Raw genomic sequence first — 576,716 nt, forward strand, 5'->3', positions numbered from 1 at the left:
ACACCTATTTTAGTTTCTATGCACATATGTTAGCCAGGGATGGTAAAACATAGCTGTTAGACAGATTCCTTTGATAATGTTAGTTCTGCAAATAAAGATTAGATTGATTCAATCTGTGGCATGTTCAGGGGGTAGGGACACATGTTTCAGTATAAATCTGTAATATTACAATCAATGCAACTGATTTGCAATTTTTTTGTTTGCATATTGTCCACAGATTCTAAATATATATTTCTTGCCAGTCTGGATATTTAAAAAAGTGGAAAATTATTGGTATTTTGAAAGATGCTATATGTAAATTTTGTACATTTTTCATGACATGGCAGTAAAAAATTATTTTTTGGAAAAAAATTCCAAATTATGAGTGTTTTCTATGTAGTTTATTTGCAATTTGTCTAATTTTTTCACAGAACTCAAATACTGCCCCTAATACGAAAGATTTTTAAATTTTAGCACAAAAGGCCCATGGACCGGAGATGCACCACTGTACATAAAGCAGCATGTATACTTAAAGGGCCATCATTTTTGCAGTTATTCTTTGATTTTGATTTCCTTTCACCAGCATGTTGCCAGAACACATGGGAAGCAAATAAAAAAGGCCTTTTGTTGATACCTGAAGTTTCACCCCTATATAGGACACAGCTCACCAAATATTTCTACGCCGTCACCCACGAAACAAGGGCCAAAGTTATTTTAGTCTCTCTCTCCCTTTCCATTTTCCCCCCTTTTGCATGGCGATTCATGTGGACGTATTGTGCCGTCGCCCCTGTCTGTCTGTCTGTCTGTCTGTCTGTCTGTCTGTCTGTCTGTCTGTCTGTCCGTCCGTCCGTCCACAATTTGTTTGTGGACACTCTACAGGTCACAATTCTTATCCGATTTTAACGAAACTTGAAATATAGGTGTATCGACTGCTTTCGATATTGGCATGTATCGGATCGAAACTTCATGGATTATGGTCCCTGTTTGTACCAAAAATCACGTTTTTGGCTTGTGGACCCTATAGAGGTCACAATTTTTATCCGATTTTGTTGAATCTTGAAATGTAAGTTTATAACCCAAAGATCTCGGTTCCTTTCGATATTCGCGCATATCGGACCGTAACTTCCTGAATTATGGCCCCTGATTGTACAAAAAAAATCGCATTTTTAGTTTGTGGTCCCCTATAGAGGTCATAATTTTTATCCGATTTAAAAAAACCGTATTATTATATCACCGTTACACCATAAGGACGACTGAGTTCAAATTTCGTGAAAATTGGCCTAAAATTGACAGACAAAATGGCCGCCGTTCGTTCTCAAATAGCGTAAAAATATGGTATATCGAGATTGTGGACCCTATAGAGGTCACAATTTTTATCCGATTTTGCTGAAACTTGAAATGTAAGTTTATAACCCAAAGATCCCGGTTCCTGTCGATATTCGCGCATATCGGACCGTAACTTCCTGAATTATTGTGTAACGGTGATATCATTATACGGTTTTTTAAATCGGATAAAAATATTGACCTCTATAGGGTCCACAAGCTAAAAACACGATTTTTCGTACAATCAGGGGCCATAATTCAGGAAGTTACGGTCCGGTATGCGCAAATATCGAAAGGAACCGAGATCTTTGGGTTATAAACTTACATTTATAACCGAATCATAACCCAAAGATTTCGGTTCCTTTCGATATTTGCGCATATCGAATTGTAATTTCCTGAGTTATGGGCCTTGATTGTAGGAAAAATCACTTTCTTTTTAGCTTGTTCTCCATCCATCTCTCGAAAATGTGGGCGTATTCTGCCTGGCAACCGCTGGTTGTTGACTTTTTGGTGTAGAATTGAAAAAAAGGGTTTGAAAATACATTTTCTGCCAGGTTTTGGTGAATATTCATGATTTTGAGGCGGAAGGATACAAGAGTTGTGAGGTTGGTTACGTTGAAATGTAGGGCCGGAAATTGCATGTTTATTTGTCTCTACTTCCAACTTGTGTATCTCAAGTTTTTCATGGTGAACCTCATACATGCTTTTGGGCAAGAGTTTGCCACATGTTGCTCCATCTGTGGCAGAAAGCGTTCTACCCAACGAAAATTTGGGAAAAAGTTAGAGCCGGTCTAAGAGACGAGAATTAACATTAAAGTCAATGGGGAAATAATTAGTGATCTGTGGCTAAATCAAGTTCCTGTATCCCTACGCCGGAGGTATAAAACCGGTCACCGATAGATATTCGGTCTTTCCCATCAAAAGACTAGTAAGTTCGTCATTCCAAGCGACTCTCTGAGCAGTCTGATTTCAATCCAAAATGACAACTCGGACTCAAGACCAGAAGTCATTTTGGAAATCGGGCAGCTGTACCAGAGGGTTTTAGAGAAGGGAAGCAAATTAGAACTCGTGTGGATTCCATCACATGTCAACATTAGAGGAAACGAGGAGGCAGATCGACTAGCCAATGAAGGTCTCAAGGACACAGCACCACTCCGCACCATAGACTACAGCACCACGGAAATCTACAGTATGGTCAAAAGACAGATCAATTCAATCTTGGAATTATATCTCGTTGAACTTGACACATACAGATTCCGGCTGGATGACAAGATCTATACAAAGACAACACTCAATCACCCTAGAAGAGATATATGTAGACTTATATCGAAGCTAAGGGTGAAAGAGCGGCTGCGAGACTACAAACACCAAGTCATCATCTGTGAGTGCGGAGAAGAATGTACCACCAACCATGTCCTGGTAGACTGCGAGGTATACAAGGAGGAGAGAATGGAACTAGTGAGAACAATGGAGACTAACAACATACCATTCAACACTAAGAATCTACTCTTCCCGAGACCAGATTTGAAACTGCAAATCTTCGAACAAATCCACGCCCTAATGGACACAGTTGGACTAAGTAGAATAGTGAAGTAAGAGGAGGTCACGGCTAGACGGGCCCGGCATCTAAACACTAAACTACATAGGGGATTTATACCACACTGGCAGGATAGTGGAGTAAGGGGGAGTCACAACCAGACGGACTCGGCATCTAAACACTATTCCGCCAAAAACAGACACCAAACCTACAGAGTGGGATAGTGGAGTAAGGGGAGGTCACGATAAGACGGGCCTGGCACCTAAACACAAACCTCTCAAAGATGACATCTACCAAACTAGCAGGATAGTGGAGTAAGGGGGAGTTACGATCAGACGAACTCGGCGCCTAAACACTATTCTGCAAATAAAACTGATACCAAGCCCAAAGAGTGGGATAGTGGAGTAAGGGGAGGCCACGACAAGACGGGCCTGGCACCTAAACACTAACCCCAAACGATGACATCTACCAATCCAGAAGCAGACGAAATCATCCACCAAACGATATGTTTTATATTAAATAAAGGGAAGAACTTCCCACTAAACCAAATCCATGGCCTAATGCCAAATGGAAAGATTGCAAAATCATATTCTAAAAAACAGGAATCAGCTTCGGCTCTCCTATGTCTTGTCTGCGATATCACTTATGTGGAAGCAGACGTTAAGCACCAAGAACTACTACTACTACATATTCGGTCTACAGTTTTCCCTAGATGTTTACAAGGTAATTACTTACTTAGTTTATGCGGACGCCTTAGAACTCCAAGTGGGACTTGGTACATATAAATATACACTCGACACTACAGTACCTTAAATATAGTAGCATTGTTCACAAGTCCACTCGTTCACTACATTTGGCGTGGCCGATAAAGCTACCCTTGAAATAAAGTCATTCATGGTAAGTTATTTGATGTATAATTTACTGTGATATATTTGCTGATCAACGATTGATAGTAGAATGATAGTGTTCGATAGAGGAAATAATCCCCTATTTTTATATTTATCGTAATCGAAATTATTATTAATTTAGTTATTTTGTATATAATAATCATACAGTTTGCTCACAATATAATACAGGGTATTATAAATATATTATTATTTTGAATATATTGAGAGTGTACATTGCAAAGTTAGTAATATTGTATTACTACGCCGACCCATCGTCTGCGGTGTTTATACTTGGTAGCGTTCGGTTATCACCGACATTTCACGCTTGGTGATAATTTGAATGTTCACATCAAGTACAGTACATTGAAAACCATTGATATAATTTCTTATAATTGATTCATATATTATAATCAGTTAGATCTATAAAATAATTTCACATAGCTGTGTTTTGACCACGCCTACTATCCACGCTTTTACACTTGGCGGGCAGAGAGCACGTAATCACAGTAATGTAGAATTTTCCAGCCAACTTGGCTGCCGAGTTAAGTCCGCAATTGTATTTATCGATTAAGTCTCTTGTAATCTCTGTGAAGGTTTGAAGACCGATCCATTGACGGTGATGATTTATATACTGTCCGGCGTAGCAATACGGGACCTCGGGTCGAGGGTTTATATTCTATCCGGCATAAGAATACGGTAACTCAGGTTGAAGATTGTGCGTAGTCCCGGATATCCAGTCGGGTCTCAGAATTTATACCGGAAGCTGGTCAGGTCGGTAAAATCACAACACTCTTCCCCGTTTTTCCTAAAGAGGAAAGGTGCTACCTGCACATCTGAAAAAAAACTGTTTCATTTTTTTTCCTTCTATATACACTAATTTTTTTTAAAAAATTTTTTTTATTTATTTTTTTTTTTTTAAATAATTAAGTCATTCACTCTCACAGTCACGCTGGCAACGGTATACAAGTACACCAGTAAGATTTACTCGCCATTCTCCCCAAAAAGAAAAACCCACCCCCTGGGTCATTATATACTATTCAAAAAAAGTAGGGGATATTTGATTTTGGGACATAATACTAAAATATGCAAATGACTACGAAAAAAGTCACTATAGAACCTAACAGAAGAAACATTTCCAGTTACATGTGACGCCCAAACGCACCAATAGCTACCGCATGGAATGCAGGTGATGCTTGGGATCGTCATGGGGGTCCAACCCAAGATTTGCACGACTCTGACTTTGAATGTTACAGTCATTGTGGCATTGAATTCCAGGGTGGAAACATCAGTTCAATTGTTTTAGTGACCAGAAAACAAATTTTGATATGCGTCGGCTTACCCAAAATGAAAGGTTACGTGCCCTTGGCATGCTACAGATCGGCACAACACAGGCGGTTGTGGCGCGGACGATGAATGTTTCTCAGTCTGTCATAAGCAGGCTATGGTCCAGATACCGTGATACACAATCTGTACAGGACAGACCACGCTCAGGTCGACCAAGGGCGACAACTCAAGCCCAGGATCGATTTATCCGTACCTTGGCCTTGAGAAATCGTGTCATCACAGCAAATCAGATCAGCGCTCGTCTTCAAACAGACACTGGTGTGAGAGTGAGTGGCCAGACGATTCGGAATCGACTGCATAGGGGTCACCTTCGCGCCCGACGTCCTCTGGTGATCCCTTGTTTGAGAGATCATCACATTCAGGCAAGGACGTCTTTGGTGTAGGGATCGTCAACACTGGGATAATCGACGCTGGAGCAATGTGATGTTTTCAGATGAGTCAAGGTTCACTGTTGATTTTTTGGACAGACGTAGGAGGGTGTGGCGTCGTCGAAACGAGCGCTTCCAAGACGTTAACGTCATCAGACATGATCGATTTGGGGGTGGTTCTGTTATGGTGTGGGGAGGCATCACTGTTGCTGGAAGAACGGCTTTACATGTTGTTGCAGGGCGTGTTACAGGCCAGTACTACCGGGACAACATCTTGGCAGTCCATGTTGTGCCGTTCGCACGACGTCATGGCCGCCGTTTCATCTTCCAGGATGACAACGCAAGATGTCACAGGGCCAGGATCGTTACAGGTTACCTCCAACAACAGAACATCACCACATTACCTTGGCCAGCACTGAGTCCCGACCTCTCCCCCATCGAGCATGTCTGGGACATGCTTGGACAGAGGTTACGTCAACGTCAACAACGTCCTGCCAATGTCCAAGAACTTGCTGCTGCGTTGCAACAGGAATGGGACAATCTGGATCAAAATGACCTTAGACGTCTCATTAGGAGTATGCCACGTCGGATCAATGCTTGTTTGGCAAACAGAGGAGGATTTGCCCGTTACTGACTTGGTTGTGATGCTGTGGTAACTTTGCTGTTTGACCCCGGGTATCATTTTACCCTTATAATGGTCAGCCTGTGCCTTACTTAGTCTAACGATCATTTGGAATAAATCGATGAATGTGAACTTCATTTCATTTTGTCATTTGTTTCTTCGTCAGTTTCATTAGGTGACTTTAATAACACTTAAAAATCAAATATCCCCTACTTTTTTTGAATAGTATATATTGTATTCCAACTCCAGGTCCCAGTTTTCAACAGAAATCGATCTTGGGGATCTTAAGAAATTAACAAATTCCCCCTGGTCTCTTGAAGAGAGATAGTTCAGCATGACTATCATGCACCTCCAGTATGAGAGGCAAGTGGGAGAATTAAGGGGTCTTAATGAAAACTTAGCAGGCCGGGCCCAATTCTTTATGATGCTCATAGTTCTAAGGGCGGGATACTCTTTTTCCCGTATCTGGCTCTGATCGGGCAGCAGCCGCCAGCGATTAAACCGTTGTACCATCTCATTGGGCGTCACTCCTAACATCGTACATAAAACCGTTATGCATTCAGCCTTTTTCCCTAAAATAACGTGACTGGTAGTGTATTCATCTGAAAAACATTCAGGCAGGTGGTTTCGGATACAGTGGAACTTAATTTTCCTGTCTTTGTACCCGCAGCCAATTAAGGGGCAGGTCTGGTCTCGGCCTTGAGTGCGCCTGGCGACCCTAGGTGCATTTGTATTTACTGTGACAGTCCTGGGGGTTTCACCCGTTCGGGTATACTCTAAAAACAAGGGATTGTGGGTGATGGGATGTGGAGAAACTGGCCTCTCCGCTGTCAAAACAGGCGAGGACCCCACTTCATCCCTAAAAAAATCCTCAAAGGAGGGCAAAACTGCAGCTGTATGTCTGGGTGGCGAAGGAGCTGGTTCAAAGTCCCCAAATACCACGGGTGCTTGGTAATCCCGTCTATTTATGTTATTAAATCCTCTCCGGGAGTTATAAGGAGCCCACGAGCGTCTTCCAGGTTCTTCCATTCCTAAAAAATAAAAGCTAGCACTGTCCTTACCGTTATAGCGGTAAAGACAGTAACTGTATTAGTTAAATCCACCCCCGTTCCCATATCAACGTCACGACGGATAATTACATAGTACAACTGGGACAATAATAATCCCTATCACCCCAGTCTATACTCGGGTCTATATTAACACAGCGGTAATGAAACCACTCATCGCATCGGTCACAACATATCATTGAAAGACCGTCGTCGGGTTTTCTACAAATGCAATAAATATCAATACTTCCGGTATCAATCGGATTTATACAAGTTTCCGATTTCCTACGGAACCTTAAAATCCACGACGGCAATTCCCTATCATGACAAACTTTTATACGGTCGTGATTTAAAACCGTTTCACCTTTCCGTGTCTTAATTCAGAACAAATATGTGACCCCCCACAGCATACTGAGTCACAATGAAGAAATTTTGAAAATTGAGTTATTGTTATTTTTACATTCTCCAACTCATTAGCTTCAATTTGATGTATAGTTTATTTGAATTGAGCAAAAATTGACTGAGCTGTGTCCATTAGAAGCTACCCAACTCACAAAAGTAAGTTTTGAGAAAAAGCAAGTCAAAGATTTGGAATGTTCCAAAACAAAATCTCATAGCAACCAGGCCATTTATCTGCTGTTTTGTCGTTGAATATATCTTTCCGTGTGTTTTGGGGGGTGCTGAAGACAATAATCGTAGTAAGAATTTGATGAGACTATTTCCGCAATTTATTTGCTATATTTTGTCGTTAAATATGTTTTTTATTTAGGATTTCAAGGGTGCTGACGACGAAAATCGTAATAAATGCACTCCTTTCGTAACGAAACATCCACAACACATACGGCATAATATTCACATGGTAGTGCTATACTGAAGAACAATATATACATTAGTAGTCTGTTGTGTATAATATAACTTTAAGGGGACACCTCACTTTCCCCACATCTATTGTTTTGAGTCTGGGTCCACCAGGCCATGACTAATTAATCAACAAAGGGGGTTTAAAGTATAGTCTGTAACAAGTTTGTGACACTTCAACAAAATGATTTAAATAATATTAGTGAAAAAGATTACATGTAAAAAAATACATATAATATGGATTCTTATATTATACCGTTTCCAGTATAAATCTTTATAAGTATTAGCAATGTATCTAAAGTTAACCAGAGCGTTCGCCATTTTGAAATGACCATTTGTGATTCAGAGGAGCTATATATATCAACTGATAATCTGTGATTAAATATCGGTAGTTTATTTGTTTTTATTTCAAATTAATTATTACATCAAAACAGCCCACAATGTAAATTTATTAGTAAACTGATTTCACCAATTTGCCCAGTCTACTGATAGTGGGAAGTGTTCACCAGTAACAATAATTAGAGTAAGAAGTTTACACTAGTGATACTAATTAATTAGAACAGACTATAGTCCTACACCCACAGTCTAGTAACCTCCTAATCTTTTATCAAAACAATCAAATGTGGGGAAAGTGAGGTTAAACCAACTTTAATGAGATTCAGTTAATCTCATCAATTAATTAGCACCTTAGTGCCAGCTAGTGGTCAGGAGATTAAGATTGTTGATTGGATAATCATCAAAGAAGCCGCCACAGCTGTACGCGTGTTCATTTAACACGTGAATTAAAATAAGATTTTGCGTGTACGATAGGTCTATTATTATTTTCAGGTACCGTGACGTTATCAAAATATGAGTCCCTATAGAAATGTCAATTTCATAGTCAAGAAATGCTTACGTTAACGTTCGTGCATTTTGGCTTTGTTGTAAATATCAACATTATTCAGAGGATACTCAATGGCAGACTGAGAATCGTCGCATTTCGGCTAGTTGGTCGTTCTCATTTTTTCGACCCATTGTGATAAGAGAATTTAAAACAATAATATCCCAGATGGATTCCTTACTTTGCATGCCGTATGAAGAAGCGACGGTAAACGGAATTCAGCTATGAATAAAATTCTCTTCGAAAAGAAAATTATTGGCCATTTTGTTTATTTCCATTTAAGGCCTATAGATTATTTTTTAAAAGATGATATGAGATATCAAATAATCACCACTTGGATTAATCATTCAGAGTAAATAATGAGTTGTCGACGGCTTTATCATTTACTCGTGACAGTTGATTAGTAATAGTATTACTCAATGACACACACCCGCTTGTCGATTAATTTACATCATCAGCCACGTGGTTTCGATCAACACTCAACGGCAATCTCTACGATAGGAATTAATTTTTTTTCTGACACTTATCAGAGTGAATCGCATGTAAGTACCTAAAAACGTTATCGCCAAAACCAAATATTTATGGATAATGTCTTGCACGCGGTGTCTGGGCCAATCAGCAAAGGAGTTGTGTGGACAGCATGGCAACAGGCGGAGTTTATTTGTATTTTTGGAGGGTTTTAAAACTCGATTGTATCCGTTCAAAATCAATTCATTGACAATATTTTGATCAAATTTATAAACTAGAGATGCTCCGCTTTACAACGATGCCAATTGTTATGCAAGAGGAATGACCGGTCGTCCTGCTGCGAGCGAAGACAAATAACTAATTTCGCCGAGAATTTTAAGAAATAGGACAGATTTAAGAATATGGTACGCTTACAAAACGTTCAAATACAGATGTTTTAAAATGTGTTATTCCCATTTTGATCTTCTGTGTCGATAGAGTATATTTATAGACTCATTTTTGTGAAAATCTCAATTTCGTTCAAAATCAATATTTTCACTTATTTTGTCTTTATCTCATTATTGATTCTCGCGCATTCCGACTCATTTAGATGCGGCCGGTCACATATGGCGTAATCACTTGCGTTATAACGCCTGGGCCCTTCCATGCTGGGGATAATTTACGACTTTTCCCCTTTTTAGTAGCGGTGTCCAAAATATAAACTGTTTCATGTAATTGATATCGTTTCACGTTTGAACGTAAATCATAATCTCTCTTCATTCGTTCTTGGCTCGTATTTAATTTATCGCGAGCCAATTTATGCGTTTCAATTAAAGCCTGTTCGAGTTTGGAAACGAACGAATCCACGTCAACAGCGTTCTCAACGGGTGAACTAAACATCAGATCAGCGGGATGATTAACTTCCCGACCTAACATAAGTTTGTTAGCGGTCTATAGGGTGTAGTGCGGCCCTTATGTATTTGTAACACTTGGCATAATGCAGTGAACAAATGACTTTCAAAATTCCTTCCCTGATCGGTGAAAACCTGAAACGGGCAACCAAACCGCGAAAAGAATTCATTAACTGCTGCCTTGGCCGTGATCCCCGCAGTCTGCGACGGTAGAGGAACGCACTCAACCCACTTTGAAAATTGGTCGACCATCATTAAGATGTATTCATTCCCCGCTTTCGTAACCGGTAACGGACCCCAAAAGTCTAAATGTACCCTCTCCATTGGCGAACCTGCGTGATATTTATTCAATTTGTAACGCGCTTTAGCTTGCGTATTTTTATTAATATTACAGATAGCGCAAGAAGTGACATAAGCGCGCACGTAATCCGTCATACCATACCAATAGAACTGTTGCTTAATTCGACTTTTTGTTCTTTGTATGCCCTGATGACCCGACAATGGATTGTTGTGACACAATTGACAAATTTCAATTTTTAATTCTTCCGGGACAACCAGTTGGGTATTGGACAAATTACTAGGTTGCTTTATGCGAAGAACACCGTTATCATCCAAAACAAAGAGATTGCGGTTAATCCAGTAATGTTTTACTGCGGGATTTGTCAATATTAAATCGGTTGAATTGTTATCCAATAGCAAATTGCGTTTAATACCGGATTTATAAGGCAACGGTATTACATCATCCACATTTGTAGCAAACTCAATCCAATTTTTGTGAGCTCTCTGGTAATAAAGACAGCCGCCGCACGGCAAATCGGCTAACTGAATGTCTATATTAAAATCGTCGCATGGTTTATCCGACAGTTTCATACGACTTAAAACATCCGCATTAATATGCAAACTCGCCTTTCGGTGTACGACCGTCATATAATATTGACCCAATTCCTCTAACCAGAGATTGCGGTTAATCCAGTAATGTTTTACTGCGGGATTTGTCAATATTAAATCGTTTTCTTCGGGTTCGATTCCGGAGTTTAACCAAGTAAAAATAATCTCTAAATCTTGATCATTATATTGAGCGGTTTTAATCGTTTCCACTGAATAATCACTTAAAGAAATCCCTTCGCCATCCGTATCGTCATCAGTTCCCTCGTTAGTTACAACGTTTACTCGGGGGTCATTCGGATACCCTGTTACTGTTATGCTAACGGGTTCCTCGGTTGAATTGTTATCCAATAGCAAATTGCGTTTAATACCGGATTTATAAGGCAACAATATTAAATCATCCACATTTGTAGCAAACTCAATCCAATTTTTGTGAGCTCTCTGGCAATAAAGACAGCCGCCGCACGGCAAATCGGCTAACTGAATGTCTATATTAAAATCGTCGCATGGTTTATCCGACTGTTTCATACGGCTTAAAACATCCGCATTAATATGCAAACTCGCCTTTCGGTGTACGACCGTCATATAATATTGACCCAATTCCTCTAACCAGCGGGCGAGTTGTCCTGTCGGGTGTTTAAATCGTAACCGCCAGGTTAAACTGGCATGGTCTGTTCTTACTATAAACTGGCATGGTCTGTTCTTACTATAAAAGGTTTGCCTAGCAAATAATGTCGAAATTGCCTTGTAAATCGTACAATTGCTAAAAGTTCTTGTCTGGTGGTACAGTAACGACGCTGCTCAGGCGAAAGGGAAAAATTACTATAAGCGATAACTCATTCTTGGCCATCTTGTACCTGTGACAATTCGGCGGCGACAGCATTCATGCTGGCATCACAGTCAAGAATGAAGGTATCATTTTCCGTAGGCAACGCTGGCACAGGAGTCGTCACGAGTAAATGTTTAAGTTGATCAAATGCAGTTTGTTGTTTATCACCCCATACAAAAGGCTTTTTACCGGTAATAGCGTATAACGGTATGGCTATTCTAGCAAACCCTTTAATAAATGTTCTATGGTAATTCGCGAAGCCAAGAAAGGATTCGACTTCTTTTGTACAAGTAGGAACCACCCATTTTTCGACGGTTTTGGTTAAATTGTTACCCGCTTTTAGTCCATTTTGACTGACCATACGGCCCAGAAATTCGACTTCCTGCTGAAACAAATCGCATTTCTTAGGCTTCAATTTCATGCCATACTGCCGGAATCGATCTAATACCAATCTTAAATTTGTTAAATGGTCATCTTCATTTTTACCCATGACCATCGTATCGTCCAAAAAAGCCAAGGCAATATTCCAACTGAGACCATTTAGAACTAAACTAATAATCCTAGAATACCCGGACACAGCTCCGGTCAATCCAAAAGGGAGTTTAGTAAATTCGAACAAACCGTACTTAGTAATAAAAGCGGTTTTCTTTCGATCCTCTTGCTTAAGAGGGATTTGCCAATACGCTGAATTTGCGAAAACCATTTATTTCCTGCCAAGGCATCCATACATTCGTCAACTAGGGGCAGAGGAAATACGTCTTTAGTCGTAACCGCATTTAATTTCCGGTAATCTATACACCATCGGACCGTTCCGTCTTTTTTACGGATTAAAACCGGGGGAGATGCCCAATCGGAATTTGACGGCTGGATCACCTCAGAATCTAACCTTTTCTTTAAATGTTCCTCTTCCTCCTTTGCAAAACAAACGGGTGTACGTCTCATATGCTGTTTGATCGGTTTGGCATCGTTAGTTTCGATAACGTATTTCAATGCGGTAAAATTTCCCAAGTCAAACTGATGTTTTGCAAAAACTTCCTGATATTCAATTAACAATTGAGCAAGTCTTAATTGGTCTTTTTCCGGAAGCAATTTCTTGGAGCGTTCAAATAAATCGATTAAATGTTCGGGTATTTGATTAAAACTAGGGTCTGATTGACCAATATCCGGTGGTAACGGATCAACAATGTCGCATTCCCTAAACTCAACAGCCTTAGCTATAGATTCGTTAGTCTCAAGTGCTACCTTTTCTTCAGAAGGGTTGATCAAACAAATGCGTGGAAATTCAGTTTCAATATGCGAGTGTATGGAATGGGCTATTAACAACTTCGGGTGTTTTAACGGTTCCACCATATATCGAGGTAAACCCTTATTTATATTGCACCGTACACGCGCTACAGACATCGGTGGTACCACTATCCTTTTTGCAACAGACAAATTAGCATTCTGGGATTGCTCATCAAATTTACCATAAAACAGGTCAAAAATATCATTGCCAATTTGCATTCTATCATTTAGCATGTCAATATGCACTTTATTTGCGCGCATGAAATCAAGACCTAACAACATGTCATCTTCGATAGGAGCCACATATAAATGATCTAATTGGACTCGAAAAGAGCCCAATTCCAGATTAGCCGGCCCAACAATGAATCCAGGAAAGTTTAACTGGCGGCCGGCCGTATGCAATTTCACATCCTTAATTTTCGGCGGTTTATCTCTTAATTCCTCGTAACGGCGATCCGAAAGTATAGTTACTTGACTCCGCTTATCTAACACAGGTGAAACTTGTTGACCTTGAACTTTCAAGTTCAGTTTATACAAAGAGTCCGAGTGTACCCTACGGATGGACGTCGATGAAAAATTGCACGTTTCCTCGATTTTAGAACCGGTCGTATCGGTTCTCGCAAAGACACGGTTTGCAGAAGTTTCGGTATCCTGGAACAGATATTAATCCCCCTCCGGAGTGGTGATATTGGAAGTTATTTCACCGTATAAATCGGTGTTAGTGAAACCGTTCGATTCCGTGGCGGTTCCAAAACTAGCGATCGTCCCGCGTTCTCCCGACCCGTTCGACGTCATATCCGTGGACAACAAAAGAGGCGAATTATTCGACAAACTTTGGAGCGAACGCTCGCCTATTCGCTCGATCCGATCAAGTTTAAAGACTCCTTTTCGTCACTGCCTACAAAACTAACATGTCGTTGATCCACGCGCGGTCTTTCCCGGTTAAAGGAGTACTGGTTTTAGGTACTAAATTAGGACAATCCCGCTTCCAGTGGCCATTCTTACCACAACTAAAACAAGACGGGTCACGTGATGGCGATTGAGACCGAGAGCGTGATCTAGATCTCCGTACAAAGTCAGCTAGTTTATTAAATTTACCTGACAATTCATCAAATTTTCCTATTAAATTGTTAAGTGTACTCTCTAATTGAGTCGAACGCTTTTCCACGCATTGAATACGGGTTTCCATGCCTTCGGACTTGGGCGAAACCGTCTCTTTAATTTGTGGCGTGTTTACTGCTCGAACACGAGTCGACTCGTACTCTCGATTGGGGCTACGCGTTTCTCGTCGAGAAGTACGACCATAAATAGCAATACTGTTGTGCTTATACCACTTAATAGCTTGTATTGCCTCTTCTAAAGTTTTTGGCCGTGCATTCCAGGCATACTGTCCAGCCGTTTTGTCGTAAGACCCCTGACAAAACCTAAGCACTACTTGACTAGTGACATGTTCCTCAGAACAATCCGTAAATGCACGGGTAGCCATTGTCAACACTCGGTCAGCCCAATCATTTAATTTTTCGTCATAAGCTTGTCTCAAATTGTGGAATTGTATCATAGAAGTCTCGGGTATATCCTGGTTACCGAACCTACGGTCTAGTTTAGCCATAATTTCGAAGAATGTCAGACCATTAAACCTCGCGGAAACTATTGAGTAGTACTCGCTGGCTTTTCCTTCTAGACAAAAACATAACTGATCTCTACACTCAGTGTCAGACCAAGCATTTACAGTCGCAAACCGTGTAAATTTATTTGAAAAAGCTTGCCAATTTGAATTGCCATCATAAGATAGGGATTTAGGAGCCAATGAAAACCGTTTTGGTCTAGGGTATTGTTGTGTGACGTCACCCGCGTTAGAACGGGAAGACTTATATGCACCGGAGGGCGACGGTGTCGCTGCCTCGGTGAAATCAAAACAACAAAAGAGAGAGGCTGACAAATCCATCACTTCTGGAATTTGCATTAGTTCCTCACGATCCAATTTTCCGCATGCCTCGCGGGTTCCTAACATCTTGTCAGTTGCTATAGGACTTACACCCAGATCAAGTAATTCATCTCTAGTACATGTGTTTACATTTATTTTGCAAGCCATGCTGTCCCTTTACATAAATCTAAGCCAAACTTATGTAATAAATAAACAAACAACAACCCAATATACCACGTGTAGTTACACGTGTATAGCCCAGGCAATATCTGCACGTGCGAACCGTATATATACAAGCACGTGCGTTTAAGTAAATAAATTTATCAAGGTGTTATGAGTCGTATTCGGAAATGCGAGACACGCTCACGAATACGACCCTTCACACTTAGGTTCTCAAAACAATTCAACAAAGTAAATCAATCTTTATTAAACTTAATCTCTTCCTCTCCCTTTTTCAATGAACAAATGTTCAAACAATGTCAAAGTTGTAATAAGTTTTTATCGTACTACCAATGTAGAATTTTCCAGCCAACTTGGCTGCCGAGTTAAGTCCGCAGTTGTATTTACCGATTAAGTCTCTTGTAATCTCTGTGAAGGTTTGAAGACCGATCCATTGACGGTGATGACTTATATACTGTCCGGCGTAGCAATACGGGAACTCAGGTCGAGGGTTTATATTCTATCCGGCGTAAGAATACGGGAACTCAGGTTGAAGATTGTGCGTAGTCCCGGATATTCAGTCGGGTCTCAGAATTTATACCGGAAGCTGGCCAGGTCGTTAAAATCACAACAGTAATAATAACACAGCAATTTCATTGGCTGAGTTTTACACCTGAATATTATCAAAACAACTATAGTAAATAGAGTAGTGTAACATAACTCATTAATAGGGTGGCCCACGCACCTACAGAAATACAGTCCACCGCTGATAGTTCGAGACTACCAATGAAGCCATGGCACGTGCAATTCTCTACAAATCTATCAACTATTACAGCCGTAAAAAAATTATTGTTGACGATTTTGAATAGCAGTGAAATTGAGCTTCTTGGTTATTACAGCAGATTTAGAAATTACGTTCGTTTCATTTTTTAAATCGCTTTATCATTAACTGTACCGTTAAGAGCGGCATCTTTTGGTTTAGTACAAATAATATCTCAGAAACACTCGGGTTAGACAGGAACATGATACTAGCAGTAGTTTCATTTTACTTTTACAAGCTTCTTAAAACAATTGTTGAGCTAGCTAACGTGCTCATTTCTAAATTCAATTTCTTGTTCTAGCTTTCTGTTATGTTTCGTAAAAAAGTAGTCTTGATTATCCCGATCTGTCAATCAGCCCTAGAATGGTCGATAGACTGGTTAAGCGAGACTAATTTCAAAACAATGGCACGTAACCTATCTTTTACTCAAAAGTGTCTGGATGTTATGGACGACACATGGAACCAGTTTTCAGTCTATTATTTATAGATGATTAATGGTCATAGCTTATTAAGTACAACATGATCGTTTATTTAGTGACTATAATTGTGTGAAACTGATTTGAGGCTTGGCATATATGTAAATATTGTGGCGAAATTGTCGAGATATATGGAGATATTTATTTATGGTGGGTCACCCTATCATTAACCTATTGTTTAAATTGAGTACTTGTTAGCCTTTAGCTGACTTGATAAAAGTTGATTCACATTGGTTAAAACTCTATTGTACTTATATTTACACCTACATTTCAAGTTTTTCAACACTTTAAAGGGACACATCAATTTATTAAATTATTTGACCACTTTGGATTTGTGTTGTCTTTTAAATATGGCAATTAATATGCAAACTGCTACTGTTGACCAATTGCAAAATCTGCCCCACATAGGGAGAGTAAAGGCAGAGTGGATTATCATGTTAAGACAAGAATTAGGTGTGTTAGCCATTGATCGTCTTGCTAAAGCTGCTGGTTAATTGCCATCTGAACCATAGGGTGATTGGGTTGAGGAGGAGATAATAACTTTTGTTCCTCCAGAAAAGGGTATATTGGATATAACCGATGCTAAGCAGTTAAACACTCGTATGACAAAATTGGAGCAATTTGTGGAAACAAAATTCGAACAGATTCTGGCTGTCATTAGTGAACAGGCTATTACTTTAAGAAAAGAATTTGTATTATACAAACCTGTTCCATCTCCAATTCCCAAATACTCTTCTTCCCTTGATCAGCAGTATGAATTTCCTAAATTTCCAGCATCACAGACAGACAAGGTTAGGTCTGATGAGGGGGTTCAAAATCCAGTTGCTCCTTCATCAGGTTTGACTATGTCTACACCTAAGCCTATCAAGGAGGACCCAGGATCCAGAGTTATAGCGGACATCACAAATGCCATGCCAGAGGATAGGGTTTATAGTTCTAAACTTCGGGATCGTACGGAGACAGGGAACAAACTCAAAAGTAGGAGACGAAAGCTGCCCCAGGAACTGACAAGTCCCATTTATAATAGAGAACGGACCCCCTATCCCATTCCCCAGGGACACCATGAGTTCCGATTGCTAGAATCTGGGCGTCGAAATTATATCCCTTCCAGTTCTCCAGACTCCGTAGCTTCGTTTGATGGTAGATCGCCTTTGTATTCAGACTCTGATTCCGATAGCTACGAGGAGGGTCATCATCGGCGTCCAAGATCGTCTTCTTTTCAGGGGATGACTAGACATGCTGGGAGCCATTTCTCGTGCAGTTTAAAAGAGTAGGACATGTGTGTTTGGTCTGAACGTAAACACTTTCAAAAAATGTCGGATTGCCTAAGGTGGGGGGGGGGGGGGGGTGCTCTTGAGTAAGTGAACCAACTTGGCATCCGTAAATACAGTAGACTGACAAAAGAACTACGTAGAAGATTTAGCACCCTAGATACTCCAGTTACTTCACGTAGGGAACTGCAATCCGCTCGTCAATCAGACAGTGAGACTCTGGACGAATTTGCTTAGCGGCTTCAATTCTTGGCCCTGGACATGGTAATACACACAGAGACACTGTTAATCAGCTGGCTGTTGACGCCCTTCTTCGTAGTTGTAAGGAGAAGGGGGCAGCTAGAGTTACCTTGGAGAAGTCCCCTAAGGATGTTTTCCATGCCGTTAAATTTATGAAGACGTCTATGGCTAACACTAAGGCTATATTCGGTTCAAAGTCTGTGTCTTTCTCCCCTAGACAAGTATATGTCGACACTGAAGAATTTGAAGTTCGTGCAGTGGCTGACACACCTGTTAAGCCGCAACAGGAATGGCGTGAGGAAATGAGGTCCTTGAAGGATATCTTAGTGGATATTCAAAGAATGCTTCGTTTCGAAACCGTAATAATTCTCGGTCACCATCTCCATCCAGTATCAATCGAATCCGCGAGACTATGGGAAACATCCTAATCCGAATTGGCAACCAATTCCCAGCGCTTTCAACCCTCAGACTTTAAACACCACGGGGGCATCTCGCCCATAAAATTGGCAACCCATCCCTAGAACCTTCGATTCGCAGACGTCTAATACCACAGGGACGTCATCACCTAGTTATCACCTCTCTTTTCGGAACAGTCATTCTGAGAAAGGAAAATCAAACCAGGAAATAGTTACAAGTGTATCTAAGGGTCCAATGCCCAACTCTGGCAGTAAGACAGTCAGCTCTTTAAACATGCAGCAACTGGGAATGGGAACAGATTCTCAGTTGACCGATCGCCTTTTGATTCCGATTGTCCCGTTCGACCAACTATAGGTGAATCCTTCGCTATTGGTTAGGGAGACTAAGGGAACCAGTCTGGTAATTCCAATTTCTTTGTTTGGGGAGGAGATGGACGCTGTGGTGGATACTGCTGCCATGATCACCTTAGTGGACACTTCTGTTCTAAGCAAGACAAAGGGGATTCCCGTGGGAAAAGCCGTTAAACTGAAAGGAATAGATTCAGGTTATGTTTTAGGTCACATGGTTAAAAATGTCACTTTCCACGTTGGCGCACATAATTTGCAAATGGATTTCTGCGTGGTCGCAATTACCGATCCAATCATCATAGGGATAGATTTTCTGGAAAAACACAAATGCATTGTTAACTTGAGGAATTGTTCGATTCCATAGGAGATCAAATCGTTAGTGCTACTTTGAAGCGTGCTTCGAGCCTGAACATTAAGGTTTCTAAGGTTCTTGCTAGTGGCAGCTATTCCATTCCGCCCAATACCAGGTATTTGTGTCATCGAACCAATTAAATGTCATGGTTTACTTTTCTCTGCTTCAGTGAGTGCCGTTTCTTCCTGCTATCTGGACGTGGTCAATGATTCTAACATCTTTGTTAAAATAGAGAATGGCCACTGCTAAAGAGGTTGATGAGGTGATGACAGATAATTTTACTGTCCCGATGGTATTAAACTGGCACGAACAACTAAGGCCCAAGAGGAGTCCCGGGAACAGGTTCGCAGGAGGGTTAACGTCTTTGTTAAAATAGAGAATGGCTATCACATAGCTACTGCTGATGAGGTGATAACAGATAATTTTACTGCCGATGATATTTAACCGGCACGAACAGCTAAGGCCCAAGAGGAATCCCGGGAATAGGTTCGCAGGAGGCTTCCTGCTCATCTGCTTGATCTGTTTGATCATGTGTGATGTGTTTGCGAAACATGAATTTGATCTGGTTTGTTTATCTGGAGTGAAACATTGTATAGATACCCAACACTTGGCTCCAGTAAAACTACCTATGAGAAGGACCCCGCTGGAATTTGCACCGGTAGAGGAGGACCAGCTAGATAATATTCTTAAAGCAGGCGTCATAGTCCCCTCTATATCTGGCTGGAGTTCCCCGCCGGTTCTTGTCAAGAAAAAAGATGGTAGTTATCGCTATTGCATTGACTATCGCGCTCTAAACGACAAAATCGTTAAAGGTAACTTTCCTCTACCCACCATCGAGGATTGCTTGGATACCTTACAGGGTAATAAGTTCGTCTGTGCTTTGGATATGGCTTCCTGTTACTATCAAATCGAATTAGATTCTGACTCGCGGAAGAAAACTGCTTTCATTACAAAGTATGGACTGTTCGAGCATGTTAGGATGGGATTTGGTTTATGTAAGGCGTCTTTTACCTTCCAACGTGCTATGCAGCTTGTTCTTAGAGGTTTGACCTTGAAACATATTTTAGACTATATTGATGACATTATAGTCCTGGGTAAGGATATTCCACAAACCATTGAAAATTTAGAGGAGGTATTCCAGCGTTTCCGATTCTACAACTTAAAGTTGAAACACAAGAAATGTTTATTAAAAGTGGAGTGGAGTTTCTGAGTAAGTTGTTAAATTCAAAAGGTGTCTCTATATCCAAAAGTAAGGGGTCTAGGACAACTGCCGGCGGACAACTGCCGGTTGGACAATTGCCGGCGGGGACAATTGCCGGCGAGGACTACTGCCGACAGGACCACTGTCGACCATTTTATTATTATTTTTTTTTATAGTTTGTAACTGTTGATTTTCTTGCCGTTGTTTTTATTTGTCCTTTTTAGTATAGTTTATTAAATGATATATGAGGCAACAGTCATAAATTATACTTTAACAAAATGTATATATGTAATCATTATAAAAACATAACTGTTAATCTTATTGCCAATGATTTCATTGGGATTTTTAGTTTAGTTTATTAATTGATGGGTGAGCTCAATACATGTAATCATTATCAAAACATAACTTAACTATTAATTTTATTTCAAACATGTTAATCACAGAAATAACCACAATTGAAAGTTGAGCACAACTTTTATAATAAAATGAACAATTAAATTTCAAACATGTAATCATTAATTGATCGATGGAGCACTATAATGCGTCTATAAATATAATCATTATCAAAACATTATAACATAGCTGTTATAACATAACCACAATTGAAAGTTTATAAATTTTCTTATAAACTGAACAGTAAACTTAGTAAAAGTATTATTGTCTGAGATATCACTTCGGTGGAAGCGGGCGTTAAATTAAGCTATTTCATACAGTAAAAGTATATTAGTGCAATGGAGAGGTCAGCAAAAGCTGTCTTACCAGGGATTTATCTATATCCGTGACATAATCCTTGCTAATGGTGCCGTTGCCTTGGAATGTGAGAAACACAGACATAGTAAATGCAAGCCCAGAGTAAAGATCAAGGGAGATGAGGTAATGCAGTCCTTAAATGAACACAATCATGCTGGTCACCCAGTACGTCAAAGGGCTCTTGAGGTGAAAATACCATAAAGAGGCGTGCCACTGAAACTCTAGAGACTGCACAACAAATTGTCACTGCCGCAGTCGTTTATCTACCAGAAGGAACAGCTGCACAGCTTCCACCTATTAGACACCTCAAACGTACTATAAGACGTTTCAAGAATACTGCAGGAAACCCACTACCTCTACCACCAACTCCACAGGCAATGGAAATAACAGAACAATACAAAGAACCTTTCCTTCTGTATGGCAATGGTACAAACAATCCAGCTAGAATTTTGTTATATTCAAGAGAGAAAAACCTAGGGACACTTACTTCAACCGGTCATTGGTTTGCTGACGGAACCTTTAAAGTTGCACCTGAAATATTTTACCAGGTTTACACCATACACGCTCTTGTCAACAACCACATAGTTACATGTGCCTATGCTCTGCTCACAAACAAGACCAAGGATACCTATTTCCGGGTATATTCTCATTTACTAATAATAAAGCCGAATCTCCATCCTTTATCTGTCATGTCAGACTTCGAGATTGCTCAAGAGCTTTTCCCGAAACTGAGATAACTGGTTGCTTTTTTCATCTTTCTCAGTGTATATACCGCAAAATTCAGACAGAGGGGCTCCAGAATGATACCAACCCTTGCTTTTGTACCAACTGATGTGATGTTGAACATGCCTTTGAAATATTAGCTTAACACATGAAAGAGAATGGTGCCAATCTTCAATTACTTCGAGGATACCTACAATCGGAGACCTGGTAGACGTAACCGTAGGGGACCAGTGTTTGCTTTAGATACCTGGAATATGTACAACCGAACAATGGCCGAGCTTCCAAGAACCAAAAACAATATAGAAGGGTGGCACAGAGGATTTCGGGCTTCCGTTGGCGGTTGCCATGTTAACATATGGAAGTTTCTGGAGACCCCGAAGAAACATCAAACTCTACAAGAAGTAATTGTTGAACAGATATTGGCTGGAGAACAACATGTTCAACGCAAAAAGTGCAGAGACTGTGCGGAGCGCGTACTAAACATTGTCCTTAAGTTCAACAGTCGCCATATGTTGGACTATTTACGTGGTATTGCACATAATATCCATCTGTGATAACTTTGTGTCAGTGAGTGCTATTAAAGATAGTTAGTCAGTCACTTAGTGAGTGATATTATAGACAATGTGTTAAGTAAACTGAACCTGTATGATAATAATAAAGAGTATTTAATTATTAAGTATTGGTGGGTTTATTTTAACAAAAAGGACATATATACAGAAAAACAATTGTCCGCCGGCAGTTATCCGGCCGGCAATTGTCCTGCTCCCAAAAGAAGCACGGAGCCGTTACCAAGTGGCTTGTTCCATCGAATAGGGATCAACGGATATTCTTTCTTGGTTTCGTGACCATGTCCCGAAATTCGCAGCTCTTGCTCTTCCCCTCTACGAGCTGTATCATAGTAAGGGTTCATACGAATTGACAGGCACGCATCAGGAACACTTTGATAATTTGAAGGTTGCAGTAACTGGTGCACCTGCTCTTCGTTTCCCAAACACCTGATTGAATGTTCATCCAAGACAACGATGCTTCTTATGAAACAATCGGTGCTGAATTGTCTCAAATTCAAAATGGGGAAGAGGTGACAATATGTTTCGCTAGTCATGTCTTGATGAAGGCTCACCGACGCTACTGTGTACCACCAGGAAGGAATTACGCGCCGTCGTCAAATTCTGCAGAGAGTATTTCAAAGGCATGTTCAACATCATCAGTTGATACAAAAGCAAGGGTTGGTAACATTCTGATGCCCAGATTGAATACATTATCTGTTTGGTACCACTGCTGGAGCCCCTCTGTCTGAATTTTGCGGTATCTAATAGGTGGAAGCTGTGCAGCTGTTCCTTCTGGTAGATAAACGACTGCGGCAGTTACAATTTGTTGTGGCTCGCCTCTTTATGGTATTTTTTCACCTCAAGAGCTCTTTGATGTACTGGATGACCAGCATGATTGTGTTCATTTAAGGACTGCATTACCTCATCTCGCTTGATCTTTACTCTGGGCTTGCATTTACTATGTCTGCGTTTCTCACATTCTAAGACAACGGCACCATTAGCAAGGATCATGTCACGGATGCATAATGTTTAAGGGCACGAGATGAGGAATTCTATTGAGTTCTAACGATTTCCGGTAATTACTTCCAAAGTTATGGCCCTTCATCACTTTGAAAAAGAGTTGGTATCCGATTGACTTCAGATTTATACACAATGTTTAAGGTTATGAGATGAGGAAGCCTATTGATTTCCAGCGATATCCGATAATTGCTGCAAGTGTTATTGCCCTTGATCACTTGTGAACGCTCTAGAGACTAATATTAATATCTGATTGACTTTAGATTTATAAACAGTGTTTAGGGTCATGAGATGAGGAATCCTATAGATTTTCAACGATTTTCGATAATTACTACTAGAGTTATGGCCCTTGATCACCTTAAAAAAATTTGTGGATGCTCTAAAGTTAATATCCGATTGATTTGAAAGTTATACACGGGGTTTAACTTGAGGAGCGGAGGAGGCCTATTGATTGTCAATGCTTTCCGATAACTACTTCCAGAGTTATAGCCCTTGGTACTAAATGTTTGTATAGTAAACGTTCATATAGGGCAGAACTAGAAGCCAAACAAATTCTATTGATTTCCGATAAATAGTTAATTGGTTGTTACTCGTACTCAGATTTTAGAGTCGTAAATGTTTTCCTTACGGACCAAAGAAAAAAATATGTGACAACCCTTGTTGACTGCCCGGACGACTTAGCTGCTGTTGGTTTCCTTTTGTGCTAAGAGGTTGATGTGCCCCTTTCTTTGCAATTCCTTCTGTTAAAAGGTCCTTTGACATTTCTAAAAATAGTAAGATCTTGACTGGAACGCGTTGGGTGTAGTAAGCGATTGGTGTGGTCATGGCAGGAGCATGATGGGTGCGTGTAAATTTCTTGTCACGTTGATTGGTGCAAGTCCAACGTTGTCGTTACGCTCCCTTTACTTTCATGCCAGGAGACCGAGTGAATAGACTTTTCTTTCCCAGGAAAATCGATATCAGCTCAGTTGTCATGTCGGATGAGGAATTTTCATCGTTGGATAATATACAAAATGGGTACGACAAGGTACCGGCTTTTGGGATTGTGCTACAAGCTAATAGCCTCTAAATAACAAAGATAAGTAAATAAATGATAATAATGTGTTTAGAAACCGTTCCTCCATCTTGGAAATATGCTAAATTGATGAACATACGATCATTGTACGCAGTTGTATATAACAGAAATCGAATCTGCGTCCCCGAAAACATGTATATTGACATCAAAGACAACCACTTAATGGAAATCAGCACATCATCCGATTTTCCCGCCACAAGTGGCAGCAATATTCGAAATATTCTAAATATGTGAACATGTGATCATTTTACAAGGTTGTAAATGTCAGAAATGGTTTTCTGCGCCGCCGTAAACATATATATTTTTCAAAAAAAGTAGGGGATATTCAGAAACAATACAAAACTGTGCAAATGCACTGCGGTTTCTATAAGATGTAACCAGTGTGTGTTAATAACAGGCCAATTGCCTACACATGAACATAAACAGTTCATATGGACGGCTTATCTGACGGCCCCATTTCACTCACAAAGAGATACACCGTCAAAAGTGAAAATGGACGTTTTTGATTTTTGTCTTAATAATGAGTAATTGCTTCACCAATCCTCAGACATTCAGCATTTCGTCGTGGCATGCTCCTGATCAACCGTCCAATCAAAATTTGGGGCAATCTGACCCACTCCTCTTGTAGTGCCACGGCCAATTCTTGCAGTGTTGTCGGTTGACGTTGATGTCGACGAACACGTCTCCCGATCAAATTAAACGTAGCGCACTAAAACAAAGATACGCTAAACAGTAAATCTTATGCAAGAACCGATAGGAAAGCAAAATTTGGGCCAATCTGACCCACTCATCTTGCAGTGCCACGGCCAATTCTTGCCGTGTTGTCGGTTGACGTTGACGAACACGTCTCCCGATCAAATTAAACGTCACACACTAAAGCAAAGATACGCTAAACAGTAAATCTTATGCAAGAACCGATAGGAAAGCAGCCATGGATTGGATAAACCAGCAAGCGGCAGTTTTCATCAACCCTTCCTTGAAGTGTCAAATTTGACAATGAACCCCTCCCACGTGTATGGCACTATTGCGTGTCGCACATGCAGCTCAGTGGTTCTGTTGGGACGATAAGTTCTTCATCTGTGAACATACTTTCAAAGCATGTCAAGTGTCCATGACTATTTATCATATCACAACCTGCATAGGTATTTGCATTTTAATATCCCTATATTGACACCAAACACTACTATTTAATAAAAATCTGCACATCGGCACAAGAATGGCCGCCATATTGGAAATATGCTAAGTATGTGAACATGTGGTCAGCTTACAAGGATGTAAATGTCAGGTATGGAATCTGCAACCCCGAAAACATATATATTGACACCAAACACTACTACTTAATGAAAATCAGCATATCGTCCGACTTTCCCGCCGAAAATGGTCGCCATCTTGGAAATATCTTCACGAAGTGATGGAAAAAATTGAAATATAGTTATGACCCCTGTCAATACTAATATAGTGGCAAATCACAGTTGATATGTCGATAAGATTATAAATAAGTTGAAAACAAAATGTAAGTTGGAATATTATCGCAAAATGACTGCCTTTCAAATAATGGCGTCCTATACTATTGTTTTTTTTTTTGTCATCAAACGTCAAAACCTACAAAATAAAACTAGTTCCACGATTTACATTAAGGATCGGACTATGAACACGAATTTATGTAGTTAATTCAGTTATATAATTAATATTATAAAAAAACCAACAGAAAAGGTAAACGCTCACAATGAATCCTCCGCTGAAAATGAATTTATGTAGTTAAATGAACTACATGTATGTTAATTATAAATACATTGTCTATAGTCTAGACAGTAACGATTTATATACTTTGTTATCCATACCCCATGAGTCATTCTATAATTGTTTTACTGTAACTGGACTGTTGTCACGTATGCTACCTTCAGGCATACATAATATTTTCTATTCTTGTGCCATCAATTGTCTCTGCCATGATATAACGTTTTTCATGTAATATCAATCTCCAACACCTGCAGTAAAGTGTTTCAATTTCAGTTGACTTCACCAGTTTATCTAATAATTTAATCGTTTTTTGTCATTTTTACCACAGCAAAATTAATCAACTAGGCTACATATTTCTTTTTACAAACAAATCTGAGTGGTAAATACAACCATACATGGCATATCGTAGACAGTTTAGTGTAGTGATTATTGTTTACAATTCTAAATTTTCAGTCGATCTAAAATAGTGAAATGAACAACATAATGCCAGTGTGCTTGAAAAACTACATTTTATAATATTACTATACTGATGGCTTCTACAGATTAATTACAATTAGTCCGCGTACTGTTTCTTTTTTTTTTCTTTTTTTTTTTTTGTGACGTTTATATTTAAATCAAATTCGAGCCTAACAACATCTTTAAGAAGATGTTTAATTGACCTGACTTGACCCTGCCTTTAGCTATAGAAACGGTGCGCTTCTTTTGGCAATAGTGGTTTTAGCTTAAGTAGCTCAAATCAAGCCCAAAAACAGAACAAATAACCAGTAAAGAAATAAAATAAAAATGGAGTTTAACGTTTTACGTAAGACTGACTGATAATGATAAACAGATCAGATATATAATGATAAACAGAGATTTATTAGGAGAAGTATAAGGACAATGACGATTTTTTTTAAATATTAAAGGCCTATACTGAAAAATACGGTTATAAGATATCAATAATTGAAATGACTAAAGTGAAACCAATACATGGGATACCAATACGAGCCATGTCAAAAATGATATTAAAAATGTGTGTGATAACAATAAGCAGGATATCAAGTTTGAAACCAAATACGCGTGATAGCTTCTTTCATCACTTATTATACATGTAATGTAGGTAAATTTCAGAAATTACAATTTATTAACTCTGTGTATTTCTATTTTATAATAAACAAACAAGGGAATGTTTTCCTTAGATATATTTATTATTAGAATGAGATCAAAACATATAAATAAAAATAAATAATTTACTAACATATAATTTTAATGGAGAATCGTGTTATAGCACATAAATATATTCACTAACAATGATACAGAAGGGCAAAATACGATGAATCGTGTAATCTCATATAGGACATTTGAAATGGAATGGATTTCATGTCATCTGTTCCTGTAAATAGCACAGTATACAATACAGCTGGTAGCTGTGGGTTCGCAATCGGAGTTATAATACTTACTGTTAGTATAGATCTCTATATACATTAACTATTATATATACATTATTTTATCCTTTGATTTTTCTTCTTCAATATAGATATAACAGTATTCGACATCATACGGAATTGAATGAAAGCCAACTATATTGTGCAAAATATTTTACAAGTTACAGAAAAAACAATTAAAAGAAAGGAATAATAAATACGTAAATATATAAATAAAACAATTAGTAAATTATAAATAAGAAGTTTGAAAGTTTGATTGTGTGATCAAGTTGCCAGTGAATGGACATGGAGGTAGGGTAAGCTTACGGATCTACACCTTGGGCAGAGTGTTCTGCGATATTATTAAGCTTTTAATGAGATCGTGAAAACTTCGCCAGCGCCTTAATTATTGTTGTCACTATAATAATTTGATGACATATTGTACCACAGAGGATTAAAATAAAAAATAACCCAAATTAAACCCTTTACAAAATTATGAATGAACGATAATATTAAGAACATATATTATCAAATTTGTGTCACATACACCATGAATAATTAAAGTAGGAATAACCTGCGCATTTTACTTACATCCAGCAAAATAAATTAAATATTGAATACTACACATGGACCAATTAGTCACTGAAATTAAATATTCATTATGTAATAGTTTAATCTGTCTATTGCAGGTCATTATAAATTTAGACATTTATTCACAAGGCAAGCCCGTAATCAACCCTCTGTCAAATGGTTTCGCGCCAGATAATCGGTTAACATTGACAATCGAGACTTCGTTTATTGTCGTTGCAACGGTACTCAACAATCGAAATTATTTAGGCTAAATCTTGTAAAAAGTTCAAACATTCATACCCCTCCCACCCCGCTTCAGAATAAATAAAGTTATATGATTAAAATTTTAAATATATTCTATTTTTGAACTATTATAGAACGACCTGTTCTTTTTCTAAATCTTACATAATGCATCTTTAAACTTGTAATATATTTTTTCCTATTTACTCCGATATACCAATCTTATCGTTCAGTGGAAGACGCTGGTACATACACGAAAAGCCCACAACCAAAATAGACACCAGAAAAGATAACAATATTTTGGTTTGTTTACGTTATGTTTCTTAACGGTTCATTATAATGTATTTTACAATGGTTTATTTCTAATATTTTCTGGTTGAAGTGTAATAAACATTATTGCTTTTTCTCACCCATTATCATTTAGATTGTAAAATTCGCGAATATCAAATGATTATATTATGGTATATATAATTTATATACAGATGGAATACACGACAGAAACTCTGATTTAAAATACTAGTATTATTACAGTTGATAACTATCCTGTTATTTACATAGACGTAAGCATAAAAGGTAACAATATAAATTTACAGAAAAACTATTTACAGGTATAATATTCAGTAAATATTTCAGTAATCTTAGCCAATGCATTCATTATACGAGCCATCAAAGATCAATGGATGTAAATTTTAGACCGATTCCATTGATTGTTAATCACACAATAATCACAGTAATCCATGGGAAGGTGATATAATCGTAGATGGTCTCGCACTTGGCAACAAAGCACCATATAAATTCTTTTACATGTGTGTTTTGTCTATAAAGCTGCCAAAGGAACATCGTCCCTTGTCTATCGCGGCCAACTATATTTTAGCGCCCCCCCCCATCCACGATGTTATCTATGTAGTGCAGTTTATCGGGCTTTCGAATTTCGTATATTTGGAACGAATATGGTTAAGAAAACAATTGATTTATAGGTCATTCTAGATTTGTTTTGATGTTGTGCCACTGTGTCACGCCCTATTCATAATCTATTCGTTTCTGTGTGTTGGACTCAATATTTTACTTCCAGTGGACTATATTAAAAAAACTAACATTCACCAGATAACTACAATCTCATTTTAAAACTGGCAGAAAGAATGTTCCAACCAATACATGTACACATTACACCATTTCTGTAATAAACCACTTTAGTTAATGGATTGCCATATTTGCCAAGATATTTATAGAACAGTATGGTATATATTTCATGCAATAAAACTAAAGCATCTCGATGTGTAAACAATTCTTTTTCTGTTATTTATTTCGAATGGATATTTAATTATAAACCGGAGCTAAAATATCGGAATATTTTATTCAACGTTGGACAGAAAGAGTTTGTGTTTACGCCCGTTGGTTACAGACTCCACACTACACTATAGCTTAGTCTGGTCCTGCTACTACTGCCACTGAAATATATACTGACCTTCCGCACTGAACCATATAGTAGATATATTTTGAACCATATGCTAGATAAATACTGAACCATATACTAGATATATTTTGAACCATATGCTAGATAAATACTGAACCATATACTAGATATATTTTCAACCCCATGCCAGATAAATAGGGAACCATATGCTAGGTAGAGTTTGAACCATATGCTAGCAATGCACTGAATCATATGCTAGTTATAATTGAATCATATGCTAGAAATGCACTGAATCATTGGCTAGCAATGCACTGAATCATTTGCTAGATATAATACTGAATCATATTCCAGTTGTTTAGGGAATGTTAAAAAGTTCATGGGGTTGGTTATAACTAAATTTGATTAAAACACTGAACTAACTATATTTAAACATGTGTAGAAAAGTCTATCATAAAATGGGACATAACTTTGAGTGTTTGTTTTGATTCTATAAATCTTGGTTTTAAGAGATTGTCGAGGTTTTTAGATATTCATGGGTTTTACAGATTCTCGATGTTTTGAGATATTCTTGAGTTTTATTTAAAGATTGTCGAGGGTTGTTTTTAGATATTCTTTGGATGTAGAGAATGCCGAGGCTTTTAAATATTCATTGGTTTTATAGATTCTCGACGTTTTTAGATATTCGTGGGTTTTAGAGATTATCGAGGTTTTCAGATATTCATGGGTTTTAGAGATTGACGAGGTTTTTAGATATTTATGGGCTTTAGAGATGCTCTACGTTTTATAGATTATCGAGGGTTTTTTTTTTTAGAGATTCTCGACGTTTTTAGATATTCTTGGGTTTTAGAGACTGTCGGAGAGGAGAGTTAAGTTGATTGATATCATAGTTGAGACTGGTCGCTTCCCAAATTGCGTCAATAGAGAGTCTCGGAGTGGCAACACTGCTTACATCAACAGACGTCTCTCTTGGCTCACTGAAATAACACAAAAACAAAATTAATTTGCCGGTGTTCATTTTAAATGACATATAACCGCCCCACCCATTAAACCATAAATTAATTTAAAGCAAAATCGAGGTATTCAAAAATGAAAATAATGGCCAGCGCTCGTTTAGTTATCAAGCACCTGTATGGAATAATCTACCATTTAGTTTAAGATGTTGTACATCTCTATATTCTTTTAAAAAACAACTTAAAACACATTTATTTAATCAGGCTTTTAACTGACTCTGTATACAATCGTTAACATGTCCATAATCTTGTTTATTTATGACTACATTGTCACTTTGTAAAGTGCCCCTGAACAGGTTATATGATAGGGCGCACTATAAATATGCTGCAATAATGATAATAATAATAACTAGATCTGCATAGCAGATATCAAAGCTTTCATATAAACTGCAAAAGGGGTTATTAGAATCTATGAATCAACAACCACTTTGACGGAAGATATTCTCTCGGCTAAAAAATCTTTTTTCTCTCAGCTAAGAGAGATACGTAGAATTAAACCGGCCCAGAGCCGATCGTGTTGATAAGAAACCGCTTATTTGACATTGACACATAACCGAAGGTGAATAGGCCTACCCGTCCAGTTAATACAATGGGCAATCTCACATCGGTCCACTAAAGAGAGGCACATACTAGTCGCCTCCTACTTCCCCAAGACATTATAGTCCAAACCTTGACTCTCATACATATAAACCATTTGGTACTACCATGTACATGTATTTGGTACTTATATCATATTAAACCCCTCGGCCGCCATGTTGAATCACACAGTATTTAACGTTCTACATGTATATCCTAACATCTTTATGAAATCAACGACAAATCTAAACTTGGGCACTCCAACCATTTTTATTTTTATATATATGGGTTTTTTTAAATAAGTAATTCTATCACAAATTGTAGTGAAGACTGGACCGGATAATTTGTATAGTACTAATAGCAATCACATACGGAAGAGGCGATAAGATTCCTTTGCATTTGGAATTTCAAAATTAATTAAAACCAAATTTAAATTCCGAAAATCGGTTGATTTTTTTTTGCTGAAACTCCTGTTTTTAATCTGATCGAAATGGGAGTAAGTCATAGAGTCCGGGGTGGTAATGGGCGTATTGTGTCCAAATTTCATGGTTTTCGGACAATCGGTGCCGGTGTCGTGGCAAAATTTCACTTTTTTCGCCCTTACAGAAACCGTAAATGGCGGAATAAAACGAACGACAGGAACCGTGTCAAGAACAAACGACCTGAACGAATGCAGGTATCGCCTTGAAGTTTTCAGTGCACCTAGGTACCAACGTGAAAATTCAAAATTAATTAAAACCAATATTAAATTCCGAAAATCGTTTTTTTGCTAAAACTCTCTTTTTTTTTAATGTGATCAAAATGGGGGTAAAGCACAGAGTCTGGGGTGGTAATGGGCGTATTGTGTCCAAATTTCATGATTTTCGGACAATCGGTGCCGGTGTCGCGGCGAAATTCCACTTTTTTCCCCTTATAGAAGCCGTAAATTGAAATTTTCAGGGTACCTAGGAACCAACGTGAAAAGTTCCTCGCCGGAATTTGGTATTCATGGTACCTTTGGTTCCAGCGTAGCGCATGCGCGAACTCAAAACCAGCTAAATTCGAAAACGACCTTGTCGGCACGGAAAACATCATAGGCGAAATTCGAATTTTTAAAATATTCAAATACCAAACATTCGACCATGATCCAGGCTATCCTGAAATTTGGTACTCATGGTACCTTTGGTTCCAGCGTAGCGCATGCGCGAAGTCAAAACCAGCTAAGCTCGAAAACAACATTGTCGGCACGAAAACATCAAAGGCGAAATTCGAATTTTTGAAATATTCAAATACCAAACATTCGACCATGATCCAGGCTATCCTGAAATTTGGTAGGCTTCTCATGGTACCTTTGGTTCCAGCGTAGCGCACGCGCGAAGTCAAAACCAGCTAAACTCGAAAACATCCTTGTCGGCACGGAAAACATCAAAGGCGAAATTCGAATTTTTGAAATATTCAAATACCAAACATTCGACCATGATCCAGGCTATCCTGAAATGTATTAATTTCGGTAATAGGGGACAGATTCTCTAAGCCACGACCAATTGTGTATGTTTTCAAGCCCATTAATGTGGATTTTTCACTGTTTTTAATTTTCAATTCAAAATGGCGTCCATCAGTTGATCTAGATCAAAATTCTGCGTCGAACATTGTTTAGACATTCCTCCAAGGATTCGGAAAATATAATTGCCTTGTATGTAAAGTAAAATATCAAAAAAGCCTTAGGGATTTTTCACATTTCAAGATGGAGGCACTTCCGGTTTGGGCTACAAACTCCATTTTTTGTGTACGAATTAGTTGTGTCGTCGCTAGTAAAGAAAAACAATTTTAAGGCAATCGGAGTTATATTTCGTCGATTATTTTGAAAACTTTGATCCTTAAATTCATCAAGGGGAGATAATAGAGAAAATTTCTAATGACATTTTTCAAGTTGTATCGGTAAGATCTACTTACATACTTAATTTCATGAAAATCGTGCAACTATTAAAGAAGTTGTCAAGTTGATTTTAACTTCCGGTTCGAAATCACAGCGACGAATTTTCGAAATTCGAAAATCGAAAATCCGAAATTGCAGATTTGAAGTAAATGATTCAAGGTACTTAAAGATTTTTTTTTAGTAAAATAGTACAATTAGTCACAAAGTTACAGCAAAGTAAGTCAAATGGATTTATTCGTAAAATTCGGTGATTTCGGATGTGTAAAACGTTTTGAAAATATACCTATTCCAAAGCCACCACCCATTCTTGGGGGGGGGGGGGGGTAGGTCGAAGTTTCAGAAAGATCACACGGTTATAAGATTTGCAGGAAAAACACACAAAAAAAAATAATAATAACTAGATCAACTACTGTCCCATGCAGATATGAAAGCTTTCATATTCATCGTCACGTGACATGGATTATATCAAGTATCTTAAAAGAAAAAGAACAACAAAAAATAATTATCAAAATCGGTGAAAAAGTCGCGAAGTTACAAGTCTAAATATTGTGAGAAACATTGCACCCGGGCAACAAAATAATCTGAAAACTAAGGGAAATAACTGAGACTTGGATTGCTGTAATCGGAATGACTTTCCGTTCCAGAAATTTCAGAAAAATGGATCAAGCCGTTTAAAAACGGGACGGATGAGAACATGAAACGAAAATGGCGGGAAAGAACTAAAAAGGGGCAGGAAAATATCAAAAAAATAAATGAAATAACTTTGAACGGAACTAACATTTTTTGAATCAGATTGACCTTAGCTGTTCGAATATTTAGGTGAAATTTGTAAATTTTGAAAATTAAAGGCATAAATTGTCCTGTAAACAACTTTGTCGGCACGCAAAAGGTCAAAGGCGAAATACGAAATTTTGAAAATTTTCAAACACCAAAAAATCGATCTTGATCTTGAGCTATCCTGAAATGCATTAATTTCAGAAATAAGAGACGCATTGAACATATTACAGCCTATTGTGGTTTATTTTCACGTCTGTTCAAGTGGATTTTTCACTGTTCTTCATATTCAATTCCAAATGGAGACCATCAGTTGACCGAAAATCTTTTTTTTTTTGCTAAAACTCTTTTTTTATTAATCGGATCAAAATGGGAGTAAGGCAGAAAGTCCGGGGTGGCAATGGGCGTATTGTGTCCAAATTTCATGGTTTTCGGACAATCGGTGCCGGTGTCGTGGCGAAATTCCACATTTTTCGCACTTACTGAAGCCGTAAATGGCGGAAAAGGCCAAACGACCTGAACGAATGCAGGTATCGCCTTGAATTTCTCAGGGCACCTAGGTACCAGCGTGAAAAGTTCCTCGCCGGAATTTGGTAGTCTTCGTACCTTTGGTTCCAGCGTGGCGCATGCGCGAAGTCAAAAGAAATTACGGTCGATTTGGGGAGTTTGGGTATATTTCGGAGTGGTTTGGTATGTGACGGTGGATCGGGGACACGGATTGATCTATTATAATAAGCGTTGAAGAATGAGCAAATTTTCGCGACCGGGGTTGATTTGCTCTGCCCAGGCAACGTTCCGTTGGGACGATTGTCTTCACATTTGCACGGGATGTACCTTGGGATTCAAGCTATCACATATTAAAAATAGAAGAGTCTGGAATTCCGAGAACGTTGAAAATAAATTCGAAACTCACCCCCACCGATCAAAGTTTTTTTACTTAAAAATAGCCGTATTTTATCGAATTTTTATTGTTCTTGATATCTGAGCATTTTCTCCTTTTAATATGTGATAAATATCATCGCGGCGCAGCCAACCGCTAGAAATTTCAGAGATTTGGACCAACGGAAGGATGCCTCAGCAGTCAAAAAATGTCAAAATAGGGGATTTCGGTTTCTAGTGTCGATACATCGTTGCGGTCATTTTAAAAAATTGTCTTTTAAGAATAATGTGTATAGTACTAATACCTATCACATACGGAAGAGGCGATAAAATCTCTTTGCATTTGCAAATCAAAATTAATTAAAACCAATATTAAATTTCGAAAATCGTTTTTTTGCTAAAACTCTATTTTTTTGATGGGATCAAAATGGGGGTATAACACAGAGTCCGGGGTGGTAATGGCCCTATTGTGTCCAAATTTCATGGTTTTCGGACAATCTGTGCCGGTGTCGCGGCGAAATTCCACTTTTTTCCCCTTATGGAAGCCGTAAATTGACATAGAAAAAAAACGACCTGGAGCCGTGCCAAGAGCAAATGACTTGAACGAATGCATGTATAACCTTTACATTTTCAGGGTACCTAGGTACCAACGTGAAAAGTTCCTCGCCGGAATTTATTACTCATTTTTCCTTTTGGTTCCAGAAAACATCAAAGGCGAAATTCGAATTTTTGAAATATTCAAATACCAAACATTCGACCATGAGCCAGGCTATCCTGAAATGTATTAATTTCGGTAATAGGAGACAGATTCTTTAAGCAACGACCAATTGTGGATGTTTTCAAGCCCATTAATGTGGATATTTCACTATTTTTCATATTCAATTCAAAATGGTGACCATCATTTGGCCTAAATCCAAATTCTGCTCTGAACGTTTTTTAGGCATTCCTTTTCAATTCAAAATGGCGTCCATCATTTGCCAGAAATCAAAATTCTAATTCCTACAATTTATGGGCTTTTCTTCAAGGATTCGGAAAATATAATTCCCTTGTCTGTAAGTAAAATATCAAAAAAGCCTTAGCGACTTTTCACATTTCAAGATGGTGGCACTTCCGGAATGGGCTACAAACTCCATTTTCTGTGAACGAATCAGAAGTGTCGTAGCTAGTAAAGAAAAAACAATTCAAGGCAACCTGACCTATATTTAGTCGTATTTTTTGAAAACTTTAATCCTTAATTTCTCCAAGGGGAGATAAGTTAGGGTATCGTTGAAATTTGGTCAATGAGATCTACATACATTCCAAATTGCATGAAAATCGTACCAATATTAAAGAAGTTGTCAATTCTGTTTTACTTCCGGGACGAAATGTCAATGACGTTATTTTCGAAATTCGAAAATCGGAAATAGCAGATTTCAAGTAAATATTTCAAGGTACTCAAAGAAAAAAGAATTAGTAAAATAGGTCACATAGTCACAGAGTTATTGGTATGTAGGTCAATATCTTCGTTCGTAAAATTCGGTGATTTCGGATTCGTAAAACGTTTTGAAAATATATTTAATCAAAAGCTGCCACCCAGGTAGGTCATGGTTTCAGAAAGATCCCATGGTTAGATTCCGAGAAATCCGATTTGCAGAAAGTACACAAAAAATAATAATAATAATAATAATAATAATAACTAGATCTGGTAAGCAGATATTAAAGCTTTCATATTCACAATCACTTCCTGTTACATGTCAAGGGTCATATAAAGAATCTCAACAAGATAAAAAAAAACAATTAAAATCGGTCAAAAACTCACGAAGTTAATGCGATTTTTCACTCGTAAACAACTCTGTCGGCACGAAAAACGACATAGGCAAAATTCAAAATTGTGACATTTTCAAATACCATAAATTGGACCCTGATCCCGGCTATCCAGAGATGTATTAATTTTCGAAATAGGAGAAGTATTCTCCAAACTACGGCCTATTGTTTTCATTTTCATGTCCGTTATCGTCGATTTTTCACTTTTTCTCATATTCAGTTCAAAATGGTTTCCATCAATTGACCTAGATCAAAATTCAAATCCGATAGATTTTTAGCATTCGCATTCCTTCAAGGATTCAGAAAATGTAACTCCATTGTCTGTAAGTAAAATATTGCAAAAGCCTTATGGATTTTTCACGTTTTAAGATGGTGGTACTTCCGGTTCAATCGGCAGACTTCATATTTTGTGTACACATCAATACTGTCTAAGCTAGTGCAGAAAAATAATTCAAGGTAATCTGACCTATATTTCGTTAATTTTTTTTGAAAACTTTGATCCTTAATTTCATCAAGAGGAGATAATTTAGAAAATTTCTAATGACATCTGTCAAGTCGCATCGGTAAGGTCTACTTACATACTAAATTTCATGAAAATCGTGCAACTATTAAAGAAGTTGTCAAGTTGGTTTCAACTTCCGGTTCGAAATCACAGCGACGAATTTTCGATATTCGAAAATCCGAAATTGCAGATTTGAAATAAATGTTTCAATGTACTCAAAGAAAAAAAATAGTAAAATAGGTCAAATAGTCACAAAGTTACAGCAATGTAGGTCAAATGCATTCGTAAGATGGTGGCACTTCCGGTTAAATCGGCAGACTCCATAGTTTGTGTACACATCAGTACTTTCTTAGCTAGTACAGAAAAAAAAATTCAAGGCAATCTGACCTATATTTCGTCGATTTATTTTAAAAATTTGATCCTTAATTTCATCAAGGGGAGATAATTTAGAACATTTCTAATGAAATCTTTCAAGTCGCATCGATAAGATCTACTTACATACTAAATTTCATAAAAATCGTGCAACTATTAAAGAAGTTGTCAAGTTGGTCTCAACTTCCGGTTCGAAATCACAGCGATTTGAAGTAAATGTTTCAAGGTACTCAAAGAAAAAAGAAGTAGTAAAATTTAACTTCTAGAGCGTCCACAAGATTTTTTGAAGTGATCAAGGGCCATAACTCTGACAGTAATTATCGGAAATCGCTGAAAATCAATAGGCTTCTTCGTCTCGTGACCTTAATCACTGTGTATAAATTTCAAGTCGGTCGGATACTAAATTTAGCCTCTAGAGCGTCCACAAGAATTTTTGAAGTGATCAAGGGTCATAACTCTGACTAATTATCGGAAATCGCTGAAAATCAATAGGCTTCTTCGTCTCATGACCTTAAACACTGTGTATAAATTTAAACATACATTATGCAAGAACTAAATCTGATTATTGCAAGTCTTAATTTAGGCTTCAGATGTTATAGAAATTATAAATTAGATCTTTATTTAAACAACAAGCCCAAAATGAACTCTGTAGACCCACGGATGGCTCGGCTACAGCTCGGATTTAAATAGGATTTCACTAATTGATTAAATCAAATATGGGGCAACCTGATGAAAATACGTCAGTTAGATCGAGGCTAAATGATAGAGTGTACTTAGCGAGGCCGTTGTAGAGCGTTTCCGTATGCCATTGAAAACTTTACTTGACAATCGAGATATGTAGGTGGAGTTAACGCCTGTCAATCAAACGATCGGCCAAGGTGAAGACGCATTTCGGTACCATTTCTAATCAAATATTACAACGATGATAACTATGTTCAGAATAAAGTAATTTGACTGAAATTTTCAATATATTTTTCTTTCATCATCTACATTTGAACTGTTATAGCAAGAATGGCCAACTCTCTATAAAAATCTCCCATAATGTATCTTTACTTTAAAGTAATCGGATATTAACTTTAGCCGGCCAGACGGGGGCGACGACAATATACGACCACATTTCAATGTGGGCGTATAAAAATTAACCGCATGCATATAATATTCAATGTATGATAAAGTCAACATAGGCGATTTCGGTTTTTAGTGTTGCGGTCATTTTAAAAAAAATGTCTTTTAAGGATAATGTGTATAGTACTAATAGCAATCACATACGGAAGAGGCCATAAGATCCCTTTGCATTTGCAATTTCAAAATTAATTAAAACCAATATTAAATTCCGAAAATCGTTTTTTTGCTAAAAGTCTTTTTTTTTAATGAGATCAAAATGGGGGTAAAGCACAGAGTCCGGGGTGGTAATGGGCGTATTGTGTCCAAATTTCATGGTTTTCGGAGAATCGGTGCCGGTGTGGCGGCGAAATTCCACTTTTTTCCCCTAATGGAAGCCGATCGGCAGGTGACCTTGTGCCGTGCCAAGAACAAACGACTTGAACGAATACAGGTATCACCTTGAAATTAATTTTCAGGGTACCTAGGTACCAACGTGAAAAGTTCCTCGCCGGAATTTGGTACTCATGGTACCTTTGGTTCCAGCGTAGCGCATGCGCGAAGTCAAAACCTGCTAAACGCGAAAACAACCTTGTCATCACGGAAAACATCAAAGGCGAAATTCGAATTTTTGAAATATTCGAATACCAAACATTCGACCATGAGCCGGGCTATCCTGAAATGTATTAATTTCGGTAATAGGATAGGGATTCTTTAAGCCACGACCAATTGTGTATGTTTTCAAGCCCATTAATGTGGATATTTCACTATTTTTCATATTCAATTCAAAATGGTGACCATCATTTGCCCTAAATCAAAATTCTGCTCTGAACGTTTTTAGGCATTATTTTAAGGATTCAGAAAATGTAACTCCCATGTCTGTAAGTAAAATATCGCAAACGCAAAGTAATTTTTCACGTTACAAGATGGTGGCACTTCCGGAATGGGCTACAAACTCCATATTTTGTGAACGAATTAGTTGTGTCGTAGCTAGTACAGAAAAAACATTTCAAGGCAATCTGACCTATATTTCGTCGATTTTTTTGAAAATTTTGATCCTTAATTTCATCAAGGGGAGATAATTTAGAAAATTTCTAATGACATCTTTCAAGTCGCATCGGTAAGATCTACTTACATACTAAATTTCATGAAAATCGTGCAACTATTAAAGACGTTGTCAAGTTGGTTTCAACTTCCGGTTCGAAATCACGGCTACGAATTTTCGAAATTCGAAAATCCGAAATAGCAGATTTGAAGTAATTGTCTCAATGTACTCAAAGAAAAAAGATTTAGTAAAATAGGTCAAATAGTCACTAAGTTACAGCATTGTAGGTCAAATGCATTCGTTCGTAAAATTCGGAGATTTCGGATTCGTAAAACGTTTTGAAAATATATTTAATCAACAGCCACCACCCATTTTTGGGGGATAGGTAAAAGTTTCAGAAAGATCCTATTGTTAGATTCTGAGAAATCCGATTTGTGGATAAAACACACACAAAAAAAATAATAATAAGAATAACTAGATCTGCTACTGTCCCATGCAGATATGAAAGCTTTCATATTCATCGTCACGTGACATGGATTATATCAAGTATCTTAAAAAAAAAAGAACAACAAAAAATAATTATCAAAATCTGTGAAAAAGTCGCACCCGGGCAAGAGACGCATTGAACATATGTTTATTTTCACGTCTGTTGAAGTGGATTTTTCACTGTTTTGCATATTCAATTCCAAATGGAGACCATCAGTTGACCGAAAATCTTTTTTTTTTTGCTAAAACTCTTTTTTTTAATCGGATCAAAAGTCCGGGGTGGTAATGGGCGTATTGTGTCCAAATTTCATGGCTTTCGGACAATCGGTGCCGGTGTCGTGGCGAAATTCCTCTTTTTTCGCACTTACTGAAGCCGTAAATGGCTGAAAAAGCCGAACGACATGAACCGTGTGAAGAACAAACGACCTGAATGAATGCAGTTATCGCCTTGAATTTTTCAGGGTACCTAGGTCCGAACGTGAAAAGTTCCTCGCCGTAATTTGTTAGTCATGGTACCTATGGTTCCAGCGTGGCGCATGTGCGAAGTCAAAAGAAATTAAGGTCGATTTTAGGATTTTGGGTCTATTTCGGAGTGGTTTGATAGTGACGGTGGTTCGGGGACCCAGATGGATCTAAAATGGCGGTCATAATACAATATTATAATAACGTTGAAGAATGAGCAAATTTTCGCGACCGGGGTTAATTTGCTCTGCTCAGGCAACGTTCCGTTGGTTCGATTGCCTTCAAATTTGCACGGAATGTACCTTGGGATTCTAGTTATTACATAGAAGAGTGTGGAATTCCGAGAACGTTGAAAATAAATTCGAAGCCCACCCCCACCCTTCAATGTTTTTTTTTGCTTAAAAAATTGCCGTATTTTATCGATTTTTTTATTGTTCTTGATATCTGAGCATTTTCTCCTTTTAATATGTGATAAATATCATCGCGGCGCAGCCAACCGCTAGAAATTTCAGAGATTTGGACCAACGGAAGGATGCCTCAGCAGTCAAAAAAGGTCAAAATAGGCGATTTCGGTTTCTAGTGTCGATACATCGTTACGGTCATTTTAAAAAATTGTCTTTTAAGGATAATGTGTATAGTACCAATACCTATCACATACGGAAGAGGCGATAAAATCTCTTTGCATTTGTAATTTCAAAATTAATTAAAACCAATATTAAATTCTGAAAATCGGTTCTTTGTTAAAACTCTTTTTTTTTTTAATCGGATCAAAATGGGAATAAGGCACAGAGTTCGGGGTGGTAATGGGCGTATTGTATCCAAATTTCATGGTTTTCGGACAATCGGCGCCGGTGTCGTGGCGAAATTCCTCTTTTTTCGCCCTTACTGAAGCCGTAAATGGCGGAAAAAGCCGAACGGCAGGAACCATGTGAAGAACAAACGACCTGAACGAATGCAAGTATCGCCTTGAATTTTTCAGGGCACCTAGGTACCAACGTCATTTGGTACAAACGTCGCCGGAATTTGATAGTCATGGTACCTTTGGTTCCAGCGCGGCGCATGCGCGAAGTCAAAAGAAATTATGGTCGATTTTGGGATTTTGGGTATATTTCGGAGTGGTTTGGTAAAAGACTGTGTATCTAAGATGGCGGTCATAACACAATATTATAATAATTTTGAAGAATGAGCAAATTTTCGCGACCGGGTTGATTTGCTCTGCCCAGGCAACGTTCCTGTGGTCCGATTGCCTTCAAATTTGCATAGCATGTATCTTGGGATTCTAGCTATAATTAATAAAATAAAACCAAGTACGAACAATCAAAACCATAAGACAGAATTCGAAGTCCTAAAAGACGTTATAGGCAAAATAGTGTATTCAAGCAAAATAGTGTAATCAGCAAATGGACTGCTCCTCGTGTACAAAATACACGACAAACAGTGGTAACAGGTGTTCGGAAGAGTAAGCTTAGCCTGCCTGGCGCCACACCCGCCATAGCTGCATCCAAACTATTAGGCGAAATCTCGGTAAAATAGCGTGATTGGCCAATGGACTATCAATGACAGCCTACACAGGTTGTGTTCCCAAAACAAACGGTATAGGCAAAATAGTGCAATCAGGCAAAATAGTGTAATCAGCAAATGGACTGCTCGCCGTGTACAAAATACACGACAAACAGTGGTAACAGGTGTCCGGAAGAGTAAGCGTACCCTGCCTGGCGCCACACCCGCCATATCTGCATCCAAACTATTAGGCGAAATGTCGGTAAAATAGCGTGATTGGCCAATGAACTATCGGTATGCAAAATGCACGCGATAAACTGTGTTAACGATGTAGTAGACATTATCTGGGAGATAGTAATAGTATACGTGTCAATTAAATATATCTAGAATAATAGCCGAGAGAGACACGTGTCAATTAAATATATCTAGAATAATAGCCGAGAGAGACACGTTATATTTACCAATCAAATCAATATGACGGCCATAAAACTTTTTAAAGGTTTTAATAAGTTTAGTGCGCAAGTATCCTTGTAGTTGAAGCTTAGATGACAAATGCCTCGATCTACTTAAAAAATCAGAATAAAAGGAACAAGCTCTCGCGTAACGAATTAGCTGAGACACAAACACTCCATAAGCTGGTGATATTGGAATGTTACTACTAATAAATGGAAAGTTAACAATCGGAAAGTCAAAGTCATCACGTTTATCGTACAATTTAACACTCAGTTTATGGCAATTGTCAAAATCGAGACGCAGATCCAAGTAGGAAGCGTAATTGTCACTGTCAGTGGTGTTTTTAATTTCGAGCTCATCAGGATATATGAATTCTACATAATCACTAAATTTAGGATTATTAAGTGATAAAACGTCATCGATATATCGATAAGTGAAATTAATAAGTCTGACTGATCGTTTATTAGTTTTTACGAGCGTCTGTATGTAATCGGCTTCGTACGAATAGAGAAACAGATCAGCAAGCAAAGGTGCACAGTTGGTGCCCATGGGAATGCCAACCACTTGCTGATATATTTCCCCTCCAAATTCAACAAAGATGTTATCAATTAAAAAATCCAACATCTGAATTATCTTGATGGCCGTGAATTTGTTTGTGGAATCACTGTGATTCTTAACGAAATATGTGGAATTGTAATTTACAACTAAATATTGATATCTCGCAGTACCTGATTTAGACGAAAAGACACCGTGAATAATGTCTTTCAACCGGGCTTTTAATTTACTATGGGGAATTTTAGTGTACAAAGTAGAAAAGTCAAACGTTTGAATAGATGAGACTGAAGCAAGGGATCTAGATTGCAAACCATCAAGTAATTCTTTGGAATTTTTCAATATCCACATTTGATTTATACCACTACGAGAGTATATTTTGTCACAGTATTTTTGAATACCCTCTTTAACAGCCGTTAGTATAGATGTCAATACTTTTGAAAGTGGTTTTGTGGAACAACGGGATGAACCTGCAATAAAACGTTGCTTGTAGGGATTTTTATGTAGTTTAGGTATCCAATATAACAAGGGCAAATCTGTATAGGTATCTCCACACGGAGTACCAAAATAGAAGAGTGTGGGATTCCGAGAACGTTCAAAATAAATTCAAAACCCATAGCCACCCATCAAAGTTTTTTTGCTTAAAAAATTGCCGTATTATATCGAATTTGTATTGTTCTTGATATCTGAGCATTTTCTCCTATTAATATGTGATAAACATCATCGCGGCACAGCCAACCGCTAGAAATTCCAGAGATTTGTACCACCGGAAGGATGCCTCAGCAGTCAAAAAAGGTCAAAATAGGCCATTTCGGTTTCTAGTGTCGATACATCGTTACGGTCATTTTAAAAAATTGTCTTTTAAGGATAATGTGTATAGTACCAATACCTATCACATACGGAAGAGGCGATAAAATCTCTTTGCATTTGCAATTTCAAAATTAATTAAAACCAATATTAAATTCCGAAAATCGGTTTTTTGCTAAAACTCTTTTTTTTAATCGGATCAAAATGGGAGTAAGGCACAGAGTTCGGGGTGGTAATGGGCGTATTGTATCCAAATTTCATGGTTTTCGGACAATCGGCTCCGGTGTCGTGGCGAAATTCCTCTTTTTTCGCCCTGACTGAAGCCGTAAATGGCGGAAAAAGACGAACGACAGGAACCGTGTGAAGAACAAACGACCTGAACGAATGCAGGTATTGCCTTGAATTTTTCAGGGCACCTAGGTACCAACGTGAAAAGTTCCTCGCCGGAATTTGGTAGTCATGTTACCTTGGTTCCAGCGCGGCGCATGCGCGAAGTCAAAAGAAATTATGGTCGATTTGGGGATTTTGGGTATATTTCGGAGTGGTTTGGTAAATGACGGTGTATCTAAGATGGCGGTCATAACACAATATTATAATAACTTTGAAGAATGAGCAAATTTTCGCGACCGAATTGATTTGCTCTGCCCAGGCAACGTTCCTGTGGTCCGATTGCCTTCAAATTTGCATAGAATGTACCTTGGATCTACTTACATACTTAATTTCATGAAAATCGTGCAACTATTAAAGAAGTTGTCAAGTTGATTTTAACTTCCGGTTCGAAATCACGGCGACGAATTTTCGAAATTCGAAAATCCGAAATTCGTTCGTAAAATTCGGTGATTTCGGATGTGTAAAACGTTTTGAAAATATACCTATTCCAAAGCCACCACCCATTCTTGGGGGGGGGGGGGTAGGTCAAAGTTTCAGAAAGATCCCACGGTTAGATTCTGAGATATAAGATTTGCAGGAAAAACACACACAAAAAATAAATAATAATAATAATAACTAGACCTGTAAGCAGCACTGAACCGGCTTTCAGGAATCAGACAGGAAGTGTGTCATACAATAGCCCATTCATCGAGCTACCAAACGATACTTTAGGTGTTTTGATCCGGTCACACCCGACGGTGAAATGACGATTTTTGCAAGAGCACCGATTTTTACTGTTTTTTTTACTTCTTTTTTTTTAATATCGAATATTTTTATGATTATGGTTTCACCGGTGGCACGTTACCCTAAACATATGTCACTTCCGGTACCAATGAAACCATTAAACACATAATCATTGCCCACATCAAATAAAATGGACGCCGAATCAACCAAATCCAGAAATATCAATTCATTTTATACATTTGTTAAATGTAAGTGTACAGTACTTCCGGTGATAATGAAAATGTTCAATTAGTTTTATGAAATCAGAAATGGCATAAGGCATCACATGGTGAAAATTTTTATGTATATCGAATAATAATTGCCACTTTTATAGACCAAAAACCTTGAAAAGTGACTTGTAGCAAACCGTCTATTTCTCTGCAACCGTACAAGTTAGAAACCAGTTTCTGGTATCTGTATGATCGTATGGGTTCAATCTATTTGGTGATTGGAATCAAATATAATTTTAAAAACATTACAAATCAGACTCATTTGAATTAAATATCTGTTTTGAAGGCTAAAAATACAGTTTTTTCCAAAATGACGTTACTTCCGGTGATAATAAAAATCTTAAATTACTTGTATGAAATTGTAAATGGCATTTTGTAAAAATTTAAATTTTCAAATTTCGAACGACAAAAGCCATAGATGAATGTTCGAAATTGAAAAATATGAGATAGCCATTGTCTCGGAAAAGATTCAGGGTTTCCAAAAATGTGAATTGTTTTAAAATAGGTAAAGAATTGGCGAAACCACGGCCGCTTTTTGATTTATTGCTACCGTTCAAAATTCGGCCACTTCCGGTCTGCGCAGAAGTTTCAAAAATACTTTATCAAGTTACCACCACATGGTTTCCCAATAGAAAATTTGGTTCCAGATCGATATCTGTTTGCGATCATGGAGAAATAGGCTCCCGCTGTAAATAATAATAATAATAATAACTAGACCTGCAAGCAGCACTGAAACGGCTTTCAGGAATCAGACAAGAAGTTTGTCATACAATAGCCCATTCATCGAGCTACCAAACGATACTTTAGATGTTTTGATGCGGTCACACCCGACGGTGAAATCACGATTTTTGCAAGAGCACCGATTTTTACTGGGGTTTTTTAAATATCGAATATTTTTTCGAATACTTCCGGTTTACGGATCATTGTCGAGATAGATTTAACACGTTGTATGGGAACTTAACTTTCTGTACCAGAAGTTTCAGAAAGATCCATTGGACAGTTTTTAAAAGAAAGGAAAATTAGAAGATATTTAACAATATTTAGCAAATAATTGGTAGTCCGATGCCAATGTCTTATCTCCCTAATACCATTAGACCTTTAGAAAAAGATATAACGATTTTTCAACTTTTTTCAAAGATTGTGGCCCTCTTTGGAACATTTATACTATATTGAGGCTTTTAAATTTGGTTTCACACCCTAGACCACCGTTAGGACTCTAAGTAACAGAAGTTTAAGAAAGGAAATAAGAGAAGTTTTCGAGATGAAAGCATCTGAATAGCCCCCAAGACCGGGACAAGACCGAGATATGGAAGAAACGATTCATTTATACTATATTGAGGCCTTTAAATTTGGATACACGCCCTAAACCAGCGTTAAGACTCTAATAAACAGAAGTTATAAGAAAGGAAAAAAGAGAAGTTTTCGGGATGAAAGCATTTGAATAGCCCATTCATCGAGCTACTAAACGATACTTTAGATGTTTTGATGCGGTCACACCCGACGGTGAAATCACGATTTTTGCAAGAGCACCGATCATGGAGAAATAGGGTCCCGCGGAAAAAAAAAAATAATAACTTGAACTGCGATACAGTAATAACGGGTTTCACCAGTACCACGTTACCCTAAACATATGTCACTTCCGGTACCAATGAAACCATTAAACAGGTTTCCACATAAGCAATGGACACATCAAATAAAATTGGACGCCGAATCAACCAAATCCAGCAATATCAATTCATTTTATACATTTGTTACATGTAAGTGTACAGTACTTCTGGTGATAATGAAAATGTTCAATTAGTGTTATGAAATCAGAAATGGCATAATGCATCACATGGTGAAAATTTTATCACTTTTGTGAAAATCCAATAATAATTGACTATTTTACAGGCAAAATAACGAAAACAGTGACTTATGCAAAATTGCCCATTTCTAGGTAACTGCTTATATTACAAACTAATTTTAACATACATTTTCTTCGTATCGATTATAGCTACAAGTTTATAAAAGTTACGTAGAAATATTTTAAAATCTGAAAAGCCTGAATGGGTTGTAAATAGGTCAATTTAACACCTTTTTCAACCTCTTAATCGAATTTGCTCGAAAATGAAATCGAAATTAAAAAAACTGTTCCCAACATTTTGTGCGCCTTTAAAGGGCACACTCTTTTAGTTATATCAGTTTTTAAAAAAAAAAATAATATTTGCTTTCGAAAAATGGTACCTAACTGTCAAAATTGTAGTGTTTGGTAAAATTAAGCCACTTCCGGTGCCGACAGATAACTCTATTGGTAACAAAAAAAATGACAATCGAGACAATGGAGTATATGAACTTTGTTTTATACAAATCGAGCAATAAATAATTAATCGAGGACTGAAAAACTGAATTAGCCAATGGCGGCCAAGGAAAATTACTGAGACAAAAGAAAATCACATTTTTGCCCAAGTCAGATGACTTGTTAATTTTGTGTAAAACACGACTAAAAAATATTCATTAATAATAAAGTTTTTTGTAAAAATTTAAAGTTTCCAATTTCGAACGACAAAAAGCCATAGATGAATGTTCGAAATTGAAAAATGTGAGATAGCCATTGTCTCGGAAAAGATTCAGGGTTTCCAAAAATGTGAGTTGTTTTAAAGTAGGTAAAGAATTTGCGAAACCACGGCCGATTTTTGATTTATTGATTTATGTAAATAGAAATATATTATTATTATACGCATTTAAAAAGAGATGGGTTTCTTTGGCAAGAGTAACATTCCTTGATTTTAACGAAGCAACGAGAAAAGAGAGAGAAATGGAGTTTAACGTCCATTCGAAACAAACTAGGTCACTATGGGAGTAACAGATGGTACAATGTAATTTCAATTATTCGCTTTCGTGTAGGAGTCTTTAGCAATGGAGGAATCCGGAGGACCCGTAGCAAACCCACGAGGTTGGGGCAACGAGATCTTTTTTGGCCTTCTGTTCCATTTAATATCTTTTAAGAGGACGATCCAGATTTTTTAAGTAAATTGCAAGATAGTGTCAGTAAATAATGCACATAAATTATGAACAGATTAGATAGATGTGACTTGTAGTGTGTCCAGAGTAAATTTGTATTGTGGACGGACCAGGTAGACAAAATTATACGATAACATTCAGTGGGGATCTTACTCTTTTTGTCTTGAGTATTTCATTCTCTTCAAGCTGCAGTTTTTGTACGTTTCATGCATACGACAATAACAAGTGGTCAACACAATGATAACTATTAAGATGGCACCAGATAGGGTTCCAGCAACAATGTACAGATTCTCTACATGATAGCTGCGAACGTTTCCGGACATGTCAGTTGTTTTGCCTTGAAGAAATGGAGCAAACATATCAACTGAAAATAAAAATTGATATCGTATCATAATCGAATTGTATAGTAGCCCCCAAATTGAAACAATGAGTGAGACAATTAATATTTTTCCCGCCATGCTATTAATACCTAGCGCTATTGTGTCAAATAATGTTGGACGTGTGGATGCAAATCCACAACAAGTTCCAACAGAACTGGATATCATCATACAAATGTATAAAATTGGGTGTTTTGGGTAAATGTATGATCATCTGGACAAGGCTTAATAACTTACTTGTGTATTCACAGTTAGGTCCAGCATGGAGTTCATGACACAAACAAGCATAACCATCAACACGATCCTTACACGTACCACCATTTAAACACGGATTGGATTCACATTCATTTAGGTTTATCTCGCATCTCGTACCTAGTAAAAATATTATTTATATAAATGCTAGAATCACACCTTGAACCTAGAGAAAATAATACTGGAACCTAGTAACAAAACAATAGATATAAATACTAGAACCTAGAGAAAATACAGTTGGTATTAATACTAGAACCTAGTGGAAATACAATTGATACAATTAGAACCTAATGAAAATATAACTGATATAATAAATACTAGAATCACATACCGAAAAAAAATCCAATAACTGTAAGCTGAAAGTTTAACGTCTTGTCTAACGGGAAGTGGTATCAAATATCCTAGAAAATGAAACGGGCTAATGATGGCGGGCATGCGACATGTAGTGGGTAACCAGGGCCATGTTGCCCAGAGAGCGGTGTTATGGCTTGTCCTAAATGTCAAGGGTTTTTTTTACGTACACGGGACTTCGGCTTTCAGTCCCATCCGAACGATTGGACACTAACCTAACCCTTACCAGGCCTTACGTTCTGCACCACTGACAAGGAGAAAACCACGCTGACAAAATCTCCAGGTAATTTCTCTGTCAACACCAGGATCCACTCTGGGACCCCCTGTCTATCAACTGGGCAACCACGGTCCCGCTCTATTTATGTAAACAGAATATTACATAGTTAACGATACTTACCAGTATATCCTGGAGAACAATGACATGTGACGTTATGACTTGAACTGCACCGACTCTTGTTATAACATGGATTAGGTGTACACAAATCAACCTAAATAAAAATAAATTAAACACATGGCGTCAGACCTTTTATTTATTGTTTCATTACATTTACTACACTGAAAAAACTCTTGTGTTGGATCTCAACACAAGGACTAGTGTTAATTGTAGTCAACACAAGTTTGTGTTCTTTTTAGTGTCTTAACACAAACCTTGTGTGCATTTATAAAATCTTGTGTGTTTTCTTTCTATATTATTTATAACGCAGAATTTTAAGATAACATTTATTATGTTACTTTTCATATTACTATTTTTATTTATTGAGAAAATCTGAATGCGATTGGGAAACTGGCTTGGTTATCTGGCTTAGCCTACATGTAAAACCACTCTTCCTGAATTTTTTTGAATGTCAATAGGTATTCACTTGATTTCTTTTTTGTTTTAATATCTCTAATAATCTAAAACCTTATATTAATTATTACAAACATTAAGTAGAAATCGATATGTATGTATAGTAAGATACATTTAATATCTCTTTTAAAACAACGTATTTTATAACAGTATACGGATATAAAGAGATCGAAGTTTTAGTCAATCATTGACTAATTATTAACTATTTATTTGATTAAACATAATAAAAGATCATTCTGATCATTTCATATGTTGTCTCAAACAATAGACAGACAAGTTATTACAATGTCTGCATTTGGAAGAGTCTGATTGATATTGCCCCAATAAACTTGACACATCAAAGAAAATGGTCGTGGTATGAGAAATTACAACAATGGTGTTATATCTACGTTGTATAAAATGTTTAAATGGGCGTGGAAATAGCCGAGTTAATCTTTTTATTTAATTTAATTGGTTCTTTAACCGAAATTTGACATTTATTACTTACCTGTAAATGACCAATTAAAATGAATTACTCTAAAAAGGGAAGAAATATTTATTGCAGTATTCTTAAGCTAGGGTGGAAGTGGACGTAAAACTCCAGAAACGAACGAAGCAATGTTATTCCTTCCTGGATTATTATCGATTAATAACATAAACCGATGTTAGAACCGCCTCAAAAAGTGATATTTGTTGTGAAAAAGTATGTTCAGAAAAAAAGAATATCAGGTTTATTATTTTTTATTTTTTAATACAATGTATTTATAACGCAAATTTTTCGTTTCGGTTAAACCAAACTATACGCATATTTAAATTGGTCGAAGGACGTGTGGTTAATAGTAACATGGCGGGCGGACAAACTGAACAAACAGTATATATATTTCGAGGTATTTGAGGTGAGCTAATTCAATATTAAATCATAACCGCATGTGCATAATTGTGTTTCTGTGTGATTAGATATTCAAAAAATCATTCATAGGATACATCTTCGACACTATAGTCAATCCTGAATTGCAATGGTTGTTTTGTGTTCTGGGCGCCATTTTGAAAACAGATTTGAACTACATTCATACTACAACTGATTGCGTACCATTTTTCAAATTGCAGTAGATTTAGCAACACAATCCAACGATAGTGCAGTCTAATTGCTTTAAAAGAGAATCTGAATTTGTACAAAGACCTATAATAAAATCCAGGGGAATTAGGGAAATCATTCATGTATTTTCTTTATGAAAAGTAGCTACTTCAATTTATATATGCCCAGTTGACTTCAAATCAGTTATATTCATGATATGCTGCATTTATTCAAATCATATTTATCCAATTGCATAATAATAAAAACTTGACTTTTATTATTTTATTTCTTCAGGCCAAGAACATGGAAAATTGGTAATTGCCTTGTATCACTGCAAACTATAAGACATAGGGAGCCTTGAGCAGAAATGATAACAAAAGGTAAGACTTTTTAAATACCTATATTAAACTTAATAGGTTTAATATGGTTCTCAGATATGTTTCTGTGTACATACTGTACAAAACACTTGCTGTTAGGTTATTTTGCCCACAGAGAGGCGGGTGTGTAATCATCAGAAACAGATGTAAACTTCAAATGACCCTAGATATTTGGGTAATTGCTTGGTGTGGTTCTAGATATAATGCCACCAAACTGGCCATTTGGTTCAATGTGCAACTTGGTGATGCATTCAATTTGAGTTTGAAAGAGGAGTAAGCAATAATACTGCCTGACTAAAATACTTCCCCTTGCATTGACATGTAGCCATACATATGAGTCTCAAAATTCCCCCCCCCCCGGCCGACAACGACTCAATAAGTTATTTTACTTTTACTATTCTGCCATCTAAATAACTAAATAACTCTGTACCAACAATGACTGGTATGCCAAGTAAAAACCATATCGAAACCCAATTTGTTTATAAGTGTATTTATAATAATCACTTTTATATTTTTCAGAGACTTGAACATTCTTGGAGAAGTACATGTATTTAGTAAATCAATACCAAAGAAAGAACACAAATTCTGAATATAAAGCCATCAAATTCTTTTATAGATCTTATTCTGGAAACCCAAACGTTATTTGTCATCATTACTTTTTTATCGCTTTTTTCTGGTTTTTAATGTCAAATACCAAACTATCTCTAAATATTGTTTCATTATATAAACTGCAGTGCAATCCTTAACACTAAAAATTTGGTATTAAAAATTGAAATATTAAAGAGGAATTATCAATAATTAATAGTAACAGCCGATAATTATAAAAATGTATTATTGCATGATGAAATCAACCTTTATTTTCAAACAATTAGTGAACATTTCGATTGTTAATGCCTCATTTATATGCAATGGTTTTATTCATCAATATTTTCTTTACAAATTTTTAAAATTCTCCATTTTATTTGATTTATATGCTATATTTATTTTATCTATCTATGATTATTTCAATTTAGTGCATAATTAATGTATTTAGTGTTTGGTTTGGTTGTTATTAAATTTTGCTATAGTTAAAATGTATGTTTTGGAGGCATGGGAGATAGGGATATTGTGTACGTATCTATTATATTCTCAGTTCTTTTTAAGGTTAATTGTAAAAAAAAATTAAATAGCTTTTTTTATTTTGTGATTAGGGAGTAGGATAGGAACACAATTTTATTAGTATTGGAATTAACTTTATTTATTAATATACCAAATGTGTCAATGCTTGTCTGGTTTTGGGTTTTTTCAATAGCTATTTTCTATTTTATGATTGGGGTGGGGTGGTATTTTTTTCATTGTATAACAAAATTTTATCAGTATTGGAAAAAATTTGTTTATTAACAGTCGAGATGTCTGTTTAGTATTGCTTTGGCATTAATTTAATTTTTCATTTCATTTATTGAATAAATATTAATTTAACAAACCATTATTTTTATGTTATTTATCAAACATTACAGTTTAAACAGAAGAAACGGGGGGGGGGGGGGGGGGTGCATGGAAAAAGGTTGCTATACTGGATATAAATGGTAAAATACAAAACAAGTGTTTGTTGGTGGTTATACACAAGTTTGCATGAACTAACACAGGTTTCAGAAATTTCAACACAAGTTTCAGAAATTTCAACACAAGTTTCAGAAATTTCAACACAAATTTCAGTATTTTTAACACAAGTATTGTGTAGATCTTCACACAAGTTTCAACACAACTTTGTGTTGTTTGATAAATTTTAACACAAGTTTTGTGTTGTTTCAACATTTAACACAAGTTTTGTGTTGTTTTAACACAAGTTTGTGTTGTTAAATAGAGACACCTAACTTGTGTTGAATTTAACACAAGTTTGTGTTGTTTCAACACAAGTTTTTTTTTCAGTGTACCAATAAAACATTAATAACACAATGATAAACACGCGAGAATACTAGTCGAAGTGTCGGTCGGTAGTAAACTGTAATTACATTCCTCATAATTGTGTCCTGCAAATTAACACGCAGGCTTATAAAATCAAATGAATTGGGGTTTAACATTTCTGCAACAATCGGCTTAATGAATATTGGCATACACCTGGACAGCCGCGATTCCGCTTACTCTTCGTCAAATTCCAACTGACAACACGATTAGACGCTGTTCCGTACTCGGGCCTCCGTCGACCACTACTGACAAGAGGACTACTATATAACACAGGCCGAGAACGGATTATACATAAAATTTATTTGGTCAATGTTATACAAAATGTATTTACATGTAAATGGAGTAATCTACTGATTTATGTTACACAAAATAAAAAAAGCGCCATGAGCAGCAAATCGTTGTTAAGAATGACGGCGATATATAACTTTAATTTTAGTTAGATTGACAATTTTAGCTATGGTGTAAAAATAACCAATATCTTATAATAATGAAACTACCTATTGATTTGATGGCGGCTCTCAATTTCACAATATTTCTGCGAAGGGCAGAGAGAAACCACAGTGACCCGAGATATAAAAGAAATGATCTTTTAGAGGCATTTATTAACTGGATAGAGCAATAAACTATAACACATACTTATGGAAGAATAATTATTACTGATTTATTTAGGCGAAGTTTCGAAGAGTATTCTCTCAACGTTTTCAAGCAAGTACAGTAACAATGTTTTTTATTAAAGATTTAACGTCCAATACATTAAAATATCTAAGGCCCTTATTTTCGAAAGTGGATTAGTGCTTATCACAGATTTAATTTCTGATTTTCTGACCAGCCATATTCAGAAAAGCTGATTAAATTTTAAGCCAAGATTTTTATAAATTTTGATTAGCCCAATCATTGAGTTAATAATTGTTCGATAATGCCATAAAATGTGGTATTGTGGAACGTTGACTTATACCTAATCATTGACTAAATCACTCCAATATTTAGTCATCTCAGGAAGGATTAAGTGCATGGATATGTAATTACAGTGTATTGAATGCTATAGAAATGACTATTTTTCAATGAATTCAGACACATTGCACTTATATTTTGCTACGAAAGCAACAGATTTACATTCACCGTAAATTCTGTTACAAAAGATTTTTGAAATATTAAACATTCTCTATAATATAAAACATAAATATTTATGTATAGTCAAAATGAATAAACTGCAAGATAAAAATAAATTTTAGAAATGTCAAAGAACCTTTTAACAGAAGGAATTGCAAAGCATGGGGCACATCAACCTCTTAGCACAAAAGGGAACCAACAGCAGTTAAGTCGTCCGGCAGTCAACAAGGTTTGTCACATATTTTTTTCTTTGGTCCGTAATGAAAACATTTACGACTATAAAATCTGAGTACGAGTAACAACCAATTAACTAATTATCGGAAATCAATAGAATTTGTTTGGCTTCTAGTTTTGCCCTATATGAACGTTTACTATACAAACATTTAGTACCAAGGGCCATAACTCTGGAAGTAGTTATCGGAAAGCATTGACAATCAATAGGCCTCCTCTTCTCCTGAAGTTAAACACCGTGTATAACTTTCAAATCAATCGGATATTAACTTTAGAGCATCTACAAAAATGTTCAAAGTGATCAAGGGCCATAACTCTGGTAGTAATTATCGAAAATCGTTGAAAATCTATAGGCTTCCTCATCTCATGACCCTAAACACTGTATACAAATCTAAAGTCAATTAGATAGATATTAATATTAGTCTCTAGATTTTTCAAAAGTGATCAAGGGCAATAACACTGGCAGTAATTATCGGATATCGCTTGAAATCAATAGGATTCCCCATCTCATGACCTTAAATATTGTGTAAAAATCTGAAGTCAATCGGATACCAACTTTTTTTCAAAGTGATGAAGGGCCATAACTCTGGCAGTAATTATCGGAAATCGTTGGAAATCAATAGGATTCCTCATCTCGTGCCCTTAAACATTATGTATACATCTACAGTCAATCGAATACCAACTTTACCCTCTATAGCGTCCACAAGATTTTTCAAAGTGATAAAGGGCCATAACGCTAGCAGTACTTATCGGATATCGTTGACAATGAATAGGATTCCTCATCTTATGACCCTAAACAATGTTTATAAATCTACAATCAATCGGATATTAACTTTAGCCTCTAGAGCGTCCACAAGATGTTTCAAAGTGGTCAAGGGCAATAACTCTGGTAGTAAGTATCGGAAATCAATAGGTCTCTTCGTCTCGTGGCCTTAAACAACTGTGTATAAAGTTAACGTCAATCGGATATAACATTTAGCAAAGTAGAAAAGTCAAAAGTTTCTTTTGATTTAGCATAACCTTTATGATTATTTTTTCCAATGTGTCCACAAGGCTTTCATTTTGTCAATAAACAAGAATTTTTTAATTCTTAGTTGTAGCTGTTCAAACAATCTTTGAGAGATTTATGAAATGAAAGACAGTCGAGTTCTTTGAAGCTTGATAAATGTAAATGAACGTTTCACGTTTTATACAATAATTAACGTTTCTAAATGACATTTTATATTTTTGGCACTCAGTTCAACAGTTGTAGAAAAAAAAATGCACATTTCTTGTGTCTCAATAGGTCAAGCAACTCGTAAAAATTTGTTATAAATAATATTTATTTTGTAATCTTTCAAAATCTCCCATATCCGAAGAAAACTAGAATCCCACTAAAATTGGGGAAAGTGTAGTATTACGAGAACCCTAAAAGCGGATAAAAACAAGCCAACAGTGAGGCTGATGTCCCCCGCCGAAATCCCAAAATAAATAGATGACACATTAATTAATCGCACATTTATTGTTTTTAAAAGTATCGAGCAATCAAACTATACATTAAGTTTCATCACTCTCTATCAGATAGAATCAAGATTATCTTGTCCCAAAGCATCGACCAATGAAATTGATCAGCTCTGCTTAGCTTCACCTCGAAATGTTAATCATTGAACTCAGTCAAGACATTCACCTAATGAACATCTACATCAGGTTTACACATTCTACCTCAATTAAAAGCAGAGTTTTTATGTTCCGAAGTCTTGACCAATCAAATTGCTTATCGCTCCTTAGCCTAAGCAGAAAATTCTCACCATCGAACTTAGTCAACGTAATGATATAATGAATCTAAATTCGGAGTTTCACTTCATTATAACCAAAGTTATTGTGCCCCAAAGCATCAACCAATCAGATTGCTTATCTCTGCTTACCGTAAGCAGCCAATGTTCATCATCGAACTCCATCAAGGCATTCACCTAATGAACGTCTACACCAAGTTTGGACATTCTACCCCAATTACAAGGAGAGTTATTGTGTTCCAAAGTCTTGACCAATCAAATTGCTTATCGCTTTGCTTACCCTCAAGCAGAAAATGTTCATTATCGAACTTAGTCAAGCATTGATGTAATAAAGCTATACACCAAGTGTCCTCACTCTCACTTTAGAACTAAAGTTATCGTGTCCCAAAGCATCAACCAATCAAATTGCTTATCTCTGCTTACTCTAAGCAGAAAATTCTCATCTTCGAACTCCATCAAAGCATTCACCTAATAGATACCTGTGCCAAGTGTGAACATTCTAACTTAATTAGAATGAGAGTTATTGTGTTCCAAAGTCTCGACCAATCAAATTGCTTATCGCTCTGCTTACCCTGTGCAGAAAAAAATGCTCCGTATCGAAATTAGTCAAAGTATTGATGTAATGAAACTATACACCAAGTTTGATCACTCTCAATTAATTAGAGCTAAAGTTATCGTGTCCCAAAGAATCAACCAATCAAATTGCTTATCCCTGCTTACCCTGAGCAGAAAATACTCATTATCGAACTTAGTCAAGGTTAATGGTGTAATGAAACTATACACCAAGTTTAATCACTCTCACTTAATTAGAACTAAAGTTATCGTGTCCCAAAGAATCAACAAATTAAATTGCTGATCATCGAATTATCCACCCTTGATCCTGAAGAGTTACCGTACTTCTAGTCGCTAGTCTTTACTTGGTTCGAAGACACCTACTCGTCAAGTCGCAGCCCGTCCGTGCACTGCCATAGAAACGAACGATGTCAACAACAGGGATGGAGGAGCGGCCATGTTGCATGAATGGTTTTACAATAAAATTAATAGATGTAATAAAGAAATACAGAGAAAACGGTACGCCCCCGAAACAAATGGCCAACATAAAGAAGGGGCAGAACATAGAATGGTTGTCATTGGTAGAGATAAATAACTTTTTCCAGCAGATTCAGATCGACAAAAAAGAGATGTGCGACCTTTTGGCTGTGGGACCGACGAGAGAAAATCTGTTTAACATTTCGGTAGCGGCTATTTTGGTGTCCAACGATATGGCGACGGAGTTGAAAGGGGAGACTGAAAACGAGAAAGAAAATGATCTAATTGTAGAACCGGCTAAGAAGAGAAGGAAAGCTGAGGAGTTTAAGGTATGTCTTGGTTTGGGCTATGTAATGAATGGTTGGTTGGTATCATTTTGTGGCGTTAGACAGTCGGTGACTTGGGTATTGGTAACGAGAGGTTAATTCTGGGTGCACAACAGGCGACGGGGATATGACTGTTTACTGGTTTCTCTGGGTGGTGGCAAGCGGTAAAATAAGAGTACATGGCGGACCAGTGGGATGTCTATAGGTATGAGTTAAATAGGTGAAGTGGATGTATACATATACAGTGGACTCTGTCACATCCGACATCGTGCGGGATCGTTACAATAATTCGGATCACACAGCGTTTCGGAATACCGATTTTTCTCCAAAACCGGAAATACTGTAACTTCGAAAACCGGAAGTATTTTTATATTGTAGCTTCGAACATAGACATATATACTGCTTCGAATCACCAGAATGCTATTCCCTTTATAAATGATAAACTTTTCTGTACTTTCAAAATTTTATTATATTAAATAATTAACAATAACAATGCATGCGTACAATATATTCATAAATCGTTTACATGTAATATGAATGCATGCGTACAATATATTTATAAATATCAATGCATGTAATCGTTTAAAGTAGTTTGCTTAGTTAAGATTACCGGAAGCATATCGTAAGGCGGAGTCCTGGGCAACATCTTCTAACAAATGAATTGTTGCGATCATCTTTTCGTCCTTAATCTGTGCGAAGTGTTTAATGTCGTTGAGCGTGCGTAGGAATTTTGAATAGGTCAAGTCTGTCGTTAATGTATATTCTTCATCGTCCCCGTCTTCAGTCAATTGTCATTTATAATCTGTCGTTCTATGTCCAGTTTTTCAAGCCAATCAAAGTTAACGGCACCTGTCATCCAAGCTTTGCGATTGGCCGACCAATTGACTGGCAGGTAGATCTTGTCCACTCCCTTAAAACAACTCGGGTTCACTGCTTTACCGATCAAAGTAATCAACACAGTTTTAATCTCACCGATAATTGATTGGTGATTACTTGTTAATCTTTTCTGGCTTCACACCCATTGAGTTTTAATCTCACCGATAATTGGATGCTTCACACCCACCGTTTGAAGTACGGATTATACTGTGTCGATTCAATGGAAATTATGTGACGGGACGGCTGATTGATTTCGGAATCCGGAACATACAGAATTCGGATTTACCAGCGATTTTTTGGCTGAAGTAATAAGGAAATAAATCGGGACATTTAAATCATACTGGATGTCACAGCAATCCGGAGTGATCAGAGATCGGATGTGACAGAGTCCACTGTATATGGGATTCAAGGCAAAACTAGATAGGTGTAATTTTAATCAACAGTAGGATGACCCGTGCACTCTACAGAAAGTTGGTCTCGACACGGCTAAATGTGCACGTTTCTGTTGCGTGTCTCGAACTGATTTCTGACTACCCCGCACTCTCTTTGAGTCGATAAATAGCCATGGCACGTGCTATTCTCTACAAATATATCAACTATTACAGCCGTAAGAATCTATTGTTGACGATTTTGAATAGCAGTAAAATTTAGCTTCTTGGTTATTACATCAGCTTTAGAAATTACGTTTGTTTTATTTTTTAAATTGCTTTATCATTAACTGTACCGTTAAGAGCCGCATCTTTTGGTTTAGTACAAATAATATCTCTGAAACACTCGGGTTAGACAGGAACATGATTCTAGCAGTAGTTTCATTTTACTTTTACAAGTTTCTTAAAACAATTGTTGAGTTGTCTAAAGTGCTTATTTCTAAATTGAATTTCTTGTTCTAGCTTTCTGTTATGTTTCGTAAATAAAAGTAGTCTTGATTATCCCGACCTGTCAATCAGACGTAGAATGGTCGATAGACTGGTTAAGCGAGACTAATTACAAAACAACGGCACGTAACCTATCTTTTACTCAAAAGTTACTGGATGTTATGGACGACACTTGGAACCATTTTTCAGTCTATTATTTATAGATGATTAATGGTCATAGCTTATTAAGTAAAACATGATCGTTTATTTAGTGACTATAATTGTGTGAAACTAATTTGAGGCTTGGCATATATATAAATTGTGGCGTAATTGTCGAGATATTTGGAGATATTTATTTATGGTGGGTCACCCTATCAACAGGTGTCGGTGGAGGAATCTCATTCTTGTGTCAGGTGGTTTATATTGACAATTTTTACTAACGGTGGTTGCTCAGGCCTGCATTTTCTATTTGTACCGACGCGTGTTAAAGGGAGAAGTGTTTGTTATATGACATGTGCTTCAAAAAATAATTTTCTTTAAAAAAGAATTGAAAAAAAAAAGAAAAGAAAAAAAAAAGTTTTTAGATAAAATGTTAAATGAACAGATAAGTATTAAATGATTTATTTGGATAGGTTGAACCGTTAGCCGCGAGGAAGTATTTAAGCTGAAACAATATTTTGTGGGACATGGTTTGTAAGAAATGGTTCTGGCTGAAACATTACCTGTGAGGAATGATTTTATGTGGGGTTGGCTGGCACGTGAGGAATGGTCGTCGGTTAAACATTGCCTGTGAGGAATGGTTTAGGTGTATAAAATATCAGTGGCGAATGTTGCAGGTTCAAGCATTCGCATACGAGGGGTGGTTTAAGTCCGTGATTTTCTTTTCTTTTCCCTTTCCAGGGATAGGGATATTAGCCAGAATATAAAAATGGGAGAATACATTCAAGTGTGAGACATCGCAAGTATTTTAATGGTACTGGATACAGTAGGCGGCGTTTGGGTGATTCGGGCTATATCATCTCTCATTTCGCATCTCCATTCAATCACATAAAGCGTTTTCCGGTTGTTTTGGCGGACTACTTTTCTACCCTGGAAGAGGTTATCTCTACCCCCCACCCCCGCAGCACTACTCCCCGAACACTCGCTGAGTGGAAACGACTGTTTAAGCGAATTTTTACCTGTGTGGAATCATTGCCCGTGATAAATGATTGAGGAGGAGCATGTGGCTATGTTAAATGGTGTTAGTCGAAGCATTACCTGTGAGGAATGGATGGGGTTGAAACGTTGCCTATGAGGAATGTTTTTTAAAGATGAAGCATGGTTTGTGGTGACAGTTTAGGCTGAAATATACTATTCAAAAAAAGTAGGGGATATTTGATTTTTAAGTGTTATTAAAGTCACCTAATGAAACTGACGAAGAAACAAATGACAAAATGAAATGAAGTTCACATTCATCGATTTATTCCAAATGAACGTTAGACTAAGTAAGGCACAGACTGACCATTATAAGGGTAAAATGATACCCGGGGTCAAACAGCAAAGTTACCACAGCATCACAACCAAGTCAGTAACGGGTAAATCCTCCTCTGTTTGCCAAACAAGCATTGATCCGACGTGGCATACTCCCAATGAGACGTCTAAGGTCATTTTGGTCCAGATTGTCCCATTCCTGTTGCAACGCAGCAGCAAGTTCTTGGACATTGGCAGGACGTTGTTGACGTTGACGTAACCTCTGTCCAAGCATATCCCAGACATGCTCGATGGGGAAGAGGTCGGGACTCAGTGCTGGCCAAGGTAATGTGGTGATCTTCTGTTGTTGGAGGTAACCTGTAACGATCCTGGCCCTGTGACATCTTGCGTTGTCATCCTGGAAGATGAAACGGCGGCCATGACGTCGTGCGAACGGCACAACATGGACTGCCAAGATGTTGTCTCGGTAGTACTGGCCTGTAACACGCCCTGCAACAACATGTAAAGCCGTTCTTCCAGCAACAGTGATGCCTCCCCACACCATAACAGAACCACCCCCAAATCGATCATGTCTGATGACGTTAACGTCTTGGAAGCGCTCGTTTCGACGACGCCACACCCTCCTACGTCTGTCCAAAAAATCAACAGTGAACCTTGACTCATCTGAAAACATCACATTGCTCCAGCGTCGATTATCCCAGTGTTGACGACCCCTACACCAACGACGTCTTGCATGAATGTGATGATCTCTCAAACAAGGAATCACGCGAGGACGTCGCCCGCGAAGGTGACCCCTATGCAGTCGATTCCGAATCGTCTGGCCACTCACTCTCACACCAGTATCTGTTTGAAGACGAGCGCTGATCTGATTTGCTGTGATGACACGATTTCTCAAGGCCAAGGTACGGATAAATCGATCCTGGGCTTGAGTTGTCGCCCTTGGTCGACCTGAGCGTGGTCTGTCCTGTACAGATTGTGTATCACGGTATCTGGACCATAGCCTGCTTATGACAGACTGAGAAACATTTATCGTCCGCGCCACAACCGCCTGTGTTGTGCCGATCTGTAGCATGCCAAGGGCACGTAACCTTTCATTTTGGGTAAGCCGACGCATATCAAAATTTGTTTTCTGGTCACTAAAACAATTAAACTGATGTTTCCACCCTGGAATTCAATGCCACAATGACTGTAACATTCAAAGTCAGAGTCGTGCAAATCTTGGGTTGGACCCCCATGATGATCCCAAGCATCACCTGCATTCCATGCGGTAGCTATCGGTGCGTTTGGGCGTCACATGTAACTGGAAATGTTTCTTCTGTTAGGTTCTATAGTGACTTTTTTCGTAGTCATTTGCATATTTTAGTATTATGCCCCCAAAATCAAATATCCCCTACTTTTTTTGAATAGTAGTACTGGGGAGAAATTGTGTAGATTGCAATCATTAGTTAGTATTAGCGGTTTTGATAGAAACATGACCTGTGAGATATGTTTAAAGGAGCTAAATAGCTAATATTTGGGACCTAGATATTGACACAAATGGCCTCAACGCATATTATAATGAAATATGAATGTATATAAACTGATTTACATTTCAGTCGTTTTCGGTTTTGTTCGGCGAAATACGCCAGAAGTCTCAATCGAATGGCGATTTCCAGTGTCTGGTTATTAGTCTACAACATATTTATTGTGCATGCTCTCCAGATAAGAATATGCCTAGTCTCGTTTTCGAGTCCTTCGTTAAAATGGGCGGGAAACGCATTATGGTACATGGGTGGATAATAAAGCGTCGGCATCAATTTAGCTAACAACGTGTTGCCACATGAATCCACTAAGACTGTGAGAGATACGAGTGCGCAAATGAACAACTGGGTTTCTTTGAGAGATTTGTAATTTATGTGTGAAATCTTTTTGTAGGATTTAGAGAAAGAGGTAGCCGTTTTAAAGAAGGTATTAGAGCAGCAGAGAAAGAAAACAGATGATGAATTGGTTGAAGAAGCTCTTAGAGAGGTAAAAGAATACGGTTCGAGGACGGTGGATTTTAATCCAGATGTATTGTTTCAGAAATTGATAATTTTGGATCAGCGGGCACGGAAAGCCAAACACCCTGATGAAGAGATGTTCAGTTTTGTCATACAGAGATTTAATATAAATAAGTATCACCCCAAGGTTGGCAGTATGATTGTGTCGATGTTGTCTACTACTGTTGAGGCAAGATTGCTGAAGAAAGAACAGTATTTCGTGACAGCTAGTACTTACCCTCCCCCTCCTCCGTTTTGTATACGGCTCCATCTACACAGCCTGGTCGTCCTGTTACTCAGGGCTCTGGAAGCATGCGGGGCAAGTGTTTCATGTGTGGTGATTACGGACATATTGTTAGAAATTGTCCTAAAAAGTAGCTTAGCAATTTGTTAGAAATTGTTTAGTGTAAATATTGTAATTTTCTTTTGTCTTCATTGTAGGTTAATCATGTCAATAATAAATGCAGTGTTTGGGTATCGTTTAAAGGTGATCCTATGGTGTGGTCTGATCATCCGTCTGGAGAAGATGTTATCTCTAGTGCTGCCGCGAATTTGTGTCTTTTGCCGTTCAGAAACCCAAAACATTTTCATGCTGGTTCGCTTCATGAGTGTGTAAATGGATGGGAAAAAATAACGGAGGGTGGGGTTCAAAATTCCTTCGATGCAGTAAAAATAATAATGGGAAAGGTTGTCATGTTTGACTATATAGCGCCTTTTAGTGGGGAGTTTAAGAGTAGGTCGTATGAGTCGGATTTTCCACCCTCTATGGTTTTCCCTAACGCGAGAAATTTGATCGATTTCAAGGAATTTATTGATAACGAGATTAGAGGAAGATTAAAGACTGGGGCTATTTTTATTTATTCGGGCGGATTAAGGCCCTATATCGTTTCACCGCTAACAGTTGAGCCGACGAAGGCGAGATTATTTTTGGATTTGCGTTTTCTAAATTGCTGGATGCGAGACACACCATTTGTTATGGATACTTTAAAGGATGTCCCAAAAATTATTGATAGAGATAGTTTTATGACAAAATTAGATGACAAATCAGGATATGACCAGATATTATTAAATGAGAGATCTCGGTCGCTGACAGGTTTTTGCTGGGAAGGTATTTATTATGTGAACAACACAATTCCTTTAGGGCTGGAAGAATTCAGCATACATTTATCATTCGTTAAACTTGGCGGTAGGACAGTTGCATTTGCGGTCTTTGGGTGCTTTTGAACGGTCAGCTAAGGCTATATATGTAGCCTGTCAGGTGGTCATCCGTTTAGGCTATTTCATTGGTTTGAGTAAATGTATTTTTGAGCCTACAAACTCTTTAAGGTTTTTGGGCATGATTGTTAATTCAAAGCAACTGGCATTTGTTTTACCTGACGATAAAATGATTTCTTTCGCCGTTTTGCGCGAGACTATTTTAGCGAGTACAATGGTGATGTTGGTAACATTACAAAGATTCCTCGGAAAATGCATTTCTTTTATGCTCGCCGTGTCGGGGGCAAAATTATTTACGTCTGCAGTTTGTTTGGCAATTTCTCGGTCTTGTCGTTCGGGGAAGGCGAGGGTTCCGGTATCAGGTGATATGAGGGAAGAGATAGAATTTTGGAGACACTTTGATACATGGGAAGGGTTTTTACCATGGAAAAGAGAAAAGCATTTGTCTTTAAAACTTAATACTGACGCATCTCAATTTCGATGGGCGTGTGCTATAAACATTGAGGGCGCGACTCGGGAATTCGGTGATTATTGGACTACGGACGATATGGCAGGGCCAATAGTAGTCAAAGAGGCTAAAGCTGTCCTTTTATCCTTGCGTTGTGTTAAAGAGTATGTTTTAGACTCTAGGGTGGATATAAATTGTAATTGTAAATCTATTATAGCGGCATGGGAAGGACAGGGATCAAGATCTCCAGCCCTGAATGTTGTGCTAATGAATATTTTGTTACAGTAAGGGATCTAAGGGTACACCTTCGTTTTCTATATTTGCCATCGATAGAAAATGTTGCCGATTATTTCTCTAGAAAGATATTAAAAGACGTTATGTTGTCATGTATAGCATGGGAGAGAGTACAGCAAGCAATGGTGAGAAGGGGCATACCTTTGATTTGATGTCTTTGGATTCAAATAGCATGGTTGATCGAATAGGTACAACATTGAGACACTTCACACCATTTCCATTCCCGAATTCGTGTGGGACTGACATGTTTGCTCAGACAATTAACATGACTGAAATTTGCTACGTATTCCCCCCATTTTGTAAGATAGCATCGACAATAAAATTTGTAGAAAAAGCACTAACGTGCACTTTAGTAGTCCCTAGATTTGATGTAAGACCAGTTTGGTGGCCTAAATTGTGTAGTCTTGCGTCTAAGGTTTTGTCATAGGGTTTAAATCTGATAAAGATATTCTAAAATACCCTTCTTAAAAGGGTTATAGACGAGACAAGAGGGGACTTCCTTGGGACCTACTAGCGTTTCATGTTAATAGGTGACTGAAAGCGATTGGTAATGTACATGTATTTCCGGTAAAGGGTATGTTGTCTATGGTCGTGGTGGGTGATTCCATTGTGCGGGATACGTCTAAGATGCAAGAGGTGAAATGTGTAGTGTTCTCGCTAGGGGGTGGAAGAATTCAGGATATTGTTAATAAACTTAAAAGTTTAAGCTATTCCATAAGACCATTGTATTTACTCGTGCATGTGGGGGTGAATGACGTAAGCCATTGTGTTAGAAAGGGGTTGGATTTAGATGATATAATCGGTGATCTGTCAGAATTAGAGCAGGTTTTGTGTTATTTTAAAAATGTTTGTCAATCTACTCTCTTTATTTCCGCTATTTTATGTATATTAGATTCAGGGAAAATGAATGGAATTAATAGTTTAAATAACATGTACCGGGAAATGTGTTTACGGAATAATTGGCGTTTTAGGGTGGATATTTAGAAAGAGAAGTATACTTATCTCTGCGTATCCGGAGCAGAAAATGCTCATTATCGAACTTAGTCAAGGTAATGATGTAATGAAACTATACACCAAGTTTGGTCACTCTCACTTATTTAGAACTAAAGTTATCGTGCCCCAAAGGCAGGGGCGGATCCAGGAATTTTTGCAGGAGGGCGTTTGCCAGGTTCCTTAGAAAATGTACCCCCCCCCCCCCCCTTCGGCTTGAATTATAATTTTTGAGAAACACATGGTCTCTATCGTCATTTTAGCGTATAAACATACACATTGAGCTTTTTAAACAGAGAAATCCAACATCCTGTTTGATGTCAATTGTATTATGAATTTAATACGATGACATTGTGATTCAATTTTATTGATGCAAAGCATTAATTGTGATTATCTCGCGCTTTGAGTGCCCATCCTGTCGCCTCACCTGACGATAAAGGATAAAGCACAATTATGACACTTTTCTCATCAAAAAGGTTGTTTTACAAAGAAATTTATGTAGCTGAGCATACATACGCCATACGAACATACGCCATATAGTGTGCTATGAGGGCAATTTCGCCTGGACAGCGGCACTACAGCTCACCGTTATACCAAATTCTAACTGCCAAGGGTTATTTTACGTGCACCCCAATGTATACATGGTACTTAGGTTTGTTATCGAATCCAAACGACTCAACCTTGTTCGATCCATCCTGAATCACCGTGGCTCCCTTTTAGTTATCGAAATATGAATTTCTGTTGCTAATATCAAAGTCCCATTTATTCTCCTGATGCAATTAAATTTATGCCACCTCTTCTCTATTTAAATCTAAAATTATCAGTCACTAATTGTCTATTGTGCATAAACTTGCTATATCTGTATTATTAATTTATCCGCTGTTAATACCACACTTTCCCAAATTGAAGTGGGATTTTGATTTTCTTCGTATATGGGCGATTTTATTAATTTATAACAAAGTTTTACGAGTTGCTTGACCTATTGAGACACAAGAAGTATGCATTTTTTATACGTCCACATGAAAATTACTGTTCGAGTTATGGTCCTTGATCACTTTAGAAAATCTTGTAGACGCCCTAGAGGCTAAAGTTAATATCTGATCACTTTGAAAAATCTTGTGGACGCCCTAGAAGCTAAAGTTAATATCTGATTGACTTTAATTTTATACACAGTTTGTAAGGTGATTGATTTCCAGCGATATCCGATAATTACTGCCAGTGTTATTGCCCTTGCTCACTTTGAAAAATCTTGTGGACGCTCTAGATACTAAAAATGGTATCCGATTGACTTTAGGTTTATATACAGTGTTTAGGGTCATGAGATGGGGAAGCCTATTGATTTCCGATAATTACTGCCAGAGTTATGGCCCCTGATCACTTTGAAAAACCTTGTGGATGCTCTAAAGTTAATATCCCATTGACTTGAAATTTATACACAGTGTTTAACTTCATGAGAGGAGGGGACCTATTGATTGTCAATACTTTCCGATAATTACTTCCAGAATTATGGCCCTTGATATTAAATGTTTTGTATAGTAAGCGTTCGTAGATGGCAGAACTAGAAAGCAAACAAATTTTACTGATTATTGATAATTACTTAATGGGTTGTTACTCGTACTCCGATTTTAGAGTCGTAAATGTTTTCATCAGTGACCAAAGAAAACCAGCGGCTGCCAGGCAGGATACGCCCACATTTTCGAAAGGAACCAAGATCTTTGGGTTATAAACTTACATTTCAAGTTTCAACAAAATCGGATAAAAAATTGTGACCTCTATTGGGTCCACAACCTGGATATACCATATTTTTTACGCTATTTGAGAACGAACGGCGGCCATTTTGTCTGTCAGTTTTGGGCCGATTTTCACGAAATTCGAACTCAGCCGACCTTGGGGTTTACCGGTGATATAATAATACGGATTTTTTAAATCAGATAAAAATTATGACCTCTATAGGGTCCACAAGCTAAAAACGCGATTTTTCGTACAATCAGGGGCCCATAATTCAGGAAGTTACGTTCCGATATGCGCGAATATCGAAAGGAACCGAGATCTTTGGGTTATAATCATACATTTCAAGTTTAAACTAAATCGGATAAAAATTTTGACCTCTACAGTGTTCACAAGCTAAAACGTGATTTTTCGTACAATCAGGGGCCATAATCCACGAAGTTACAGTCCGATACATGCCAATATCGAAAGGAACCGAGATCTTAGGGTGATAAACCTATATTTCAAGTTTCATTCAAATCGGATACAAATTGTGACCTGTAGACTGTTCAGAAACAATTGTGGACGGACGTCCAGACGGACGGACGGACGGACAGGGGCGACGACAATATACGTCCACATGAAAATGTGGGCGTATAAAAATATGTGACAACCCTTGTTGATTGACCGGACGACTTAGCTGCTGTGGATTCCGTCTTGCTCCGTCTTTGCAATTCCTTTTGTTAAAAGATTCTTTGACACTTCTAAAAATTATTTGTATTTTGTAGTTCATTCATTTTGATTAAAGTACACATAATTATTTATGTTTTATATTATAGAGAATGTTGATAATGTTTAAAAAATCTTTTTCACCAGAATTTACGGTAAATGTAAATTTTTTGCTTTCGTGGCAAATTATAAGTGCAGTGTGTCTGAATTCAATATATCAATGAAAAATAATCATTTCTATAACATTCAATACGTTGTAATTGCATAAACATGTACTTAGTTATTGATTAGACCTAATCACAGATTATTTTAGACACTGTTCGAAAATATAGGCCTAAGGCCCGTATTTTCGAAAGTGGAATAGTGCTAATCATAGATTTAATCTCTGATTTTCTGACCAGCCATATTCTGAAAAGCTGATTACATTTTAAGCTAAATTTTTTTTATAAACTTTGATTAGCCTAATCAGTGAGTAAATCATTGTTCGGGAATACCATAAAATGTGATATTCTCGAACGTTGACTTTTACTTAATTATTGATTAAATCACCCCAATATTTAGTCATCTCAGGGGGGTAGTTTAAGGATGGATTAAGTACATGGATATGCAATTACAACGTATTGAATGTTATAGAAATGATTATTTTTCATTGAATTCAGACACACTGCACTTATATTTTGCCACGAAAGCAAAACATTTACATTCACCGTAAATTCTGGTGAAAAAGAGTTTTTAAATATTCAACATTCTCTATAATATAAAACATAAATAACTACAAGATACAAATAATTTTTAGAAGTGTCAAAGAACTTTTAACAAAAGGAATTGCGAAGAACGGAGCCAATCAACCCCTTAGCACAAAAGGGGACCCACAGCAGCTAAGTCGTCCGGGCAGACAACAAGGGTTGTCACATATATTTTTCTTTGGTCAGTAATTATCAGAAATCAGTAGAATTTCTAGTTCTGCCCTCTACGAACGTTTACTATACAAAACATTTAGTATGTAGGGCCATAATTCTGGAAGTAATTATGGGAAAGCATTGACAATCACTAGGCACCCTTCTCTCATGAAGTTAAACACTGTGTATAAATTTCAAGTCAATGGGATATTAACTTAAGAGCATCCACAAGATTTTACAAAGTGATCAAGGGCCATAACTCTGGCAGTAATTATCGGAAATCGTTGAAAATCAATAGGATTCCCCATCTCATGACCCTAAAAACTGTATATAAATCTAAAGTCAATCGGATACCAACTTTAGTCTCTAGAGCGTCCACAAGATTTTTCAAAGTGATTAAGGGCAATAACACTGGCAGTAATTATCGGATATCGCTGGAAATCAATAACCTTACACACTGTGTATAAAATTAAAGTCAATCAGATATTAACTTTAGTTTCTAGGGCGTACACAAGATTTTTCAAAGTGATCAAGGACCATAACTCGAACAGTAATTATCGTAAATGGTTGGAAATCAAAAGGCCCCCTCATCTCTTGACCTTAAACATTGTGTATAAATCTAAAGTCAATCGGATACCAACTTTAGCCTCTAGAGCGTCCACAAGACTTTTCAAAGTGATCAAGAGCCATAATGCTGACAGTAATTATCGGAAGTCGTTGAAAATCAATAGGATTCTTCATCTCATGACCCTAAACACTGTATAAATCTATAATCAATCGGATATTAACATTTGCTTTCAAAGTGATCAAGGGCTCTAGTAGTAAAGATCATAAATCAATAGGATCCTCCGTCTCGTGGCCTTAAATACTGTGTATAAATTTAAAGTCAATCGGATATAACCTTTGGCCTATGGAGGGTCCATAAGATTTTTCAAAGTGATCAAGGGCCATAACTCTGGAGGTAATTATCGGAAATTGTTGAAAATCAATAGGCTTTTGTGTCTCGTGACCTTAAATACTGTGTATAAATTTCAAGCCTAGTATTGAATACATGAAAGAACCAATAGAAATATTGAAGCATAGTAATACTAATAGTATACAAAGTAGAAAAGTCATACGTTTCTTTTAATTTAATATAATCTTTATGATTTTTTTTCAAGGTGTCCACAATGGCTTTCTTTTTGTCAATAAAAAAGAATTTGTTACATTCTTAGTTTTAGTTGTTCAAGCGATGTTTCCGATGTAAGAGATTTAAGAAACGAAAGACAGTCGAGTTCTTTGAAACTTGATAAATGTAAATCAATGTTTCACATTTTTTATACAAGCATTAATGTTGTATATAAAAGAAATGCATACTTCTTGTGTCTCAATAGGTAAAGCAACTCGTAAAACTTTGTTATAAATAATAATTAATAAAATCGCCCATATACGAAGAAAACCAAAATCCCACTACAATTTGGGCAAGTGTGGTATTAAAAGCGGATAAATAAATTAATAATACAGATATAGCAAGTTTATGCAAAATAGACAATAAGTGATAATTTTGGATTTTAATAGAAAAGAATAGGTATAAGATTAATTGCATCAGTAGAATAAATGGGACTTTGATATTAGCAACAGAAATTCATATTTCGATTACTAAAAGGGAGCCACGGCGATGCAGGATGGATTGGACAAGGTTGAGTCGTTTGGATTGGATAACAAACCTAAGTACCGTGTACACATTCGGGTGCACGTAAAATAACCCTTGGCAGTTAGAATTTGGTATAACTGTGAGCCGTAGTGCCGCTGTCCAGGCGAAATTGCCCTCATAGCTCACTGTATGACGTATGTTCGTCTCCCTTAACCCAGTTGGAGCAGGGCTGTTTCACAAAAACTTAAATCTCCTTAAAATCGTCTTAAACTAAAATTTTATCCTAACTTAAGATAGGTGCGTTTCACAAAACGATTTTAAGCATTTTAGATCCACTAAAATAATATTGTAAGTTAAAATTGTATCTTAACTTAAAATAGTGGCGTTTCACAAAGTTATTTTAGGGACAATTTTAACTAAAATCAATTTTAACTTAGGACAGCCGTCACCCTCTCCTAACTTAAAATCACGACATTAACAAACTTTTTTAGAGCTATGTTGTGGGATCTATTGCGACATCCTGACTAACACATGGATAATTTTTTTTTAATAATTCGCTTGCGCGTAGGGGTCTATAGTAGTGGGAGGACCTGGAAAAAACCCAAGAGGTTGGACGGGCGACTCTACTCCCTGTCACGTGAAAGCGGGGAATCGAAACCCCGTCAGTCCTATAATACTAGATACGCAATATGCAAAGTATTTATGGCTTTGGGGTTATGATGATTTATATAGGAGCCAAGGGTATTTTATATTGGTAAAAAATCATTTTAATTCAGTAAGATAGATAGGCATTATCCAATAAGGAGTGTGGCACTTTGGCATTTTCAAATTATTTTTGAAAGGGTCCATGTGACTGACATTTCAAATCTAGGCATCGCCGGAACATTGGTTATTCCGTGTATTAGTTTAAAGTTCTTAAATACTTTTAAAAATCGACAATAGTTTACTTTTCTAATCTACATCCTGTAATTGGGCCCCTTTATCAATGACAAAGGCCTTTTTAATCACTGATTATATATAATCATTGATTAAATGTTTACTTATAATCAAAGTTTAAACATGAATTTTAATCGTTGTTTACAAAAAATTATAGTCAACGATTAGCTAATCTGACTTTTGAGAATACCAAACTTAGTCAACTACTTATCTCTAACTAGCTAGTTACTGATTAGCCCTAATCACAGATTATTTTAGACAATGTTCGAAAATATGGGCCTTAGAGATTAGTGGTTGACTAAGTTTGGTATTCTCAAAAGTCAGATTAGCTAATCTTTGACTACAATTTATTCTAATCAATGATTAAAATTCATGTTTAAACTTTGATTATAATTAAACATTTAATCAATGATTAAATATAATCAGTGATTAAAAAGGCTTTTATCATTGATAAAGGGGCCCAATTACAGGAAGTAGATTAGAAAAGTACATGTTTTAGAACAGTTTTTCCCATCCTAGGGTCCGTGAAATTATTTTGGGGGTTCGCAAAGTCAAAGGGGTTCATATGGGTGGGCAGAAAAGAAATAAAATGTATGAAAAAGAAAGTCAAGAAAAAATAGAGTTCGGATATTTTTAGTATTCGAAATGAAATGAAATGGAGGTTTAACGTCCCACCGTTCTGCTCCAACTGGGCCCAGAGAGACGGACATAGGCAATACAGTGTTCTATAAGGGCAGTTTTGCCCGGACAGCGGCACTACGGCTCACAGATATACCAAATTCTAAATGCCAAGGGTTATTTTACGTGCACTCCAATGTGTATTGGGAATTTAGGTTTGTCATCCAATCCAAACGACTCTACGTTCTCCCTTGCAAGGCCCTCCGTCATGCATCACTGTGGCTCCCTTTTAGTAATCGAAAAATGAATTTCTGTTGCTAATATCAAAGTTACATTTGTTCTCCTGACCAATAGAAGCGCAGGAACAGATTAATTTTATGCCCCCCCCCCTTTTTTTTTTATTAAAATCTGAAATAAGCATTATTTCTCTGTTTTGCATAAACTTGCTAAATCTGTATTCTTTATTATTTTTTATCGCCTTTAGGGTTCCCGTACTACTACACTTTCCCAATATGGGAGATTTTTAAAGATTACAAAATAATTATTATTTATAACAAATTTTTACGAGTTGCTTGACCTATTGAGACACAAGAAATATGCATTTTTTTATACAACTGACTGTTGAACTGAGTGCCAAACATATAAAATGTCATTTAGAAACATTAATTATTGTATAAAATCTCGGCTGTCTTTCATTTCTTAAATCTCTCACATCGGAAAGATTGCTTGAACAATAAAACTAAGAATTAACAAATTCTTTTTTTATTGACAAACAGAAAGCCATTGTGGGCACACTGGAAAAAATAATCATAAAGATTATGCTAAATCAAAAGAAACGTTTGATATTTCTACTTTGCATACTATGCTTCAATATTTCTATTGGTTTTGTCATGTATTCAGTACTAGGCTTGACATTTATACACCGTGTTTAAGGTCATCAGATACAAAAGCCTATTGATTTTCAACGATTTCCGATAATTACCTCCATAGTTATGGCCCTTGATCACTTTGAAAAATCTTGTGGACGCTCCTTAGGCTAAAGGTTATATCCGAAGAAATTGCAAAGACGGAGCAAATCAACTTCTTAGCACAAAAGGGAACTCACAGCAGCTAAGTCGTCCGTGCAGTCAACAAGGGTTGTCACATATTTTTTTTCTTTGGTCAGTAATGAAAACATTTACGACTCTAAAATCTGAGTACGAGTAGCAACCCATTAAGTAATTATCAGAAACCAGAAGAATTTGTTTGGTTTCTAGTTCTGCCCTCTACGAACGTTTACTATACAAAAAATATAGTAACATGGGCCATAATTCTGGAAGTAATTATCGGAAAGTATTGACAATCAATAGGTCCCCTCCTCTCATGAAGTTATACACTGTGTATAAATTTCAAGTCAATGGGATATTAACTTTAGAGCATCCACGAGATTTTTCAAAGTGATCAAGGGCCATAACTCTGGCAGTAATTATCGGAAATCGTTGGAAATCAATAGGCTTCCCCCATCTCATGACCCTAAACACTGTATATAAATCTAATGTCAATCGGATACCAACTTTAGTCTCTAGAGCGTCCACAAGATTTTTCAAAGTGATCAAGGGCAATAACACTGGCAGTAATTATCGGATATCGCTGGAAATCAATAACCTTACACACTGTGTATAAAATTAAAGTCAATTAGATATTAACTTTAGCTTCTAGGGCGTCCACAAGATTTTTCAAAGTGATCAAGGACCATAACTCTAACAGTAATTATCGTAAATCGTTGGAAATCAAAAGGATTCCTCATCTCTTGACCTTAAACATTGTGTATAAATCCAAAGTCAATCGGATACCAACTTTTGCCTCTGGGGCCTCCACAAGATTTTTCAAAGTGACCAAGGGCCATAATCCAGGCAGTAATTATCGGAAATCGTTGAAAATCAATAGGATCTCTCATCTCATGACCCTAAACACTGTGTATAAATCTATAATCAATCGGATATTAATTTTAGCTTTCAAAGTGACCAAGGGCAATAACTCTAGTAGTAAAGATCAGAAATCAATAGGCTACTCCGTCTCGTGGCCTTAAAGGAGCTAAATCCTAAATCACTAACATTTGGGACCTAGAAATTCACAAAAGTGGGTCGCAACGCATATAATACTGTAATATGAATGTATATAAACTGATTTACATTTAATGGTTTCCGTTTTTACTCCAATTTCAAATCAGTTATGTTCGGCGAAACAAGTCAGCAATCTCAATCGAGTGCAAATTTCTAGCGTCTAGTTATTCTAGTCTACATAACTCCATTTGATTTGGTGCAATGTGTCTAGCCTCGCCCCTCGAGTCTCTCAATACAACTGGGGCTGAAGCGCATTATGGTACACGATTCGTGTACCAATGTTAAAAAAATTATTTTATCTTAAATATCGGATATCAGAAGCTCATCTTTTCCCGCTAAGTTTACATCATCAATGTTGATTTAAATTGACCAATAATTCGTGTTTTCGATGTCGAAGATTTTGGAGGATTTTGAGTTACGGACTTAGGTCCTTTAAATACTGTGTATAAATTTAAAGTCAATCGGATATAACCATTAATCTATGGAGCGTCCATAGGATTTTTCAAAGTGATCAAGGGCCATAACTCTGGAGGTAATTATCGGAAATTATTGAAAATCTATAGGCTTTTATGTCTCATGACCTTAAACACTGTGTATAAATTTCAAGCCTAGTACTGAATACATGAAAAAACCAATAGAAATATTGAAGCATAGTAATTATAGTATACAAAGTAGAAAAGTCAATCGTTTCTTTTGATTTAGCATAGGCCTAATCTTTATGGGTTTTTTTTTATTGTATCTTTAAAACTGTTGTGAAGTGACTTTTAAATATACAAGAACTTTTTTATTATTTAGTGTTTTTACCCGGCAATACTATATACCGGAAAACACCGGAAAACAACGGAAAACTACCGGAAAACACCATTTTATACTGAATACCGAAAAACACCGGAAAATACTAAATACCGGAAAACACACTACATGTAAATACCGTAAAATACCCTAAATAGGGAACCCGGCGACTGGCACCCTAAATAGGTAACCCGGAGAGGCCTCTGTGTGCCTAGGTTAGGATTAGGGTTAATTTCCGGTTTATAGTATAGCCCTTCTCCGGGTTACCTATTTAGGGTGTTTTCCGGTATTTAGTGTGTTTTCCGGTATTTAGTGTTTTTCCGGTGTTTTCCGGTATTCAGTATAACATAGTGTTTTCCGGTTGTTTTCCGGTGTTTCCGGTATATTGTATAGCCCGTTTTTACCTATCTTCTATATATTACTCATTCAGATATAAATAACTTAATTAAATCAAATAGTCAATAATATCATGCAATATGTAATGGACGATAATTTTGTAATAAACAAAAACAACAATTGTTACTGTACTTGCTTTAAAACGCTGAGAGAATACTCTTCGATACGTCGCCTAAATAAATCAGTAATTATTCTTCCATAAGTATGTGTTATAGTTTATAGATATAAAATACACGTAGACTAACTTACATTTTTCGTGCAGTTTGGTCCAGTATGTCCTGGATGACAGTGACACCTGTAAGAATCTACCTCCATTATGCATATCCCATGGTTCTTACACGGTGAAGTGTTACACAGATCATATTCCATATTACACGTTCCCCCATAGTAACCTATTAATGCATTTTTTTTTTGGCATTATAAATTATTATAAAGTAAAAAATTAGAACATTTTGATTGTTTTTACCAAATAAAGACAATCTGTGTGTTTCTTTTTGAATGACAACTTATTTGAATCCCAGAAAAATATACTAGGTTAGTGATTCCTTGGGTTCATGATACTCGATCCCCAAATGCTTATTGATTCCTTCCCTTTTCTCCACTGTAAAGTTTATATAAACAAGGTATAAAATGAACACTGGTGACGACATTAGTATATCTTCACTGTAATTTGTGGAGCATGAGGAACTGAGTCGATCGTCGAAAAAATCCTAAGGCTCCTCCAGTTCAAGTACGCTCAATATGAAACGTGGCATACCTTTTCCCCGGACAACTGCACATCGATTTTTGATATAACGTCACAATTTCAGATGACTTCACACTCGATTTATAGTCCATAGTACGCTCATACCTATTTTTATGTAAATAAATGATTGAAAACGAACATTTGTATAATAAAATATATTGTAGAGAACATACCTGGCAGACAAAAGCATTGGTATTTGTCGATGAAGTCGACACAAACACCATGTATACATGGCTTAGGTTGGCACTCATTGATGTTAACCTCACAGTGTGAACCTGTAAATCCTGGAGGACATAAACATTGGAAGTGGGTTTTATTCCCAACACAAGATCCATTGTTCATACATAGATCTAATACGCATAAGTTCTCTACCCTTTCACTACAAACTGCTCCGTGATATCCTGCAAGTAACATAATAATAATAATAATAATAATAATAAAATAAAACCTAACACAGGAATTTCAATCTGAATTTATAAATCCTGATATCAATACAAGCCTGTACAATAACTGATTCTGATATACTGTTGTAGGCACAGCCTTAATGTTAAACTGTATGATTCAGGGGAGATAACTCCTTTTTGTCTTTTGATTGGAAGATTATCATGAGCTTGTAACTGGAAAACCTAGACTGAGCATATGGGTTTTGAGCAGCCAAACTACCCCTAGTCTCTTTCCTAAGACGCCTTGATTCATCACCATTTTTTTATCTATACCTTATGTCAATCTAAGATTGGAAACGTTCAACATATTCGTAAGTTCGATGTGATATTGTCAGTACTCATTTTAATTACATTATATGTCTAAATATGGTTAGGTTATGTATCAGTACTTAGTAATAAGTAAGATTTCACTTCATAACAGTGCATGTGTGATGTGATAACCTAGGTTCCCTAGCTTTGTATCGGCTGGTTCTGTCCCGAACTGGCTCTCCCCTCTTATATTCTGTATGTAATAAGCTTTACTCTTTTGGTCATATTATCATGCAATAATTCATAAAAAGGCTATAAGGTTAAATACATTTATTCCATTGTGTACATCTACTTATACAAACATTGTTGTTTTTGCAGAAACAGTTCATAGTTCTTCGTACGTACAAACAGTTCTTATTACAGTTAGAATTTTACTGCTTACATTTTACTGCAAGTTTTATCCTATTAAATTGATACATGTACAAAGAAGGACTCGTTTGAATTTCCCCTCCCTAAAATGCCCTGTAACTACAAAGATAGGCGGTTACATTAGTTTGAATATGATCGTCTAAACACATGAATGAAATAAGACAAGTATAAGAATAATTTAAAAATGGATCAAAATGGTGATGAAATCATAGGTGATACACGTAACCAAGACACTGCCAGCATGACTGTACCTAAAGTAACACGATCTGGCAGTAGATATGACGACAAGCCGACAATACAGATAGTGGCTCAAATTGAAAAACAAACTGAAGATAACAATTCCGAAGATTCTGAAGATTTTGAAGAAGATAACACAGAAAATACAGAAACACCAAGAGTTGTTACCCCTGTCCCCCATAAGACTGTGAATGATGCACATACTCCCAGGTCCAAGAAGATAAAGGCACTAGAGGCCAGACTCAGAGTATCAAAGGCTGAACAAGAGTTGTTAGAATTTATAGCAGCTGAAGATGGCGAAAAAGAAATTAAAGTTAATCCAAGATGCGATGTTTCGCAACCAGTTGTAGAATTACAAGATGATGTACCGATTGTACACCAAAACATGGAGGATTTGTCGTCTACTTTAAGTAATGACCCAAGTAGAAAGTCCTCTACTGATTCAAGATCATCTGGATAAGGTATTGAAACAACAACAACAGAGTGCATTAGCCCTTAAATTACCCAATTCAGAAGTTCTCACTTTCAATGGTGATCCCTTTGAAAACAATGGATTCATCAGAGCCTTTGAAAATATCATAGAAACGAAGACAGAAGATGATAATTCACGACTATATTATCTAGTTCAGTATACTAGTGGAGACGTAAAGGAAATGATGCGCAGCTGTCTATCTATGAAACCCCCAGAAGGATGTAATGAAGCCAGACGTCTGTTGAAGAAGAGATTCGGACAGAATTACAGAATTGCTTCAACATACGTTGATAAATTAACACAAGGGCCTCCTATAAAATCAGAAGATGGAGAAGCTCTACAAAAACTGTTTATAGCCCTTACAACATGTAAAAATGCACTCAAAGAAATAGGCTACATTTCCAAGATTGAAAGTGCAGATAGTTTAAAGAAGGTATTAAACAGACTCCCATATGATATAAGAAGAAGGTGGCGTACCGTAGCAGATTCAATAGCAGAAAGATACAACCGTGAAATAACTCTAGATGATATAGTAGAATTTGTTGACAAAGAAGCCCAGGATCACAACACACCCTGTATTCGGCAACCTACACATCCACAATGCCAACGATTCCAGGGACCGATCATACGACAAGAAGAGAATCCCGCACTACAAACCTAGTGGCTCAAGTTTCTTCTTACAAGTTGATAACAGACAGTCATCTTATAGTAACTTTATTGTAATTATTCAAGCCTAATGACAGGACAATCCTCAGGTGGATGCCCTAAATGTAATTCAGATCATCAATTATCGTCTTGCAACATATTTCAACGATTGTCCCTTGAAGAGAGAGCAAAGACAGTTATGATTAAAGGTCTCTGTTTTAACTGTCTTTACCATGATCATAAATCAAAAAATTGTAAGAGTAAGTTTAGATGTAAGGAATGCCACGGAAGACACCACACACTGCTACACCAACCTACCCATATCAATGATGTACCTTGAAACAGCGGAAAACCACCAGATACTATGCAAGATCCTACTGCAATAGCTAATGTTAAGAATGGGTTTTCACAAACTAACTCCACTTCTACTGATGGAAGATCACCCTTTATTGGTTTATCAGTTACTACTGTAAAGGTGAAAACTACTGGACAAATACCTTCCATCACTATTCGTTCACTGTTAGATAATGGTTCTAATACGTCTTTCTGCACTGATAGGCTACTAAGAAAACCTGGTATACAAGGACAGAAGACATGTATATCACTCACCACTATTGACAAAGAAGATAGTCTGATAGAGAGTCAAATTGTCAGCCTACAAATCTATGATTTAGATGAAATAAACCTCATTGATTTACCCTTTGTTCTATCAAGACCAAGCATACCAGTTTCCAAGTCTGATGTACCGACACAAGAATGACCACACTTAAAGGATATCAACTTACCTGATGTAGATGCCGATGTTGTTTGTTCATTGGAAATGACAACATATCTGCTCTTGAACCACTTGAAATAAGGCCTAGTAAAGATGAAAGTCCTTATGCTGTACGTACCAAACTTGGTTGGGTTATCAACGGACCATTAAGCAGAGAAACATTCTGTAAACGACACACAGCTAACTTCATGAAGTGCGACGAAAGATTAAGTGAACAATTCAAGGAATTCTGTAACAGAGATTCAACGATTCAATTGTAGAAGTTAACAAAGAAATGTCACAAGAAGACCGTAAAGCAGTGTCAATAATGGAGCAAACAGTCAAGTTGAATCAAGAAAAGCACTATGAAATAGCTCTACCATGGAAGAGTTATCCCCCTTGTATGCCTGATAATAAACCATTAGCAGAGCACAGATTACATCTCCTAAAACGAAGACTACTAACAGACCCAAACTTATTTGACAAGTATTCTGAATTCATTGCTAACCTGCTAGATCATGGTTATGCAGAGAAGATAGTTGTTCCGAATTGTTCCGAGTAGTATATGATTGTTCTGCAAGATACCACGGAACATCACTGAATGAATGTCTTCTACAAGGTCCTAATCTGACTTAGACGTTCGTAGGAGTTCTGTCAAGATTTCGACAACAACACATAGCATTGTTAGCCGATATTGAAGCAATGTTTCATCAAGTTCACGTACCAATAGAACACAGAAATGCCTTAAGATTTTCATGGTGGCCAGATAATGACATCAAGAAAGAACCGTCTACTTATAGAATGAAAGTACACCTCTTTGGTGCCGTCTCTTCACCAAGTTGTTGCAATTTTGCCTTGTTACAGACTGCAAATGACACTTCGAACGAAGAGCTGATCAGCTGTATACACAGAAATTTTTACGTTGATGATTTCTTGAAATCAACCTCTACTGAAGATGAAGCCAGAGAAATTACCAGAGACTTAAGAGAATTATTGCCAAGACAAGGATTCAGACTTACTAAATGGATTTCAAATTCACAAGATGTACTAAATACTATACCCGAATCAGAAAGAGCTATAGTACACGACCACAAGTTTGAAGAGGCTCAAGACCAAAGAACCTTAGGAATTCGATGGAATGTAGCCACTGATTCATTTGGATTTGAGATTTCAAGACCAGCGACTAGACGCGGAATATTTTCAATAGTAAGCTCTATCTATGACCCCTTGGGATTTGTAGCACCAGTCACTTTACCGGCAAAGATGATTTTACAGGACCTATGTCGATTACAGTATGGATGGGATGTTCTTATAACTGAAGACTTCTTGAAAAGATGGAACACATGGTTAATAGATCTACCCAAGTTGGCTAAATTCAACATACAACGATGTATAATACCAAAATTTTGACGAAGTCGTTCAATACCAATTACACCACTTCTCAGACGCATCAGAGGTCGGTTTCGGATCCGTCTTCTACGTGAGATTAGTAAGCTCAACCGGCAAGATTCATTGCGCCTTTATGATTGGAAAGTCGCGTCTTACTTCTTTAAAGAAGATTACCATACCAAGGCTAGAGTTATCAGCTGCTACGATTTCCATAAGATTAGATAAAATCTTAAGACAAGAACTTGAAATACCTATCCAAAGAGCATTCTTCTGGACTGATAGCACTTCTGTTATCAAGTATATTAATAATGAAACTAAACGATTTCACACCTTTGTCGCAAACATATTACCGTGTATAAGAGATGGTTCAGAACCTTCCGACTAGTTCTACGTCTACACAAAACTGAATCCAAGTGACCAAAGTTCAAGAGGCGTCACAGCGAATGAATTACTCAAGAATCAGAGTTGGATACTGGGGCCGGGTTTCCTGTATTTACCAGAAAATGAATGGCCGCGACAGCCTGATGTACAGGATAATATTTCCTCAGATCGAGAAGAAATGTAATTTAGTTGTTGGAAATGATATAGACATTGTAAAAAGGATATTCAATAGATTCTCCTCATGGTTTCGCCTTAAAAGATGTATAGCTTACATTTTAAGATACAAGAAGATTTTAATGACAGCATGTAGAAATAAGGTAAAGGGAGACAATCCAGTGACTTCGAAGAATACCAATTTTCAACCTTTGACAGTAGAGGAAATCATTTCTGCTGAACTGGAAATTTTGAAGTATATCCAGAAAGAAAGCTTTTATGAAGAATTTATAGCCTTAAGTCAAAATCAGCACGGAAATGTGAAGAAATCCAGTAATATTCGTAAATTGGATCCATTGTTCTCCGACGGACTTATCAGAGTTGGTGGAAGACTGAGACATGCGACAATGTCGTTTGAATCCAAACACCCTATTATTTTACCAAAGAATCACCATATTAGTACTTTGATTATTCGTCACTTTCATCATTTGTCAGGACATTCTGGTAGAGAATATGTTATTTCAATGATCAGAAAGAAATTTTGGATTATTAAAGTCAACTCGGCTGTTAGAAGTATTTTATCCAGATGTATAAGTTGCCGCAAGAGACAGGCTAAACCAATTCAACAGAAATTCGCAGACCTTCCCGAAGACAGAGTAACTGTAGAAAAACCACCATTCACCTTTGTTGGTATTGATTTCTTTGGACCTTTTCTAATAAATCGAGGAAGAAGCCAGTTGAAGCGGTATGGATGTATATTCACGCGTCTTGCTGTACACATTGACGCTACTCATTCCTTAGACACCAATTCGTTTATTAACGCATTACGCAGATGTATTGCCAGAAAAAGAGTACCTTCTGAAGTCCGAACAGATAATGGAACCAATTTTGTTGGTGGAAATCGCGAACTTAAATCTGCAATTGATGATTGGAATCAGAAAAGGGTTAATGATTTTCTACTACAGAAATACGTCAAGTGGATTTTCAATACCCCAGCAGCTTCACATCACGGCGGTGTATGGAAGAGGTGCATACGTACTGTAAAAAAGGTTCTCAACGCACTAATGACAGAACAAATATTAGATGACGAAGGCCTATCTACTCTTATGTGTGAAGTTGAAAGCATCATTAATGGTAGACCTATTACTCCTGTATCAGACGATGTCCAAGATATGGAAGCTTTTACACCAAATCACCTTCTTTTATTAAGATCAGATCCAACACTTTCTCCGGTTGTTTTTATTAAACGGGACCTTTACTAACGTAAACGTTAGAGACAGGTACAATATATGGCCGATTTGTTTTGGAAACGCTGGTGAAAAGAGTACTTGCCGCTACTACAAATCAGACAGAGATTTATTAATCCAAACAAACAATTGAAAAATCAATGACATGGTTTTATTGGTGGATGATAGTTTACCCCGTGTAGTTTGGCCCTTAGCGCGTGTTATCGCTGTTATGCCGGGAAAAGATGGACTGATACGTTCTGTTAAGGTCAAGACTAAAACAACTGTTTTACGCCCCGTTACCAAGTGCGTTTTGCTTGAATCTTCGAAAGACTAAAACTATAAACTGCTTGTGTCATTATATAAGGCTTAAAACTTAAAGTAACAGTTCCATATTATAATTTAAAGTGACATTTTAAAAGTGGTTTATTGACATTTTGACGTTAGATTCTATATTTCATTTTATTCATACATTATAAATACTGTATGCATTAGTTTAAATGTTTCACATAATGTTCCACATTTAAAGGGGCTGGGTATGTAGGCACAGCCTTAATGTTAAACTGTGTGATTCAGGGGAGATAACTCCTTTTCGTCTTTTGGTTGGAAGATTATCATGAGCTTGTAACTGGAAAACCTAGACTGAGCACATGGGTTTTGAGCAGCCATATTACCCCTAGTCTCTAGCCTAAGACGCCTTGATTCATCACCATTTTTTATCTATATCTTATGTCAATCCAAGATTGGGGACGTTCAACATATTCGTAAGTTCGATGTGATATTGTCAGTACTCATTTTAATTACATTATATGTCTAAATATGGTCAGGTTATGTATCAGTAGTAATAAATAAGATTTCACTTCATAACAGTGCATGTGTGATGTGATAACCTAGGTTCCCTGGCTTTGCATCGGCTGGTTCTGTCCCGAACTGGCTTTCCCCTCTTATATTCTGTATGTAATAAGCTTTACTCTTTTGGTCATAATATCATGCAATAATTCATAAAAAGGCTATAAGGTTAAATACATTTATTCCAATGTGTACATTGTTGTTTTTTTGCAGAAACAGTTCATAGTTCTTCGTACAAACAGTTCTTATTACAGTTAGATCTTTACTACTTACATTTTACTGCAAGTTTTATCCTATTAAATTGATACATGTACATGTACCTTTTGTATTTATTCTGCTACATGTAAAGACACGACAGTATATTTCAGTAGGTTGACAGCCAACCCATTTGTAGTTTTAGAAAAGAAGGGGAAAGAAACTAGGTATGTAATGTCGGCTTCCTGGTTTTAATCATGTTTTAAGGTTCTAATATTTTTATTAATTTTTTAAAACTAGGTCTACTATCTGTTAAGATTAAAACATGTTATATTATGACTGTCTATAAGCTAACCGAATTTTACAAACTCCCACATCTTCAAGTTTAAATTAATTGGCAACAACAAAAACGTTTGTCTGTAGGCCATAAGCGATGTTACATCCCACTTCTACTCGTTGCTACTGGCAACCTTTGATAAAATTGTCCTGTTTATTTTCAATACATGCTTAAAAGTATCCGTGTATCAGAAATATACAGAAAGACTACTGTTCATTTCTGATACACGGATACTTTTATACTGTTTTAGATACCTATCAAGCAATAAGTAGAGGACGTTTAGTCCGACCCAGATCGCAATTGATAACGATGGCTCTATACAATGCACAAGGATAATGTACATGAAACAACTAGTCAAAATCATAGTAACAAAACAAACCGGGGGGAACTACATGGCAGTTCAAAAACATATACAATGACATTAAATTAACATAACAACATATTACAAAAATCAATTATTATACATATCAATTGGCATCTATTTCATAATTTGGTTTGATTTATATTAATATGCAAAATATATAAATTAGAATATTGAATAATTATTTTAATTAATTGTGATGATAGATGGCGCAGTTCTCTTGCTGGACACTTCACAGGCATTGAAAATAAGCAGGATGAAAGAAAACGTCTAGAAAGTCATAAACTTTATTACAAATAAATTTTAACGGAAGAACCATTCAACGATGCATACTTTCACCAGGAATGGCCCACGTTTCGCATTTCCTTTACAACACATTTAATAATATCGCAGTCCTCTACGCCATAGACAAGTTGTTTTGACGATGTGGTCTAAACAAACACGTGATTGTTTTACGCTCAGAGTATCATAGCAAGACGCACGTGTAAATACTACTCAGGTCGTCTCTCCACTGCGAAATCATTCTACCATGAAATGTAACGTGAGGCTCAGAAAGGGATAAATTTTAATGAAAGAGCAGAAAGTATTTGTCACTTTTCGGTTGAAACGACTCGATAATAAATACTATTTTTCACATTTTGCTTCACAATACTCGATAGAAATGTGATGTAAGTAACTTATTAGCACCTTTCCTCGGTGTATCTGGGAATATCAGGACAGTTTTGGTCGGGAGCCGCCTCGACCAAAACTGTCCTGATATTCACCGATTCACCGAGGAAAGTGTGCTAATAACTATTACTTAAAGTGAAAGAAACAGTATTAATCGAAAAAATGAGTTTAATATTCAACGATTAGTATGATTAAAGACGATAAATTATTGTCTCTAAATAGACTTTTTAATCAACTTTTAACAACAGATAGTAATAAAATCTACATAACATGCACTTCAGTGAAAAAGAGTTGATAAGAAATTTGTATAAATTATTTGTTGTCGACAGCTTTTCATAATTTCCGGCAATATTATATACCGCAAAACACTGGAAAACACCATGTTATACTGAATAATGGAAAACACCAGAAACACACTAAATACCGGAAAACACACTAAATACCGGAAAACACCCTAAATAGGTAACCCAGAGCCTGGTCCTCTGTGTGCGGGGGGTTAGGTTTAAGAATTTGGGGAGAGGTTAAGTCTCCACATAGGCACTGACCTAGGATGATGAAAAATTAGTTCGTGATATTTCCTAGTTTTATTAAAAATACATACAATACATTAGATTTATATACAAAGGCGATTTCACCGTTTTTTGGTGTTGGTGGCGCTGATGGTCTTCCTTGGATGGTGCTTTTGGTATTCTGGTATTTTTGTTTCTGAAGAAAAAAGAAAATAAATTTGAGGCTCTCGGGGGAGAGCCACATTAGTGTGTTTCCTACTACGAATTGGATTTTCTAAAAAAATCGTGTTTGTTCCACATCACCAGGTTAGGGCGAGGGATTCTTATATCTAGTTGATTTTATTTACTAACGGTTAGGGATAGGATTTGATATATGGTTTGTTTTGGGTTAGGGTGGAGACTGGTCTTATTTAATCTAATTTACTGTGCACTAGGATGTCGTTCAGCTTTTTATTCTTAGTATATGCAATTATAAGTTTCTGTGTGAATATTTTAGGGTGATTTTCTTGGAGATTTCTGATGATTTTGGATGCACTTGCGGCTGTTGCGCTAAATGGAACTACAAAAGGGGCTATTGCGCTAGCCGTATGAATATTCAAACCTAGGGGGGGGGGGGCTGTTGTTTTCAATTTCTTCTGTAGTTTCAAAGTCGCTCTTGGTCTTTTCTATTGGCGTGACAATGAGATCAGAAATGTCATGATTTTGTTGGTTGAAATGGATTGAAACCGATTTGTTTTTTTTTTGGTGACTATGTCTGATCGGTGACCGTTAATTCTTCCCCTAAGTGCATTTCGCGTCTCCCCTACGTATTGCTTGTCACATTGTCTGCATGAAATTAGATAAATTATGTTTGAACTACTGCATGAAAGTTGGTCTAATATTGGGAATTGTGTGCCAGATGTTTTGTTATGGAAATGGTCGGATATGTTTAAGATTTTGCATGTTTGACATCTTGGATTGCCACAAGTTTTGGTTTTAACTGCTGATTGCATATTATTTGTTTCTTTGGCGGCAAGCTCAGCTAGAGTGTTGTTTTTTATACGTCGTAGATAGCGTTTGGAGTATCCCCTTTGCTAAATACCAGCGTACATGCTGACGCAAAGTCGGTCTTCTGAGTACATATCCTATGGAAACGGAGAATCTGAGATTTTATTATGCCAGAGAAGGTATGTTTGGGGTGAAAGGAGCACTTGAACAATAGTTGATGTGTATCGGTTTCTTTGAAAAATACTTTAGTTTCTAGTTGGCTAGTGTTTTTGGTGTTGATACTTTTAAAGACGGTGGTTTCAAGAAAATCTATGCTGTTCTGACTTACATTTGCGGTTAATTTGACAGATGAATGATGATTGTTCAAAATGTTGAAAAACATCCAAAATTCGTCTAGTGTGTACGTCCAGACTATGGTTTTAATGGACAGAGTGGCAGAACTTCCCTTTCCCTCTCCGCCATGAAGAGGTTTGCATAACTCGGGCCAAACCGTTTTCCCATCGCAGTTCTGGAAGACTGGCGGTATACTTGGTCGTTGAAAGCGACAAATGTCGAGTAGTTTGATGATTTCTTCGTCCGGCCTGGATGCTTGCGGGTTTCTAAGAAATGCTTTCCTAACTGCTTCAATACCTGTGTTATTATCAATGTTCGTGTACATGCTCTGTACGTCGATGGATATTGAAATGGTGTGTTCGGGGACTCTTAAATGTTTGATTTTGTGATTGAGATCGTTAGTGTCTTTAAGGTAGGATGGGTGTTGGCATGCTAGGGGTAATAAGAAATGGTCTATATATTGTGATACGTTGTATGGTTCGCTGCCACAGTCTGATATTATTGGGCGTCCCTTGGGTAATTTATTAGGTATAAACCATTCTGTTTCTGGATTTTTATGTATTTTTGGTAGTGTGTAGAGATGTCTTTGTCGGCAATCAGATTTAGCAGATAAATAATTATATTGTTTTGCTGTTGTGTATTCCTTATCCTGCAATTCATGTAAGATGTTGTTTATTAAAGTTGCGGTGCCCTTAAAGATGGGTTGGTCTAATTTAGTGTAATGTATAGAATTACTTAATTGTTTTTCTGCCTCTGAGATATAGTCTGCGCGATTCATTATGACACAACACGAGCCTTTGTCGCTTTTCTTATTATGTTTTTGTCTTTTTTAAGGGTGTTTAATGCTGTTTTAGTTGCTCGGTTGAGATTTGGTTTTTGTGATTGTGGTTGAAGGGGTGATATTTCTATATTCATTTCGTCGAAAGTTTTTAGGATGGCTGGTGATAATGACTTTTTAGGTGCTTTCCATGTGGATTTTGCTGTGAATAATTTTTTACCTCTGCCGGGTTTGTTCCTAAAAAAATAAGTCAACGAAAGTGTTCTTTGGAAGCGATCGGGTCTATGGGTGTCATTGTGGGGGTTGGGATGAATTTAAGGCCTTTATCAATAATGTTCATTTCTAGGGGGCTGAGAAGTCTGTCGCTCAAATTGACAACTGTCTGTCCTAAAGACGGCTTCTCATTCCTTTTCCCTAATCCTAGTTTAAATTCCTCATCCAGCAGTTGATGATCTCTCTGGCCGTGTCTGGGCTCCAGTGGATGGCGTCGTTACCTTTCAGTTCTATTTTGCCCTTGAAGGTTGGTGGCGTTTGGTTAAGGTGCAGTAGAGATCAATTGGTTGTAGCTGGTGATGTTTTGGTAGGCGATCGGATTTTCTTGTCGGAGTCGGGAAGAAGTGGGGATCTGTGTGGCGAAGAGCTTGGTTGTTGGGAAAGCTGCTCTGGTCACCTTAAGTAGATCAGGCATCTGCTCGTGTATCCTTGGTCCACTTTCCTCCCTGTTGTTGAGCCCGACGTGTATCACTAATTCCTCTGGTGCAGGACCCATGTTGTTCTGGAGGATCTGTTTGATGTGGCTGATCTTGGCTCCAGAATAGCTATCCAATAACCAGGGTCTTTGACATGACGGGTGGTAGGTACCATAAATCCTTCTCGTCTTTACCTTTGTAGCTGTGAGGTCTCTTTAGGGATAGGTTGAGTGATCGCCTGCATCTGGTGGAAGATCTGGTGGCGATTCTAGGGTTAGGAATGATGGGCGATCTAGGGGACAGACAGTCGACAAGCGCGTTTAGTGGCGATATAGATCCCGAAGAAATAGGTGAGCCAGACACAACCCGGGCGAACTGGTTGATCTAGCTGCACGCTTCGAGGGAGCGTTAATGCTAGGGCCTTCTCCAGGGGATAATTTTCTCTTGTTTTCTCTTATCGTTTTGGTCTGTCCCGGAGAAGGTTGTGTGTAATGTGGATTGGTGATGGGGAGGGTGCGCGACAGTTTTAGAGACCATGGACAGTAGGCGATTGAACTCTGTCTTCACACTATCCTGAAGTCGCTTGCCGTAGGACTTCCTGGCCCATGCTAGGGCGTGGCTAGAGTACTCTTGTACAGCATCTTTGCTAAAGTGACGTGACTTCAAGTACTCCAGTTTCTCCGCTAGCATGGCTCGGTAGTGTGTCGACAGGGATCAGGCGACGTCCTTGGCCCATTTCAAGTTCAATGTCTCAATGGTAGTGGCTATGGTAGGCGTCTTCATGGCCGGCTTCACGAACTTATTCAGGTCTTGGATCTTCCAAGTGAAACTTCTGGTTGGTGTTTCATTCTCCTGACTCTCCATAATGGTCAAGTGGTGGAGGCATTGGAGGACCTGATTGAAGGCTTTCACGACACCTGCATTTTCTGGGGGTGGTTGGCGCTGGTTTGGTTGTCGTTTTGGTTGGCGCTGGTTTGGTTGTCGACTTGGTTGGTGCTGGTTTGGTTTGTTGACTTTTTTGGTGCTGGTTTGCTTGTCGACTTGGTTGGTGCTGGTAGCGGAATCTAGGTGGTGGTTGGTGGAATCCTGGTGGTGGTCGGTGGAAGCCTTGTGGTGGTTGGTGGAAGCCTGGTGGTGGTTGGTTCCAGAAGTGATGGGGTGGGGAAAAAACTGCTTGTGTGGACGTTGTGCAAATGGGACAAGATAAGAAAGCTGCAAAGACGAGATACAGTAGAGATTGAAGAGAAGAGGGGGGGGGGGGGGTAATATATATATATATAGCACAACCGTAAAGCTGCACTACTTTGTTTCACGGTAAACGATGAAAAGATAAAAAGTATGCCGACAAAAACTGATTTCAACACTGGTTTAATAACATTTTAACATTTTAAAGTACTTTTCGTCCGTCTTGGGACTATTCATAAATAATGTCATTGTATGAGATGGACAATATAGTATATTTATACATATTTACATAGTAACACTGTGGTTTTAATTGGCTATAGTTACCATCGTCTATGGTTACATAGTATATGAAATGAAATGAAATGGGGTTTAACGTCCTACTGTTCTGCTCCTAACCTGGGCTAATGAAGACGGGCATACGCCATACAGTGTGCTATGAGGGAAATTTTGCCCGGACAGCGGCACTACGGCCTACTCTTATATCGAATTCCAACTGCCAAGGGATCTTTTACGTGCACGCCAATGTGTACACGGGACCTCGGTTTTTCGTCCCCCCCGAACGACTAGACAGCTTTCCTTGTCAGCCCCTCCGTCCTGCATCACTGACAAGGGAGAACCACGCCGGAAAATCTGGATGAACTTTCTCGGCCAATGCATACATAGTATATCGTTAACTAATAGAAAACATGTACACACGTGTGTTAATCTGTAGTATATGGGTTCAATTTAAGAACAATGAGTGGAAAATAATCATGGGATAGATTTAAGAAAATTAATGAAGCTAATGGCCAATTGTTTACTTATTGACTATTAAGTTGAGGAACGTATTTTTTAATAAAATGGTTTTCCATTAATTTCCTCAATTGTTACTTATTGACTATTAAGTTGAGGAACGTATTTTTTAATAAAATGGTATATATATATACTATTCAAAAAGAGTAGGGGATATTTGATTTTGGGGGCATAATACTAAAATATGAAAATTACTACGAAAAAAGTCACTATAGAACCTAACAGAAGAAACATTTCCAGTTACATGTGACGCCCAAACGCACCAATAGCTACCGCATGAAATGCAGGTGATGCTTGGGATCATCATGGGGGTCCAACCCAAGATTTGCACGACTCTGACTTTGAATGTTACAGTCATTGTGGCATTGAATTCCAGGGTGGAAACATCAGTTTAATTGTTTTAGTGACCAGAAAACAAATTTTGATATGCGTCGGCTTACCCAAAATGAAAGGTTACGTGCCCTTGGCATGCTACAGATCGGCACAACACAGACGGTTGTGGCGCGGACGATGAATGTTTCTCAGTCTGTCATAAGCAGGCTATGGTCCAGATACCGTGATACACAATCTGTACAGGACAGACCACGCTCAGGTCGACCAAGGGCGACAACTCAAGCCCAGGATCGATTTATCCGTACCTTGGCCTTGAGAAATCGTGTCATCACAGCAAATCAGATCAGCGCTCGTCTTCAAACAGACACTGGTGTGAGAGTGAGTGGCCAGACGATTCGGAATCGACTGCATAGGGGTCACCTTCGCGCCCGACGTCCTCGCGTGATCCCTTGTTTGAGAGATCATCACATTCAGGCAAGACGTCGTTGGTGTAGGGATCGTCAACACTGGGATAATCGACGCTGGAGCAATGTGATGTTTTCAGATGAGTCAGACGTAGGAGGGTGTGGCGTCGTCGAAACGAGCGCTTCCAAGACGTTAACGTCATCAGACATGATCGATTTGGGGGTGGTTCTGTTATGGTGAAGGGAGGCATCACTGTTGCTGGAAGAACGGCTTTACATGTTGTTGCAGGGCGTGTTACAGGCCAGTACTACCGGGACAACATCTTGGCAGTCCATGTTGTGCCGTTCGCACGACGTCATGGCCGCCGTTTCATCTTCCAGGATGACAACGCAAGATGTCACAGGGCCAGGATCGTTACAGGTTACCTCCAACAACAGAACATCACCACATTATCTTGGCCAGCACTGAGTCCCGACCTCTCCCCCATCGAGCATGTCTGGGACATGCTTGGACAGAGGTTACGTCAACGTCAACAACGTCCTGCCAATGTCCAAGAACTTGCTGCTGCGTTGCAACAGGAATGGGACAATCTGGACCAAAATGACCTTAGACGTCTCATTAGGAGTATGCCACGTCGGATCAATGCTTGTTTGGCAAACAGAGGAGGATTTACCCGTTACTGACTTGGTTGTGATGCTGTGGTAACTTTGCTGTTTGACCCCGGGTATCATTTTACCCTTATAATGGTCAGTCTGTGCCTTACTTAGTCTAACGATCATTTGGAATAAATCGATGAATGTGAACTTCATTTCATTTTGTCATTTGTTTCTTCGTCAGTTTCATCAGGTGACTTTAATAACACTTAAAAATCAAATATCCCCTACTTTTTTTGAATAGTATATATAGACTGGTGTGCAGTATTTGTTCACTGTGGTATTTGTTGTATGAAATGGAAAATGTGAGACAAAAAGTATATTAGCAGAGACACAAGGTTAGATATTTGACGTATGTGAGTAGATTGATGGAAGAGCTCATGCTCAAGCGTATACTGATTTCACAATATGACTGGTAACGTGACGGAATGCAGCTATTAATATAACACGTATGAAACAAAGGGAAATCGTCTGAACCTTGAGGTTTATTAATTACACAGTATAGTATATTGTGTAATGCCAATTGTTCAATTTAAAACTATTAACAGATATAAAGATAAAATTACATAAAAATATAAAAAGAGAAAAAAAATCTTACATATAATATAGATGGGTCGTTCCTCGATTTTCCGGTGTTTTTCCAGAGGACCAGGTTGGGGTTAGGGTTGGGTTTTTGCCAGTGTTTTCCAGAGGACAAGGTTCTGGGTTACCTATTTAGGGTGTTTTCCGGTATTTAGTTAAGGTTAGGTTTTTCCGGTGTTTTCCAGGGCACCAGGCCCGGGTTACCTATTCAGGGTGTTTTTCGGTATTTATTGTGTTTTCCGGTATTTAGTGTTTTTCCGGTGTTTTCCGGTATTAAGTTTTTTTCCGGTGTTTTCCGGTATATTGTATAGTCCATAGTTTCCGGTAAATGTAAACACATGCATCATCAACGAAATAGATAGCTTCGAACAAAATACATATTTAGACATTTTTCTTTTTTTCGGGGCAATTTACATAAACCGTTATTTGTATGTTTGTTTCTCCAAATGTCTTTCGAAAACTTCCACTGAAGGTGTTACAAAATGCGTAAACTGGCAGGACGTAGGTGACGACGGTGCAATGATGCTCCATTTGTTCACCTACACAAGATGTACGGTCCAAAACGTTTACGCGTTTGGTTCTTTCATAGAATTTGTTAAATATAGTGAAACTTGCTAAATATATACGGCACACCTTCGTCATGTAAACAAAATAACCTGTACTTGTGTCCCTTTCAAAATATTCCTGAAGCAGGGCAATAAATATGGCGGCATGTTAGATTCAAAATTCTTATTTTTTTTAATGTCAAGCTATCGACTAACTTCTAACTTCTATTTGTGTAAATTCTAAATTAATCAAAGTATAATTCAACCACTCTATTTTTTTTATTTTTTATAAACAACATTAATTTATTTCATTTGAAATTGGCTTTGGGAACAGGCTAGGTCTATGTAGACCCCTCTCCATCCAGTATTTACATAAATAAACTAAACATTTATTCATATATACAGCCTGCCGTTCCGTTAATTTATCTTTTGTTTCATTTTATAATATAAATACACCCCCACCCCAACACATACACACAAACAATGAGAACTACTCAAACGTAAAGTGGTGTTAGGTTATCTAGGTTGGTAAGCATATCCAGCCTCATACAAGACATCCGTCTATTCATATGAATTATAAAATAAATAAATAAATGACGAGATGATTTGAACTTAAATTTTGAATTTTTAGAATCGTTTTGATAAATTTAAGAATTGAGAACAGTGTTATAAAAAGGTTATTTTGATCAACTGAACGGACAGTGTGACCATTTAATCAAATACTAATATCTTGAAACTGCCCCTCAAGTAATCCAATAGTTTTTCCATGGTCACGCGAATAGAGGGAGCATATCAATATGTAATGGTAACTATCTTCAGAATGGTGTCCACAAGCGCAGGCGGGAGCTATCTGGTAAATGTCCCAGAAACCTATTAGTCCGGGAGCCATGTGAGATTTAATCAAAATATTGAGTCCAAAAGGTTTGAGGTCTACAACACATATTTTATCCCTAGATCATTTTGTAAAGCCAAGTCTTAGGTTTTGTAACCTGTGCATATACCAGGGAGCACTCCCCCTAACCCTCCCATATTTAATTGGAGTTAAAATTCAATGTCCATCTACAGTTTGTTTGCAAGCGTTTCACACTTAACACTAAGAAACAGAATGCATACTTAAGAGCCTAATTAATTAGCACTAATTAGTGACCGTAATTAAAATTTAGAGTCCATAACTGAAACAAAGCCTAAAAGCTAGCTAACCAAGTCATGAAACCAAAAATATCACTTAAGAGCGACAAAAGTTAAACAAACCTTGCTTAAGACTCGTTCAAAGGCGACAAAGGTCAAAGGTCACTAATGAATGACATAATTAAAATTTAGAGTCCATAACTGAAACAAAGCCTAAAAGATAGCTAACCAAATCAGGAAACCAAAAATATCACTTAAGAGTGACAAAAGTTGAACAAACCTTGCTTAAGAGTGGTTCAATGGTGATAAGGGTCAAAGGTCAAATTTTAGGTCACATAATGACGTTTGAGTGGATTTGATTAAATTGTCTTGTCCGGGATTATTTTTCTTTCTAACACCATTTCTATGAGTTTAACTCCTCAAAATGACTGCTTAAGAGCATGAAATGCTGTATTAATGCCACTTAAGAGCTAATTAATTAGCACTAATTTGTGACCATAATTAAAATTTAGAGTCCATAGCTGAAACAAAGCCTAAAAGCTAGCTAACCAAGTCAGGAAGCCAACAATATCACTTAAGAGGAACAAAAGTTGAACAAACTTGGCACAAGACTGGTGACAAAGGTCATATTTTGGGCCACATTATGACCAATTAACCAATCAATCCATCAAATTTCTGTTCTCTGCTTTCCCCAAAGAGAAGCCGAAAAACTATGCGACGAATCACTCATTCCTAAGAAATGAAATGCAAAAACTGTTAAGTTTTTCCATTTATTCTAAATATTGAGAATGGAAGTATAGAACTGGATAACTCTCTGGTTTTAAAAAAAAAACGCAGACAATTAAATTATGAATTAGTCCATATATGATTCGAAACATTTATGTGTTCTGCTTTACATGGATATTTATGGGAAAAAGGTTGAAATTGGAAAGTTATTTTTCGTATAATGCTATCAAGACTGGCTTATACTTACAAGATGTTTGTGCTAGATAAGATAAGATGTTAATTGCATCAAAACGTCCATTTAGGAGATGTATACATTGATGTTTAAACATACTTGTATACATTTAATAATACATATAACATAGAAAACACATACATGTACACACAAGTAATACATTCATACAGACATCCGATACTCTTGTTGGCTAATAGTCTTGTTTCATCAATTTTCATTCTATTATGGATAATCGCTCCTAACTATTTCCAATTGTAAATTAGATTTACTGTGGAGTGAGGCACGGATTTCGGAATGTGATGCTGTTTTTGTACTATTTCAACACCAGAGATGCTTCTTAAAGGAGGCATACAATCCCTGCGACCGACCCATGACAATTTCTAGATATCAAAAGTAGTTTTGAGCTATGATTAGTTACAATATTCGATTTGGGTATTCCACCAATGCTACTTCTATTTATATATATGCGAAGTGGATAATTATTTTGATATAATATTTGTATTGTCATCATTGTGCTCCATACATTTCTGTCTCCTCGTTAACTGTGTGCTTTTTTATCTGTTTGTAATAATATTATATTGTTAACGATTGTAAATATGGATCTTGTACTGTCAAGCTTGATGCAGGCTATAGTAACCTGTGATTGTTTCCCATAAAAACTGTGTTCTGTTAAATAAAAGGGTGTTGATAAGAAAATTTGTTCACAAACTAATTGATATGTCCACAATAAATAAATACTTTAATTTTAACAAGCACACACCTGAGACATTATCGACAATGCGAAAGTAATTTAAAATGGCTGTTTTACACACCCCACCACCGTCAAAAACAGAACAAAACAAACAGTGTAGAATATACTATCGCAGGCGCAAATGACTGCCGTTGGCGTATTTCACCAAACATAATAAACATGTATAATACATTAGCTAAATCGGCCAGTTGCAGGTATTTCATTAGTTATATGATCTATTAATTAGACATGTAATAACATAATCAACCCTCGATGACATCTGATGGGTCTGATTTTACACAAATTTAAATCTGATCTGCTGTTTAACAATGCTTGGTGGTTAACCGTAAAAATGGATAAGCGACACTTGTTTATTATCGTTACAACATTAACAATGACAACTGAGTCTACAGTGTTATTGAAATGAGTTTTTTCTTGACTCAGCAACTTTACTGAAATTTTCAGCATATTCTCTTGACAGTATCTATTTTAACTATTATAGCGCTAAGTGTCAGCCCTTTATCCAATCTTTCGCAATGATGCTTAACAATTGATTAGAATATACAATAAAACAAATTCAAAATTGGGCATATTACTTTATACTCATATTACATTAATAATATGTGCTTTCCGACCCAATTTCGTTTATTCAAAAGAATAGAGCTAATCACCCTTTAAACAGTTTACTCATTGAACTATGTCTAGAATTACTTGTTTAAATCGAATAATGCCTAAAAGGAAGTTTAGTCTCCTTCAATTTTAAAATTCCTTGTTTTAGCCTACTGATAACTTTGCCATACTTTCAAATGCATAATTATTGCTGGCATCAACATTATTGTCACCCGCCTTTCGAAGAAAGCAGGGGACTATTAAAATGGGCCTGTTCGTCTGTCTGTTCATCAAGCCATTTGGGACACAATAACTCTTCTAATTGAGGTAGAATTTTTAAACTTTGTGTAGGTGTTAATTATGTGAATGGCTGGATGGATTTCGAAGATGCACATGTTTAGGATGAGCAGAGATAAGCAATTTGATTGGTTGATTGGTCATAATGTGGCCCAAAATATGACCTTTGTCATCAGTCTTACGCCAAGTTTTTTCAATTTGTGTCGCTCTTAAGTGATATTGTTGGCTTCCTGACTTGGTTAGCTAGCTTTTAGGCTTTGTTTCAGTTATGGACTCTAAATTTTAATTATGGTCACAAATTAGTGCTAATTAATTAGCTCTTAAGTAGCATTAGTACAGCATTTCATGCTCTTAAGCAGTCATTTTGTGCAGTGAAACTCATAGAAATGGTGTTAGAAAGAAAATAAACCCGGACAAGACAATTTAATCAAATCCACTCAAACGTCATTATGTGCCATAAAATTTGACCTTTGACCCTTGTCACCCTTGAACCACTCTTAAGCAAGGTTTGTTCAACTTTTGTCGCTCTTAAGTAGGGTGACCCACCATAAATAAATATCTCCATATATCTCGACAATTACGCCACAAAATTTATATATATGCCAAGCGTCAAATCAGTTTCACACAATTATAGTCACTAAATAAACGATCATGTTGTACTTAATAAGCTATGACCATTAATCATGTATAAATAATAGACTGAAAACTGGTTCCAAGAGTCGTCCATAACATCCAGACACTTTTGAGTAAAAGATAGGTTACGTGCCCTTGTTTTGAAATTAGTCTCGCTTAACCAGTCTATCGACCATTCTACGTCTGATTGACAGGTCGGGATAATCAAGACTACTTTTTTACGAAACGTAACAGAAAGCTAGAACAAGAAATTGAATTTAGAAATAAGCACGTTAGGTAGCTCAACAATCGTTTTAAGAAGCTTGTAAAAGTAAAATGAAACTACTGCTAGTATCATGTTCCTGCCTAACCCGAGTGATTCAGAGATATAATTTGTACTAAACCAAAAGATGCCGCTCTTAACGGTACAGTTAATGATAAAGCGATTTAAAAAATGAAACGAACGTAATTTCTAAATCTGCTGTAATAACCAAGAAGCTTAATTTAACTGCTATTCAAAATCGTCAACAATCATTTTTTACGGCTGTAATAGTTGATAGATTTGTAGAGAATTGCACGTGCCATGGCTATTTATAGTATCATACTGTAAGAAAGTTGGTCTCGGCACGGCGAATGTGCACGCTTCAGTGGTAGTCTCGAACTATCAGCGGTGGACTGTATTTCTGTGAGTACATGGATCACTCTATCTTAAGTGATAATTTTGGTTTCCTGACTTGGTTAGCTAGCTTTTAGGCTTTGTTTCAGTTATGGACTCTAAATTTTAATTACGGTCACTAATTAGTGCTAATTAATTAGGCTCTTAAGTAGCATTAGCACAACATTGTATGCTCTTAAGTCAAGTTCAAGTTCTTTATTCCTTTAAGTCAAAGACTCATCAGGTATAACATACAGTACAAACAAATAAATAAATACAATATGTACAAAAACAATATCAAACACATATATACAACACATATCAAACAGGGATAGATATTTAAATATATAATTAGAAATATAGGAGAGCAAACGTTTTTCTATTCACGTTGTTTGTTTGCCAAGTATAGAAATTTTCCTAGATTAATTAATTCATTAGCTTTATCAGTATTTAATAGTTGGATTAACTTATAGATACTGGGATTGGTATAAAAGTATTTTTTTATATATTTAATCCTAAGATCCGTATATAATGGGCAGATTAAGATAAAATGATATTCATCTTCAATATCATCTAGATTGCAGTTTGTGCAAATTCTATCGCATCTTTTAATTTTATTATATCTTCCCTTTTCGATATTGAGATTATGGCTTGATAATCTTATTTTAGTTATTTCTTTACGATATTTAATATTTATTTGTTTTGTTAGGTAATATTGCAGGGAAAATGTATCAATGATTTGTTTATATATAACTCCCTTAGATGATTGTCTTATTTGCCCGTAGCACTCTTGTCTAAATATGTCGAGTAGTCTCCCTTTAATGATGAAAATATCGGATTTACAAATCTTATGAAATGTGTTTTCCCACATATAACCAAGCCCTAATTTAAATAATTCATTTTTAACATTTATTACCCACGGGTCGTCATTTATAATCATGTCCTTAAAACACTGGCGAAGTAAATTGTTTTCTGTATTACATAAGCGGATCCAATATTTAAATATTTTAATTTTAGTAATTTCTAATGGGTACCTGCCCAGTTCGAAATATAACATACAGGTATTCGTAGAATTACGTGTCCACAAAATTCTTTTAAGATAATTAGTATGAATTTTTTCGACCTCCCCAGCTTTGTGAAAACCCCATATCTCTGAACCGTAGGATAAAATAGTACCTATGTATGTATCAAATACAGAAAGTTTGGTTAAAATATTGAAATAATTATCATTACAAACTTTTTGGACTGAAAATAAAGCTTTTCTACCCTGGTCTGCTAATTTCCGTTGTGTGGAGCTGAATTTACCATTGAAATTTAATAATAACCCGAGGTAGTTAAAATTATCTACAATGTCGACATGAACGTTATTAAAGGTCCAGGAATCAGTGGTTTTAATCTTTCCCCCATTTCTAAAAATCATAATTTTGGTCTTATCAGTGTTAACGATCATATTCCATGTCTGAGTATAATTGTATAGAGAATTTAAAAGGTTTTGAAGTCCTTCAACCGTTTCCGAAAATATGACCTTATCATCTGCATACATTAAAAGGAATAAATTAAGTGTTTGGATATTAACTGAGGGACAATTATCAGATATGAATTGAGACTCACAATCGTTAACAAAGAATGAAAATAAAAGCGGAGAGAGAACCTCGCCCTGAAATAATCCATTTGTACTTTCAAAATATTCAGATAGATCTCCATTGTATTTTACACAACATTTAACTTTATCATATAATGATCTGATAACTGCAAGTATCTTCCCTTTAACGCCCTCATGAATTAGTTTATACCATAAGTTAGATCTGTTAACATAGTCGAATGCCTTTCTATAATCTATAAAACAACAATACAATCTCCGTTTGTTTTTTAAACTTCTATTAACGAGAGCCTGTAAAATAAATATAGCATCCACTGTTGACTGATTTTTACGAAATCCAAACTGGCACGTGCTTATTTTGTTATTGTCTTTATCAAATTGTAACAATCTGTTATTTAAAATCGAAGTAAAGAGTTTACCCAAACAAGATACAATTGTAATTCCTCTAAAATTATCGGGGTTATTCGGGTCCCCTTTTTTGAAAACAGGTATGATATTCCCTGCGGCCCAAGACGTCGGGTAACATCCAGAATCAAGAATGTTATTAAATATTTTAGGTACACATGGTATTAGTTCCGTCTCAAAATATTTTAGCATCTCATTTTTAATGTTGTCACTAGCTGATGCTTTATTTAAATGTAACGGTTTAATATTTCCTCTTATTTCAGTCTCAGTAATCGGTTGATCTAGGTCCGTTACGTCATTATTCACATAGTTGTCTAGGAAGTTATCGACGATAGCATTTGGGACAGGATTAGACGATGATACCCTCTTGAAATGGGTATAGAATGCATTTATATCTAAATTGGAGTTAATCCTAGATTTGCGTTTATTAAACAATTTATGGAATGTTTTCGAGTTCGATTTTCTAATAAACTCAAAGTGATTTCCCGTTTTATTTTTATATTCATATTTCAACTTAATTTCTATTTGCTTATATTTATACTTTGCTTGTACTAAATCTAATCTATTTTCTTTTGTTTTATTCTTGTTATAACGATTAAGTATTGATTTGTATTCTTTGTATTTAGCTCGACACGCCTCAGTGAACCATGGCTTGTCTATTCTGTATCGCTTGTTAGTACGATTGGTGCGCACTGTAGTCACAGTGTGATCACACATCAAATCTTGTAAGACTAGTGAGAACTTTTCGACACTATAGTCGATAGTGACCTGGTTAGAATCGTTTGTTTCACATGACTGCAACAACAAATCTTGATTATTTCTCAGTACAACACGAATTTGTTCAATCTTATCAATATTACTCCAATCCACTGAAACATTTGATATAGTTTTGATACTAGTTGACTCTTCCACTAATAGATCAAATTGTATTTCTTTAAAAATATTAAAAACAAATGGGGAATGGTCTGAGAATTCATTAAAATTGCCAGATTCAAAATGATCAATAATATCAATAGCTTTATAATCAACTAATAAATAATCTATTAAACTTGAGCCTTTACTATTACAAAAAGTAAGATTTCCATTGAGATCATCTTTGTGCCTGCCATTTACAATTCTTAAACCTGTTGTTTTACATAGGTTAATTAACTGCCGACCAAACTTGTTGACTGTATCATCCTCGTTATTGCGCGGTGTCAATTGCATATCAGGAGCATATTCGCAGAAACGACTTAGACTACCAAGGTTTTTATCTACTATTTTATCATTAGTAATAAAATCATCCAGCTTAGCTGTCCGACAGTTGAGATCACCGGCGACAAGTAGAACACCCCTGTCAATATATTTCATAATAATATCTTCCAAGACAATAAAAAGATCAGCAAATGTTTTTGTATAGAATATGCTACCATAAGGTGGTAAATAACAGGCACACAGATAGACAGTTTTTACTTTACTAATTATCTTTATAACAATCAGAGTATTAAAATGATTTTCAATTATCTTACAAACATTGTTTATAGTTTTTTTTTTAACAAATACGACGATACCACCACCTTTCCCAGATTCCCTAGCATATGCATACGTGACGTAGTTGCTCAATTCTATAATATCATCAATATTTATCCAACATTCATATAAAACGATTATTTCATAGTTACTTAATATTTTAACAAAATTAGAGTCTTTCAGCTTACTACATAGGCCTTTGCCAATATTCCACGAAATTATAGATATTTTACTCTCCTCCTTATCCTATACAGTCCTGTCGTATCTCATACTATCAGGTGTAGAGGACGATGACAGATGCTTCCGTTTATTACCAACTCTGCTAGATGTACATTCTCGATTTTCCCACAGTCTTGATATTCTTTGGGAATTATCTGCTGCCACCCCATTATTTCTTTCGTTTGACACATATAATTTTCCGTCAACATAGAGTTTATCTCTAACTAATTTTGTCTTATGTCCATCTATCTTGAGCCTCTTTATTACTGGATAGAGTTTTTTCCGTTCTTGTTCGATTGACATAGGGAATTGTTGATTAATACCGTAGATCTTACCCTTTAGCTTATAGGCCCTACCAATAACAAATTCCAGATCCTTGTGGTAAATAAAACGGGCTACAATGGGGCGGGATTTACCCTCGGCTACTCTTCCGAACCGGTGAACATTTCCAAAATTCTATTTTATAGTCAATTTCTAGCTCGTAGAAAAAAAATTGCCTCAATTTGTATTCCGTGTCTTCGTTAGTTTCTTCTCGTAACCCATTGAATATTAGATTATTTTTCATTAGAGATCAGTAATAGTTTCGGCCAGGTTACCTTTTTCTGTCATTACAGAGTCAACATGATCGCGTAGCTTGTTTATATGATCGTTCACCTGTTGAAATCTACTTGTGAAGTTAGCTATACTCACTAAATTTAAATCTGCCTTTTCTCCGATTTCGACACATTTGGATTCTATCCTTTTCACATTTGTATCTGTTTTCACACATTTATTATTCACACTATCAATATCTGACTCTAATCTTGTGACTTTATTTGTTAGGGAAGTGAGGATTTTTTCTATGGAGTCGATTCTTTTTATGTCTCGTTCAATATTGGATAATCTTTTATCTATGCTTGTAATTATATCAGCCAAATGTGTAATAACAGTATTATCCTCATTAATAACCTGTGTAGCGCTATCCACAATCTCCAATATATTCTTTGAAGCCATAGTTAATTTTGTTTTTATAATAGTATAAGTCCAAACGCTTACATATCACGGTTGAGTGATTCCTAGACAACAGGCAAACACGTCCATTCGGTTTCTTAGTGTTAAGTGTGAAACGCTTGCAAAAAAATTGTAGATGGACATTGAATTTTAACTCGCATTAAATATGGGAGGGTTAGGGGGAGTGCTCCCAGGTATATGCACAGGTTAACCTAAAAGGCGATATTTCGGACAATCAGGGGTCATAATCCAGGAAGGTACAGTCCGATACGCGCAGGTATCGACAGGAACCCAGATCTTTGCAATATAATCATATTTTGGAGTTTAATCAAAATCGGATAAAGGGCCCACAACCTTGGTATTACATACTTTTACACTATTTGCGTACAGGGAGCGGTCATTTTGTCAGTCAATTCCGGTCCGATTTTCACGAAATTCGAACTAAACCGTCATTAGGGTGGAAGGATGATATACTTGAACGGTTTTTAAAATCAGTTAAACATTGTTATAAGCCTATGTATGCCAATATCGAAAGGAACCGAGATCTTTGGGAGATAAAGTTATATTTCAAGTTTCGTCAAAATCGTAGATAAATTGTAACCTGTAGAGTGTCCACAAACAAATTGTGGAAGAACTGACGGACGTCCGGACGGAAAGGGTGGACGACATAATTATGTGTCCACATGAAAATATAGGATTAAATATTTGTTCTACAAAAGTACTCATTACTACTTCTAAGATGTTATGGCGATTTTATTCTTTAAGATAAGGTTAGAAATATAACAGGGAGCTTGTCCAATGATTAGCTTAATTCTAGTTTGTATCTTCTTCGACGTTCAATGGAAGAAACCATGTTTCTTTTGCATGTCTTGTATTTCAAACCGCACCATTAATGCTTCTAAGTGCATATAACGTAAAATTTCTAATTGAGTAGCTAATTTGTCTGAGCAACCATCCTCAATTACGTCAGCATAATCAAAAAGTGGTAGAATAAAAGAAGTATAAATGATTTTTAATAATTTTCTATTAAGTCCATATATTACAGCTCTGTTTTTACTGGATACCCGATTTACACTTATTTTATTCGCACGGTGTCCAAATGCAAGTGTGATTTAGTTAAATTTGTTTTAGTTGAAAAAGTTATTGTTTCAGTTTTTAGAGGGTTGAACGTTACAAGCCATGTATTTGGCCAGTTGTTAATAGTAATCAAATCATTATTTAGGATAGCCGCGTCTGCCCGGTGATGTTATTTGTAAATGAAGCTAGGTAAGTGTCATCAGCAAATAGTCTAATAATCGAGTTGATATCATTTACAATATCATTAATACATAAAAGAAATAAAAAAAGGCACGAGTAGTGCATTTGAATGTAAGGAGCCTCAAAAATAAACTCGATTTGATAACCGCAGAATTAACTAGCTTTGATATAATAACATTAAGCGAAACATGGCTGGACAAAAACCTCACATCTGAGTCTATAGCTTTACCTAGAAATAATCGTGGTGGCGGGGTGATTATATATATTCGTAACTCCATATCATTCAAACGTAGACATGATTTAGAAAATGCAAATATTGAATCAATTTGGATAGAGATTAATTCTAATAATAACAAGTTTCTACTTGGTAACTACTACAGACCCCACTCTTCATCGTCCAATCTCAATCAACAGATTCTTAATTCTTTTCAACAAGCTATTACCGATCCTATTGAGAAGTGCATAATTTTAGGACATTTTAATATTGACTTGAATACTAAAACAGCCAGTTTCATTCACGATGCTAGCAACTTATTAGACCTGACTCAATTAGTAAATAAATGAACTCATTATAACAAAATCGGTAAACAAAATTCCCTACTGATTTTAATAAGCTCAACTCTACGTTCAGTTGAATGTGATGTTCTAGATGACCTGGCGCCTGGTACGTTCGGGCATTTTTATGCGCGAACTCTTAGGTTTTTTTTACTGGCATGCGCACAGGTACTATTTCTTTTTCTTTTAACAAGTACCCAAATCGGGGATTTCGTGCGGAGGTAGTTCGGAGGTAAAAACGTCTGTGAAGTACAACACTTGCCACTGTACCTGTGTATCGCTAATTATAAACCGAATGTGTGAAGACAGTTCATACATATCACTCAAAAATTTTTCAGTACAAACTCAGTTGATTCACGCTCGATTTGCTACTAAACAAACCCATCGGTTTATTTTCTCAACAGTGTGACCCGAAGTGACCGCGGATTTATTGACCTTGTATGAACTTATCCATAGCTACTATATCCTTACACCGAGAGAAATTATCTAGTCTCGGTGAAAAGAACCATGGTTATCTGGTAGAAAATTACTTTTGTATTTTTTGGAACGGAAAACAGTGTTTTTAGAAGCAAACTAACCTGCCGCACATAAGGAAGTCATTATACTAGAATAAAAGGCGAGACCTCTTTTTGCGGCGCAGGCTTATCACTGAGTAGTAAACCGTCCACAAACAATAATATAGGAAGCCTAGTGACGAGTGTAGTAAGTAGGCTATAGACTAAAGGTTTGAGTCGAGATTACTCGCTTTCAGTTTACTCTGTTTTTGCGATAACCAATTATGTGAGAAATACCATACTGAGATTCGGTTTCTAAAAGTTGTACGCGAACTAAATGTTAGATACTGACAGAGCAGCCCCGAGTCGAACAATCACCGCACGAGCTGTCTTCGTCAGCTAGTTTCACAATATCGTGCAATAGGTGTATTAATGTGATTTTTAGGTTTAACCCCGCAAACAATGCCAAAATAGTGTTTTCACTGCTTACAGAAAACTGAAAATTTAAAAATGACGATTTACATGCTTAGCATGAACACCGAACAAATTTAGAATCATGACACATTTCTCCCTAGCAACATCCATTATGATATCATTTGATTTCGCCACTGCTTGAGCAATGAAGTGGCCGAGGGCAAGACCGGAATATTACGCGACGTTTTGTTTGACTTCCGTGTTGAGCGGAGTGTTCAAATGATACAATGGAACAAGCTTTCGCCATATAATACCAGCGAAATATGACTGACTGAATTTCATTAAAAATAATATGTCTGTTAATGGGTTTCGTCTATTTATTGAGGTGAGGACATTCAACCTCACTGCTGGCTTGTTTTATTTTAGTTATAAGTCCACAACAATATGTCCATCAAGTCTAGTATTTGGATGAATTTTGGTTTAAAGATAACATTGCTCAATCTAGTCAAGTTTTTTATTTTATATTGTATAAGAATATGTAAAAATGTCAATCTAGTCCAGTTTTACTTTGGTTGAATTATGTCAAGAATTGTGTATCCATGAAGTCAGGTAGGTATAACGAAGGCATGAGAAATAGAAACACCTTCGCGAGCAACATGAGCAGCTTATCTCTGTCTCGTTAAAAAATCGTTTCATTCTCATATTTGGGTTACTAAATTGTATTCAAGAGAATATTTATCATTATAAAATTACATATTTGGTGGGGTTTTTTAAGAACGCAATTACATTGTTCGTGAAGTGAAGAGCAATTGAGCTTCTATTGTAAAAAATAAATCAAGTAAAAAAAATCCTCAAATCCTGAGAAAAAAAATGAACAAATGTCGAATATCTGAAAATATTTTGAAAATGAGAAGAAATGATCTCCAAAAGAGAAATTTATATGATTAGAGCTTCTACTATTTTGTAATTATTATTTTATAAGTCTATATTACGTTCGATGTTATATCCAATGTTACCACTCCATCTAAGCCTTTAGGCAAACGAAGAACTCTGAAGGCACGAGTCGCTTATATCACGTAATGTTTCCCAACGGGTGCTCACTCATTAAATTGAGCATGCGGTGGCTACACCAAACAACCTTATAATGGTGATTGCTAGGTAGAAGTGTCACGATTCGAAATTTGTTCAATGTTCATTCTAAGCATGTAAGGCGTTAAGGAAGATAAATTTTGTCATTTTAAAAATATAAATAACATGAAATAAAATATAAAAAAACAGCAAGAGTAGAAGCTTCGTTTACGGGGAACAAATATAGAAGTTACACTCTACATTGTCGTAATTATGCTGTTAAATTGACTTGGTAATCGCCAAAAACATACGGAAACAGCAAACTTGTGTTTCCGCGAAGAGTTTCATATAGTTGTAAACGATTAGGGTAAAGTTTTATACACGTTGAATTAACCCGTTTGTTTCACCAACTGTATCCGAGGCAGCCACTTCAAATAATAAATAATGCACGTCTTTAGTATAATAATAAAAGCTAGAACCAAAACAAATCCATTATCCAAAAAAAACCCCAAAAAACAACAACCTCCAATCATATGAATTCATATTTCATATGACACAAATAAATCCAATGATATTTTATAAATAGTTTACTTTCAGCATCCTGGGAAAATTATTGTTCTTGTTTCTTCAAAATAATGTGATAACTTATACATACCCAGTCTACATTTACAAGTAAATCCACTTTCAGAATCTTTTTTATGTTGACACTGTGCTCCATTTTGACATGGCTCACCGAGACAGGCATCAAACGTGTCACAGTATTTTCCATTAAACATATCACAGCAATTACACGTATACTCTGACTGTAAAGAAAGGCTATGGGTTATATTCAAGATATAATGTAAAACGGACATATCCACAGATAATACTCAGCTAACAAAATTTGGTTTTCTGAACGGTTTCCTGACGTAAGTCAGGAACGTTTGGTTGTCGTTTGCCACCGTTCTTTACAAACGTTAAAGAATATGTTAATTGGGCGTTACTGTTACTATATCGTTATTTTACGTTATATAAGTACTATATTATATTATGTAGGCCACAAATATGTAGGCTAAATAAGAGTAGGGCACAATGACGCTATCCGGGCAATATTTCCCCCATTGCACACTGTATGGCGTATGCCTGCCTTCATTATCCCAGTCGATACAGAACAGTAGGACGTTAAATCCCATTTCAATTCGTAAAGCGGTAATTATTAGCTTCGTGGTATCAGATGTGCTTGAAAGGAAGACTACCCTGCATTTTTCACGACACCCATTTGGAGCAGTGAAACAGGCTTGTACTATTTGATGACACGTGGGGGGGGGGGGGTAGCGCGTGCGCACTTTAAAATACGGTCTCTGATTGAGTCGACTGGAGTGATTTCGATTCCCTGTCCGGTTGTATGTGACAAGCAGTAGGGTTGCCTGTCAAACTTTGTAGGTTTTTGGGGGGATAGGTGGCCGAAAGGTTAGCACGTGCGCGCTGTACCATAATGTCTGTCAGTGAGTCAACTCGCGTGGTTTCGAATCCCCGGTTGTACGTGACAAGGGATAGGGTCGCCTGTCCAACCTCATGGGTTTTCTCTGGGTGCTCCGGCTTCCTCCCACTGCTAAAAAGACCCCTTCGCGCAAACGAAATATTGAAATAAAATTGAGCCATATGTTAGTCCCGAAATGACCTAGTTTCTGTCGAGTGAACGCTCCCTCTCTCTCTCTCTCTCTCTCTCTCTCTCAATAAATACAATTGAACCATGTTAGTCTGTTTGGGGTTTTTCGGTTCAACTCTGATCTCAAAATTAAATTTCGAGCATTCTTGAAGGTAAAAATTCAAAATGGTGGGCAAAATGAAATCCAAAATAGTGGTATTTTAATTAATCATCATTTTTTCCTTTGGGTATGGCTTGTGATAAGTCGTATATATGGGTTTTTGGTGGTTGCTGGGTTCTATTTTTTTAAAAAAATAAGTATGAATAGTTCAGATGGTGTAAATATGAAACGACAATCAAAGTAGAAACCAAAATGGCGATGCCTGTCAAATGTGTGCGTAAACTAGAAACACCAGGACAAATTACAGAAAACATTTTTACGATCAGTTTTATAAAAGCAATGAGAGAACCCATCGGACCCCCTAGTGTCTCTTGCTTGTGAAAAACTGTACTACTGTGGCAATCACAACAGCCCGTCGTGATGAATAACAGACAGAAATGAACCCATTTTAACTATCGGCCTTGATGCTACTAGGGACAGACCGACGGTCGAGGATATCTAAACCATGACGTACCCTGTAGTTCGGATAGAGTCCCTCTAAACAATCATGTACCCTGTTGTTCGGATAGAGTATACATGATATACCATGTAATTGGATGTACCTTGTAGTTCAGGTAGTCTTTAAACCATGATCCATCCTGTAGTTTCTCAAATATGATGTAAATAGGAGGTCGATCGCCAAATGAATATGAATTTTACGATATGTTAATCCCGAAATGACATAGTTGCTCTTAAATTAATATATTGTTAACGCGCTTTAAACATCTAGGTGCAATAGACTTGATGTAGGAAATTCTATTTACACATTGTTAACAACCCGTAGATGTTTTAATGATAATAAATCATTTGTTCTATTGCTCCATTTGGTCTAGTCAGATTTGTTCAGATGAATGTACCCTCCACCCACCCCCGGCATAGTTATGAATTTCTTGTTTCGCTTGACTAAACAAAACATTATGTAGGAATGTAGGTTTTTATAGATTGAACAAAAGCCGATAAATATTTTGCTGTGAGGAACATGTTTTCAATTTACCCGTCTGCATGAAAAATTTGATTTTTAAAAGCGTATGCAAGTTAAATATATTTAATTGCGCTTTTATCTGGTGTATCTTTTATTTTATTTTCTTATGAATTGGGCTCTTTTTTGTTGTATAATAATAATAATGTTTAGCTATACTTGTCGTTTAAAAAATGTATGTTTTATCTCCTATCGACTCTTCTTCGCGGAAATCTATGACATATCTATCAACGCCCCTGCCTGGCAACTGGGACACAACAATATAACGGGGCATATAAATTATAAATGGTAAGTAGGTACATTGTTGGGACCCAACATGGCGTCTTTGTACACTTGACGTCATATTTTCATGACGTCAAATGAAATTTCTGGCTTCACAGTTGTCGCAACTTTATATATACGGCATTGGAGACAGGTAGAGGGCAGCCATGTTTTGGCGTAGTGTTACTTAAAATGAGTAAGCTAGAAGATGTGTTAAGCTTTTCTTTCTTTTCTTTAATGTGTAAGATTGCTCTAGCCAAATTAAACGTTGATCGTACGACCTCATATTGTTATCTTAAACCCAAACAAAGCGACAGTTTAAAATCAGCTCTTATTATAATCAAATGATACAATCGTAGGTCCACCGGCTATGGTAAATCGCTCATTTTTTATTTATTGCCGTATTTCTCAAATTCCAAAATATTAATTATTGTACCGTTAAATTCCATTATTGAGAACAAAATTGCATATTTATTATTATTTATTATTACAGTATATTTATAGTGCGCCCTTTCATTTAACATGTTCGGGGGCACTTTACAAAATGACAATACAATCATAAATAAACAAAATTATGGACATGTTAACGGTTGCATACAAAGTCAGTTAATAGCCTGGTTAAATAAATGTGTTTTAAGTTACTTTTTAAAAGAATATAGAGATGTACAACATCTTAAACTGAATGACAGAGTATTCCATAAAACAGGTGCTTGATAACTAAAAGAACGCTGACCTTAAGAGACTAGTTGAACAGTTTTGGGCTTTAAAAGTAGTTTATCTGATGTACGCAATGTTTGGCCAGATGTATTAAGTTCTAAAAGATCTGAGAGGTAAACAGGAGCTAAATTGTTTAAACATTTAAAAGTAAGTAATAAAATCTTACAATCAATTCGATATTTAACGGGTAACCAGTGTAAATTACATAAAACAGGAATTATGTGGTCGCATTTCTTAGTTAAAGTAACACGTCTAGCTGCAGTATTCTGTACATTTTGTAATTTATCTATAATTAAAGGTAAACCAACTAAAGGTAAATTAAAGTTATCTAATCGAGAAGTGACCAGATAATTAACAAGTGACTTAGTGGCCTCTACAGTTACACATTTACGTATTTTACCCATATTTCTGATATTAAAATAGCACAATTTACAAATATTATTTACTTGAGCTCCCATAAGCATAAAACTATCAAAGATTGCGCCTATATTACGAGCAGAATTACAACAGGGGGCGGGGGTTTATCATGCGCAAATTTACTTAATTGATGCCTTGAACCTAATAACAAATATTCTGTTTTATCATCATTTAGTTTTAGAAAGTTCTTTGACATCCATTTTCTAATTTCACTAAAACAGTTCTCAAGTTGCAATTATGATAAATTGAAAGAAGATAGGCAATTAGGTGTAAATGAAATATATAACTGGGTATCATCGGCATATAAATAGAAGCTGAGACCATATTTTCTGACATCACCTAATAGTGACGTATAAAGGGTAATTCAAATCGGACCAAGAACAGAAACTTGAGGAACCCCAGATGACAATTCAGACGACGATTTACAATTAACTAAAATACACAGTTTTCTACCCACAAGACAGCTTTCTAAAAGATTTAATGCAGAGCCACAAATACCGAATTTAAAATAGAATAGAACGATTCACCGTATCGAAAGCAGCAGATAAATCTAATAAAATTAAAAATGTACATAATTTTCTATTATCAATTTATATTTAAAATATCATTTGAAACCCGGGTTAAAGCTGTTTCGGTGCTGTGAAATTGTTTATAAGCACTTTGAAATAGTTCATACAAACAGTTATCATCTACATTTCTCCAATATTTTAGAAATAAAACTTAAGTTAGAGACAGGTCTTTTTTTTAAACATTAGGATCCAGTGTAGACTTTTTAATTAAAGGGGTAACATAAGCATGTTTGAAAACGTTGGGGATAGTAGAGGATGATATACAAGGATTCATAATATTGGTAAAAACTGGAATAACTTCGTCTAGACAGTCCTTAAGAACAGGAGTCGGAACAGGATCTAATGAACAAGATTTAGGGGCAGACGATTTAATTAGCTTTAAAACAAAAGATTCACTAACCAAGTTAAAATTTTCTAAATAAACAGAATTTTCTAAATTATCAAAATCATGAGCGTTAAAGTTAATAGTTTTATTTAAATCATGAAGTTCTGTTTGTATTTTCTGTATTTTCAATTTGAAAGAAATCAGAGAATAAATTCGTGAGTTCAGTGTCATTATCATTGTCCGGGAGAATAGTCCGCTGAGCTTCACACATCGACATCACAGCTCATGCCACACCACGACGTCACAGGTCATGTCACACCACGAAGTCATACGTTATGATTATTTCATTCGTGATATTTTCCAGTCACCATGCGTGCTTGATAACGATAAGAGGATACTTGTCGAAACGTCGTGCTTTTAGAATAAAACTAGTGATTGTATCCCATAAAAACTGTGTTCTGTTAATGTGTTTCCTGATCGCTAAATGCCACTCCAAGATTGTAGTGATCTGTTCTATTGTTTGCATTGCAGGCGTTTTGATAGCTTTGTTTGTCAATTAGTTTTTCTGTAATATTCTGCTAAGAACTGGTTAATTGGGCGTACAAAAATTCGTGAGTCATGACGTAACGTTATGTAAACATATTTGGAGTTCTGTTTAAACCCGCATGCTATTGTTACGCAGTTAGGTATTGGTTGTTAATCAGACTATTGACCAATCATAATATTGAACAGAAATTTGCTTTCATTACGGCAGTGTTGTGTGGGATTAGGTCTAATCAAACGAAACACTGCGAGGAGTATGGGTGATTATAGTTTCAGATTATGATCTGATCTACCACAGCGGGACCGGGGCAAACTTCATGGTTTATATACAGATTCTGTAGGATGATTCGGTCGGTGGCCGTTTTCACATTAATGTTTTCTTTTCAGCTTCAATCGGGTGAGACATGCAACATACTGAGGGTGTCTTTCTATGTGTAATATAAACGCCATTGGTTTTATACTAGATCTATAACAAACTATACAAATGGGTTTATAGAAAATCGCGACAATGAACAGGGGTGGGGCACTTTTTGCTTTAGCGAACATGAAATGAAACGGGGTTTAATGTCCTACTGCTCTGTAACGACTGGGCTAATGAAGACGGGGGGCATACGCCACACAGTGTGCTATGGGGGGAATTTTGCCCGGACTGTGGCGCTACGGCCTACTCTTATTTCGAAATGTTACTGTCAAGGGTTCGTTTACGTGCAAGCCAATAATACGGGAAAGAAAATTTTTGGAATACTGAATATCTATGCTTCACATCAACTTTGAAACAAATGCGAAAAAATTATAGGGCAGTGTTCACGGGTTTTGCAGCAAAGCGGGGGGGGGGGGCAAAATTTGAAAAAGATACATTCTGTAAGATTATGAAAATTTCATTCAAATTACTTCATTCTGAGCCAAGTTAATTTAGTTTGTAGTTTCTTCACAATGTGTGCATTGTGGTAACGAGGGCACAGGTATATTCGAGACTTGGCGTCACTTTCCCATTTTTCAATTAAATTTTTAAATGGCGAGCCGTTCTAATCTAGTTAAAATCTTGAGTATGCCTTCATATTGCATACTTTTACACAATTTGCGTACAAAGAGCGACCATTTTGTCAGGCAGTTTCATTTCGATTTTTTCGAAATTCGAATTCAACCTTTAATATGCGCTTTTTCGAACAATCAGGAGCCATAATCCAGGAAGTAACGTTCGGATATGCGCGATTATCAAAAGGAAATGAAATGAAGTGGAGTTTAACGTCCTACTGTTCTGCTCCTAACCTGGGCTAATGAAGACGGGCATACGCCATACAGTGTGCTATGAGGGAAGTTTTGCCAGGGCAGCGGCGCTACAGCCTACTCTTATATCGAATTCCAACTGCCAAGGGATCTATTACGTGCACGCCAATGTGTACACGGGACCTTGGTTTTTCGTCCCATCCATTTGACTAGACAGCTGTCATTGACAGGCCCTCCATCCTGCATCACTGTCAAGGGGAAACCCCGCCGGAAAATCTGGTAGAACTTTCTCGGCCAATGCAGGGATCGAACACCCGACCTCCAGACTAGCGAACCAGCGTCTTACCCACTTAGCCACGTGGAACCAAGATCTTTAGTGTGTAATGGTGATATATTCACATGTTGTTGTTTTTTTTAAACCGAATAAAAATTGTGACCTCTACAGGGACCATAAACTAAAAACGTGATTTTTCGTACAATCTGGGGCCATAATTCAGTTAGTTACGATCCGATATGCGCGAATATCAAAAGGAGCCAAGATCGTTGGGTTATAAACTTGTATTTCAAGTTTCATCAAAATCGGATCAAAATTGTGGCCTCTAGAGTGTACGCAACCTTGATATGCCAGATGTTATACACTATTTGCGTACATGGGGCGGCCATTTTGTCCGGCAATTTTGGCCCGATTTTCACGAAATTCAATCCCAATAATCATTACGGAGTAACGGTGATATATTCTAACGTTTTTTTTTAAAACCGGATAATAATTGTGACCTCTCGAGGGACTTGAAGCTAAAAAAACAATTTTCGTACAATCAGAGGCCATAATGTTGTGATAAGCGCGAATATCGAAAGGAACTGAGATCTTTGGCTTATAAACTTACATTTCAAGTTTCAACAAAATTGGATAAAAATTGTGAACTTATAGGGTCCACATGCTAAAAACGCGATTTTTCATACAATCAGGGATCATAATCTATGAAGTTACAGTCCGATACATGTCAATATCGAAAGGAACCGAGATCGTAGGGAGATAAACATATATTTCAAGTTTCGTTGAAATCGGATAAAAATTGTGACCCGTAGAGTGTCCACAAACAAATTGTGGACGGACGGACAAACAGGGGTGACGGCATAATACGTCCACATACGTGACGGCATAATAAAACCACGCAGTATAGAATGAATGGTTAATTTAACTGAAAGCTAAGGGTAGACATCTCGCGAGAAATAGAAACTGCCAATTTTGACGCATGTTGAAGAAAAGATTCTGTTTTGATGGCATATTCTCGGGTTGATGATCAAATTTTGAAGGAGGAGGGGTGTGTAAGTTTTTAAATAAAGAAATAAACAAGTTGAAGCGCAGTACAAGACGAAGGTCGGACTTCAGCGGAAAAGGCTATCGACTTATAGCCCGAAAAATATGGCAACTCTGGACAGGAAAGACGTGAAAAGCTAAATATGGATAAGGTTCACATCCAGTTTGAAAAGAATCTGTTAGCAACTACAGCCGTTATCGCATTCACAAGACAATTGTGAAAGTCTATGAATGTCGAATTTTGATCAAGTTCATCCTTTCATGATCATGATGCTTCACAACCAGTTTGAAAAGATTCCCTTTAAAAAACTGTCACTTTCACAATCACAAACTAATTTAGACCAACAGTCAGAGCAACAATATACATGTAATACCCCAACATTGAAAATAAGGTATATACTTAATTACACCAATATTACATTTGTGATAGAATTCGTTAAACACATATTACAAATATAATTTTAACACAGATCTTTGCTATGATTGATCTGTCACAAAAATTTGAAAAATTTGTAAGGGATTCAAAAGGTTACCGTTTACTGGCTGCAGTAGATTTTCAACTCACTGATACATGTACAACTCAGTTTAAGCCAAAGAGTTGTTGTATGATACTGTGACACAGTGACAGAATATCTGCTCGAGGCAAACTATTCATAAAGAATTGACTCTCACAAGATCAGACGGAAAATATTTTAGGCCTACTGCTTGTAAAGTAAAGCTTTGGCCTACATTCTGGTGAATTTTGTGCTACCATAGATACATATATCAGTTCGGTATATAATTAAAAAGTCTTTATTTCTTTGCCATCTGGGCGGTTTCGTAGACGAGTGGTCTGATAAATGTTCGTTCGATCATGAGGAGTGTTATTGTGTTCAGTGGCATGGTTTCAATCCCCAAGTCGGTATGTGACAAGTAGTTGTGTATAAGTAGTAGTGTCATCTAGCTTCCATATACAAAGCCCTTATGAACCTTTTTATAACTTCCTCGACATGACTGCCACCAATGGTGTTCAGATATAGGAAATAAGGTTTAACATCCTACACCAATGTGTACAAAATACCTTGGTTTTTCGTCCCACAATCGAAAGACTGTGCGTTGACCCTTGCCGGGCTCGTTGTCTTGCTCAAAAGTCAACTTTAGTTATGTTATGCAGGTAGATTTTTGATGAAAAACAATGGCAGCCGGGGTCCAAGGGGGAGACATCAAATTTGGAATTACGTTCTGGTTGATTACAGTGTTACAGAAGAATTTGCTATATTTCTGCTTATTTAGGATCAGAGAGGATTAAGATTAAAGTGTTGCCAGTGCTATGAAAGTAAAAATGTCATGTGCCAAAGCCTGCAGCATTGAGTAGTGAGGACATATTTTTTGAGCCCAAAAGGTCGTAAGTAATTATTAATTCCACAAAAAGTGCAAATGAAAAGGTGTACAGTAATAAACTGATAGTAATTTGTTTTATTTTCACAAAAGAACGTATTGTACTTTTATCTTATTTATTGATAGTATTGAATGCATGCTGTTTCGTAACCTGGCATCTTACAGAAATCAGTTGATTTTACAGTTTGGCGAAAAAATACAAACGAAATAATATGTTTATGAATCGCAAAATTCTACAAATGATTCCTTTCGGAAAATAAATAAGAATTACTGTGAAAAAATAGAAAATAAGGACATAGAAATAGTTTTACATCTGTGTGGATAGTATTTATTAGTATTACTATTAGTAGTAAGTTCTTTTCATATCGCTGAATTTGTAGTCTCAGTATACGTGTATATCAGCAGTCGGGGATATAAGAAAAAGCTTACTTTGAAATCCAATCTCTCAATTTAACTGGCATAATCTATCTTTCCCTGTTTCTCTGTTTGTGTAATCCAAGCAGCTGTATATTGTACATTTCTCATGCACTCCACGAATAAAATCCTATACGCGCGTCATCTTGCTGGAGTAACATTCCCAGAATACCTCGCTTCCGGGTTCAGAGTTGTGAAAAAGTACGTACAAATTTAAACAAATCAAAATGATTTTAATAATGATAGTTTAATCAATGTGGACAACATACGGAAAAAGACAACAAACATAGACCACCTAACATTGAAATCCGTTAATAGAAATCACATTTAATAATTTATCGATGTAGTTATTCATTTGCATTGACTGTAATTTATCTTGACCTTGACCCAAAATGGCGCCACATACATTTCTTATAACAACGACTATCAACTGTACGCACTTCAATATTTTATATGTAGGCTATAACTACGTAATATTTTAGGCCTATGAATAGTAAAATTGAAGAAATTATTATTTGATTCAGAGGCCCTTTTTAAAGCATGCATATGATATGATATAATATACTTACGTACAGCTTTATTTGGATCACGATGGGTGTATATAGCCAACTTATTTTGTTGATGTTTGTTGAAATAGATCGACTACAGCCATTTTATTCAGTTGTATCAAATTAAATAATCCCGATTTTTAAAATAATATTCCCATTGCGAATATAAGTATCTGCTTTTAAGTTGTCGGAATTTTTTTAATTTTTACTTTCCCAGTCTTAAATTTATTTAGGTCAAACTACAACATATATATTCGTTGGACACTTTTCAAACGTGTGATAGAATCTACCTACTATAAGGACTAAATTAAATATATTTTTGTGGTAACAGAGCTTTAGTTATACATATTATAGCAAATTGTAGACACACGAAATAAAATAATATCTAAGTTTCTACAAATTTTGACCGAATTTAAATTGGTTTGAAAGGCCACTTTATAACATGTTTGACTTGGCTTTTATTTTTTAAAAAAAACGTGAACATGGGCATTTTGGGGTATTAAGATAATTTATATTTACTTATTGTGCAAAAGTTAGTCAATTTAATAAATTCAATAACCACCCATACAGACATATAAACGCTGCCCCCAAATTACCATTCAGACTGTAAACGTTTTTCAGACAATGAAAAATATTGTAATATTTTTGGGCGGATTTTATTTTGTTTAACTTCTAATTGGCTAGTTCTTGTATGTATGGAAAACAGGCCACATGAAGCCAAGCCTAGAAATATTCCAGAGTGTCCTAAATCTAATTATGGTTATTATGCTTCAATTTATATAGCACTTCATTACACATGAGTATTTCTAAGCGCATTCACAAAAACACCCAGTTCAACACCATTTTTGAAATAAATGAGTTTTTAAGTTTTGGATGGAAGAGGACTCACGAAGAGTTTTTGGAAGACAATTTCACATGTAAGCTGCTCTGACAGAGAAAGAATATTGACAGGCATATTCAATATGTTTCTTTTCTTACAATAGTTTAACAAAATAAAATTTACAGTTCACACGATAAGTGTCAGAATTGAAAACTTAATTTTAATAAGTCAGATAATTTAAATTACCCTAGCCACTTAAGCATGTAATTGTAACAAAAATCGGCAAAACCTTGAGTGTGGTTAATGCACATGAGAAAAATTACCCAAAGTGATTGGTTTAATAGGAGATTTTATTTCCTTGCTTGTCGCTTAACTTTTCTCTGCGATGAGCACATTAATTGTTGCGTGTGAAGTGAAAACTAGAATGATCATACCAAATATGTCAGATATCTGCGATCATCACTGCAATAGTCGCTGGCAACAAGAAATAGCTAGCGACCGGTTGAGCACATTAGACGATTTTTTTTTATTTTTCATTATCGGCTACCAACATCTCCTATGTCGAAGTGTGCACCATGCTTCAAACATTTAAAATCAGTGTTTCATTACTAAACAGTGGTTATATGGACCTACTCTTGATTAGTCACTTTGCTTTATGGATGACACACTCGAGTAGTTGTTGTAGTCACAGACTCGAAAAGTACGGATAATGTGTTTGTGAACTGCACAGTTTTTGTGAACTGCACATTGGCTAAGTGAGTAAGACACTGGCTGGCTAGCTTGGAGGTCACAGGTTCGCCCACAGTGTTGCCCGAGAAAGCTCATCAGGATTTTCCGACGTGGTTTCCGCTTGTCAGTGATGCAGAACAGAGGGCCTGACAAGGACAGCTGTCTAGTCGTTCGGATGGGACGAAAAACTGAGGTCCCATGTACACATTGACATGCACTTAAAAGATCCCCTGGCAGTTGGAATTCAATATAAGAGTAGGCCTTAGCACTGCTGTCCGGACAAAACTCCCTGGTAGCACCCTGGCTGGGGCTTAGATGGCCAAATCGTTAGCGCGTGCGCGTTTTATCATATGTCATTGAGTCAACTGGTGTGGTTTCGATTCCATGGTTGTATGTGACAAGGAGTGGGGCCGCCTGTCCAACCTGGTCCCCCGGTTTCCTCCCACTGCTAAAGAACCCTATGGGCTAGCGAATTATTGAAATAAAACTAAACCTTATATTAGTCCTGAAATGACATAGTTTTTTGTCAAGTGGACATTAAACCCCATTTCTTTCTCTCTCTCCCTTTGGATGGTGCCACAGCCCTTTTTTGTTAATATTTTGTCTATAAATAGTCTTCAGGTTGCAGTTAGTAACAGTTTTTGTTCCATTTCAGTATGATCCACCAAAGGGTTGTACCTATTTATATTGTTCCATGTCCGAGTCCCACGGGCAGATCACACCAACTTTTTTTTTGTGCTTTTTTTTTGTCTACAGGCTGCAATTCTGAAAGGATCATCTTGGAATTTGGCATATTTATTCCTTATACCGTAAGGATATCAGCAACTATCGATTTCGGTGCATGGCCCGACGCCTAGGGGTTGTGCCACACCCACGTTTTTGTTAATGTTTTGTCCGTTAATATTATACAGGTTACAATTATTAATAGATTTTGTTCAAGTTGCCTAAAAAAATGCTTAAAATTTAGAATTTGGTTAACTTAAATGGATTTTGTTGATTATGGTTAGACAGCAAACAATCAAAAACTAACAGTAATTTATGTGTTAGTAACCTGAGATTAAACTGACATTTGTTTACGTAAGAAAACTAACGATCAAAAAATAACAGTAATTTAATTGTTAGTATCCTGACATTAAACTGACATTTGTTTTACGTTAGACAATAAATATTAGGTATATGTTAGATTCACGTTAGAAAACTAATGTTAAATTAACGGTTAAAATTATGACATAAAACTAACGTTACATTAACATATGACAACTAACGTTATATTAACGTTAGAAAACTAACGCTAGATTTACGTCAGAAAACTAACCATAAACTAACGATTAGAAACCTGACGCAAACTTTACGTTAGATTAACGTTAGAATTATCACCAATAATACATATATAATTATTATGTCTGAATTCGGACTATTTATCAATTGTTAGAATGTGCACACACTGGTATGGTTATTTAATCAAGAAGTATTCAAAGCGACAAAAATTGGTTAGAAAACCGTCATAACATTTATACGGAGCCCCTTAAGTGCACGATTCCACTCTTATATAATTTTTTCGGGCATAATTCTACTCTTATATAATTATTTCGTTATAACGAAATACTAATTCGTTATAACGAAATACTAATTAATTTGATTAATCGAATTAATCCGCTTACGATTTAACACGTCGACTAATTACCTCAATGCTCCAAACACCGAATTTGAAAAAAAAAATATGTTAAAAATACAATCGTGGTCTATATGGTTATCGATTTGCGGTAGGGCTTGAGGCAGTAACCCTGGAACTGCGACACAAGCTAAGTTATTTTGGGATTAACACATGGTTCAATTTTATTTCAATAATTGGCTTGCGCGTAGGGATATTTAGCAGTGGGAGGAAACAGGTGAACCCGGGGAGAACATACGAGGCTGGACAAAAGACCCTGCTCCTTGTCACGTATAAGCCGTCAATTGAAACAACGCCACTTGATTCAGTGACAGACCTCGTGTTCACAAGTTTTTCGTAATGGGGACCAATTGAGGGGTAGGGACTCTATGAAGCATTGGTGACATAAAGAGATGAACCGGGTTCCCGGGTTGCTCCTCCCGTTATTCTAAAAACCTTATGAACACGAATGAGGATACACATTAAATCAGTTCTTTACATTATATATTGGTGTGAAGCATTGGAGTTAATGAGAGAACGAACACTGCCGTTTCCTTCTGATCCAGAGACCCAATCCCTCAACATTATCCCCATTACGAAAACATTGTGAACCCGATAGAAGCAATAGTTTTTAACATATGTTTAGGGTATTAACCATTGGGTTCACAAGCTCATGTGGGTAAGACTAAGACGCTACCTCGCTTGCATTTGGAGGTCGCGGGTTCGCTCCCGTTGCTGGCCGAGAAAGTTCATCTGGTTTTTGTCAGTGATGGAGAGCTGTCAAGAAAGTTTATCTGGTTTTTGTCAATGATGCAGCACAGAGGGCCTGACAAGGGGTGCTGTCAAGTTCGGATTGGACCAACAACCGAGGTCCCGTGTACACCTCAATGCTCCAAACACCCAATTTGAAAATAAAGCATGTTGAAAAAAACAATCGTGGTGTCTATCTTTATCGATATGCGGTCGGGCTTGAGGCGGTAACCCTAGAAATGCGAAACAAACTAGATCATTTCGAGACTAACACTTGGTTCAGTTTTATTTTAATACTTCGCTTTTGGGGGTGGGGAGGTGAGTGTGTGTGTGTGGGGGGGGGTATTTAACAATATGAGGAAACAGGTGGATGCGGTGTAGACCTACGATGTTGGACAGGCAACAACACAACAACACAAATTACAGACCGCATGATTTCACGCGCACCACTAGACCACCCAACCCGCATTTCGCTGGAACGGCAAGTCACATTACACTGAAAAATCGATAGGGTTCACACTCTTATGAAATGAAATGAAATAGGGTTTAACGTCCTACTGTTCTGCTTTGACTTGGCTATTGAAGACTGGGCTGCTTCATAGAGTCTCCACCTGTCACATGGTGCCCATTACGAAAACCTTGTGAACACGGGGTCTGTCATTGAGTCAAGTGGCGTTGTTTCAATTGACGCCTTCTACGTGACAAGGAGCAGGGTAGCTTTTCCAACCTCGTCGGTTCTCTCGGGGTCCACCTGTTCCCCCCCCCCCTCCCACCGCTAAATACCCTACGCACAAGCGAAGTATTGAATTAAAATTGAACCATGTGTTAATCTCAAAGTAACGATAGAGATCACGAATGTTTTTTTAACAAAGTTTTATTCTTCAAATTGGGTGTTTGGAGCATTGGGGTCATTAGTCGACGTGTTAAATCGTAAATCAATTAATTCGATTATTCGAAATAATTATTTCGTTATAACGATTTAATATTTCGTTATAACGAATTAATATTTCGTTATAACGAATTAATATTTCGTTTAAACGAATTAATATTTCGTTTAAACGAATTAATATTTCGTTTAAACGAATTAATATTTCGTTTAAACGAATTAATATTTCGTTTAAACGAATTAATATTTCGTTATAACGAATTAATATTTCGTTAAAACGAATTAATATTTCGTTAAAACGAATTAATTATTTCTTTATAACGAATTACTTATTTCGTTTAAACAAATAATGATTTCGTTTAAACAAATTAATTATTTCGTTATAACGAATTAATATTTCGTTATAACGAATTAATATTTCGTTATAACGAATTAATATTTCGTTATAACGAATTAATATTTCGTTATAACGAATTAATATTTCGTTATAACGAATTAATATTTCGTTATAACGAATTAATATTTCGTTATAACGAATTAATATTTCGTTTAAATGAATTAGTATTCGAGGCGCATATACTAATAAGATTACAAGTTACTGTTAACTGACATAATCGTTGAAATGATACAAAGGGAAGAACTGATAAACACGTATTTGTCCTGGAATTAAACTCTTAATCCACTGTTTGGTGAGCTGTCCATCCTTGGCATGGACAGATGTCACATGACGACTGCCTATTGTCACTTGACGTGATGACATCAACCTGTCTACTCCCGGAGGGCGCGACCGCAAAACGGATTTGGGATGCAGCAAAACCTTTTAGAGTAATGGAGGTTTTAAAAATGTTTAGAGAGAATCGTAAAAAAAGAGAATTGCAGGCCTGAAAAGGAGGAGAGGATAGGGGTTCCCTCCCTAGTAGAGAATTTAATAAGTGTTGCGGTGGCGACTGTATTATCTCAGAATTTGGATGACCCGACCACTACAAATGATGAAGTCCCATAACCGCCTGCAAAGAAAGCTAGGACAGATGAAGCTGAAAAGGTAGAAAGGTGTTTTGTAAACGTTTAATAGTATGATATATCTTTTGTTGATTAAGTCCTGTGTGGCGTAGAAATTAGATTTTTTTATTACTAATGTAATTTAGATTGCCCGTTAACGTGAACGTGCTACAGTACTATTCCCAATACACACATCTGCAGGGCAGGGTCGGGCAGATCAGGGAGAAAAGAATACTATAGTGACTAGCAACGAGACGTAGCTAAAAACGTTGATATATACTGATGTGCTTATATTTAGCTATGATTGGGTGCCCTTTGTTTCACCTGGCAAACATAATTTCTCTATTAATGCTTGTAACATCTTAAAATTAAGTTAATTTTATACTATTAAAATCTGTTACACATGCGCAGCCCAATCTATTGAAACAACTTTCATTTATCAGCAAATATTGATCTTAAAGTAAATCAAGCGTTGTTTTATCAAATTTGATACGGACATTCATTATTACGGTAGGTTAGTACTGTGGTCCGCCTTTATGTGTTGAAGACCTAAATTTAAAATGTCGGAGAAAGCAATCTTTTATCGCTTAGATTTAAAAAGAGGGTTTTGTACTCGAGTCGTGCTTAATTGTAGTTGGATGTTGTAGTTTACTTGTAGTTGGATGTTGCAGAAATGTTATAAATAAAAATAATCAATCGTTGTTTCGAAGAAAAAAATGTTAATGTTGCTTATTTGAATCCAGATGTGATAAGCGTTGGGGACTTGGCCCCACGCGCTACTCGTGTTCTTCTTCCTTCTCTTCTTGCTCTTGAGGGCGACGCTCTTCAAAACGCCAATCTCCGTTAATTTAAGTACGATACACATGAAACTTGATATGCATCCTCTGCATCGATTGACGGATTTCGATCTTTGATATGACGTCACAATTCCAAGATGGCTGTGATGACGTCACAATCGGTTTCCAGTCCATAATACGCCCCATTCTCCCAAACAGAGATGTATTCTCTTTCAGTTCACACTAACAGCTAGATATCGCGATCTGAAGAGATTGAGCACGCCCGTACTTGCTGTTAGTCTCCAATTATTTAACTGTACCGCAGACTAAATTCTGCCAGACAATTTGATTCAAAACAAAAGACAATTTGTAAAATTCATAATCCTTTGTTACTCGCCTCTAATTTAATCACTTTCCGCTTTTAACATAAATGTGTTGGGATCTCAAACCCACCCCGAAAAAAGGGACAGGGTTGAAAATATTCTATTATTCGCTTAAACCATAAAGCATCGGCCGTAATAACTGCCCTTAGAAAGAACGGTCTGTTTCATTGTCGATAGAAATGAAATCTGCTATGATATTCGTCACTTTGAGACCATCAATGTTCATTTCATGACAAAACTTGACAAACAATATTAGGCTTGCAGGGGTGCAGGAAGCAATTTGGCACAGAAGAGGTTGCAGCTTTTCAGAAAGGGTGTTTCTTATATACTAAGCAGCAAAAGAAACGTCAGTTTGGTATGTTACTCTGAATAGACGCATTGCATAAAACTTGCCAAATGTTTTTATTATGTGACCACATCTCCAACTTTACCTGAGCAATAAGGCTCCTTCCCAAACACAGAATTGATCCCAGGAAATGTTCTCAAAAACGCAACCTGACTTCTGAGATGGTAATGTGTTCTTCATGATTTTCATGTACCCCATGCTGCACGTGCTGTTCACCGGTACCAGCCCTATAAAATCCTCAGCGGAACCAGGCGCTTGGAAGAGTCGACGCTGTCCACACTGCCCAAGCCGTTGCCAATCACTTCCAGGTTAATGTTCGGACCATCTATAGGCATCATCAGCGCTTTCGGGCCACAAACACCACGGATGATCGCCCCCGAACTGGTAGACCAAGAGTTACCACAAGGCGACAAGATCGCCATGTTGTGCTACAGCACGTGCAGAATCCCTTCACACGGGCATCTGAGACAGCACGTCAGACAGCGGGAACACATGGAAGACGCATCAGTACCGATACAGTGCGCCGACGTCTCACCAGAGAGAACATCCATTGCCGTAGACCTTACTGTGGACCGATCCTCACCCCTGGCCATCGACGTGAACGTCTACAGTTTGCCTAACAACACCAGAACTGGCGACAGAGGCAATGGAGAACTGTTCTGTTTACAGATGAGAGTCGGTATTGCGTATCAACTACAGATGGCAGGACCAGAATATGGCGTCGACGTGGCCAGCGTTATTCTGAACAATGTGTCATGGAACGAGATTCATGGGGAGGTCCAAGCATAATGGTTTAGGTTGGAATCGGCCTGAACCAGAGAATGGGCCCTATGGCGTTCCAAAATCTTGACGTTTTTTTGTTTTGTTTTGTTTTTTTTGTTTTTTTATTTTTTTTTATTTTTTTTGCTGTTTAGTATATATATGGGTAGAGACAAAGACACTACTGAATGGCGTTCGGCTGAGCATCCAACGATCATGAGTAACCCAGTTGGTGGAATATTAAAATTTTGGTATCGCAGGGTAAAACCAAGTAGTGCTTTTTAAGTTTTAATTCATACTGTCTTTCCATCTTATTTTCTATTGTTTAGTGTTGGCGATAATGCTATTAAGATCGCTGACAATCCGATTGCATTAAGATAAATATTATTATGTTTCAATATTTTGCTTGTGTTTTCAGCGCAACCATTTATCCAGATAATCCGATTTGTATGGATTCATCCAGATTCGCCAATTTGCTATATACACGGATTGTAATGTTTATAACAAAACAAATTACGAATACAAGAGAGACTGACTCGTTTCCGTCAATTTTGTATGTCATTTCAACCAACATATCATAAAAATGAACGAACTCACAAAATGGAAGCAAAACTGTTGATAATACGCAACTTACTTGGCCTCGTTTAGATACACAGTTTCCTCTTCCGCTACATCTGTCGCCATCTTTCCAACAATGCTGCTCTTTTACCGTTACATTCAATCTTAGTCCAAATTCACAGCTCACCAGTTTATGGTCTTCTAAATCAACTTGAATAAATAATATAATGTGGGTTACTTTGTTAGACAAAATCAAATTCAATACGATATTTTACTACCTTATTATTAAATCTTTGGGAAAATGGTACGCTAATATATCGAGAGAGAGTCTGGTCGCCATTTTGTTACCCATTCTTACGTTGCAGATAGAATCACAGTACAGCGTGTGACCGATTTATATATTTTAGATCAGGACCAATGTATTTTTATGTTCACTCAAGTATAGAGGTAAACAATAATTTTAATAAATCAATTTTATTGATAATATTTATTTATTTATTTATTTATTTTTTAACATTAAAAATACAGCAATAATCCAATATATATCGCTTGACTACGGGTTAAATCGAAAGTATCGAAAAATGATTACCCTTGAAATTAGAAGCTAATTCTGTATTTAATTGGTATCATATGTTATTATCCCGCGTCGAACGAAGTTATAAGGGGGGGATATTGAAACGGGCTCCGTCCATCCCGATTTCGTTTCCGAATTTTATTTTTTTTAAAAATGACATTAAACATACTGCAATGATCCAATATATTATTTGACTACAGATTAAATCGAAGTATCGAATAATGATTGCCTCTGAAATTAAAAACTAGTTTTTTATTTAATTTTAATTTTTATCGTATGTTATTATAACGCGCCGAAAGTGGTAAACGAAAGATACTGAAACGGGTTCTGTCCATCCCAATTTCGTTTCCAGGGCATATCAGAGGATATCTTTATGAAACGTTGTTATTTGTAAACACATCAACCGATTATATTAGTTGTGCATTTTTGTGTTTCCTTGGAAACAGTGAGTTGAGTTGTCGAGTGATCTAACACGTGCGCTTTAGATCACCAGCTGTGTCATTGAGTTAAGTGGCGATATTTCGATCTAAAGATTCTACGTGACAAGGAGTAGGGTTGCCTGTCCAACCTCGTGGGTTTTCTCTGTTTCTACAAGTCCCCTCCCACTGCCAAAGACTAGACAAAGAATAATATTAATCTTAATAAACAGAAATTTTTCAGACTGAAAGGCTTAATTCGAATGATAATGCGCAGTGTGAAATGCTAATAATGAGTTCTGACAGTTCTGCATAAGATGTATGGTCAGTAAGAGGCGAGAACTGTGCAATATACCGCAACACTTTATACCATATCCACGATATTTGAATCGAAAAACGACTAGGCCTACTTGGCTAGGCCTACACTGTGTGTCTCAAGCTCATAGCAAATTATTAAAAATGCACTCCTGGGTGATGTTGAAGTCATGAAACATAATAAAGAAAAATGACCACATTGATGAAGTTCAAATCGAAAAATATGTGTCAAACTCAAAAGTGTAAGTTCATAAATTTGTTTCGAAAATTCATTCATGGACGAAGTCATTGTACATATCTATAAAAAATGACCAAAACCGCAACACTTTATGCTATAGAGACGAAATCTAAACTGAAATAACATCTACTACTTAGTTCATAGCAAATCATCAAAAAAATAAATAAATAAATAAAATAACCAATGACGTGACGTGAATGTCATTAGGTTGGGAACTTCTTCGAACTACAATAACAATCTACGATCGCTTGAAACCGTTAAAAACCAGCGGCTGCCAGGCTGGATACGCCCACATTTTGCAAGAGATAGATAGAGAACAAAAAAGCGATTTTCGTACAATCAATGGCCCTAATTCAGGAAGTTACGATCCGATATGCGCGAGTATCAACAGGAACCAAGATCTCTGGGTTATAAACATATATTTCAAGTTTCATCAAAATCGGATCAAAATTGTGACTTCGAAAGGGTCCACAACCTTGACATACCATATATCGAGGGTATAGAACATAATTGCGATAAGTCAATATATCAGGCATTGTGACTTATCACAATTATGTTCTAAACCCTCGATATACTCTTCAAAAAAAGTAGGGGATATTGAAATGCAAATACCCATGCAGGTTGTGAGGGAGAGAGAAATGGGGTTTAACGCCCACTCGACACAAACTAGGTCGGACCACAAGCTAAAAACGCGATTTTTCGTACAATCAAGGGCCATAATTCAGGAAATGATGATCCGGTATGCGCGAATATCGAGAGAAACCACGATCGTTGGGTTATAAACATGTATTTCAAGTTTCACCAAAATTGGATCAACATTGTGGCCTCTAGAGGGTCAACAACCTTGATATACCATATATTTACACTATTTACCTACGAGGGACCGCCATTTTGTCCAGCAGGTTTGGTCCAATTTTCACGAAATTCGAACTAGAGTGTGACGGTAATATATTCCAACGGTTTTTAAAATCGAATAAATATTGTTACCTGTAGAGGGACCACAAGCTAAAAACGTGATTTTTCGTACAATCAAGGGCTATAATTCAGGAAGTTACGATCCGATATGCGCGTTTTGAAAGAAACCAGGATCTATGGGTTATAAACATGTATTTCAAGTTTCATCAAAATCGGATCAAAATTAATATTCCACATTTGCGTATGAGGGGCGGCCATTTTATCCGGCAGTTTTGGTCCGATTTTCACGAAATTTTAACTGACGCATCATAACAGTGTATCTGTGATGTATTAGCACGAGTTTTTAAATCGGATAATAATTGTGACCTCTAGAGGGACCACAGGCTTACAACGCGAGTTTTCATACAATCAGGGGCCACAATTCTGAAGTTACGATCCGATATGCGCAAATATAGAAAGGAACCAAGATCTTTGAGTTTTAAACGTGCATTTAAAGTTTCATAAAAAAATCAGATGAAAATTGTGACCTCTAGAGGGTCCACAAGCTAAAAACGTGATTTTTTCGTACAATCAGGGGCCATAATCCATGAAGTTATGGTCCGATATATGCCAATAGCCAATATCAAAAGGAACCGAGTTCTTTGGGAGATAGACCTATATTTTAAGTTTCGTCAAAATCGAATAAACATTGTGACCTGTAGGGTGTCCACAAAAAAATTGTGGACGTCCGGACGTCTGGACAGGAGCAACAACAATATACGTGCACATGAAAATGTGGGAGTATAAAAACGAATGATAGGCTATTACTATTGACATCAAACAAGAAAGAATTTTTACCAGGCTTCCATCTACTTCTTTTTAATTTCACTTCCCATAACCGAGGCCTTTCTTCATTTTTTTGTGAACCTGTACATATGAATCCATGTGTCACGTGACAACCGTTATAAGGCTCTGCCAACCTCTTGTTGGGGGTAATTAAACAAACCATGATCTATTATTTTAAATATACTGACAAAAATTTAAAACTCTGTTAACTGAGTTAACGGTTCGATGCGTCATTGGTAATCCCTTGCAACCTGCATGTATAATATTGTGGAAATTTAATCTCCAATCGGAATAGACGCCGCCATATTTCATTGGTAGCGGAGAACTCGATGAGCATAGTTGAAATCCGATTGAATTCAAGCCGGAAGGTTATCTAGCGTTGGTATTTTGATTGTGTTCTCTAAATTTAATGTTAAATAATCAATCTGAGTACATATTTAGCGTAGATTAAGCCGTGAAAAATTTGATATTTTAGCGAAAATGCAAATGACGCATCGTTCCTTTAATTAAAGAAATCATACGTGCGATCATTTAAAGGCAATATAAATTGTTACAGGTCAAAGGGAAACTAATAATAACATACAAAATAAATTATATCTGATTAGCCAATGATAATTAGGGAAAACCACTTAATCATAACCTTGAATAGTAACAGATAAGAAGGGAACTTATCAAAACATATGGAAGGTAATTATATAAAGCACAACAATTATAAGGGAAACCACATAATCAATTAATTATTTCGTACGAAGTCGGCGATATGGGAAAACAACATTTTATTTTATTCGAAATAAAGATGTTTTAGGAAAAAAAACCTAGGTTTTTGCGAGTACTTTCCGCTTTTAAAAGCTTCTTCAGGCAAATTTTAACAATTGATGTGACGTAATAACGTCATGGTTACAACAATGAACTATAATGGCTATAATATGCACGATAAGATAATATGCATACATTATGTATTATTAACAAAATTATTAATGAAACATTTATAATTTACACAACTACAATGTTAATATAACAAAAAATCAACACCTTGAATTAAGCAGTGGTTTGAATTTTTCAATAAAATATGTTTCCTTTGCTTCTAATAGATCGTTGTTTTTGCTGTTTAATTGATATAACGGAAAGACATTTTAATGTCTTTCCGTTATATCAATTAAACAATTTTAAAAAATTGCATTTGCCACAAACATCAAGGTGTCGGCTCAGGGGTATCATCCTGTATAGCGGATTAAGAATATGTTGTCGATGGAGGTTCATTCTTAATCTAAGCATATTTATGGTCTTTCCGATATATCTACCCTTACAGCCCGGACAAATTATTACATATATAATGTAATCGGATTTACAAGTCATTGGTTGTTTTACATGGGTTTGTTCTCACTTTCCCAGCAGATTAACCCTACTAATTAAGCGGATTAGGGATTAGTTATAGATTAGTGAGTTATACTCTGTTTTAATTATTGCATGAACAGTTCAATTTAACCTATGACATGTGTGAACTATAAATCACTGTCTGATTTTTCGTTCGTATGTCGGTTTAATTTTATACTTAATTACGATGAACACTGTTTATGATAAAAGTTTATTAAATAGTCGAAAGTTCAAATTGTATGTCATTCCAAATTGGCTAATGCACAGGTAAACGTTAGATTCATTCCAAACTCGAGAGGTACTCGAAGCCTAGTTTATGATAATTATAAGTTTAGTGTTAAGACAAGAAGAGGAGCTACCATTCACTGGAGGTTTACTGTTCGTGAATGCCCTGCTACTTGCAATACGAGAAATGACCTGGTTACTACCTACAGAAACAACAAACAATGTTGAAGGTTGGCATTCAAAGTTAAAGAAAGTATCGTCAAACCATCCAAATATTTTTTGATTCACAGAACTACTAAAGTCAGAACAGGGTTACACAGAGATACAAATTTTACAATATGGAAATGGAGGCGTTTCACGTCCAAAGAAAAGAAAGTACATATAATTAAACAGAAGAATACATGATGAAAATCAAAGATTATTAACTGGTTTGATGACTTCATATGAATACGGAAATTTGATATCACATATAGTCGGATTTTAAATATACATGTACAATACTAAATTTGTTAATAAAATAACTTGTATGTAAAGTGGTTAATATTGATATGAAAAATATATATGTACATGCTAAATTTTTTAATAAAATAACTTTTATGTAAAGTGGTTAATATTGATATGAAAAAGACTATAGTTTTAACACCATTGTTACCCTAATTAGTACTGGTCCAATGATTTTACCTGGAAAACAGTAGCTGCTGGGAAAGTGAGAACACCCCTTTTACATGAAATGTAAAATTGTCCGTGATATTTATGGATGCACCTTCAATTATGATTGAACACGTTTTACATTTGGATTCATTACACTTGTTAACAGTGGGTATGATTTTAGTTGATTCGAATTTTGATGAGATTAGTAATTTAGCCAGGCTTTGAGGTTGCTTTAAACTATTTATTATTTTTGTCTTATTTAATATATCATCCATAATCGGGCTATTTTTAAGAATATGGAGATTATTATTAATTATAGATTTACCATCTTCTTGTGATGGGTTGAAAATAGTTACTAAAGCAACTTCTTTGTGACTCTTTGTTTCACAAATCGTTTTGGGACACCTTAATTTGCTCTGATCTAAACTTAAAGCTTTTCGAATGGTATCATCTACTAGTTTTGCCGGATAGTGTTGCTTTTTTAGAAAACTTTTAAGCTCATTAAGGCGTATTTGTTTGATATCCGATTGTGAAACTATCGTGCACACACGTCTAGCTAAATTATACGGAATATTACGTTTGATATGAGAAGGATGGCACGAATTAAAATTGAGATACTGATGTGTGTCTGTCGGTTTATAATACATGTACATATCAGTTTCAATTTGACCATTCGGTAAAAGATTCACCGTGACATCGGGAAAGTTTAGTTTTACTTTACTTGATTCAACCGTGAATTTAATGTCGACATCTAGGCTATTCAAGAGTTCGTGGAGTTTGGTGATCGCTGTATCTGCTATATTAAGGACGCACAAACAAGCATCCAGAAATCGTTTCCACGATTACTTAATCATACCGCTAAGAGTTTTATCGAAGGTTGTGGGTACTTTCTCATACCAAATTTCTTCGAGGTAACCTAATGTTAATGTTGCGTATGTCGGACCAACTTTTGTACCCATAGCAACTCCTTTAATTTGTGAGAAATAATGCTTAATTCAAGGTGTTTTTGTTATATTAACATTGTAGTTGTGTAAATTATAAATGTTTAATTAATAATTTTGTTAATGATACATAATGTATGCATATTATCTTATCGTGCATATTATAGCCATTATAGTTCATTGTTGTAACCATGACGTTATTACGTCACATCAATTGTTGGAATTGGTAAAATTTTCCTGAAAAAGCTTAATAAAGCGGAAAGTACTCGCAAAAACCTAGGTTTTTTTCCTAAAACATCTTTATTTCGAATATCTAACGCCTAAGTGTAGCTTTAACTATAGCCTTTTAATATATATATATATATATATATATATATATATATATATATATATATATGATTTGGGCAGACCGTATTATATTTTGGGCATTAGGTAGACATTTGTGAAAATCCATACTTATTACTTTTTGAAGATGAAAATTTTAAAAATGACACCTTTGGGGCTGTCTAATTGATATCTGAAATTTTTTTAAAAAAAATCCTCAAAAATAAAAAATATACATATTTGGCGGTCTGCCTAATATTTATTAATATAAAACAGTCATTAGGCAGACCAGTGCATATATATATTTATACTTAAAACACAGATGCGACTTTACGAGCAACTTTGCAATCGTACCTTTACACTAGATGCAACAATATTAGACGCACGTGAGGTATTTCATTGAAAGGCACGTGCGAGATAATGCCTTTTATATTTTAAAGGACAAAATTGGTGCCTGCCATTATCACATATGTGATAGAACTGGTTAAACACGTTCCAAATATTATTTTATCACAGAGATCATTGCTACGATAGATGTGTAATCAATGTTTAAACAACCGGAAGTGACGAACGCAAAAGGAAAACACGAGTTATCCCTCTATATAACTCACTGAAGTGACGGGTGATAACAGGTACATGGGCGAATTTTTGCTCACTAATAATTCCGATTGTTGAAGCATTGATTACACCTCTATCGTAGCAATGATCGATGTGATAAAATAATATTTGGAACGTGTTTAACCAGTTCTATCACATATGTATAAATGACTGGCACCAATATTGTCCTTTAATAAATTGTTTAATCGTCTCGAGCTAAAACTTGAATAATATATATAGCTATTATTTATACCGGTGTCTATAACATGATCATTAGGTAGGACAATTTGTATATTATTAGGGAAAACTTATATGGAATGTTGGTACGGAAACATTGCTAGGCTCGACTTATGGTGTGGAGCGGGGGGGGGGGGGTATGTGCATTCCCGGAGGGTCTTTTGTCGGGAGCACTACTGGTTCAAGCAAGGCACATGTATGGGGAATGAGAGGCGTGGTACAAGGACAGTGAAGGATGTAGGGTCAAACACAATTCAATATATACTTTGATTACTTTATTAGTTATATCAAGGGATACTCGAAGGAGCGTTTGGTTATGTCTACGCTAATCGGTGGCACTGTTAAGAGTTGTTAGATGTAAAATAAATCTTGTTTGCAGCAACAATAAACTTTGCAAACAACATTATACTTTAAAATATAAAATTTATTCAAGAATTTGAAACGAATGCCAACCATCCAAATACATGACCTATGACACATGTACAACAAAAATAAACGTTCTTATAAATCGATCATTTAGTCTTAATATATGTTTGAGAAATTTAGAGTAAAATGAAAAATAAAAGCTGTTTTAATTCTGACAAAAGTTTCATATTAAAATAGCTAAACGCTAAACCTCAAACTCAGTATCATCCCTTATTCAAAATTACAAACACTAATTAAAATTTAATATTGTTCCATTTCAGTCAATACATGTAGCTTACTGTGAAAAAATGGATGCCTAATATCCAATAAATATTTAAAAAGGCCTGATTCACAAATGACAAACTAACTATAAAAAAAATCGTGTAGAGTGGATTAACAATGAACAACGTTTGAACTGTTCACATATTTACCAAACATAACTGATTAAAAAATTATAATAAAATTTCAATCATTGAATAGAAATCACTTAATATACAGTAAAATGTGCTTTTAGACCCACCACCTTCGTCTATGCTAAAGTTCCCAAGAATAGAGCTATATGCCCTTAAATCTAATATCATTTTCAAGTTGGTAGAGGTGATAGAAACAAGCCAAGAGTGAGCGTGGTGTTCAACCTACAAATTTTAAGTTAAGGTTTTGGTGTTCAACCGACACATATTAATTAAGTTAATCAAGGTTTTGGTGTAGTGAAACTATACACACAAGTTTCACCAATCTGGCTCAATTAAAAATGATTTTATTGAGTAAGAAATCATCGACTTAATAAAATTGTTTATCTATGCTTAGCCTAAGCATCAAACTATTCGACTGATAAACACCTAACATTATAGTCCAATTTAAAACATTGTGTCCACATAAAAGCACATACATGTATATTAAAGATGCATTATGTAATAGCCAAATCTGCCTATTCCAGATAATATTTCTACATGCATTAATAAATAATAAGTCCATTTATTTCGCGCTAATTCCACATATAGTCGTGCTCATAGCGCTACAAAAAACATATAATCACTCTTGCAAATATTTTTCAAATAAGTATGTTTTCAATCTGGATTTTAAGGAGTCTAATGATGGACTGGGTCGAAGATTTTCAGGTAGCGAGTTCCACATATTGGCAGCAACAACACTAAATGAGCGAGCTCCAAAGGAGCTTAGTTTATATTTTGGGACGACGAGGTTGTTCTTAGTACTTGATCTTAGATTTTTCGATGACATGTAAGGTACCACCAGTTCTTTCAGATAAGATGGCATTTCACAGTATACGCATTGATATGTGAGAGACATCAATTTAAAGTCAATTCTTGCTTGCACTGAAAGCCAGTGAAGTGACCTAAGTGCAGGGGTGATACGGTCTCTCAGGGGAGTTCGTGTAAATGTTATATAAATCACTAGAAGAATGCCCGGCTTCGCTCTGGGGTCATAACCCTGAAACCGGAAGAGGTAGACTAACGCCACCTGACCTATGTTACTCCCCGGTCCGAGCTACCCCTGTACCCCAAATTTCAGACTCGGGGCAGACCTAGTGTAGCCGCCAACCCCGAACAGACAGACAAACGACAGTCACAAATATTAGTATAGATAGATTAATAATTAGACATTTATTAACATCCCAAGACCGTAATTAACACTCGATGTTATCGGATGCTCGAGATTTTCAATGGATTTATTAACAATTGGGAGGTAGTGATTTGGTTAAAAAGAAAAATGATAATCGACTCTGCTCTTCTCCAAAAAGCCCCAACGGCGCTAAGTTGATTGAATTTTCAAGACATTCTCTTTTCATTATCTAGTTTTTTTAAACTATAATAGCGAGGACTGTCAGCTCTTTATCTATCCAGTGTTTAAGAGCTTTTGGCGCTTTCAGTCTTTATGTCTTTCTTTCATCAAGTAATTTCACGTGTGTTTTTTTTTTCATAAGCGTCGGTTTCTGAAAGGTACTTCAACGCACCGAAAAGTTGTTTGTTTTCTTTTATAAACTTGATTATTTCCTTCTTGCCTGAAAGAAAGAAATAATTTGCAATAAATAAGCAGTTACCATGCAAGACACACACACACACACATATTTTGCAAGAGATGGACGGAGAACTTTAGGGTTCATCCTCTAATTGTCCCAATTCTTCACATCGAATTTGTAAAAAACAAAATCCTATGAAACTGAAAGTTCTATCTATTCTCAACGTTTTCGGAAAATGTGGCCACTTAATAAAACTCTGAATATTGATAAGGTCCGTCCTCTCAAGATCCAAATGCTTTGGGAGTTGGGTGGCCAAATGGTTAGCATGTGCGCGCTGTATCACAAGGTCTGTCATTGAGTCAACTGGCTTGGTTTCGATTCCTCGGTTGTACGTGACAAGGAGTAGGATCGCCTGTCCAACCTCTTGGGTTTCTCCGGGTCCTCCCACTGCTAAAGACCCCCACGCGCAAGCGAATTATTGAAATAAAATTGAACCATTTGTTAGTCCCGAAATGACCTTAATTGTGTCAAGTGGAGTTAAACCCAATCTATCTCTCCCCCTCTCTCTCTCTCTCTCAAATGCGTTACACCAAATTTGACAGTTGGAATTAGGTCATCATGTCATATAAATGCTGAATAGTGTCCTTTTTGGTCAAGGCTATTGCATATATACATGGAAAAATGAACGAATACGTCAATACTGCATGATTAGTACAAAATTAATTAACTCCAAAAATCATTGTAAATGTAAACATCTTTTTTCTGTCGTATCAATCAATGAATTAATGTGAATCAGATTTCCAGATTTTATGTGAAATTAGCTGTTGAAAATAAAAACATTTCTGTGAATTGATGAGTAATTTGTACGTTATATAGCTCCGTGTAAACCATTCAAATGACCACTTTTTGCAGCAGTAATCGATTTGGAAAGGACTAATCAAATACATGACGTAAATATGTAGGTATTGAGGTCAGAAGTCAGTTTACTGGACATTAAATTACTAACTCTACATGCCAAGACTTAAATTGCCAATGTAAGAAATCTGAGCTTTTGTATCTTTAACAATTTCTCAGTTGAAATGGAGTTTATCAGGACTTATATATTGTGAAATTTTATTTCGCCACAAAATGATTAGCCACAACAAAACGATATGTATAGGGGAGACCGGGGCACATTGAACATATGAGTACGTTAAACCACCATTGATATTTTAATACTAGGTAACCCAAGACTACACAGAAGTGAGATAACTTCTTACTGATTTTTAGACCTATTTCTCCGTCAATAAGCAGTAGCAACATGCTGTCAATTATTTTTTAGGCAATCGTTTTTTCAAAAGAGTGCTTAAAAGTGAAAATTCACTACTTTCACTTATCATTTTCCATAAATATATGTTAACTGCTACGCCTAGGAAATTCTTGTACTTGCAACCAATTCATATGTCTAATCTTCAATCCAGATAAACAAGAGCTTGATCCATTTTGATTTTTTTATTAAAAATTTGATCATAAAACTGTGATGTAGCAGATTGAATTGAACCACTGTCACTGGGGTACGTTTAACCAATGGTTCACTGTACCCAAGTCCATTATAGTCTCATTTGATAATTTGTAATGTCTTTGAAAATAAAAACAGTAGATTTAGAATATCAGCTGATCCAACTCTGTTACAAAAGGCCTATCGTATAAAATGAATTAGGCTAAAACAAACGATCAAAGCCTACCTGATTGCTTGTCAAGTGATTGGATTCATGGATAGGCCTACATACATGTAGCACTAGTTTTCTTTGTGATGCAGGCTTCAAGCTGGAAATAAATAATAAAAACTATACAACTCCAGCTGACTGGTGTTACTGTTAGATTTATCAAAAGAAAAGTGCCAAACGTAAACACGAGTTTAAAATTGCAGCCTAGATCCAACACACAAACAATGAATAGTGATGGTCTTAACACCCAACACTGCGTAACGACCATATGTTATGGTGACCCAAAAAGTGAACAGTACAGGTAGACTACATTAGGCCTGTAGATAAATTCCATCTTTTAAGTTTTATCATAGATAATACCGTATGATTGCCGACTCGTCTTTAGGCCTTTACGTGATGTTGCGTTCTGGTTTGTGCGCATATTCTTTTGCGCAGGGGGGGTTGTTTACTTCCGGTCTAGCTTTCGACAGTACGTACGCACAGTGACACGCGAAATTGACGTTTTTGAAACTTACGTTTATGAAATTAATAAAATGAACACGTATATAAAAATTATATGAAAAAAAGAACAAGATATCTCCTTCCAAAATATTTTTAGATTATTGCAAAAGATTAAATAGCTACTGTGTGACGTTAAGTTGAAAAAAGGTTACAAATGGGCAAAAAATGCCTTTTTTTATTCATGTACCGTACCAATTTACACTAAAATTAGGAAATATTTTTGATATAGAGATAATACTTCAAACAATTTATTTTTATTTTTCTAATACTTCAAAAAAAATGTTCTACAATTTAATTTGCAGAAGGAAAAAGGTTATATTGCGAGCTAACTAACCCGCACCTCTGTGCCAACACACAGGCCTACGGTATAGGCCTATCTATAGTATGATTAATAAAATTAGATGTTGCATTTTATTATCAATTGCATGGTATATTAGAACAGTTTTAAAAATCTTGTTTATATTCAAATGTGCATTTTTTTTTAATAAATTCAGCTTTGTTTGTATACTTTAGTTGATAAAGATGTAAATATCCCTACAAAATTCTTTTCCAATCTAGGCCTAATTAATAATTTTAGAAAATGGCCATTTATTTATTTTAAGTCCCTCTGTCATTTAATTGTGTTAATTTTATAAATGCAGCCCCCCCCCCCCAAAAAAAAAAAAAAAAAAAATACACACATACTTTTTTTTCAGCTTGCACCCCACCCCAATGTAAGCAATTATTTCATAGTCTTTTTGATCTAGGCTTTGTTGAGAAATTAAATTAGCTTCAGTAGATATAACAATTATACATAAGGAAAAAGAAAACACTATTAGTATTAAATAAAAAAGGAATTATTGCTTTAGTTATCAATGAAAAGGAATTTTTGTTCTAAAATAGATTCTTCCAGGAATCCTTTACATTAAAAGATTTACAAGAGTTGATAAAGGCAACTTCATCCTTGATATCTGATATTTCAATGTTGGCCACACCAATTTGATTTCCTGTTCTTCGGGCTTCGATATAAAAATAAATAGCTAATTAAATCATGTGAAAGATGATTTGTTTAAAAATTTGGAACTATAAGCTTTTGAACAGAACAGCCAAGTACTTTTGGTGCTTAAATAGATGTATGTATTTTTCCAGAAGAACCAAATAAATAAATATAATGAACGTCCATTTCTATAGCGCCAAAATTCCGAAAAAATTGTGTTCATAGCGCTTGGCAAAACATACCTACACGAAGTCTTTAGCTCTAAGTTATCACTTGTTTGTAACAGATGAGTTTTTAAAAATTGTAAGGCACTACATTTATCTCATCATGTTGTTTATATGAATATATGATTACGGTATCCAATATCATTCATGTCATTAACATTTAACTTGTTTGCATACTTGACAAATTAGCCTATAGATCTAGTCAATTTTTTTTACAGAGTTGCTTCGTGTAACCGGGGTAAATTATTTACATGCAGTAATTAACAAGACTGTTTTGTTAGGGTTTTTTTAAAAAAAAAAAAAAAAATTAAAACACGTCATCCAAGCGAGAACCAAAATATATTTCTTTATGTCTTAAATTAAAATAATACAATAACAAATAACATAAATTTGAAGGGGAATTATGTAAGATTTAGATAAAGAGCTGATCATTCTTGCTATTAACTATAACATTTAAAAAATAGATAATGCAAATTGAATATATTGAAAATTTACCACCATACCGTTCTAATCTATTTAAAATCTGAGCAATCAGAAGGCATCGAGAGTTGATTATGGTCTTTTCATGTTAATAAATGTCTAATTGATAATTTACATAACATTAAGGCCCAAAGAAAGAGCTGCAATAAGCAGATTTAGCTCTTACATCATGCCTGTTTAACATTTAAAAACGCATCTTTAATTAACAATACTTTTATGATAAATTAATAAATGTATTATTAAATAAAGCGATCAGACAATGTTAATGTTACATAATTGGATGAATAATTATATAATTTATAGGCACCTTATTAGATTGAAATACCAACTCTTTCTTCCTCAACTGATAAGATTAAATTATTTAAATCAAAAAATGCAATAGCCTAATATTATTGTTAAGATTAACTTATTTAATTGAAACAAAAATTGTAGGTTATATTTTTAATGATGAATTTAATTACATGGAACAGTAAACCCATATTCTTAAATATCGACCGGCAGCTATTTTTAAATATTAATTTTTCTCCAGAACCGTGTTATTTCCTAAAAAGCCATACATCTCAGCATTGTAAAAAAACCAACCTTATCAATATCGGAGCAAAATTGACGGAATTCTGTAACACCAACTGGCAGATCCCTTTTTCGCGAAAATTGGTCATTTGGCTTCAATTCTCAACCTATTTAACCATCAACATAACCATACAAACACATTACACATAGCTTGAATGGTTTATTTTCTGATGTTTGAAATACATAAAATTAAATAATTATGCTTAATTCAACTATACAAAATTAAAATCAATAATGATATAATACAATCAAACAATTTAAACCAAATCCCTTGTTGAGTATTAAAATAAAACAAATAAAATAATGAAAATAATAATATCCCCTCCCCCCCAAAAAAAATGAAAAAAAAATAAATAAATAAAATATAAATAAATAGATACATAAAATAAAATACTTTATCAATATATTAATGTCTAGTGTCTCAATATTTATACCCCCTCCCCCCCCCCCACCCACACACACACAATATGAAAAGAAGTAAATAACATAAATAAAACATACAATTATTTATCAGTATCACAATAAATCAACATGAAATATATTTGCTTCACAAGCTGGCACTCCCCTAGGCCCCTAGGTAGCAAACAAAAGACGGGTACCAGTACAGTTCTGCTGAAAATACAAACGATTTTTTAAAAAATTGTGTAATTAGGGCCTAAAAGCTTATATATAGCCAACACAGCAATGTTATTATTCATACCAAACTGTATTTTATATATTTACGATTTATTAATGATCTTCAAGTATTATTTTACAAATTAATGAATTGAAAACTCTATTTTGCCGATTTTTAAAAGTAGGTCAAAGCTGTCAAACTTTGCCTTACCTGGGCAACACACGTGTCGAGATTTTCATGAAATGTAATACTTATTTATAATACAATATCATATCAAAATTATAAGATATTCATTTTTATTCTTACCTCGAACATTGCTTCTATTTCTCGTTTCCATTTAACCAGATGATGCCACATTTAACACTACAAGAAAGCGCTAAATAAAAATATCGCTACTGGGCCTATAGTAATCAAACAGCGAGAACAGAAGACCGGAAGTGATCAACCACCTTTCTCGCCGTTTCACGAATTTCGCAACATAACGTCGAGAATTCATGAGTCGGCAATCATACGGTATTATCTATGGTTTTATCAAGGCCAAGTCTAAGTGAGCCCCATTGGCATTAGATCTAGGCCTATCATTCTGGCTAAAATAAAGACTAATCCATACTCAATTATAGTCATTTGATTTAGTTTATTTACTTAAAATTCTTTCGGTATTCGAAATAATAATAATTTTACTTACCATCCGTTCTCCATACTGTAGATCGATGGTGCCATTTTCCACAACCAAAAATGCAAACCAAAAGTCCCGAAAGTTCCCGGGTAGAGAGGAGGTTGACACCTGCCGTTTACGTCATCGAAACATTGACGTCATCGGGACGTTGACGTCATATACTCGTGAATGTTTCAATATTAATGACCTCTCACGTCGAAACGAGAATTTTGACAGTAACAAAATGACAAAATATTATTTTCGAAATTAATAAAAAATACGAAACAAATTTGTTATCAAAATTAAAAGCAATGTTTCCTGAATTAAAAAATAAAAAAAAAATATAGACATTCATATGTTTTTAGAAAACTGTTCAGGGTTAAAGCCTCTCTGCCTAATGCCCATAATAATAGATAAAGAAATATACCTATGTCAAAACTTAAGAATAAAAAATAAATTTTATTAATTTTCTTTCTTTAAATCCAGATACCCAAAATTACTGTGGGAGGCAACTAAAATCTATTCCAAGTACAGAAATGTGATTTCTCACTTTTTAGCATGTAAAATTCATCAGTTAAAATATTAGGCAGACCGGTTTTTGTCTGCCTAATCCATCGGTCTGCTTAATGGCTATATATATGTATTTATGGTCTGCCTAATGCCCACCTTTTATATATATATATATATATATATATATATATATCCAGAAATATTAGCACAGCCGTAAAGCTGCACTACTTTGTTTCACGGTAAACGATGAAACGATAAAAGGTATGCCGAGACAAACTGATTTCAACACTGGTTTAATAACATTAATTTTAACATTTTAAAGTACTTTTCGTCCGTCTTGGGACTATTCATAAATAATGTCATTGTATAAAGATGGACAGTATAGTATATTTATACATATTTACATAGTAACACTGTGGTTTTAATTGGCTATAGTTACCATTGTCTATGGTTACATAGTAAATCGTTAACTAATAGAAAAATGTACACACATGTGTTAATCTGTAGTATATGGGTTCAATTTAGGAACAATGAGATAATCATGGGATAGATTTAAGAAAATTAATGAAGCTGATGGCCAATTGTTACTTATTGACTATTAAGTCGAGGGACGTATTTTTTTTTTAATAAACTGGGTTTCCATTAATTTCCTTTTCGTGGTGTCATCGACTTTCATTTTATAAAAAGGGAAAATTTGGAATTTTACTTGTAGGTGTTGTGCACATTTAAAGATATGTCTATTTACAAATAAGGGCCCATTTTCAATATTACAATCCCGTCGATGGTTGCGTACTCTATCCCGTAGATGCGTGGACGTCTCCCCTATGTAGAAATTTAGACACCCATTGCAAGTCAAGACATATGAGATTTTTTGTGTCACAATTCATATTGTCGTTGACACAAAACTTATGAAAATTATTTGTTATTTGGCATAATATGGTCGCAACATTTACATCGAAGTTCCGGGCATTTAGTTACATAAAAGCCGGTCCTTGTGATAGATGAATTCAATTTTGCTTTGGTTAGAAGGCGTTTCAGATTAGGTGGCTGTCTTTGTGATTTAATGAATTGAACATTATCAAATTTCGTTCTGAGGTTGTCGTTTGATGCCAGGAGTGACCTGCTCTCGTACACTGTTTTAAAGAAGTTGGGATGTTGGGGGTTATGAGTAGCGACAAAGGTAATGATATTATCCGAACTGTCTTTTGCTTTAGTAGCCCTCAGTGTTTGGATATCAATTGCCAAAGCCTTATTTATCCCAACTTCTATTACCCCGACGGGGTAATACTGTTTCAATAAATTTCTTTTTTGCTCACCTAATCTGACAACCCTGAGATCTTCATCTATCACAATGGTGCATATTTTTCTAGCTAAAGAAAAGGGTATATTATTTTTGGTATGGCGTGGGTGACATGATTTATATGAAAGATAGTTTTTGGTATCTGTTTCTTTAGAATACATATCCGTTAAAAGGAGTTCTCCCCTTCGTTTCACTAGAACGTCCAAAAATGCGATTTGCAGATCGTTCGTTTCAATTGTGAATTTGATATTTAGATCTAAATCATTCATTATTTTTTGCAAATCTGCAATGTTGCCAAATTCGTTCATTCCAAATACAGAATATATCGTCTAGGAATCGTTTCGACTGATATTCTAAATATAATCTGTAATCTACGCCATGTTCACTTTCTACAATTGAGTATAGTTTTTCCTCAAGGAATCCCATTGTTAAATTACTTAATTGTGGTGCCGCCTTGGTACCCATCGCTATACTAAGAATCTGTTTGTAATTTGTTTCGCCAATTGTGTAAAAGTGTTGTTAGTCAGGATGATTCTTATAGCTTTGAGGGTGAAGTTGTTTGAAACTCTCCCATGACTGCATTCAAGATGTTTATCCAACCAATATTCTATGGCCTTAAAGCATAGGTCATGGGAAATGTTGCCATACATATTACAAACATCCATGGTGACGAAAACGTCGCCATCGTTCAGATTTTGGGGCAATCTATTAATAAAATCTATGTCATCCCGAATAACAGATTTTACATTTGGCACGTACGGCCTAAGTAAGATATCAATAAGATTTGATAGTCTATTAGTAGGGCAGCACGGACCGACAATTATTGGTCTGAATTGGAGATCGCCTGGATGGAAAACACTGATGAATTCGGCATTTTGGTGTTTAAAAGACTCCTTGATCATCTTGGATTTATGAATTTTTGGAAGACCATAAAACTGACTTGTTTTATACTCGAATTTTCGGAGATAATCCTGTTCTTTGTCCGTCAGTTCGTTTTTGTGATCTTGGATTAAGGCGTTTATTAATCCCATTGTTCTTTTATCATGGTTCAAATCTATGGTTGTATAAACCCGTTTGTCGTCAAGTATTTTAAGGACGTTTCTCTCATAATATTCCGCATCCATGATAACAATGGCAGCTCCTTTATCGCTTTCTTTAATAACGATAGTATTGTTAGATTTTAAGGAATTTAAAGCACACTGTTCCTCCTTCGACACATTTGATTTTGCATTGCGTTTGATAGGGAGTGGCAACTTGGTTAAATAGTCGATGAAATTGTCCAGCGCCACGTCCTTGATATATATATTGTTTTCAAATATATTATCCAAAACTATGTAGTGGGTTTATATATAAACTAAAATGTGATAAATATATAAACTAAAATGTGATAAATATATAAACTAAACTGGCGTCCTGTAAAGAATCGAGAGGGGATACTTGTGTTTGTGTTTTCAAATAACTCGGAGCTGAAGAGCCATTATGGCGGCCAAGATAAACAATAGTGAAAATTTGGTCCTGTCTCTTCTCTAAACTGTACTATAGTGTATATTTGTGTCTTATATAAAAGTAAAAAAAAATATAATAAAAAAAAATGTATAAACAAACGACATGCAAAATATAAGGGCTACAAAATCACGCTATTTTACCGAGATTTCGCCTAATAGTTTGGATGCAGCTATGGCGGGTGTGGCGCCAGGCAGGGTAAGCTTACTCTTCCGGACACCTGTTACCACTGTTTGTCGTGTATTTTGTACACGGTGAACGGTCCATATGCTGATTACACTATTTTGCCTTATTACACTATTTTGCCTATACCGTTTTTTTTAGGACTTCGAATTTTGTCTAATGGTTTGGATTGTTCGTACTTGGTTTTATTTTATTTATATCCATCCATTTCCACAAAATCGTTTTTGCTGTCTATTGTAAGAGATTTCACAAAAATCTTCGCCGATAACCAACAACACACAGTGAAACAGAAAATGACCTACATTAGCAAAACGACAAATCTGGCAAGGTACACATTACGAACGGAATTCTTTAAACGAAACGAAATCAAGAGACTATAATTTGAAATCGATCATTTTAAATTTATTTTTAGTGATGGTCTGATTATCAATTTCACCATCAGTAACCTAATTGGCCGATGATTGACCTATCAGAAGAAGTTTTGCCGATATTTGCAAAAGCCGATACCTGTTCAGAAAGACTCGGCAGCCAAATACCTTTCCTAAAATATTATTCAAATTCTGAACAAATCATTCTCTATTACTTAAAATGGTACTCGGCCCTTTTATTTTAGTTGCCGTGTGTGTGATATTTCAACTCTATAAAATAGCAATGTCACGTGACATTGACAGCGGCTATCATAATCAACCGTTTGTGATTAAAATATTCTACGGGTGCCAACAAATTTAGGGATTTATATTCTAATCAACATTTAGTAACATTTAATAACTAATAATCTCGATCATACAGCCTATGCTAGAAATTAAAAACGACATATCCGGCAAAACTGTCGTAAAAGCTGAAGCAAACACGGACTGCTACGGAAATAAAAATAGCATTGCGCCGTTGTCCACGTGTACACGTATCAAAAATGTATGCCTTTTATTTTATAATATCAATTATCATACGGTCGTTGAGGGACGGCTGGGCTTGGAATTGGTGTCAATAATTCAGCGATGCAAGATTTAGTTGTAAATAGTAATCAGATCGAGCCCGCCGTTATAATTTAGTATTTCATGCTCGCTTTCTAAAATAGTCCCCTTTTTATAGAAGGCTATGACACAGTCGTGGGGAATGTTTTGAATCAATTTTAGTTATGGTCGACATGTGATCGCAACCGTTGTGAACACGAATAACTAAAAGATCGAAAGGAAAACAAATTTCGATGACTTCCAACGAAACTCTGTAAATGTTATACTTATGACAGTATTAATTGACACAGAAAATCACTGTACGAGCCGTTTGTCTATCTACGAATGTAAAAATTGCACGTCCCGTGATAGAAAATGACAACACTATATGTTAAAGATGAAGAAATGCAGTCGTGCCTTGTCAGCTACTTTTAGTTACGTCATTTTTAAATTTGTGCTGCTGTTGCAGAAGAATCCTAATTTCAAGCACTGGTCATAATCTAGGCCTACTAATTAATCATAATTATTAAGTTCTCAATAGATGTTGTGTATTTTCAACTCAGTGTGAAGATCGGGCGACCTAATTATTCCTTCAATAAACATCGTCTTTGATTTCCGATATAAAATCTCTATAAACACAGTATATACGCAATCCACAAAAAAATATCGCGTAAAACAAGGGTCCTTAAATTTTAATGAGGAGGATATGACGTCATAAGGCGTAAAACTATCTCAACATGGCGACTGAAAGAAATGTTGGTGTATGTGATATTGGATAAACCTATTTCACCGAACAACTTTTGTTTGTCAGTAAGTGTTATTGTTGTTCAGAGATAGATCACACAATAAGGCAGGGCATGCAATTAGAATTTATCGACTGACGCCTTTCAGCTCGTGGCTATTTGATGCGCCAACAATTCAGTCGGAATCAGCATCAACTAAATACAGCTTGAGGAATCTTGAGGTTATGTGTGAACGCAACCTCAAGACACACTGAAGTAAAAACGTATTAAATGTCTCCAAAATATAGGGAATGGGAATTTCTATTTGACAGTAGACTCCCAAGAATCTAAAGATCTCTTTGTTGGACTCTTTGAATCATTTACTATCAATGTTTTTGGATATGAGTCCAAAGGTACCATTAAAGCTATCTTGGAATACCCAGTAGACTCTATCCCAATTGTCATTTATAACCTATTCTATGAAATAGACAATAAGGACATTACACGAAAACTCTCAAACTACGTTGATGTCATCAGATGTGAGAGACCATGCTATAAAAGTTTTCCTACACCTACAATAGAAAGCGGAGTTCGAATAATATATACCAAACGTGTGTTCAAGCCCATCCCATCCCATATCTTTATAAAAGGTTAACGAGTAGGTGTAAAATACGAAGGGCAGGTCATCTTGGAAGGAAATGTCCCTTGCCTGATAAATGTAAGAACAAACCCAACTATTCACCAATCCAAGAGGATTTTCCACCACTGCAATCCTCTCCATCTACTGATCTGCCTATAACCCCTGATCCATACAGAAATATAAATGATAATACAACTCCCAAAATGGATCTAAATTTGGATTACTCTCCCCAGGAGAATAATACAACTGAAAATGAGGACACAGAGTTTAAACGAATTCACTCTGATATAATTGATCCAAATAATGATGAGGATAAAGACGTACATAAAAATATTGATACATTAATGGATTTTAATCTCAATAAAAATGATGATGAAATGAAGGAAGCACGGGAAACTGAGTGTACCAGTGCAGACTATGTTAAAATCCAAGATAACAAAAATACAAAGAAAAGGAATATTAGCAGTAATGAAGATGTAATAGATAAAAAATTGAGAATGAGAAATCCAATAACTGAATAATAAGTTTTATATATAACAATACAATTATTATTCTACAATGTCTATAGTTAAAATCTTGATTATCTCTATAAGCATACATATCATATCCTCTAATATCCAAGTAGGCTTTGATGATAAAATAAACACCCTGACAGATAAATTCAGTTATCCAGAGATACTTTGTTTACAAGAAACAGTGTCAAACACGAAAATTATTAATGAATCAAAGATATATCAAGATTGTAACTATAAAATTATATCAAATACTATTGACAATAACTATCTCAGAACAAGCATGCTCATCCGTAATGACATTGAATTTAAAGAATATACATATCCAAATTCACTACAAGGAAGGTATCAACATATATCATTAAACATTAACGATAAAACAACCAATGTAATGAATATATATGGCCCTCCCGGTTCAACTAAAGAAAAACAAAATTTCTTTCAAAATTTATACAATCATATAAAGAATATCTATAATGAGAAAGAATACTACATTCTAATTGGCGACTTTTAATTTAACAGAAAATAAGATTGATTCCAAAAATGATACCTACTATTCCCAGATAGTTATTGACCTACTAATCAATATCACAAAACTCATAGAAATATCAGATGTATTCAGGAATAAATTTCCAGACAAGTTATTATATACATGGTCTAATACTAGGAGTAGTGCTAGTCGAATTGACAGAGCATACATATCTAATAACCTACTAACTAGTGTTACACACTTAAACCACCATCCTAACACAAAATCAGATCATAAAATTCTATCTTTAAAACTTAATCTAGACAGCTATAGATTGGGAACAGGATTCTGGAAATTTAACAATTCAATACTCACAAACAACAATTATAAATCAACCATAACCAAATTTTGGGAATTTTGGAAATATAAGAAAACGAAATTCAGTCACAGTAATGAATGGTGGGACAAAGGAAAAGAAGAAATTCAATCAATTGCAAAAACCTTCTGTATAACTATATCTAAAATCAAACACTCAAAATTAAAACTCCTCTATAGCTGTCTAGAAGGTGAAGAACAAAACGGGAACCCAGAACAAAACAGAATTAACAAAATTAAAATTGACATTACCCAGATTGAAAACTATAAAAATGAAGAATCATTATTCGGTCAAAATTAGATATTAACATCACAGACAAATCAAATACTGATATGTACAAAATAGCAGAAGAAAAGAATGCTTGTAATAAAAAGATAACACAACTTCAAAACAACGATGGGGACATACAAACGACTAAGCAAGATATGCTAAACACCATACATGATTACTATATGAATCTGTATACCTCCCAACACATAAACCCCTATACAATAGATACATATTTAAACAAAAATAACCTATTACAAATTACAAATGAAGATAGAGAACTAATATCACATTTGATCACAAATGAAGAAGCCCTAAGCGCCCTAAACAATTTAAAAATAACAAGTCTCCAGGCATCATTCTATTTAACTTTCTGGAACATAATAGGAGATGACTTTGTGAAGGTGTTGAACAACATCTATCTCAAAGGTGAACTCACACCTACAATGAAAGAAGCAATGATAAATATAAGCTATAAACGGAAGGGAAACTCCAACTATTTTAAAAATTATAGACCTATAAGTCTATTATGTCAGGACTATAAAATATTAACAAAAATTATCACTAATCGGTTAACACCAATGTTAAATAAAATAATATCCCCACTCCAAACAGGGGCTAGGGAAGGGAAATCTATATTAAATAACTTAATGTCAATCCATAGTATTGTTACATACATGGAAGAAAAAAAATATACCAGGATTACTCCTAAGCTTTGATCAAATGAAAGCATTTGACGTGATTGAACATTTTAAAACTACTGCAAAAATACAACCTTCCAGATTTCATTATAAGATGGATTACCATAATCTATACAAACATTGTCAGTAGGGTACAGGTAAATGGTTCATTTACCAGGGAAATTAATGTAACAAGAGGTATAAGGCAAGGGTGTTGTTTATCAATGTTAATATACTGCCTTGCTATAAACCTTGTTGCGGTACAAATAAACCAGAACAATTGCATAAAAGGAATCCATACCCCAAACACGTCCGCAGAAATAAAACTATTTCAACATGCTGATGATCTATCATCAATTATAACAAACAGTAAATCATACGCGTACCTTATAGAAGACATAGAATCCTCTGGCTCTGCTTCTGGATCAAAACTAAATCCATCAAAAACTGAAATTATAAAAATAAATAATATTACTATACATAGAAAAGATATCCCACAAATAAATATTAAAACACAAATAAAACTCCTAGAAATATGGTTTGGTCACAACTATATCGAAAAAAACTGGCTACCCATACTGGCAAAACTAAGAAAATTAATAGATAAAATATAAATTAAAAATAAAAGATAAATATTTATTATTAAATACTTACATACTCGGTAAACTCTGGTACACATGCCGAATTATTACACCAGCAAAAAACATTATAAAATCTATAAATAAAGAAATATTTAGATTTATCTACCAAGACACACCAGAAACTATCAAAAGAATGACACTACACCAACCATTCAACATGGGTGGTCTAAATGTGCCCAACATAGAAAATAAAATAAGGGCAATGGCGCTCCAAAGAATTATATGTGAAGAATAACATAAACCCATCGACTAAACTTTTCGCCTATTGGTTTGGATATACAATTTAAGGAATACTGCCTTGGTTAGCACCCAACAAATTATCACATACAGTAAATACACCACAAATTTATAAAAGCATTAAAATTACTTACCTTCACTATCGTGATAAAATCAATCTTACAGGCACAGCAAAATCAAAACATATTGACAATGAAATAAACAAATTAGACTTTACTAAACCAAGTATTATGTACAAATATCCAACAACAGACTTCTTTAAAATATGGCAGCAACTTGCTAGTATGCCTAATATCCTTTTCGATTTTGACCTTGTCATTTTCATAACACACCAAGCACTGCCTACAAAACAAATATTATACAAGAGAAATCTCAACACAGTAACAATAGATGCAGACTATGCATGAAACATGAGGAAACATTTACACATATCTTCCTACAATGTCAGGCGATAAAAGACTATAAACAAAACGTCCAAGTCTACCTAAAAATGTTCTCCATTGATAATAATTTTGAATTTTACAAATACACATTACTGTTTCATGATATAACATCACCAATTATAATCTGTGAAATACCGTATTATCTGAAAATAATATGGGAATATAAATGTAAAATCAAAACAAAAAATATCACAAACAGCAAAATAAACATAGAATTGACACAACAATTTCTGAAAGACCTTAATGCCACTATGCTATGTATAATCTAAATGTAAACACAGATATCCTAGTGTAACACTGACCCACTGACCATAATCGGAGTCGAACCATAGTCTAGCTAGACTACAATAAATAGGACACAGGGCATGTCATATGAAGGTGTCTATTAGACTTAACTAATCTAATGAACAAAACAATATACTAACCAACTATAATTGAATAATAAAGACGTATGCAATACAGAAATTAATATATTATATAATTAAAGAGAAAATAAGAAGGGGTAAGACGCTGGCTCGCTAGCCTGGGGTCGGGTTTTCGATCCCTGCAATGGCCGAGAAAGTTCATCCAGATTTTCCGACGTGGTTTCCCCTTTTCAGTGATGCAAGACGGAGGGCCTGACAAGGACAGCTGTCTACTCGTTCGGATGGGACGAAAAACCGAGGTCCCGTGTACACATTGGCGTGCTCGTAAAAGATCCCTTGGCGGTTGGAATTCGATATAAGAGTACGCCGTAGCGCCGCTGCCCGGGCAAAATTTCCCTCATAGCACACTGTATGGCGTATGCCCGTCTTCATAAGCCCAGTTTAGGAGCAGAACAGTAGGACGTTAAACCCCATTTCATTTCACGAAATAAGAAATACAGAAAAATATGCTTACCGTTATCTGTTCAACAGAAAAATTATAAAAAAACTTCCGGTTACAGTGCATCAACATCCAGTCTCTTAGAAACACCAGAACAGTAGGACGTTAAACTCCATTTCATTTCATTTCTTAGAAACACACGCGACCGCGAACTACCGTATAAAACCGGGTTGCACCAATGAACTATTACATGTACTATAAAATTACGATAATCATGTATAATATTTATAAAACTGTTGTAAAGCAGCAAGCCTAGGCCCCAACCTAGGGGCTGTTTCTGTTTATTTCTTGGAAATAAAATGGATTTTAAAAAAAAACAGCAAAAAAAAAATGAGAAAAACAAAAGATAGGAAAACACTTATTATATTCACTTAATATACTTCACTTATTATAAATTAATTTATTACCACACAAACACAGAGGGCATACTAGGGTACTATTGTGATTCGGAGTTTATGACTGCCGTTATTATAATTGATGTCCTATTGTTCAGGGTATCTCCCACATTTAGTGCGATTATTGCATCATAAGCACGTTTTATGTTGATGGCTTCCAAAATCTTCCTTTTCTTTGTATGGTTTTGGTGGATTGCTAATTTCTTTGTCTTTTCCCATAGTATCTACAGCTGAGGTCTGGTTAGATGGTTTTGGTTGGTGTTGGCTAAGTCTTACATCTATTGTTGCCTCGTTTCCCCAATGTAGCTGCTTTTAAAGGAGCAGAAGACTAGCTAAATGAATCCTTTAGGTGAGGTTGGTTTGGTTGACTTACATTTACCATTAGCTTGGAGGCTGTCTTTGATGGTGTTTGTGTCTGAGAAGGTTACCCGGATGTTGGTTAAGATGCTGTAGTAAGGTGGTATGTTCATCTATGCTTTTTAAGATGACAAACGTGTCATCCACTCTGCGGAAATAGACTATGGGTTTAATTTGTGATATTACCAGGGCTTTCTCTTCAAACGCGGTCATAAAAATTCAGTTACTAGAGGTGATAACTGGCCCCCCATTGGCAGACCATGAATTTGTTGATAAAAGTCATCCCCCAGGTGAAGTAGGTTGCATGAATACAAGTTATGGTGAGGTCTATTAGGTCGTTATTAGTGAGTGTGCTGTCAAGCGGTTCAGGCTGGTTGTCTAATCTTATCTTACAGACAATACAGACGTAATGGTATCGTACGATGTCATAGATTTATTCACAAATATTCCCCATAATTTAACCTTAGAAGAACTTAGGTCTTCATTTATGTAAATGTTTCCTGGAGATTGGTTTACCACCTTTTTGTTTATCATAATTGTGACCCGCCGCATCAATATGAGTCGGAATGCGGGAAAATTAATTGTGCACAATAAAATAAGCGAAAATATTGATTTTGATCGAAATTGAGATTTTCACAAAAATGAGTCAATAAATATACTATCTATCGACCCAAAAGATCAAAATAGCAATAAAACATTTTAAAACGCCTTTTTTTGGACGTTTTGTAAGAGTACCGTATTCTTAAATCTGTATTTTTCTGAATATTCTCAGTGGAATTAGATATTTTTCTCTGCTCGCAGCGGGGCGACCTGTCAATCCTCTTGCAAAATGCATGGCATCGTTGTAAAGCGGAGAATCTCTAGTTTATAAATATGACTAAAATATTGCCGATGAATTCATTTTGAAGGAATGCAAATGGGTTTTAAAACCCCTAAAAATGTAAACACACTCCGCTTGTTGCTATGCTTCCAACACGACTCGTTTGCTGATTGGCCCAGACAACGAGTGCAAAGCACTGTGGTTCCGTGGCCGCATCGAGGCTCAAGCAGACGATAGAAATTAGATTTGGGCAATTTATGGGGTGTCTACATGCGATTCACTCTGAGAAGTGGCAGAAAACAACTGTTGTTGTTGTTTATTAAAGATTTAACGTCCAATACAATGAATATGATATTATGGACAGGTTGATTTCATAAAATTATTTACACTTGAAAATTGTTAAAAACACAAAATAAAAAGATCCTCGGATACCAACAACTTAATTCTGAATCTGATCGTATATATACTATTCAAAAAAAGTAGGGGATATTTGATTTTTAAGTGTTATTAAAGTCACCTAATGAAACTGACGAAGAAACAAATGACAAAATGAAATGAAGTTCACATTCATCGATTTATTCCAAATGATCGTTAGACTAAGTAAGGCACAGACTGACCATTATAAGGGTAAAATGATACCCGGGGTCAAACAGCAAAGTTACCACAGCATCACAACCAAGTCAGTAACGGGTAAATCCTCCTCTGTTTGCCAAACAAGCATTGATCCGACGTGGCATACTCCTAATGAGACGTCTAAGGTCATTTTGGTCCAGATTGTCCCATTCCTGTTGCAACGCAGCAGCAAGTTCTTGGACATTGGCACGACGTTGTTGACGTTGACGTAACCTCTGTCCAAGCATGTCCCAGACATGCTCGATGGGGGAGAGGTCGGGACTCAGTGCTGGCCAAGGTAATGTGGTGATGTTCTGTTGTTTGAGGTAACCTGTAACGATCCTGGCCCTGTGACATCTTGCGTTGTCATCCTGGAAGATGAAACGGCGGCCATGACGTCGTGCGAACGGCACAACATGGACTGCCAAGATGTTGTCCCGGTAGTACTGGCCTGTAACACGCCCTGCAACAACATGTAAAGCCGTTCTTCCAGCAACAGTGATGCCTCCCCACACCATAACAGAACCACCCCCAAATCGATCATGTCTGATGACGTTAACGTCTTGGAAGCGCTCGTTTCGACGACGCCACACCCTCCTACGTCTGTCCAAAAAATCAACAGTGAACCTTGACTCATCTGAAAACATCACATTGCTCCAGCGTCGATTATCCCAGTGTTGACGATCCCTACACCAACGACGTCTTGCCTGAATGTGATGATCTCTCAAACAAGGGATCACGCGAGGACGTCGGGCGCGAAGGTGACCCCTATGCAGTCGATTCCGAATCGTCTGGCCACTCACTCTCACACCAGTGTCTGTTTGAAGACGAGCGCTGATCTGATTTGCTGTGATGACACGATTTCTCAAGGCCAAGGTACGGATAAATCGATCCTGGGCTTGAGTTGTCGCCCTTGGTCGACCTGAGCGTGGTCTGTCCTGTACAGATTGTGTATCACGGTATCTGGACCATAGCCTGCTTATGACAGACTGAGAAACATTCATCGTCCGCGCCACAACCGCCTGTGTTGTGCCGATCTGTAGCATGCCAAGGGCACGTAACCTTTCATTTTGGGTAAGCCGACGCATATCAAAATTTGTTTTCTGGTCACTAAAACAATTAAACTGATGTTTCCACCCTGGAATTCAATGCCACAATGACTGTAACATTCAAAGTCAGAGTCGTGCAAATCTTGGGTTGGACCCCCATGATGATCCCAAGCATCACCTGCATTCCATGCGGTAGCTATTGGTGCGTTTGGGCGTCACATGTAACTGGAAATGTTTCTTCTGTTAGGTTCTATAGTGACTTTTTTCGTAGTCATTTGCATATTTTAGTATTATGCCCCCAAAATCAAATATCCCCTACTTTTTTTGAATGCCGTTGAGTGTTAATCAAAACATTGTAAATCAATCAACAAGCCGTTCGTGTCATTGCGTAATACTAATCCGTAATCACTTCTCACGGATTAATAATTAGTTGATTGATAATTAACAATGATAAGGCCGCCGACAATTCATTATTTACTCCGAATAACTAATCAAAGCGGCGATGATTTAATGTTTCGTTTGGTCTGTTAGAAAATAATTTATAGTTCTTAAAAGGAAATAAACAAAATAGCCAATAATTTTCTTTCCGAAAAGAATTTTATTGATAGGTGAATTCCGTTTACTGTCTTTCATACGGCATGCAAAGTTAAGAATGTATATTGGATATTATTATTGTTTAAAATTCTATTATCACCATGGGTCGGGAAAATGAGAACGACCAATGAGTCGAAACGCGACGATTATCGAATGGGAAAAATAATCTGCCATTGTTTTAATTACACCGCTTCCAAAACGAACGTAAGCATTTCATGCCAATGAAATTGAAATTTCTATTCTATTATGAACTCATATTTTGATACCGTTACGGTACCTGAGGCTTAAAATAACAAGAGACTTATTGTACACGCATAATCTTTATTCAGGCGTGCAGCTGTGGCGGCTTCTTTGATGATTAAGATAGGCTACTAAACTTGATTACCCAATCAACAACCTTAATCGTCTGACCACTGGCACCAAGGTGCTAAATAATTGATGAGATTAACCGATTAAATTATAATATACAAACTTAGACTACTAATGTATACACTGTTCTAAATTATAACGCTATCATAGGAAATGTGAATATGCCGCATTTGTTGTGGATGTTTTGCTATGAAAAGAGCGCATTTACTACGATTTTCGTCTTCGGCACCCTTGAAAACCTACAGAAGAAAATATTAATATTAAACAACAAAATAACGAAAGATTTAATGGCATGGTTGCTGTGTGATATTGTTTTAGAACATACCGACACCTTTAACTTGCTTTTTCTAAAAACTGCAGATGTCAGTGCATTCAATTCATTTGCAACTGGGAGCTCGCCCTTTTCCATTCTCGAACGTTAAACAGTCGCCCATGCTCGATGAATTAATAAATTAAATTCTCGTAATGCAATTATAACCACTGTAATTAAATAGCGTTTGTTTACAGCTATCTATACACTGACATCGTATAACGTAACCGTGCTCTACGAAAACTCAATAGTATATAGAATGGAACTAGTTTCAATTGAGGTGTATAGTCAAACCATGTTAATACCGTATCTTTGATCATAAGGCCTAGTACCATCTCTTTTAACTAGAACTCGGCAGTCAAAACAGTAGATCAATCAGTACCCAATTAATTAAGCTGTATACAATAGTCAAACTATATTAATAAGGGATCTTTGATCATTAGTACGTGGTCTTGGCCGTGGTCGTGGTCGTGGTCAAACGAAGAACATGGAGAATATTCCACCACCAGCGAAACGTGGTCGTGGTCGCGGTCAAACCACGAACAGTGATATTGTTCCACCACCAGTGAAACGTGGTCGACATGGGCGTTAACGGAACATTAAATTAGTAATCATAATAAACACGCAATAGCTAAATGATTCCGCACCCCACCGTATCGTAGCAAAATGAGAGAGAGAGAGAAATGGGGTTTAACGTCCACTCGACACAAACTAGGTCATTTCGGGACCAACATATGGTTTAATTTTATTTCAATAATTCGCTTGCGCGTAGGGGTCTTTAGCAGTGGGAGGAAACCGGAGGACCCGGAGAAAACCCACGAGGTTGGACAGGCGACCTACTCCTTGCCACGTACAACCGGGGATTCGAAACGTGGTCGTGGTCGCGGTCAAACCACGAACAGTGATATTGTTCCACCACCAGTGAAACGTGGTCGACATGGGCGTTAACGGAACATTAAATTAGTAATCATAATAAACACGCAATAGCTAAATGATTCCGCACCCCACCGTATCGTAGCAAAATGAGAGAGAGAGAGAAATGGGGTTTAACGTCCACTCGACACAAACTAGGTCATTTCGGGACCAACATATGGTTTAATTTTATTTCAATAATTCGCTTGCGCGTAGGGGTCTTTAGCAGTGGGAGGAAACCGGAGGACCCGGAGAAAACCCACGAGGTTGGACAGGCGACCTACTCCTTGCCACGTACAACCGGGGATTCGAAACCACGCCAGTCGACTCAATGGCAGACTTTATGATACAGCGCGCGCACGCTAACCATTCAGCCATCCCCCCCCCCCCCCCGTAGCAAAATGAACTGGCTCATCTAAATGGCCACATTTCCAGTGCTTGAGTTACTTTTCTTTTACAAATCATCCTATTTCGAGTGTTATTATTATTCCATTTGTTAATATATTTTATTTTAAAAAATACTAGTAATTTGTGATGCATTATAATACAATTTGTTATTATATTTTATTAAATTTATGAGAGTTTTTAGCATACTGTTGTCTTTTGAAAAATGTTCTCTTTTTTTATACTTGACAGCATAAGATGTTGAATACCGTCGTTTCAGAGGTATACCCTACCCTGCAAGATGTGACCATAACTGATGGGTGACCATAAAATCATCGAATATGTAAAATGATAAATATTCGTTGCATCGACCCAAAACCATGTTTTTCGTCTTCAGCGCCCCCGAAAACCTCTAAAATGATATATTACACGAGTACCAAGTACAAGAAGTCCAATAATTGCCATTTTGGTGGCCATTTTGAAAAAATCAAGATGGAGGATACAGTCCAGTCGTCCCCTGATGCTGCAACCTTTGTGCCTAATAAAACATATAAATTGACATTGCACCAGCCGGTTACAAATATACGGTGATAAAAAACCGTATATTTGTCATTTTGGTCGCCATTTTGTTAAAACAAAATGGTTGATATTGTCGGATTAATTTTACTACTACGATTATCATATCGGTCGCCATTATGAAAAACAAAATGGCGGGTAATATCGGATTTACTCTTATGCTGCAATTTTTTGATGTAGCACCCCCCAAAACCCATTCAATGACATTAATAAACACATAACTTATGAAAAGTCGAAAATCTGTCATTTTGGCGTCCATTTTGAAAAAAAAAGATGGCGGAAATTGTCGGATCAAATTTTTACTAAAATCTTCGTCTTCAGCACCCCTGAAAACCTCTAGAAAACAATATTCAACGACAAAACAGCAAATAAATTGCTTGGTAACTATGGGATTTTGTTTTGAAACATACCAAATCTTTATTGTTCCACCACCAGTGAAACGTGGTCGACATGGGCGTTAACGGAACATTAAATTAGTAATCATAATAAACACGCAATAGCTAAATGATTCCGCACCCCACCGTATCGTAGCAAAATGAGAGAGAGAGAGAAATGGGGTTTAACGTCCACTCGACACAAACTAGGTCATTTCGGGACCAACATATGGTTTAATTTTATTTCAATAATTCGCTTGCGCGTAGGGGTCTTTAGCAGTGGGAGGAAACCGGAGGACCCGGAGAAAACCCTCGAGGTTGGACAGGCGACCTACTCCTTGCCACGTACAACCGGGGATTCGAAACCACGCCAGTCGACTCAATGGCAGACTTTATGATACAGCGCGCGCACGCTAACCATTCAGCCATCCACCCCCCCCCCCCCCCCGTAGCAAAATGAACTGGCTCATCTAAATGGCCACATTTCCAGTGCTTGAGTTACTTTTCTTTTACAAATCATCCTATTTCGAGTGTTATTATTATTCCATTTGTTAATATATTTTATTTTAAAAAATACTAGTAATTTGTGATGCATTATAATACAATTTGTTATTATATTTTATTAAATTTATGAGAGTTTTTAGCATACTGTTGTCTTTTGAAAAATGTTCTCTTTTTTTATACTTGACAGCATAAGATGTTGAATACCGTCGTTTCAGAGGTATACCCTACCCTGCAAGATGTGACCATAATAGAAAACAATATTCAACGACAAAACAGCAAATAAATTGCTTGGTTGCTATGGGATTTTGTTTTGAAACATACCAAATCTTTAACTTGATTTTTCTCAAAACTTACTTTGATGAGTTGGATGGCTTTAAGCAGTCACAACTCAGTCAATTTTTTCCCGATTCAAACAAACTATACATCAAATTCAAGGTAATGAGTCGGAGAATGTGAAAATAACAATAACTCAATTTTCAAAATTTCCTCATTCCGACTCAGTATGCCATGGGGGGGGGGGGGGGTCACAATTCTTTTTTTGGTTTTGTAGGAGCTTAGCCTTACTATGATCTGGCGGGGGGAAATTGATGATTTGGGATCTACTCTGTGACAGTTTTCAATATTGACAGATTTTATATCTGGAATGACATTTTCCAAGACTTGCAAGGTTAGTTGTTCAACATTTTCACCCGGTTTTTTTTATTATCCCTCCAATCCTTATGCAATTTCTTCTTCCATATTGTTCCAAATCATCACATTTTTCTTTTATTTCATAATGGAGTTGGAGTGTTGTAGCTGCAAGGTCATCCTTTAGTTTGTTGATTTCATTTTTCAGGGGATCAACAATTGTTTTAAGCTGTTGGCACAGAATATCCTGTATAATAGCAGACAGCATATTTTGAATTTGGGGAAGGGTAAAAGCCTGTGCAATTTTGTCTGATAACCCAGATATTGATTTTTCAAGACAATCGCTGATGATATTTTCATGGAAAATTTGACTTGATTCCTTGGGGTGATGGTGGGTCTGTGTTAGTGTTGTGGTCGAGCATTGTTGTTGACAGTATTGTAAAGAGTGATTTTAAAAAATATTCTTTTGTTTCTTACCAGAATGAATGAAGAAATCAGGCTGCAGTATAAACAGTATGTCTACTGCTCTCGTTGCTGACAGATTTCAGTTGTCGGGTGAAACTAGCCGTACAGCTCAAAATAAAATGACGCCACAGCAGTGATAATTGTATGTTTTGTTGTTTTTTCACATAGAGTCGACACCAGTTCGTTTATTACAATCCCAGAAAAACAAATTTCCTCGCTCGATCAACAAGTAAACCCACTCTTATCAACAGATATGTTTAATACTACAGGGGATTGTACATTTATGTAGATATACTTATTTTACTAAGAGCTCCAATAACTGTGTCTACCTGCCTGTCGCCATTGGTCAATATGGAATATTATCACCTCTACTTACTGAAATTTTTATGACCGCGTTTGAAAAGAAAGTCCTAGCAATATCACCCGTTAAACACATAGCCTATTTCCGCAGAGTGGATGACCTGTTTGTCATCTTAAAAAGCATAGATGAACATACCACCTTACTACAGCATCTTAACCAACAGAACGACCGTATCAAATTTACACCAGAAACTGAAATTCATGACACCCCCTTCCATTCCTTGATGTATGTAAAAGTAGAGAGAGAAAACGGCACCCTAAAAACCAATGTATATAAAAAAAAACCAACGCACACAGACAAGTACAGTACGTACACTTTAAATCCATCCAACCTATCAGTATCAAATGAGCAACTTTATCATCCTTAGTGAAACGAGCAAAAATAATTTCAACACCTGGAAACTAGATGCAGAGATGACCCACCTCAGAGAAGTTTTTACCGCCTTTAATGACTACCCACCTAAATTAGTAGAAGATGTAATTAAAAAAGCACTATCTGACAACACCGAATGCAATGCAAGATAAGCCACCAATCAGAATCACTATCCCCTTTAATAGCAAAATATCATACCAAATAAGAAGACTGTTGCAACAAGCTGGTATCCGGGTAACCTTCTCAGACACAAACACCATCAAAGACATCCCCCATGCTAATGGTAAATGTGAGTCAACCAAACCAACGTCACCTACATGTAAAGGATGCATTTAGCAAGTCTTCTGCTCCTGTAAAAGCAGCTACATTGGGGCAACCAGGCAACCATTAGATGTAAGACTTAGCCAACACCAACCAAAACCATCTAACCAGACCTGAGCTGTAGCAGACCACATCCAACAAAATCCAAAACACAAGATACTATGGGAAAAGACAAAGAAATTAGCAATCAATCAAAACCACACAAAGAAAAGGAAGATTTTGGAAGCCACCAACATAAAACGCTACAAACCAGCATTAAATAGAGATGAAGGCATTTATCTACCACGTGCTTATGATGCAATAATCGCTGGAAATTGAATTATACTTTATTATAAAATGTGGGAGATACCCTGAACAATAGGACATCAATTATAATAACTGCAGTCATAAATTCTGAATCACATAAGTACCCTAGTATGCCCTCTGTGTTTGGGTGGTTATAAATTAATTTATAATAAGTGAAGTATAATAAGTGTTTTCCTATCTTTTGTTTTTCTCATCTACGAAATAATTAATATGTGGTTTCCCTTATAATTGTTGTGCTATTATATAATTACCTTCTATATGTTTTGATAGGTTTCAGTCTGATCTGTTACTACACTAAGGTTTTGATTAAGTGGTTTTCCAAATTATTATTGGCTAATCAGATGTAATTTATTTTGTATGTTATTACTATGTAACTTTACTATGATAAGTGGTTTCCCCAAATGGTTTATTGGCTATAATTAGCTGTTATATATTTTGTGTATATGGTTTCATAAGCTCTTATTCCTATATCGAAGATTGACTTAATATATTAAATATTTCCCTATTGATTATGATTAATTAGCTGTTACTTGTTTTTGTATATAAACCTTCTGTGCATTATTTTCATTATTATTTACTTGAAAACATTGAGAGAATGCTCAACGAAACGTCGCTTTAATTAAAATAGTAACTGTGTTCCATATTATGTTTTTGGGTTTATATAAATCCTTATGTTTAAATCTGCACATTGACCAATTGTTTTAACATCCAGGTTTTATTGATATACTATTCAAAAAAAGTAGGGGATATTTGATTTTTAAGTGTTATTAAAGTCACCTAATGAAACTGACGAAGAAACAAATGACAAAATGAAATGAAGTTCACACTCATCGATTTATTCCAAATGATCGTTAGACTAAGTAAGGCACAGACTGACCATTATAAGGGTAAAATGATACCCGGGGTCAAACAGCAAAGTTACCACAGCATCACAACCAAGTCAGTAACGGGTAAATCCTCCTCTGTTTGCCAAACAAGCATTGATCCGACGTGGCATACTCCTAATGAGACGTCTAAGGTCATTTTGGTCCAGATTGTCCCATTCCTGTTGCAACGCAGCAGCAAGTTCTTGGACATTGGCAGGACGTTGTTGACGTTGACGTAACCTCTGTCCAAGCATGTCCAAGACATGCTCGATGGTGGAGAGGTCGGGACTCAGTGCTGGCCAAGGTAATGTGGTGATGTTCTGTTGTTTGAGGTAACCTGTAACGATCCTGGCCCTGTGACATCTTGCGTTGTCATCCTGGAAGATGAAACGGCGGCCATGACGTCGTGCGAACGGCACAACATGGACTGCCAAGATGTTGTCCCGGTAGTACTGGCCTGTAACACGCCCTGCAACAACATGTAAAGCCGTTCTTCCAGCAACAGTGATGCCTCCCCACACCATAACAGAACCACCCCCAAATCGATCATGTCTGATGACGTTAACGTCTTGGAAGCGCTCGTTTCGACGACGCCACACCCTCCTACGTCTGTCCAAAAAATCAACAGTGAACCTTGACTCATCTGAAAACATCACATTGCTCCAGCGTCGATTATCCCAGTGTTGACGATCCCTACACCAACGACGTCTCGCCTGAATGTGATGATCTCTCAAACAAGGGATCACGCGAGGACGTCGGGCGCGAAGGTGACCCCTATGCAGTCGATTCCGAATCGTCTGGCCACTCACTCTCACACCAGTGTCTGTTTGAAGACGAGCGCTGATCTGATTTGCTGTGATGACACGATTTCTCAAGGCCAAGGTACGGATAAATCGATCCTGGGCTTGAGTTGTCGCCCTTGGTCGACCTGAGCGTGGTCTGTCCTGTACAGATTGTGTATCACGGTATCTGGACCATAGACTGCTTATGACAGACTGAGAAACATTCATCGTCCGCGCCACAACCGCCTGTGTTGTGCCGATCTGTAGCATGCCAAGGGCACGTAACCTTTCATTTTTGGTAAGCCGACGCATATCAAAATTTGTTTTCTGGTCACTAAAACAATTAAACTGATGTTTCCACCCTGGAATTCAATGCCACAATGACTGTAACATTCAAAGTCAGAGTCGTGCAAATCTTGGGTTGGACCCCCATGATGATCCCAAGCATCACCTGCATTCCATGCGGTAGCTATTGGTGCGTTTGGGCGTCACATGTAACTGGAAATGTTTCTTCTGTTAGGTTCTATAGTGACTTTTTTCGTAGTCATTTGCATATTTTAGTATTATGCCCCCAAAATCAAATATCCCCTACTTTTTTTGAATAGTATATAATAAAACCATTAACATCTCCCTACTGTTGTATATTTGGATTTGCATCTGAAGTTATACGCAGACGGGAATAAGTATTATTTGTTTCAGTATACATATTACATATCCAGTAATTTGAGGGCTTCTCATATATTTCTATACTTACCTATAAAATAGTTTGAACCAATGTCTAAAATATCTGGAGAAATGGTTATAGTCTGGTTCGTTTCATTCTTAACGATCGGAAATCCACCCTTCCTATCACAATTCAAAAAACCTTGCTCATCCACTTTATATGGTAATATCGGGAAATCTATCTGCATATTAGTGCTGGGTTTAAATCTTGAAAAAAAAGATAAGTTTAATCAGAATATGGCAAATTCATACGGTTGATCAAATCGGATAACCACTGCGTCTTAAAAATATCAAACTATATCATAATACAAAATAATGCATCCTGAAGTAGAAATTTTTGTATTGATTGTGGTAAAATGATTTGTGGAACTGCAATGACCTGAGATTACGTTACTTATTTTTCGTCTTTCGTGATGAATTATATTCTTTGAGTTCCGGCATCAGTTACTGCCGCTTAAATTCTCTTCCAATTATTCCATAAAGTATTAGTCAAGGGCGTTGAGTAGTCTAAGATACCCACTAACTTTTCAACACCAATCTTATTAAGACATTCCACACTTGTTCCATCTGTAAATAACATAGAGGACACATAACGGTCCGATTGTTTGTTGTGTAATAATGGAGGTAACCGCGGGGAAAAAAACTATTTATAGCAAACGTGAAGGTTTCCCCGACCTAGATCAGTTCTTAACTAAATTATGACGTCGTATAAACCAATGGTGATGAGTTAGTTGTATTTTACGTCCGCTTCCACCGAGGTGATATCGCAGACAATGGTTCACGCAAGAAGCTTTAATGACGTGGAGGCGGCATGACGTCACTTTGGTGAAGTCATCGACGCCATATTGGTTAACCCAAAAACAGCGATGGCGGGCTGCTCCAGGTGTACGTCTGATGTGAAAAAAAAGAAGAAATATAATATTTTTTGGGAAAAATTCTTTTGCCTGCTAGTCAACAAAATAAAAGGTCCGAAATCACATGTCTTATTGGTCTGAAGAAATTCTGCATTGTGCGATTGTTTTCGGTTTATTCATTTAATTAATTTTTCGGGAACTGATATCTTTAAATTGACTAATGAATAAAAAAAATAAATAAATAAAAAAAAATTAAAAAAATTTTAAAATCAGTAATAAACAGTGTCTAGCGGCACTCTAAGACTATAATCACTCTGCTGTGGGGGCTATAATTTTTTCGTGCCTTATCAGTATTTGTTTTATCAGTTTTTCGGGACGTAAATTTCTGTGAATGCAACCGATTGCGCTTAGATGGGCATTGAGTTGAATTTATTTTGCGAAACCAAAGGTCGCTGTATTCAAGGAATGGATTAGCTGCTTCGGACCACCGACTTACCAGCTGCGGCCCCGGGAAATCAAATCGGGAATTTTATCGGTCATTTCATTTCTACCTCCTCTCCAGAAAAAATCGAGATTTTAGGTGGGCGCATCATAGTGTGATTTCGGTTCCAAAACCACAAAATTAATGCCATATTTTGGAATATTTTTTAGTTGCTGCACTAACGGACCGGATGACAGGAAAACTCGCTCGTGGCCGTCTAAGTTTCTCATATTCCGGACGCGCCTTCGGGCATTTCATTTCTCCACTCTCTGAAGCTAGGTCTAGATTAAAGAAATATTTGCAAATCATATATTTTTATACAGGAAAACAGTACACGGTATCATTGCGACACAACATGCAGACTAAAAGTCGGCAGATCCAAAACTCCTCCTATTTACAGGACAATAATTGACGAAGTTTCATGAAATAATGTTTTATAAATCACATTTAATAACTGATTTCAATTATTGTTATACGCATAAAGCTTTGTCTTGTTTATATTTCATTTGAACCGAAGTCATGACATTTTAATGTGTATGTAACATATATTTTAATCCTGGCAGTATCGATGCGTGATTTGCATTTTGAGGAAGATATCAAATTTCTCACGGCTGAATCCACCCCTGTATTCAGAATAATTATTTAACATTTAATTAAGACATCAAAATACAAACGCTAGATAATATCTCGGCTTGAATTCAGTCGAATTAAAAACTGGTCCATCAATTTGGTTCACGGCAAATAAAGATAGCGACGTCCTTGTAGGGTGTCGCATAATATATGATTGGTGGAATTGAGTCATTTTTGGACAGGTATTCGTATTAAAGATTCTACGTTCACAATATTTTAGTTTGCAGATGATTGATGTAGCGCGAGAATAACACTAGGTCTTTAATTGAAATAAATGCAATATTCTGCAATCCGTTGTAGTCTGCTTGAGATAACATTTTCAATTCTATAACTCTATGGAAATTAGGATCTACATGATTTAATATAACTTTGTTATTTATATCTTTACATGTGTTACCTTTCACCTAAAACAAATTTCCTCTGGGATAATAAAGTATTATTGTTGTATCTTAAAACTTGTTGTGGACGTATTTAAAGAATTAACCCAAAATCACAAAATCTCGTTTGACGGTAAATAATGAACAACGATTTTAAAATACTTTGAGTTGATATTTTACAACGTTTTTGGTGTCGAAATGTAGCTAATAACCTTTACTTTCCATCAACTGATGTGATTATCGATATCTCCTTTAAGCATGTATTAATACAATTTCCAAGAAAACTCATCGTTTTTTGTGGGTTTTTTTTTGCGTGTCCATGGATGCCAGACAATCCACAGTCTATAGCCAACGAGAGCATCGCTAACGCTGCAATATACGTCCACATTCCTGCTTTGATTGATATGGTACTTTTTAAAATGAAGAGAATAAAATATAAAATGGCTGTAATATGACAAGACGCAAAAAAGGCTAGGCGTTGGGTTTGTTTTGCCAAATTTACAGACAAAATATTAACAAAAACGTGGGTGTGACACCACGCCAGGGGTATGCACAAAAATAAATAGTTGCTGTCTTTACGGTATAAGGAATAAATATGCAAAGTTCCAAGATGATCCATTCTGAATTGCAGTCTGCAGACGATAAATACAAAAATTGGGCGTGGCTCTGCCCCTTTTATTGAAGTGATTGATACGCTGAATTTGAACAAAATCTGTTAATTATTGTAACCTGTAGAGTATTTACAGATAAAAACTAACAAAAAAGTGAGTGCGGCACCACACCCCTGGGGGTCGGGACATGCACCAAAATAAATAGTTGGTATTCTTATAAGGAATAAAGGAATAAGGAATAAATATGCCAAATTCCAAAATGATCCATTTAGAATTCCAGACTGTAGACAAAAAACACAAAAATTGGGCGTGGCTCAGCCACTGGGGATTGGACATATGCTGAATCCTATGCTGAATCATTCCGATTTTGATCCAAATCTGTTAATAATTGCAACATGTATATCATTTACAGACAAAACGTCAACAAAAAGTGTGTGTGGCGGTGTGTGTGGGGTGGGGGGGGGGGGTCGTACACTAACATCAATAGTTGCCATCCTGAGGGTATACGGAATAAGTATACCAAGTTCCAAGATATTCCATTAAGAAATGTGGCCTTCGGGCGCTAAAGGCAAACATTGGGCGTGGCTCTGCCCCTGGGGGTCAGGGCATTCACCCTTAGGCTATAAGGAATGCACATGTCAAGTACCAAGCTGATTCATTCAGAATTCGGCTTTGCTTTCGATTTGATCAATCTATCAACGCATACTTAATGAGCACAATCCCATCAAATCGAAATAAATATCTAATGAGACCTTTAAGAAATAATCAAATGTAAAGAATCTGTAATATGAAACAGGCGTGGCCTAGAAGTCCTCATTCTCCTCTGGATCCATGAACAAGAAGATGGGTAGGACTTGGGGACCAGTTCTTGGTCCAAAAATGTATAGTTATGCTACACAGTTATTTACAATTATTCATCACGGTATATTATGACCACTTAATGGAATTCTATATCCTCGGATATTTTGGATATTGCTTATTTAATATTTTTTGGGCGGGGGGTGGGGGTATCTCAGTGTGATGTTGTATCTGTCTAACGATGAAGTCGTGGGAATAAAGTATATTAGTTTTAGTCTTAATATTCACTATTATCTTCATAATGATACTTTTTGAGTCACGCTCACTCGGTGATTAGGGGGCTGGGTCACTAACAGAGAGGTCCTGAGGTCGATACCGGTGCCGAATTTTCCAATCTGGGTTCCCTTTGTAAGTGTGCAAACAAGACACAGGTCCATCAGTCCAGCATGCACTGACAAGGGGGAACCACGTGAAACAATTTCTAAGGATCGCAAACCATTGTGAACAACAATATCGATATATCGAAATACTAGTAGACACAGGGGTGGTAATAAAAGTATAAAACATATATTGGTATTTGGATATTTATTATTAATTGTCAAATCGCTTCAATAATACTACAAGGTTGTTGAATATAAGAATACACAGGTATGCTTAATGTATCCTGGTCATTACCTACAACTGATCGACAGTTAAAAATACATTATGCGAGAGTTAAATCTGCCTATTGCAAATCTTTCTTTGGGCCTGAAATGTTTTTCTAAATTATTAACTATACATTAATTAACTTGTCCAGGCCATAATCAACTCTCGATGTCATCGCTAGCGTGCGATATTTACTGAATTAGGATCCTATTTGCTCCTCAACTTTCATTCATGATTTAATCGTGAAATGGCTGGATAATCGGGACTATATTTAATCGAACGGACTTTAATAATGATGATCGGTTCAAGCTGGATCAATTTGACTGAAATTTTCAGCAAATTCCTTTTACATTATCTAGTTTTAACTATTATAGTGCGAACTGACAGCTCTTTATCTAAACTCCCATAATGTATCTTTAAGATTTAGGGTTCATATGATTATTCTAATGACTCAAGACAGCCGCCTTTATGTATATCCAGGCCTGTCTGGATTGCAAATAAGAGTAATTAACTTCGAACAAGTAACTAGTTCAGTGAAGTTCAAATGTCTGACAATGCAAATTTGGTCATAGTGTTTGGTACCCATCAAATGTCAAAAGAGCCCCCCCCCCCAGCTAATTCCTATAATAATGGAAACACAGTTTCGTTATTAGTACAATGTTTAGGTCAGATACTGCAGACTGTCCACTCAAGTAAATATACCGATATTAAAAGAAAGAAGCGGGCTAGAAACTCCCAGACATTAACAGAACAGAAACGTTTTATAAGATAGATCGGAGGTCTCGTGGAACTCAGGCTATATCTTAGTGATAACAGAGATCAGTTTAGTTCATTTAGGGTTTATTTACATCTGAACAGAATATAACACATCTACATACAAAACAATACAGGAACTTAAACTATACAGAAACTAGACTACAACAGGAACACACCAGGGCGGTACATGGCTATATTAAAACTACTATTCCGCCCCTCTGCCAAGGCAGCGGCTGAACTCGGGTAAGTCCATACGCCGGTCTCTCGTCTGCGCCTCGTCTCCACTCCTCTCAGGTAGTCTCATATATGCGTCTCTCCTCCTCTCCGGTCGTCTGTCTGTCAGCAAACTGCTAGTGTTGCACCCTCCGACAATAGATATGACTCATGATCATACACGCATTTGTCTCTTTATCACGTCATGTTATGCTTACTGACCAGTGCGTATGCCTTTGAAGTCATGTGGAGCTTGTACACAGATCATATGTAGTATGTAATTGACATATGGGATTAATTACATGTTTAATTAGATCATAGCCAGTTCGTACCTTAAAAGAAGTATATACAGAGTTACAAAGTCAATATAATATTATCAAAAGCAGCTTAGGTCAATAAGTTCTATGCACCTAAATGATCGTTCAATTTAATGAAAGTTATAGAGTACTTTGTCACATAGTTTAAAGAATAGCAAGACATCATTCGGAGTTTTTAGAGACATCAAGACTGCTATGGTGGGAAACGCGGGAGCGGTCATTAGTTCTATTTCATATAAAACAAACTGTTTAATTGAATATATGTTGGTTATTATACTGGGTTTTTTTCCGGATGCGCTATATACACGAATTTAAAACTATACGGTTCCAGAGATTTATTATGAAAAGTCCAAGAAGGTGAAAATCAACAAACTACAGCAGGACATTGGTCGCTTATGTTATCGTCGCCAACTTTCGTATTGTGGATGCCAACTTTTGTAAACTGAATCGATATAAAATGGCATAAATTTTACTCAGATTGGTATTTAGGAGACTAAGATTTATATTTTCTTCGATCTATTTAAAAAAGCTATATCATCATATTCTTTTATTTCTATACAGACAGACTGAAAAACTTAAGTAGCTACGTCCGACGTGGTTTGAATAGGCATCACTTCAATTAAATGTGCACGGCGGATAAAACCCGTATAAGTCCTCGAATAAGAGATGTCTATAACTTCGATATCTCTAGAGTAAACGCTTATCTGACCGAATTTATTTTCCAAACTACCGACGTTCAAATGTCATATCTTTAGTTTATCAACCCTACCAGTAATATAGCCATCGTCGTCATGGCGTATGGTATGTGTATTTTCACTTTTGACGGTGTATCTCTTTGCGAGTGAAATGGGACCGTCAGATAAGCCGCCCATATGAACTGTTTATGTTCATGTGTAGGCAATTGACCCCTATTTTTTTAAGAGTATAATATAATATGAATGAATATAACTGATTTAAATTCAATCGTTTCTGTTTTTACTGTTAGTCTGGCGGAACAATGGCTAAACCTGGAAATTGTATAGAATTTTTTTTTATGATTGATTCTAGTAGTCCAGGGTTTCCTCTTTCAGAATCTGCTGGGTGAACCGCTGTCACTCTTGAGCGGTTTGGGGAATCCAAGATGGCATCAAAGACGGTCGGCATTTCAAATAATCCCCTGTGCCTCCAAAAGTATTTATTCTAGGATGCTAATTTTGGTGTTTATTGTTAGTCTGGCAGACCAATGGCTGAACCTGGAAATTGTATACAATTTTTTTTATGATTAATTCTAGTAGCCGAGGGTGTCCTCTTTCAGAATCTGCCGGGTGAACCTCTGTCACTCTTGAGCGTTTTGGGGAATCCAAGATGGCGTCAAAGACGGCCGGCATTTCAAACAATCCCCTGTACCTCCAATAGTATTTATTCTAGGGTGCTAATTTTGGTGTCTAACCGTATGTTTTGGGGCCAAGAAACACACTGAAATCGTTCATTATTTTGTAGAGTGATTAGATGATAGTAAAATCCAAAATGCCACACAATATCGCCCTTTAAATTGATAGCGGCGGTTGTGGGCGATTATTTCACCAAACCAAACAGATCTAGTGACAAACTATACATTTCTGGACATAAGAGCATATGAGTGATACGATAACACCACATACTATTACATGCCTATCAGGGGCTCCAGGGCGACATGGGACGGCCCTAAAAACGGGCACACAAGCTGTTTTTTGAACATTAAAAAAAAAAAATTCTATCCGCAAAACACGCAAATAACACCCACAAAACTAGGTAATATTCAGTTTAATCCTCTGGTCGCATTTCTGGCTGCAACCTGCCACAGCGCAAGCGCAAAATACTGTACATTCCAGGCCACCCCTAGTGCAGCTACGAGCGAGTGTACTATATGGGGTGTCACTCTTGCATCCACATCTGATGAGTCACATGACAGACTCCTGAGCAAGTTGACCGATTGTAATGTTCTCAATTTAGTATCGTTTACCCAGCAATACAGTTCCTGATCTAATTACACCACAACATAATTTCTCAAAACGCTCAAGGGTGACCTAGGTTTGCCCGACACACTGGGCTACTAAAATCAATCATAAAAAAACAACTTTGTATACTATTTCCAGGTTCACTCGAAATATTGAGTTTGACGGACGGACTATGTTATTCCTAATCAGTTATGTTCGACGAAATACGCGAAGTGTGGTGTCTTGATGTATTGTTATTATATAATGATGTATGGGAGCTAACTACAATTATTATTAGTGACTGTATTCCGGTTGTGACGTAATAGGGATAGTATGATGTCTCCAACATGTATGAATGTTATGTCGAAGAATAAACATAATCTGTATTAATGTCGTCTGTATTCTACCCATACATACCATATTTGACGACGAGGAGAAACTAAATAATCAACTTAATGGCTGAGAATGAAAATTTTCCCGTTCCAGCGGCAATTCCAGCCCAATTTTCATCGATTTCACAGCCTCCAGCCTTTCAAGCCAATCCCGGCAATTTGGTTTTACCTTGGGTACAGTGGGAAAGATTGTTTTCAAATTACATGGTAGCCTCCGGATCCGATACCCTGACTTCTGAACGTAAGCAAGCAATTTTATTACATTCTATTGGTGCCGAAGCTCAGAGAATATTTTACACCTTGCCAGATTTTCCAGGCGATCATGAAAGTTACAATGCAGACGTCTACATACATAGCCTCAACAAATTACGTCATTATTTCCGACCTAGAATCAACATAGTAGCTGAACGTTATCGTTTCCGCAACCGAGCTCAACTGCCCGGTGAGTCCGTTCTTGCATATGTTGCTACACTTCGTGACCTTTCATCCAACTGCTTATTTGGTGCACAGTGTGATGAAAACATACGAGACCAGTTAGTCGAGAAAATAAATTCCTCACGTATCCGTGAATGCCTACTCGTGGAGTTTGGTGTTCCGCTTCCAAGGGCGATAGAACTAGCTACACATGTTGAGACAGCGGTGCGTGAAGCTAAATCTTTTAATCGTTCAACTCAACAACACATTCCACAGTTTCAACCAAATTGTGCCAAGATAGATAGGAGAGTGAAGAAATCTACAGAATTTCAACATAAATCTAAACAGCTTCCATCGGCTCCTGTCCAATACACTCCACATAGTAAATCCGAATCTTCCAGTACTTTTTGTTATCGCTGTGGTTCCCCACAACACCTTGCAAATTACCCAAAGTGTCGAGGCAAGACTGCTACTTGTCAAAGGTGTGATCGAAAAGGACATTACGCCAACGTATGTAAACATCCCCGTGTCAACATGATACAGATTGATCACCCTATCGTTTCATCTACTACTGATGATGGAATTCAGGTTCTGTCTACTGATTCCAGTAGCTCTGAGAAACGCAGTGTTGGGTGTACAGTATTTATCAACTCAATTCCTCATCAAATTACCGTATACACTGCTTCCGATGTTTCCATAATGAATTTGCATACGTTTGACAAGTCTTATATTAGACAATTTATTGAACCTTGTGCTGCACCCTCTATTAGAAGTTACACTTCACATTCCATTAAAATTCTTGGTATTTTTCGCACAATTATAGAATATAATAGTAAAAGTTCACAATGTGTATTTTATATTGTCGAGAATGGTACAAATTTGCTAGGCAAAGATATTATCCAAGCTTTAGGTATTAATATTGATGGTTCTACGCTAACATGTAATTGTACTACCCAGTCTTCTAAAAGTCCAAATACTGTTATTGACATGAGTACAGTTATAACAGATGTTATTCCTCTCGAAGATAAGTGTAACGTGGTTGACAATTGTAATGTTTTTGAAAATTGTACATCTACTGATCCAAATGTTATTTATTTTCCAGAATTGTTTAGTAATAACTAAATGTTAAAGATTCTGTACATAAGGTTAAGGTTAAACCTGATGTTAAACCTGTTCATCAAAAGCTACGTCGCCCATTGTAGTCGCCTATTGTAAATCAGGTGACATTCGCGTTTGTGTTGACCTGCGGAAACCAAACGAATCTATCGTTGTCGATAAGCATTCACTTCCCAACATTGACGAAATCATAAGCGAGATGCATGGTGCTACAGTGTTTTCGCGCATTGATCTTAAATGTGCCTATCATCAGTTAAGTTTACATGAAGATAGTCGTGATTTAACCGCCTTTATAACACATGACGGTTTATTTCGTTTCAAACGAGTATGTTTTGGTTTGGCGTCTGCGCCAGCTTATTTTCAGAAAACGATGTCATTGATTTTACGCAATTTAAAGGGAGTAATTTCTTTCATCGATGATATCATTGTATTCGGTCGCACACAAGCCGAACACGATACTAATCTCCGCAAAGTTTTAAATAAACTCCGAAATTCAGGAATTAAATTAAACAATAAATGCCAATTTAACGTTTCTAAATTACATGTTCTTGGATACGTCATTGATGCCCAGGGTATTCGTCCTAACCCCGAACTTGTTCAAGCCATTCGCGACGCTCCGGTTCCTACTTCATTCGAACAATGCCGTTCATTTCTCGGTTTAGCCGGATATTATTCCAAATTCGTAAAAAATTTCGCCATGGTTATTCAACCAGTACGCGCTGTTATGCAACTTGATAAATTTACTTGGACTACAGAAGCTCATCGTGCATTTACAGATGACAAAAATCAGATTATCTCGAGTCCAGTATTGGCTTTATTTGATCCAACTGACGCTAGTGCCTATGGTTTAGGTGCTGTATTTACACAGTACAGGCATACTTCAGAGTATTTAATCGCTTGCGCGTCACGTAGTCTAACTTCCGCCGAGAAAAATTATTCTGTCGGTGAACGTGAATCATTAGCCTGCGTGTGGGCAGTCGAAAAGTGGCATACCTACCTTTGGGGTAGAAAATTTGTTTTGCGTACTGACCATAGCGCGCTTACTACCTTGTTAACGACAATGGGGCATGGTCATAAACCAATGCGTATTGCTCGTTGGAATACTCGCTTACTACATTATGATTATACCGTTGAATTCAAACCTGGTTCACAAAATAAAGTTGCCGACGCCTTGAGTCGATTACCGCTTCCTCTACTACACCGGCAATTATTGAAGATTGTGACGCAGTTTGTCAAATCCAACTTACGGATATTGATACCGTTATAAAATCGGACGAAATCATTCAAGCTACTTGTGATGATGTTTCTTGTACACAACTAATGCCATATATTCACAATGATTGGCCGCATTCGAGATGAATTATCGGTTCATAATGAATTGGTATTTCGTGGTACACGTGTCGTCGTTCCAGATGCTCTTCAAAATCGCTTGGTTCATTTAGCGCATACCGATCATCAAGGAATTGTTAAAAACAAACAAAGACTCCGCGATTTGTATTGGTGGCCTAAAATGGATACTCGTGTCCACGAAACTATCAAAAGTTGTCAAACTTGCCAATTTAATGACAAGTCCGCTAAAACGCGTTCTTCACCTATGATACCGGTTCGCATTCCAGACAAACCCTGGTCCAAACTTGGTTTAGAATTGTTGGACCTGATTATTCCGTGCCTGCTCACGAACGATTTGTTATTGCATTAATTGACTATCGTAGTAAGTGGCCCGAATTAGCTTTTACTTCAAATATCACTACATCTACTACTATTGATTTTCTTATTCGTATTTTTAGTCGGGAGGGTTATCCTGACGAAATTGTTACAGACACTGGTCCTCAGTTTACCTCCCACGTATTTAAAGAATTCATAAGAAAGAGAGGTATTATTCACCGTTTTTCTTCCGTTTATTATCCGGAAGGAAATTCTGAAATTGAACGTTTTAATCGAATTCTTTCTGGAGTTATTCAGGCAGCTCGTTTTGAACATAAGAATATTAGTATTGCTGTTACAGAATTCTTGGGTACCTATCGTTCCAGTCGTCACTGTACTACTGGTGAATCTCAATCTATTGTATTACATGGTAGACATATGAGAACTTTATTAGATATTCCATTTGTTACACAACCTCCTACTCCTTTGTCTGATTATGAGATTAATAATAGAGTTAGTCATAAGCAAAACCTAAGAAAGACTTACACTGATAAACGTAAAGGTGTTCTTACAAGAAATTTCAAAATAGGTGACATTGTTCGCATAAAGAAACCTTGGTATGTTCCAAAAGGTCATTCTAAATATACAGATCCAGTTCGTATCCGATCTAGGATTGGTTCTTACACATATATTTTAGATAATGGTTGAAAATGGAATGTTAAATATATATCACCTTTCTATGGGAATTATTTTGAAACAGAGGGGGAAAATGGTGTTGATATGTATTTTGATCCACCTAATAATGGTATTAATGGAAATAATGTTAATCCGAATAGTGTACCATTTGTTCCACGCAATGTTCCAAACGATTCAGTTGTTAATAATCCATCAAGAGTTGGATCTAGTACAAGAGTAAGATCAAACCCTGTTTGGTTTAAGGATTATGTTGTTCATAAGAAATAGATAGTACACTGTCTTATTTTTATATGGGAAAAAAACATTTCTTCAGGAGAGGGGAAATGTGGTGTCTTGATGTATTGTTATTATATAATGATGTATGCGAGGTAACTACAATTATTATTAGTGACTGTATTCCGGTTGTGACGTAATAGGGATAGTATGATGGCTCCAACATGTATGAATGTTATGTCGAAGAATAAACATAATCTGTATTAATGTCGTCTGTATTCTACTCATCCATACCATAGGAAGAGTCCAAATTGAACGACAGTCTTCGGCGTCTGGTTATTCCAGTCTATACCGATAGTATTCTCCCGTGAGATATTGCTAAATCTATTGGTTAAGGTCAGCTCAATTTTTGTCAAGGTCGTTGCGATGTAAATAAGTTTAAAGCACGTGATTGTTGGCACCCTGCATATTTCGGCACTAATTTCGATTGGGTACAAGCCAAGCTTGTGAGCCTATCAGATTCCTCGGTCGTCGCGAATACCAAACCCGCGCTTTCAAGCTAAATTGTCTACCTGTGATAATCGAGTTGCAAAGTTCAAGGTTTGCTCAATGTCCAGGTTTCGATGGGGTCGCTATGTCACAACCTCTGATTGGACGCTAATGTTCGCGTGTCTGTAAACAACGTAGCTATAAGTTTGGGAATTGTGAAGTGATCTAGCAACGTCCAGATGTTGTAAATCTCACAGTCGTTGCTTCAGGAACATGGGTTAAGGTAAGCATTGTGGCTAGTCCAGGGATAGGGTTCGGATTTAGACCTATTTACATCTCGTGACCTATGAAGGAATATTGAACTGGCTTTGTCATTTATATGTTTAGCCTCGTTCATAGAAACGCTTCATTATAAATGGTGCTTGAAAACATTCTGGAACGCAGTTCGTGTGCCAGTTTTGGATACCAGAAGCCCATCTTTTCACGGTAAGATAACAACATCAATGTTGATTTAAACTGACCAATAGAGACTTGCACTCTTTAATAATAGTGGAAAGGGTGCGTAGTTGAGTAATGTTCTGGGTCAAATATAATTTTGATGCCAAGTATCGAAGGATAATTTATTAATTCAACAAGTAAGCAGGAGAGTCGGTTTTACGAATTAGCATCAGAAGTATTATGATATTTGACCAAAGAGAGGTCTGCATGCAATATACATTTTGTGTACTATTGTAATACCACTTAAGTTATTAATAGCATAGAAATGACTACATTAACCATCTGACAAGACGTTTGAACATAGATTCGTTCATGAATGTCCTCGATTGAAAACGAGTCGGTGTATAATCTGGTCTATTCAAGGTGATATATGCATCTTATCAAATGAATAAATCAGTACCAATCAATTGAAATTGGAAAACGGCGATGGCATCCCTCCTTCGTCGGTATCCATTATCATCAGATGGTTACCGGCTATTCTATGTATAACAAGCGCAACTTTTAAAACTAAACGAAAGACATATTTATTTAAAAGGCTTTAACCCGGTCATCCTTTTAATAGGTAGATACTCCAAAGCTATTTTAATTTCTAATTACATGTAATTGTATCCAAATAACAATTTTTGTCCCCGCCTTTCCAAGAAAGAAGACGACTATTATAGTTTTATTACATCAATACATTGACTAAGTTCGATAATGAGCACGTTCTGCTCAGGGTAAGCAGGGCGATAAGCAATTTGATTGTTCGAGATTTTGGAACATAATAACTCTCAGTCTAATTGAGCTAGAATGTTCATACTTGGCGTAGGTGTTTATTAGGTCAATGCCTTGATGGAAATCGAACATGAGAATTTTCTGCTTAGGGTAAGCAGAGATGATGAAATTTGATCGGTCGATGTTTTGGGACACGATAACTTTAGTTCTAATTAAGTGAGAGTGAGGGCACTTGGTGTATAGTTTTATCACATCAATACATTGACTAAGTTCAATAATGAGCATTTTCTGCTCAGGGTAAGCAGAGCGATAAGCAATTTGATTGGTCGAGATTTTGAAACACAATAACTATTCTTCTAATTGAGGTAGAATGTTCAAACTTGGTGTAGGCGTTCATTAGGTGAATTGTCTGCATATGGTAAGCAGAGAAGAGCAGTCTGATTGGTTGATGCTTTGAGGCACGATAACTTTTGTTATAATTAAGCGAGAGTGATGAAACTCCGAGTATAGATTCATTATATCATTACCTTGACTACGTTCGATGATGAGAATTCTCTGCTTAGGCCAAGGAGCGATAAGCATTTTGATTGGTCAAGACTTTGGAAGGTAACAACTCTGCTTTTAACTGAGGTAGAATGTTTAAACTTGATGTAGATGTTCATTAGGTGAATCTCTTGACTGAGTTCAATGATTAACATTTCGAGCTACAGCTAAGCTGGACTAAGCAATTTCATTGTTCGATGCTTTAGGACAAGATAACTTTGATTCTATGTGACAGAGGCCTAGAGCCACAATTTCTTTCTAGCTTGCTTAGAAACAGAATTCCGCTACATGGTCCTCCCTAATAAACAAACTATACATTTTTGGAAAGCTTATAACACCATGAACACAAATCGAGTTAGTGCTGACGTTTTGCTTGGAACTCTCTGGATTTATGTACTTGGGGTTATACGCTTTCCAAAAATGTATAGTTTGTTTATTAGGGGGGACCGTGTAGCGGAACTTCACGCTAGAAATTTTGGCTGCAGGCCTGGGACATCAGCCTCACTGTTGGCTTGTTGTTCATATATTTTATCATGTATCCCCTTTTGTTATGTAAATGTAATACTGTTTTGTTCTATAATATGTCTCTATAAAACGCACATGAGCACATTTATGTGGCGGTTGTGCGCTATAGAATAATAATAATAATATTAATAATAATAATAATAATTTGGAATGGCAGCAGTTTTACTTATTCTGATGTAAGCTATGTGTTCAAGTCATTGTATCTGTTTGAAGCTTTTGATTCGGACTTATCAAAACCTACATGTGAAATTTTTAAATATCTATTCAAGATATGTATTTCGTGATATATGGAAGCATGCTAATTCATAAAAAAAAAGGGCGAGAAACAATAATATCACAAATTATAGATCAAAATCTTTATTAAGTTCACTAGGTAAACTTCGTGAAAACCTTTTGTGTAAACCATAATATACTAAGACGCAACGAAAACGAAGCACGTCTATAAATGAATGATTGTAAATCTCGTTTGAGAGCTACACTTGAATCTAAGAATTCTGAAATCAGATCACGACGATAATACAAAGGAATGATGTTTACACGATCGCGTAAACGCATCACAGATCAATTCTCTCAAAACATAATAAAATGAATACGATTTTATGATGCCTACGTTTCGATTTTATGATGCCTACGTTTCAAAATGAATACGATTTTATGATGCCTACGTTTCACCGTAAAGTAAATTTGACATGGCCTCCCTGGTAGTTGCCTTTCTTGTGTCGGAAAGTTTCCTGTCCACATTCATGCCAAAAATCACATTTCAGCTGCATTATTTGTCGGCAGCACTTCCAGTTAAATAAATGCTGCGTTTTTCTTTGCGTCCCAATACGTTTAAATTGTTTTTCAGTCTGGCATTACAGCCAACGATTCCGCATTATATCAACCTACAGAAACAATAAGTAAGGCTATTGATGATAAATAGCAAAAAAAGCAGTATTCTGTAACATAATGGAAGCGTCTGATCTGGTTTGGCATAAATAGGGAATACCCTCGAACTTGACCCTCTTATTATCCTTTATTAGTTGTGACTCCTATAAATAAATTGTTATTATGGCTTTTTACTTCGAACAAACATGCTGCATTATATTATATACACATCAATTTAAATATACTATGGGCTATTGCAACTTTTAAGAAGAAATATTGTTCTGTCACATCAATTAACTGACAGTGATATTGATTTTAATTTTAATTCCATATTTTCTGGAAACATAATTTACACTAGTCTGTCAGTGTTTTGATTCAAAGCTGTATGTTATCATCTCTGGTGCCAATATTTTTTCTAAGAGATATCTTCGGCAAGGGTTACATAATTAACACTACAGAGGATTAAAGAGACATAAAAAGCCTTTGCTCTTAAAGTTTATTAACGGATTCAATTATTTATAATATATTATTACACTTAAGCCAATAAAATTTATCTATTAATTGAATTGAAAATGTGATTCTTTAATTTGGTTTGTTTAAAAGATATATTATCAATATACCTGATTTTATCTCTCATCTGAATTTGTCGAAATGGTTGCCTTTTGTGGTTACGTAAATTAGGTTCTTTAAAAAGAGCCAACAAGGGAGATCATGTCAATTTGTCTGCGAAATCACCCTCGGTGGAAGAGGAAGTTAAGTTCTACATACCAATCAACCCACCAACCAGATCATGTCAAAGGGGATATCAGGTGTAAGCTTGTAAGAGGTTAAGACTTTTCGATTAAACCATTTGTGTAACAAGTAAACTTGTATAATAATATAATGTATATTTTACTAAGCTACATCAACATGCACTTGAAACTTCAGAAAACACTCGGTGATATATTTACTGAATATCAATTTAATGCCAAGTTGTAGGTGTGCAAAATAGCGTATCTTCTAAGAAAAATTATGCAGTTTAAATATGACAAGTCACTCCTAGTGGGATTCCACCCCTTTATACATTAAAACACTGTTCTGTTCTCATTATGTTTTCGAAGCATCGATTTGGTCTCAGCATTTACAGCAATGAATTATGGTTATATGAAGAGAGAGTAGTCCACTCCTTTATGGTTGACATCATCTACAATCTGTCATCCTTGATTTATTATCTTATACTCAATTTATTCCCGCATGTTTTGTTTGGTAAAGATTTATAGGTTTTTTTATTAAAATTTTATCAATTTTTCATATCACCAGCCAATGAGATGACAAAAACGGTTGTTTTCTTATGATCATTTACGTCTTACAAAATGGCATTTAAAGCCATTTATTTGATTATTGTTAAAAACAAGATTGATTTCCAGGCAAAGAAGCAAGCGCTCATCAGTGCACAGTATGGCTAGAGACCATAATCTACCGACCTCTTACATTACGCGTATTGCATGTTTAGAAAATAAGAATTAATGATGTGTCTGGGGTAGGCCTACAGATGTGAGAAGAAATTGGTGAACTTAAGCGGCGTTTACACCATACAATCATCGCATCCGACCAACTGATCAGACAAAATGGTCGGATGGACGGCTTATTGCATGGATAGGATCAGTTCTATTCTCATCCGATCAACTCATGCAATACCCAATCAAAGTGCGTTGTATTAGACAACGCCATACGCCGTATGACGTCATATCTGACTTGGCAACCAGAATTTCTGTTTAAAGATGTCTTCTTCTGTCGCTTCGAGGTCTTTGATGTCCTCTAAAATGGATCTAAACCTATCCCGGACTGAATCGAATATATAATAACTCTGTATGGGAAGCAAAGTCTTTGTGGAACCCTCGGCATCAAGACGGGGATAAGAAGTGTCGTCTTACTGTCATTTTATTCAGTTACTAAGAAGGAATAAATGTTGCCATACAACGAATAGAACCATTGTATGGTGTAAACAGTCGTCCAATATGTTGCATCCGACGGTTGTATGGATTGGTTGTATCGTGTAAACGTCGCTTTATTGTACAATTCTCCGTTGATGCAATGACTGGTGGAAACAAAAATACAATTTGCTATGTATGTAGGCTAATCTTCAAAGTATCCTCGTTGAGATATTGTAGTGCAGTGTGTTATAAAAAAAACACGAAGCCCTTATTACTTCTGTATTTCTCACACAATGCATAGTGGGTGTGGAGAGAAGAGGGTCGTCTAAGCGTGCGTTTAATACATTACGTATGGACGGTTGCACCACCCCATAGTTTCTCTCATTGCTAAAGACCACTGCGCGCAAGTAAATTGCTGATATAAAATTATACCAGTTCCAAATGACTTTTTTTGTCGAATATATATTAAACGTTGTATATCTCTCTCTTACAACCATCCACTGTTTTCCCTTTCAGTAAAAAAAAAACACAGTTTACAATTCCTTAATATAACCCCATGTTAAAAGCGTTACTGCATCTTTACATCGTGTAATTTTGGTATCATTAACCAATATACCCAAAATAGTAGATAACATGGTAAGTGTACCTAAATAACAGACAGAAATACTACTCTGACGAATGGGTAGAGAACATGGGACTAAACAAACTGGTTCCGCACGTGGTTTGTTTAATTAGCTATTTACATGCAAGGGTCGATATTGAAAGATAATGCATTATCACCATTAATCTTATATTAAAAGAAAATTGTCATTTGGCTCACATGCGGTTCTGGCAAATTTTGAATGCAAATATTGCTGAAATTACAAAACTTTAAAGGAGCTAACTCGCTATTATTTGGGACCTAGGCAATGACACAAATGGGTCGCAAAGCATGTAATATGAATGGTTAGCACGTGCGCGCTGTATCATAAAGTCTGTCATTGAGTCAACTGGCGTGGTTTCAAATTCCCGGTTGTACGTGACAAGGAGTAGTGTCGCCTGTCCAACCTCGTGGGTTTTCTCAGGGTCCTCCGGTTTCGTCCCACTGCTAATTATGGAAATAAAATTGAACCATATTATGTTAGTCCCGAAATGAGCAAGTTTTTGTCGAGTTGACGTTAAACCCCATCTCTCTCTCTCTCTCTCTCTCTCTCTCTCTCTCTCTCTTTTACTCTAATTTACTCTTTTACTCTAATACGCCAGAAGTCTCAAACGTGTGGTAATCTCTAGCGTCTGGTTATTACAGTCTACACCGATAGTATTTATTGCACATGCTGTGCAGATAAGAATATGACGTCACTGCTTGACATAACTTGTGGAATATGTCTAGCCTCGTTCTTCTAGTCTCTTGTTACAAATGGCACGAAAAAGCATTATGGTACACCATTTGTGTACCAATGGTAAAATGTTTATTTTATCTTAAATATTGGATACGGCAAGATCACAGCATCAGTGTTAATTTAAATTGACAAATAATTCGTGTATTCAATGTCGAAGACTTTGGATGAGATTGAGTTAGAGACTTAGCTACTTTAACGAACATGGTTCCTCTTATGTAACAATATAAGAACACGAACTTGCTCATTAAGCATTGTCTATTTTTTTATGATTTAGTAACATGTTATATCTTCATCATGAAACACGCATCGCTGTTTTAGCTGAATTTCGGACGTTGCCATTGCACCCGCCACCATTTTGGACTAAATTGAAAACTCTTTTTAGATATTAACAGAAAATAAATATTGGTTAAAATTCACCTCTTATCTTCTATTGACATCATTAACCAGAAAACTCAATCATGTTTCCATATTTTATCACCCATTGGTCTGTCTTATTTTAGCATTCAGAATATTAAGTTGCAAGGAACATAATTTTCTGAGGGGGGCACTTTACAAGCACTGGTCCACTTGACATGGAATGACCTTATAAGAGTAGGCAGTAGTGACGCTGCCTGGCAAAATACCTCTCATAGCACACTGTATGGCACATGCCCATCTTGATCATTAGCCCAGATGGAGTAGAAATCTAGGACGTTAAATCCCATTTCATTTCTGATACAATCAAAAAAACATATTATTATGCTTCTTGTTTTAGGTTAGGGACCAACCATTGATTGATATTCAGGTCGTGTTAAATTAAAATTTATACTGTAATAATTTTTGTGACAAATAAAATATGCAACAGCTTCGGTGCGTTCAGGCTGAACTAAAAAAAATGGGTCCTGATAGATCTTTATATGACAGATACTGTTTGGCGCATTTACTAGATGAACACATATGGCTTGAATTTGTTACATTAAGAGAGTGTGTAACATTTTACTTTACCACTTTGTTAAAGGGACTATCCCGATTTGAACAGAGTCTCAAAAATAAAAGTCCGAGTTCGTATGAAATTTAAGCGCCAAAATATAGAGGAATGGTGTATTTACCTTCTCTCAAAATTTCAGCTCAAAATATTGAGTTGTTTGGACGTGAACGTCAAAAATGCTTATCCGGACACGTAACCCTTTTAAGATTTCTGGTCAATTTTTTCGTTGGGAGATTTATACACTGAATGACCCATGTGCCGTACTGGATAACGAAAGGTAAATTTCACCTACACATTGTTTTTATAAAATAAAAGTCTGGTTTTATCCAGACACCGCATAATACAGCTTGGGACACCGGTCTCCATTCCCAGATGAAGACTGACGGGTGTAAGTTGTTTGAAAACATATCACAAATGTTGAATTAGTTGCTCGGCCCTTGGGTACGGGATTTTAACACAAAATTAAGCAGTTTTATTCTCCAAAATATTATCGGAATTGGCCCATTTAATTTATTTGGGCAAAGACTCGGTCGTTCTGTTTTATTGTGAAAAATGTCTCTAAAATGATATCTCGCAAAATACCGTTTAAAGAAGAATGAAACTCGGTTTATTATTGCCTTAGTTTTAAACTCAACTTTACACATAAACTGTCGTAGCAGCTTGGCCACTTTTGTTTATTTTCACGATCAATCATGCCATCTCACATGACGTATATTATGATAGAAGTATATTGTATTGTCGTTTAATGATTATTTACTGGTACGTATGTATGTCGAATTCAAGCTTGGGTGCTGGCTGTTAGCCCTTCGACAAGCGGCGGTTAGTTATTCCTTCATTGTCCTGAAATGTAGGCCTCTAAAATATCGCGTGAAAGATATGAGTTATACTAGCTTAAATTATATACTTTAATAGACTTTGCTTCAATAAATAATAATAACTGATAACTAAGACTGAGCCCTTCTTGACCACTCATTTTGGATTCAAAGAACTCTCTGTTTTTCGTTCTTGGCATGTCCAAGGTCAGGGGATTGACAGAATTTTGGCGAAGAGGATGGGATCCAAACTTTGTTTAGTATTTGTCAATGGGATCCAGTCCAGATGATTGAGAAATTTATAGCTGAAATGGGAACTCAACGGTAGGCTAACCTAGAGATTTTAAGAATTTGGTATGAAAAGAAAACTTTTGACATTAACTTTCTTAATTAACATTATTTGTTCTATTATTATGCCGATTTTCAACGTGTTCTGTAGACCGCATGCCATTGACCTGTCGTCTTCCAATATGTCAACATCAGTTGACGAAGTTATAATTAGTAACGGGGATGAAAATACCGATACGGAATTCGATGTACTTGAAAGATGATTGTCGTCAATGATGGAAGGTTTGAGGGATTTGAGTTCTAAGGTTATAACTTTGACTGATACTGTTAATCGTTTAGTAAATGACCAGGGGCCCGTTTCACGAAATTCTAACTAAGATAGAATCCAAATTTAAGTAATTTGATTGGATATTAGATTGATTTTAGTGCTTAGCCAATCAAAATTCAAGTATCTACTAAAATTTGGATTTTACTTTAGTTAAGATTTCGAGAAACAGGGCCCAGGCTTTGCAACCTACGGTTACGAACAATGCTACACATAGTAATGAAAACAATGCACCGAATAACGTCCATCCTGATAATCCGACTGTACCGAGCAGTGATAATGCCAACACTTCCAATAATAATACACCTAGCATTCCAAGTTAGTAATGTTTCACATATTACAAGTGTTTCCAAGGATAATTATAATGACACACGCACACCAATTTATCGTGCATTCGAACAGCATAAATTGCATTGTGTATTGCCTAGTATTTCATTTTCCGGACCCACAGAACTTGATGGACTTACCTTAATACATTTGCTCAAAATATTTGAAGAAGAGTGCAGAATTCGTAAAGTTTCAAACAGTATAAAACCCAATTTATTCATTATGCATTGTATAGAACCGGCTCGTTCTTTGGTTAGATCAGCAGTTAAAAACTGGAATTCATGGCCAAATTTTAGACAGGAACTTATTCAATTATTTTGCACAGAAACAGAGCACTTTTATTTATCGAGTAATGAGAAATACTGGACTTTGATGGATAGGGTGCGTAGTTTATCGTATCAGGCATACAGTAACGAGATGACTTTCGGTGAAGAGGTTTTTTTTGTGTTGATTCTTCAGTCCAGATGAATAGTCGAATTACAGACAAATTTATTCAGTGTATTAAAGATAGGACATTAAAGGTAGGGCTGCAACGATACGCCAGGCCAGGATACGATGCGCACCACGATTCATAATCTACGATACGATTAATATCGCGATATCGGAAATAAATTTAAAAAACGCTGTTAAATTTTGACAGTCTTTCACTGTGAAAATTCGAAGGTCTACTTTTATGATATAATTTACTTTAAATGTGGTGTTTTCTCGGTCAACTGAACGGATTTCATTGTTGTCATGCTTTCACTGTGAAAATTCGAAGGCCTACTAATACTATTATGATTTACTTTAAATGAGGTGTTTTCTCGATTAACTGAACGGATTGCATTGCTGTCATGCTTAACGGGAAATCCTAAAAACTCCAATACTTTGCTTGTAACTTATATAGTTGATATGTGGGATTTCGATCTCAATAGTGCTTTTGTTGATCCTGCGACTTGAATTTGGTGAATTCATTATGAAACAAATTTCAGCTTACGGAACAGCAAAGGAAATAATGTTACGAAGATTTTAATATCAAATATTAATATACATTGGAAATGTGCTGATGACGTATATACCTTCAATCTCTTTGAACTCGCCTTTGAAAAAAATTATTTTCCATTATCAAATATAAATGATTTACCTTCAATTAAATGCATACACATGCCGCAATTATCCTTTCCATATTTTACAACTTCCTTAATTGGACCGAAGGATTCAAATTTAGCCCTAGTTTACTATGATTTAAGGTTTTTAGGTTGACGGGATAAACGTTTGTGTATCAAAAAGTTTTTTCAATTTTTTTATCTTGTTGAAGTAGTGGAAAATGTATTTTAATTACGCTGAAAAAATTAGGATTGTGAGGATTAAAGGTGGTGACAAATACAATTATATTGTGATTTGTAACTTTTATCTTTACCTGCCTTAATTCCGTTATCGGTATTTTACTAGCCCTTTGAATTCCGTCATTAATTAATGTGGAGGGATATTTGCGGACTAACAGATATTCTCTCAATTCCCCTTGTCTTTGAAATTTAGTTACTGTGTTAGACACAATGGTACACGTACGCTTGGCCAAATTATATGGTACAGCTGTTTTATGTGTCTAGGGTGACACGAGTTGAATTCGAGATACTGTTTATTATCAGTATCTTTATAATGTATATCAGATTCAATAATGTGCCCGTTTTTTGATTACCATTATGTTTAAAAATGGTATTCTAGTATATCTGTACTAGTTTCCATTGTGAATTGGATATTCGGATGAATATTATTGATTATGTTATAAAATAAAAGGAGATTATCAAATGATTGGAGCCAGATGAAGAAACAATCATCTAAGTATCGTTGCCACTGCTTTTCGAAATATATTCTGGTCTCCAAGTCAAATGTTTCTTCTACTTTGTTGATTCTAAATATACAAGGACTAAATTTGCCAGCGAGGGTGAAAATTTACCACCCATTGCACAGCCAATAACTTGTTTATAATAGTTAGAATCAAAATAAAAGCAGTTGTTTTCTAATATAAAGTCGATGCTTTCTAATATAAATGACTCCGAAAAACGTTCTTCTCCATTGTTTGGATATTTAGATAACCAATGCTTTATAGCTGTTAGTCCTAAAGCATGAGGTATGTTAGAATAAAGGTTTGTTACATCGAAAGTAACTAGGATAGCGTTTGGTGGGACAGTTTGGGGTAAGTTATTCAAAACATCTACGCTATCTCGTGTGTAACTTTTGACATGTTTAATGTAAGGTTGAAGTATGATGTCTAAACGATGAGTTTCACATGCTGGATCTGCTATAATTGGTCGGAGTTTCAAATCTTGAGGATGATTCATTTTAATATATGTCGAATTTTGGTTTACACATGATGTGTGTATTTTTTTACATTTGTGAATCTTGGGTAAACCATAAATTTTGCTGGTTTTCACATTAAACTCTTGTAAGTATTTGATTTCTTTCTTCGTTAAACAGGAACTATGTGTCCATATTAGTCGACGTATTGCGGTCATATTTCTGGATAGTGGCGGAAAGTTTAATTTTTGATAGTAGTTGGTATCGTTCAATATGTCTAATACCATTCTTTTATAGTTCTCCGATTCCAAAATGACTGTTGCACCACCTTATCTGCTTGTTTTACCACTATGGATTCATCTCTTGCTATAGTTAGTATCTCATTCCAATGTTTTTTTAGCTATATTTTTAGGTATCTTTATGTGATCGTTTGGTATTACCGGAAAATTCAGCTAATGCTTTATTACGACCTTTTGGTGCTTCCCAATCACTTTTATTTCTTACGATGGATTTATCTTTATTTTCACTTCTATTAATATACTCTAAATTTCGAAGTTTTCTTATGAATTCGGCTATATCTTCCCTTACTTCATTAATATTATGTTTTTGAGGTCTTTGTGTGAACTTTAATCCTTTTTGTAAGATGAGTTTTCGTTTTGATAAGTTGATGATTTTTGGTTCGATTTTCCTCCTCCCCGTCGGAGGAAGGCGCGATTTCCTAAAAAATGAGCTTTTCTATTATTGCCAGTTGTATATTCCCGGTGTTCTTCCGTTCTATTATTGATGGATTTTTTCACATTGGTTTTTTTTTTACGACTTTTAACTACTTCCCATTGGTTATTTTTTTGGGAGTACTTAGCCCTCCCCTCCTTAACTGTTGGTGAAGTATTGTTTGGTCGCCTCCTTGAAGGTTACCTAGTTCTTCTGTTGGTTTCAGGAACTTTCCTTTGTATTTTGGTGGATTTTTTCTTTTCTTCAAATTTTAGTTCCTTGAAGAATGGGCTATTGGTGGTCGATTCGGAATTAAAGTTTTCCGCATAATAATTCTCTTACCTGGGCCGATGATTTTGATGAAATTAAATTTATCATTTGGAGGTCTATATTTTGTGTTTTCTCCATCTGTGTATCACATCGCATTTTCATTAATTGAATGTCGGCATTAATGTTGGAAAATACGTTGATTTTCGGGTTCTCCTTTAAATAATTTTATTTGAAATTTAGGAAGTATTATTTTATCTTCCTTTGACATCCAATCTTCCAAGATGAGTGCCATGTTTTTGTTTCCCAGTAGGCTCCAATTCACATTGTGTCTAAGGTATAATTTGTGGGACCATTCGTTTTTGATTGATCTCATAACCCGTTTAGCCTCATTTTCAACGGAAATTTTGAGAGATTCCACAATGCTTGTTGAATTGATAAGGCAAGCGTTTGTATTCGCAATATCAGCTATTTTATCAGCGAGGTCCTTAAAATGTTTGGTTACTTCATTAGTTTCCAAAATTGGGGATTGGTTATGCTGTTGTTGCGATAGATCTTTTATGGCTGACGCTACAATATCTGTTTTTTCTATCAGGATCGTCATTTTGCCAAGTATATATATATACTCTTCCAAAAAAGAAACACAATGTGACTTTTCGTCGTCGGTATACCTAGCTCTACCATCGCCTCGTTACAACAGGTACCGCGACACGTCGCTGAACCAAACTGTTCTCTAGTGTTGCTGTGGCCATACCCCCTGTGTCTGAACCCACTGAAGTCGGATTTCACGGTGTCAGGCGTATTTCAAAACACCAACTCTAATGTCTGACTCGTAATCCGGTTTCACGTTGGCGTTTACGGACTGTCTGGTCAGAGATTTTACGCCGTCCAGGTATTGCTGCTGCAGTAGAGATCGCTGTTGAGAACCGTTCCCGCAAATGACGTAACCGGATGTGACGATCCAGGGCAGGTGGGGTCACTCGTCCGGGCTTGGGCGGTCACGTGTTGAACTTCGCTGTCGGTACCTATCCCAAAGGCGAGAAATGGTACTCAGGGAAACATTCAGCAGCCTGGCTACATCTGTCTGGGATTTACCTGCTTGTAACCGACCAATAGCGTTGTTGCGTTGGCCTTCGTTCAGATGTGGCATTACTTGGTTCGTTGAGTGTTTGCATGTACAACTGATTTTGAAACCGAGAACCCCAGGATTTTAAAGGCCTTAGATTTAGTTTCCATGAGAAAAGCTCGCGAAGTTGTTAAACTCATGTTTCTTGGTGCAATTAAGCGAAAATAAATTTCGACAAAAAGCATGACCAGACACAAATAGTGAGCCTATATTTAAAACCAATAATGAATTTCTTTTATCCTTACATAATGACATTAAAAACAAGCAAGATTTATGGAAACAACGACCCCGTTCAAATAAAACAAAATGATGAAAATAGGGCTGTGCGTTTCTTTTTTTTTTCTTTTTTGAAGAATATATATATATATATATATATATATATATATATATATATATATATCAATAAATGTATGAAGTTGAAACAGTAGTAGTGTTAATATAGAATAAATAAAGGTTATATTAATATGTTATTCAAGTGTGTAATTTGAACGCAACTTAATTTCCAGCTCGACTTGCATAACCAGACTGATATTTTAATCTTGACGAAATAGTTATAATAAGCCACTTCATGTGTCGAAAACGCCTTAAAACTCGCTGAAAGTAAAAACAAATATTTTGCTCATGGAATTATTTACGCATTTTAAGGAAATTTAGTCTATTATTTGGATAACGAATCGCGATACGGACATTGATTGACATTGACGGACATGGAAACGTTGCAGCCCTAATTAAAGGGTGTCATTATTGGAAAACTTAGCAGAGAACCCGGTTGTAGGAAGGACCCTGATTATATTGCTCTTTTTGCGGATCAAACTTCTCAGTATTTGAAATACACTGACAATGAAACATTCGACACTAATAGATCAGATCGTCCGGTTCGTCGAGTGAACAACTTTCATGTAGATAGACACCAGGGTAGTTGTGGAGCTGTAAATAAATTTTATAATGATGTTGAACAAGTAAATAATCCAGGATTGCAAAACTTTGATGGACGCAAAAATATGGTTTATAAACCAAGGAACAATTTTCATCGAGACAGACATAATTTTTATAAACCCGCGAATTTTGATTGATTTAGTAATCATACAGGCAATTTAAAGGGACTATCCCGATTTGAACAGAGTCCCACAAATAAAAGTCCGAGTACGTATGAAATTTAAGCGGCAAAATATTTACCTTGTCTCAAAATTTCAGCTAAAAAATTTTAGTCGTTTGGACATGAACGTCAAAACTGCTTATCTGGACACGTAACTCTTTTAAGATTTCGGGACAATTTTTTCGTTGGGTGATCTGATAATCGATCCCCGTTCCTTTAGATGTTTATACAGTGAATGACCTATGTGCTGTACTTGATAACGAAAGGTAAATTTCACCTAAACATTATTTTTTTATAAAATAAAAGTCTGGTTTTATCCAGACACCGCATAATACACCTTTGGACACCGGTCTCCATTTCCAGATGAAGATTGACAGGTTTATTTTGTTTGAAAATGTATTGCTTATATTTAGTTAGTTGCTTTACCTTAAGGTAGAGGATTTTAAGGGATTTAACACAAAATTAAGTTTTCGTAGAAATAATGATTCCAAGGCAAATGTAATTGGTGCTAAACAAAAACCGAAGTCTGAAATACAATGTTACGAGTGTTCGGGTTTTGGACATTACAAATACGAGTGTCCTAGTGTGCATAAAACTTTTGAGTATAGTTCAAATTTTCAAGATTCATCTAAGGACTGAGGGGAAAACCGAATGATTTGAGTAATACGAATACCGTACATTTGAATAGTGAGACAACACGAATCGAAAATGTTTGGCATGATCTTCGAAACTTGGAACATTCTCCATATTGTTTTGATCAATTAACTGGTCATATTTCTAGTTTTAGTCCCGGAAAGGGAGTATTCGGGAATATGCGTATTAATAAGGCGGATGTGCGAGCATTGAGTGACATTGGTGCTGATGTGTCAATAGTCAGTCAACAATGGATGTATTGTAATTTGCCAAACACTAAGTTGAAGTCAGTTAATGTTAATCTATCAGTAGCATCGAATGAAAACTTGCCCATTAAAGGTAGCTTCACTGCCAAAATTGACTATGTTAACATATATTCACATAACCTGTTGGTAGTCGAAACTTTAAACTGCGACGCAATAATTGGTACAGATTTTATGTGGAAACATGGTCGCCAAATTGACTTAAAGACAACTTGTTTATAATTAATGAGGACAAGTTACCTTTAGTTTCTTACGATGGCAAGCTGTTAATCAAGCGGAAACCTCTCCCTAAAACAGTGTAGCTTTGTTGAAAAATACATTGGTTCGAGCACATTCCGAGAAAATTATTCCTGCTAAAATATCATGGGACAACTGATTTAGAATTACATGATCGTCGGATTTGTTTACATGCATGCATCACGGATGAAAACAGACTCATTTTAACAGATCGTGTTGTTAAGCCTAGCCAGATGTGATGATTTCAAATATATCAAGAATGTACAATCTCAATTCCAAGAGGGACTGTTTTTGGAAAAATTGGACAAGTAGATGCATTTTTTCATGAGTTAGTTTACGTTGATGTGAATACTTTATTCAGTGTTAATCATATAGTGTTAGAACAGTTTGACATGTGCTTAAAGTAGCTAAGTCTCTAACTCAATATCATCCAAAGTCTTACACGTTGAAAATGCGAATTATTTGTCAATTCAAATCAACATTGATGTTGTGATCTTACCAAGAAAAGGCAGGCTTCTGATATCCAATATTTAAGACAAAATAAATATTTTACCATTGGTACACGAATCGTGTACCATAGTGCGTTTTAGCGTCATTTGCAACAAGTGACCAGAAAGAACGAGGCTAGACATATTCAACTGGAGAGCCTTCTGAATAGACTTGAATAACCAGAAGCTAGAAATTGCTATAGGGTTCAGACACATGCCTTATTTCGCTGGACATAACTGATTTGAAATTAGAGTCAAAACGGAAACAGTTGAATGTAAATCAGTTTATATACAATCAGATTACATTATTATATGTGTTGCGACCCATTTGGGTCAATTTCTAGGTCTCAAGTATTAGCGATTTAGCTCCTTTAAATCGAGTTACTTTACAGAAATCACCAGATGACAGTAAAGGACAAAATTTAGTTAAGTTTGACAATATAAATGTTTCTCCTCACATCTAAATTCGAGGAAATCTGTGTAGAACTACATGAAGTATGTTCTAGAAATAAGTGGGACTTGGGTAAATGCGATATCGTTCCTCACGCGATCCAGTTAAAACTGGATGCTACGCCGTGTTCTGTATCATTTACGAGTAAATCTTAAAGAATATATGCTTGATGCAGGCATAAATGAAAAAGGTAACAGTGAATGGTCTAGTCCCTTAGTCATTGTACAACAGAAAGGGTTAATCTGAGACGTGTTAATGAGACATTCCCAATTACAAATACAGAAGATATTTTGATGATATGAAGTATTTTTCCTCCGTTGACTTGCGTTCAGGATTCCTACAGCAAACTTTAGACCCTGGTAGTAAACTGATTATAACTTTTGTATGCCCCGAAGGGACATACCAGTATTGTAGGACCCCATTTGGACTAAATAGGAGCCAGGATCATTTTGTAGGATGATGGTAGCTGTATTGGGTGATTTGGTAGGTACAATCTGTTATGTTTACATAGACGATGTAATCATTCTTTTAGAAAAGACGAAGACAGTCGTTTGGAATCAATACGTAAAGATTTGACGCGTCTATTAGAACATAATTTACACATAAATCCTTCGAAGTGCAGATGGTTTCAAGAACAAATGTCTTTCGTTGGTTATAAGGTTTCTGTGAATGGAATAGAAATGGACCCAGATCGAATAGAAACTATTACAGTACTATCGAAAATTTGTGAGTGTATTTGCTGAATTATCTGCGCCTTTGACGGAATTGACGAAGGAAAAGGTAGTTTGGAATTGGACTTTAACGCGTCCTAATTTCAATGAACCTTTTATGTTAACGACAGATAGCAGGGGTACTTTCAGAGGTGATTAACGTAGAAGTCATGCCAATCGCATTTGGTTCTAAGCAATTAAACGGAGCTGAAAAGAATTTTAGTACTCATAGAAAAGAGGCAGTGTGAAGTTAGCTCGATTTTTGTTTTTCGATATATTGGTGAATATCGAAAAACGAGCTACTCGTTTTTCGATATTGGCGAACTTGATATTCAAACTTGAATCCCAAACCAGCGGCTGCCACGCAGGATACGCCCACATTTTCGAGAGATGGATAGAGAACAAGCTAAAAAGAAAGTGATCTTTCCTACAATCAAGGGCCATAATACAGGAAATTACAATTCGATATGCGCAAATATCGAAAGGAACCGAGATCTTTGGGTTATAAACTTATATTTCAAGTTTCAACAAAATCGGATTAAAATTGTGACCTCTATAGGGTCCACAACCTTGATATACCATATTTTTACGCTATTTGAGAACGAGGGGCGGCCATTTTGCCTGTCCGTTTTGGGCCGATTTTCACAAAATTCGAACTCAGCCGTCCTTAGGGTGTAACGGTGATACAATAATACGTTTTTATAAATCGGATAAAAATTATAACCTCTATAGGGTCCACAAGCTAAAAACGTACAATCAGGGGCCATAATTCAGGAAGTTACGGTCCGATATGCGCGAATATCGAAAAGAATTGAGATATTTGGGTTATAAACTTACATTTCAAGTTTCAACAAAATCGGATAAAAATTGTGACCTCTATAGTGTCCACAAGCTAAAAACGTGATTTTTCGTATAAACAGGGGCCATAATCCATGAAGTTTCGATCCGATACATGCCAATATCGAAAGCAGCCGAGATCTTTTGGAGATAAACCTATATTTCAAGTTTCGTCAAAATCGGATAAGAATTGCGACCTGTAGAGTGTCTACAAACAAATTGTGGACGGACAAAAACAAAAACAACTAGTTTTTTGATATTCAAACTTGAATTTCGAAAAAGCAGATTTGATGGATGTATATCCACAGAATGTCTCCAAAACATATTTGATTAAATACGTTTTCTAAAACAGAAGTAAAGATTTCACTAATAAGGATGTCTGAACAGTGGATTCGCATATAAAATGCTCTTTCTTCTTGTTTTTTGATATTGGCGAATGTCGAAAAACGAGCTACTCGCTTTTCGATATTCAAACTTGAACCTCGAAAAATCAGATATATTGGATGTATATCTACAGAATGTCTCCAAAACGCATTTGATTAAGTCTTTGTTCTAAAACGAACTAATGATATCATAAATGAGGATGCCTGAGCAGTGGATTCACATAAAAACAAATGTTCTTTCTCCTTGTTTACTCGTTTTTCGATATTCAAACTTGAATCTCCAAAAAGCAGATTTGGTGGATGTATATGTACAAAACATTTGATTAAATCAGTTTTCTAAAACGAACTAAAGATATAAATGAGGATGCCTGAGCAGTCGATTCACATAAAAACTGCTCTTTCTCCTTGTTTTTTTGATAATATTCAGACTTGAATCTCGAAAAAGCAGATATAATGGATGTATATCTACAGAATGTTTCAAAAACACATTTGATTAAATAAGTTCCCCAAAACAAACTAAAGATATCATAAATGAGCATGCCTGAGCAGTCGATTCACATAAAAAATGCTCTTTTTCCTCGTTTTTTGATATTGGCGAATGTCGAGAAAGCAGACTGCTAGATGTATAGCTACAACATGTCGGATCACGATGGCTAAGTGGGTAAGACGCTGGCTAGCTAGCCTGGAGGTCGGGTGTTTGATCCCTGCATTGGCCGAGAAAGTTCATCCAGATTTTCCGGCGTGGTTCCCCCTTGTCAGTGATGCAGGACGGAGGGCCTGACAAGGACAGCTGTCTAGTCGTTCGAATGAGACGAAAAACCGAGGCTCCGTGTATATATTGGAATGCACGTAAAAGATCCCTTGACAGTTGGAATTCGATATAAGAGTAGGCCGTAGTGCCGCTGTCCGGGCAAAATTTCCCTCATAGCACACTGTATGGCGTATGCCCGTCTTCATTAGCTTAGTTCGGAGCAGAACAGTAGGACGTTAAACCCCATTTCATTTAAATACGTTTTCTAAAACGAACTAAAGATATCATAAATGAGGACATCTGAGCAGTGGATTCACATAAAAAATGCTCTTTCTCCTTGGTTTTTTTTATATTGGCGAATGTCGAAAAACGACCTACTCGTTTTTCGATATTCAGACTTGAACCTCGAAAAAGCAGATATAATATATCTACAGAATGTCTCCAAAACACATTTGATTAAATAAGTTTTCTAAAACGAACTAAAGATATCATAAATGAGGATGCCTAGGCAGTGGATTCACATAAAAAAGCTATTTCTCCTTGTTTTTTGATATTGGCGAATGTCGGAAAACGAGCTACTACTCGTTTTTCGATATTCAAACTTGAATCTCAACAAGCCAACAGTGAGGCTGATGTCCCCCGCCGAAATAGGAAAATAATTAGAGGACACATATAAATTTATCACAAATTATCTTTTACAAAGTATTGAACAATCAAACAGTATATCTTTACTTATAGTCTAAGCATACAATGTTTTTGATGGAATAATTATAGCATATTAAGGGGAAAACATGCTCTATGCCTACAGATCTAGAGTTTGGTTGTATCAACGGGTCTATTTTCCATCTTGCTGCAAGTTGTGCAAAGTTCACTGTTTTCTTTCTGTCATTAAATGTCAATTCATTATTGCATACTACATATTTAATTAATTTATAATAGTTTCTTTTTCAATTTGTTTTTTCTGCTTACCATAAGCGGAACGGACAGACAGACAAACAGACAGACGGACGAACCCATTTTAATAGTTCCCTGCTTTCTTCGAAAGGCGGGGGACAATCAAAGTAGGAGAGTTATTGTTTTCCAAAGTCTCGACCAATCAAATTGCGTATCGCTCTGCTTACCCTGAGCAGAAAATGCTCATTATCAAACTTAGTCAAGGTATTACTGTAATGAAACTATACACCAAGTTTCATCAATCTCACTTAATTAGAACTAAAGTTATCGTGTCCCAAAGCATCAACCAATCAAATTGCTTATCTCTGCTTACCCTAAGCGGAAAATGCTCATCTTCGAACTCCATCAAGACATTGACCTAATCAACACATACACCAAGTTTGAACATTCTAGCTCAATTAGGAAGAGAGTTATCGTGCCCCAAAGTATCAACCAATCAAATTGCTTATCTCTGCTTACCCTAAGCGGAAAATGCTCATCTTCGAACTCCATCAAGGCATTGACCTAATCAACACATACACCACGTTTGAACATTCTAGCTCAATTAGGAAGAGAGTTATCGTGCCCCAAAGTATCAACCAATCAAATTGCTTATCTCTGCTTACCCTAAGCGGAAAATGCTCATCTTCGAACTCCATCAAGGCATTGACCTAATAAACACATACACCAAGTTTGAACATTCTAGCTCAATTAAAAGTTATCGTGTCCCAAAGCATCAACCAATCAAATTGCTTATCTCTGCTTACCCTAAGCGGAAAATGCTCATCTTCGAACTCCATCAAGGCATTGACCTAATCAACACATACACCAAGTTTGAACATTCTAGCCCAATTAGGAAGAGAGTTATCGTGTCCCAAAGCATCAACCAATCAAATTGCTTATCTCCGCTTACCCTAAGCGGAAAATGCTCATCTTCGAACTCCATCAAGGCATTGACCTAATAAACACATACACCAAGTTTGAACATTCTAGCTCAATTAGGAAGAAAGTTATTGTGTCCCAAAAAGTGTGACGGACAGACAGACGGACAGACAGAAGGACAGACAGACGGACAGACAGACAGACAGACAGACAGACGGACGAACCCATTTTAATAGTCCCCTGCTTTCTTCGAAAGGCGGGGGACAAAAAAGCAGATTTGATGGATGTATATCTACAGAATGTCTCCAAAATACATTTTATTAAATCGGTTTTCTAAAGCCAACTAAATATATCATAAATGAGGAAGTCTGACAGTGGATTCACATAAAAACTGCTCTTTCTACTTGTTTTTTTGATACTGGCGAATCTCGAAAAACGAGCTACCCGTTTTTCGATATTCAAACTTGAATCTCAAAAAAGCAGATTTGATGGATGTATATCTGCAGAATGCCTGCAAAACACATTTGATTAAATACGTTTTCTAAAACGAACTAATGATATCATAAATGAGGATGCCTGAGCAGTGGATTCACATAAAAACTGCCCTTTCTACTTGTTTTTTATATTGGCGAATCTTGAAAAACTACTGGCCAATATCAAAAAACAAGGAGAAAGATTTAACCAAATTTGATCTGCTATTAATAAGAAATATAAGGGAAGACATAATATATATTTCGTTAAGTATCTAACAAAAAAACCCCAAAAACATGTATAATTCCGAGTGTCTTGATTCTCAATGTATGGATTCCCTATATTTACAACATGATCTACAAACTATCTGTTCTGTAGTGACCCAAATAAATCATAATACAATTCAAATAAAAAAGAAGACCAACAATATGATTGCTTGGTCGACTCCGGAGCAAGCCTAAGTGTAATTAGTTACCAAATCCTAAAACAAATTAATAAACACCACTGCATCGAAACAGCAGACTGGTCACATGTTAGCTGTGTTAGTGGTCATTTAATAAGCGTACTGGGTAAAGTTAAACATTGATAATGTCTTATTTCCAATAACATTTTACGTATTTAATCAATTAAATCACACTATAATTATTGGTATAGGTTTTATGTCTGATATTAAAGCTATTATTAACTTAGAAAACGTGACATTTATAATCGATGATAAACATATACCAATCATTTACAAAATTTCGGAAGACGGAAAGGCGTATATACAAAGGCAGAAGTAACATTACAAGCCAATTCAGAATCTATAATTCCTGTTAAAATTATGAATATTCCCCAAAATAACACAATATTGTTGGAACCCGATGATAGCTTAGCCAAGTATAATGTTATAGATGCAAAATGTATTTGTCCTTTAAATGAATTTAACACCTTACTATATAATGTATTATACCCAACTAATACGATTATTGTGATCGAGGAAAATACGCCTATTGCAAATGCTGATGAATGTGTCCTTTCAAATTTAGATGATGCCAATACAGATTTGAAATCGATAAACAATTTTAATCAACTTTCGAAACACGAAATTTACGAATATATTACGAAAGTTAACAATTTAGAGTTTAATCTTAGTAAAACATCCCTGGATTATGAAGAAAAACTGAAATTGAAAATACTTTTGGGGAAAAATCCTGATATCTTTGCTAGGAATGATTCCGAGTTAGGAAAAACTTATCTTTACTACCATAAAAAGATAAAATCCTCCGATAAAATCCAGGCCTTATAGGGTTACCCCTGAGAGTAAGGCAATTATTGAAGAGAAAACAAAACAGATGCTAAAAGATGGTATATTAAAAGAATCTAACTCGGAATACTATTCACCAGTCAGAATGTGAAAACAGATAATCTAAAAAAAAGCGTTCTATGATTTAGAACGGATCGGATCTCTCTCTTTCTTGTAAATAGTTATTGAATTATCTATGTTTTATAAATCACATAGAAGTTACTTGGGCTCAGTCTTAATTTAATAGGACCAGAAATAACGTGGTCATAACATAAAAAACAAGGAGAAAGAGCATTTGTATGTGAATCCACTGTTCAGGCATCCGCATTTATGATATCTTGAGTTTGTTTTAGAAAACTTATTGAATCAAATGTGTTTTAGAGACATTCTGTAGATATACATCCATCAAATCTGCTTTTTTTGAGATTCAAGTCTGAATATCGAAAACAAGTAGAAAAAGCAGTTTTTATGTGAATCCACTGCTCAGGCATCCACTTTTACGATATATTTACTTCGTTTTAGAAAACTAATTGTATTAAATGTGTTTTGGGGACATTTGTATCTAATCTTTAGTTCGTTTAACTTTAGTTCGTTTTAGAAAACCTATGTTATCAAATGTGTTTTGGAGGTCTTCTGTAGATATACATCCATCAAATCTGCTTTTTTGAGATCCATGTTTGAATATCGAAAAACGAGCTTCGCCAATATCGAAAAACGAGCTAGTTGTTTTTCGCTATTCACCAATATCAAAAAACGAAAATCGAGCGACTTTCGCACTGCCTAGAAAAGAAGCGTTGTATTTTGTACAAAAATATAAACATTTTCTTTTAGGTAGGAAATTTACTAACCGTACTGACTGTCGTGCTTTAGTGTATATGATGTGAACTACATCGAAACAGTCTGCTATATTAGCTAGGTATCCAGTTTTTCGTTTGCTATAGTACACAGACTAGGAGCGTGTAATCGTATCGCAGACGGTTTATCACGTTATCCTCCTTATGAAAACTGTAAAAATTGTCCAGTAAATAGAGTTAGTATTTCGAGTGTTGATCTTCAAGAATCTTTGTGGTTATCAGTTATTTCAAAAGAGGAAATGGAATTAGTCCAAAGAGAGGATGACAATTTAAAAATGCATTATAATTGGCTAGAAAGGGGTTATAAATGTGGTTCTGATTAAATTCCTGATAATAATTCAATTTTGCGTGCTTATCGGAATGTATTTAACAAATGTAAGCTAACTTATAGACTTTTATGGTTTGTGAATACAAATGAAGATACACATAGACTTTAAGTATTGCGTTCTCGAACTTATACATGATCATGTGTTATGTGGTCACCTTGGTGTTGCTCATACCTTTAATCGTCTTCGTGGGAAATTCTTTTGGATCGGAATGAAACAGGATTGTGAAAACAGGATCAAGTCCTATGAAACTTGTGTTTCTTGCAAACGAAGTGTTCAAATTCCTCCACTACAAGAGCCTTACAGACCAACATTTCCTGATAAGAAGTTATGTATTGACTGTATTGGACCGTTACAACGTTCAAAAGGGGGTTATCTCTACGAGTTGTGCGTTATGGATGATTTCTCCAAATTTTCGCAGGCATTCCCTTTAAAATCTCTGACTGCAAGAGAAACAGCTGAAGTTTTAGTGAAAGAGTACTTCTGTAAACATAGTGTAATCCCTAAAATCATATTATCGGACAGGGGTAGTAACTTTATCAGTGAGTTGTTTCGTGAAATGTGTAATCCTCTCCATATTAAAGGTGTACGTACTCTTCCTTATTCACCTTCGAGTAATGGTGCCATCGAACGTTGGAACAATGCTTTAAAGAGTATGCTTAAGGTTTATACTAGTCAGAAATTTAAGTGGGTAGATATGTTACCTTTTTTATCTTTAGCTCATAACTCTACTGTTCATAGTAGTAATGGGTTTACACCTAACTTTTACACAGCAGGCGCGAAAGCAGGCTTCCTGCAGAGATGACGTATCCGTCTTTATCTGACCCTAAAGCCATTAGTGTAAATGACTATGCGAGGAACTTAGAAAAGAAACTGACTAACGCGGTTGAGTTTGCACAACAAAACTTGATTGAAACTCATAATCGTTATAAAAGTGAACGGAATAAACATGTACAATTTAAACAAGTATGTTTTGGTGATGAAGTTTTAATTAAAGACCCTGTGAGACAAACATAGGACTCAAAAGGAACAGTCTTAAAAACTGTAGATAATCCTGTATTATATGAAGTACATGTAATATGAAGTTCAAACTGATAATGGTGTAAAGTTATTTCATCATAATAAACTCAAGAAGTGTGTTCGTAAATATTTCAAAACCTTTTAAATCTAGACATTCGAGGAGGAGACATTGTAAGAATTCTGTTCCTGAATATGAACAATCAATAAATTCATCAGATGAGGAAGATGAACTATTAGGTTTTGTGGAAGAGAGTCAAAATTATAATGAGCTATTATGTGGAAACATGGACATTCCTCATGAGAGAAGTGATGTGTTTCACTTTGACAATTGCGGTGAAACTATGGTTAGTCTGAAATCAAAAACATGAGATTATTGAAAATCTATGGAACCAAAATTTAGACATTCTCATAGACAAGGATTTAGAAGGAGATTTGATGGTTTCGAAGTATATGGAGATGCTTCTAAATGTGGATAATACACCCATTAATGATAAACATCAATTGAAATTTAGTGTCAATTTTTCATATGTTAATGTCATTATATAGTACTTTTATAGTTATATTAATATTGAACAGGTGTTTTTATATTCACAAAGTGAGTGAGCTGTATTAAGAGTTTTGTTTAGAGTATCTTCTCATTAATTTTCAAGGGGTTAAGCTATAAGAAATAGAAGCAATGTTTGGTTTAAAATCTTAATATTTATTGATATTATTAAATGAATACATTGATTATTTCATATTTCTTTATAGATACATGTAGAGTATTGTATGAATGTACATGTATGAGTGTAAATGGACTTAAACTGTTATGCTTTGTGTGGAATATAAATATTGTAATACTGATGTAGTATAAAATTGAGAATAATAATGCATTATTATATGTATGTATTAAATAGTTTTCAACTCTCTACAATGACAGGGACGTCATTTGGGTTGGTGGGGAGGATGTGAGAACCCCCATATGCAGTCATTTGAATATATGTACAAGTCCCTGTGAAATTCCGATGCATAAGGGATGCTGGGATATGTTTGAGCAGACGAGAGAAGCCCGCGGAATGGCGATGTCAGGCTTGTGTTGGCGGTTACCCCATCGTTCCACTAGATGACCTGGCGCCTGGTACGTTCGGGCATTTTTATGCGCGAACTCTTAGGTTTTTTTTTTACTGGCACGCGCACAGGTACTATTTCTTTTTCTTTTAACATGTACCCAAATCGGGGATTTCGTGCGGAGGTAGTTCGGAGGTAAACAGTCTGTGAAGTACAACATTTGCCACTGTACCTGTATATCGCTAATTATAAACCGAATGTGTGAAGACAGTACATACATATCACTCAAAAATTGTTCAGTACAAACTCAGTTGATTCACGCTCGATTTGCTGCTAAACAAACCCATCGGTTTATTTTCTCAACAGTGTGACCCGAAGTGACCGCGGATTTATTGACCTTGTATGAACTTATCCATAGCTATATCCTTACACCGAGAGAAATTATCTAGTCTCGGTGAAAAGAACCATGGTCATCTGGTAGAAAATTACTTTTGTATTTTTTGGAACGGAAAACAGTGTTTTTAGAAGCAAACTAACCTGCCGCACATGAGGAAGTCATTATACTAATAATAAAAGGCGAGACCTCTTTTTGCGGCGCAGGCTTATCACTGAGTAGTAAACCGTCCACAAACAATAATATAGGAAGCCGAGTGACGAGTGTAGTGAGTCGAGATTACTCGCTTTCAGTTTACTCTGTTTTTGCGATAACCAATTATGTGAGAAATACCATACTGACATTCGGTTTTTAAAAGTTGTACGCGAACTAAATGCGTTTGTTAGATACTGATAGAGCAGCCCCGAGTCGAACAATCGCCGCCCGAGCTGTCTTCGTCAGCTAGTTTCACAATATCGTGCAATAGGTGTATTAATGTGATTTTTAGGTTTAACCCCGCAAACAATGCCAAAATAGTGTTTTCACTGCTTACAGAAAACTGAAATTTAAAAAAAAATTTTTTTATGAGGGTGACCCTCCCACACACTCCCTATCGAGCTGCCGCTCGGTCTGCGCAGCCTCATGCCTGGCACATACTGTCAACATTGTATATTTTTCCGTTTCCGCCCTTCCCCCCCCCCCACAATATATATTTCACGGCTACGTTGCGACGGTACCAGCATACCCAGTTGTTGACACCCATTACATCACTCCTGTCTAACAAATCATAAAGCTGTGGTGTTACGGTGGCGGCATAGTATTTCACCGTAACACACAGCCTCTCTAACCATTCATAATACATCTAACTATCCCTTTACAGCACTTCACTCCCTACACATTTCCCCTCGTCCTACTTTCCCAAACGTCAACAACACATCTCATACATCCAGTTCGCTGATTAACCCTTGTACCACGTCTACTGGATTGTCAATTATGATAGAAGTATATTGTACTGTAGTTTACTGATTATTTACTGGTACGTATGTATGTCGAAGTCATGTTTGGGTGCTGGCGGTTAACGCGTCGACAAGTGGCGGTTAGTTATTCCTTTATTGTCCTGAGATATAGGCCTATAAAAAGTCGTGAAAGATATGAATTCTACTAGCTCAAAATCAAAAGCAAGTGTTTTGTAAAGGTGACATTTTATTATTAACCAAATGAACTTTATTAATAGACTTTGCTTCAGGAAATAATAACATGGGTCACTGATAACTTAGACTGAGCTCTTCTTGACCACTCATTTTTGATTCAAAGAACTCTCTGTTTTTCGCACTTGGCATGTCCAAGGCCAGGGGCGTGACAGAGGGAAAATGTCATTTTGTTTTTTCAATGATTGTAGGAATAATACTTACTTAAGAACAGTTTTATGCTGAATTTCTACTGGCATTAACTGCGGATCAATCTTAATATCAGGAACATATTCACTACCATAGCACGTATTCTGTGAATGACAAGTTAACTGAAAATAAAAAAATATATATTATTTTATTTAGAAAATAGGAAAACATTACACTGAAAAAAAACTTGTGTTGGATCTCAACACAAGTACTTGTGTGAAAATTATTCTACACAAAACTTGTGTTGTTTTGCATTGACTCCAAATGCATTGACAAGAAAATAAGTAAAACTATTATTTAATGTGATTGGTTGATAAAATCAACGTACTATAGGCTACATTTTGTCTGCGATATCATCTCGGTGCAACCGGACATTAAATGAATTGATTTCACACAATTCATTTACCATTTAACAGCGTACTGAAATGATTTTTGAGCAGTGATATGTTTGACAAATGTAAGCTAATGGTCACAGAGAATAAAAGACCGCAGGTTTGTGAATATTTATATAAAAAAAAATAATACCATTTATTTTATGATCAGTAGTGGAATACCGCGTTTTATCAGTGAAATAAAAGTGTTATTCCACTGGCTAGTTGTTTTTACCTAAAATGATTGTAAAATCATAAAATAAATAGAACATTACGTATTCGTGAAAATATAAGTTTTCTTGCTTCTCGATGAAATAAAATATGTTATTCACTCTAAAACGACAAATATCCTCTATGTATGTAATTTAGCATCGATATTGTTTTTGTGTATAATATTAGTATTTCGTTTCCTTAAAAAAAACTCCAACAATTTAACCAGGAAGTTCATGTTTAAAATGGCGGGCGGGGACAGGGAAAAAATTTCGGCATGTTATTATCAAATCTGTTCAATTTTTCTGAAATCGTGCTTAATTAACATTAGTTGTTCGGCGCTACGATGTTGTTCAAATACGTACATTACAGAATCACATTATGATTAAACCAGAAACGGCTCGACTTGAACCAGCAGGTAAGAATCTGTTTTGAAATTATATCTTGGGAGGTTGGATTGGATTGGCGGCCATTTTGATTCTTGTTTCATGATTTTTTATATTATAAAGATTTTGCCAAGAGTAGACATAAACGCGGGCACAGACTAGAAAAAATCTTTTTACACTTTTGTGTTAGTTGAATTGTAATCTAATTTATGTTTAAAAAAACAACCTTAAATCAAATAAGTAGATATTTTCCCCAAACCCTCCGTTCAACCTCTGACTCTGTCACTCTGTGGAATATTATTAGGCCCCTATTTTCCTGATTCAGTCACAGTTAATAAATAATGGAACTAGAATCAGTCTGTGGAAGTTTCTCTATAGTTTCATTATTTTTTCCAGTCAGTGATGATATGACTCATTCCACCTTACAGTTACAGCAATTACCGTATTGAGAATTTACCGTTCAAGGACTCCATTTTGGCATTGAATTGGAATTTGAAGAAAAACTGGTAACAATTTCATTTAATTTTTCTATTTTCTATTTTTTTTTTTACCAATGTCCTACAATGATTAGTGTATGTGAACATACAATCCCAAGTAAAGTATTTATATGACACTTACATGCAACAGAGAGAGAAAAATGACATAAACAAGGCCTTACGTGTACTTGTATTTGAAGAATCAAGTAGTCCAAGCTATGCCTATATGCATACCGGTAATCAACTACGACGACGATTAGCTTTCTTCCGTTTCCACCCTTTCCCTGCACACTGTTCCATTCTACTTAGCCTACAGACGCTAGGTCGTTTCGGGAAAAAGGACAGGTAAGGTTAAATTTGATATGAATAATTCGTTTGCTGGTATGGGTATTTAGCAAACGGAGGAAACCGAATGGCCCAGAGAAAAACTCAAGAGATTGGACAGGCGACTCTACTCCTTGAAATTGAAACCATGCCACTTAACACAATGACAGACCCTGTGATTTCATGTGAATGCATTAACTACTAGACCATTCCCCCCAGCCCCACCCCATATTGAATAAAAGTATGGCTTATTTCAAATATGATATTTACATATAAAGAAAGTAGAGAGACTTCAATCTTACTAGAAAAATACTAGATTACCTGAAATGAAATGGGGTTTAAAGACAACGTCCTACTGTTCAGCTCCGACTGGTCTAATGCAGTGTGCTAAGAGAAAATGTTTGTCCGGGCAGCGACACTATGGCCTACTCTCATAGCGAATTCAAACTGCCAAGAGAACTTTTATGTGTACGCCAATGTGTACATTGGATCTCAGGGGAAACCACTCTGAAAAATCAAGATGAGCTTTCTCGGTCAACCCCAAGAGGTAACCTGTGGCCTCCATGCTAGTATTCCAGCACCTAACTCACTCAGTCACCATGGCCGTCTTCTAATTACTGCGACATTGAAACCATGTGACAAACAAGGATTATAAAAATAGATTTTTACGGCTTAGGTAGTTCCTTGGGATTAAAATTTTTGATACATATAGATACATTAGTTTCAATTTCAAATCACACAGTTTGTATATATGGTATGGTAGCTTTAATGGTAAATTACATATCATGTATTTATTTTTTCAGTTTCAATATTAGATGTATATGCAAATCACCCAGGAAAAGATCATGTAACAAAAGAAATTATAAAAGTAAAAAAATGGAAGAAGAAATGGCTGGAAAAAATGATGATAGAGCAGCTTTTTCTTGGTGGGTAACTATTCAATCCTTATAGAAAAGATTGCTGTTATGCTATTTTGAAATCTAAAATTCAGTTTAGTATAGTAAAACTGTACACGTACATGTATGAGCACAGACAGAATCTTAGTTAGATATGACTGTCTCATCTGTGGCAAAGCAAACCAACACATGAAACAAAACAAATGTAGTTAAATTAACATTTTTTGACTTAATCAAAACTGTCTAGTCAATTTAAGCCAACTAATGTAATACATTGCATATTTTTTTTCAGTTAGCCACCTCGGAAGATCAAGACAGCTGGAAAGGGCTATTGATATTGTGGAAGTGTTTTCTTACAGAGGTTGCTTATCAGACAAAGGCTATGTAAGTACCATGCATATTTGCTTTTTGAATCAGGAACTGGTTCTATACACTTGGTGGGGTGGGGGGGGGTTGGATGGCCGAATGGTTAGCATGTGCGTGCTGTATCATACGGCCTGTCATCCTCGGTTGTACGTGACAAGGAGTAGGGTTGCCTGTTCAACCTCGTGGGTTTTCTCCGGGTCCTCCGGTTTCCTCCCACTGCTAAAGACCTCTACGCGCAAGCGAATTAATGAAATAAAATTAAACCATATGTTAGCCCCGAAATGACCTAGTTTGTGTCGAGTGGACGTTGAACCCCATTTCTCTCTCTCTCTATACACTTGGTAATCTAGTTCTTCTTTTTGGGGCATAGTCTAGCGCTATGCCATTTCAAATACGATCAACATGAGACTCAGCAGGCTTGTTTGGTTGATATACAGTTTTGATATATGACTTCAAAACTATAAGATGGATGCAATGTTACACCCTTTCATAATCATTATTATAAAGCGTTCAAATGCATGAATTTGTAAAATATAATTAATATCATATTGTAATACTGTTTGCAATACTGTATTCACCACTGCCTTAGTGGAGATAATTGGTAAATTAAATGATTATTTTTTCATTATTGTCTTTTTTTCAAGACTTTTGTTCTGGCTTCTGACCCATTGAGGCATAATACTCTACCTGGGTCTGTAACTTGAAAAGACACAATAAGTATTATGCAAAGTTGAAACAAAATAGAGACTCAACGTGTGGAAAAATAAGTTATTTATTTAAACATTGTGAACCGTAGAAAGTATATTTATTGCCAACTCAACCACATACTATCATCCAGGGTTTATGGACCTACTTATAGTCCAACCTTCGACGATGGGTTGTATGTTCAATCTAGTTGGAGGTGTACGATTGAACATACAATAATTCAATAACTCACTTCTCTTAGTATAATCTTATATTCTGTAACAATATCTAACAAAGATAATATATACATATAATACTGACCCACAGGATAGGTAACTTAATAAGGAACAGCATCTAAGAAATAACTAGTCACTATATCAGAGACCTGCCCTTCAGTATGTCCTGCTGCCTGCCTGTGGTTAACTCGCCTTTTTCTAATATATACAATTTTTAGGACTTTTATACCTTAGCTTTGTTTTTAGTTACAATATAATCCTTAATACCTTACTGGAATAACTTTACAATAGATAATAATTTATGAAACAATGTCTCTCTAATATAATTACAGAGTTTATTTTAATTAGGATTCTGGCTAATCTATAATGGCTCTGGCCTCAAATTAACTATGCTCTAATTCTACCTGGTCATAATACTTGAATATTAAGCCATCAAATTATTTTATAATTTTGAAAATGAAATGAAATGGGGTTTAACATCCTACTGTTTTGCTCATAAACTGGGCTAATGAAGACGGGCATACACCATACAGTGTGCTATGAGGGAAATTTTGCCCGGGCAGTGGCGCTACAGCCTACTCTTATATCGAATTCCAACTGCCAAGGGATCTTTTACATGCACGCCAATGTGTACACAGGACCTCGTTTTTTTATCCCATCCAAACGACTAGACAGCTGTCCTTGTCAGGTCTTCCGTCCTGTATCACTGACAAGGGGAAGACACGTCGGAAAATCTGGATGAACTTTCTCAGCCAATTCAGGGATCGAACACCCGACCTCCAGGCTAGTGAGCCAGCGTCGTACCCTCTTAGCCATGTGATCTCCTTATAATTTTGAAAAAGAATATAGTGATTGTAAAAGCTAATAAGTTATCGGTTGCATTTTATTTTTGTTTTTAATGTTAAATATCCCTCTCAAACACAATTATATTTTAATTCTCTCCAGAAATTTGTGTAAAATATAGACTGTAAATTAAAACTTTCATCTTTTAACTGTTGAGTCAATTTAAGTCATCTAATACATAGTATGTTCTTTTCCAGTTAACTACATCAGAAAGATAAAAACAGTTGGAAATGGCTATTCATATTGTGGAAACTTTTCTCACAGAGCTTGATAATCAGGCAAAATGTAAGTAACATACATATTTGTATTTTTAATCAGGAAGTAGTTTTATACACTTGCTTGGTAATCTAGTTATTCTTCTTGGGGCAATGCCTAGGACTCAGCTATTTCAAGTACTTGGCATGCTTGATTTTTGCCAATCACATCCATTGATTTCCTTCAAGTTATGATAGGGCCTATGTGTATTTTTACAGTAAATAGCAGTAAAATAATGATGGACAATATTTTACTTTTCAAATAGATTTCAATAGATTTTAAAGGGTAATATCCAATTTGTTGTCAATGGAAATAAAATAAGAATGGGTCCAAAAATAATTAGACATTGCCAAGTAAATAGGTGCTGCCAATGATGTAGTAGGGAATCGGGATTTGCAGACAATACATGTATGAACCGGGTGAATAGTTGACCTATTATGAGACTTCAGTCCCAAATCTCAAGACTTTTTTCTGACTTGGCCTGACAAAGACAGCTGTCTAGTCCTTCCGATGAGACGAATATTGGAATGCACGTAAAGGATCCCCTGGCAGTTGGAATTCGATATAAGAATAGATGATAGTTCCGCTGCCTGGTCAAAAATTCCCTCATAGCACACTGTGTGGCATATGCCCGTCATTATTAGCCTAGTATAGGAGCAGAACAGTAGGACGTTAAACCCCATTTCATTTCATTTTTCTGACTTTTAACCCATTTGATTTGAGCATAATAATCTGCCTGGGTCTTTAAGTGGACAAGACACAATAAGCGTTACGCAAAGTTGAAACCAAATAGAGACCCAGTCTCGATGTGGCAAAATAAATTGTTTATTTAAACATTGTATTCTTATTGCCTACTTTTTATTTTTTAGGCTGGAACACCCTTGAAGGAGTATTTGATGTATGATAACAACAAGAGAACCAAAGCATCAATTTATTTTATACTTCTGGGAAAGAATGCATTTGACCCAATTTTTAAATATTTATTTTTTGTTATTAATGTTAAATTTTCTTCCAAAACACAATTAGATTTTAATTCTCTTCAAATATGTATGTATAATATAGCAAGTAAACTGACATATAAATCACTTAGAATTTGGTCGGAAATCATAAAGTATTTAATAGGCATTACTAGAAACCAAATGTAGATCAAATACACCCAGAATTACAAAAAACCTTGACCTACATTAAGGTGACTTTCCCTTGCTTATGAAATGAAATACGTTTTAATATCCTGCTTTTCTGTGTTCTTAGAGTGATTCTACCCTACCCTTATATCAAATATTTCAACTGTCAAGGGTTCTTTAAAGGGTACCCAGGGGGGCCGAATGGTTAACACGCACACATTTGATCAGAAGGTCTGTCATTGATTCAAATAATTCAATTTTCAAGGGTTCTTCAAGGTGTACGCAGTTGGGTTGGTTTCGAATCCCCGGTTGTAGACAAGGAGTAGGGTCGCCTGTCCAATCTTGTGGGTTTTCTCCGGGACCTCCGGTTTCCTCCCACTGCTAAAGACCCCTACGCGCTAGCGAATTATTGAATTAAAATTAAACCATATGTTAGTCCCAAAATGACCTAGTTTGTGTCGAGTAGACGTTAAACCCCATTTCTCTCTGTCTCTCTCTCTTTTGATTCTGGGCTTGTACCCAATTATCCCTTGCCATATCCAACACTGAAAAGTGGGAACCATGCCGGAAAATCCAGTTGAAATTTCTCGGCCAACGCCTTATGCTCACTGAACCACTGTGGCTTATGACTTGTGATTGTATATAAATCTTTTGTACATATGATATTTTTTTATTTCAATCCTGTAATCTTGATGCTTTGCTTCTTTTATTTATAAAATATTCATTTTGTTTGGGGTTTTTTTAATGAGGAAAAGGCTCTACATCATTTTATTACTCCTGCAAAATAGAGCAATTTTCTTTTGTTAGTTTTCTGTGTATGCTAGTTATTTCTAGATGCCTCACAAATCACTTGTAGTGTGATTTTGTAGCATTTTTCAGTTTTGAAATTGTTTCAATTTAGTGCATAATTAATCTTATTAGTGCTTAGTTTGGATGTTATTAAATTTAGATATATTTGAATTATATATTATGGGGTAGGGATACTGTGTACATATCTTTATATTCTCAGTTCTTGTTTTGGGGTAAAGAACAATTTAAATAGCTATTTTATATTTTGTGATGGGTAAAGTGTGTGGGGCAAAAAACAATTTAAATAGCTATTTTATATTTTGTGATGGGTAAAGTGGGGGGGGGGGAGGGGTCATTATATATAACACATTATAATTTGTATTAGAATTGAAGTCTCTGTTTTTCTGTTAACATTTCAAATATCTATTTAGTTTTGATGTATTAATTTACTTTTTCCTATGATTTTATGAATAAATAATAATCTTACAAAATTTTTTTTTGTTTCCTTCTTTTATCAAACTTTACAGGTCTAACAGAGCAAAGAGAGGGGTCCTGCATAGAAAGGTTGCTATGCTGGATATAAATTGGGGAAAAATACAACACAAGTTTTTGATGATGGTTATACACAAGTTTGTATGAAACCACACAAGTTTCAGAAATTTCAACACAAGTTTCAGAAATTTTAACACAAGTTTCAGAAATTTCAACACAAGTTTCAACACAAGTATTGTGTAGATTTCACACAAGTTTCAACACAAGTTTTGTGTTGTTTGATACATTTTAACACAAGTTTTGTGTTGTTTCAACATTTAACACAAGTTTTGTGTTGTTTTAACACAAGTTTGTGTTGTTAAATAGAGACACCTAACTTGTGTTGAATTTAACACAAGTTTGTGTTGTTTCAACACAAGTTTTTTTTCAGTGTACATTATAACGATTTCTTCTTTTAATCGACTATATGACTTGCATTTTAATGTAGGCAGTGGTCGTGACATCCTCAACAATGTACGGCAGAATGTTAAATCTGATATTTTGTATTAAGTTCATTCTTGTCTGGTTAAATATATTTAAGACCATCCAATACCATGTTTTAAATTGGTCTTTAAAAATAATATAAACAATCAAACATGTGTGAATGCATGCAGACAAAATAGAATTTATGGAATGTTTAATGCAGAACTTCTGGCCACGGCTGAATTAACGAGATATAACATTTGCTTGAAAACGTTGAGAGAACCCTCAACGAAAGTCGCTTTAATTAAAATACAGTAGTAATTGTGTTCGATATTATGTTTTTGTGTTTATGAGATATAACCATATAAAACAATACTCCGGCACAACCGGAACATATGAAACCTACCTATGTCAGGAAGTGAGCTTTTGGGGCAACTGACTGCACCAAAGATAACGTTTCAGAGAAAATGTTTTAGGCTAAACCATTAAATTATACGAACTCCAGATCCTTAACAGAAATGAAATAGACAGAAATGATCATCTATACGAGAAACTCGTATCATAGGTTTACATAAGTTTATGGTACAAGCTCCCCACTCCCACCTCACCCCAGATTTGCCCGAAATTGTCAATCGGTTCCTTTGCCTCTGTGATTCGAGTATTGAGAACTACAAAACTTAGAGACAATCTGTTGGGGTTTATTTTATTGGCGACTTGAGTGCCCTTTCTACATTGATCCGTATTTTTCTTGAATTGATTCATGTTTATTATAAACGTGTTTGTAATTTTAACCAGCTGTAGTTTATGTAAAATTGCCACAATCATGTATCAAGACAAAGGGGTTCAACGTTTGTTAGCAGAAAAAAACAGCGGCTGCCAGGCAGGATACGCCCACATTTTCGAGAGATGGATAGAGAACAAGCTAAAAAAAAGTGATTTTTCCTACAATCAAGGGCCATAATTCAGGAAATTACAATTCAATATGCGCAAATATCGAAAGGAACCAAGAGCTTTGTGTTATAAACTTACATTTCAAGTTTCAACAAAATCGGATAAAAATTGTGACCTCTATAGGGTCCACAACCTTGATATACCATATTTTTTACGCTATTTGAGAACAAACTGCAGCCATTTTGTCTCAATTTTGGGCCGATTTTCACGAAATTCGAACTCAGCCATCCTTGGGGTGTAACGGTGATATAATAATACGGTTTTTTAAATCGGATAAAAATTACGACCTCTATAGGGTCCACAAGCTAAAAACGTGATTTTTCGTACAGGGGCCATAATTCAGGAAGTTACGGTCCGATATGCGCGAATATCGAAAGGAACCGAGATCTTTGGGTTATAAACTAACATTTCAAGTTTCAACAAAATCGAATAAAAATTGTGACCTCTATAGGGTCCACAAGCTAAAAACGTGATTTTTCGTACAAACAGGGGCCATAATCTATGAAGTTTCGATCCGATACATGCCAATATCGAAAGCAGCCGAGATCTTTTGGCGATAAACCTATATTTCAAGTTTCGTCAAAATTGGATAAGAATTGTGACCTATAGAGTGTCCACAAACAAATTGTGGACGGACGGACGGACGGAGGGACGTCCGGACGGACAGGGGCGACGACAATATACGTCCACATGTGGGCGGTATAAAAATGAGACAGTGATCATTCTATACAATTTAAGAGTCGTACAATTTGTTTGTGGTTTTCAAGGAGTTTAAAGAAAGGTCGTGTAATTTACAGTATCGTCGGTAAGTTAATGCCTGGATGGCCTGGCGCCTGGTACGTTCGGGCATTTTTATGCGCGAACTCTTAGGTTTTTTTTTACTGGCACGCGCACAGGTACTATTTCGTTTTCTTTTAACAAGTACCCAAATCGGGGATTTCGTGCGGAGGTAGTTCGGAGGTAAACAGTCTGTGAAGTACAACATTTGCCACTGTACCTGTGTATCGCTAATTATAAACCGAATGTGTGAAGACAGTTCATACATATCACTCAAAAATTTTTCAGTACAAACTCAGTTGATTCACGCTCGATTTGCTACTAAACAAACCCATCGGTTTATTTTCTCAACAGTGTGACCCGAAGTGACCGCGGATTTATTGACCTTGTATGAACTTATCCATAGCTATATCCTTACACCGAGAGAAATTATGTAGTCTCGGTGAAAAGAACCATGGTCATCTGGTAGAAAATTACTTTTGTATTTTTTGGAACGGAAAACAGTGTTTTTAGAAGCAAACTAACCTGCCGCACATGAGGAAGTCATTATACTAATAATAAAAGGCGAGACCTCTTTTTGCGGCGCAGGCTTATCACTGAGTAGTAAACCGTCCACAAACAATAATATAGGAAGCCGAGTGACAGTGTAGTAAGTGGGCTATAGACTATAGGTTTGAGTCGAGATTACTGGCTTTCAGTTTATTCTGTTTTTGCGATAACCAATTATGTGAGAAATACCATACTGACATTCGGTTTTTAAAAGTTGTACGCGAACTAAATGCGTTTGTTAGATACTGACAGAGCAGCCCCGAGTTGAACAATCGCCGCCCGAGCTGTCTTCGTCAGCTAGTTTCACAATATCGTGCAATAGGTGTATTAATGTGATTTTTAGGTTTAACCCCGCAAACAATGCCAAAATAGTGTTTTCACTGCTTACAGAAAACTGAAATTTAAAAAAAAAATTTTTTATGAGGGTGACACTCCCTATCGAGCTGCCGCTCGGTCTGCGCAGCCTCATGCCTGGCACATACTGTCAACATTGTATATTTTTCCGTTTCCGCCCTTCCCCCCCACAATATATATTTCACGGCTACGTTGCGACGGTACCAGCATACCCAGTTGTTGACACCCATTACATCACTCCTGTCTAAGAAATCATAAAGCTGTGGTGTTACGGTGGCGGCATAGTATTTCACCGTAACACCACAGCCACTCTAACCATTCATAATACATCTAACTATCCCTTTACAGCACTCCCTACACATTTCCCCTCGTCCTACTTTCCCAAACGTCAACAACACATCTCATACATCCAGTTCGCTGATTAACCCTTGTACCACGTCTACTGGATTCCATGGTTATTCAGAATATGGTATTTAACCAAATTGATTTTCTGTGAGAGAGAGATATACTAGTATAATGCCTTTTTAAGATGAATTCATATTAGGAATGGTTAAACTCTTAAATATTCATTTCGGTGTGGTAAGTGTAAGTTGTATACTAATTATAGCTATTTCTTTTTTTAAATGTTGGGTCGAGTTAGCTGTATCAATCATAATTCATAGTTATTTAGAAGACATAGATGAGTCACCCATCGCTGTCGAAATTATTCGACACATAACGCAACCATTTATTGGTTCTAACTAAGCGGGATTTTAAAAATATGAAAAATACGTATAATTAAAACCACGGTTACAAATTAAGATGTCAAAATCGTATACATATAAAAATGTTTTGCGGCTAAAGATTATTTCATACTTGGACATCAATACGTGATGTGCACACAATATGCTGGCATCTCTGTTCTATGACATCAGATGTTTTGATCTCGTAACTGTAATATCAAGACATCCATTGAGATTCTTATGATTAAATATCTTGTTTTTAACAAGATAAAGAAGAAGCATCGTCGCCAGTAAACGTGCGTTCTTTGACATCATTTAATTACCGGCCATACTCCCGTTTCTAACTCAAAATTCAATTTGAAAAGCGATCAATTTTCATTACATCTTCGACATTGTCTGACCCAAGCCAAACCAATACTTTACTTCATTCTGGCAATTACATCATCTAAAATATCTAAAGACAGATTATATACTTTTCAAAAAAAGTAGGGGATATTCAGAAACAATACAAAACTGCGGAAATGCACTGCTGTTTTTATTAGAGGTAACCAGTGTATGTTGATAACAGGCCAATTGCCTACACATGAACATAAACAGTTCATATGGGCGGCTTATCTGACGGCCCCATTTCACTCGCAAAGAGATACATTGTCAAAAGTGAAAATGGACGTTTTTGATTTTTGTCTTAATAATGAGTAATTGCTCCACCAATCCTCAGACATTCAGCAATTCGTCGTGGCATGCTCTTAGTCAACCGTCCAATCACAATTTGGGGCAATCTGACCCACTCCTCTTGCAGTGCCACGGCCAATTCTTGCAGTGTTGTCGGTTAAAGTTGATGTCGACGAACACGTCTCCCGATCATGTCCCAGACATGCTCTATAGGGGGAAGGTCAGGACTCATGACTGGCCAAGGCATATCGACATATCGACAATATGGTGACGCTGGAGGTAGTCATTCACGACACGAGCGCGGTGGGCACGGGCATTATCATCTTGAAAGATGAAACGTCGACTTGCACGTTGAGCAAAGGGCAGAACTATCGGTGCCAGGATGTGGTCACTGTAGTACACACCAGTGACCCTTCCTTGGACAATATGCAAGTCCGTTCTGCCAGTCATGGTGATTCGTCCCCACACCATAACAGTCCCACGCCCGAATCTGTCATGCTGTCTGACGTTAACGTTAGCATGACGCTCATTTACACGCCTCCAAACGCGAGCACGCCTATCGGTAAAATCCAGAGTAAATCTGGACTCATCTGAGAACATTACACGCGCCCATCGACGATTACCCCAATTTCTAAGCTGCCTACACCATTGACGTCTGTTTGCCATGTGCTGGCGAGTTAATGGAGATACAGCCCGCGGTCGTGGCGCATGCAAATGGGCTTCATGTAGCCGATTTCTCATCGTTTGATGTGTAACTCAAATTCCTGTAACTTGGTACAAGTTTACAGAAAGCTGATTGGCCGTTTGTCTGTGACTTCGCAGGACCTGTGTACGAATGTATCGATCCTGGGCTTGTGTAGTGGCTCTAGGACAACCTGAACGAGGTCTATCATCAACATTGTGTGTTTGTTTGTACCGGTTCCACAGTCTGCTGATCACAGACTGTGACACATTAAGCATGTTGGCTATTGCTCGCTGTGTAGATCCTGGGCTTGTGTAGTGGCTCTAGGACGACCTTAACGAGGTCTATCATCAACATTGTGTGTTTGTTTGTACCGGTTCCACAGTCTACTGCTCGCTGTGTAGAACCCATTTAAAGCATGCCAATAGCACGTATACGTTCATCATGTTGAAGACGTCTCATTGCAAATTAAACGTAACACACTAAAGCAAAGATACGCTAAACAGTAAATCTTATGCAAGAACCGATCGGAAAGCAAACATGGTTGGGATAAACGAGCACCAGGCAGTTTTCATCAACCCTTCCTGGAAGTGTCAAATTTGACAATGAACCCCTCCCACGTGTATGACGCTATTACGTGTCGCAGGTGCAGCTCAGTGGTTCTGCTGGGGCGATAAGTTCTTCATCTGTGAACATACTCTCAAAGCTTGTCAAGTGTCCATGACTATTTATCATATCACAACCTGCATAGGTATTTGCATTTCAATATCCCCTATTTGCGTGTTCAACGGGACACTAGGGTTGCTTCAGTCCACGTAAACAAGAATACAACGATCAACTAAATAAAAAATATACATGTATATTAAATTGACTAATTAAATGGTTATTATTATTATTATGTTATAGAATGTTCAATTCCAGATGTGCCTAGGAAACTTTCGTTGTAATAAATGTTCAAAATGGCACGTTACGCCTAGCCACATCTCAAGCAATCCATTAAAATTTTATATTTGGAAATGAAATGAAATGGGGTTTAACGTCCTACTGTTCTGCTCCTATACTGGGCTAATGAAGACGGGCATACGCCATACAGTGTGCTATGAGGGAAATTTTGCCCGGGCAGCGGCACTATCGCCTACTCTTATATCGAATTCTAACTGCCAAGGGATCTTTTACGTGCATTCCAATGTATACACGGGACCTCGGTTTTTCGTCTCACCCGAAGGACTAGACAGCTGTCCTTGTCAGGCCCTCCATTCTGCACCACTGACAAGGGGAAACCACGTCGGAAAATCCAGATGAACTTTCTCGGCCAATGCAGGGATCGAACACCCGACCTCCAGGCTAGCGAGCCAGCGTCTTAACCAACTAGCCACCGTGGCTCCCTTTTTTTGTATTTGGATAATCAATTTGTACAAATATAGGTTTTAATTCTATAATACGAAATATTGCTTGCTCAACAAGGTGATTTGAGAACAATCTTGAATCACGATGAAACCAGAAAAAGAAATTAAAACACCAGACTTGTTATTATTCAGATCATTCTGAATAGGAAATGAGAAACAGACGGGTTATACTATATACCGGAAAACGACGGGAAAACACCGAAAAACTACCGGAATACACCATGTTATACCGAATACCGGAAAACACCAGAAAAAACACTAAATACCGGAAAACACTATACTGATCTCAAAGAAAATTACCCGAAAATTTTCACACAGAAACTTATAATTGCATATTCTAAAAATAAAAATCTGAACGACATCCTAGTGCACAGTAAATTAGATTAAACAAGACCGGTCTCCATCCTCACCCAAAACAAACCATATATCAAATCCTATCCCTAACCGTTAGTAAATAAAATCAACTAGATATAAGAATCCCTAGCCCTTTCTTTTAAATCCAATTCTTAGTAGAAAACACACTAATGTGGCTCTCCCCCATTATCGCCACCAACACCAAAACAAACAGTTAAATTACCTTTGTATATAAGCCTAATGTATTGTATGTATTTTAATAAAACTAATATTTCATCATCCTAGGTCAGTGCTTATGTGGAGACTTAACCTCTCCCCCAAATTCTTAAACCTAACCCACCGCTGGTCCACTTCTGGAAAATGGATAGGCCCCGCACCAGACGTCCAATCCTTCCCACGACCACTCAACTACCAATGGAATGGCCACAGCTACGAAACAGGTTCCAACCACCAGCAGGCTTCCACCAACCACCACCAGGCTTCCGCCGACCACCGCCAGGATTCCACCAACCACCACCTGGATTCCGCTACCAGCATCAACCAAGTCGACAACCAAACCAGTACCAACCAAGTCGACACCCAAACCAGCACCAGCCAAGTCGACAACCACACCAGCACCAACCAAGTCGACAACCAAACCAGCGACAATCAAAACGACAACCAAACCAGCGCCAATCACCTCCAGAGAATGCAGGTGTCGTGAAAGCCTTCTTTCAGGTTCTCCAATGCCTCCACCACTTGACCATTATGGAGAGTCAGTAGAATGGAACACCAACCAGAAGTTTCACTTGGAAGATCCAAGACCTGAATAAGTTCGTGAATTCGGCCATGAAGACGCCTACCATAGCCACTACCATTGAGACATTGAACTTGAAATGGGTCAAGGACGTCGCCTCATCCCTGTCGACACACTACCGAACCATGCCAGCGGAGAAACTGGAGTACTTGAAGACACGTCACTTTACCAAAGATGCTGTACAAGAGTACTCTAGCCACGCCCTAGCATGGGCCAAGAAGTCCCACGGCAAACTACTTCAGGATAATGTGAAGACAGGGTTCCATCGCCTACTGTCCACGGTCTCTAAAACTGTCACGCACCCTCCCCCATCACCAATGCACATTACACACAACCTTCTCCAGGACACACCAAAACGAAACACAGCCAACAAGAGAAAATTATCCCCTGGAGAAGGCACTTGCATTAACACTCCCTCGAAGCGTGCAGCTAGATCAAACCAGTTCGCCCCGGGTTGTGTCTGGCTCACCTACCTCCTCGGGATCTATATCGCCACTGAACGCGCTTGTCGACTGTCTGTCCCCTAGATTGCCCATCATTCCTAACCCTAGAATCACCACCAGATCTTCCACCAGATGTAGGCGATCACTCAGCCTATCCCTAAAGAGACCTCACAGCTACAAAGGTAAAGACGAGAAGGATTTATGGTACCTACCACCCGTCATGGCAAAGACCCTGGTTATTGGATCCTCTAACCTGGCTAGGATTGTATCCTTCCTCGGGGACTGGGAGATCCACAGCTATTCTGGAGCCAAGATCAGCCACATCGAGCAGATCATCCAGAACTACATGGGTCCTGCACCAGAGGAATTATTGATACACGTCGGGCTCAACAACAGGGAGGAAAGTGGACCAAGGATACACGAGTAGATGCTAGAACTACTCAAGGTGACCAGAGCAGCTTTTTCAACAATCAAGCTCTTCGCCACACAGATCCCCACTTCTTCACGACTCCCACAAGAAAATCCGATCGCCTACCAAAACATCACCAGCTACAACCAATTGATCTCCACTGCACCTTCACCAAACGCCACCACATTACCAACCTTCAAGGGCAAAATAGAACTGAAAGGTAACGACGCCATCCACTGGAGCCCAGACACGGCCAGAGGGATCATCAACTGGTGGATGTGGAATTTAAGCTAGGATTAGGGAAAAGGAATGAGAAGCCCTCTTTAGGACAGACAGTTGTCAATTTGAGCTACAGATTGCTCAGCCCCCTAGAAATGAACATTCTTGATAAAGGTCTTAAATTCATCCCAACCCCCACAATAACATCCATAGACTCCATCACCCAGGCAACCGATCGCCTCCAAAGAACACTTTCGTTGACTTATTTTTTTAGGAACAAACCTGGCAGAGGTAAAAAATTATTCACAGAAAAATCCACATGGAAACCACCTAAAAAGTCATTATCACCAGCCGTTCTAAAAACTTTCGACGAGATGACCACAGAAATAACATCCCTTCAAACACAATCACAAAACCAAATCTCAACCGAGCAACTAAAACAGCATTAAACACCCTCAAAAAAGACAAAAACATAATAATTAAGAAAAGCGACAAAGGTTCGTGTTGTGTTATAATGAATAACGCAGACTAAATCTCTGATGCAGAAAAACAATTAAATAATCCTAAACATTACATTAAATTAGATCAACCCATCTTTAAGGACACTGCAACCTTAATAAACAACATCTTACATAACAGCAAAACAATATGATTATCTATCCGCTAAATCTGACTGTCGACAACGACATCTCTATACGCTACCAAAAATACATAAAAATCCAGAAACGGAATGGTTTATACCTAATAAATTACCCAAGGGACGCCCAATAATATCTAAAAATAAAAATCTGAACGACATCCTAGTGCACAGTAAATTAGATTAAATAAGACCAGTCTCCACCCTAACCGTTAGTAAATAAAATCAACAAGATATAAGAATCCCCAGCCCTAACCCGGTAATGTGGAACAAACACGATTTTTTTAGAAAATCCAATCCGTAGTAGGAAACACACTCAAATTTATTTTCTTTTTTCTTCAGAAACAAAAATACCAGAATACCAGAAGCACCATCCAAGGAAGACTATCAGCGCCACCAACACCAAAAACAGTGAAATCGCCTTTGTATATAAATCTAATGTATTGTATGTATTTTTAATAAAATAGGAATCACAATTTTTCATCATCCTAGGTCAGTGCTTATTCGGAGACTTAACCTCTCCCCCAAATTCTAAAACCTAACTCGCCGCAAACAGAGGAACAGGCTCTCGTTTACCTATTTAGGGTGTTTTCCGGTATTTAGTTTGTTTCCCGTATTTAGTGTTTTTCCGGTTTTTTTCGGTATTCAGTGTAACATCGTGTTTTCCGGTAGTTTTCCGGTGTTTTCTGGTTGTTTTCCGGTGTTTTTCGGCGTATTCAGGTGTTTTCCGGTAAATAGTATTGCCGAAACAGACCCAGCCTACATATAAATCTAATTGAATCAATTATGTACATATTTTACACAGATATATCCTTTTTACATATATTCATTTAATTATATAATCATAAACAAATGTACAGTAATACGGGATATGCAAATTGTTCAGTGATGGAGTAAAATAATACTGTTATATACCAAATGATAAAAAGGATTATAAAGTATGCAAATGCACTATAAATCTTTTGAATCGTTTAGTCGTAGTAACAATTTCTACAATTTCAAAATTGTTTATGTTGCGACTTTGCGCATTTGATACACCGTAAAATAGAAGTATGATATATCCTAAGAAGTACTCACGGTATTTGAATGTTCGAACAAATTATTACTAATCATATCCTCAACATGGATTTTCGTTTGATCTCAAATATCAAAATATTTAAAAAATATTTAAAACAATGAAAAAGTTGTATGCTTTGAAAATGGTTATGTTTTAACTTTTTAATAAAGTTGCGGGAAAACGGAATTCGAAAATCGGCTCCCGCCTTGCTCTACTTATTTACGAGGGCTATATCAGCTGAATTGAGATAAAATAATATTTTGTATCAATAATTGTTATAGCTAATGTCATTCAGTTTATACGCTATAAATTGTATCGCAAAAGGGAGATAATTTAAATAAAAATTGCGGAAAACGGAATTGAAAATCGGCATCCGCCTTGCTCTGCTAATACTTTTATCAATAACTATTTTAGCTAAGGTCATTATGTATCATGTGCCGTTAATTCTGTTAATTCGCCAAAGGTAGATAATTTAGATAAATAATTATGGCTTAATGGGCAGTTTCTGCGAAATAGACAAAGTGGAAACAGAACATAATATTAATTCGATCAAAAAACAGTAGTGTTTCACACTAATAAATTGCCGCAAAACAAACGGGTGAATTCACTGAATATTTCTAACGGAATGCTCCCGATCTGTAGATCCCTGTCTACTCTCTACGCGATATGCAAGTCTCCCATTTTACACAGACACAGTCGTAATGTTTATGTTGTTATATTAAATAGATTTTTATTTTATTTTCGAATGAATGATCAGCTTGCCATTAAAATTGCCATTAGGCATCAATGCTCCGGACTTTGCTGTAATTGCGGATTAATAATACGTCTTCACAAAATAAAAACAATCATTGTCTCTGCAGCATCCATAATTGGTTTTGTTAAGTTATCAGGCAAATCATTGTGGGTTGGAGAGAAAGCCCTGTTCCTTCACGCCCCGACTATTGTATTATATCTGTACACGTAGGTCTGGGTTTTGATTTAGAACGGATTGTACGTGGGCGTGATTACAAAAACAGAGAGAGAGAAAAAAGGGGTTTAACTTCCTCTCGACAAAAACCAGGTCATTTCGGGACAAACATCTGGTTAAATTTTATTTCCATGATTCGCCTGCGTGTAGGGGTCTTTAGCAGTGGGAGGAAACCAGAGGACCCGGAGAAAACCCACGAAGTTGGAGAGGCGACCCTACTCCTTGTCACGTACAACCGGGGATTCGAAACCACGCCAGTTGACTCGTGCTAACATTCAGCCATCCAACCCCCCTACAAAAACAGACGAAGCGTGTGCAAGTCTGAAAGATGTCTAATTCCCGTCATTAATAATAACCGTGGGGTTGGATGACCGAATTGTCATCACGTGCGCGATGTATCATAAGGTCTGCCATTGATTCAACTGGCGTGGCTTCGAATCCCCGGTTGTACGTGACAAGGAGTAGGGTCCTCCAGTTTCGCCCCACTACTAAACTACGCGCAAGCGAATTATTGAAATAGAACTGAACCACGTGTTAATCCCGAAATGACCTAATTTGTGTCGAGTGGACGTTAAGTCCTCCTATCTCTCATTTCTCTCTCCATCTCACTCCCTCTCTCTCTCATATTAATAATTACCAACTATTGCTCAACAAACGGCAAAAACATATACCGGAAAACACTAAATACCGGAAAACACACTAAATACCGGAAAACACCCTAAATAGGTAACCCAGAGCCTTGTCCTCTGTTTGCGGGGAGTTAGGGTTAGGTTTAAGAATTTGTGGGTGTTTTCCGGCAGTTTTCCGGGTGTTTTTCGGTGTTTTCCGGTATATAGTATAGCCCCTCAACAAACATACCAAAATAATTCAAGGAAAATAAACTGGCGGTTTACTAAACAAAATCAAGGAAATAAAATGTTAAAATCAATTGAAGCTCTTCCCAATAAGGCGACCATAAAAATGCATACTCAACCATGGCGACTTCGAATGCAATTATAGACTGGCTGAGTTCAAGATCTTGGATCGGAAACCGAATCCCCTTGATTGCCATTAGAGCCGGTGTTCTTAAATATATTTTGTTCGGCTTCGTTATTTTATAGATGTTCTGGACACGTTTACAACCCCGCGAATATTTATCAGACGTCCTTATCTGGCGTCTGATTACAGTTCCCAATTTCCGTCGAGTACAGAAACTAGTCATTTACATAAGATCAACGATTCTTCAGAGTCGTCGAGGACAATCCGAAATGACAGGAAATTAAAGAGCGCCAGACTCTTACTTTAGAGCTCATTTGATTGTCTATATAGCGGACAACTTCCACCCGCTGTAATTATATCAGTCTTGTTTTATATCGTCCATGAACATATGAAAATACTGGTTATATTAATTATAAGCCGTCGCAATTATTATGATTATCCCTTATGGTAGTGGGGTGTGGTGGACTGCACGAGGTTAGACCATCAATAACCATACAGGTCACAGTTCTATGGAATACAATTACTGCTTTTAACTGAGCGACGTTTCGACTAGGCTTCTCTAGTCATTATCAAGCTATGATAAAAAATGAAAATATGACAGGACAATATATACATGTACACAACAATGCTTAGTTAATGCTGACAAACCAGAGATCTCCCTTAATTACGTGTACCTATAGGTAATCTAATTTAATTAAGGAATATAAAGTTAAACGCTAATAAGAACATTCAATAATAACAATTGACCTAAAAATTGACTAATTGATTAATGGATAAGTTGTTGTGGAGTCTACACAATGATTAGTGGATTTTAATAATGACAAACGTTGAAAGAAAATGAAATTTGATGAAATGTTATCAACGACCCCTTTCACTGAAATAAACACAAATGATAAATGAATAGATTGTTGTGGAGTATTTACAACGATTTGATGAGGTTTTGATAATGACAACATCCCAAGAAGATGAGATTTGATTGGTATTATGACAAAAAATAATTGATATTCTTGCATAGTGGTTTTACGTTGGACCATTGGACTATGTGGCGAGGGTTGGCGTTCAACCCGCTTGAGACTTCCCTATCAACAATCAACAGCATACTCTTGTTGAAACAATGCATCAATTCAACATATTTCCCCTGGGGTGACGATTTTTACGAACAGACCAATGGATTACCCATGGGAAGCCCCCTCTCCCCTTTGATCTCAGAAATATTTTTAACTGATTTAGAAGAGAAGGCGCTTCAAACGTCCACCGTAACCCCAACATGCTTCTTTAGGCAAGTGGATGATACCTTTGTTATTATCAAACAACAAGATGATCCAGAAACACTGTTACAACACCTCAACAGGCAACACCCACGTATAAAATTCACAATGGAAACCGAAAATGATAATCAACTACCCTTCCTCGATGTTTGTGTATCTAAAACCAACAACTCGATCCGTACCGGTGTCTACAGGAAACCAACCCACACCCACAAATACATTCACTTCAAATCTAATCACCCGAATAGCGTCAAATCGGCCACAATTTCAACTCTGGTAAACCGTGCGAAAAAGATATGTGATCCTGAGAGCCTCTCCAAGGAAATTGATCATCTCAAACATGTCTTCTCAAATTTCAACGGCTATCCGGAGAAGTTTGTGATAAATAAAATAAAACCAAGTACAAACAATCCAAACCATAAGACAGAATTCGAAGTCCTAAAAAACGTTCTAGGCAAAATAGTGTATTCAAGCAAAATGTGACAAACACCATCAACAAGACCCTGTCGGCGAGTGCAGCTAAATCCAAAACACCGACTGCCCCCGTCAGAATCTTCCTTCCTTTCAACGGCAAAGTCTCCTACCAAATCAAACGGCTACTAATGCATCAACCAGAAATAGATGTAACTTTCACAAAAAGCAACAGTACTAAAGATTTATTAAGAGCCAATGGTAAACAAAATCCTACACAACTGTCACAACCACCACAACCAAAGGGATGCGTTTATCAAATAGTATGCAATGGTGGGATTACATACATCGGGGAGACAAAGCGACCATTAAATAAAAGGATAGATAACCACAAGTCGAAAGCAGCAACCAACAACTCAGCTGTAGCTGAACATTTGAACTCCAACCCTCGCCACAGAGTCCAATGGTGCAACGTAAAACCACTATGCAAGAATATAAGAAACAAGAGAGCGCGCCGATTACATGAAGCCATTCAAATACGACGACACAAACCAACGATGAACAGAGATCAAGGATTGTTCCTCCCCAGGGCGTATGATACTCTTATCACATAATCTCCCCCAAATTCTTAAACCTAACCCACCGCTGGTCCACTTCTGGAAAATGGATAGGCCCCGCACCAGACGTCCAATCCTTCCCACGACCACTCAACTACCAATGGAATGGCCACAGCTACGAAACAGGTTCCAACCACCAGCAGGCTTCCACCAACCACCACCAGGCTTCCGCCGACCACCGCCAGGATTCCACCAACCACCACCTGGATTCCGCTACCAGCATCAACCAAGTCGACAACCAAACCAGTACCAACCAAGTCGACACCCAAACCAGCACCAGCCAAGTCGACAACCACACCAGCACCAACCAAGTCGACAACCAAACCAGCGACAATCAAAACGACAACCAAACCAGCGCCAATCACCTCCAGAGAATGCAGGTGTCGTGAAAGCCTTCTTTCAGGTTCTCCAATGCCTCCACCACTTGACCATTATGGAGAGTCAGTAGAATGGAACACCAACCAGAAGTTTCACTTGGAAGATCCAAGACCTGAATAAGTTCGTGAATTCGGCCATGAAGACGCCTACCATAGCCACTACCATTGAGACATTGAACTTGAAATGGGTCAAGGACGTCGCCTCATCCCTGTCGACACACTACCGAACCATGCCAGCGGAGAAACTGGAGTACTTGAAGACACGTCACTTTACCAAAGATGCTGTACAAGAGTACTCTAGCCACGCCCTAGCATGGGCCAAGAAGTCCCACGGCAAACTACTTCAGGATAATGTGAAGACAGGGTTCCATCGCCTACTGTCCACGGTCTCTAAAACTGTCACGCACCCTCCCCCATCACCAATGCACATTACACACAACCTTCTCCAGGACACACCAAAACGAAACACAGCCAACAAGAGAAAATTATCCCCTGGAGAAGGCACTTGCATTAACACTCCCTCGAAGCGTGCAGCTAGATCAAACCAGTTCGCCCCGGGTTGTGTCTGGCTCACCTACCTCCTCGGGATCTATATCGCCACTGAACGCGCTTGTCGACTGTCTGTCCCCTAGATTGCCCATCATTCCTAACCCTAGAATCACCACCAGATCTTCCACCAGATGTAGGCGATCACTCAGCCTATCCCTAAAGAGACCTCACAGCTACAAAGGTAAAGACGAGAAGGATTTATGGTACCTACCACCCGTCATGGCAAAGACCCTGGTTATTGGATCCTCTAACCTGGCTAGGATTGTATCCTTCCTCGGGGACTGGGAGATCCACAGCTATTCTGGAGCCAAGATCAGCCACATCGAGCAGATCATCCAGAACTACATGGGTCCTGCACCAGAGGAATTATTGATACACGTCGGGCTCAACAACAGGGAGGAAAGTGGACCAAGGATACACGAGTAGATGCTAGAACTACTCAAGGTGACCAGAGCAGCTTTTTCAACAATCAAGCTCTTCGCCACACAGATCCCCACTTCTTCACGACTCCCACAAGAAAATCCGATCGCCTACCAAAACATCACCAGCTACAACCAATTGATCTCCACTGCACCTTCACCAAACGCCACCACATTACCAACCTTCAAGGGCAAAATAGAACTGAAAGGTAACGACGCCATCCACTGGAGCCCAGACACGGCCAGAGGGATCATCAACTGGTGGATGTGGAATTTAAGCTAGGATTAGGGAAAAGGAATGAGAAGCCCTCTTTAGGACAGACAGTTGTCAATTTGAGCTACAGATTGCTCAGCCCCCTAGAAATGAACATTCTTGATAAAGGTCTTAAATTCATCCCAACCCCCACAATAACATCCATAGACTCCATCACCCAGGCAACCGATCGCCTCCAAAGAACACTTTCGTTGACTTATTTTTTTAGGAACAAACCTGGCAGAGGTAAAAAATTATTCACAGAAAAATCCACATGGAAACCACCTAAAAAGTCATTATCACCAGCCGTTCTAAAAACTTTCGACGAGATGACCACAGAAATAACATCCCTTCAAACACAATCACAAAACCAAATCTCAACCGAGCAACTAAAACAGCATTAAACACCCTCAAAAAAGACAAAAACATAATAATTAAGAAAAGCGACAAAGGTTCGTGTTGTGTTATAATGAATAACGCAGACTAAATCTCTGATGCAGAAAAACAATTAAATAATCCTAAACATTACATTAAATTAGATCAACCCATCTTTAAGGACACTGCAACCTTAATAAACAACATCTTACATAACAGCAAAACAATATGATTATCTATCCGCTAAATCTGACTGTCGACAACGACATCTCTATACGCTACCAAAAATACATAAAAATCCAGAAACGGAATGGTTTATACCTAATAAATTACCCAAGGGACGCCCAATAATATCTAAAAATAAAAATCTGAACGACATCCTAGTGCACAGTAAATTAGATTAAATAAGACCAGTCTCCACCCTAACCGTTAGTAAATAAAATCAACAAGATATAAGAATCCCCAGCCCTAACCCGGTAATGTGGAACAAACACGATTTTTTTAGAAAATCCAATCCGTAGTAGGAAACACACTCAAATTTATTTTCTTTTTTCTTCAGAAACAAAAATACCAGAATACCAGAAGCACCATCCAAGGAAGACTATCAGCGCCACCAACACCAAAAACAGTGAAATCGCCTTTGTATATAAATCTAATGTATTGTATGTATTTTTAATAAAATAGGAATCACAATTTTTCATCATCCTAGGTCAGTGCTTATTCGGAGACTTAACCTCTCCCCCAAATTCTAAAACCTAACTCGCCGCAAACAGAGGAACAGGCTCTCGTTTACCTATTTAGGGTGTTTTCCGGTATTTAGTTTGTTTCCCGTATTTAGTGTTTTTCCGGTTTTTTTCGGTATTCAGTGTAACATCGTGTTTTCCGGTAGTTTTCCGGTGTTTTCTGGTTGTTTTCCGGTGTTTTTCGGCGTATTCAGGTGTTTTCCGGTAAATAGTATTGCCGAAACAGACCCAGCCTACATATAAATCTAATTGAATCAATTATGTACATATTTTACACAGATATATCCTTTTTACATATATTCATTTAATTATATAATCATAAACAAATGTACAGTAATACGGGATATGCAAATTGTTCAGTGATGGAGTAAAATAATACTGTTATATACCAAATGATAAAAAGGATTATAAAGTATGCAAATGCACTATAAATCTTTTGAATCGTTTAGTCGTAGTAACAATTTCTACAATTTCAAAATTGTTTATGTTGCGACTTTGCGCATTTGATACACCGTAAAATAGAAGTATGATATATCCTAAGAAGTACTCACGGTATTTGAATGTTCGAACAAATTATTACTAATCATATCCTCAACATGGATTTTCGTTTGATCTCAAATATCAAAATATTTAAAAAATATTTAAAACAATGAAAAAGTTGTATGCTTTGAAAATGGTTATGTTTTAACTTTTTAATAAAGTTGCGGGAAAACGGAATTCGAAAATCGGCTCCCGCCTTGCTCTACTTATTTACGAGGGCTATATCAGCTGAATTGAGATAAAATAATATTTTGTATCAATAATTGTTATAGCTAATGTCATTCAGTTTATACGCTATAAATTGTATCGCAAAAGGGAGATAATTTAAATAAAAATTGCGGAAAACGGAATTGAAAATCGGCATCCGCCTTGCTCTGCTAATACTTTTATCAATAACTATTTTAGCTAAGGTCATTATGTATCATGTGCCGTTAATTCTGTTAATTCGCCAAAGGTAGATAATTTAGATAAATAATTATGGCTTAATGGGCAGTTTCTGCGAAATAGACAAAGTGGAAACAGAACATAATATTAATTCGATCAAAAAACAGTAGTGTTTCACACTAATAAATTGCCGCAAAACAAACGGGTGAATTCACTGAATATTTCTAACGGAATGCTCCCGATCTGTAGATCCCTGTCTACTCTCTACGCGATATGCAAGTCTCCCATTTTACACAGACACAGTCGTAATGTTTATGTTGTTATATTAAATAGATTTTTATTTTATTTTCGAATGAATGATCAGCTTGCCATTAAAATTGCCATTAGGCATCAATGCTCCGGACTTTGCTGTAATTGCGGATTAATAATACGTCTTCACAAAATAAAAACAATCATTGTCTCTGCAGCATCCATAATTGGTTTTGTTAAGTTATCAGGCAAATCATTGTGGGTTGGAGAGAAAGCCCTGTTCCTTCACGCCCCGACTATTGTATTATATCTGTACACGTAGGTCTGGGTTTTGATTTAGAACGGATTGTACGTGGGCGTGATTACAAAAACAGAGAGAGAGAAAAAAGGGGTTTAACTTCCTCTCGACAAAAACCAGGTCATTTCGGGACAAACATCTGGTTAAATTTTATTTCCATGATTCGCCTGCGTGTAGGGGTCTTTAGCAGTGGGAGGAAACCAGAGGACCCGGAGAAAACCCACGAAGTTGGAGAGGCGACCCTACTCCTTGTCACGTACAACCGGGGATTCGAAACCACGCCAGTTGACTCGTGCTAACATTCAGCCATCCAACCCCCCTACAAAAACAGACGAAGCGTGTGCAAGTCTGAAAGATGTCTAATTCCCGTCATTAATAATAACCGTGGGGTTGGATGACCGAATTGTCATCACGTGCGCGATGTATCATAAGGTCTGCCATTGATTCAACTGGCGTGGCTTCGAATCCCCGGTTGTACGTGACAAGGAGTAGGGTCCTCCAGTTTCGCCCCACTACTAAACTACGCGCAAGCGAATTATTGAAATAGAACTGAACCACGTGTTAATCCCGAAATGACCTAATTTGTGTCGAGTGGACGTTAAGTCCTCCTATCTCTCATTTCTCTCTCCATCTCACTCCCTCTCTCTCTCATATTAATAATTACCAACTATTGCTCAACAAACGGCAAAAACATATACCGGAAAACACTAAATACCGGAAAACACACTAAATACCGGAAAACACCCTAAATAGGTAACCCAGAGCCTTGTCCTCTGTTTGCGGGGAGTTAGGGTTAGGTTTAAGAATTTGTGGGTGTTTTCCGGCAGTTTTCCGGGTGTTTTTCGGTGTTTTCCGGTATATAGTATAGCCCCTCAACAAACATACCAAAATAATTCAAGGAAAATAAACTGGCGGTTTACTAAACAAAATCAAGGAAATAAAATGTTAAAATCAATTGAAGCTCTTCCCAATAAGGCGACCATAAAAATGCATACTCAACCATGGCGACTTCGAATGCAATTATAGACTGGCTGAGTTCAAGATCTTGGATCGGAAACCGAATCCCCTTGATTGCCATTAGAGCCGGTGTTCTTAAATATATTTTGTTCGGCTTCGTTATTTTATAGATGTTCTGGACACGTTTACAACCCCGCGAATATTTATCAGACGTCCTTATCTGGCGTCTGATTACAGTTCCCAATTTCCGTCGAGTACAGAAACTAGTCATTTACATAAGATCAACGATTCTTCAGAGTCGTCGAGGACAATCCGAAATGACAGGAAATTAAAGAGCGCCAGACTCTTACTTTAGAGCTCATTTGATTGTCTATATAGCGGACAACTTCCACCCGCTGTAATTATATCAGTCTTGTTTTATATCGTCCATGAACATATGAAAATACTGGTTATATTAATTATAAGCCGTCGCAATTATTATGATTATCCCTTATGGTAGTGGGGTGTGGTGGACTGCACGAGGTTAGACCATCAATAACCATACAGGTCACAGTTCTATGGAATACAATTACTGCTTTTAACTGAGCGACGTTTCGACTAGGCTTCTCTAGTCATTATCAAGCTATGATAAAAAATGAAAATATGACAGGACAATATATACATGTACACAACAATGCTTAGTTAATGCTGACAAACCAGAGATCTCCCTTAATTACGTGTACCTATAGGTAATCTAATTTAATTAAGGAATATAAAGTTAAACGCTAATAAGAACATTCAATAATAACAATTGACCTAAAAATTGACTAATTGATTAATGGATAAGTTGTTGTGGAGTCTACACAATGATTAGTGGATTTTAATAATGACAAACGTTGAAAGAAAATGAAATTTGATGAAATGTTATCAACGACCCCTTTCACTGAAATAAACACAAATGATAAATGAATAGATTGTTGTGGAGTATTTACAACGATTTGATGAGGTTTTGATAATGACAACATCCCAAGAAGATGAGATTTGATTGGTATTATGACAAAAAATAATTGATATTCTTGCATAGTGGTTTTACGTTGGACCATTGGACTATGTGGCGAGGGTTGGCGTTCAACCCGCTTGAGACTTCCCTATCAACAATCAACAGCATACTCTTGTTGAAACAATGCATCAATTCAACATATTTCCCCTGGGGTGACGATTTTTACGAACAGACCAATGGATTACCCATGGGAAGCCCCCTCTCCCCTTTGATCTCAGAAATATTTTTAACTGATTTAGAAGAGAAGGCGCTTCAAACGTCCACCGTAACCCCAACATGCTTCTTTAGGCAAGTGGATGATACCTTTGTTATTATCAAACAACAAGATGATCCAGAAACACTGTTACAACACCTCAACAGGCAACACCCACGTATAAAATTCACAATGGAAACCGAAAATGATAATCAACTACCCTTCCTCGATGTTTGTGTATCTAAAACCAACAACTCGATCCGTACCGGTGTCTACAGGAAACCAACCCACACCCACAAATACATTCACTTCAAATCTAATCACCCGAATAGCGTCAAATCGGCCACAATTTCAACTCTGGTAAACCGTGCGAAAAAGATATGTGATCCTGAGAGCCTCTCCAAGGAAATTGATCATCTCAAACATGTCTTCTCAAATTTCAACGGCTATCCGGAGAAGTTTGTGATAAATAAAATAAAACCAAGTACAAACAATCCAAACCATAAGACAGAATTCGAAGTCCTAAAAAACGTTCTAGGCAAAATAGTGTATTCAAGCAAAATGTGACAAACACCATCAACAAGACCCTGTCGGCGAGTGCAGCTAAATCCAAAACACCGACTGCCCCCGTCAGAATCTTCCTTCCTTTCAACGGCAAAGTCTCCTACCAAATCAAACGGCTACTAATGCATCAACCAGAAATAGATGTAACTTTCACAAAAAGCAACAGTACTAAAGATTTATTAAGAGCCAATGGTAAACAAAATCCTACACAACTGTCACAACCACCACAACCAAAGGGATGCGTTTATCAAATAGTATGCAATGGTGGGATTACATACATCGGGGAGACAAAGCGACCATTAAATAAAAGGATAGATAACCACAAGTCGAAAGCAGCAACCAACAACTCAGCTGTAGCTGAACATTTGAACTCCAACCCTCGCCACAGAGTCCAATGGTGCAACGTAAAACCACTATGCAAGAATATAAGAAACAAGAGAGCGCGCCGATTACATGAAGCCATTCAAATACGACGACACAAACCAACGATGAACAGAGATCAAGGATTGTTCCTCCCCAGGGCGTATGATACTCTTATCACATAATCAAAGGCTAAGCATAATTATTTTTATTTTAATCATATTTAATACTTATCAATATTCCAGTAACAATTTTAAGTTTTTAATAACCATTATAATTTGCAAACATGATAATTAATAATTCCCAACTATTTTTGCTTTACAGGCCTGCTGTTATTGTAATTTAATGCACTCAATAGTTCTAATCCTGCCTTTCTTCATCACTATAGCATCCACTGAAAGTACCACTCAATATTTTAAATTGTCAGCCTAAAGGGGACTATTGATCATTTGTGCAGTCATTGTTCTAAGGGTTTTTCGTATATCAGTAGAATCACTCGCATCAACATGCACATATCAATTATTTTTTGTCATAATACCAATCAAATCTCATCGTCTTGGGATGTTGTCATTATTAAAACCTCAACAAATCGTTGTAAATACTCCACAACAATCTATTTATTTATCATTTGTGTTTATTTCAGTGAAAGGGGTCGTTGATAACATTTCATCAAATTCCATTTTCTGTCAACGTTTGTCATTATTAAAACCCACTAATCATTGTGTATACTCCACAACAACTTATCCATTAATCAATTAGTCAATTTTTAGGTCAATTGGTATTATTGAATGTTCTTATTAGCGTTTAACTTTACAATCCTTAATTAAATTAGATTACCTTTAGGTACACGTGATAATGACTAGAGAAGCCTAGTCGAAACGTCGCTCAGTTAAAAGCAGTAATTGCATTCCATAGAATTGTGACCTGTATACTCTAGTTATTATTGTTCGATTTATATTGCGCTTCATTACACGTGAAGTGTTTCTAAGCGCATATCACAAACATATACTTCAAACACACAGAAACAATCAAAATCAGGAGAACATAATTAAACACAATTAAACACAGCTGCCTGTTAGGCGCTATTATTCAAAGGTTTATATCCAACAAATCAACCGGCTAAACTCTATATTGAACTCAGTCGAGGTTTTACCTGATGAACACCTACACCAAGTAGAGTTCAAAAATAAAACACGAAGTTTAAAAGAATCAACTTCATTAACAAAAATTAAACAATCAAAAACTAAACAGATAAACCAAATTCAAACGAAACAAATAAAACAAAGAAAATGAAAAGAGCAGTTCATTACCATTCTACATTAACAAAATAAAGGAAAACAACTTGTGAAATTTTTTTCAAAAAATAAGAGCAAAGTAACACTAATGTTAATACTTTTTTAACGAACTCAATAATAAACATTAAGAGTGTCTAATGAATCGAATCTAATACATTGACTAATGACTGAAGAAAATGGAGCATACATTAGCTTACGTCAAACAGTATAGGTTCAAATTAATTTTATAAATTAATGACAACAAGTTAGGGGATACATCCAGGGCTGTCGGTAATTTTTCACAGTAATTAGCAGCACTGCTAATCAAAAGTTCAATTTTGCCAAATTCAATTACTAAATGCCATTGAAACAGTTCATCAATAACCACACATTAATTACTGTTTAAGCCCAGACAACAAATATTTCTTCATTCAGATAAAACAGCAACTAATCAATCCTACTTTTAATTACAGTGGTATCTTTATATAATTATGTGTGCTAACAAAAGTTTAACTAAAAATGGGTTCACCATGGACACTCCTCAAACGCAAAGTGATATCGGGTATTCTTGCCTTTTTTTAAAAATCTTGGTTGTTTATTAGACACAAACATCCTTAAGACCATATCGTCTCATGATGGAACAAAGGTTGTTCAGTGAGTAAGGCACTAGCTAACTAAATGGAGATCCTAAGTTCGACCCCGATGTTGATCGAAAAAGTTCCCGGAGCAATTCCAGAGTGGGTTCTTGTCAGTGGTGCAGAACGTAGGGCCTGACAGGGAACATCATCTAATCGTTCGGGCGGGGCGAAAAATGTACACGAACACAACATAGTCGAATGGCAGTCAAATTGAAATGGACAATTAATTGCGTTATGGAAGCTAGTGAATGTGTAAAAACACTCTAAAATGTGGTATTCCTGCTGACATAAGCTATACATACCAACATTGTTGAATTTAAAGGATGCCTCGTTCGACCGGACGAGATGGGAAGAAGGCACGTGTAAAACATTGCTATATCTAGTTATAGCTGTGTTAATAGCAGGATATTTTAAAACACGACAAACTTTTCCTCTAAATTCCCTTGCACGTGATCATCTCATAATCATTGCAGTAAAAGCTGATATGATATGAACTCGCTCATTTGGGAGAACAATGGCATGGAAATACCATTTTCGGTTCGAAGATTGGGGCTAATATAATAAAAAAAATATATAAAAGGGGTATTTACATGAAACCAGCCTCTGGCCACGAGATGAAATAGGTGCTAACATGTGCTAATACGTGTAGGGGCTAACTGGTCAGGTCTACGGATTTTTAAAAAAACAAAAACAAAGAAAAACAATCAAAGAACCCGTTGTTTTAATCAAGTTAATGGCCACGATAAACAAAAATCTCTCAATAGACAGATAAGTATGCCATCATATTTATATATCTTACCAAAGTTTCACACATTTTTAATCACTAACTAAACGGTCGTGCTGTATTTTTAAAAATAATATTATCTATTTAAAATACCCATAAAGGAAAATTGTCATTAGAATGGTTCACGCACGCAAGCTCCCGACGATAGAACCAAAACTATTAAGCACACACCTCATTTCTTTGTTTATTTTATATGACGTTTAAGTAGAATTAAAATAGTAAACATATTATTTGAATTAAATCCTATGTATGAAATCAATATTTAATCGTATAAAGCTTGTCTCATTACTTCTACGTTAGAATTTAGCAGCTGTTAGTCTGATTTTTTTTTCATGAATAATAAACAACCTAACTACTTGTGACAATAATGGTCATTGAACTATCACTATATATATATATATATATATTCGAAATAAAGATGTTTTAGGAAAAAAAAACTAGGTTTTTGCGAGTACTTTCCGCTTTATTAAGCTTCTTCAGGCAAATTTTACCAATTCCAACAATTGATGTGACGTAATAACGTCATGGTTACAACAATGAACTATAATTGCTATAATAAGCACGATAAGATAATATTGCATACATTATGTATCATTAACAAAATTATTAATTAAACATTTATATTTTACACAACTACAATGTTAATATAACAAAAATCAACACCTTGAATTAAGCAATGGTTTGAATTTTTCAATAAAATATGATTCCTTTGCTTCTAATAGATCGTTGTTTTTGCTGTTTAATTGATATAACGGAAAGACATTAAAATTGCATTTGCCACTAACATCGAGGTGTCGGCTCAGGGGTATCATCCTGTATAGCGGATTAAGAATATGTTGTCGATGGAGGTTCATTCTTAATCTAAGCATATTTATGGTCATTTCGATATATCTACCCTTACAGCCCGGACAAATTATTACATATATAATGTAATCGGATTTACAAGACATTGGTTGTTTTACATGAAATGTAAAATTGTCCGTGATATTTATGGATGAACCTTCAATTATGATTGAACACGTTTTACATTTGGATTCATTACACTTATTAACTGTGGGTATGATTTTAGTTGATTCGAATTTTGATGAGATTAGTAATTTAGCCAGGCTTTGAGGTTGCTTTAAACTATTTATTATTTTTGCCTTATTTAATATATCATCCATAATCGGGCTATTTTTAAGAATATGGAGATTATTATTAATTATAGATTTACCATCTTCTTGTGATGGGTTGAAAGTAGTTACTAAAGCAACTTCTTCGTGACTCTTTGTTTCACAAATCGTTTTTGGACACCTTAATTTGCTCTGATCTAAACTTAAAGCTTTTCGGATGGCATCATCTACTAGCTTTGCCGGTAGTGTTGCTTTTTTAGAAAACCTTTAAGCTCATTAAGGCGTATTTGTTTGATATCCGATTGTGAAACTATGGTGCACACGCGTCTAGCTAAATTATACGGAATATTACGTTTGATATGAGAAGGATGGCATGAATTAAAATTGAGATACTGATGTGTGTCTGTCGGTTTATAATACATATCAGTTTCAATTTGACCATTCGGTAAAAGGTTCACCGTGACATCGAGAAAGTTTAGTTTTACTTTACTAGATTCAACAGTGAATTTAATATCGACATCTAGGCTATTCAAGAGATCGTGGAGTTTGGTGATCGCTGTATCTTCTATATTAAGGACGCACCAACAATCATCCAGAAATCGTTTCCACGATTGCTTAATCATGTCGCTAAAAGTTTTATCGAAGGTTGTGGGTATTTTCTCATACCAAATTTCTTCGAGGTAACCTAATGTTAATGTTGCGTATGTCGGACCAACTTTTGTACCCATAGCAACTCCTTTAATTTGTGAGAAATAATGGGTATCGAAGAAAAATATGTTATTTGAAATTACTAAATTTAGAGCGCCAATTATAAATCGTTTAGAAAAACGATCTGGGATACTATCGGGGTATGTATCTATCCAATATTCGATAGCTTTTATTCCCAGATCTTTACTGATGTTATTATATAGATTTACTACATCAAAGCTTATTAATGTACTACCAGGTTCTACCTGCTTAGGTAAATGATGAAGGAAATCTATATCATCGCGGAGAAAGCTTTTGACTTTAGAACATAGTGGTTTCAGAATGATATCAATGAAGTTGCTAAGTCTTTGGGTACTACTATTTGGTCCGCCTACTATTGGCCTGAACGTTAGGTCACATGGACATTTTATATTTACAACTTCATGATTAGTTCGTCTTACAGCATCTTGAATTAGCCTACTTTTGTGTACTTTCGGCAATCCATAAAAGTATGCAATGCTTGGATCGAAGTTCATAAGATATTCTTGTTCCTCCTTTAACAGCATTCCGGTGTAGCAAGACACAAATGTTCTCATATTCACTATGACGTTGTTGTTTTCTTTGATGGTTGATGGCGCATAATATTCCGTGTTTTGGAGCATTTTGAATATATTTTCTTGATAGAATGACTTATCCATAACGACTATAGCTCCTCCTTTATCTGCTTGTTTGATAATTATGTTTTGATTATTTCTCAGATTATTGAGAGCTTTCAATTCACCTTTATTTAGATTTTTAATGGTAGGTTTTGATTGAATTTTATGAGTGGCTATAGTTGTTATAAATTTATCTAACTGTACATCTTTTCCTGATTTTGGTGTAAAAGTAGATTTGTTTCGAGCCAGGCTTTCGGGTTCTGGGGTTCGAGAATCATCCTCTCTGTAGAAATGATGTCGGAGGCGCAGTTTTCTACAAAATTGTGTTAGTTCAGACTGGAGTAAGCAGCTATCATTTGAAGGTGTTGGGGTGAATTTTAGTCCCTTATCAAATAATAGAATATCATTCCTACAGAGTTCAATGCCACTGGTATTTATTACTATTGGATTTATTGTTTTGGGTTCCTTTTCCATCGGCCCCGATTTCTGGACTGGCCCCTGCCTAAAAAACGGTTTTCTTCGTTTGATTGGATAGGTTTGTTGGAAGTTTCTGATTCAATTTTCCGATTTTGTCTTCTAGGTGGGACTTGGTGCCATATTGGGGTGTTGGTTTGGGCCGACGAATCTCTACGAGTCTGAGTTTGGTTAGATCTATTAATATCGTTAAGCTCTCTCGGGTTACTTTGTCTAGATTTGGACGGTTGGGGTTTTCGTTTCGGTCCTTTTGGTTGTGCCTGTTTTGGCCAATCAGCACTTTCACCGTCGGATGAATCGATATCACTCTCCCTCCCGTTCTCTAGTTTGAATATTTCATCTCCATACTTGGAGTGATAGTTATCTAACCATTCATGATCCTTTTCCCACTCTCTTAGAACTTTCGCGTCGCATTCTTTACATTCCCGTTTCCATTCGAGCTCCAATTCTTCGAGAGTCTCTCCATCTAGGGCCTTTTCTAGAAATAACTGCATTATAGCATTATCTGTATTGGCACATCTATTCTGGAAACATTCAGCGTTTAATTCCATGCTTCCAATTTGTGCTGTGAATTTGTGTACAGCTAATTTTGTCCTTATGCCAATCATTTCTTTAGATTGCCCTGGAACAGATTTCAAGCGGAATCTGATAGGAAGCAAAGGTTTTTCGCGGCTGCACCACTCCTTGTAAATTGCTGCTCTTGTACTGTTGTTATGATATCTCGTGATGGCAAAATAAAACTACATTTTTATGCTAACGTTTTCACCGCGATAGCGGCTCTTCGGGCATTTATTATTTATTAAACAATTGTATAATAAATGCCTGAAGAGCCGCTATCGCGGTGAAAACGTTAGCATAAAAATGTAGTTTTATTTTGCCATCTTTAATTTCAATTATATATTACCAAAGAGGAGCTTTAATTAACTATTCTACTATATATATACGTGTATATATATATATATATATATATATATATATATATATATATATATATATATTGGATATATATATATATATTTTGGATATATATATATATATATATATATATATATTTTGGATATATATATATATTTTGGATATTTATATAATAATTTATTTTGGAGATATTAATATATATATAAATATATATATCCAAAATTATTGGCACAACCGCAAAGCTGCACTACTTTGTTTCATGGTAAATGGGGAAAAGATAAAAAAAAAAAGGTATGCCGATGCCGACACAAACTGATTTCACCACTGGTTTAATAACATTTTAATATTTTAAAGTACTTTTCGTCCGTCTTGGGGCTATTCATAAATAATGTCATTGTATGAAGATGGACAATATAGTATATTTATACATATACATGTATTTACATAGTAACACTGTGGTTTTAATTGGCTATAGTTACCATTGTCTATGGTTACATAGTATATCGTTAACTAATAGAAAACATGTACACGCGTGTGTTAAAGGGCGATTCCCGAATTTCATAGAGCCTAAGATATAACATTCCGTGTACGTATGAAATTTAAACGCCAAAATATAGAGGAATTGTGTATTTACCTTGTCTGAAAAGTTCAGTTCAAAATATTGAGTCGTTTGGACGTGAACGTCAAAATCGCTTATCCGGACACTAGCATTTTATTTTTATGACGTTTTTTCGTTGGCCACTTGATAATCGCGACTATTCTATAAACATTGTTAACTTAATTGAATAGAGAGTTTTGATTTACTCACCCTGTTGGCGGTAAGCTATAATTTGAGAAAGGAAATCTGATTGGATGTTTATTTTTACACAGCCAATCGCTATAGTTTACCGGAACATCGGCCTATAATGTGATTCACTCGGGTCAAACTGAAAGTTGGGAGTTTGTTGTTTCGTTCAATTCATCATGGATAACCCTCGAAAGTGTCAAAGAGAACGAACCGTTACAGATACTGCACAGAAAAGAAGAAAGAAATAGTACATGCGAGATTACACAGCACCGAAAAAGACGAATGTGTGTATTTATGCGGAGAAGTAGCGAGATGGAAATTGGAATGATTTCAACAAAGCGAACTTCACGAAGACGTTGCCAATCTGAAGTAATAAAAACTTTCAAACCGGTAAGATATTTTATTGGAGGAATCATCTGTAAATAGTGTAAATTTGTAGTATTATCGTTTGGAATCATCAATTTTTATTTGAGATATATGTACTCACAGATTTAATTTTTACAATTTATTTATTTTCCTTTTTAGTAATATTACATCTATAGTTTCATTCTGTTAGTTTTTGTTGACTCTGTTCGATAGAAAACAAAATAAAAGGGCCAAGATTATTTTCAATTTATTATTCTGTGTGAGTTGCCTTCCCATTTATTTCTATGCTTATGTACTGAACTACAGGCCTACCAGTACATGATGTAAACTAGGATTAGGAAAAAATAAACATCAAATACAAAGACTTCTTTATTTTACAGGCACACAGGAAATATATTGAGTCATTCCATGCCAGTAAGTTCCAGGTAATTACAACCAATACAGACCTGCAATTGTAGTTCAAACTAGGCCTTGTAGTTATGATGATTTGTTATGATTTTCAAGTTCGGCTGGATGGCCGAATGGTTAAGGATCAGAAATGAAATGGGCGTTTAACATCCTACTGATGAAGTCCGGCATATGCCATACAGTGTGCTATTAGGGAAATTTTGCCTGAGCAGCAGCACTATGGCCTAGTCCAGTTGTGTGATTGCACTAAAAACCTATGCATAAGCGAATTATTGAAATAAAATTGACCCATGTATTTTAAGTCCTAGTTAGACCTAGTTTGTGTTGAGTGGACATTAAACCCTCTTTTTTCACATTCCTTCTTTAAAAAACACTCTTTTAAATTTAATGAATGAGGTTCCACACCAACAATAATAATTTATTTGACATTATTTTGCAGTCCACTGGTTTACCATGCAAAATGTTTGTTGGTAACAGTTGATTTTAATTTGCATACAAATCGAGAACCACTAAAAGGAGCTGACAGAAACATTAGGTTAGTTTTCCCCTTACTTATGTAATAACATTCAACAATATCTAATAAATGACCCGTCCCACAGTCATGTAAGAAACTAATTGGTCAATTTTAACCATGGATCAAATTTGTTTATAAAATTTGAGAAAACGTCAAAATTTTGGGTCTCATCTCGATACAATCAAACTGTGATTTTGGAGCTGGCTCACGAACCTTGGGGTCCAAGAAAGTTTTTCTACATTATCAATCCTGGTTTTCTAAGATCAGCAATAAAAGATGGGGGGGGGGGGTATAGCATTAGCAGCATGATACAGTTCTCTTGACAATTGAAATTTCGCAGTTCGGACAATTTCCCTCATATAACACTGCATGACATATGCCCATTTCCATTAACCTTTTTAATTTATTTATTTTTCAGATATAAAAAAAATACTAAAAAAGATCGGCAACGTTGTCATCGGTACCTTTAATCTGGGGCAGTCATATCCAGACCCAGCTGATCCAACGAGAATACAAAGATCCCTTGCTCCCACAAGTCCACCGACTCTAGAATATATTGTGAAGAGACAGACCACAAAATTTTAAGAATATTACAGAATATAATATAGTCTGACCAAAATTAAATACACAATATAAAACAGGAATATGTTTAATAGCATCAATGTTTATTAAACATGCATTATGCAAGAAGTAAATGTGCTTATTGCGGGTCTTTCTTTAGGTCTGAAATGTTAAATAAACTACATGTATTAATTAGACATTTATAATAATCAACTCTTGATGTCATCTAAGTTGTCCGATTTTCATTGGATTTGAATCTGATCTGCTGTTAACTGTCTGTTGATTAAACGCAACAATGGATAATCAAGACTTTGTTTATTATCGTGACAGCAGTAACAACAATGACAATCGAGGCTACAGTCATTTTTAAACTAAGGGTTTCTCGGCTTATAGCACTGTAACATTGATATCGTTGACTAAGCAACAAATAACTGTTATAAATGAAAATATACGACACTAATAGATCAAAGTCATCAGTTTATATACATAATGTGTATTATTTAGTTTAAAATGTTAGTAATCCGGCAGTAGTCATTAGGTCGGTGTTTTGTCACTAAGGTGTTAAAACTGTGATTATTGAATGATATACACCACTATTGGTTAGGTTTGTGTATTCAATAGTGATGGGTGTTATAAATAGTCACATTTTTTCCAGCTAGTTACACACTTGCTAATTAATGACAACTGTATAATGTCTAACCACTTTATATACATACTAAACATTAGTTTAGAATACTGACCACTTATATGATTTAATGACCAAGGGTTTCGATTTAGTTTGGTTAGACGGGCTGTTCTTTAAGTTGGGACGTATCGGTATAACGGGCATAATGTTTCGGTGCATCAAAAGCTTTCTGGGTGATAGAAGGATACAGGTGAATGGTGGCAGATTTCTGAGTGCCAAGCAAACATTAGAAAATGGCACGCCTCAGGGGTCGGTCATCAGTCCCACCCTCTTCAATATCATGATCAATGACATACAGAAATCGTCCTACCTCGATGCCAGAACTTTGTGAACTGCAAAAGAACATGCAAAAGGCCGTAGACAAATTCATGACATGGGCAAACGACTGGGGATTTAAAGTCTCAGAGAAGAAAACGGTCGGTATGCTCGTGAGCAGGGATAGTGGGATAAGCAGAATGACTCTGTGTATGAACGGGAAAACCATCGAGTTTAAAGACCAAACCAAGTTCCTTGGCGTAATCTTTGATCGAAGGCTGACCTGGAAACCGCACATAGACTTGACTGTAGATAGATGCTCCAAAATCCTAAACTTAATGAGAAAAATAACGGGTAGCACGTGGGGTGCCAATAGAGTTACATTAATGATGGTGTATCGTGCTCTAATACGCTCTGTATCAGACTACGGCTCTTTGGCCTTCATGAACTGCGCGCCAAAACTCTTAAGTAAGCTTGACACCATCCAATACAAAGCTCTGTGCATTGCGACTGGCTTGGGACTAGGAGAGAGGCATTACTACGGGAAGCCGGGGAGTTGCCCCTATCCCTAAGAAGAAAAGGACTAGCGACAAGGTATTGGGCAAAGATCTCGCAACTGGGCGAAAGATCCCCTACTTTTGTCAGTCTACAAAAGACAAGATATGTGAGAGATCCTAGAAAGAAAAGCTTCGGCCAGGGTATCAGGGAAACAATCAAGGAACTGCGACTGGGGGAGCTCGTGATAAATGAAGACGACCCCCCAGCAATCGCCCCTTGGACGCTCCCTATACCGCCGGTCAATCTAGATCTACTACAGAAAACCGACAAGAAAAACAACCCCACTGATGCACGTGCTTTCTCTCTAGAACACCTGGAAGACAACTGGCCGTCTGATGACAGGGACCATGTGTACACGGATGGCTCACGCAACTCTGAAAGGGGCACAAGCTCGTTTGGAAAACGGGGAACAGGGAATAAGCAGGAAACTGCCCAATAACTGTTCGGTGTACACTGCAGAGCTTGTGGCCATTCGTGACGCTATATCATGGATCTCCCATCAAAAGACTAGTAAGTTCGTCATTCCAAGCGATTCTCTGAGCAGTCTGATTTCAATCAAAAATGACAACTCGGACTCAAGACCAGAAGTCATTTTGGAAATCAGGCAGCTGTACCAGAGGGTCCTAGAGAAGGGAAGCAAATTAGAGCTCGTGTGGATTCCATCACATGTCAACATTAAAGGAAACGAGGAGGCAGATCGACTCGCCAACGAAGGTCTCAGCACCACTCCGCACCATAGACTACAGCACCACGGAAATCTACAGTATGGTTAAAAGGCAGGTCAATTCATTCTGGGAATTAAAACTCGCTGAACTTGACACATACAGATTCCGACTGGATGATAAAATTTACACGAAGACAGCGACCAATCACCCTAGAAGAGATATATGCAGACTTATATCGAGAGAGAGAGAGAGAAATGGGGTTTAACGTCCACTCGACACAAACTAGGTCATTTCGGGACTAATATATGGTTTAATTTTATTTCAATAATTCGCTTGCGCGTAGGGGTCTTTAGCAGTGGGAGGAAACCGGAGGACCCGGAGAAAACCCACGGGGTGACTTATATCGAAACTAAGGGTGAAAGAGCGGCTGCGAGACTACAAACACCAAGTCATCGTCTGTGAGTGCGGAGAAGAATGTACCACCAACCATGTCCTGGTAGACTGCGAGGTATACACGGAGGAGAGAAGGGAACTAGTGAGAATGATGGAGACTAACAACATATCACTCAACACTAAGAACTTACTCTTCCCGAGACCAGATCTGAAACTGCAAATCTTCGAACAAATCCACGCCCTAATGGACACAGTTGAACTAAGTAGAATAGTGAAGTAGGGGGGAGGGGCACGGTTAGACGGGCTCGGCATCTAAACACTAAACTACATAGGGGATTTATACCAAACTGGCAGGATAGTGGAGTAAGGGAGAGTCACGATCAGACGGACTCAGCATCTAAACACTATTCCGGCAAAAAATAGACATCAAACCTACAGAGTGGGATAGGGGAGTAAGGGGAGGTCACGATATGACGGGCCTGGCACCTAAACACAAATCCCACAAAGATGACATCTGCCAAACTAGCAGGATAGTGGAGTAAAGGGAGATACGGTCAGACGGACACGGGACCTAAACACTATTCCGCAAAAGAAACAGATACCAAACCCATACAGTGGGATTGTGGAGTAAGGGGAGGTCACGATAAGACGGGCCTGGCACCTAAACACTAATCCCACAACGAAGACATCTACCAATCCAGAAGCAAAAGAAAACATCTACCAAACGATATGTTTTTTACTAAATAAAGGGAAGAACTTCCCACAAAACCCAATCCATGGCCTAAGGCCGAAAATGGAAAGATTGCAAAATCATATTCTAAAAACAGGAAGCAGCTTCGGCTCTCCTATTTCTTGTCTGCGATATCACTTATGTGGAAGAAGACGTTGAACATTAGGATACTACTACAACAATTGTCATTACTAAAAGGCCTAGCTTCATTAGTCAACGTTATCAGCTTACACGTGTAGTGAAGCAATTTAACTGAAATTCTCAGCATATTCCATTTACATCATCTAGTTATAACTATTATAGTGAGAACTGCTAGCTCTTTATCTAATCTTCCATAATGTATCTTTAACTAATAGAAAAGAATGTTTTGTTTGATAATATGGGTAGGTCTTTTGAACAGTGCTCCTTCATTCATGGTTGTGTCCATTTGTCAGGATACCTCCTCTTTACTTTGCAGACTATACAGTTTGATGTAACTTATGTGATTATCTCTTCCAAGTCGACCGTGCCTCCAAAACCGACATCATGGCGAAACCTTTTCTGTTCGTCGTCATCTGGCACCCTAACAAAATGTCATCTCTTGTTTGTAATGCGATCTAAACCCCCCATAATACTGATCAATTTCCTGAAAGTAAAATGTTAAAATATGTAAAAATGTATTATAGTTTTTTTGTTTGTTTTTTTTAATTTTGTAAACAGTGTTTGTCTTGAATGTAAATATTAAGAGTCTCTGAGTAAACATTTGTTGATGTGATAATTATTTGGTTGTCATCAAATCACAAGTAAGCATAAAGAAATAGTGAAATCACAGATATTCCAACTATAAAAGTTAACACTGCATGAAGTTTTAGATTGTATACTTGATATCTACTTACCGGTCTTAAGAGATAAGCAATTTTTAGGCAAAAGTCTATAACATAGATTTTTTGTCGCTGGTGGTGTAGACGTGACTTATGTGTCTCTAGCTGCAATAGTCAAACTGTCGCAAATTTCAAGCCTGGTTAAATTGTGTCTCTATTATGACGGCGGGACATTTTACCCAATACTACCCAATACCACCTCAATATCGCCACATACTACCCAATATTACAACATAATGATGTAAAATGTGCATATCAGTTGAATTTATTCAAAAATAATTAGTTATAGCGCGGGAATTGTACTTTAAATGCGATTACCGATCTCTGGCTGTTTCATTTGCCTCCCTATATCAACCAAAACAAACAAAAACTAACCCAATACTACCAAATACTACCACATACTACCCAATATTATCAATTAACAACCTAATATTGTCAAATAGCAGCACATTAGTATAATTACTGCAAGAATATTCTATAATTTGCAGAAAAATGAAATGTTTGCGCAGTTATCTCCCTTTACAACCGATAAAGAGATTTAATATTGCTATTCAGATTAATCATCTTCTTTTGCGTTGCAGTTGGTTTTCAAGTCGACGAAACTAAAATAAGAAAAACGAGTATTTTGTTGTGTATATTTTAATCATTATATGTAATTAACTACTGTAGTATTATATAAGATGGCCAGCGGTCTATAAATAACAATTTCAACCCCTCCATGGGTATTGTTAGGAGGCACGGCCTTTAACACAAAAAAAACTGCATATGTTTATATTTTTTCATGTCAATTATTGAGTCATTGCATATTTACTTTCATTTTAAAATGAACGAAATTGCACATGTTTATTGCAAATGTGTAATGCTCTACTCGTATATACATTCCACCTGACTTATCAATTAATCAACGGAAATAAGATTGTTGATTGGCTAATCAAGTTTTGTTGCGCTTGATCATCAAAGAAACCGACAGAGCTGTAAGTGTTTAAGCAAATTAGTGAAAGTAAGGCTTTTTATCTTATTTTCAGGACGCAAATCACAGTGTTGACAAACCGAGAAGGGTCGCAGAAAGAGAGGTGCTAATTAACAAAGAGAGGCGTGTCGATTTATCCCCTACAATAGTACCAATAAAAATTCCTTGTTGACGAAGTAGCTGACAAATTATTGAGGCAGTATACCAAAGAAATCAATGTCAATGCAGTAAAATCTACGGGCGATGGGGATTGTCTCTTCAATGCAGTCTCAACGCTGCTCTTTCAGTAGAATTGAGATATCGCACTTGTTTGGAGATGGTTCTGAACCAAGCAAACATAGAAAATCATGTCTATCGGTCAAGTTTTTTCCTGTTGTCCCCGGATTACACAGAAACATCATTGGCCTGTGCTACAATTGGCCGTTTTTCCAGTGTTTGGACAATTGTAGCACTGGCTAACATAATTCAAATGCCAATTCAAATGATTTATCCAGCCGTCAATGGATGTAAAGACTTGGCGTTTGTCAAATTTAACACTTTGATAGTACCAGAAATACAACTGCGACATAGACGGCTCCCAATCATGTGGTCAAATACGCAACCCCCACGCCAGGCAAAACATGGACACCTAACCATTTTGTCCCACTATTGCCCTGTGCAATGATTTTAGATGATGGAAGCCCGTCTTTTCAAATGACCCGGAAATAAGAATGTAGTTTCACATTCTATTCCAACAGCAGTCTTGATGACGCAGACGCAGGATTTCTATTTGCCCCTTATACATCATCTCCATATGTTAAAGGGCCTATCCCGATTTGAACAGAGTCTCAAAAATAAAAGTCCGGGTACGTATGAAATTTAAGAGCCAAAATATAGAGGAATGGTGTATTTGCCTTGTCTCAAAATTTCAGCTCAAAATATTGAGTCGTTGGGACGTGAACGTCAAAACTGCTTATCCGGACACGTAACCCTTTTCAGATTTCGGGTCAATTTTGTCATTGGGTGATCTCATGCTTTTGAATACGGTGGATCCTTTAGATAGGGTTCCACTGGGAACGAAGGATAATGTATACCTTGTTGTCAACCATCTGAGTACTAATAAAACAAGATTGGATTTTCCGGATGATTGTGGGGTATGGAATTCTGGTGCAGGCACAACCAACAACCAGTCATACGCATGGTCAGAGGAAAGGAGCAAAATACTTAAGTGTCAGTCCACGAGAAAACCATGCAGAAATCGGGAAGGTGAGGGGTCGGCCGATTCCATTCATATTGACAGGGTTTGGTCAAGCCCATGAGACTACTCGATAGCCAAAACCGCCGATCTCAGAAATTGACCTTAGCTGAGATACGGCAAACAGGTGTTTTTTGGGGCTTTTTGCTCATTTTTCGTCAATTTTAGGCAATGTTAGCTGCTGTTTTTCAGGTTGTAAATGAGTACTTATGAAACAAATGATGATTCGATATATTAGGCTAGGTAGTAATGTTTCAAAAATATGAAAAAAGAAAAATCTATCTTTTGGTTATTCCTGAAGGGTATAAATCGAACCCTATAAAGTACCCAACTTTATGCCCCGATATCTCCACTGCCGCGGGGTCCCATGAATTCTTTTTGTGGTTGTTAGTAAATGGGTACAAGGTCTCTCGATTAAAAAAATAAAATTTCATATATCTTCATACGCATGCGCGATAACATTGTCTAAGTTTTGACAATTTTGATATTGGATCATCTGATATTGATATGTTCTAATCAATATAGAGACAAAATATGGATGCTAAACGACTCGATACCATCGGCAATTGACAGACAAGCATTTCGAACACGCTCAGGCAGTCGTAGAACCCGCTCTGTCAAAACTATCAGTTCTGGTATCCAGCCATCCAAGATGGCGGCTGCTGTATGTGGTTTTTCGCAGTTTTCTACTTCAAAATGCGGCGTTTTGACTGTGTATTCTAAAGAGACTGAGCATGTTTTATTGAAAGAGTGTACTAAAGACACCAGACAGAGGGTATCTATCATTGACAGCAGTGGATTTATTATGCGGACGCTAAATACTAAGAGTGATTACTGGTGATATCTGAGGGAGCGTTTCATTGATATTTACTATTTGTCAATGACAGTAACATCGTCCTGCTCATATTTACTATTTTTCAATGATAGTAACATCGTCCCGCTGATATTTACTATGTTTCAATGATAGTATCACCGTTATACTTATATTTACTATTTGTCAATGATTATAACACCGTCATGATGATATTTACTATTTTTCAATGACACCGTCCCGCTGATATTTACTATTTTTCAATGATAGTAACATCGTCCCGCTGATATTTACTATTTTTCAATGATAGTAACATCGTCCCGCTGATATTTACTATTTTTCAATGATAGTAACACCTTCCTGATGATATTTACTATTTTTCAATGATAGTAACATCGTCCCGCTGATATTTACTACATATTTGTCAATAATAGCAACACCGTTCTACTGATATTTACTATTTGTCAATGATAGTAACACCTTCCTGATGATATTTACTATTTTTCAATGATAGTAACATCGTCCCGCTGATATTTACTATTTCTCAATGATTATAACACCGTCCTGCTCATATTTACTATTTGTCAATGATAGTAACATCGTCCCGCTGATATTTACTATTTGAGAATGAGAGTAACACCGTTCTACTGATATTTACAATTTTTCAATGATTATAACACCGTCCTGCTTATATTTACTATTTGTCAATGATAGTAACATCGTCCCGCTGATATTTACTATTTGTCAATGATAGTAACACTGTTCTACTGATATTTACTATTTTTCAATGATAGTAACACCGTCCTGATGATATTTACTATTTGTCAATGATAGTAACACCGTCCTGATGATATTTACTATTTGTCAATGATAGTAACACCGTCCTGATGATATTTACTATTTGTCAATGATAGTAACACCGTTCTACTGATATTTACTATTTGTCAATGATTATAACGCCGTCCTGGTGATATTTACTATTTTTCAATGATAGTAACATCGTCCCGCTGATATTTACTATTTGTCCATGATAGTAACACCGTCCTGATGATATTTACTATTTGTCAATGACAGTAACATCGTTCCGCTGATATTTACTACATATTTGTCAATGATAGTAACACCGTTCTACTGATATTTACTATTTGTCAATGATTATAACACCGTCCTGATGATATTTACTATTTTTCAATGACACCGTCCTGCTCACATTTCCTATTTTTCAATGATAGTAACATCGTCCCGCTGATATTTACTATTTTGCAATGATAGTAACATCGTCCCGTTGATATTTACTATCGTCCTGCTGATATTTACTATTTGTCAATGATAGTAACATCGTCCCGCTGATATTTACTATTTGTCAATGATTATAACACCGTTCTGCTGATATTTACTATTTGTCAATGATTATAACACCGTCTTGATGATATTTACTATTTGTCAATGATTATAACACCGTCCTGATGATATTTAATATTTGTCCATGATAGTAACACCGTCCTGATGATATTTACTATTTGTCAATGACAGTAACATCGTTCCGCTGATATTTACTACATATTTGTCAATGATAGTAACACCGTTCTACTGATATTTACTATTTGTCAATGATTATAACACCGTCCTGATGATATTTACTATTTTTCAATGACACCGTCCTGCTCACATTTCCTATTTTTCAATGATAGTAACATCGTCCCGCTGATATTTACTATTTTGCAATGATAGTAACATCGTCCCGTTGATATTTACTATCGTCCTGCTGATATTTACTATTTGTCAATGATAGTAACATCGTCCCGCTGATATTTACTATTTGTCAATGATTATAACACCGTTCTGCTGATATTTACTATTTGTCAATGATTATAACACCGTCTTGATGATATTTACTATTTGTCAATGATTATAACACCGTCCTGATGATATTTAATATTTGTCAGTGATAGTAACACCGTCCTACTGATAGATCCTGATATATATTGAGGAGATTAGATTCATGAGGTATTTCCACTATTTTATCCTTCTGATATTTTGTAAAAATTTATGAATGTAAATTTTGTATGATATTTTGCGAGCGTTCATGAATGTAAATTTTGTATAATACTGTATTTGATATTTTGTAAGGAAAGGATTCATTGAATGTCTCTGATATGTTATGAAAAATTATGAACGTAGTTTTTGTATTACATTTGATATTTTGTGAGGGTTCATGAATGTAATTAGATGTGATATTTTGTAAGGATTAGTATTCCCTCCCGAAAGTAAATTTTGTATATATTTGATATTTTGTGAGGATTAAGGATTGACTCACGAGGTCAATAACGGGCATTGCCCAATTTAGTATTTAATCTGCGATTGTATATTCTTACCTCAGAGAGCAATCTGCGCGTTCTGCTTTACATACAAGTTAAAAAAAATGTTACGAGTTTGAGCAACATGTATAAAACTACTCTACTACTAGTACCAATTGTTGATGTTCGATATTCTGATATATCGTACACCTAATATATTATATTGCTACATTAAGCCAATTGAAAAAAAAAAGTTTTTGTTTATTTTTGGGGCTTTTTGTGAAGATGATGATCACCGTACTTTAAGAGTGTAGGACTACTACTTGTAGGTAGGGTATAGTCTAAATATAGATGATTAACTCGTTGGTCGCAGGTAGAGGTAAAGATAACATCGGTCCTGAAAATTGAAAAAAAAGAAAAAATCTTGCCTTTTTAGTCGTGCTGACCTGGAACTTTTTAGAGTGTAGAATTTATTTTCCAATCTTGAGGATTTAGACCTGCATTTTACTATTCAATGACTACTGTGACCTATGACAGTTTTCTCAACTGCAGCTTATAATGAGATCTGTACATATCAAGAGATTTAAGACTGAAATAATGCGAATTTTAGCAAATTTTCACTTCCAGTTGCAGTAAGAGTTGTCATATCAACATTATGTTGCGAAAACATAGCAGCTGTGAAGGCATCTGTATTATACTACATTTGTTTGAATATCAGTTTGATAATATTGGGGATAAAGCTTCGTAAAATTGTCGAATTTATCTGATTTTTGTCAAAATTACCCACTATTTTTGAGAGTGTAGTTATAGACATATATGAAATTTTATTTTTTTTAATTAAGAGACCTTATACCCAGTTACTAACAACCACAAAAAGAATTCATGGGACCCCGCGGCAGTGGAGATATCGCGGCTTAAAGTTAGGGTACTTTATAAGGTTTGATTTATACACTTCAGGAATAACCAAATGGCACCCTTGAGTGGAAAGATAGATTTTTCCTTCTTCATTTTTTTGAAACATTACTACCTAGCCTAATATATCGAATAATCATTAGTTTCATAAGTTCTCATTTACAACCTGAAAAACAACAGCTAACAGTGCCTAAAATTGACGAAAAAATGAGAAAAAAGCCCCCAAAACACCTGCATGCCGTATCTCGGCTAGGGTCAATTTCTGAGATCGGCGGTTTTGGCTATCGAGTAGTCTCATGGGCATGACCAAACCCTATGAATATGAATGGAATCGGCTGACCCCTCACCTTCCCGATTCTGCATGATTTTGCATGGTTTTCTCGTGGACAAGCACTTAAGATCATTTTTGGCGATGACGGAATAGTCTTCATTCAAAATGACCTCGAGTATGATTTTCGTGCGGACAATTTAAAACCATATCGTCGAAAATCAAAACAAATTAATCAGTATTGGGAAAGGTATTTGTATAAAAAAAAATACGCAATTTTGTTTATGAACCTCTTTGCAATAATACAATTTCTGGCCTTTGGACAAATAATAATGCAGATTCAATGAACAACAGACTTAAACAGGTTGCCGAATGGAAACAACACAAACTTCCAGACTTAGTAGACAGACTTTCAAAAGTGTCAAAAATTCAACATTTAGATTTACGTCGTGCATTGCATGGTACAGGCAATTTTAAATTAACCGAATCATGCAAATCTTTTTATTTGGATCCTGATTGCTGGGAAGAAGAGTCAAATGCTCAAAAAGAGAAACATTTTCAGAAATTTTTCAAAAACAAGAAAAAACTTTAAATTTTCGAATAACGAGTTTGTTCAGACTTCAGGTGTAAACTTTGCTTGTCCAAAGCCTAAACAAACATGTGACAAAAAATCCGGCCAAAGAAAACGTCAAAAAGCGGAAAGAACAAGTACTTCGAATATCACATGATAGATCCAACAGCCAAAATATATTTAGCGTTGACAACAAAGTATACATTTCCACATTCCCTTTTTTTACATTTTATATATGATATCATTTTAAAGATAATAAAATTAACTGCCAAACGACTCGTTACCTCGTCGGGTAGCGCATTCGTGCGTAGAACGTTTGGCAGTTAATTTTACGAATTGTTTATATTTAATAAATAGTGTTTTTAAAGGGTAATAAAATTAACTGCCAAACGACTCGTTACCCCGTCGGGTAGCACATTCGTGCGTAGAACGTTTGGCAGTTAATTTTACGAATTGTTTATATTTAATAAATATTGTTTTTAAAGGGTAATAAAATTAACTGCCAAACGACTCGTTACCCCGTCGGGTAGCGCATTCGTGGGTAGAACGTTTGGCGGTTAATTTTACGAATTGTTTATATTTAATAAATACTGTTTTTAAAAGGTAGTAAAATTAACTATGTTAATTATGTTATTCATATAGGCTATGCATTAAATCTTTGTTAATTTCATAAACTTTTTATTAAACTTATGTTAATATTTTCCCATTCTTACATGTGTGTATATGTATTGATTAAATTATGCCTTTAAAATGTAATATTGTATAATATGGCCTCATGTTAATTGAATGAAAACAATAACTATAGCGGGGACATCTGTGATAACTTTCTGTTATTGCCACCGCCTGACGATACCTATGGAGGGGTTGAAATAGTTATTTATAGACTGAAGGCCATCTTATATAATAATACAGTAGTTAAACTTTTTTATTAAACTTATGTTAATATTTTCCCATTCTTACATGTGTGTATATGTATTGATTAAATTATGCCTTTAAAATGTAATATTGTATAATATGGCCTCATGTTAATTGAATCAAAACAATAACTATAGCGGGGACATCTGTGATAACTTTCTGTTATTGCCACCGCCTGACGATACCTATGGAGGGGTTGAAATAGTTATTTATAGACTGAAGGCCATCTTATATAATAATACAGTAGTTAACTATATATAATGATTAAAATATACACAACAAAATACCCGTTTTTCTTATTTTAACTTCGTCCTCTTGGAAACCCACTGCAAAGCAAAAGAAGATGATAAATCTGAATAGCAATTTATCGGTAGCTGTGCAAACATTTCATTTTTCTGCAAATTATCGAATATTCGTTACAGTAATTATACTAATGTGCTGCTATTTGAAAATATTAGGTTGCTAACTGATAATATTGGGTAGTATGTGGTAGTATTTGGTAGAATTGGGTTAGTTTTGCAAATGGAACAGTCAGAGATCGGTAATCGCAGTTAAAGTACAATTCCCGCGCTATAACTAATTATTTTTGAAAAAATTCAATTGATATGCACATTTTACATCATTATGTAGGAGTATTAGGTACTATGTGGTTATAATAATTGTAGTGGTATTGGGTAGTATTGGGTAAATCGTCCCATCCCTATTATGACAACCAGCAATTCCATTCTTGTTTTGTCATCCAGCTGTGATTTTAACATCTGTAAATATTAAATGTAATCTTGATGTAATGAAATATTTTTTTTTTTTGTAATTATATAATAAATAAGCTCACATGACAGCCAAATAATTGAAAAGATTTTCTTTTTATACATATTTGCATGCCATAAAAAATGTAAATGATATGACTTGTCAGTTATCTTTTTGTCTTCATTGGCACTCTAAACAAAATCATTCTGGGCTTGTAACAGGATCTACACTACCCTTCATCTACAATAAGCATAATACAGCATAAAGGTTGTAGTAAAGAAATTACTGTTATTTATACCTTCAATCCATCAATTCTCTGTGATCTCAACCTTGCCACCCTTTTTTCTGTGGTGTCTGTGACATCTCTTTGATGCCTTGAGACAACACATCTGTGCACAGTTTTCCTACGTTTTGATGGAGAGTGTTTGTGTTTGTAAATGTGTCAGTCGTAGCTTTTTCTGATGTTCGCAAATCCGGCAAACTTTTAATATTACCAGAACTTGATAGTGGTGTAGGAATAGTGGAGGGTGAATCACTTGATGTGTCACCTACTTGGCATAAAAAGCATAAAATATCAATAGATTTTCCCACTCTTACTGTCTCTACATAGCTTTTTCTAGACCATTCTGAAGAAAACAAAACATTCAAAACTTGTGAAAATATCAACAAAAAACATTCTAGGGATATTGTCATTTGGTTTATAAATTAGCCATAGATTTATTTCATTGAGTTTAAAACAAATATACACATTGCAGTACATAATTACTTTCAACAAAAAATAGTCTTTATTATTTGTTAGTTTTTAGTTTGGTCAAAAAATTTCATAAAGAATGAAGACATACTTGTATCACAAGTCCTGTGTGTCCACTGATCACACTTGCTACATGCCATTGCTGTTGGTTGTTCTTCACTGCCCTACTCTACGTACAGTTTACACACTTCTCAACCATTTTGAATAACAGTTTTTTCAATTGACAAAAATTACCAGCCATTCCTTTTATAAATAGGGGGCTACCTACTATCACTATAAGCCATTCTATCTTCCAAATTACAAAGAATCCATTCTGTATTTTAGTATACAATGTATCATTTGCAGGTGAAAAGTACAGCCATTAGTAGGCCTAGTATCTATTTGATCACACGAAAATATAACAACAACCCATCCTATAATTCCACGGCATATACAAATGGTGTTAAGTTGTGGTTATGTCTATAATATCCATATTTAGCACATAAATGTCGAATACAGTATAAACCGATCAAACGTAATCAACACAGAGCCATGAACGTCTAAGATTTATTGTCACCAGACTAGAATAAACAAACTGAAAGTAACACGGAAATGTCACTGCGCACGTGCTGCACATAGTCGCGTGTTATCCAGACACTTCTGTATAATGCAAACAGGACTCAAGTCTTCACACATGGAGCGAGACCGACGATTGGAAGTTTTTTGAAAACGTATCACATGGCTTGAGGCATTTGCTTGGATCTAAGTTAGACGTTATTAAGGGATTTTCACACAAAATTAATGAAGCTAATGGCCAATTGTTACTTATTGACTATTAAGTCGAGGAAGTATTTTTTAATAAAATGGTTTTCCATTAATTTCCTTTTCGTGGTGTCTTCGACTTTCATTTTATAAAAAGGGAAAATTTGGAATTTTACTTGTAGGTGTTGTGCACATTTAAAGATATGTCTATTTACAAATAAGGGCCCATTTTCAATATTACAATCCCGTCGATGGTTGCATGCTCTATCCCGTAGATGTGTGGACGTCTCCCCTATGTAAAAATTTAGACATCCATTGCAAGTCAAGACATATATGAGATTTTTTGCGTTACAATTCATATTGTTGTTGACACTAAATGTAAACTTAGGAAAATTATATTTGTTATTTGGCGTAATATGGTCGGAACATTTACATCGAAGATACATAAAAGCCGGTCCTTGTGATAGATGAATTGCATTTTGCTTTGGTTAGGTGGCTGTTTTGGGGATTTAATGAATTGGACATTATCAAATTTCGTTCTGAGGTTGTCGTTTGATTCCAGGGTTGAGGTCTGTACCCTTCTAACTAATTGATTTTAAGTTATTTCTACACTTCATGTGATTCGCGCGAAGACCTACTACAGATGCTCGTGATGTCCATCGTGACGTTAACCATCATATAGGCTCAAATAATGCACCAGTTTGTACGTCATCTTGTCTATGTAGACTAAGTTATTACAGAGTTACACGCTTATCGCTTGTATAATATTTTTTTATAGTATGTGATCCAAATGTCATAAGCAGATCTGAATTATGTGGTTCCTTGGCTTAACTAATAATAGTATTGTATATTTTCATCCGAAAAGGCTTTATTGAAATTTGCATATTAATTTGAGTATTATAACTACTGTTCTAGTGAAAATCGACTAAACAATATAGTAATTAGAATTGTTTAATTTGTTGGGGTTTAACTAGAAATGGTTCCACTACTGAAGTCTTCAGTCTTGTTCCAGCCACAGTAGTGGACCTTCCTAGGGCATTCCTTTGAGCAAGTTTTGTAGTCGTTTGACTACAAAAAAGTAAGTTACTGGCCTATAGCTCCTTAATTTCCAGTTTACACTGACGCCAAACTGTACTGTACTTAGCATAACATATAATAACCTAATTCCCATTGAGATCAAGGTGAAACCTTACCGTATAATTATATGATTTGATTAAACCCAACTACTATGCGAAATGTCTGCTCTTTTAAAATGGTCGCCGAACCAGAATCACGCGGATTCGTGTCACTCTAAAATACAGAAAAACTATTCGGTAATATAAGATTATGATATCAGTGTTCCACTCTTCACTATTTGTAACATAATTATTTACTTCCATGCAAACTCTGATGGTATGTGTTGAAAATTTTGCAATTGAACCTAATTTTACTTGCTCAAAGCCTCAAATAGTGTATCAATTGCAGCCGTGAATAAGAATTATCACGGCTACAAATTGCAGCTAGGGTTTAACCCCTTTACGTAATGGTAGTGAGGCAACTGGTTGGTTTGTTTATAAGTTAGTATACGTGTTTATATATATTTGGGAACTCAAAGATATACAAACCCAGGAAACAGTCAGTTGTTTTGTTACGTTTACTAACTATAAACTTATTAGAGCTTTACTAGGTTAACGGTTTAAGCCCATATTTTTTCCGATACCCCTTCCTATGGTAGAATAAAGGTTATTTGGTATAGTTGGATAGGCAATTTTAACGACATTATGAAATCGGTTCTTGGGCGATTTTCAAAACGTCCTATAATAGTTATTTCTCTAGGTTTCCATAGAAACCGTAAAAAAATCATAGATATCGACTCTATGCGTAAAATCCAACTATTTAAGAAGCTTCAGATAAGCTATATTTTGTGTTTTTTTCCAGCACACTGTGTGATTTAAATAAAAAAAAAATCGCAAATAGCACACACAATTTCATTTTAGGGCCAGTAATTGGCCCCTTAGCGCTACTGGTCATGTTCTTGTTGTTCTTGTTGGTGGCGCATTTCGAAAAAAGCCTAAGGCTCCGTCAATTCATGTACGATGGACATAAAATTAGGCATGATGGTTCCTTGGACAATTGCGCCTTAATTGACGGATTTCGCGTTTAGACATGACGTCACAATTCAAAGATGACGTCAATACTCAGTTTCTGGCCCATAGTACGCTACTATTTTGTTATATTATGGTTGCACAAGCACAGCGGGGCCGTAGGTCACGTGTTGTACATGTATATATTTCTTCTGTGATTGTAACACAGAGTTAAATTTATTCTGTAATATGCTCTACTGATTAAAGTTAGTACATGTGATAATTACAGGGTTATTTCTTTTTAAAAATAACTGCGCGATTTAAATTTTTCTGAAAATATCAATTTTCCCATGGCCTAATCCACGCTAATGTGTATTATAATTTATTTAACATTTAATTTTGAAAACAAAATCAAAATAATTAACAACGCTATAGCTTTTCTCCTGGCTTGTATTCAGTCGGATTATAAACAGAACCATCAATTAGATTTCGCGAACAGCTTAAGATGGCGGCGGACGTCACTTGACAACAATCAGCCTATCGTAAATTACAACTTCGAAGAAATATAAATCTGTATTACGTGCAGATTATGTCAAGCAAAAGAAGTAAAATGTCAAGCAAAAGAACTAAAATGTAACATTTGCATGGGATTTCGCTTCACCGTATGCTTGTCAATACCAGGAATGGCATTTAACCATTTTTGGACTGACAACCCTATTAGAAATTCATTATATCTGTATGTTGCTATTCTTCGAAAAATCGTTGAATTAGTAACTGGTGATCCTTAAAAATCGTTTTACACATTCCAACTATAATTTTAACACAGAGACCTTTGATATGGTTGATCGTAGCAACGATTTGAAGAATCAGAAAGCGACGCAAAACATGAGTTATCCTTACTGGTCTGAAGTAGAGAGGGATTAAACACAGTCGATTTTCAACTGAAGACGAAGTATTGTTATACGAGACTGTGAGTTGATATCTGTTCGAAAAGAACTATTCTTAAAAGGAATTGACTGTCATAAGATAAGAGAAAGCGATAAAAATATAAATGTTTTTATTAATTCTCTACTTATCGTGTTAATGTTATTGTTTCCTGGTGTAGTTTAGTTCCTGTTTAATTTATGTAGTTGTTTTATATTTATGTTCCTGGTGTAAATAAATTATATTTTTACAGAACGGATATTCTGTTAACACTACTAATAGTTTTACAGTATCTGTTATTGAATATGACAAAGTGCTCAATAACTTGTATCATATTAAGACCATAATTTATACATGTAAAATATTTACATTGAACCAATTTGAACTCGATATCCGCGAACCCTTTGAACCTCACGTTATTGATCTAAGATATAAACTGTGCTGTCTAAATAATTTCCAGATGTAGTGATAATGCTTTTGATAAAATAGAATGTAATACGAAGGTGTATATAAGACCAGGAGACGATCGAAGAAAAGCAGAGGAGAACGAAGATCGGCCGTGGCTGAAGGTTCGGAACGGTTGTCTTAATGTACCATGTTAATGTTATTGTTATATTCCTCACGTAGTTTGAGTTATGTTCCTGTTTTATTTATGTTCCCGTTTTATATTCTTGTTCCTGGTGTAAATAAATTTTATATTTACAAAACTGATATTCGGTTATCACTAATAGTGTTACATTAACATTATGCAAAGATTTCGTCCCACTTGGTCTAGGAAACTTTTATGATAGTTAGCCAACATAATATCCAACAAGAAGGTGTTAAGTCCTACTGAAATTTTGGATACCAGCTAATATCTTCTTGGACATACGCCGAAGTCAAACACTTCCTACTGTCACTATTATGCGAACAATTAAATATAGAAGACCCGTTACTTCTGAAGGAGCTGCGATGAGAGATTCGGCCAGTGACATTTTGATCAAATTGAAGAGACTCTTAATGGTAAAAATACTACACATTCCATGGCTGCCGTTCTTTATCAACAGAATGATCTGGCCGGAGTATAAAAGTAATATACCAAGATGTTTGTTCGAACAAAACCAGAGGGAATTAATATGTACATGTATCTTGATTTGGAGAGATATGAAAACCGCTTGAACGCCAAGAAATGCCTATTGTTTCAGAAACCACGAGGAGGCGTACACAAGGATTTTGCTGCATACAATTGACACTGTGGATAACCATTCTCGCCTTACTATTGCACCACCACCTATATCAACATTGATACCTGGCGACGAAGAAAAATAAACTGGTCATGAAATGTCAACAAGCCTTGGAGAAATAGTCAGCCTATGTTTACCTACAGTACATGCGTTATCTCGTTGCGACAACACAAGTTCTTGGAAAACGAAAAGATTTTACAAAAATACGTCAATAGCTTAGCCCCACTTACGGAGAGAGCCTTGAATTAACTTATGATATAATGTTCTCTGTAATAAATTTAACCAGGAACAAAACACGCGCCTGTTGTACCCATGGCGAATTGCGTTACGTTATTGTTATAGGTCAACGGACACATTGGCAGCCACTCTTCCTCTAACAGACGACGCCTTACACTTACACACCAGACCTTACACACCAGATATACGTGGTGCAACATCATGAGGCGAAACCCAATATCCCTTGTCCAAATGATCATGGGTAGCGAAGAAATGGTGATAGTAGTCCCTGTTTTATTTGAGAAGGAATCTGCGAGAAGGACGTGTTTTTGCCCTATGATTCATGCTCACGCTAGACTGCTTGGTCCGTGTTTCAAGACAAGTGGAGACCAGAGCCGCCAACCCTCTAAACTGTTACCCAATTCCTGCCACTCCACCGTCAAAGACCTAAGCCTACGAAGGGCAGTCAAGTCAGCCGCGACGACACCAAGGGTGGGGGTGGGGGATAACGGGTCGTTCCCCTTTCTCCGATTAGAGCAGCCAGTCCGAAGACAGGCGCTCTTCGTCTGACTACAGCCGAGACCAAGCATTCCGAATCGGCGGCAACCCGCTACACACCGGAAGAACCCTTTCCCACGACCGAGCCCGTCCTCCGAGAAAAACAAGTCCTTAATGTGTCAGGCCTAGCTCTTCATCGACGCTTTATTTAACGGTTTTCCATATGCAGACACTGTAAATATTATGCCGGATGTTGCAATGGCAATATATCAAATGATGATATTTAAAACCAATCTGTTGGTTAAATTTATTCACTCGAATATCATTGTAGCATTTAGAACATTTGGAATTTCGTAAAATAACAAAAACACTATGATTTTAAGTTTCTTGGTGGACTCTTTATATGGAATAAACCATATTTTATTACTGTCTAAATATAATAACTACGTGTATAATAATCCGTTGCAATGGATTATTCAAAATCAAAATCTGTGTTTTTAAAATAAGGATTCCGAGATTTAATAAACAAATTACCCTTTAATTGGCACTCTCATGACAAAATGATAATAATGACGTCACTATTAAATCACAGTTACGTCATGTATGCAAACAAAAATATGACCTAGTCACCCATTACTCTTTCAGATGATAGTAAATGATTTTCAAGTTTGTTCAGCATCAAAGAACAAGAACCAAAAATCTACCCCTACCCCCATCAAAGCTATTATCGTTAAAGAAACCCTGACCATTGGTGCAAAAATAATATATTGGGCCATGTTGAAAATTTGCCAAAGAACCCGTTTTGAGTTCTGGTGATATGACTCTATCGAAAAAAATACAAAGTGTTTTGTTCTACCTCGGGTAGATGTATCTCGCCAGAGATCAACCCTGTATTAATATATAGTATAGCTAAGCAATCTATAACTTAAAAATAAAACACACTTATATGGATATACTACTTCTGAATTTATTAACATGCTACGTTTCGATACACATACAGATATCGTTTTCAAGCAAATAATGATAATCAACAATAAATGTGGTACAATATATAGGTAACAAGTGGAAACCATTTAACAGAATAATCAATACTATCAACAACGCATTATCTAGATCAAAGAAGTTATATAAATTAACATGATGAAAGAATAACACTAATAATACAAAAGGAAGAGATTAGAGGATAATTGACTACTAATAATACAAAAGGAAGAGATTAGAGGATAATTGACTACATGAAACCGTAACATCAAGACGCTAATTAACTATATGAAACCATAACTATAAGATGAGATGAAAGTCAGAGATAGAAACAATCATCACAAGTGAAACCTTAACTACAAGATGAAATAAAGGGGGGGGGGGGTCATACACTTACTCATCACTAACACACACTGATTAAGAATTAAATAAATCAACCCAAAGATTTGGGAGGAAATGTCCTGAGTCTCTGTTTAATTTTGGCTCATGTTTTTGAATTTCCAAAGCCTCGCGAAGAACTCTGCTTTTCCATGTTGATAGGTTTCTAGCTAGTATTTCTGTACTTTCCCATTTGATTTGGTGCTGTGGGTTTTGGTGGATATGTTCTGCTAGCGCTGATTTGTTTTGTTCTTGTTTTTTAACTGCTGTCTGATGCTCTTTAGTTCTGATTGAAATTGGACGGGATGTTTCGCCCACATAGGCCACATTACACTCACAATTTATTTTGTATATGACTCCCTTTGGGTCCTCTTTTGGTTTTAGTATTCTACCATCAGCTTTTAACATAGTTTTAAGTGTGGTTCCGCTACTGAACACTACCTCTGCACCGATTTGCTCTGTTAAAATTCTTTTTATTTGGTGGCTAGCTGGTCCTATAAATGGGATGGAGATAAAAAGCGGGCTAGTTCTTCTGATGGCAGTGGGTGGTTTGCAGGTATGAGTCAGTGTTTTCTTCATGGTGGCATTAACTGTATTAGCAGGGTAGTTATTGAATTCTGTAAGGACATGGTTGATATGCTGTAATTCATTATCGAGGAGGTCTTCATCACATATTAATTTTGCGCGTCTCGTTAAGGTACTAATAATTCCTGTTTTTACTTTGGTTGGGTGATTTGAACTATTATGTATGTATTGGTCAGTGTGGGTTGGCTTGCGGTAAACAGTGGTTTTTAGGTAATCTGCGGAGTTGTTTACTAATACATCAAGGAATGGTAATTGGTTGTCTTTTTCTAATTCTACTGTAAATTTCATTCGAGGGTGGATACTGTTGAGGTGTTCAAGAAGGTGCCACCATGAAGAAAACACTGACTCATACCTGCAAACCACCCACTGCCATCAGAAGAACTAGCCCGCTTTTTATCTCCATCCCATTTATAGGACCAGCTAGCCACCAAATAAAAAGAATTTTAACAGAGCAAATCGGTGCAGAGGTAGTGTTCAGTAGCGGAACCACACTTAAAACTATGTTAAAAGCTGATGGTAGAATACTAAAACCAAAAGAGGACCCAAAGGGAGTCATATACAAAATAAATTGTGAGTGTAATGTGGCCTATGTGGGCGAAACATCCCGTCCAATTTCAATCAGAACTAAAGAGCATCAGACAGCAGTTAAAAAACAAGAACAAAACAAATCAGCGCTAGCAGAACATATCCACCAAAACCCACAGCACCAAATCAAATGGGAAAGTACAGAAATACTAGCTAGAAATCTATCAACATGGAAAAGCAGAGTTCTTCGCGAGGCTTTGGAAATTCAAAAACATAAGCCAAAATTAAACAGAGACTCAGGACATTTCCTCCCAAATCTTTGGGTTGATTTATTTAATTCTTAATCAGTGTGTGTTAGTGATGAGTAAGTGTATGACCCCCCCCCCCCCCCCCTTTATTTTATCTTGTAGTTAAGGTTTCACTTGTGATGATTGTTTCTATCTCTGACTTTCATCTCATCTTATAGTTATGGTTTCATATAGTTAATTAGCGTCTTGATGTTACGGTTTCATGTAGTCAATTATCCTCTAATCTCTTCCTTTTGTATTATTAGTAGTCAATTATCCTCTAATCTCTTCCTTTTGTATTATTAGTGTTATTCTTTCATCATGTTAATTTATATAACTTCTTTGATCTAGATAATGCGTTGTTGATAGTATTGATTATTCTGTTAAATGGTTCCACTTGTTACCTATATATTGTACCACATTTATTGTTGATTATCATTATTTGCTTGAAAACGATATCTGTATGTGTATCGAAACGTAGCATGTTAATAAATTCAGAAGTAGTATATCCATATAAGTGTGTTTTATTTTTAGTGAAATCTATTTCTATATGTCTTATAAGGATTATGTTAAATCTATAACTTGCTTAAAGACCACGTAAGATCAAAAATCTAAATTGCATGTATGTATAGCCCATGGTTACTATATCAACTTTACGGCAAGTTCACGCCAATCTGATTAAAATTAAGTCCGCTGTTAACGTTTAAGTATCCGACACGCCAAAACGCTTTTCGATTTTTCAATTACGACCTTAATCCGGTTGATTGGCTGGTGACGTCACAGGCACTACACATAGGATATACATTATCTATACAATATCTCACTGTATGTACAATATCGCACTATCAATACACACGGCAACTGGACAAGCGTCTATTGACGGTCCAATTACAACGCGACTGGCCTAATCATAATCACCGAATTATCGTCTTTCATTGGTATAAATTAGACATTTGTGATTGGAATATTTTAGAGTGAATTTAAAATGCCGTATCATGCCTTAGATGAATTTAAGCTGCCTTTGTTTAAATAGGCCACGTGTCAAATAAAGATGACTCAAGAAATTAGCGCATTTACCGGTAATTTGGATAACCCCGTAATACTTGATATCCCAAACTTAAGTACAGAAATACAAATGGTGCCAGTCATTTGTCGATATATTCATTATTAGCTATATATAAAAATGATAACCATTTCTATACATAAAGAACAACTACAGAGAATATGGAATTTTCCGATGACTATGCATAACATGTACAATAGATCGCACTCATTTCTCTGCCAATCAACGCTTGGTATCTTATTATGTACCGTTCCATGTATTAGTAAAACTTAATTATTTAATACAATTAATGTGTATGTGTATGATTCTACCATTAGTTCATACGGGTGTAGTAAATGATGTTAAACTTCGCCGCGAAAATTGCACGGGATCATTCGTGGAGTTTGGTGAGTGATTAAACTGTCAATGCAATTGTAAAATATATACTTTTATTATAAAGAAGATAACCGGTGTTAGACATTATAACCTAATCGTATCAAAAACGTTAACCCATCCATCAATTAAATGTTGTTTAAACGCCAATCAACAAATAATACGAGGCTACTTGATTACAAAAACACCGGTGAGCAATAATTAATGGGTATATAGTAATTTTAAACAACTTATTACTAAAACTTAATTATTTTATACAATTAATGTGTGTGTGTATGATTCTACCATTAGTTCGTTCGTGAGGTATTATGCACACGTTCCACTTAGAGTGATGTCTTTGATCTGGCCGGCGTAAAAGAAGATAATTACATAATCAACATTCTTAATCCCACGAACACTCACTGCTAACACCAACTTGAAATTAATTTATGACCCATGCCTGTATAACTTTTATAGTCGGATTGATTAATTAATGACAGATATTAACGACACTACACTTTATGTCGAAAAGCGAAGTGCTCGCAGTAAAAAACACATAGCCTGGACCCGTATAATTCCCATATTGTAAAAAATTAATTAAGAGTGCAGGACTTCAAAGTTTAAAAGTTGTAGGCACTCTAAATTGGATCTTAAATTAAAGTTAATTACAAAACAAATTATTCCGTAGTCAATTGTTTTATTTAATTAGGGGGATTAAGGAATCATTCAGGCGTTAAAGAATACACACGCCGGCTGTATATAGGTAATTAAGGAATAAACATTCCGAATATGCATTCGGTCGGTGTGACGTCACTGGCGTCTGAGGGGATTAAGAGTGTTTTCGATAATTGGCAAAGCCGTTTTTACGGAAGGTCTATTTTTACGACTTTGAGTGAAGATAACTGAATTAATTTCAACCAGATTGGCGTAAACTTGCCGTAAAGTGGATATAGTAACCATTGGCTACACGTGTCTCAAAGTTTCCGGGACCATCTTATGTGCACTTTAACAATCTAATCTCGCAATACGGTTTACAATCAAATACATACTATCGATCGTAACCCTGGGAACTTAAAATAATAATTATCTACATACACTTACTGGACCGCGGATAACGGACTAGTACCTTATGCTAGTAAGTCGGATATAGACCAAAAAGACTAACGTATGAAGTACAATCCCATATTTATATGGAATTACTTCTAATCTCTTGGGGAGATCAAGTGTTGACATAAACACGCATTGACGTAATAATGGACAATATAAGAAATAAAACAATGGTAAATAAAACAATTAATAGATTAATCATACGAAAGGCATCATATTGGCAGTTACTTTCTATCTATAAAGTTTTATAAACCATAAGGGATTATAATAAATTAACATGTCATTAGCATTATATAACATTTCATCCTTGGCTAGTCACCCTTTAATAGCACACACACACGACAATACTATATACCGGAAAACACCATGTTATACTGAATACGGAAAAACACTAAATACCGGAAAACACACTAAATAGGTAACCCGGAGACTGGCACCCTAAATAGGTAACTCGGAGCCTGGTCCTCTGTGTGCCTGGGTTAGCGTATATAGTATAGCCCCCCCCCCCCCCCACACACACACACACACACCCACACACATAATGTTTTGAAGAAATAGAATAGTTATTGTCCCGAGAATTTAAATGAATTCAATTTGAAGGCTTTCACTTTTAAAATTAATAATGTATTATCTTACATATTCAAGATTTAAATTATAATAAAAATAATAATGAGGTTTTATATAGCGTCTTCTCCATGTTGACACATGCTCCAAACGCTTTTGGTAAAACTGTCGAAACAGGAAAGTCTTTAGTGCGGATTTAAATTGATTAAAAGTTTGTTGATTCTTGATTCGTTGTGGAAGTTCGTTCCATAATCTAGGACCAGCTGAACTGAAAGACCTATACCCATGTGACTTTAAATTATATCTTGGAACAACTAGTGACTGTTTATTTTGGGAGCGAAGTAATCTAACAGGGTTGTAGTCATATAAGAGTTCAGATAAGTATTGAGGAGCTGCATTATTGCGACATTTATACACTAATGTTAGTATTTTGTATTTGACTCGCGCCTCAGCAGGTAACCAGTGTAAAGAAGCTAGCACATTCTGGATGTGATCAAACTTATGTGTCCTTGTTACTATTCGGGCTGCAGTATTAAGAACTTTCTGGATCTTGCCTAGAAGTGCTTGTGGGATTCCATAGAGTAAACTATTACAATAATCAATCCTTAATAAAATCAGTGATCTCACAAGTAGTTTACAAGCGTCAGCAGTGAGATAGTCTCTGATGTTGCATATACAGCGTAGGTGATAGTAGCATGTACGGCATACCATATCAACCTGAGTGTCCATTGTCAGAGAAGGATCAAATATCACTCCAAGGTTTCGAACATTTTTGGAGAAATTTATTTCTGAATTACCAATGGTGATTTTAAGATCAGGTAGTAACTTGAGTTGTTGTGATGAACCTACTAAAGCGCTTCTGTTTTATCATTATAATATATAACTACTATAATCTGCACGGTTATAGTATCCTCAAAATCTAAACTTGAACAGTTCAACCTTTTTAAGTCTATACTCGAACCTAAGAAATATTTGACCATGATTTGTAATAATAAATATCGAACAGCATTTACTAGATTTAGATGTGCGAACTTCAATTTAGCAATAGAAACTGGAAGATGGTATTATTTAGACAGATCTGACAGAACATGTAAATATTGACTGGATAATCTAAGTTGCATGACATTGAAGATGAAATTCATTGTATTGTATCTTGCCATCAGTTGAATATTATGATTCCTTCAGTGTGCAAAAAAAATGAGTTTTACACATTTTTATATCAAAAGGCAGATTGTTCCATAAAAGACATGCAGAATAATGAAAAGTACGTTTCATGGATTCCGTTTTGCATTTTTGAAGAAAAAAAGATTTACTGGTCTGTGAACGGAGCAAGATATCCGTTTTGCAAACAAGAGATTTTTCAATAAAATAGGAATTTAGATAAAGTGGAGTATTAAATGTAATAATTTTGAATGATAAGACAATTTTATTGTAAAGAATCCTATGTGTAAGGGTACGCCAACCGAGTTTAGTAAATAAAGAGGTGGACAGAGTTTCAATCGGTGCATCAAGAATAGTTCTTGCTGCCCTCTTTTGTAATTTTAAAAGAATGTCTAATCTAGTTTTGGTAGCATTTCCCTAAATAATAGAGCAATAATCAAATATTGGTAGTATGTAACTGTTATAAACAAAATTCTTGTCTCGTAAGGTAATGATCTTTTATCTTATTTAGTAGGGTGTCCCATGCGGCCAAAATTTTCCCTACTGAAAGTTGAACTCGACACGGCGAATGTGCACGCTTCAGTGGCTTGTCTCGAAGTGATTTCTGGCTAGTCACGCGGTGCGATAACACTCAGCACAAGAGTCCATGTGTCTATAAATAGCCACGCGCATGAAATTCTCTACACATCTATCAAGGATTCTGGATAGCAGTAATATTTAGCCGTTTGGTTATTACAGCAGCTTTAGAAATAACGTTCGTTTTATTTTTTAAATTGCTTTATCATTAACTGTACCGTTAGGAGCGACATCTTTTGGTTTAGTACAAATAATATCTCTGAAACACTCGGGTTAGACAAGAACATGATACTAGCACTAGTTTCATTTTACTTTTACAAGGTTCTTAAAACAAATGTTGAGTTGCCTAAATTCAATTTCTTGTTCCAGCTTTATGTTATGTTTCGTAAAAGAGTAGTCTTAATTATCCCGGTCTGTCAATCAGATTGAGAATGGTGGGTAGACTGGTTAAGCGAGATCAATATCAAAACAAGGGCACGTAACCTATTTCTTACTCAAAAGTGCCCGGATGTTATGGCTGATTTAAGGCTTGATATATATATATATATATATATATATATATATATTGTGGTGTAATTGTCGACATATTATTTGGAAATATTTATGGTGGAGCACCCTAGCCATCCATGGATCGACTCATTCTATTGTAATAACAATTACTTGTACATAAAAGCTATGGCAGATATATATTTAAGGCTTACAACACAAGAGCTAATATAATTCGGTGTAAATAGTCGGTTATGCTATAATAAATGCACTACTGTGTACTATGGGCCAGTGGCCTTAAATACTGAATAGAGATTTGATAATCGAGAACTAAGAAAAGACGTAATTGTCACGCAATGGATGGGATCAAACGTAGCATCGATGTCAAACCATGTGATGCACAGCGCACGCGATACCCCCCCTCCCCCCAAGTGCATATACTTATATACTCTTCCAAAAAAAGTAGGGGATATTCAGAAACAATACAAAACTGCGGGAATGCACTGCTGTTTTTATTACAGGTAACCAGTGTATGTTAATAACAGGCCAATTGCCTACACATGAACATAAACAGTTCATATGGGCGGCTTATCTGACGGTCCCATTTCACTCGCATAGAGATACACCGTCAAAAGTGAAAATGGACGTTTTTTATTTTTGTCTTAATAATGAGGAATTGCTCTACCAATCCTCAGACATTCAGCAATTCGTCGTGACATGCTCCTAATCAACCGTCCAATCACCATTTGGGGCAATCTGACCCACTCCTCTTGCAGTGCCACGGCCAATTCTTGCAGTGTTGTCAGTTGACGTTGACGTTGACGTCGACGAACACGTCTCCCGATCAAATTAAACGTACCACACTAAAGCAAAGATACGCTAAACAGTAAATCTTATGCAAGAACCGATAGGCAAGCAAACATGGACAGATAAACCAGCACGCGGCAGATTTCATCAACCCTTCCTTGAAGTGTCAAATTTGACAATGAACCCCTCCAACGTGTATGGCGCTATTGCGTGTCGCATGTGCAGCCCAGTGGTTTTGTTGGGGTGATAAGTTCTGTATCTGTGAACATACTCTCAAAGTATGTCAAGTGTCCATGACTATTTATCATATCACAACCTGCATAGGTATTTGCATTTCAATATCCCCTACTTTTTTTGAAGAGAATATTTTGACGTTGAAAGTGATATCGAGTTTGTTTTTAAGCACGGAGTTGCATGCCCTACTCAGTGCTCAATACCCAAGTATTTCATTTTGACAAACTTAGTATGCCGAAATCCGCCCGCACCCCCGCACTTACATGTAGACTTAGACTGTACAAAACTGTGGGATAGTAGAATTGGAAGATGTCTTAATATTTAATTTGGACAGGAATTCGATATATTGTGTTTAAAGAGATAGCCGGTTTCATTTGAAACTGGGTTCAAAATAATTATAACCACGACAATCGTGCGGCTTCTTCACATTTAGATAGAGCAAGAAGGAGTAAGAAGGGGTGAAGGTGTACTTGTCAGCTTCCATAGCTTCGTAAGTAGAGAATATGAAATGCGTCCAGAAAAGCTAGGTGGTGGTACGTTTATTTTCATCATCTATCATGCAATTTTAATTTAACAGAAATTTAATTAAACATAGAGATAAAACAGCCTACACAAATTTATACTTTAACAAGGTTATAATAAGCTGTTAGCCAAAAGAACGTGTGAAGTCAAAGCAAAGTCGACCATGGTTAAAAGGAAAAGTCCAATGTTATATTTCTAAAATAATAATTGATGTAATCAGAAACCAGTAATATTTTTTGCCGATCGAAATCTATAGAAACAAGGCCAGTAAGTTTCACATATTGGAATTGGAATTCAAAATCTGAATATAAATATGGAGCCTTTAAATCCGATGACCCTTCGTCATATTACAGACAGTGCATGAAAGCTTAGAAGACAATCGGATTGATATTACTTGAGAGGGTTATTGGTATGGCGGACTGTTTATTATACAACTTGTCTGGCTTGTTATAACCAGCCATTCGCCAGATCATTCTACAGATATAATACTGGACGAGACATATCATATTATTAGCTTTAGTTTGTCTGGACATATTAATCTCAGGGTAACATCACAATAATCATATTAGACAATAAATCAGGTGTAACTGTAAATAGCTCTTTGTTCAATATCGGTGTGTAATCAATTTAAACACTACATTAATAAAATGATTGGATAGGTGAAATTTCCAAACGTTAAATGAAGTTAAAGATCAGGGCATGATATGTCGGCGTTGATATTATCGATCAGGGGCATGAGATGTCGGTGTTGATCATCACGATCAAGGGCATGAGATCTGGGCGGTGATTTTAACGATTTTAATGATGAAGGGGCATACGGAAATTTATATGGACAGCCGCATATACATCCTTTTTATAGTACCAATGTTTCATTGGGCACGTATTCGGGCAGTTTTATAGCCAAGTGCCAAAATGGGTCCTCTTGAACTATGAAACGAACCCTAAAGGGATGTAGAAAAACTAAGTTGACCGAATTTCTATCCAACACGGCAATATTGATACCAGTGATTCAGCAACAGTTAGCAAATGACACATAATTACCATTCAGATCGGACAACTACTTAGAAAATGACTTTATTATTATCATAAGTGACCAATCATGTGAAAATGAAATGCTTCACGGTGATATAAAATCAATCCGGATTCAAACCACAACAAATCAATTGACATTTAATACAAGTCAATAGTCTTGTAACCGACACGCTGTTACTGACTCATTAACATTTAAATGTTTGGAGCGGTTTTAGGAGCTCTCCACCAAGTCAGTTGGTTAAACATATTCTATTTTAGTGCCTCCCTAGCATTATTTCAGAAGTTATTGATGTTCACTTCGTCATTTTCTACAGTTCGTATATAATTTACAAAGACAATATTAACCCATCAAATTAAAGGACAATATTGGTGCCAGTCATTATCACATATGTGATAGAGCTGGTTAAACACATTCCAAATGTAATTTTAACACAGAGATCATTGCTACGATAGCTGAGTAATACAGGTTTCCTGAGTCGGAAGTGACGAACGCCAAAGGAAAACACGAGTCATCTCTCTATATAACTGACTGATGTGACGAGTGATAACGGATATACGGCCGAATTTCTGCTCACTAATAATTCCTTCGAAGACCAAAAGTTGATATATGGGACTGTAAGAGGATACCTGACAATTCAATAAAGTAATTGAATGTCGTTAGATAAGAGAACACGAGAAAAATATAAATAGTCCGTACATTCCCTTGTTTATATTCATTCTATATCTTATAAAAACATGGTAATGCGCGGACTTTTTCTGTTTTTCTTTCGTGTTCTCTTATCTAGTGGCAGTCAATTCTTTTTATGAATTGTCAGATATCCTCTCACAATCTCATACAACAACTTTTGGTCTCGAATGAATTATTAGTGAGCAGAAATTCGCCCGTATATCCGTTATCACTCGTCACATCAGTCAGTTATATAGAGAGATGACTCGTGTATTCATTTGGCGTTCGTCACTTCCGATTCTGGAAACCTGTATTACTCAGCTATCGTAGCAATGATCTCTGTGTTAAAATTATATTTGGAATGTGTTTAACCAGCTCTATCACATATGTGATAATGACTGGCACCAATATTGTCCTTTAAGATTTGTGATCACAATTGCTTTTAAGAGAGCTAATAGTTTTTGCTTATAAAGTTTACCAAACATAAACAAATTCTATATCTTTTAACAATTACTGGTGGTTAATGTCATGGTATATTGATTGGGTAAATAATACTACATTATCCCAGCTTTAAAGGTATAATGTATTTCAGATTAATGGACATGTTTCTATATGAAAAGTACGACCGTAATATGGACCAGGAACCGAGCATGACGTCACCGCAGCCTTCTTGGAAGTGTGATTCCATAATATAAAACAATTGAGGTTCTTTAATTGATGGATGCACAATTGTCCAAGGAACAGGCATGCCAAGTTTCATGCCAGTATTGATTTGCCATCAAATGGTTGTTTCAATAAATAATTAAAAATAGCACAGTTTACAAAATCATTGATTTAATGCCAAGCAAAATTATACTTTTACTCAATCGAATACATCTGAATACTACTTCTTTAAGATGTTACACAATGGCAGATGTTATGGATACGTTATCGTGTCATCTTGTCACATGAAACTGGAATTGTTAAAAATATTCTTATGTCAGCTATTAGCATTCATGGTTGTCCAGATAGCACTCATTGGTCATTACCATAATATAAACTTATGGCTGGCCCGTTTATGTAATGTCCTTTGTCTTGTAAAGCAACCTGTACTAAACGCTTACTCTGGTATGATGGAATAGTCAGATAGGTAATCTTGTGAGATTCTTTGTCTAGAAGGGAGATTATAAGCAGGAATCCAAAGGAGATTATGGAGTCAAGGCGAGGCGTCCACAGTTAAGACCAGAAAGCGACACTGTAGGGTGCCAAGTCAAGCTAGGACCATGGCTTCCTCAACACAAGCTAATTACGAAGTCTTTATCTATATCTTTGTACTTCATATGTTTGAAGAACATTAAAAGTATGATATGAAATTAAACCAGTGTTGTCGCCATGAAATGAAATGAAATGAAATGTGGTTTAACATCATACTGTTCTGCTCCTAAACTGGGCTAATAAGGACGGGCATACGCCATACAATGTGCTATGAGGGAAATTTTGCCCGGACAGCGGCACTACGGCCTACTCTTATATCGAATTTCAACTGCCAAGGGATCTTTTACGTGTACGCCAATGTGTACACGGGACCTCGGTTTTTCGTCCCATCCAAACGACTATACAGCTGTTCTTGTCAGACCCTCCGTTGTCATCATGAAGAACGAATACTGTAACAAAGAGCTATAGTGCCGCTTATTTTATTTATTGTTTTCTTTGGGGTTTTTTCATAGATACTTCAGAGACCAGGTTTATCTTAACTCCTATTAAATAAAGACACTAGAAAGCAGTTGCTGACCTTGATATTAATATCTATGTCGATAATTGATACCGTCGTATATGATAAAACAGATTCGTTTAGTTTGGAGATATTTCAAAAATGTTATTTGTATTTCATTATTCTCATAAATATTTGTAAATTGGAATTTTAAAGACAGGTCAGTATCTTTTATAATTAGTATGCAATCATCCCAATTCATGTCTGTTTACCTCCCGATCCTTCCGTCTCAGAATCATGAATATTAACCAAAACCTGTCAGAAAAAAAAAAATACAAACATTCTTCTTCGACCAAAATGTCAAACACAAATGCCATGCAAAAAGCGAGAGAGGGGAGAAAGAGAGAATTGCTATGAATGGAGGTACTTCTAACACCTGGACAATATTGCACAGGTGCCTGTTCTTGTACATTTTGTTTTGTCCAATTCGTGCTGTGCAGGTCTTCTGCATTTTCTAGTATGGGGTGTTACATAGTTTACCCAAAGCAGAATAGTTTACAAGCAAAGTAATAAACACCGTTTTCTTTACATTTTACTTGAATCGACTGAACACCGTTTCAATTCCCTGTTTATCTGGAAATAACACAGAAAGAGGCCAACAGAACAGAGTGTTTCGACACAAGCGTACGTCAAAGGGACACAATTTATAAGGTCTATATTTTTGTTAAGTAGAACAGAAATCAGTTAAAGCTCAGCAATAGTTCCATTTGAAGACGGTGTCCACTTCATAAAATTCATCAACACGTCAAATTATATTGAAATAGCATTTTTAATTTAAACCAAATCCAAGAGGTCTTGTCATTTAAATTTTAATCAATTTGGCGATTCTTTGGTTGAATATCGTATTATTAAAAAATAATAACAAGAATTTTATTGGCGAGTAGTATAGAAACTGATTAACACCCGCGTCTATAGAATTAGAATACAGCTTTATACAACAAAGAAAAATAATAAATGAAAATGTCTCGAACATGATAAACCATCGATTGCATTTCTTTGGACGTGAAACAGGACGTGGTCGAGAACAAGACAGTCATAGAACCTCTTTATACAAATTTATAATAAAACTAGCTATTTTGATGTATACCATTTTATGAAATCAAGATAGGAATGTGAATGGTGTTACTAAATTGCCTTTTCATATCCCAAGGAATCAAGTCCAACCCAGAAACGAGAAAATATAGATAAACGACCCACAGAAACGCAATGTTTGAATTATTTGAAATGCATATGAGGGATATTGCTTACAATCTGAACATATATCAACACGGCAGTAATTCTTGACGACCGAAAATGCATGTTACGGCGACTCCTTTCAAAATTAAGACGACGGTGAAATGATGATTTTCAAAATGCAATGCAACTATATTATTTTTTAGAGTAATTTTATTTTAAATAAAAAGAATAGACATTTATACAATACTAAACGTATAACCGAACTGGCCATCATGTAATAACATTCATCTGACCAATCTAGAAGAATGTAATAACATCCAACTGACCAATCTAGAAGCATGTAATAACATTATTCTGACCCAATTAGACATCGTGTAATAGCATTCATCTGACCAATCGAAACATAATGTAATTTAAAAAATTGCTTTATGTACACAAACACAAATGTGCAAGCCAATTTGTTTTTCCGTTAATTAGGTTTTCACCTTTGGTGAAAGAGTACTGTTACTACTAAGATTATTTTTAGTTTTCATACTACCGGAATTCTCGTATTTAATTTAGAATTTGGCCATGTCAGTGATGAAACTTTTCGTCTGAAATTAAGCCCAGGGCTTAAATTCGAAAAGAGGAAAAAACGACAAACATTTGGGTTCTTTTTATAATTTATAATTTTAAATCGAACGAATCAAATTCATTAACAAAAATGGTTTTTAAAACACAATTGTTATATACCGTCACATAGATGTTCTGAAATACACCAATTCGCCGTGACTCCATCAATCAATGTCAACACATGTGGTTTGAAAATTTAAAAGGGAGACCATGGGCTTAAATTCGAAATTTAAACTCGTTATTAAGATCATGGGCTTAAATACGAGGATTCCCGGTACGTAGTATAAAAGCTATTGTTTTTGTTCGGATTATGATTAGTTTTTTTTTCCTCGCGTATTTGGAAAAAGTACATATTCTACATAATTTTAAAACTCTATACTATCCGAAAGGTATTTAGTTCAAAAGGTGAATGAATAAATAAAACTTTAGAAATGTTATCAGGAAGTGACGTCATCAACGACAATAGACAAATATGAGACATCAAAGGAATTTTTTTGGTTTTTCTACCAATTTGAATGCGGTTTTCACCAATTTGTAGATGTTTGTATTTCTCAATTTTTATATCCGGGCATTGTGGCCTCTACGACGCATGCGTATGGCCTAATTTTAAGCTCAAATGTCAAAGAGTGTGAAAATTCTGAGCGTAACCCTTTTATTTTTGAAGATTTCGACTTGAAACTTTCAAAATACATTGCAAATGGACACAGATCACCAAATATTCCTACGCTGTCACCCACGAAACAAGGGCCAAAGCTATTTTTAGTCTTCCTCTCCCTTTTCCTTTTTCCCCCTTTTGCATGGCGATTTTTGTTGACTTTTTGGTGTAGAATTGAGGAAAAGGGTTTGAAAATACATTTTCTGCCAGGTTTTGGTGAATGTTCATAATTTTGATGCGGAAGGATACAAGAGTTGAGAGGTTGGTTACGTTGAAATGTAGGGCCTGAAATTGCATGTTTACTTGTCTCTACTTCCAGCTTGTGTATCTCAAGTTTTTCATGAAGAACCTCATACGTGCTTTTGGGCAAGTGGTTGCCACATGTTGCTCCATCTGTGGTAGAAAGCGTTCTACCCAACGAAAATTTGGGAAAAAGTTAGAGCCGGTCTAAGATACGAGAATTAACATTGGAGTCAATGGGGAAATCTTTAGTGATCTGTGTCCTGTCGGGTGGATTAAGCCAAAATTGTCAACAAAAATTTTCCGATTATCTCCCCTTTGAAGATGAGGTCAGCTTTTCTGCTTCCTTAATTTTGTCTTATTTTAAATTATTTGTCAGTAGGAGTCGTTTATCAACTTTTTAGAGTAATCTCATCAAGTTAAAACCATTTTGAAAATGTAAGTCAATCGTCAAAATCTTACTCGTCTTACAGTTCTTATCCAATTTTCAATATCGTCATATTTTTCGAAAGCATTCACAATTTGCAATCGATCGATTGTTTTCGAATTGTGATATTAATCAAGTAAAATGTCAATGACAAACGATAAATTGAGTGACTTGGGGCTTATTCTGCAAGTCTCATCAAAATCGGTTTGTAAATAAAGGTTCTACACATAAAATAAGTGATCTAAGTCGTTTAAAGGGATATTTAAAACCGCTTACCCGGACGTGATAAACGCGACTATAATGTACTAAACATGGCCGAGTTGCAAAGTACAATGCGCTAAAGACGATTACGCATCAAGTTGCTGGATGTATGTATTTACATCGGCTAACTGCATACAAGCTGGACAAAATTTAAGGTATGTGGATGAAATTAGATCGAAATGGCAGACTTGTTGCCGGAGAGAAATGCTGATTTGTTGGACAAAGAACTCCATGTATGTGCAGACAAGACACTGTAACTGGGGTATCACATTCCACGTTACCAACGTAAGAAAAACGGTGTATGAAACATTCACGATTCCAAAATTGTTGAAGAAAGTGCTGTTTAGAAACAAGCAGCTAAAATTACACCAGCAAAAAGAAAGAAGAAAATTACGCTCCGCCACAGCCAGTAATGAGTAAAGAGAAAATCCATTTTACCCAAAGTTTGCATTATTTGGATTTGCAAAAAAATTACATTATTTGAAAGAGTACGAGATAAATTGGTAAAAGCCCAAACAACAGCTGGTAAGTATCAAGTATTTATCATACGTGTATATGCATTGTCAAAGGTTTGCTTCTTAATAGTAATACTATCACCTTTTCAATTAAAAGTAATAAATAGTGTACTATAGGAGTAGTAGTAGTAGTACCACTAGTTCCTTTAGGAACTGTCCCTGATCGGACGATGTCCGTTGACAGTTCCCATCCTTTTCTATATAGCTGCAATTTGAAAATACGGTAAATGCCGCTCTTCCCCACCTCTGTTCTCAGGCTATTTTGGAACCCTTACCTTCTATTTTAACTCGTGATTATTTTTCGCAAAAGGAATTATTTCTCAGCATATCTGACACATATTTATAATAATTCAACACTATTTTCAAGTAGAATTTAGCGATTAAATAAAAACACGGTCTGCGCATATTCGAGTTTCGTAACGTATTTTGTGTATGTTTTTAATCGCAAATTTCTACTTGAAAATAGTGTTGAATTATTATAAATGTGTGTCAGCTGTGGCAAGAAATGATTCCTTTGGCAAACAAAGAAGAATCGCGGTGAAAAATAGTCGGTAAGGATTCCAAAATAGTCTTAGACCAGAGGTGAGGATGAGCGGTGTTTTCATATTGCAGCTATATAGGAAGGGATAGGGACTGTCAGCGGACATCGTCCGATCAGAGACAGTTCCGAAAGGAACTATAGTTCTACCCCCGTACTTTCATTTAACACAGCACCTCTGCCTATAGCCAGAATATCAACACGTTTTGGTCCCATGACGACATTTCGAACTCGATTCATACATACGATAGTTCAGACTCGGCCAGACGACGGTTCGAACTAGCATAACAAAGGTTGAGACTTGATTTGAAGGAGGTTTCAGACAATGATAGACCTTGTTAATTTATTAAGCATACACTCAAAGCCATTAAAAACGCAATGCCTAATTCGTGAAATATTTCTGGTAAACGTTTTCTTGGGCTTTCCTATCTGGCACATAGGTGAAACTTGTGATGGGTCTCTTTTTGTGGAGTTCTGGGTTTGAACCCAATATCAGCTCTCGGTAATGAACTTTGTTCACGATTTTAAGCAGTCCCATGTCACACGTTTTGAACCCAATATCAGCTCTCGGTAATGAACTTTGTTCACGATTTTAAGCAGTCCCATGTCACACGTTTTGCACGTACATTCCCTGCACTCTGGCCCTGTCAATACAGATCAAAATTTCAACACTCATCACTTCGGAAAAAATGCCACGCCTTACACAAGAAAACAGGAACAGAGCTATTTGCATGCTGGATCAGGGGGCTTCATAGATAGCCGTCGTCAGACACTTATATGTCCACCCATCGACCATTGCTCGCCTAAGACAACACTTCCACGCCACTGGAAGAGTTGCCGATCGACCCCGACCTGGAGCGCTACCTGTAACAACCGCTGCTCAAGATCGCCACATCCGACTACAGCATCTGCGCAACGGGTTCCAGTCAGCTACTGCTACTGCCATGGGAACTGTTGGAACATGGCATTGCTCGTCTAAGACATCGTTTCCACGCCACTGGAAGAGTTGCCGACCGACCCCGACCTGGAGCGCTACCTGTAACAACCGCTGCTCAAGATCGCCACATCCGACTACAGCATCTGCGCAACGGGTTCCAGTCAGCTACTGCTACTGCCATGGGAACTGTTGGAACACGGCATTGCTCGTCTAAGACATCCTTTTCAACGCCACTGGAAGAGTTGCCGACCGACCCCGACCTGGAGCGCTACCTGTAACAACCGCTGCTCAAGATCGCCACATCCGACTACAGCATCTGCGCAATGGGTTCCAGTCAGCTTCTGCTACCTCCATGGGAACTGGTGGAACACGGCAACGTCAGATCAGCCCTCAAACAGTCCGAAGGCGCCTGGCTGCTCTTGGGTTACGCTGCCGTCGACCTTACCAAGGTTAAATCCTTTTGCATCGTCATCGACTTGCCAGACAGCAATGGGCCGCATATCAGGGGTATCTGCACAACACACCATGGCGAAATCTCATCTCGGTTTTCCTGATGGACGTCACGGTATCTACCGACGTCGACATGGACGCTTTGCTCGTAACTGCGTGCTGTTAAGTGTTCGTTTCGGGGGAGGTGGCGTCATGGTTTGGGCCGCTATCAACGTCAACTTCCGGTCCCAGTTGGTGGTGGTCCAAGGCAATCTCAACGATCAACATTATGTTGACGCCATCCTTTGTCCGGTGTTGCTTCCATTGCTGGCTCAACATTGCATCCGTCGACAGATGGTTTTCCAGCATGACAACGCCCGACCCCACACTGCTAGGTTGACAAGAGACATTCTGAACAATCATCATGTCCGTGTTATGGATTGGCCCGCGATGTCTCCCGATATGAACCCGATCGACCACCTTTTGGATGAACTTGGACGACGGGTTCGAACTCAAGTCGTGCCACCACGAACTGTTGCAGAGTTGGCACAGGCACTCCAAAATCATTGGCAAACAATCCCACAGCGTGTAGTGAGACATATTTGCCAGTCCATGCCAAGGCGACATCAGGCATGTGTAAGAGCGCAGGGTGGACACACCCGATATTGACTTCAGCTGATCCCTGCTTTGTTTCATGATTCTCTGACGTTTCGGTTTTGTGCATTTGTAGTGAATTCTTTCATGAAATTATCCACATATACTTCTTATCTCGGATTTTGTCAATATTGTTATGTACACTTGTTAAAAGTGATACATTATGCAAGAGCTAAATCTGCTTATCGCAGGTCTTTCTTTAGGCCTGAAATGTTATCTAATGTAGATTATTAATTAAACATTAATTAGTTTATTCAGACCATAATCAACTCTCGAGGTCAACCCTAGCCTGCGATATTTATTGTATTAGGATCGCTTTGCTGCTCAACTTTCATTCATGATTTAATCATGAAATGGATAATCGAGACTTTAGTAATGATGATCGAGGCTAGGCCGAAATTTCAATCGCTAAAATCTCAGTTCAGAGTGAATCAATTTGACTGAAATTTTCAGCAGATGTCCTTTACATTTTCTAGTTTTTCACTATAATCGTTAGAACTGACAGCTCGTTATCTAATCTCCCATAACGTATATTTAAGGAGATCATATCTTAACATTTTTCCATTTTCTTGCAAATGCAAGCTGTAAATTATCAATTAAACATTAATTAGCTTATCCAGACTATAATCAACCCTCGATGTCAACGCCAGCCTGCGATATTTATTGGATTATGATCCGATTTGCTGCTCAACTTCCATTCATGATTTAATCATGAAATGGATAATCGAGACTTCGTTTTTTATCGTACCGACTTTAGTAATGATGATCGAGGCTAGGCCGAAAATTCAATCGCTAAAATCTCGGTTCAGAGTGAATCAATTTGACTGAAATTTTCAGCAAATCCCCTTTACATTATCTAGTTTTTAACTATTATAGTGAGAACTGTCAGTTCTTTATCTAATCTCCCATAATGTATCTTTAAGATATCTTAACATTTTTTCATTTTCTTGCAAATCCAAGCTATCAATTATTAATTAAACGTTAATTAGTTTATCCAGGCTATAATCAACCCTCGGTGTCAACGCTAGCCTGCAATATTTATTGGATTAGGATCCGATTTGCTACTCAACTTTCATTCATTTAGTAATGATGATCGAGGCTAGGCCGAAAATTCAATCGCTAAAATCTCGGTTTAGAATGGATCAATTTGACCGAAATTTTCAGCAAATCCCCTTTACATTATCTAGGTGTTATAAGTCCACATTTTCATGTGGACGTATATTGTCGTCGCCCCTGTTCCGGACGTCTGTCCGTCCACAATTTGTTTTTTTGGACACTCTACAGGTCACAATAGTTATCCGATTTTGACGAAATATAAATATAGGTCTATCTCCCAAAGATCTTGGTTCCTTTCGACATTGGCATGTATCGGACCATAACTTCATGGATTATGGCCCCCGATTGTACGAAAAATCACGTTTTTAGCTTGTGGACACTCTAGAGGCCACAATTTTGATCCGATTTTGATGAAACTTGAAATGCATGTTTATAACCCAAATGCAAGCTATGAATAAAATGTTATACTGTTACGTACTTTTAGGCAATTTACTTGAAGCTCTATTCAGAAGGCTGATAAGGATATTCTCATAAATTAAATGTATGAAACTCAGACCAAGGACTACTGGGGCCAAGACCACACAGACCAATAGAAGACCACTCAGACCAAGGCAGAAGACCACTGTGGTAAAGTCTGTCACCATTGAGATGCAATACCATGCGCAGTACTTTAAGAATGTCACGATTTGACACATGAAAATTGGCACTCGTGCAAACTAACCCCAGTTACGTCTTCAAAAAGCATAAAGAAAACAAATGGCATTAATACTATAATTTTAATACAATATATACAAAATCAATAAGCAATGCCAGAGTTCAATATGTCGATGGTGTCATTTCGTAACCTATGAAAACGCGTTATTCACCCACAATTATAGACACTACTAAACATAGGTCTACACTGTAACACTCGCGCAGTTGTTTGAACAGCATTCTATTTCCTAAATAAACTCTCACGACACTATGGCTAAACTTGGCTCCAACGTTGTTCCATATAAAATGTGGTCCACCAATCAATCATACACACATATACTAAACAGCAAAAAAAACCGCCAGTACGATTTCAAAACCGGAGGGGCACTTTAATCAAATCATTCTAAAAAACGACTTACTAAATGGGTCAAAGCAATTGTTTGTGAACAGTATGTTAATTAATCACAATTCCAAGACATTACGAGAAGGTTTAGAGTCTATACATCAGTGTCTGGTGTGTCCACCGCGAATTTCAATAACAGTAACACAGTGTCTGTACATGGAGTGGACCAGGCGATTGATGAACGCCATTGGAACCTGGAACCACATTCTCAGAAAAGCCTGGCGCAGTCCATCGGCTGTGTTTGGTCTCGGTACGACGTTATTGAGTCTCCTCTGAATTTCATCCCAAAGATGTTCAATCGGGTTTAAGACCGGGCTAAGGGCTGGCCAGTGCATAACGGTGACACCGTTCTGCTGTAGAAAGTCCCGAGTAACTCTGGCGGTGTGGGCACAGGCGTTGTCATGCTGGAAAAAGTTGTTTCGATGACGTGCGAAATGTGGTATGACGTGGGGTCTGAGAGCTTGATCGATGTAGCGCACTGCTGTGATGCCCCTCCTCTCCCTGAACCAAGATTTTGAAGCACCACAGGACCCACTCTCTGGTTCAGGCCGATTCCACCCCAAACCATTATGCTTGGACCTCCCCATGCACTTATATTGTGCACACATTGAATGCCTCAGATTGCAGTTTGCCATTCAGATGAGTTTGGGGGATACAACGGAGATAATTAATTCAAATGAGACAATTAAAAATGAGTTTGGGGATACAAATGAGACAAATAAATTGTGAACATAATTTAATTGACAATACCTCCCTTTCCAGGAAAAATATATTTAAAAATATGTTTTCAAAACCCACAAACATTTTAAATAGATAGCATATAACCTTAAAATAACAACTTATTGTGTTCTACTCAAATAATCAGCACCAATATTTTCACTTCCTTTGATTGCACAAATTCGAAATCTAAAGGGTTGCAACAAAAGTGTCCATCTCATAAGTCTTGCGTTAGCAACTTTAGTTTTATTTAAATACAGTAGAGGTACAGCTGATGAATAAGGTGATGCAGATTTCTGATTACACCGGCTTTCAACATTTTATTGGTTTCGTCGTTAACGACTTCAGTCATGTGATACGGTATAGGAATTTGTTTAATTCTAATTGGATCTTCAGTTTTATTGTGCATATCAAGTTCCAGTAAATTGGTGTGTCCAGGTTCATCAGTAAATCTTTCCGTAAACTCCTTTAATAAGTTGCTAACCTCAAAGTTTTGCTCAGGTGTAAGAACGTGGTTGATGTTAACGTCACTATAAGTCTCGGCCACGGTAGCAGTCGATATTTCTGGTAATTCCACAGTGTCACCATCTTCATCTATGTCGATAATCGATACACATACCGACGACAATAAATCTTTACATGTTTGGTCGTTAGGGTTCCTTTCTACAAAGCGTTTCAACATATTGACATGAAATATCTTCGATTTACCCTTCAATAGGATTCTGTAATCAACTATACCTATCTTTTCTCCACAGGAAAAGGCCCTTGCCACTGCATCAATAGCTTATTATGGTTGGTTGGTAGCTGTACTAATACTTTGTCACCTGCTTCTTACAATTTTGGTTTAGCCTTTTTATTATAATACTTTCTATATTTGGCCGACATTTCTTTCAAATTTTCTTGAGCTAAATTACAAGTTTCTTCCATCTTGTTTTGAGGGTCTAAAACCTATTGGTAGGTAGTTTTATTATCAGGTTGTTCATCTTCATTAACCCACAATTCTTTTAATATTGACATTGGTCCCCTCACTGACCTTCCATGCAAAAGTTCGAATGGCGAAAACCCGGTACTTTCTTGTGGTACTTCTCTGTACGCGAATAAAACTGCATCAATATACTTATCCCAATCTCTGGGCTTCTCCATACACATCTTCTTTAACATCTGCTTCAAAGTTCCATTAAATGTCTCCACTACTCCATTACATATTGGATGGTATGGCGTAGTCGTTTGCTGACGTAATGACAATAATCTGCTAATATCCGACATCAAATCCGACGTGAACTGTTTACCCATATCACTAAACATTTCTTTAGGAACCCCAACACGTCTAAATATAGCTTCAGGATATCTGGTAGCGTAATATATTATGGTAAGTATATATTTGTACCCGCTATCAGTTACCGGATGTATTGGTCCCACTAAATCCACGGCAATTCGTTTAAAGTGTTCGTCAATCAATGGCATTTGACCAAGTGGTGATTTAAAAAGTTTACTTTACTAACAGTTCGCTGGCAAGCGTCACAAGATTTACAAAACCGGCCAATATCAGATTGAATACCTGACCAATAGAATTCAGATAAAATTATATCAGTTGTTTTTCTACATAGTTCCTAGATGACCAGCCATTAATGATTCATGAGCTAATTTCATATCGTTTCTAAACGCTTATGGTACAATCAATTGTGTAACATCTCTTCTATCTAGGTGCGTATATTGTTGAAATAAAAATCCTTTATTGTAGATCAAAGTTAAACTCGCTCCGGATTTTGTTGTTTTGGTGTCATTACAATCAGCCAGTTCACGTAAACGTTGCAGCGTGACGTTATTACGCTGCATGAGTTTCAAACATCGCGAATACTTTTAGAGAATATAAGAGGGGGATATGGCTTATCTTTCTTTAATGTCTGTGATCTGGTTTTAATAGCTTGGATTGGTTTCCAGTCTAACTTAGAATCAGCAGCATCTCTTACTCCACCAATATTACCAAGTATCAGATCGTATATGGGATTCTCGGTACACCATGCTTCGGTTACACCCTGAAAATATGGCGTGTCAACATTTATAATAGCTACCGGGGTTACAATACGCGTACCATCTACTAAAGCATTACCCGACTCTGGAATAAAGTTCAATTATTATTATCACTATGTGGCGGTAATGTTCGGTTTTGTTCGTTAAACTTATGTTCATCATTACGTCCTTCAATTGATGAAACCGGATTTCTATTTTTGCACTGATGTGATCTATGACCTGGTCTTCTACATGTAACGTACCAAGTTATTACCTCTGACGATGCTGGTTTGTGTTTGCGATAGGAATTATGCGGTATTGGCCGCTGTGGTTGCTGTTTAGGTCCTTTCCCTACAGATTCGGTATAATTTGTTGGACGCGCATGCCAATAATGTTCTTTAAGTTTGTTCCTAAGAAACTGGTTAGCTTTACCTCCTCGCGCATCACGAAACTGGTCTGCTAATTCCGCCATATTCGAAATCGATTTTGGAGATCCTTCTTTAAAAAAAACAGGCTTAATTCACGTTCACATTTAGACACATATGATTTCTAATATACTCTTCCAAAAATGTAGAGGATATTGAAATTCAAATACCCATGCAGGCTGTGATATGATAAATAGTCATGACACTTGACATGCTTTGAGAGTATATTCACAGATGAAGAACTTATCACCCCAACAGAACCACTGAGCTGCACCTGCGACACGTAATAGCGCCAGACACGTGGGGGGGGGGGGGTCATTGTCAAATTTGACACTTCCAGGAAGGGTTGATGAAAACTGCCTCATGCTGGTTTATCCCAACCACTGAGCATAACCTGCGACACGTTATAACGCCATACACGTGTGTGTGTGTGTGTGTGTGGGGGGGGGGGGGTCATTGTCAAATCTGACACTTCAAGGAAAAATTGATGAAAACTGCCGCGTGCTGGTTTATCTTATCCATGTTTGCTTTCCTATCGGTTCTTGGATAAGATTTACTATTTAGCATATCTTTGCTTTAGTGTGTTACGTTTAATTTGCAATGAGACGTCCTCAATATGATGAACGTCTACGTGCTATTGGCATGCTTCAAATGGGTTCTACACAGCGAGCAGTAGCCAACATGCTTAATGTGTCACAGTCTGATCAGCTGACTGTGGAACCGCTTCCAACAAACACACAATGCTGATGAGAGACATCGTTCAGGTCGTCCTAGAGCCACTACACAAGCCCAGGATCGATACATTCGTAGACAGGTCCTTCGAAATCGAGGACAAACGGTCATTCAGCTTTCTGTAAACTTGAACCAAGTTACAGGAATTCGAGTTACAGCCCAATCGATTAGAAATCGGCTACATGCAGCCCATTTACATGCGCGACGACCGCGTGTTGTGCCTCCATTAACTCACCAGCACTTGACAAACAGGCGTCAATGGTGTATGTAGCGTAGAAATTGGAGTAATCGTCGATGGGCGCGTTTAATGTTCTCAGTTGAGTCCAGATTTACTTTGGATTTCACCGATAGGCGTGCTCGAGTTTGGAGGTGTATAAATGAGCATCACGCTAACGTCAACGCCAGACAGCATGACATATTCGGGGGTGGGTCTGTTATGGTGTGGGGGAGGAATCACCATGACTGGCTGAACGGACTTGCATATTGTTCAAGGAAGGGTCACTGGTGTGTACTACCGTGACCACATCCTGGAGCAATTACTCATTATTTAAGACAAAAAATCAAAAACGTCCATTTTCACTTTTGACAATATCTCTTTGCGAGTGAAATGAGGGTGTCAGATAAGCCGACGATATGATCTGTTTATGTTCATGTGTAGGCAATTGACCCGTTATTAACATAGAGATACACTGGTTATCTCTAATATAAACAGCAGTGCATTTCCGCAGTTTTTATTGTTTCTGAATATCCCCTACTTTTTTTCAAGAGTATAACTAAATCAAACAAACCCTTGCAGTCTTAATACCAGAAAGCTCAATCCATCGCGTAAAATAATCCGATAATCTAATTCTAAATTGTGCGAAAGTTTCTCCGACTTTATGAAATTTATTTACAAAACCTTCTTCAGTCATCTCAAAACGTTTTAATAGTGCCCCTTTAAAAACTTCGTAATCAAGACTGTCGTCTCGTGGTAATCTCGCGTAAACTCCTAAAGCTCTACCTCAGAGTAATGCACTTATGCACTGCCCACTGCGATAAGTCTAAACCTTGTGCTGTAACATATCGTTCAAATCTTCGTAAATAAGAATCAATATCGTCTCGGTCTTCATCAAACGGGGGCAATTTTGGTCCCTTTATAAAATTATTGTCACCAGAACGTCTATTTAAAGAATTTTGACTGCGAAGTTTATATTCTGTTTCCATAGTTTCCAGATTTTGTTGATGATCCTTTTCCATAACTTCTAGTTTTAATCTTATACCTTTTAACGTTGTAGTAAATCCGCTTCACGTTGTTGCAGCTCACGTTGTAGTTTCCGGTCATCACGCCGTTTGTCTTGTTGTTCGCGAACAAAATTTCAAATCTCCTCATCTTTGAAACCTAAACTTTCACTGAAGTCTTTCAATTCTTTTAGTTCATCCATAGTTATTCTGTAACCAAGTTCAGATATAAAATCACAAATGTCTTACAAGCTAATACTTAAACATGACCTATTAAAGCAATAAGTTGACTTTGTTTTGAAGAGCAATTGGGTCTTTAGTTTATAGAAATTACATATCCCGGACAAGTTCGACACCTGAAAATTGCCACTCGTGCAAACTAACCCTAGTTGCGTCTTCAAAAAGCATAAAGAAAACAAATGGCATTAATAGTATAATTTTAATACAATATATATAAAATCAATAAGCAATGTCAGAGTTCAGTATGACAATGTGGTCATTTCGTGACCATTGGAATTCCCAGAAAACGCGTTATTCGCCCACAATTAAAGACACTACTAAACATAGGCCTGCACTGTAACACTTGAGCAGTTGTTTGAACAGCTAAGTTGAGACATTTAGGCTTGTAGATCCTAATCTGGAACTGATTCAAGCATTATGTTTCCTAAATAGACTGTCACGACATTGTGGCTAAAATTGGCACCAACGTTGTTCCATATAAAATGTGGTCCTACCAATCAACCATACACATAATGTAGATTCACATCTGCTCTAATCGAACATGGCCCCGATAGCTTTACTGCAAATGAGCAAGAAGAAAAACCAACAAAAAAGGCTGCAAAAGACTAATTTACAAATCATCACTAAATTATTCTTAAATAGCTCAATATATATTATTATAGCTTAACTGACAAAATATACTAAACAGCAAAAAAAAACAACATCAGTACGATTTCGAAATCGTATAGTCACTTTAATCAAATCATTCTAGAAAACGACTTACTAAATGGATCAATTCATCACAATTCCGAGACACAGCAACGCCATGTATGTACATGGAATGGACCAGACGATTGATGACCGCCATCGGCACCTGGAACCACACTCTCAGAAAAGCCTGGCGCAATCCATCGGCTGTGTTTGGTCTCGGTACGACGTTATTGAGTCTCCTCTGAATTTCATCCCACAGATGTTCAATCGGGTTTAAGACCGGACTAAGGGCTGGCCAGTGCCTAACGTTGACACCGTTCTGTTGTAGAAAGTCCCGAGTAACTCTGGCAGTGTGGGCACGTGCATTGCCATGCTGGAAAACGTTGTTTCGACGACGTGCGAAATGTGGTATGACGTGGGGTCTGAGAGCTTGATCGATGTAGCACACTGCGGTGATGCCGCCCCCTCTCCCTGGACCAAGATTTTAGAACACCACAGGACCCACACCCTGGTTCAGGCCGATTTCACCCCAAACCATTATGCTTGGACCTCCCCATGAGTCTCATCCCATGACACATTGGTCGGTATAACGCTGGCCACGTCGACGCCATATTCTGGTCCTGTCATCTGCAGTTGATACGCAATACCGACTCATGAGTGAACAGAACAGTTCGCCATTGCCTGTGTCGCCATTGGTGTTATTGGGCAAACTGTAGACGTTCACGTCGATGGCGAGGGGTGAGGATCGGTCCACGGTAAGGTCTACGGCAATGGATTTCTCTCTGGCGAGACGTTGGCGCACTGTTTCGGTACTGATGGGTCTTCCGTGTGTTCCCACTGTCTGACGTGTTGTCTCAGATGCGTGAAGGGATTCTGCATGTGCTGTCGCACAACATGGCGGTCTTGTCGCCTTGTGGTAATCCTTGGTCTTCCAGCTCGGGGGCGACCATCCGTGGTGTTGGTGGCCCGAAAGCGTTGCTGAAGCCTGTAGATGGTCCGAACATTGACCTGGAAGTGATTGGCAACGGCTTGGGCAGTGTGGCCAGCGTCGAGTCTTCCAAGCGCCTGTAGGTACTTCTGAGCTGTCGCGAGTCGTGGCATGCTGCTGACGTTGTAGTGTGAAGGATTCAACCAGGTATGGGGGTGCATTTTATAGGGCGGGTCCGGGTGAACAGCACGTGCAGGATGAGTTGCATGAAAATCATGAAAATCATGGAGATCACATTAACGTCTCAGAAGTCAGGTTGCGTTTTGGAGAACATTTCCTTGGTTCAATTCTGTGTTTGGGAAGGAGCCTTACTGCTCGGGTAAAGTTGGAGATGTGGTTATAAATATACAATAAAAACATTTGGCAAGTTTTATGCAACGCGTCTATTCAGAGTAACATACCGACCTGACGTTTCTTGTGCCGCTTAGTATATGTCCATTTAAACCATTAACTTTTTAACACAATACATAATTGACATCACCTTACCTAAAGTCTGTTAAAATTAGCCCCTCATCAATCCGATTGAACCTGAACGAACAATACTATAAAGACTGACAATGATGTACTATTGACCCTTACTTTTATACTTATATTGTGCACAAGTTGCATGCCTCAGATTGCAGTTGACAATTCAGATGAGATTTGGGGATACAATGGAGACAATTACAAAATGAGTTGAGGAGATCCAAATGAGACAATTAAAAATGAGTTTAGGGGGGTCCAAATGAGACAATAAATTGTGAACAAACTGTAATTTAATTATAAAATTCAGATGTAAAAAAAATATGATTGTGACAAAGAAATATACCCAAGACAAAAGGAGAACGGAAATAAATGAGTTGGTACAAGTGCACTTACTTTAAACAAATATGTATGAATTGTTTCTGCGCCAGATTGAGCTTGCATGAGTCTCTCCTGGCTGAAAATGTCGCTGGTGCCCTTGCATCACCAGTGAATAGGGGTCATATTCTGGCGCATTCCCCCAGCTTGCCTTACAGTAGCTGTGGAAATTTCTGCCCCTCTTGTTAAACTCTACTGTAACAAATGACATGGTTAGGTTGACTACAGATCAAGCCCCAAACGAAATTCTCACTGTGGATGTAAATCAGGCTGCAGTACAGATAGATGTACTTGTTACAAGTGAAAACTTTCTTGTATGGATGTCTGTAAATGTGTAAATTGTTCGAATGTAAAAGTGACAGCCAAACATATGTTGACGGTGACATTGATTTCAATAGTGATGATGATATTGATGAAATTATGTGATGTTTTATGGGTAGGCCTACACCTGTATACATGTATTTTTGTAAGCGGTTTCTAAATATTACATATTTTAAACATGTTTAACTTAAATGTACTGTTACCACGTGCTCGCTGTATCATAAGGTCTGTCATTGAGCCAACTGACGTGGTTTGGATTCCCGGGTTGTACGTGACAAGGAGTAGGGTCGCCTGTCCAGCCTCGTGGGTTTTCTCCGGGTCCCCCGGCTTTCTCCCATTGCTGAAGACTCCTCCACGCAGTATAAAATCTATTGTTTTTGTTCGTATTATTAGTTTCTATACTACTACATAGTTTAAAAACTATTGTTTTTGTTGGGATTATTACTATTAATTTTTTTTCCTCGCGTTTTTGGAAATAGTACATATTCTACAGAATTAAACTCTATACTATCCGAAAGGTATTTAGTTCAAAAGGTGAATGAATAAATAAAACTTTAGAAATGTTATCAGGAAGTGACGTCATCAACGAAAATAGACAAATATGAGACATCAAAGGAAACTTTTTTGTTTTTGAACCAATTTGAATGCGATTTTCACCAATTTGTAGCTGTTTGTATTTCTCAATTTTGATATCAGGACATTGCGGCCTCCACGACGCATGCGTATGGCCTAATTTTAAGCTCAAATGTGAAGAGAGTGAAAATTCTGAGCGTAAATTTTTTTTATTTTTGAAGATTTCAACTTGAAACTTTCAGAATACATTACAAATGGGTAGATTAAGCCAAAAATGTCAACAAAAAGTCGTCTATCAACTTTTTAGAGTAATCTCCTAAAGTTAAAAATTCACCGGAAGTGCCACCATTTTGAAAATGTAAGTCAATCTACAAAATCCTACTCGTCCCACAATTCTTTTTCAATTCTCAATATCATCATATTTTTGGAAAGCATTCACAATTCGCAATCGATCGATCGATCGTTTTGGAATTTTGATATTTGACTTGGATTTTTTTAAAGTGACGTCATAAAATTGAACTTGTGTTTTTTAAAAAATGTGTAAGACTTTGAAATCAGGTAAAATGTCAATGATAAACGATCAATTGGGTCATTTGGTGCATATTCTGAAAATTCTATAAAAATCGGTTTGTAAATAAAGGTTCTACACATAAAATGAGTGATCTAGATCGTTTAAAGGGATATTTAAAACCGCTTATCCGGACTTGAAAAACGCGACTATAATGTACTAAACATGGCGGAGTTGCAAAGTACAATGCGCGAAAGACGAGTACGCATCAAGTTGCTGGATGTATGCATTTATATCGGATAACTGCATACAAGCTTGGTAAAATTTAAGGTATGTGGATCAAATTAGATGGAAATTGCAGGCTTGTGCCGGAGAGAAATGCTGATTGGTTGGACAAAGAACTCCATGTATGTGCAGACAAGACACCGTAACTGGGGTATCACATTCCACGTTACCAACGTAAGAAAAACAGTGTATGAAACATTATCACGATTCCAAAATTGTTGAAGAAAGTGATGTTTCGAAACAAGTAGCTAAAATATTATCACCTGTGCAATTAAAAGTAATAAATAAATAGTATACCATAGGATTAGTAGTAGTACCACTAGTTCCTTTAGGAACTGTCTCTGATCGGACAATGTCCGTAAGGATTTCAAAACGGCCTTAGACCAGAGGTGGGGATGAGCGGTGTTTTCATATTGCAGCTATATAGGAAGGGATAAGGACTGTCAGCGGACATCGTCAGATCAGAGACAGTTCATAAAGGAACTATAGTACCACCACCGTACTGTCATTTAACACAGAACCTCTGCTTATAGCCAGATTATGAACACGTTTTGGTCCCATGACGACCTTTCGAACTCGTTTCACACATACGATAGCTCAGACTCGGCCAGGCGACGGTTCTGACTTGATTTGAACGAGGTTTCAGATAATAATAGGTCTTGTTAATTTATTAAACATATATTGAGCAAGAGCTAAATCTGCCTATTGCAGGTTTTTCTTTAGGACTGAAATGTTATCTAAATTATTAATTAAACATTAATTAGTTTATTCAGACCATAATCGACTCTGAAAGTCAACGCTAGCCTGCGATATTTATAGGATTAGGGTCCGATTTGCTGCTCAACTATGTTGTTTTTATCGTACCGACTTTAGTAATGATGATCGAGACTAGGCCGTAAATTCAATCGCTAAAATCTCAGTTCAGAGTGGATCAATCTGACTGAAATTTTCAGCAAATGCCCTTTACATATATATATTATCTAGTTTTTAACTATTATAGTGAGAACTGCCAGCTCTTTATCTAATCTCCCATAATGTATCTTTAAGGGGATCATATCTTAACATTTTTTGTCATTTTCTTGCAAATGCAACCCGTGAATTATTAATTAAACATTATTTAGCTTATCCAGACCATAATTAACCCTCGGTGTCAACGCTAGTCTGCGATATTTATTGGATTAGGATCCGATTTGCTACTCAACTTTCATTCATGATTTAATCATGAAATGGATAATCGAGACTATGGTTTTTATCGTACCGACTTTAGTAATGATGATCAATGCTAGGCCGAAAATTCAATCGCTAAAATCTCGGTTCAGAGTGGATCAATTTGACCGAAATTTTAGCAAATCCCCTTTACATTATCTAGTTTTTATAAGCCCACATTTTCATGTGGACGTATATTTTCGTCGCCCCTGTCCGTCCACAAAATTTTTATCCGATTTTGACGAAACTTAAAAATATAGGTCTGTCTCCCAAAGATCTCGGTTCCTTCCGATATTGGCAGATATCGGATCATAACTTCATGGATTATGGCCCGTGATTGTACGAAAAATCACGTTTTTAGCTTGTGGACACTTTAGAGGTCACAATTTTGATCCGATTTTGATGAAACTTGAAATTAATGTTTATAGCCCAAAGATCTTGATTTCTTTCGATATTCGTGACTATCGGATCGTAACTTCCTGCATTATGGCCCCTGGTTGTACGAAAAATCGAGTTTTTAGATTGTGGTCCCTCTAGAGGTGACAATTTTTATCGGATTTAAAAAAACCGTTTTAATATATCACCATTACACCCTAATGATGGTTGAATTCGAAGGTCGGAAAAATCGGACCAAAACTACCGGACAAAATGGACGCCCCTTGTACACAAACAGTGTAAAGAAAATATGGTATATCAAGGTTGTGGACCTTCTAGAGGTCATAATTTCATCCGATTTTGATGACACTTGGAATGCATATTTATATTCCAAAGATCTTGATTCTTTTCGAAATTCGCGCATATCGGATCGTACCTTTCTGAATTGTGGCCCCTGATTGTACGAAAAATCGCACTTTTAAGTTGTGGTCCCTCTAGAGGTCACAATTTTTATCCGATTAAAAAATCGGACCAAAACTGTTGGACAAACTGGTCGCCCCGTGTACGCAAATAGTGTAGACATCTGATATATCAAGGTTGAGGACCTCCTAGAGGTCACATTTTTGATCCGATTTTGATGACACTTGCAATGCATGTTTATAACCCAAAGATCTTAGTTCCTTTTGATATTCGCGCATATCTAACTGTAACTTCCTGAATTATGGCCCTTGATTGTAGGAAAAATCGCGTTTTGAGCTTGTGGTCCCCATCGAGATCACAATTTTTATCCGATTTAAAACAAAACGTTTTGGTATATCACTGTTACATCCTAATGATGGTTGAGTTTGAATTTCGTGAAAATCCGACGAAAACTGTCCGACAAAATGGCCGCTCCTTGTACGCAAATAGTTTAAACATCTGATATATCAAGGTTGTGGACCTGCTAGAGGTCAAAATGTTGTTCCGATTTTGACACTTGAAATGCATGTTTATAACCCAAAGATCTTGGTTCCTTTCGATATTCGCGCATATCGAATCGTAACTTCCTAAATTATGGCCCTTGATTGTAAGAAAAATCGCGTTTTGAGCTTGTGGTCCCCATAGAGGTCACAATTTTTATACGTAAAAATCGGACTAAAACTGACGGACATATAGTGTAAATATATAGTATATCAAGGTCGTGGACCCTCTAGAGGCCACAGTTTTTATCCGATTTGGATAAATATATATTTTTATCATAAAGAACTTGGTTCCTGTTGATAATCACACATTTATCCGAACGTGACTTCCTGGACTATGGTCTCTGATTGGTCGAAAAATAGCATTTTTAGCTTGAGGATTCTCTAAAGGTCACAATTTCTTTTCCGATTTTAAAAACTGTTTAGATATATCACCATTCCACCATAATGAAGATTGAATTCGAATTTCGGGAAAATCGAAATGAAACTGCCCGACAAAATCGCCGATCTGTGTACGCAAATTGTGTATAAGTATGTAATACAAAGGTTATGGACCCTCTAGAGGTCACAATTTTTATCCAATTTTGATGAAACTTAAAGACCACATAAGGTGAAAAATCTTAAATGCATGTACTTAATAGCCAATGGTTAATATATCCATTTTACGGCAAGTTCAACCCAATCTGATTAAAATTAATTCAGCTATTAAAATTTAATTATCCAAAAGCCCAAAACGGTTTTCAATTTTTCAATTACAACCTTAATCCGGTTGATTGGCTGGTGACGTGACAGGCACTACACATAATATATACATTATCTATACAATATATGACTGTCTGTACAATATATCACTGTCTATACACACCACCAGTTGTTCGGTTCAGTTCAGTTCTTTATTCCTTGGGCTAACTGCCCATCAGATACAATACAGTACAACATACAGAACATACATACATGCTGATGTGAAATTATTTACAATTTAATTTAGGTTGTTATTTATGGGAGAGTAGACATTGCATTTTTTACAAGCATTTAAGATGTCATTTTATATCGTTAGATTTTGGAGTAATTTATTTCTCGATTCAAAAGCTATTGATAGATATTTTCCTAGATTTGTCAATTCCTTAATATTATGTACAGTCAGAAGTTGAATAAATTTATATACACTTGGATTAACTCTATAATATGGTTTAATATATTTACAACCAATATCTTTATATTTTTTACATATAAATACAAAATGCTACTTAACTTCAACATCATCATTATCGCAAAATTTACAAAATCTTTTATTTTTAGCAACACTGTTGTATCTACCTATTTCTATAAATAAGTTATGGGCAGATAAACGGAATTTTGAAATACAATTAGCATATTTATATGTTATGGATTTGGACAAATAATATTGTAAGTTAAAATTTGAAATGAAATGCTGATAAAAGATTAATTACAAATACGTTCTATACATAATTGTTTTAAAAAATATCTAAAATTCTATGCTTAATGGTTTTGAAATATGATGAGTTGCAGGATTCTCTATTTTCCCAAATATAGCCTAAACCTATTTGAAATAATTTATTCCTTATATTTGTAATCCATTGACTTTTATTAGATACCTGGTACAGTAAACACCATTTTAAAATCTTATTATCAGTATTTAGTAGTTTTGTCCAATATTTAAAAATTCTAATTTTTCTCATAAGGGGAATCGACCTAATTCAAAATAAATCATACTGTGCATAGTTGTTTGTCTAACTCCTAATATTCGGTTATAAAAGTTTGATTGAACTTTCTCCACATCAGCGGCTTTATGAAATCCCCATATTTCTGCCCCATATGATAAAATGCTTCCGACATAAGTATCAAATACCGACAATTTAGTTTCAATGTTAAAAATTTAAAGAATTGAAAAAGGTTATCATTACATACTCTTAGTACAGAGAATAAAGCTTTCCTGTCCTTATCAGGTACATGTTGCTGGGTTTTCAAAAATTTACCATTATAGTTTAAAATCAATCCGAAATAGTTAAAAGTGTCAACAATTTCTAATTCATTACCATTATAAAACCATTTTTCATTTTCTGATCATTTCCCCCATTTCTGAAAACAACAATTTTGAGGATATTTTTTCGTATTTACAGCGAGGTTCCATTTACAAGTATATTTATATAATGAGTCAAGCAACTGTTGTAAACCCTCGGGCGTTTCCGCGAACACCGCATTGTCGTCCGCGTAGATTAAAAGAAAAGGGTTCGTGGTATCTAATGGAATGGATGGACAATTTTCAGAGTGCAAATGGTTTTCAATATCATTAATGTAAAACGAAAATAATATGGGACTTAAAATTTCGCCTTGAAATAGACCTGAATTACAATTTAAAAAGTTCGACAAATCACCATGTAGTTTAACACAACATTATACCTGATCATATAGAGAACGTATCAATTTTAAAATGTTTCCTTTTTTGCCTTCCTAAATTAGTTTGTACGATATATTTACTCGTGTAATTAAGTCAAACGCTTTTGAATAGTCAACAAAACAGCAATAAAGACGTTTTTTATGTTTTAAAATTCGATTGATCAACGTATTTAAAATAAAAATAGCATCTGTAGTTGATAGACCTTTTCTGAAACCAATCTGGGAATAAATAATACTACAATATGATTTCCATATTCTAATAATCTATTGTTTAATATTCCAGTGAATTATTTGCTCAAACAGCTAACAAGGGTAATTCCTCTATAATTGTCAGGGTTACTGGAATCGCCTTTTTTGAAAACGGGAACTATTACACCAATACACCAAGTAGCTGGAAAACAACCAGATTCTAAAATATTATTGAATAAAATGTTTAAAACGGATACAAGTTGTTGTGAACAATAAATGAATATTTCATTAATAATTCCATCAATTCAACAAGATTTGTTCTTTTTTAAATTCTTGATTGCTTTATAAATCTCGTGATAAGTAATTGGCCCATTAAGGTCAACATCAAGTTCATCCTTTACTTCGTTTTCAGAAAGTGTCTGATTATCATATTGAGATAAGAATTCGTTTACATCATGATCAATATTATGTGTTATATTTAAAGCCAGGTTACTAAAATGTTCATAGAAGTTATCTATAGTAACCGAAGGGTCAATCGAGTTCTTTGTCTTCTTGAAAAGTTTATAAAATATGGCTGGCTTGCCTTTCCGTAGAAAATTAATACGGTTGCCTTCTCGTGCCATATAGATGCGTTTAAGTTTAATTTGTATTTTTTTATATGAACATTTTGTGTAAGATAAGATTAATCTATTTTCAAGAGATTTATTTTTATTAAAATTACTCAAGGCATTTTTGTAAAGTTTATATTGGGGAAGTACAAATTTCATTGAACCAGGGTCGTACTTTAAGTTTATTACACCTAGTTTTATTTAAATATGTTGAACCTTCTATTTTATTTATACAGAATGGTGATATTATTTCCATAAGGGTTTGGGAGAATTCGTCAACACTATTATCTATTGAAGTTTTCGACTAGTCATTTAGCGTACAACTATCAATTAAAACAGGCTGATAATTTTTAATACTCAACTGATTTATAAGTTCACTACACCTACGATGATCCCATTCCTGAACAACTTTAGTTTTGAGTATAACACTATGACGATTAATACTACTAACTTCCGAGCTATTCAGATTGAAGTTCAGCTTGATACAAAGTGGTGAGTGGTCTGAAAACGCATTAAACTGACCAGATTCAAAATTTTGTATCAAATTAAATTGAGTCCATCAATGAATAATCGATTAAACTTGACCCTTTAAAACTATTAAATGTATAAGAACCGTTCTTGTCAGACAAATATATTTCGTTTATTATTCTTAAACCAGTTGCCTAACACATATTTAATAATTCTCTACCAAAACTATTTATAGTTTTATCCATGTTGTTTCTCAATTTCAAAACGTGATAATTATCAGGGTTATAAACAATTATATTAGATAATAGCTCATCCGCTCTTTCATTTAGTTTATCATAGGCCACACAATCATATTCAATAGATGTACAACTATTAAGATCACCAACAGTAATAATAGTATGTGATTTAGAAACTTTACTGATCTCTTCTTCTATGCAAGAAAACAAATTAATGTCATTTCTCTCATAGAAAACACTGTTGGAAGGGGGAAAATAGCATGCAAATATAGCAAGCGGGTTGTCTACTGGACTTGAGGATGATACATTTATAAATACAATGCATTTTAATATATTCATATAGATTTCACATGCAGATATAATTTTATTTCTAATAAATATAACAGTTCCCCACCCCTCCCTTTGCCTCTAGCATATTTGTACACCGTATAGTCTGTTAATTCTATCACATCATCTTCACTAATCCAGGCTTCAAACAAACACAAAATGTCTTGTTCACAAACAATGTCGATGAAAGCTGGTTCCATGAATTTTTTTCTCAGTCCTTTACCTACATTCCAAGCTAATACAGAGAGTCCACTCCCCGAGATTACCTATGCCCGCATTGGAGATGTTTCCGAACTTGAACTGAAGTGTGCGTGGCGTTTCGCTGAAGGTCTACCGGAAATATTAGTACCAGTACTTGTGTTTCTGTAGTTGATTTCCCATGGTCTAATCGGATTATGAGTAAATGTGGCTTGTGGAGGATTTCGTACTGGTTGGTTATCATATCTGATTGAAGGTCTTTGGTCAAACTGTGTAGCATTGTGTTTAGTAATATCATAGAGTTGATTATTAACAAATGTGATTTGTCGGTCCAATTAACATGTGACTGGCCTGGTCATAATCACCGAATTATCGTCTTGCGTTGTTATAGATTAGACATTTGTGATTGGAATATTTTAAGAGTGAATTTATATGGAAGACCAAATGGGACAATATTCATGATTCTTGTTTCTACATTCGAGTTTGAACATTTTAGACACGAACGCAACATTCTAAACTAATGATTCTTGTTTCTACATTCTTATGTCAACATTTCATGCACCAAATCAACATTTTAAACAAAAAAATGACTTTATATTTCATTTTCGGCGTTTTATCGGTAACTTTTATATATCATTAAATATTAAAATTAAAAAATAATTTCTTAATTTTACACGACACAGAAATCAATTTATTGGTTTCTGAAAATCTGGAATTTGAACTCTTATGAAAATATTTTCTACGTTTCAAAAAGTCTTGAAGTTAAAATCTTGAAATGAAAATGTCCAGAAATAAATAATGAATTATCAACATTATTACACCAGAGGGCGTTAGCGTATGTGTACAACTTTGATACAAACTATAGATTTATCATCCATTTTTGCCACATTCGAAACACGCGTAGGTCTAATTTGCAAACACTATCCTATAGTTATAGTTTATATGAAAAAGTAAACAGTGAATAGATGCCATTTAAAACACAGCATTATCATCCATTTTTGCCATATTCGAAAGACGTGTAGGTCTAATTTGTAAACATATGAAAAAGTAAACAAATAACAGCGAATATGTAAGAAAGGCCTTTGTCCTAATTTTTCTAGCTGTTTAAATTATAGAAGTTATTTGTATTGTTATTATATCTCGAGCTTAATTTCTGTTTCATGCAACTAATTACTGTAAACACAACGGGGGCCCACTTCCACTTGTGGAAAAGTCTACTTTTGATTTCTAATCTATAGTCCGTATCAAAGTTGTACACACACGCTAAGCTGTGAATAAAATGTTATTTTTTTTACGTACTTTTAGGTAATTTACTTGAAGTTGCTATCCAGAAGGCTGATGAGGATATTCTCCTAAATTAAATGCATGCCAACTCAGACCAAGGACTACTGGGACCAAGACCACTCAGACCAATAGAAGACCACTCATACCAAGGCCGAAGACCACTCATACCAAGGCAGAAGACCACTGTGGTAAAGACTGTGTCACCATTGAGGTGAAATACCATGCGCAGTACTTTAAGAAATATACCCAAGACAAAAAGAGAACCGAAAAAGATGGATTGGTATAAGTGCACTTACTTTTTTTGAAAAAATATGTATAAATTATTTCTGCACGAGATTGAGCTTGTATGAGTCTCATGGCTGAAAATGTCGCTGGCGCCTTGCATCACAGTGAATAGGGGCCATATTCTGTCGCATTCCCTCCTGGCTGAAAATGTCGCTGGTGCCCTTGCATCACCAGTGAATAGGGGTCATATTCTGGCGCATTCCCCCAGCTTGCCTTACAGTAGCTGTGGAAATTTCTGCCTCTCTTGTTAAACTCTACTGTAACAAATGACAGGGTTAGGGTGACTACAGATCAAGCATCAAACGAAATTCTCACTGTGGATGTAAATCAGGCTGCAGTACAGATATGTGTACTTGTTAAAAGTGAAAACTTTCTTGTATGGATGTCTGTAAATGTGCAAATTGTTAGAATGTAAAAGTGACAGCCAAACATAGGCCATCACCTGTATACATGTATACATTATTGAATGACCTAGTATGTGTCGAGTGGACGTTAAACCCCATTTCTTTTTCTTAAATGTACTGTACATGTCAATAAATTTTCATATTATCTTTTGGCACTTTAAGCTTACTATATGTCTTTATTTTACTGTTTTCTCTAATTCATTTTACTGAAACCATTTTGTTTAGATAGCTGTTTGTTTTTCTCTTATATTTACAGTACTTATATTTACTGGTATGTATTTTTAATTTTGTACAGTGTATATGGGCACAAGCTCTGATCTGTGTGTAAATACTTGTATTCTGTGAATATAACAACCAACAGCGTATTAGAAACCGTTTTCCGATATTAAATCGCTTTATGAATGGCGATGTTATTATTATTATATACATTTTGGGGTCACGGTGGCTAAGTAGGTAATACGGTGGCTCGCTAACCTGGAGGTCGGGGGTTGGATCTCTGCATTGACCGAGAAAGTTCGCCCAGATTTTCCGGCGTGGTTCCCCCTTGTCAGTGATGCAGGACGAAAAACCGATGTCCCGTGTACACATTGGCGTGCACGTAAAAGATCCCTTGACAGTTGGAATTCGATATAAGAGTAGGCCGTAGTGCCGCTGTCCGGACGAAATGTCCCTCATAGCACACTGTATGGCGTATACCCGTCTTCATTATCCCAGTTCGGAGCAAAACAGTAGGACGTTAAACCTCATTTTATTTCATTTTCATTTATATACATTTTTCATTAATACCAGTGGTATTGTTGTGTTCGTCCGTCTCTATGTCCGTCACACTTTTTGAGATACAATAACTCTCCTTCTAATTGAGCTATAATGTTCAAACTTGGTGTAGGTGTTTATTAGATCACAGGTCACTGCCTTGATGGAGTTTGAGGATGAGCTTTTTCTGCTTAGGGTAAGCACAAATAAGCAATTTGATTGGTTGATGGTTTGCGACACACTAACTTTAGTTCTAATGAAGTGCGAGTGGTGAAACTTGGTGTATAGTTTCATTACATCAATACCTTGACTAAGTTCGATAATGAGCATTTTTGCTTAGGATAAGCCGAGCGATAAGCAATTTGATTGGCCGAAACTTTGGAACACAATGACTCTCCTTGTAATTGAGCTAGAAGTGTGAATATAACAACAGCGCATTAGAAACCGTTTTCCGATATTAACACGCTTTATAAATGATGATGTTATTATTATTATTGTATACATTTTTCATTAATGCTAGTGGTATTGTTGTCTATGAGGAAATTTATATAATTGCATTTGTTTATTGTCCCCCGCCTTTCGAAGAAAGCAGGGGACTATTAAAATGGGTTCGTCTGTCTGTCTGTCTGTCCGGCCGTCACACTTTTTGGGACACAATAACTCTCCTTCTAATTGAGCTATAATATTCAAACTTGGTATAGGTGTTTATTAGGTCAATAAAAAAAGCAGAGGACTATTAAAATGGGTGTCGTCTGTCTGTCTGTTCAGCCGTCACACTTTTTGGGACATAATAACTCTCCTTCTAATTGAGCTATAATTTTCAAACTTGGTGCAGGTGTTTATTAGGCCAATGCCTTGGTGGAGTTCAAGATGAGCATTTTCTGCTTAGGGTAAGCACAAATAAGCAATTTGATTGGTTGATGGTTTGGAACACGATAACTTTAGTTCTAATTAAGTGCGAGTGATGAAACTTGGTGTATCGTTTCATGACATCAATACCTTGACTAACTTCGATAATGAGCATTTTTTGCTCAGGGTAGGCAGAGCGATAAGCTGTTTGATTGGCCGAGACTTTGGAACACTAAATAACTTTGAAATCAATGACAAACGACAAATTGAGTCATTTGGTGCATATTCTGAAAGTTGTACCAAAAACACAAATGTAAACAAATGTTCTATGCAGCTTTTAAAAAAAAATATAGCAGTGGGGGGACACCGGAGAACCCGGAGAAAACCCACGAGGCTGGACAGGTGACCCTACTCCTTATCACATACAACCGAGGAATCTAAACCACCCATTTGACTCAATGACAGATCGTATGATACAGCGTGCACGTGCTAACCATTCGGCCATCTAATCTACTAGATGTTGAAATTAATGTATAAGTGTATGATTGGGTTGTATACAAACTATCAAACTTGTTCGAGGACAGGTCTAGTTATTATTATTTTTTCTCCGCGTTTTTAGAAAAAGTACATATTCTACAGAATTAAACTCTATACGGTCCGAAAGGTATTTAGTTCAAAAGGTGAATAAATAAATGAAACTTTGGAAATGTTATCAGAAAGTGACGAAATTAGACAAATAAGAGACATCGAAGGATTTTTTTTTTCAACCAAATTGAATGCGGGTTTCCCCAGTTTGTAGTTGTTTGTATTTCTCAACTTTTATTCTCAGATATTGTGGCCTCTACGACGCATGCGTATGGCGTAATTTTAAGCTCAAATGTGAAAAGTGTGAAAATTCTGAGAGTAACATTTTTTATTTTGGAAGATTTCCACTTGAAACTTTCAGAATGGGTATGTTTTTATAACACTTCTTTTGTCTACATATCGTCTTCATTGAATACCATTAAAACTAAAGCTCTCCTGTGACGCTATTTTAAAGTAAAACGATTTTTTCCCATTTAGAAGATTTGCAGGTGACGTTAAGAACGTATGATCCTTTTGGAAACTCTAATCTTACATTTCTTTTTTTCAAAAGAGCCGTGGTGGCTCAATGAGTAATGCGCTACCTCGCTAAACAGAAGGTTCGTTACTGGTATTTCCCTAGACAGTTCGTCATGGTGTCCTTATGTCCCTGGTGCAGAATGGAGGTCCTCGTAAGGTACGATGTCCAGTCGTTCAGATGGGACAAAAATTCCGGTCCCATGTACACATTGCCTACAACAAAATGAACCCTTGGCAGTTTTAATTCGAAATACGAGTGGACCGTCAATTTCTATCCGAATTTAAAAACCGTTTAAATATACTATTCACAACAAGTAGGGGATATTTGATTTTGGGGGCATAATACTAAAATATGCAAATGACTACGAAAAAAGTAACTATAGAACCTAACAGAAGAAACATTTCCAGTTACATGTGACGCCCAAACGCACCAATAGCTACCGCATGGAATGCAGGTGATGCTTGGGATCATCATGGGGGTCCAACCCAAGATTTGCACGACTCTGACTTTGAATGTTACAGTCATTGTGGCATTGAATTCCAGGGTGGAAACATCAGTTTAATTGTTTTAGTGACCAGAAAACAAATTTTGATATGCGTCGGCTTACTCAAAATGAAAGGTTATGTGCCCTTGGCATGCTACAGATCGGCACAACACAGGCGGTTGTGGCGCGGACGATGAATGTTTCTCAGTCTGTCATAAGCAGGCTATGGTCCAGATACCGTGATACACAATCTGTACAGGACAGACCACGCTCAGGTCGACCAAGGGCGACAACTCAAGCCCAGGATCGATTTATCCGTACCTTGGCCTTGAGAAATCGTGTCATCACAGCAAATCAGATCAGCGCTCGTCTTCAAACAGACACTGGTGTGAGAGTGAGTGGCCAGACGATTCGGAATCGACTGCATAGGGGTCACCTTCGCGCCCGACGTCCTCGCGTGATCCCTTGTTTGAGAGATCATCACATTCAGGCAAGACGTCGTTGGTGTAGGGATCGTCAACACTGGGATAATCGACGCTGGAGCAATGTGATGTTTTCAGATGAGTCAAGGTTCACTGTTGATTTTTTGGACAGACGTAGGAGGGTGTGGCGTCGTCGAAACGAGCGCTTCCAAGACGTTAACGTCATCAGACATGATCGATTTGGGGTGGTTCTGTTATGGTGTGGGGAGGCATCACTGTTGCTGGAAGAACGGCTTTACATGTTGTTGCAGGGCGTGTTACAGGCCAGTACTACCGGGACAACATCTTGGCAGTCCATGTTGTGCCGTTCGCACGACGTCATGGCCGCCGTTTCATCTTCCAGGATGACAACGCAAGATGTCACAGGGCCAGGATCGTTACAGGTTACCTCCAACAACAGAACATCACCACATTACCTTGGCCAGCACTGAGTCCCGACCTCTCCCCCTCGAGCATGTCTGGGACATGCTTGGACAGAGGTTACGTCAACGTCAACAACGTCCTGCCAATGTCCAAGAACTTGCTGCTGCGTTGCAACAGGAATGGGACAATCTGGACCAAAATGACCTTAGACGTCTCATTAGGAGTATGCCACGTCGGATCAATGCTTGTTTGGCAAACAGAGGAGGATTTACCCGTTACTGACTTGGTTGTGATGCTGTGGTAACTTTGCTGTTTGACCCCGGGTATCATTTTACCCTTATAATGGTCAGTCTGTGCCTTACTTAGTCTAACGATCATTTGGAATAAATCGATGAATGTGAACTTCATTTCATTTTGTCATTTGTTTCTTCGTCAGTTTCATTAGGTGACTTTAATAACACTTAAAAATCAAATATCCCCTACTTTTTTTGAATAGTATATATCACAGTTACACCGTAATGCATAATGATGGTTGAGTTTGAATTTCGTAAAAATGGGATCGAAACTACCCGACAGAATGGCCATTCGCTTCTTGTACACAAACAGTGTAAAAGTATGTAATACCAGGGTTGTGGACCCTCTAGAGGTCACAATTTTTATCTGATTTTGACGAAGCTTAAAATATGTTTATATCCCGAACATCTAGGTTCCTGTAGATTCACGCATATCGGACCGTTATTTCCTTGATTACGTCCTCTGATTGTACGAAAACCATTTCTTTTTTGAGCCTGTTCTCTGTCCATCTCTCGAAAAATGTGGGCGTATCTTGCATGGCAACCACTTGTTTACAGAAAATGTCAAACTTTGAAATTGTTGATGGTAAAGGATTAACTAAGACATTTGATGCGTATTCTGAAAGTTTTACAACAGTCGCTCTGTAAACATAGCTTATGCGCAATTTGTTTTGTTTTTTGTTTTTTTTTTAAAAAATAGGAAATTTTGCTTGCGGAAATGTTTTTGCTATATAAGATAGGGACTTTTTGACAGATTTTAATAATCCCCTTTTTCTTTAAGATTCTTGAAAAAAATACAATTATTATAATATATTATAATGTATAGGATATAATGTATAAGTGTATGATTGGGTTGTATAAAAACTATCAACCCTGTTACGAGAACAGGTCTAGTTCTTTTTTTATTAGGGGAGCTTATTTCTCAGCAACTATAAGAGATAGGGGTCCGATGTTACATTTATTCCCCGATTTTTCAGTTATTTACATTTTTTGATAGCTGGAGACATTTCTGACCAGATAGCAGTTCAAAATAATGGAATTTAAAAACTTTGTCGTTCACATTTTTTTTGGTGAAAATTGGAAAATTTTCAAAATTGTCTAAACATTATATTTGTTGGAATCTTGAAATTATAATTACATTATTTTTGCATAGCTGACATCTATCCGATTCCAACGATATACGTTTCGTTGTAAAATTCTAAATTTCATTTTTCCCTTTTTTTTTTTTTTTTTTTTTGGCATTTTTGTAAAAAAAAAAATGGTAAGGCTTTTTTTTAAAGACCACTCCAACGATTATTCTGAAACTTCAGGAAGATGAAAAGTGATGTCTGAATTGTTCCTTAAACTATAAATGAAAATCCCCTAAACACCTGAATTGGTCAAGAAGAGTATCCAAACTTTGACAAAATTCAGAAAAACGGGTCTGTCCGGAAAATACGATGTATCAAATGGTTGTTACCCAGTAGTGATATCTTTTAATAGCCAATTGAATTGTCTATCAGGGGGTACTAAAGCGACAAGTTTCCATTAACAATTTAAAAAGTTATGTGACTTTGAAAAGTAAGGTTTTTTTTACGATTTCGAGCAAGTTTAGACGCCAATTGAATTGTCTATCAGATGGTACTAAAGCGGCGTTTACACGATACAATCAATCCATACAACCGTCGGATGCAACCGTCCCATCCGACCAACTGATCAGACAAATGGTCGGATGGACGGCTTATTGCATGGATAGGATCAGTTCTATTCTCATCCGACCAACTCATGCAATAGCCAATCAAAGTGCGTTATATTAGACAATGTCATACGCCGTATGACGTCATATCTGACTTGGCAACCAGAATTCCCGATTAAAGATATCTTCTTCTGTCGCTTCGGGGTCTTTGATGTCCTCTAAAATGGATCTAAACCTATCCTGAACTGAATTCGAATATCTAATAACTCTGCATGGGAAGCAAGGTCTTTGTGGAACCCGCGGCATCAAGACGGGGATGAGAAGTGTCATCTTACTGCCATTTCATTCAGTTACTAAGAAGGAATAAATGTTGCCATACAACGAATAGAACCATTGTATGGTGTAAACAGTCGTTCAATATGTTGCATTCGACGGTTGTATGGATTGGTTGTATCGTGTAAACGCCGCTTAAAGCGACAAGTTTCCATTAACAATTTAAAAAGTTATATGACTGCATGGGAAGCAAGGTCTTTGTGGAACCCGCGGCATCAAGACGGGGATGAGAAGTGTCATCTTACTGCCATTTCATTCAGTTACTAAGAAGGAATAAATGTTGCCATACAACGAATAGAACCATTGTATGGTGTAAACAGTCGTCCAATATGTTGCATTCGACGGTTGTATGGATTGGTTGTATCGTGTAAACGCCGCTTAAAGCGACAAGTTTCCATTAACAATTTAAAAAGTTATATGACTTTGAAAAGTTTTTTTTTTACGATTTCGATCAAGTTTAGACACCATTTTTGTCCAAAAGTACAGCTAAATGTTTTCTTTAACTCCTTCTATACAAAGGCTAATCGGTATTCTTGTGCATGACACTTTTGTACAGCAGTCCAAAATATCAAGGGTGCCCTAAAAGGGAGATGGAAAATTGAAAACGGCGTATTTTTACGATTTGGTGCATGTTTAGTAGAGGTGTTTTTCTCGAAAAGTCAACCTAATATTTTTTTTAAATTCTTTAACATAGTCTAATCGGTATTCTTATGTATGAAACCATTGTACAACAGTCCAAGATATCAGGAGTAGGTGAACAAAGGGATCGAAAATTGAAAACGTTGTGAAGCGAAACGTGCAGTAAGAGTATAGAGCATATTCACTTAAGAGTGTTTTTTTGGGGTTTTTTTTTTTGTTTTTCACAGTGACAATATTGAACTAAGAGTGTTTTACTGTTAACCAAAATATGGAATTGGTTCTTCTAGAGTGAAAATATGTCATTTTATTAATTAACAGTTTGCCCTGAAATTAAAGCCCCAGTTTTTTTGTTGGTTTTTTTTTTTTTGGGGGGGGGGGATACATGAACGTCATCATTTAATACCAGTGAAAAAAAGGTGGGACCAGACCGGAACTGATGTAAATCTTTAACGGCCATAATTCTGTTAATTTTCAACCGATTTCTTAGATTGTTACATTTTAGGATAGCCGGGGACATTGCTGAGGAGATAGCAATTCAGCACAGAGGAAGTTACAAACTTTGTCGTTCTCATTTGTTAAATGAAAATTGGAAAATTTTCAAAATTTCCCCCCTTTTTTTTTTTTTTTTTGAAATCTTGAGATTTCACTTACATTTTTGGATAGCTGACATCTATCCGATTCCAGCAATGTAAGTTTTGTTATGAAATGGTAATTTTATTTTTTACTTTTAGTCAAATCGTAGAGTTCTTAATTGTTTTAAACGACGCTATGATTTTTCTGACACTTCACGAATATGAAGTTGAAGGACTAAACTAGTCCTTAAATTATAAATGAAAATCCTCTAATCACCGGAAGTGATCAAGAAAAGTATCCGAACTTTGGCAAAATTCTGAAAAATGGGTGCCTGTGCGGGAAATACGATGTATCAATTGGTTGTTTACCGAATATTTGAAGTTTTATATCGTGTAATAGCCAACTGAATTGTCTATCAGATGGTACTAAAGCGACAAGTTTCCATTAAAAATTTTAAAAAGTTATGTGACTTTGAAAAGTAAGCTTTTTATCGATCCCGAGCATGTTTGAACGCAAATTTCTCGAAAACGACGCCTAATTGTTAGTCTGTTGTGTGAAACCATTGTACAATTTATTTAAATGGCAGGGGTAGCAGAGAAAAAGAAATCAAAAATTAAAACCGGTGTTTAGTGGTCTTTTTTTCGAAAAGTCAACCTAATATGTTTTTTGGAACTTCTTCTATAGAGAGCTTTATCGATATTCTCGTGTATGAACCTACCGTACAGCGGTCAAAGGTATCAGGAGTAGCACAAAGATGGCACTGGGCATCCACAAAAGTCCGAAATGGTCATGATCGGAACGTTTTGCATACGTATGAAGCATATATAGAGAGGTTTTTTTTTCAAAGTGGCAATATTTGAACTAAGAGTGTTTTACTGTTAACCAAAATATGGAATTGGTTCTTCTAGAGTGAAAATACGACATTTAGTAAGTAACAGTTTTCCCTGAAATTAAAGTGCCAGTTTTTTGGTCTACATGACGTCAACAATTGACACCAGTGAAAATAAAGCGCTCCGCTGCAGCTTTTTGTAAGGAAGTCGCCTTTCTTCTTTCATAAAGTAAAACAAATGATGTTAAATGTGATTTAGGTTTTGGTAGTTATCTTAGACTTAAGATTCCCTTTACGTCCTATTCAGGAAATTGTTTTTTTATTCCTTTTCCAAATCGTATAGATCTCCGAAACTGTAACAGATAGAATATTGATTTTTCCCATGTTTTTAACAGTTAGTTCTTATAACTGTTGTGAACAGACCGTAAGTGATGTAAATCTTTAACGTGCACGAACATTGAAAATCGGCCCTAATTATGTCAATTCCCAACCGATTTTCGAAAAAGTTATATTTTTATACAGCCGGTCTAATTAAGATACCATGCCGTTCTCATTTTTTTCTAAATTTGAAAATTTAATAAATTGTTATTTCTTAGAATTTTGAATTTCCAAATACATATTTGGGTCGCCGGTGTCTGTCCGATTCTACCGATCTAAGGTTATTATGTTGGGAATTGTTCAACTATATTTTTTACTTTCCTTCTGTCGTAATGCGCATGCGAAAAACGTCTGAATATCTTAGTTATGCAAGTGTGTGTTTTGAGGGCTGTGTGGGGATAGTCATTGTCTTGCATCAGGCGACCGTGTAACGTCTGGGTATGGTGAAATCCTTCCGCCTTGCGAGCAAATCTAGTTATATAATTGATGTTAAAGTAAATTTTCACAGCATTCATAGCTGGTTATAGCTAAATCAAGCAACAGTTTATACTTGTATAGAAGACGTTAGTTCATATACAATTCCATATTTTCAAAGTACTACGAGTTATTGAGTGAGAGAACTAAGATAAACTGTAGGACCGACTTTAACTCTATTTAAAATACAAATGTGACGTCATCCTTTGATGATGGCGTACCATTATTTCCAATAATGTACGGGCAACTTGTCAATCGTACATTATCTATACTAGATGAAATATTGAACTCGCGTGACATATTTCATTGAAAAGCATGTGCGGGATAGTGTCTGTATTTTAAGTTGTTTAATGGTCTCGAGCTAAAGACATTGCGTAATATATTGAAACAACACTCGACTAACGCCTCGTGCAGTATCAATATATTACTTAATGTATCGCTCTCGACCATTAAACCATACACATAACCCCAAACGCCTATATTAATGCTGCTGGGTAATAAAAGGTGGTGTACGTGTAAATAAATATGGGGAACCATACGCATACAAATAATGAAGTTGACATTTATGTCTTGAAACTTAATAAAATGAAATTTAACCAGTGAGTTGATACGTCTACAAAGCGTGAGAAGAAGACCGCCTTTACTGTATAGAAATTCAAGACATAAAAACTTATAATGGATAAAGCAAAATAGCACATCTAGGTGATATATATCTTGACTTTATTGATTCGATATCTAACAGAACAAACCTTTTAGACCAGAAATATGTCTGTGGTAATTTCTCTTTGCTCGAGACATGCGCAGAATAATATGATAGGGATGCTTACAATTTATCGTCTATGATTGGCTGTAAATGACGTTGTAATTGTATAGCGGATTCTATATTTCTCGAATGAAAGCGTTGTTGGAAGATGAAGCCAAAATAAAATCCATCAAGATCAACAAAAAGTGGGGAAAAACAAGCATAAAGTAAAAGTCAATATAAGACTTCACTTAAAAAATACTGCAAGCGTATCTTCTTATAGAAAATCAACTCCAATTGTCTTTGACATTTTGTAATCTTTCTGTCATGTTTCGACGCAATCACAAGTTCCATATCCGCCGTGTTTAGATCTTCCCGGGCACTGATTGTATGGACAATTTAAAATAATTTCCGCGCTTAACGAATAGTTGCTCCACGTATTTTAAAAAGCGTCGACCATTTTGTGGAAAGAAAATTAAGATGATGAACAGGGTCTGGGTTTTACAATAGTCTAAAGATCCAAATTATGTTGTAAAATTTCTTTATGGACAGCCAGACTAACCTTTAATTTTGACATATTAGTTTCTGGTTGGCGGGTTAGTATTTTGTATCAGAATTGTGATAAGTCAGGGGTTGGCGGATGAGTATTATTATCAGAAGCCGGATAATATGAGTTAGAAGGTGAGTATTTGGATCAAAATTGGGATTAGTTATTGGTTGGTGGTTGAGTATAAACATTAGTATAAGGCCTGGGATAAGTTATTGACTGGTGGGTGGGTATACGTATAAGTTAGGTGTAGGAGGGTAACTCTTATTATAAGAACTGAGATAAGTTATTGGTTGAGTATGAGTAATAGTATAGGAACTGAGATACGTTAGAGGTAGATGGTGAGTATTAGTACCAGAATTGGGATAGGTTATTGATGAGAATATGTATTAGTTTAATTACTGGGATAAGTTAGGTGTAGGAGGATGAGTATAAGAACTCGGATACGTTAGGTGTAAGAGTTGAAAATGGACGGATGTGTAGAAAAGGTGAAGCAGGAAAATGAGTCAGATTTAAGACAATGCTGTCAATAAAAAAATAACAGAACAGAACAAGAGCCAGTCACCCAAAAATATGCCTGTTGACAAAAGCTGAAATTGAAGACTAAACGATTCATGCATAACGGCGTCATAGAAGGTAATAACAATAAAGAATTTTTTTTTTTACAAAAGCCCAGTTTTAACGGTAATATATTCAAACGTTTTTTTTTAAATCGGATATATACTATATAGTGTGACCTATTGATTGTTCAAAAGCTAATAACGCGATTTATCGTATATAATCAGGGGAGATAATCCAGGAAGGTATGATCCAATATACTCGAATATCGACAGGAACCGAGATTTTTCGGATATACATCTAGAGGGTCCACTACTTTGGTATTACATACTTTTACACTATGGGCGGGGTGGGGGTGGATGGCCAATGGTTTGCACGCAAGGTCTGTCATTGAGTCACCTGGCGGAGTTTCGATTCCCCGGTTGTACGTGACAAGGATTAGGATCGCCTGTCAAATCTCGTGGGTTTTCTCTGGGTCCTCCGGTTTCCTCACACTACTAAAGATCTCTACGCGCAAGCGTAGTATTAAAATAAAATTGAATCATTTGTTAGTCCCGAAATGAACTAGTTTGTGTCGAGTGGACGTTAAACCCCATTTCTCCCACCCACCCCACCCCCTCTCTCTTTTACGTTATTTGCGCACGGGGATCGGCCATTTTATTAGCAGTTTCGGTCCAGTTTTAAAGAAATTCGAACTCAACCGTCATTATGGTATAACGGTGATATATTTGAACGCCTTTTAAATCGGATAAAAATTGTGATCTCTAGTAGACCAGGGACCAGTGGGTCAACCTAGCTGAAAAGTGTACCAATTTTCTCCTATATGGTATCAATGCATGTATATCTGGTATCATCAGAATGTAAGTCTGCCGGGTTTCTGGTGGTGGGTGTGGTATTCTACCCCCAAAATGCAATTCCCCCCAACTAGGCTAGATTAGCTCAAAAGTGTACCACATGAAAATCGTACAGCAGTGTACGTACATCTTCAGGTATTACAAAAACACTCTGACAGACATTTCTAGTGGTGGGTTACCCCTGACAGAGCTATGTAATTGCAAGACATTTGTAGTGGTGGAATATCCCTAATAAGAGTTATCTAATTTCCAGACCACAGCTAGGCTAGATTAGCTGAATACATGCCAATCGAAGGAAATCTTTGGGATATATTTCAAGTTTCCTCAAAATTGGATAAAAATTGTGACCTGTAGAGTGTCCACGACAATATACATCCGCATGAAAATGTGGGGGTATAAAAATAGTTAAAACGTAACAAGCTATTTTCTTTCCTCAGTCCTACAAACGAAAACAAAGCACAACGTTGTTCTCTTACACCGCCTAGATTCGCTGTTTCGGGTAGTTTCCCGTATCATAAATATAATTTACTGCTATACCCAATAAGAATGTAAACAAATAAAAAAAAACAACATGCACTCTCAGTTTATGTTTGCGGTTTATTATCCGAAGGAAATAGCCTACCGTGGCAAAATGATGATATGCTGTATCAAAGTACTTTTTTAGAAGCCTCGACTATATAGAATTTGAAATTAACTCCAATAGTTAATAAAAGGGAGAGTTCACAACATTTTCGAGTACATACCAAATACATAATAACTCAACAAACAATACTTTCTTCAGGCAATTTTCACCTCATTGAACTTTGAACAGACGTATTCCAATTAAGCCAATCAGTGGACGGTATTATCGAGCCTGTCGAGCGGTATTAAACGGAAACCATGATAATAGAATTCAATGGGAAATCAAACAACTAGTTATTTTGGGGTTGCCGTTTATGACTAAAAGCGAATATTCGTTTATTTGACATTCAGTATGTTTTAATTATCGTGAAATAAGCTTCTGCTTTTAACGGGAAAATCCTAGATATTTCAGTGAATGGAGGCTCTTAGAATCCGTTATACTAGTCTCAGGCAATCATTTGAATCTCTGAGATATGTGTTCAAGGAAATACCCTACACGTGTTAGATAATGCTCGATACAGCGGACAAACGATATCGGATAGTCGCGTTTATCTGGCCTCCCAATGGAAACATATCACAAAACTTCAGATAGTTACCCTAGAATAGAATAAAAGAGGGTGAGAAGAGGTTAAATGCAGTGTATACCCCTTACTACCGATAGCTAACCGAAGCGGTGGCTTGGACCTGGATATCAGAAGGGGAAGCTACTAGGTTAAGATATACTCGTGATCAAATGTCACCAGTACAAAGGTTTGTTAGCAATATCAATCACTAAAATGATAAGTGGTATCAGGTGTTATATTAACAGGCATAATTGCTAACGATAGAGGGGAGAAATGGGGTTTAACTAGTTCGTTTCAGGCTAAGGAATGCCACAATTTAATTGCAATGATTAGCTTGCGCGTAAGGGTGAGGAAACCGGATAACTCGGAGAAAATCCGCGAGGTTCGACAGGCGACCACACTCCTTGTCGTGTACAAGTGTGGGATTGATACCACCCAGCGCCTTCTAGAATTACAAAAAAAACGATTGCAGGTATTCGAGGCATATCCTGTATCGTCACTCACAATTAAACAGACTGGTTGGGATTTTTAAAGGTAAATTCTGAAATATGTTTTCCTTTAATAAATGATATAACCGGGGTTTATATCAATTATTTTTCAGCATTTATGTTGACAAATTTCCTCTTAAATGGCATTTACATTTTCAGATTTTCATCTTTTGATCAACAAAGAAATGGGCTGCAGGGGTTATCACCAAGTAAAGGAATCGTATAACATCTATTAAAAAGTTCATTAATGTCTTCCTTGTATGTTAAAATGTAATCTATTAGAGTTGAAATGTGTTTAATAAGCAATCTTTTTTTTAAAGTAATAGCATGTTAAATCACAACTTCACCAGACACTCATCCCATTTTATACTTCCAGACACAGTAACCGTGCAATAAACAATCGATTTTTCACGGTAAATTTTAATTAAGTTTCGATTACAACATCAGATATATTTTTCTTTCTTCAGAAAACAATTATCTCGCAAAATAAATAAACAATTCAATCCACTTTTAAGTCATTGATAGTTTCGTTGAGTATCGTATTAAACGTTTAGTAGGGCATTGTAACAGACTGGTGTGTTACACTTTTAGGTTCTTTGAATCAGGTTCTTGATGACAACACTGCTTTAACATCTTATAATACTTTTATTCTTGTAGGCATATAAAAAACAAAAACTTCTTAAAATCAAATGATTCCTTAAAGTTAACTTGTGTTGAGAAAACCCTGGTTATAACTCGGCGGGACTCAGTCTGCTGGACTCGGGACCGGCATGGTCCCCATTCCGGTCAACTTCTTAAAATCAAATGATTCCTTAAAGTTAACTTGTGTTGAGAAATCCCTGGTCATAGCTCGAAGGGACTCAGTCTGCTGGACTCGAGACCGGTATGGTCCCCATTCCGGCCAACTTACATGGCCGTGGTTCTAGCCTTAACCCAAGGCATCCAAGGCCTTCTCTGAACGATCTCCTTTTCATCTCTGCTTATAAACCCTTTCTAGACTGGCTATATTGCATCATATGTCAGATTAAACGTTCAGTACAGATTGCTCTACAAGACAAAGGGCATTACATAATGACTATGTAATGGATAATAAGTGCAATCTTGACAATCATGGATGTCAATAGTCATCATAAAGATATTTTTTAATCAATTCAGCTTTCATGTGTCAAGATGGCACGATAACTATCAATAACATCTGCCATTATGTAACAGGTGTCCTCGCCACCTCTCATTAAAGTAACATGTCATATATTTAGAAACAGAGCAAGTTTTACATCCACTGAACACAAGCTGGGCAGTGGGGGAAAACCGGGGAAAGGGCGACAAGACAGTGGGGAAATAAACTGACAAGAACAGATACATAAAATCGTAGAAGAACAAGTATTAACCTAAATACAATTCGTCAAAATGAATAAGACATAACTGCTAGGGAAATAATTTAGTTAAAATTCGATGTTGTGGCGTGTACATCATTATCTTGATGTAACTTGCAGACAAGCATGCCTGATTCTGGACTACATGATAAGTTTCAGGAACTCAGATGATAACCTTATAGTAATTACGTGTACAGCATCATGTTATCATTTATTCTGCTATTCCATACCCTGACTTGGAGAGCATAAACAAATCGTGAAATATAACAGACAACTGGACAAAATCTCAACATGATCGGGTTTTCTCTCCCCAGTTGAATGATATTGATTAGATACGATGGCATCAGAAAATACATTTTCTCACCAGAGAGAAGGTTTGGATGTCTTACAGATGGAATCGATTTGTTCCAATTTAGGAAAAGATTCAATCGTTACGTAATTTTCTAGAGACAACTACACAATCGTTTTTCGCCTACAGGGTTTTTAGATTAGGAGATGACAATGTTCAAAAGGTCAGAACATGTTCAATTCAGAACATAAATTATAAAAGATTCCGTCATTGCCGTCCAATTACTTTCTCATCAATACCAATGATATTCTGTAATAACCCTTTTGTTATAACATCAAACATATCAGCTAGACAGGCTCTTGTGAAAATCATACCGCGTCATACTGTCTAAACAAGTTCTGTTTACATGTAACTATGTCGACAATTCTTGTTTGTTTTCTAAAAGACAAAATGTTAACTCTTATTGATAATTTTGATTGTGCATTAACTTTGCTGGCGTATTATACATGCATTGTCTGTACTGTATTTTTTAATAGCTCAGCTACTGTCGAACGAATTTACTCCCCAGAAATTTGCAGGTTAGGTACTTGACTGGTACTGATGGTGATCTTGGTAGATATCTGCCATCATCAAAGCTCTAAAACTATATTGACGCAACGCATCACGTGCCGATACGGATACGTGATACGCATGGGGAAAATTCCGCTTCCAAAAAGTATCTATTGAAGCATTTGGGTTTTCGTGTTTTACGCGGTGTATTTGCTATTCTTTGATTTCATTCTAAGTATTTTGTTTTCGTGTAATTCTTTTGATTTAATTAGAAATTTGTTAAATCGGGTGGCCCAGAAAAAACAAGTACCTTATTTTAATTGGAATAATAAAAACAGTATTGTACCTATAATCATTAACGAGTAACATGTAGCACAATATAGATGTTTGACAACTTCACTACAAATTGTAGGTGTATCGCTTAAATAGTGTTAACATAGTACGATTTTTATCAAAGAATGCCAAATAAGAATGATGTTTTCACGTTCACATAAATCCATAACATATCAAATCTTTCAAACTCAAAAGATTGAATAAGACCGAATGGGAATGCTGAAAAATATTTTATGTTACAGACATGGAGTATAAAATGCGGCTTTAAAAAAATGAAATGAAATGAAATGAAATGGGGTTTAACGTCCGGCTTTTAAAAGGGTCAAGTACAAGTCGTGCAGTTATGTAGAAGACGCAACGATATGACAAACGTGATACCTACCGGAGCATTAATTCAAGGGGGTATGAATACCAGAACTACCTTCCAAATGTTCGGAAGTCATTACACCAACATCCTGAGATGTTTTCACAGCCTGGGTATTTCGCTTTTGGTCAAGTCTATGGTTTGTGTAGCTCACATCTTTCTTGTTAGCTATACGAACCTACCACCAGGCAGGTGGCTCCTTAGATGTTGTATAGTATCTTTTCAGGTGTTCTGGAAATAATATTAAATACCCAGACACTGTCATGTAGCGTACAATGAGCCAAACCTTGTAGTTTTAAGAAAAAGTGTCACTATTCATGTAACATATCAACATGGTGAATGTTGGTGTAAATAGTGAAGAGAAATAACACGTTTGTTCTGTATTAACATTCTTGATAAACACCATTGTCAGTTACAATAAAAGTTATAGAAAATAAAAAAGGCGTCTGATTCGATTAATTGATTCATGAAATCTATAAAGTTGGCAAATCGCTATAAGAAACATGATGGCGTTTGTGACATTCACAAAAGGACATATATACAACAAATACATATATTTTATCTGACAATATCTCCAAAATCATACGATGACCCATCAAAAGTAAATAACAACCAAGGTGTGTATTTAAGATTATTGTGTCAATGAAAAGATTGAATACATTTGAACTTGAGAAAGACAAAACTACCAAACGGAACATAAGAACCAGAACAATGAAAGTAAGTATGAAATAATAAGCATAAGAATGAATTAATGCGATGAAACTCAATCTAAAACAAGATAAAATACAATCTAACACATGGAATATCTCGAATAATAGACACAGCACAATGAAGCACAATAATTGTACGTCTGAATATTTTAAAAATGAGTGAAACAAAATAATGAAGTTTGGGACGTACAATTTTTGATAAAGATAAAAGCTTCAAGATGAATCCAAAGCTGTTAGCTACTTGAATTTGTCACATCTGTCACGTTTCGTTGTGTCATTATTATCTGTTTTAACTAAACGGTTTCCAGGACTGGTATTGTTTTTTTTTAGACGTGGTGTTGGGGAACATGATTTCTATTGAAGCCAATACCTGATGATTTCAATAAAGCTAAAATTCTTCCGGTCCACATCTGGTGTAAAATTAAGCTACAGTGTAATACAAAAAAGATAAATTTATTCATTTTGATTTGTGTACAGATTTGTTTTTCAATTACCGCCCGTGACGCCAATGATGCGTTTAAATTAAGCTATAAATTGAACAATCTCTGCAACCACCCAACAAATGGTTTTCAATTTAAACCGTTATTCAATTTCATCTCCTATAAACAAATAAAACACCAGTCACCTCATCATGTTATCGATGTAACTGTAAATTGAGTTACCTGAGTAATGGCTATTTTCAAAAGTAATTCTAACAAATAATGGCGAACTATCCATTTGGAAATGGCATTCTGTGTAAAGATATTATGGGCTTATTTTCTTACGAGATTTACTGTTTAGTTCGTTGACGTAAAATAAAAGTTCAGTTTCATACATTAGAAAAACGATTAAGAAAGTTATCCGACAATTTGTCAATGTTAATGTAAATTTCAAAGAAATTGAACTAATGACAAAATATTACTCTATACACTAGGAAACTGGGCAAATATCGAAGCAAGGGCATTTATTGGAATTTCAGATAGAAATAAAAATTAACAGTTATGCCAATATCCTTTATGGATATGTTGCTTTCTGCACTTTTAGTATAGACTATGAAATTGCTTGTTCAGAGCCTGTCTGGTACTACTACTACTAGAGTTTTAGATATTCGTACTGTAAAATGGAGCTTTTTTTCAGTTTTAGTCCGGTTTACTCACGACACAGTTTATTAACCTCCATGATTTATATTTAATATGATTATTACGAGTTCAAATAAAACCGTCTGTGGGAAACCCCAACTTTGATTAGTCTGCCATTGGGTCAATATCCCTATGAGATATGTTGGTTGGGGTGGGGGTGGGGGAAGTTATTTTTATGTGTGTGAGTTAGTTGTATTTTACGTCCGCTTCCACCGAGGTGATATATAACAACGTATAACCAATTATACCCAAAAATCCAGAAACGGAATGGTTTATACCTAATAAAATACCCAAGGGGTGCCCAATAGTATCAGACTGTGGCAGCAAATCATACAACGTATCACAATACATAGACCATTTCTTATTGCCCCTAGCATGCCAACACCAATCCTACCTTAAAGATACTAAAGATTTCATTCCTAAAATCAAACAGTTAAGAGTACCTGAGCACCCCATTTGAATATCCATTTACGTACAGAGCATGTACACGAACATCGATAATACCACAGGAGTTGAAGCAGTTAGGAAAGCATTTCTTAGGATCCTGCAAGCATCCAGACCGGACGAAGAAATTCTCAAATTACACGACATTTGTCTGAGGAGGAATGACTTCGCTTTCAACGACCAAGTATACCTCCAGTCTTCCGGAACTGCGATGGGAAAACGATTTGCCCCGAGTTATGCAAATCTCTTCATGGCGGACTGGGAATGGGAAGTTCTGTCGCTCTGCCCATTAAAACCAGACTTCTATGGGCGTTTTCTAGATGACGTTTTCATAGTCTGGACGTACACGCTAGACGAATTTTGGATGTTTTTCAACATTTTAAACAATCATCATCCATCTGTCAAGTTAACTGCAAATGTAAGTAATAACAGCATAGATTTCCCTGACACTACCATTTTTAAAAGTAGCAACACCAAAATCACAGGCCAACTGGAAACTAAAGTTTTTTTCAAAGAAACCGACACACATCAATTATTGTTCAAAAGCTCCTTTCACCCAAAACATACGTTCTCTGGCATCATAAAATCTCAGATTCTCCATTTTCATAGGATATGTACTCAGAAGACCGACTTTGAGTCAGCGTGTGCATTGGTATTCAGCAAACTAAGGGAAAGGGGATACTCCAAACGATATCTCCGACGTATAAAAAACAACACTCTAGCTGAACTTACCGCCAAAGAAACAAATAATATGCAATCAGCAGTCAATACCAAAACTTGTGGCCACCCAAGATGTCAAACATTCAAAATCATAAATATATTCGACCATTTCCATAACAAAACATCTGGCACAAAATTACCAATATTAGATCACCTTTCATGCAGTAGTTCAAACATAATCTATCTAATTTCATGCAGACAGGGTGACAAGCAATACGTAGGTGAGACCTAAAATGCACTTCGGGAAAGAATTAACGGTCACCGGTAAGACATAGTCACTCAAAAAGACAAACCGGTCTCAATTCACTTCAACCAACCAAATCATGACATTTCTGATCTCATTGTCACACCAATAGAAAAGGCTAAGAGCGATTTTGAAACTACAGAAGAAATTAAAACGTTTAGGCTAACAATAGAAAAAATCTGGATTGACAAATTGAAAACAACACCCCTCCTAGGTTTGAATATTCATACGGCTAGCGCAATAGCCCCTTTTGTAGTTCCATTTAGCGCAACAGCGGCAAGTGCATCCAAAATCATCAGAAAACACTATACTGATCTCCAAGAAAATCACCCGAAAATTTTCACACAGAAACTTATAATTGCATATTCTAAAAATAAAAATCTGAACGACAGTAAATTAGATTAAATAAGACCAGTCTCCATCCTCACCCAAAACAAACCATATATCAAATCCTATATATCCCTAACCGTTAGTAAATAAAATCAACTAGATATAAGAATCCCTAGCCCTTTCTTTTAAATCCAATTCTTAGTAGGAAACACACTAATGTGGCTCTCACCCGAGAGCCTCAAATTTATTCTTTTTTTCTCCAGAAACAAAAATACCAGAATACCAGAAGCACCATGCAAGGAAGACCATCATCGCCACCAACACCAAAAAACAGTTAAATTATCTTTGTACACAAACCAAATGTATTGTATGTATTTTAATAAAACTAGGAAATATCACGAACTAATTTTCATCACCCTAGGTCAGTGCTTATGTGGAGACTTCACCTCTCCCCTAAATTCTTAAACCTAACCCTTGCCCGTGCAAGGCGGGTGTAAACCTGGTTCGAGATATTTCCCCTATAAAGATAGTCAAATCACGCCTGTATATATAATTCTATTTCTTTACAAATTCTATTACTCTTATTTCATAATTTATGTCTTATGTTTTATATATATAATATTTGTTAGCCTATGATGCATGTTCTTCTTGATATTATATTATCTTTTATGTTAAAGGTGCCAATTAAATAGTCTCCTAAAGCAATGCATATAAATATTAACAACTTTAGTAACAGCCCATCGACTAGAATTGCATCATAAAATTTAAACTCAATTTCTATATTTATGTCCATATTTAATATTTCCTCGCCTTAACTGATTCTCCCGAGCAGACAGGCCTATTTGTTCCATCAGTAGCTAAAAAATAACCCGACTAATTCCTTATTTAAATCATTAATTTCCATTATTCAAAATCCTTTCATGGTAATTACTCCAGTGATCAACCAATCATCAATGCAAACACGACAAAAATTTAAAATTAAAACAAAATTATTAGTTTACACTCATCTTTTGATCAAATCCAATCAAAACAATAAGCTGCCATGCTGAATACTCATCTTAATCTGTTCAATCTGCTCATCACTCCAATTTCAAGCCGCTACTTAATCATCCGCCATACAAGTCACAAAGATATCACTCAAGTGTTTAATTAGAATCGGGGCTTGCCCAAATTAACTTTGATTGGTTTATATCTTCTTGATGGGTCCAAATAGGCCTGAAAGTTTCAATTAAGTTAGACTATCATCGCTTGACAAATGATACTACTCCGAAATGTACATCGCGATTTTTTCGAGGAACGACCCGTCTATATTATATGTAAGTTCTTTTTTCTCTTTGTATATTCTTAATATGTAATTGTATTTTTATATTTGTTAGAAGATTCTAATTGAATGATTGGAATTAAAACAATATACTATACTGTATAATCATGTTCAAACTATCTACCTTATTTCCTACTTGTTTTTGGTTTCGAATCCACGGTTGTACGTGACAAGGAGCAGGGTCGCCTGTCCAACCTCGTGGGTTTTCTCCGGGTCCTCCGGTTTCCTCCCACTGCTAAAGACCCCTACGCGCAAGCGAATTATTGAAATAAAATTGAACCATATGTTAGTCCCGAAATGACCTAGTTTGTGTCGAGTGAACGTTAAACCCCATTTCTCTCTCTCTCTCTCCTACTTGTTTTATATTTTTAGTTACATTTCGTCACGTTATCAGTCAAATTCTGAAATCAGTACACGCTTGGGCACAAGCTTGATTCAAAAGTTATTTAATTCATTTGCTCACATATCTCGAACATCTAACTTCGTCGCCTTGCTCACATACATTTTGTCTCACATTCTCTGTTTCATACAACACAAACCACAGTTTCCTACTTGTTTTATATTTTTAGTTGCATTACGTCACGCTATCAGTAACATTGTGAAATCAGTACACGCTCGAGCACAAGCTTGATTCGAAAGTTGTTTAATAGTTATTCAATTCATTTGCTCACATATCTCGAAGCTCATACACTTTTTGTCTCGCATCCTCTGTTTCATACAACACATACCACGGTGAACAAACACATTGGCTAAATACTGCAAAAAAGTCTTTATAAATATACATTTTATCCCCCCCCCCCCTTTTCCGACCTCTACTGTATCTCGTCTTAACAGCTTTCTTATCTTGTCCCATTTGCACACCATCCACACAAACAGTTTCACCCCCCCCCCCCTTACCCCCACCCCCACTCTGGAAACATGGATAGGTCCCGCACCAGACGTCCTCTCCTTCTGACGCCCACTCATCTACCAATGGAACAATACCTGATGATTTCAATAAAGCTAAAATTCTTCCGGTCTACATCTGGTGTAAAACTAAGCTACAGTGTAATACAAAAAAGATAAATTTATTCATTTTGATTTGTGTACAGATTTGTTTTTCAATTACCGCCCGTGACGCCAATGATGCGTTTAAATTAAGCTATAAATTGAACAATCTCTGCAACCACCCAACAAATGGTTTTCAATTTAAACCGTTATTCAATTTCATCTCCTATTAACAAATAAAACACCAATCACCTCATCATGTTATCGATGTAACTGTAAATTGAGTGGGGACATCTCACTGTGCCCCCTGCTATTGTTCTCATGGGGGGATTAATCAAGCAAGGGGATTATCGAATACAATGGTGTTAAAAGTATAGTCTGTTTTTTTAAACTACTAGGTTTAAACTAATTAACAACTTTATTCACAATAAATTTCATAAAAGTAACAACAAATACATGTATCAAACATAAATCATAACCCTACTAAATGTGATATGGCGTCAGTATATTCAATTGCACTTTTTACTCCATTTAACAGTTTGATTTTTAGATCATTAATAGATTCTTCTACTCTTTTACATTTTCGTCTTTTAGGGGGCAATCGTCCCCCGTTATCCAATTGAACTATTGTATTTTCAGTAAAAGTCTGCTGGTGCTATTGGGTTTCGTATTTTTTACTCTGTACTTATACCCCAAATTAACTAAATTTTGACCTCCATGAGAATTAGGAATAAACCCTATGCGAACTTGAGCCATTTTAAAAGATATAATGTAATTGGGGGTGACAACTATCCTTATATAATGATAGTGAGTTTCTAATCATATATTTGATTGATTTATGAGTACTGTCTGAATGAAAGGTAGGTGAATAATATTTAAGATACTCGTTAACCGATGACACGTGAACTTAACTTATATATTTTAATCATTAAAATAATTAAATTTTAACTAGGTGAACAGTACTAATAAGGATACAGTCTATAATCCTTTGTTTACTTAATTTTCACACCACTATCCTATAACACCAGTTGATTGGGGGGCACAGTGAGATTAAACCAATTGAGTTACCTGAGTAATGGCTATTTTCAAAAATAGTTCTAACAAATAATAGCGAACTATCCATTTGGAAATGGCATTCTGTGTAAAGATTTTATGGGCTTATTTTCTTACGCGATTTACTGTTTAGTTCATTGACGTAAAATAAAAGTTCAGTTTCATGCATTAGAAAAACGATTAAGAAAGTTATCCGACAATTTGTCAATGTTAATGTAAATTTAAAAGAAATTGAACTAATGACAAAATACTACTCTATACACTAGGAAACTGGGCAAATATCGAAGCAAGGGCATTTATTGGAATTTCAGATAGAAATAAAAATTAACAGTTATGCCAATATCCTTTATGGATATGTTGCTTTCTGCATTTTTAGTATAGACTATGATATTGCTTGTTAGTACCTGTCTGGTACTACTACTACTAGAGTTTTAGATATTCGTACTGTAAAATGGAGCTTTTTTACAGTTTTAGTCCGGTTTACTCACGACACAGTTTATTAACCTCCATGATTTATATTTGATATGATTATTACGAGTTCAAATAAAACCGTCTGTGGGAAACCCCAACTTTGATTAGCCTGCCATTGGGTCAATATCCTTATGAGATATGTGGGTTGGGTTGGGGTGGGGGATGTTATTTTTATGTGTGTGAGTTAGTTGTATTTTACGTCCGCTTCCACCGAGGTGATATCGCAGACACTGTATAACAACGTATAACCAATTATACCCAAAAATCCAGAAACGGAATAGTTTATACCTAATAAAATACCCAAGGGGTGCCCAATAATATCAGACTGTGGCAGCAAATCATACAACGTATCACAATACATAGACCATTTCTTATTGCCCCTAGCATGCCAACACCAATCCTACCTTATAGATACTAAAGATTTCATTCATAAAATCAAACAGTTAAGAGTACCTGAGCACACCATTTGAATATCCATTGACGTACAGAGCATGTACACGAACATCGATAATACCACAGGAGTTGAAGCAGCTAGGAAAGCATTTCTTAGGAACCCGAAAGCATCCAGACCGGACGAAGAAATTCTCAAATTACACGACATTTGTCTGAGGAGGAATGACTTCGCTTTCAACGACCAAGTATACCTCCAGTCTTCCGGAACTGCGATGGGAAAACGATTTGCCCCGAGTTTGCAGATCTCTTCTTGGCGGAGTGGGAAAGGGAAGTTCTGCCACTCTGCCCATTAAAACCAGACTTTTATGGGCGTTTTCTAGATGACGTTTTCATAGTCTGGACGTACACGCTAGACGAAATTTGGACGTTTTTCAACATTTTGAACAATCATCATCCATCTGTCAAGTTAACCGCAAATGTAAGTCATAACAGCATAGATTTCCCTGACACTACCGTTTTTAAAAGTAGCAACACCAAAATCACAGGCCAACTGGAAACTAAAGTATTTTTCAAAGAAACCGACACACATCAATTATTGTTCAAAAGCTCCTTTCACCCAAAACATACGTTCTCTGGCATCATAAAATCTCAGATTCTCCGTTTTCATAGGATATGTAATCAGAAGACCGATTTTAAGTCAGCGTGTACATTGGTATTTAGCAAACTAAGGGAAAGGGGATACATCAAACGATATCTCCGACGTATAAAAACAACACTCTAGCAGAATTTACCGCCAAAGAAACAAATAATATGCAATCAGCAGTCAATACAAAAACTTGTGGCCACCCAAGATGTCAAACATGCAAAATCATAAATATATCCGACCATTTCCATAACAAAACATCTGGCACAAAATTCCAAATATTAGATCACCTTTCATGCAGTAGTTCAAACATAATCTATCTAATTTCATGCAGACAGGGTGACAAGCAATACGTAGGTGAGACCCAAAATGCACTTCGGGAAAGAATTAATGGTCACCGGTCAGACATAGTCACTCAAAAAGACAAACCGGTCTTCAACCAACCAAATCATGACATTTTTGATCTCATTGTCACACCAATAGAAAAGGCAACGAGCTATTTTGAAACTACAGAAGAAATTAAAACGTTTAGGCTGACAAACAACAGCCCCCTAGCTTTGACTATTCATACGGCTAGCGCAATAGCCCCTTTTGTAGTTCCATTTAGCGCAACAGCAGCAAGTGCATCCAAAATCATTAGAAAACACTATACTGATCTCAAAGAAAATCACCCGAAAATTTTCACACAGAAACTTATAATTGCATATTCTAAAAATAAAAATCTGAACGACATCCTAGTGCACAGTAAATTAGATTAAATAAGACCAGTCTCCATCCTCACCCAAAACAAACCATCAAATCCTATCCTTAACCGTTAGTAAATAAAATCAACTAGATATAAGAATCCCTAGCCCTTTCTTTTAAATCCAATTCTTAGTAGGAAACACATTAATGTGGCTCTCACCCGAGTGTCCCAAATTTATTCTTTTTTCTTCAGAAATAAAAATACCAGAATACCAGAAGCGCCATTCAAGGAAGACCATCATCGCCACCAACACCAAAAAAAACCAGTTAAATTACCTTTGTATATAAACCTAATGTATTGTATGTATTTTAATAAAACTAGGAAATATCACGAACTAACTTTTCATCACCCTAGGTCAGTGCTTATGTGGAGACTTAACCTCTCCCCCAAATTCTTAAACCTAACCCACCGCTGGTCATCTGGAAAACACCGGAAAAACCTAACCCTAACTCCCCGCAAACAGAGGACCGGGCTCTGGGTTACCTATTTAGGGTGTTTTCCGGTATTTAGTGTGTTTTCCGGTGTTTTCCGGTATTCAGTATAACATGGTGTTTTCCAGTAGTTTTCCGGTGTTTTTCGGTGTTTTCCGGTATATAGTACGGCCGTTATCAGGTTACCCAACGAAAAAAGTGACCCGAAATCAACAGGGTTACGTGTCCGGATAAGCGGTTTTGACGTTCACGTCCAAACCACTTAAAATCTTGAGCTGAAATTTTGAGCCAAGGTAAATACACCATTCCTCTGTATTTTGGCGCTTAAATTTCATGTTTATTCTCCACTGCTGGAATTGCAACAAAAATGTTGTGCTTGGTACTAAAAATAAATATGAGAAACTCACTATTTGTAAAGCAGTGGGTAGAATTACAGATACAAGTTTCTTTTGCTGTTTGAATATGTACTCGTAAGTCACTGGCATTTTTTAATCCCTGTAGCAATGACAGCGAGGGGAAATCTATTTTCTCCTCAAGTCTCTTAAATATAAGATCTCCATAACGTTGGTATAAATGTGTTCTAGCAGAATATGTTGTTTATTATCCGTTTCGTTTAATTCAATTTAACTTCTAAGGTATTTAATTTAATATTCGTGTAAATGAGAATCTCATTTGAATATCGCTTTAGGTATTACCACAGAAAAGCCCGCATATGTCTAATGTTACAAATACTTCTTGATCGTTGATTTTTGGGGGTAATTTACTCAGAAAACCAAGGCCGTGTTTTATGTAAGATTTAATGTCTAGAACAAAGGGTTTTAAAATAATATCCGTTATACGTGAAAATCTGTCAGAAACACCCGCCATTCCAGAGATTCCATACTATTTTATACTTATTTTTATTTTGCGTTTTAACCAAGTTATATTTATCGATTATTAGAAATTTTCACCTAAGCATTCAATACAACCTCATAAAGTGCAAAAGAAAAAAAACCTGACGTGTTATGTAAAATCCTTTTTACAGATAAACATATACAAGACATTGGATTGAATAGAATCTTTAGAGACCGATCAGTAATTAAATCTAAAATTTCACGTACAGTCGTATACAAATTTTTACCTCCAATTCGTAATAAAATATTTAACTACCATCAAACTATTGAAAACCTTAACGTACAAGAATTTATTAACAATTACGATAATACTACATGTCAATGCCAACTCTCCTCTTAAAGACAAGTTTCATGACCATATACTGACAGGAAACTTCGATATTGTTGAAAATAAAAATCTTAAAAAAACTTTTTCGCCTTGGACCACAATTTCGAGAACAACCAAGTAAAACTAATTTCAAAAAGTTACATAATAATCTAAAATCTCAAATCAGGAAATGCATAGTAGCTTGCTCTGATAAATTTCGTGCACCTTTAGAATCTTTTGGAGAATGGAAAAACACTGTTTTTGATCTTTTGTCAAAGAGAATCAAGTATATAAAACTTAACCCAATACACCCGGCACACGAAGTCCTAAATAATACATGCGCAGTTGAATTCTTGCTTCTCTTCAAGATAGTTTTGTTCTAACGCCTGTCGATAAGACCAGCAATAATATTGCCGTTATCTGTAAAAAATACTATATTAGAAATATTCTTACTGAAGTTGAACTTTGGCCCAATACCCATAATGACACTTATAACTGCATTACGGATTTAACTAAACTAGATATGTTACATAACCAATATACATTTAACAGGAGTAATGATATTAAAGACAATTTGCTACCTTACATTTATTCTATACCTAAATTCCATAAAAAAAACAGTAAAATTCAGATACATAATATCCTCCAGTATCTGCCAAACGAAACCATTAGCTAAGACTATCACCAAAGGACTTAAATTATGCCAAACCCAACATGCCATTTGGTGCAGAACACTTCGTAGTTATACTGGAATTAATAGTTTTTTCATAATTGATAAAAATAAACCTATAGTGGATACTTTAGAAAAATCAATAAAAAAGTTAATGCAAAAACAATAGAAACGTTCGATTTTTCTACTTTGTATACTATGCTTCAACATGCAGATCTTAAAGATAATTTGGATTGGTTAGTAGATAAAGCCTTTAATGGAGCAGAAACTTGATGACCATTTATGCAGAAGATGCTAAATGGATTATAAAACGTCGCAATGCCGACACTGTAGTTTTTGATAAAGAAAAATTTCAAAACATCATACATTTCCTCATTGACAATGTCATATTTGAGGTTGGGGATCAGATAATACAGCAAACCAATGGTTTGCCAATGGGAACTGACCCCGCTCCATTTATAGCTAATGCACATTTATATAAATACGAATTCTACTTTCAGGACCATAAAAGAAAAACAGATTACAGAGAAGCTAAAAGTCTAAACTATACCTTCCGATACATTGATGACATAACACCTATCAATGATAACGGTAATTTCAACAAATATAAAAGTGAAATATATCCTCCTGAACTAATATTAAATAAAGAAAATTCCGGCACTATAAATGCATCTGTTCTTGACCTGGACATCGATATAATTAACAATAAATTTAATGTCGGCATTGTCGACAAAACGGACAAATTTGGGTTTGAAGTAGTAAAATACCCGTCAATCTATAGTAACATACCAGTTACCACGCTATATAGTGTTCTTTTCACAGGCATTACGATTTTTGACAATATTTAACAATAAAGAACTATTTCTCTCCCGAATAAAATCTCTTTACTTTAAATGCACTGCCAAAGGCGGTACACAATTACGCATTTTAAAAGAAATTTCAAAACTTCCATTTCTTCAACATACCAAGTTTGACATTTCTTTTAGGTATATAACCGACTACATACTGGATGATGATCCAATTTAAATTTTATTTTAGATTTTCTGTAGTTACCTAACCCTGTCTGAATTACATCCCTTATTTTGTATGCCTTTATAAACACACTTACATAGTACGATTTCTTCAGCATACCTGTTTTGCATTTCTTGTGTGGGTTATTATATTAATAATATATTATAAATTGTACAATTACATAACTTAACTAGAACTGCGATGCAGTAATGACAGGTTTTACCGATGCCACGTTACCCTTAAACATATGTCACTTCCAGTACCAAAAAAACCATTAAACATGTTTCCACATAGGCATTGCACACATTAAATAAAATGGACGCAGAATCAACATTTGTTACATGCAAGTGTACAGCACTTCCGGTGATAATGAAAATGTTCAATTAGTTTTATGAAATCAGAAATTGCATAAGGGATCACATGGTGAAAATTTTATGAAAATCGAATAATAATTGACACTTTTATGGACCAAAAACCTTGAAAAGTAACCTGTTGAAAATCGCCTATTTCTCCGCAACGGAACAAGTTAGAAACAATTTTGTGAAGTCTATATGACCGTATGAATGTAAACCAAAAGTTAAAATTATTAATACATATTAAATAATTCTTGGTTGAAAAAAATACTGATTTTAAAAGTTAAAAATGCATTTTTTGACAAAATGGCGTCACTTCCGGTGTCACTTTTAAATTGTAATCAATTTGATACGATAATAATAATAATAATAATAATAATAATAATTTTAGTAATCTCAAAGCCTAATAATAAGAAGAATATTTTTTACATGATAATGAAAATGTTCAATTAGTTTTATGAAATCAGAAATGGCATAAGGCATCACATGGTGAAACTTTTATGTAAATCGAATAATAATTGTCACTTTTATAGACCAAAAACCTTGAAAAGTCACTTGTAGAAAACCGTCTATTACTCTGCAACCGTACAAGTTAGAAACCATTTTCTGGTATCTGTATGATCGTATGGGTTCAATCTATTTGCTGATTGGAATCAAATATCATAATTTTAAAAAAATTACAAATCAGACTCATTTGGATAAAATATCTGTTTTGAAGGCTAAAAATACAGTTTTTGCCAAAATGACGTTACTTCCGGTGATAATGAAAATCTTAAGTTACTTGTATGCACCATTGAGCATATGAACTTTGTTTTATACAAATCGAGCAATAAATAATTAACCTAGAACCCATAAACTGAATTAGCCAATAGCGGCCAAGTTGAATTATCGATAGAAAATTTTTTCATATTTTTGCTCAAATTACATGACCCTATAATTATGGGTAAAGCGCCATAAAAAAAATATTGATAATTAAAATAGTCTTTTGTCAAAATTTAAATTTTCTAAATTTGGCGCCTAATATCTTCGAAGATTAATCAAAAATCAAAAATCTAAACAATCGTAGCTATTTACCGTGTCTCAGGCTATGTCAAAATGTATCATTTCGCATTGTCGCAGAACGTCCGAAATAGCTTTAATCTCTAAGTCACACCCACTTTCCCAGTAAAACCGAAGACATCGAGTCGACCCGACAAATAGTTTCTGAGATATGCTCAAGTGGAAAAAAAAATAAGAAGAAGAAGAAGAACTAGAACTGCGAAGCAGTAATAACGGGTTTCACCGGTGCCACGTTACCCTAAACTTATGTCACTTCCTGTACCAATGAAACCATTAAACAGGTTTCCACATAAGCATTGCACACATCAAATAAAATACATCAAAAATCAACCAAATCCAGCAATATCAATTCATTTTATACATTTGTTACATGTAAGTGTACAGTACTTCCGGTGATAATGTTCAATTAGTTTTATGAAATCAGAAATGGCATAAGGCATCACATGGTGAAACTTTTATGTAAATCGAATAATAATTGCCACTTTTATAGACCAAAAACCTTGAAAAGTGACTTGTAGAAAATCGTCTATTTCTCTGCAACCGTACAAGTTAGAAATCATTTTCTGGTATCTGTATGATCGTATGGGTTCAATCTATTTGTTGATTGGAATCAAATATCATAATTTTAAAACAATTACAAATCAGACTCATTTGAATAAAATATCTGTTTTGAAGGCTAAATATACAGTTTTTGCCAAAATGACGTTACTTCCGATGATAATGAAAATCTTAAATTACTTGTATGAAATTGTAAATGGCATTAGGTATCACACAGTGAAAATTTTATGAAAATCGAATAATAATTGACACTTTTAGGGACCAAAAACCTTGAAAAGTGACCTGTTGAAAATCGCCTATTTCTCCGCAACGGAACAAGTTAGAAACAATTTTGTGAAGTCTATATGACCGTATGAATTTTAATAATATGTGAATGTAAACCAAAAGTTAAAATTATTAATACATATTAAATAATTCTTGGTTGAAAAAAATATTGATTTTAAAAGTTAAAAATGCATTTTTTGACAAAATGGCGTCACTTCCGGTGTCATATTTTAAATTGTAATCAATTTGTTACTGGGCAAACTTGCTTTTTGAATCAAATGGTGTCACTTTTGTGAAAATCCAATAATAATTGACTATTTTACAGGCAAAATAACGAAAACTGTGACTTATGCAGAATTCCCCATTTCTAGGTAACTGCTAATATTACAAACTAATTTTAACATACAATTCTTCGTATGGATTATAGCTACAAGTTTATAAAAGTTACTTAGAAATATTTTAAAATCTGAAAAGCCTGAATGGGTTGTAAATAGGTCAATTTTACACCTTTTTTCACCTCTTAATCGAATTAGCTCGAAAATGTAATCGAAATCAAAAAAACCGAGCCCAACATTTTGTGCGCCTTTAAAGGGCACACGCTTTTAGTTATATCAGTTTTTTAAAAAAAAAATAATATTTGCTTTCGAAAAATGGTACCTAACTGTCAAAATTGTAGTTTTTGGTAAAATTAAGCCACATCCGGTGCCGACAGATAAATCTATCGGTAACAAAAAAAAATGACAATTGGGACAACGGAGTATATGAACTTTGTTTTATACAAATCGAGGAATAAATAATTAATCTAGGACTGAAAAACTGAATGAGCCAATGGCGGCCAAGGAAAATTACTCTGAGCCAAAAAAATTTCACAGAAGTTTCAAAAATATTTTATCAAGTAACCACAACATGGTTTCCCGATAGAAAATTGAACCCCAGATCGATCTGTTTTTGATCATGGAAAAAATGGCTCCCGCGGTAAATAATAATAATAATAATAATAATAATAATAATTTTAGTAATCTCAAGCCTAATAATAAGAAGAATATTTTTTACATGATAATGAAAATGTTCAATTAGTTTTATGAAATCAGAAATGGCATAAGGCATCACATGGTGAAACTTTTATGTAAATCGAATAATAATTGTCACTTTTATAGACCACAAACCTTGAAAAGTCACTTGTAGAAAACCGTCTATTACTCTGCAACCGTACAAGTTAGAAACCATTTTCTGGTATCTGTATGATCGTATGGGTTCAATCTATTTGCTGATTGGAATCAAATATCATAATTTTAAAAACATTACAAATCAGACTCATTTGAATAAAATATCTGTTTTGAAGGCTAAAAATACAGTTTTTGCCAAAATGACGTTACTTCCGGTGATAATGAAAATCTTAAGTTACTTGTATGCACCATTGAGCATATGAACTTTGTTTTATACAAATCGAGCAATAAATAATTAACCTAGAACCCATAAACTGAATTAGCCAATAGCGGCCAAGTTGAATTATCGATAGAAAATTTTTTCATATTTTTGCTCAAATTACATGACCCTATAATTATGGGTAAAGCGCCATAAAAAAAATATTGATAAATAAAAAAGTCTTTTGTCGAAATTTAAATTTTCTAAATTTGGCGCCTAATATCTTCGAAGATTAATCGAAAATCAAAAATCTAAACAATCGTAGCTATTTACCGTGTCTCAGGCTATGTCAAAATGTATCATTTCGCATTGTCGCAGAACGTTCGAAATAGCTTTAATCTCTAAGTCACACCCACTTTCCCAGTAAAACCGAAGACATCGAGTCGGTCGACAAATAGTTTCTGAGATATGCTCAAGTGGAAAAAAAAATAAGAAGAAGAAGAAGAACTAGAACTGCGAAGCAGTAATGACGGGTTTCACCGGTGCCACGTTACCCTAAACTTATGTCACTTCCTGTACCAATGAAACCATTAAACAGGTTTCCACATAAGCATTGCACACATCAAATAAAATACATCAAAAATCAACCAAATCCAGCGATATCAATTCATTTTATACATTTGTTACATGTAAGTGTACAGTACTTCCGGTGATAATGAAAATGTTCAATTAGTTTTATGAAATCAGAAATGGCATAAGGCATCACATGGTGAAAATTTTATGTAAATCAAATAATAATTGCCACTTTTATAGACCAAGAACCTTGAAAAGTGACTTCTAGAAAACCGTCATTTCTCTGCAACTGTACAAGTTAGAAACCATTTTCTGGTATCTGTATGACCGTATGGGTTCAATCTATTTGTTGATTGAAATCAAATATCACTATTTTAAAAACATTACAAACCAGACTCATTTGAATAAAATATCTGTTTTGAGGGCTAAAAATACAGTTTTTGCCAAAAAGACGTTACTTCTGGTGATAATGAAAATCTTAAATTACTTGAATGAAGTCGTAAATGACATTAGGTATCACACGGTGAAAATTTTATGAAAATCGAATAATAATTGACACTTTTATGGACCAAAAACCTTAAAAAGTTGCCTGTTGAAAATCGTCTATTTCTCCGCAACTGAACAAGGTAGAAACCATTTTGTGATATCTATATGATCGTATGGGTTCATTCTATGAGTTGATTTGAATCAAATATCAAAATTTTAAACAAATAACAAATACGACTCATTTGAATAAATTATTTGTTTCGAAGGCTATAAATACAGTTTTTGCCCAAATTACGTCATTTCCGGTGACATTGAAAATGTTAAATTGGTTTGACCTAGTTAAAATTGACATTACGCATCAATTGGTGTCACTTTTATGGAAATCCAATACTAATTGACTCTTTTACAGGCAAACTAGCGTATGGATTGTTGCTACGAGTTTATGAAAGTTACGAAGAAATATTTTAAAATATTAAGACGCTGAATGGGTTGTAAATAGCTTAATTTTACACCTTTTTTCACCTTTTAATCGAAATAGCCCGAAAACGAAATCGAAATAAAAAAAACTGAGTCATATGTTTTGTGCGCCTTTGCATTGCGCATCGATTTGGTAATAACAAATTTTGAAAAAAAATATTTGCTTTCAAAAAGTGGTACCAAACTGTCAAAATTATAGTTTTTGTTGAAATTATGCCACTTCCGGTGTCGACAGGAAACTTTATCGGTAACAAAAAAAATGACATTTTAAAAAACGGAGCATATGAACTTTGTTTCAAACAAATCGAACGATCATTAATGAATCTAGGAGCGTAAAACTGAATTAGCCAATAGAGGCCAAGGAATCATATTTAGACAAAAATTGTTGACATTTACGCTCAAATCAGACGACCCTTTAGCCCTGGATAAAATATCATCAAAAAATATTCATTAATAACAAAAAATTTTGGAAAAAATTTAAATTTTCAAAATTTGGCGCCTAATATCTCCCAAGATTCATCGAAAATCAACAATCTAAAGAACCGTAGCTACGTGCCTTGTCTCTGCCTATGTCAAAATGTATCAAATGTTAAAATCCGGCAATTATTGTAAATGTTACGACAAAATTTCAAAAATTAACCACTTTGGTGATTTCGGACATTTCGCATTGTCACAGAACGTTCAAAATAGCTTTAATCTCTAAGCCACACCCACTTTCCCAGTGAAACCGAAGAAATTGGATCAATCCGACAAGTAGTTTCTGAGATATGATCAAAATGGGAAAAAAAATAAGAAGAAGAATAATAATCCGAACAAAAACAATAGTGTTTCACACAAGCTATGCAGTGTGAAACCCAAATAATCTTAACAAAAACAATAGTGTTTCGAAACCCTAATAATCTTAACAAAAACAATAGTGTTTCACACTATATGCTTTATACGTATGCAAAACGTTCCGATTATGACCATTTCGGACTTTTGTCGATATACAGTGCCATTTGTTTGGCCACTCTTGATGCTTTTGACCGTTGTACGGTGGTTTCATTCACAGATAAAGGCAATCTAATATTTTTTGGGGAACTCCTTCTATAGAGAGCCTAATTGATATATTATATTAGATTGCCTTTTTGAGAAAAAGACCTCTAAACATGCTCGTACAGCGGCGCTAGTCTACTCTTATATAGAATCCCAACTGCCAAGGGATCTTTTACGGTCACACCAATTTGTACATGGGACTTCGGAATCGCGTTCATGTCAGCTACTCAAATATGGAACTGGTTCAAAATTTGATTGAATATTCAATGAAATGTCGCCAATTTTCTGGTTTTGTGCACGTAAAAGATTTGACGTCACTAACATATAAAAATATATTAATAATTTCAGATAGAGTCCATGCTCAAACATTTCTGTCTAGATGATTACGGTTATAAGATAATCTTGACAAAGAAGCAACAATATTAATTCAAAGATTAATTATTACACACTGCAATCAACACTGCAATGAAAAAAAACACTCTTGAACAGGCTCTATACGTTGACAAAACGTACAGAATGTATCCACCCTATGTTTCGCTGCCGTTTTCAATATTCGATCCCTCTGTTCTCCTACTCCTGATATTTGGGACTGTTGTACAATCGTTTTATGTATAACACTACCGATAGGCGTCTCTGTAGAAGAAGTTCCAAAAAAGAATTATGTTGACTTTTCGAGAAATAGGCCTCTAAAAATGCTCCAAATCGTAAAAATCCGACGGTTTCGATTTTCGATCTCTTTTTTTGGCTACCCCTGACATTTCCAAAAATGATACAGTGGTTTCATAGAAGAAGTTCACGCAAAAATATTAGATTGCCTTTTTGAGAAAAAGACCTCTAAACATGCTGGAATACGGTGAGAGAATATGTCTGCTAACTTGATCTCGAATCCGGGTGCTGGAATACGGGTGAGAGATTCCGCTCGGTCTAAACATGCTCGTACAGTAGCGCTAGTCTACTCTTATGTAGAATTCCAACCGCCAAGGGATCTTTTACAGTCACACCAATGTGTACACGGGACTTCGGAATCGTGTTCATGTCAGCTACTCAAATGTGTAACTGGTTCAAAAATTCATTGAATATTCAATGTAATATCGCCAATTTTCTGGTTTCGTGCATGTTAAAGATTTGACGTCACTAATATGTAAAAGTTTACTTTTAATTACAGACAGCGTCCATGCAACATTCTATAACACTGTGACTATTTAACAAATTGGACTTCCTTATAAACAGCGCGAGCCCTCGATTTCTGTCGAGATGATTACGGTTATGAGATAATTTTGACAAAGAAGCAACAATATTAATTCAAAGACTAATTATTACACACAGAAATCAACTATTTCTTTTATAGGGTCATTAAACCCATATTTTGGATAGAAATAAAAACTCATAGTTGAATAGGTTCTATACGTTGACAAAACGTACATATTGTAGGCCTGTCCACCTTCACTGCTTGTTTGGCTTAACAGTGAGAGCTGCCGTTTTCAATTTTCGACCCCTTTGTTCTCCTACTCCTGATATTTGGAACTGTTGTACAATCGTTTCATACATAGCACTACGAATAAGACTCTCTGTAGAAAAAGTTCCAAAAAAATGATATGTTGACTTTTCGAGAAAAAGACCTCTAAAAATGGTCCAAATCGTAAAAAAACGACGTTTTCGATTTTCGATCTCTTTTTTCGGCTACCCTTGACATTTCAAAAAATGATATAATGGATTTACACAACAGACTACAAATTAGACTCTCGATTGACACAGTCTAAAAAAAATAAATAGGCGTGGTTTTCCAGAAAATGGCGTCTAAAGTTGCTCGAAATCGTAAAAAACCTTACTTTTCAAAGTCCTATAACCTTTTCAATTTTTGATAGAAACTTGTCGCTTTAGTACCATCTGATAGACAATTCAATGGGCTATTAAACGATATAAAACTTTAACTAATCGGCAAAAACACAATGGATACATCTCATTTTCCGCACAGGCACCCATTTTTTAGAATTTTGTCAAAGTTCGGATACTTTTCTTGACCACTTCCGGTGATTAGAGGATTTTCATTTATAGTTTAAGCACTAGTTTCGTCCTATGACTTCATAGTATTGAAGTTTCAAAAAAATCGTTGGAGCCGTTTTAGAGTTATTAAATTTTGACTAAAAATCGCAAAAAATCAAAATCAGAATTTCAAAACAAAGCTTATATCGTTGGAATCGGATAGACACCAGCTATCAAAAAATGTAATCAGAATTTAAAAATTCAAAGAAATACAAATTTTAGAAAATTTTGAAAATTTACCAATTTTCACCAAAAAAATGAAAACGACAAAGTTTTTAAATTCGACGATTTTGCTATCTTCTCAGAAATGTCTCCAGCTATCCAAAAATGTAAATATCAGAAAAATCGGTTGAGAATTAACATAATTATGGCCGATTTTCGTTTTACATTTAACCACTAACCACCACCCATTTTCCAGAGAGAAAACCAAACTTCAGACCGCTATCCCTTATAGTTGCTGAAAAATAGGCTCCCCCCACCCCAAAAAAATAATAATAATCTTAGTAATAACAATAGTCTTTCACCGAAGGTGAAAACCTAATAATAATTTTAGTAAAAACAATAGTCTTTTAGACGAAAGTCTGAAAGCCTAATAATAATAATTTTAGTAAGAACAATAGTCTTTCAGACGAAAGTCTGAAAGCCTAATAATACTAACTAGACCTGCATGGCAGTACTGAATCGGCTTTCAGGCAACAGACCCGAAGAAAGCATACGAAAGTCCATTCACTGAGCTATCGAACGATACTTTAGTTGTTTTGATCTGGTAATATCCAACGGAGAAATCGTTTTTGGCATAAATCTTTATTTTTACCCATTTTTTCAAAATATCGGATATCGTATCAACTTCTTCCGGTTTACGTATCAATTTCGGGATAGTTTTAAAACGTGGCGTTGGCTTTTAACTTCCTGTACCAGAAGATTCAGAAACATCCATTGAGCAATTTTGAATAAAACGAAAAATAGAAGAGCATTTTCAGTAATTTAACGATTTTTCAATTTTTTTCAAAGTTTGAGGCTCTTTTTGGACCATTTATATCATTTCAAGTCTTTTGGATGCACACCCTAAACCACAACTCGCTAACCTCTAGATCCAATAGTCAATCCCCATATTAGTCGAGAAATTATCAGATTTTCCAGCTTGATTCTTCCCTTGTGAAAAGTGTAAGGATGATGGATGGCCTGACAAAGGACAACTTATAGTCAGAGGGGATGAGAAACCTAGGTCCTATGTACGCATTTGCTTGCACGTAACACAACCCAAAACAACTGGAATACTAAATAAGTTCCCTATAGCGCTGCTGTCCGGGCAAAAATCCTTCATACCACAATTTTCTAAATTGATTATCTATTTCTGGTAATGTGCAACACTTTGATGCCATTTTCTACCTAAGCAGCTGTGGGAGTGCCAGTCACATATTTTAAGGAGGGGTGGGGGTGGGGTGACCAAATGGTTAACGCGTCCGTATTCCATCACGAGGTCTATCATTGAATCGATTGGTTTGGATGTGTCATAGATTATACATGACAAGGACTAGGGCCTGTCCAATCTCCTGGGTTTCCTCCCACTGCGAAAGTTTCTGTCACGAAGTCAAAGTGCTGTGGAATCCAGAACCCTGCTGTACGTGACCAGGGCATAGGGTCATCTGGTTTCCCCCACTGGTAAAGACCCCAATGCACAAGCATATTATTGAAATGAAGTTTAACCATAAGTTATGCCCAAAATGACATATTTTCTGTCGATGGATGTTAAACCATATTTCTTCTTCAGCCAAGTCTGTATAAGAAATAGATTTTCACAATTAGCTATTATCCACGTGAAATAACAATGGTCTGTCATTGCATCAAGTCGCGTAGTCTCCGACACCCACAATCCCCTAATCTTCAACGCACAGGAGGGGTTTTAGACGGTTGTCAATATTTCACGAAAAGTTCCCTTGCCCATGCCTAACCGGGAGTTGTTAATTTAGATGGTTGATTATCCAATATATTTGGAGGCAGACCACTATTAATTCCTCCAATGTTGAATCACTGGTGTTCTATTTCGCCAGAGTACCAATCTTTTACTGTTTTTTTCCTCAAAATATCGGATATGTAACGATATTTAGCAAATAATTGCTAGTCTGGGTCCATTTTGTTAGGAGTAGTTACCTCTCTTATACCGTTACAAGCGTTATCAATCATATAGCGATTTTTCGACTTTTTTTCAAAGATTGGGGCCCTTTTTGGACCGTTTATGCTATATTGACCCTTTTAGATTTGCATTCACACCCTAAACCACCGTTAGGAGCCTAATTAACCGAAGTTTAAGAAATAAATTTGTAGTAGTTTTCGTGATAAAAGCGTCTGAATAGGCTCTAAAAAGGAAAATTCTAGATTTTCAGCGTCCAATAATCTATTGCCTTAAGCATCGAATTTGTATCATTTGAATGTCATAAGAACGTCCATTATTCGGGCTATCCAATGAGACTTTATTTGTTTAGATTCGGTGAAATGTGTCGAAGTAATCACTTTCTTCGCAAGATCACCATGTTTTTTTACTTTTTACGTTTTTTTGAAAATATCGGATATTTTTTCGACTACTTCCGGTTTTTTTTTATCATTGTTGGGATAGTTTTAACAGGTTGTTTGGTTACCTAACCTTCTGTATAAAAAGTTTCAGAAAAATCTATTTAGCTGTTTTCCAATGAAAGAAAAATGGAAGAGCATTTTCAGTAATTTAAGGATTTTTCAACTTTTTTCCAAGATTGGGGCTCTTTTTGGACCCCGCTTATTTCAATGCTTTTATTTTTGGACCCACGCCATGGTCCACCGATAGGACTCTGAGTAAAAAAAAGTTTAAGAAAAATCGTAGTTGTCGTGTTCGAGAAAATGGCGTCTCAAAATGCTCCTAAACGGAAAATACTAGATTTTCGGCGTACCATAATTTATTTTATAGCCATCTAAATCGTATCATTCAGATGTCATATGATAGTCCATTAATGGGGCTATCCAACGATACTTTAGTTCTTTTGGTCCGCTAACATCAGATGGAGAAATCAAGTTTTTCGCAAGAGCGATATTTTTTTTTAACCTTTTTTCTTCATTTTTTGAATACTTCCAGTATGGAGATTATTGTCGGGATAGTTTTAATAATCAATTTGGGCACTTAGATAGCCACAGGGCTCTGTAATGATATATTACATTATCTGATCAGATAAAATGGCCCTGAGAAATCCTATGTTTAAAAGTGCCAAAAATTCAAAAATGTCAAAATATCGAAAATTAAATTTCAATAACTCAATACATATTATACATCGTACATCGTTAGAATCGTAATTAGGTCAGCTATCTGAATATGTAACCTTTTCGTAAAAATCTGATTAAATAATAAAATAATATAGGTATTTTCCAAAATTTCACGAATTTTCGACTTCTTTCGATTTTCAGTACGTTATTTTACCTATTCCAGACATTTCAAAGTCTTATTGGATGGATTCATGCACAAGACTACCAGAAGGACTCTCGATAGAGAAAGTTAAAAAAAATCGTAGGTTAAGTTTTGAGATAAAGGCGTTCAAAAAGGCTTCAAATCAGAAAATACTTGATTTTCCACGTGCCATATTTCCAAATCTGATCATAGTATTTGTATGCATGGGGTATCATACTGTAGTCCAATCTCAGCTCCACCCAATGATACCTTAATTTGTTTAATCCGTTGATATCGGACGGTGAAATCGAGTTTTTCTCCAAAACACACATTTTTTGCATTATTTTCGAAATATCGGACGTTATTTCGACTACTTCGTTATTTCGTTGATATCGGACGGTGAAATCGAGTTTTTCTCCAAAACACACATTTTTTGCATTATTTTCGAAATATCGGACGTTATTTCGACTACTTCCGGTACACGGATTGTTGTTGAAATTGCTTTATCCAATGGTCTGACATTATAGCTTTATATTCCAGGACTTTCAGAAACATCAATTGATCCTTTGAAAAAAATATAAGGGTTACCAAATGGGTAGAAATTTCGAAAATATTCGAAACTTATATGGCTGGAATCGGATGGGCATCAGGTATCCAAAAATGTAGGTCAAATTTGAAAATTTTGAAAAATAACAAAATTGTCTCTTAAACAACTTTTTTTCATTTTTCGATCGCTAGAAGTCAACGACGAAGTTTCGAAATTTCGAAATTTTCAACTGCTATCGTCCCAGAAAAGACTCAGGGTTTCCGAAAATGTCATCTGTTTGAAAATAGGTAAAGAATTGACAAAACAACGGCTGTTTTGGCACCCTACCAAATTCGTCCACTTCCGGTCTGCGCAGAAGTATCAAATATAGTTTATGGAGTAACTACCACATGGTTTACCGATAGAAAATTAGATCCCAGATCGGTATCTCTTACAGGGACTGAGAAATAAGGGTCCGTGGTAAATAATAATAATAACTAGACCTGCAAGCAGCACTGAACCGGCTTTCAGGAATTAGACAGGAAGTATGTCATAAAATAGCCCATTCATCGAGCTACCAAACCCATACTTTAGGTGTTTTGATCCGGTCACACCCGACGGTGAAATCACGATTTTTGCAAGAGCACCGATTTTTTACTGGTTTTTTTTTAATATCGAATATTTTTTCGACTACGGTTTCACCGGTGCCACGTTACCCTAAACATATGTCACTTCCGGTACCAATGAAACCATTAAACAGGTTTCCACATAAGCATTGCACACATCAAATAAAATAGACGCTGAATCAACCAAATCCAGCAATATCAATTCATTTTATACATTTGTTACATGTAAGTGTACAGTACTTCCGGTGATAATGAAAATGTTCAATTAGTTTTATGAAATCAGAAATTGTATGAAAATTGAATAATAATTGACACTTTTATGGCCCAAAAACTTTGAAAAGTGACCTGTTGAAAATCGCCTATTTCTCCGCAACTGAACAAGTTAGAAACAATTTTGTGAAATCTATATGACCGTATGAATTTTATTAATATGTGAATGTAAACCAAAAGTTAAAATTATTAATACATATTAAATAATTCTTGTTTGAAAAAATATTACTTTAAAAAGTTAAAAATGCATTTTTTGACAAAATGGCGTCACTTCCGGTGTCAATTTTAAATTGTAATCAATTTTATACCACGCATACTTGCTCTTTGAATCAAATGGTGTCACTTTTGTAAAAATCCAATAATAATTGACTATTTTACAGGAAAAATAACGAAAATAGTGGCTTATGCTAAATTGCCCATTTCTAGGTAACTGCTTATATTACAAACTAATTTTAACATACATTTTCTTTGTATGGATTATAGCTACAAGTTTATGAAAGTTACGTAGAAATATTTTAAAATCTGAAAAGCCTGAATGGGTTGTAAATAGGTCAATTTAACACCTTTTTTCACCTCTTAATCAAATTTGCTCGAAAATGAAATCGAAATTAAAAAACCCGAGCCCAACATTTTGTGCGCCTTTAAAGGGCACACGCTTTTAGTTATATCATTTTTTTTTTAAAAAAAATGATATTTGCTTTCGAAAAATGGTACCTAACTGTCAAAATTGTAGTTTTTGGTAAAATTAAGCCACTTCTGGTTCCGACAGATATCTCTATCGGTAACAAACAAAATGTCAATTGAGACAACGGAGTATGTGAACTTTGTTTTATACAAATCGATCAATAAATAATTAATCTAGGACTGAAAAACTGAATTAGCCAATGGCGGCCAAGCAAAATTACTGAGACAAAAAAAAAATCACATTTTTGCCCAAGTCAGATGACTCGTTAATTTTGTGTAAAACACGACTAAAAAATATTCATAAATAAAAAAGTTTTTGTAAAAATTTAAATTTTCAAATTTCTAACGACAAAAGCCATAGATGAATGTTCGAAATGTGAGATAGCCATTGTCTTGGAAAAGATTCAGGGTTTCCAAAAATGTGAATTGTTTTAAAATAGGTAAAGGATTGGCGAAACCAGGGCCGCTTTTTGATTTATTGCTACCGTTCAAAATTCGGCACTTCGCAGAAGTTTCAAAAATACTTTATCAAGTAACCACCACATGGTTTCCCGATAGAAAATTGAACCCAAGATCGATATCTGTTTTCGATCATGGAGAAATAGGCTCCCGCGGTAAGTCTGAAAGCCTAATAATAATTTTAGTAATCTCAATAGACTTTCAGACGAAAGTCTGAGGGCCTAATAATAATTTTAGTAAAAACAATAGTCTTTCAGACGAAAGTCTGAAAGCCTAATAAATAATTATAATTTTAGTAAAAACAATAGTCTTTCAGACGAAAGTCTGAAAGCCTAATAAATAATAATAATTTTAGTAAAAAACAATAGTGTTTCAGACGAAAGTCTGAAAGCCTAATAATAATAATTTTAGTAATCTCAATCTTAACAAAAACAATAGTGTTTCACACAAGCTACGCAGTGTGAAACCTAATAAGAATAATAATTTTAACCAAAACAATAGTGTTTGACACAAGCTACGCAGTGTGAAACCCTAATAATTATCTTAACAAAAACAATAGTGTTTCATACAAGTTACGCATAATTCCGATTAGTCGCTAAAACTTATAATTTTTAAAGCTTTTAACGTTATTTTATCTGGATTATTGCCCTTATTATTGTGATTTTTTTATCACCTTCTAAGATATGACGTCATTCTCAAAATAACGCCGCCACTCAGCAGACGGTTGTCTCTCGAGACAGTCTACATTTCCTATTTGCTTCTTTGTATTCAGTTTTGTTTTTGTGACGGATGGCACATGTGCCCTATATGTATTGAATACTGAAACGTTTCTTGATTGATTTTGATTGATTTTAGAGCATTTAGGTTTAGACTACTTTTTTATATACATTTCACCGATGTGGTTACTTGTATAGTTGAATTTTACTACATATGCTTACATTCGTATTTCGTGTAGCATATAGCAGATCATGACTCATGCTGGCATTGCACAAGGGTTTCTTTGGGTTGTATTCCTGATTTTTTCAAATTTGAGCGAAGTTTTCTTTTTTTTTATTGAATTGTCTGTCTGTTTGTGTTTTCCTGAGTATGATGTCTTGTCCGTGTATTTGTTTTTGTGTACATTTTGTGTGGTGCAGTCCCCCTGCACTTACTATTAGAACTACCTACCCTAATCGGGTTCGAAACATGCTTTCTCTTTTTCTAGAACACTTCATACCAATTCTTATTTACTTCTATACCAGAATAAACATTCGTCCCTGGACGCAATAGGCTTATCTGTCACAATTATTGTAGTTGCATGCCGCCTTAATCTTCTAATGCCCATGTTCTAAAGAAAGAATGTGCAAACGGAATCTAATATTATTGGAACTCTTAAATTAAAAAACATCCAATTGCTGAATTAACTTTACTTCTGCTGGTTGTAGTAATAAATACGGATTTCTCCCCTCGGGTTTTCATATAGAGCAGCTGCGGACCGCGGGCATTACCGTTGGCATCGTGTACGACATAATTAGAAAATGAAGCAGTGGCACCACGTCGATAATGAACGACAAAAACAATCTCTAGATGTAATAGTCTTCAGTAGCATACTTAATGGCGGTGCTGGCGGCCATCTTTAATATTATTATTATGAAACGTTCTTTTAAGTGTTATAGTTGCGTCATACTGCGTTTTATCAGTTCCGACTACTTGGTGGCTAATAAACATGTCATCGGAAGACATTTGATGAGAGTTTGTATGATGTAGCATTAGACTATAAAATGACAAGTAGTATTCTTCGGGGGACCTTGGAAAATACAATTATTTAATGGACCTTCTAGCCGCCTAAAACATTACTAAACCAGTTTGCCCGTGTTTACTTTCTGGTTGAAAATATATATATTTTTTTTAATTTCAATAACTGATGTTCTAATACATTAAGTCGCCTTTCTTAAAGGTCGTAACATTGACTTGGATTCAACCTTATTCATCTCTAATGGATACACAGTCTACCTTCCGGTAAGGCTATCCATCTAATGACTAACACAGAGACAGGACAGGAGCATATGTTTTATTACGCCTTCATTATAACTTTTATATAATATTTGTTTATAGCCATACATGTGGGCCTCATTGTATTGGCTCAATCAGTTGACATTTTTCGGTTCCAGGACATACTAGACGATTTTTTTACGGCGAACCTTTCGATAGCGAATTTAACCTAATGTGTCTGAATCTGCGACATTTAGCAAAATTAAACACATTTTATACATTGTATTTTTATCGCCCGAATTTTATCACCGCCAACATTATGTAGCCAAAAGCGCACCGGCGCTGGCGTTAATTGTATTCGCCGAGGAATCGGCACAGGCTTTCGCCTTGTGTGTCCACAGCATTGCCCGGGTAACTTCGACGGCGAATATGTCGGCAGAACTATAGGCGAATAAAATTCACATAATGTGTTCCAGGCATAATGGAGTTTCATTTTGTCTTTCGTAGAGTAATGGGTCGTTATTTTGTTTACCTATTTTAGTCTTGTCTTTTTCCTGGAATCAAACGATAATTCTAACTGGCTGGCTATGGAAACAAACGGCATCAGGAGTTCATAGGTGGACAATGGATGTGACAAAACTAGTATTCCAGCTCTATCCATTGAAACACTATCATCATTATTTACACGCCAATTCAGACATTTGTATTCTCTTGTGATTTTTATTCAGGTAACCTTTGAAATTTAAACTAGAGCTAATTCACAATGTAATAATTGTGTATAACAAATTTGAACTCCCAAATGAACATGCGTTTTAGGGCGACAGTATCCCGGGGATTTAAACTTGGGCTAATATACAATACAATAATAGCGTATAACAAAACACCCAAGGCATTATTTCTGTGCAATATGTTTTGCTACAAAATCAGGCAGTGTGAAGTTAGCTCGATTTTCGTTTTTCCTTTTTCGATATTGGCGAATGACAAAAAACAACTAGCTCGTTTTTCGATATTGGCGAATGTCGAAAAACGAGTTACTCGATTTTCGATATTCAAACTTGAATCTCAAAAATACAGATTTTAATCATGTATATCTACAGAATGTCTCCAAAACACATTTGCTTAAATCAGTTTTGTAAAAAAAACTAAAGATATCATAAATGAGGATGCCTGAGCAGTGGATTCACATAAAAACTGCTCTTTCTCCTTGTTTTTTGATATTGGCGAATCTCGAAAAACGAGCTACTCGTTTTTCGATATTCAGGCTTGGATCTGAAAAATACAGATTTTAATCGTGTATATCTACAGAATGTCTCCAAAACACATTTGATTAAATCAGTTTTGTAAAATGAACTAAAGATATCATAAATGAGGATGTCTGAGCAGTTTTTCGATATTCAGGCTGGAATCTCAAAAATACAGATTTTAATCATGTATATCTACAGAATGTCCCCAAAACACTTTTGATGAAATCAGTTTTGTAAAATGAACTAAAGATATCATAAATGAGGATGCCTGAGCAGTGGATTCACATAAAAACTGCACTTTCTTCTTGTTTTTTGATATTGGCGACTCGTTTTTCGATATTCAAACTTGAATCTCAAAAATACAGATTTTAATCCTGTATATTTACAGAATGTCTCCAAAACACATTTGATTAAATCAATTTTGTAAAATGAACTAAAGATGTCATAGATGAGGATGCCTGAACAGTGGATTCGCATAAAACTGATATCTCTCCTTGTTTTTTGATATTGGCGAATCTCGAAAAACGAGCTACTCGTTTTTCGACATTCAAACTTGAATCTCAAAAAAGTAGATTTAATGGATGTACATCGACATAATGTCTCCAATACACATTTGATTAAATCAGTTTTGTAAAACGAACTAAATATATCATAAATGAGGATGCTTGAGCAGTGGATTCACGTAAAAACTGCACTTTCTCCTTGTTTTATGATATTGGCAAATCTCGAAAAATGAGCTACTCGTTTTTCGATATTCAAATTTGAATCTCAAAAATACAGATTTTAATTATGTATATCTACAAAATGTCTTCAGAACGCATTTGATTAAATCAGTTTTGTAAAATAAACTAAAGATATCATAAATGAGGATGCCTGAGCAGTGGATTCACATAAAACTGCCTTTTCTCCTTGTTTTTGGATATTGGCGAATCTCGAAAAACGAGCTACTCGTTTTTCGATATTCAGGCTTGAATCTCAAAAATACAGATTTTAATCATGTATATCTACAGAATGTCCCCTAAACACTTTTGATAAAATCAGTTTTGTAAAATGAACTAAAGATTTTTTATGTGAATCCACTCAGGCATCCTCATCTATGATATCTTTAGGGTTTTTTTTACAAATTTGATTTAATCAAATGTGTTTGGAGACATTCTGTAGATGCTTTTTTATGATTCAAGTTTGAATATCGAAAAACGAGTTAGCTCATTTTTCGATATTCGCCAATATATAAAAACAAGGAGAAAGAGCAGTTTTTATGAGAATCCACTGCTCAGTCATCCTCTATTACGATATATTTAGTTCGTTTTACAAAACTGGTTTAATCAAATTAAACTCGTTTTTCGACATTCGCCAATATCAAAGAGCAGTTTTATGTGAACCCACTGCTCAGGCATCCTCATGTATTATATCTTTAGTTCGTTTTACAAAATTGATTTAATAAAATGTGCTTTGGAGACATTCTGTAGATGTACATCCATTAAATCTACTTTTTTGAGATTCAAGTAGCTAGAGAGTAGCTCGTTTTTCGACATTCGCAAAATATCAAAAAAGAAGTTGAAAGAGTAGTTTTTATGTGAATCCACTGCTCAGGCGTCCTCATTAATGATATCTTTAATTTGTTTTACAAAACTTATTTAATCAAATGTCTTTCGTAGACATTCTGTAGATGTAATTCCATTAAATCTGGTTTTTTTAGATTCAAGTTTGAATATCGAAAAACAAGTAGCTCGTTTTTCGACATTCGCCAATATCAAAAAAACAAGGAGAAAGAGCCTTTTTTATGCGAATTCACTGCTCAGTCATCCTCATTTATGATATTTTTTAGTTCGTTTTAGAATACATATATAATCAAATGTGTTTTGGAGACATTTTGTAGTTATACATGATTAAAATCTGTATTTTTGACATTCTAGCCTGAATATCGAAAAACAAGTCGAGATTCGCCAATATCAAAAAACAAGGCGAAAGAGCAGTTTCGGAATACATATATAATCAAATGTGTTTTAGAGACATTCTGTAGATATAAATCTGTATATTTGACATTCAAGCCTGAATATCGAAAACGAGTAGCTCGTTTTTCGTCATTCGCCAATATTGAAAAACGAGCTAGTTGTTTTTCGTTATTCGCCAATATCGAAAAACGAAAAACTTCACACTGCCACAAAATCAACCAATATCAAAAAATAAGGAGAAAGAGTAGTTTTTATGTGAATCCACTGCTCAGGCATCCTCTATTACGATATATTTAGTTCGTTTTACAAAACTGATTTAATCAAATGTGTTTTGGAGACACTCTGTCGATGTACATCCATTAAATCTACTTTTTTGAGATTCGAGATTCGCTAATATCAAAAAAGAAAGAGAAATATCAGTTTTATGTGAATCCACTGCTCAGGCATCGTCATTTATGATATCTTTAGTTCGTTGTAGAAAAAGTAGTTAATCAAATGTGTTTTGGAGACATTCTGTAGATATAAATCCATCAAATCTTCTTTTTTGAGATTCAAGCCTGAATATCGAAAAATGAGTAGCTCGTTTTTCGACATTCGCCAATATAAAAAAAACAAGTAGAAAGAGTAGTTTTCATGTGAATCCACTGCTCAGGCATCCTAATTAATGATATCTTTTGTTCGTTTTACAACACTGATTTAATCAAATATGTTTTGGAGACATTCTGTCGATGTACATCCATTAAACCTACTTTTTTGAGATTCAGGTTGAATATCTCGTTTTTCGAGATTCGCCAATATCAAAAAACAAGGAGAAAGAGCAGTTTTTATGAGAATCCACTGCTCAGGCATCCTCTGTTACGATATATGGAGTTCGTTTTACAAAATTGATTTAATCAAATGTGTTTTGGAGACATTGTGTCGATGTACATCCATTAAATCTACTTTTTTGAGATTCAAGTTTGAATATTTGCCAATATGAAAAAAAACAAGGATAAAGAGCTTTTTCATGCAAATCCACTGCTCAGGCATCCTCATTTATGATATCTTTACTTCGTGTTAGAAAACGTATTTAATAATGTGTTTTAGAGACATTCTGTACCTATACATCCATCAAATCTGCTTTTTCAAGATTCAAATGTGTTTTGGAGACATTCTGTAGATATACATGATTTAAATCTGTATTTTTGAGATTCAAGTTTGAATATCGAAAATCGAGTAGCTCGTTTTTCGACATTCGCCAATATTGAAAAACGAGCTAGTTGTTTTTCGTTATTCGCCAATATCGAAAAACGAAAAACTTCACACTGCCACAAAATCAACCGTAACCAACCACATCTTAATAACTGTTATTACTCAATCTACTGAACAAGGGTAAAATATAAATTCACAATAATAGTATCTAAATAACTGTATCTCATAAATGTATCTAAATTCAGATGCTAATATTAACACACTTATATGTCTTACTAGAAGAATGCCCGGCTTCGCTCGGGGGTCATAACTCCGAAACCGGAAGTGGTAGACTAACGCCACCTGGCCGATGTTACTCCCCGGTCCGAGCTACCCCTATACCCCAAATTTCAGACTCGGGGCAGACCTAGTGTAGCAGCCAACCCCGAACAGACAGACAAACGACAGTCACAAATATTAGTATAGATAGATAAGGATTAAATTCAGATGTGTTATGATGTCGAAGTTGGGATATCGCTGTCCCTAATAATAAATGAGATTTTCCTGTCAGTAACATATACTATGGTTATCTAACTAATTTTTATTTAAGAGTTGGGGTAAAATCATAAAATGAGGGGTTTTTTATCTTTCAGTATTTATGTTTCTTCAAGCTTTAATTTAGCCGACATACTATGAATTATAATCAACGATCCTATAAAGTGATTCTTTAGAAACTATTTGCTATAACTATTTCTTCTAAGGCTAGCTAGATGCGTTGATTTCTTTACCTAAGATTAGCCGTATATAGATTGATAAGAACGAAATTATATGTGTCTGCCCTCGAACCTTAACAGTGTTGAAAGAATTGTGCTTCGCTGCGAATTTAGACAGCTCTCAAATATGTTTACTAAATATGCGAAATGTTAGTGTTATTAATGACGAATCTGATCTTTGCTCTAATTACAAATCCATGTTTTAGCTGTGTAAACTCACTATATAAATATAGGTTCTTATCCCCATTCGTCACCATCATTCCCCAGTCACTGTTCCATTTATCCCCTCCAATCACTAATCCCCTCCAGTTACTACCCACCTCCAATCACCGTTCTGCTTATCTTCTAGTAAGTGTCCCCCTACAGTCACCGTTCCACTCATCCCTCCAACCACTGTTCCACTTATCCCCTCTAGCCACTGCCCCCCCCCCCCCTTCAGTAACTATTCCTCTAGTCACTGACCCATCCCCACTCCGAAGCCACGGTTCAACTCATCTCCTCCAACCACCGTTCCACTTATCTCCTCCAGCCACTGCCCCCTTTCTAGTTACCGTTCCTCTCTGTGACAGTATTGGTTCTTTAATCAAGTTCAGATGACAAGACTAGTTTAACATCTTAAAATACTTTTATTCTCTGCTTCTTCTAACATATTATGTACAAAACTTAAAGACTCCATAACTAACTTGTATTGAGGGAGTCCTGTCCTAGCTTGCACAAATGTGCCAACTCTCGGGCGCTCTTCCTCGTTCCGTCTCGTGCCGAGCCGAGGCGCCCATGGCCTCCGCTCTCGTGTCCTGTCCGGACCTCTCTGTCTATTTGTTTCTTAAGTTTTAGTCATTTTCCTACAAATAGTTAAGGACTGTTCCACTACTAGCTTGAAAATTATATTAAATTAAGTAACTACACCATGATATTTAATAAAGCGTGATGATAAACTGCTGATTTCCCAGTTAAATTATAATACATTATAGCACAATGTCATTATTAACCGGCCATGGTAGGATTAGAAAAAGACTTACCCTAGAAATAATTCTTTGATCGCTTAGTGGGTATAACTTCAAAACGTTGGTCTGGTCTACGGCACCAATTTATATGTGACAGTATTGGTTCTTTAATTAAGTTCAGATGACAAGACTAGTTTAACATCTTAAAATACTTTTATTCTCTGCTTCTTCTAACATATTATGTACAAAACTTAAAGACTCCATAACTAACTTGTATTGAGGGAGTCCTGTCCTAGCTTGCACAAATGTGCCAACTCTCGGGCGCTCTTCCTCGTTCCGTCTCGTGCCGAGCCGAGGCGCCCATGGCCTCCGCTCTCGTGTCCTGTCCGGACCTCTCTGTCTATTTGTTTCTTAAGTTTTAGTCATTTTCCTACAAATAGTTAAGGACTGTTCCACTACTAGCTTGAAAATTATATTAAATTAAGTAACTACACCATGATATTTAATAAAGCGTGATGATAAACTGCTGATTTCCCAGTTAAATTATAATACATTATAGCACAATGTCATTATTAACCGGCCATGGTAGGTTTTAGAAAAAGACTTACCCTAGAAATAATTCTTTGATCGCTTAGTGGGTATAACTTCAAAACGTTGGTCTGGTCTACGGCACCAATTTATATGTGACAGTATTGGTTCTTTAATCAAGTTCAGATGACAAGACTAGTTTAACATCTTAAAATACTTTTATTCTCTGCTTCTTCTAACATATTATGTACAAAACTTAAAGACTCCATAACTAACTTGTATTTGAGGGAGTCCTGTCCTAGCTTGCACAAATGTGCCAACTCTCGGGCGCTCTTCCTCGTTCCGTCTCGTGCCGAGCCGAGGCGCCCATGGCCTCCGCTCTCGTGTCCTGTCCGGACCCCTCTGTCTATTTGTTTCTTAATCTGGGTTTATAAACCTTTCTACACACAAAGGAATCTCAATAGGCATCTGGCTATAATGTATCATGTTTCATATCAGTTAACGTTCAGTATAGTTTATCAGACAAAGAAGTAAGATAAGACATGCCATCAACAAGTTAAAGTTACATAATGACATAAGAAATTCTACCAAGATCTACAGGGGTCGGCAGGTGGATTTGATATTCAAATTACTTTCACATGTCAAGCTGGCATGAGGGAGCATGACATGTCATTTTGTAACACTCTCAGACCCTCCAGTCCCCCCTCCCCCCATCCAGTCACCATCGCTTTTATCCCCTCCAGTCAATGCTCCCCACCCCTCCCCCGGTCACCATTCGACTTATACCCAACAGTAACCCCCTCCAGTCACCGTTCCACTTATCCCCTCCAGGAGATTATACCACAGAATAATCAGAAATATATACACAACAAAATTAGCACAAACTTGTAAAACAAAGTACATGGAAATGCCTTTAAAATTAAAAGCTCCCCGATTCACAGTTATAAGAATATAATGTGTCAGAAAATGGATCAGTTTATTTCTAGGATAAGAATCAATATCGCTAGTAGATTCTTAGTATGTACCTAATGTTGACATTTATAACAGATGCTGTCTTTTTGTGGTACACATAAATAAGAAAATTCGTCATTCTATATAAATGTGGTTGTGCACAAGGCGGACACACTGAAATCAATAAAATATATATTAGTAACAGCTTGTATATTTATTATCTGTGGTGATAATTATTGTTCAAATGATTAAAACATGGTAGGCAATAACTAGTATTGGTGATTCATATTCTAATGTATACATAAAATCATATTAAATAAAAGTACACCTGGTCGAATTAATTACACAGATAACTGTATATTCTAAATTAAAACCATGGCTCTCTCTACATTAAACTGCATTTGTATGACACGCAACAGAACATACACACAACAACACCGATCAGTCGACCACCAGGCCCGTCTCTCCAGATTTGAATAATATATCAGTTTTATTAGTTCTACAGCGGGCACAAGAAATGACGCCTATGGTGCCTTGCTAGACTTTCGTAATTTTAAACTTATAGTAGGAGTAGTAAGACTAGCTTAAAATATTATACCTTTAAATATACACGAGAAATACGTCAACAAGGGTGTCTTATGTAACGCATATATTTTTAGCGGTTCTAGCCCAGGGGCTGCCGAAATTAGAAGAACGGTTATTTCATTTGTGAAGGCTGAATCAAATTATGGGTATTCTAAAGTACATATTTAAAAGGGATCAATAATGTATTAAACATACTAGGGCAAAAAGACACACTGTAATGTATACCTGGGGAGACAGTACATCTAAGTAGGGGCCGATAACATCTTGATTAAGCTCTAGCTATTTCTTTCAGTAACTTATTCTAGGACAAAAATATCCAGATCATTTCACAAAATAATGGTAACATTAGTCATCTTGTCACCTACCTGTATTCAGGTTGTGCATTTGCCATTTGTGAATACGTGACTTAGCAAAAGACTGTGTCATGAGATTATCTGACACGTAAGTGAACTCTTTCAGAACTCATGATATTATAATAATAATATTATAATATCATGAGTTCTGAGTTGGTTGATTATCATCAAGATATATTAGTAAATGATAATGATAGGGGACAATCAAATAAATTATACACAAGGAAAGCACCTGTAACGTTGATGTTTTTAAAAATATGATAAATCCCACCACATCACAAGATACAGTTTGTCATTTTCATTGACGATAATTACTGAAAACCTGTTTTCCGAGTTGTTTCTCAGCTATGATTGGTGTTTTTTGCGTTTTTTTAGTTTAGGTCATTACCATTATTTTCCATGAAAATTCGGCTATGATTTTGTTTGCAGTTTGTGGTATGGAAGTTAGACCAACGGTTCACTAAGTCATAAGTAGATCAGAGGTATAAAGAGTATATCGTAACTAGTCTTTGTTCATATCTAAAATATCAACACAAGTCGATAATAGACAATATCCGCGGCTGAAAATAGACTAGTATGACATCCAAACACTTAATATCAATCTGTGAGAGAGAGAGAGAGAGAGAGAGAGAGGGGGAGAGAGAGCCAATATATCAACCTAACTAGTTTGTTCTGACTGCAATATTTCAAAGAAAGAAATATTCATTGATATTTTATTTCATTTGTTTATCAAATCTTTATCAAGTGTATTTCCTTCTTTAAGTTTTTCATATAGTGCTTTGTTTGCTCTTTGGCTTTATATTAAAGCACAAGAAAATAGTCCTTGCCAAATAGTAGAGGCTTAACCAAATGCCAAAAAAAAATATTTTTCGGGCAATTTGTTTGTCTCTGGAGTTTAATCCATTTAAAGTCCATCGAATTATTTGATTATAAACACGAAAAGAGTTCCGCAGCTATATAAAAATCTTCTATAAATTCTAACGCCTCTTGTAAAAAAAGGTTAATGAAAATTATTGATTTCTGTTTGTGAAGTAGATATTACAATTATTATAGGATTGGATTTTGATTTCCACGACAATACACATGCAATTTACAACATTTCATTACTTTTTGTTGTACAAAAACCTTGACGAGGCAAATGAAATGAATTTCTTTTGTGCCAGTGTGATTAAGCAAGTTTTAAAACAATTTAATTCAGTAAAAAGAAGGGCTATAGTATTTTTTTTATTTTAAAGAAGGGTCAGCTTTAACTTCTGCGATCAAATCACAAGCCGTATAATGAAATCCGTTGATGTTACTGTTCTGTACTCACCGGACCAATGAAGTCGAGCAGACGCCATACAGTGTGCTTTGGTGACAATTTTGCCTGGTCAGTGGCGCTACGGTATACTCTTATTTCCAATTCCAACTGTCAATAGTTCTTTTTTGTACCATCCGAACGGTTAGAAAATCTCCCTTGCCAGGGATCCTTGAAAAAAAATATACGTTGCGCCAACAGGACAAAAATGTTAGGATGTTACTAACTGGCAGTCTGTCTGCTCGAGTGACGTAAGGAGCGCTTCTTAAGTGTTGATCTAATAGCTAACAGTTGAAAGACTTAAACGTCAAGTAGACTCTGCGACTAAACGACGGACAATACGTTGACAGACGCATCTTTAGAGTTTGATGTTAATATCCATGATTGTAATAACGGTCAAGAAGAAGATTAAAATGGTGTAGGGGAATTTGAAATGGAAATGAAATGGGGTTTATCGTCCTGCGTTTATGTTCCTACCAGGCTAATGAAGACAGACATACGTTATACATTATATGGGGGTATTTTGCTCAGATAGTGGGGTTGTGGCCTACCCTTTTTTTTAAATTCCAACTATCAAGGGTTCTTTTACGTGCATACCCTCCGTCCTGCACCAATGACAAGGGGGAACCACGCCGAAAAATCCCTAGGAACTTTCTCGCACAACACCGCGACCGAAGCCTAGACCTCGTGTCTAGTGAGCCAGTGCTTTACTCACTGAGCCACAACGGCTCCTGGAGAATTCGAATTTACAAAATGCTACATAATAGCAGATCAACAACTAGTAGACAATGGTGCTGTGCTTGAAATAGAATGAACAAAGGCACATGATGCGTTGATTTTCTTGGACCTGTGCCAATTAATGATAGATGGTCGATTTCTACTGGGAACAACAAGCTTGGAAACTGAAGGTTTTTAGAATAATAAGGAAGGAATTAATAAGAATGTTTCTCTTACAGTACCCACAGTATGAATACGTGCTAGATCTAAAGACCGACGTTGTGACATGCATATTTAGATATGGCTTTATTTTATTGTGTTGCCATGGTGAAGGATTCCTTCACATTCATTATTCTATGATGTTGCAATATTTAGTGTTTTAAATGGTATATAATCAAATAATGAAATTTTGACGACAATGGTCGACATTACGAAAGCCTGCTTAAATGGTTTATGAATAAGGGTGATATAAACATACACATGTAGTATTATAAAGTGTTCTGTAGTCCGAAAAAAACAAGAACTAGTTTTACTCCGTCTAGAACAAACCGACGGTTCCCAGCGAGCTTGGTCAAGTTGCGGTCCTGAGGGACTGATTCCGGTCACAAAGAAACTGTCCAACCGTTTCTTTTGGGCGTCAGTGTATAAATCTACTGCGAAGAGTTTCATACTTAACCGTGCCCAGAACGGTTCAAACGGTTATCGTGGTTTAGATCCGAGCCTGGTGCGGTGTGACTGGGGTGTATGCATAAACAATGGTCAACTATACTATATGGATCGGAAACACTAACATACGAAGAAAACGTGTTAATATTTAACCAAGTGCATAATTTTATTGAAAAACGGAAAGATTTAATTTTTGAAAAAATTAGCGGATTTTCAAATTTATGTTTACATGAAAATATTTTTATGGGTTATGTCCCCTAATCCCCTCAGTTTCTGAATAAAAATATTGTTTATAAAAAAAATGGTTAACTCTTTCACTTTTAATTTTTTCTAACTAATTTCGTCATGTATTTGTCATGGACAGACTATTAGTCTGATGCAGAAAGGGAGCATAATAAGCATTATTGCAATACCGCTATTAGCTAGCAACCATTTATTGCCATGGATCCATTCGATTGATTTGATAGTACCTAATATACTTGTACTGTTTATTGCTTGCAACGTTCGAGTGTTGTGTATCTTGTCTTGTGGGGGAGAAGAGGGGGGGGGGGGTATTATCGGTTTATGTTATTTTATGTTTGGTGCGGTTCCCCTGCAATTATTATATAAAACATCCACAGAGGTATGGATACTTGAAAGGAGCATTATTAACTGGCGTGCACGTAGAAGATCAGTTGGAATTCGAAATATGAGTGGGCCGTAGCGCCGTTTTCCACTGCCTTCGTCGCCATTAGCCCAGTCGGTGCAGAAGAGCAGCACGTTAAACCTCAGTTCATTTCATTTCATTAAAATAAATGTGTTTGACGACCCAGTCGTAAAATTGGCCATAGATAAATAAATTTGCATTATGGTAACAATTTTCATTACCAGCAGGGAAGAGTTCAATGTCGATACCGCTTAACCAAAACCACATTGCTGGTGTAAATTTAGTTTATGAACATGTGGAATATTTACATGGTAAAGATCAATGACAATAAATTTCTATACATGTTTTATGAAGGAGATGAGATCACAAGTGATCAAATATGTTCCCCCTTTAAATATGTATTTCCGTCCGTTTTATTATCTGTCTTAGTATTTGCTACATGTGGTATTGACAATCTGTCAAAGTGGCAGACTGGAGGTAATATTTAATTCTCTTATTGGACCTCTCTTTCTTTCGTCTCCTTTATAAATATACCCTTCAATACGTTATTCTAAAATTAAAATAATCGGTCAAACTGAATTACAAACTATCGCATTACAGTTTACCATGATATTCTCAGACTGATTCGAAATTAGAAATATTAGACTTTCTCGAAGCGGATAGATACCAGAATGTGCCGACAGTTATAATACGGGTACGTGCGTGCGTGCGTGCGTGCTTGCGTGTGTGCGTGCGTGCGTGCGTGCGTGCGTGTGTGCGTGCGTGAATGCGTGAAGGTAGGACGGAGGTGGTGTGGGGTGGGGATGGGGATTACCTTACGTTGCAAACGAAAACTGAGAGGGTGCACAACATCAGGAGCACGGAATTTGAATATTGTATTAAAAGGCATTCAGTTTCCCCTAGTTAAACACACATTATGCAAGAGCCTAATCTGCCAATTACCGGTCTTTCTTTAGGCTTGAAATGTTATCTATATTATTAATTAGACATTAATTAACTTATCCAGACCATAATCAACTCTCAATGTTATCGCTAGCCTGCGATATTACTGGATTAGGATCCGATCTGCTGCTCAACTTCCATTCATGACAGCCCGACATCACGACATTTTAACCCGACACCACGACAACCCGACAACCCGACATCACGACATCACGACATTTTAACCCGACAATACGACATTTTCACCAGACACCACGACATTAAAAATGTCGTTATGTCGCGTAAAAATGTCGTATGTATCGGATCGAAACTTCATGGATTATGGCCCCTGTTTGTACGAAAAATCACGTTTTTAGCTTGTGGACCCTATAGAGGTCACAATTTTTATCCGATTTTGTTGAAACTTGACATGTAAGTTTATAACCCAAAGATCTCAGTTCCTTTTGATATTCGTGCATATCGGACCGTAACTTCCTGAATTATGGCCCCTGATTGTACGAAAAATCGCCTTTTTAGCTTGTGGACCTTATATAGGTCATAATTTTTATCCGATTTTATCCGTATTATTAAATCACCGTTACACCCTAAGGAAGGTTGAGTTCGAATTTAGGGAAAATCGGACCAAAATTGCCTGACAAAATGGTCGCCGTTTGTACACGAATAGTGTAAAAATAGGATAAATCAAGGTTGTGGACCCTGTATGGGTCACAATTTTAATTCGATTTTGATGAAACTTGAAATGCATGTTTGTAACCTAAAGATCTTGGTTCCTTTCGATATTGTCGCATATCGGATCGTAACTTCCTGAATTATGGCCCCTGATTATACGAAAACTCGCGTTTTTAGCTTGTGGACCCTATATAGGTCATAATGTTTATCCGATTTAAAAAACCGTATTATTATATCACCGTTACACCCTAAGGAAGGTTGAGTTCGAATTTGGGGAAAATCGGACCAAAATTGCCGGACAAAATGGCCGCCGTTTGTACGCGAATAGTGTAAAAAAAAAAAATAGGGTAAATCAAGGTTGTGGACCCTGTATGGGTCACAATTTGAATTCGATTTTGATGAAACTTGAAAAGCATGTTTATAACCTAAAGATCTTGGTTCCTTTCGATATTGTCGCATATCGGATCGTAACTTCCTGAATAATGGCCCCTGATTGTACGCAAAATCGCCTTTTTTTTAGCCTGTGGTCCCTCTGGGGGTCACAATTATTATCCGATTTAAAAAACGTTTGATTATATCACCGTTACACCGTAATGAAGGTTGAGTTCGAATTTCGTGAAAATCGGACCAAAATTGCCGGACAAAATGGCCGCCGCTTGTACACGAATAGTGTAAAAATATGGGATATGTCAAGGTTGTGGACCCTGTAGAGGTCGCAATTTTAATTCGATTTTGATGAAACTTGAAATGCATGTTTATAACCTAAAGATCTTGGTTCCTTTCGATATTGTCGCATATCGGATCGTAACTTCATGAATTATGGCCCCTGATTATACGAAAAATCGCCTCTTTTAGCTTGTGGTCCCTCTGAAGGTCACAGTTATTATTTGATTTTAAATATCGTTTGAATATATCACCGTAACACCATTATAAAGGTTGAGTTCAAATTTCCTGAAAATCAAACCAAAACTGTCGGACAAAGTGGCCGCCGCTTGTACGCGAAAGGTGTAAAAATATGGTATATCAAGGTTGTGGACCCTGTAGAGGTTACAATTTTAATCCGATTTTGATGAAACTTGAAATGCATGTTTATAACCCAAAGATCTTGGTTCCTTTCGATATTTGCGCATATCGAATTGTAACTTCATTAATTATGGCCCTTGATTGTAGGAAAAATAACTTTCTTTTTAGCTTGTTCTCTATCCATCTCTCAAAAATGTGGGCGTATCCTGCCTGGCAGCCGCTGGTTTATATTTTTTATTTCATATTTGAGGATAATTAAATGGTGTATTTCAAACGAAGGATTGGTCTAGAGAGAATAACGAACGAGAACGACGAACTGGTTTGTAGGTCATTATTCACCAGATATAGAATTAGTAATATACTATTCAAAAAAAGTAGGGGATATTTGATTTTGGAGGCATAATACTAAAATATGCAAATGACTACGAAAAAAGTCACTATAGAACCTAACAGAAGAAACATTTCCAGTTACATGTGACGCCCAAACGCATCAATAGCTACCGCATGGAATGCAGGTGATGCTTGGGATCATCATGGGGGTCCAACCCAAGATTTGCACGACTCTGACTTTGAATGTTACAGTCATTGTGGCATTGAATTCCAGGGTGGAAACATCAGTTTAATTGTTTTAGTGACCAGAAAACAAATTTTGATATGCGTCGGCTTACCCAAAATGAAAGGTTACGTGCCCTTGGCATGCTACAGATCGGCACAACACAGGCGGTTGTGGCGCGGACGATGAATGTTTCTCAGTCTGTCATAAGCAGGCTATGGTCCAGATACCGTGATACACAATCTGTACAGGACAGACCACGCCCAGGTCGACCAAGGGCGACAACTCAAGCCAGGATCGATTTATCCGTACCTTGGCCTTGAGAAATCGTGTCATCACAGCAAATCAGATCAGCGCTCGTCTTCAAACAGACACTGGTGTGAGAGTGAGTGGCCAGACGATTCGGAATCGACTGCATAGGGGTCACCTTCGCGCCCGACGTCCTCGCGTGATCCCTTGTTTGAGAGATCATCACATTCAGGCAAGACGTCGTTGGTATAGGGATCGTCAACACTGGGATAATCGACGCTGAAGCAATGTGATGTTTTCAGATGAGTCAAGGTTCACTGTTGATTTTTTGGACAGACGTAGGAGGATGTGGCGTCGTCGAAACGAGCGCTTCCAAGACGTTAACGTCATCAGACATGATCGATTTGGGGGTGGTTCTGTTATGGTGTGGGGAGGCATCACTGTTGCTGGAAGAACGGCTTTACATGTTGTTGCAGGGCGTGTTACAGGCCAGTACTACCGGGACAACATCTTGGCAGTCCATGTTGTGCCGTTCGTTATTGGTGAATAGCCGACCATAAACCACGAAACACAAGCTAACGTCACTTCACTAAAATTGGATTGGTATTATGCTCCTATTGAATAGCAGGCAGTCTTAGAAATTTTCCACATGAAGCCAACATGGTGGATCCCCGTGTTGAGTATTTAGTCAACGAAGAAACAACTGTTAGCGATAGTGGGGCCTTTTGGACGAAATTCAAAAGACTTTTGAGATGCATCTTCAAAATGACCAGATATCAGACTAAGAAGTAATTATATTATCTTATGTAGAGTAGAACATCAATATACCCACGATATAAAAATCAGATTTTAATTAGAATGACATGTAATTAATGTTAGGAACGGGTGTATTAATTGTGGTCTAGATCGAGCCGTGACACACAATCAAGATAACCAGCGTTTGTCAAACAAGGGTCACACACAACAAGAAATAGACAGACAGATCTGAATGGAAACAAACAGAAATTAGAATAATATAAAAAAATATATGGTTTTGGCCAAATACTAGAACTTTCATAGGAATTGGATGACATAACGGCCCATTCCAAAAAATGCACTTGAAACTTTGATGCGACGGCTATTTCTGAACAAAATCAAAATATACCCGCTGTTTGTTGTATCCAAGTGTATAAGACCCGTCCATTGTGACAAAGTATTCTATAACTTTCATCAAATTGAACAATCATTTAGGTGCTTAGAATTTTATGACCCCAGCTGAATTTTGATAATATATGATATTGACGTTTCAATTCTGTATAAACTTCTGTTAAGGCACGAACTGGCTATGATCTAATTAAAAATATAATTAATCACATATATCATTTGCAAACTACAAACGAGCGTATGATCTGTGTACAAGCTCCACGTGACTTCAAAGGAATACGCACTGGTCAGTAATCATACCATGACGTGATTTGAAGACAATTCCATATATGATCATGAGTCTTATCTATTTTCCCTATTTGTCGGACACTATATAATCAGGAGTTTGCTGACTGGAGACGAGGAGAGACGATCAGAGACGAGCAGAGAGGAGGAGAGACGCAGATAAGAGCGACGGCTAGAGACAAGCGGAGACGAGGAGAGATGAACAGAGACGAGCAGAGAGACGGAAAGACCGGCGTATGGACTCGCCCAGGTTCAGCCGCTGCTTTGGCAGAGGGGGCGGAATGGTGGATTTAATATAGTTATGTACCGTCATGATGTGTTCCTGTCGTAGTCTAGTTCCTGTATACTAGTTTAAGTTCCTGCATTGTTTTGTATGTAAATAAACCCTATATGTACTAAACTGATCTCTGTCATCACTAAAATAGTGTTACATCATTCAGTTTTTAGTCAGATCTTCTTGATCGTAAACATCACCGTGTGAACTATCCCTGGCCTTTCAAATCATATCTGTTATCGTTTAGGACTGACAGACAGGAAGGCAGACATATAGACACTTATACAGCAGGTCAATAGACAGACAGATATACATCATTGACTAGCCTATAGCCTTTTCACAGATATAACGAAATGAAATGGGGTTTAATGACCTACTTATCTGCACCAGTCGGACTAATTTTGGTATACGACTACACTCCGTCAAATTCCAACTGTTGAGGTTTCTTTTACGACTCAACGTTCGTTACTTGGAAAGCCCCCACCCTGTACTAGAAGGGGGTAATAATAACGAAATAAATCAGCCTGTAAGGAGGTAAACGACAACCCGTCTTTACCGTTCGGTAAATTTATGACCTCCATCATGGGAAAAAAAGGCCAACACGAGGCTTTTGTTATAGAGTCAGTTTACATTACCCTAACCCTAGCGAAACACAGGTCCACCACCCTGACGGTAGCTTAAGATCCAGGAACAGTCGAGATAACTCCTCAAAAAATTAAAAATATTTCAAAATATTATGAATAACGGAGTCTAAAATATATGGATCATACCATAAGATACAAATATTCTGGGAAATGAACCTTTATGTCCATATAATGGATGTCATAAATTTACCGAAAGGTAAAAACGGGTTGCCGTTTACCTCCTTATAGGCCAATTTATTTATTTCGTTATTATTATCCCCTTTCTAGACGGTAATAATATCAGAATGGGTGGAGAAAACCAGACTGGAAAATTCCGAGGAACACTCTTGCCCAACACCTAGATCGAACCTGTGACCACCTTCTTGTTAGTGAGCCGACGTCTTACTCACTAAGCCACCGCGGCTCATACTATACACCGATACATATTAGATAGACTACTGATTTTTTATTTTCCACATTTTACAAGGGAAATTGCTCCCAAATAATCCACAAGTATCTACTATAAATCCAAGAACATGACATATTCTGCCTGCAATAAAATGTTCATTTTTAAGGCCAGCGCATATGGAAGACCAAACAGCTCAGTGTTCTTAGTCCTTATTTTTTAATTCATAGTCCTTAATTCTTATTTCTTCATTTCTTGTCGTATTTCGACATTTGTATACTAAAATTAACATTTGTATCTTAAAATCAATATTTGTTTTACAAATCAGACATTTGTCATATCAGATTTGTAAAATGTATTTTAATTGTATTTCAATATAAAGATAAAATTTATTTTCGAAAATCAAAAATTAGCCTACATTTACATTTCATCAAAGAAATACAACGAAAAACAAATCTAGAAAAACAAATTTCTAAATACAAATTTCCAAATACAAATCTTTCAAAACATTTCAGAAATTAGGTTTTGTCTGATAGCGACATATTTCTTTGCTCAACGAAAGGGTGTTTTATCTCTTCTAAATATATGTAATCATGAATGTGCAGGTAGGCCTGCAGCCAAAATTTCTAGTGTGAAGTTAGGCTACATGGTCCTCCCAAATAAACAAACTATACATTTTTGGAAAGCTTATAACACCAGGAACACAAATCAAGAGAGTTCCAAGCAAAAAGTCTGCACTAACTCGATTTAGGACCGGATGAAAATTGTGATAATTGTCAAGTAAATGCTATATTTATACTAAAATTAAATATTCCTATGCAAAGAATATGCTGTTGGTTAAATTTTGATGTAAAGCAAAATGCAGAAAACATATGGACCATTAAACATACAGAATTTCGGAAATCCATTTATGGTAAAAGATTATCCCCCTTTATGGAAAATATCAATAATTATTGATAACAGTAACAAGATTTAACTATAAACAAGGGCATATATAAGTTCAACCTTTTTTTCAGATAGAATTTGAAGCTAAAGTTCTAACAAATATTTAATCTAAAACATAACATCTACAGATATTTAGTTTTCTCACTAAAAAAAGATATGGCCAAAACTAAACAATACTGTAATGGGAGTGACAATATTGTAATGAAGAGAAAAAAATATCAAATGGAGTTTAATGTCTTAATGTTCTGTACCAACCCGTATAATGAAGATGGGCGTACGTCATACATTATTGTTTGGGGGGGGGGGGGGGGCATTGTACATTTACAACTAGTATGCAAGTTTCATTATCAGTGTGCAAGGGAGCTGCGGTGACTCGGTAAAGGGCTGGCTCACTTCTCGGGCGGCCCAGGCTTTAATCCTAGCCCGGCGTTGTTTCCCCTTGTAAGTGGCTCACTAGTCAGGAGATCCGGGGTTTGATCCCTGTGTTGACCTAGACAGTTCCCCAAACTTTCCAGCATAGTTTCCTCTTGTCACAGTGGCGGTTGTAGTGGGCAGCGTCCAGTTATTCCGATCGAATATGAAACTGAGGTCCCGTGCACATGTTGATGTGCACGTAAAAGAACTTTAAATTCGAAATAAACAGTAGACCGTAATGTATAGCGGGCGTATGTACATCTTCATTATGAAGGTTTATTTATTTTTCTCTACACTACAATTGCCACTCCCTTACAGTATTATTTAGCTTTAGAGAATAGAGAATGCGACCATATCTCATGGAAATATAATTGTATATTTGTGTAATTAATTCAAAATAAACAACCATCACAGCTTGGTGGAAAATTCATTTTAGTTAATGATTGATTCATTCAGAAAATTTGGGTGACAAATTTTTCAGGCCAATAGGCTCAGCCCCCCACCCACACCACCAAATGATATTAGCCCCCTACACCCATGTAACCCTCTTACCTGTTGTTCAATATGATTCAGTTTGTTGAATCAAATATTGTTTAAACTATTGTTTTCCCGCCCACCCGAAGGACTGGGCATTGTCCTTCCAGCCCACTCCCATCCCGTACCACAAACAGGGGGATACCGCACCGGGACTGTCTTGTACATATCTAATGTATATATCTAATCTGTGTAAGTGTAGTAAATGTGAAAATGAAACAAAAAGACTGTTAAAGAAATAGAACTTGATGTTTATACATGTAGTGACAGTGATGATGATAACGACTAACTTTTATGACATTTAAAGTGCGGGGTAACTGCGTAATTTTGATTTTCAATACTTGATTAACTTCAATATATAAGTTTTGTCTTAAATCTATATTTGTTAGCAAATTACACAAATATAGATACGGTTTCAGTTTAAATGTTTGTAATTCGGCCTTAAATATCGGAACTAGAGGTTTACAGCTACCTGTAGTAAAAATAAGGTAGGGTCTAATTGAAAGGGTATGTTGGTGTGGGTTTATGTTTTAGTGGAAAAAATCACGTGGTTTCAATGCGATTTACAAAACTACGGACATAGTCTGGTCTCCATTACTTCATAGACATATTGCTCAACCAATGTCAAACATATCTCCTTGCTCATCAAACTAGGCGCTTCCATAATTTCTGGGTAAACACCCGCTCACCAACCCTTGCAGTCTCCTGTGACCCCATTAACGATATAAATATTGGGCTTGTGTGCTCACACATAGTCTTGTACGTCATACAGCATCAGCAGTCAGCATGCACCTGAAATACTGGTACTAATTGCAGACATTTGACAGAAAGGAAGATAACTCACTATTACCGTTAATTGACTTCCAAAATTCTGTATGTTCCCTTGCCCATTATCGTTTCTGCATTTTGGTTTAAATCAAAATTTAACCAATAGCATATTCTTTACCTAGGATGAAGGAAGGCATCGGGTGTTTTCGCCAATATTTAATTTTATTTCAACTTCACAATTATTAGTATAAATATAGCATTTACTTGACAATTCATCTGGCCCTAAATCGAGTTAGTGCAGACTTTTTGCTTTAAACTCTCTGGATTTGTGTTCCTGGTGTTATAAGCTTTCCAAAAATGTATAGTTTGTTTATTTGGGAAGACCATGTAGCGGAATTGTGTTTCTAAGCAAGAGAGAGAGAGAGATAAATGGGGTTTAACGTCCACTCGACACAAACTATGTCATTTCGGGACTAACATATGGTTTAATTTTATTTCAATAATTCGCTTGCGCGTAGGGGTCTTTAGCAGTGGGAGGAAACCGGGGGACCCGGAGAAAACCCACGAGGTTGGACAGGCGACCCTACTCCTTGTCACGTACAACCGGGGATTCGAAACCCACACCAGTTGACTCAATGACAGGCCTTATGATAAAGCACGCACGTGCTAACCATTGGGCCATCCACCCCCACCCCCACGTGTTTCTAAGCAAGCTAGAAATTTTGACAGGCCTGAGGGAATAAGTAATATATTGAAAGAGGGATAAAGAAATGAATACTTTCGACAACCCGTATTTTAACTTTTAAATACCTATCAACCCCCCCCCCCCACCAACACACTAACTTAATAGTATTTAGCGTCACCCAAAGCCACCCCCTTCCCCTACTCACCCACTAACTTAATAGTATTTAGCGCTACTCAACTATAATACCCTTTTCAAGCTATGTAAATTTAAATGTGCCAGAATATATTGTACATTTCTGAAAAGGTAAATGAAACTTCTTTTTAGTGGTATTCAGTGTGATATCTGGAATGTCGTAGTATGACCCGTATTTTGAAATTTAAGACCCTAACCACCCCTCCTAATCAATTAATAGAGTTTAATAGCGTAGAACCTTTCAAGTTATTTTCTGTTAGAGCGTTCACAAGGTTCAACAAAGTGAAAGAAGGGCCACAACTCTAGACGTAATAAACGGAAATTATTGAAATTAAATAGACTTCTTCATCTCACTAATGTCAACAACATATACTCTTCAAAAAAAGTAGGGGATATTGAAATGCAAATACCTATACAGCTTGTGATATGATAAATAGTCATGGACACTTGACATGCTTTGAGAGTATGTTCACAGATGAAGAACTTATCGTCCCAACATTGTGTGTTTGTTGGTACGGTTCCACAGTCTGCTGATCACAGACTGTGACACATTAAGCATGTTGGCTACTGCTCGCTGTGTAGAACCCATTTGAAGCATGCCAATAGCACGTAGACGTTCATCATGTTTATTAAGACATTACCCATTATTAAAGATACATTATGGAAGATTTTTATAAGGAGTTAGCCATTCTTGCTATTTGTGTTTTACCTTTTTGGATTTTTATAACAATTGGACGGCATGCATTAAATCAATTGAATATAGGACATAATATTATAATACAATTATGATAAATCTATAGGTATACACCAGAGGCGTCGTGCCTATTGGGGAAATAAAAATATTTTTATTGATATTATTAAGACAGAAGACCTGTCCGTCTGTATTAGTCATCACACGGTCTCCAGGAATTGTATAATTTGTCATTATCTGTGTTTAGTTTATTGCACTTTAAATAATTTAGATGCAATTTGTTAAGGCATCGCTCAACAGCGGCCTCGCTTCGTACACTCTATCATTTGGCCTCGATCCGGGAATATGACGTCAACGTAACGGTTAATCTCCGTTCACGACGCCATTTAAAATTAAATCAATCAACGAAATCCCGTTTTAATCCAAGCTGAATCCAAGCCATCCGTGGGTCTACAGAGTTGATTTTGTGCTTGTTGTGAAAATAAAGATCTAATTTATAATTTCTATGACATCTGAAGCCTAAATAAAGACTTGCAATAATCAGATTTAGCTCTTGCATAATGTATGTTTAAGACAAAAATCAAAAACGTCCATTTTCACTTTTGACAGTGTATCTCTTTGGGAGTGAAATGGGGCTGTCAGATAAGCCGCCCATATGAACTGTTTATGTTCATGTGTAGGCAATTGGCCTGTTATTAACATACACTGGTTACCTCTAATAAAAGCAGCAGTGCATTTCCGCAGTTTTGTATTGTTTCTGAATATCCACTACTTTTTTTGAAGAGTAGGTATAAATTAATTTTAAAACAATCGGGTCATAACTTTTGGCGTTAGAGCGTTCACAAGAAATTATGGACGACGGACCGACGTCTTGCACACTTGTATTTACATACCTTGAAAAAAGAACAAATTTGAAATGGCACTATGAGGAGGTGGGTGGAAGGGGGGGGGCATTTATTGTCAAAATACGGGCCATAACACAAAATACAAGATATTGGGATGCATACCATTAAAAAGGTCCGAATACATTTTCAAAATTGTAATATATTTTCTGACATATTCATATTTACGTACCTTGTTAAAACAGATATAATCTGGATCGTCTGAACTCTATTTAGTGAGGGGAGGGGATATTTAAAAATCAAAATACGCGTCTCTTAATACGAAATTCCAGTTATCGTATAATGCTTCACCGGAAAGTATTTGTCCATCGCTCTTTGAATATACGAGTATTAGTTATGTCACTGGCACGTTTATGATTACATGATTTAGAAGAGATGAAGCCCTCTTTCGTTTGTCCAAAGAAATATGTCGCTATCAGGCAAAACCTAATTTCTGAAAATAGACTACTTCCAATTTATTTTATTTAATTCTAGATCAGATTAACCAATATATACTATTCAAAAAAAGTAGGGGATATTTGATTTTGGGGGCATAATACTAAAATATGCAAATGACTACGAAAAAAGTCACTATAGAACCTAACAGAAGAAACATTTCCAGTTACATGTGACGCCCAAACGCACCAATAGCTACCGCATGGAATGCAGGTGATGCTTGGGATCATCATGGGGGTCCAACCCAAGATTTGCACGACTCTGACTTTGAATGTTACAGTCATTGTGGCATTGAATTCCAGGGTGGAAACATCAGTTTAATTGTTTTAGTGACCAGAAAACAAATTTTGATATGCGTCGGCTTACCCAAAATGAACGGTTACGTGCCCTTGGCATGCTACAGATCGGCACAACACAGGCGGTTGTGGCGCGGACGATGAATGTTTCTCAGTCTGTCATAAGCAGGCTATGGTCTAGATACCGTGATACACAATCTGTACAGGACAGACCACGCTCAGGTCGACCAAGGGCGACAACTCAAGCCCAGGATCGATTTATCCGTACCTTGGCCTTGAGAAATCGTGTCATCACAGCAAATCAGATCAGCGCTCGTCTTCAAACAGACACTGGTGTGAGAGTGAGTGGCCAGACGATTCGGAATCGACTGCATAGGGGTCACCTTCGCGCCCGACGTCCTCGCGTGATCCCTTGTTTGAGAGATCATCACATTCAGGCAAGACGTCGTTGGTGTAGGGATCGTCAACACTGGGATAATCGACGCTGGAGCAATGTGATGTTTTCAGATGAGTCAAGGTTCACTGTTGATTTTTTGGACAGACGTAGGAGGGTGTGGCGTCGTCGAAACGAGCGCTTCCAAGACGTAAACGTCATCAGACATGATCGATTTGGGGGTGGTTCTGTTATGGTGTGGGGAGGCATCACTGTTGCTAGAAGAACGGCTTTACATGTTGTTACAGGGCGTGTTACAGGCCAGTACTACCGGGACAACATCTTGGCAGTCCATGTTGTGCCGTTCGCACGACGTCATGGCCGCCCTTTCATCTTCCAGGATGACAACGCAAGATGTCACAGGGCCAGGATCGTTACAGGTTACCTCCAACAACAGAACATCACCACATTACCTTGGCCAGCACTGAGTCCCGACCTCTCCCCCATCGAGCATGTCTGGGACATGCTTGGACAGAGGTTACGTCAACGTCAACAACGTCCTGCCAATGTCCAAGAACTTGCTGCTGCGTTGCAACAGGAATGGGACAATCTGGACCAAAATGACCTTAGACGTCTCATTAGGAGTATGCCACGTCGGATCAATGCTTGTTTGGCAAACAGAGGAGGATTTACCCGTTACTGACTTGGTTGTGATGCTGTGGTAACTTTGCTGTTTGACCCCGGGTATCATTTTACCCTTATAATGGTCAGTCTGTGCCTTACTTAGTCTAACGATCATTTGGAATAAATCGATTATTGTGAACTTCATTTCATTTTGTCATTTGTTTCTTCGTCAGTTTCATTAGGTGACTTTAATAACACAGACGTAGGAGGGTGTGGCGTCGTCGAAACGAGCGCTTCCAAGACGTAAACGTCATCAGACATGATCGATTTGGGGGTGGTTCTGTTATGGTGTGGGGAGGCATCACTGTTGCTGGAAGAACGGCTTTACATGTTGTTACAGGGCGTGTTACAGGCCAGTACTACCGGGACAACATCTTGGCAGTCCATGTTGTGCCGTTCGCACGACGTCATGGCCGCCCTTTCATCTTCCAGGATGACAACGCAAGATGTCACAGGGCCAGGATCGTTACAGGTTACCTCCAACAACAGAACATCACCACATTACCATGGCCAGCACTGAGTCCCGACCTCTCCCCCATCGAGCATGTCTGGGACATGCTTGGACAGAGGTTACGTCAACGTCAACAACGTCCTGCCAATGTCCAAGAACTTGCTGCTGCGTTGCAACAGGAATGGGACAATCTGGACCAAAATGACCTTAGACGTCTCATTAGGAGTATGCCACGTCGGATCAATGCTTGTTTGGCAAACAGAGGAGGATTTACCCGTTACTGACTTGGTTGTGATGCTGTGGTAACTTTGCTGTTTGACCCCGGGTATCATTTTACCCTTATAATGGTCAGTCTGTGCCTTACTTAGTCTAACGATCATTTGGAATAAATCGATTATTGTGAACTTCATTTCATTTTGTCATTTGTTTCTTCGTCAGTTTCATTAGGTGACTTTAATAACACAGACGTAGGAGGGTGTGGCGTCGTCGAAACGAGCGCTTCCAAGACGTAAACGTCATCAGACATGATCGATTTGGGGGTGGTTCTGTTATGGTGTGGGGAGGCATCACTGTTGCTGGAAGAACGGCTTTACATGTTGTTGCAGGGCGTGTTACAGGCCAGTACTACCGGGACAACATCTTGGCAGTCCATGTTGTGCCGTTCGCACGACGTCATGGCCGCCGTTTCATCTTCCAGGATGACAACGCAAGATGTCACAGGGCCAGGATCGTTACAGGTTACCTCCAACAACAGAACATCACCACTTTACCTTGGCCAGCACTGAGTCCCGATCTCTCCCCCATCGAGCATGTCTGGGACATGCTTGGACAGAGGTTACGTCAACGTCAACAACGTCCTGCCAATGTCCAAGAACTTGCTGCTGCGTTGCAACAGGAATGGGACAATCTGGACCAAAATGACCTTAGACGTCTCATTAGGAGTATGCCACGTCGGATCAATGCTTGTTTGGCAAACAGAGGAGGATTTACCCGTTACTGACTTGGTTGTGATGCTGTGGTAACTTTGCTGTTTGACCCCGGGTATCATTTTACCCTTATAATGGTCAGTCTGTGCCTTACTTAGTCTAACGATCATTTGGAATAAATCGATGAATGTGAACTTCATTTCATTTTGTCATTTGTTTCTTCGTCAGTTTCATTAGGTGACTTTAATAACACTTAAAAATCAAATATCCCCTACTTTTTTTGAATAGTATATATATATACAGAACAGAGAGAGAGAGAGAGAGAGAGAGAGAGAGAGCGATAACACACAAGCGATTTCACTAAAGTCGCGGTCTTCAAGCGATTTTTCTTATTGTATATATGTTTTCTCGATTCTCCTTTGTTGCACGGTGACTTATTGTATGCCAGGTTGATTTCCGCTCATGTCGTCATGATGCTCCGGTTCGAGAAATGTTATTAAAGAAATGTTTTTGAAGAAATGTTTTGGAAGATTTCTATTTGGAGATTTGTATTTAGAAATTTGTTGTTCGAGATTTGTGTTTCGTTGTATGTCTATGATGAAATGTAAATGTAAATTATTTTTTGATTTACTAAAATAAATTTTATCTTTATATTAAAATAAAATTAAATTAAACAAAAATACATTTTACAAATCTGATTTGACAAATGTCTGATTTGTAAAACAAATATTGATTTTAAGATACAAATATCGAAATACGACAACAAATGAAGAAATAAGAAATAAAGACTATGAATTAAGAACACTGAATTAAGAACACTGAATAAAGATATGTTTGGTTTTCCATAAACGTACACGCAGGATTATTCACCGGAGATTTTCCATCGCAAACAAACAATTATAATTTTGTGCTAATATAAACCGCCCCACAAACACGGAAGAATGTCATGAACTGGCAATATGAGTGTGAGTCAGCAATGTTCTTTAGCGTATTTAGTTTAATTGTCTTATTTATTTTTTAAGGAATGATTAGTTTATCACCATATTGCATCCACAACATTTACGGAAAAGTTAGATAAAATAACACTGATAATTAAGCATAGCTAAGATAACGCTGATTTCGTTTTACTGAACGCGTCTGAATGTGTTCTTATTAGAACATTTTGCGTTGAAATGTGAACACGTTAATGTTCACACATGAACACCGCAGTTCTAAAACATACGCAAATCCTTAAAATCCGTTCAAAACTGAACACATTGTGTGCATTTTTGTTTCAATGTTCTTTGAAATCATTCACACTCAGAACACATCGGACGCAGAAGACCAGTAAGGAAGGCATGGTGTTCAGTATCAATTTGGACATAATGTTTTCAAGTTCGACATCGGACATGCGCACGGCGCATCACGTGATGCTGGTTATTTTCAAAATCGCCATTTGCAGGACGCTGGTTTTCCTAATAAGGCAGACAAGTTGTTTCAAAAGTAACAACATGGGAAACTTAGATATTATATTATGTGAATTTGTAAGTAGACATGAAATTTGGGTTATATTGCTAGATTAAATAGCCTAGGTCTATAAGCTTCTAGGCCTGGCCCTAGACCTGTGTTTATTCCTTTCGAATTTGGTTCCCAAATCAACTCTTAAAACTCCCGTTTGTGTTAATAAATTAGTTCCTCTTATCTAAAAGCGCATGTATTAGAGATTTTGGGTCGAATTTGAAGAATTATTTTCTTCTTCCATTTGTTTGAACACATGGTGTTCCTAATAGAACATGGAAGACGGAACAGATAAGGAAGGTATAAAAGACGCAACCGATTGTCCACATCTATGATTCTCAATACATGTATAATGATATCTATATATCTAAAAATATTACTGTATTAAGCCATTTTTCGGTAGAATATTTGCATCTAGTAGTATTAGAATGGTTTATTCTAACCGTCTTCATTAGCCCAGTCGGAGCAGAACAGTAGGACGTCAAACCCCTCTATTATAATAATTAGTCATCTTTTTTTTCTTAATATAATAGTGCACGGTTACAAAAGATGACGAAAAAGGATTCGTTCAAACGGTAAGGTTATATGTTTAGGTATTATATCCATTTATTGAAACATAGTTTACACTATCACACTTTAATTATAAGCAATATATCTTATACCAGTTTCCTCGGTTTTAATTGGTGCTAATATTTCTTTTGTAGGTAGGGAAATGAAATGGAGTTTATCTTCCCAGGCTCATGTGTGCATTGAGGGAAATTTTACCCAGACGGTGGCTTTTCCGCCTACTCTTGCCAAGAGTTATAGGTGCGTCCCAAGGCCCACCCTAACGACTAGATGCTGAGCATGCCTACAGAGAGGAACGAAAAGTAAATGTAGAACTAGAATATTATTACATTCAGATTCCGATATTATTATGCGTGAAACTTTTTAATTGGGCATAGTAGAATATCGATGTAAACAATGTCTTGTCACATTATCTCTGCCCAGGTTGTATTATAAAATTAAGGAAATTGTGCCATGCTTTTATCATACGAAATAATAAATCATTTGAGTCTATTTTAACCATTTTTTAAAATGTTCCTTAAAATTTCGAAGAGTCTATCACAACAGAACATCCGGTATGTGCTTAGAAAGCCTGGTTCCCTCTGTGTGTGAAATTCTGAACAAACGGTGTTCAAAATATGATCACCGAACACCTTTTAGCGTTCATTGTAACATGCTCAAGGGTGAATCTTGCGTTTTGATTGGACAATAACGCCCCTCTGTTTTAGCAAGGCGAATAACTGCGTATAAATATAACAGTGTACTTTTATTCATTCTGTGCTCAACCATCTTCCTCAACTCAAATCTTTATTGATATATATCTTCGGGAAATTCTGCTAAAATGATCATCACCTATCTATTTTCAAACTTCATCCAAACACATCTCTGAAATACATAAAACAGTAGAAAATCAGTCATAAATTCATAAAAACCGTTTTCAGGCATCATAAATTATTCGTAACTAAGCAGTGTGGGCAGTTTTGTTTTCTTTTTTTTTATTTTGCACTCAGCAATGTTTACTTTAAAGTGAAAATTTTAAATCAAGGTTTGATCAAATTCTGAATAACATGACCCGCCTTATAATGAGTCATTTGTCACAAGAAATTGTATGAAAATTTAGTAAGGGAGGCGAAATAGCAGCTGAGATTGGCCTAGGATAACGGAAAATTATGCCAAAATTGACAATGATTGACAACACGTCAGAACGGTATACATAGCAACCACTAGAATACTAGGCATCACATAGTTTTATAGGGTACTTTGAGGAATGTAAGCAAGAACTGCTCTTCTCTGAACAAGAACTAACAATAAAATTGTGTTGACGGTCTGCAAATAAAATAATAAAGGCTAAAAACTCACCCATGTTACTGTCAATAGACCGTATTACCCTGTTTAATGCGCATGTGCGCCTTCTGGCGAATAAATTAAACAAACCCACCGCTTCTGCTAAATGGCAAATTGTTGCGTGATCAACTTCCCAAATTCGTATTATAAACTACAGCGGTGGATGCAGTTTATTTGTGAGGTACATAACTCTACTAAAGAACACTGTAGCTGCCAAAAAACTTTTTTTTTTGTTACCATTCCCCAGTGAAGAACAGGCCGATAGAAGGAAACATGGATGAGAAACGTTAATCGCAACGATGGTCAAAATGTTTGGATACCCAAATCACACAGTAGAATATGCACAGTGCATTTTGTCGATGGAAAACCAACATTAAAAAACCCATATCCGACACTCGTGATGGGCCACGATGATATAAAGACCCCAAGAACACCTCTGCAAGTTAGAAACACTGCCGGTATTTTAAAAACTAGTATTCAAGTTGATCAAGATTGTCGAGGCCTGAAAAATCCAACACCCACACAGCTAGGGAAGATTACTAACATTGACCATACATATAAATTCGCTTAAATATCCCCCCCCCCCTCAGGTGCAAGGGGCACAGAACAGATGAGTCTTTTTATTTAAAAAAAACAATATTTTTATTCATTAAATCTGAATTTGGATTGGGGAACGGCTATGCCTATGTGTAACCCATCTCACTGATTTAGATACATGTACACATTATAAATATTTACATACATAATTACATAAATATAGTGCATATATGATACATCATGGATAATATAGAGACTTATATGATTATACAGAGTGCAGGGCTTGGAATGATTTAAGAGTTGTTTATGGAGATTTAAATCTTTTTGATAAGAAAATAAATTGTTGGACTTCTTGGAAAATAAGTGTGGTTATCTCTGGACTAAGTTTTGTTGACCCATACAACAGACAACTGATTGTTTTATGATTACGTTGAAGGTTATGGATTGTCCGTTTTCTTGCATCTGAATATAAGTGGCATACGAGTAAATAGTGTTCGGTATCTTCGAATTTGTGACCACAGAGGCAAGCAGGGCTATCATGTCATTTTCGTATCCCTGTATAGTAATATGATGTTTATGTTCACTTACTTCTTTGATTTGTACCTGGTTCATAAATAATGGTGGGTTAACTATGTGGGGTTTAGTAGTAATAGTCAGTGTCTCTGTTTTTAGGGGGTTAAAAGTTACCAGCCATGTCTCAGCCCAATTTCTGATTCGATTTAAGTCATCGTTAATGGTAGCAGCACTTGCCTGTGGGTCTTCAATTTTTAAGTATAAAGAGGTATCGTCAGCAAATAATCTAATGTTTGAATTTATATTGTTCACAATATCATTTATGTATATTAAGAATAAAAGAGGGCCTAGTACAGATCCCTACGGAACACCAGCAGGAATGCTTCTGGGGTCCGAGGAGGTGCCACTGATGGTTACACATTGTTGTCTATTTTTTAAATAATCTACGAACAAGAGCAATAGATCTCCTCGAACCCAAGCAGCATCCAGCTTGTGACAGAGCACGGCATGTCAAACCCTGTCAAAGGCCTTGCTGATGTCACAGAAGACTATTATAGTATATTGATGTTGGCCAATGGCTCGACAGAAGAAGTGTGTTAGGTTGATTAGTTGAAATGTGGTAGAATGGAAGAAAGCCACTCTGGACAGGTGTTAGTATTGAGTTATCTCTAAGGAAGTTAAAGACATGTTTGTGGATGAATTTTTCAAAACATTTGACTATTATACTGAAGAGGGAGATTGGTCTATAATTACTACAATCGTTTGGAGAGCCTTTTTTGAATATTGCGACCACGTTTGCAAATTTTTAAATGTTTGGTACAATGTGTAGATCTAATGATAGTTTAAAAAGTTGGCAAAGTGGATGACTGATTTGTTTTTGAGATGTATTTTACAATTCTCGCGTTTATTTCGTCAGGTCCTGAGGCTTTTGTGGTATCTAGGCTGTTCATAACAAGTAGTGGTAGAGCTTTATTAGTGTCATCTAGTCGTGATTGTTTGATAAAGAATGAGTTTAAAGCATTTGCTTTTTCAGATTGGTTAAACAACGTGTTACCATTGACTGTTAAGGGCGGAGGTTCGTTTGTAGAAGCAGCGTGTGTTTTAGTATATGAATTAATAAGTTTCCACCAGGTTTTTGTTCCAAAGTTTTCTGTGTCACTAATTTGTTTGTCTATTTCGTCAAAGTAATCATTTTTGCTTTTTCTAATTAAGTCTATCTAGTCATTTCTAATTTTCCTGAAATTTTCCCAATCACAGTCTGAGTTCCTATTTACCGCTTTTTGTGTAATCTATTTTTCTTCTTTTTCATACGTCTTATTGCGCCATTCATCCAGGGTTTATCATGTTGCCTAATTGTCACTAGTTTGCATCGCATATTTGCTTTTGCTATAATGATCAATGAGCTTGTAAATTGGACACACGATGCTTCTATATTTGAACAATTGATAAGATTGCACCATTTAGTAGCTATAACGTCCCTTTTTATGCCCCCAAAGTCTGCGTTTTTGTAATTCCATACCGTTCGCTTGAAGCTATGTTGTTTTTGTACGTTAAATGCCAATTTGCAATATACCGGACAGTGGTCACTACAGAAGTTGTCAAGTACACCATTTTCAGTTGTTCGTAATGTAGAGCTGGTTAATATCAAGTCTATTAAAGAAGTGTGGTTTTTGCTGGAATAATGGGTAGGTTTATTTATCAGCTGGGTAAGGTCGAATATATTTATAGCATCGTAAATAAAACTTTTAGATTTTTTTAACATATCAATATTAAAGTCACCTAAAATTATGCATTTGTCCAAGGGGTCGGTTATAGCGTTTTGAAGTGAGTTAAATATTTGTTGGTTTGTACTAGATGTTGATGAGGGTGGTCTATAATAATTGCCAAGTAAACATTTGTGGTTGTTACAATTTACTTCTATCCATATAGACTCTATTTCACTGTTTTCTAGATCAGCCCTGCGTTTGAACGATATGGAATTACGAACGTAAATAATAAGTCCTCCCCCATGATTATTTCTGTCTTTCCTAATAGGAGGGTAGTAAGAAGGTAAAGAAATTGATTCAGATGTGGTATTTCTATCGAGCCAGGTTTCACTAATTGTTATGATGTCAAAATGTCTTAGTTCTACAGCTATTAAATCAATTTTGGTTTTGAGGCTCCTTACATTCAGTTGAACAATTATGTATTAATAAAGCGGGTCCTGGATTTAGTTCGATGTCTCCTGACAATTTTAACAACGTGTATATTATAAGGGTAATTGAGAACAAAGCATTTGCACTAAGTGTTACATGTGTAAGCTTCCTATTAGGAAAATTATTCAACTTGTGCTTATATAGTGATTCGGATGTTGGGTCTTCAAAAGATAGTCCTGAGATTTGACAGTATTGCAGGTGTTTGTTTAGGCGTACGTGGTATTGTAATTGCTTGTCGTAAATGTAGTTGTCTCCAAGGGTATAGTATATAGGGATTGACAGTTTTCTTCAGTTCAGAAAGTATTTTATGTATTAAACTAATATGTTTCAATATATAATTGATAAAATCAAATAAACGTAAATACAAGTCGTAAATAAAGGTGTAAAACAATACAACATATACTGAGCGCCATGGAAAACGCATCACTTAGTTTTTCGTATAACAAAATGATCCTGTAAACATATCTTATTTATTTTGCTTCTTATTGTGAACAATATTCAAATGGGAACACATCAATAACAACACATTTGTACACTTATGGATGTTTAATCTGTAATCAACGGTACAAAGTCAGAGGGGTTAAAACCAAAAGTACGACACAGATGTCAGTAGCGCGTGTGTCCTCCACGGGCTCTTACGCACGCTGTGCAGCGACGTCGCATGGAATTTACCAATGTTTGAAAGAAGGCCTGGGGCAAATTGTTCCATTCCTGGACAAGAGCAGCTTCTAAAGCAGCAATGGTGTGCATCTGTGGTCTCCGATACAGACGGCGCCCAATCTCACCCCAGGCATGTTCTATCGGTGCCATGTCCGGAGACATGGCTGGCCAGTCCAAGACATTGATGTTGTTAGCAGCCAGGTAGTCCATACTAAAACGGGTGGTATGCGGACGTGCATTATCCTGTTGGAAGTGCTGAAGTTGTGGGTGCGCTCGAAACATCGGAACAACAATTGGTGGCAAGACATCATCACGGTAGGCTACAGCATTAACGCGACCCCTGCAAATGTGTAGGGCGGTCCGGTGATGAAATGTGAAGCCTCCCCACACCATTACACTCCCCCCACCCCATCGATTCGTTTCGAAGACGCAGCAGTCTGCAAGACGTTCCCCAAGACCTCTCCACACACGTTGACGGCCATCAGCGTGATAAAGATGAAAGCGACTCTTATTACTGAAGAGCCCACTTTGCCAGTCTACTCTTCTCCATGTCTGATGTCCTTGACCCCATATCAAACGCCGCTGACGGTGATGATCCCTGAGGACAGCTCCAACATAAGGTCGTCGTGCACGGAGTCCTACTTCTCTTAGACGACGTCTTACGGTGTTGGCACTTACTGGTCCTTGTCTTCCGACGACTGCTGCACCTGTTCGAGTCGCTGGGCGGAATCTGTCACGCCGATGAGTGACCCGGATGTAGCGGTCTTGAGCCTGGGTTGTAACTCGTTGTGGACCAGCACGTGTTGATCCAGTAACTCAAACACGTTCCACCAACCTTACAATAGGGGACTGATGACAATTGAAGTGTCTGGCAATAGCACGTGTAGACATGCCATGGCTTCATTCCGTTGATTTTCAGTAAGTCTCGGCATCTCTAGCTCGATTCCTTCACACGTCCAACAACAAATTACGACAGATTGACGTTTCACAGTTCATGTACTGCACATTAAGTTGAAAACATGCTTTTAAAGGGCTCACACACAATGCTGCACGTGAATATTGGGTTTTTCATGTGCATCTCGTGCAATTTTTTTTTTTTTGCACACGGGCCGATATTTTTTGCGTTTAGGAGCATTGTGTTAAACAATAGTTCATAGTATTGCATAATATTATACATACAAAACCATCTAGTAATAAAATATTTGGGAAAAAAAAGTGATGCGTTTTCCATGGCGCTCAGTATATGTACATGTATATATACATGGCTGCGAATAGAAAGGGTGAGTGGTTCAGGTTTCTACATTGTTCACTGAGATTTAAGTGAGTATTAAGTGTTACGGGAGATGGTTATGCGTCTAGATAAACAAGTCTACTTGATCAGTATCCTGCATGAAATTGGCAGTATGCCACCAACGTGGTTAATCTGGGTCAACATTGTTTGAAGGGGGACATGGTTTACTGTTCTGGAGTGAGTAAATAACTGTTTCTAATCTAATGTTTTGTGTATGACAGATGGAGTTATAACTCTTTCGTGTGTGCATATTATACTTACCTCTTAGCTCTTGTTCTTTAACGGTGGCTAAGTGGGTAAGGCGCTAGCCTGGAGGTCGGGTGTTCGATCCCTGCATTGGCCGAGAAAGTTCATCCAGATTTTCCGGCGTGGTTTCCCCATTGCCAGTGATGCAGGACGGAGGGCCTGTCTAGTCATTCGGATGACACGAAAAACCGAGGTCCCATGTACACATTGGCGTGCACGTAAAAGATCCCTTGACAGTTGGAATTCGATATAAGAGTAGGCCGTAGTGCCGCTGTCCGGGCAAAAATTTCCCTCATAGCACACTGTATGGCGTATGCCCGTCTTCATTATCCCAGTTCGGAGCAAAACAGTAGGACGTTAAATTTCATTTCATTTAATAATACTTACCTTGGAAACAGAATGGCCTATGAGTATGGGATTATGATGAATGAGAAAAACGTAGGAATAGATCTTATTATTTTTGGTGCCATTGCCGTCTATCGGCAATTTAAATTTATAAATTTGTATTTAGGACCAGCGTGACAAGCGGGGGAGGGGCGTGGGTATTCGTCTGCCTATTGACGAATTGTACAATATATATTTTTATATTAAAAAGAAGTCCGACACGGTAGATGTTATGTTTGTGTATAGGCCAATTGTTGTGGGCCTTTTGGTGTGTGTGTATATATGTGTGTGTGTGTGTGTGTGTGTGGGTGGGTGTGTGTGTTTATGTGTGTGTAGGGTGGGAGAATTAGGTGTGTAATATTGGATTCTATTGTTCTTTTTAAGATGAACATTTTCATACTAAAATGAACTTTTAGAATAAACTCTCAGTTTCAATGTAAGGATTGGCATAATGCCAATTTTAAGTTTGATAGCAATATGAACAATATAAAATATGAGCAATAAAAAATAAACTGGTATTCTAATAAACTGTTGGCAGATCGATCCATAGAGACTGACAGTCATTAAGATTTATTTCATAGTAGGGAGTAATTCGAATGATTTCGAAAGGCCTTAATTATATTATAACTTTAACTTGAATTTGAATTTTATTTTGTAGGTTAAAAATGTTAATGCATCTTTAGTCGCTATGGATTTATCAGTGGAGGAAGGAAGTCTAAAGTACAGGTAGGAGACACATTTACAAATTACATAGCATAGGGTAATAATAAGAGCACTTTAATACTCCATTTTTGTAACAAAACGTGGACTTTTGGATTGATTCTTGGTTTTAGAGAATAAGCTTCAACATATAAAATATCAATTTGACATTATCACTTGGAGACATTATCACTTATTACATAGTAAGGCATAGTTCAAAAGATTTCGAAAGACTTTGTTGGATTAATAATGTTAACGAACTACACATAAGTCAACTCAAGGTACTAAGCAAGTATATTTTACATTGATGCTTAATTTGGATTTTGTTTTTTAGGTTGAAAATGTTAAGTGTCTCTTTGGTATTGCCATGGATTTACATGCATCAGTATGAATTTGGCAATCAAGTACAGTTCATAAGCAAACATGAAGGCCAAATAAGTCCTTTGAACTGGGTAAAAAGTAAGATCATTTGGTAACATTTGATTTCAGATATTGATTTGTTTGTTGTATGACAGGCTGCACAGAGAATATTCCCTATTCATCTAACAACAATACACTAATATCTACTTAATTGTCACCCATGTCAAAGAACTTTCGTTCCTTTAGTCAGTATAATACATTATAGAGATAAATATTGGGTATTATTCAAAAATATTGCATGTATTAAAACAGTTCAAATTTCTAACTCAATCTACATATTCAACAGTTGGTATGATTAGGGGTTGATTTGTGACAACAAAGTTCGATTGTCTTGCATAGACGTATTTCAACTTGATGTTGTAGGTAGTCAAGGGTAATATTACAGCACATTTCTACCTTTGACCAGAAGTCAAAGACACAATTTTGGCATTTCTGGCTTGTTAATATAGTAGTACTGGTCAATCGCTGATTAAGGGCGCTGTGCATGGAGATTATAGTATGAGGCTTAATTTGCATTTTATTTAATAGGCTGAAGATGTTAGCATCTATTAATCGATGCGGTTTTAGCTGGCCGAAGGTGAAAGATTAAATACAGATAGAAACACATTGCATATGATATACAGCAATTATATTTTTGTAGGGCTAGATACTCTTTGACCTGTGTTACAAGGATTTTAAGCATTGGCTAGAATATTGGTTTTGAAAAACCTATTTATCATTGTTAAGACATTGTCATTTATTTCCTGCTGGCCTAACATTGTTGGACAAAGGCTATACTTCTTTGTAATACAAGTCAAACAAGTTTAGCTCCTCCAAATAAAATGGAAACATTATTTTGTGGTGACATATATGATACATTTTCCCTCAGGAATTTGCACATAGATAAGTAGTGGATACTAGTCAAAGCTTGAGCTCTTAATATGCAATAAATTCTATAATTAGAGGCTGTTTTCTATGAACTTGTTAGACAGGATTATTCTGAGCTGTTTCATGTACAAGAGCTTAAACTATTAGATTTCCTAAAACTTATGTGCATTTGCAACAGTTAGTAGGTTAAGGGTTTTATGACTATGTATCATCAAAATAGGGCTATCTTGCATGTACTTATTTTAGCTATGAGAAGTAGAATTCAGTCTAAGGCACCATGGGGCTTTAGACATTAGACAGAAGACACCTAGTTTATGCAGTGTTTCATACATTAACCTATTTTGGGCTTTTCATGGCCAGGGCATTTTTTAGTTTCAAGATGTTTATAATTTATTTTCATTTACATTTGCAATTTGTTAGACAGGCTTAATTGGATATTAGTATTTTTATTTATTTTTTTATTTTTTTTTTCGGGATGATTTATATATGAAATAATCTATTTTGTAGGAAAATTTGTAAAGACACCGGTACAGTTACTGTTGTGGAAGTTTATTGGGCCATATCTTCAGGTGGGTCAGTGGTAATACCATTTAATATGTCAAAGTGAAGAAGTTCCTATGGAGTTGGTTTATAACCAGGAATCTCAATTGCACTGAATATTCGTTTAGTTTGTCCATCAGAACCATCAGGTTTTCTGATTCGAATAAAGATTTTACCATCTCTGGCCCAACAAGAGTTGTTGTGATTTGCCTTGTAAGATCTCCGTGCTATGTTGAAGACCAAGGCTCTGTACTTTTGTAAGATCTTCATTAATGAATATATCATTTTTTACCCCGTTTACAACCTTTTTGCCCCTCAGTATAGCAACCTTGGTCTTGTAGCTAAATAGTCTTACTATAATACGTTTAGGTTGTCCCCTGTGGGCTTTTCCAACACGGTGGCTATTTTCGATGTCATGTGTTGTAATGTTTGGTATTATCTTTCTTAATACAACCAAGGCTTCATTTTCAACAATTTCATCTGCAGTTTCTTTAATGCCACTGATGCGGATACAATTGCGCCTGCCATATTGTTCGAGATCATCGCAGTGGTCTTGTATGATACCATTTAGCTCAAGGGAAACTGATGCCAACTCAAGTTTTAATTCTGATATTTCCTTTTTAAGTGGGGTGGTGTGTTTGATGATTCCTTCTTGCAGAATAAGTTCCACCATGGGTCTGAAGGCATTTTGGACTTCTGGATTCTGGAAAGCTCTTACCAATTCAAAGGGTTACAGCATTTACTGTATTCATGAATACATCATCTGCCAGTGGGCTTGGTGGGGACGGGGTGGGTATGTCTGTGGTGTCAGTCATGGGTGTTGAACAGGCACTTATTGTATTTTCTTGATATTCTAGGCTGGTGTTATTGTCTGGATCAGCTGAGGGCAGGGTAGTGGAGGACATGAAACTTGTAATTTGGCTTTGCTGTGGTTGTGTTTTGCTTTTTTTTTCAGGTTGCTGTCCAGTATACCAGATGACAATAGGAGTTCTGTCTGGATTTGGAGTGGAGAACTTGTTTGTTTCGTTTCCTACTGGCCTTGTCCCGCCTCGGGGTAGACATGGGTTTTATGCGTTTTATATTTGCTGTTAAATAAACGTTATATACTGGAAAAAACTTTAGTTTATTGACCTGTTCATATACCGGGTTAGACAGTTATAAGGTTCATAGACGCCGATGCCTTGTGTAAACAATAACAAACACAAACAAAAATGGCTGCTCCAGTGTATGATTGCTGATGTTACTGTCTGTTCCAGGCGACACTACGACTCGAAAATTGCTTACTATTTCTTCAATTTTTAATTAAAATGGTTAAAACATAACGACCTACCTGGAATTGTCACCCCATTACTTTCTTCGTCGATAAAATCCTTTATTCTCTTGTAAATTTCACATTTTTCGACACTAATCAATTTCTCAGAACATAAACATTACCACTGCGCCTGCGTAAGTTGGGTCACTCGTATGTCATGTAGGGGTATATGGTAATCCACAAATCGGGTGCATTCGGTTAATAATATTTGTGCGGGAGGATTCGCCGGTTTGTTTTGCGGGAGTGCGAGTGGTGTGTGGGTGTGTTTAGATTTATTTGATTATCGGTATTTTATTATTCCTTGGAGATATTCATAGTATTGCATGTCTCCTAAAATATTCCTCACAAAACATTTATTTTTAGCATTAGATGGCATGGTAACCTTTCTGATGAAGTGTAAATTTGTACGATATCTTATAATTTTATGAACTTAAATAGTTTGTATCTATTTTTATTTATATTCGCGTTCCACAGACACACAAGATTTGTTTCAGATATTGTCGTAGAATAGATAGAAAAAACGAATCGTAGAAAATTCCTTGAATAATCGATCACCCTTTCATCACATACATTTGCAATTTCACGATGATGTGTGCATATAAGAAAGTGGATACTGGGTAAGTGATTATTATTATTTACAATTTCAAGATGAAGATTACGCGAGATGTGAACCAATGTATTAATCGTTTATTTACTTATTTTGAGAAACAGAGTAAAATGAATTATAGACGGTATAAAAGTTCCAAAAAAGAGATTGCCTACGCATTGAATATACCCTTAAAATCCGTGTACGGGGCTTTGAAAAATGACTCATCTAAAACGCAGGAAAATAAAGATAAGCAAGGTTAACAAAATGTTCAACAAAATTAGATAATTTTGACCCGATGACAATAAGAGAGACCATCCAATGGCCAGTATGTAAGTGCAGTTAATTCAAATACGTTTCATCATTGCTATTCGACTTTTACACATATGCCATGTTCTGCATAACATAACCTTGATTTAATAATTATATATATATAACATTATACGGCGTTACGCGTCAACATAGCACCAAGAAATAACCCACCAGGTAGTGGATTGAAATTTGTTTGCAGCTTTGATAACATGAGTTATTGTACTTTCAGGCAGAATTATTAAGAATTGTGACCTTACATCGTCCTCCTCAACAATATAACAGAGGCGGATTTAAGGGGCCCCCTAATTTTCGACAGTGCTCTTTTTTACTGCTGAAAGTGCCCTTTCTCAGACCCAAATATGTCCGTTCCCAACCCGTTGCAGGGATCCCAAATGACCCAAACCATCGATTCAAACACACCAGTCTGGTAAAATTAATGCTTTCACTTTCAAACGAATTCTTGTTGTTTAGCTGACGGTGCCCTAATCCTATAGAGTGGCTATAGACAGACATGAGTGCAACTTGATGTAGCATTGTTTCATGTGTGGACAGTACCATATACAAGTTACAATGCTTAAATAGTGAAGTGGCTAGGGAATAGATTCGTCTTTTTTCCCATCATAATGCCTCGCTGGCCTTGACAATTTTCGAGTCGCATGTTCAACTGGCTTTTTTGCTCGATTTTAAGGCTATTTTTCAACGATTTCCGAACGTTTACTTAGACGAAAATATCAGCCAAATAGCTCTTGGAATGGCTACAGATGCAAGGAAATGACGGATAATTTTCTTGGGGACTCCCCCCCCCAAAAAAAAAAAAAATCCCCTCTCAGCGGCGTGCCGCGTCTCCGCGGTCAGTGCCCTCATTTTGCGGCACGCCCCCTTTTCAAAATTCCTAGATCCGCCCTTGTATAAGACCGACGACATAGCCCATCAGCATGGACATTTAGTCTTGCGGTTACCAGTAAGGCACTGCGAGTTAAACCCAATAGAGATCATACAAGGTAATAATTAAAGTATCTAAGTCTCTAACTCAATATCATCCAAAGTCTTGCACGTTGAAAACACGAATTATTTGTCAATTTAAATTAACATTGATGTTGTTATCTTACCGGGAAAAGGTAGGCTTCTGATATCCAATATTGAAAACAAAATAAACATTTTACCATTGTTTCGTTGTACCATAGTTCGTTTCATCGTCATTTGTAACAAGAGACCAGAAAGAGCGAGGCTAGACATATTCCACAACTCATGTCATACGGCGACGTCATAACTTATCTGGAGAGCATGCGCAATAGACTGGAATAACCAGACGCTAGAAATTTCTATTTGGTTGAGACTCATGCCGTATTTCGCTGGACCTAACTTATTTGAAATTAAGAGTCAAAACGGAAACAACTGAATGTAAGTTCATATACAATCAGATTATATTATTATATGTGTTGCGACCCATTTCGGTCAATTTCTAGGTCCCAAATATTAGCGATTTAGCTCCTTTAACACTGGAATTTGGACGGCAGTCAAGTTGACGGCATTGAAAGATAATAAATCTTTTCTTATCTGTGATGTTAAAAAGGGTTAAAACATTCATTCATGGAAGTTTTTACTACACCTTATAACATTTTAAGGTGTCTCCACATTAAATCAAAAATACTTTCATTTTAGCACAAGAAAAGGCTTATGTCGCCCGAAGAAACACCAATTTTAAAATCAAAGACGTTAAGCGTCTGTTCCTGGAAGCCAAGGCTAGTGTGACATCTGGAGACTGGGTTAAGGCATGTCAACACGTCATAGACAAGGTGGGGGATCGGTTTTGGGAAGCGGGAAGATTGAATGAGGAAGTACCACCAGTCGTGATTTCGTTCGGGACTCGAGTGACAGCGAGTAGGAGAGTGAGGATTTGGGCGACAATGTCAGTGGAGAGAGTGATAGTGAAAATGTTGCTGAGAATATGGAGGGAGGTGGTGTTGCGAATGAAGATTCGAGTGATGATGATATAAACGTGTGTAGTGTATGTGATTGTGAGAACCCACCGGGAAGTGAATCGGATGCGATTGTGGATTGGGTGGGCTGTGATTTGTGTGAAAGGTGGATGCATGTGAAAGTACTGGGAAAGAGATTGACCACGATTTGACAGTCTGAAAATAGTACTAAAAGTCGTACGAAGGCAAATAAAATATCTATAGCCTACTTCCAAATTTCTATGACGTGTCACTACAATATTGGGTCAAACTTTGTATATAGTTTATATCAAATTCCAAAAGCCACGGACTTTAATATCTAAGGCAGTGGATTAAACAACTGTGGTCTAAAACCCAAATAGCAAATTTATATTACCTCCCGTAAATAGCTCATTTAAACAACTATTTAAACATGCAAGTAGTACGAAACAACCCGAGTCAAATCCACACCCCTGTTCGATTTGGGTCATTCCAAATAACTAGGTCAAGCATGGCTGTCTTCAATACTGCAAAGTAAATAAATAACGATTTTTCAAGAGAGAAAGGTTATATAGCTTGATTTGAAAATAGTTAACGTGCGGTAGAAAGTAAAGGGATGACAATTTCAGGTAGATCGTTAAGTTTTAACCATTTTAATTAAAAATTGAAGAAATAGCAAGCAATTTTCGAGTCGTAGTGTCGCCTGGAACATACAGTAGGTTATAGTATGTGTAGGTAATTCCTAATTCATCAACAGAAGATGAGATTATGTATCTTACTTATTTTAAGTTCATTGTAGTAGACTGTAGGATCATTTAGTCAGCTTCATGATGTGTGTTATGTAAAATTCTCACGAACAAGTAGACCTCTTAACAAAACACGTCTAGCTACTGTCGGACATATTATATTATAGGTTCAGATGAGTCGTGAAAATGTTGTAAAAACAAAAACTATTGCTAATCCTAGAATACATGTAGAGCGGGCTATAAATAGACTCAAATGGTTCAAAGTACTGTCAAGTACTATTCATATTTCTTTAGTATCCTTGACGGATGACATACTGATTATCTGTGCTGCCATGTCAAATTTGTTCCCACCCTTAGTGAAATAGAAATGAAATGAAATGAAATGGGGTTTAACGTCCTACTGTTCTGCTCCGAACTGGGCTAATGAAGACGGACATACGCCATACAGTGTGCTATGGGGGAAATTTTGCCCGGACAGCGGCACTACGGCCTACTCTTATATCGAATTCCAACTGTCAAGGGATCTTTTACGTGCACGCCAATGTGTACACGGGACCTCTGTTTTTCGTCCCATCCGAACGACTAGACAGCTGTCCTTGTCGGGCCCTCCGTCCTGCATCACTGACAATGGGGAACCACGCCGGAAAATCTGGATGAACTTTCTCGGCAAATGCAGGGATCGAACACCCGACCTCCAGGCTAGCGAGCCAGCGTCTTACCCACTTAGCCACGTGATCCCCTTAGTGAAATAGAGAAAACTATGAAACTGAATGTGTGATAGTGAACAGTATTTGATAACTGTTATTATAGTTTATTGTTTTTATTACATCTAATATATCATCTGTTTATGAAGACCTTGGTGATGATGCAAATAAAATATAAGCTTATTCAAGACAGTTCATAATAAAATGTATTAAAGATACATTATGTAAGATTTAGATAAAGAGCAGATCATTCTTGCTATAATAGCTCAAAAATAGATAATGCAAAAAGAAAATAATGAAAATTTCATTCAAATTACTTCATTCTGAGCCAAGTTGTCACTGTTTGTAGTTTTGACAAGACGTGTGCATAGTGGTAACCAGGGCAATGCTATAATCGAAACTTGACCTCGCTTTCCAATTTTCAAATTAAATTTTTAAATGGCGAACCGTTTTTTATCCAGTTAAAATCTCGAGTATCCGATGCCATCGAGAGTTGATTATGGTCTTGTTGTGTTAATAAATTTGTAATAAATAGTTTATATAACATTTCAGGCCTAAAGAAAGACCTGCAATAGACAGATTTAGCTCTTGCATAATGTATGTTTAACATACTAAAATAACACTGTATCATTGATGTAAATTAACTAATTTTGAATTGGTGTGGTGATTACAATGGCATGTTGCACATTGTATCCATTTATTTATAATTATCTTCATATTCATTTATTTACATTATTTTGAATTTTCTCATGAAACACTTGCCTTTACTATTATTATGTACAGATTTTTGAAATATCACAAAGTAAATACATGTATATATTGAAATCGACTCCCTGATTGAATTTTCTGCTAAACAAACAGAAGTCATTGATAAAGCAGAGACTGAACTATTGGCACATATTGAAGGACACCAAGGCCAAGAACTAGTGGAACTTCTTCTGAAAAATATGTGGAAAAAAGAAATGTCTACAGAGGAAAATAAATCACACGCAATATGGAAAAAGAAGAAGGAACTATTGATAAACTAACCTACGTGTGCTGAAGAAATGGAGGACACCTATGCCGAGGCGAATGTATGTCACAACACAGAGACACCTAATTCATCCAACGCAGCTCCACCCAGAAACACCTGGCAAACGGTCAAGAAAAGAAAGCAAAAACTAGGGACTAAACCCAAAGAACAACCAAGGACATGGAATAATGGATATAAAAGACCGAATGTGCCGAAGAAAGAGGGGAGAAACGTGACGAATGTGTCTAGCACCAACCAAGGGAATACTAAACAACAGCGGTCTGGGCACACTAATCCAACGCAGGGTCGTTTTTTTTTTCAGAAAGGCCAATCCCAACCGCACCGACCACCCTTACAAAACCACAAAACCAATCACACCGACCTCCACAACACCACAACAAGAAAACTCAGCGTTGCTCCAACAACGTGACCACAACACCCTATCGCGAAAACCAATACACCCGAAAATAATTAATATCTCATCCACAGCCTTAAATGATCAAGAGATAAACCTCCTACAGAAAGGCCCGAACATCACACCGACGCCTAGAGCCAATATACAGGAATTAGAGTGTGATATAAACGCTTTCTGTAGGAAGCTACGACTGAAGGAATTTTTCGGTAAAACAGATGAAACTGCGTCAGAGGATATTGTGAGGAAAAAAAGTCACTTCAACCCCAGACGGGGCAAGGACGTGACGCTGGACAATTTCATTGACTATTTAACCAAGTTGCCACTTCTTATAAACCGCAACGCAAAATCAAATGAGTCGAAGGAGGAACAGTGTGCTATAAAATCTTTGAAATCTAACGACACGATCGTTATTAAGGAAAGCGATAAAGGGGATGCCATAGTTATCATGGATGCGGAATATTATCAGAGAAACGTCCTTAAAATACTTGACGACAAACCATAAATTCCAACCATGATAAAAGAACAATGGGATTAATAAATTAATCCAAGAACACAAAAACGAACTGACGGACAACGAACAGGATTATCTCCGAAAATTCGAGTATAAAACAAGTCAGTTTTATGGTCTTCCAAAAATCCATAAATCCAAGATGATCAAGGAGTCTATTAAACACCAAAATGCCGAATTCATCAGTGTTTTCCAGCCAGGTGATCTCCCATTCAGACCAATAATTGCCGGTCCGTGCTGCCCTACTAATAGACTATCCAATCTTATTGATATCTTACTTAAGCCGTACGTGCCAAATGTAAAATCTGTTATTCGGGATGACATAGATTTTGTTAATAGATTTCCCCAAAATTTGAACGATGGCGACGTTTTCTTAACCATGGATGTTTGTAATATGTATAACAACATTTCCCATGACCTATGCTTTCAGACCATAGAATATTGGTTGGATAAACATCCTGAATGCAGTCATGAGAGAATTTCAAACAACTTCATCCTCAAAGCTATACGAATCATCCTGACTAAGAACACTTTTACATTTGGCGAAACCAATTACAAACAGATCCTTGGTATAGCGATGGGTACCAAGGCGGCACCACAATTAAGTAATTTAACAATGGGATTCCTTGAGGAAAAACTATACTCAATTGTAGAAATTGAAGATGGCGTGGATTACAGATTATATTTAGAAAATCAGTTGAAACGATTCCTAGACGATATATTCTGTATTTGGAATGAACGAATTGGCAACATTGCAGATTTGCAAAAAATAATGAATGATTTAGATCTAAATATCAAATTCACAATTGTAACGAACGATCTGCAAATCGCATTCTTGGACGTTCTAGTGAAACGAAGGGGATAACTCCTTATAACGGATATGTATTCTAAAGAAACAGAAACCAAAATCTATCTTTCATATAAATCATGTCACCCACGCCATACCAAAAATATTATAACTTTTGCTTTAGCTAGAAAAATATGTACCATTGTGATAGATGAAGACCTTCTGGTTGTCAGATTAGTTGAGCTAAAAAGAAATTTATTGAAACAGTATTACCCCGTCGGGGTAATAGAAGTTGGGATAAATAAGGCTTTGGCAATTAATATCCAAACACTGAGGGCTACTAAAGCAAAAGACAGTTCGGATAATATAATTACCTTTGTCGCTACTCATAACCCCCAACATCCCAACTTCTTTAAAACAATGTTCGAGAGCAGGGCAATCCTGGCATCAAACGATAACCCCAGAACGAAATTTGATGATGTTCAATTCGGCAATACTATATACCGGAAAACACGGGAAAACAACCGGAAAACACCGGAAAAACACTAAATACCGGAAAACACACTAAATACCGGAAAATACCCTAAATAGGTAACCCGGAGACTGGCACCCTAAATAGGATACCCGGAGTCAGGTCCTCCGTGTGCCTGGGTTAGGGTTAGTTTCCGGTTTATAGTATAGCCCTTCTCCGGGTTACCTATATAGGGTGGTTTCCGGTATTTAGTGTGTTTTCATTCAATTCATCTATCACAAGGACCGGCTTTTATGTATCTAAATGCCCGGATCTTCGATGTCAATGTTGCGACCATATTACGCCAAATAACAAATATAATTTTTCTAAGTATACATTTAGTGTCAACGACAATATGAATTGTGACACAAAAAATCTCATATATGTCTTGACTTGCAATGGGTGTCTAAATTTTTACATAGGTGAGACGTCCACGCACCTACGGGATAGAGTATGCAACCATCGACGGGATGTTAGTATTGGGCCCTTATTTGTAAATAGACATATCTATAAATGTGCACAACACAAGTAAAATTCCAAATTTTCTCTTTTTATAAAATGAAAGTCAATCAGTAACAATTGGCATTAGCTCCATTCATTTTCTTAAATCTATCCCATGATTATCTCCCACTCGTTGTTCATAAATTGAACCCGACCGATATACTACAGATTAACACACGTGTGTTACATGTTTTCTATTAGTTAACGATATACTATGTAACCATAGACAATGGTAACTATAGCCAATTAAAACCACAGTGTTACTATGTAAATATGTATAAATTGTCCATCTTTATACAATGACATTATTTATGAATAGTCCCAAGACGGACGAAAAGTACTTTAAAATGTTAATATACAAACATTTATGCATTCTAAGTTTGTGCACATGACAGACAAAACCATGTGTCATTATTGTCAGAATCATATGCGACACAGGAAAAATGAAACCATATACCGCATGATACCGCATGATTCACATTGAACACTAAAGTCATTATCGGAAGCTATATCATCAGGTTCCATGCAAATCTGTGAGCAAACTCCACAAATATACAAAGGCATTTTAGTGTTTTTTTTCTTTTTTTACAAGTTTTTTGTGGCTTACAATTTGGATTGAATCTTCTATTATAAGATTGGATGATATTTTCACAAGTTACTGCACTTATATCATGTGGATTGGCTAAGTCAGCAGTTGAACAAATATTATCTACATTCTGTTGGTCACTTATTATATTGACAGAATTGTCATCTTCATTTACAGTGTAAAATGAATCGGCATAAGATATCAATTCATTAAAATATACAATGTCAAAAGGAACCTTTTCTAAAAACTAACCATGTCTAGAATATAAAAAAAAGACACCATGTCTTGTTACAAACACCCATTTGCCACTGAATTTGAAAATAATATTTGTGTGTATGACTTAATTTAACTAAGCCATTGTTCTTAAGTAAACATTCCTGATGCATTTCATTTGGACTAGTATGTGATATACTTAAGGGACATTTTATTTCTAAAAGACCTGATGGACATCAAGAGCATGATACCATTGCATCTGGAGATGCCCCAAACTGTGGCATATTTTGGAAAATTGTAAGGCCTGTTTCACTTACTGAAAGGTTTTTATGCTTTGGGATCATTAATAGTTTGTAAGACTCCCTGCCTTCAGATTCTATTTCTGAGAATCTGCCTTCAGATTCTATTTCAATGCGGGTATTGCCATAGAGTATTTAGACGTTATCCCTACATTTTTTTTAATAACGCGTCTTGGGTCCTAATGATCTCAGGACATGTCTATTGGACAATAACACCCATCTAAATGCGTAACAGGAGGTGTTTATCTCCTAATTATCTGTTTCATGCTGTTGAACACCTTATCGTATTCTAAAAAGAACACGTTTTACTTACGCGTCCGATGTGTTGAAAGATCCAGGGGGAAAAGTTGAACGTATAGTGTTCTAAAAACAGAACACATTTTACGCGTCAAAAGTGTTCTAAAATCCAGAGGGAAAAACATTCAAAACTGAACACATACTGGTCTGAAAGTAAAAATCAGAGTGTTCAAAAAGTGTTTCAAAATTGTGTTCTAAAATGGCGTATTTGGTGTTCTAAAAGCGGACGCCGGGGGATCTGGAATATATATAAGCCGCGTTCTGGGTGAGGGATTAGCCAATGAAACGGTATGTTACGGTGAGATTTTGGCGTGAGGTGAACGGAACTGTGGATAACCCAGTAGAAACATCAACGCTGATTGGTTAATCAAATGTCTGACGTCATATGGACAAAAGCCGCCCGTGTGACCTCTAACGCGACCTTCCACTACAACCGGTCAGATCTTCATGTAGTGTAGGCCATCGAAAGTATAAAAAAAACGAAACGAAATATACATCTATATTTTAATCAGACTGATTAAAAACATGTAATATAACATTGGTTATTAAACATAAATAAAACACCGCTGATTGTTAACTATAGTTAAAATAACTACGTAGATTTTTTTTTTTTTTCTTTTTTTTTAAAATGAAAGCATGTAAACTCAGGATAGCCGTGGTAGAGAAGGGCTTTGCCCGAGAAGGGTAGTAAAATATTATTCTTATTATTATTATTTTTTTCCATTTTGATCATATCTCAGAAACTACTTGTCGGATTGATCCAATTTCTTCGGTTTCACTGGGAAAGTGGGTGTGACTTAGAGATTAAAGCTATTTTGAACGTTCTGTGACAATGCGAAATGTCCGAAATCACCGAAGTGGTTAATTTTTGAAATTTTGTCGTAACATTTACATTAATTGCCGGATTTTAACATTTGATACATTTTGACATAGGCAGAGACAAAGCACGTAGCTATGGTTCTTTAGATTGTTGATTTTCGATGAATCTTCGGAGATATTAGGCGCCAAATTTTGAAAATTTAAATTTTTACAAAAAACTTTTTTTTTAATGAATATTTTTTGGTGATATTTTATCCAGGGCTAAAGGGTCGTCTGATTTGAGCGAAAATGTCAACAATTTTTGTCTAAATAATTTTCCTTGGCCGCTATTGACTAATTCAGTTTTACGCTTCTAGATTCATTAATGATCGTTCGATTTGTTTGAAACAAAGTTCATATGCTCCGTTTTCCAAAATGTCATTTTTTTTGTTATCGATTAAGTTTCCTGTCGACACCGGAAGTGGCATAATTTCAACAAAAACTATAATTTTTACAGTTCGGTACCACTTTTTGAAAGCAAATATTATTTTTTCAAAATTTGTTATTACCAAATCGATGCGCAATGCAAAGGCGCACAAAACATCGGACTCATTTTTTTTAATTTCGATTTCGTTTTCGGGCTATTTCGATTAAAAGGTGAAAAAAAGGTGTAAAATTAAGCTATTTACAACCCATTCAGCGTCTTAATATTTTAAAATATTTCTTCGTAACTTTCATAAACTCGTAGCAACAATCCATACGAAGAGAATGTATGTGAAAATTAGTTTGTAATATGAGCAGTTGCCGAGAAATGTGCAATTTTGCATGAGTGACTTTTTACGCTAGTTTGCCTGTAAAAGAGTCAATTATTATTGGATTTCCATAAAAGTGACACCATTTGATGCGTAATGTCAATATTAACTAGGTCAAGCCAATTCAACATTTTCAGTGTCAACGGAAATGACGTAATTTGGGCAAAAACTGTATTTAGAGCCATTAAAACCAATAATTTATTCAAATGAGTCGTATTTGTTATTTGTTTAAAATTTTGATATTTGATTCCAATCAACTAATAGAATGAACCCATACGATCATATAGATATCACAAAATGGTTTCTAACTTTTTCAGTTGCCGAGAAACAGACGATTTTCAACAGGTAACTTTTCAAGGTTTTTGGTCCATAAAAGTGTCAATTATTATTCGATTTTCATAAAATTTTCAGTATGTGATACCTAATGCCATTTACGATTTCATACAAGTAATTTAAGATTTTCGTTATCACCGGAAGTAACGTCATTTGGGCAAAAACTGTATTTTTAGCCTTCAAAACAGATATTTTATTCAAATGAGTCTGATTTTTAATATTCTTAAAATTATGATATTTGATTCCAATCAACAAATAGATTGAAACCATACGATCATACAGATACCAAAAAATGGTTTCTAACTAGTACGGGCGCAGACAAAAAGACGATTTTCTACAAGTCACTTTTCAAGGTTTTTGGTCTATAAAAGTGGCATTTATTATTCGATTTACATAAAATTTTCACCATGTGATGCCTTATGCCATTTCTGATTTCATAAATCTAATTGAACATTTTCAATATCACCAGAATTACTGTACACTTACATGTAACAAATGTATAAAATGAATTGATATTGCTGGATTTAGTTGATTCGGCGTCCATTTTATTTGATCTGTGCAATGCTTATGTGGAAACCTGCTTAATGGTTTCATTGGTACCGGAAGTGACATATGTTTAGGGTAACGTGACACCGGTGAAACCCGTCATTACTGCATCGCAGTTCTAGTTAGGGTTTCACACTGCGTAGCTTGTGTGAAACACTATTGTTTTTGTTAAAATTCTTCTTATTATTATTCTTCTTATTATTATTATTTTTTTTTTCCAATTTGATTGTATCTCAGAAACTACTTGTCGGATTGATTCGATGTCTTCGGTTTTACTGGAAAAGTGGGTGTGACTTAGAGATTAAAGCTATTTCGAACGTTCTGCGACTATGCAAAATGTCCGAAATCGTCGAATTTGTCGATTTTTGAAATATTGCCGTAATATTAACAATAATCGTCGGATTTTAACATTGGATACATTTTGACACAGCCAGAGACAAGGCACATAGCCACGGTTCTTTAGATTTTTGATTTTCCACGAATCGTCGGAGATATTAGGCGCCAAATTTTGAAAATTTAAATTTTTACAAAAAACTTTTTTATTCATGAATATTTTAATGTGGTATTTTACCCAGGGTTAAAGAGTCATCTGATTTGACCAAAAATGGCACCATTTTTTGTCATCGTAAATTTCCTTGACCCCCATTGGCTAATTCAGTTTTTCAGTCCTGGATTAATTATTTATTGCTCGATTTGTATAAAACAAAGTTCATATGCTCCGTAATCCAAAATGTCATTTTTTTTGTTACCGGTAAAGTTACCTTTCGGCAACGGAAGTGACGTAAATTTAGCAAAAACTACAATTTTGACAGTTCGGTACCACTTTTTGAAAGCAAATATTATTTTTTTCAAATCTGGTATGACTGAAAGTGTGTGCCCTGTAAAGGCGCAGAAAACATCGGGCTCAGTTTTTTTAATTTCGATTTCGTTTTCGGGTCATTTTGATTTAAAGGTGAAAAAAGGTGAAAAAATGAGCTATTTACAACCCATTCAGGCTTTTCATATTTTAAAATATTTCTTCGCAACTTTCATAAACTTGTAGCATTAATCCATACGAAGAGAATCTATCTCAAAATTAGTTTGTAATATGAGCAGTTGCCGAGAAATGGTCAATTTTGCATGAGTCACTCTTTACGCTATTGTGTCTGTAAAAGAGTCAATTATTATTGGATTTTCATAAAAGTGACACCATTTGATGCATAATGTCAATTTTGACTAGTTCAACTCAATGTAACATTTTCCATGTCACCGGAAATGACGAAATTTGGGTAAAAACTGTATTCATAGCCTTAGAAACAAATAATTTATTGAAATGAGTCGTATTTGTTGTTTGTTTAATATTTTGATATTTGATTCTAATCAACTAATAGAATTAACCCATACGATCATATAGGTATCACAAAATGGTTTCTAACTTGTTCAGTTGTAGAGAAATAGGTAATTTTCAACAGGTCACTTTTCAAGGTTTTTTGTCCATAAAAGTGTCAATTATTATTCGATTTTCATGAAATTTTCACTATGTGATACCTAATGCCATTTACGATTTCATACAAGTAATTTAAGATTTTCATTATCACCGGAAGTAACGTCATTTTGGCAAAAACTGTATTTTTAGCTTTCAAAACAGATATTTTATTCAAATGAGTCTGAGTTGTTATGTTTTTAAAATTATGATATTTGATTCCAATCAACAAATAAAATAAACCCATACGATCATACAGATTCCAGAAAATGGTTTCTAACTTGTATGGTTGCAGAGGAATTGACGGTTTTCTACAAGTCACTTTTTAAGGTTTTTGGTCTATAAAAGTGGCAATTATTATTCGATTTACATAAAATTTTCACCATGTGATGCCTTATGCCATTTCTGATTTCATAAAACTAATTGAATATTTTCATTATCACCGGAAGTACTGTACACTTACATGTAACAAATATATAAAATGAATTGATATTGCTGGATTTGGTTGATTCGGCGTCCATTTTATTTGATGTGTGCAATGATGAGGTGGAAACCTGTTTAATGGTTTCATTGGTACCGGAAGTGACATATGTTTAGGGTAACGTGGCACCGGTGAAACCCGTCATTACTGCATCGCAGTTCTAGTTCTTATTATTATTATTATTATTATTTTCCAATTTGATTGTAATTTGATTTGATTTCTTCGGTTTTATTGGGAAAGTGGGTGTGACGTAGAGATTAAAGCTATTTTGGGCATTCTGTGACAATGCGAAATGTCCGAAATCACCGAAGTTGTCGTTTTTTTAAAAAAAATGCCGTAGTATTAACAATAATCATCGAATTTTAACATATGATGCATTTTTCAGTCCTAGATTAATTATTTATTATTCGATTTGTACAAAAAAAAGTCCATATGCTGCGTGGCCCAAAATGTCATTTATTTTGTTACCGGTAAAGATTCGAGTCGGCACCGGAAGTGAAGTAAAATCAGCAAAAACTACAATTTTGACAGATTTTGACAGTTCGGTACAACTTTTTGAAAGCAAAAGGCGCACAAATCATCGGACTCAGTTTTTTTAATTTCGATTTCGTTTTCGGGCTATTTCGATTAAAAGGTGAAAAAAGGTGTAAAATTAAGCTATTTACAACCCATCCACCGTCTTCATATTTCAAAATATTTCATCGTAACTTTCATAACCTCGTAGCAATAACTATACAAAGAGAATGTATGTCAAAATTAGTTTGTAATATCAGCAGTTGTCGAGAAATAGGCAATTTTGCATGAGTCACATTTCGTGCTATTTTGCCTGTACAAGAATCAATTATTATTCAATTTTCAATTTTCTTTCACCATTTTATGCCGAATGCCACGTTTGGCTAGATTAAACCATTTTAACACCTTTACTGTCACCGGAAGTGACGTCATTTGGGCAAAAACTGAGTTTTAGCCTTCAAAACCGATATTTTTTTCAAATGAGTTGTATATGTTATTTGTTTAAAAGTATGATATTTAATTTCAATCAACAAATAGAATGAACCCATACGACCATATAGATACCACAAAATGGGTTCTAACTTGTAAGGTTTCAGAGAAATAGACGGTTTTCTACTAGTCACTTTTCAAGGTTTTTGGTCTATAACAGTGTCAAATATTATAAGATTTTCATAAAATTTTTACCATGTGATGCCTTATGCCATTTCTGATTTCATAAAACTAATTTAACATTTTCATTCTCATCGGAAGTAATGTCATTTAAGCAAAAACTGTATTTTTAGCCTTCAAAACAAATATTTGTTTGAAGTGAGTTATATTTAGTATTCGTTTACCATTATGATATTTCATTCCAATGGAAATATAGATTGGATCAATACGATCATAAATATGTCAAAAAATAGCTTCTAGCATCTTCTCTTGCAAAGAAATAACCAATTTCGTCAGGATCACTTTTTAAGACTTTTCGCATTTTTATTACAGTTTATGGGTTCTAAATTAATTATTTATTGCCTGATTTGTATAAAACAAAAGCTCATATACTCCTTGGTGTAAATTCTCAACTTGTTTCTACCTATAAAGTTTTGTCGGCACCGGAAGTGACGTAATCTTGCCTAAAATTTAAATTTTGACGGGTCGGGGGATCTTTTCCTAAGGAAAAATCTTAATTTCTACAAATCTTATCAATGAAGATGACTGCTCCTACTACAGGCGCAAAATATGTCGGGCTTAGTTTTTTGGGGTTTTTTTATATCAGTTTTGTATTTGCGCCATTTGGATTTAAGGTTCAAAAATAGAGTAAAAATCAGCTATTTATCGTCTTCATATTTTAAATTATTTCTACGCAACTTTCATAATGTTGCAGCATCAATCCATACGAGGACAATGTATGGCAAAATTAGATTGTAATATGCGCAGTTGCAAAGAAATAGGCAATTTTGCATGCGTCACTTTTCACGTTATTTTGCATGTAAAAGAGTCAATTATCGTTCGATTTTCAATTTTTGTTACCATGTGATGCCTCATGCCACCTTTGACTAGGTCAATCCAACTGAAAATGACGACATTTGGGCAAAAACCCATACGACCATACAGATATCACAAAATGGTTTCTAATTTGTTCGGTTGCAGAGATATAGGTTTTGGTCTATAAAAGTGTCAATTATTATTCGATTATCTTAAAATTTTCACCATGTGAGGCCTTATGCCATTTATATTTTCATAGAATTAATGTAAAAAAATTATTATCACCGGAAGTAATGTAATTTTGGCAAAAACTGTGTTATTAGCCTTCAAATTGTTTTGAAGTGAGTTATATTTATCATTCGTTTAACATTATGATATTTGATTCCAATGGACATATAGATTGGATCAATACGATCATATAGATGTCCAAAAATTGTTTCTAGCATCTTCCCTTGTCGAGAAATTTCTCATTAAAAAGTCAGCTAACTTAGCGGTAAGTTAGTAACAAATTTTGTAATGATCACTTTTTTGACATATGTAACACATGGTAACAAATGGTAACAAATGTATAAATGAAATTAATATTGCTGGGTAACTGGCACCGGAAGTGACATAAGTTCAAGGGTAATGTGTCACCGGTTAAACCCGTCATTACTGCATCGCAGTTCTAGTTAAGTTTTTTTAATTTATACAGTATACGATATGTCCCACCAACCCCACGAAATACAAATTCTCATTCCAAATAACTCAAATAAGCTCTAATTTTACCAATAGTAATTATTGTACAACAATGTTATATTCTTATTCAATAATAGCCGGTTGTTTTTTGTACACTATACCATAATATTTGGTAGGGCCATTTTTTTTTTAGTTTCTTCAAAGAGGCAAATTTCAATTTACAACAGCCGGCGTATTAGCGGAGCTGAAAATTATAAGACCAATCAGTTCCATCAACCCACTACTTATCTAAAATAATTACTAGTTGATGTCTTTTCGACAAATTAGATTAGAAACTAACAATGGATATTCATTTTGTTTAGTTCTTCAAATGTTGACATTATCAATGTTGACGTGGAGATTAATCATATCAAGAACCATACTTTCTTTACATAATATTTAACGACGAATGTTTTGGCGTGGGAGGGGGTATAACTATTTTGTACCAAAATTGATTGATATTTTTGAGAAATAATTGAGGAAATGAGTTGACTACCTTCTTTGGGGGACTTCCAAGGATTTCTTGGAAGATAAACTAACATGGAAGTGGGTCGCGATCGAATTATTTCAGTCGTTATCTTTAGCAGTGGCAACTAGGGGAAAATCACATGGTTTTACCCCACCTCAGTCCAATTCTTTTTTTAATATTAAATCCACTCTTAATTTGGGTTTACATGATGTCGCGAAAGCAACGCATAATAGCACGCATAGAAATCCAGACGAAAATCCTGGTACAAAACACATACACATCGTAAGTAATAACAGTACTATGAAATTTAGGGAACGGATCACCCGCGAAACCATACACCTCGGACCAAAGACAACTTGGACCAAGGTCAGTCGGACCAACTGAAGACCACTCGGATCAATACAAAAGTCAGAGGGGTCTATCAACTGGTCTTGGTCCGAGTTGTCATGCATTCTATCAATTCGGGGGATGGGGCGGGCGCAGGCTACACACCTTTAAATGACCATAACTGGTCTCAATTTACAATGTACAATATTTTGTTATAATAAAATGACAAGAACTATTTATTTATGAATATACATAATACAGCAAAAATATGTCGTCCAAGCATTGTGTTCAAATGCTTGGTTATACTTGTGCAAGGTCTTAAACCTAATTGAAACCTAATTTTGGCATGGCGAGGCTTTAAACTGTATATTTCGCCTTAAATTTTATATTTAGTCTAGTGGCCTGTTTGGGCTTTAAACAATTGATGTGTTGGGCTTTAATGCAAAAATGTTTATCTTAACGCATTGAAGAGAACGTGTGTAGAAACACATATTTTTCTTTTAAAAAATAAGTTTAATATTTCTTGTCAGTGAAATAGTTATCATGAGATTGTAAACATAAACATCGGAGATCAGTTCATTAATCTTCGGTATTCCCTGCATGGTATTAGAAATTATCATTTTCGATTTAAAACCATTAAACTGTAACTGTACACGTACATTCTCGCTTTAGCACAGAAAGTTAAAGGTAAGGTCACTCACCTGTCCATATCCCCATTCAACCGTTACTTCAATATTTTCTGGTGACTGTGACCATACTGTAGTATTCGATGGTGGATCACACAGTAGACCAGTAGACAATATTCCAGGTAAAGTTAATAAACAATAACACAGACACAACGTTACCTTCCTATTCATGGCAATACCCCTTTCGCGAAGAGTTGTCATGATCATGTACGAAAAAAAATCACAAGTTCAGTTTACAAATGACAACTGGCCCGCCAATTCACACTCGTCTTAGAAACCGGGAGCTTCGATCAGTTAGCATCTATGTTCCATCGTGTGTTAACATTATATCACATCTGTCAGGATAGATGGAGCTAACGTCGCCACACAACTCGACTTTCTCTGGTTTCACTGGCGATAGAGAGTATCAATAAACTTAGCAGACTGTTTAGCGTGGTTATATAGACGCCAGCTTCTGACACAGGGATACGATTATGCTGTTAGCGACCAAGGAGTCTAGTCGATAGCAATTCTAATTCTCTGACTTGTTCAACAATATCGGCCAAAAGATCTAAGACCGGCACATGGGCGGCAATCTAATTTCCCGAGTGTTACTCTTTGTATAAATGAACTAAGCACCCCTTGTTCTCCACTAAAAGATTTGCGTTAGCTGACTTTCTGAAAGTAAAGACAAAATCATGATTGAGCAAAGCAACAGAACACAAAACGTCCAATTTTCCTTTATTCTCGGGTAAACCAATTTCTTAACTACGTGCACTTAAGCTGAGACGTTTGGAATCTTGTTTAAAGTTTACATCAATTTTTATTTTGATTTCACGCGATATAAGGCTTAAGTATTTATTATCATGGCTAGACTTTAACTGATGAAATTTACTTAAATGATTTACTCTTTCTGTGAAGGATTTGACCTCTATCCTTAATCAACTGATTACCTGGAAGCTGTGTTGGATCACGCAGTTTATAATACAACTGCACGAACGTCAATAATCGGAAGTACTTGTTGATTTTATAAATTATAACCACTAGCATTGAAATAACAAACACTCAGATCAATATTTTATTAATCATAATCAATATCATTGAAATAACGACTAAAATCAGCATTTTATCAATTATAACCACCACCATTGATGTAAATATATGCTATACCTGATTTTTTTATATCTATATATAAATTTTGCATATCTATTAAGATTTAAACTTACACTATATATTTTCAATGACAATATGTTCCTGTACAATTTTCTTGATATTTGGTCAAAACTATATCAGTCATCTCGACATTGAATATCTTTAGATACAAACATTCCTCTCTTGTGATATGGGTGTCCCATTTCTAGACGAAAAAGTTTGTCCTACGTTCCTTCACAATTTCTATGTAATGTATATAAATATGCCTTAAGTATGCGACCTACTAAACCTCAAATTATCATGAGGTGGGGTGGGGTAGTCACTAGTTTAAAACACCTAACATTTGTCTAGACATATGCAAATACGAGGTCATGCTGCATAGACAAAATCTTGCTTGCAGAAATGTATTGTCACATTTTAAAAAGGTCTTTTAAACTGAGTTATTTTCGATGTTTCCAACATAGAAAGAGTTATTCTTTTCCAAGAAACTTGCAGTGATATTATTACACTAAAATCACTCCGTGATTTATTTCATATTCATATTTTTTTAATAATGGTGAGGTTGCTGGATTCCCGAAAATTCAGATGTAAGAAACAAGTCAGATAAAATAAAAATGAATTAAGGTTAGAGCTTTCCTAAAAAGAACAACAGACCAGCAATAATATGAAACACCCTTTGATTTGACAAGAAATAACCACCGGCTTGATACATGACCTGCACATCCAGTCAGTCATTTCATGTTTTCTTTATTAGAAGTAACAGACTCGTGCATTTTAATCAGTACTGGTTTATCGTTATTGAGTGATGACGACGAGTACTTCCAATAAAGCTATTTATTTGGTATGTAGAGGGTGTCGGACATTTCTGTCACTCTAACGTTTTATTATATTACCGTTTGTCATGTTGAGTTGTTGCCATAATGAAGAGGTTCTTATCTATATTAGATTATCATTCATTGCGCATACATAGTGGTTTTACTTTAAAGAGACAGTAAATGGTATTTTTGACACATTGAATTATTTATTGGATTGATCACTTGTAAGTGTCGCAATTTATGAAGACCTAGAAATGAAATGAAATACGGTTTAACGGCTTACTTTTCTGCACCGACTATGCTAAGGAAGACGGGGTTGGAGGCATAGGTGTCCAGCGATGCATACATGTTTATAAGGAAATGAAATGAAATAAAATGGGGTTTAACGTCCTACTGTTCTGCTCCGAACTGGGCTAATGAAGACGGACATACGCCATATAGTGTGCTATGAGGGAAATTTTCCCCTCATATTCTTATATCGAATTCCAACTGTTAAAGGATCTTATACATGCGCGCCAATGTGTACACGGGACCTCGGTTTTTCGTCCCATCCAAACGACTAGACAACTGTCCTTGTCAGACCCTCCGTCCTACATCACTGACAAGGGAGAACCACGCCGGAAAATCTAGATGAACTTTCTCGACCAATGCATGGATCAAACACGCGACCTCCAGGCTAGCGAACCAGCGTCTTACCCACTTAGCCACCGTACCATCCCCCCAACCCACCCCACCCAGCCCCGCTCCGCCTCGCCCCGCCAAGTTTATAAGGATTAAGTCACTTATATGGATATCCTACTTCTGAATTTATTAACATGCAAGGATTTTTTTCCGGCGTGATTTACCCTTGTCAGTGATGCAGCGTCTTGTCGTTCAGTTGGGACGAAAAACCTAAGTCTTGTGTACATTTGGCGTTCAAGTAAAGGAATTTTTGACACTGCTAAACAGTATTTATTATGTCTTTACTAAGATCATCTTTAATTATCTGTGAACGTGAACCTTGTCACGAGACATTCTAGTTGCGTAAACCAGTGTTCAATGTGTTCAGTATAACTGATATATAATTGAATTGACGATCGAGTTGAGTACATTTACACCTACAGATATGACTTTTAATTCAACTTCCACGGTTACTAAACAAATTGAATTTACCATTTTCAACTTCAACTGGACTTTATTTTCTTTTTAAAATCCCTTGCGGTAGTGGAATTATAACAATTTCTTTGGCGGTGTTCATTGGATAAGGAGAGATGTTTCAGATGTTTTCGTCCCCGAAATAGGTAATTGGCACACTCCAATTTGTCCAAATTGATGAGGCTAGGAAGCAATTATCTAACTTGGTAACACACGAGTAATGATAGTCTTGAAATACAGGTCTCCTGTTTGTCCGTGCCGTTCTTGATCTTAAACAACTCTAGATAATATCATACGTAATTATCTGGAAGAGTTTCTTCAAGCCACGAGTCGTATTTAGTGCTATGACTTTCGGCATCAAATAAGATGTCTCGTTATAAGGTGGCTATTCAACTTCGGTGTGGGGAAGTATTTATTATTATGGTCAAGTACAGTGGACAGGGGCCCAATTAGTCCAATACAGCCAGAATAACCACTAGTATAGCTATAATTAGCGCAGATTGTTGTTATGGGTAATTGAAGAGGTTAAGAATTCGTATTATTCTCATTACATTCAGACTCGAGTTAAATTCGACATATTGAACGCAAAAATATCTGTTGGCAGAAACTATACGTGACTATTCAAAGTTTCGTATTAACTTCCAAATTAGTCCAAGTAAAATACAGTCCAGTAATCACCGACAAGAATCAACATGAGCTTTTTTTTTCTTAATTTCACTTTTATGAAATTATTCAAATTCTTTAAATGATGCGTAGAATGCAATACTTTGGGCGATACTGATAAAAAAAAGCTCTTGTTAAATAGAACATGTGTGACAATGCGGTGTTTTTAAATAGATCAATTATGAATTAACTCTGACTTCCACGTTGTGTATAAAACTTCAAGGATCAATTAACTCCGGAACACCGTGTTTTTATAACTATGTTTATATAACTTTATAATGCCCATAATACTGAAGGTTATATACAGGAAACTACACACCCAGCTATGACATTAAATATAAGCTAAATATGTGTTCCCCATCCCTTAGCCTGTGATTTGTGGCGAAAGTTAATTCTTCTTTCTAAATCTACATGATGCCTGAATCCCGGTCTTTAATTATGGCTGAATCCCGGCCTCTAAGCCGAGGCGGCTATACGTCCCTCTAGGACCGCCAATGATGTTTCCCTGTGATGTCTGAATAATGTCTAACCAAACTTAAACCCCGCTCGTTCTTATAAAGATGATACGTGCATGAAGCATGGACTGACCCCCGTAAAATTGGCCGGGTACTTCCTTTATCTGATTGTTCAGCTGCTCAAAAGCTACCCTAGATTTAAACATACATTATGCAAGATCTAAATATGCCTATTGCAAGTCTTTATTTAGGCTTCAGGTGTTACAGAAATTATTAATTAGACCTTGATTTACACGACAAGCTCAAAATCAACCCTGTAGACCCACAGATGGCTTGGATACAGTTTGGATTTAAACAGTCGTCCATTTAAAATTAAATCAATAAATGGCGGACGAAGCTAACGTTTACCGTTAGTCACTGATGTCATTACCGGAAACTGGTGATGAAAGACCTGCTAAGCGAGGCTACCATAGCCATTGAGCATGTTACTTGATAATTGAGAATATGTGGGTGGAGTTATCGTCTGTCAATCAAACGATCGCCAATTCTCATAGACGGTGCAGACACAGTTGATGCCTATTACTAGTCCAAACTTCCAACAGTGACATTTCCGTTCCGAACAAAGTAATTTGACTGAAATTTTCAACATTTTCTTTTTTATCATCTATTTTTGAATTATTATAGCAAGAATGGCCAACTCTTTATAAAACTCTTAACTAATGTATCTTTAAACACAATGTTCTAATATGGACACCAAGGGGGAGGGCGGATGACGAGTGTCCACTATTCTAAGGCGTGGGATACCATATTTGGATTACTAGGTTATGATGTCATTGCCCGATTTTAATCTACAAGGTATATCTAATTAGTCCCGTTCTCGTTGTCACTTGTACTAGCTAACGACTTCAATACATTAAACAGGTCATCATTTAGAGAACTCAAATAACCTCTACAGTATATATAGTATTTCACATGTCCTGTAAAACAAAACCTAATTGATTACAGGCAAGAATTAATTTATGTCTGGAACTACTGTACGTCAAATGATTCTATATCTCACTTTACAAAAACGTTATTAATGGGCTTCCAATAAATGTAACATTTATATTTGAAGTTTATCTGAGAAACAAAGATATATAATAGCCTTTTAATTTAAAAAGGTCAAAATGTGTTGATTGTGATCATGCCAGCAAGAAAAGCAACCAGGTTTAACGACAAAAAATATGTTAGGTGAGGTTAAAGATTTAGACTGTTATATAAAAGTGCCAGAACATCTATATCCCTATATCTACATGTATATGTCATTTATGTAAATACATTACGCACAGATGTCGTCATATTACAAATTTGGAAAAGATACGTTTGATTTAAAGGGCAGCATTGTATATTTGTCAAATAAAAATGTTATTATTTTAGGCAACGTAATGTAATTGAGCAAATCCCAACACATAAAACTGTGTAGAAAACGGGTTTCCTTCTATAAAGATTTCGAAATCGTTATTGTTTTTATGCACTTTTATGAAACATGGTGGTATGTCAACAACTATAGGTTCAAATTATGAATTTCTGGTTGAATTCGGTGTCTTATTAGTATTAGAATTTAAATGAACTAAATCAATCAGTTCAGTAGTCATTTCCTTTTGTCATTTGTGCAGGAACAACGTCTCGACGATAACCCAAGGTCCCGTGTACACACTTGACAGTTGGAATTCGAAATAAGACTAGATGGTAGCGCCGCTGTTCTGGCGAAATTTCCCTCAAGGCATGCTGTATGGGATGGAATAAGTTACCAGTCATAAATCATAGATGAATAAATGAGATTACACCATTCATTAGAAAACAAACATACTGTATAATTATTAATTCAAAGGCATCTCAAATGATCAGATTGTGGGTAATTCGATCTTCATAGATCGATCATGAATTAGAGGCAATGGCAGAATCAATATCAAATACCACAATAAAAAATAAAGATTTATTCAAGAGGTTGATCAACAAATACTTCAAGCCACTGAAATATAAATTATTAGTAATCAACGCAGTAATAAAAATGCATAAAACTGAACACTTTATCCATATCACGTTTGTTCGTATTTCAAGTTATAAAAAAATAAGTCATTAAATGTATCTTTTTATCTAATTGACATGTCATTGTTTTTCGAAATGAATCAGTCATTAATCTTAATGAGAAATATTTAGTTTTTGTTGAGGTTTAATCAAAGCTACACCTACTCATTTGAAAACTTGTTTTTCTGCTATTAAATTCTCAAAGTAGAAACCACATGAGATGGCATAATGATTACTAAACAAAAATGCACCTTAAAGTTAAAATTAAAGCTTACCACACTTCAAGAACTTTTACACTAAATCTATACCTATTGACTTTGAAACAGCACACAAAATATTGATGTCGTTGCTATCGCAACAACTGTTCCACCTGGTTCCAGTCACACATCGTCATTTCTTAATCGAAAAGTCCAACTTTTCTCTCGGACACGTATCCACGTCTTTGAGAATTATATTAACATGTCGTGGCTGTGGGGGTGGGGGTCGAACGGCATGCACAGAAAAGAGCTTTCGGGATTTTTAAAATCCGGTTCCTACTTGTCTTACTTGTTTTGATGGGACGAAAATACAAGGTTCATCGTGTACATATATAATTGTCGTATTAGTAACATAACCTTTGACATTTGAAATTCGATAAAGAGAAGGCGAAAACATCTCTGTTCGAACAGAATTACCCTCCTAATATTGCACAGATGGTCATACAATAAAATAACCGTAATGTTAGTCTCGAACTATCCGATTCTATTCCATTGCAGATCCGTTTCTATTTTCTGGTACTCTTTGTGTGACCTTTAGGCTAGAGTGTGTTTACTCTATCCAGAACGACGGTTCAACACAATAGGAATGATTGTTTATATAAATCATATTTAGGAAGGTCACCTTTGTCTTTCGTGTGATGAGTCGTCTGTTGCTAGTACAGGATCACATATATTTTCGCGAAATAAACGGATTAATTATGTGCGGAAGACTCCTTGAAACCGTTCCCTACTCCATGACAACTATCTTAAGTTCTGTGGTACTTTTTTGAAATTCCAGAAATTTGGGTATTCAATGCAATTACTGTTATATAAGTGAAACACACAGCCATCACACACACACACAACAGATCCCAAACAAGCGACAGGAGATGGTAAATTTGAAGGATTCTTCGTAATTACATTATTTGGTAACAACCATTTGAACGAATTCCTCATCTAAATTGAAGATTTCGGTAATACAAATCGTTATTGTGATGCATATTGAGTATTACTATGACAAAATCTATAAAGATTGACTAGGGTTTGTGGGACTTTCATTACTCCTGGTATTTTTTCTGTAATTAGATGAAAACTACCAATACTTTTTACCAAAAGACCAAGAAATAAAGTAACCGAAAATACAACTTACCCGTAGTTTGCGCGGGAAGATAGAGGCCGCTGGCCAAAATTCCAATTATTTCAGGAAAGAGACTTCAAATTCACTGTATAGATTTCACGCCGTGACTTTTCGCGTCTGACACCCCGTGTAAATAGTAGACTCTGATAAATTGCTAGGATTTAGGAACGAAATGATGATGTAGCCAATGTTATCATGAGCTGAAATACTGGTATAAACTATCATATTGATTCGCTGACATCGACAAATGACGAACACCAGGTTTGACTAATGTTCAGCGACTGGTATTCAATTGCAATGATCGTTAAATGAGAGAAAACACGAGCAGAACGCAAGAGTAGTTGGTTTCAGCGACAAATTATCGATATTTTGAGTTGAATTAAGCAATTTCTTAAACTTTATAAATTTATTTTTTGAAGGAGAATATAAAATGTAACAAATGCCCACGACAGACATTGTATGGGTTACACAAAAAGTTTCCAGTCGTTCGACCAAACAGCAGAACTGCATAAAAGAAACGCACACAGAACAAACGATAAGGAAATGTAACACGATAAGATACAGACAATTTAAACGTTAAACTACGAAAATAATTGCGTTTAATTTATCCCAAAACAAGTACTGCTAGTCATTAATTAGTTTAAAGTGAAATGAAATGGGATTATTATGAAATATGGATCTATTCATACACGTAGGTTAGGTAGAGGTTACTCTTTTTGAAACACCTGATATCATTTCCGAATGGTGACATCAGCACCATGTCATTGTTACTATGACCATATAAATAGACTATATCTTACTTTACTGCTGGTATATTTTCTATTAACCAGACTAAACTCACACTAGCCAATCTTAAAACTTATATTGAGAACACAATATTTTGATACTAGTAATTCTACGAATTTCAACTGCCATGAAATTTTATGAACAGAAAAGGGGAATAGAATATTATTTAAAATCCGATTCTCTTCCAGTATATATAATAATTCTCGCCCATATTCAAATTGAAAACACAGCTGGTGCGAAATCAATAAACCATAGCTATATGTGCGCATAATGTTGACAAGTCGCTTTATATATACAGTTGTTATAATACTAGTAATTGCTGGTTCTTTATTCATTGTATTCACGCTACCCAAATGACTAACGGAAATGCGCATACAATATTGTCTACAACATCTGTATATATTTTTCAAATAAATATTGAAATATTTTTTAAAAATCTGAATAGTTTACTTGACCTGTAATGCAGTACTGCATCTATTTACTGTGACACCCCCCCCCCCCACCTTGTCAGTCGTGCGTATGTCCAGTCGGTGCAGGACAAGAGGACGTTAAACCCCATTTCATTTCATTTGTATTTAAAGATAACATAGATGTTATCGACCCATTATATATAACCCCTCTCCTATATTACCAGAAGTAGGAAGAAACATATCAATTTATGAAAAAAACGTTTTTATTAATATAAAAATAAAATAAACAAAAGAAGTAGATTATCGTCTTTTCCCTTAATAATGTTTGTATTGAAATAAAGTTTTGGGGTAAAAATTGAATATTTACGTGTATCTGAAGGTAATGATTGGCATCTTCAAAAGCATGATCGGAAGCGCATACATGGCTGTCTGTAATGAAACAAGCCAACAGTGAGGCTGATGTCCACCGCCGAAATCCCAAAATAAATAGATGACACATATTAATTAATTGCACATTTATTTTTTTCAAAAGTATCGAGCGATCAAACTATACACTAAGTTTCAGCACTCTCTATGAGATAGAATCAAGATTATCCTGTCCCAAAGCATCGACCAATGAAATTGATTAGCTCTGCTTAGCTTCAGCTCGAAATGTTAATCATTGAACCCAGTCAAGACATTCACCTAATAAACATCTACATCAAGTTTAAACATTCTACTTCAATTAAAAGCAGAGATGTTATGTTCCAAAGTCTTGACCAATCAAATAGGTTATCGTTCCTTAGCCTAAGCAGAAAATTCTCACCATTGAACTTAGTCAAGGTAATGAACGCCTACACCAACTTTGAACATTCTACCTCAATTAGAAGGAGGGTTATTGTGTTACACAGTCTCGGCCAATCAAATTGTTTATTGCTCTGCTTACCCTGAGCAGAAAATGCTCATTATCGAACATCGTCATGGTATTGATGTAATGAAACTATACACCAAGTTTCATCACTCTCACTTAATTAGAACTAAAGTTATCGTGCACCAAAGCATCAACCAATCAGATTACTTATCTCTGCTTAAACTAAGCTAAAATGCTCATCTTCAAACTCCATTAAGGCATTGACCTAATAAACACCTACACCAAGTTTGAACATTCTAGCTCAATTAGAAAGAGGGTTATTCTGTCCCAAAAAGTTGACGTACAGACAGACGGACGGACGGACAGACATACAGACAAGACAGACGAACCCATTTTAATAGTCCCCTGTTTTCTTCGAAAGGCGGGAGACAAACGTTTTGGGGTAAAAATTGAATTTTTATGTGTATCTGAAGGTAATGATGGTCGTCTTCAAAAGCATACATGGCTGTCTAAGATGTGCCTTAAAAACGTATGACCATTTAAGTCACTACAGGAAAGACGAAAGCGACAATGTAAAATCTGATCTTTTTTTTTTATCTTTTTCCAGAACTAAAGTAAAATGGCGCTTCTTTGTCAACTTGTTTCAGTTTATCTTTAAAGATACTGATTGAGCGATATGATTTTAAAAAGTCAGAAAATCGGTTCCATTCCTTGATCGTAGATGATATACATGTAAACGATTTGGAAAATAAAGATGTCCTACAGAAGTACTCCGATTAATTAGATTTGTTTCGGGAAATAACATCAATTCATAAAGGTATGGCGGCGTAAGATGGTTCATAATTTTGTAAAATAAAAAGTATAAGTTTATGCCGCCTTCGCCTCTCCTGTGGTGTTATACCCGTTTCCTCGTATAAAGGTCTACGGCTGGTACCCGTAACAGCACAACATATAGTCCTGGGTGTGTCAAGTTGCAATTATTCCGGTTTGTTAGTAAGTTTGTCGGCACACCCATCCCATATAACATCACAATAGTCGAAATGCTGAAGAATATGGGAGGGATACATAGATTGTTTTTAAAGAATTTCTGTTTAATCTGCACTTCAGGGAGTAAAGAGCGTTTTACGCCTAGAAGTTTTCGCCAAGATATTGTCGATATGTCTATAAAATTTACAGTCATTTTGAAAAGTAAGACCCAAATGCTTATGTATGAAGACTTGTCTAATCCTTTTTAGTATATAGATGTAGTTTACGTGATCAGCCAAGTATTTGCCCAATTGGGTCAAGGTTAGGCAAGTACAAACTGATGTAATCTGCAAATAATTTAACATTAGAATTAAGGTAGGTATATATATATATATATATATAGTAAAAGGTTATAGTTAAAGCTATATATATATATCTGATTTCCGCATTATAAAGGCGACCACACTATATTTTCCACCTTAGGGGGACAATTTGCATAATCTACAGTTTTCCATATTTTATAGCAGAAAATGCTTTTTTGGGTACTGTACCCTTTGTTTTACAATTTCCTGAAGTTTTGTTCATAGAAAAAAAAATTAAAAAATATACAAAAAATGTTGGTCGCCTGAATATTTTGTAACTGTTACATACGCATTAAGGCGACTTTATGTATATTTTTGCATAATATACGCATTAAGGCGACATGTGTATATTTTTGTATAATATACGCATTAAGGCGACATATGTATATTTTTGCATAATGTACGCATTAAGGCGACTTTAAATATATTTTTGCATAATATACGCATTAAGGCGACATATGTATATTTTTGCATAATATACGCATTAAGGCGACCTTATGTATATGTTTGCATAATATACGCATTAAGAGGTCATATGTATATTTTTTTACATAATATACGCATTAAGGCGACTTTTTTTTTATATTTTTGCATAATATACTCATTAAGGGGACATATGTATATTTTTGCATAATATACGCATTAAGGCGTCTTTATGTATATTTTTTTTATATTTTGTTACCCTCGCGGCAACATGAGTCGGAATGCGCAAAATCTAATATTGCGGTACAGACGAAGCAAGTGAAAATATTGATATAGGATCATCACTCGACGTTGCTTCCAATGCGTGGATTGGATCTCGCCTAGCTATATATATGTGAAATTTTCTGCAAAATTTGGAGCAAACATTCCTCTCAGATTTCTTCATTTTATATGGACTTCGCGGGTTTATGTGATATCCAGTCACGGCACAAATTGCACCCACATTCTCATCATTGGCATTGCGCATTCTGTGATTTTGAAAAGTCAATCTATTTCTTTTTCTTAAATAGTTGAGCTGTTTTGGTAACATGACAAATCTCAGATTTCTCGTCTGTTCACTATCAACATTCTCATAATCCACCCGATTTACAGCTGATTTAAAAAAAACATTTTCGTATATGCTGTCTCTATGCTGTAGGTGTGGCTATAACTCAAAGAATATATGCAACTATATAATGCAATAAAATTCCATACTTACTAAATACTTGAATTTCGAAAAAAATTTGTAATTCCGTCACGAAAGAAACATGTAATTCTGTCACGCATAAATTTGGGAATAATATTTGTTTTGAGAAAATTTTTAGAACATACTTCAATACTGGCATGCGTTCCCACATATTAACATTTTTAGAAAAATAAATATCATACATACTTAGCGGGACGGAATTACACCAATCGGTGAAAATAAAGATAACTTTTATCAATTTATGAAATCATTCAGTCACTCAAATCTTATTAAATTGTATCAAACATAATGGTGTAAACATAAGGAAAGCACTGATATATAACATACCCATGTCTTCTGTTGTTTCACACAACTTAAAGACTTCAGAAGAAAGGCCTTGAAAATTCGTATTTGGCGCGTTTAATTACTTTGCCAGAAGCGTGATGTCTTCGCCCGTGCATGTCGGCTGTGACGCGTCAAAATAAAAATTTCAGCTAAAATTGGTCGCTTAGAATGATAAACTTTACATACACAATTCAAACAAGCGGTTGCCATGCAAGATGCGAGCAAATTTGGCAACACATGGATAGAGAGCAAGCTAAAATTAAAAAGAAGCGATTTTTCGTATAATCAGGGGCCATAATCCAGGAAGTTACGGTCCGATATGCGTGAATATCTACAAGAACCGAGATCTTCGGGATATAAACATATTTTAAGTTTCATCAAAATCAGTTAAGGAGCGGCCATTTTGTCCGACAGTTTTGATCAGATTTTTACGAAATTCGAACTCAACCTTCATTGATGTGTAAAGGTAACAATGTTTTAAAAACGTTTTTTAAAATTGAATACAAATTGTGACTTCTAGTGGGACCACAAGCTAAAAACGTGATATTTCGAACAATCAGGGTCCATAATCCAGGAAGTTAAGTTCGGATATACACGGTTATCGAAAGGAGCCAAGATCTTTGTGATATAAAGATAAATTTAAAGTTTCATCAAAATCGTTTCAAAATTGTGGTCTCTAGAGGGCCCACAACCTTGATATACCAGTGAAATAAACCATAGTAATTGTTATCCATAAAAGTGTGTTTTTGACTTGATATACCATACTTTTACACTATATGCACAGGAGGGGCGGCCATTCTGTCTGGCAGTTTTGGTACGATTTTCAATTAATTCAAACTCAACAATGTTTAGGGTGTAACAGTGATGTATTCGAACGGTTTGTTTTTAAATCAGATAAAAATTATGACCTCTAGAGGAACCACAAGCTAAAAACGTGATTTTTTGTATAATTAAGAGCCATAATACAGAAAGTTACGATCTGATATGCGCAAATATTGAAAGGAGCCAAGATCTTTGTGATGTAAAAGTAAATTTAAAGAAAGTTTCATTAAAATCGGATAACAATTGGAGGGTCTAGAGCACAAGTGATCTAACAACCAACTAAAATGGTTAGTAGTTAGATCACTTGTGCTCTAGATCCTCCAATTGTGGCCTCTAGAGGGTTAACAACCTTGATATACCATTTGCTGCACAGGCGGGCGGCTATTTTGTCTGGCAGTTTGGGTCCAATTTTTACGAAATCCACACTCACCAATGATTAGGGTGTAATGGTGATATATTCAAAGGTTTTTTTTAATAAGGCTAAAAATTGCGACCTCTAGAGGGACCACAAGATAAAAACGCAATTTTTCGTAAAATCAAGGGCCATAATTCAGGAAGTTACGATCTAATATTGGCGAATATTGATAGGAACCAAGATCTTTGTGATATAAAGATAAATTTAAAGTTGTATCAAAATCGGTTCTTAAATGAGGTCTCTAGAGGGTCCACGACATTGATATACCATATTTTTGCACTATTTGCGTACGAGTGGCGGCCATTTTGTCCGGCAGTTTTGGTTCGATTTTCACAAAATTCGAACTCAACCATCATTAGGGTGTAACGGTGATATATTGAATTTTTTTTTTTTTTTTTAAATCGGATAGTAATTATGACCTCTAGGGGGACCACAAGCTAAAAACGCGCTTTTTCGTATAATCAGCGGAAATAATTAAGGAAGTTATCGTCCGAGATGCGAAAAGATCGAAAGGGAAACAAGATTTGTGGGTTACAAACCTACATTATAAGTTTAAATAAAATCGGATTAAAATCGTGACCTCTACAGTGTTCACAGGCTAAAAACGTGATTTTTCTTACAAATCAGTGGCTATAATCCATGAAGTTACGGTCTGATACATGCCAATATCGACAGGAAGCGAGATCTTAGGTGTAAAAACCTATATTTTAAGTTTCATGAAATCGGATAAAAAATTGTGAACTATAGAGTGTTCACAAACAACTGTGGAGGGGCGGATGGATAGATGGGGGCGACGACTATATGCGTCCACATAAAAACTTGAAGGCAAAAGGATATTTTAGACAACTTCACCAAAATGACGCCATGTCGGCCTAACATCATTAATGCTTCTAGCAACTACTCGGCGAAGTGCGAGATCAGAACTTAACGGACAGAAAAATCAATTTTTTTTATTTATCGATTTTTTTCTGAAATTTCGGGTTGAAAACCGAGATAACCTTAAAAGCAATTATAAGAAAAATAAAAAGATCATTATATTATAAATCGGGTCTCCCTAATGCGCTAAAAATAGTACTACAAATATTCACGTCATAACACCTAAGCCGAAATTTGTTACGAAAAACATGATTTTTTTTTTCAGAAATTTCGGGCTGAGTGATACAGTAGATTAAATCGGGTCTCCCTAATGCGCTAAAAATAGTACTTACAAATAAACACGTCATCACACTTTAGACAAATATACACGTTATAACACCTCAGCCGAAATTTGTTACGAAAAACATGATTTTTTCCCGAAATTTCGAGCTGAAAACCGAGATAAACTGAAAAAATCAAAAAAAAATCGCAGCGGTATAGAAGATTGAATCGGGTCCCACAAATGCGCAAATGCTAGTACTTACAAATATACACGTCACCCCACTTGAGCCGAAATTTGTTACAAAAAACATTATCATTTTAATAATGAAACTCATGAATTATCTACTTCATCACTCATTGTTCTGTGGAATATATGTTTCCACCTTAAAGAGACCAGCTGTATAAAAAAATATACGCATTAAGGCCCCCATTAGATTATAGCAGGATAAAAATTTAAGTATTAAACATAACATGTCCATATAAACACGTTTTCCTGTCCACTATAGTAACAAAACTAGAAACTATTCCAAAATATAACAGTATTATTTCTGCTTTTGGATCCTACATCACACTTTGATGTGTACACCCGAATTCGAGATTTTGGGCAAGATGAAACAGAAATGATCGAATGATAAAATTTCTGATTAATTTTCACATGATCGACCCGGTGCTAATTCAGTGCGTGAATGCAGCAATCTGTTTTTGCAAACTAAATTCAACCCAATGCGCATAAAGAATGAACCAGCTGTATTCACATAAATTTTTACAGTGATCTTATTTTATCCATACTCTCAATTTAAAGCTATTTCAATTCCCGAAAAAAAGATTGATTATTTATAATGATCGATGTTTGAAGACTGGTTGGAAAGGCCAAAAAGTCATGGGATTTCGGACATTTTATTTTGTTGGATTGAAGGCAAAAGGATATTTTCGATAACTTCACCAAAATGACGTAATGTCGGCCTCAAGTCTTTAAAGCTATTTGCAACTACTCGGCGAAGTGCGAGATCAGAACTCATCGGGCAGAAAAATCGATTTTTTCCAAAATTTCGGACTGAAAACCGAGATAACCTTCAAAATAAATCACTATATTATAAAAATTGCAGCGGTACAGTAGATTACAAATATACACGTCATCAAACTTTAGACAAAAATTTGTTAAGAAAATATTGAAACCAATGAATTAGCTACTTTATCACTCATTGTTCTATGGAATATATATTTCCACCTTAAGGAGACCAGCTTGCGCGTAAGTGTCTTTAGCTGTGGGAGGAAACCGGAGGACCCAGAGAAAACCTCCGAGGTTGGACAAGCGACCTTACTTCTTGTGACTTACAACCGGGAAATCGAAACCACGCCCGTTGATTCAATGACAGGACTAATGATACAGCGCGCACGTGTTCACTATTTGGCCACCAAATCCCCGTTAAGTATTAAACATTAAACGTCCATATAAACACGCTTTCCTGTATGTTATATTAACAACATCTAGAAACTATTCCAAAATATAGCAGTAGTTTTGTGCTTTCGGAACCGACATCACATTTCGATGTGTACACGCGAATTTGAGATTATGCGGAAAAAGAAACAGAAATGAAACGATAAAATTCCCAATTAGATTGCAGAGGATGGCCAGAAGTCGCAAAGCGCACAATCGACCTGTTGCGAGAATACAGCAACATGTTTTTGAAAAATAAATTCCACCGTTGAAAAATAACAAAAAGTATTGGGATTTCGGGCATTTTATTTTTGCAAAATAAATTCGACCGAATGCGCATAAAAACTGAACCAGTTGCATTCACAGAAAAGTGATAAAGCACATTTATTACACTGATTAACTGTCGCGCAATGAAAAATACCAGAAAGTAATGAGATTTCGGGCATTTTATTTTGTTAACTTGAAAGCTAAAGGATATTTTCGACAACTTAATCAAAATGACGTCATATCGAACCAACGTCATTAAAGCTTCTTGCAATTTACACGGCGAAGTGCGAGATAAATACTCATCGGACAGAAAAAATGATTTTTTTCATATATCGATTTTTTCAGAAATTTCGGGCTGAAAACCGAGATAACCAAAATGACGTAATGTCGGCCTCACGTCTTTAAAGCTATTTGCAACTACTCGGCGAAGTGCGAAATAAGAACTCATCGGGCAGAAAAATCGACTTTTTTAATTTATCGATTTTTTCCAAAATTTCGGACTGAAAACCGAGATAACCTGAAAAGCAACCCATTGAAAAATCAAAATAAATCACTATATTATATAAATTGCAGCAGTACAGTAGATTCAATCGGGTCGCGATAATGCGCAAATAGTATTTTACAAATATACACTTCATCACACTTTTAGACAAAAATTTGTTAAGAAAAAAATTTATTTTTGTAAATAATGACACCAATGAATTATCTACTTTATCACTTATGGAGGGAATCACGTGGCTAAGTGGGTAGGACGCTGGCTCGCTAGCCTGGAGGTCGGGTGCTCGATCCCTGCATTGGCCGAGAAAGTTCATCCAGATTTCCCCTTGTCAGTGATGCAGGACGGAGGGCCTGAAAAGGACAGCTGTCTAGTTGTTCGGATGAGACAAAAAACCGAGGTCCCGTGTACAAATTGGCGTGCACGTAAAAGATCCCTTGGCAGTTGGAATTCGATATAAGAGTGGGCCGTAGCGCCGCTGCCCGGCCACTGTATGGCGTATGCCCGTCTTCATTAGCCTAGTTTAAGAGCAGAACAGTAGGACGTTAAACCCCATTTCATTTCTGTTCTATGGAATATATATTTCCACTTTAAGGCGACCAGCTTGCGTGTAGGTTGCTTTAGCTGAAGGAGGAAACCGGAGGGCCCAGAGAAAATCTCCGAGTTTGGAAAAGCGACCCTACTTCTTGTCACTTACAACCGGGAAATCGAAACCAGACCTAATGATACAACGCGCACGTGTTCACTATTTGGCCACCAAATCCCCGGTAAGTATTAAACATTAAACGTCCATATAAACACGCTTTCTTGTCTGTTATATTAATAACATCTAGAAAGTATTCCAAACACATTTATTACACTGATCAACTGTCGCACGTTGAAAAATACCAAAAAGTATTGGGATTTCGGGCATTTTATTTTGTTAACTTGAAAGCTAAATGATATTTTCGACAACTTCACCAAAATGACGTCATATCGAACCAACATCATTAAAGCTTCTTGCAATTTACACGGCGAAGTGCGAGATCAATACTCATCTGGCAGAAAAATCAATTTTTTTCGTATATCGATTTTTCAGAAATTTCGGGCTGAAAACCGAGATAACCTTAAGAGTAACCCATTAAAATTTTAAAAAATCACTATATTGTTATAATTTCAGGGATACAGTAGATTAAATCGGGTCTCCCTAATGCGCTAAAAATAGTACTTACAAATATTCACGTCATAAAACCTCAGCCGAAATTTGTTACGAAAAAGATGATTTTTTTTTCAGAAATTTCGGGCTGATACTGTAGATTAAATCGGGTCTCCCTAATGCGCTAAAAATAGTACTTTCAAATATACACCTCAGCCGAAATTTGTTACGAAAAACATGATTTTTTCCGAAGTTTCGGGCTAAAAACCGAGATAAACTGAAAACTAAAAAAAAAATTGCTATATTGTAAAAATTGAAGCGGTATAGAAGATTAAACCGGGTCTCCCAAATGTGCAAAAATCTAGTATTTACAAATATACACGTCATCACACTTGAGCCGAAATTTCAGCGATTCGGTAGATTAAATCGGGTCTCCCTAATGCGCAAAAAAATAGTACTTACAAATATACACGTCATAACACCTCAGCCGCAATTTGTTACCAAAAACATGATTTTTTTCCGAAATTTCGGGCTGAAAACCGAGATAAACTGAAAACTAAAAAAATCGCTATATTGTAACAATTGCAGCGGTATAGAAGATTAAATCAGCCGAAATTTGTGACGAAAAACATTATCTTTTTAATAATGAAACTCACGAATTATCTACTTCACCACTCATTGTTCTGTGGAATATATGTTTCCACCTTAAGGAGACCAGCTGTATAAAAATATACGCATTAAGGCCCCCATTAGATTATAGCAGGACAAACATTTAAGTATTAAACATAAAAAGTACATATAAACACGTTTCCTGTCCATTATAGTAACAAAAAGTAGAAACTTTTCCAAAATATAAACAGTGTTTTCTGCTTTTGGAACCGACATCACACTTTGATGTGTACACCCGAATTTGAGATTTTGGGCAAGATAAAACAGAAATGAAACGATAAAATTCCCGATTAGTTTTCACATGATCGCCAGAAGTCGCAAAGCGCACTATCGACCCGGTGCTAATTCCGTACGTGAATACAGCAACTTGTTTTTGCAAAATAAATTCAACGCAATACGCATAAAGACTGAACCAGTTGCATACACAGAAAAGTGATCAAGCACATTTATTACACTGATCAACTGTCGCACGTTCAAAAATACCAAATTAATGGGATTTCGAGCATTTTATTTTTTTAACTTGAAGGCAAAGGGATATTTTCAACAACTTCACCAAAATGACGTCATGTCGAACCAACATCATTAAAGCTTCTTGCAAGATCAGAACTCATCGGGCAGAAAAATCGATTTTTTTCATTTATCGTTTTTTTCCGAAATTTCGGGCTAAAAAAACCCGAGATAACCTTAAGAGCAACCCATTGAAATTCAAATAAAACTCACTATATTATAAAAAAAATTCAGAGATACAGTATATTAAATCGGGTCTCCCTAATGTGCAAAAAATAGTACTTACAAATATAGACGTCATCACACTTGAGACGAAATTTAAAGCTATTCGATGTCCAAAGACTGGCGCATGTTGGAAAATACCAAAAAGTAATGAGATTTCGGACATTTTGTTTTGGAACTTGGAGGCAAAAGCTTATTTTCGACAATTTCAGCAAAATGGTGTCATGTCGGCTCCACGTCATTAAAGCTTTTTGCAACTACTCGGCAAAGTGCAATATCTGAGCTCATCCGGAAGAAAAATCGATATTTTTAATTTATCGATTTTTTCCGAAATTTCGGACTGAAAACTGTGATAACCTTTAAAGCAACCCATTGAAAAATAAAAATAATCACTATATGATAAAAATTGCAGCGGTACAGTAGATTAAAACGGATCTCCCTAATGCGCTAAAAACTAGTACTTACAAATATACACCAAACTTTAGCCGAAATTTGTTACGAAAAACATTATTTTTTTCAATAATTAAACTAATGAATTATCTCATGAAACCTAACACTTCACGAAAATGACGTCATTAAAGCTTCTTGCAATACTCGGCGAAGTGCAAGATCATTTATCGATTTTTTCAGAAATTTCGGGCTGAAAACCGGTTCAGTCTTAATGCGCATTGAGTTGAATTTATTTTGCCAAAACAGGTTGGTGTATTCACGCACCAGGTCGATTATGCGCTTTGTGACTTTTGACGATCATGTGAAATGTAATTGGGAATTTTACCGTTTCATTTCTGTTTCATCTTCCCCAAAATCTCAAATTCGGGTGTACACATCAAAGTGTGATGTCGGTTCTCAAAGCAGAAAAATACTGTTATATTTTGGAATAGTTTCTAGTTTTAGTTACTATAACGGACAGGAAAACGTGTTTATATGGACGTTTTATGTTTAATAAACTTGTGTCCCTCTGTAATCTAACGGAGGCCTTAACGCGTATATTTATATACAGCTGGTCTCCTTAAGGTGGGCACATTAAAGTGTGATGTCGGTTTCCAAGGCACAAAAATACTGCTATATTTTCGAATAGTTACTAGTTTTTGTTACTCTAACGGACAGGTAAATGTGTTGATATGGACGTCTAACTTTCTCATACCACGAAGTCTTGCTTAGCACCTTTGCCAATCGCAGGAGCCCGGATTCGTAGATCATGATGAATTTTTTTCTGGAAATAATTTCTGCATCCCCTAAACCTTACCGGACCGTATGAGCAACTTTAATTTCACACTTTATTCGGGAATGGACAATGACGAATAACGAGCCAGCAGGTTATTCCGGATTTAGGCAATAAAACAAACCGACCTACCTTGCATAAGAAATGAAATGAAATGGAGTTTAACGTTCTACTGTTCTGCTACTACTGGGCTAATGAAGACGGGCATACGTCATACAGTGTGCTATGAGGGAAAATTTACCCGGGCAGCGGCACTATGGCCTACTCTTATATCGAATTCCAACTGCCAAGGGATCTTTTACGTACATGCCAATGTATACACGGGCCCTCGGTTTTTCGTCTCATCCGAAAACACTAGACAGCTGTTTTTGTCAGGCCCTGCATCACTGACAAGGGGAAACCACGTCGGAAAATCCCGATGAACATTATCGTCCAATGCAGGGATAAAACACGCGACCTCCACCTTACCCAAGTCTTACCCACTTAGCCACCGTGGCTCCCACCTTGCATAAGAGCATTTCCATTGTTGGGTTGGTTTCGTTTTGAAAATTCAACTTTCACAACATTATAGCTTGAAGAGGATTCATCTAGTGCGAGAACCACACTCGGTCTTTTATTAAAATAAAATAATTGTAATATTCTTCTTACATAAGCGGATTGCTTTGATTTTCAATGGATTGAGTTTGGATGGAAAGGTCGCATAATTTCTCAATAATTAATGAAGCCTCTGATATAGCGTCATTTGAATAATATTATTATAACACGGTAATTTAACACATTAATCGTTCATTTCATTTAATTAGAAATTAAATGTGTTAGGTATATTGGACCTATGGTGGGTGTTTGTACATGGTGAACAGTCCATTTGCAGATACCATTTTTAAGGACTTCGAATTTTGTCGGATTGTTTGGATTGTTCGGAGAGAGAGAGAGAAAGAGAGAGAGAGAGAAATAGGGTTTAACGTCCTCTCGACACAACGAGATCATTTCGGGACTAACACATGGTTCAATAACCCTAAACCTGTGTAAACCAGTTCATATTTCTGCAAATGGAGGGGGTAGAATCAGCACTGGATTAACAGCGGGGTACAGGCCCCAGGCCCTCCACATCAGGGACCCCTCAAAACCCAAAATAATCTAAATCGCGCAAGGAGCTATTTCAGCATGGTCGGACCGGCAATACTATATACCGGAAAACAACCGGAAACACCGGAAAACAACCGGAAAAACAACCAGAAAACACCATTTTATACTGAATACCGGAAAACACCAGAAAAACCGGAAAACACCCTAAATACCGGAAAACACCCTAAATAGGTAACCCGGAGCCTGGTCCCCTGTGTCCGGTTTTGGACCAAGTGAGCGCCGATGAAGGAAGGTCATAGTCATTACGATGTTCGTTTTACAAATAGCCCCCCACCCCCCAAAAAAAAATTCCGATTTTTTTTCTCCCAAATTTTTATGACGAAAAAAATTTTCTGTCACAAAAGAAAAATATCGAATTTTTCCGAAAAATTGGTTTTACAGAAAAACATTCCGTAGAAAATAATTTTACACAGAAAAATACTGGAAAAAAAATTTGAATTTTTTTTTTGAGATAAATTTGGGAGAAGAAATTGTTAAAAAAAAATCTGAAAAGAAATTTTTCTTTGACCGTAGGCGATCGCTCGCTTGTATGTTAATGAACTTATTTCATCAGCGCTCACCTGGTCCAAAACCACACACGAGGACCAAACTCCGGGTTACTAAATAGCTACCGGAAAACATAGAAGAGTAAACTGTGCCCGAGATTTTTTTAGAGAGCGCGCCGCACCGCGCCGCGCCGCTCCGGGAGGGATCATCGTCAGGGTGGAACGCGGGTGGAATTGTCCAGTCACATGACGAACATAGATCTTCCGTTCCTCAACCCATATTATTTCCACAGTCATTGTCATTAATCACAAATTACGGGATGATATACGAAAATGCAGATTTACTTTGAAATAGTGCAAATGATACTTTTCCATCTACAATCTTCAGATCAAAGGATACAAGTTCTTACACAGTGCAGCATAATTTGTGCAACAGAAGACATCTCGAATATCGATTGTCGGAAAAAACATTTTCTCGGGGACATTTTTTTCCGAATACGCATTCGGTGTAAGTCTTCAGCCACCAGGAAGTGGTTAACATAGTAATGTTTTATTACGATAGTAGTACATAAAAACAAATTGGTTGCCAGAGGTTCTCGGAGGGAAAGTAGCCTCATCGGCTAGAGTCCTCTATTTCACAAACAAAAACAACAATTGTTCCTTGAAACCTTTTCACAGACGTCCGGCTTACCACTTCCCGTCAATGCAGTAAGATAGAATATGTAGTTTTCTCATGGACAATTAGGCGAAAGTTGGGGTTTTCTCATGGAAAACTGGTCAACAAGTTGGGGAAAAAAGCTCGAAAAGTAATCCAGAAAAAAATCCTGTGTGCGGCCCTCGGAATATGATGGAATATGTTGAATATTATTATGGTTCAAGTGATTATATTTGACCCTGGAATGAAAGTAAGCTCAGAAACAAGTAGATTGTTAGCCCTTCCATCGAGATGGATAGCTCTTGGAAAGGATAGACACTTTTCAGATTACAGCCTGTCCGAGAATTGCGTGGCATCCATTTCGTTTGGTGATTAGGACACATAGCGGTTAAACCTGGAACTTCAACTCGAACTATTCAGAGATTTATTAACTCGCTTTTGATGATACTTGCTGTTTTATGATGCGATTTTTTGTTACCTATAGAGGAGTTGGCCTAGTCGTGCCTTCCACTAATTTGTACCACCCCGATGCCAGCGTTACTGGTAAGAATCAGGAGACCGGCGCAACCGGCATATAATGGGGCCCTCCGAGGGCAGTGTTTAATCTACTGAAATACTGAAACACTGAAATCTACTGAAATTTACTGAAAACTAAAATTAAAATACAAAATAAAGTATTATGGTCAATGATGGAGGTAGACTGATTGCGTCTTTTAAAACATTCAAAACATAATAGGCATCAACAAAATTTTGGAGAAAATAATCGGAATTTTTTTTATTTTTTTTTTTGGGGGGGGGGCTATTTGTAAAACGAACATCGTAATGACCTTGACCTTCCTTCATCGGCGCTCACTTGGTCCAAAACCGGGGGGTTGGATGTCTGAATGGTTAGCGTGCGCGCGCTGTATCATAAAGTCTGTCATTGAGTCGACTGGCGTGGTTTCGAATCTCCGGTTGTACGTGACAAGGAGTAGGGTCGCCTATCCGACCTCGTGGGTTTTCTCCGGGTCCTCCGGTTTCCTCCCACTGCTAAATACCCCTACGCGCAAGCGAATTATTGAAATGACCTAGTTTGTGTCGAGTGGACGTTAAACCCCATTTCTCTCTCTCTCTCTGGTCCAAAACCGCACACAGAGTACCAGGCTCCGGGTTACCTATTTAGGGTGTTTTCCGGTATTTAGGATGTTTTCCGGTATTTAGGATGTTTTCCGGTATTTAGTGTTTTTCCGGTGTTTTCCGGTATTCAGTATACAATGGTGTTTTCCGGTTGTTTTCCGGTGTTTTCCGGTATATAGTATGGCCCTGGTCGGACCTAGGGCTCTAACTATTAGTGGCAGTGATGACCTTCATTGGATTTTCAAAATCTAAGACATTGGGGCCCCACAATTCGATATAATATGGCGATCTCGCGTCATCCTTTCGACTGCTATCCGTGTTTCTTTCTTTTTTTGTTTATTTAGTGGAAAGATGTATTAAGAAAACTCATTAAAATCCCCTTTACAACTTAAGCTACGAGGTGGAATCAAGGTAACTTCAACCCCATTTATATTCGAGTTTTACTTTAAACGCAAAATCTGCCAAAAATGTATTCGTATTCTCCGAACGTACCATTTTTCTTTTTGTTCCCGGTGAATAGAGGAACGTTGGTTTCGAGACTCGTATTCTTCGATGTTTAACCTCTAGACTATAATTATTTGATGATTTGGTGTTTATAATATGTGTAGTTTCTGTATAGACTACATTACTTAACGCATTTAATTTTGGATCAGATCAGGCTAGGGTGCGGATTTTGCGGGGGATGTAAACGTTATGATCCTATTATGCGATTATTAGGGCCATTTGTATGTATCATACCTGAAACCAGGGGCGTACATAATGATTTTGTATGGATATAAGGGCGCGTTTAGCAAAAATACGAGCGACTGATGCACATGCCCCAAATAGGGGGCATGCCCCCCACACCCGATAATTATTTGAATCTAGAGTCCCTGAAATGCCATTTCCTGGATATTCGAGGACGATTTTGCAAACTTTTGATGATCCGAAAACACTTAAATCATGATTAAAATACGTTTTAATCATACGGGGATTGAATATTGACGGAAAGTTACGACACTAACGGAGAACGGCAGAAATTACCAACGTTGAAATTAACCTGTTGTGCAAGTAATATTGACAATCGGGTTCGTGGTATACTTATGGAATGGATATGTTGACATAAGTACTTGCATTAGTTAAAAAATTTATGAAGCTTTTCCGGTGACCTTTAACATTTCATAATTTAAACATTTTTTACGTTTTTCTGAAACAAATTCACCTTGTCTTTTACCAATCCAAGAGAAAAAACTATGCTTCCGACAACCTTTTACCGTTCGATTAATATTATTCGCATCATGACAATCAAGAATATATCTTCGTAACAAGCTCTCTCAATTTCTTAGACCAACATAATCATAACAGGGGAATTTTTTTTTTCAAACATGACAAGTAGACTAGGTTATTTTATACTATACCGTTGCAATTCAGGTGCACGGATTCACACAAATACATATATATATTAAGCATTTGGGATTTTTCACTTCTATTTTGGCATTGTTTGTTTACCTCATTAATTCATTTAGTCTGAGACAGACTGCAGTGAACACTTATATTGAGACCAACTGTTTTTTCCCCTCGGGGGGGAACTTTTCTTAGACCAACATACTCACAACAGAATAAGAGTGAAAAACATTTTTTCAAACATGACAAGTTGACAAGGTTATTTTATACTATTGTTTTGTATGAGAAGCGTGGCACGACGTATGCAATTTAGGTGCACGGATTCACGCAAATCATGAATTCCACGATAACAGGGACATAGGTATGATTTTTTTGAACTGGGTAATTTCGTATGATTATAAGCGACCATTTTTATCTGGGTTTTAATTTTGACGTGTCACCGGCTACCTACAAGCGCTATGACGTCACGCTTCTGCTAAAGAAACTAAGCGCGCCAAATATGAATTTTCGAGGCCTTTCTTTTGACGTCTTTAAGCTGGTTGGAACAACAAATGAGATAGGTATTAATACATCAATCTTTTCCTTATGTTTACCCCATTATGTTTGATACAATTCTTTGAGATTTGAGTAATTGAATATCATTTCGTCAATTGGTAAAAGTTGTCCACATTTTCACTGATTGGTGTAATTCCGTCACGCAAAATATGATATTTATTTTTCTAAAGATGTTAATATAGGCATATTTCTACAAAAACTCATTTCCTTTTTGGGAAAGTATGTAGGTATTGAAGTATGTTCTAAAATTTCACTTGTCACAAATATAACTCCCAAATTTATGTGTGACGGAATTATATTTTCCAAACGTGACAGAATTACCCATCCCTTTCGTGACAGAATTACATATTTTTTCGAAATTCAAGCTAAGCTTTTAGTAAATATTTCATAAACTTATTTAGATGTAATTCAAATTTCATTGTATAGATCATTGTATTATAAGCTTATATATATTTGCTTTCAGGTATGGCCAAAACTGCTGCAGAGAGACAACAGAAACGGAGAGAGAAATTGAAGTCATCTGTAGGCCTACATCGGGTGGATTACGAAACTCATAAACGCGTGGATAGGGAACGGAAGAAAAATGCCAGATCCGCCATGGGACCAAAACAGCTCATTGATTTAAGGAAAATAAACAGATTGGCTGTACGAAATCACCGAATGGGCAATGCCAATGAAGAGATTCTTGATGGAAATAGTACCGTGACTGGGACCTGTTACAAAACAATGGCTTTTGAAGCTGGCGCGCAAATTGCCAACTTTGCGCCGATTACCCCACGATGTTTTTAGAGATATTGTAGTGTGTCCGACGCAACTATATATTGTGGTCTTTGTAGTGAAATAATTTTCAAAATCACTGCATAATTAGCGTGTGTGCTTAGAAAATAAGATTTTTAATTCTAGTCAGCAGTATCTCATAATCGGTGCTGACCACGTGACTGAATGTCAAAAATATTTGCTGTAGTGTAATAATAGTTTGACCGATCGTAGTTACTTTAGTAACGAAGTCTTAGAGACCCGTATGTAGGTTCACAAAGTATGTCATGTAAACCCCTCGACGGAAACTGCTTTATAACTCAAAAGCCCTTCTACTACTTCCTCTTTTCTGGTAGTCAAATGCGGTGATACTTTTCTTTCCGTATCGATTTGCTCCGACTTGCTCGACCAGTAAACTGACGGTCACAAAATTCATTAAAATGTAATCATTAAAATGACTAATACTAACGCACTGATCCATAGTGAATACCGAGTAAGATTAGGCGGATTATCATCGCGGTAATCCATTTTAGTCCGGACAAAGTTCACTTCGCGCGCACAGATTACTCATCGGAAATTAGACGGAGATTCGCGCATGCGCGGGGGTAATCTATCCGAGGAGGGTAATCTGCGCTCAACAGCTTCGCTAGACAAAGCCAAATCAAGAGTTATGAAGGCCCTACCCAAAAGTCCAAGGAAAAGAGTATCGTTAGTTAAGATAATGGCATGCGAAATTCTAGATCTTCAAGCTTGCCTACCAAGAACAAAGGACAGTGTGCCATCCGAATTGGAGCAGAAAGTAGTTGACTTTTATGAGAGCGACTCTGTCTCGAGGATGATGCCGGGTAAAGCAGATTTTATATCACTGAAAGACCAACTTGGCAACAAATATCACAAACAGAAACGTCATTTAGTTACTACGCTAACTGAGACCTACAAGTGCTTCTTAGAAGATAATCCTATGGCTACAAGTTTGATTGGCAAATCAAAGTTTTCGTCACTTCGACCTAGATGGGTGTTCTTATCATCCCAGATGCCTCAAAATGTTTGCGGTTGTAAATATCACAACAACATCGTGCTTCTATTAGAATCACTTCATCGAAGATATCCAACTGTTGTCCCCTTGTATTCCAAGACAGATTTTACAGCCCGATGTGTTTGTCATGTCAACAATGAGAAATGTATGTCTAACAACTGTAGTAATTGTTGCGACGGCAAGTTATTTGAGAAAAGATTTAAAAATGCTGTTCCGGTCGACAAAAAGTTTTTTTGGTACCAGTGGGAAGATACTGATGGATTTGTTCAAAAGGTCAAGAAAGAAAACTCTTCGTACGACGCGTTCGACGAATTAGTTCTGCAGCTCCCCAAGTTCTTCTGGCACTCGTACATCAAGGATAAACAAGTAGGATCCTATAAACACACCAAGTCCATATCAAATGGAGAAACCTCAGAGGAGTGTCTGCTCCAAATGGATTTCGCAGAAAACTGCACATGTATATGGCAAGACGAGATCCAGTCCGCCCATTGGAAGCAAAGTCAGGTTACAGTTTACACAGTGATGATCACTTACAGAAACGAGAAGCTGTCTTACGTCATTGCCAGCGATTACTTAAGTCATGACAAGAACGCCGTTGCTGCTTTCACTTCTATCATGTTCAATATCATTACTGATAACTTCCCGACCGTTAAAAAGATTTGCATATGGACAGACGGTCCTTCCAGTCAGTACAAAAACAAATATATATTTACGTTACTTGCCAAACTTCAGGAACACCATGCTGTACAGCTGAATTGGAACAAGTCACGATAAAGGCCCGAATGACGGAATAGGTGGAAATGTTAAGCGTATCGTCCACAGACTGATAATGGCCAGAGCAACGGTGGTGTTCAGATAAATATCCTTACAGTGACTGGTGCTGATATTCTTCAAAGATGTCATGTACTTGAAGTTGATAGCCTGTGGACCGGGCTTCAAACATTTTCGGTGACGATTTCTACACACTATGTGAGACCACTTGAAAATGGATCAGTTGAATTGAAGTTTTACACCAGTAATCCGGAATCTAGAAAAGTAAATGCTAAATACATCGGTGAAACACGCGGTGTTACAGACAAGGAAAATAGGAACCACTCAAAGGAACTGTAATAAATGTGGATGGGGTTATGGTGATAAGGGAGACCGAAAATTAGCAGAGGACTGGATCAGCTGTCAAGTCTGTAAATTGTGGTTTCATGAATCCTGTGGCGAAACATATGGAATACTGGGCGATGGTGACCAATTTACTTGCAGTTGTTGCTTATGAATAAAACTTCCGATATCGCTATAGAACTAGTTTAATTTTAGATTATTTTTCACATAACAGAAAATAAACTTTTCATTCGGGATTATAAAAAAAGAAGCGCAATTGTTAAAATCTATTTATTGAATGAAAGTAAACGTCGGTTAAAAACTGTTAATTTGTGTTGATAGTATCTCCCTGCTGATCAGTTATATTCAGCGTGAGGGAATTTCTGCACTGTAATTCCATCACAATGTGAAACGTAATTCCGTCACGCATGTTTTAGGCAACCACTCACACTTCATTGGGATGATTTGTTTATAAAAATTGTTTTTTTTTCTACTTTCAGAGCTAGATATTTTTGAAATATTCTAAAATGCACGCCATGAAATCTTTCGATTCGCAGATTTAATAATAAACACATAGTTTCCATTTGGGTAATGTCAAAGTGGTTAATTCCGTCACATAATTTATAGACCTTATTTCATAAAATGCATCTGATATAAAGAGTCCAAGAGGATTTTTAATTGTGTTGTGTAATTCCGTCACGGTGGAATCCATGAAATACAGATATTAAGTGATATTTTTCTTTTCTATTCTGGCATTGTTTGTTTATTGTATTAATTCATTTAGTCGCCGATGCATAATTTTGAGACCGACTGCAGTGACTGCACTTATTTTGAGAGCGACTATTTTTCTCCCTGTGGGAAAAAATGTTCTTATACCAACATACTCACACCAGAATAAGAGTGAATACTTTTTTTAAACATAAGTTGGCAAGGTTATTATATACTATAGTTTTGCGTGACGTGTGCAATTTAGGTGCACGGAATAAGTTTTCTTTCTATCCTGGTATTGTTTGTTTACCTCATTAATTCATTAATCTGAGACCGACTGCAGTGACCACTTATTTTGACTATTTTCTTCTTCGGGGGAAACATTTCTTAGACCAACATGGCAACATACGCACAACAGAATAAGTGTGAAAAACATTTTTGCAAACATGACAAGTTGACAAGTTTATTCTATACTATACTGTTTAGTGAGTAGCGTGACCTATGTAATTTAGGTACACGGACTCACGCAAATACTTTGTTTGGGACTTTTCCTTTATTTTGGAATTGTTTGTTTACATCATTAATTCATTTAGTCGCCGATGCATAATTTAGCGACCGACTGCACCTTTTTTGTGACTTACTATTTTTTCCCTTGAATTTACTCCCCTGCCTGAACCGTAAACTTAAGTTTTTGATTAGGCATGTCCAATGCCGGTATTTAAATAGTATTATTGAATCTTGTATTATGATAACGTTCTTACTGTGTTCGACGTTCGTCATAAATCGACTCCGGCCGGTTACTATGTAGTAACGTTACAGCCTTCGTGGATATGCCCCCCCCCCCCATCAAAGTCTCTCCGTTATTTATCACTATCGCCTTGATATTAGGCCTGATATAGTCACATTCATTAGTGTGAAGTAACACTGTCTAAGTTTTGCTCACCTCTATTAGGTTGGGACCCCAACATGCTCAGTGCCCCCAACATAGTTAATCCGGCGCTGGGTAGAATGATGTTTTTTCCAAGATATGGGTTTTTTCGTTCAAATAAAGAGTTGAATGAGAAATAAACATAAAAATTTACATATTAGTTGATTTAATAAATATTTAGATAAAGTTTCAAGAGTGTAGAATCTTCAAAAAAAAGCAGTTACAGTGTGCAAGGGGGTGGGCACTAAATTGTTGCCCTGGGTAAAACATAGGCTATTGAGGGTGTAGCTTAAAATAATATATCTATATTATATAATTTCACAATTGTAAAATATACATTTAAGCTTTTAATAAAGCTAACTCGTCTGTGCAAGGTACAAGTTACTGATATAGAATTAATTAAATATAAACTAAGAAATCGACAGAGTTGGCTTTCTAAAAGAAGTTTTACAGCTGGTCGGCAAAAGATTCCAGCTATTTTCGATAAGTTTAAGTTAAGAAGATTTACTTTATACAGCCAAATATATTTTGGTCGTCCTAATTTGCATTTAAACAAATATATATTTGTCACTTTAATGTGTATATTATGCAGATATATGCGCGGCCATATTAATAAAAAAAAATGGCCGAATGTTGAAACAATTGTAGAGAATAATGAAGAGATCCAATACATATAACACATTTCATGTCTAATAAAAATGAAATGAATGATTGATGTATTAAAATGCCGTGTTATTATGAAGCTATATCAGATGCTTTACTAAGTATTGGAAATAATGGAGAACTTATGCGACCCTTCAACCCAGACTCAACCCATTGAAAATCAAAGCATTCGGCTTATTTATTAAAAAGAAGAATATTATGATTCTCGCATTAGATGAATCTTCTGCAAATTATAATGTTGCGAAGGTTAATCTATTTAAAATACGAAACCAACCCAATAACGGTTCAATTCCACCAATCTATGCGGCATCCTACAAGACAGTCGCCATCTTTATTTGCCGTGAACCAAATTCATGGGTCAGTTTTTAATCCGACTGAATCCAAGTAGGCGCGGGGGGGGGGGGGGGGCGTATCTTGCGATGGTATTTCAATCCCGTTGTCTTAATCGAATCTAAAATCTGAGTACATACTAGGGTAGTTTTAGCCGTTAGAAATTTAACATCTCCCGAAAAATGCACTTCACGCATCGTTACTGTTAGGATTTAAATATATATTACGCAATGTCATAACTTCAGTTTAAATGAAATATAAGCAAAACAAAACTTTATGGACATATTAATTATACACAATGTACATTAATTACAAAATGAAACAATCTTGTTTCATCAACTTTACTACTATTGTCCTAAATATAGGACACATTTTTAATCTGCCGAATTTTAATTTTTACGCTGTGTCGCAGTTTTGTTGTGTATTGTTTTCCGACATGCACATATCTGATTTGTAAGTATTTCTCGGCAATCGATATAGCCTAATGAACAATGTATTACAGCATGATTTCAATTGTGTAGTTCCATTTTCTATCATGAATCTAGACAAAGAGGTGTGGGTTGCAACGTGAATTCGGCACGTTATTCTGGATTCGAATAACAAGACAGCAGGTTTTTGGCGATTGACGAGCACTGACTCGTCTCCTCGCTCAAAGGTGTAGGGGGCTAATGTTTGTTTGGAAAGCTAAGGCTATCTGCACGAAAATGTTCTTTGTCACCGGAATTTTCAGAATGAATTAGTCATTAACTAAAACGAGTTTTCCACAAGTTTGTGCTGTTTGTTTATTTTTAATTAATTATACATAACGTAAACCGCGGACGATTTCATTTTACAATTATACAATTATATTTCCCTGAAGTTTGTGCCCGAAAGAGGGAAATGCATTGCCCGAAAAATGGACGGTTCACCAAATCTGAACCTTGCTAGTCGGCCATCTCACATTCACTTATCCCTACGGACGGGGTAGCGAGGGAATAGTCTGTTGCAAGGTAGGCCGATCTGTTTTAATGCGAAATCCCTAATAACGTGTTGGCTTCGTCCTTGCCGAATCCTGAATAACACGCCAAACTTTAGGGGGTGCGGTAATGAAATTCCTGAAAAAAATCCCTCGCAATCTACGAAGCCGGGCTCCCGCGATCGCCAACGGCACGAAGCAAGAATCCGTCGTGTGAAAGAATTAGACATCCATATAAATGCGTTTCCCGTCCGTTAGTAACAGCTACTATATACATTGATCTTATTTTATCTACTCGTCAATTCAAAGTTATTTCAATTCCCGAAAAATTAATTAAAAAGATAATGATCTATGCCAAAAATCTGTCACAGGTTGGTTCATTGGTTCAAACTATAAGTCATTGAATAACGGGCATTTTATTTTCCCCCAAAAATATATTTTTTTTATTTTCATAATTTCTTTCTACATTTTACAAACAAAATGGGGCATCAAAATTGTGGGGTATATATGTAAGCATCTATAACATAATTCTGTTATTTTACAAATAAAAAGGGGCATCAAAAGTGTGGGGTATATATATGTATATAATATATATGCCCCATATTAATGATGCCCCACTGGAACACTTCACAACGAGACCCCATATAAGGCCCAGTGTCTGTATATATATATATATATAATTATGTTATAGATGCTTATATATATACCCCACAATTTTGATGCCCCATTTTATTTGTAAAATAACAGAATTATGTTATAGATGCTTACCCCACAATTTTGATGCCCCATTTTGTTTGTAAAAAAACAGAATTATGTAATAGATGCTTATGGGGCATATAATTTCTATTACCCATTAAATGTTCGTCTGTAAGCATCCAGAAGCACTCACGGGCGGGTTCCGAGGTTAGGTATTCTTAAAGTATATCGACCCCGGGAGTCACCAGGTGCCCTCTAAATTCACTCCCGATGGCCGCAAGTGGGTGAAATTGCAAGTGGGTGAAATCGAGCTATGTTGTACGAAGAGACCACTTGGAATGAACGGAAGTGGATTTTGAGGATTTATCCTGATGCACAAGGACCAATAGCTGCAGGGCTATTTTCCCAGAGCTCCGACACAAAGTGGGTCCCATAGTTTAAAGCACCTACGTCGGTCCATTGGGGCTCCGGTGCCCCCAAAATCCCTTTTTTAATCATTTGTTCTAATTATTTTTTTAAATCATCCGGAGAACTAGTCCTCATGGCTACCTCCCCTAATTCGACCCTTGCGTATTGCGTGGTGCATTTGAAATGTTTCTCCAGTGACCGGAAGTGGGTCGAAATGACCTACAGTGGTCATTTGACCTAGAACTCTGAGGGTCAAAACAAGGTCATCACACGACTCCCAGGGGTCGATTTAGTTTAAGAGGCTGCGACTTTATGATGTAGATATTACGTAGTAACCCTGTACATTTCAGGTTCATAGCTTCAACCAAAATGAAATGCAACCATATTCATTTGGGCAAAATGAGGTCTTTTTTTCGCCCAACTGAGGAGGGTTGGATTTCCTTATTGTTGCAGCTAGCAGCCTGGAATTTTAACACCACCTTCCTATAGATATCACGTAGTGACCCAGGTTCTTAGCTTCAGCCAAAATGAAATGCAAGCATTCTCAATTGAGCGAAAAACCATGCACTATGTGTAGAGAGGTTATCATTGAAAAGAATGTCATTTTAAGCTTGTCAAAGCTACAAATGTACAGTTCTAATTTAATCTACATGTAGCAAACTGAAATGGTTATTGTCTCCGAGGAATACATGTAGGACGATTCTCTGAAAATTGCACATTCATGGCTCCAATATTTAAAAAAACAAGCAGGGGTGATACATGAGAATAGCCCGAAAAGGCATGGGATTGCCAAAGAATGCAGAACTGAACACCACTGCCTTTGTCACTTCGAATCATACTATCCACTTGAAATGTTTATATGTTCTCCAACAGACTCTGCAGAGGTACCTACCCCAATTCCAGCTTCCTGACATTAATAGAATTCAATACAGAGCATTACACACATGAAATTTGGTCAAATTTGCCATATTTAGACATGTATTGAATCCATATCTTCATTTTGTCTTAATCTAGTAATCTGAAATTTATACAGCCACCTTGTAATATATATATAGGATGAATTTCTAAAATATTCCAGCTTCCCAGCTCCCAAATTAAGCAAAAGGTCAGTGGTGGTATGTCGTAAAGAAGTGATCAGTTAGGAATGTCATAGCTGCAAAATCTCCATTTGCACTCAGGCCAGCAAGCTCCAATTTTCACAGGTCTTTCATAATATATACGGGGAGATTATATCAAATTTTAGTCTCCCGGCACCAAAATCGCACGATGGCACCTTTTTTATTTCAATTCGCCCTCACTAAAATAAAAGAGTGTTTAATGCAAGTGTTAAAAGTTTTAATAAAAGGGTTGCATAAAAGTCACAGGTCAAATTAGCAGCCATAATGAACTTATCTCATTTGCTTGCGCGTAGGGGTCTTTTAGCAATGCAAGAAAACCGGGGGACCATTAAAAATACACAGGAAACTCTACTCATGTGCAGTCCTGGGTTCGAAAACCATGCCACTGTACTCAATTATAGACTAAATAATCTAAAGCGCGCACTTTAAGACCACAAAACCACCTACATGGAAATCGAATAGATGGATTAAATACAGAACCAGATTCTTAGATCTGAATTATTTTATTTAAAAATTAAAATACAAAACAAAATTGTTATAGTAAGTCATGACGGGCAACTCTACTTGACTGAATTACAGACTTTATGATCTAAAGAGCACACCTAAAGACTACTCAACCACCAACAAGGAAACCAGTTAGATAGGTTAGAATCAGAACCAGGCTGTCAGATCTAAATCATTTCATTTAAAAATCAAAATACAAAACAAAATTTTTACAGTAGGCCATTTCATAACAAATGTATTTTCAAGAAATTTATTCTGATCATCGGACCAGGGTTTTCTTGATATCTTCTTAACAGGCTTTGCTAAAATAAAAAAAGAATTTTAGTTTTAAGACAGATAATAAACAGCATAATTTATAAAGAAAAGATACCAAAACCTTCCGTATCAGATTGGATGGTTAATATTTTCTCATATTATTATTTGTTTCACATTAATACATTACTATTCCCAATATGCCAAGAACTGAATAAATTTGCCAATAACACACAAATCTATGGATGGACAAGCCAACAGTGAGGCTGATGTCCCCCGCCGAAATCCCAAAATAAATAGATGACACATATTAATTAATCGCACATTTATTTTTTTCAAAAGTATCGACCAATCAAACTACACACTAAGTTTCATCACTCTCTATCAGATAGAATCAAGATTATCTTGTCCCAAAGCATCGACCAATGAAATTGATTAGCTCTGCTTAGCTTTAGCTTGAAATGTTAATCATTGTAATCAGTCAAGAAATTCACCTAATGAACATCTACATAAGGTTTAAACATTCTACCTCAATTAAAAGTTTTTATGTTCCAAAGTCGACCAATTAAACTGCTTATCGCTCCTTGGCCTAGGCAGAAAATTCGCACAATCGAACTTAGTCAAGGTATTGATAAAACGAATCTATATTCAGAGTTTCGTCGCTATCACTTCATTATAACCAAAGTTGTCGTGCCCCTGAAGCATCAATCAATCAGATTGCTTATCATCGAACTCCATTAAGGGATTCACTTAATGAATGCCTACACCAAGTTTGAACATTCTACCTCAATTAGAAGGAGAGTTATTGTGTTCCAAAGTCTCGACCAATCAAATTGCTTATCGCTCTGCTTACCCATAGCAGAAAAATGTCATTATCGAACTTAGTCAAGGTATTGATGTAATAAAGCTATACACCAAGTTTCATCACTCCCACTTAATTAGAACTAAAGTTATGGTGTCCCAAATCATCAACCAATCAAATTGCTTATCTCTACTTACCCTAAGCAGAAAATGCTCAGCTTCGAACTTCATGAAGGCATTGACCCAATTAACACCTACACCAAGTTTGAACATTCTAGCTCAATAAGAAGGAGAGTTATTGTGTTCCAAAATCTTGGCCAATCAAATTTTGCTTATCGCTCATCTTACCCTGAGCAGAAAATGCTCATTATCGACCTTAGTCAAGGTATTGATGTAATGAAACTATACACTAAGTTTCATCACTCTCACTTAATTAGAACTAAAGTTATCGTGTCCCAAAGCATCAACCAATCAAATTGCTTATCTCCGCTTATCCTAAGCGGAACATGACCTAATAAACACCTACACCAAGTTTGATAATTCTAGCTCAATTAGAAAGAGAGTTATTGTGTACCAAAATTATGCAGTGATCCATTTTCAAGCGCTATCAAGGCTTGAATACCGGTATGTATTGCCCCAGTGTGGCCCATGTGAACTGCAACCAGTTTAAATTCCAAGTCATTTCAAGGAGCTGTAAAAGTTAAATGAAGAGGAATAAATAAAAAAAAATGAGCAAATTGTTAAAGAAAAGACATGAAACAATGTTGATGTCCTACTTTTTGGCACGCTACTCCAATGTCCTGCTTCACCCAACAAATCTTTAAAAATAACATAAAAAAATGTAGTTAAGACTAAGAGGTTAGGGTATCCTATAATATAATCTGCAGTGGATCAACCCAGAAGTAACTTTCACTGCCATAGCAGTCATTTTGGGCAAGTTGGACTACTCAAGCATGGATTTTTTTCAGCCCTACTTAAATTTGCACGAGTAAATGAAATAAATTGAAATGAAATAGAGTTGTCTTATCATTCTGCTTCGTCTGTACTAATGACGACGGACAAGGGGAAACGTTGCAGGAAAATCTTGGGCATTTACTAAGGCTTCACAAGGATCGAACCCTGAGGCTTTAGGTTAGCGAGCCAGTGTCGTACTCACATAGCCACAACGGCTCCTATGAATTAATAAAAAAAATAATTCATGCTTTGTCTCAACTTGTGTATACTTATACAGGTGATACTTTTAAATGAGATCTTAATTGGAGGTCAATAAATCCACAATAAGTACTAGATATTTAATAAAATTTATATTTAAAGTGCTAATTATTTTTTAACTATGATCAGATTCAAATTCAGAAGCTGGTCAAAATTCTATTAGCAGAGAAGTGAAATAAATAATAGGCCTATGAGTATGGGCTAAAGCCTATAGCCTAAAAAACAATGGAAATTTCATTTACCTTATTTAGTTATCAAAATATACAATTAATCAGGACCATATGTAGTAGAATTTCACGGATATTGTTGGGGTTTTTTTAGTGTAGGCTTATGATGTATATGGATCCATGCACAATGGTTTGTTAAGCAAAGAAATACAAGCCAGAAAATTTATTTTGACATGCCAAGCTTGAAAAAATGGCTACCGATAAAAACTTATCTGTGCCCCGTAATAATCGACTACTTTCGTTTCTTCAATCGACTTGGCCACGACGATACGTTAATTAGCCTATGGATAAACTACCTTTTTATTAACAAATCTTAAACTTACCTTCACAAAAAAAAAAAAAAACAACAGAAATGTAGTACGAATACGATGCATTTTTTCGTTTCTTTGCTTATTTTCTTTGTACCGGAACTAATCTCCAACACACTAGACTAAAAGTAGTCTCGAACATGCTAGAGTCTTTCGCAGTCTCGAACAATTTTTGTGGGGCATATATACTTTCAGCCAATCAGCTTCACCCGAATAGTAGACTCGAATGTCAATCAACATCCACGATTCTGACAGATCGTCAGAAATGCGGTATGTGGTCTAAGGGGAGACAACTATTGGAAATATGCACCAATTGTTAAAAAACAACATATTTGGGCTGTAGATTCAAAATAAATATATTTCAAATGCTAGAATAAAAAACCTGAATTCTTAGTGAAGTACGATGGGTTTTAACTAACTTTAATTAATCAAAACAATTAATATGCTAATTAACAGATTAATTGATACGATAATGACTACAATTATCTAGTCATCGTTTTCCTTTTTAAAAACATTTCTAGTACCTTAACGATCTAATCTACACGTACTTTTTTTTACTTTTTAGCCACTCAGCAAAAACAAAAACAAAAAACAAAACAAATCCTATCTGTTAATGTATGATCTACCCTCAAAGTTTATTGACATCGCTCTTCCTCCCGCTCTATTTTTACATTTTGATTGGTTAAATCTGAGAATATTCAAGTTCCAAAATATAACAACCTTACTCTATTCTGTCACACACGACTCTAAACAGCTAGAAGTGTAGATATTTTTCTAGTCCAGATAATAAGAAACAAAAAAACGGGTATATTAATCTAGTCCCTATTAGCCAGTATGGACGTTTAACCTTGTTTCACTTGTCGTATATAGAACCCAATTTTGGTCGTGAAATTCAAACTCAAATTAAAAAGAATACAGAGGTTATCGACATATTTAAATAGGTCCATAGTATTTTTTAGTATATCGGTCAAAAGTTCCCCTACGAAACTAAAAAAAACATATGTTAAATAGATAATGTAATATTAACCTTGTTTTTAAAGAACTAACCACTTTTATTTTTATTAAAAATATTTCAAATGCTAAAATAAAAACATCAATTATCTTCTCTTTTTTTTAAAAAAACAACATTTCTCATACCTTAACGACATACAGCTTGTAATTTTAATTAACCTCAATTAATATAACACAATTAATATACTAATTAACATATTACTTAATACTACAAATGACTACAATTATATGATTGGTTAAATCTGTGTATATTCAAATTCCAAAATGTTAATCTAGTCCTTATTAGCCAGTATGTGCTAAATAGTTAAACCTTGTTTCATTTCTCTTATTGAAGTTTAAAAACTGAAATTGAAAACTGCCATCAGATCGGTAAATAATTTCACCTAATTTAAATAAATCAAAATAAATTTTAAAAAACCAAATAAAAAAAATATTGAAAAAAAAATATTGAAAAAAAAATAATGAAAAGAAAAATTAACTAATGAATAAAAACAATAATTATTAAAAAAAAAATAATTATTTAAAGAAAATTAATTAATAAAAAAAAATAATTAATGAAAAAAAGTAATTGAATTATGTATAATTCATGAAAAGAAAATTCATTAAAAAAAAAGTAATTAGATTATGAATAATTAATTAGATTATAGATAATTAACTAAATTATAAATAATCAACTAAATGAGGAAATAACAAAACTAAATGAACAAATACAATTGACTGGAGAGATTTTGGACATGTGTTGGTCTATGAGGCGGGGCGACGTTAAAAAGAAGTCGCGGGGCGATGCGACGCGCGGCGTGGCGACACGGGTGCCATGCGCGGTACAAATAAAACATTTCGCGAACCCACATTCATATGAACAAGTACAAACGATGACCTCTATCAATCATTCAAATTACGTAGTTGTCACATGATCATTTGTATATCGCCTGAAGTGCCGCAGGCATCAAATACCTCAGGGTGCCGCAACCAAATACCTCGGGTGCCGCAATACGCTCAGGGTACCTCCCACACTACTTACAATGATATGTGCTTTTAAAAGCATTTTCGTTTATTTTAAGGGTTCCAAAGAATATAGTTATACTTCCTTTAAATAGACAACTTTTAACTTGTTTCAAACAGAACAAAATATGTTTTAAGCTAAGAGAAAAAACGTCGTCATGGACCTGTCTTATTACCTAATGAACCGATAATAGTAATAAATAGGTTTAACATCCCCTGATATAGTATCGAAGTAAAAAGTGTAAAAAAAAACATATTTAAATTTATTTGTATATTCACAGGGTGGGGTTTGTGGGGGTAGGGGAATATGGCATTAAAGTCTGGTAGTATCAATAAGCATATGTTGCGCAGTTGCGCAAATATGGAAAGGAACAAGATCTTTGGATTATAAACATACATTTCAAGTTTCATCCAAATCGGATAAAAATTGTGACTTCTAGAGTGTCCACAACCTTGGTATTACATATTTTACACTATTTGCGTACCAGCGGCCATTTTGTCCGGCAGTTTCGGTCAGATTTTTACGAAATTCGAACTCAACCTTCATTGGTGTGTAACGGCGATATATTGAAGCGGTTTTTTAAACCGTGATTTTTCGTACAATCAAGGGCCATAATCCAGGAAGTTATGGTCCTATATGCGCAAATATCGAGAGGAACCAAGATCTTTGGGTTATAAACATACTTTTCAAGTTTTATCAAAATCGGACAAAACTTGTGACTTCTAGAGTGTCCACAGCCTTGGTATTACATACTTTACACTATTTGCGTACGAGCGGCCATTTTGTCCGGTAGTTTCGGTCAGATTTTACGAAAGGAACAAGATCTTTGGATTATAAACTTACATTTCAAGTTTCATCAAAATCAGATAAAAATTGTGACTTCTAGAGTGTCCACAACCTTGGTATTACATACTTTACACTATTTGCGTACCAGCAGCCATTTTGTCCGGCAGTTTCGGTCAGATTTTTACGAAATTCGAACTCAACTTTCATTTTTTATTTGAATACAAATAGTGACTTCTATCAGGCCCACAAGCTAAAAATGCAATTTTTCGAACAATTAGGGTCCATAATCCAGGAAGTTACGTTGGGATATGCGCGATTATCGACATGAACTAAGATCTTTGTGATATAAACATAAATTTAAAGTTTCATCAAAATTGGATCAAAATTGTGTCCTCTAGAGGGTTCACAACTTTAATATAACATATTTTTACACAATAATTTGCGTACGAGAAGTGGCCATTTTGTCGGACAGTTTTGGTCCGATTTTCACGAAATTCGAACTCAACAATCATTAGGGTGTAACGGTGATATATTATGCAAACGGTTTTTTAGAGAGACCACAAGCTAAAAAGGCGATTTGTCGTACAATAAAGGGCCATAATTCATGAAGTTATGGTCCGATACATGCCAATATCGAAGGAACCGAGATCTTTGGGAGATGCATCTATATTTCAAGTTTCGTTAAAATCGGATAAAAATTGTGACCTGTAGAGTGTCCACAAACAAATTGTGGGCGGGCGGACAAGGGCGACGGCATATACGCGAATATTCAAAGGAACAAAGATCTTTGGGTTATAAACATGATTGTCAAGTTTCATCAAAATCGGATGAAAATTGTGACCTCTAGAGTGTCCACAAACTAAAAACGTGATTTTTCGTACAATCAGGGGCCATAATCCATGAAGTTATGCCAATATCGAAGGATCCGAGATCTTTGGGAGATGCATCATATATAGATTCGTCAAAATCGGATAAAAATTGTGACCTGTAAGAGTGTCCACAAACAAATTATGGGCGACGGCATAATACGTTCACATGAAAATGTGGGCGTATAAAAATACATCCAGTTAAAAAATCAACCACTTTACTTCATTCTGATATACATCAAATCGTAAGCTAGCTGCCTGCTCTTTCTTGGGCGTCTTCGGAGAAATTGGCATATTTGATTGAAAAATTGATGATGGTATGTATGCCCAGGACGTCACACTTTTTTAGGGAATTTTCGACGCGATAAAGAGTGTCGCTCAAAAGGAAGTGACCAATCATAGGGTACTCCACAATCAGAGATTTCTCGAGCGATATCCTAATAATAATCATACAATCAGTGGCAATAATCCAGGAAGTTTTGTACAATCCGTGATTTGTGGGATATAAACATATATTTCATCAAAACAGAATAAAATCTGTGACAAAAAAAATGTGAACGGACGTCTGGACGGACGGACAGACAGGGGTGACCACATAAAAAGGCCAATATGAAAATGTGGGAGTATAAAATTTAATGAAATAGATTAAGAATTTAAGATAATAATATCGAAAACAATTAAACACGTTTCATCAACGTGTGGATATTTGTAAGACCTCCAATTTCTCAACTTCATTATTCTCACATTTACAAACACAGAAAAATGTTGAAAAGTCATTAAATTGGAAACAATATGGATAAAAAAAAGTCTCAAAAAAGACAATGCCTACCCATCGTATATCGGTAAAAACTTTGCAATGATAATGGTATGACTTCCACATTTCACAAATTTATTTACAAACAGTTGACATTCTGGCTACGTTCAAGATTTTTTATATATATATATAAAAAAAAAGCAAAAACAAAAAGCAAAAAAAAGTCTCAAAATAAGCGAAGAAAAACTTTAATATCTTTGTAACAACTGTGAGAAAAGTTTTACCACAATCCTTGTAAGGTTTTAATTCTTGATTTCACAACTACCAAATCTTTCAACAGCGGGTGTGTTGAAAGATTTGGTAGTTGTGAAATAAAGAATTAAAACCTTACAAGGATTGTGGTAAGATTGTCTTACTAACTAGTATATATATATATATATATATATATATATATACATATATACATATATATATATATATATATATATACTAGTTAGTTACTATACTAGTTATTATTGGTATATCTATGGTACTAGTATAGCTCTTTCTAGTACAGTCATAAGTAACGACTGACTAAGAGGCATTTAGTTAGTTCAAGGAAAAAGATTTTATTTTAGAAAGATTGGCAAATTGAATAAAATAACTCTACGACGTTCCGAATACATCAGGCTTGGAGCCACAAACCCCGGTGTTCCAACATGGCGCACACTGATTTATATTACGTTCTCCACAGTGACACGCTCCATTCTGACAACATGCACAGTTATACCGGAACTGATTATATGGACATTGACATCCGTCCAGACTTTTAGTCCAGCCATCAATACCAAATTCTGGCGATACGAGTCCTAAAATATATAAGAAATGGAAAGAAATTTGTAAGAAGTGGTATCATATTGCCCACGACACCTGTCACTACATTGTTTAAACAGTTACACGCACATATACTCAGCCAAATTAAAAACTTGACACTCGGGATTTTTGCGACTAGATTTTTAATATTTTGTTTAAGGCAACTATTTTAGTGTTATGTTGTGCACAGACGACCTTGACATCAACAGAAAGCAAGAATACATCTCGCCGAAAGTCCTTGACATTGATAACGTTCGTGATGTCACAGTACCCCCCAAAATGAAATTCACAGACTTGGAGAACAATCGGAATAAAGTGTTTAGTAACGGTTGTGGCCTCCTCTAGCGTCTCGTATTGCAACACAACGTCTTCTCATGGATCTCAGAACATTAGTAAACACTACCCGAGGAAGACGTCGCCACTGCTCAGCAAGAGCATGTTGAAGGTCCTGCAACGTCAGTGGTGGATTCACTTGCTGACGAACACGTCGACCCAGTTCGTCCCAGATGTGTTCAATAGGATTAAGGTCGGGGCTAAGCGACGGCCAATCCAGGACCTGGACACCGTAGGCGAAAGACCGAAGAAATTTATCGTTCAAGTTCGTTGCAACAACCTCTGTGGGAGATTTTAATTTTTTAAATTACACGTCTCTTTGTACTAATTTAAAAACCATGATCTCCACACATTCAGCATGTGCCAGTATTTAATAATTATTTTTTTAAAAATAGAATTCTTTTTAACCTAATCACCTAAAAAATAAACATTACAGGCGTAGGAATATACACTATGATCAATGACGTAACGGCTAGTTCGGTCGATGTGCAATCGGCCTTGAACTCGAAAGATAAATACTCATCCGGAAACCTCCGAATTTTGTTGCCGAGTGCCAGTTTGGTCAATCAAAATAAAGAAAACTTTTAGCCCCGATCCTTCAATAATGGCGTGTATAGTCAACAAGGACAGTCTGACAAGAAAAATGAAGTGCCTTATTTATCAGAATGCAACACAGCCCTGCAAGTTACTGGTTTTTAACGGCAACACCTGGAGGCATTGTGTGGAATATTCAAAACAGTTGCAGACTTTGGATGGAGAAGAAAAAAACATTGCAATCACGTATCGAGATGTGTTCGAAGGTATGTTTGTATGTTATTATTAGTTATTTTATTATTATTATTTTCTTAGTCTTACTATTTAAATTTTTTCTAGGCTGTGAGTGTTCACGTTGGTTGTTGTTAAGAAATATATAAAGTACTTGTTCACAATACATGGTATCACGCAAACCAGTGGTGGGCAAACTTTCAAGTTTTAAAACAAAACTGAAGCCTAAACTGGTGAAGGGTAAAACATTTTTATGAAACATAACTAACAAATTACATTAGTCATTAATTACAATGTCAAGGGTTATGAAATATCATTTTCAATAAAGTAATATTAGAAATATGGAGTACAGCACATACTATTTAAAATTACATTCTTATTACTATTATTAGAATCATTTTAGTCAGGTTCCATAGAACTTTGTCAAATTTACATTCCGTCGGTGATTGGTCTAAAACAAAACCTGCCGTCTTGTGGGAGCATAGTTTGGAATAGCGTTTACATAAAAATCAAAGGCAATTAGTCTACGCCGTAAAAAGATCTGCAAAGATTATTGATCCTACAGGCGGAAATGCTATTTAAATAAGCAATTTTAGATTTTGATTTCATTTAGAGATTGCATTGCTCAAAAAAAATTCACACATGTGACATACAATTGTTTTTTCTATCATATTTCCTATTTTCTTTAGGAACAAAGGAAGAAGCTTCAAAGGTGAATCAAAAAGATGTTCGTGTAAAGTTGCTGCTCTTTCCTGTACAGATCTATGTGGATGTAAAGACTGTCAAAATTCCCCACCTACACCCACAGAGTGTACTATGGATGATAATGATGATCATGATGATGAAGAAGAATGTTGAATGTAAAAACTATATATTGTTACAAAGATAATAATCAATACATTCTCAATAAAAAAAATAAATATATATATTTTCATTATTACATCAACAAATATTTGTTTTAAAAGTATTATTATTTTTCCTCTTCTTTAAAATGATTTTCTATCCTTAATTCTTTGTACACCTTTAACCTGGCATTACTAAAATTAAAGTTATATATGGGAGCATGGATTTTATCCTCAGTTGAATGCTACATTCTCACATAGTTTATAACTCTTACATCAGGTTTTTTTTGTGTCTGTCCCTTATGATCGGCTGAAGTTTAGTGATTTTTTTTTCTCTTGATTTCTGATATTTTTAAAATCAAGTTATTCCATCGGATTATAATTTTGTTTTATTTTATAGTAAAACTAATGTTTTAAATCTGTATCATTAGTCGAGTTTAAATTTTGAACAGTTTTACAATTCAAGTAATCTTTGTTAATATTGAACCTATCATTGAACTCGCTATAACATATATTAACCATAACAAATTCATTATGCATATTTTGTACACTTTAGTCCATGAATGATTTAGTATAATTATAAAAATCAACATGTTTTATTAAATTTTAAAATGACTTTGAATATATGTTTTTACATACCTATTGTATGCTGATTCAAGCTTATAAATTCATATCTTATCAACAGAGCTTGTACATACTGTTTTTACCATATTCATTTTCATTAAAATCAGAATTTTTGTCAATTAAAGTCATTACAGTAATATTAAATACAAATTTATTTTAGTCTATTATGGTACATTTTTTCTCAGTTGTTTGATGTTAATTATCAATGAATTAGTGTATGTGTGGTGTGTACATGTGTGTGTGAGTGTATGTATTATATATATGTGTATATTTATGTATTTGATTTATTTTTGTAATTTCATTATGTTTTGATTGTAATATTTATATCTGTTTGTATTTTTTTTTTTTGGGAGAGTGGGGTTGCCTTCTCTATAATCCAATTATCTTTAATAAATAATGTTAAAAAAATATAACTCCCATAGACCACTCCTTTGAGCAAGACCAAGTAGTCTATATATATTTTTTAAAATAGGGGAATGGACAAACAAGGGACATTTTAGCCAGTTGTTAGAACACAACCTGTATTATACCTATGCATTAATTTCAAAAAGTCATAATTTAGCAAACACAAATAACTGTCCACAAAACATCAGTTAATTGTTATTACATTGTCAAACCTTATTAGGGGTGCTTTTGGTATGGATGTGGTCGGGCTTTAGGAATTTCCGTTTTGTGGGTATATTGATATTAAAAGGTATTTCCAACGTTATATGGAGGGTGGGGGATTAAGCAGTGTATGCGGGGGGGGGGGGGGGGTGCTGGGCCTTGCCTTTGATTTATGCATAGTTATATTATATGGATGCTACAGTGTCGACTTTATTAGAGATGAGGAAGAGTGGGCTTAGGAGATCTATTCTAACTAGTTAATATTAGGGTGAACTTGACAATGCAAAGTATGTATGTCTACACACGCAAAGACTACAGTAGGAAGAGAGCCTCTAATAAAATATAGCTTCACACACCTTGATTGATTTTGATATTTGGCAATTATCTATATTTATATTCGATTATATATAGGCCTATATCATTACTATCAAACAACATTTCCAACCCTTCTCAAATAATCTTAATACTCGGAGCCGTGGTGGGACGTTAAACACGATGCATGCAAAAATTAATTCCACAATATATTGATTCATCACATTTACACAGGCTGCAAACAGCTTAAAATTTGTTGAGAGAGGACAAGCCCTTCAGGTATTACCGACAGCGGCTTCACGGGGGTAAGAGGGGTAAAGCTTGTCTGGCATCGGGGAAAACTTTCCGTCTGATGGGGTGGAGGGTCCGAAAACACGGCACATAATCGCCAAGTGGTAAGCAGCTGTCAGTTGGACACTCTACCCAATGAGTCATCGCTGACCTTAATCTTTCACATTTATGCACTTATTACATGTTAGCCGACACCGGTAAATACCAGTATTAATAGCGCGCACTTTCTTTTCATTAGAAATATGATTTACAACGAGTTTGGCTAAAAAAAATCGACCTAATTATATTATAGCAAAACAACGACATTGATCTATTAAATTCTCCTTAAGGTCACGTGTATTTACTGTTATTCGCTATTTACTAGATTTTCATTGGCTGAAAGCTCGCCGTCTCACTACTTTTATTATTGCGAGGACAAAAAATACTGTCGTTTAGATTGTTTGTTTAAAACGTTTCTGGCACATAAATTGGAGTGTGGCAGTTTTGTTTACAACACATTAGGGTTATTTCTCGAGAAATAAATATTAAAACTTTCCACAGCGGTGAGTTGCAACGACTTTTGAAAACTAAGCTAGTTACAACTTCCCAGTCCTCCGCCTACCGGCATTTCTTTAAAAAATTCTGGGTAGCAATTGCTGTATGGGGTCGAGCATTGTCTTGTTGAAACATTAGTCCAGGCCCATGTCTCTGCATAAACGGAAGAAGAACAGGTTGCAAAATCTGTTCCCTGTACTGGACAGCATTTAAGTTCCCTTGGACAACAACAAGAGGAGAACGTCCATGTACTCAAAAAGAACCCCAAACCATGACGCTGCCGCCACCAAATCGGTCAACTTCTCTGACGCATACTTGAGCGTAACGTTCACCTCGTCTGCGGTACACTCGGGACCTGCCATCGGCAAATCTCAAAGTGAATCGAGATTCGTCACTAAAGACAACCGAATTCCACTGTCTTTGAGTAAATGTTATGTGTCTTGTGGCCCACACAAGTCGGTTACGGCGATGAAGAGATGTCAATATTGGTCCATTATAGGGCCTCCGAGCTCGAAGACCAGCGCCTGCAAGCGATTTCGAACAGTTTGTGCAGTTACCCTTCCACCAAACATCTCTCTACTTGTGGAGGTTGCAGTGACAAATCTGTTTCTAAGATGACGTAATCGTATTGCTTGATCTTCCTGGAGTGACGTCACTCGTGGCGCTCCCGCCCTTGGGCGGTCGGCAATAGTTCCAGTTTGAAGCACTCTCATTCTAAGATTAATTATTGTCTGGCGTGAACAATTAAAGGCTCTTGCAACAGTGACCACAGACTGACCAGCATAGAGCCTACCTATAGCACGTAGACGTTCTACATTTGAAAGGCGCGGCATTTTCTAACAAAGATGAAAATAACAATTTTAATTTGTTTTTCCAGTTCAAGTTACGTGTGTGTGTTCAGTTTAAGCAAACTTGCATCGATTGACCCCACGAGTTTGTGTTTGCACGTGTTTTTCAGGTTTTTCATCTTTATATGCTCAAAAGTCACGTGATCCACGTGACTTTACAATTTTATGAAATTAAAGGCTTCTTACTACTTACTATCATTAGAAACACTTTAAAATTTATTTGACTTACCAGAAAAAAAAAATTGTTGAAATTCATCAGTGTCAAGTTTTTAATTTGGCTGAGTATATGACGTTTTTGTTCGTTATGATTCTTAAGCTCATCATGCACAGATACGTATTTAGAGGAAAAAGCCCGCTTATCCGTTTTTCAGCCGTAAGAAGAGTAAATTAAAATCTCTTGGACATGTTTACAAAATCCGAAAACGACTTTTTAAAGAGATAAATCTGCCTATTGCATGTCTTTTTTTTGCATCAAATGTTATATACATTATTAAGTAGACATGTATTCACATAAAAAGTCCGTACTGCCATAATAGTTTAACGTAAAAAACGGAAAATCGAGACTTATTATCGTAGAAATGACACTTGACAAGCGAGACTATTTACGCTACTTCTCGTCAAAACACTCATAACTTCGTTCAAAATAAAGTAATTTGAATGAAATTACCAATATATTAATTCATTTTCAATATCTATTTTAGAACTATTATAGCAACAACGGCCAGCTTTTTTTTCAAATCAAAATCTTACATAATGTATCTTTAACAACGTAGATTCGGGGTGCTGGTAATCTCCAATGATCGTTCTATCCGTTAAAATAATGAATAAGTAAATATATACTACAGTATAAATGACAAACTTTTGTTACAGCCGGCTTCTTCTTCACCACATCTTGTACACTGGTTGGCGTTAGGTGATAGACAGCGACACGCCCCTACTTCACAACATGCACATTCTCCAATAGAATCACTAGAATCACATGGACATCCTGTCCTATTACTGCTCAAATAAAAACATCAACATGTGACAAAACTCGATCTTAAAAGCAGACGTTTTAATTTTGATGTATCACATTGATATCTAACATAAAAGTCAGTGGTTACAACACGTGGACTTATTGACTAATCAAACCGCCTGTATTGGAATGTTGGGTTGCCAGAATACGTTTAAGGGTTATACTGATGGGTTTATGTCTAGACTATGATTGACTGAAACAAACTGACTTCTCACCATTGACTTGGGAGAGAAAGTACGTTATGTTCTGTGAAACGAAACCAAATTGAAATATAACTTAGATTGGTTTGTTATATAATACATGGAACACCTCCCTTGAGTCCCGATTCACTGCACATGTATCTTACGAACTCCTTTTAATCAAACACTCGTAAGATTGGAACGTATTTTATATCAACCTCAAATAAATAAACAAATTGTAATTTATTGTACTTTAAACATGTATTATGCAAGAGCTAAATCTGTCTATTGCAGGTCTTTCTTTAGGCATGAAATGTTATCTAAACTATTAATTAGATATTAGTTAACGTATCCAGACCAAAATCAACTTTACATGGCATCGCTAGCCTGCGATTTTTAGTGGATTATGAGCCGATTTACTGCATAACTTTCGTTCACGATTTAACGATTAAATGGATAATCGAGACTATGCTGTTTATCGTACTGACTTTAGTAATGATGATCAAGGCTAGCCGGAAATTTCAACCGCTTAGGTCTCGGTTCATAGTGGATCAATTTGAATGAGATTTTCAGCAAATTGCCTTTACATTATCTAGTTTTTAATTATTATAGTGAGAACTGCCAACTCGTTATCAAATCTCCCATAATGTATCTTTAAGTTCGACAACAATATTACCTAATGTGCCGCGTCAGAAATGTATTAGTGAAATTTCATTACGGATTTCTTGAAATTAAATGATAAAGCCAAGACTATAAATCTATAATAATACAAGCGGTTGCCATGCAAGATACGCCAACATTTTGCAAGAGATGGACAGAGAACAAGCTCAAAAAAAGAAGTGATTTTTCGTACAATCAAGGGCCATTATTCAGGAAGTTACGATCCGATATGCATGAATATTGAAAGCAACCAAGATCTTTGGGTTATAAACATGCATTTCAAGTTTCATAAAAATCGGCACAAAATGGTGACCTCCAGAGGGTCAACAACCTTAACATACCAGATGTTTACCCTATTTGCGTACAAGGGGCGGCCATTTTGTCTGGTAGTTTTGGTCCGATTTTCACGGAATTCGAACTCAACCTTCATTAAAGTGTAACGGTGATATATTCAAACGGCGTTTTAAATCGGATTATAATTGTGACCTCTAGAGCGACCCCAAGCTAAAAACGCCATTTTCGTACAATCAGAGGCCATAATTCAGGAAGTTACGATCCGATATGCGCGAATATCGAAAGCAACCAAGATCTTTGGGTTATAAACATGCATTTCAAGTTTCATCAAAATCGGCACAAAATTGTGACCTCCAGAGGGTCAACAACCTTAACATACCAGATGTTTACACTATTTGCGTACAAGGGGCGGCAATTTTGTCTGGCAGTTTTGGTCCAATTTTCACGGAATTTGAACTCAACCTTCATTAAAGTGTAACGGTGATATATCCAAACGGTGTTTTAAATCGGATTATAATTGTGACCTCTAGAGCGACCCCAAGCTACAAAAGCCATTTTTCGTACAATCAGGGGCCATAATTCAGGAAGTTACGATCCGATATGCACGAATATCGAAAGCAACCAAGATCTTTGGGTTATAAACATACATTTAAAGTTTCATCAAAATCGGATTAAAATTGTGACCTCTACAGGGTCCACAACATTGATATACCATATTTTTACGACATTTGAGAACGATGGGCGGCCATTTTGTCAGTCAGTTTTGGTCCGATTTTCACGAAATTCGTACTCAACCATCCTTAGGGTGTAACGGTGATATACTAAAACGTTTTTTTTAAAATCGGATAAACATTATGACCTCTATAGGGTCCACAAGCTAAAAACGTGATTTTTCGTACAATCAGGGGCCATAAGTCAGGAAGTTATGGTCCGATATGCGCGAATATCGAAAGGAACTGGGATCTTCGGGTTATAAACATATATTTCAAGTTTAAACCAAATCGGATAAAAATTGTGACCTCTACAGTGCTCACAAGCTAAAAACGTGATTTTTCGTACAATCAAGGGCCATAATCCATGAAGTTACAGTCCGACACATGCCAATATCGAAAGGAACCGAGATCTTAGGGTGATAAACCTATATTTCAAGTTTCGTTGAAATCGGATAAGAATTGTGACCTCTAGAGTGTTCACAAACAATTGTGGACGGACGGACAGGGCAACGACAATATACGTCGTCCACATGAAAATATGGGCGTATAAAAACAAGCCGTGTGGAGTCGCTAGTGACCACAGTAACGGGTTTATAGTAATTATGATGTTCATTATTAAATGGTTCTCACCTTGTCCAGATATCCCATCTATCATAGTATTTAATGATGTTTTTATAATTACATTTGTCTACTGGTTGCTGTGCAGCTGTAACAATATGATAAAATCCAATCAGTTGATCAACATGAATTACAAAAGACACAATTCTATGGAACAGAATTGTTGTTTAATATTGAGCGACCTTTTCACTAGAATTCATATTTGGTGTCCTGCGTATTTTCATTTCAACTACTAAAAGTTATTGAAACAATTGATGAATACTTGATTAATGAACATATTTAAATAAATACAATTGGCAGTGAATAAAATTATTGCCAATATTTGGATACATATTACGAATTAAACATACACATCTTTTACAAAATCTCGTTTCTTAAAACAAACTTGAACTATTCTTATACCAAGCCCATATCATTCTCTGTAACAATGCGGGGAAATTGGAGATTGTTTTCTTGATGGAAGTCAAGCAATATCCAATGCTAATTTAAAAATGTTTTGGAGGATTTGAGAGAAATGAGTGATTAATTAAAACCTGGAAGAGTTAGTCCATCACATCTGACATCAATAGGCAGTATTATCAAGTCTCTACAAGTATGGGTCGCGGATTCAGTTTAAAAGATAATACTGAAAATTAGTGGAATGGATGTATCAACAAATAAACGTAAAATAAAACGATCCAATTTCGCATGTTTTAGAAAAATAAAGTTTAAACTAAAGAGTCACTCACCGATCTAAATAAGACATAAAACAAAACCCGAAATACCACAAATGTTACAACTTTTATTGAAACTCTATTGCCATTAAGAATCGAAATCGCGATTCACGGTGTAAGAAATACGGTTATTCCATTTGTTTTGTTTTTATTAAGCGCAAGAATCTGATATTTTATTATTTTACATATAAAGAAAAGGGGCAAATATTGTAGGTGTTCTTAACGATGAAATTTGCACGTAAATAACGATTCAATTTGCTCGTAATGACGATGCAATTTGCATGGAAATAAACGTTGACATTGTGGGGTACCAATGGCCCCAAACTAGCAGGTAGGAATTTGGCACTTGTACTTTTCGATGGAATTTCTGTCCTATAGGCGAATTTTCAATATGGGCTTGGAAAGCGCATGAATTAAAAAGGTCACTTTATCAACTTTTTTTCTATCTTATCCAAGCAAATATAATCTCTATTTCTAGGCACCGTGTATTTCATAATGGTACTTGGGTGAATTAGGGAAATTTTTAGACTTCGGATAATCGCAATCCCAGAATGTACGAACTAGGCATTACTAGAAAAGGAAATTTCTTCAAAAAGGAAATCTGCAGTCAAGGCACTTAACTGAAAAAATAATTTAACTAGGGGTCGACATTGCTAGCCTTATTGAAATGATTCTTTCCTGTGGGATTTTATTATTCTAAAGGATGTGTCACAAAAACATTGTGTCTTAAGGAAAATTGTTCACCATTTATTGAAAAACTTATCTAATATTTTTAATCTCACGAGCAGACCTCTGTTTTTCGTCACCCTCAAACTAGACGCCTATTCTTGCCTGAACGACTTATAAGGAGAAACTAGATGGTAAATCCCGAGCATTATTCTCGGCCAACACCAGGATCAGCCCCGCCCCACTCTCTATACGATGGTTAGTGAGTTTGTGTCATATTCATAATAGTAACATGCTTATATCGTTCATTTGCTTGAAACGAACATAGTTTTGACATTTAGATAACCCTAATTGGAAGGTTGTGCAGGTGATACTAAGTACAGATTGGAAGATTGTGAAATATCTCGTAAAATGTTTTTGGTAACTAATCTATTTTTCCCGATAATCTGGAGATGTGGTTCAATTGATTGATATGTACTTTAGACTTAGACTACATAAGAAAAATATCTTTAAAACACACGTATATTAAGCAAAGTCTGTTAGAAGGATTAGTGATGATGTCTTGAAACAGCGTCTGCTTGAAGAGCGTATTATTACATTTTTAAAACAGCGGTTGCGTACTAATAATTAAAAATCAATCAAGTTAAAGAATGCAGACAAGGTTTCAAGTCAGATTAGAAAGCTATCAACCATCCCTAAATTTTGAAACATACACTCTGGAATTTCATCACTTTGAACTAAATAGGGAAGTGTCGTTGTGTTGGTAAGTTTGGGAACTGCTGTGGTACTAAGCACCGTGCCCGTGCTTTGAGTTGTGCTTGGAACTTCTGATGTCGTAGGAACTATAACCGTACTATAGACCAATGCAGGTATATATACGACCGAGGTTGTAGTCGGACTTGTCGGACTTTCTGTTGTCACTGCTGAAAAAATCAGATTCTATAACACTATTCACAATATGCATTGATAATCAAATCAATTTAAATTAAATGTAGATAAAAAGCCAACATCAAACCTCTGGCCACTAATCAACTTTCTAATTTACCATTTTGTGTATTAAACCCCTGCTGAAAGTTTTAAGTTTTATACATATTGACAATGAAGCCCCAAATTGTTTCTGTTTACACTACATTAATCGAGACTACAGTACTTATTTTCAGCTTAATTGTTTTCGCCCGGAAGGTATCATGCACCCGACAGAGTTTGATTATACTTTTTAAAAGATCGGATGCTGCTTATTTGCGTTCAACGTTCTTTACTTTCAGACAATACAAGTGCTAATACACTAATCTGAACATCTACGGAGACTGAATTTGACTGCTCGTTATGATCTATGCTATCATATTGTATTACATCCATTGAACAGAGTTATCTCCAGAGTTTCCGGTGAGCATTGATACATCGATTTGTGATTGGGTTAAAGGAACTCCGGAAACGGAGCCGGTTTAAGAGCCGTTGTTATAATATATAGTAGTAAATTGTTACCTTTTAGAGTCCAATCCATAGAGTTAACCGAAGGGTCACATATTTGGTTAGCGTTAAGCGGATTTGGTTGGTTCATCTGCCAACATTTATCACCAATAAGACATGTCTCTGCCTATAAACACAAAAAGACAACAATTAATCATTTACACGACATTTGAAATTTATAGAGAAGATGAAATAATGAGCGTGGCAATGAGTATTGTATGCTTACAGGGGCTCGTTATCATTATAATTGGGTATATCTTGTACAATTCTATCAAAATCTTTTCCCCATCTGCTGCAAGAACAATAATTGTTTTATCAGAATTAGGACGGAATGTTTAAAACTTGTATGTATTTGTTTCAAACGTTTTGAAGGAAGGCCAGTGAATTTTATTATGAATCAAATAGGGCACACTTTTATCATGTAAAACAAACCTTACGACTTGCATCTGGTCAGAGTAACGGTAAAAAACTGTCAGTTAATTGAAATTCTCATATAGTAACTAGGCTATATAGGGCAATACTAACAATAAATCTAGTTTCAACCAATTCGGCCAAGTCGTAAGTGAAAAAACCCATCAACTCATGATAATAAAGCCCTGTCAGTTTCACCCAATTTAATATATAACGCCTTGCAGTTTTTTGTCTAGCAACACAATCTGTATCAGCCAATAACTCGAATCATAATGTATTGTTTTAGCTACATTCGAGCTTGTAAATACCCTTCAACATTCAAATCGTGATAATGTAAAATAGATACCTTTAAAGAGCACGTGCCATTCCTTGTACATCGATGACAGGTAGAATCATAAACAGTGTAAATTACTTCATTACTAAATCTCTGACCGTCCGTTGATACTGACAAAAAATATCTCCTCACAGACACGTCTACAATTAATTATCAATACATTTATTATCATTTCATAAGTTTAAATTGGAGTGCCAAAACAAGCCATCTATTCCATTCCTTATTATGTAAGCTACCCGTGGTTAGTATTTGTAAATAATTGTCGTATTACTAGAGGACCGAGAGTAGACACCGTGTCATTTAAAAAGTCATTTTTTCCATCCTCACACCCCTTCTTGATCCCCCTACTACTCAAGCTACCTTGAGTATTTAACTTATAATTTTATTGTCGTATCACGAGACTAAACGCCATGTATCGAGTTTGACTACGATCTAAATATAATATACTCAGCCAAATTAAAAACTTGACACTGATGAATTTCAACAAAAAATTTTTTCTGGTAAGTCAAATAAATTTTAAAGTGTTTCTAACGATAGTAAGTAGTAAGAAGCCTTTAATTTCATAAAATTGTAAAGTCACGTGGATCATGTGACTTTTGAGCATATAAAGATGAAAAACCTGAAAAACACGTGCAAACACAAACTCGTGAGGTCAATCGATGCAAGTTTGCTTAAACTGAACACGCACACGTAACTTGAACTGGAAAAACAAATTAAAATTGTTATTTTCATCTTTGTTAGAAAATGCCGCACCTTTCAAATGTAGAACGTCTACGTGCTATAGGTAGGCTCTATGCTGGTTAGTCTGTGGTCACTGTTGCAAGAGCCTTTAATTGTTCACGCCAGACAATAATTAATCTTAGAATGAGAGTGCTTCAAACTGGAACTATTGCCGACCGCCCTATGGCGGGAGCGCCACGTGTGACATCACTCCAGAAAGATCAAGCAATACGATTACGTCATCTTAGAAACAGATTTGTAACTGCAACCTCCACAAGTAGAGAGATGTTTGATGGAAGGGTAACTGCTCAAACTGTTCGAAATCGCTTGCAGGCTGCTGGTCTTCGAGCTCGGAGGCCCTATAATGGACCAATATTGACACCTCTTCATCGCGTAATCGACATGTGTGGGCCACAAGATACATAAGATTTACTCAAAGACAGTGGAATTCGGTTGTCTTTAGTGACAAATCTCGATTCACTTTGAGATTTGCAGAGTGTACTGCAGACGAGGTGAACGTTACGCTCAGAGAAGTTGACCGATTTGGTGGCGGCAGCGTCATGGTTTGGGGATCTTTTTGTGCACATGGACGTTCTCCTCTTGTTGTTGTCCAAGGGAACTTAAATGCTGTTCAGTACAGGGATCGGATTTTGCAACCTGTTCTTCTTCCGTTAATGCAGAGACATGGGCCTGGACTAACGTTTCAACAAGACAATGCTCGACCCCATACAACAATTGCTACCCAGAATTTTTTAAGAAATGCCGGTGTCCAAGTCCTGGATTGGCCGTCGCTTAGCCCCGACCTTAATCCTATTGAACACATCTGGGACGAACTGGGTCGACGTGTTCGTCAGCAAGTGAATCCACCACTGACGTTGCAGGACCTTCAACATGCTCTTGCTGAGCAGTGGCGACGTCTTTCTCGGGTAGTTTTTACTAATGTTCTGAGATCCATGAGAAGACGTTGTGTGGCAGTACGAGACGCTAGAGGCCACAACCGTTACTAAACACTTTATTCCGATTGTTCTCCAAGTCTGTGAATTTCATTTTTGGGGGTACTGTGACATCACGAACGTTATCAATGTCAAGGACTTTCGGCGAGACGTATTCTTGCTTTCTGCTGATGTCAAGGTCGTATTTGCACAACATAACACTAAAATAGTTGCCTTAAACCAAATATTAAAAATCTAGTCCCAAAAATCCCGAGTGTCAAGTTTTTAATTTGGCTGAGTATATTTACAGGTTTTTTTTATTTCGGCTTCAAATGTTATATAAATTATTATTTAGACATTTATTCACATGGCAAACCTATAATCAACTCTCTAGATCATCGTATGGCGCCGATGTAAACTGATTAAAATGCGATCGCCATTTAAAGATTTAATTTAAAAGTAATGAAATGAAATGAAATGGGGTTTAATGTCCTACTGTTTTGCTCCTAAACTGGGCTAATGAAGACGGTGTTCTATGAGGGAAATTTTGCCAGGGCAGCGGCGCTACGGCCTACTCTTATATCGAATTCCAACTGCCAAGGGATCTTTTACGTGCACGCCAATTTGTACACGGGACCTCGGTTTTTCGTCTCATCCGAACGACCAGGCAGCTGTCCTTGTCAGGCCCTCCGTCCTGCATCACTGACAAGGGGAAACCACGCCGGAAAATCTGGATGAACTTTCTCGGCTAATGCAGGGATCGAACACTCGACCTCCAGGCTAGCGAGCCAGCGTCTTACCCACTTAGCCACGTGATCCCCCAAAAGTGAAGAAGTGAGGCTGAGTCTCGATCAACAAATAACGTCCCTCAGAATAAAGTAATGTCAATGAAATTTTCAATATATTAATTTTGAATTATCTATTTTGAGACTATTATAGCAAGAACGGTCAGCACTTTATCTAAATCTTATATAATGCATCTTTAAAGGGGACTTATCACGTTGACGAAGAAAATACATTTAGTTAATGATCAACTATATTAGCATACTATTTATAATAATTTATTTATTCTGTACAGGCCAGGTTTGTAATAAATCTTTTATTTTGTAAAAACAGTGGGTTATTTAAAAAAAAAATGAACGTTTATTACAGTTTATGCAATCAGTTTTGTATTAAACGGTCGAATTTGTAATCATTTTGTTATTTAGGTTTTTTTATTTTGAGTTATTCAGTACATATAGAGAATAAAGTAACAAAAAACGAGGCTCTGCCGAGTTTTTTTTTACTTTATCAACGAGTGTTGATATTTTTTGATATCAAAAAAGACGAGTAGGAGATTTTATTTATCACCCAATCCCTTCTTACATGTACAAATAGATAAATATAATTCTTTGCTGTAGATTTCACTTTTACTGAACATTACGGCGTAGTGATACATCATTGTTTGACAGCAATTCAACCATTGCAAAGTCCTTTATATTGACCCAGTGTTTCCATCAAGGTCAATTGAATAACAATAGTTCATTTGTAATTTAAAAAAGTTATTTTTAATAAGAAATGAACTGTTCTTTGAAAATAAAAATAAGTAGTTCCTTTTCAACTGACCAATCAAATTCATGTAAAGCGATATTTCCTAAGGAGATATCGCAGTAGATTATGAAATATATCACAAAAGCGATATCTACTGTAGAATGTATTATTGGGTGATAAATTTCAATATCAATATTCTTTTTTATTATCTGTTTAATTTTGTTGTAGGTAACACTCCCTGGCTAAATCACAATCCGTGCATTACTCAACTCGGTATAGCTCACCTTTCGAAACTTGAGAATCCAAAAGATGACAAATGACTTCTCTATTACTCTGAAATTCGACAGGAACCGTCACTCTGATTCCTTGTGGTCTATGGACACTGTTGACTTCCTTGTAAATTAAAAGTAAAGCTGTATAAATCTCTTTATATAGATAAAAAGAATGAAAATATTGAAGTTACATAAGAGATTGTAGTATGTGAGTTTTGTAGTTCAAAGTTAAATTATTTTTATATTGTTTCTTGACGTAATAATTCGCTGTAAATATTCGGAAATAACAACCTAAACAACTCCTTTAAACTTAGCTGCATTTAGTCCGACATGGCAGTGGCTGTCATTTTCGTATAACTAAAAAAAAGAGCCACAGGAAAGAATCACACTTACTTCAACTTCCCGTAATTGACAAATCGTATCAGGGGTTTCCATAAAATTGTCAACGATGAGGATAGCAACACCGCATGGTCTCTGATCCACATCACAAATCCCATAACTAAGGTAATCAAAACGAACTAGTATAATTAGAGATATTCATATACAATAGAACAGATACGATTACTTTTATATTTCATATCGTTAGAAGATGAATAACAAAATATCCAACAAAAGCGGATTAAATGTATGATATCGGTTCGCCGATATGTCACTAACGCTAATGATTCAAAATCGAAATTATATAATGGTCTACATCTAGTTTCTCTTGGCTACAAAAAAAATGAACGTGATCTATTATATCTATCAGAAACACAATAGATGAATGCATGAATGAAATGCGGTTTAATGTCCTACTATTCTGCAACAACCGGGTTAACGAAGATTTGCCCTGACAGCACATAATGAGATCAGTTTAATCCAGTTCTATTACTTGATGTCTTTTACATATTGAATTAACTTCTGCATTCATTTTCGGACATTTTATTTAAATAACATTTTAAACGGGGATGGGGGTGGTGGCGAATGATGTAACGCGTGTGCTTTCGATTACAAGGTCTGTGATTGAATCAAGTTGCATTGTTTCGATCCCACACAAGGAGTAGGATCGCTTGCTTAGTAGCCTCCTTTTTTTTCTCCAGGTACTCCAGCACCCCCACCCCCACTACTAAGGGAATGTTAACACCTCCCTCTACCCTCTCTAACCATACATTTTCGTATACAAAAGAAGACATACCCATTAATATAAATAACTTTTGGAGGACGACTGCTCTCCACAGAACAGTCATCACCGGCATAACCCGGATTACATCTGCAAATTCCATCACCGCACCGTCCTCTCAGACTACACTGGTTAGGACACATTAATGTTGTGACTGCCTCTGGTGGAACACGACGTCCGATACCATCTTGTTTATAGCTTGATATATTTCTAAGAATAGCCTCCTGACAGGCTACTTCAAATGCTGCAACCATACCTCTTACGAAGAAATCATTTCCGGTTAGCTGAAAGGTTTACAAGCAATTGAGACTGTCATTTATTTTGCTTTGGCATTTCTATTCATGTTGTGATGGCTATAATAGTATACTATGCATAATATTCTAGAGAATATTATTACATAGTATTGCATGACAAGGAATAGGGTCGCTTGCATTAACCTGCGTAAAGGTTACTGCTGGGTCTTTAAATAGTCGGTTCATTTAAGCTCGTCTTCACATGTAAAGCACAAATAGGGCAGAAAATTAAGTTTACTTAATATAGTAAATAATATAGTAATGTATGGGAGGTTCAAACCAGTGTATATTTGAGTGTCAGGCCGGTGTATATCTGAAGTATACATGTAAGTCGGTGTATATTTGAACCAGTGTATATTTGAAGTTAAAACGGGTGTATATTTAAGGTTCAAGCCGGTGTATATTGGGGGTTCAAGTCTGTATATGTTTCAGGTTTAAACAGGCGTATGTTTGAGGTTTAAGACGCTATGTGCATTTGAAGTTCAAACCGGTGTATATTTAAGGTTCAAGCCGGAGTATGTTTTAGGCTCAAATCGGTCTATATTTGAGGTTCAAGACGACATAATATATTTGAAGTTTAAGCCGTTGTTTATTTAAGGTTTAAGTCGGTGAATATTTGAGGTTCAAGCCAGTGTATATTTGAAGTTCAAGCCTGTGTATACTTGAAGTTCAAGCCTGTGTATACCTGAAGTTCAGACCGATGTATACTTGAAGTTCAGGCCAGTGTACACTTTAGGTTCAAATCGGGATATTATAATCTACAGTCAATAACAAAAGTTTAGGGACACCTTGTGAAATTGCCTAAATTTTGACAATTTTCATTCAATCGAAGAATTCTAAGAGCTCGTTTCTCCTAGTGGAATAAAACTTCGTATATGCGATCTAGAATATGCGCCGTCAACTGACTTGACGTTTCATACGACGACGACGTCGCGGTTGATGACTTCACAGCACAATCATGACGTCATCGACCAATTTGCGTAATTTGTCCAATTCGAGTGAATTCGTTCACTGTTTGTAGGAAGATACGAAGGGATGAGAACGATATATGGTATGTTGTAGATACAACATGCAAGTGACAGTATGCTAGGATATGTCAGCGTCACATTATGATGTTCAAGGGTCGATTGTGATGTCATAAAAAATGCTTGCGTTGCAACTATTTTTAGATGAACCATGACATTTCTAAAGGCCTACTCATGCCCAGACTCGTATCCCACTATGAAATAATCAGATAATAAAGAAAAGGTCATGCCTTTTTTCAATGAAAATAGGGCTTGGTTTACTCATAGATAATACAGTATGATTGCCGACTCGTCTTTAGCCCTTTACGTGATGTTGCGTTCTGGTTCGTGCGCATATTTTTTTGCGCAGGGGGGGTGTTTACTTCCGGTCTAGCTTTCGACAGTACGTACGCACAGTGACACGCGAAATTGACATTTTTGAAACTTACGTTTATGAAATTAATCAAATGAACACGTATATAAAAATTATATGAAAAAAAAGAACAAGATATCTCCTTCCAAAATATTTTTAGATTATTGCAAAAGATTAAATAGCTACTGTGTGACGTTAAGTTGAAAAAAGGTTACAAATGGGCAAAAAATGCCTTTCTTCATTCATGAATCATGTACCGTACCAATTTACACTAAAATTAGGAAATATTTTTGATATAGAGATAATACTTCAAACACCTTTATTTTTATTTTTCTAATACTTCAAAAAAAATGTTCTACAATTTAATTTGCAGAAGGAAAAAGGTTATATTGCGAGCTAACTAACCCAAACCTCTGTGCCACACAGAGGCCTACGGTATAGGCCTATCTATAGTATGATTAATAAAATTAGATGTTGCATTTTATTATCAATTGCATGGTATATTAGAACAGTTTTAAAAATCTTGTTTATATTCAAATATGCATTTTTTTTAATAAATTCAGCTTTGTTTGTATACTTTAGTTGATAAAGATGTAAATATCCCTACAAAATTCTTTTCCAATCTAGGCCTAATTAATAATTTTAGAAAATGGCCATTTATTTATTTTAAGTCCCTCTGTCATTTAATTTAGTTAATTTTATAAATGCAGACCCCCCCCCCCCCAAAAAAAAAAAAAAAAAAAAAAATACACACATACTTTTTTTTCAGCTTGAACAACTGGAAAAACGTTTACTTATATAAATCCACCCCAATGTAAGCAATTATTTCATAGTCTTTTTGATCTAGGCTTTGTTGAGAAATTAAATTAGCTTCAGTAGATATAACAATTATATATAAGGAAAAAAAAACACTATTAGTATTAAATAAAAAAGGAATTATTGCTTTAGTTATCAATGAAAAGGAATTTTTGTTCTAAAATAGATTCTTCCAGGAATCCTGTACATTAAAAGATTTACAAGAGTTGATAAAGGCAACTTCATCCTTGATATCTGATATTTCAATGTTGGCCACACCAATTTGATTTCCTGTTCTTCGGGCTTCGATATAAAAATAAATAGCTAATTAAATCACGTGAAAGATGTTTTGTTTAAAAAATTGGAACTATAAGCTTTTGAACAGTACAGCCAAGTACTTTGGGTGTTTAAATAGATGTATGTATTTTTCCAGAAGAACCAAATAAATAAATATAATGAACGTCCATTTCTATAGCGCCAAAATTCCGCAAAAATTGTGTTCATAGCGCTTGGCAAAACATACCTACACGAAGTCTTTAACTCTATGTTATCACTTGTTTGTAACAGATGAGTTTTTAAAAATTGTAAGGCACTACATTTATCTCATCATATTGTTTATATGAATATATGATTACGGTATCCAATATCATTCATGTCATTAACATTTAACTTGTTTGCATACTTGACAAATTAGCCTATAGATCTAGTCAAATTTTTTTACAGAGTTACTTAGTGTAACCGGGGTAATTAACAAGACTGTTTTGTTAGGGTTTTTTTTAAAAAAAAAAAATTAAAACACGTCATCCAAGCGAGAACCAAAATATATTTCTTTATGTCCTAAATTAAAAATAAAACAATAACAATAGACATAAATTTGATGGGGAATTATGTAAGATTTAGATAAAGAGCTGGTCGTTCTCGTTATTAACTATAACATTTCAAAAATAGATAATGCAAATTGAGTATATTGAAAATTTACCACCATACCGTTCTAATCTATTTAAAATCTGAGCAATCAGATGGCATCGAGAGTTGATTATGGTCTTTTCATGTTAATAAATGTCTAATTGATAATTTACATAACATTAAGGCCCAAAGAAAGACCTGCAATAAGCAGATTTAGCTCTTACATCATGCCTGTTTAACATTTAAAAACGCATCTTTAATTAACAATACTTTTATGATAAATTAATAAATGTATTATTAAATAAAGCGATCAGACAATGTTAATGTTACATAATTGGATGAATAATTATAGGCACCTTATTAGATTGAAATACCAACTCTTTCTTCCTCAACTGATAAGATTAAATTATTTAAATCAAAAAATGCAATAGCCTAATATTATTGTTAAGATTAACTTATTTAATTGAAACAAAAATTGTAGGTTATATTTTTAATGATTAATTTAATTACATGGAACAGTAAACCCATATCCTTAAATATCGACCGGCAGCTATTTTTAAATATTAATTTTTCTCCAGAACCGTGTTATTTCCTGAAAAGCCATACATCTCAGCATTGTAACAAAACCAACCTTATCAATATCGGAGCAAAATTGACTGAATTCTGTAACACCAACTGGCAGATCCCTTTTTCGCGAAAATTGGTCATTTGGCTTCAATTCTCAACCTATTTAACCATCAACATAACCATACAAACACATTACACATAGCTTGAATGGTTTATTTTCTGATGTTTGAAATACATAAAATTAAATAATTATGCTTAATTCAACTATACAAAATTAAAATCAATAATGATATAATACAATCAAACAATTTAAACCAAATCCCTTGTTGAGTATTAAAATAAAACAAATAAAATAATGAAAATAATAATATCCCCCCCTCCCCCCCAAAAAAATGATATGAAAAGAAGTAAATAACATAAATAAAACATACAATTATTTATCAGTATCACAATAAATCAACATGAAATATATTTGCTTCACAAGCTGGCACTCCCCTAGGCCCCTAGGTAGCAAACAAAAGACGGGTACCAGTACGTTCTGCTGAAAATACAAAAGATTTTTAAAAAATTGTGTAATTAAAAGCTTATATATAGCCAACACAGCAATGTTATTATTCATACCAAACTGTATTTTATATATTTACGATTTATTAATGATCTGCAAGTATTATTTTACAATTAATGAATTGAAAACTCTATTTTGCCGATTTTTAAAAGTAGGTCAAAGCCGTCAAACTTTGCCTTAACTGGACAACACACGTGTCGAGATTTTCATGAAATGTAATACTTATTTATAATACAATATAATATCAAAATTATAAGATATTCATTTTTATTCTTACCTCGAACATTGCTTCTATTTCTCGTTACCATTTAACCAGATGATGCCACATTTAATACTACAAGAAAGCGCTAAATAAAAATATCGCTACTGGGCCTATAGTAAACAAACAGCGAGAACAGAAGACCGGAAGTGACCAACCACCTTTCTCGCCGTTTCACGCGTTTCGCAACATAACGTCGAGAATTCACGAGTCGGCAATCATACGGTATTATCTATGGTTTACATTAATCCAAAATACTTGTCATAAACATCGTTTCTGAAGTGAGTTATTATCCTTTTTTTAATCTGAAACACATTACGTATTAACATTTTTGATGACTTCACATTCGACCCTTGGATGTCATAATGTGACGCTGACATATCCCAGCATACTGTCACATGCATGTTGTATCCACAACATATCGACAACATATCATATATAGTTCTCCGTTCTCATCCGTTCGTGTCATCCTACAAACAGTGAACGAATTCACTCAAATTGGCCATATTATGCAGGTTGGTCGATGACGTCATAACCGTGCTGTGACGTCATCAACCCGACGTCGTCGTATGAAACATCAGTGTCAGTTGGCGGCGCATATCCTAGATCGTATATACGAAGTTTCATTCCACTAGGACAATCGAGCTCTTAGAATTCTTCGATTGAATCAAAATTGTCAAAATTGAGGCAATTTCACAAGGTGTCCCTAAACTTTTGTTATAGACTGTAGAAGAGCAACAACTTACCATTGTATCTTGCACGCATGATGATATAAATCCATCCAGATGAAGATTGAGTGTAGTAGCACAATCAACGCCCAATGTAATATTTATAATACTATTTCTACAGATAACTCGGGCATCAGATTCTGTTAAACTCACGGTAGGTAACCCTCCACCCATCACATTCAAAACTAAAACGAGAACAATGATCGGTAGCTAAATCAAACTAGCTAGACCGCTTCGATTTAAGTAAAATAAATAGATTTTATTGGGTTTTATTGGATTTTATTTGTTGATGTCTTATGTGGTATGCCAATATTGAGATAAAAGCAATTTTATTTCTCACCATCGACACAGTAAAGCAAAATTAAAATTAGTTAACAAGCCAATTTCTGCTTATTCTTTCGAAAAGCAAAAAAAATATTCGTGCATTGCTTGCCCCCAAAACACACACATCTATATACCCAATTCAATCGTATACTATGAACGAAATAAAACATGTGTATCCCTTTTAACATCAAATAAATGGGGTTTAACTAACTACTTTTCTGCTCCACTCGGGCTAAGGTAGCCCGGCATACGCAATGTAGTGTGCTATGAGAAAAAAATTTCCCGGATTGCGCTACGGCTTGCTCTTATTTCAAATTTGAACTGCCAAGAGTACTTTTACTGGCACCCCAATGTGTAGATTGTAGGCCCACACTGGGACTCGCTTTTTCGTCCCATTCAAACGTATTATTCAGTGCAAAGGGCTCATTACATTCTCGTCCATTTCCTCTGGTTGACGGAACTTCTGTTTTGACGTCATGAGATTCGGTTGTTACTGCTATGGTTATATCCATATAGTTGGTTATTGTCTGTAAATAAAACCATAGTTAAATCTTATAATGTGCTGGGTTTAAGGATCAAGTCGTGGTCCGGCTTCTAGGAAGAACAACCACGACGTCCTGAGATGTGACTCACATGTGATAAAATAGGTTGACGAGAATTCTAAAATAATTTCAAAATAAACATCTTTGACTTTGATGTCACTTTTCCTTATTCTACCCACATATTCCAAGTGTGACGTAGAGATAGGAGATCGGTTATTTATATTGACTGAGGGCGGTAACAGCTACAACCAGTGGCTGTAAGGTAGGATACGCCCACATTTTGCTAAAAATAAATGCGATTTTTTGTACAATCAGGGGCAATAATCCAGAAAGTTGGGGTCTGAAACGCGCAAATATCAAAAGGGACTGAGATCTTTGGGATATAAAGTTTCACCAAAATCGGATAAAAATTGTGACCTCTAGAGGGTCCACAACCTTCGTATTACATACTTTTACACAATTTGTGTACAAAAAGCGACCATTTTGTTGGACAGTTTCATTTCAATTTTCCCGAAATTCGAATTCAACCTTTATTATGGTGGAATGGTGATATATTTAAACGGTTTTTAAAATCGGGAAAAAAATTGTGACCTCTAGAAATCCGCAGGCCATAATCCAGAAGTTACGTTCGGATACGCACGATTATCAAAAGGAACCAAGATCTTAGTGTGTAACGGGGATATATTCACACGTTTTTTTGTTTGTTTTTAAATCGGATAAAAATTGTGACCATATTTTTACGCTATTTGAGAACGAACGGCGGCCATTTTGTCTGTCAATTTTGGGCCGATTTTCACGAAATTCGAACTCAGTCATCCTTAGGGTGTAACGGTGATATAATTATACGGTTTTTTAAATCGGATAAAAATTATGACCTCTATAGGGTCCACAAGCTAAAAACGTGATTTTTCGTACAATCAGGGGCCATAATTCATGAAGTTACATTCCGATATGCGCGAATATCGAAATGAACCGAGATCTTTGGGTTATCAACTTACATTTCAAGTTTCAACAAAATCGGATAAAAATTGTGACCTCTATAGTGTCCACAGGCTAAAACGTGATTTTTCGTACAAACAGGGGCCATAATCCATGAAGTTTCGATCTGATACATGCCAATATCGAAAGCAACCGAGATCTTTTGGAGATAAACCTATATTTCAAGTTTCGTCAAAATCGGATAAGAATTGTGACCTGTAGAGTGTCCACAAACAAATTGTGGACGGACGGACGTCCGGACGTCCAGACGTCCAGGGGCGACGACAATATACGTCCACATGAAAATGTGGGCGTATAAAAATAACATTAATTATACCAAGGTATTAGGATCCTGTATAGCCTTAGCTGTTGCACATTCTGCAAGATTTGATGACGTTTTACACATACATTGATATGGCTGAAGCACGGGTCTGGATAATGTGGTTGTCGCTATTCTTTGAAATTGACCTGTGAATAAACTTTGTTCAGTTGGTATTCTGAAAACAAATACAAAAAAGTAAATTTCCACACTCTAGTCTGATCGGGTAAAAAGGAAAAATGTAACAAACGGCCAAAGTGGTGTGTCTGGTATTAGTTTAATATCATATCTATATTTTTTTTTTTTTAAAAAAAGAAACATTAATTTATGATTTATTTGTTTACATAAAGTGCGCGCGAGGGCGTACATAAAGATTTTGTTTGGGGAGGTGTTCAGCAAAAATGCGACCGACTGATGCCCATGTCTCTAATATTACGAGTGACGCAGTCAGGGGCCGAGCACCACAGATGATAGTTTTCTAGGGGCCAGTAGCTGAACTGGAAGCTGGGAAGAGGGGTGGGGTGATGCGGTTCCAAATCTAGGGCGCCATCCACAATCCCACCCCACACTGAATGTCAACAAAATACTGGTAATAATATTGGGCGTCCTGGTAGAACATAGATCGTATGGCCTATAGTTGTCCGCCGATCGTTATCTCGTCGGAAAGCAGTTTTATTCAAGTTTTCTAGGGGCCAGTTGCTGAACTGGAAGCTGGGAAGAGGGGTGGGGTGATGCGGTTCCAAATCTAGGGCGCCATCCACAATCCCACCACACTGAATGTCAACAAAATACTGGCTGCTATAACACTGGGCGTCCTGGTAGAACATAGATCGTATGGCCTATAGTTGTCCGCCGATCGTTATCTCGTCGGAAAGCAGTTTTATTCAAGTTGACATAAAGTTCATGTCATATAATATGATGATTGTTATTGATTTTGTAATTAAATTTATGTGAACATTAGGGGCAGTGGCTAAAACACTGAGCAACCTGAGAAAATTTTTAAGAATTGAACCAATGATCATTGCTGGGAGCAAATTCTTGTGAACAAGAAAACCAGTAATATGAGTCAATGGGACATAATCTTGAAATCTGCCCCGGTCAATTCCGCCTGTTTTGCCAGAGTTGTCAGAACATTAATTGTACAGTCTGACGCCCCACGACCCACGCACCAGTGGTACTACTAACTGGACAGTTCGCTATAGCCGTGAATATGACAGTGCTGGGGCAGTATAAGACCACAGAGGAGTGGAAAAATGATGCCATAATGGAATCTAGTGGCGCAGGCGCGAATAAATTTCAGATATGTTACTGACCTTTTAATTTTTTGGGACTGGGCCTGAAAAATTATAGTCAATGGCATGACAAATGGGATCAAATTCTCCTTAATGAGAGGATAAGAAATGGGACAGAATCTTGAGACCCGTCCGTCAATTTCGCCTGTTTTGTGAGAGTAGAAATAACAATTCTACAGTCGGTCGCACCACTCGCTAGTGGTATAACTGGGCGATTCACTGTAACTGTGAATATGAAAGTGATGAGATTGTATAAGACTGAGGAGTTGAAGAATAATGACACAATAGAATTGAGCGCGGGGGCGCGAAACAAATTTAGATTATGTAACTGGGCTTGTAGTTTTTTGGGACTGGGCCTGAGGGGACTTTGTCTCACGGGGGCGCTTACTTGGTCTCTGAAATGCCATTTACTGGACTTTGGGATGTGGGGAAAGGTTTTGCAGAATTCTGATGGTCAGAAAATACTTACAACATAGTTAAAATACGTTTTAATTTCTACTGTGATTAAATATGCAACAATTAAAAATTCTTTTAAGAATTTCATATCGCCTTAACATTTCATAATTTAAAGATTGTTTACGTATTTCTGAAACAAACTATGTTTGCGATTAATGTTATTCGTATGACAATCAATAATATAATTTAATTTATCAAAATCTTCGTAACAAGCTCTCTCAATTTCTTAGACCAGCATACTCATAACAGAGATTTTTTTTATTTTGAGACCGACTATGTGACGTAAGAAGTTTAGGTGCACGTATATTAAGTATTTGAGGTTTTCACTTATAACTTATGCTGTAGTGGTTTTTATCGGTTAGTGCACTCAACATTTATCAATATGACAGCGTGGTTTATCTTCTTTTTGTGCGATTCGTGATTTTAAATATCTAATCCTTCAAAATCAGACGATTTTACCCCGACACCACGACAACCCATATTCTTGAAGCATTGGCCCGAGAAATCCCTCTGGTCATTGCTGGATTGGCTTCTGACACTTGAGCTTTTGAGGGAGTGTGTCTATTCTTCCCGTTCAATCAAATATACCACAAATACGGCAACATGGCAGCCCTTCGTTTAATCTGGAGTTTTCCAGTGATTTAAGGTATTAAAAACGGTGAAAGTGTTGTTCGTCTCCAAACAGTATTGTTTACATTGTATTCGTTTTGATAGCCTCGTTTGTCACGCAATTAGTTTTTCTGCAATATTTTGCTATGCACTGGTTAATTGGGCACAATAAATCGTGAGTCATTAAACAACGTTATGTAAACATTTGGTCCAGTAGGACGTTAAAACCCATTTCATTTCATTTTATTTTCCAACTTTTCTGCACCAGTCGGACTATCAAAGATAGGCATACGCTAGTCAGTGTGTTATGACGGAATTTTTCAATGGACAATGACATTTCTTCATCGAATTCCAAATGTGAAGGGTTCTTTTATGTGCACGCCAATGTGTACACAGGATCTTGTGTTTTTGTCCCATCTGCACAACAAGACACTATTTGCAAGACCGTTCGTCTTGCACTACCGACAGGGAGAAACCAGGATCAGTAGTGTACATAACCATGCTGTATATTGAGAGGAAGATGGTCGACAACTCGACAATACGACTCTTTTACGCGACATTACGACATTTTTAATGTTGTGGTGTCGGTTGAAAACGTCGTATTGTCGGGTTAAAATGTCGGGTAGACGGGTTGTCGCCTTATGAAGGGCGACACCACAACATTACGACATGATACCAATCAGCCACCATAAGAACTAGTTCTCAGAAATGTGAAAAGGGAAGTCATTTTAAATATGTAAAAACGAATAAAATAAACTTTTCATTACGATTAAGTAGGGCAGATTATACACCAAAATCTTAATTTCAGTTTTACTTTGATTGCCCCCCCCCCCACCCGCCCGCCCGCCCGCCCGCCTGCCTGCCTGCCTGCCTGCCTTTAAATGGATTCCCAAGGTCTCCGCCCCCTTAGCCCCCCCCCCCCTCCATTTTACCCCATATCACCCCGAGGTCGGAAATCTGCATGTTTTAATATTTATGTATATGAACAGACAAGTCAGTATTATGTGAATATATCGGTAGTATATTACCTCCAAGATCTCATGAAATCTACAGGAATATCAGAATCCGCAAATATCATACCATTAGGAGAGATAAATTCATTTCTTTTATTGTTATCAAAGGTTCCACAAATACCTTCTAGTGCACCATAGTCTCTAGATGTAGCTTGTACCTCTACATTTAAATAAGCTCGAAAATCCTTTACTCTCAACCAATTACCAGATTCAAAGGTTATCTGAAACGGTATAATTCTTACAATTTGATAAAGAAGGGCTAGGGTTTTTGCCAACGTTTGTAAATGAAGCCAATACCATATTCCAAGTAAGATTATTATTTCAATTTACTCCGGTCCTGGGGTAAATACTCTAACGAATGCTTGGACCCGGGGCAAATTTGAATTATCCAGTCTAAACATAAATTGATAGACCGTATTCTCTTTAAATAGTCACAGAACTAGTGTGAAAAAGGCTAAGACATAAGCTTTAATAATAAGTGCAGGAGGCCCGCACTACACGCAAAATAAAACCGACAAGACAACCCTGCAAACGAGACAAACTACATAGACATTGCAAGAAATGAACAACAAATATGAAATTAAGTGAATGGATCCGGGAGTCAGTCGAAAGCGCCCACTGCGCTGTACAGTCCCGGGTCTCTAATGATACAGAATTCACTGAAAATAATCAAAAACCAATATGATTTACAAGAAAGACTAACAGAAATAATGCGACCGATCTTGACGGTGGTCGTCTCTTGAATGGCGATAGTCTGCCAGTTGACGTCACGAGTTAGAACGTCAAACAATAAGGGCGATAATCCGGATAGAATCTCCAAAAACGCTAAAATAATAAAGTGTGGTGAGCAAACAGGAGCAAAGCCCAACAACGAGAACATTCGGCAGTACCAAGGGCTAAAACTCTACTCTAATAGTAAGTGCAGGAGGACTGCACTACATGCAAAACAAAACCGACAAGACAAACATATCAAATTAAGTTAAGGCCCGGTCCCAGTGGCCGATGGACACAAAACGTATGCAAAAAGGACACAGCGGACGAGCAAACTTTCGGGGGTGGCTCCATCAGATTTCATCCGCTCCAGAAATGGACAAAATTGACGAAAACAGAACGGAAAAGAACGAACGTGGGAAGTATGTAGCGGGGATGTTAAATGGATGTTCATCAGAAGCCTAGCGGATGAAAGCGGATGGAAGTGGATGACAGCTCCGGCAAACTCCAGACATCCTTCAATATACCAGATACATCCCAGATATAAACGCTTTGTCCGTTTTGATAACTTTATATACGAGATACATACGCTTACATCCTTTCTATTTCCGTGCTACTAACGATGTATAGACGTTCCATGTACCTTATCTTTCCTCCCTCTTTCCGTTTTCAGCTGGAGTGGATGTGAGTTGCGAGGATGCCCAGAGGATGCAGATATGATACAGTGGACGTTTAAAGGATGATAACGGACATGGAACGTTTTTATGCTCGTATATGTCGCGCATTTACATCGTACACGGCAGAAAGTTCATCCGTTATAAAAGTTTTGGGCAGCTCAAAACTTTTTGCGCGGATGAAATCAAAGTGAACGGATGCTCGATGGATAGAGCGTATGAAACACGTATGCAATGAGTACACAGCGGATGCATAGCGTTTTCAAACGGAGGGCGCGTTTTTTCCCCCCGTTTTACATCCTCTTTGCATCCGTAAGTGCAGTGGGACCTGGCCTTTAAGTGAATTGATCCGGGGCCCAGCCCTAAGCATCTACTACGCTGTACAGTCCCGGGCCTGTAATGATACAAACTTCACTCATTCGGGAAATGAATAGTTGTAACATCGACCTTAGTATAACGTTTTTAGTTTAGAAAATATATTTTTTTAATTTATTCAAAAAGATTTTCTTTAAAGAGTCGTTATCTTTTTCTTGAAGAAAATAACCCTAATTAATGTTGTATAATAGAAGTTTATTCAAAACAGCCATTGGTTTAAAGCTGTTGGACGCCCGTAACTAAATTTTAAAAAAAATTAAATTGATTTGATCGTCGCCGTTATTGAATTCAAAATGACTGCACATTACCTCGATCTAACTTGATCTTTCAATGGGAACACATCGACCCGAAGATAATACCTGGTTGATATCATCACAAATCCGGCCACCAAAAATGACTGAAACTAAACTGACTCCTGGAAAAGCTCCATTTGGTACCCGGGTTTGTGTAAATTATGTACCCGCTTTGTAATGGCCATGGAAATTGTCGTAAAATTATCGTTATTTAAAGTACCGTACGAAAAATAATTAAGTTGAAACTTGGATACGTAAAACGAATCCGCCCCAACCCCCTGTGGGACCAGGTAAGCGGCACGATGAATCTAGACATCCAAAATATAAGATCTTATATACTCATATCTTCCAGCGCACACGGGACTTTTCGCTCACTATCGTGTTTATCATTCCGCCACACTGACCAACCGTTAAAGGCTCAATACCACTCGTGTTGTAGGCTAACTTAATAATATGTCCTAATCTCTATTCTGGTCAACAAATTGTACCCTTTTACAATATTCCAATTAATTGATGATACAAATTTCATCTTAACACACCTAATTTAAAAAATTGGAAAAATTCAACTAAATGATTTGAAAAGCCTGACGTAAAGCTTTTCAAATGTGACTTGGATTTAAAAATATTTTTGAACCATTTGGACAAGTAAAATAGGATTTAATGGATAATTTACACAACAGGTAGGACACTAACATATCTAGTACTTAGAATAAGGCTATTTTTTATTTTCTGGAGCTGTCAAGCCAGCAAGAGTGTTATTGTCCCTTTAAAAACGTTCACAGCCCACTGATTTCTGCGTAAGGTATTTATGGCCATGGCATTGATAGTAGTTCAGCTCTGAACGTAGATCTCATTACACTCGCCCTGTAAGTTCAGAAACCGTCCTTTTGAATCCTTGTCGAAAATAAACTCGGCCCCAGTCAGTTTTACTGGGCAACTTTTTACTGCTAAACGGCCGTGTGTCAGTCTCCGTGAACGCCTGAACAATGTAAAGGAACATTTCCGTGTGAAAATAATACCTTGCTTACTTCGCTAGTGTCAGTATGTGCAACACATGTTGTTATTTTTAAAAAAAATACGTCCCCTTCTGCTAACGGCTTGGCAGACGCCATTGAAATCTAAATATAGGGTACGCACAAATTTACGTAACTCGGTCGTATAAGACGAAACGAAATTTAGGGTAATAGGGTAATATTTATCTCATAACAAAATAAATAACAATTATGTAAACTTAAATAAAATTACTTTCCAGCGAGATAAAGATCGGCGAATAAATATAATAGGCAATACGAAATATGTTCTACCGGGGGCGCTCAGTGTAATTTTATGCATTTTACGTGTTTTGTTGACAGTCATTGTGATGTGGGATTGTGGATGGTGCCCTACATTTGATCAGTCACTGGACAGATCACAAGCACAGGTTAAAAATGTAACATTTATCACAATAGTGTTAAAAAAAACATCCATCATGTTAACTGTATGCGAATGAAAATGGGTGAAAATATTCCGATAACCTTGTAAATTCGTCGTATGCGCATCAATGTTACAAAATGTATTCAGACACGGAAGGAAAATAACTCTTGATTTTTTTTTCTGTGTCCAGACTAGTAATTCTCTCCTATTCATGTATTGACATAAATGTTAAATCCGTAATATTTCTTGGCCTATATAGAGCAGGAGCCCAGGGGGTTAACCTAGAGCTGAAAAGTGTACCAATGTTCTCCTATATGGTATCAATGTATGTATATCTGGTATCATCAGAATGTAAGTCTGCCGGGTTTCTGGTGGTGGGTGTGGTATTCCACGCCCAAAATGCCATGCCCCCAACTAGTCTAGATTAGCTCAAAAGTGTACCACATGAAAATCGCACAGCAATATACCGTACATCTTCAGGTATTACAAAAACTCTCTGACAGACATTTCTAGTGGTGGGGTACCCCTGACAGAGCTATGTAATTGCCAGAAATTTGTAGTGATGGAGTATCCCTGACAAGAGTTATCTAATTTCCAGACCAAAGCTAGGCTAGATTAGCTCAAATCTGTACCACCTAAAACAGCTTTGGAGTTGTTCAGTACCACCACAGGAATCATGAATGACCACTGCCAGACATTTTGTGCGGTGGGTTCCCCCTAACAGACACGCCCAAAATAACACCCCCCCCCCCCAACTAGGATAGATTAGTCGGCACTGTTCCTGTGGTCCAAAAAATTAAAAATTGTGCCAGGATGGGTAGAATACTAATACCTAGCACATATGGAAGAGGCGATAAACTGCGGTTGTAGGAACAATTTTATTTTTCAAAAAGCGCATTTTTAACCCCATAAAATGTTTTTTGCCCAAAAATCAATTTCTTGCAATCGCAGTTTATTGCCTCTTACATACGTGCTAGGTATTAGTATCCTACGCATCCTGGCTAAAAATCTAATTTTTTAGAACACATGAACAGTGCCTGCGAAGCTAGCCTAGTTGGTGGCGTGGCATTTTGGGGCGTGTCTGTTAGGGGTAACCCACCGCATAAACTGTCTGGCAGTGGTCATTCATGATTCCTGTAGTGGTACTGAACAACTTCAAAGCTGTTTTAGGTGGTACAGATTTCAGCTAATCTAGCCTAGCTTTGGTCTAAATATTAGATAACTCTTGTCAGGGATACCCCACCACTACAAATGTCTGGCAATTACATAGCTCTGTCAGGGGTACCCCACCGCTAGAAATGTCTGTCAGAGTATTTGTGTAATACCTGAAGATGTACGGTACACTGCAGTAAGATTTTCGTGTGGTACACTTTTGAGCTAATCTAGCCTAGTTGGGGATCATGGCATTTAGGCCGTGTAATACCACACCCACCACCAGAAACCCGACAGACTTACATTCTGATGATACCAGATATACATACATTGATACCATATAGGAGAAATTTGGTACACTTTTCAGCTAGTTTAACCCCCTGGGTTCCCGGTCTATATAACATTTCTTTGAACATTCCGATGATCTTAATCTTTATAACCTCAAAAAAAACCAATATGTCACTGGTTAAAAATGTAACATTTATCACAATAGTGTTAAAATAACATCCACCATGTTAACTGTATGCGAATGAAAATTGTTGAAAATATTCCGATAACCTTGTAAATTCGTCGTATGCACATCAATGTTACAAAATGTATTCAGACACGGAAGGGAAATAACTCTTGATTTTTTTTTTCTGTGCCCAGACTAGTAATTCTCTCCTATTGACTTAAATGTTAAATCCGTAATATTTCTTGGCCTATAACATTTCTTTGAACATTCCGATGATCTTAATCTTTATAACCTCAAAAAAAAACAATATGTCACAGTCATCTGAATAAAAATATTGAAAGAGGCTGACCATTTCGATTTTTTGCTCAACTTGTTCAAAGTAATCTATAGGCAGTGACATCCACCTAATTCATGCCTGTTTAATTCCTGACCCTACCGCCGTAAAAAAAAAATCATGAATAATCAGTCACCAACCCAAAACTTGGCAGAAAATGGAAATTCAAACACGCTTCTTCGATTCCAGTCAACAAAAAACGACATGCAAAAGGGGATGGGGGGAGAGAATTGCTATAAATAGAGGTACTACATTCGGTCTTAATCCTTGCATTTGTCACTTATTTGAATATTTATTTCTATGTACTTTACTTTTCTGACTAGATGCAGATCTTTCTGTTTCAAACTTCTCGCAGATGTCATAGATACATACCAACATTTATCCAATTCGTTTACTGACTAGCATTACTGTCAATAGCGATAACACCGGAATTGTAGGCCGATAGATGGGCAAGATTTCAAAAGATGATAAATTGCATAAAAAGTAATGAAGCGGTCTCCAGCTAGGTTGTTCTCATCTTAAATTGTTGGTAACATGTACTCGTATGCACAGTCGCAAGATAATCAATGAAAGAAAAAGTGTAAGCCGTATTCATTTCACAAAGTGAACAGCCATAAAGCCGATGGAAAATGTCATACCATAATACGTTCCGATCACAAAAGAATAATTTTCCCGACTTAAGAAGATCGCCACAGCGGAAATGCTTCTTCAATAATATAATTATAGAAATCATTATTTTTAGTGCTGTTTCGGAGGATCGTAATCCTTTACTTACCATGAATGTCTGGCCATCTCTAGATCTTTGTATTTTGGTACCTTGTGCCACATCCTGTCCTGATAAAACTCTGAGTTTAGCGGGTGTATTACCATCAGTATTATCACAAACATCTACCGATATAACATCATTTCCCTCTCTAATAACTACAGCACAAATGCAACCACGTCCAACACATGGCCATGATCTTATATGGATCTAGAATACAAATTGTTTAACTATGTGAACTCCTCAAATACCAAGTTAAATTCAGAAGTACAAGAGAAACTTGTTTTATGGACTTCTCGGGTGGTAAATAGTATGATCTGATACTTTAGAACATGATTTCAGGAGTCTAAGCTACTGGGTAGACGATAAAACCGCTGATAGTTATTTGCATTTTTTGGAAGAAATTCTTTATCGACTTTAGAATACACCCAAACCACTGCTAAATAACTTACTTCAAAAGCTCGTCTCTTATTTCTAAGAAATATATAATCACCTTCTTCATACAAATGATAAACTCTAAAATAAATTAACAAAATAAAACCAATTATAGGTAGTACATTGAACCCGTATCAACCAGATGAATGTAAACTTTAGTTCATGCTGGTACTTCGAAGTATCTTTCCTTTATAATTCATTTATCATCATGGATTAATCAGCACCTGCTAAATCCGACAATGTCTCTTGGAAAAGCAGCCCTTCCTGTCTGGAGAACATTCTTTGTGATGGATCTGTGACTATAATGTAGGACTGAAGTCATTATTATTATACATTTATATTTATCGAAATACAAGAGTGCGAAGATCGTCTTGTATGAATGCTTACCCGATACGCTCGAGTCCTCGGATATGTGGATCAGAAAAGGCATAGCATCGACTTGTTATACCATCCAATGTCATCACCTAAACACAAGACTTGCATATTTAACATTAGTTTAATGTCAGTTAGCATACACTGTTAAAAATAAATGTAAAATTACCGTGAGAAATATGTAATTTCTTTAACATAACGCTGTAAAAAATACCACTGCATGTTTTTATACTATAAATTTACTGTATTAGTGCGGTAACATGGGATTGCTGTAAAAAAAAATTGGTAAATTAACAATAAAAGTGTAGTTTTACAAGTTAGAACTGTATTTTTATTACATTTAATCTATATTGATACAACTATGTTGGTTAAAATTACATGTATGTTGTACTTTAGCTGTTTTATGGGTAATACTACTATTCAAACATGTTTAAATACGGGATTTGTGTAAAATTTACAGGAAACGTGTAATTGTACATCTCTTTCGAACTTTAACATTGATAGACCTTTTAAGGCTTCATTACTTTTCGTCTATTCTATTGTCCATTTATGAGGGAGTCACGGTGGCTAAGTGGGTAAGACGCTGGCTCGCTAGTCTGGATGTCGGGTGTTCGATCCCAGCATTGGCCGAGAAAGTTCATCAAGATTTTACGGCGTTGTTCCCTATTGTCAGTGATGCAGAACGGAGGGCCGGACAAGGATAGTTGTCTAGTCGTTCGGATGGGACGAAACACCAAGGTCTCGTGTACACGTTGGTGTGCACGTAAAATATGATCACTATTAAACTGTTAAATTTATATGTATATTTACAGTTATAAGTATACTTAAAATAGATGTTCGATTTGTAATATTACATAGTTTATTAACTTACATTTAAAACGATGTAGATGCGTATGGATACAAAGCTTTGTAAGATTACATTAAACGTAATGTAGATATACAAGCATATGTCAGTTTATATTATTATTATTATTATTATTATTGTTCGATTTATATAGCGCTTCATTACACGTGAAGTGTTTCTAAGCGCATATCACAAACATATACTTCAAACACACAGAAACAATCAAAATCAGGAGAACATAATTAAACACAGCTGCCTGTTAGGCGCTATTATTCAAAGGTTTATATCCAACAAATCAACCGGCTAATCTCTATATTGAACTCAGTCGAGGTATTACCTGATGAACACCTACACCAAGTAGAGTTCAAAAATAAAAAACGAAGTTTAAAAGAATCAGCTTCATTAACAAAAATTAAACAATCAAAAACTAAACAGATAAATCAAATTCAAACGAAACAAATAAAACAAAGAAAATGAAAAGAGCAGTTCATTACCATTCTACATTAACAAAATAAAGGAAAACAACTTGTGAAATTTTTTTCAAAAAATAAGAGCAACTGATGTCAAGCCATATCTACTGTAGAATGTATTATTGGGTTATAAAAACGTCTATTTTAAGTTTCATCAAAAGCAGATAAAATCTATCTACACAACAATGTGGACATATATAACAATGAATGAGTAATATTTGCCTTGAAAACAAATTAATTGGCAATTTTGCTGATGTTTTTCAATCTAAATCAGAATATAAATTGGAATAAATTATGGTATATTAACAGAAATGCCATTTGAATTATTATTTTCACAGCAAATTGTAAATTAACTGTCAAATAGGGGCCACATCGGCTATTCCCTCTTTGGCCACAAGTAAGATAACATCAAACGTAATGTAGAAATACAACCATATATCAGTTTATATTATGTGAGCTGTATATTAACAGAAATGCCATTTGAAATAGTATAGTAAATTTACTGTCAAATAGTGTTAAAATCGGTTATTCGCCTTCGACCACATATCGAATTTTGTGCAAAATATTTACTGTTATGTCAGTCAGATTAGTCTATTTTAGAGAAATAGGTTATTCAAAATCTGAATGCATAGAACTGGCGCATGGAGACCGTGATATGCCATACTGCCATACATGGGGTTGTGTGGAATATTTTGCTTCGTGTCATGCCTCGTACTCTTTCCATTGTAAGAAGCACGGCAGTAGGACGTTAAACCCCATTTCATTTAATTTCCTTCCATTATCGAATGCTGTTTTGCATGCTCGGCTGAAAGGTCCGCAAAACTTTATGTGTTCGCCAAGATCTAACCTAGGACTACTTAGCCGAGTGGGGACAAACTCGTTGAAAGTATAATTCAAGTAAATATATACTTCAAATTGTAGTCTCACCGAAAAATGAGTGGCAGAAAGTTGCCGGTAAAATCACTGTATTTTCACATGGACTTGTAAATGTACCCATAAATGGTAGATTTAGATTTACAAACACCCCGTAAATTTACAGTGAGTGTAAAATAACTTTGAGGTAAATTTACAACCACAGTGTAAATTTACAGTGAGTGTAAGATAACTCTGAGGTAAATTTACAACGTGTAAATTTAGAGTGAGTGTAAATTTACCTCACTTTCAATTTACAAGAACAATGCAAATTTACACCGAATTTATTTTACACTCACTGTAAATTTACATGCTGTTTGTAAATCTAAATCTATCATTTAGGTGTAAATTTACATGTCAGCGTTAAAGTACAGTCAATTTACTGGCAACTTTCTGCCAGTCAATTTACGGTTAAAATACACAAATATTATTTACAGTGTAATAATGAGTTCAGGGTATTGCAAGAAAATAGTTTTCCGGCGCTATTCAACCGTGTCAGTGATGCAGGACGGAGGGCCTTGCGAGGAACAACGAGTGGTTCGCATGGGACGAATAACCGAGTTCATGTGTACACATTGGCGTGCACGTAAATGAACCCTTGACAGTGGGATTTCTATATAAGAGTAGGCCGTAGTGCCGCTGTCCGAGCAAAATCTCGCTCATAGCGAAATTTTTTCATTATCCCTGTCGCTGCAAAACAGTAATACGCAAAACCCCTTTTCATTTCATTGCTTTACACGTTGGAAAGTTCTTTCTTTTATTTAATAATTTGGTTTCTTGTCACCACTTTAGTCCTTAGTCATTTTTCATTAAAGACGTTTTAGATATAGCCTTAAAAAGATGTCAAAATGATCAAGACAAATATAATCATCACCTTAACTCCAGGAAAAGAGTAGCCCTGCCAGATATCAGAAGCGGCTGAAAAGTCGGGATTGAAGTTGAGTAAAAGTTGCTGGTCACCATCATCAACAAAATCTCGTGTTGCCATGATACTGGTAACTGTCATCGCGGATCTTTTAACGGGGTTCCAGTCATCTCTATTTAATTTCAGACGACAATCTCTCACAGCAACTATATCCTCTGTTAAAAACAACATCGGGAACGGTGTTAGTGGATTAATGGCTACGGAACAGGAAGGAAATATAGCTGATACCGAGACCATTGTTTCATATTCCTGAATGGCTGGCCTTTAGAATATTTCCACCGCTCACTCTTGGTCAACTCAGTTTAGATATAATGATAAATAAATGGACAGATTGGTGTAATTAAAATTTAAGAAAATGTTATGAAATTGACTTTGATTTTTTTCGTAGACAATTAAATAAAAAAAAATATTTTAAAGTGCTTGTCTCGTCGGAAAAATATAATTCTCCATTAATAATCTACGTTTAATAGAACACACTAATTAACGTCATTACTGAAAATGGTCACGGGTTGAAGTTTTCAAATTTGATATTTTTTCCGAGGTTTAATCTGTTTGCTAACTTGAATATCAGATTAAGGGGTCCGCTTTTACTGACACAAACTCTTAACACTAGCACACCAATCTGATTAAAACACAGGTTCTATTTCGTTTCGTTTTTTATGGTTCAAAATTTCGTTTTACTTGTCTTTACTACACTAGGATATGGAAGAGTTGTTATTATTACTGGCGTTCTGGTTGAAGTGAGGGATTAGCCAATGAGTTCTTGGCGTTTGATGCACGAAACTGTGGGTTAACCACTAGAAACGTCAACGCTGATTGATTAATCAATGTCTGACGTCATAGGGTCAAAATAAAAAGCCGCTCGTACGACCCCTGACGCGGCCTTCCAGTACAACCGGTCAGAAACGAAACATTGATCTGTATTTTAATCAGATTGCTAGCGCACTAACTTTTTGTTCTGATCTCACCCAATGTACTATTACACTCATATGTGTCAACAACTTGTAAAGGTTGTAACCAAATCCTTACCCCAAGAACCCCGCTGAACGTCCATTGTTAAATGAATAGCACACTCTCTTTTATGGTGACATAGAACAGGTAAAGTACAGGTTACATTTACAGTTTGTTCATCACCACTCTCTGATACTGATATAGTGTTTGGTGATACCTGTAATATAACCGTTTCATTAATCATTAATTTAGGTGGCGAACAGAGTACACAAAACATTATTCGTTTATCCCTGGAAAACCTGATAACATTCCCAGTCTTCGGCCATTTTTGGACCAGGAACTGGTTTCTGAGCGTTACTCATCTTGTTGTTCTTCTTTTTCTTCTTCTTGGGGCAAAGATCTTCGAAACAAGCCGAAGGCTACGCTAATTTTCTCGTACGATCGACATGAAACTTGGTTCCTTGTACAATAGTTATTTGTAATATTTTAATTATACCTGATTATTAGATGAATTTGGGAGATAACTCCGGTTCTCACAAACTCTAGTTTAATATGATTAGAATGTGAACTGATGGTAGTATTGTTGTAATAAATGGATTATTTGAATGTCATCTATAAATTTCTCGATTAAATCTATGATAATCCTTAGCTTTGTTGACTTGAATAGAATATTGATAGCCTGGTCATGATTGTAACAAATCAGTATTTCATTGCCTCCCAGGATATATTTTAAATATCGGATATACAGATAATATGATTATTTTTTATTATTATTACAGATCTATTTATATTGGGATAAACAAAATATATACAATTGCCAGAAAACTATTATGCACGAACGATCAGCTTTCTGGAGGACGGGAAGATTATTCCAGTATCGTGATTAAAGTCACGGAGCAGTAAAACCACTTCGATGGTTCAAAAGTTACACGACTGAAAATTGATGTACGACTCGGTAGGGCTTATCTACACCGAAAACTGGACATTATTTAGACTGATATTCCTTTTAGATGTTCAACTTTCGGAATATTGTGGTTTGCACAGAGACCATAATTCCATAGCATATCCGCAAACATAATTGTAACGAAAAGTGATGAGTTTCCTAATTCCAAGATGCCGAAGGGCCATTTCTAGTCCTTTGATTACAGCAGTGATTAGCGAAGACTTACCATCATTCCGCCCCAATAACCATCACTCTCAATAAAACTACCTTTAACACTCGGCATTGACGTATGAAAGGCCCGTACATGACATCGCAGCTACAAAAATAATATATAAAAATATCATTTATATATTTTAATCTTTTTCTTGTCACTTTAATTTTTAAGCATCAAGAGAAGTGGACAGACCATTTTTAAGGCTTTGCAATTGCGGGGGTGGATCTCATTTTGGCCATCTGTTGTATTTTTCGCTTCTAGTTTATTATTATTGCAACATTAATAGGGTATACTTATAGTGTATACAATACAGAACAAGTAATCAGTTTTCTTTATCATTTAGTCAAGTTCAAGCAGAAAGCCTGCATTTCCAATTTAAATTAACAAACCGAGGACATACCGTTTTCCCCACGTTTCCTTTCCAGTGTTCTTGATCAAGATATGAAACCCGATCATCTCCAGTGATGGAAGTAGCGGGAACGCCGTTGAATGGTTGACCATCAAACGACCACGTGATGTCAAAAGCTACGTCACTAGCTCCAGCCGGGAATGATATAGTACAAGCGAACCGGAATAGATTACCAATAATCTCTGGACCGATTAGCCTTGGTGCTGATGGTAATTGTGGTGGTGATTCTGAAATAATAAATTGTTTGTCTTAGTTTTTGAGTGAAAATAAAATATCAGATTATGTTCACAATTTACAGAAGGAAGTTTACGGGTCAATCAATGGATCTCCAAATTCTGCAAAATAAAAGCTAATCCATGGATGTGGAGAAAATACGAGGTCCACCCGTGTACACACTGGAGTGCTGCTGTCTGGGCAAAATCATCCTCCCTGATATTGCAAACATTACCGTATGTTAGTCTCAAAATGACTGAAAGTTGTTTCAACGAGGTGTTAAACACCATTCCTATCATCCCTTATAGACCAGGAGTCCAGGGGGTCAACCTAACTGAAAAGTGTACAAATTTTCTTCTATATGGTAGGTGGTACAGATTTCAGCTAATCTAGCCTAGCTGTGGTCTGGAAATTAGATAACTCTTGACGGGGATACTACCCCACTACAAATGTCTGGCAATTACATAGCTCTGCCAGGGGTACCCCACCACCAGAAATGTCAGTGAGAGTGTTTTTGTAATACCTGAAGATGTACGGTACACTGATGTATGATTTTCACGTGGTACACTTTTGAGCTAATCTATCCTAGTTGGGGGACATGGCATTTTGGGCGTGGAATACCACACCAATCACCAGATACCTGACAGACTTACATTCTGATGATACTAGATGTATATACATTGATACCATATAGAAGAAAATTGGTACACTTTTCAGCTAGGTTGACCCCCGTAGTCCGTTTACCAAACCCAATATTTCGAGTAGACCTGGAAATTATATACAAAGATTTTTTTATGATTGATTTTAGTAGTCTAGGGTGTCCTCTTTCAGTATCTGCCAGGTGAACCTCGGTCACCCTTGAGCGTTTTGAGAAATTCGAGATGGCGTCTAAGACGGCCGCCACGTCAAATAATCTCCTATAGCTCCCATAGTATAATCGCCCCCAACCGCCGCTAACGAGTTAAAGGGCCATATTGTCTTGCATGTTTGATTTTACTATCATCTAATCACCCCACAACATAATAAATGATTTCAGTGTATTCCTTGGCTGGCCCCAGAAACATACGGCTAGACACCAAAATTATCATCCTAGAATAAATACTATGGGAGCTATAAGGGATTATTTGATGTTGCGGCCGTATTGGACGCCATCTTTAATTTCTTAAAAGGCCCAAGGGTGACCGAGGCTCACCCGGCAGATTCTGAAAGAGGACACCTTAGGCTACTAAAATCAATCACAAAAAGAAACTTTGTATACAATTTCTAGCAACATTTTAATAATTTAGTTCAATAATGCAATAGAGTGTGGTGTTCAGGGGCGCTAACTTAATATAAAATGAAACTTACCAACACAGTAAGACATGGGACATCCTGGTGTATTACGTAGATTGTAAATAACAAATTCACCACAATTTCTAACATCTATAGGTATTGTTATAGAACAACACGTTCCTGCAAAATCTGTTCCTGAACGAGCATTTACACATGTGTTACGTTTTACAATTCCATCTCTAGGACTTGGAATGGTGCCATTCATCCAGATGGGTGCTTGGGTTCCACATCGGAAGGGTTCAATACATGTAGTTGGAATTAATCCATCTAAGAATCTATACCAGCCTTGGACCAGGTACCGATCACATAATAGAGTATCTGTCTGTCTTGGTTGCTGGAACGTGCTCCTCAATGGATCACTGAGGTTAGAGTACGTGAGACATGGGTCAATTTCTCTTGACTGGCCACCTAAAGATGATACAATTTCAATTTAATTTTAGTTTTTAATTTCAATATTTCAAAGTAGCCATTTTGTTATCGATTTATAAAAACTGCGGCAGTCTTTGTATGAAGATAAAATATTATTATTATATTATGGTCATCTACAAACTTATTGAATCCCATAAAACTTAAATACAAGTTTGAACAATCCAATTCTTACATTTGTTGGTAACCAAATAAAGTTTGTTTATAGTAAGCTGTGTCGGCTTTAGAAGCCTGAAGCCAAATTTGAAGTTAAATTATTTATAAAAAAAATGAACAATAATGCACACTTTTGTACAATGGGAATTTTACTTGACACGACTACAGTAGATTATTTTAACGCGGGGCATCGTTTGGGGGCTCTCCAGCTGGCAGGGGCCCGTGGGATGCAGCCTCTAAAGCCCTTGAATTTTTTTTTAACAAATTTTTAATTATATAGAGCTTGCCGAAATATAACATAGAATCAACCCAATTCAATACTTTATTTTTACCTAAATCAAAATGGTTTAGCTCTTTTAAGTTGTATAGATATGAACATCTCAATTTGTTGTGGAGAAACTTAAAATTCAACTACCCATAAACAAATATTGCCTTTTAGAAACAGTTATAGTTAGCTTATCAATTGGTGGGCCTCTTAGAACATCGAACAGTCCTAAAGTCGTCCGTTCTATATCGAAAAATAATAATAACCAAGTTTCATGGAGATAATTCTTCGGTTTACGACCGATATATTAGAAATTTCGATCTTGTTCGATAATTCCCTGCCAAGTATAGAGCTATTTCACTGTGAACTGTGTCCTGTATAATGTTCACAAAATTTAAAACTAAAAGTGTAAATAAACAATTCTCTTACTAGAAAATGATAAATTTCGAACGAGGTATGAATTGTGCCTTAAAGCGGCAATGGGTTCATCAACGGATCCATATTAATTTAGAATTTCTGACGCTTTAGACTCTTGTACATTCAAAATTCACTAATAATTACCTTTGGGTAAACGTTTATTTTGGTTGCAAAATTTAAGAATTTTCAACCTTATATTTGAGAATTGTGTGAGCTTGCAGGGATTTTGATGACCACAACAATATTGTGTTTTAATTCCATGCAAAGACGTGGTTGTTGTATTTTGCTTCTCTAATGGGCGATCCCGCCATTACATTATCTCTAACTATGTCCCGTTAAAAAAAAAAATCCAAAAAAGCTAAAAATGTGGACGAACAGGCAAAACTCCACAAAATAAATTCCGAATTTTGGCTCTAAAAATATGGATACAGGGTACTTCTTTGGCCCAAATGTCAAGCACTCTGTCCCAATTCGTCTTCACAAGATTTAAAAGTCAAAACGTTAACGGGGAGATAACTAAGTGATACCACCAGGTTTGAGAAAATTCTATGAGATGGCTGTTCTGTAACGGCGCTCATAGAATTTTAACGCCAAAATACTACCGAAAAAAAACAAGACCGTTTTCGTAATTTAAAATCCGAAAATATTTTGAAATCCGATATCAATCCTACCAAGTTTGGAAAAAATCTATCGAGGAATTTGTCGTGAGTCACGTTCAAAAGCATTCATACGAATCAGTTTACTTATAAAATGAAATGAAATGAAATGGAGTTTTATGGTACGTCAGCTCCAATCGTATTGCGTTAAGCCCAATAAACAATCCATGATTATCTTTTTTTTGTTAAATCTGATGAGAATAGAAAAAAATTTAATTACTGAATAATATACTCAAGATATAAATATAAATTTCCGCTTTTTAAGTGTTTATTTATTTTATTTTTTTCTTAAAAACTTACCCAGTATATAAACAGTACTAAGCAATACCAAAAATCTTACTCCATTTTTTCTAGTCATTTTGACTGCTGCTGTCAACGAGTCTACGAAGCCACCATAGTTTATAGAAATGACCTTTGATCTACGTGGTTTTCGCGGTCGGATCATTTCGTTAATACGGTGGCGGAAATAACGTCAGGTTTAAACGTGATGTTACTAACACCATACAACAACACAAATACGTGATACCGGCTCTGCCTCGCCGTGTTACAAGGGGCAACATAAAAGAAGAAAAAAAACCTGTTAAGAATAAGATAATAGGTTTAAACAATAACTACGATACATTACTTACACAAGTTTTCAAGAGGCAAGGGCACATTGAGGGACTTCTGCACTTATGAATTTTTAAATAGACTGCAATGACAAAAATCAGATTGTTTGTACTATATGAGACCAATCGGCTGAAATATAGTTTTAAGAGACCCGTAGGCAGCGGGGGAGCATCTGGGAGTAGCTGTCCCCTCCCCCCTCGGAAAAAAAATCGGCGCCCTTTCCATTGGACGAAATACGAAGCCAACGACCAACGTGCCTATATCAGTATGGGCATCATATATAACGACGAGATTGGCGGGGCGCCCAACCAATATCACTTGGTTTCATGGGCTCCGCGCCATTCATGTCGTTATATATGACGCGCCCCCCAAATGGTGAGGCGCCTCATAATGACTCACGCGACTAACAACACAACGGCGTGATCTGTGGGGAGCCTTATCCTGGAGGGGCGCCCATAATAACATGAGTGGTGGTACAGAGGCGGATTCAATTGGGGTTGCGAGGGGTGCCCCCCCCCCCTAATTTTCGACAGTGCCCTTTTTTACTGCTGGAAGTGCCTTCTCTCAGACTCAAATATGTCCGTTCCCAACCCGTTATAGGGATCCCAAATGACTCAAACCATCGACTCAAACACACCAGTCTGGGAAATAGCTCTTGGAATGGCTACAGATGCAAGGAAATGACGGATAATTTTCTTGGGCCCCCCCCCCCTCAGCGGCGTGCCCCGTCTCCGCGGTCAATGCCTTCATTTTGCAGCGCCCCCCCCCCCTTTTAAAAATTCCTAGATCCGCCCCTGTGGTACGCCTTATAATGACAATTTCTGATTGTCGGGCCGCACATAATGCATAATGCCGAGTGAGATTGGTTGGGCGCCGCATCCTGGAGGGACGCCCATATTGCCGAGATTCGTGGGCCGCCCACGATGAGATCATGAGCGCCCAACCAAGAAACCGCCCGCATACCGACGCCCGAAGAAATCTACCATAAGAAAGCCAACTGGAGATTGCAGGAAATTCTCCAGGTCAAATTCACGATGGGGATGAGACTGATTCAAGCCCGTAACAGGCGTGATAATCTTCACAATTCAAACAAGTCGCACTTTAACCTGATTCCAAACTTTTGTTTTTCTCATAAATAAATATCGGTACGCTAAAGTCGTATTCCTTCCTTCAAAATATCATTACACGCCAATATCGCAAATTCAGCCTCAAAATTGAAATTTTCCGCTATTTTCATAATTCCTCCCCCGGGTGCAAACCCTATTTCCCAAAATTTTCTGGGCTAGCTATGGGCTTTTTTTAATTGACCGTACATATTTTAGGGTTTTTTTAAGGAGTTTAATATTGCCTTACTCTAACTAGATTTTAGATAAGTAGGTGATTCTATAACTATTTTAATATTAATTGCACTTATTTTCTTGGTAAATGTGTTAATGCCTCTTTAAGTCCAGACAACCTTATTTTTGTGAAATGTATTTGGCTTAGTAGCGAAAATACGGGGGCGTCCTTAATGGTACATGACACGAGTCTTTCTTATTGTTTAAAAAAAGATTTGTTACGTAAACTTTTTTCAACATTTTCATTGAGTTCGTTCTATAATTCTGTCGAAAATACATCAATTGGGAAGTCTTGGTTACATTTGATTAATAATAGCATGTTCTATCTTATTGTTCTGTTATTATTCGCCAGAATAATGGGTTCAAACACACTAAAATGATCTGGGAGACATAAAACTTAAATGGGTCCCCTGGCACAGTATCATTTAAATTGGTCATCGTTCACAGCTTCTAAAACTCTAAAGTTTCAACACATATTTGGACCGGACCAAAGTGTTACATCCAAATAGCAAATTGAATCCAAAGATAAATATCTAATTTGTGAAAATGTGATGTAAATATACAAATTCTTGTAACGTTGTTTGAGCACAGTTAGAGCAATATTGCGGCAGTATTATCTCCATCTTTGATCAATACAGTATTATTATATATATACAATTTGCATTGTTATTATAATCCTTATTGTATTTTAGATTTCATTACAATCATCTATATATATATTTGTGACTGTCGTTTGTCTGTTTGTCTGTCTGTTCGGGGTTGGCGGCTGCACTAGGTCTGCCCCGAGTCTGAAATTTGGTGTATAGGGGTAGCTCGGACCGGGGAGTAACATAGGCCAGGTGGCGTTAGTCTACCACTTCCGGTTTCGGAGTTATGACCCCCGAGCGAAGCCGGTCTGTTCGGGGTTGGCGGCTACACTAGGTCTGCCCCGAGTGGGCCATACTATATACCGGAAAACACAAGAAAACAACGGAATACAACCGGAAAACACAGGAAAACAACCGGAAAACACCATTTTATACTAAATACCGGAAAACACCGGAAAAACACTAAATACCGGAAAACATCCTAAATACCGGAAAACACCCTAAATAGGTAACCCGGAGCCTGGTCTTCTGTGTGCGGTTTTGGACCAAGTGAGCGCCGATGAAGGAAGGTCAAGGTCATTACGATGTTCGTTTTACAAATCCCCCCCCCCCCCCCCAAACAAAAACAAAAATTCCGATTTTTTTTTTCTACAAAATTTTGTTGATGCCTATTATGTTTTGAATGTTTTAAAAGACGCAATCAGTCTACCTCCATCATTGACCATATTTTATTTTGTATTTTAATTTTAGTTTTCAGTAAATTTCAGTAGATTTCAGTGTTTCAGTATTTCAGTAGATTAAACACAGCCCTCTGAGGGCCCCGTTATATGCCGGTTGCGCCGGTTGCGCCGGTCTCCTGATTCTTACCAGTAACGCTGGCATCAGGGTGGTACGAATTAGTGGAAGGCACGATTAGACCAACTCCTCCCTAGGTAACAAAAAATCGCATCATAAAACAGAAAGTATCATCAAAAGCGAGTTAATAAATCTTTGAATAGTTCGAGTTGAAGTTCCAGGTTTAACCGCTATGTGTCCTAATCACCTAACGAAATGGATGCCACGATATTCTCGGACAGGCTGTAATCTGAAAAGTGTATATCCTTTCCAAGAGCTATCCATCTCGTTGGAAGGGCTAAAAATCTATTTGTTTCTGAGCTTACTTTCATTCCAGGGTCAAATGTAATCACTTGAACCATAATAATATTCAACATATTCCATCATATTCCGAGGGCCGCACACAGGATTTTTTTCTGGATTACTTTTCGAGCTTTTTTCCCCAACTCATTGACCAGTTTTCCTTGAGAAAACCCCAACTTTCGCCCAATTGTTCATGAGAAAACTACATATTCTATCTTACTACATTGACGGGAAGTGGGAAGCTGGACGTCTGTGAAAAGGGTTGATCGATAAATTTTCAAGGAAGCAATTGTTGTTTTTGTTTGTGAAATAGAGGACTCTAGCCGATGAGGCTACTTTCCCCCCCCCCCCCGAAAACCTCAGGCAACCAATTTGTTTTATGTACTACTATCGTAATAAAACATTACTATGTTAACCACTTCCTGGTGGCTGAATACTTACACCGAATGCGTATTCGGAAAAAAAATGTCCCTGAGAAAATGTTTTTTCCGACAATCGATATTCGAGATGTCTTCTGTTGCACAAATTATGCTGCACTGTGTAAGAACTTGCATCCTTTGATCTGAAGATTGTAGATGGAAAAGTATCATTTGCACTATTTCAAAGTAAACCTGCAATTTCGTATATCATCCCGTAATTTGTTATTAATAACAATGACTGTGGAAATAATATGGGTTGAGGAACGGAAGATCTATGTTCGTCACGTGATTTGACAATTCCACCCCCGTCCCACCCTGACGATGATCCCTCCCGAAGCGGCGCAGCGCGGCGCGCTCTCTAAAAAAAATCTCGGGCACAGTTTACTCTTCTAAGTTTTCGGCAACCAATTTGTTTTATGTGCTACTATCGTAATAAAACATTACTATGTTAACCACTTCCTGGTGGCTGAAGACTTACACCGAATGCGTATTCGGAAAAAAAATGTCCCCGAGAAAATGTTTTTTCCGACAATCGATATTCGAGATGTCTTCTGTTGCACAAATTATGCTGTCACGTGATTGGACAATTCCACCCCCGTCCCACCCCCGTCCCACCCTGACGATGATCCCTCCCGGAGCGTCGCGGCGCGGCGCGCTCTCTAAAAAAAATCTCGGGCACAGTTTACTCTTCTAAGTTTTCCGGTAGCTATTTAGTAATGCGGAGTTTGGTCCTCGTGTGTGGTTTTGGACCAGGTGAGCGGTGATGAAATAAAAAATTCTAATTTTTTTTCCAGTATTTTTTTCTGTAAACTTTTTTTTTGGGGGGGGGGGGGGGCAATTTGTAAAACGAACATCGTAATGACCTTGACCTTCCTTCATCGGCGCTCACTTTGTCCAAAACCGCACACAGAGGACCAGGCTCCGGGTTACCTATTTAGGGTGTTTTCCGGTATTTAGGATGTTTTCCGGTATTTAGTGTTTTTCCGGTCTATTCCGGTATTCAGTATAAAATGGTGTTTTCCGGTGTTTTCTGGTGTATAGGGGTAGCTCGGACCGGGGAGTAACATAGGCCAGGTGGCGTTAGTCTACCACTTCCGGTTTCGGAGTTATGACCCCCGAGCGCAGCCGGGTATCTGTCTGTCTGTTCGGGGTTGGCGGCTACACTAGGTCTGCCCCGAGTCTGAAATTTGGGGCATAGGGGTAGCTCGGACCGGGGAGTAACATAGACCAGGTGGCGTTAGTCTATCACTTCCGGTTTCGGAGTTATGGCCCCCGAGCGAAACCGGTCTGTTCGGGGTTGGCGGCTACACTAGGTCTGCCCCGAGTCTGAAATTTGGGGTATAGGGGTAGCTCGGACCGGGGAGTAACATAGGCCAGGTGGCGTTAGTCTACCACTCCCGGTTTCGGAGTTATGACCCCCGAGCGAAGCCGGGTATCCTGCTAGTGTTTATATATTTTTGTACCATGTCATTTATTAGTAGGATAGATTCACTGTGTATTAATATAATAATGTGCTTTGATCAAACTGAGCAAGATACTGTGTTGGCATAAAACAAACGCGACCCTAAATCATTCTGCAAGATGCTCAGTAGTCTTGGTTCTAAACATGTACGTTGGTTCTGTGAGATTGACATTGAAACTTTTGACGATTTATTTAAGTAGGTAAATTCTGATGACGATTGAATTGATATCAATTTGTTGCCGGCGACAACTCAATCTGATGAGAATCTGGCCAACTTGAGTGATGAAATCTTAAACGGTCCGATTACCGCAGATGAAATCACGAAAATCATTGAATCTATTCTCGTTATTGGGTATTTTAAATCAACGCTGGTAATATTTATCCCAATTTAAGTCTAGTAATTAAATATTGCCCTTGATTCATGTCAGAATATTGCTCTGTTGGAATAATAAAGTTCGACTGCAAGGGCAAAGTCGAAAGTGCTTCGAAAATTATAGACGTAACACTTTAATTAGGTTCTTGGAAATCATTTAAGCCTTAAAACAGATTAAATCAATTATGATAGGTGTGTGTCAAGCTGGTTTCAGAAAAAGAACATTCAACCATGAACAACTTGTTTATACTGCATTCATTAATAGTTTTATGTCTCCAGAAGCACAGATAACTTTTCTGCTGCTATATAGATTTCGGTATATCATTTAACTTCTTACGGAGATTCGGTTTATGGTTAAATTTAGAAAACTCTCAAATCAGTGGTGAAATATTTAGAGCAATTAAAAGTATGCATGGTAATAGAGCATGTTGCATCATTAATCTGATTATTTCCTCAGCAAAGCGAGTGTAAGGCAAGGAGAAAATATTTCCTCATTCCATTTCCTAATATTCCATAACGATCTAGAATAATAACAATATGTATACTTTTGTTTTACGCAGATGACAGTGTAATGTTATCTAATAATGCAACATGTGTACAGAAATGTCTGGATTGTTTTGAGAAATATTGTGTCGACTGGAAATTAACTGCAAACACCAACAAAACAAAGGTTACTATAGTTAAAAAAAAAAGTAAATTTGATTTTAAATTTGGAAATTCTAAAATTGAAATTGTAGATACCTATAACTATAACATACAACCATTATATTAATTATAATGGTTCTGATAAAAAAAAAAAAAATAAATTAATTGATCAGTCAAATGAAGCTCTATTTGCAATATACCGTAAAAAAGAAATATTTGACCACCTATACATATACAATTACAGATTTTTGAGTGTCATTATCCTGTACGGCTGCGAAATATAGGGGTTTGAAAATATGATTGATAAATGTTTGTAAGATTGTTTTTTATTTCTCCAAGTATTTTAATACTTAAAAGTACTTTGTACTTTTGAACGCACTCATGAAACAAACAAACAAAAAAATGAAATAAACAAACCATGAGAAATATAATTAAATTATAAATTAGTCATACGTAAACTGGTGCATATACAAGACGTGTATATTCTTGTAAAATACTTATTATAGTCATTGTGTACAATGTTACAATTAAAAAAGTCGACTGTTCGGTGCAGAACTCCGCGGGAGCAGGGTTGTTTCTTTTGAGTTGTATTGTAGTCAAAACTGAACATGACATAATTGTTGATTTTAGGTGAAAAGAACAAAATGGCGATTATGAAAATGAAGAAACATAGTTTGCCACGATAAAGCTTCCGACTATCATGACCAGGTTATCTCTATGGGGTAGTTGGATGGCCGAATGGTTAGCACGTGCGCGCTGTATCATAAGGCCTGTCATTGAATCAACTGGCGTGGTTTCGAATCACCGGTTGTACGTAACAAGGAGTAAGGTCGCCTGCCCAACCTCGTGGGGTTTCTCCGGGTCCTCCGGTTTCCTCCTACTGCTAAAGCCCCTACGCGCAAGCGAATTATTGAAATAAAATTAAACCATATGTTAGTCCCGAAATGACCTAGTTTGTGTCGAGTGGGCGTTAAACCCTCCCTCTCTCTCTCTCTCTCTCTCTCTCTCTCTCGTTATCTCTATGTGTTTTAAAACATTAAGATGACATTTTCACAATAACTATATTTTGAAAGGTTGCATAGAGGGCTAGAAACGGATTTTAGTGGAGGCGCCGTGTTCCGACGGGGAAAAAATAGAAAGTGTTCAAAAATAAGATTGAAAAAATACGCCGAATCCATCGAGAAAACATAACATGCATAGGACCTGCTGAGTCCAGATGATGCCCCCACTTGCCCTGGCTACAAAAGAGCCCCAAATTAATATGTTTATTAGCCCAAACAGGTATACAAGGCAATAAGATAAGATAAGATTTAATGTATCTAAACACCCCATTAGAGGCACCATACAAATACGAACAAAACATTAAATACATAATGAACATGACAATGACTAATACAAGAAAAAAACGAAAAAAAACCCAACAACCATATTTACATGTATACATGTCTGTAAAACATGCACATCTATATGTCATACATGTACTAACAGAGGCTATTAAGTAAGAGGCATTATTCAAGGAATAGGTATGCCTATGGCAAGTCTTTTTTTAGGCCTCAAATGTTATATACTCTTCAAAAAACGTAGGGATATTCAGAAACAATACAAAACTGCAGAAATGCACTGCTGTTTTTATTAGAGGTAACCAGTGTATGTTAATAACAGGCCAATTGCCTACATATGAACATAAACAGTTCATATGGGCGGCTTATCTGACGGCCCCATTTCACTCGCAAAGAGATACGCCGTCAAAAGTGAAAATGGACGTTTTTGATTTTTGTCTTAATAATGAGTAATCCTCAAACATTTAGCAATTCGTCGTGGCATGCTCCTAATCAAACGTCCAATCACGATTTGGGGCAATCTGACGCACTCCACTTGCAGTGCCACGGCCAATTCTTGCAGTGTTGTCGGTTGACGTTGACGTGGACGAACACGTCTCCAGATCAAATTAAACGTAACATACTAAAGCAAAGATATGCTAAACAGTAAATCTTATGCAAGAACCGATAGGAAAGCAAACATGGATAGATAAACCAGCACGTGGGAGTTTTAATCAACCCTTCCTTGAAGTGTCAAACTTGACAATGAATCCACGTGTATGGCGCTATTGCGTGTCGCATGTGCAGCTCAGTGGTTCTGTTGGGACGATAAGTTCTTCATCTGTGAACATACTTTAAAGGGGCGTGTTCGTGTCATACGCCGTAGTTAATTCTTATTTCGTGTGTTCCTTTGAATTAAAAACAGAAGAGAGAGTTTAAGTTCCAATACTGTATTGTGTCAAATCATAATAATATACAAAATCAATACAATGTACAATTTTTTAAGTCAATAGATTTTCAAATGAACAATGAGTTATAAAAGAATAGGGGGGGGGGGCTAACTCACTATTTGTAAACCACGTTATATGTGTAATCGTAGGAGGTGACACCTGTACTTGATAAGCGGGCGTAGCTGCCGTATTACATCTATATTTAGCTAATCATTTGCTCGTGTGATTTAGCTCTTAAAAGCTTACATATGCAATTTACGCTCATATATGAAAAGTAAATATGATTTAGCGTGCATATTAAAGTGCAGCCAGCACTTTTGAGCTCAAACTGTACATGGACTAACGAATATAATTTTTGAACCCTATGTTGAGATGGTAAGTAGGCAATGATAAAATATAGTACAAAAAGGTTGAATATTTACACGTGAAATAAAAATAGAACTACGACTGTCCAATATCTATTAGTAGCCTATGCTTAAATAAGTCAATAATTAAACCAATCGAAATATAAAAATTTAAGATACATATGGGAAATTACATATATACAAGAAATAATGTTTGACTAAATATAATATAATAGAGAATAAAATCATGTAAGAAATAAAAAATGTAAATAACATTTTAGCTGATGAGGACAGCAAAAGAGAATAACGTGGCTTACCTTTGAATTAAAACAAAAGAGAGCGTTTAAGTTACAATACTGTATTGTGAAGAAGTTGAGTCCTACATTCGTATTTAAAGGCAAAATAAGGATTGACTCATTGAAGACACCTGATCAGTCAGTTGCGGTCACATGGGGTCTAAACCTGCCATGGTCTGAGTGCTTCGGGCCTAATTTGGCATTCATAGTTTTAGTTAATCCTTTAGTTCTGCTTCAGTGAGGAAATACAGTATTGGTAGCCCTAACTCTCTCAAGATGGTAACCAACGTAATTAATGAGGGCAATTAATTTATTTAAAACAATGAACTAAAAATTATATCAAGGGATATTAATCTTAATTGATATTGCTGGATTTGGTTGATTCTGCTTCCATTTTATTTGATGCGTGCAAAGTTTGTGGATATCTGTTTATCGGTTCCATTGGTACGGGAAGTGATGAGTTCAAGGGTAACATGGCACCAAAAGTAACATAAGTTCAATGGTAACGTTGCACCAGTGAAACCCGTCATTACTGCTTCGCAGTTCTAGTTAGGGTGTCACACTGCGTAGCTTGTGTGAAACACTATTGTTTTTGTTAAGATTATTCTTATGTATGTGAAAATTAGTTTGTAATATGAGCAGTTGCCGAGAAATGGGCAATTTTGCATGAGCCACTATTTACGCTAGTTTGCCTGTAAAAGAGTCAATTATTATTGGATTTTCATGAAAGTGACACCATTTGATGCGTAATGTCAATTTTAACTAGGTTAAACCAATTAAACATTTTCAATGTCACCGGAAATGACGTAATTTGGGCAAAAACTGTATTTATAGCCTTCGAAACAAATAATTTATTCAAATGAGTCGTATTTGTTATTTGTTTAAAATTTTGATATTTGATTCAAATCAACTAATAGAATGAACCTTGTTCAGTTGCGGAGAAATAGACGATTTTCAACAGGCAACTTTTCAAGGTTTTTGGTCCATAAAAGTGTCAATTATTATTCGATTTTCATAAAATTTTCACCGTGTGATACCTAATGCCATTTACGATTTCATTCAAGTAATTTAAGATTTTCATTATCACCGGAAGTAACGTCATTTTGGCAAAAACTGTATTTTTAGCCTTTAAAACGGATATTTTATTCAAATGAGTCTGATTTGTAATGTTTTGAAAATTATGATAGATTGAACCCATACAATCATACAGATACCAAAAAATGTTTTTTAACTTGTATGGTTGCAGAGAAATAGACGATATTCTACAAGTCACTGTTCAAGGTTTTTGGTCTATGAAAGTGGAGATTATTATTCGATTTACATAAAATTTTCACCATGAGTGATGCCTTATGCCATTTCTGATTTCATAACATTTTCATTATCACCGGAAGTAATGTAATTTTGTCAGGATCACTTACATGTAACAAATGTATACAATGAATTGATATTGCTGGATTTTGTTGATTATGCGTACATTTTATTTGATGTGTGCAATGCTTATATGTGTTTAATGGTTTCATCGGTGACATATGTTCAAGGGTAACGGGGCACCGTTGAAACCCGTCATTACTGCGTCGCAGTTCTAGTTCTTATTATTATTTTTATTTTTCCAATTTGATTGTATCTCAGAAACTACTTGTCGGATTGATTCGATGTCTTCGGTTTTACTGGAAAAGTGGGTGTGACTTAGAGGTTAAAGCTATTTCGAACGTTCTGCGACAATGCGAAATGTCCGAAATCGTCGAATTTGTCGATTTTTGAAATATTGCCGTAATATTAACAATAATCGTTGGATTTTAACATTGGATACATTTTGATATAGCCAGAGACAAGGCACATAGCTACGGTTCTTTAGATTTTTTTTTTTCGACGAATCTTCGGAGATATAAGGCGCCAAATTTTGAAAATTTTAATTTTTACAAAAAACTTTTTTATTTATGAATATCTTAATGTAGTATTTTACCCAGGGTTAAAGAGTCAACTGATTTGATCAAAAATGGCACCATTTTTTGTCATCGTAAATTTCCTTGGCCGCCATTGTCTAATTCAGTTTTTCAGTCCTGGATTAATTATTTATTGCTTGATTTGTATAAAACAAAGTTCATATGCTCCGTGATCCAAAAAGTAATTTTTGTTGTTACCGGTAAAGTTACCTTTCGGCAACGGAAGTGATGTAAATTTAGCAAAAACTACAATTTTGACAGTTCGGTACCACTTTTTGAAAGCAAATATTATTTTTTTCAAATCTGGTATGACTGAAAGTGTGTGCCCTGTAAAGGCGCAGAAAACATCGGGCTCAGTTTTTTTAATTTCGATTTCGTTTTCGGGTCATTTTGATTTAAAGGTGAAAAAAGGTGAAAAATGAGCTATTTACAACCCATTCAGGCTTTTCATATTTTAAAATATTTCTTCGCAACTTTCATAAATTTGTAGCATTAATCCATACGAAGAGAATCTATCTCAAAATTAGTTTGTAATATTAGCAGTTGCCGAGAAATGGTCAATTTTGCATGAGTCACTCTTTACGCTATTGTGTCTGTAAAAGAGTCAATTATTATTGGATTTTCATAAAAGTGACACCATTTGATGCGTAATGTCAATTGTGACTAGTTCAACTCAATTTAACATTTTCCATGTCACCTGAAATGACGAAATTTGGGTAAAAACTGTATTTATAGCCTCAGAAACAAATAATTTATTGAAATGAGTCGTATTTGTTGTTTGTTTAAAATTTTGATATTTGATTCTAATCAACTAATAGAATGAACCCATACGATCATATAGGTATCACAAAACGGTTTCTAACTTGTTCAGGTGCGGAGAAATAGGCCATTTTCAACAGGACACTTTTCAAGGTTTTTAGATTTTCATAAAATTTTCAATGTGTGATACCTAATGCCATTTACGATTTCATACAAGTAATTTAAGATTTTCATTATCACCGGAAGTGATACCAGAAAATGGTTTCTAACTTGTACGGTTGCAGAGACATATCGGTTTTCTACAAGTCACTTTTCAAGGTTTTTGGTCTATAAAAGTGGCAAATATTATTCGATTTACATAAAATTTTCACCATGTGATGCCTTATGCCATTTCTGATTTCATAACATTTTCATTATCACCGGAAGTAATGTAATTTTGTCAGGATCACTTACATGTAACAAATGTATACAATGAATTGATATTGATGGATTTTGTTGATTATGCGTACATTTTATTTGATGTGTGCAATGCTTATATGTGTTTAATGGTTTCATCGGTGACATATGTTCAAGGGTAACGGGGCACCGTTGAAACCCGTCATTACTGCGTCGCAGTTCTAGTTCTTATTATTATTTTTATTTTTCCAATTTGATCCTGACAAAATTTATTACTAACTTACCGATAAGTTAGCTAACTTTCTAATGGTAAATTAAAATGGGAAAAAAATCTATAAAAGTCATCCTGACAAAATTGGTTATTCCTCGACAAGGGAAGATACTAGAAGCCATTTTTGGACATCTATATGTCCATTGGAATCAAATATCAAAATTGTTAAACGAATAATAAATATAACTCACTTCAAAAAAATATTTGTTTTGAAAGCTAAAAATACAGTTTTTGCCCACATGACATTACTTCCGGTGATAATGAAAGTGTTAAATTAGTTCTATGAAATCATAAATGGCATAAGGCATCCCACGGTGAAAATTTTATAAAAATCGAATATTTATTTGCACTTTTATAGACCAAAAACCTTGAAAAGTGACTTGAACAAAATCGTCTATTTCTCTGCAACCGTACAAGTTAGAAACGTTTTTGTGGTATCTGTATGATCGTATGGGTTAATTCTATTTGTTGATTGGAATCAAATATCATAATGTTAAAAACATTACAGATCAGACTCATTTGAATAAAATATCTGTTTTGAAGGCTAAAAATACAGTTTTTGACCAAATGACATCATTTCCGGTGATAGTATAAATGTTAATTTGGCTTGTCCTAGTCCAAGTTGGCATTAGGTATCAAATGGTAAAACCAAATTGAAAATCGAATAATAATTGACTGTTTTACAGGCAAAATAATGTGAAGAATGACGCATGCAAACTTGCCTATTTCTCGGCAACTGCGCATATTACAAATTAATTTTCACATACATTCTCTTCGTATGGATTATTGCTACGAGATTAAGAAAGTTACGAAGAAATATTCTAAAAATTGAAGACGTTGAATGGGTTGTAAATAGCTTAATTTTACACCTTTTTTCACCTTTTAATCGAAATAGCCCGAAAACGAAAGCAAAATTAAAAAACTGAGTCCGATGATTTGTGCGCCTTTGCATGGCGTATACTTTTGGTAATATCAAATTTTGAAAAAATAATATTTGCTTTCAAAAAGTGGTACCGAACTGTCAAAATTGTAGTTTTTGGTAAAATTATGTCACTCCCGTTGCCGACAGGAAACTTTACCGGTAACAAAAAAAATGACATTTCGGAAAACGGACCTTATGAAGTTTCTATTATACATATCGAACAATAAATAATAAATCTAGAATCGAAGAACTGAATTAGTCAATGGCGACTAACTCGAATTACTGAGACAAGAATTGTTCACATTTTTGCTCAAGTCAGATGACCATTTAATCCTGTGTAAAATACCATCAAAAAATCTTCATTAATAAAAAAGGTTTTTGTAAAAATTAAAATTTTCAAAATTTCGCGCCTAATATAAGCGAAGATTCGTCGAAAATCAAAAATCTGAAGTACCGTAGCTATTTGCCCTGTCTCCGGCTATGTCAAAATGTACCAAATGTTAAAATCCGTCGATTATTGTAAATATTACGGCGACATTTAAAAAAACGACAACTTCGGCGATTTCGGACATTTCGCATTGTCACGGAATGTTCGAAATAGGTTTAATCTCTAAGTCATGCTGACTTTCCTGTAAAACCAAAGATATCGTACAGATCCGCCAAGTAGTTTCTGAGATATGCTCAAGTGGAAAATAAAACTGTCAACGTGTTGGATGATTGTTTTGGGGTTTTTTTGGTAAAAACACAGTTTTTGCAAAAATGATGTTACTTCCGGTGATAATGAAAATCTTAAATTACTTGTACGAAATCGTAAATGGCATTGGGTATCACACAGTGAAAAAAATTTGAAAATCGAATAATAATTGACACTTTTATGGACCAAATACCTTGAAAAGTGACCTGTTGAAAATCGCCTATTTCTCCGCAACTGAACAGGTTAGAAACCATTTTGTGATATCTATATGATTCTATGGGTTCATTCTATGAGTTGATTGGAATCAAATATCAAAATCTTAAACAAATAACAAATACGACTCATCTGAATAAATTATTTGTTTCGAAAGCTATAAATATAGTTTTTGCCCAAATTACGTCATTTCCGATGATATTTAAAATGTTAAATTGGTTTGACCTAGTCACAATTGACATTACGCATCAAAAGGTATCACTTTAATGATAATCCAATAGAAATTGACTTTTTTACAGGCAAAAAAGCGTAAAAAGTGACACTTGCAAAATTGCCCATTTCTCGGCAACTGCTCATATTACAAACTAATTTTGAGATAGATTCTCTTCGTATGAATTAATGCTAAAAATTTATGAAAGTCACAAAGAAATATTTTAAAATATGAAACGTCTGAATGGGTTGTAAATAGCTCAATTTTACACCGGTTTTCACCTTTAAATCGAAATGGCGCAAAAATGAAATTCGAAATTAAAAAAACTGCTTCCGACTTTTTTTTACGCCTTTACATGGCGCAACCTCTTACTTTTTACTTATTTTAAAAAAATAATATTTGCTTTCGAAAAGACGTTCCTAACCGCCAAAATTGTAATTTGGGTCAAAATTACGTCATTTCCGCTGCTGACAGAAAGCTTTATCGTTAATAAAAAAGTTGAGACTTTGCACCATTGAGCATATGAACTTTGTTTTATACAAATCGAGCAATAAATAATTAACCTAGAACCCATAAACTGAATTAGCCAATACAAATTTTTTTCATATTTTTGCTCAAATCACATGACCCTTTAATTGTAAGTAAAACGCCATAAAAAAAAAATTCATAAATAAAAAAGTTTTTTGTCAACATTTAAATTTTCAAAATTTGCGCCTAATATCTTCGAAGATTAATCGAAAATCAAAAACCTAAACAATCGTAGCTATTTGCCATGTCTCGGGCTATGTCAAAATGTATCAAATGTTAAAATCCGACAATTATTGTTAATAAAACACGACAACTTCGGTGATTTCGGACATTTCGCATTGTCACAGAAAGTTCGAAATAGCTTTAATCTCTAAGTCACACCCACTTTACCAGTAAAACCGAAGACATCGAGTTGATCCGACAAATAGTTTCTGAGATATGCTCAAGTGGAAAAAAAAAATAATAAGAAGAAGAAGAACTAGAACTGCGAAGCAGTAATGACGGGTTTCACAGGTGCCACGTTATCCTTGAACTTATGTCACTTCCAGTATCAATGAAACCGTTAAACAGATTTCCACATAAGCATTGCACAAATAGATGTAGAATCAACCAAATCTAGCAATATCAATTGCATCTATACATTTGTTACCATGTGTTACATATGTCAAAAAAGTGATCCTGACAAAATTTGTTACTAATTACCGATAAGTTAGCTAACTTTATAATGGGAAATTAAAATGGGAAAAAAATCTGTAAAAGTCATCCTGACAAAATTGGTTATTTCTCAACAAGGGAAGATGCTAAAAGCCATTTTTGGACATCTATATGATCATATTGATCCAATCTATATGTCCATTGGAATCAAATATCATAATGCTAAACCAATAATAAATATAACTCACTTCAAAAAAATATTTGTTTTGAAAGCTCAAAATACAGTTTTTGTCCAAATGACATTACTTCCGGTGATAATGGAAATGTTAAATTAGTTCTATGAAATCATGTCATAAGGCATCACATGGTGAAAATTGTATGAAAATCGAATAATAATTTATACTTTCATAGACCAAAAACCTTGAAAAGTGACTTGAAGAAAATCGTCTATTTCTCTGCAACCGTACAAGTTAGAAACGTTTTTATGGTATCTGTATGATCGTATGGGTTCATTCTATTTGTTGATTGGAATCAAATATCATAATTTTAAAAACATTACATATCAGACTCATTTGAATAAAATATAGGATTTGAAGGCTAAAAATACAGTTTTTGACCAAATGACGTCATTTCCGGTGATAGAAAAATGTTGAATTGGCTTGACCTAGTCTAAATTGACATAAGGCATCAAACGGTAAAAACAAATTGAAAATCGAATGATACTTGACTCTTTTACAGGCAAAATAATTTAAAACATGACGCATGCAAAAATTGCCTATTTCTCGGCAACCGCTCATATTACAAACTAATTTTCATATACATTCTCTTTGTATGGATTATTGCTACAAGTTTATGAAAGTTACGAAGACATATTTTATAATATGAAGACGCTGAATGGGTTGTAAATAGCTTAATTTTACACCGTTTTTCACCTTTTAATCGAAGTAGCCCGAAAACGAAATCGAAATTAAGAAAACTGAGTCCGATGTTTTGTGCACTTTTGCATGGCGCATCCTTTTGGTAATATCAAATTTTGAAAAAATAATATTTGCTTTCAAAAAGTGTTACCGAACTGTCAAAATTATGGTTTTTGTTAAAATTATGTCAATTTCGATGCCGACAGGTAACTCTATCCGTAACAAAAAAAATGATATTTTGGAAAAAGAAGGATATGAACTTTGTTTTAAACAAATCGAACAATAAATAATCAATCTAGGACCGAAAAACAGAATTAGCCAATGACGGCTAACGCAAATTACTGAGACAAAAATTGTTCACATTTTTGCTCAAATCAGTTGACCATTTAGCCCTGGATAAATTATCCTAAAGAAATATTCATTAATAAAAAAAGAAATTTGTAAAAAATTAAATTTTCAAAATTTGGCGCTTAATATCTTCGAAGATTCATCGAAAATCAAAAATCTAAAGACCTGTAGCTATGTGCCTAGTCTCTGGCTATGGCAAAATCTATCAAATGTTAAAATCCGGCAATTATTGTTGATATTACGGCTATATTTAGAAAAAAAACAACTTTGGTGATTTCGCACATTTCGCATTGTCGCAGAATGTTCGAAATAGATTTAATCGCTAACTCATGCCATCTTTCCTGAAAAACCAAAGATATCGGTTTGATCGCCAGATATATGACAAAAGACTAACCCCGCCACTCCCCCACCTCCCCAAAAAACCCACACTCTAGCATAACTCAGATATTGACCCCTAAACATGCTCCAACTCGTTAAAATACGCTGTTTTCAATTTTCGATCTCTTTTTTAGGCTACCCATGACAATTAGAAAAATTGTACAAGGGTTTCACACAATACACTACCCAGTAGAATCTCGATTGAGCAAGTTTGAAAAAAAATCATTGGCGGCTTTTCCGAGATACATGGGTTTAAACTTGATCGAAATCGTAAATAACCTTACTTTTCAAAGTCCCATAAATTTTTTAGTTGGGAATAAAATCTTGTTGCTATAGCACCATCTCGTAGATAATCCACGTGGCTATCATACGAAATAATACTTTAAGTACCCGGTAAACAACCAATTGATACATCGCATGTGGCGCACAGGCACCCATTTTTCAGAATTTTGTCAAATTTTAAATACCTTTCTTGACCACTTCCTGTGATTAGAGGATTTTCATTTATAGTTCATGGACTGGTTTGGTCCGTCGACTTCATATACCCGACGTTTCAGAAATATCGTAAGTGTCTTAGGTGTTCGTATCTCTCTAACCATGGTAATTATATAACTGTTAAATTAAACAATGGATAACTCCTACGTCTTAAAATGATTTATATAATTAGTAAATGATTATTATTATCTAATGATTGTTGTTTTGTGACATATATAGTATAACCAATATATACATTATGATATATCAATATGATACTGTGCATTAGTCGTGTTTATGTTGTTATGATTTGAATTTCTTCATGCAATATTTGTAAATCGCCAGTAGGATTAAATGTCACTTATATAGATACGTTATGCTGGCTGGAATTTGCACGGTAGGCTATAACCTTTGGGTCTTCGCTGAATCATACGGCCTGTCATTGAGTCAACTGGCTGGGTTTCGATTCCCCAGTTGAACGTGACAAGGAGTATGTCGCCTGTCTAAACTCGTGTGTTTTCTCCGGGTCCTCCGGTTTCCTCCAACTGCTAAAGACCCTACGCGGAAGCGAATTGTTGAAATCAAAAAAAATAAATCATATGTTAGTCCCGAAATGACCTCTAAACATGCTCGTACAGCGGCGCTAGTCTTCTTTTATAAAGAATTCCAACCGCCAAGGGATCTTTTACGGTCACACCAATGTGTACACGGAACTTCGGAATCGCGTTCATGTCAGCTACTCAAATATGTAACTGGTTCAAAAATTGATTGAATGTTCAATGAAATATCGCCAATTTTCTGGTTTCGTGCACGTTAAAGATTTGACGTCACTAATACAGATAGAGTCCATTCCCAAACAACGTCATGCCTTTTATCATAGGTGTAATATTCGATACTTCTGTACGATACTACTGCAACCGCTTAACAAATTCGACTTTCTTATAAACAGCGCGAGCCGTCGATTTCTATCCAGATGATTACCGGTATAAGATAATTTTGACAAAAATAAATAAATCATATATTAGTCCCGAAATGACCTCTAAACATGCTCGTACAGCGGCGCTAGTCTTCTTTTATAAAGAATTCCAACCGCCAAGGGATCTTTTACGGTCACACCAATGTGTACACGGGACTTCGGAATCGCGTTCATGTCAGCTACTCAAATATGTAACTGGTTCAAAAATTGATTGAATGTTCAATGAAATATCGCCAATTTTCTGGTTTCGTGCACGTTAAAGATTTGACGTCACTAATACAGATAGAGTCCATTCCCAAACAACGTCATGCCTTTTATCATAGGTGTAATATTCGATACTTCTGTACGATACTACTGCAACCGCTTAACAAATTCGACTTTCTTATAAACAGCGCGAGCCGTCGATTTCTATCCAGATGATTACCGGTATAAGATAATTTTGACAAAAATAAATAAATCATATATTAGTCCCGAAATGACCTCTAAACATGCTCGTACAGCGGCGCTAGTCTTCTTTTATAAAGAATTCCAACCGCCAAGGGATCTTTTACGGTCACACCAATGTGTACACGGGACTTCGGAATCGCGTTCATGTCAGCTACTCAAATATGTAACTGGTTCAAAAATTGATTGAATGTTCAATGAAATATCGCCAATTTTCTGGTTTCGTGCACGTTAAAGATTTGATGTCACTAATACAGATAGAGTCCATTCCCAAACAACGTCATGCCTTTTATCATAGGTGTAATATTCGATACTTCTGTACGATACTACTGCAACCGCTTAACAAATTCGACTTTCTTATAAACAGCGCGAGCCGTCGATTTCTATCCAGATGATTACCGGTATAAGATAATTTTGACAAAAATAAATAAATCATATATTAGTCCCGAAATGACCTCTAAACATGCTCGTACAGCGGCGCTAGTCTTCTTTTATAAAGAATTCCAACCGCCAAGGGATCTTTTACGGTCACACCAATGTGTACACGGGACTTCGGAATCGCGTTCATGTCAGCTACTCAAATATGTAACTGGTTCAAAAATTGATTGAATGTTCAATGAAATATCGCCAATTTTCTGGTTTCGTGCACGTTAAAGATTTGAAGTCACTAATACAGATAGAGTCCATTCCCAAACAACGTCATGCCTTTTATCATAGGTGTAATATTCGATACTTCTGTACGATACTACTGCAACCGCTTAACAAATTCGACTTTCTTATAAACATCGCGAGCCGTCGATTTCTATCCAGATGATTACCGGTATAAGATAATTTTGACAAAGAAGCAACAATATTAATTCAAAGACTAATTATTACACACAGCTATCAACTATTTCTGTTACAGGGTCACTAAACCCATATATTGGATAGAAGAAAACACTCATAGTTGAAATAATTTTAGTTCAAATATCATCACTGATAAAAGCACTCTTGAATTGGCTCTATACGTTGACAAAACGTACAGATTGTATCCCCTCTTATGTTTCGCTTAACAATGAAAGGTGCTGTGTTCAATTTTCGATCCCTTTGTTCTGCTACTCCTGAAATTTGGAACTGTTGTACAATGGTTTTATATATAACACTACTGATATGCCTCTCTGTAGAAGAAGTTCCAAAAAAATATTATGTTGACTTTTCGAGAAATAGACCTCTAAAAATGCTCCAAATCGTAAAAATACGACGTTTTCGATTTTCGATCTCATTTTTCGGCTACCCCTGACATTTCAAAAAATGATACAGTGGTTTCTCACAACAGAGTACCCATTTATCTCTCGATTGAGAAAGTTTTAAAAAAATCGTTGGGGGCGTTTCCGAGAAACATGCGTCTAAAATTGCTCGAAATCGCAAAATACCTTACTTTTCAAAGTCACATAACGTTTTTAGTTTTTGATAGAAACTTGTCGCTGAAGTACCATCTGATAGACAATTCAATTGGCTATTAAACGATATAAAACGATATAAACGCCAAGAACACAATTGATACATCGCATTTTCCGCACAGGCACCCACTTTTCACAATTTTGTCAAAGTTTGGATACCTTTCTTGACTACTTCCGGTGATTAGAGGATTTTCATTTATAGTTCATGGACTGGTTTGGTCCTTCGACTTCATATTCCTGAAGTTTCAGAAAAATCGTTGGAGCCGTTTTAAAAAATTTCAGAACAAAACTTATATTGTTGGAATCGGATTGATGTCAGCTATCCAAAAATATAACTGAAATTCAAAATTCCCAAAAATAAAATTTTTAGAAAATTTTGAAAATTTTCCATTTTTCACCAAAAAAATGAGAGCGACAAAGTTTCTAATTTCCACAGTTTAGAACAGCTATCTGCTCATAAATGTCTCCAGCTATCCAAAAATGTAAATATCTGAAGAATCCATTGAGAATTAAGAGAATAATGGCCGATTTTCAATTTTCGTGCACGTTAAAGATTTGACGCCTTTCCGCTACGCGCACAAATTTCGAAATAGCTTTAAGCAGTAGCTGCACACCACTTTCACAAGAGAAAATCAAACTTCAGACCTCTATCTCTTATAGTTGCTGAGAAATAGGCAAAACGGAAAAAAAAATAGTATTAATCTTAGTAATAACAATAGTCTTTCACCGAAGGTGAAAGCCTAATAATAATATTAATCTTAGTAAAAACAATAGTCTTCCACCGAAGGTGAAAGCCTAACTAGACTTGCTTGCAAGACTGAAGGCTTTCACCGTGCCAAGGCGTCACACGATCGCCAGATGCATGACAAAAGACTATCCCCACCTCTCACCCTCTAAACAAACACACACTCACCCACCCCCCAAATAAAAACACACATTTGCATAACTCAGATATTGACATGTTCTTTGCATGCGCATTACGATATAAGGGTATCGAAAAATAAAGTTGATCTACGCGAAATGTTAAAAGAACAGTTTCGCGAAATGGACGAAAAGCAATGTCGCAACATGAGGAATATTTCGAACGTACAGCGGCACTAGCCTACTCTTATATACAATTCCAACTGCCAAGGGATCTTTTACAGTCACACCAATGTGTACGCGGGACTTCGGAATCGTGTTCATGTCAGCTACTGAAATATGTAACTGGTTCAAAAATTAAATATCGCCAATTTTCTGATTTCGTGCACGTTAAAGATTTGACGTCACTAACATGTAAAAGTTTACTATTAATTACAACTGAAGGATCAAACAACTGAAGCAGTCAAGAGCCAGGATGATCGCGACTACTTTGTTTTTTTTATATTTACTGATACTATCATATTTCATTATTTGTTAGCGTAGGACATTGTCATTTATATATATATTAAACATGTATTATATGTCTTGTCATAGAAGTCTATAGTGTTATGTTCTTTCGTAATCATTTGTTTAAATACCTTAATTGTTCGTACCTTTCTAACCAGGGTAATTATATAACTGTTAAATTAAACAATGGATAACTCCTACCTCTTAAAATGATTTATATAATTAGTAAATAATTATTATTATCTAATGATTGTTGTTTTGTGACATATATAGTGTAACCAATATATACATTGTACTTTTATAATCAATATGATACTGTGTATCAGTCGTGTTTATGTTCTTATGATTTGGATTTCTTCATGCAATATTTGTAAATCGTCAGTAGGAATAAATGTCTCTTATATAGATACATTATGCTGCCTGGAATTTGGACTTCGCTGTATCATACGGTCTGTCATTGAGTCAACTGGCGGGGTTTCGATTCCCCGGTTGAACGTGACAAGGAGTTGGGTCGCGCAAGCGAATTATTGAAATAAAAAAAAATAAAACGTATGTTAGTCCCGAAATGACCTAGTTTGTGTCGAGTGGACGTTAAACCACATTTCTCTCTCTCTCTTCATACACATGTATATCAATAAGGCTCTCTATAGAAGGAGTTCCCCCAAAAACAACGTCATGCCTTTTATTATAGGTGCAATATTCGATAATATTGTCGATACTACTGCAACTGTTGCATAAATTTGACTTTCTTATAAACAGCGCGAGCCGTCGATTTCTGTCCAGATGATTACCGGTATAAGATAATTTTGACAAAGAGGCAACAATATTAATTCAAAGACTAATTATTACACACAGCAATCAACTATTTCTGTTACAAGGTCACTAAACCAATATTTTGGATAGAAGAAAACATTCATAGTTGAAATAATTTCAGTTCAAATATCATCACTGATAAAAGCACTCAATGACCATTGAGACAACAGAGCATATGAACTTTGTTTTATACAAATCGAACAATAAATAATTTCCGCACAGGCACCCATTTTTCTGAATTTTGTCAAAATTTGGATACCTTTCTTGACTACTTCCGGTAATTAGACAATTTTCATTTTTACTTTAAACACTAGATTGGTCCTTCGCCTTCATATTCCTGAAGTTTCAGAAAAATCGTTGGAGCCGTTTAAAATGGGTACGATCTCTACGTTTTGACTAAAATGCGAAAAAAAGTGAAAAATCAAAGTTAACTTTGCAGAAAAATATTTATATCGTTGGAATCGGATCGACGCCAGCTATCCAAAACTGTAATCAGAATTTAAAAATTCCAAGAAATAAATTTTTTTAGAAAATTTTGAAAATTTTGCAATTTTCACCTAAAAAATCAAAGCGACAAAGTTTCTAAATTCGACGTTTTTGAACTGCTATCTGCTCCGAAATGTCTCCAGCTATCGAAAAATGTAAATATAAGAAAAATTGGTTGGGAATTAGCAGAATTGTGGCCGATTTTCAATTTGCGTGCACGTTAAAGATTTGACGCATTTCCGCTATGCGCACAAATTTGGTTTTACATTTAAGCACTAACCACCACCCATTTTCAGGAGAGAAAACCAAACTTCAGACCTCTATCTCTTATAGTTGCTGAGATCTAGCTTCCCCCAATAAAAAAAATAATAACTAGATCTGCATAGCAGATATCAAAGCTTTCATATAAACTTCAAAAGGGGTTATTAGAATCTATGAATCATCAACCACTCTGACGGATGTAGAAAGGAATATATTGTTACTAAATCTGTTGTACTGTTTCTTGTTATGGTAAAGAAAACATGAATACAACTATGAGATTTGTATAGAATTGGCATTAATCAATATATTTATTGTTTAATACTACATGTATATTATAGATACAAAGTGAATTAAATGAACCCAATTACATGTACTTTATATAAGCAATGTTTTTTTATTCATCGTTACTTTGAAATCACATTATTTTCATTGATGATAAAAAGGTTGTATTTGTACCGAATCCAAAAAGTATGTTGTATGACATTGCACTATCTGTACCAATTATTTATTTGCAAACCAATATACAATGTTTATTTCTACTCCAATATATTTGTTTCAACCCATGATAGTTTATTCACTCTTCTCACTTAAATACAAGAATAACACACGATTAAATTACTGAAACAAGTAATGCTGGTAGATTATAATTTGATATTGTATACCATTTACTCTCTGTTAGATAAGGCGACGTGGTAATCTGTTAGATAAACATACATGGAAGTATATGTTAGATAACTACAATTTATGATATATTTTAAACCAAGGAAGTGGCCTTTCTAAAAATAAAAAAAAATAAAGGAAAATATATTTCATACAATTGTTATACTGTTACTGTTATCGTGAAGAAACATGATTGTTTATTTAATGTTGTTTATGACAAACATGTAATCATGTACATTTTTTAAATAAGAACAATTATGCTACATGTATGAATAACTCTCAAAAATTATGTTTTCATCAATCCAAGTATTTTTTTATTTGTATTACTTGATTTATACTGAATAAAGATTACACAAACATACAAAATGGTGTTGGCTGTGTGACTGAATTCCTCGTTGAGAAGTGGTATCGGGTGTCCCATAGAGAAGAAGCAAACCCTCCTTGTGATACACTTGTGAACATTTTAAAAGACCCATTTCGCTGTGTTCCAGAAAAATCCCCATTATAGCTAGTGCATTACATGGTTGTTGTTGGGGGAAAGGTGGGTCTTTTCTATTGGCAATGATTTACTTTTTATAGGCCCACATTGAAATGTGGTCGTATATTGTCGTCGCCCCCCTTTTGCTGTTAATATCCGATTGACTTTAAATTTATACGCAGTGTTTAAGGTCATAAGACGAAGAAGCCTTTGATTTGCTCTGCCCAGGCAACGTTCCTGTGCTCCGATTGCCTTCAAATATGCACAGAATGTACCTTGGGATTCTAGCTATCACATATTAAAAATAGAAGAGTGTTGGATTCCGAGAACGTTCAAAATAAATTCAAAACCCGCCCCCAACAATCAAAGGTTTTTTGCTTAAAAAATTGCCGTATTTTATCGAATTTTTATTGTTCTTGATATCTGAGGATTTTTCTCAATTTAGTATGTGATAAATATCATCGCGGCGCAGCCAACCGCTAGAAATTCCAGAGATTTGGATGCCTCAGCAGTCAAAAAAGGTCAAAATAGGCGATTTCGGTTTCTAGTGTCGATACATCGTTACGGTCATTTTAAAAAATTGTCTTTTAAGGATAATGTGTATAGTACCAGTACCTATCACATACGGAAGAGGCGATAAAATCTCTTTGCATTTGCAATTTCAAAATTAATTAAAACCAATATTAAATTCCGAAAATCGTTTTTTTGCTAAAACTTTTTTTTTTTTAATCGGATCAAAATGGGAGTAAGGCACAGAGTCCGGGGTGGTAATGGGCGTATTGTGTCCAAATTTCATGGTTTTCGGACAATCGGTGCCGGTGTCACGGCGAAATTCCACTTTTTTCCCCTCATGGAAGCCGTAAATTGACTTGAAGCCAGGGTCCTTGAAGTTGTACAGCTGCACCCGGTGACCGATATTTATTTAACGGGGAATAAGTGATAATTCATATTATAGCAGTAAATATACTATTCAAAAAAAGTAGGGGATATTTGATTTTTAAGTGTTATTAAAGTCACCTAATGAAACTGACGAAGAAACAAATGACAAAATGAAATGAAGTTCACATTCATCGATTTATTCCAAATGATCGTTAGACTAAGTAAGGCACAGACTGACCATTATAAGGGTAAAATGATACCCGGGGTCAAACAGCAAAGTTACCACAGCATCACAACCAAGTCAGTAACGGGTAAATCCTCCTCTGTTTGCCAAACAAGCATTGATCCGACGTGGCATACTCCTAACGAGACGTCTAAGGTCATTTTGGTCCAGATTGTCCCATTACTGTTGCAACGCAGCAGCAAGTTCTTGGACATTGGCAGGACGTTGTTGACGTTGACGTAACCTCTGTCCAAGCATGTCCCAGACATGCTCGATGGGGGAGAGGTCGGGACTCAGTGCTGGCCAAGGTAATGTGGTGATGTTCTGTTGTTGGAGGTAACCTGTAACGATCCTGGCCCTGTGACATCTTGCGTTGTCACCCTGGAAGATGAAACGGCGGCCATGACGTCGTGCGAACGGCACAACATGGACTGCCAAGATGTTGTCCCGGTAGTACTGGCCTGTAACACGCCCTGCAACAACATGTAAAGCCGTTCTTCCAGCAACAGTGATGCCTCCCCACACCATAACAAAACCACCCCCAAATCGATCATGTCTGATGACGTTAACGTCTTGGAAGCGCTCGTTTCGACGACGCCACACCCCCCTACGTCTGTCCAAAAAATCAACAGTGAACCTTGACTCATCTGAAAACATCACATTGCTCCAGCGTCGATTATCCCAGTGTTGACGATCCCTACACCAACGACGTCTTGCCTGAATGCGATGATCTCTCAAACAAGGGATCACGCGAGGACGTCGGGCGCGAAGGTGACCCCTATGCAGTCGATTCCGAATCGTCTGGCCACTCACTCTCACACCAGTGTCTGTTTGAAGACGAGCGCTGATCTGATTTGCTGTGATGACACGATTTCTCAAGGCCAAGGTACGGATAAATCGATCCTGGGCTTGAGTTGTCGCCCTTGGTCGACCTGAGCGTGGTCTGTCCTGTACAGATTGTGTATCACGGTATCTGGACCATAGCCTGCTTATGACAGACTGAGAAACATTCATCGTCCGCGCCACAACCGCCTGTGTTGTGCCGATCTGTAGCATGCCAAGGGCACGTAACCTTTCATTTTGGGTAAGCCGACGCATATCAAAATTTGTTTTCTGGTCACTAAAACAATTAAACTGATGTTTCCACCCTGGAATTCAATGCCACAATGACTGTAACATTCAAAGTCAGAGTCGTGCAAATCTTGGGTTGGACCCCCATGATGATCCCAAGCATCACATGCATTCCATGCGGTAGCTATTGGTGCGTTTGGGCGTCACATGTAACTGGAAATGTTTCTTCTGTTAGGTTCTATAGTGACTTTTTTCGTAGTCATTTGCATATTTTAGTATTATGCCCCCAAAATCAAATATCCCCTACTTTTTTTGAATAGTATAATTAAAATATTTCATAGGGATTATAATAATATCTATATCTTGTCTGGGTACAGGGTTAAAACCAATATTAAATTCCGAAAATCGTTTTTTTGCTAAAACTCTTTTTTTTTAATGGGATCAAAATGGGGGTAAGGCACAGAGTCCGGGGTGGTAATGGACGTATTGTGTCCAAATTTCATGGTTTTCGGACAATCGGTGCCGCTGTCACGGCGAAATTCCACTTTTTTCCCCTCATGGAAGCCGTAAATTGACTTGAAGCCAGGGTCCTTGAAGTTGTACAGCTGCACCCGGTGACCGATATTTATTTAACGGGGAATAAGTGATAATTCATATTATAGCAGTAAATAATTAAAATATTTCATAGGGATTATAATAATATGTATATCTTGTCTGGGTACAGGGTTAAAACCAATATTAAATTCCGAAAATCGTTTTTTTGCTAAAACTCTTTTTTTTTTTAATGGGATCGAAATGGGGGTAAGGCACAGAGTCCGGGGTGGTAATGGGCGTATTGTGTCCAAACTTCATGGTTTTCGGACTTAGAAAAAAAACGACGAAAGGCAGGTGACAAGAACAAACGACATGAACGAATGCAGGTATCACCTTGAAATTTTCAGGGTACCTAGGTACCAACGTGAAAAGTTGCTCGCCGGAATTTAGTACTCATGGTACCTTTGGTTCCAGCGTAGCGCATGCGCGAAGTCAAATCCAGCTTAACTCGAAAACAACCTTGTCGGCACGGAAAACATCAAAGGAGAAATTCGAATAAAAAATGATACAATGATTTCACACAACAGGCCAGCTATTAGCCTCTCGATTGACAAGAGTTTCATCGCCCTCCATTCATTATAACCAATGTCATCGTGCCCTAAAGAATCAACAAATCAGCTTGCTTATCTCTGCTTACCCTAGGCAAAAAATGCTCATCTTTGAACTCAATCATGACATTGACCTAGTGAACGCCTACACCAAGTTTGAACATTCTAGCTTAATTAGAAGGAGAGTTCTTGTGTTCCAAAGTCCCGGCCCTTCAAATTGCTTCTATTTTTCATTTTCAATTCAAAATGGTGACCATCACGTGACCGAAATCAAAATTCTGATCCGATAGATTTTTAGGTATTCCTTCCAGGATTCCGAAAATATGACGCCCGAGTCTGTAAGTAAAATAGCAAAAAAGCCTTTTTGATTTTTCACGTTTAAAGATGGTGGCACTTCCGGTTCGATCGACAAACTCCATATTTTGTGTACGAATCAGTAATTACTTGTCTAGTATCAAATTTTTTTTTTAGGTCATTCTGACCTATATTTCGACGATTTTTTTTAAAACTTTGATCCTTAATTTCACCAAGGGGAGATAATTCAGAAAATTTCCAAGGACATCATTGAAGTCGCATTGGCAAGATCTACTAACATTCTAAATTTCACGAAAATCGCACAACTATTAAAGAAGTTGTCAAATTGGTAATAACTTCCGGTTCGAAATGACAGCGACGAATTTTCGAAATGCCAAAATCCGAAATTGCAGATTTGAAGTAAATGTTTCAAGATACTCAAAGAAAAAAGAATTAGTAAAATAGGTCAAATAGTCACAGAGTTACAGCATTGTAGGTCAAATGCATTCCTTCGTAAAATTCGGTGATTTCGGATTCGTAAAACGTTTTGAAAATATATTTAATCAACAGCCACCACCCATTTTTGGGGGGATAGGTAAAAGTTTCAGAACGATCCTATGGTTAGATTCTGAGAAATCCGATTTGTGGACAAAACACAAAAAAAAAATAACAATAATAATCTTAACAGAAACAATAAGCTTTCATATGTAATATGAAAGCTTAACTAGATCTGCATAGCAGATATCAAAGCTTTCATATAAACTTCAAAAGGGGTTATTAGAATCTATGAATCAACAACCACTCTGACGGAAGATATTCTCTGGGCTAAAAAATCTTTTTTCTCTCAGCTACGAGAGATACGTAGAATTAAACCGGCCCAGAGCCGACCGTGTTGATACGAAGCCGCTTATTTGACATTGACACATAACTGAAGGTGAATAGGCCTACCCGTCCAGTTAATACAATGGGCAATCTCACATCGGTCCACTAAAGAGAGGCACATGCTAGTCGCCCCCTACTTCCCCAAGACATTTAGTCCAAACCTTGACTCTCATACATATAAACCATTTGGTACTACATGTACATGTATTTCGTACATATATCATATTAAACCCCTCGGCCGCCATGTTGAATCACACAGTATTTAACGTTCTATATCCTAACATCTTTATGAAATCAACGACAAATCTAAACTTGGGCACTCCAACCATTTTTATTTTTACATCATTCAGTTTTTTTTAAATAAGTAATTCTATCACAAATTATAGTGAAGACTGGACCACTAAACTAGTTACCCATCAGTTTTTCTTTGTGTTAATGCGTTCTACATTTTCAAAGCAATGATTCTTATAATGTGCGAGCCGCCATGACACCGGCGGATATTATAACTTCGATAGGCGAGAAACTTCAGGTAGCAGTTGGGTTTCATCAAATCATATAATTATGCGGTACGGCTTCACCTTTATTTCAATGGGAATTGGTTTATTATATGTGCAGTGCAGTTTTAGGTCAGTTTATGTGTAAATTAAGGGAGCTATACATAGGCCAGTAACCTTTTTGTAGTCATTTGACTAAAAAAAACTTGCGGAAAGGAACTCCGTAGGACAAGCCACTACTGTGGCAGGAGTAAGGCGGAAGACATCAGTAGTGGAACCATTTCTAAGTTAATCCCGAAGTGCGTTGCTATTGTAAGAATATATAAAATCGGGTTTCCGTTCCGCTTTTTTTTTGCTGTAGTTTGAGTAATGAGTTAGAGCGTATATTTTGTAGTCAAAAAATCATTGCAAATAGAAGACCTCATCCCCACCACCACCAACCTGTAATACACTAGCTAGCTTGTGTATTTCCATATTCCATTTCCGAGAGATAGATAGAGAACACGCGAAATATAAAGTGATTTTTCTTACAATCAGGGACCATAATTCATGAAGTTACGATTCGATATGCGCAAATATCGAAAGGAACCATATCTTTGGGTTATAAACATGCATGTCAAGTTTCATCAAAATCTTTCACTGTGAAAAACCGGGGCTAAGTCATCTGAAATCAAACAAATTTTACAATGTAGGTAGTGAAAACAAAATGTTATGTTAAGCGTTGTTCGAGGGTGGGGTGGGTGCATAAAATTCCAAATGCAAAGGGTTATTTTTCGTGCACGCCAATATGCACACAGGATTTCGATTTTTCGTCCTACCTAAAAAACTGCACGCAAAGTTAGTTGTCGGGCCTTCGGTCAAGAACCACAGACAAAGGGAGAGAACGGGGACCTCTGTTTTGCATACCATCCAAGCGACTAGGCACTAATCCTTGTACCATGGACGAGGGGACGGGCGTTTTTCGTCCCATCGAAACGACTAGACACAGATCCTTGCTAGGCCTTCCATACTTCACCAATGCCAACGGGGAACCACTTTGACCTCGGGTTTTCGTACCATCCAAACGACTAGACACTAATCCTTGCAAGGCCTTCCGTTCTGCAGCAAATGAACCACGCTGGCCTCGTTTTGTCGTAACATACAAACGACTAGACAATGTTTCATAAATTAGTCATGTTCGCGTGGGTGGGTTGGCAGCAGAATTGATATGTACATGATAGAGGAGGGGGGGGGGAGCTGGGTGTACACAAATCACACAAATCAGAGCTTTGTAATACACGCATATACTTGATATACTAAATACACAAATGGCTGAATTTCGAGACATTTCTGGCACTCTTTTATCACATAATGAGAACACTGCATTAATTTCTATATATCAATAAAATATGCCTCAGACCCATTGTTTATTTTTAAATTTGAATTAGACTCGTAACAAAATATATTTTCTGGCAACAAATAGCATATAAATAAAACTAGATTTACTTTCTGATTATTTTTTTTAAATAAAATCATTCCAGGGCTTTTATTGACATTTCAGAAAATGTAGAGTTGGTCCCATGCACTTGAGGCCCAAGGTCCTTGAAGTTGTACAGCTGCACCCGGTGACCGATATTTATTTAACGGGGAATAAGTGATAATTCATATTATAACAGTAAATAATTAAAATATCCCATAGGGATTATAATAATATGTATATCATGTAGGTGTGCATGTAGGTTAAAATTGTGACCTCTGTAAATAGGCCCGTTCCTTGCATTTAGTTTTAGAGTTAGGAGTGCTAAAATTGAGAGAGCGAAATGGGGTTGATCGACCACTCGACACAAACTAGGTCATTTCGGGACTAACGTATGGTTCAATTTTATTTCAATAATTCGCTTGCGCGTAGGGGTCTAGCAGTGGGGGGAAACCGGGTGATCCCGAAAAAATACACAGGTTGGACGGGCGACCTACTCCTTGTCACGTACGGAAAGATACCCTAGCAGTCAAAATAGTTCAAAATAGGCGTTTTCGGTTTCTAGTGTCGATGCATCGTTACGGTCAGTTTAAAAAAATTGTCTTTTAAGGATAATGTGTATAGTACCAATACCTATCACATACGGAAGAGGCGATAAAATCTCTTTGCATTTCCAATTTCAAAATTAATTAAAACCAATATTAAATTCCGAAAATCGTTTTTTTGCTAAAACTCTTTTCTTTTTAATGTGATCAAAATGGGGGTAAAGCACAGAGTCAGGGGTGGTAATGGGCGTATTGTGTCCTAATTTCATGGTTTTCGGACAATCGGTGCCGGAGTCACGGCGAAATTCCACTTTTTTCCCCTCATGGAAGCCGTAAATTGACGCAAGGAGTAGGGTCGCCTGTCCAACCTTGTGGGTTTTCTCCGGGTCCTCCGGTTTCCTCCCACTGCTAAAGACCCCTACGCGCAAGCGAATTATTGAAATAAAATTAAACCATATGTTGGTCCCGAAATGACCTAGTTTGTGTCGAGTGGACGTTAAACCCCATTTCTCTCTCTCTCTCTCTCTCTCTCCGTAAATTGACTTGAGGCCAGTGTCCTTTAAGTTGTACAGCGGCACCAGGTGACCGATATTTATTTAACGGGGAATAAGTGATAATTCATATTATAGCAGTAAATAATTAAAATATTTCATAGGGATTATAATAATATATCATGTCTGGGTATTACAGGGTTAAAACCAATATTAAATTCCGAAAATCGTTTTTTTGCTAAAACTCTTTTTTTTTTAATGGGATCAAAATGGGGGTAAAGCACAGAGTCCGGGGTGGTAATGGGCGTATTGTGTCCAAATTTCATGGTTTTCGGACAATCGGTGCCGGTGTCACGGCGAAATTCCACTTTTTTCCCCTCATGGAAGCCGTAAATTGACTTATCTTAAAAAAACGACGAAAGGCAGGTGACAAGAACAAACGACTTGAACGAATGCAGGTATCACCTTGAAATTTCCAGGGTGCCTAGGTACCAACGTGAAAAGTTGCTCGCCGGAATTTAGTACTCATGGTACCGTTGGTTCATGTGTAGCGCATGCGCGAAATCAAAACCAGCTAAACTCGAAAACAACCTTGTCGGCACGGAAAACATCAAAGGAGAAATTCGAATTTTTGAAATATTCAAATACCAAACATTCGACCATGATCCAGGCTATCCTCAAATGTATTAATTTCGGTAATAGGAGACAGATTCTCTAAGCCACGACCAATTGTGTATGTTTTCAAGCCCATAAATGTGGATTTTTCACTAATTTTCATTTTCATTTCAAAATGGCGTCCATCAGTTGACCTAAATCAAAATTCTAAACCGATAGATTTTTAGGCTTTCCTTCAAGCATTCAGAAAATGTAACTCTTATGTCTTTAAGTAAAATATTGCAAAAGCCGTATGGACTTTTCACATTTTGAGATGGTGGCACTTCCGGTTTGCTCGACAAACTCCATATTTTGTGTACTCATCAGTACTGTCTTAGCTAGTACAGAAAAAAAATTTCAAGGCAATCTGACCTATATTTCGTCGATTTTTTTGAAAACTTTGATCCTTAATTTCACCAAGGGGAGATAATTTAGAAAATTTCCAAGGACATCATTGAAGTCGCATTGGCAAGATCTACTAACATTCTAAATTTCACGAAAATCGCACAACTATTAAAGAAGTTGTCAAATTGGTAATAACTTCCGGTTCGAAATGACAGCGACGAATTTTCGAAATGCCAAAATCCGAAATTGCAGATTTGAAGTAAATGTTTCAAGATACTCAAAGAAAAAAGAATTAGTAAAATAGGTCAAATAGTCACAGAGTTACAGCATTGTAGGTCAAATGCATTCCTTCGTAAAATTCGGTGATTTCGGATTCGTAAAACGTTTTGAAAATATATTTAATCAACAGCCACCACCCATTTTTGGGGGGATAGGTAAAAGTTTCAGAACGATCCTATGGTTAGATTCTGAGAAATCCGATTTGTGGACAAAACACAAAAAAAAAAACTAGATCTGCATAGCAGATATGAAAGCTTTCATATTAACTGCAAAGGGGGTTATTAGAATCTATTGAAACAATAAGTATAAATGTCATCAGGTATCTGAAAAATTACATTTACCTTATGAACAAAATGGCAAAAATACAAAACAAAAATTGTCGACTTGTGGCTACCATCCAAGGCATATTTAGAAAACCGTATATTATATACAGAGTACGCAGGACAGGAATTAGTTGTGCTTCAATGTAAACCGGCCCGTTTCTTGCCTTTAGTTTTAGAGTTAGGTGTGATTTTCAAAGGATTCAATCGGAAATCGGTGAAAATCAATTGGCTTCTTCATCTCATGACCTTAAACACTGTATAAATTTAAAGTCAATCGGATATTGAATTTAGCCTCTAGAGCGTCCACAAGATTTTTTAAAGTGATCAAGGGCAATAACTCTGACGGTAATTATCGGAAATGGCAGTAAATATCAGATATCGCTGAAAATCAATACTGTAGGCATCTTCGTGTCATGACCTTAAACACTGCGCATAAATTTAAAGTCAATCGGATATTAACTTTGGCCTCTAGAGCGTCCACAAGATATTTTGAAGTGATCAGGAGCCACAACTCTGGCAGTAAATATCAGATATCGCTGAAAATCAATCGCCTACTTCGACTCATGACCTTAACCACTGTATAAATTTAAAGTCAATCGGACATTAACTTTGGCCTCTAGAGCACCCACAAGTGATGAAGGGCCATAACTCTGACAGTAATTATCGGAAATCGCTGAAAATCAATTGGCTTCTTCATCTCATGACCTTAAACACTGTGTATAAATTTAAAGTCAATCCGATATTGAATTTAGCCTCTAGAGCGTGCACAAGATTTTTTGAAGTGGTCAAGGACCATAATTCTGACAGTAATTATCGGAAATCGCTGAAAATCAATAGGCTTCTTCGTCTCATGACCTTAAACACTCTGTATAAATTTAGTCGATTTCGGTTTTTGGTGTTGCGTTCATTTTAAAAAAAATGTCTTTTACGGATAATGTGTATAGTACTAATAGTAATCACATACGGAAGAGGCGATAAGATCCCTTTGCATTTGGAATTTCAAAATTAATTAAAACCAAATTTAAATTCCGAAAATCGGTTGTTTATTTTTTGCTGAAACTCCATTTTTTAATCTGATCAAAATGGGAGTAAGTCACAGAGTGGTAATGGGCGTATTGTGTCCAAATTTCATAGTTTTGGGACAATCGGTGCCGGTGTCGTGGCGAAATTCCACTCTTTTCGCCCTTACAGAAGCCGTAAATGGCGGGAAAAAACGAACGACAGGAACCGTGTCAAGAACAAACGACCTGAACGAATGCAGGTATCGCCTTGAAGTTTTCAGTGCACCTAGGTACCAACGTGAAAAGTTCCTCGCCGGAATTTGGTAGTCAACGTACTTTTGGTTCCAGCGTGGCGCATGCGCGAAGTAAAAAGAAATTACGGTCGATTTGACTCGGATTGATCTAACATGCCGATCATAACACATTATGATAATCACTTTGAAGAATGAGCAAATGTACCCCATTGCCTTCAAATTTGCACAGAATGTACCTTAGGATTCTAGCTATCACATATTAAAAATAGAAGAGTTTTGGATTCCGAGAACGTTCAAAATAAATTCAAAACCCATCCCCACCGATCAAAGGTTTTATCGAATTTTTATTGTTCTTGATAAATGAGGATTTTCTCAATTTAATATGTGATAAATATCATCGCGGCGCAGCCAACCGCTAGAAATTCCAGAGATTTGGACCACTGGAAGGATGCCTCAGCAGTCAAAAAAGGTCAAAATAGGCGATTTCGGTTTCTAGTGTCGATACATCGTTACGGTCATTTTAAAAAATTGTCTTTTAAGGATAATGTGTATAGTACCAATACCTATCACATAAGGAAGAGGCGATAAAATCTCTTTGCATTTGCAATTTCAAAATTAATTAAAACCAATATTAAATTCCGAAAATCGGTTTTTTGCTAAAACTCTTTTTTATTTAATCGGATCAAAATGGGAGTAAGGCACAGAGTCCGGGGTGGTAATGGGCGTATTCTTTCCAAATTTCATGGTTTTCGGACAATCGGCGCCGGTGTCGTGGCGAAATTCCTCTTTTTTCGCCCTTACTGAAGCCGTAAATCGCGGAAAAAGCCGAACGGCAGGAACCATGTGAAGAACAAACGACCTGAAAGAAATGCAGGTATCGCCTTGAATTTTTCAGGGCACCTAGGTACCAACGTGAAAAGTTCCTCGCCGGAATTTGGTAGTCATGGTACCTTTGGTTCCAGCGCGGCGCATGCGCGAAGTCAAAAGAAATTATGGTCGATTTTGGGATTTTGGGTATATTTCGGAGTGGTTTGGTAGGTGACGGTGTATCTAAGATGGCGGTTATAATAACTTTAAAGAATGAACAAATTTCCGCGACCGGGTTGATTTGCTCTGCCCAGGCAACGTTCCTGTGCTCCGATTGCCTTCAAATTTGCACAGAATGTACCTTGGGATTCTAGCTATCACATATTAAAAATAGAAGAGTGTTGGATTCCGAGAACGTTCAAAATAAATTCAAAACCCACCCCCAACAATCAAAGGTTTTTTGCTTAAAAAATTGCCGTATTTTATCGAATTTTTATTGTTCTTGATATCTGAGGATTTTCTCAATTTAATATGTGATAAATATCATCGCGGCGCAGCCAACCGCTAGAAATTCCAGAGATTTGGACCACCGGAAGGATGCCTCAGCAGTCAAAAAAGGTCAAAATAGGCGATTTCGGTTTCTAGTGTCGATACATCGTTATGGTCATTTTAAAAAATTGTCTTTTAAGGATAATGTGTATAGTACCAATACCTATCACATACGGAAGAGGCGATAAAATCTCTTTGCATTTGCAATTTCAAAATTAATTAAAACCAATATTAAATTCCGAAAATCGTTTTTTTGCTAAAACTCTTTTTTTTTAATCGGATCAAAATGGGAGTAAGGCACAGAGTCCGGGGTGGTAATGGGCGTATTGTGTCCAAATTTCATGGTTTTCGGACAATCGGTGCCGGTGTCACGGCGAAATTCCACTTTTTTCCCCTCATGGAAGCCGTAAATTGACTTGAAGCCAGGGTCCTTGAAGTTGTACAGCTGCACCCGGTGACCGATATTTATTTAACGGGGAATAAGTGATAATTCATATTATATCATGGTTAGTGTGTGCATGCTGTATCATACGGCCTGCCATTAAGTCAACTGGCGTGGTCTCGAATCCCTGGTTGTACGTGGCAAGGAGTAGGGTCACCTGTCCATACTCCTGATTTTCTCCGGGTACTCTGGTTTCCCCCCACTGCTAAAGACCCCTACGCGCAAGCAAATTATTGAAATAAAATTAAACCATATGTTAGTCCCGAAATGACCTTGTTTGTGTTGAGTGGACGTTAAACCCATTTCTCTCTAATTATGTTTTGCATACAATGTATAAATACAAATGTAAAGGATGTAACTTTAAAATAGAAGAAAATCAAATATTTTTAATATTAAACAATTGCTTTGTTCTTATACTTCTACAATCATTCTCATGTTGTTCATTTTGCCATATTTTTGTTTATTCATTCATATGTCTTCTATATAATGATGCATAGTATAGTACACTTTGTTAAAAAAATACTAGAAATGTATGTTTCTTTATCACCAAATGATTTATGTAAGTTGTGAAGTAAAACAGTTGAACACTAAATCCCATTTCAATTTATTTGCATGAGGTGAAGAGAAATAATGGTATTGAACAATTGACTATTCATGAAAGATACTAAAGAGAACTTTATTGATTTATACATACTTTTGCTAATTTTATTGTTATATCTTGGTAGTAACATACCAATATAAATAGTAATATTGTTTCTAGATGAAGACTATTATAATTGAAATGAAATGGGATTTCACATCATAATGCTATGCACGGACTGGGCTAATAATGACAAAAAACTACAATGAATACAATAGTATAAAATGTTGCTATGAAATTAAATAAATGTTGTATACAATAATTAACCGGTTTAATACTATATTATACATAAAAGTGAATGAAATTCAATGTTTACTATTTTGCTTTATACATGAATATCACAGGTCAAATTATTGAAATAAATAATGCAAATAGATTATGATTTGAAACATCAGTAGTAGGAAGGGTACTTCGAAGCAATTTTGGAATTCCAGACATTCCAAAGGTCTGACGTCACACATTCCTAAGGTCTGACGTCAGAGCATTCCACAGGTGTTCTATTTATAGTTTGAATATGGTTATTGTTGACTGAACAATGAGGTTATGAATAATAAAAAAGGTATGCAGGTGTTGTATTCTTTGATCGTGTTTGACTTTTGTAACGAGGGTATGGGGTCCCCGAATTGTTTATTGGAGGGTAGGGGGGGAAAGATATTTCGCTTTATAGGCAGGTGTGTAGAGGTTACATTGAGTTCACACCAAGTGTAGCTATACCTACATTAAGGGACAATGACCTCCGCCATTAAGCTTGACAGGTGATTTTGTCGATTTTGTTCTAAGCCAATAGTTTTAATCTACATATTTGTGACAGGGTGTAGTTAAATTTTGGTTTTAAGTTTCGAAAATCTAGGTATAAAAGGGGGTTGATTACACGTTCAAATGTAGAATTGTTTTATGAAGTTGAAAACAAGAGATTAACATCATGAGTATCGACTTGTATCGAAAGGATATTGGAAATGATTATTTGGTTGTAAAATGTATTTGGCAAGAAGATGTGTGTTATCACATCAGACTGTATGGTTACGGTTTTAAGAGTGATAGATATCCAACACCCAATGGTATCATGTTTTTCGAGCGGCAATGGCAGGCATTGATGAACACTGCCTCAGAGATAGATGAGTATTTACAAAAAAACATTGTAAAGAAATCAGTGCCTATTGGTAATGACGTGTACGTAACGATCGACAACAAATACCCTGGAGTCAACATTCGTAAATTTTGGTGGTGTGAAGAGGAACGAATGCCAAAACCTACCCGAAAGGGTGTTCATTTAAACGTGAAACAATGGGAGGCATTGAAAGTTAGCTTCAAAGAGTTGTGTGAAAATAATTTTACGGGTGAGGAACCACCCCTAGGTGTAGTAGGCTTAGCAAAGGCGGAGACTTGTGTATAATTTCTGTCCAACGTATTTTTTATTGGGCGGTCTGTGCGAACCAATAATATAACGAGTTGTATATATATATATAAATAGATGCCTAACTATTGAGTTATCATACGAAACAACATGGCTTCACCCAAGATATCAGATGTTTCAGTCGGTTTGACATTGAGTTTAGGGGACAATGATAATACAACCCCTGAAATATTACTGAAGGCTGGTTATTTAGGGTTGAAGCGTAAAATGGTTTTTAAGATGACATTAAAAGAATGGAGTCGGGTTGTTGATCGTTTCAAAAGATATTTATCCTGTACAAAACCTACCAAATTTGCCATCAACAGTGAGTTAAGCTGTGAACTGGGAACCGCCCGCCAAATGGTTCTGGAGAGAAAAAATGGTAGACAATTGGTGATACCCGAAAAAACCTTTTCCGACCTAACAGGCGTGTCTCGAGTTACAAGATCGTTCAAGCGCGGTCGTTATCATGTGTATGGTTGTTCGCCTGCCAAGTCGGGTCTCGGGGTAAAGGATTGGAGTTTGTTAAAATCTGGACAGACGTGGCACAATACTCCAGAGGATTGTGTTTCTGCAGCAAACAATGAAGGATGGGACCAGCCTGATTGCTACAGCACGGAAGTACGCGTAGAAGGGGTCTACGCCGAAAATCAACTCATTTTCCACGAGGATCTTGTAGATGCGGAGGAACACGTTACACACCTCGTACCGTGCACCATGTGCTCAAAACCTATGCATGTCAATGACGATCATTACTGTCCTGCCGAAAATATACGTACGTTAGTTGTGCAAATATTGGGAGACATGATCAACACGGAGATTTCAAAAAGTGTAACCGGTCGCTGTGAAGGCTGTCTCAATGGTCGTGGAGGGCAGCTTGAACATACATGCCTGGGGATCGACTATTGGTTCGATGAAATCAACTTTGTGGACTTGTACTTCGAATCCTGTTTTCTAGAGTTGAATAAAGATCGTTTTTTACAGATAGCACGATTCGTCCCAGAGATTCGCGATCAGAGCGAAGAGTTGTTTCTACACGCAACGTTGTATTGGAAACCTCAAATCCTAGAATGTGTTCACACGTTGACTAAATAACTTTTTTTTTTTTTTTTTTTATGATTATAATTTTCATTTTCTATATGTATTACATTTGTACTTTGATATAATAAAAGATTAAACATTTTTAAATGGAATTAGTTATTTTTACCCCGGCTAACGAAATGGATGTAAGGCTAAAGACCCCATTTACATGTATGATATCAGGGCCCACACAATCGGGTAAGAGTCAATTGGTCAGGCGCTTGATTCTAGAACTACCACAAGTTGCCGATCAACCCATAGATCGTATCGTGTGGTGTTACGGTGTTTGGCAACCTTTGTACGAAGAATTAGCGGGTATCGTAGAATTTGTCGAAGGGTTATCCGCTAGTCTAAACCCAAAGGAAAGAACACTATTGATCATTGATGATTTGATGGACGAGACAACGGACAAAGTATCAAAACTCTTTACCCGCGGAAGTCACCACGAAAATACTTCCGTCATTTATATTGTTCAAAATCTGTTTCATAAAGGTAAACATCACAGGACGATCAGTCTCAATGCCCATTACATGATTATATTTAAGAACCCTCGAGACATGTCTGCTATAACGCAATTAGCCAAGCAGATGTACCCAGGGAAAACTAATTTTGTTCGTGAAAGTTACGAGGACGCTACAAGGAAACCCTATTCGTATTTATTTCTCGATTTGAAGAGTACAACCCCAGACCTTTTGAGACTTCGGAGTAGTATTTTCCCTAGGGATAACCCCACGGTGTACGTACCAAATGTATAAAAGCAATTGATTTTCGACTGTACCTACACACAGTTGTCCGAAAATAGATAATGTATGGTCTAGATCGTCACGCCAAGCTATTACAAGCACTCAAGCGGGCCAAACCAAGACAGCGAATACATATTATTAAAAACGCAAGTAAACCAGTCATTGACGCATTGTGTGAGTGTTGTCTTAACATCTTGAAAGGGAGAGTTCGACTCTCGGCATACCACAAGAAACGATTGTCGAAACACAAACGTAGTCTAAGACATTTAGCGGACCGTAAAGTCGCCCTGAAACAGAAGAAAAAAATCCTGCAGAGGGGGTGGATTTCTTGGTAGCTTGCTAGCACCTCTGGTAGGGATTCTAGGGAGTGTGGTACCTAAAATATTCGAGAGTTTGCTGGAAAATTTGCAAACACCTAAACCCCAGATATTACAGCCACCCTCTGTGAGAAAAGTTTCTGAATTAGACGTCGAAATACGACGCATCCTCGAGGACCCCGAAATGGATGAAAAATATTATCTAAAATACTTAATCATTCAATATTCCATTATTTTGAAAATAAAAACCACACAAAAAATGTTTAGGAAGCAAATTTCTGAGCGTTAATATCCCTGTGAATAATATTATCTAAAATACTAAATCATTCGAGTTACCGTATATCCCCAAAACCTGTAAGAAATAAATTAATTGTTAATTATCATCCTAGTTTATACATGCAATGTGTTCATTTTAGTGTATTTCATACTTGGTCATTTTTGAGAGTAAATAGCAGTTTTATCAATAATGTTCTCAAATTGCATCAATCACACACCAAACGTCAATTGGGATTAGCTTATCAAACGGGGGAAATTTGTTGCAATAAAAAATACCTATATTCGGACATTGATTTACTATAACATTAATACATCAGCAGTAACTATAAAAAACGTTAAAGGAGCTAAATCGCTAATATTAATGGGACCTAGAAATTGACAGAAATGGGTCGCAACGAATATAATAAGGTAATGTGAATGTATATAAACTGATTTACATTCAATCGTTTCTGTTTTTACCGTAATTTCTAATCAGTTATGTTCGGCGAAATGTGCCAAAGTCTCAATTGAATGACGATCTTTAGCGTCTGGTTATTCCAGTCTAAACCGATGGTATTTATTGCGCATGCTCTCCATATAAGAATATAGCATTGACATGACTTGTGGAATATGTCTAGCCTCGGTCTTCGAGTCCCTTGTGCCAAATGGCAAATGTACCAATGGTAAAATGTTTCTTTTGTCTTGAATATTGGATATCAGAAGCTCATCTATTCCTTGTAAGATCACAAGACCAATGCTGATTTGAATTGACAAATAATTCGTGTTTTCAATGTCGAAGATTTTGATGATATTGAGTTAGAGACTTAGCTACTTTAACAATAATTTTTGTAGATATGGAAAAAAAGATATTGATCACATAGAAATACCAAAATTTTTTTAAAGATATGGAAAAAGATGTTGATCACATAAAAATACCAAATTTATATTCCATAAATGGTAGATGTAGACATTAAACATACATTATGCAAGGGCTATATCTCCCTATTGCAGGACTTCCTTTAGGCCTGAAATGTTTTCTAAATTATTAATTAGACATTAATTAACTGATCCAAGGCCATAATTAACTGATCCAAGGCCATAATCAACTCTCGATTGCTTCGGATTTCTCAGATATTAAATAGATTAGAACGGTTCAGCCATATTTTAATGGCTGCAATTATTGCAACGTCTTGTCAAACCTTCAAAGGCTAATATCTTCTCTCGCAATAGAGTAATTGGAATGAAAATTTCAAATTATTCACTTTACATTATCTATTGTCGAACTATTATAGCAAGAATGGCTAGCTCTTTATCGAAATCTTACATACTGTATCTTTAAGTTAAAGATAAAAGTTACAAGTTTGTTTTTATATGAAATTTTACAATTTTATAATAATCTACCGGAAATATACATAACAGGGATAAAGCATAACGTTTCCACGATATAATAACCATGAATGTAAGTGAATAAACAACAAACAACACTTCAAAATTCATACGTTCATGGAAAAATCTTACCAATCGGTGCATAGATACGATAAGCATTCATTAAAAATCACAGAGAATATAAAATATGTGACTGGACAAAAATATTACTATATGATATATATGTCCAGACTGACAAATCTCTGTTCAGACTGATATAATAAAATATCTGCAGTTTATAGGGAACTCTGTAAGATGCACATAAGTATATACCACTGTTTTATTTCGAACAAGTATAAAAACATTTCATTGGAGAGATTAAACATTATTGACATAGATTTATAATGATGTTTAGTTATTTTCGAAAGATATTTACTCGTGAAGTAAGGTTTGTTAAATAATCTCTTCAGTGTTTAATCAATTGTAACGGTGATTTGTACTAGACAATGTAACGGCATATATATACATTTCGATAATTGCACTTTTATTAAAGTTCAAATGTTCGGGGTGCATATTCCATATGTCGTGAATGCGGCGAGGAAAATGATGCATGCCTATTTTTTAAGTCTTCATAATAAACCATCTAGAAACCTCAATTTAAAGCCGGAAATCAGCTGTATCGCGTTATGGGGAATGGAAGTAATTGTATAAGGTATTAGACAGGGAAAGATTTGTCAATGAATGTCGGTGAAGGGGAAATTTCCAAATAATGTTTAACCCGTTTCATATAAGTTGTGAATAAAAGGGGTAGCTTATTCCAAACCATATAGCTCATATTGTCTTGATCATCCCTATGTTCGTAAATAATCATCTAATAATGTGTTTAAGTAAATATAGCCTCATGCAACAGAATGACCATATGTTCAGATAGGGAAAAATGCCTCTTCAGACTAAAATATCTGCAGTTTTGCAGAACGACGAAGTCCAGTTAAGTTTATCCACGTAAAAGTAACTCCATCTCGACAAATAACGACACCCCAGTTTGAAAGGTATATTATTTGTGTGCTGGTGATATCAAATGGAAGTACTAAAATGGCTGAAGTATGTCGAATGTACAACCGTCTGTTATCAACACAATGACGACAGGGTATTCCCTTATAGTAGTAAACCAAGCATCCATTTTTTAAATGCAGTTAAGCCCCCCCCCCCCTTTATTATATAATCTGTTACTCTAATGAACTTTTAAAAAAAACGAAAAAAAAAAAACGAAGAATTAATTTATAAAATTAAAAATGAAATTATAAAATTAAAAATGAATTTATAAAATTAAAAATGAAATTAAAAATGAATTTATAAAATTAAAAATGAATTTATAAAATTAAAAATGAATTTATAAAATTAAAAAAATGAATTTATAAAATTTATAAAATGAATTTATAAAATTTATAAAATTAAAAATGAATTTATAAACTTAAAAATGAATTTATAAACTTAAAAATGAATTTATAAAATTAAAAATGAATTTATAAAATTAAAAATGAATTTATAAACTTAAAAATGAATTTATAAAATTAAAAATGAATTTATAAAATCAAAAATGAATTTATAAAGTTAAAAATGAATTTACAAAATTGAAAACAAATTTACAAAAATAAAAATTATTCTACAAATTTAATTTATTTCTTTTTTTTTTTAAATTGAGGATTATTTTCCAAAATTAAAAATTATTTTCCAAAATTAAAAATTATTTTTCACTGTCAGAGCATCTAAAATATGGAATAATCTTCTAGATACATACTTAGTCTTCGTTGTGTCATTAGTAACAATAAACAAATTGGAGGGGGGGGGAACAAGAAAACTAACAAAATTCATACTTTCAAATGAAATCTTTATTATACACATTACGGTATCAGAAATTTAAAATCGAAAAGATTATGACGAATACATATATATTTATATATATATATTTATATATATATATAAACAACATATTAACCATGCCAGTATGACAAAATGTGTATTGTTTTCAATACGTTTTAGGTATGCCACTCTAAAATTTCGTTGGATTTCGTAATGGGGTTTTATTATCTTTCGAGACTTGTTGTCGCAGAATCTCCATTTTAAGTTTATGTTCATTCACGATAGCATTGATCTTAGCATTTAACAATGCCAGTCTTAAATCATGCGCAGATGTCCTATTATTTACACTGAATGGTTCGGAAATGATGTCGAGTGATTGCTGACTGATTACATTCGGATCTACATTACCACCGTGGCGACCGCCACAGTATTCAGTATTATCTGAAAAAAGAAAATATCCAAATAATTTAGTCTAACAAGGACATATCAATATTTTAATTATGTGAATAATTTATGTTGTTGCAATGTATCTAAATCTTTCAAGCAAAAAACAACGTATCCACCGATGCATCTAATGTGTCGTTTTAACATAGTATAGTGTTTTAAGTGGCTTTTAATTACTTACCAAAAGAAGCCCCATTTTTTACGCTTTCACCCGGCCTTTTCTTTGACGTTCTTGTTAGCTTCATTTCGTTTCTTTTAAGATGACGCCAGTAATTCTTTAATTGAGTCGAACTTCTAACAGGGAAATTTGGCTGTGCACAGAAACGTTTTTCAATTTCTTTCCAAGCCTGTTCTTTGAGAGAAACCGATTCTACATCCCTTCGCTTATTATCAATTATATTTAGGAATTCTTTTACCACTGTCAATAGGAATTGTTTCTCGAAATCTGTCATTGAAGGTGAGCGACTTTTTGGGGTATCCATCACGTACAAATTACGTCTGTTGTACTGAGAAAACTTATCACAACTCTACTTTATAAATAATCACAATAATACAATAATAGAAGCATTGCAAAAGAAATTGGCCAGATTATAGTACAAACGGTAGTTGTGTACAATATACACAAGATCTGCTACGTCACACAACGTCTTTCAATGCGACTTTTCCGACAACGATACCATATCGTCCACGCCGTCAGTTATTTCGCTAGGACAAATTTTGTGGTAATTCACTGTTTAAACAAATAAGCTTCGAAATCAAGTGTTTTGGCTGACATGTTGTCTATATCCCACTGTTTGACTTTATCTTCTTTGCAATTCCACTCTGTCAGGAATAAATAAGATCTACCCATACTATCAATATAGCTAAAGTCGGCTTTCTTAGCAGCGTCAATACATTCGGCTTTACACTTGTACAACACACGGGAATGTGCCAACTGGATGACTTTTCCATCTAGTATTCCTTTGTATTCCCATCGGTAACCACCACCCAAAGACCCTTTAATCATTCTCATATAGGGGCAGTTTGGTTTATATTTAGCATGTTCGTGGAATGGATCGTCGAATGGCTTCCAATCCTTCAATATCAATTTACAACTGAAACACTGCACACGACCATTATCACCGAAATAAACAAATCCGGATTCACTTAACTTGTAAGGTGATGGATGAACATGAGTCCATTGGTTGTCAAACGTGGCTAGACGATTATTATACTCAATGTACTCAGACATGACCGTCTAGTAATGATGCTTGGTGTGGTGTGTGTGGTGTGTGGTGTGTGTGGCTGTGTGTATGGTGTATATCGGGGTCCAAACATCTGAAGGTACAATTACCACAAAATTTGTCCTATCGAAATACCTGATGGGTGTGTGTATGGTGTATATTGGGGCCAAACATCTGAAGATACAATTACCACAAAAATTTTTCTAGCGAAATAACTGACGGCGTGGACGAAATGGTATCGTTGTCGGAAAAGTCGCATTGAAAGACGTTGTGTGACGTAGCAGATCTTGTGTATATTGTACACAACTACCGTTTGTACTATAATCTGGCCAATTTCTTTTGCAATGCTTCTATTATTGTATTATTGTGATTATTTATAAAGTAGAGTTGTGATAAGTTTTCTCAGTACAACAGACATAATTTGTACGTGATGGATACCCCAAAAAGTCGCTCACCTTCAATGACAGATTTCGAGAAACAATTCCTATTGACAGTGGTAAAAGAATTCCTAAATATAATTGATAATAAGCGAAGGGATGTAGAATCGGTTTCTCTCAAAGAACAGGCTTGGAAAGAAATTGAAAAACGTTTCTGTGCACAGCCAAATTTCCCTGTTAGAAGTTCGACTCAATTAAAGAATTACTGGCGTCATCTTAAAAGAAACGAAATGAAGCTAACAAGAACGTCAAAGAAAAGGCCGGGTGAAAGCGTAAAAAATGGGGCTTCTTTTGGTAAGTAATTAAAAGCCACTTAAAACACTATACTATGTTAAAACGACACATTAGATGCATCGGTGGATACGTTGTTTTTTGCTTGAAAGATTTAGATACATTGCAACAACATAAATTATTCACATAATTAAAATATTGATATGTCCTTGTTAGACTAAACTATTTGGATATTTTCTTTTTTCAGATAATACTGAATACTGTGGCGGTCGCCACGGTGGTAATGTAGATCCGAATGTAATCAGTCAGCAACCACTCGACATCATTTCCGAACCATTCAGTGTAAATAATAGGACATCTGCGCATGATTTAAGACTGGCATTGTTAAATGCTAAGATCAATGCTATCGTGAATGAACATAAACTTAAAATGGAGATTCTGCGACAACAAGTCTCGAAAGATAATAAAACCCCATTACGAAATCCAACGAAATTTTAGAGTGGCATACCTAAAACGTATTGAAAACAATACACATTTTGTCATACTGGCATGGTTAATATGTTGTTTATATATATATATAAATATATATATATAAATATATATGTATTCGTCATAATCTTTTCGATTTTAAATTTCTGATACCGTAATGTGTATAATAAAGATTTCATTTGAAAGTATGAATTTTGTTAGTTTTCTTGTTCCCCCCCCCCCTCCAATTTGTTTATTGTTACTAATGACACAACGAAGACTAAGTATGTATCTAGAAGATTATTCCATATTTTAGATGCTCTGACAGTGAAAAATAGATTCTGTCAGCACTTGAAGAACAAAAGATTGTATTGCCAAGGGGAGTATGGAAATCGAAATTTTGGAAAATAATTTTTAATTTTGGAAAATAATTTTAAATTTTGGAAAATAATTTTTAATTTTGGAAAATAATTTTTAATTTTGGAAAATAATCCTCAATTTAAAAAAAAAAAGAAATAAATTAAATTTGTAGAATAATTTTTATTTTTGTAAATTTGTTTTCAATTTTGTAAATTCATTTTTAACTTTATAAATTCATTTTTGATTTTATAAATTCATTTTTAATTTTATAAATTCATTTTTAAGTTTATAAATTCATTTTTAATTTTATAAATTCATTTTTAATTTTATAAATTCATTTTTAAGTTTATAAATTCATTTTTAAGTTTATAAATTCATTTTTAATTTTATAAATTTTATAAATTCATTTTATAAATTTTATAAATTCATTTTTTTAATTTTATAAATTCATTTTTAATTTTATAAATTCATTTTTAATTTCATTTTTAATTTTATAAATTCATTTTTAATTTTATAATTTCATTTTTAATTTTATAAATTAATTCTTCGTTTTTTTTTTTCGTTTTTTTTAAAAGTTCATTAGAGTAACAGATTATATAATAAAGGGGGGGGGGGGCTTAACTGCATTTAAAAAATGGATGCTTGGTTTACTACTATAAGGGAATACCCTGTCGTCATTGTGTTGATAACAGACGGTTGTACATTCGACATACTTCAGCCATTTTAGTACTTCCATTTGATATCACCAGCACACAAATAATATACCTTTCAAACTGGGGTGTCGTTATTTGTCGAGATGGAGTTACTTTTACGTGGATAAACTTAACTGGACTTCGTCGTTCTGCAAAACTGCAGATATTTTAGTCTGAAGAGGCATTTTTCCCTATCTGAACATATGGTCATTCTGTTGCATGAGGCTATATTTACTTAAACACATTATTAGATGATTATTTACGAACATAGGGATGATCAAGACAATATGAGCTATATGGTTTGGAATAAGCTACCCCTTTTATTCACAACTTATATGAAACGGGTTAAACATTATTTGGAAATTTCCCCTTCACCGACATTCATTGACAAATCTTTCCCTGTCTAATACCTTATACAATTACTTCCATTCCCCATAACGCGATACAGCTGATTTCCGGCTTTAAATTGAGGTTTCTAGATGGTTTATTATGAAGACTTAAAAAATAGGCATGCATCATTTTCCTCGCCGCATTCACGACATATGGAATATGCACCCCGAACATTTGAACTTTAATAAAAGTGCAATTATCGAAATGTATATATATGCCGTTACATTGTCTAGTACAAAACATATTTAACATTCACGGTTCAAGTCAAACAACTCGGAAAATCACCGTTACAATTGATTAAACACTGAAGAGATTATTTAACAAACCTTACTTCACGAGTAAATATCTTTCGAAAATAACTAAACATCATTATAAATCTATGTCAATAATGTTTAATCTCTCCAATGAAATGTTTTTATACTTGTTCGAAATAAAACAGTGGTATATACTTATGTGCATCTTACAGAGTTCCCTATAAACTGCAGATATTTTATTATATCAGTCTGAACAGAGATTTGTCAGTCTGGACATATATATCATATAGTAATATTTTTGTCCAGTCACATATTTTATATTCTCTGTGATTTTTAATGAATGCTTATCGTATCTATGCACCGATTGGTAAGATTTTTCCATGAACGTATGAATTTTGAAGTGTTGTTTGTTGTTTATTCACTTACATTCATGGTTATTATATCGTGGAAACGTTATGCTTTATCCCTGTTATGTATATTTCCGGTAGATTATTATAAAATTGTAAAATTTCATATAAAAACAAACTTGTAACTTTTATCTTTAACTTAAAGATACAGTATGTAAGATTTCGATAAAGAGCTAGCCATTCTTGCTATAATAGTTCGACAATAGATAATGTAAAGTGAATAATTTGAAATTTTCATTCCAATTACTCTATTGCGAGAGAAGATATTAGCCTTTGAAGGTTTGACAAGACGTTGCAATAATTGCAGCCATTAAAATATGGCTGAACCGTTCTAATCTATTTAATATCTGAGAAATCCGAAGCAATCGAGAGTTGATTATGGCCTTGGATCAGTTAATTATGGCCTTGGATCAGTTAATTAATGTCTAATTAATAATTTAGAAAACATTTCAGGCCTAAAGGAAGTCCTGCAATAGGGAGATATAGCCCTTGCATAATGTATGTTTAATGTCTACATCTACCATTTATGGAATATAAATTTGGTATTTTTATGTGATCAACATCTTTTTCCATATCTTTAAAAAAATTTTGGTATTTCTATGTGATCAATATCTTTTTTTCCATATCTACAAAAATTATTGTTAAAGTAGCTAAGTCTCTAACTCAATATCATCAAAATCTTCGACATTGAAAACACGAATTATTTGTCAATTCAAATCAGCATTGGTCTTGTGATCTTACAAGGAATAGATGAGCTTCTGATATCCAATATTCAAGACAAAAGAAACATTTTACCATTGGTACATTTGCCATTTGGCACAAGGGACTCGAAGACCGAGGCTAGACATATTCCACAAGTCATGTCAATGCTATATTCTTATATGGAGAGCATGCGCAATAAATACCATCGGTTTAGACTGGAATAACCAGACGCTAAAGATCGTCATTCAATTGAGACTTTGGCACATTTCGCCGAACATAACTGATTAGAAATTACGGTAAAAACAGAAACGATTGAATGTAAATCAGTTTATATACATTCACATTACCTTATTATATTCGTTGCGACCCATTTCTGTCAATTTCTAGGTCCCATTAATATTAGCGATTTAGCTCCTTTAACGTTTTTTATAGTTACTGCTGATGTATTAATGTTATAGTAAATCAATGTCCGAATATAGGTATTTTTTATTGCAACAAATTTCCCCCGTTTGATAAGCTAATCCCAATTGACGTTTGGTGTGTGATTGATGCAATTTGAGAACATTATTGATAAAACTGCTATTTACTCTCAAAAATGACCAAGTATGAAATACACTAAAATGAACACATTGCATGTATAAACTAGGATGATAATTAACAATTAATTTATTTCTTACAGGTTTTGGGGATATACGGTAACTCGAATGATTTAGTATTTTAGATAATATTATTCACAGGGATATTAACGCTCAGAAATTTGCTTCCTAAACATTTTTTGTGTGGTTTTTATTTTCAAAATAATGGAATATTGAATGATTAAGTATTTTAGATAATATTTTTCATCCATTTCGGGGTCCTCGAGGATGCGTCGTATTTCGACGTCTAATTCAGAAACTTTTCTCACAGAGGGTGGCTGTAATATCTGGGGTTTAGGTGTTTGCAAATTTTCCAGCAAACTCTCGAATATTTTAGGTACCACACTCCCTAGAATCCCTACCAGAGGTGCTAGCAAGCTACCAAGAAATCCACCCCCTCTGCAGGATTTTTTTCTTCTGTTTCAGGGCGACTTTACGGTCCGCTAAATGTCTTAGACTACGTTTGTGTTTCGACAATCGTTTCTTGTGGTATGCCGAGAGTCGAACTCTCCCTTTCAAGATGTTAAGACAACACTCACACAATGCGTCAATGACTGGTTTACTTGCGTTTTTAATAATATGTATTCGCTGTCTTGGTTTGGCCCGCTTGAGTGCTTGTAATAGCTTGGCGTGACGATCTAGACCATACATTATCTATTTTCGGACAACTGTGTGTAGGTACAGTCGAAAATCAATTGCTTTTATACATTTGGTACGTACACCGTGGGGTTATCCCTAGGGAAAATACTACTCCGAAGTCTCAAAAGGTCTGGGGTTGTACTCTTCAAATCGAGAAATAAATACGAATAGGGTTTCCTTGTAGCGTCCTCGTAACTTTCACGAACAAAATTAGTTTTCCCTGGGTACATCTGCTTGGCTAATTGCGTTATAGCAGACATGTCTCGAGGGTTCTTAAATATAATCATGTAATGGGCATTGAGACTGATCGTCCTGTGATGTTTACCTTTATGAAACAGATTTTGAACAATATAAATGACGGAAGTATTTTCGTGGTGACTTCCGCGGGTAAAGAGTTTTGATACTTTGTCCGTTGTCTCGTCCATCAAATCATCAATGATCAATAGTGTTCTTTCCTTTGGGTTTAGACTAGCGGATAACCCTTCGACAAATTCTACGATACCCGCTAATTCTTCGTACAAAGGTTGCCAAACACCGTAACACCACACGATACGATCTATGGGTTGATCGGCAACTTGTGGTAGTTCTAGAATCAAGCGCCTGACCAATTGACTCTTACCCGATTGTGTGGGCCCTGATATCATACATGTAAATGGGGTCTTTAGCCTTACATCCATTTCGTTAGCCGGGGTAAAAATAACTAATTCCATTTAAAAATGTTTAATCTTTTATTATATCAAAGTACAAATGTAATACATATAGAAAATGAAAATTATAATCATAAAAAAAAAAAAAAAAAAGTTATTTAGTCAACGTGTGAACACATTCTAGGATTTGAGGTTTCCAATACAACGTTGCGTGTAGAAACAACTCTTCGCTCTGATCGCGAATCTCTGGGACGAATCGTGCTATCTGTAAAAAACGATCTTTATTCAACTCTAGAAAACAGGATTCGAAGTACAAGTCCACAAAGTTGATTTCATCGAACCAATAGTCGATCCCCAGGCATGTATGTTCAAGCTGCCCTCCACGACCATTGAGACAGCCTTCACAGCGACCGGTTACACTTTTTGAAATCTCCGTGTTGATCATGTCTCCCAATATTTGCACAACTAACGTACGTATATTTTCGGCAGGACAGTAATGATCGTCATTGACATGCATAGGTTTTGAGCACATGGTGCACGGTACGAGGTGTGTAACGTGTTCCTCCGCATCTACAAGATCCTCGTGGAAAATGAGTTGATTTTCGGCGTAGACCCCTTCTACGCGTACTTCCGTGCTGTAGCAATCAGGCTGGTCCCATCCTTCATTGTTTGCTGCAGAAACACAATCCTCTGGAGTATTGTGCCACGTCTGTCCAGATTTTAACAAACTCCAATCCTTTACCCCGAGACCCGACTTGGCAGGCGAACAACCATACACATGATAACGACCGCGCTTGAACGATCTTGTAACTCGAGACACGCCTGTTAGGTCGGAAAAGGTTTTTTCGGGTATCACCAATTGTCTACCATTTTTTCTCTCCAGAACCATTTGGCGGGCGGTTCCCAGTTCACAGCTTAACTCACTGTTGATGGCAAATTTGGTAGGTTTTGTACAGGATAAATATCTTTTGAAACGATCAACAACCCGACTCCATTCTTTTAATGTCATCTTAAAAACCATTTTACGCTTCAACCCTAAATAACCAGCCTTCAGTAATATTTCAGGGGTTGTATTATCATTGTCCCCTAAACTCAATGTCAAACCGACTGAAACATCTGATATCTTGGGTGAAGCCATGTTGTTTCGTATGATAACTCAATAGTTAGGCATCTATTTATATATATATATACAACTCGTTATATTATTGGTTCGCACAGACCGCCCAATAAAAAATACGTTGGACAGAAATTATACACAAGTCTCCGCCTTTGCTAAGCCTACTACACCTAGGGGTGGTTCCTCACCCGTAAAATTATTTTCACACAACTCTTTGAAGCTAACTTTCAATGCCTCCCATTGTTTCACGTTTAAATGAACACCCTTTCGGGTAGGTTTTGGCATTCGTTCCTCTTCACACCACCAAAATTTACGAATGTTGACTCCAGGGTATTTGTTGTCGATCGTTACGTACACGTCATTACCAATAGGCACTGATTTCTTTACAATGTTTTTTTGTAAATACTCATCTATCTCTGAGGCAGTGTTCATCAATGCCTGCCATTGCCGCTCGAAAAACATGATACCATTGGGTGTTGGATATCTATCACTCTTAAAACCGTAACCATACAGTCTGATGTGATAACACACATCTTCTTGCCAAATACATTTTACAACCAAATAATCATTTCCAATATCCTTTCGATACAAGTCGATACTCATGATGTTAATCTCTTGTTTTCAACTTCATAAAACAATTCTACATTTGAACGGGTAATCACCCCCCCTTTTATACCTAGATTTTCGAAACTTAAAACCAAAATTTAACTACACCCTGTCACAAATATGTAGATTAAAACTATTGGCTTAGAACAAAATCGACAAAATCACCTGTCAAGCTTAATGGCGGAGGTCATTGTCCCTTAATGCAGGTATAGCTACACTTGGCGTGAACTCAATGTAACCTCTACACACCTGCCTATAAAGCGAAATATCTTCCCCCCTACCCTCCAATAAACAATTCGTGGACCCCATACCCTCGTTACAAAAGTCAAACACGATCAAAGAATACAACACCTGCATACCTTTTTTATTATTCATAACCTCATTGTTCAGTCAACAATAACCATATTCAACCTATAAATAGAACACCTGTGGAATGCTCTGACGTCAGACCTTAGGAATGTGTGACGTCAGACCTTTGGAATGTCTGGAATTCCAAAATTGCTTCGAAGTACCCTACCTACTACTAACATCTTGTATGTCATTGTTCTATTTGTTATATAAGACTACATGATATAAACTTTTTGATAAGCCTCTTTATCATATTTTGAACCAATGGAATAAAGAGCAAAGACCTAGAATATATTGTAAATATAATCAGGTTTTTGATCAACTGATCAAAGGAAAATATTGCGAATAAATTTGTTGTACTGCTATCGTAAAGAAATCATCATTGTTTTATTTGATATTTAGAATACACATAATCGTGTATATATTTGAAGTTAAGAGCAATTATGATTAGTGATACCTGTATGACCAACTCTCAAAAGATAATCTCATTAAACCAAGTACTTTTTTTCATTTGTATTAGTTGATTTATACTGAATAAAGATAACACAAACAAACAAAAATGAGTTGGCTGTGTGAACACCTCAATGACAAGTGGTATCAGATGCCTCAGAGAGAATATTCAAATGCTCCTTGTGATACGTTTGTAACACAATTATAACCTAATGTATTACACGGGAGTGGAGTGGGTGGGTCGGGGGGCTTTTCGATTGGCAGGGGACTATTAAAATGGGTAAGCAGAGATAAGCAATTTGATGAAACTTTGTGTATAGTTTCATTACATTAGTACCTTGACCATATTACCTTGACCAAGTTCGACAATGAGCATTCTCTTAGTCAGGATAAGCAAAGCAACTTGATTGGCCGGGACTTTGAATTGGTTGATGCTTTGGGGTATGATAACTTTGGTTATAATGAAGTACTGGAACATAACAACCCAGCTTTTAATTGAGCTAGAATGTTTAAACTTGGTGTAGATGTTCATCAGGTCTTGACTGAACATTTTGAGCTACAGCTTGGCAATTTCATTGGTCGATGCTTTGGGACAAGATAACCTTGATTTCTATCTGACAGAGAGTGATGAAATTTACAGTATAGTTTGATTGCTCGATACTTTTGAAAAAAATATGAAAGTGCGATTAATTAATGTGTCATCTTTTACTTTGGGGTTTTGGCGGGAGACATCAGCCATACTGTTTGCTTGTTTAATATCCCCTATACAATATACGCTCGACCTCATTACCCGAAGTGGGGTAGAAAAGTGGGATCTTTGACAATGAGGCAATGAACTTGTACATTATTTTGCAGCTGCACAAGAGGGAACATCAACGCCGGATTAACCATGGTGGTGGGGAGGGGGGCTGATACCGACCGTGAAGCCCCGCAAGGGGGTCGGGTCAGGGGGTTCTCCCGCTAAGAAATTTTAATTGGAGGCCGAAAACGTGATTTCATGGCATTTCAGACACTTGTGTCGGAGCCATTTAGAAATACCTCCCCCAGAAAAATAAAATTCTGCCACAAAATTAGCCACAATCCATGCGGGTGCTGTGAAATTTCTAGAGGAGGGAGCTGGAACCCATGAGCCCGTTAAATTCGCCACTGTAAATGAGCAGAGCTACATCAAACCTAATTTTGAGTCCCTCAGTGATAAATAACTTGATTCAAAATCGTATTATAGCCCCAACGACGATTTGATGAATGGAGACCGTAACGTTACGACAAAGTCTAACACTGTAAGTACCAAATAGTCATACGAGATATGTGCATCTCATCAAATTCAGCTTATACCATACCCACAATAATGTTACGGAGTCAGTGAGTTCAAGTTAGACAATACGCTGACCTTCCACTGACCATGCTTATAATATAAAATCTGTCAATGACAGCTGATTCATTGTTTAGTTTTTTATATGATATATTTAATATCAATAATATATGTATATGCATGCTTTATTTTACTTTACACGACCTCTAAAAATGCCCCAAATCGTAAAAATACGACTTTTTGGATTTCGATCTCCTTTTTTCGGCTACCCCGGACATTTTCAAAAAATGATACAATGATTTCACACAACAGGCCAGCTATTAGCCTCTCGATTGACAAGAGTTTCATCGCCCTCCATTCATTATAACCAATGTCATCGTGCCCTAAAGAATCAACAAATCAGCTTGCTTATCTCTGCTTACCCTAGGCAAAAAATGCTCATCTTTGAACTCAATCATGACATTGACCTAGTGAACGCCTACACCAAGTTTGAACATTCTAGCTTAATTAGAAGGAGAGTTCTTGTGTTCCAAAGTCCCGGCCCTTCAAGTTGCTTCTATTTTTCATTTTCAATTCAAAATGGTGACCATCACGTGACCGAAATCAAAATTCTGATCCGATAGATTTTTAGGCATTCCTTCCAGAATTCCGAAAATATGACGCCCGAGTCTGTAAGTAAAATAGCAAAAAAGCCTTTTTGATTTTTCACGTTTAAAGATGGTGGCACTTCCGGTTCGATCGACAAACTCCATATTTTGTGTACGAATCAGTAATTACTTGTCTAGTATCGAATTTTTTTTTTAGGTCATTCTGACCTATATTTCGACGATTTTTTTGAAAACTTTGATCCTTAATTTCACCAAGGGGGGGGGTAATTTAGAAAATTTCCAAGGACATCATTGAAGTCGCATTGGCAAGATCTACTAACATTCTAAATTTCACGAAAATCGCACAACTATTAAAGAAGTTGTCAAATTGGTAATAACTTCCGGTTCGAAATGACAGCGACGAATTTTCGAAATGCCAAAATCCGAAATTGCAGATTTGAAGTAAATGTTTCAAGATACTCAAAGAAAAAAGAATTAGTAAAATAGGTCAAATAGTCACAAAGTTACAGCACTGTAGGTCAAATGCATTCCTTCGTAAAATTCGGTGATTTCGGATTAGTAAAACGTTTTGAAAATACATTTAATCAACAGCCACCACCCATTTTTGGGGGGATAGGTAAAAGTTTCAGAACGATCCTATGGTTAGATTCTGAGAAATCCGATTTGTGGACAAAACACAAAAAAAAAATAACAATAATAATCTTAACAGAAACAATAAGCTTTCATATGTAATATGAAAGCTTAATAACAATAATAATCTTAACAGAAACAATAAGCTTTCATATGTAATATGAAAGCTTAACTAGATCTGCTAAGCAGATATTAAAGCTTTCATATTCACGGTCAGTTTCTGTCGCATCTCATGAGTTATATAAAGAATCTTAAAAAGGAAAAAGAATTATAACGAGAAACAATTCAACCGGTTCAAATTCTACCTTAAATAAAAACAGAGGTGTTATGTTCCAATGTGATCAGTCAAATTGCTTATTGCTCCTAAATCTACGCAGAAATTCTCAACATCAAACTTAGTCAAGGTAATGACATAATGAATCTATATTTGGAATTTTGTCACTCTCACTTCATTATAACCAAAGTTATCGTGCCCCAAAGAATCAATCAATCAGATTGCTTATCTCTGCTTACTGTAAGCAGACAATGCTCATCTTCGCACTTCTTCATGGCACTGACCTAATGAACGCCTTCACCAAGATTGAACATTCTGCCCCAATAAGAAGGAGAGTTATTTTGTTTCAAATTCTCGACCAATCAAATTGCCCATCGCTCTGCTTATCCAGGGCAGACAATGCTCATTGTCGAACGTATTCAAGGTATTGATGTAATGAAACTATACACCAAGTTTCATCACTCTGACTGAAGTGAAAGTGTCCGAAATCATCAACCAATCTAATTGCTTATCTCTGCTTACCCTAAGCATAAAATGCTCATCTACGAACTCCATGTTTTTAATGTATGGGGATCATGGTGGCTCAGTGATAAGAGACACTGATTAACTAACCAGTAGGTCTTGGGCTCTCTCCCGAGGTTTGACCAGAAAGTCAATTGTACAGGCTTGACTGCCCTTGTTAGCTGTACAGGACAGTAGGTCTGCCCGGTCTGACAGGGAATAGTGTCGAATTGTCAGGATGGGACGAAAAGCAATGTTCAGTGTACACATTGGCGTGCACGTAAGAGATTCCTTGATAGAGTATATCGTAATATAGATGTCCGGGCAAAATCTATCTGTTTGTCTTCAATGGTCCAGTCGGTGTATAAAGTAGGACTTTTGCCCTACTCCGTATAAGATTTCAAATCTTTGAAGTTTTAAGATAAGCATACCCGGTCCCTGAAATCTTAAATGGGACTTGCTTTTTCGCCCCTCTGTTCTGTACAGACTGGGCTAATACAGTAAAACATTGTAACAATCTACAGAGAGTAAATTTAACTTGTTGACTAAATAATCTTCAATACTTCCCATTAGCGGTATGTAGTGACAAGGATCGTGACCCAGATGGGATATACTTGAACTTTCTGGACAAGAAATCTGATATCTAATTTGGTATAGCACTAATAAGTTTCATTACATACTAAATTTTTATATGATTGCTTATCGCACTTGGCATTCATACCCATAGGTCCATCTTTAAATTTAAAACTGGTAGAAATCGAGGGTTGAACATGGTATTGCATCGTCACTGTTGTATTATTGCTTATCGCCCTTGACATTGTATTAAAGGCAGTTTTATATTCATAGGGCCAGAACGGTAAATTATAAAAAGTGTAAATTATTACCCAGAGTTGAACATTATTTGTGATTTTGCCTGGTAACGCCAAAACTCGATCATGTACTAAATAATGGCGGCACAGTAAAATTTCTTGATTGTCAAGTTTTTGGTTATAAATAAATAAACCCTCGCGATTTTTTTTTTAGTATGGAATCAAATCTACGGCTATTTCTGTAAAACACATGTTTTTTTTTCTTTTTCAGGCTTTCGTCGCTTTCGCTGTCTGTTTGACAGTAGCTGCTTCCCAATACATCGATGCTAAAATCGGACACGGTTTCGGACATGGTGTTGGTGTCTTTGGAAACGGAAATGGTAAAGGATTTGGAAGAGGACATGCCGGTGTTGGACATGGTCTTGTTGGTGTAGGAGCTATTGGCAACGGACTCAACCATGGTATTAGACATGGTATCCAAGGAAACCGACTCAGACACGGAATAGTAGCTGTTGGCAAAGTCGGTGTTATTAGTAACGGAATTGGTCATGGTATTGTTGGTAACGGTATCGGACACGGTATTGTTGGAAACGGAATTGGTCATGGTATCGTTGGTAACGGTATCGGACATGGTATCATTGGAAACGGAATCGGACACGGACTTATTGGACATGGAAAGATTGGTAACGGCATTGGGCATGGCATCGTTGGTAACGGTATCGGACACGGTATTGTTGGAAACGGAATTGGTCATGGTATCTTTGGTAACGGTATCGGACATGGTATCATTGGAAACGGAATCGGACACGGACTTATTGGACATGGAAAGATTGGTAACGGCATTGGGCATGACATCGTTGGTAACGGTATCGGACACGGTATTGTTGGACACGGAATTGGTCATGATATCGTTGGTAACGGTATCGGACACGGTATAATTGGAAACGGACTTGTTGGACATGGAAAGATTGGAGCTTACAAACAATCATACAACTACAACGGGTACAACAACGGGCCATACAACCGATACAACAACGGACTATACAAGTACAACCAATACAATAATAAAGGATACAATAGTTACAACGGCCCCTACAATTACAACAACGGTTACAACAATGGCCACAATAACAACGAATATGGGAAGGGATATAACAACTACAATAACAACGGATACGGTAACGGATACAACAACTACAACCGTTATCCTTCTTACAATAACTATCAAGGTTGCGGTTACAACAAATATTAAGACAATACGGCTATTTGATAGCATAATATTACCATAGCTTTAATACTTATAAATACTAGTATATAGTTTCTATTGTTCATGCATAATGTATATATGTAAATCTGGGAGTTAAGGTATATATAAATTTAATAAAATAATATACATATAAACTCTTGTTATTTATCCGTTATAGCTTACTACTAGTCCGGTCTATAGCTTGATAACCTCAATGTGCATATATACGTCACATCCTGTCTTCATTACGTTTGGTCAAAGGTCACGAGATGTAAATAGAGATATCGCTAATCCTAATCCTAACCCAAGACCTAACCTTAGCGCTTACCCTAACCCTAACCTACAATCTCGCCTGTCCAATCTCCTGGGTTTACCCCGGGACCTGCGGTTTCCTCCCACTGTTAATATGCGCAAGCAGATTATTGAAATAAAATTAAACCATATGTTAGTCCCAAAATGACCTAGTTTGCGTCGAGTGGACGTTAAACCCTCTCTCTCTCTCTCTCTCTCTCTCTCTCTCTCCGTGTCATGGTTATTCAGTGCAGAAACGAGTGAGTTACCATTACTGGAAAAAACGGTATTATGTCAATAGTACTGCTAGTTCAAAAGCGTTTTATAGCTGAGGCGCTGGAGGCGCCAGCCTCTCCGCGAAAAAAATCAAAGCAGTTGAAAAAATAAAACGGGAGAAAAATGCTACAACCGATGCGAAAAATGAAAATGTACCCTAGTTAGGGAGGGCTCTAAAGACAGACAAAAGGGTCCCACGAATGACAAAAGGGTCCCTAGGGCCAAGGGAAAGGGCCCCCGAGTCCAACTCAATCGTTTTCTATACACTGTTACTGTCGAATCCACTACTGAATGAGAATGCAGCCATTGCATTGGCATGACAATCATCAATCAAGAACCTCCCCTCGCGACAGAGGGCCCTCAAAATAGTACAGCCTCCGCCATGATAAACCTTAAAACGCCCCTATGCTAGTTCTGTAACTGAAAGTCAAAATGGTGAAAGATGTTATTTGGTCAACATTTATCTACACTAACACAGACATTTTCAGATGAGGCGTGTAATAAAGTGGCTTAAATATATGAAAATCTTGAAAGAACTGATCGCAACCTATACCCTGCATTTGTTAGGTGTGTGGTTGCGAATGGGATATAGCGTCTTGTGCCACCACCCCCACCCCACACATATACCACCCCGATTCTTCAATCCAAACTGATTAGAACCTGAATCACAATCGATCTAGTAGCAATCATACACAGTCGATATCAAAAATTGATTTCCATTCTCAAAGACGGCTTATCTCCCCTGAAACTGTTGAGTAATACCCGATTCCCAATTCACACAACTTTCATAGATTTAAGGAAATGGAATGAACTGAACAGAAATGGTTTTAACGACCTATCTGTCTGCGCCGACTGAATTAACTAAATTTTGATCGGACAGCGTCGTTACGGTCTTTTCTTTCGAATTCCAACTGTTAAGTAGTCTTTTACGGGCATGTAGATATTGTTCCTAGCCGGGCCATTTAGGTTTCAAATTTCACAGTGTATGGATAGCCTTCTGGTGGTTTCTGCTATGATTCGTTCATTGTTTCACTGTTTTTTCTACTATTAATTCGTTGATTGTTCCACTCTTATTTCGGCTATGATTTCGTTGAACGTTTCATTGTTATTTCTGCTACGAATTCGTTAATTGTTTCACCGTTATTTCTGCTACGAATTCGTTAATTGTTGAAGTGTTATTACTGCTATAAATTCGTTGATCGTTTCATTGCTATTTATGGGAATCAAGGTGGCTAAGTGGGCAAGGCGCTGGCTCGTTAGCCTGGAGGTCGGGTGTTCGATCCTTGCATTGGCCGAGAAAGCTCATCTCGATTTTCCGGCGTGGTTTCTTTTGTCAGTGATGCAGAAGGAGGGCCTGATAAGGACAGCTGCCTAGTCGTTCGGATGGGACGAAAAACCGAGGTCCCGTGTACACATTGGAATGCACGTAAAAGATCCCTTGGCAGTTGGAATTCGATATAAGAGTAGGCCGTAGCGCCGCTGCCCGGGCAAAAATTCCCTCATAGCACACTGTATGGCGTATGCCGAGTCTTCCATTAGCCCAGGTCAGGTGCAGAAGAGTAGGACGTAAAACCCCATTTCATTTCTGCTATTTATGCTATGAATTCGTTAAGTTTTCCACTGTTATTTCTGCTATGAGTTCGTTGATCGTTTCACTGTTATTTCTGCTGTGAACTCGATCAAGACAATGACCTAGTGAACGTCTACACCAAGTTTGAACATTCTAGCTGACCTACAGCGAGAAACATTTCAACCGGGCCAAATTTTCTATTTTAACAGTTTAATTTGCACGGTACCTTTAGTTATCAACCGAATATTACAAAACTTTTAAAAATAAGCTCCCCCTGAACAGCTTAATCGTTCGCAATAAACGGGGTTGGACATCATATTCCATGTCACGTGCAACCTGAAGATCGAAACGACGCCCGTTGACTCAATGACAGACGTTACGATACAGCGCGCACATGCTAACCATTCAGCCATTCAGCCTCCCTGAATTCGGAAAATTGCTGACTTATAGCAAGAAACATTTCAACCGGGCGAAATTTTCTGTTTTAACAGTTTAATGTGCATGGTACTTTAATTACCAACCGATTATTACAAAACTTTTGAAAATAAGCTCCAACTGACCAGCTTAATCGTATGCAATAAAAGTTTGGCTTGAATTGAAAGTTCTGAACGGAGAGGGTTCATCTCGATTTCCCGGCGTGGTTCCCCCTTGTCAGTGAGGCAGAACGGAGAGCCTGACAAGCACAGCTGTCTAGTTTGGATGGGACGAAAACCACGGTCCCGTGTACACATTGGAGTGCACGTAAAATATCCCTAAGCAGTTGGAATTCGATACTGTTGAATAAGCTCTATACGATGACTAAATGTGTAGATTGTAGTCACCCACACTGCATGTTTCGCTCAACAATGAAAGGGTGCCGTTTTTAATGTTCGATCCTTTTGTTCTTCTACTCCTGATATGTTGGACTGTTGATCGATGGTTTCATATATAAGACTACCAATAAGACTCTTTGTAGAAGAATTTCCCAACAAATATTATGTTGACTTTACGAGAAAGACCTCTAAACATACTCCAAATTGTAAAGATACGTCTTTTTGGATTTCCAATCTCTTTTTTTCGGCTATCCCTGATATTTAAAAAAAAATTATACAATGATTTCACACAACAGGCTAGCTATTAGACTCTCTATTGACAAAAGTTTCACGGCCCTCCCTTCATTATAACCGAAGTTATCGTGCCCTAAAGAATCAACAAATCAACATGCTTATCTCTGCTTACCCTAGGCAAAAAATGCTCATCTTTGAACTCAATCATGACATTGACCTAGTGAACGCCTACACCAAGTTTGAACATTCTAGCTTAATTAGAAGGAGAGTTCTTGTGTTCCAAAGTCCCGGCCCTTCAAATTGCTTCTATTTTTCATTTTCAATTCAAAATGGTGACCATCACGTGACCGAAATCAAAATTCTGATCCGATAGATTTTTAGGCATTCCTTCCAGGATTCCGAAAATATGACGCCCGAGTCTGTAAGTAAAATAGCAAAAAAGCCTTTTTGATTTTTCACGTTTAAAGATGGTGGCACTTCCGGTTCGATCGACAAACTCCATATTTTGTGTACGAATCAGTAATTACTTGTCTAGTATCGAATTTTTTTTTTAGGTCATTCTGACCTATATTTCGACGATTTTTTTGAAAACTTTGATCCTTAATTTCACCAAGGGGAGATAATTTAGAAAATTTCCAAGGACATCATTGAAGTCGCATTGGCAAGATCTACTAACATTCTAAATTTCACGAAAATCGCACAACTATTAAAGAAGTTGTCAAATTGGTAATAACTTCCGGTTCGAAATGACAGCGACGAATTTTCGAAATGCCAAAATCCGAAATTGCAGATTTGAAGTAAATGTTTCAAGATACTCAAAGAAAAAAGAATTAGTAAAATAGGTCAAATAGTCACAAAGTTACAGCATTGTAGGTCAAATGCATTCCTTCGTAAAATTCGGTGATTTCGGATTCGTAAAACGTTTTGAAAATATATTTAATCAATAGCCACCACCCATTTTTGGGGGGATAGGTAAAAGTTTCAAAACGATCCTATGGTTAGATTCTGAGAAATCCGATTTGTGGACAAAACACAAAAAAAAAATAACAATAACTAGATCTGCTAAGCAGATATTAAAGCTTTCATATTCACAGTCACTGTCACATGTCATAGAAATAATATGAACAGAAAAAAAAAATCATTATAATGAGTAAAAATTTGGTGAAGTTAATTCGATTTTTCACTGGTAAATAATTAAATAGACAAGTGGCATAACTTGACCCGCATCCCATCAGCTATCCTGAAAAATGCTAGAAAAATTAAACAAGTAAATTGTGTTTAGTACTGGGTTAATTAAGACAGGCATATGCCTTCGCTATACAGGATGACATGAGGGAAATTTAGCTTGGGAGGTGTAGGCCTGCAGCCAAAATTTCTAGCTAGCTTAGAAACACAACTCCGCTACACGGTCTTCCATAAAAGAACAACTATACATTTTTGGAAAGCTTATGATGCCAGGAAGACAAAATCTGGGAGTTCCAAGCAAAATGTTTGCAATTTATTGATTTAGGGCCAGATGAAATTCGTCAAAATTGTCAAATAAATGCTATTTGTGTATTAACAATTCTGAAGTTGACATAAAATTAAATAGTTGGTAAAACACCTCATGCCTTCATCCTTGGCAATGAACAGTTTATTGGACAGATTTTGATGTAAATAAAAATGCTCAAAACACAAATGTCATGGGTGAATAAAGAATTGTGGAAATCCATTAACGGTAAAAAAGAATTATCTCCCTTTCTGTCAAATGCCTGTAATTGATAGACTATCAGGTCTTGTATGAATCATAAGACCAGGTGTGGGCAAACAAGCCCAATAATTATTTTGTTTGTTGGATCTCAAGGGCCTGTTAGGGTTGGTTGTTGGATGTTTGCTCAGAAATTATCGCTTGTATGGAACATGCTAGAGTCGATTTGTAGCATATTCTAGCCAGGGGATATGTTTGACAGTAGTTGAGTGATATGCTTTTGAAATAATGGAGATCAGTAGCACTTTATAAGCATTGAACCACATGATTTTTTTCCACTAAGATAAACATTCTAAACCCACATACATGTTCCCTTTCAATTAGCCACTACAGTATTTTTACAACTGTACATGTAGCTGTGAACTACTATTTCGGATATGATTAATGGTCAAATTACAAACATACATGTAGATATAAGTTAAAAAAAATAATTGTGTATCTGGGCTGGAATGAAGGGAAAGGTTAGAAAACAGGATGAACAGTTGTGAAATTATTTATTAAAGTGAAACAATCATTGAAAATCAAAATTAAACAGTTACTCTGCACATCAAATGTCATCAAAGTTAATCTTCATTATCATCATCACTGTCACTAAATGTATTAACATCAAATTCGGTCTCTTTAACATTTTTTTTTTCATTTTCACATTGACTACACATGCACAGGTCTGTACAAGAAAGGGGGTTGTGATGGCCTAGAGTGCCGCGCTTCGACCTCTAGCTGGTCGGTCACCTCTGGCTTGTGGCTGTGGCTTTGATCCCAGGTGTGAGCGTATGTGGCATGGAGATAGAGGCGTCTTCTCAACCTCGTGGGTTTCCTCCGGGCACTCCGGTTTCCTCTCACTGCTAAAGACCCATACGCGCAAGCGAATTATTGAAAAAAAATTGAAACCGTATGTTAGTCCCAAAATGACCTAGTTTGTGTTGAGTGGACGTTAAACCCCATTTCTCTCTCTCTCTCTCTGTACAAGACAACTTTGCTGGCCATTTATGATTCTTTCTCTTATGACATCTTCACAGAATATATTGTATGTGGTTTAATATTCGACGGAGGGCTAGTCATCTTTGCTGAAAAATATAAATAAACATATACATGTACACAATTAAAACAAAATTCTGGAGCTTGGTTTACTCTCATTAATTTCGTACAACAGAGGAAAAAGACACTTACACAGGGGTTAACATCTTATTTTCATGCAGAAACCAGCTAATGAAGACAGGAAGGCATTAGCAGTACAAGGAGAGATAGAGAGGAGAATTGCGGTTTAACGTCCACTGGACAAAAACATAGTAATTTCAGGACTCACCCATGGTTCAGTTTTATTTGAATAATACCAGTGGCAAGAAGGCGGAGAATACAAATAAAAAAAACATCACAAATATTTACCTTTCTGATAACTGTCTAAGAAATTCAGTACATGTATATTGCCTATAACATTTTTGGTGATATCTGACCTCAATGGCCACACAATCTTGCCCTCTGATATGCCTTAAAATATTGATTGCTCGATACTTTTGAAAAAAATATGAAAGTGCGATTAATTAATGTGTCATCTTTTACTTTGGGGTTTTGGCGGGAGACATCAGCCATACTGTTTGCTTGTTTAATATCCCCTATACAATATACGCTCGACCTCATTACCCGAACTGGGGTAGAAAAGTGGGATCTTTGACAATGAGGCAATGAACTTGTACATTCTTTTGCAGCTGCACAAGAGGGAACATCAACGCCGGATTAACCATGGTGGTGGGGAGGGGGGCTGATACCGACCGTGAAGCCCCGCAAGGGGGTCGGGTCAGGGGGTTCTCCCGCTAAGAAATTTTAATTCGAGGCCGAAAACGTGATTTCATGGCATTTCAGGCACTTGTGTCGGAGCCATTTAGAAGTACCTCCCCCAGAAAAATAAAATTCTGCCACAAAATTAGCCACAATCCATGCGGGTGCTGTGGAATTTCTAGAGGAGGGAGCTGGAACCCATGAGCCCGTTAAATTCGCCACTGTAAATGAGCAGAGCTACATCAAACCTAATTTTGAGTCCCTCAGTGATAAATAACTTGATTCAAAATCGTATTATAGCCCCAACGACGATTTGATGAATGGAGACCGTAACGTTACGACAAAGTCTAACACTGTAAGTACCAAATAGTCATACGAGATATGTGCATCTCATCAAATTCAGCTTATACCATACCCACAATAATGTTACGGAGTCAGTGAGTTCAAGTTAGACAATACGCTGACCTTCCACTGACCATGCTTATAATATAAAATCTGTCAATGACAGCTGATTCATTGTTTAGTTTTTTATATGATATATTTAATATCAATAATATATGTATATGCATGCTTTATTTTACTTTACACGACCTCTAAAAATGCCCCAAATCGTAAAAATACGACTTTTTGGATTTCGATCTCCTTTTTTCGGCTACCCCGGACATTTTCAAAAAATGATACAATGACTTCACACAACAGGCCAGCTATTAGCCTCTCGATTGACAAGAGTTTCATCGCCCTCCATTCATTATAACCAATGTCATCGTGCCCTAAAGAATCAACAAATCAGCTTGCTTATCTCTGCTTACCCTAGGCAAAAAATGCTCATCTTTGAACTCAATCATGACATTGACCTAGTGAACGCCTACACCAAGTTTGAACATTCTAGCTTAATTAGAAGGAGAGTTCTTGTGTTCCAAAGTCCCGGCCCTTCAAATTGCTTCTATTTTTCATTTTCAATTCAAAATGGTGACCATCACGTGACCGAAATCAAAATTCTGATCCGATAGATTTTTAGTCATTCCTTCCAGGATTCCGAAAATATGACGCCCGAGTCTGTAAGTAAAATAGCAAAAAAGCCTTTTTGATTTTTCACGTTTAAAGATGGTGGCACTTCCGGTTCGATCGACAAACTCCATATTTTGTGTACGAATCAGTAATTACTTGTCTAGTATCGAATTTTTTTTTTAGGTCATTCTGACCTATATTTCGACGATTTTTTTGAAAACTTTGATCCTTAATTTCACCAAGGGGAGATAATTTAGAAAATTTCCAAGGACATCATTGAAGTCGCATTGGCAAGATCTACTAACATTCTAAATTTCACGAAAATCGCACAACTATTAAAGAAGTTGTCAAATTGGTAATAACTTCCGGTTCGAAATGACAGCGACGAATTTTCGAAATGCCAAAATCCGAAATTGCAGATTTGAAGTAAATGTTTCAAGATACTCAAAGAAAAAAGAATTAGTAAAATAGGTCAAATAGTCACAAAGTTACAGCATTGTAGGTCAAATGCATTCCTTCGTAAAATTCGGTGATTTCGGATTCGTAAAACGTTTTGAAAATATATTTAATCAACAGCCACCACCCATTTTTGGGGGGATAGGTAAAAGTTTCAGAACGATCCTATGGTTAGATTCTGAGAAATCCGATTTGTGGACAAAACACAAAAAAAAAATAACAATAACTAGATCTGCTAAGCAGATATTAAAGCTTTCATATTCACAGTCACTGTCACATGTCATAGAAATAATATGAACAGAAAAAAAAAATCATTATAATGAGTAAAAATTTGGTGAAGTTAATTCGATTTTTCACTGGTAAATAATTAAATAGACAAGTGGCATAACTTGACCCGCATCCCATCAGCTATCCTGAAAAATGCTGGAAAAATTAAACAAGTAAATTGTGTTTAGTACTGGGTTAATTAAGACAGGCATATGCCTTTGCTATACAGGATGACATGAGGGAAATTTAGCTTGGGAGGTGTAGGCCTGCAGCCAAAATTTCTAGCTAGCTTAGAAACACAACTCCGCTACACGGTCTTCCATAAAAGAAAAACTATACATTTTTGGAAAGCTTATGATGCCAGGAAGACAAAATCTGGGAGTTCCAAGCAAAATGTTTGCAATTTATTGATTTAGGGCCAGATGAAATTCGTCAAAATTGTCAAATAAATGCTATTTGTGTACTAACAATTCTGAAGTTGACATAAAATTAAATAGTTGGTAAAACACCTCATGCCTTCATCCTTGGCAATGAACAGTTTATTGGACAGATTTTGATGTAAATAAAAATGCTCAAAACACAAATGTCATGGGTGAATAAAGAATTGTGGAAATCCATTAACGGTAAAAAAGAATTATCTCCCTTTCTGTCAAATGCCTGTAATTGATAGACTATCAGGTCTTGTATGAATCATAAGACCAGGTGTGGGCAAACAAGCCCAATAATTATTTTGTTTGTTGGATCTCAAGGGCCTGTTAGGGTTGGTTGTTGGATGTTTGCTCAGAAATTATCGCTTGTATGGAACATGCTAGAGTCGATTTGTAGCATATTCTAGCCAGGGGATATGTTTGACAGTAGTTGAGTGATATGCTTTTGAAATAATGGAGATCAGTAGCACTTTATAAGCATTGAACCACATGATTTTTTTCCACTAAGATAAACATTCTAAACCCACATACATGTTCCCTTTCAATTAGCCACTACAGTATTTTTACAACTGTACATGTAGCTATGAACTACTATTTCGGATATGATTAATGGTCAAATTACAAACATACATGTAGATATAAGTTAAAAAAAATAATTGTGTATCTGGGCTGGAATGAAGGGAAAGGTTAGAAAACAGGATGAACAGTTGTGAAATTATTTATTAAAGTGAAACAATCATTGAAAGTCAAAATTAAACAATTACTCTGCACATCAAATGTCATCAAAGTTAATCTTCATTATCATCATCACTGTCACTAAATGTATTAACATCAAATTCGGTCTCTTTAACAGTTTTTTTTTCATTTTCACATTGACTACACATGCACAGGTCTGTACAAGAAAGGGGGGTTGTGATGGCCTAGAGTGCCGCGCTTCGACCTCGAACTGGTCGGTCACCTCTGGCTTGTGGCTGTGGCTTTGATCCCAGGTGTGAGCGTATGTGGCATGGAGATAGAGGCGTCTTCTCAACCTCGTGGGTTTCCTCCGGGCACTCCGGTTTCCTCTCACTGCTAAAGACCCATACGCGCAAGCGAATTATTGAAATAAAATTGAAACCGTATGTTAGTCCCAAAATGACCTAGTTTGTGTTGAGTGGACGTTAAACCCCATTTCTCTCTCTCTCTCTCTGTACAAGACAACTTTGCAGGCCATTTATATATGTATATGCATGCTTTATTTTACTTTACACGACCTCTAAAAATGCCCCAAATCGTAAAAATACGACTTTTTGGATTTCGATCTCCTTTTTTCGGCTACCCCGGACATTTTCAAAAAATGATACAATGATTTCACACAACAGGCCAGCTATTAGCCTCTCGATTGACAAGAGTTTCATCGCCCTCCATTCATTATAACCAATGTCATCGTGCCCTAAAGAATCAACAAATCAGCTTGCTTATCTCTGCTTACCCTAGGCAAAAAATGCTCATCTTTGAACTCAATCATGACATTGACCTAGTGAACGCCTACACCAAGTTTGAACATTCTAGCTTAATTAGAAGGAGAGTTCTTGTGTTCCAAAGTCCCGGCCCTTCAAATTGCTTCTATTTTTCATTTTCAATTCAAAATGGTGACCATCACGTGACCGAAATCAAAATTCTGATCCGATAGATTTTTAGGCATTCCTTCCAGGATTCCGAAAATATGACGCCCGAGTTTAAAGATGGTGGCCCTTCCGGTTCGATCGACAAACTCCATATTTTGTGTACGAATCAGTAATTACTTGTCTAGTATCGAATTTTTTTTTTAGGTCATTCTGACCTATATTTCGACGATTTTTTTGAAAACTTTGATCCTTAATTTCACCAAGGGGAGATAATTTAGAAAATTTCCAAGGACATCATTGAAGTCGCATTGGCAAGATCTACTAACATTCTAAATTTCACGAAAATCGCACAACTATTAAAGAAGTTGTCAAATTGGTAATAACTTCCGGTTCGAAATGACAGCGACGAATTTTCGAAATGCCAAAATCCGAAATTGCAGATTTGAAGTAAATGTTTCAAGATACTCAAAGAAAAAAGAATTAGTAAAATACGTCAAATAGTCACAAAGTTACAGCATTGTAGGTCAAATGCATTCCTTCGTAAAATTCGGTGATTTCGGATTCGTAAAACGTTTTGAAAATATATTTAATCAACAGCCACCACCCATTTTTGGGGGGATAGGTAAAAGTTTCAGAACGATCCTATGGTTAGATTCTGAGAAATCCGATTTGTGGACAAAACACAAAAAAAAAACTAGATCTGCATAGCAGATATCAAAGCTTTCATATAAACTTCAAAAGGGGTTATTAGAATCTATGAATCATCAACCACTCTGACGGATGTAGAAAGGAATATATTGTTACTAAATCTGTTGTACTGTTTCTTGTTATGGTAAAGAAAACATGAATACAACTATGAGATTTGTATAGAATTGGCATTAATCAATATATTTATTGTTTAATACTACATGTATATTATAGATACAAAGTGAATTAAATGAACCCAATTACATGTACTTTATATAAGCAATGTTTTTTTATTCATCGTTACTTTGAAATCACATTATTTTCATTGATGATAAAAAGGTTGTATTTGTACCGAATCCAAAAAGTATGTTGTATGACATTGCATTATCTGTACCAATTATTTATTTACAAACCAATATACAATGTTTATTTCTACTCCAATATATTTGTTTCAACCCATGATAGTTTATTCACTCTTCTCACTTAAATACAAGAATAACACACGATTAAATTACTGAAACAAGTAATGCTGGTAGATTATAATTTGATATTGTATACCATTTACTCTCTGTTAGATAAGGCGACGTGGTAATCTGTTAGATAAACATACATGGAAGTATATGTTAGATAACTACAATTTATGATATATTTTAAACCAAGGAAGTGGCCTTTCTAAAAATAAAAAAAAATAAAGGAAAATATATTTCATACAATTGTTATACTGTTACTGTTATCGTGAAGAAACATGATTGTTTATTTAATGTTGTTTATGACAAACATGTAATCATGTACATTTTTTAAATAAGAACAATTATGCTACATGTATGAATAACTCTCAAAAATTATGTTTTCATCAATCCAAGTATTTTTTTATTTGTATTACTTGATTTATACTGAATAAAGATTACACAAACATACAAAATGGTGTTGGCTGTGTGACTGAATTCCTCGTTGAGAAGTGGTATCGGGTGTCCCATAGAGAAGAAGCAAACCCTCCTTGTGATACACTTGTGAACATTTTAAAAGACCCATTTCGCTGTGTTCCAGAAAAATCCCCATTATAGCTAGTGCATTACATGGTTGTTGTTGGGGGAAAGGTGGGTCTTTTCTATTGGCAATGATTTACTTTTTATAGGCCCACATTGAAATGTGGTCGTATATTGTCGTCGCCCCCCTTTTGCTGTTAATATCCGATTGACTTTAAATTTATACGCAGTGTTTAAGGTCATAAGACGAAGAAGCCTTTGATTTGCTCTGCCCAGGCAACGTTCCTGTGCTCCGATTGCCTTCAAATATGCACATAATGTACCTTGGGATTCTAGCTATCACATATTAAAAATAGAAGAGTGTTGGATTCCGAGAACGTTCAAAATAAATTCAAAACCCGCCCCCAAGAATCAAAGGTTTTTTGCTTAAAAAATTGCCGTATTTTATCGAATTTTTATTGTTCTTGATATCTGAGGATTTTTCTCAATTTAGTATGTGATAAATATCATCGCGGCGCAGCCAACCGCTAGAAATTCCAGAGATTTGCACCACCGGAATGATGCCTCAGCAGTCAAAAAAGGTCAAAATAGGCGATTTCGGTTTCTAGTGTCGATACATCGTTACGGTCATTTTAAAAAATTGTCTTTTAAGGATAATGTGTATAGTACCAGTACCTATCACATACGGAAGAGGCGATAAAATCTCTTTGCATTTGCAATTTCAAAATTAATTAAAACCAATATTAAATTCCGAAAATCGTTTTTTTGCTAAAACTTTTTTTTTTTTAATCGGATCAAAATGGGAGTAAGGCACAGAGTCCGGGGTGGTAATGGGCGTATTGTGTCCAAATTTCATGGTTTTCGGACAATCGGTGCCGGTGTCACGGCGAAATTCCACTTTTTTCCCCTCATGGAAGCCGTAAATTGACTTGAAGCCAGGGTCCTTGAAGTTGTACAGCTGCACCCGGTGACCGATATTTATTTAACGGGGAATAAGTGATAATTCATATTATAGCAGTAAATAATTAAAATATTTCATAGGGATTATAATAATATCTATATCTTGTCTGGGTACAGGGTTAAAACCAATATTAAATTCCGAAAATCGTTTTTTTGCTAAAACTCTTTTTTTTTAATGGGATCAAAATGGGGGTAAGGCACAGAGTCCGGGGTGGTAATGGACGTATTGTGTCCAAATTTCATGGTTTTCGGACAATCGGTGCCGGTGTCACGGCGAAATTCCACTTTTTTCCCCTCATGGAAGCCATAAATTGACTTCGAAAAAAAACGACGAAAGGCAGGTGACAAGAACAAACGACTTGAACGAATGCAGGTATCACCTTGACATTTTCAGGGTACCTAGGTACCAACGTGAAAAGTTGCTCGCCGGAATTTAGTACTCATGGTACCTTTGGTACTCGAAAACAACCTTGTCGGCACGGAAAACATAAAAGGAGAAATTCGAATAAAAAATGATACAATGATTTCACACAACAGGCCAGCTATTAGCCTCTCGATTGACAAGAGTTTCATCGCCCTCCATTCATTATAACCAATGTCATCGTGCCCTAAAGAATCAACAAATCAGCTTGCTTATCTCTGCTTACCCTAGGCAAAAAATGCTCATCTTTGAACTCAATCATGACATTGACCTAGTGAACGCCTACACCAAGTTTGAACATTCTAGCTTAATTAGAAGGAGAGTTCTTGTGTTCCAAAGTCCCGGCCCTTCAAATTGCTTCTATTTTTCATTTTCAATTCAAAATGGTGACCATCACGTGACCGAAATCAAAATTCTGATCCGATAGATTTTTAGGCATTCCTTCCAGGATTCCGAAAATATGACGCCCGAGTCTGTAAGTAAAATAGCAAAAAAGCCTTTTTGATTTTTCACGTTTAAAGATGGTGGCACTTCCGGTTCGATCGACAAACTCCATATTTTGTGTACGAATCAGTAATTACTTGTCTAGTATCGAATTTTTTTTTTAGGTCATTCTGACCTATATTTCGACGATTTTTTTGAAAACTTTGATCCTTAATTTCACCAAGGGGAGATAATTTAGAAAATTTCCAAGGACATCATTGAAGTCGCATTGGCAAGATCTACTAACATTCTAAATTTCACGAAAATCGCACAACTATTAAAGAAGTTGTCAAATTGGTAATAACTTCCGGTTCGAAATGACAGCGACGAATTTTCGAAATGCCAAAATCCGAAATTGCAGATTTGAAGTAAATGTTTCAAGATACTCAAAGAAAAAAGAATTAGTAAAATAGGTCAAATAGTCACAAAGTTACAGCATTGTAGGTCAAATGCATTCCTTCGTAAAATTCGGTGATTTCGGATTCGTAAAACGTTTTGAAAATATATTTAATCAACAGCCACCACCCATTTTTGGGGGGATAGGTAAAAGTTTCAGAACGATCCTATGGTTAGATTCTGAGAAATCCGATTTGTGGACAAAACACAAAAAAAAAATAACAATAATAATCTTAACAGAAACAATAAGCTTTCATATGTAATATGAAAGCTTAATAATCTTAACAGAAACAATAAGCTTTCATATGTAATATGAAAGCTTAATAATCTTAACAGAAACAATAAGCTTTCATATGTAATATGAAAGCTTAACTAGATCTGCTACTGTCCCATGCAGATATGAAAGCTTTCATATTCATCGTCACGTGACATGGATTATATCAAGTATCTTAAAAGAAAAAAAGAACAACAAAAAATAATTATCAAAATCGGTGAAAAAGTCGCGAAGTTACAAGTCTAAATAAAGTGAGAAACATTGCACCCGGGCAACAAAATAATCTGAAAACTAAAGGGAAATAACTGAGAGATGGATTGCTGTAATCGGAATGACTTTCCGTTCCAGAAGTTTCAGAAAAATGGATCAAGCCGTTTAAAAACGGGACGGATGAGAACATGAAACGAAAATGGCGGGAAAGAACTAAAAAGGGGCAGGAAATTATAAAAAAAATAAATGAAATAACTTTGAACGGAACTAACATTTTTTGAATCAGATTGACCTTAGCTGTTCGAATATTTAGGTTAAATTTGTAAATTTTGAAAATTAAAGGCATAAATTGTCCCGCAAACAACTTTGTCGGCACGTCAAAGGTCATAGGCGAAATACGATATTTTGAAAATTTTCAAACACCAAAAAATCGATCTTGATCTCGGGCTATCATGAAATGCATTAATTTCAGAAATAAGAGACGCATTGAACATATTACAGCCTATTGTGGTTCATTTTCACGTCTGTTCAAGTGGATTTTTCACTGTTCTTCATATTCAATTCCAAATGGATACCATCAGTTGACCGAAAATCTTCTCTTTTTTTTTGCTAAAACTCTTTTTTTAATCGGATCAAAATGGGAGTAAGGCACAAAGTCCGGGGTGGCAATGGGCGTATTGTGTCCAAATTTCATGGTTTTCGGACAATCGGTGCCGGCGTTGTGGCGATATTCCACTTTTTTCGCACTTACTGAAGCCGTAAATGGCGGAAAAAGCCGAACGACAGGAACCGTGTGAAGAACAAACGACCTGAACGAATGCAGGTATCGCCTTGAATTTCTCAGGGCACCTAGGTACCAGCGTGAAAAGTTCCTCGCCGGAATTTGGTAGTCATCGTACCTTTGGTTCCAGCGTATCGCCTTGAATTTCTCAGGGCACCTAGGTACCAGCGTTAAAAGTTCCTCGCCGGAATTTGGTAGTCATCGTACCTTTGGTTTCAGCGTATCGCCTTGAATTTCTCAGGGCACCTAGGTACCAGCGTGAAAAGTTCCTCGCCGGAATTTGGTAGTCATCGTACCTTTGGTTTCAGCGTATCGCCTTGAATTTCTCAGGGCACCTAGGTACCAGCGTGAAAAGTTCCTCGCCGAAATTTGGTAGTCATCGTACCTTTGGTTTCAGCGTGGCGCATGCGCGTAGTCAAAAGAAATTACGGTCGATTTGGGGATTTTGGGTATATTTCGGAGTGGTTTGGTATGTGACGGTGGATCGGGGACCCGGATTGATCTATTACTATTCAAAAAAAGTAGGGGATATTTGATTTTGGGGGCATAATACTAAAATATGCAAATGACTACGAAAAAAGTCACTATAGAACCTAACAGAAGAAACATTTCCAGTTACATGTGACGCCCAAACGCACCAATAGCTACCGCATGGAATGCAGGTGATGCTTGGGATCATCATGGAGGTCCAACCCAAGATTTGCACGACTCTGACTTTGAATGTTACAGTCATTGTGGCATTGAATTCCAGGGTGGAAACATCAGTTTAATTGTTTTAGTGACCAGAAAACAAATTTTGATATGCGTCGGCTTACCCAAAATGAAAGGTTACGTGCCCTTGGCATGCTACAGATCGGCACAACACAGGCGGTTGTGGCGCGGACGATGAATGTTTCTCAGTCTGTCATAAGCAGGCTATGGTCCAGATACCGTGATACACAATCTGTACAGGACAGACCACGCTCAGGTCGACCAAGGGCGACAACTCAAGCCCAGGATCGATTTATCCGTACCTTGGCCTTGAGAAATCGTGTCATCACAGCAAATCAGATCAGCGCTCGTCTTCAAACAGACACTGGTGTGAGAGTGAGTGGCCAGACGATTCGGAATCGACTGCATAGGGGTCACCTTCGCGCCCGACGTCCTCGCGTGATCCCTTGTTTGAGAGATCATCACATTCAGGCAAGACGTCGTTGGTGTAGGGATCGTCAACACTGGGATAATCGACGCTGGAGCAATGTGATGTTTTCAGATGAGTCAAGGTTCACTGTTGATTTTTTGGACAGACGTAGGAGGGTGTGGCGTCGTCGAAACGAGCGCTTCCAAGACGTTAACGTCATCAGACATGATGGATTTGGGGGTGGTTCTGTTATGGTGTGGGGAGGCATCACTGTTGCTGGAAGAACGGCTTTACATGTTGTGCCGTTCGCACGACGTCATGGCCGCCGTTTCATCTTCCAGGATGACAACGCAAGATGTCACAGGGCCAGGATCGTTACAGGTTACCTCCAACAACAAAACATCACCACATTACCTTGGCCAGCACTGAGTCCCGACCTCTCCCCCATCGAGCATGTCTGGGACATGCTTGGACAGAGGTTACGTCAACGTCAACAACGTCCTGCCAATGTCCAAGAACTTGCTGCTGCGTTGCAACAGGAATGGGACAATCTGGACCAAAATGACCTTAGACGTCTCATTAGGAGTATGCCACGTCGGATCAATGCTTGTTTGGCAAACAGAGGAGGATTTACCCGTTACTGACTTGGTTGTGATGCTGTGGTAACTTTGCTGTTTGACCCCGGGTATCATTTTACCCTTATAATGGTCAGTCTGTGCCTTACTTAGTCTAACGATCATTTGGAATAAATCGATGAATGTGAACTTCATTTCATTTTGTCATTTGTTTCTTCGTCAGTTTCATTAGGTGACTTTAATAACACTTAAAAATCAAATATCCCCTACTTTTTTTGAATAGTATATAATAAGCGTTGAAGAATGAGCAAATTTTCGCTACCGGGGTTGATTTGCTCTGCCCAGGCAACGTTCCGTTGGGCCGATTGCCTTCAAATTTGCACGGGATGTACCTTAGGATTCAAGCTATCACATATTAAAAATAGAAGAGTCTGGAATTCCGAGAACGTTGACATTAAATTCGAAACCTACCCCCTCCGATCAAAGTTTTTTTGCTTAAAAAATTGCCGTATTTTATCGAATTTTTATTCTTCTTGATATCTGAGCATTTTCTCCTTTTAATATGTGATAAATATCATCGCGGCGCAGTCAACCGCTAGAAATTCCAGAGATTTGGACCACCGGAAGGATGCCTCAGCAGTCAAAAAAGGTCAAAATAGGCGATTTCGGTTTCTAGTGTCGATACATCTTTGCGGTCATTTTAAAAAATTGTCTTTTAAGGATAATGTGTATAGTACTACTACCTATCACATACGGGAGAGGTGATAAAATCTCTTTGCATTTGCAATTTCAAAATAAATTAAAACCAATATTGAATTCCGAAAATGTTTTTTTTGCTAAAACTCTTATTTTTATGGGATCAAAATGGGAGTAAAGCACAGAGTCCGGGGTGGTAATGGGCGTATTGTGTCCAAATTTCATGGTTTTCGGACGATCGGTGCCGGTTTCCCGGCGAAATTTCACCTTTTTGCCCTTATAGAAGCCGTAAATTGACAGAAAAAAAACCGACCTGGAGCCGTGCCAAGAACAAACGACTTGAACGAATGCAGGTATCACCTTGAAATTTTCAGGGTACCTAGGTACCAGCGTGAAAAGTTCCTCGCCGGAATTTGGTACTCATGGTACCTTTGGTTCTAGCGTAGCGCATGCGCGAAGTCAAAACCAGCTAAACTCAAAGCAACCTTGTCGGCACGGAAAACATCAGAGGCGAAATTCGAATTTTTGAAATATTCAAATACCAAACATTCGACCATGAGCCAGGCTATCCTGAAATGTATTAATTTCGGTAATAGGAGACAGATTCTTTAAGCCACGACCAATTGTGGATGTTTTTAAGCCCATTAATGTGGATTTTTCACTATTTTTCATTTTCAATTCAAAATAGCGTCCATCATTTGCCAAATATCAAAATTCTAATTCCTACAATTTATGGGCTTTTCTTCAAGGATTCGGAAAATATAATTCCCTTGTCTGTTAGTAAAATATCAAAAAAAGCCTTTTGACATTTCACATTTCAAGATGGTGGCACTTCCGGAATGGGCAACAAACTCCATTTTTTGTGTACGGATCAGTAGTGTCGTAGCTAGTACAGAAAAAAAAATTCAAGGCAATCTGACCTATATTTCGTCGATTTTTTTGAAAACTTTGATCCTTAATTTCATCAAGGGGAGATAATTTAACAAATTTCTAATCATATTTTTGAAGTAGCATCGGTAAGATCTACTTACATGCTAAATTTCATGAAAATCGTACAACTATTAAAGACGTGGTCAAATTGGTCATAAATACGGGTTCGAAATCACTGCGATGAATTTTCGAAATTCGAAAATCTGAATCTGCAGATTTGAAGTAATTGTCTCAAGGTACACAAAGAAAAAAGATTTAGTAAAATAGGTCAAATAGTCACAAAGTTACAGCATTGTAGGTCAAATGCATTCGTTCGTAAAATTCGGTGATTTCGGATTGGTAAAACGTTTTGAAAATATATTTAATCAACAGCCACTACCCATTTTTGGGGGGGATAGGTTAGATTCTGAAAAATCCGATTTGTGGATAAAACACACAAAAAAATAATAATAATAATAATAATAATCTTAACAGAAACAATAAGCTTTCATATGAAATATGAAAGCTTAATAATATTAATCTTAGTAATAACAATAGTCTTTCACCGAAGGTGAAAGCCTAATAATCCGAACAAAAACAATAGTGTTTCACACTGGCTACACTATTTCTCTGCAACCGTACAAGTTAGAAACCATTTTTTGGTATCTGTATGATCGTATGGGTTCAATCTATTTGTTGATTGGAATCAAATATCATAATTTTTAAAACATTACAAATTAAACTCATTTGAATAAAATATCTGTTTTGAAGGCTAAAAATACAGTTTTTGCCAAAATGACATTACTTCCGGTGTTAATGAAAATCTTAAATTACTTGTATGAAATCGTAAATGGCATTAGGTATCACACAGTGAAAATTTTATGAAAATCGAATAATAATTGACACTTTTATGGACCAAAAACCTTGAAAAGTTACCTGTTGAAAATCGTCTATTTCTCCGCAACTGAACGAGTTAGAAACCATTTTGTGATACCTATATGATTGTATGGGTTCATTCTATTGGTTGATTGGGACCAAATATCAAAATTTTAAACAAATAACAAATACGACTCATTTGAATAAAATACTGGTTTTGAAGGCTATAAATATGGACCAAAAACCTTGAAAAGTTACCTGTTGAAAATCGTCTATTTCTCCGCAACTGAACGAGTTAGAAACCATTTTGTGATACCTATATGATTGTATGGGTTCATTCTATTGGTTGATTGGGACCAAATATCAAAATTTTAAACAAATAACAAATACGACTCATTTGAATAAAATACTGGTTTTGAAGGCTATAAATACAATTTTTGCCCAAATTACGCCATTTCCGGTGACATTGGAAATGTTAAATTGGTTTGACCTTGTTAAAATTGACATTACGCATCAAATGGTGTCACTTTTATGAAAATCGAATAATAATTGACTCCTTTACAGGCAAACTAGCGTAAAGGGTGACTCATGCAAAATTGCCCATTTCTCGGCAACTGCTCATCTTACAAACTAATTTTCACATACATTCTCTTCGTATGGATTATTGCTACTAGTTTATGAAAGTTTCGAAAAAATATTTTAAAATATGAAAAGCCTGAATGGGTTGTGAATAGCTCATTTTTTCACCTTTTTTCGCCTTTAAATCGAAATGATCCGAAAACGAAATAAAAATTAAAAAAACTGAGCGCGATGATTTCTGCGTCTTAACAGGGCACACCCTTTCAGTCATACCAGATTTGAAAAAAATAATATTTGCGGAACATATGAACTTTGTTTTATACAAATCTAACAATAAATAATTAATCAAGGACTGAAAAACTGAATTAGCCAATGGGGACCAAGGAAAAATACGGTTACAAAAAATGTTGACATTTTTTGTCAAATCAGATGACCCTTTAACCCTTGGTAAAATACCACATAAAATTATTCATTAATAAAAAAGTATTTCGTAAAAATTTAAATTTTCAAAATTTGGCGCCTAATATCTCCGAAGATTCGTCGAAAATAAAAAATCCAAAGAACCTTAGCTATGCGCCTTGTCTCTGGCTATGTCAAAATGTATCAAATATTACAATCCGACAATTATTGATAACATTACGGCAAAATATCGAAAAACGACAACTTCTGTGATTTCGGACATTTCGCATTGTCGCAGAACGTTGGAAATAGCTTTAAAATTTAAGTCAAACCCACTTTCCCAGTAAAACCGAAGACATCGAATCGATCCGACAAGTAATTTTTGAGATATGCTCAAATGGAATAATAATAATAATAACTAGAACTGCGACGCAGTAATGACGGGTTTCACTGGTGCCACGTTACCCTTGAACTTATGTCACTTCCGGTGCCTCGTTACCCTTGAACTTATGTCACATTCGGTACCAATGAAACCGTTAAACAGATTTCAACGTTAGCATTGCACACGTGTTATGAAATGGACGCAGAATCAACCAAATCCAGCAATATCAATTCCATTTATACATTTGTTACCATGCGTTAGATATGTCAAAAATGTTATCCTGACAAAATTTATTACTAACTTAACACTAAGTTAACTGACTATCTAATGGGAACTTAAAATGTGAAAAAAAGTCTTAAAAAGTGATCCTGACAAAATTGGTTATTTCTCGACAAAGAAAGATGGTAGAAGCAATTTTTTGACATCTATATGATCGTATTGATCCAATCTATATCTCCATTAGAATCAAATGTCATAATGTTAAACGAATAATAAATATAACTCACTTCAAAAAATATTTGTTTTGAAGGTTAAAAATAAAGTTTTTGCCAAAACGACATTACTTCCGGTAATAATGAAAATGTTAAATTAGTTCCAAGAAATCATAAATGGCATAAGGCATCAAATGGTGAAAATTTTATGAAAATCAAATGATAATTGACACTTTTATAGACCAAAAACCTTGAAAAGTGACTTGTAGAAAATCGTCTATTTCTCTGCAACCGTAAAAGTTAGGAACCATTTTGTGGTATCTGTATGATCGTATTGATTCATTCTATTTGTTGATTGCAATCAATTATGATCAATTTAAAAACATTACAAATCAGACTCCTCTGAAAAAAATATCTGTTTTGAAGGCTATAAATACAGTTTTTGCCCATATGACGCCATTTCAGGTGACACTGAAAATGTAAAATTGGATCCGCCCAGTCACAAATGGCATTAGGCATCATATGGTGAAAAAAAGAAAATCGGATTATAATTAACTCTTTTACAGGCAAAATAATGTGAAAAGTGACCCATGCAAAATTGCCTTTTTCTCGGCAACTGCTAATATTACAAACTAATTTTGACATAAATTGTCATCGTATGGATTAATGCTACAGGTTCGTGAAAGTTGTCAAGAAATATTGTAAAAAATGAAAAATCTGAATGCATTGTAAATAGCTCATTTTTACACCTTTTTTCAGCTTTAAATCAAAATGATGCAAATGCAAAACCGAAATAAAAAAACAAAACAAAGCAAGACATATTTTGCGTCTTTAGTATGAGCATTCATCTTGATCTATAAGATTTGTAAACATTAATATTTGCTTTTTAAAAGACCTTTCGACACGTCAAAATTGAAGTTTTGGGTAAAATTACGTCACTTCCGGTGCCGTCAGAAACTTTTATATGTAGAAGTAAGTTGAGAATTTGCACCAGGTGGGCTTTTCTTTTACACAAATAAGGCAATAAATAATTAACCCAGAACCCATACACTGAAATTAAAATGCGAAAAATCTTAAAAAGTGATCCAGAAAAAATTGGTTATTTCTCGGCGAGGGAAGGTGTTAGAAACTATTTTGTGATATCAATATGATCGTATTTATTGATACTATTTGTCCATAGGAATCAAATATCATAATTTTACACCAATAATGAATATCGCTTACTTCAAACAATTACTTGTTTTAGAGGCTAAAAATACAGTTTTTGACAAACTGACGGTACTTCCGGTGATAATGAAAATACTAAATTACTTGTATGAAATCGTAAATGGCGTTAGGTATCACACAGTGAAGTTTTGTGAAAATCGAATAATAATTGCCACTTTTATGGACCAAAAACTTTGAAAAGTGACCTGCTGAAAATCGCCTATTTCTCCGCAACTAAAAAGGTGAGAAAACATGTTGTGATATCTATAGGATCGTATGGGTTCATTCTATTAGTTGATTGGAATCAAATATCATAATTTTGAAAACATTACAAACCAGACTCGTTTGAATAAAATATCTGTTTTGAAGGCTATAAATACATTTTTGCCCAAATGGCGCCATTTCCGGTGACATTGGAAATGTTAAATTGGTTTGAACTAGTCAAAATTGACATTACGCATCAAATGGTGTCATTTTTATGAAAATCCAATAATAATTGGCTCTTTTACAGGCAAAATAGCGTAAAAAGTGACTCATGCAAAATTGACCATTTCTCGGCAAATACTCATATTACAAACTAATTTTGACATAGATTCTCTTCGTATGGATTAATGCTAGAAGTTTATGATAGTTGCGAAGAAATATTTTGAAATATGAAAAGCCTGAATGGGTTGTAA

The 576,716-nt window shown here is 36.3% G+C and overlaps 4 protein-coding genes and 6 long non-coding RNA genes across 15 annotated transcripts; 3 read left to right on the top strand and 7 right to left on the bottom strand.

The window, feature by feature from the left end:
- Positions 1-27,426: 27,426 nt before the first annotated feature.
- On the bottom strand, positions 27,427-413,361 carry LOC126807736 (delta and Notch-like epidermal growth factor-related receptor). Of its 2 annotated transcripts, XM_050532512.2 has the most exons (12): positions 413,109-413,361; positions 405,473-406,114; positions 204,829-204,935; positions 164,268-164,443; positions 126,194-126,327; positions 107,634-107,781; positions 77,072-77,299; positions 76,403-76,545; positions 49,884-49,974; positions 49,121-49,255; positions 48,660-48,870; positions 27,427-30,861 (listed from the first exon to the last, which is right to left on the bottom strand). In XM_050532512.2, the coding sequence occupies exons 2-12, from the start codon at positions 405,662-405,664 to the stop codon at positions 30,714-30,716; spliced, it is 1,713 nt and encodes a 570-aa protein (XP_050388469.1). In that variant the 5' UTR covers positions 405,665-406,114; positions 413,109-413,361; the 3' UTR covers positions 27,427-30,713. The 2 variants fall into 2 exon arrangements, with proteins under 2 accessions (XP_050388469.1, XP_050388477.1); XM_050532520.2 differs by lacking the exons at positions 405,473-406,114; positions 413,109-413,361 and adding an exon at positions 387,454-388,088.
- LOC130013072 (uncharacterized) lies at positions 140,646-141,656 on the bottom strand. Its single transcript, XR_008788380.1, has 3 exons — positions 141,512-141,656; positions 141,091-141,201; positions 140,646-140,756 (listed from the first exon to the last, which is right to left on the bottom strand). It is a non-coding gene; the product is annotated as an uncharacterized LOC130013072 (long non-coding RNA).
- Positions 148,066-150,762, bottom strand: LOC126808373 (uncharacterized). The gene is made up of 3 exons (XR_007674610.2): positions 150,627-150,762; positions 150,359-150,419; positions 148,066-149,733 (listed from the first exon to the last, which is right to left on the bottom strand). It is a non-coding gene; the product is annotated as an uncharacterized LOC126808373 (long non-coding RNA).
- LOC126808278 (uncharacterized) lies at positions 205,583-211,715 on the top strand. 2 transcript variants are annotated; one of them, XR_008788372.1, is made up of 6 exons: positions 205,583-205,965; positions 206,177-206,286; positions 207,384-207,506; positions 207,769-207,860; positions 209,803-209,890; positions 210,730-211,715. It is a non-coding gene; the product is annotated as an uncharacterized LOC126808278 (long non-coding RNA). The 2 variants fall into 2 exon arrangements; XR_007674525.2 differs by having other exon boundaries at positions 205,585-205,812.
- LOC130013071 (uncharacterized) lies at positions 243,545-247,845 on the bottom strand. The gene is made up of 2 exons (XR_008788374.1): positions 247,634-247,845; positions 243,545-247,383 (listed from the first exon to the last, which is right to left on the bottom strand). It is a non-coding gene; the product is annotated as an uncharacterized LOC130013071 (long non-coding RNA).
- Positions 383,066-386,300, top strand: LOC126808267 (uncharacterized). Its single transcript, XR_007674514.2, has 4 exons — positions 383,066-383,144; positions 384,256-384,323; positions 384,631-384,755; positions 386,091-386,300. It is a non-coding gene; the product is annotated as an uncharacterized LOC126808267 (long non-coding RNA).
- Positions 413,362-447,910: 34,549 nt separating the features above from the next.
- On the bottom strand, positions 447,911-493,303 carry LOC126832608 (von Willebrand factor D and EGF domain-containing protein). 3 transcript variants are annotated; one of them, XM_050563462.2, is made up of 22 exons: positions 493,172-493,299; positions 490,967-491,359; positions 489,398-489,633; positions 489,010-489,099; positions 487,919-488,057; positions 486,839-487,044; positions 483,754-483,830; positions 483,384-483,447; positions 482,944-483,141; positions 476,778-476,983; positions 473,411-473,570; positions 471,984-472,080; positions 471,248-471,414; positions 465,755-466,023; positions 464,974-465,079; positions 464,593-464,701; positions 461,139-461,266; positions 460,397-460,508; positions 459,625-459,831; positions 457,545-457,620; positions 454,913-455,052; positions 447,911-448,894 (listed from the first exon to the last, which is right to left on the bottom strand). In XM_050563462.2, the coding sequence occupies exons 1-22, from the start codon at positions 493,227-493,229 to the stop codon at positions 448,692-448,694; spliced, it is 3,441 nt and encodes a 1,146-aa protein (XP_050419419.1). In that variant the 5' UTR covers positions 493,230-493,299; the 3' UTR covers positions 447,911-448,691. The 3 variants fall into 3 exon arrangements, with proteins under 3 accessions (XP_050419419.1, XP_050419411.1, XP_050419427.1); XM_050563454.2 differs by having other exon boundaries at positions 459,625-459,834; XM_050563470.2 differs by lacking the exon at positions 459,625-459,831 and having other exon boundaries at positions 493,172-493,303.
- LOC130012240 (uncharacterized) lies at positions 469,476-470,802 on the bottom strand. Of its 2 annotated transcripts, none has more exons than XR_008787627.1 (3): positions 470,520-470,802; positions 470,109-470,218; positions 469,476-469,836 (listed from the first exon to the last, which is right to left on the bottom strand). It is a non-coding gene; the product is annotated as an uncharacterized LOC130012240 (long non-coding RNA). The 2 variants fall into 2 exon arrangements; XR_008787626.1 differs by having other exon boundaries at positions 469,476-469,896.
- An 8,687-nt stretch (positions 493,304-501,990) lies between the features above and the next one.
- On the top strand, positions 501,991-553,302 carry LOC126807962 (N66 matrix protein-like). Its single transcript, XM_050532969.2, has 2 exons — positions 501,991-502,084; positions 552,222-553,302. The coding sequence occupies exons 1-2, from the start codon at positions 502,082-502,084 to the stop codon at positions 553,200-553,202; spliced, it is 984 nt and encodes a 327-aa protein (XP_050388926.1). The 5' UTR covers positions 501,991-502,081; the 3' UTR covers positions 553,203-553,302.
- LOC126808001 (uncharacterized) lies at positions 532,777-547,507 on the bottom strand. Its single transcript, XM_050533029.2, has 2 exons — positions 545,517-547,507; positions 532,777-533,203 (listed from the first exon to the last, which is right to left on the bottom strand). The coding sequence occupies exons 1-2, from the start codon at positions 546,431-546,433 to the stop codon at positions 533,179-533,181; spliced, it is 942 nt and encodes a 313-aa protein (XP_050388986.1). The 5' UTR covers positions 546,434-547,507; the 3' UTR covers positions 532,777-533,178.
- Positions 553,303-576,716: the final 23,414 nt, after the last annotated feature.

The sequence above is a fragment of the Patella vulgata genome, chromosome 1 (assembly GCF_932274485.2).
Source record: "Patella vulgata chromosome 1, xgPatVulg1.2, whole genome shotgun sequence".
Taxonomy (NCBI): domain Eukaryota; kingdom Metazoa; phylum Mollusca; class Gastropoda; family Patellidae; genus Patella; species Patella vulgata.

Bases quoted from the DNA above. Each gene is read 5' to 3' on its own strand.
- LOC126807736 (XM_050532512.2), bottom strand. From the start codon at position 405,664: ATGATCATGACAACTCTTCGCGAAAGGGGTATTGCCATGAATAGGAAG. The intron at 204,936-405,472 runs GTGAGTGACCTT...TTTTATTTTCAG, and splicing joins TTGAATGGGGATATGGACAG to TTAACTTGTCATTCACAGAA. The intron at 77,300-107,633 runs GTATGTATAAGT...TGTTACTTGCAG, and splicing joins TACTTGTAAATGTAGACTGG to GATATCACGGAGCAGTTTGT.
- LOC126832608 (XM_050563454.2), bottom strand. From the start codon at position 493,229: ATGACTAGAAAAAATGGAGTAAGATTTTTGGTATTGCTTAGTACTGTT. The intron at 483,831-486,838 runs GTGATGATTATA...TCTTGTGTTTAG, and splicing joins ACTCTTTTCCTGGAGTTAAG to GTGATGACATTGGATGGTAT. The intron at 483,142-483,383 runs GTAAGTTATTTA...TTTGTATTCTAG, and splicing joins ATAAGAGACGAGCTTTTGAA to ATCCATATAAGATCATGGCC.
- LOC126808001 (XM_050533029.2), bottom strand. From the start codon at position 546,433: ATGGCTTCACCCAAGATATCAGATGTTTCAGTCGGTTTGACATTGAGT. The intron at 533,204-545,516 runs GTTTCTACACGC...CTAGGATTTGAG, and splicing joins CGCGATCAGAGCGAAGAGTT to GTTTCCAATACAACGTTGCG.